The sequence below is a fragment of the Chrysoperla carnea genome, chromosome 4 (assembly GCF_905475395.1).
Source record: "Chrysoperla carnea chromosome 4, inChrCarn1.1, whole genome shotgun sequence".
Lineage (NCBI taxonomy): Eukaryota > Metazoa > Arthropoda > Insecta > Neuroptera > Chrysopidae > Chrysoperla > Chrysoperla carnea.
Window position 1 is genome coordinate 38,556,083 of NC_058340.1, and position 457,911 is coordinate 39,013,993.

The window sequence follows — 457,911 nt, forward strand, 5'->3', positions numbered from 1 at the left end:
ACGAGTGGAAATCTTTCTTTACTTACGTCAAGAAACAAACGATTGCGCCATCAACACTGTCTATACATGGTCTTTCAACAATTAACTCTAATTGTTTGTTTTCACTTGTTTTTTGTTTAATTTGAGTAGATTCAAATTATATTAGTTATAGTTGTTCTTTGACTTTATCATATGTCCGGCTCCGGGAGAAAGTGATTACAAAGTCTTCAATCATATTATAAAGTATACCTACAAAAATATCTTTTTTTTATTTATATGCATCAGTTGTTTAGCTTTATGTTTTTTTATTCTTGAGTCATTACGTTATATGATTGTAACAATCATTATATATTAATATATAATTTTGTATGACGTAGATTTGGTGTTATATTATAAGTATTAGTAACTTGGAATATCTGATAATTCATTATGTAGTAATAGTTTGTTGACACATGATCTGATGATTCACTTGTATTTTATCTTTTCTTGATACGGTGTACCAAAAAGTTTTGCCCTCAAAAATTTGAGGTTGAGTTTATTTCAAAATTGATTATCATTTTTTGGGCATTAGTCTATACGGACTTGTAGATACTGAGAGGGATAAAGTTGGACAGCTACTTTACTCTGAACCTGGACTATAAATTTAGCTGCTTAATTACGGTATGTGTATATACGTATAAATAGGGAATAATTCTGATGTCGAATTGGCCATATTACCCATAATAATGTAAGACTAGACTTGATACCATGACAAAATTTGAAAGTGAAATTAAAATTAATTAAAAAATAAAGAAATTATAAGCAATCAATCCCTACGTTGTACCAAAAGCTGGTTATGTCCTGCAGTCCATGTTTTGATGAAAGAGTATGTACTAACTTCTCTCAAACAATGTCGGGGCTGTCTGTGTATCAGTGGTAAAACTAATGATTTAAGAAAAGTGTAAGATGTGATGCAACAGTAGCTTTTAGCTCCCACGCTCGACCATGTTGCGATATGGAACTTATCTTACCTTTATGCATCATGATTACTACCAATACTTTTCTTCTAATTTATTCCAGTCTTTACAAATTTTGTATTTTGAGGCAAAAAAATTAAAAAATATCGATTTTTGCTCAATTTTCATAATTTTTCATTTTTTATCCCCTAATTTGTTTGTATATAAGATAAATCAAAAGTGGAAACTAAAACTCTCTCTCACTTTCTGTTACTCCCAACAATCTGATTTGCTAGGAAAAACGAAAGGAATCCTTTTACTAGTAATAATTTTCGTACACAAAAAAATTGACTTCCTTTCTACTTTGCGTGAATTAGGATAAAATTAACTGTTTTGTTATTGATAAAACGGAATTTAAAAACATTTGTTGATCTGAAAGATTAATTATCAATACCACAAAAAAACCTATTATTCATCAGTTTACAAATATGAAGTTTTAGGCCAATGACAAAATCTATAAATGGAACGACTTAAAAAAAATAAAACGTTAATTCCATTTTTTACATTTGAATAACATTTAGTGCGTGCAATAAAAATTAAATTACAGTTGAATTTTTATTTATTTTTTATACATTCTAAAAATGTTATTTGGGAATTCCCCAACATGTAATTAATAATTAAATCATTGTAAAGGTAATTTGATTATTACCTTATGGTCCAAGATCTGACCGTTAAATTTTGGTCCTAATAATATACCAACGTAATTTTTTTTGTAGTTCAAATTAGGTATGCATAGGATAAAGACAAAGGAGAAAATCATTAGTATCGAGGAGAAGTTTTTACACAACTTTTTTAAAGACGAAAAAGCTTTTATTATCAATAAATTTCTATGAAACAGTTTGAAATTAATTAAATTTCTGACATGATTTAGTGGAGGCTAAAATAGCCTGGCAGGTGATTTTAATTTGCAATTTTTCCTATGCAAAAAATGTTCTTGAGGCACTTTGAAACTTACACCATTTTAAAGTCTAATATCCACTCATACGATGGCATGATTTGGTGGGGGCTAAAATAGCCTGGCAGATGATTTAAATAGTGCAGATTATTTAAATAATATAAATAATATTTAAATAGTGCTTTTAAATCATCTGCCAGGCTATTTTAGCACCCACCAAATCATGCCAGGCGATGATAACTCGTCTAATTGAATATAAGACTTAAAAATGGTGTAAGTTTCAAAGTGCCTCAAACATGTACTCAAAAAAGCCACTCAGCTCTCCAGCTTTTAGGATAATTTTATGAAGCCAATACAAAATACTGCAAGTCAATCCCACCAGCAAACAATTTTTTCTTAAGAATCAATAAATTATTATTTATTCATCGTACTGTATAGGACCAAAATTTTATAGTCAGCTCTGGTCTATTATATCTTTTTAGTGTCTCATTATATTTTAACAGGTAAGTAAGCAACATATTGTAAAGCATCCATCAACTTCTACTATAACGAAAGTGAAGTTTCTTGTCTTGTTGTATTGTCACAGGTTATTTGTTCTTTTCTCTTCGGTGTGTACACTGAATGTGAGTCTTAAAGCACGATGCCAATGCCATTGCAGTGCACTCAGACTATCTCACTCTATTTACACTCTTAAACTATGCACTATTGTATAGAAAAAACATACGAAACGAAGAATATTGGATATGTTCTTGCTTGACCTCAATGTTATGTTGGAATGATTTGTTTATAAATATTAAGTACCTAAGTGCTTTGTTTATAAATATTACCGTATGGCTATGAATAAACAAACACAAATGCATGTCTATGCGAACGCCTAGGGATATTTGTATTTTTTTTACGTTTTATTCGATTTTCTTAATTTAACCTGAATCTCTTCCAGAGTTAATCCTTTAGTCTCTGGTACTGCAAAATAAACGAATATTAACAGTAAAATTAACAATATTATAAACATCACGAATACACCAGGGTAATCAAATTCTGAGAGCACAACTTGATATATTTTATTTCCTACAACACCAATTGCACCCCTATTAATTGTAATTATAGATATAGCATAAGATTTAACACTTGTTGGGAATAATTCTCCCGCCATTATATATGGGATTCCACTTAAACCCATTCCATACGAAAATTTATAAAACACCATTGCAATTAACGGTATTAATCGTAGTTTTTCGATATGCTCAAAATTTGTATAATCTTGTAAATAAAAATAACCACCTAACATAGCCAGCGGTAAAAAAGTAATTATTCCAGACGCCATTAATAACTTACGTCGCCCGTATCGATCAATTAATGGCCCAGAAAGAAACACAACACCAAAATTCATGAGAGCTACAAATATTCCACATGTTTCAGCAGAAATACTTGAATGACTATCTTCAAAAATCACTTGTGAATATCCAAAAAAAGCTGAAAATCCTGTCCATGTTTGGCCCATTAAAAGTACAGTTAATATAATTATTGATTTAAGATTTGTTTTGTCTCTGAACACGTCCCAAAATGATTGATGGCTTTCTGGAATTTCTTCTTTAAAGCCTTCAATTAAGCATTTTAATTCATCTTGAACCATAGATTTATTTCGAAGAAATTTCAATGCCTTTTCTGCTTTATTATAATCTTTTTTAATTACATGAAAATATGGTGTTTCTGGCAAGTAAAACGTGCAAATTAACTGAATAATTGGAAAAATTGCTAAAACAGAGCAGTAAGTAACAATTGGTAAATACGCGCCTAAAACAAAAACAATCAATATTCCAACACTTTTTGCCAATTGAATTAATGTAGATAAAATTCCACGGATTTCTGGAGATGAAATTTCACTTATGTACGTTGAGACAACTACAAAGCTTGCACCAAAACCCAAACCTCCTATAAATTGTGCTATATAATAATGCACCACTGTCTCGGCGAAAATATTAATTAAAGATGAAAGAATAAACGGTATTGTCGTTAAAAAAATTGTATTTTTCCTTCCAAAATAATTTGTTAGCTTTGATGCTAAAATCGATCCTGGAAGAGCACCAATGTGTAATACACCAATAACCCATACAGATTGTTCCAAAGTTATTTGTATTTTAAAATTTCCAGACAATAGTTGTGGTAATATTGGACCTAGCCAAGCAAATTGTATTCCACAAATAATTGTACCAAGTGTTGCTGGAAAAAATAAAAAAATAATTTGGAATTTATTTAAGAAATTTTTCTCAATTACGTACAAATTGTTGCGCTGATATATTCTTGAGTATAATTTCTTTTTGGCTCACAATTACCCGTTTCTTTATCTTCGGTTTGTACTTCAACATATTTGTGATCCCTATTAGGAAGTTTTTCTCCTTGTTCTAAAGTCATTTTGAACACTAAATTTAAATAAGATAATCATAATTTGTTTCCAAACTGGTTTAAATCTTATCTACTCAGAACAAATATGTTATAATTTTTGGTGGCGTTAATCTCTCAACTATATTAATGTCAAGATTTGAAAAAATTTATAACCTGCTATTATTTATTTGTGGCCTACATAATTCTATTAATCTACGGAAGCCCAATGTTAAATTTGACAAAATTGCTATCATAAAACAAAAAATACGTTGTTATAGAAGAAAGCACGCCAAGTTAATATAGTCTACATTATAGTGTTTTTGGTTTACGGCTAATCAATGGCTAAGCTAACCTTTAAAAATCGAAAAAGTCAAAAAAACGGTTTTGCGATAAGAAAAGTTGACGTCCAATGCAAAAAAATTAAATAGAAAAGTAATGGATCTCAAAAAAAACTTACCCATTGACGTCTGGTAAGATTGATTTGGATGCGTTCTGGCCCCGGAATGAAGCACATAAGTGATAGATAGCGAAAAATTGATATCACAACTGAAAAGAATGACCCAAAGCTAGTGGATTTCAAAAAAAATTCCAATAATATCGGAGTAAATTTGCCTGTGTCAACAAAAAAATCAAAATTTTTAACTTTATGACGTCATCAGAATCCAAAAAATTTAATTTTGCTCTATAACATTCAAATTTTATTCAATTTTGATCAACTAAGTATGTAATCTTACTTAATTTGGGTCATACTTTTCAAATTTGTGATCAAAATTTACCTAGCTCTATTAAATTTCTATAAATGTGGAGTCCTGGTCCCAAAATGAAGCACATAATAGATAGCTAGAGAAAAACTGACATCACAACTGAAAATAATAACCCAAAATTAGTGAATTTTAAAAAATATTTCAATAATATCGGATTAAATTTGCCTGTGTCAACAAAAAAATCAAAATTTTTAACTTTATGACGTCATCAGAATCCAAAAAATTTAATTTTGCTCTATAACATTCAAATTTTATTCAATTTTGATCAACTAAGTATGTAATCCTACTTAATTTGGGTCATACTTTTCAAATTTGTGATCAAAACTAACCTAGCTCTAATAGATATCAAGAATGTGGAGTCCTGGTTACGAAATGAAGCACATAAAAGATAGCTAGCGAAAAACTGACATCATAGCTGAAAATAATAACCATAAATTAGTGAATTTCAAAAAATAATTCAATAAGTTCGGATCAAATTTGCATGTGTTATTAAAAAAATCATTTTTTAACTTTATGACGATAACATACAAGATGCTAAATAGACATACATATACAACGTGTTCTGTTATTAACTGCAGAAACCTAACTTTTCAAAATAAGCTCATCAAGAGCAACAAAAAAACTCTTTTCCAAATTTCGATCAGAGCCTTAATTTGGGAGCTACAGGTATGACAAAAATTGATAAATTTGATTATTCATTGGCTGTCATTCAATAATCAGTAGCCAATGATAATCAGAAGATATTAGTAAATTTTTTTTAAATAATATTCAACTGAGGTAGGGATTTTTAGAAATTAAAACATGATTTGATTCGATTATATTATTTTGCACAAACATTAAATTATTGTACTTAAACAAACAAACTATGTGTCAATGGGTGTGGTTTGCTTGCTTAGGTCCAATGATAAATTGTTTACTTATAAGTATTATTATTTTCTCAGAATATTAAAAAACAAAAAATGTATAAAAATATTAAATTGTCCCACTTTTTATAACTTAAATATTTTTATTCTATTATTCTGAGAAAATAATAATAATTATAAGTAAACAATTTATCATTGGACCTAAGCAAGCAAACCACACCCATTGACACATAGTTTGTTTGTTTAAGTACAATAATTTAATGTTTGTGCAAAATAATATAATCGAATCAAATCATGTTTTAATTTCTAAAAATCCCTACCTCAGTTGAATATTATTTAACAAAAATTTACTAATATCTTCTGATTATCATTGGCTACTGATTGTTGAATGCCAGCCAATGAATAATCAAATTTATCAATTTTTGTCATACCTGTAGCTCCCAAATTAAGGCTCTGATCGAAATTTGGAAAAGAGTTTTTTTGTTGTTCTTGATGAGCTTATTTTGAAAAGTTAGGTTTCTGCAGTTAATAACAGAACACGTTGTATAACAACTTAAGTCATATATCACAGAGCTTTTACTTTTTGTTTTGCGCCTCAATTTCTTTTGCCTCCTTTGGCACGCTCTATTTACTGACCTACAGCTAGTATTTTAAGTTGAATAATCATTGCCGTATTTGGTACTTAAATTGTAATTGTAATGTTTTTTGGACCACTTTGTTCGTGTTTTTTATTATCTATACTCATTCTTCAATTAAAACCAATGGGCTTGCTTTAAAAATGCTGAAATAAATTCAAGTTTAATTTTTTGTTTAAAGGTCCATAAACCCCAAGCAGTAGTCTAAATGATCATGATTGCATCTTCAAACAACGCTATCTCATATTCGTAGAAATATATTTCAAAAGTGTGTTATAATAGTTACATATTGATAGCTTCTTGGTATCAATGCTATAAGAAATTGTATATAACCACAAAAAAGATGTTGTGTAACACCAAAGAGATCTGGAAATTTTATTGCTTCATCGTAATGTAATTTTTTTAAATTATTTATAAATATAATTAACTTATTACTCTAACTGAGTTTAACTAGAAGAGTACAATGGCTCTTATTTATAGATATTGCTACAAATATACAGGGTGGGCCATTTTGATATATACACCTAATTATATCGTTTTGTAGCTAACCAATCAAAATATAACTTCAACAAAAGTTGCAGATCTTCATAGCGGTTATCATGTTCCGAAATCAGATTAGACCTAGGTCTTCGGGTTTCTTTAATAGCCAATTTAGATACTAAACGATAAGAAACAAAATAACACTTTAAATTAGAAAGTTGATCCTCATAAAAAACTAGTATTTTTGATGTAAACCATTTTTTCGAAAATTGTCAGCTTTCGGAGAAAATGTGACTACACACGCTGTGTTAAAATTATTGAACTTTTGGATTCCCAAAAGATGTTGATGATGTTTGAAATTTATCATATCGTATTCGAAGAAAACGTTTGCAAATGTAGCATTTTTCGCATAATTTCAGGTAATAAAAATTCGATTATTATTATGATATTGAAATTACAATTGACGACATTTTCATACCTACTAAGCATCAATCAACAATTACTTCTTTTAAATAATTGCCTTAAACACTAACTACCTAAAAATTAAGTGCATCACACAGTGTCAGTACCTAAACAAATTAATGATTGTTATCCAATTGGTTTACCATCATTAATCATTAGAAAAGAAGCGTTTTGCAGCTGCTGAAAGCGTTATTCACTGCTATATTATACAGCTTTTAAATCGTGAAATTATATCGGTGTCTACTGTAGTACAACGGAAGTTTGTGTTATTGTTCCGTCTAAAGCTTCCCAATTACATCTTTTGTGAATTTTTTATGAAATTGCAATGAATTAACAATTTAAATAAATGTAAATTTTGACATATCACAAAGAAAGTGAGAAAGAAATTACAATCACAATTTTTTTAACAAGTTAATACATAATAGATAAACACAATTTATTAATTAAAAATATAGTGTGCAACACTCATGTTACCTCTTTAACAAAGTTTTATATTAAGACCTTCGAAATCTTATGTAAGTTCCTATTTAACATCAATTAAGAAAATTCAAAACACGGAATTTTCTTACTGACCATAATCCTTTTCGTTTTATAATATTTACTGCATAAGTTGTATAGATCGTAAATGAAAATAGAAATATGTCTCAGTTTTAAAAAAAAAGCATTAACTGTTGCTCAAACCTTTCAGCAAGAATAAACGACTAAAAGTGGTTTACTTATATGAAAAGTTTAACTTATATGAAAATTTGCTGCTCTCAGAATCTTGTAAAACATTTACCAAAAAGTCACCGTTTACAGTGAAACCTATACATGCCTTATAATTAATCATGCAAACTTAGCAAAAAATGTCACTGTAAACGGGTGAATTTTTTGTAAATTTATTAGCACATAAATAGCCCTAAATTTTTGGGGAAACGCCGATTCTTTTGTGATGGTGGATGGGGGGGGGGGCGTTACTAGGATAACATGAGAAATAATAACAATAATGACTATCCCTTAATTAAAGGATGTGAATAAAAAACTGTGTACAGAGGTAGAAACTGTTGATATTTTTATAAATTAATATCGTATATTATTAATAATTAGAGAAAGCATTATTATATTTTTTCTTAATATTATCATAAAGTAATATTATGTATCCTATGATTATTGTATGGAATAAAGAGATATCAAACAAATTGAATCTGCGAACAGAGAAAGAAATCCTACTGACATGAGGTTTCTTTTACTATTTGTTTGATATTAAATAAGTTTTATAAACCGTAAAATAATTTTCATTAGCATAAAATACAATTAAACAATGTTTTTTTTTATTGTATATTTAATACCTGCATAAATTAGATTAAAATATCTAAATCACATGAATTGTCTAAATGAAAGTCAAAGTCAATATTGTGATGTGATTTATACTTTAAAATACTTATTATAAGAGCTATTTCTACCTAATTTTTATAATACGCTGAACTTCTTGCATTAATATATACTCCGCCAATTTATTAGGGGATGAATTTTTTAACACACAAAACTTATTCTTTCTAGTTTCGACATCTATTGGTCAATTTTTATCATCTCTTGCCGGTTTTCACGGAGGTTTTAAAGGGTGAGCAATGGTTTCCTTAAATTTGATATAAAGTTTAGAAACGTACCAAAATTTAAAAAAAAATAAAACAAATTTGTTTAAACTAATGAAAACCTTGTTTATTTTTCTTGAAACTGAGCTATAAAAAAATTCCTGTGCGAGCTTTTAGGACCAAGATATTTGCTTCCCAATCAAAATTGACACTTCTGGATTTAAAATCCTCCATCTTTTGAAATAATTAACACGATGAAATTTTTTTCATATCGTTCGAAAACTTTCTACCAAAACTAAAAAGTATAAGTTTTCAAATGAGCTATTGAAATTCTGAGCCTGTTAACCAATCCAAAATGAGTTTTAGAAGAAAGATAATTTCATTATGAAAATATTGGTACTTATAGGCTAGCCTGAAAAAACCCGTTCATGGAAAAAATTGATTAAAATTATGTAAATTAATTAGAAATAGCCATGAACACTTTTGGATAGAAAAACTATGAGAAGAGTGTTACAAATCAATAAAATTTCATGAAAAAGAATCTGATAACCCATCTGGTTATCACATGAGTAAAGAACGACCTTATACCGTCTCTTAAATCATTGTTTTTAGAGAAATAAGAACAAAGTTCAATAAACTTATATGCGCTTCCACCATTACAAAAATCCTTTATTATTCGGGTAATGAAAACTTTACACCATTCAACAGATTTTCATAGATAAGAACTATGTCAATTTAGCTTGTCTTCTTGTACAAGCACAATGAAATCGAGATATTCATAACGGCAGAGGCTCAAACAAACCAAGATAATTTATCTTGAAATTAAAAAAAAAAAAATTATCTTACTTAATAAAACTAATAAAGTTCATAAATTAGGAATCGACATTTCGATATTTCATGTCTTAAGATTTATGCTTGTATTTAAAAAATTAAAAACATTTGAAATTAATCACCCAACATTTAATCCAAATTATCGCAAAAATATCAGATTGCATTAGAATAGTTTATCTGATATTGCATTTACATACTAAGCCAATACATGCGTAGCATAAATAAGAATAAAAAAATAAGAATAAAAAAACCAAAGTATGAATATTTAAAATAATTTAAATTAACATAATAGACAATAATCCATTGCATAATCATAAAATTCCCAATTGTTATCCCCAATAAAAATCATTTTATACCAAAACCGGAGGTAACACCATATATAAAAGACATTTTACATATAATCAACAATATCAGTTATGTCAAGATACATGAAACAAGTAACTACAAATAAATTTATTTGAAAAAACATAAGCGGGAGAAAGTGGCTTCCTCCGAAGAAGAGGTGCATTTAATACGTAGTTTTTTTTTTATGAAAACATTATAATAATAATAATAAACCCACAATAATAATACGACAATATTGTCTACCATTTCACTGTGGTGGGAATTGAATGTTATATATAGTGCAGCATCAAAGGATTTAGTTAATATTTTTATTTTAACGATTACTATTTTTATTATTAATCGTTAGTTTTATTTTTTCTTCATCGAGTGAAAAATTGTTTTTAATTGTGTATTTTCCACGGTAAGTTACTTTTTTTATATCAGCTATTAGTAGCACAACTCTCTTTTGGGATAAAAAATACTTAATTCATTTTATCTAAATTATTATATTGATCTATTTCTACGGAAGTGCGATAGAACTTTCGTTTCGAGTTATATTTAGAAAAAATCTGGAAAAAAATGTAATTGTTTAATTAACATTATAAACAATTAACAAATCATATAATTCACTGTGTACCCACTTCTTATCTTGTATTTAATAAAAAAATCGAATTAAAAAATGCACTGGAACACAAATTTATATTTTGGTGGAAGCGGTGGGAAAAAATTATATTGCATATAAAAACGTCATACCACTTAGGTGCTCTTTTAATGCATTTTCTAATATTAAGCTTAAAAATATTATCTAAAAAAGATTTATTACGTAATTTTAAAATACAATTTTTCTTTAAAGATCTCAAAATTACGTCGCCAAAAGTGCGAAATAGTCTTAGATTATTGTTTACGTGTAGTTTTTTTCTTTTGTTAATGAAAACTCTTAAAAGTTAAGTTAAACGTTTGAAATTGCAAAGCTCATAAATAGGTATAAAGTTAGCGTACATTTTTGAAATGATTAGCAAGTTAAAAATTCGCGAATGTCCAGTCTTTAGATAGTCCAACAACACTAAGCAAGGACGATTTGAAAGAGTAGCACATTGAATATCCGATGTTTATTATTCTAAGAATCTTTTTGTCCGGCAAAAGGAAAGTCCGTAGTTTGATATTCCAAAAGTTGCTGTTTGCAAAGTGGCAAAAATGATGTGTACAACTTGTACTTTAAAAGATTGTCTATAAGTAACACCTTGACCCAATATTGTTATGCTACGGCAGGACTACGTTTACCTAAATTATTCACTTGTTGCAAATAATTTCAAAAAATGTACGCTATATACTTAAAAATTGTTTATTCTAAGTCCAAATAATCGAAATTTATTTGTCAATTTATTTTGTCTGTCAAACCGATTATTACTTAACAATCATTAATTTTTTTAATTTTAATTGAATATAGTTTTGTAAATGACGACACAAAAATGTCAAATTAACTAGCTACTAACAAAAAAATAATAAATAATGAAATTGTGAAACGTCATTTAAAAAGGAAACAGCATAAAATTATTGGATATTGCAAATTACAAATTTATTAATATGATTATTGTCTTATAATACCTAATATTATTGAATTAGTTTTGATTTATGTGGGTGGGTAGATGTTATGAAACTTTCTAAAATGATCACATTTTTTGAATAAACATGGAAAATTGACAATTATGATTTTGAGAAATTATTTTTGTAAAAAATGAAAGTTTAATTTCAAAAATTTTGCGTGGTCTCCATAGACATAAAAATTATTTGAAGGGAAATTCATTTCTCTAAAAGTTCATGCAGTATTCAAATTTGAAATCCGACCCAAAACATAGATATTATTGTTGTGAATCAGCTAATCGTGTTAATTTTCCAGAGAGATAAATACGTTGCTAAAATTTGGTTACTTTTTTTAACTTGAACTTCAGTAAATAGTAAAGATTTTCAGAGAGCTTTAATAATCGAGTTAAAAATTAGCAGATATTGAGCACCTATTCTGTTTCGCGATACATCCTTTATTTATTACTTGCTTCTACCGGCACTTTGATTTTACGATTAGATATAATATCGCTTGCATATAACGAATTTAAGGGTGGAAGCACCGGATAGTAACAGGAAAGCAATATCAATAATTTTATTTGAGGGATGTAAATATACTCATGTAAATACGTTTTAGAAACATTATATAGTTTTCTAATTCCAAATTTGGTTTCTAAAAATTCAACTAAAAATATTGACTAAAACTTATATAATCTGGGTAATTCCAAAAAACAATTGCATAAAAATGGCACTTAAGAAACAATTCACGTTTTACTTTTAAATAATTTTCGTATTATCATACATAATAATTTAAAAAGTAAATTATAATTTCATAATCAAATTTATGTGATTTGCATATCGATATAAATATTAGAAATTAACACTATAAATATTATAAATAAATAAAAATCTTTTGTTTATATTTTAAAATCTTATCCACTTTCCCATGTTAATGACCTCACCTCAACAAACCATCTAATTGAACAGCATGGAAGCGGTGGCCCTGACAAATAAGTGAAAGCATATCATAACAAATTAAATATATATAAAAAGTTAAAACATATTTGTGTTCTGTACAACCTGACGCCCGCGCCGCTTGTTTCTTTCATTGTCATGTACGAAGTACGAAGACATCTTTTTAGATTTTCTGTCATATTTAGCTTTGACATGTTTTTTTATATTCTTCTATTCTTTTTTTCTTAAATTTTTATCATTTTAAACATAAAATTATTTGATTCTTCGTTGTTCTTTAATACCTTTACAAATTTTTATTGAATTACTAGAAATTATTTTTAATTTCTCCTTAATAAATTGGATATCTATCGTATTCAATTCAAAATAATTTTTGAATTATTTTAAGTTTTTTTTTTTTAAATAATTTTAATTTTAATAAATTTATTACTGAAAATATAATTTGAAACTAAATTTAATTTTTCAATATGCAATTAACATAATTACAGTCTAAAAAAACACATCAGAAAACCTAAATCTAATCTTTTAATTAAATTTAAAAAATTCTGACACAATATATCAATCCTTTTGTTTTTGATGTTAATAGGTATTATATTTTTTATGAAACCACAGGATTAAATATAATATAATATATTTTAAAATTACTTATAAAAAATAGTAGAAATTTTTTAATTTCTTATACTTCCCAACGCTTCCACCATTTATTTCTATTATATGTTACTCTAGGGAACCAGACTTATAAATGCAAAATACACATAAAAATGCTTTTCAAACTTTAAAACACCTCTATTTTTTCTCAGTTGTTAATAAAAGCATTCCTGTGTTTCAATGAAATTAGTATTTCTATGAATTTTAATATCCCAAGTTGGTAATAATTTGCGATAGAAAAGAGAGATTTTATTTTAAATTTGTAAACCCACTTTCTGCCTACGCTATCTGCCTTAGCAATAAATTTTATTAAAATAAAGCAAGTAAATTAAGAATACAATACATTTTGCTTAAAATTAATGTTAGATTTGAAAATTTTTTTTAGGAATTTTGTCAAAAAAATTTCTCTGTAAATCAAATGACCATATTCCTTGACCCAATAGTAAAAATTGTATAGATTTTAATTCGCAAATTAAAAAAAAAAAACCCAATATTATGTAATAATAATAAAAAATGATTTTTTAATTTATTTATAATAACAAAAATGATAATATTTTTGTATAATTAAACGTTTAAATATCCGGTAAATGTAGTTATCAAATGTCCTTATATATATAATTTAGATGATTTATCTATGCTAATTGATGGGTGTAGGTGTTATTTTATAATGTAGCAGTGAAAGTGGATAACATTTTATTAATGGCAAAAGTTTGTTTTGGGCATTGAACCATAATAACGACCTTCCTTTATTTATTTACTCTAAACAAAAATTTACATTTCGATTATGTTTCCAGTTTTTAATAATATATTTACTCTTCTTAATGATAAAAAAAAATATTTGCAGTAAAAACGAAATGTTTCACTTTACAGCATTTCATAAGAAAATCCAAATATGACATAATTTTATCTATAAATGCGTTCCATTTCTGCCTCTAAATAATTTAGCCATAAAAATTAGATACTTTAATAAGCAACAACTTTTTAATTAAAACTTTTACTTTTCGTGTTTTCGAAATAAAAAACTAGAAATTTTAAAAATTACACGTTAATTGTTTCCACGTTATATAAGTAACGAAAGCGCTGGGAAATAACAATTTTTAAATTATCATTATACGAAAATTTATATACTTTACTCTTCTTTGCGCGCTCACCTTAATATTAGGCCAAACAAAACTAGGAAGAAAGTCAATAATCCTGGTCAGATTTTAATGAACTCTTTGAAATTTCGAAATAATCATAACATGCTTTAAACATACCAGTGCAACCTAGAAACTAACCAACAACAATTAAAATCAAATAATTTAAATTTTTCGTTCGAATTTCGCTTCCATTATAATAATTCTTATATAAAAATACCATTCGTGATTTAAATTGTTTGTATAAATACCATTTTAAATACTTTCACTTGTAAAATATAAAATTAAATACCTACTTATATGCAAGGTTTTTTTCTAAATGTCACTTTTAAAGAAAAAAGTGTGAATTATTATAAATCCAATTATTGTGATGATTAGAAGATACTTTCCATTAGTAACATACGTATAAAGAAAACACTTGATTAAATAATCCACACAAGTGAAAGATTCTTTGGTTTATTAACTAAGTGGGTCACTACTTCGAAAATAAAATATAATTATTATCAAATCATTTTATTTAAAATTCTCAAAAAGGAAAGACAGTAAAAACTTATTTCCTTTTTACTATAATAAAACAATGATTATATCAAAAAACAAATTTCACTAATTTCTTTCTATATGCAAATATCTACGAACACTTTATAGATAATTGAAGATAATGGAATTAAATTATCTTCAGTTATCTATAAACTCTCCGTATATATTCATATAATAATAATGGAATTTAACTTCCATTTTTCAGACATCCATCTATAACAGAAGCTACCCACATCACTATTTTTAGCCTTTATTTATTTGAACTACATCCGAATATATAATGAAACTTGTATGGTGTGGGTGGGGCCGGTAACTTTGTTCTTATCCAAGTCAAGACAGTGTGATAAAATACCGCTCTACTAATTATAATTTTTCAGACTTCCGTTGCCTGGAAACTTCTTATAATGAACCAATGTGTTAAGAAGAGATTTTCATAACAGATTTTTACACACCAGCAAATATTCCGTTTGGAAGAATTCAATCGTTAACTTTCTGCTTAACGTATTTTAATAAGCAATACGTGGTTTTATTAAAAAAACAATACGCGCGTTTTTTAGGCAGCCGCATAAAAGTCGACGCACAATTGTTATTCGATAAGCTCAATGTATCTAATGTATACTTCCTGCTCTTCCGCTCCAACCATTGTTATTTAAAAAAATATCTCAACCACTATTTTATCGCTTTTCAAACTTTATGCGGATAATTTTAAATTTAAGTAATTAAAAATGATTCGAATATATATTTGTCGTAATGATGTGTACATTTAAGAAAGTTGCATGAAAAAATAAATAAATTTCACTTTCAATTCAACTAAATTTAAAAAAATCAAAACAATGACATCACTCAGATCATAACTTAACATGCGATTTCTGCTCTGTTACAGGCATACAATGCGTATATTATTACCATTAATATACCTCACATGCCTACTATGGCACACGGCTATTGCTGACGACGACAAACCATCATGGTCTTGGGGTACAAAGGAAGAGAAAAAAGTTGAAGCATCCACTGATCAATCTGAAGAAAAATCTGAAGCAAATCCAAGAAGTTTATCTTACTCAGATATTTTATCAGATGAAAGTGAACAATTAGTTTACGTTCAACCCGAACAACTTTTCAATGCTACCGAAGAAGCTGCTGCAAATATTGTTGTGGATGAAATCTTACAGAGTGGTCGTCAAGGTAGACATTTAAAAGAATACGATGAAGTTTATACTGACCCAACCATTCAAGAAGCATTACAAAAAGGTGACGATGTCCAAGCGAGACATTTAATTAAAGAACGTCTTTGTAGTTTAGGTTTAATGCAATGTGATAGTAGTGATTTGGATCCAAAACATGGATCTTATGTATCACCTGATGAACTAATTTATGCACAACCGGTTGCTATTAAACCAGTAGGTGAACCAATTGCTTCAATACCTTTACGAGGACCACCACGTGCAATTTATCATCCATCAAAACCACATGTACCATATGGTTCAGCAAAACCTATCCCAGGACCACCCCGACGTGGTTATGGACCTCCACCACCTCCATCCATCTACCCAAATAAACCAATATATTCATCAGGTTCAAGCTCTGCCTCATTTCATGGATCATCATCTAATCTTTATGAAGGATTTGTACCACCATACAAACCCCATACAGAATTTACTCCAGATCGTCCTTACAAGTTTGAACCTCCCACAAAAGTTTCTGTAAATTCACCAAGTGGATCAGCCTCGTCTGATGTTCAACAACATGTTCATCATCATTTCCATCATGGAGCTGGACCTGATGGAAAATTACCTACCGTTATTGTAAATAATCCTGTCCCTGTTCCCTCATCACCAGTCACCTCTGCTGTAGAAGCTTTACAAAGCATTAACAATGGATATAAACAACAAATTTCTTCGTCAACCTTTGACAATGGATTCACTGGCAGCAGCAGCTTTTCAACTCTTGGAAGTGGTTCTCAAAGCGGAGTGAATACCGGTTATCAAGGAATATACGGGAACAATAATGCTAAACCTATTTTTGAAAACTCTGGTCCACAATCATTTGGAAACTCAGGATCAAATTTATATGCAGGTCAAACACATAGCGGATTTTATGGTTCTGGAGCATCATCTAACTCATTTGGCGCAGCATCATCTAACTCATTTGGTGCATCTGTAGGTTCATTTGGAAACACAGCTCCATTTTATAAAAAAGAATTAAATGTAAATAAAGGGTATTTGAATGGAAACAGTCTACAACCATTCAATGGTGGCGGGTACGCTGATAAATACCAAGGTTTTGAATCAGCTCGCCAAGAAAATTTCGATTGTGTATGCGTACCCATAAATCAATGCCCATCTCAAGATGTTCTTGGACGTAAAGAAGATTTTTATTTAAATATCGATCCAAGAAACGTTAAAACTGATATTCAAGCTGAAGAATCAATTACTATTACTGATAATAATGGAACCATGACTGTTGTGAGAGTTCCAAAAGAATTATCTAAAGATGATCAAGTTGCAGAAGATCCAAAGACTGACGAAGTTAAGAAAATATCTAAACGAGAGGCTGAGAAGAAGACTGACAAACCAGACGAAAAATCTAATATCGAACCAGTAAGTACATTTTTTTTATTTGTTTAACATGCTTGTTTAACGTTTTAACATAAAAAATATTATTTGACGACCATGTAACCAATCCCTTGTGACTAAACCAGAGTGGTATCCTCGCCTGGATGGGGTAGACATAAAGATAACAACAATAATTGGACATACACTTAACCCTAACAAAATAGGTTTTATATTCAAAATTTGCTAATAATATTGTCTGGAAATATTCCACAGCGATTGATTGGGGGATATCTAGATGATAATTTCAATGACATGAAGAAAGTGGTACCCACTTTTGGTGTTTCTTTTGGCTTACCCCAACAAGGCGGAGGCGGTCATTATCCATTAAATCCTTTTGGTTCTAATCCTGTTGTGAATCCTTATGGATCCTCAATTGGGGGCAGCGGAATCAATTTAGGGCTAGTTTCAGTAAATCCTCTCGTGTCTGTGCAAGTTACGAAAGATGATTATGGTAAAAAAGTCGTGAAACCGTTAGTTAATATACATGTTACACCAAATGATTTCTTGGTGCATAAAATTGAGGATTTGTTCTTTTATAAGAAACAGGCTCTCTTTAGTAAACATGAACATTATCACCAACATCACGGACATTCAAAACCACAAATCCATCACTACCACCATAGACCTCCTCCAATTTATCACTCTAAACCAGTTTATCATCATAAACCTGTTTATGTTGATGGCCCTGAATTTTCTGGACCACCAATACATCATCATAAACCTATTTACGTTGATGGACCTGAATTTTCCGGGCCACCTATACATCATCATAAACCAATTTATGTGGATGGGCCTGGAAATTATGGCGGTTTAGAGTTTTCTGAGCCGCCACCTGGTGCAATTGGTAGTCCTGGTTTTTCTCATGATGAATTTCCGTCTTATGGAGGAGGCGGCCCTTTTCTGTCTAATGACCTTTTTAAACGAAATAATTACAATCATACTGTTCCCGGGAAATTTGTCCCTGAACAGTATGCTAATGAGCATGTCGAATATGGAAGAGATTATTCAAATTATCAAGAAAATGTTGCATCTTCCTCGAATTTCGAGAATTATAGACATGGTAAAAATTTACTAACAGATGACGGTAAATCATTCGATCGTGTTGATAATACGTATGGTTCTGCCTCCATAGTTTCTAATTCCCAAAATCCTAGTAATCGAATAAAATTCCCGACAAGTAAAAGACGCCGACGACGTGACACAAGTGAAATAGACGATGAAATTATTACAATTTCCAAGGTATTTGCAACTGTACAATAGTCTCATCATTGACGATGTAATCTAATGTTCAATTTCATCTTTGTAGCGTCAAGCTTTCTATCAACCAAATCAATGTGGACCCCGTCATGTGTGCTGTCGAACTCCTCAGAGACCTCAAGTTCCATTACCAGGAGGAAACGGTAATAACAAACAATGTGGTTCCCGCCACTCTAAAGGAATTAATGGTCGTATCAAGAATCCAGTATATATTGATGGTGATAGTGAATTCGGAGAATATCCATGGCAAGCAGCTATTTTGAAAAAGGATTCTCAAGAAAGTGTGTACGTTTGTGGTGGAACACTCATTGACGATTTACATATTTTAACTGCTGCCCATTGTGTTAAAACGTAAGTCAATTGTTTGAAACTGAATATGTTGAATAAATATTTTTAATTTGATTTCCTTTGCTTTAGGTATTCTGGTTTTGATTTACGAGTACGTTTAGGAGAATGGGATGTTAATCATGATGTCGAATTTTATCCGTATATTGAACGAGATGTAATTTCCGTTCATGTACATCCAGAATTTTATGCTGGAACATTGTATAATGATTTAGCAGTATTAAAATTGGATAAACCTGTGGATTGGACACGTTCTCCACATATTTCCCCTGCCTGTTTACCTGATCCATACACCGATTATACCGGTAAATATAATATCAAGTGATATATTATGTAATCGCTTGGTTTTCATTAGGCCTGGCTCTATATTATACATCATAAGTACACTGTAAAGTTTTCAAAGACTTTTTTGGGAGACTATAATTTGTAACTAATTATTATTAAATAATTCCCTTAGGGCACGCCATTCTTCGCTTATTTAAATAATTCTTTTTTTAAACATGAAATTTCAATATGTCGTATTTTTAGGTACTCGCTGTTGGACCACTGGTTGGGGAAAAGATGCATTCGGTGATTTTGGGAAATATCAAAATATTCTAAAAGAAGTTGATGTACCAATTATTAATCAACAACAATGCCAACAACAATTACAAAATACACGATTAGGTTTTGATTTTAAACTACATCCAGGATTTATTTGTGCTGGTGGTGAAGAAGGTAAAGATGCCTGCAAAGGTGATGGCGGTGGCCCAATGGTCTGTGAACGTAACGGTTTATTCCAAGTTGTTGGAATTGTAAGTTGGGGTATTGGATGTGGCCAACATGGTGTTCCTGGAGTGTATGTTCGTGTAGCTCATTATCTCAATTGGATAAAAGAAATTACGAGACAGTATTAAATACTTTCAAAAAAGACAGATATAATTTAATAAAATCAAGTATACCTATTTATTATTTTTTGTTTTTCACAGAATGTTAAGTAAATTTACTTCGGATGTCTTGCTCAACACATTCTTTCTTTTTTTTTGTTTATGAAAAAAAGAATGCTTTGACCAATGAAATCGGGAGATTTAAAGTAATGCATTTGCATATTTATTATATTTATAATTATCTAAGTTTAATTTAACTCAATGTAATGTATATAGATCACAATGTGAACTAATTTTTATTATTTTGCTATAAGTTAAATAAAAATATTAAAATAAAAAAAGGTTTAATCATTCGTTGATCCTAATCCTAATATCTATTAAAATTCATTGATATAATTTTGTAGATTCTGAAAGGCAAGTAAGGTAAAAAAATATTTGAATAAAATTGAAGTATTCGTCGAGTAAAAAATGGGTTTAAATGTGTCTATATTTGATGATGGAGAACAACGAATAATCAAATTTTCATAGTGAATAAGTGAAACATATATTTTTATACCATGCTATATGAAATGTACATAGTATATTAAGTTTAGTCCCAAGTTTGTAACGCTTAAAAATAATGATGCTAGGAAAAAAATTTTGTCATAGGTGTTCATAGATCTAATTAGTCCATTTCCGGTTGTCCGTCCGTCCGTCCGTCTGTGGACACGATAACTCAAAAACGAAAAAAGATATCGAGCTGAAATTTTTACAGCGTACTCAGGACGTAAAAAGTGAGGTCAAGTTCGTAAATGAGCATCATAGGTCAATTGGGTCTTGGGTCCGTAGGACCCATCTTATAAACCGTTAGAGATAGAACAAAAGTTTAAATGTAAAAAATGTTCCTTATCAAAAATTAAACAACTTTTGTTTGAAACATTTTTTCGTAAACATCACTGTTTACCCGTGAGGGCGCCAATAAAGCGGGAATTTCATAATATGTGTACAAACCATACACTAAATGTCGGTCGGTAATGCAGAAACCTATAAAGTCATTTACATATGTACTATACTTTATTAGTTATGTATGTGTCACATGTTTATATGTGTTATGTGATAAAGAAATCAACACTGACTATGCATGGTATTTCAACAATTAACTCAGTCAATTGTTCTTTTTCACTTGTTGTTAATAAAAACATTTATTACAATAACAATAAACTACAATATAAATATTATTCTATAAATTTAGTCCATTATATAGATCAGGACTTGCTGGTTTTCCTAAGCCCATGCTTATTTCCACATTGGGCTTCTCACCAGACTCAGCAATTCGAGCTCGATTATCTCTATTTGTATTTATTTTTAGCTTTAATTGAATATCATCAACTGTTTCTCCTCTTGAAGTTTTATCCCTCAAAACTAACCGTTTCAATAAAGGAGGAAAGTCTATATATTCAGGGAATACTCTTTCCTCTTGTTTAACTGTTTCTGATGTAGAAACAAATTTATATTCTTCATCCTTTGGTATCAATTGGAAATCAGCTTTGTAAGACACGGAACAAATTTCTTGTAATTTTGGATACTTATAGCCACGGTGTGTTCTTTCAACCCATACACGTACTTTTCTAGGTTCCTAAAAAGATAAAACATAATTATTATTTCTCTGTCCCATATTTAAAATAAAGGAAGATCAATTAAGAGTTAAATAGTTTTAAATTGGAATAAAAACTCTATACCACAAACTTCACCAATCTATTATTTTATGAGGGAGTAAATGTCTGCATTCATAAACATGTAGACCTACAGAGGCATGTGAGTGTTTTTAATTCCAAAAGCGACAATTTCTGTGTGAATACAGCTCAGTAATTCATGAAAAAGCTCACTTTTAGTTAAATGTCTTCATGAATCAGCACCTATCCGCTTCAGAGTTAAAATGCTCTCAATCATGCTTACATTCACAAAAATAGGTGTATAACCTAAGTTCGATCACCCTATTTTATTGGATTATTGGACTGAATAATAGCACTATAATGATATACTTTTTATTTTCCAACGTTTCGCCCTCATTTAGGGTTTTTTCAATCAATATATTGAAGTGCTGCGAAAGGCTAAATTGAGTTCGAAACATTGCAAATAAACCATAGGTATATTTACTCAGTACAGTAATCCCAAGAATCTAATAAGGTTACAAAACATTTTCATACAGATTAAATAACTGTTTTAATATAAATAGATATACCTCAAATGCTAATGGTTCAACTTTTACAATTTTCATAAAAGTAGGTTCTGGATACCGTTGAAAAACATTTCTGATTACAAGTCGGCCAACACCAAAATCTTTTAAATTTCCTAATATTTCCCACAATGTTTTTCCACTAAAATTATTTGTACGGCCTATTAATTTAATTGGCATTTTTAATTTTTGTGTAAAAAAATAAATTAAATTGTAGGTTATTTTAATATTTTTACTAATTCAATAACACATTTTAGTTATTTTTTGTGTTTTTAGATGGTGCAACTTGTTTCTGTGAGATAGTGCAGAAACAAACTTATTGGTTTTGATATATGTTAAAAGATGGCCTGTCTAACAATTACCATTGTTACGAGTTTAAATAAATTAAATAACAATTTATACATTAAATTAGTAACGCAAAGTCATTTTATATTTTAATTAAACTAGATAATAAGAAAATTTTGAAAAATAATAGATCCTCGCCCTATTTATGATATAATTAAGCGTGAAGAAATAATAAATATTTAAGCCACATTTTATTAAAAATCTTTAATTCAAAAAACATGACATACAAATTTTATTATATTAAATATTTATTTAAATAATATAGTTATAAGTATTGAAAATCACAAAAAATAAAAAGGGAAAAAATTGAATGTCCTTGAAAAGTATAATATAATATTATTGAAATTAATAATTATTATGGTTTAATATTAATTATTTTATAGATCTATGTCCTGTATTTTGATCACGTACTGAAATATATTTTTTATCTATTTTTTCTTCAGCCCATTAAAATGTTTTATTATTGTTTTCTGGTAATAATAATATATAAACCCGCAAGATATTTTAATTGTGTTAAATTTTTAAAAACTTAAAAGTTCCACATTTAGTATTTTCTGTAGATTTAGAAATTATCCAGCCCATCAATTTGCTTTTAAACTTTATTCATAATATATAAGAAAGAAAGAATCTTTGGAAAGATAAAAATAAAAAAGTTTTTTTCTAAGTACATTAAAAAGAAAAGTTAATTTTTGTACAATTCGTATAATATATATCTGGGATATATTACGCCATGATTTTTTTTTTGAATTGTCCTAATCTTTCTTTAAAATGTTTTCGAAGTTTTGACATTTTTTTTATTTTTATACTCTCGACATTTATACTTCTAGGTCGACCTTCACCTGATAACCACCTGAAATTTTCTTGATTATTAAATACTCCTAACATACGAAAAGCATGAATAATTTAATTTAATTAATTTTAGTCAAATTTTTCCATGGACGGTTTTTTTCAAGCAAGCCTTTTCCACTATTTTTTATAATAAAATTATCTTTCTTCTGATACCAATTTCGATTGTTTCACGCATTGCTGCAGTTGCCTGTATTGACTTATTTTTCATATGGTGTGAATAGATCTACACCGATCTGTTATCCAATTGAAATTGGTATTAGAAGAAAGATAATTGAGTTACGAAAATGGTATAGGCTTACCTGAAAAATAACCGTTCAAGGAAAACACTGGTTAGTAATTTAATTAAAAATAACCATGAAAACTTTTCGATAGGAGTGTTTACAAATCAATAGAATTTCATAAAAAACATGTCTCATCTGGTTATCAGATGTGTGAAGATTGACCTTATACCATCTCTTGTACTATTTATGTTACTACTCTATTCAAATAAAATGTAGTAGGTATAATATACGTTTAAGATAATTCCTTGCAATCGATATGTTTATTTCAAAAAAGATACCAATGAAAATGGGCAGTGGTGGATTTACACTAGGGGCAGTCGGGGCTAGTGCCCAGGGCGGCAAATTTTCTAGGGCGGCAAAATTTGGAAAGTGAGAAAATATTTTCAATACAATATATAATTAACTAATTCTTCTAAATAAAAATTTTATTTTTCAAGAAATATAATTTATGCATTATGTATTAAATCAAAATTTTGTATATTATAATATAGGAAATTTAAGTGAAAACTATTAAAATAGTTTAATCAATTTATTTCCATAAAGGTTTGCAAAAATAAAATTTGATATTTTTATTTTCTGGAATTGATAAATTCCAGAAATATAGTTTTTTTGAAAAATTAAAAATATTTTCAAATTATCTATGTCTTTTTGATAATAGAAACTTTAATTGATCAATGAATTTGCCTAAAATTGGAGAATTATCCAATAACACTAATTAATTTAAATTTAAAAGAACAGTAATAAATAATATGTAATACATAATAAATTTTCTGCAATTAATTAGTTATTCTAATTTTTTTTTAAATAAGATATCAAAACTATTAAAATAAAATTTCAGTCATAGGGCGGCATTTTCTTCAGCGCCCCAGGGCGGCAGAAATTTAAATCCGGCCCTGAAAATGGGAGCAATTTTCAAAAAAAAATCTTAGTAAACATTATCCAATAATTTCATTCAATCTGTTTTAAAATTGACAATGGTTATTGTGTGTCAGGCAGAAATCAATTTAAGATACAGACAATAAACGATTGAAAATGCGGTTAAAAGTTTATACATATATGAAAAATATGAATAATCGTTTTACTTAAACCTTGATTTTATAATTAACATTCAAAACGCCATTTTAAAATTTTAATATGTAAGAAAAATGAAAATCATTAAAATTTAATTTTTTGCTTTATTTAAATTAAAAATTAATTTAAAGATGGCAACTATTATAAGATTTTACGTTTTATCAATATTAAGTATGTTTATATTTTTACTTGTAGGAATACATTTACTAAGACATAGGTACACAGAGCATTTGAATTTCTTTTGCTGTATTGGCTCCGTGCATTCGAATTATATTTTAAGGATTAGATATTTTAAATTATTAGGGATTCAAATCCAGTGGCTGTCATCATTGTTTACCCGTGAAGGCGCAATTTGGATCAAAACTTTGGTATCCATATTCTCCAAAACTATAAAAGATAAGGAGTTGAAAATTTGTAAGTAGCTTCAACTAGTGGTCTTGTAAAACATTCTTGAAAAAAAAACTATAGAAAATACATTAAAAAATTTTCGAGATTTTCGAAAGTGGCGAAAAACTGTTTTAAACTCTTCTAATTTATTAAAAATAATGCAAGCACTGACATTCAACACTTTCTATACACGGTATTTCGACAGTTAACTCAGTCAATTGATTGTTTTCACTTGTTTTTTAATTATATTATTTTCTACTTTCTAGTTTGTTATATGCGCTTCCACCATCAAAGATTTTTTAGTTAATCGTTAATCTTGACGATCCTGATTAGGATAATCAGACAAACTTACTAATTTTATTGTCATCGATTCTTTATAAGTGTGTGAAATTTCTATTTGTAATGGGTAAGAATCACGTTCAAAGATTGCGTTACATCGATGCATAGATACATACCAAGCTAATAAAATGCATGTTAAAAAATAATATTATCCCAATTATATAATCCCATAATTCCCAATTTTTTAATAATAATATTTGTTTATTAAAAGTTTTTACAGCCCTGTTGAAATATTTTTCAAATCTAATAATATATTTTACATATCTTTCAAAAGGTATTTGCAACCAGAAGAATTTAATTTGATCGTATGTATCGTTAAAACAGTCGTCAAGACGCTTAGCGTCGCCCATTCCTATCTGTTCGCGTGTTATTATATATTCATATGAGTCAGCGACCGAACAAGTGCGGTCATTGGCGATAGTGTATACAATTGGCGCCTGTGACGTCACAATCTAATTCAGACACTGAATTTATAGATTTTTTTTTAATATCGTAAAAATTAAAAGGTTTCGTTTTAATAGTAACACATACATCTTATAGAGTTTGACTTTCCCCTAATTTTAAAGTTTTAGCGAGGACTATGAAGTTAATATTACTAACTTTGTAGAAGCTTTCTTTTAATTGCAGATCGATATCTTTTGATAAATGTAGATTCAAGTCATTCAAAATTTTGTTGCTGTGGGCAGAGGCGGAACGTAAATTTGTGAAGCTCTGGGCTAATACTACTTAGTCAGCCTTATGATGCCAATGAAGACTGGGGGCCTTTTGTATCCACGGGGCCTTGGGCTTCAGACCAAAAAGCCATTAAGTAGATTCACCACTAGTTATCGAAATATTTCTATTTCTTAATTAAAAACACTATTTATCTGATATCTATATATATTAATAATGCTTTTAATGCTATCTTAATTTAATGCTAGTCAGGATTTGTCAGGGATATAGCCAGACAAGGTTACGTTTATGGGATCGGGATTAGTAAAGGGATCAGTATCGACTGTTACGCGGAGGTTTGAGGAGGCCCATTATTTGTTCATTGTTTCGTTTTTTGCCAATTTCATGTTATAAACATTTTCTAAATTTTATTTATGTTCCAATAGTTATGTAATTTTTTGGAATTTTTGCTTATTTTACTTTGAAAAAATATATATCATCCCATACATTTGACTCACCTTTTTTGAAACACTTGTATAAACTTGTATTTTGCTAAAAATAATTTTTCCGTAACGTTTATTCTTTACAAAGAAAGTAAACAATTTAATTAAGAAAATATGAGTCAGTTAATTAAAAAAATCTAACAATATTTTCTATTAATTAAATTCATTTAAAACAAATATACATAATTTAAGTAACTATTAGGTATTACCTTTTAGCAAACTATCCATAATAGGGACAGTTGTCTAGTTGATCTCTTGGTTCTCATGGTGAACGTTTTGAATGTTAAGTGGAGATTATGTGAAAATATTGAAAGCCGATAATTCAATTCAATTGCATGTTTATTTCTGGATGGGAGCAATGAGATATTGCCGATTTTTGTGAAGGTTTCATCGATTTTATAACCATGGTTTGCCTATCAGTTTTCGAAGCTTCATAATGATTTAATTTTTTTTAAACGGCCTGTTTAAGAACAAACTAAAAAGCGGAGAAGTTTGAAGAAAATTTGGACAAAATATTTGAAATATGATGGTCAGTTATTTCATTATCTCGAAATATAATTCCGAATAATAAACAAATAAAAATAAACAAAATTTATCTTTCGTTTCACTCAATTCATTTTCAATAATTTCAGCATATATTTTGAAGATTTTTAGAAATGAGCCAACTGAGACGGCAAGGATTAACTTTGAATAAATTTTTGGAACTCAGTTTTTATGGTACGTTCAGCGGATGGAAGGCTAGACAGAAAAAGTGTCCGGCACATAAATTATAACAAAAAGTAACCTTTCAATAATTTTTAGAATGACTTTTGTTTTCCTTTTTCTATCTTTTTCACCTAACCTTTTCAGCAATGTGCTTGGATTTTATTTCCAAAATTCTTCCCTTCAAAGAATAGTATGGAATTCGTCAAAAGTATGATCGGTCATGACATCCTTCCTTCTCATAATAATTTGTATGAGAGAAGTGAATTAATCCAAGTAAATGACTCATATAATTATTAGCTTTAGGCTATTGATTTGTAAACATTGATATTAAGTAATATTAAATTCATCATAAGCGTTACTTTAATGATTTGTTTGGGTATAAATTTGCAATGATTACAGGTAACAAAGTACGTATTGTCTATCATTACTAGTAAAATTCCTTTCGGAGAATGTATAATGTACCTCTATATACAAATTATAGCGAAGTATATGTAAAATAAATGTATTGATTGTTCTTTGTATTGTAGATACAGGGATATATTTTAAAATTCGTTCTAAGCACGGGTGTAGTTGAAGGATCGCAAACCGACAATAGCATTCGCTCTTTTTTATTTCGATTATAGAGGGGAAGCAGCGCTTTTTACAAGTAGCTAGTTATGCATTGGGTCTTCTAAAGTATAATATTTTAACAGGTAGTAGGTACTATGGATCAAAAAATTTGCATCAAAAAGGACTTTTCTACTTAAAATTATTTTTTGAACTCAGTGTAGGTATTATTCGTATGCGGAGATTTTGCATTGGCTGTATAGTTTGTGTATTTAAGTAAAAATGAAAAAATTTATTAATTTTTGTTCAACCCTGTTTTATAGAATAAAATATCAAATAATCTGACAAATGGTGTTAGTTTACAGTATTAGTAAAAATAATTTGGTGTTACTAGCTTCAAAGCCTCCATATAGAGGCTATTTGACTTAAAAGCGACTTTCATTGATATTTACATATTTAACACCCCATTTTATTAAGCCCAGACATCCTATTTCATTACGTATCAATAGGACAAAATTATTTTTCTATTTTGCTGTTTAATGATTTTTCTATTGAAAATGACCTAAAACGTAAAATATCCGCCAATTCTAAGGTTAAACGTAAAATCAAAAATTTTCGGGGAGTATGATTGAGTTTTTAGGCTAAGTATAATAAAACCAAAAACTTTAGAAGTGTACTTAAATCATGCACCTGGGCTAAGATAAATTAGCCGTTTAAGGTTAAAAAAACACGCTTTAATTTTGAAATAAATAAGTTACATGACATTAATATTTTCAATGAATTATATTTCAGTAATTAATAAATAAAAATTAAGTGAATATTGGAAAAAATGAAGATTTATTTACCGTGAGCGTTGTAAATTACATTTCCAAAACGAATATAGTTAGTATATAGACGTAAAAAAAAGCGTTGACTTGAATATAATATTAAATCTTTTGTATCGAAATAGAAGAAAAAGTAATAAATTTAACGTAAAATTACCCAAATAACACACGTGTGCTAAACTAAACGTATTAAGTGTTTAATATATTTGAAACTGCTGAAAATAGGTCAGATTGTTTTTACTATATACACCATGTCTTGCTCGCTTATCTTTATTTAATAATATTACTTCATACTTCATATTTACTAACTATTGATTTTACTCCCATATTCCATACGATATGGAATTGTATTGTAAAATATTTTTTATTTATTTATTGTAAAAAAAAATTACTTTGAAATTTAAAGCAGTGGCGGATTTTAGAAAAAGGACCCAGATAAATCTCTGTTTGGAATTCTGGCTACGTCAATTTCAAATTGTAGATAGGGGAATTTTCCCCTGGTATGGATTTTACAATTAGATGGACCAAGGCTACTTACTGAGAGAAATTATTTACTTAAACCTGGTTTGAATTAATGATCCCACTCTAATTGTGTGCATTCAATGACAGGACTTGTTTTGCAAAATTTAAGTTCATTTATTTGAAAGGATGCAATAAAATTGAGCGTGTTTTCATTGTAAAGATTAAAATCATTATTCCATTAGAAAGAACTTATAATTGAAAACAGTTATAGCCTGGAATCATTCCTTTATATTCGTAAAATTTTTGCCTTCGACTTTAATCATTTCTAGTAGTAGTATTTCATAGTCTAGAGCCTTTTTATGAAATCAAGATTTAAATCTTCTGGTATATTACATGCTTGTTTCATATTTTGCGTGGTTGGGCTTTAATTTTTACCGCTGTTATTTGACTAAAAGAAATATATATATATAACCAATGTTTTTGTAAACTAGACATTATAATGTTACAGATATTCAAGATTAATTTTTATACATACTAAGATTTTATATAATAAAAATAGGGTTTTCTGCTGGAGAGGTCCATGGAAGCTAAGAGCTTCAATCCGCCACTGATTTTAAGGTGAAGCTGTTGGGATGAAAATATTGATATCAATTATTTGCAAGATTTATTATTTAAAAAAAGCATTAAACCAACCATTTGATTTTTAAGTTTAGAATCGTAAACATATTCAAATAATATTCAGTATTAAAATAAATTTTCCTGTTCGAATGAAAATGAGAATACAATCAAATTGCAGAGATTCTATTTTTATGTGTTAATACAAGGTTGCGCTTAGTAAGATGTTACCACTTATAAATATTTGACATACATATGATTTTCTTTTTAAGGATTTAAGAAAAAACTTGTTGTTCAGTTGTGTAAAATTCATGCATGCAACTCAATACCTACTTCATTTGCTCAACTAAATATTTGTAAAAATTTCTTAACCAAACCGAGGTTTCATAAAAACTAAATTAAATTACTCATCAGATTTGATCTAGAAAAAAATAGTTTAACAGATACTATCATTAAATTTCAGACGTGTCTTTGCAAAAATTTCCACATACCGAATTACCTTGCATTATGACAAATTTAATTAAACTAAAGGTACCAACTAACCCTTCCGGGAAATAATTTTTTCCCAATTACCCAAAACATACAAATACCACTATAATAATTTTCTGCTACATATTTATAATGATCAATTCTATCTAATCACGAAACCCTTCCGGTAAAATTTCGCTTCCATTCATTAATAAAAAAAATTCCATAATATTTCCACTATCAACCACTACTATACCTCATTGATTTTATCTTCTTTTGTTTGATTAAATAGTCATTCTATTTAACTCTTTTTATAGCATAACAAAATTTTGTTAGTATTTTTTATTAAATAGTAAAAAACGATTCTAATTATACGTTTAAAAAAAGATGAAATACATAATAAAAATACAATTAAAAAAGAGATAAATATACAGATTTTTGTTAGTCTAATGGAATTTTTTTTAAAAAATGAATCACTTTGTTTTAAGATAGGAAATTATTAAATTTTCATAGTATGAATGAAAAGAATTTATTGAATCAATGGTCATTATTCAGAACTATTAAATAGTAACTGATCTTTTCTTCCAATTACTTTTTAACAGACATTTTAAATGACAATCCAATTGGATTAATCATTGATGGTTTATTTTTTATCATTCTTGAATTCTAGTACTTCTACGTTATGGAAAATGAAGGGTTATTCAATGAATAGTATTCCGTTGCCGGCGCTGACAATAATTTTAAATGTCGAAAAGTGATCGAATTAAGAGCTTAAAATTCCAGAAATAAGATACTGGGTTATAACTTCATTAACGCGATATTAATATCTTGAAAACAATATATCCTTGCGCAATTTTCTCTACCGAATCAGTAACTCACACAAGGTTTAGCGATATTAATTATATATTAATATACAGCTCACCAAAAAATTTGTCATGGAAAGTGTTATTTCGAATTTTTTTATGAATAAAAAGGTAAATGGTTTCAAATTAATGGTTTTAAATGGAATAACATCGTATTGAGATATACATATTTGAAAATTGCATAAAAAAGAATAACTTTGGTGAAAACAGAGTATATTTATCTTTTTCGTTGCCGAGATATTTAGGGTCAAAGTTTAAAATGAAAGACTATGAACCAAAAACTACGACCTTAGACAATAAAATAAGGGCGCCATTCGTTAATAATGGACGCAAGCATAATTTAAATGAAAATTTTCTTTACGGCTCTGGCAAAGGAGTCACTTCCATTTATATACGTATTGATTAAATTTACTCATCGATCGTCAATCATTACTTTATGCTTGTGTTTTAGTACTTCTTCGTTATGGAAAATGAATAATTAAACTATATTGTGAAATATATGATTTACTCATTCATCATTTATTGATCAGTTGCCAAGAAAATTCGTAGAAAATTTACTAATGACCAAAATTATAACTTGATGAATAAAATATGAATCGTGGTATATACAATAAAGTATGAATAGGATGATAATTTGTAGGGTTCGGTAGGTACATAACATAATCCATAATTACGTTATTATTTCAACATCTTAGAAAATGAATGCCAAACATCATAAAAACTAAATTTTTTTAGCGAATTGTCGAAGGAAATGGACCTATTGCTTTTGTACTGATGATGGAATTTTGGTTTGCCCAAAGTATAAAATTTCAAATTTTAAATTAATATAAAAAATATTTTTGTATTTTTTGATCAGTTTTAAGCAAGAAATTACCTACTCTAGCCGCTTAGTTTTCGAAATATAAATTCTTGGAAAACTAAATTTGCAATATTTGATTTTAAGAAAACTAAGGTATTTTTCAATCTCTGAGGGAATTCACTTAGCTAACGCAGCTCCTTCTTATTCGAATGAACAGAATAAAATTTTAAATCTAGGTGCTTTTTTGAAATTTTTTGTTCACTATCTACTTTTCTGGCTCGTGGATATTGATGAAAAAATGACTAAAAACAGTTCAAAATTTTCTTAGTAAAAAAGTCTTAATATATCGGATTTTGGCTCTGATTTCTTTCATAGCTCTAAGAATACGTTAACGTTAGGCTAGTAAAATATACTTTTTTACGACAGTAATGTGAATGTATGGTATATGGATCAATAATTTATAACCTTTATATCTTGAAGTTGTTTGTTTCAAACTTCAAGCAGTCGAAAATGAACATAACAATTATTCGTCAAAATTGTCAATCGTGGCTTTTGAATTCTTGAATTCTTCAAAATTTGTAAAAACTATCAATCAATAAAAGGTCAAATGATGAGGGTTCCTATTTTAATACGGAATCCTAAGAAAAAACACTCAAGTAAAGCCCGGTCAATTACTTTGAATAATATATAGGTTTTTCATATAATAAAGTATTTGTAATATGTATTTATTTAGTAAATAAATATAAATTTAAATATTTTTTTATACATATAAAATTCATTTTTATAACAATCAGCAAACTATGTATGATACGCGCCGTCGCATTTGATACCGTCGTGACGTCTCCATGGTATGTATGTGTATATACAACAACGAGAATTAACGAACAACAATCGACGTCAAAATACATAACAACGGACAAACGACGCACGTACATACCGAAGAGTACCGATTTCAACCGTACTGCAGAAGAGTCCTCATCATTTCAATTTGTTACTGTTTTTGTTTAAAAAAAAAGTATAAATAAACAATTTCATATATAAAATGGATTGCAAAATTAAGTGCTTCTATTAAATTGATTTGAATATTTGATGTGTTAAGACACACAACACGAGGTTAAAGAGAACGGACGTACAGCTGAAGGTGTTTGTTTAAATGTTTTGTTTATTTATTATTATTTGTTGATATATTGTGGTTTGTTGTTAATATTTGGATTATTTGTTGTTGGATTTGGATAGTGAAATATTTAGGATAAATTTTTAGACAAATTTCATCAAAGACTTTTTTTACCAAGTGTTTGGATTTTTCTAATAGTGCAAATGTTGAAAAATCGGTATAAAGATTTTGTTGATTGTATACAACAAAGCCAAGCTGATATTATCTGAAGTATGTATTATTTTTTTTATAATTTTTTTTATTAAATCAATATTTTAATTAATTCTTAAGTGTAGGCAATTTTATTTACATTGATAATAAATATTTATAATTTAGAATTCATTTTTTCATAAATTTACATTATAAAAATAATTAATATTTTTATTGCTAAATTGAAGATAATTCGATAACTATCATTGAGATAAAAATCTTAATTTTTGATATAAGGTTGTTAGATGGTTTTGTATCTTAAGCCGGAAAAAAAACTTTTTTATCTAACTTGTTCGTTCACCCAGCAAATGTATTTTTTATGTTTTTGTATTTTGGCTCTATAAAATAAGTATCTGAAGAATTTTGAGGTGCACCAGACCGGAAGCATATGGTAGCGAAAAATGCACATTTTCTAACCCTATCGAAGTATCCTGTCAATTATTTTTCGCGCACGTATTGTGTTGTTTTTGAATATTTTAACATATAAGACTGACGAAAGAATATGTCCAAAACACGAAAATTGTGGAAAAGTCGATTTCCATATATTCTACTCATAATCCACAAACTAACCTTAATTAATCGCTTCATCATGGGCTTACGGTTTGTATGTATGTCAGTGCGTATTTGTTTCCGCTACGAGATTTAAAATCTGAAATTCTGGACTACTATTAGTAAGATAAAAATGACAACCGACCGGATAAGGAGCGGGCACCGTAACCACAAGACCATAACTCTATTGCGAAAATATTAATATTTTAAGATAATAAACTATAAAAAAAGTGATGGTCAATCGGTGTCGGACACATTGGTCTGGTTTTTAAGAGTCTGAGTTTACATTTGAAAGAAAGGATGTGGATATGATCGTGGTCGTATTTGATATGTATTTAATATTTATCAGTTTAGGATTTAAATCTATCACATTAAATGTAGTTTATACAACTCCAGTTTTGAAAATTTTTCCCACGAAGACGATAAAATTTTGACCATTTTGACCATATATTTAAAGTTTGAACTCTATTTTTAATAATTAAAATTATTTACATTATTTGTTATATATTTATATTAATTGTTTTCATAACAAAATTAATTTTGATTGCAAAATTATAAGAATATATCACATGAAATTCTATTATAAATAAGTTTTCTATTTATATTTTGATTATTTACAAAGAGGTCAGTCACTTTAAATTTTTGTAAAATGAATGTAAATATAAACAAAAATTTGGTTTGTATCAATATGCCTCGAAAATATATTTAGATCAACTATACTAATACAAAAATTACAAGCAAACTCTGGTAAAGGCCTAGTCTCTATCTCTTCACTATCTCTATCTCTATATATTATAAATGCGAAAGTAAGAATGTTTGTTTGTTTGTTTGTTTGTTACGCTTTCACGCTAAAATTAGCGAATGGTTTTTAATGAAATTGTACAGCAATGTAGCTCATACTTCAGAATAACACATGAGATATAATTTATAAAGATATATTAATAAAAAAAAATTACATTTAGGTTCCTATTAGTTTTAATTATTTTTTAGGATTTTGTTGTATTTTAAAAGTTTTTAGAGTATTTTCGCTTCGTTATGCAACTCTTGCGTCGCAAACTTTCTTTTTAGAAATATGTAAAAGCTTTATTAATTATTTGCTCGAAAATTCCCAATAAACCCAATATTCCTTTATTTAAACAATCAAACATTTATCTATTAGGCTCAATGTTTTTCTTTGTTTTCATTAATGAAAATCTATGTAAACTGTCACTGGAAAAACCAATGAATATACTATGAAAAATCAAACATATAACATGAAAAGTAATAAACCATATTACCTATAGCAATTGTATGAAAACAGCGTAGATATAGTATGGGTATAGGAATTAGGAGACAATATCCATTTCTTTCTCTATCTCGCGTAGAATTATGCATAAAAATATCACATTGTCTTTACTTATTCGAATTGTACAATACAGTTAAGCTCGTAACAAAAAAAAATTAATTTAAAAAAAACGAGAGGTGTCGTGAAACACTCAGTAGAAACTATGTTATTTTTTTTGTAATTTAAGTATCTTAAACTAAAAAAAAAATTAACTGGCTTTATTGGAAAGTTTTCTGCGCCATTTATGCGCACGCGTGAATGTTCAATTTTCACACACTTTTCGCAGCAATTGCGGTCATATTTCGCCAATAGCCCGCGCGAATGTTGTATTCCACGTGTTCAATTGTCTCTGGTCAGCGACGGATTAACCAATACGTAAGCAACTGTCCAGTTGCCCCGGCGAATGGTCAAAAGAGAAAAAGACAAAATTTTACGAATAGTAGAAAAAGAAAAGATAAAAAATAGGGAGGAAAGGCGAATTATTTACGGGAAGGGAACCACAGAATTCCATTGCCAATGGGCTCAAGCGTGGGTTAATCCAGCCCTGCCTCAAGTTTAGATATCCCCAAAGAAGATAATCGAATGGGTTTAGATAGCAAGATCTTGGTGGCCAATTAACAGATCCATTACGTGAAATTAGTAAATGATTTCATAGATTTTCATAAAAATATTTAATAAAAATAAAAACTTTCTATAATTTGCAAGCTTTGTTCTACCGTGAGTCTACTCATTATGAAATGCAAACGAAACGAAAGACAAAGCAACTATGTCTACTGTTCAATCGATTAAGAAACAAAAGAGTGTTGCCAACTCAAAGACGTGGAACTTCTAAAAACACCCTTTATTTGCATACATTTCCTTTTTTTGTATTTTTTGTAGAGTTATCACACAATGATGTCTCAATGCGGTTTTTCAGTTATCATAGTTTACACATGATTATAATTTATATACTATATGTTTGAATATATTATCAAATTTATGTAAATAACAAGTGTATATACATAACAACTAGCTGAGTTAATGGTTTAAATATTCATCATGTGCTTCATTATCTTATAATTATAAACAAATGAAATCCAAAGCACAATATATCTACCTACGCAGTTTTTTTAAAAGAAACTTTTTCTTATGGTCGAAAAAATAAATCCCATGACCTAATTGGCCGATCTTCATTCATAATTTTTGTGTCAAATCAAAGACACTTTCTAGGTTTAGACGCCATGTTCAGTCGCTATTTCGATTGTATTTTGAGTTATCGTACCCTCGGCAAAACAGAAAAAATGATTAAAAAACTGCTATATACCAATAATCTTATTAAAAAACACGAAAATTACCTGTAAATTGATTTTTTACTAAAATAAGTGTTATAATTTTCATTGTGATCACAAGCAATGATGACAATGACGATAATGAACCGAATCTAGGCTGCCGAGAAGTCCAAAAATTATCTAGCAAATAAAAAAAAGTTTATAATATTTCATACTCAGTTGTATAAGTGTAAAATTCTATGATTCTTAATGGAAAACCTATTATAATGCATAGTTGCTAATTTTATGTGAATTAATTATCCACTTGAAGGACTTTTCCCCCAATTTTAGATTATGTAAAACTATATTTATTTTTATTTTTACATAAAAACACCTAAATCAAATAAATAAAAAAAGATAAGAAAAATTTTAAATATAGGTCAATAACTGACAAATTTTTTAATGAATTTTTTTTTATGTTTTTTAAAAATGAATAATTTCATTATATTTATCGCACAGTTTAGGTATTAAATATTAGGTGCTATATAGAATGAAAATAATCACTTATTTTCTTCAAAAATTAATTAAAAGTATTAACTGGTTGAAAGCTCAAAAATTATTTCCAGTAGAAACGAAGTAGATAGATTGGGAATGAAATTCTAAAATCTTGTTTAGCCTGGAAGTTTTTCGATTTGCTTGTAAATCATCTGCCCATTTACACTTTAAGTTAATTTTTAAAATTGAAAAAGTTAAAAATAAATTTAATTTTCAAAAATATGTTTTATTATAATTATAGAAATCAAATTTACTCGAAAAGACGAATTTCAAAAATTGTAAAGATATTTAAAACTTTATATTTTATAGCATTGTGTAAATATATTGGTAAATATGAAAATTAAAGCAAAAATAAACACGATAAATTGTAGTAAAAATAATTTTATTCCAAGAACTTTGCTTCTTGCTTCTTTGTGATATAGATATCAATATTATTAATATCATGAAGCGTCGTATCGAATTTAATCTCTTATCTTTCCTTGTTTATTTATGTAATAAATCTCGCTTAGTAATAACAGTTTGCTATTATTATTTATGCATCCCGTATACGACAAATATCAGCGCTTCAGAGCTCAAATACTGAAATTGGTGCGAATAAAGAGGAAAATTTAAAATTCCGTTAAGTATGACACATAAAAATACTTTGACAGAGGCATGCTGTAAAGCATTGATGAGATCATCCTGTAGGTATTAAAAGTTCGTGTCTATAAAAATTATAAAACATACAATTTCCAAATAAAGTACAAATAAAAAATTTGACTAAAAAACCGTTATAATCCATTTTTGTCTATGTCTGCCAATTAAATTACGGAAAAATACGTGCAATCACCTAATATATAAACAAATATCAACCCAAATATATAAATGTATAAATAATAAAGTTATCAATAATAATATTATAAATTATATAATTATTATTATTAATAATAATAAAAAATTAAAATTCAGTTAATGAACTTTAATACAAGAAATTAATGATAATGTTTAACAAGTGTAAGTGAACTCTTGATTGCAATTATTAAATACTTTTGTACACCATTTTTGGTACACAAATACAAGTATTACATATTTATATTATTTTATTAACTGAATTATTGATTATATTGGTAATAATAACTGAAACCTGTTGAAAAATATACATTACCAGAATATAGGTTTCAAACTTTCAACCACAGACAAATATTATAAGTGCTCTCACAACATGATTTACCTTCATTTGTTTTACGGACTTCTAAATTAACTAAATAAGGTGGAATATCTGATGAATATCTATTGTGCCATAAATTCTCTGTAGAGTGTCTCAAAACTTAAAACTACCGCATATGGAAGAGAAGAGCAGAATGAAATAGAGTTAATACGCTCTCTGACCTTGACTTTTAAAATTAAAATTATTTTGTAATGTTTAGTCCACGCACACGTCTAGCTTAACGTTTTAGCCACCACTCAAGGGAACCAAATAATTTTGTTCCCGTAACCTCCATCACTCAAGTTTTATTTCTTATCGTATTTTTGAAATCCTTTTCTTTTTAAACTCTGCCACAATACATAATTTCAGGTAATTCAGACATTCGGAAGCGAGTGAAAACTCAGCTGTAAAATTCCATTGATTCCGTGTCTACATTGATATACTATTAAGTCAAGTCATAAATTACATTAAAACAAGTCAAGTTAATAAAAACTATGTTCAAATCAACTAAATTGATTTGTAACCGATTATTTTGTGGATATCAACGTCATCCTCATACTGGTTTGCGATGCCCACAATACTTGTGGTAGATAGTCCTATTCAATACTGTAATATTACCTATGCTAACATAGATATTATAGTATCTGTCTCTATACCATACCAGCATTGTAGTTAACGAAGTACATTTCTTACCATGTGACCGCTTAAACTTGAATTTTCTTCGTATCAAATTATAATTTTTAAATTATATTACGTTTTTGTTCAATATTAAAAAAAAATTGAGATTATTATAAAAATGTTTACATTTAACGCATTTCCGTAATTGCGTGGCATATGTGTAAAAATCACGTATCAATTTTATAGACAAACGGTCTGTTAAATATAGTTTATAAAACATAAATATCGATTTAACGTAAAATTTGTTTGAACAAGATTTTGGTACGGGATTCTTTACGAAACGTTATTTTAAGCAATAAAACATTCAAACTTATTGATTCTGTTCTACAGAAGGAGTATGGAAATGACGATTTTCATACTCCTAAATTAATAAGTATTATTCAATTGTTTTACAAAAAGGTATTCATAACATGACCAAATATTGATAAACATACGTTTATGACCAATATAAAATTAACAGCATGTCAAAACGTACGATTTTTTAATCAAATAAATTTAGAAGATTGATTCATCATAACTTATTATTTTTATGAACTCATACATAATAGATGAGTATATATTATTATATTTTGATTAGCATTTGATATTTGTTGTTTTCATAATAAAGGTAATATGAACCTTTTAAAATACAATCATTATTAGTAAGTACATTGATTTCATCAATCATATATAATTATGATTATAGATTTTTTTGATTTGTTATAAGGTATCAATTATTACTGTTTTAATTATAAATAGAATATTATGAATATTTAAAATATTTTTATTTAGTAGATTATATTATTATTCGTAATAATTTTGTTTTTAGTTTTGGATTTGTAATCAAAACATAGTCAAGGCTCTGTAGATTCAAAATATTTTCGTTCATCTAATAAAAATTTAGTTGAAAATCTCATCGAAGTGGCCTTTTGTTTAAAAAATATTATTTTAGTATAAATATTATTTATCCTGTCTAAATTTTCACGAGTCCATATTGCTTGTCTCATTATTTTTTGTAAATAAAAACTCGCAAATCTTAAAATTAACTATACCATTTTTAATTAATTTAACTGGTAAATTACTCTATGAGCTATTTCTTCAATAAAGTGAAATAAATAAAAGTGAAAATCATTTTGAATTTAATTGAGAACAATTTCTATCAACTAAAAGAAAGTTTTTTTCTAAATTTTGAATATTTATAAAATTGGGGAATTTTGAAAATGACCGCCTGAGATAGTACCTAACAGTTTTACAGATTTACAACAAAACTATGGCAAATCGAGGCCAAAATTATTGTCATCACCATCATTGATTTCGTTTTCTCAACTGCCTCCTTTTGAAATAAAAAGGAATTACACAATTAGCAAGGAATGACATTAAATTTGCGAAATTTTCTTAAAATGAAATATTTAATTATAACAAGTTTAAGACACTTTCAACTTTTATTTAGCTTTATTCTGGAGGTATCTTTCTGTTCGGAATACTTATAATTCAAAATCTTGTCTAATTTTATAAATTTTAGAAGTAATGGAATACGATTAAATATTATTGACAGAAAATTATAGATAAAGAACGGCCCTGAAAATATTTTAACTGCACTTTTTTTTCATAATATTTTAATATTGGTGTGTATTAGAGATTAAGTCATCCTAAATTATGCAAATAATAAAATGTATATATTTGAAAATGATTCATATTAGTATAGTTATCAAACACTTGAACGGTTTTATGAAATACATATACAAAAAAATGCGGTGTAAACCTTCCATACAACCTCTATATTCGACAAAACATGTAACTATTTTAGTTGGGCTGTGCACACACAATTGCGTAAAACGGTCGTGATAGTTTTCCAAAGTCTTATTTTGCCACTTTTCATTTCCAGACCAGACCAGATTTCCACAACCAAGAGTGGTCATAAAATATTTATAACCCCTCCTGCTTCCTTCACTTCTTGCGGCAAACTGGGAAGGATAAAATATTCATTACGGCTTGCAGTAAAACTTGAATTAATACTTACATAATTAACATCAGCAGTCGAATGCTTCATTTTACGTAACACTGCCTTCAATAAGTAAAATCCGCAGTGGTATTGACTGTGGTCGTACTTTTTTAAAGTTTAATATTTAGAGAATTTTCCGTGAAATGCCCAAATTTGCACCAAAATTTAGTACAAAATTCTATTCTTAATGAAATTTATTTTATTTTTTATTTTCAAGAAGTAAATTTATTTCTTTTTATTGCAAGCATTGAACGTAAATATTAAACTTAAGAAAAAATGGTCCACTAAATAAATTGTAGAAAAATTTATTAAAATTCTTAAAATTGAATAATATTATAATCATCGAAAAATGTCTTGTTAATAACTAATACATCGAATTGAAAAACTTCGAAGTTTTTTACTAATATAAAACTTTTCTTTTTAGTGATAGTAGGTAAACTATAGTTTGCATAGAGGTCATATTATACTATAATTAAAATTTATGAATACAAAAAACTTTATAATTACTGTACTTTTGTTTTCAAAATAAAATCTTGTAATACAGATCATTAACAGAAATTCTATAAATACAATTTTAAAATATTATAAAAATTGTTATTTTTAACTCGTTGTGTCATTGCAAAAATTATAATAAATTGCACAGGGATTTGAATCATTATCAAGATAATTGCACTTTTTTTTTCTAAATTGATGAGTCTTTAATAGAAAAACGTGTGTTTATTTTTGTATAATTGAAGTACAATTAACACTATTTCCGCGTTACTAAATATAAGAGACTTTTGAATAGTTTTTAATTTATTTACATGCATAAAATTCATTTAAAACGTAAGTTAATGTCTGTCTCTCTATCACAAAATCAGAATTTTTCAAAATGTCAGATTACCGACACGCCACTTTATTGAGTGTCGAACTAAAGTCTACAGTATCAAAGAGTCGATTATATTCTTATTAAAAGAAGAAAAATACCTTATATTATTCAATTTTATGCTGGTGAGTCAATACAAAATTTACCGCGCCCATAACTTAAGTAGTGCAGCTCTTTCAAAATTGCCTGGAAAATCTAATAAATTTGCCTGGTCAAATTCAAAGCTATAAAAAAATTATTTCAGAAAACGAGGTATGTCGGCTTTAGGACTATTGCATTTGTCAAAAATTCGTTAAATTACTCCATGTTATGACTGAATAACGAATCTACTAAATATCGTTTAATGTTAGAAATACAATCAATATAATTTGTTTATTATATCTGTATGGATTTATTGGCGCTTCCACCAAGTATTACAATAACATGGGTACATATTTGGAACTGATTTAAAATAAAGAAATCTATAGAAGTATATAGGTATTGGCAAAAACATTATATTAACGTTATTTTTTACTTTTTAGTGCATATTAATTTATTTTGGAAAAGTATTTCTTTTGAAGTCGGTTTTCTTTTTGTTAAAACTTTTTTTTTTATATTGTGATTTTCAGTAAATCTGAAGTACACTAACTAATTTGACACTAAAAAAAGAATTATCGAAATCGGTTGGCGTGATATTGAGTTATTCGTCCTCTTTTCGTGCATACTTAATGCAAATTTAAGACTTTTATGGTTTTCTCATAGATGCCGTTGTCAGAACTGGACCAAAATGAAATGAGAGCACACGGGATGCACCAGCCTTAAAACTGATAAAGAATTATCCTAATCGGTTCACCCAGTCAAAAGTCCTGAGGTAACACAAATTTAAAAAAAAAAAAACAGTCGAATTGATAACCTCCTCCGTTTTTGTTTGAAGTCGGATAAAAAAGGAAATACGATGCTGATATAATATTTCGTTTCGATTTTTTGGTCATTTGTATTTATCTATTATTTTTACAATTCATTTATCGAAAAAGTGTTCGGAAGTGGTTAGGTAAATGTTATCTAACCACTTACGTTTTTCCCATTCATCAAAAATAAGTTCAACAATTATTAGATGAAAATTTTTTTAGTAAAATAAAAAACTTTTAACCGGGAAAATAATATTCTTTTTTAATTATAAGGTTAAACTTCTCTTAAAATAAATTAAACCATTTGTAAAATAAATTAATAATAATATTTATTTTAATTAATTAATTAATACCATAATACTAAAAAAAAAAGATTAAATCTCCGTACATGCAAGGAATAGAATAAATTTATAACCTGCAATTGTGGGTATTGCTTCATATCCTTTTTTATAAGAACAAGTATATATGGTTTTAGTACAAGCAATTATTTTGCAGATATAACTCATGAATCCACCATATCCTTCACTTCCACATTTGTAGAACATCCAAATTAACACACGTGAATAATTAATTAAATTTTTAAAAATAATAATATTTATTTCATAATCATGACTTTTTAAGGTTTAAATAATTTATTGTTAATATTTTATTTAAACAATAAAATTTTTAAGGTTTTTAGGCATAAAATATATTATGGAAATTCGGTACAAAGAAACCTTGCAAAAATATTTATGTAAAATAGCATAAGCATGTGCACAACATACTTACAACAAGTGAAATTTACAAAAAAACTCCCGACAAATGCGATTTATTCCTTGTAAACCGATTTTTGGAAATTTAGGTATAAAATATTCTCAATCAAGTAATTTTGATCCAAAAAGTATAAAAATCAGGTTTATTTATTGATTGGATGCAGAGTTTCTGATATACCGCAATATTTGGATCAATTTCTGCCCGTATCTCAAAAACTTTTAGACCAGTCAGCAAATGCACCCAATTTTTGTACTTTCTTGGTCAAAATTACCTCATATAATGAGTTTTATCGAAATTCGAGATTAAGAAAAATTGCTCGATTTTTTTAAGAAGGTGCCCTTTGAAAAAATCGAGAAAAACGCACAAAAATTTTTGTTTTAGAATTTGATGAAACTCGGTAAATGGGGTAATTTTGAAATAAAAATTATAAAAATTAGGTTAATTTAATGATTGGACCTATAGAAAGTTACAATGTCAGCGAGTATCATGGGCAAAACTTCATATTCAAAAAAGTTAGAGTTTCCCACCAAAAAATTAAAAACCATAAAATTTTGAACAAAAGGGAGGATAAGTGAGGGCTATAACGTGATATTCTTTGTTTTTAAAGGAGAAATTTCCCAGCAAAACAGGCGGCTATCTGCTAGTATAATATAAATTAATACAATATTGATTTAAGATAAATATTTCGGTTTATTCTCGCGCAAAAAATTGTAGAACAAAAAATTTCCTGTAAAAAGTGTTAAACAGATCAAAAGAAGATAATACTTAATAAACTTAATTTTAATTTTTAACATTTGTAGAACGGATAAAAGCACTTCAATTAGGATATCCTGACAATATAAATCAATATTTAAAATTTTTGTAATTATTCTACGTTAACAAACAATTTCAAGTTTTTAACCGTATGAACAATAATCTTAGATATTAATTAAAGTAACCTTTAAAATTAATCATTTTCTATTAATAATAATAATATCATTTTTAATATAATGATATTAATCTACTTTTAATCATCATTTATAAAACAATATCAGTTAATTAGATATATCAGTTTTAATGTAGAGTTGTTAGTTATCCGGTAAATATTTTTAATTTAAGATTTAACCGCGATTTCACTTATATCTGCAAATTTATTTTTTTTTAATTAATGATTAATACCTATATTTCAATGCCATTTCAATTAAGCAATATTCTTATTCATAACTATTTATTAATTTCATTATCAATAGGTAATATTAGTAATGTTTAATTGTAAATGTTATAAATGTCTGTGATAAATTATAAAATTTGGTGTTAAATTTAAATTCGATTTTAGCAAAGTCCAATTATAAATAAAAATAATAATACATCTTTCTTCTCTAGTCTTGAGTATTAATCATTTTCATTTCTAGAGTTTTTTGCTGGTTAAATAAAAAAAAAGCAAATTTCAAAAAAAAATTGCATTCAAACACATGCATGTATGTGTAATGTAACAGAGTAATCAACACTGTCTATATACATGGTGTTTCAACAATTAACTCAGTCAATTGTTTGTTTTCACTTGTTTTAACAATGAATTTAAATAGTCATGATCATATTTTGAATTATTGTAAGAATAATATACTGAACATCCCAAATACCTCAACCAGAATATTGTTTTTATTTTGAGAAACTAGATAAACTAAAATACAATTTATTTGCTACAATTTTGCTCGAAGCCGAAAAATATCGTAAGTACGTTTTCTCCTTTGACCAAGCATTCTATTTGATTAGTTTTCTAAATCACTAAATTCTGTAGGATTAACTTTATATAACCTTTCAAATACGATAAAAGAATTTTAACTATATATGATTTCCGGTGTTAATACTCATACATTTTAAAATGTCCATTTGCCCAATGACAAATATTTAGAATACGTGTTGACATATAAAACTATATATTATAATAATATTTAAAATATGTAATTACTAGAGTGATACCCATCCACTTCGCTGGGTTTAAAATTAAAGATTGATAAAGATTGCTCTCGCTTATCCCCTTTCTATAACACTCGAAATAATGGTAAGGATTGTTTTACACAGGAAAAATATGTGTATGGTTTTTTATTTTATTAAATGTATAATAGTCGTAATTATTCATTGAGTATATCAGAAAATATGGCCGTGAAATATTTTATATTGACTATTTTTACAGAAATCTGTAATTTATAGTAATGTCAAATGACTACTTTTACAGATATGTGTAATTTATGGTAATGTCAAATTAAATTAATTTTTAAATTTTTTATTTATTTATTTATCTTTATAAATTATATCTCATGTATTCCGAAGTATAAGCTATATTGCTGTACATTTTCATTAAAAACCATTCACTAGTTTTAGCGTGAAAGCGTAACAAACAAACAAACAAACATGCTTACTTTCGCATTTATAATAAATAGAGATAAAAATAAATGAATTAAAACGTATTTTTTTTAAATGTACTTGCTGATACTATAACGTATATTAATTATTTAAATAAATAAATTAACCTTTTGACATCTTAACACTATAAATACGATCGAGTCTGTCATAACTTTCATTCACATATTTAAGAGGGCTTTAATTTTATATGAGTATGTTTATAAATGTTTACATAAAATTATGAGAAATATGAAATAAGTGTATTATATTTGTTTATATAATCATATTGTAAATAAATCAATGAAACAGGAATGGATTAAGGCTAATTGATTACTCTAAAACAGGCATGGGCAAACTTGGCTTAGAGAATTCTCTCAGACTTCTGTAACTAACATACGGGTAAGACAGTGATAATCTAGCCAGTGACAACCAAAAGTACGAGTAAGACAGAGAGACAACATTTTTTTTCTACTTATCTCATTACTATTAGAGAAACTGAGATAGGTAGAAGAGTCGTATACCCGTATCGCTTCCTCCTCTATGAGCAATGCGGACTTGGATAAAGAGACACACAATAAAGGTATAACAATGGTGACTTCGACTTAAAATAACTCGGCCATGCCTGCTCTAAAATGTATTAAAACAATATTTTTCAATATCATAAATTATTCGATAAAAGTAGATATGGAACTAGTTTGGTGTATAGTTGTTATCTTACAAAATTGATCTCAATGAGTCTTGCACTAAGAAAAACTTTTTTGGATTCAAGTAAACGCGTTTACTACTTGGCTGTTGATGATCTTATAACAAGTAAATATTTCTTAAGTCAACGATTTCAATACTTTATTCAAGAAAATAAGTATTTGATGCTTCAGCAAGTAATATTTTTGGTCAACTAGTGCTTTCTTCACAGTGCGCGCCTGTAGAAACTTTTTTATACTTTTTTTTCCTGTTTCTATGTTTCAATCGTTTCTAGTGCTACGTTTCTACCAAAGTGACGTTGCCTTTTTAAAAAATCGTATCTAAACTATGAGATTGTTTTTCAAGATTCCGATCCTGATAAACGATTCTTTGTTTATGATAAACAAATAATAAATAAGTTAAAATTTTTAAAATATTTATGTATTTAAGTCAAATTGTTTTATCAAGAAACTTTATCAATAGAAATAATAATAAAAAGAGTTTATTATCACATCAAAAAAATAATTATATAAATATATATATATTTTTTTTGACATTTGTTTTGTGTTTACAATGTCAAGGCAAACCCCAAAGCCAGTCATTTACACATATATGAGTAACTAATCGAACTTAAGCCCATAATGGAGCCATATTACTATTCTTCTTGGCCATCCTTTTGGGAATTGATAAATTTAATAATAAAGAAAAATGAAGTTTAACATATTTTCTACGATATCTTAGTATGCAGTACCTGCTCAAGAAAATTATTAATTGGAGTATTTACTTTAAAACAAGTAAAAACAAACAATTGACTAAGTTAACTGTTGAAATACCAAGTATAGACAGTGTTAATTACTCTGTCAAATTACACATACATACAAGTCAAACATATACAATTTGCGCATAATTTGCGCTCTCACGGGTAAACAGTGGTGTTTACGAAAAAATGTTTCAAACAATTTTAATTTGAACTTTTGTTCTAACTTTAGCGGTTTACAAGATGGTCAAGACCCAATTGATCCATGTTGCTCCTTTACTATAAAAATTTCAGCTTGATATCTCTATTCGTTTTTGAGTAATCGTGATGACAGATAGACAGATAGACGGGCAGACAGACGACAGACAGACAGACAACCGGAAATGGACTAATTAGGTGATTTTATGAACACCCATACCAAAATTTTATTCATAGTATCAATATTTTTAAGCGTTACAAACTTGGGATTAAGTATACCTTAGTATATTTCATATACATGGTATAATAATTTTTTATATTTTTGTTCATTTTAGGGAGTCGGATACCCACCCAAGCAAAACCTTATAGGTATTTTGGAGACGGTTAAAAAAACACGCAGTCGAACATAGAAGCTTCTCTTTTTCATGTCGGCTAAATAGAGTTATTGACTACAAGACATTTGAAAAAAAATTCAGGATATTTACAACCATTGAAGGATTGAAAATGAATTACTATATTTCTAAAAAAACCAAATCATTTTATGATACTGCCAACAGAGTTGTTCAATAATATGTCCCCACTTACAAAATGTATTTATAAAATTTCGCTTCAATATGATCTCACGGTCTAAAAAAAAAATTATGCTTGACTATTAAACACAATTGAATCACGATTAATATAAATAAATGATTTAATTTATTGTATAATATGACTTTTTGTTTTGTTTTAAATTTGGAATCACAAATCGGGTAACTACATAATATGAATAATATTTCTTTATTTTCAAGGTTTTTGATAGCAAATATTATAAAATATGCTACACTGATTAAAATTTCGTTGCTAAAGAAGGTTATCAAAAAAGTTTTTTTTTTTTTTTAAATTCCATACATAAAACAATAGAAATATTATTACATAATTTTTATTCAATACGATTTCGATTTTAAGAAGTAGGTAAAAAAAATTGTAGTTATATCTTTATTTTTTTTCGCAATACTTTTTCTTGAAAATTGTAGAAGAAACGGCGACTGAACATATATGCAAATTTATTTGAAACTAAGGCGCAATTTTTAATTTGAATGGATTTATAAAAATTTGTATCACATTTTGTAGTTTATTTTCAATTTTATATACGATGCGAAAATGGTGTGCACCAAAAATTTGAATCGAAATGAAGGGAGTTGTTTCATATTACATACTGAGAAAAGATTAAATTTCAAAGAATTCAAAATAAACTTTCGGCCGTAAACCGTCGCCCAATTAGAGTAAATTTTCAAAGTATGATTGTAGTACCATTTGGGGCTAGTTAGTCTTTCAAAAACGAACTTTAAGATCTCAAGAACTCAATATAAACAGCAAATTATACAAAATAATTCTTTTATTTTTTCAAATTTAAATTAAGGAAATGCATTGTAAAAAAGTTACAATTATTAATTAATCAATCAATTCTATAAATTTATTCTAGTACGAAAAATAAGAGGGTTGTTAAATTAAAATAGTGCTGAATATGCGGGTATTTTAAATAAATATTAATTAATTTTATTACACTTAAAAAATTTAAGTAGCAAATATAATATTATTTATTATAATAATTATATCAAATTCAAAATTTGCAAAAAAACACTTATGTTATATATAAACTATAATGATTATTTTTAAGTAATCAAAGTTAAGACGATTCATAATTCATATGACTCTTCCAACCGTTGTCTTTAATCCGTACCTCGTTAAATATGAATTTATGCTAAGTTTCGCCTATTTCTCCACCAAGAAAAGTTATATTATAGGAATTTCAAAACCAGGAAGTCAATGTCTCTATGGAAAATCTAATTCTTTAAAAGTTTCCACCTCAAAAGATTATTTTATTGATTTTATAACTAGTTTGCTAGGGAATGTAAAAACTGGACCAATCAATAATTAATTTAATCATGTAATAATTTTGAGTAAAGATCAAAATTATGAAAAAATCAAAAATACGAATTTTCTCATGAAAAACGGTATATGGGTATAAAAAAATATTTTAAGCAACTCTTTCTAATAGTTTTTTTTTTCGATGCCTCTCTGACGCTATTATCAATTTGTCAAAAATGTGATCCTTCACCCTGCATGACTGGGTGCAAAATTTGAAATCTAAATTACAATAAATAGTGTAAATATGAAGGTGTCTTCATTTTAAATGCGACACACTGTATAATAACACTCTTTTCACTCGCGATTTCCAAAATATTTGCAGGTTTTGTCCCGTGGGAGTGTGAGATAGCCAGCTCAAAAATATATAAGTGTACATAACTTAATCAGTAGTAGAATATAATATAATTTAATAAATACGTACGACCTTTATTTCATGATCATACGGGCACTGTTGTAGTTGTTGTTTTTTTATATATTTATTAAATAACCTTAACCCATTGACAATAACATACAATTTTTTTTAATACCATTTTATCGTTAAAAATAATATTTTATATGCAATTTTTTATTTACTTACTAAATCAAAAACTAGTTCATTTGGAAATAATTTATGTTAATTTTATACATAAATGGTTGTTAGTACGTTTATATAGGATATTTATAATTTCACTTTTTAATTTTATGAATGGTAAAGTGCTCGTAAATTTTATTATATTATTATTATTTCAAAGAATTTTTCACTTTTATCTTGAGTGTCTTATGACGAATTGTTTTTATAAGTCTATTTATGGCATTTTGCCGCTGATTTCAATAAACATTAAGGTCACTTCATATTTCCGAACGTCTAAAAAAAGCTCTTTTCAGCACAACTTTTTCAATTACTTTCTCTTCTTCTATTGGCCAAATCACTGTACCGCCAAGAAAGTGAATGAGTCACAAGGAAGCTCAAATCTCAAAAAAAAGCAGCAGTAGTCTAGGAATAACTCGACCATTAAAAGAGGAGTGGGCTATGGATGACAACTAAGTTCTTTCACATTTGGAACAGTATCGTTGAAAATTACTATGATTCCTTCATATCAGTTTATTTAGTCAACGCCTGCTGAAAGTCATATAGTAAAATAATATCGCTGATTCTATATCAATAAAATATTTATCGACTCTTCCACCATTTCAGTATTAACTATAATTTACTACAAAAATAGTAAGTAGCATATTTTGGTCCGTAATACTTAACCGAAATCAGAATTTTAACTAAAACTCAGCCTACTTAAAATTGACAAATAGGGCTGGTTCTTAATATATTGTCCAGCGTCAGAGATGGTTAGAGATATCGAGAAAAAAAAGCATCTAAAAAAACCAAAACCAAGACCCAAAGAAAACAATTGTTAAATATATTACAGAAATAAATAAAAAAACGTTTTCCCTACGGAACCATCATAATAATTAATTTATGTATACTAGTTAACTACTATTTACTTAAATTTTAATATAATATGATTTAACTACTACTCACATGTTATCTAAAAGTGACAAAAAAGCCTAGAATTACATACATCATCCTTCATTAAACATACAGTATATAATAAATGCCTAATGTGATATGTCAAATATATAGTGATAATAATGATGCCGCGAGAAATGAAACTATAGTGGAGTAAGTCGAGAAAAGGGGGAGAGTTAGAATAAGACAAACGATCAATTCAATCAATTACTATAATCTTTTAATTTTGTTAAAGTTATCACACACTGGCTGGTTAATTTTGGAAAGATATTAACAATTTTGTACTCCTAAATTTTTATTAAGCATGTCAAGCACCCAGAGTGTGATAGTTATTATTTTTACCTAATAGACCACAAGCCCATGTTGAAATTTTTCGGGTGAAATTTCCCACAAGTTTAAGCACCATAGTATCAGTTTTGCGCGATACAGGTGAGTACCCACAGAAAATATGGATATCACACCCATTGGTATGTCACCCCTGCACTAGTAAACATGTACGGCGTTTTTGGATACTAACTCTAAATAAGTATTTGAAGTGAATAAAATAAATGCCGTACAGAAATAAACACGTAAGGCTTCGGGAATTGACGGGAGATCATAAGTTTTTTAAACTTCCGGTACCAAAGTTACCGGACTTACTTCTGAGCGGTATTTATGTAATTAATACCTATGTAGAGTTTTTATCGTAAAACTAACGCCATGGTGGTGAAAATTTTTTTAACATACAGGAGCATCTTTTTCTATATGATTCCTGGTAAGCCATTTCACCCCAAAAATGTCAGCATGAGCTTGGGGCCTATAAGTACCAAAACTAATTTTTTAAGGTAGTTGCAATGCTGTGATCATAGTGTCATGAAATTCTAATTTTTGAATACTTAGATATTATAAGGATATTATATTAAAATTACCATCAAGTGTATGCATCAAATGTTTGCATGTTTTTTTAAGAAATCTTAAACTGTCACAATAAAACATAGTATTTGACAATCATTTTAAAACCACTGAAAATTTGAGCGGCTACAAAACAACTTTTTAAATATTCATTCAAAATAAAATTCAAATGAGTAAGAAACTTAAAAAAAAAATTTCATCCGAAAAAACGAGGCGAAAACGAAAACTGTAATTTTTAAAGTTTTCAGACAACGGTTTATTAAGTGCCAAATTATACGCAAATGATTATTACTTTATTAACTTAGAAATTTTTTAGGTTCCAGAAAACAACGGAGGGACCTAAAAATTTTTGAAAAGACAAGACCTTGACCATTCTGATACAATTGTATTACTTTCGACTCGCGGCAACATTAAACGCTAACTAAAATAATAATTAATCATTATATTATGCACATAATCTACTAACTAAAAAGGACACTGTTTTTTTTTTCTAATATAATATTATTTATAATAATTTTCTTTTCAATGTTAATAACGACAATTATTATTTTATACAAAAAAATTTAACTAATGTTTCATTTTATCACTCTAATTATAAATTGAAAATATGTGTACCTTTTAACGTTTAATTATTGTGAAGAATTATAAATACGTGGGGAAAATTTCCTCAAGGTTTTTTAATGATTATCAGCAACGAAAAAATTTTTTTGCATAATGTATACGAATATTTGTTAGTATGAAAATAAATTGCCCTACATATTTTGTTTTCTAAATTAGCGATAATTTTATATGCATGGACGGTACTCAAAAACTTCTGTGCTGAATTTTTTTTAAATTCATGAATTTTATGGCAACAATTTCAACAAGGTGGCTTTATTTGGTCAAATTCCAGCAAAGCGATCAGTTGGGCGGAAAAAAATTAGCTGGATGGATAATTTAAAAGCCTGGACTGGAATGTAATTGGAATAAATGTACAGAGTCCCGGAAAAGCGAAAAACATGGACAAAAGGAGTCTCTAACATTCCTTAAAGAAATATGGAACTGTCCACAAATACAATTTCATTGCAATCGATAAATTAAATTTTTCTTTTTAAATAGCAAGTTAATTTGTCTCGTGAAAAGATGTAATATTTGGGATCGAGAGTACTTGAGAAATAAATTTTTCATATAATGTATGAGAAGAAATTTGGCTCCACTTCTTTCCCCAATAAGTGATCTTATTTAAGAACATTTTCGACGAAAAAATCGATCTTTGTTTCCAGTCTCTCGCATCTGTCTTCTGTGCAATATACTTAATTCAGTTAGTTTGGTCTCGGTTGAATCTTTTCTTATTGAAAAATGCTTGTTGTTCTAGCTCTTTGGTTTTTGTCGATATGACGCTATAAGAGTCACCCGGTTATTGTCATAAAAGGCAATTTTCATTGCTTATGCGTTGGTTTTAGAATTTCTTGAAAAATGGAATACGGTTGAGAAGACCGCATATGGTGATACGCTTCTAAATACCACATATTATTCAACTAAATTTCTAAATATGGAGATTGATTACTTTTTTATAAATACAAATCTTTTTTTAAATATAAGAAAGATTTACCAATAGTTATTGTACCACAATTGATCTACGACACAAAGGCAAAATAATCAATTTATTAGAAATACAATTGGAATCTATACAAGATATTTATTTAACCAAAATTTAGAAAAATAAGCTAGTATTTCGTATAATTACACATCTGGTTTATCAAAATTGGAAAAAAATATGCGTGTAATAGATCGATTTTTTGGATTTTTCTGACGTCACAGAGTAGGAATAAAAACATTTCAAATGATTTCACGCCCAAAAATAATTAATAAAAAAAAATTAATAACTCGGCTGTGTTAAACAAGTTTTGTCTTTTTTTTTAACCTCTGTCTAAGGATACTTGGATTTGTAAGACGAATATAACGATACCGCAACTGTCTAAATCCATAGTAGCTGTTTTAATTAAAGATACGAGCCATGTAAAAACATTTGTAATTTCGTTCAAATTAAGTATTAAAATATAAACATCATACAGATGCTCACGTCTTTGGCTTTTTGCAATGACTTTTCTATAATCAAGTCCAAGTATAAACGTTTTCCCATGAAAATACTTACTTTTCATGGCATTAAGTAAAAAAAATATTCAGTATGACAATGTTTTCATTATTATTAATTACATCGTTTTTTTTTAGAGTAATTTTATAAAATTTTGCCATTGAAATACACATAAAAAAATGTTTACATTTTATTATAAAAAGCAAATAAATAAAAATTTATAAAATGTTTTGAACAATATCATCCATTATTGATTAGATTTTTTAAATAATTAACACATTGTTAATGTATCAAAAAGATGTTTGATTTTTTTGTGTTCAATATCATGTCCTTCAATCAGCAATGTCTTTTCTATAAAATAAATTCTTTTATATTTAAGTAAATTTTTCATAAATATTTACGTATATAATTTTTTTATTGCGTTATAAATAAAACCATTGAATACGATGTCAGGTTGTTCTATGGGTAATTCACCTGAAAATTGATTTTTATCATATTCAACTGATCAGTATTAGCCAGAAGGTTACATTTCCTACATTTTTAGGTAACTTTTCATCTGCTTATGTAATTTGTAGGTAAGAAAAAAATTTAAGATTCTTTTGTATAACTTTTTTTCTACATTGGTAGTCCCCCTCCCACATTTCATTAATGCAGGGTTGCTCAATAAGATATAACACGTAAATGGGAGATTTTTTCTCCAAAATGATGCTACCAATTATATGGTAGAGTCACTATTGTCCAAAAAAATGCTACCACTTAAATAGGTGAGACATATATTTTAAGAACATAATACAAATGTGATATATTCTTATATCATAAGTTTCATTATATTTTTAAAATACATGTCTCACCCATTTAATTGGTAACATCTTTTTGGATAACGCGTTTCTCTCTTTTAAGTGGTAACATCTTTTTAAATAATTCATTTGTAATATACTCCATATCTTTCAAAAAATAACTTTCAATTTTCCAAATCCTAGATATATATAAAGAAGTATATATTAATTATCAGAATACTGCTATACACAGAAAATTTTACAAAACTGAAGAAAGAACAACACAAACAGACTCGTAAGAAAAAATAAAATTAAAAAGACGACAATCTTAATTAAATTGGAGAGTCACGGAAGGAATTTAAATTGATGGCAAATCTAAACTTTGTCGTAGGTAAAGTTAATTAAATTAAAATTCCAAGAAGATCAACATAATACCTAGTCTTTTGATGTTTTTTTTTTTTGCATACAATTCTTAAACAATTGTTTTATCCGCGGTAATAAAATTTTGTATAACAAATGTTTTTTTGATGTAATTTACATACGTAATTCGTTTTAAATCAAGTGTAAATAGGCTCTGGAATATGATTTATAATGCATATAAAAATTTTATTAAACAAATATGATTAGCATATTAATTTAATTAAATAATGATAAAACACACAGTAGATACGTTTTCTAAAATTTATCATTATATTATACTGGCAGATACCCAATCGCTTCGCTAGTTAATTTCGTCCTTAAAAACAAAGACTACCGCCTTATAACATTCACGTACCTTGCTCGTATTTATCCTGCCTTTTGTTCACAAATTCATGGGTATTAAGTTTTTGGTACGTATACTCTAATCCTTTTTTTAAAATAAAAACGCATCTATATCAAAATAAACCATAATGTATTAAAAAATGATGGATTTAAATACTTTGATCCCCTTATTCACCACCTTAGATGGGTATGTTTTATGGCCGTTTTCTAGTTATAACAATCATAATCATAACATCTCTTTTGCTCTTCAAAAGTTTAATGTTTTACGTTGAGGGCTCTTCAAATTTCGTGAATTTCAGTGGTTAACATAAAAACATACAAATTATTATTATTATTTTCTACGAAAACCGCCATTTTTTATTTAGAAAGACTATTGCACTTCGTTTCGTTTCGTAATTTTCACAATGCGATTACTTTGATATAATCTGTATAAGCCTCTGGAGTTTATGATACCTAAAATTTAGATGAAATTATTTTTATTTTAAGGATTAAATAATGTAATAATGTAATTAATTCAAAGTGAAGAAAACTTATTATCTTCTTTAAAATTAATCCGATTCCTTGACCTTAATTCCTATTAATTATTTTTTCAAATTAATGCCAATATAATAAATCAAAGAACTAATTCATAAAAAAATGCACATATTGTCTTTCGAAACATATAAACTAACAATTATTAAAACTTTCGAAAATTATTAAAGCACACCAAAATTATTCAATTGTAAAATAGTTGCGACTGTCGTTATTATCAAGAAATATCACTGTATATTTTTAATTTTTTTTTTTTAGAATGTATTAGTTGAAAATATTTTAAGCTGTTTAAAAATTATCTTAACCTTTTTCAAAATAATTGAGTTCATCTCTTGGTAATAAAACCACATTTTATCTGTACCACCAGTAGAAAATTAAAACTGTAACTGTAAGGGAAATCGTTGGGAAATCTACAGGAAGTTGACTTAAATGAGTAACAAAAATGAGATAAGTAAAAAACAAAATAGTTTTCCTTCCATAGTAAAAACGGTATCAATTAAACAGGATACAAGTGAATACTATCAATTATATAGCTATCAATATTATTATGAATAACCACAAAAGTAAATCTATTTCTTTATCATTTTTTTACTATTATCAGGGTGTGATAAAATAAAAAAAATTATGTAAGATTTCATAATTTTTTTTATTTTTATGAAATAAGAATCTGACGTTTTACTATCTAATAAAAATGATAAAAGAAAAAGAGACAATTCAAATCACGTTATAAGTTTTTGTTTTTACATATATGTTCAATTAACTTAGGAACTTTTCAATGGCTGAGACTAATCCACAGCCATTATACCGACTTCGGCTTATATATACGGCTTTCCTCATTTTAAAATAAAGTGAAATATAATATTTCTGGTTTTTACTGAAATATGCGGTTGGGAGAGCTGGAAATTTGCTGTAACAATAAGTGAAAACTAAAAACAGTAAAAAAAGAGAAATATTTTTAAAATTAATAAAAATTGCGACTTATGCAATTTAGCATTGGCTTATCTGAAACTCATTGACCTTCTTTTATGTATCCAAAAACATTTATTAAATCAATAAAACGTTCATTGAGCATGTATCCGTTATATTTTTATAATATTCTGATATAAATATTAAACAGGAGTTAATTTTTGCATATTCAAGAATCATCGGAAATAATAACGTAATTTTTCTAGTATAATTTGACTATAATATTCGTTCTGTACTGTTTTTGGGTAAACACCAATCAGATTTCATTCAACACTTGACAGAATTTTTCATGAGCGATCTATACAAAGTTTAAATATTTACAACATAATAAATATATAAATCAATAAAATCAATACAGCAATAGTTTTTGCATATTTGGTACGGAATATTAAAAATATTTAGTAAATAAAAGAAACACGTATTTCAAAGTGCAGATGTTCACATTTTACGATTTGATTCCAATACAAGTTGAATTTGAAATTTGGTTATTTTCCATACATCAATAAATATATCAAAAATACCTTTGTTTAAATTTTTAAACTACATCTCTTTATAACTTCAAAGGATGCTTTTATTATAAATATTGTTTTCAAAATATAACTGAGTATGAATGTTAATTAGATTGAAAACAAAATTAGAATAGTTATCCTAAAATTTACATCTTAGACAACATAGCAAAAAATATTGTACAAGAGACGGTATAAGGTCGATCTTCACATATCTGATAATAAGAAGAGAGATAATTTTTATGAAATTTTATTGATTTTTAAACATGCCTATCATAGGTTTTCATAGGTTTTCTATCCAAAAGTGTTCATGGCTATGTTTAATTAAATTAATTTTAATCAATTTTTTCCATGAGCGGATTTTCAGGCAAACTTATACCATTATTTTCGTAGTTAAATTATCTTTCCTCTGATATCAATTTCGATTCGTTAACAGGTCAGTGTGGATCTGTTCATACCATATGAAAAATAAGCCAATATAGATAACTACATCGATCTGTTAATCAATCGAAATTGGTATCAAAAGAAAGATAATTTAATTACAAAAATAATGCTTGCCTGAAAAACACCGTTCATGGGAAAAATTTCTTAAAAAAAATTTATTTAAAAATAGCCATGAACAATTTTTGATAGAAAAACCATGGTAGGAGTATTTAAAAATCAATAAAATTTCACAAAAAATATATCTCATCTGATTAACAGATTTGTGAAGATCCGCCTTATACCAACTCTTAGACCATTACGGAGTAATTACTGGAGTAATCTAAATAAGTACACGAGAGAAATTTCAAGTAATTATTCCTATTTCGATCAGTTGAAACAACAATACTAGCAAATAAATGGCTACATTACAGCATATACATGTATTTACATATATCTGGTTAGGAATATTTACTTGACATTTCTCTCCGTGTACTAATTTTGGAAGACCTTCTGCTTTTAATACATCGAGGTTCATTTTTTTTTTTCAATTTGGTTTGTATACGATTTCGTCGGCTTCACAACGTGTACAGAATGTTCAGTATGCATCTCGTTTTCTTGGCTGTTTTGCTAACAATGATCCAATTTGATTTAAATGGACTCAGTGATAATCATAGACTGCAGAAATGTGCATAAAAATAACAAATATGGTAAGATGTTTATTATTGAGGCTAGTTTAATCTGGATCGTTCTCTAAGGATCAGCTCCTCTAAGGATTAGCTCTTTACCCATCAATTTAAGAACGCGATGGTGGAAGCGTTGGGAAGACTAAGAAATTTATGTTTCTTTGTATACTGGAAATGTTGTATTATTTTATGCGTATTCAAGAAACAAAAGATTCACAAAAATTATTTCTTTACTTTCTGTACATTTGTTTGAGGTTGATTCTAGTTTTTCAAAAATATTTTACTTGACTAAAAGAGAGAACAAGTCATTTTAGGAAAAAAATTATATATATAGCAGAATTTTTCTTTAAAACTTCATTTCGTAATATTTAAATATGACCTTACAGTAGTTAGTTAATAATAATTAAACGTTAAACGGATTATCCAAAACATTACAGAAGGTTATTATAATTTGTTTAGATTTTATTATCTTATCAATGTGAATCTTTTAAAAAAAAATTGTCTCTTATTACTCTTTTAAGTTTAATAATAATACGGTGTGACTTTGAATTCTGTGTAAATAAATAATTATTTAACATATGTGTTAAATTATGAATAAATATTATTTAATTATTTTTACTTAAAAAATGAACACTTGGTAGACTGTTTGATGCCTGATTTCAAAAATGATAAATATCTTACTATTATTATTTTTGAACAAATCGAAATAAACATTTTCATAAAAAGAATTGTGAGCATATCAAGCCATTTTTCAGATGAGGCAATCGGAGACAAAAGTGTAGCGAAGTTTAAATTTGACAAATATTCCATGGTATTAAAATTTTATGCTCGTTAATATTTAATGGTAATTAGTGTGCTAGACTTATAATTTATAAACGACCGAAACAACATGAATATTTATCAGCTTGTTCTTTTATAAGGTCCTTAATATTTTCTATCTTGAAATCTATTAAGAAATTAATAAAATTTTTGAAAAAGCAATTTTCTTGATTCTGAACTATAATTAATAATAAGTGCAAAATTGAAGAACATTTTAGGGAATTATTTGCAGCAATTTGTGCTTTGGTAGTCCAATACCGTAAAGGCATACGTTTTGTCGGATCTAAGAGAGGATAATTTTTGCATTTGTTTCTTGATTGTTTATTGATGGTACTATTTCGCGCCAACAATTCGCCATTTTTTTTTCATACAGCATCTTAAATCTTAGGACTCTTGGGTTATTAAGAAAAACATAACCGCTCCTTGACAGTCAGGTAAAAAGATAAATAATTTTGAAGTAAGGACGTAATTAAAAATTTGCCGGAAAATGCTTTGTACGCACAATTACATGGACATTTAAGACTTGAACAAAAATCTTTGAGCGTCCGTGGACCAAAAAGAAATGAAATTTGACGTTAGTATCAAATCGTTTAAATGTTATTCATATGATAATTCGAATTCTGAACGAAAATTTCCGAAATTTTTTGTATTTAATTCCGGTGAAAAACAAACGAGCTATAAGTTTGAACCATCTGATTTTTTGTTATCGGAATGGATTTTATGTAGGCTTATGATGGTGGAAGCGTCGGGAAGAGTAAGAAGTTTTTGTTTCTATGTTAACAATGTAAAATATATTATTTTCCTTCATGAAGTCGAAGTCTTGAAATTTAATGTTGAAGGCTAATATGAAATGGGATAACATTTCGAAAATTACTCGTATGCTCTGAAGTAATTTTTAACTGTTTTAATTTGAACGTAGGCTTTGAAATATATTAGTTAAGAATGTACGAGCGCTTGGACAATTTTGGATAAAAAGCTTGATTTTTTTTAATATGAAGTTGGAAGTCTTAATCTATTCTGAAAATTTTAAGGGGGGAGGGTGTCCGATTATTTAAATAAATTAATGACTTCAAATGTAGGCATATTTAACATTGCTCTTTGCCCGAATAATTAAGAATGTATAATTACGGTAGTAGAGACACAAATTCAAGAAAATATATATTTTCAATTTTGATGGTTCGATATTTGAAGTCATTTTCAAAATATCGAAATTTGAAAACTTTGTTTCATTATTTAGCTTTCGCTATTTGGAAAACTAAGGAGGATATCGAAAAATTTTATTATTTTTTTCGCTACATTCATGAAGTTATAACAAAATTCATCATCAAAGTTGAAAATAAGGTACAAATTATTTAGCACAATTTTATCCAGAATAATTTATCTTCCTGGCGCCATCAATACATCGCCACTTTAAAAAAATTAAAATATTTTGCAATTTTTATTCCTAGTATTTACACACCTAATAGCTTGTCTTTAGGATTTAAACCAATTAGTTCGATTATGAATAAATTTTAGTATAGACACAAATCTTAAATATAATTTTACACAAAAATATTATTTCTAATAAATTCAAATGATAACGCACATATGTCTACGTTATCGCAAATGCAATTTACCATACATATTTCACTTTAGTAAATGTTTGCATAACAAATTTTATCGAAATTGAAAATTTATTTAACGATAATAAATAGTAACATTACAAATAATGAGGTTATTTATAAAAAATGTAGCCGGAGTTTCTTGGTAACTTCTAAAGCGAATATTATTTTTAGCGCCTTCTTTGAACATTCCTATTGGTTGTAAATTATCTAGATAAAAACACTATTAAAATATTTAAATATACTGAATATTAATTTATAATAAACATTTTTTATTCGCTGTTCGGTATGAAAACATGATTAGTTTTAAAGTTTAATTTTTTAAGGTAATTCCAAATTTCAAACCTTTAGTCTTTTAAAAACTATCTGTGGGCAAAAAATACAACTTATTTTTTTAAAGAAATTTCATTCATTTAATTCGATTATTTAAAATGCTATTTTGGAATACTTATTTGAAAAAAAAGTTATTTTAAAAACGTCTTGAAATTTATAATTTCTTTATTAGCTAATACAAAGTGTATAATTTGTTAAATTATTTTTTGAATTAAAAAAATGAAACTATATAACATACAGCGTTCTTTCCTTTAAGGTGTTTCGATACCAAAACGAAAGTGCTACCAAAAACTGAAATTTAGTGTGTCAATTAATGAGTATTTTATATGCCTTCAGTATAAATTTCAAGTCGATTCTCTGTACGGTTTACGATAAGTTAATTTTTAAAATGTTTTACCAGTTACAAAAAACTTTTATTATATATTCCTCAAAACATTGACTTTGGTAGTTAATTTCTTCTAAACTGTAAAGAGAATCGATATAAATTTTTCACGAACGACATGTAAATGGTTGATTAATTGGTAAATAAAACTTATAATCTTTGGTATTATTTTCAATTTACGGTATCGAAATACCTTAAAAAGTTGAAATTAATATGATAACAAAAGTTTAAAATTTTAACCAATTAATCACCCTTGACTTTTGTGAAAAATTCATATCGATTCTCCGTACGGTTTATGAGAAATGTGCCCTTTTTTGGAAAAAAAAAACTGACTTTGATAGTTAATTTGTCCTAAACCGTTCCGAGAATCGATATAAATTTTTTACAAAAGACGTATAAAAGGGTTATTAATTGAAAAATAAAAAATCAAATTTTTTGGATCATTTTAATTTTTTTGCTACCGAAATACCTTAAATAATTTATTTCAAATTTTGAATAATTATAAATTTCGAAACGTTTTCATAATAGATGTTCTTTAAGTGTTCCAAAATAGCATTTAATTTCAATAATCAAACAATTTTTCACTGATAAGTTAGGAAATCATTGGTTTTTGGTATCTTTTAAACAATAATAAAATAATAGGCACTATTCTTCGTCAAGTGTCTACCTATTTTTTAAGAGCTCTATTATGGAAATTTATTATTTTTTGAATTCTAAAAGTGTTGGGATATATCTAATTCAATGTTTCTTTTGTTTACAGAGCTTGGTATTGACAACGTCTTGACGCCGTAGAACGCTTCGCCTTCAAGAAAATCAATTGTTGAACAATATACCAATCAAAATGGTGGTTGTCTGTAATAATGAAAATGAAAACAACAGAGAATGTGAACCCATACTTACCGATTATGCAGCTTTATTTGATAACGAACATGATAGCGATTGTACGTTTATTGTGGGTCCCGCAGATGGTGATACATGGAGATTTCCAGGGCATACACAAATACTTAGTAAAAATAATGTACGATTACGTGAAATGTTGCGTAATATGCCGCCATCTAGGACTATTCATATAAACGATGTTGATAAACGTGGGTTTGAATGCTTACTAAGGTATGTATTGTTGATATTATACATACAAGCTTGGATAACTTGAAAGCCTTTAAAAATACGATAAGACAAAATATAAATCTAAAATTTGGTGGAAGCGTCGGGGAAATTATATTAAAATAATGGGCCAGTAAATTAATTACTTTTTCAATCTAATTTACTATCCAAAACGATTGATATTTTCTTCTCGCGTCTCAACAGGTATCAGACAACTCCCATTGTAACATAAAATTGTATATTATATATTACAAAGTATTTAAATAAAGCCGAGTTATTTTTATGATTCCCTTTATTTTAAATTCGATTATCGATGAAACAAAAAGCTTTGTTTCCTATTTTAAAATTCTCTAGCCATTTACCAATTATTTTATTATATACCGTAAAAATTTTCTAAGTAACATTTTTATGTTTTGATTACAGATGTTTGTATCGACAAGAAATAAATTTCTTGAAAGTGGAAACAGCTTTAAATGCATTAAAAACTGGATTCAAATATCAATGTGTTTTACTAGTCGAGAAAAGTGTCAAATATATTGATTCATGTATGAATAACACAAATGTTTTGGATATATTAATTGATATTGGATTACCAATACAGAATATTCGAGAAGGTGATTCTGATTTAGCACAAATTGAACGATTTTATCATCAATTACGACATAATTGTTTAATAATAATTGATAAAGAAGCAAGTAAAGTATTAGAAAATGAACGCTTTGAAGATCTCACCCGTGAACAAGTTGAATTTATTTTACAACGTGATAGTTTACAACCCGCACGAGAATACGATTGTTGGCGTGCCTTAGAACGATGGTTAGATCGTGAATGTAAACGATTACAAGTGGAAAATACGAATTCAATGAAACGTAAAATATTAGGAAATACGGAACGTGTTGTACGATACTCATTAATGAAAAAACGTGAATTTTTGGCAGGACCATCACGTATATTAACTACAACCGAATCAGATGAAGTATTCCGACAAATAAAGAATAAAGAACGTAATTTACGGAACAGTCCTATAGGACAACCATTTCCATTAAGTGAAACTTCGAAAAAACATCGTAAAAGTTCGAATTCATCGAATAATTCTACCAAAGTTGCAGCAAATCGAATTTATGATTTTTGTTTGACGTGTTTAGTATGTATTTTCGATTGAAGAAAATACGTACCAAATATGATACAGCTAAATTTTATACCAAAGAGTATTTTTTTCGAATATATTTTTTTAATAATGAAAAACTTCTGATAATTTTTGTAAAAATCTTTTAAATACATAAATAACTTGTTTTACTGCACTGTAATGTTATGTGCCTAAGTTTGATTATTAATAGTTTTTTTCGTTATAATTTTTATAGATACCCTAAAAACGCCTTATTTTCTAAAAACTTTTTAGGGTTTATATTTACAAGTAAGAAGAAATATATATAATATAGAAAAAAATTTAATAAAAAGGCTGGTACCTAAAAAAATATATTTAAAAAATAGTTTTAATCAAAAATCAATGTTTCAAAGAATAAATGTTTTTAGTTCATTTTTTTTTTCAAATTTTTTTGGTTCTTTGAAATATGAGTGCCATTTTAGTTTAATAAAATAAAAATTTATTTGTTGTGATAAGAGATTTTGAATCCAAAAATTTTTTTGTTAGAGACTGAAATCAGATTTATTTTAATTTATAAAATAATAGATATATTATGATAAACAGTCTCAAATTCAATGAATTAAATGTTTTACTAGTCATTAGAAATATAATTTTTAATGCAATTTTGTAATTTTTAAAAGACGTTTTAATATTTTGTATTTATGGCTCTTAAAGAGCTTTATAAATTATTGTGCTACAATAAATATACAATCATTTTTTATACATTTTTATAATATAAAATAGCGGGGTAGTTGGTTAAAATCCTCGTAATTAAATTCGAGTTTTTAGATAAATATTTGTTTTTAAAGTTTAGGTAAAGATCAAAATAAGTATTTCATATTAATAAAGATGGAAGATTTAACAAAATTTTATTATTTGATCCCGAAAAAAATTGAAAATTGTGACGTAATGGTTTTATTTTTTAATATATTGGCGATGAAGATTACAAAATTAGTAAAAATTATAGCAAAATATAAATAGGTAAAATTGTCAAGAGGATAAGTCATTAGAAATTGTTTTTCGGTAGCTAAAATATTTTTCTAAATTTAAAAACTTTATAAATTATTTTACCAACTGCCCTATTTTAGTCAAAAATATTTGAATGTTAAAACGATTTTTAAAATCTCTGTTTAATTTTTTATTTAGAGCAAAAAATATTTAATTAAATTTATTAGAAAATGTAGTTAGTTCCTATAAAACTTTAAAACCAAAAAAAAAAAGATGCTTATGTGATTTTTTCACTTTCAAAAACATATCATCTATAGATAAAATTTCAATTTCTAGATCAATAATTTTATATTACTGTTACATATTTTAACTACAAAGTACTTTAACTACTGCATGATTAGTATGAACTGACAAAATAAGACAGTAAAGTTGCAAAATGGGGTGTAGGAAACACTAGGATAACGATTTTGGAAAATAATTACGTTTTATCAAAATACATATAAAATTATTGACTTAGAAAAGGTATACCTTATTTCAAATACCTAGACTTCATCTAGGATTTTTCTATTGAATGTGAAAATATCCTAAATATATGTTGCTTCAATGTTGGCTTAATATTACATAAAATATTATGATTATGATTTTATTATAAAAATCAATTTTTTTAAAAGAAATATTATAAATGTTTCATTGTCACTTTTTGTGTGAAAAAAATACTATTGAAAAATAAAAAAAATATTTAAATTTTTTTCTGTTTTTTATTTTTGACAGGATACGAGGTTAAAAAGTGTATGAACATCCTTTTTTATGTTTCTACTTAAGTTAATATCTCCCTCTTACAAGACAGTATCCTTATTACTTTAAGAAAAGAAATTGGATAAAACTCAATCCCAGAAAATTACACCGTTTTCGATCACCATAGTAGAAAGCAGAAGCACAGACAGAAATAATATTTTGTTTTTCTAAATACATTTGTTTTATAAGCTATAAGTGTTGGCTATTAGATTATCGAGAATTTTTGATAAGAAGACCATTTGAAAGAAACTCGTTCAGAAGTGAGATTTCTAGAGACTAATCAAAGCGCTCGTGTATGTCATCAAATAAGCTGGAAGTTTATGTGTTTGGATTCTACTTACCCTAAATAATCCAAAAACGAGAAAAATTAGTTTGCAATGGAGCGACTATTTTCTGACAAATCGATTGAAGAATTCTTCAGTAATTTAAATTACTCTGGGTTATCACTTCTCAAGTTTGATTTTAAAAAATACCTGAAAAAATACTATTCCAATGGTCAAAGGAAACCGAATGAATTTTTTGGGCCAGAATTACTCTAGAAAATGATTTTTAGACCAGATAGGTATAAAATACTTTTAGGAAATTATTCGCTATTCTTTGCAATTTTCTTACTCCTTTCTGCACCTCAATGAAAAAATCTTGAAAATACAAAATAGGTTTCTTTTAATGATATTAATGAGGATCAATTTTCATTTATTATTTAAAACCCTGTATGGAATGCTTTAATTTCGGACCAATACTGGAGTTTATTCTGAATAATCCATAGGCACGAAAATATGCTTGATTTTTCGGTTGTAGAAGTTGTGCAATTATGGATATCTCAGAAATTCGTCCAATAAACTTAAACCGAGAAAGTTACTGGCCATTTTTTTATAGATTTTCCACTATATTCTGCGAGCTATTTGCACTTTGTTTAAACGATTTTAGCTGTAAAGTAATTGCTAATTCGATATTTAATATTTAAATAAAGTCGACTTCTAAACTTTTGGAAGGATGTTTCGATGCCCCTCTTTAGACCCGCTGCAATAATATACATACAAAGATACTTATTTCTTACACATTTTAGGACGTAGCTGGGAAATATTCATTACATTAATTATTGCAAATTAAGTGAAAATAGATCAGGCCTCAGCATGAGTAATCTATATAAAACTTACTTTGTATTTTAAAAAATTAATCGCAAATCCTTGGTTAATCGCAAAAGTGGTTTTATTTAAATGGAAATTTTAATTATACTATTTATTTTTATCTCGACGTGTTTTTTTTTAATCTTTTCACTTCCCGTAATTAAAATTTTTATATTAACAGATTTATCTTATTCGTCGCAGTTTAATGATTTCTGTGGAATACATGAATAATAAAGATTTTTCTGGTAAGTTTATAACAAATAGAATTTTAAATAATATCAAGAAATAATTTGAAAAAATTAACGACTTAAATCCATCATAAATTAGAAAATAAACTTCGGTATTAAGTCTATTAAATTATCGTTAATGTTCAACGTCATGAGACAACTCAGATTTTCCGATTTTGAAATCTGATTTTCGTAATTTTTAAACCAATGTTACCTTAATAAAATATTTCCAAATAAATCATAAATTGTATGAAATTCTGTATAGAAAGTGTTCTTCCAGTTTTCAAGAAAACTTTATTACTTTACGAAATTTATTTCTTTAGTTAAATGTATCCACTCCAGTGTACAAGATAATAACTTAATACTGAGGAGTGATTGTTATTGACATTTTTTAAATTTTTTATGCAAACCACATTACAAGAACATACAAATTATTGCCACTACGTAAGAACTTTTATATAAGTTTTAGAAAAAAAAACTTGATTTCAGTTAATAAATAATGAAAACAACACTAATAAATAAGACCAGTTATGTAAATTTTTTTGAAAGGCATTGTCAAGTTCAAGAACTCACACACATACATGATGGGTCAGAGAAGTGTGCGATATTGAATACATTGTAAAAAGAAATCACATCAATTTTATCAAATTATCTTTTAATCACATAAAATAACGCTGTGAAAGCGTTTTATAAAAACAATACTGAAGCACTGAAGAAGCAGATTCGATCTACCCACAATTAGCTTAAAAGCCCAATTAATGTTCTTAAATGTTTTTATACAGTTTTAGGTGGTAAAGAGATAATCTGAAAAAAATTAATGGGATTTGTTTTTAACTTCGATTTCCAAATCACACATGCTTTCTGCCTCACCCAGTACGTACACATAAATTTAAAACTGAAAGAATAAAAAATTAATAATTCACACAAGACACATTATTTAATAATATTAACAACAAAAGTTTAAACAAAAAATATTTATAATATGTAATATTATAAAATGTTGGTTAATAATAATTATTATTACTAATCAATTAATAAAATAGAAACTATAATAAATTCATAAAACTTGAATGAAAATTATAAAATTTTCAGTATTCAATATTATTTAATTGAATGAAATTTATGCAATAAAATAAAATATATTGATATTTTATTTACCAAGTGATTTTAAATCATTTATTTTCATCAATCAAGAAAATAGTTACCTACACCTAACGACAAAATCATTAAATTTCATATGAAAATTAAACTTCATTAAATAAGCGAGGGTTGACGTTGAGGAGTGAAGGTAAGTTATGTATTTGGAAGTTAAGAACTGAGAGATCAACGAAAATTCCTAGAAGAAAGAAGTCAAAGTATTTTTTAATCCCCCGAATTATAAGATTAACTGTGTGTCTATCTGTGTCATCGCAGATCCTAAGCGAATGAATAAGAAACGAATGAATATTTGATTTGCCTGAATTAAATTTTAGTGTAGGATAGGTGGCTAACCTTTAAGTGCCAATGTGCCGTTTTTCTAAAGACATGCTTAATGAGACTTTAGAAATGCTGTCAAATAATTTTGATTTCGTTATTATAGGGAATAGCAATTAATACGTCCTTAATGACGTTTCCAACGCAATATTGAGTAAAAACAGTTAACCGTGCAGATTTAGTGAAGCCAGTGGTTTCGTCAAAACGCGTTTGAAAACTCGAATACTCTAGTAAACATGAGTGACTAAAGACTTCTGACCAGACGAAGAGCGCTCTAATAGACATTAGGTCTAAGTACAGAAGTTTGATTTTACACAGTTGGATATTTCTGCGACATAATAAACCTTTTAGAACATCTTCATTGATTGTATGTCGTGTGATGTCATAATTTATAATTTCTTTGTACAAATATAGATAGACGTTTTTCATATATAATACCCAAGTAATACATAATACATAATATATTACAAAATCTAGTTCACCTTGATCATATATTATTTATAAATCTAATAATATCACCATTAATTGTATGCAAATAAATTATAATATATATTTATTGTTTATTCAATCTTTTAATGATTACTATATAGTTATTTTATTACATAACGATATTCCATTTTATATAATAATCTATAAATAAGTAATTTTTTTAAAATTATTATATAAGAATTTATAGATTAAATACACATCAAAATCGGCTATAACAATGAAATTGAAAGGTTCTCGATTGAATCCCTATATTATTTGAAAAAATTCCATAATACTATTTTGAACCCAATAGTTTTTGTTTGATCCTTAATAAATATATTTTGGACCATATAAACTCATATATTGGTTATGAGAACCAATTGTGATTGTATTTAGTCAGCTAAATCATACATCAATATTCAATTTGCTCATTCTTTCACTTTAAAATAAAAATTATATATCGCTTATAACGACTATCAGTTATAACGACCACAATTATTGGCCCTTTCAATGAATAATATGTAATTCAACTAATTTTGGGTTAAACTTTTCAAATTTTCGATCAAAATTAACAAAGCTCTTATAGTTTTCAAAAATGGGGTGTCCTGCTCCCGGAATTATGCACATAACTGATAGCTAGCGAAAAACTGACACCGCAGCTGAAAAGATTGACCAAAAATTAGTGGGTTTCAAATAAAATTCCAATAAGAACGGATCAAATTTGCCTGTGTTATCAAAAATATCAAATTTTTTAACTTAATGACGTCATCAGAATCCAAAAAATTTAATTTTGCTCTATCAAATGCAAATTTTATCCATATTTGTTAAATCAAGTATGTAATGCAATTAATTTTGGGTCATACTTTTCAAATTTGTGATCAATATTTACCTAGCTTTTATAGTTTTCAAGAATGGGGTGTCCTGGTGCCGGAAATATGCACATAAGTGATAGCTAGCGAAAAACTGACACTGCAGCTGAAAAGATTGACCAAAAATTAGTGGGTTTCAAAAAAAATTCCAATAAGAACGGATCAAATTTGCCTGTGTTATCAAAAATATCAATTTTTTTAACTTAATGACGTCATCAGAATTCAAAAAATTTAATTTTGCTCTATCAAATGCAAATTTTATCCAATTTTGTTAAATCAAGTATGTAATGCAATTAATTTTGGGTCATACTTTTCAAATCAGTGATCAAAATTAACCTAGCATTAATAGATTTCAAGATTGAGGAATCCTGGTCCCGGAGTAAAGCACATAAGTGATAACTAGCCAAAAACTGGCATCAAAGCTGAAAAGAATGACCCAAAATTAGTGGGTTTCAAAAAAAATTCCAATAAGATGGGATCAAATTTGCCTGTTATTAGAATCCAAAAAATTAATTTTCCTCTATACCATCCAAATTTTATTCAATTTTGACAAACTAAGTATGTAATCCTACTAAATTTGGGTCATATTTTTCAAATTTGTGATCTACCTAAGTAATTATATCTACCTAAGTAATAATTATGGAGTTTCTTCTCCGATAATGAAATAGTTTAACAACTGCCGGCTGACATTCGTCTGAAGTTCGTGAAGGAAAACTGTAGAAATAGTCAATAACTTGTTTTTTATCCATACAAAAATAGTTTATTTGACTGAATTGATAGACTGTCGGAACTCGAACGGTCTACGGAACTCGAACTCGTAGCCTCTTTTGGGTTAGTTTCAGTTTCAGTGAATAAAAGACCACACCAATACATGATTTTTATAAGCATTCATAAATAAATAATTATTTTTTTTACATTCATATAAGTTATTATACAACATAAATTTTCACACATAAACATGTTTCATTTGTAAGTAAAGATATTAATAAATTTAGAATTATACTGGAAAATCAAGTTGATTTTGTGTTAATTAATGTACTGGACAGATGATTATAATTAATTATTTATAAATATTTTTATTTTATTTTATTAACAAGGTTCTTTTAATTAGATGAATGTCAAGGTATTGCACATTCTTTTTTTAAATTTCAATATCAATAAATAGTAAATTCCATTTTAGTTGTTATGTAACTTTTTTTAGAATTTTTTTTTAATTAATGTTGGAATAAAATGTTGGATTTGCCGACATTGTCGCCAACACAATATAACATTGGCCATAAAATCTCTATTATGAATTGTCTTTATTTAAGGATGTATAAGCATGATAACAATGTTTGATTTAAAGACTCAACAAATTTTATTGGCATATTTTTACGCATGTGTGATCTTAGCTTAGCTTTAATCCAATTTCCAAAATTTGTAATTTTTCGCGAGCCGCAATTAAATATGTATTTAAAAGGTATGCAAAAAAGTATTTAAAACAAATTTACTCGGGTACATTTATCGAGAGCCACAAATAATCCTTATGTCCGCGAGCCGTAGGTTGGCCACCTCTGATATACATGATTCAAGATGGTGTTTACAGATTAGCACAGTAATTAATATCAGAAAAGTAAAACAATAGGTATCATGCAGATATGAAGTTATAAGTTTAACATAAAGATTGGTTTCAAGTCTATTATATTTAAAATAAACATGAAAATGTAGACCCTTACATTTACATCTTTACATAAAATTTAGACCTACACTGCTGGAAACATGAATTCATATTTCTGTTAGTCCTTTAAAATTGACATTTAATTACTCCAAAATCAAGCTTCTTTTTTTTAATTAACTGCTTCCACTCTTTAAAGCAAAAATTAAGATAATAAGAGCACAATATGCGACGCTGATTAACTGATATTCAATCTGAATAAGCAATGCATTTTTCTATAAACTTTTAGAATTTAGAAAATTTCTTACATTAAATTAGAAAATAATCTGAAATTTAGTGATACCGATAGAGAACTGAATAATACAATGCATAAGTTCTTAGTAACACTACCATAAGCCTAAAGGGACTAAATATAGGTCATGAGATCTGTAAATTCATTAGACCCGAATGGAACCTGAAGAGGACCATCAGAAACTTTTACTATATCAATCTCTATATTTAAACTCTTGTAGTAGGTTTTTTTTTTATAAATTTGGCCGTATTTTTCTAAAATAACTAACAAATACAGTACAAAGTTTTTCATTTGTTAACTCCCTTTAAAAGGTACCTCTATAAGATGCGCCCAAGCATTTCTAGCGGCTTTACTTTACAATTTAGATAGTGAATGTATTACAAGAAAATTATTGAATAATAATTGTTGAAATAATGGCTGGTCTATCAAATTTAAACCTCTACTTAAAAGACAGTTCGATACACATTTTTCAATGGCGTGAAATCACTATTTGATTGGCGTGAAACTTTATAATTTTTTTAAGACTCCTCTTAAATATTTATCGGTGGAAAAAAATATTTATAAAGAAAAACAGTTTTCCAAATAAGAATGGCCAAAATTACAATTGAATTTCAAGCACTGCGACTATACCCTTTACTCTATCGATTTGAAATTTGGATATGTTAAAGGTACTCATGTTCCACCTGCCCTTTTCTTATCTGGAAAAACCGCTTTTCTTTATAAATATTTTTTTTTCACCAATGAATATTTAAGAGGAATCTTAAAAATTTTTATTAAGTTTCACGCCATTCAAATAATGATTTTACGCCATTGAAAAATGTGTAGAGATCCGTCTTAAACAGTAAGTAATAAGCCTGATATGGCTAGAAGGCTTTGTGTGTAAACATAAATTTTGGAAAATATGTGTATCAATCTCGGAAGCTCTCTTAAGTCTATGAATAAAAATAATTTGAATAACATATTAATATATATTATACAAAAAAAAATTTAGTATGATGTTTATTTAAAGTTAACCACAGCGTAACAGAAACAACAACACATGAAACAAAACAAAAAACTATAATGCACTTTGATTTTGTAAATAAATAATAAAAAAAATTTAAATAAACCACATCTTACACGTTTAATAAACATCGTATTTAAAAATATCAATTATAAAATAGGGTAAAATGAAAAAGTTCTGGAGTAATTTAGTCTGTTTGACTGCTACATTCATCCGTAGGACAGTACCATTTTATTACAATGTATATTATATTAATGATAAGATTCTATTGTTACCTTAGCTTACGACACACGACAAAGTCCGACTCTTGTCATAGGTAAAGATCGAAACTGTACATGCAACTGCAAGCATAAATTGTCGAAGGAAAACTTTTTTCCACCAAATTTTTTATGTTTTAATAAAATTGTGGCTGCTCAATTGAACTGATCCAAAAGAAGTTCACGATGCTAATATAGATGGAATTCTAGCTACTTATAACTGAAATATTGCCAGAGAAAAAATAAGGTAAAGTACCTACTTTAAAATCAAGCATGCGAATACACTGCAACTTTAAGCAAAAATTTAGAATTTTAATCTGTTAATTAATTTTAGATTTAGATAGCATTTGAAATCACTAGTAATAGAATTTATGTGATGATTTAATAATTAATCATATTTTGACTGAAAATAACGTAGGTCAATTGAATCTTGGATCCGCAGGAGCCATCTTGTAAACCGTTAGAGATAGAATAAAAGTTTAAATGTAAAAAATGTAAAAGATAAGCAACTTTTGTTTGAAGTATTTTTTCGTAAACATCACTGATTACCCGTGAGGGCGCAAATTGATTAGAACATTATAGTATTGTTATATGGGATTATCAGTATCTATGTGTGAACCCACAGTCGTGTTATATATACACGACTGTAGCCACCTAAGAGTGACTACCTTTCTTTACTTACATGACGTAAGAAAATAAATGATTGCGTAATCAGCACTGTCTATTCATGATATTTCAATAATAAACTCAGTCAATTGTTTGTTTTCAAAAAATTATGTTTTATTTATGAGTTACCAATAAATAAAATAAAAACCAGTTACCAATTAATAAAATAAACTAGATAGCTTCTTGATTTAGACGATTGGGGGAATGAATCCCTACATTCGAGTCTAGAATTAATCAGTTATAGAAATACAAAAGACTTTGGTACTTATTGCTAATCTTTTCTAACAAGCAAAAACTGTGAAGATAACTTTAAGAACCATACGATTAGTAAAATTAAACGAGACAAGTAGCCGAAAGAGATCTTTCAAAAAATAGCCAATTCAGTTAAGAGTTTTAATTTAGCTGAATTCGGTTTTCAATCATAACATATATACAATACAACACAAGGACATTTATATTATATCATCCATTTTAAGGATAACATTGTATATAATAGGTACACATTTCATTATATAGATTTATTTATTTGTTTCTGAAGTGTAAAATATTACCCTGGATTTATTGATGAAAATAAAATGTGACATTATACAAGTTTGGAAAAATAATGTTGATTTATGAAATACATTTCTATTTATCCAGTTCCGTTTTTCTCACTCTCATTCAGGCCAATAGATTTTGCAATAAAATTAAATGTGAAAACTTAGTGGAAAACAATTCTATCAGAACATATTAAAATGTAATAAGTGTTTCTTTTTACATCGATAAAACTCTCCATGCAATTATTTACCGTTGGGTGTTTTTTGAGGCATAGATATTTCAACAGAAATTAAACACAAAAAAATTATTTTAATATCAATGAAATTGGCTTAATTTGACTGTGTTTTCGGGTACATGGAAACACAAATGCGGTGGTCAGGTAACAATTTCATCTCGTAAAATTAATTATTTGTCAAATAAAGCCAATTTTATGCATATTAAAATATTTTTCTGTGTTTTATTTTAATTTAAAGTTCCTCGTTTCCAAAAAAATCAATGGGTGTCAAAAAAGGACATATTTCTGATTTAGTAGTCAACCCAATATGAAAATTATCTGTTTTTTTTTTTTTTTTTTTTTTAACGTCTGATATCTTTCTCAACTGAAGTTTTTTAAAATGATAAATTATAAAAATAATTTTTGCAGTTTCTCAAAATGCATGCCTGAATCGATTGAAAAAGTTTTAGTTTCCTAGGTAACCTAGATGTTGGTTTTTGGTGTCTGTTGCAATTTTTTTGGTTTTCACTCCCAACCAAGAAAAAAATATCGTGCGATAAGGAACATAGTTCCCGTTATTATAAACCAATGAACATTTTGCCATGAATGTACTTTCTTTATAATAATCAACGATCTTTAATTATATCAAAAATAGGATTGAAGTTTTAATTTGAGAAATTTGTTGACTCTTTCTTTGTCTTTTACATAAGAACGTCCATAAAAACTCTTTTTACTTCATATATTATAATGGCTAACGAGATGCTTTACAAATGGTATATTTAATATGCACAATAAAACTCGTGTCTATCGTAAGAAAGTAATTTGCCCATGCCCGAATTTTTTAGTGCTAAAAACCCAACAGAGATGAAAACACGTACGTACATACTCGATAGAGACTATCGCACTAAAGAATTTGATAGTTACAATCTTATAGATTTTTAACTATACTAATTAATTATAATACAATTGTTTTCGAATACATTTGTACATACATATAATGACTAATAGTAATAATATAATAATTATAATATTATTTGTACACAGATTAACCTCAAAATACCTAAATGAAGTTAAAATTACATTTATACATAAAATACATTCAACTCTACTCAACTAATTTATAATATAAATAAATAATTATAATTATTGTTTTTAAAACAATAACATAAAAATAAAGAACATATAAATAATTATTATATTTAAATAAAACTATAAAAATGCATCAACTGAATGTATTTTTAATCATCTTCAACTTAGTGGTATTATTTTAAACTAATAATCATAATAATAACTTAGTATGTTTTCAATTTAAAAGAAACTTTACCGGGGCTTCGTGTTCGACTACTTCTTTTGATCAACCAAGTCAAAAATTTGCCAATACTATATTGCAGAAATTACTGAAACATTCTATGAAACTCTCATTGAAATCTCAAAGTAAAAGTCCCTAATGAAAGAGAACCTTTTGTTATAAAATCAAACATTGGAATATATACTCATCATTCGATCGAGTACAATACTGATACTAAATGTACTACAGAATGTGTTTATATACAAAAATGTGTTTATTTACGACACCACATTATAAAATTCTAAAATTATCAGTGTTTTTCTACTATATTATGCATATATTATACATATAAACCTTTCTCTTGAATCACTCTGTCTATTAAAAAAATCAAAATCCGTTGCGTAGTTTTAAAGATCTAAGCATACATAGGGACAGACAACGGGATCACCTTTGTTTTATACTATGTAGTGATTTTGTGGCTTATCCTTACCCCTTCAAAAAAATTTGGACCTAAAAGCAGCCCAAAAAAATACTGAACCTTTCTAATGCTTTCTCATCTTGACAACATCGAAATTTTAGTTTCAAAAATATTGCAAAAAACAGTGCTTTTAGACAAAATCGTCCTACTTGTACCTGGTTGAAGAACAATGCGTAAAGTACTTAGAAAAGGTGTCTCTAGGTCTAGAAATCGAAAACTAAATAAAATTTATGCGACTAAAATGTGCATAAATTTCACAGGTATAAAATTCCAACAGGCCAGGAGGCGGAACAATTGATTTTCATCACGCGTGGCACATATCATGTCTAGTAAAATAAATATTTGTCTAAATTATTCTTTGCATATAACCACGAGGTACAGATATAAATTATTATAACATGATAATTAATTAAAACAATATTACTTTCATTGTTTCTCATTTTTTTTAAATATCATAATAATTAACAGCTTTTGTGGAAAATTTTTTATATTCATTTCACATGAATCAATTATTCAAGATGTGATGGCAGCTTAAATGATGATTATGATAATAACGGATTAAATTACATTTTTATCTTAAAACTTTATCATCGAGGACAGTTATAACTAATTATTAAGTGAAAACTGACTAATATTTCTTAATATTACTTTAAATGTAAATAAAAAATATTGTAATAATATAAATCCATGTCAATCAGTTCACTGCTATAGGAAACATGTCGATACTCTGCAAATGAGCTGAAAACGAGGCCGCATTTGTCGAGGAAATTAATTACTAGTTTAATTGAGGTTTTATTTCCAGAAAGACAGACTGCTTAGCCCAGCTTAGAACTAAACGAAAATGAAACTAAGGTACCACGTTTCCTTTATTCCGCTATGATTTTGGCAATGAATTTATGATATGTCAGTCGAAGTTAATTAACTCTTAACCTATTTGAGTAGGAATCTGATCATAATATTGTAACGCTGCTGGGAAGAGTATAAATAGACTTGAATTTTCATGTTTTAACTCATAACTTCTTTTCTGATTTCACTACAGAACTTCCAGGTATAGATTGTCAAGGTATTATACAAAGGTTGGTTACACGATCATCTAAAGCCTCCAAAAAACTAAGCTAAGGATTGCTTTTACTCCATGATGGTAGTAAGGTTCCATTGATAGCATGATGTAAGCATAAAGCAAACAGGATTAACAAACTCAGAAGTTTAACTGTATTATTTGTGAATTAATTTTAAAAAATAATGAATTATAATTTGTAATTAATATTAACTTTTTTTTTATAATTAAGGAGCTGCTTGAAGATTAACAGAACGACATTATTTGAATTACAAAATAGTAGCTATCGATTAAAATACTGGTAAACCTTAACATTCAAGATTTTTTTTAAAACGAGAATTAAATAATAAAAAAAACTAATGGTTTTCTCACAGATATATGTCTCTTTACTCGTCATTTATTTCCGCGAAACTTCTGCAGTTTAGGGCAGTTCACATCATCCATTTATTATTCAAGCGTTTTCTTAATATTTTAGCCAGTGACTTCCGAATTTTTAAGACGGAATTTCTATAAGTAGTAGTAGCATCATCATTTGTTTAGAACAAATTTACATAAAGAATTTTTTCATATTTCCGATTTTGCTAGTAAAATTTGGGATAAAAATATCAATAGACATTCTCCAATTTTTTCAATTATATCTTCTCTTTTTGAACAGCTAACGAGTTGTTTCACCATTGTTTAGAGCAAAATAAATGATTATACCGAAAACAAATTGAAAAATTGATTAAAGTTTTTAAAGTATACTCAATTCTGAATTATTTGCAACAAAATTATCTTTACATGGTGAAATTTCCCAAACTCGCCACAATTTTAATTTTTTTTTAGAAAACAATTAAAATATCAGGTGCTACACTCCTAAGTGTTATAAAATAAGATTAATTCTAAAATAAAGTGTACGACTGTATGCGTCAAGTTGAAAAGAAACACCACAATCAACAAAAAATACTCTGTATCCAAACTGTTTACTACCTACGATAAAATGAAGGTAACTTTTAGATTGAACTAGGTATGTAGGCCCTTGACAAGACAGCATGATGTCTGTGCAATCTTTAGCGCCACTTGAGACAGCATTTTTAGAAACAAAACATAACATAAAAATCTATAACACCACTCAAAAATTTTTACTAAAAAAAAAACGATAAGGATTTAGAGATCCTTTTGAATATACAGAACTTATTCAGCAAATTATATTCTTTTATATTGACAAAAAAAGTCTATTTTTATGAATAGAAAACTAAATTATCCAATACAATGAAATATTTTTTCCCAAAAAAAAAATCTATTGTTGTAGTAACGTTCTGTTTCGTTCACCTGTTTTCAGAACAAAATTCCTTTATCTTAAATTACATTAACTTTTAACACAACAAAAGCAAACAAAACATTTTTTTGGCTTTTTTTGCTGTGCAAATTTTAATTTTTAAATTAAACTAGAAACTATAAATGAATAATTTTGAGTTGAGGTATGCAAAATTCGTTTTCGCAGTTGAGCAAACTTTTAAAAATAGTTAGGTTTAAGTAGCTGAAGCTCACTATTTTCGTATAATCTATGGTTGAAATAGTATCATAAAGTGTCAAAAGATAAATAGAAGAGAGATTCGAGAATGATAAACCTACAAAAACTGAAGTTTAACATTATTGGATTTTTTTTCCATGTAGTTTTTTGAAGTCTGAGATTTCTGACAAGTCTTTTAGCACTCACGTCTTGAGGAAGCAAATTCAGATGTATATCACCACTGTTCAGCTTCATTTATTTCGATAAAAAATACTTCTATATTGCACCAAGATACATTTTAGCTAATATACTATAAATTTTACCGGATATTCTATTCTATACATAATCATATACTGCAAACTTTATGAATTACTTCTTGCGTTAGCTTTGAGAAAATAACGGGTGGGGGAGGCTGGAAAAGTGACACCAAGTGACAATCTAGTTTTATTTCAAGAGGCTGCACAGATGTTCGAAGTCATAAATACCCCGAACAAACATAATATTTCTATACAAAAAAAGGAAAAAGGAGGTTAGGAAGTTGACACCACCCAAAAGGCACGTCCTTGACACTTACCCAACCTGCATACTTATTTTTAGCCTCCAGCTCAATTTGGGGAAGCTGTACAAATACTGAAAGCCATAAATTAAGCTTTATTTTAACGTATAAATCGCAATAACGTCACAATATCGCAATAACCACAATAAGGTATAAATCGCAATCGATCAAATAATATAAAAACCACCGTAAGTCATAATGCCTGCGTATTTGAACGTCACTGTATTTATATAAATAAAATTAATTTTGTGTAAATTTGTGTTTTAATAAACAAAGCAATAATTATTATTAACACTTTAAAATATGTATAATGTTTAATAGTATAAACGGATGGATGGTTCTCGACTAACATGGCGTATATGGATGGGTTATACACAAAACAACAATAACATTAACAAGAATGATTCATTTAAAACTCCCACAATTTACAATCCAACCAACAAAACAAAAACGGTATAAAATTTAATTTTTGTAGAAAATAAAATACTAGGAATTTTAAAGTGTAATATACATACATGTTTGTTAAAAGCATCTAAATTCATAGAATTAATTAAAAGGTAACAACAAATGAAATGTATACGCTTTTATATTTTATAGGCCGAGAGCTGTGCCTTGGAGAACAGGGTTTCCACTATTTTTGAAAAAGTACTTCAAAATGTTGATTTTGCTAATAAAAAGCCACTAAAAATTTATTTCGGAAAAATACACACGCTTTCTTGCCAAAAACTTAAATTTAATTTTAAACCTTTTTTAAACTGTCAAAAACGCGGGCATACAATTTGATGACGTAATATCGGTATCATTATACGAAATAACACAAATAAGTTTGACAGATATATTCATAGACATCTGATTATAATAAATATAAACACTTATTATCTCTGTATATATTATACCCAGCTGTCTACACTGAACTAACTGATGGTCTATGACTCATACCGCTATGACATACCGCGCTTTAGGCCACGTGATATACAGTTTAAAAATTACGATTTTTAATTTTAATATTTTAGAAGAAAAATGTGCTTTTATGACTCAAAATCAGAATATGATTATGATCCACTTGTCGATTATTTCTCTAGAGAAAAAAGTTATTAGGCTAATCATAATAATTTCTAGATAGATCACACTAATTCTTAGACAAAACAAGAATACAAGAATTTCTAGAGGTGTAAATATTTTTATCAATGACTATTTTATTATGTAGATATAATTCTAGATGTATGAGCACCTTGCTAGACAAACTAACTTGCCGTACTATATAATTTTTGCAAATAGAAATTACTACGAAGCCGGTACTATTGCGTTTAAATTTATGAGTCATCTCATTATTTTGAAAAAAATGTATATGAAAAATACAGTAAACAGAATTCTTAATTCGATAATAATCTAAATTAATTTTTGCACTGAAATGCTGCAGCGTATGTGGCAAGTTGGCTGTTGTTTGTGCTATGTTTTTACCCTTTTATAAGAGAAAGAATGTCTATGGGTATATGTTTTCTTCAAAATCATTGTTCTTCATCGCAATAAAACCAAAGCTAGAACAGAAAACATTATATTTGGAATTTTTCATTATAGGTACAAGACACAAATACTGAGTAAAATCGGCTCAGTGGTCGAGCGGACTAAGGCGTTGTTAGTCTTTGGCTGTCTGGCTACTGACTGGGAGGTTGCGGATCCACATCATAAAATGTAATTGTATATATACGGATGTAGTTAAATAAAAAATAAAGATTAGCAAATAATGATGTGGGTGGTATATGTCATAAAAACGGAGGTTAAACCCCATTATTATTATTTACTGAGTAAAATCAATGTTTTGAAAGAAATGTCTAATAACTTACTTATGTTATTCTTTGGCAAAAATTCGCTACGTTTTAATATGCTTAAATATATCTATTTGTTAGGAAATTTTTAAGAAAAAAATTATGTATATAATTAAAAATAAATCATTGCAAGCGTTTAACTCGGACCAAACTCCAATCTAGCAAAAATCCATTTTTTTAAATATAAGGTGTGAAATGTGCATAGAGATCGCCCATGAAACAAACTGAGCGCTCAGCCAAACACAGCGTCCACAAACTATTGCTATAGTCTTTATATAATACAAGTTATAGAATGGAAAAATTGTAGGCAAAATTTCAAATATTTGACTCAAATTCAGGATTTATTTTAAATTTTGAACTGATCCCTATGAACTGAATTGAATGAATACTAACTGATTCTGTAACCCTTTTCTGTAATTAAAAAATAGTTTTCCCTGAAAATTGAACTGCGATTTTAAAATTAAATCCATCAACTTATGCTTGCATTTTGTTAAAATACATTCCCTTTAGGACCCACAGTGAAAGCTGAATCGTGAAGGGGATATATTTTAACAAAATACATAATACATTTCACAGAAATTCTCATCTTAATTTGAATAACTTATGATTGTCTAATATAAGTTAATTCTATTTTCTATTTTATAAATTTTTGGTTGAATGCCATACCAAACTGAATGACAACAATATACTAATTATACAATGCATATTGAATCAAGTATTTACAGATATACAAATAATTGTGTTTTCAATAATTATAGCTCAATTTAATAGTGAATTGTATAATTTGATTTTGTAACCAATTTAATAAGTTAATATCAGATGTTATTATTTTATGCATACATATACATTCATGACGAGCAACATTGAATGATAAGCTTGTAATATTGTAATCCAGGGAAATAAGGTATAAAATTATTTGTGGTACTACAAGACAGATATGGTCTGAGTACAATCGCAGGCGTTGTACTGCTGGAGCTGTCACAGTGGAGAGGAGGAGTAGACAATGTCTCGTCTTCTCTGTCATTGCCCAGCTTTTGTCATGAGATGGACAAGAGCTGGGCAGCTTCTCTTACTTGAGTCAGCCTCTCTTTGACGACCTTTCCGTCTCCGTCGCCGTCGCCGAAGTCCGTCGGCGTCCAAGCTCTTCTGCTGTTTTTAAACAGCTCCAAATGGTTCATGGAGTAGTGGCCAGCAATGGGCAGCATTTTTTCGGTATCACAACGGACCCTATGGTCTAAGTGTGTCCCACCCTAGGACAGATTGCTTAATTCCGGGACCAGGACGCCACATTCTTGAAACCTATTAGAGCTAGCTAGGTTAATATTGACCACAAATTTGAAAAGTATGATCCAAATTAAGTAGGATTGCATACTTGGTTTATCAAAATTGGATAAAATTTGGATGTGATAGAGCAAAATTAAATTTTTTTGGATTTTGATGACGTCATAAAGTTAAAAAATTCAATTTTTTTGATAACACAGGCAAATTTGATCCTATCTTATTGGAATTTTTTTGAAACGCACTAATTTTGGGTCATTATTTTCATCTGTGATGTCAATTTTTCGATAGCTATCATTTATGTGCTTAATTCCGGAACCAGGACTCAAGAATCTTGAAAGATATTAGAGCTATGTAAACTTTGATCTCAAATTTGAAAAGTATGACCCAAATTAAGTAGAATTACATCCTTGGGTTATCAAAATTGGATAAAATTTGGATGTGATAGAGCAATAAACATTTTTTGGATTTTGATGACGTCATAAAGGATCTAGTGCGAATAGCATTGCAAACCAATTTCGCTTCAAGGCAATAACGACGGTTGTTTCTCTAAGTATTGAAGTATTGTCAACTTGAAACATAATATACAAGCTTTTTCCATTTGACAGTGGATACATATTTTACAGAGATTTTATTACGTAGAGGAACAAGGATTCGAGGCCCCTATCATTTGAAAACAATTCTTACGTTGCTAGCCCGAGACTGTTTACTTTGACCAACTTTATGATTTTCTTTGATACCTTTCTCTGATTAAGGTTGCTCTGGCAAAACCAAGGAATCAATCCTTGCCCAATAATATTTAATTCGAATATGACTAATATCGTTCCTATTTAACCCTCACTAATAATAATAAATAGTTAATAGTAACTATATTAAATACGATCATCAACAACAACCTACTATTTTATAGTAAGTATTGTTGTAATATGTACTACCTACTAACCAAGTATGTAACTATTATTTGTTGGATGTAGTAAAATTTAAAATAAAAAGCGTTTATGTAAATCGACGAACCAAAACATTTTATTAACTTTATAAATCTCATTATTAATCATACCTACGTATAAAACTATTTACAACAAATAGAACTGGAGGCTATCGTTTTATACTCACGCATCAATCATAACCGCTAAACCCGGATGCACATACGGTAAGAAATACATGGCGTTTATAACCATGCTACTATGGTATATTGTCGTAAGATCCATAGCTATGGCGTTATTTACAATACAGTATCGTAAATAACGTCATAGCTATGGATCTTACGGCAAAATTATAACAGATATTAGTATAAGAAGTATATGATATTACCAGATAATTGTGAATATCAGTCTCTATACTATACCAGCATTGTAATAAATGCCATGTGTTTGTTACCCCGTCTAGTATACATGAATAAATGGTTCATAATCAAGGGGTAAAGGAGGTGAAAGGGAACGCTGGAACAAACAGTTAGGTATAACAAACCGTGGAATGGGTTTGGTGCGATTCTTGAGATTCACATAAATAACTCCCCAGTATAATAAAGATAAAACTAAATAGTAATATAAATAATTATAATCACAAGCCGTGGATAGAGTCTGGTGCGACCCTAAACACGTCAATATCACTTTTTTTCGCACGAAATCGACGACGAAAAAAAGTCTATGGACGTACGTATGTTCGTACACGCACTATATATTATCATTATGTAACTTCAGCCAAAGCATTTTGAACATGCAGTACTGTTATAATCCAAACGATGTTTTAACTTGTTCGAATACTTTAGTAAATAGCAATAGAGACCATTCATCTCGTTTCGTTTGGAAAGCCAATAATTTGAGATCGACCTTCAATTTGATATTAAGAACGTAAGCACTGAAGATTAAATTTACGGTGATCTCCTGTTCTGCAACTACTCTACTGTTCAATAAACAATGGTGACACATCATCAAAATAAGTATAACTTTTGTTAGTTGTACTACTCCTATTAGTTGTAACATGACTGCATTATAGTTTAAAAAAATATAGTTCGAAACCTTCCCAAAACCTCCGAATATAAGTTTTATTCCAGAAAAATAAATATTAGTGCTATTCTTCAAAAGATACGAACTAGAAAACTAAATTTCATCTAGTTAAAATCGTACAGTCAATTTTATAATAACCCAGAGCTTTAATATCTTAATTGCAATAAAGATATGTTAATTATGTCATAAAAAGCGACTTTACTCTCCATGTCGTTCAGTATTTCCCTAAAAATAAAACTTTTCGACATTGATTGTTGTAATTACTTTGATATTTGAACCCTCAATATCAAAATCCCTACTTAATAATGTAGTATGCTCTCCTGTCGAGTTTTTCATCCAAAAAATAAACAAAATTTGCTTAAAAATTGATACTATTTTCCTTATTTAATTTTGACAATTTTGAGTAAAGATACGCTGTAAACTCGATTGGACGAACCTCATTATAACGACTTCATCGAAGTAACGATTAATTTTATTACTGAAAAATTTTTTTTAATCAAAATAGTTTTAAAGAATAATAAAAGCTTTAAAAAATTGTTTTCTACTCCAATGAGTGTTATCTCTATATAGAGGTTAAAATTGTATATACAATTAAATTTATCTAATGTGACATTAAAATAATTGAATATGTAATCATGTACTATAAAACAGTGGCGGCTCTATGGCAAAGTACAAACATACGTCGCGTCAAAGTCAATGCCTAATTAAATATGTTGTTTCTTTTTTAATTAAAAATTGAACTGCATAGGAATAATCAAAAAGAACAATTAGGAAATGCTTTAAGCAGTATAGCTTGAAAAAAAGAAATTTAACTCATATGGACGTTACTTACAGAAAATGTTAGAATACCTACCCCTTCCCTCTCAAAATTATAGCCAACTGATATAATTTTCATTCATGCTTATGACGAAATATATCGAATTAAATTAACTTCAATCTGAGCGCCATTTATTTCAATACAAAACTGAAATTGCTTGAATAAAATGAATTAGTTATCAATAATCTGGAACCAAGTTGCTTATAAAATAAAATTGTTAAATCGCTATTTTTCGAAATAAATGTGAATGAAAATTAACGCAATATGCTGAAAACAATTTTTTTGGGAGATTGAAAAAATTGATGTGAGTGGCATCCAGATCAGAATCCAGACCGAATTTTCGGGGTTGGTTTTAATTTTTAACATGTAGCCTATAGGGAATTTCGAAATGCATAATTTCCATCAAATTTAAGCACTCAGTTTCTATGATCAATTTGATCCAAATTCTACTCTGTCTTGATTCGTATTTTTTTTTTTACAATTGTAAGCCAATAATTTGTTACGTACTATTTTGTTATAGTAAAAAATTTCAATATAAATAAAAACTCTCCGTAAATCTTTTTTATAAATAATAGTAAAATATGTAAAGATAATAAATAAAATTGATAATTATCTATTTGAATAAATTTCTATTAAATATAATTATATTTTAAAAACTTCCTATAAAAACATATATTTATTTTTTTACAATTTTGTAGTTTATTCAAATAATTGTTAAAAATTATAATTAATTAAAATGACAATAAAAAAAATTACTATACAAATACTGTTATTGTTTCTATTATTTTATAGAAAATTTGAATAAATTTAAATAGTAAATTACATTTGTTATCGCAAATGATACAAAAAATGCTTACAATTTATACGTAATCGTTTTATAGCGTACTAATTGTTCGCTAGAATTATATATTTATATGAAATCCGTGACTTTTAATCGCTAGTAATTTAGAAATGTCTTCGCTTTAAAACTAATTGTAAATGAGTACAGATTGACAATTGTTGACCTCGCTTAAACGTCTGGTCCACAGATTCGAAAATGAGTGCAAACAGCTATGTATGTTTGCTTTGAAAATTTTGGGAAGAGAATTTTCAAACACAAAAGAAAATTTAACCATTTTCGTTCGATCGTCAATTTTTGACTCTAAAGCGTATTATAGAGCCATAACTGAGATAGCAATGTTCATAATCTGGAGCATGCAATTTCCCCTTTTGTTTATCTTAACCAACATTTTAAATAGGAGGTAACTGGAAGTGAATACCCAAAAAATTTCAGGGTGAAAATGTACCTTTAATCAAGAAAAAAGGCAGGAAGTTTTTATGTATTTAGGTATAGGCTAGATATTAGGATGTACTTTACTCACTCTATCGCATTTAAAAGATAAAGATAAAGATAAAGATAAAGATAAAGATAAAGATAAAGATAAAGATAAAGATAAAGATAAAGATAAAGATAAAGATAAAGATAAAGATAAAGATAAAGATAAAGATAAAGATAAAGATAAAGATAAAGATAAAGATAAAGATAAAGATAAAGATAAAGATAAAGATAAAGATAAAGATAAAGATAAAGATAAAGATAAAGATAAAGATAAAGATAAAGATAAAGATAAAGATAAAGATAAAGATAAAGATAAAGATAAAGATAAAGATAAAGATAAAGATAAAGATAAAGATAAAGATAAAGATAAAGATAAAGATAAAGATTTTGCATACGCAATCCCGTTTAGTATATCTACTCGTATACTATAAGAGCATAATTTTTTTATTCAAATAATACAAATAGTATTTTAAATACCTACACAAATATCTTAAGTACCATACATATGTATACAATATACATAGTACATGCATAAATAATACGTTTACGCATACAATAATCATTATTTAAGTATGTAAGTAAATCTTCATTTTTATATAAGTACACGAAGAATTCTGAGCAACCAAGGCCCAAGACCCTATATCCATAGAAACCTAACGTAACAAACGATCAAAAACCAATCCTTCTTTTTCAATACACTTTAATAAGTTAGTTGACTACCATACTACACACAACTTTAAGCTACAATCGTCCATATTCAATCTTGTTTATACCTTGCTTAGTTAGCTTCTTTTGATAGTAGAATGTATAGTCAAAGTTTTGTAAAGTGTCTTAGGATTAAATAAGGATGTTCAAAATTATCTTTTTACCAGACCATTTGGTTTTAAAAGCGATAGATGGCACATAATGATTTCAAATAGCTGAAGTGTGAATCTAATTTTAGCAAACAAAATCTTTGAAGTCTTGTCAAATAAAAAAATCTTGAAAACTGTTCAAAAATTTAATTACTGTAGATATCTGCTTTTTGAGATTTTATTAAGAATTTAATTTTTTATCACGTCTGTTTATGTATCTAAATAGACTCAAAAACATAAACACTGAGCTCACTTGAAGAGAAGGTCAGAAGTTCGTAAGCTACCGTCGTAAAAACTAAATGAACAATCATTAAATGAGTTCAATTTTTATGGCGTTTCGTCCAAATTCCAAAACCTACAGCTATTTCTGAGACGAAAATTAAGAAAAATGAAATAAATTTATTGTGTCTATTTTCCATAAAAATTATTGTTATATACTTAAGAAAATTCTGACCAAAACAATACAAAAGTAGAATTCAGTTAATATTTGAATGCATTATTTTTGAAATATTGTCCAAAATCCCATCTGAAGAGCGATTTTTTCAGTCGATTTCAGAAATTTCTTAAAAAATATTTAGCTACGATGCAAATGGCCTGTATTTTCATGACTTTCGGACTTTCTTTTATCAATTATACTAGAAAACCTATCTATCAAAAAGTCATAGATTCAAAAGTCTGTAATAAAATTACTAACCCAAAATATACTTCCTTCGGTGCAATTTAGAATTAGTAACTTCAGAAATTTTACTAAATTCAGAAACTACCGAATTTTACCGGATGTATAACATTTATTATGCTGATTGATTCTAACTCAGCAAGTGAGTGGTGAATACCGTTGGTTCAATGGGATAGAGTGAAATAATTATAAATGAGTGTTATTTTTGTGAGGCATACAATAAATTGTATATTAACTGACATAATATTGTGTTACCGAATTATACATTAAAATGTGAAACCAGGTTCAATAGTCATAGTCAATGAATTTGACTGTATAAAATATAGTTAAAAAAAAAAAATCTTTCTAATATACAAAACACACACTTAAGTACATTAATTAATATGGCCGATTGTATTTATAGTAAGGAGTAAAATACAAATATAAAATTCAAAAACACATACAAACGATACAACGAACTAACCACCCGCCTTCTTTACGTACGATAAATACTCTAAGAATAATATCAACCATGTTAAATATTTATGATGAAATAAAAATTTATTATATTATTAATATTTGTTTGGAATACTGTAAAATTGTTTATAAATGTATTAAGTTTGTTCTTTTAATTATCTGGTGTTCCCTGTCCCCTAAAGTCCAGTTCAACTAATACATCGATTGATATAATGTTGGATCGGACTAAATTATTTTTATCACTTCAGATGAAGAATTCTCACTTTACGAATAGAAAAGTGAAGTTGTTTTTTAAATATGTTTACTAGTATGCAAGATATGAACGTTTAAAATTCCTAATTAAACAAAGAGGATGATACCCACTCGTGACGTCATATGTGGGGATTTTTCTTCCGTAACTTTAATGACTGGACATGTCAACTAAACCATTATTTTAATAATTAATATCTTTTTAATTACTTAAAATTAATTAATAAACGTACAAATTCAGTGAGAGCATTTAAAAATTTCTAAAACGGAAATTCAAATTTTTATACGGACGTGACATCATAGTACGGGCTTGTCAAATTTGTTGACATACTGTATGATATTAATTTTTTACATTTTATATGGTATTTAATTAAATTATACTATTCTACTGCTTTTTATTAAAAAACTTAATAATAACGAGTGTAAATTCTGTGTTGTAAATTCTTTCTTTTAAAGTGTAAATTATATATTGAACTGACAAAATTTTCAGATTACGTACTTTTGCATCATCAACAGAGAGTGCCGTTTAAACTGCGTTTAAATATCTCAAAATTATAATGTATTTTAAATATTTTTTACACTTAAATACAGCATTTTTAAGCAGTGTTTATATTTTTTACTTTGTTATAATATTCCCTATTTTACTTAATCTAGTTGAATAGTTCAGTTATGGCTTAGCACAATCTTGTTGGGCTAAGCCATAAGTTTGTTGGGCTTTTGATACCCACTCTATCACAACAGGTTTTGCGGCCGGCGTGGCCTTAAATAATCGTTTTCAAGTAGAACAAACTTAACATTTGTTGTGATAATACTCTTGTGTGTATACTATATACACTAATAAATGTTTTATATTATTATTGTAGTAAAATACCCCCACTCCTACAACACAACTTTTAATTCTTTATAGTAAAGTAATGTTTCTGAACCTTATAATACACAACACACATACTTACAGTCAAAGTTACTGAGTAAGGATTTTTTTTTACACACATACACATATAACACACACACATTGCCAAGAAGTTACTTAATTCAATAAATTTTTGTTTTTTTGTTTATTAAATGCTTGACTGACTAGTTGGTTGTTAGTTGATCGTTTTTAAAAGAATACATTATTTAGTTTGACTGATTATTTTTGCATATTTCTTGTGTTTTTTTCTGTGTGTGTGCGATGATGATTGGATTCTCAAGTTTGGGATAAAATTCAGTGCAACAATTATTTCTGTTTATTTTTTTTTTTGTAAAAAAACTGTATTTTGTTTTATTGTGAATATATACGTTAAGTGGGCATAGTTTAAAAAAAAGGCTTCTTGTTTATGGAGTATGAAATATTATACTTACGGTGTTTCGTTTTTTTGTAAGTGATTTAAGAATCAAAGTGAATTGTCTATTGTCAAAATACAAATTGGATTTTTTCGTTTAATTTAAAGGTAAGAATTTATGGCTTTATTTTAAAGATAGTAAAATCATAGAGAAAATGAAGCAAAGGAGGTAGACGCTTTCTAGATTGATTCCCATATCAGATTCGAAGTTAAATGAATTGTTAAGTTTCAAAAGAAAAAAACGTTAATATGTAGTTTTAATTTATTAAACGTAGTAATAAAACTCTATGAATTGTTGTTGATCTCGTGCTATTGCATCAATTTACTGAATAAGACGAAAGCTGAAGCAACTAAGAACAATTTTAAAGATTGGTTTTAGTTAAGAATATTTCTGAATAAAATAACTAACAATAAAGTAGCACCAGCCAACAAAATGAGAAAACCATTGCGATCTGGGACTATTTTGCATCCGTATACGGAATAAGACACAAGACTGGAGTATCTAAGTAGCACCAGCCGAATGCTCGAATGGATCTAAGGCGAAACTGTAGAAAACTTACTTCTCAAAAAGTGGTTGATTTATAAAAACCTGTATTCATCTGGCAAAATATAAAAAGAGTATTTTTCTGCATAATTTCTATATTTTTATTTTATTTATATTTTAGTTCAATATTTAAATCAAAATTTCTTTGGTGTATGATTCTAAAAATTTAAAATGAAGAATTTTTCATAATTTTCATAACGACACTACCGCGTTTAAATAACAAAATGCCTTTAGGTTAGGGCCCTTAGGTCATAATATTTATTGTATACTTGAAAATAATAATAGCCAGCGACCCTATCGGTTTGAAAACCATTCTGAAATAATTATATGTTTCAAAGGGCTTATATATCTGAACTGCAATAAAATCATACACCTACAGATAATAACCACCTAGACTTATATTATGGATTAAGAGCCAAGCCAAAAAAAATTCGTTAAATATCAAGGAAATCATAAATGAATCTGATGTATATATTGTTCATAAATAAGGGCTGACTGACCAGCCCTGTTCTAACACCTAACTGGCTGACAATCATAACTGTTATTTATGTCCAATATACAATCAATATAACCATTTTTAGATTTGGTAAATTCATTTTAGTCCCACGTAAAACTGAATGATTTCGATAGAATATATCTGAACTCTGTTATATCGTTCGCTTGACTGACCTCAGTATCGCAGTATGTGTGTGTACACAACTGCTATAACCAAATCTCAAATGATCAGCTTTAGTAAATTCAACGAATATTTTTGGGCTGGCTCTTCCATTATTATAGGCATCAAAACTAAGCCCATGATAACTGATAACGTGTAATTAATTTTTGAAAATATTTACATTTTAACGTGAAAATAGACACACTTTAAGTAAAATTTATTAAAGCACACAAATCATTTATAAGTCAAAACTACATTAAAATTGTATATAAACAAAATTCCATGAATACACACAAATTTATAAAAACATAATTCATGAAACACATTTTTGAAAATCTTGCGTAATGACTTTTGCATTTAAATACTATTTTCTTTGGGCTTGCACACAATAGACAGTATTATTATAAATATGAATTAATTAAAACAATTATTTCAATTGTATGTTTATTTTAAAATCGATGAATAATCGATGAAAGAATAAATAGATATTTTTATAGTATGAAGATGAATCGGATAAAGAAATCGGACGTTTGAGAGAGGCATTACAGTCAGACTTTGATCAATATTTATGGTGGGCTGGTGTAGTGCATGGAATACGCATAAAGAAGGTTTACTCAGCCCCTCCAAATATTTGAGGATCCGAAATTTTAATTAGTCGAAAAGGTGAAACTTTCGTGGACAACCATTATTGTGGTGTTCGTGTACGTGCATTCTTAAAGCCAAAATTTCAATATCTTAAGGCTAACAGTTTTACAAGTGTGCAATATACCTACGAACGTACAGACGTTTCACCGAAACTAGTCACAATGAATCATCACCGAAACTAGTCACAATGAATCAAAGGATGCCTAAAATGAATATATCAGTTTCTTAAAAAACAATTAAAAACATAATAATACTGATTAGTGTAAAAAAAATGATTGTCAAACTATCATATTAATGATAATAATCCAGTAACCTTATCGCCTGAAAGTCCGAAAAAATGATAAACTTTAAAAGGCTTTATTTCGGAAACTATTGGATTTACAGAGACACTAATCTCATATTGTAAAAAATTTAGTTGACTTTAAATTCAACCAAAGATTATCAAAAACTAGTCCTTTATAATCGCCAAAATCTGAAAAGCCGAAATTGTCACGGTTTTGTTCGATGTTTTGACAAAATTGCGTCGGTGCTCGAGGTCACAAACTGTTATTATTTATTGGACCATTATCGTAAACAAGCCTGGAAAAATAGGAACTACCGGATTTGACGCAAGTTCTGATGTATAAGTTGCGTTGATAATTGAATGATTTAATAGGAAAAAGAAGACACTAAAAGCCTTAGAAAAAATATAGAACATAAACATCGTTTCTTCCAGATTTTCACTAACGTAAAAAATCGTTCTCTATTTTATGCACCATCAATCGTAAATTTTAGACAATAGATCTAAAAAGAAATCTTTTAGAGAGATGCTTCACACATCTAGCAGAGGTAGTATAATTCAGAATCCAGAATTTTATTTCATAAACATAGTGGATACATTGAAAATAATCACTGTACCACAAACTTTTCAATTTGAATCTAAGCTCCTCTATTTTCAACTTCTGAAAACAAAACTTATAGTTATTTCTTCTTCTATTACTTATTTTTGTGATTAAAAAGTATATGGGATGTCGTAGGACACCCGTTAGGAATGAAGTATCCTTCGATATACTGAATGTATTAAATAATAGGCACAATGAAATAAATTGAAGGTAAGTATAAGGATAACCCAGATGACTCAGTGCCTAGCTAGCTGGTTTCATCATTAAGATTTGTAATCTTCGTGACAGTAAAATATTTCCTCATCTACTAAATGTGAAAATGTGCAATAAAGTTTTTCGTTCTAAAAATAAATGTTCATAAATATTCTTCGAAGCACAATGAGAATAATTCCCTAAAAAGCTCCTACTTCATACGTGTAACTGAAGTGAAAAATCTTCCGAAAGTTAAAATTGAAATTAATTTTGCAGCATCGTAATCAGTTGTATCGCCGATAATATTTGCCCGTTTTGGAACCATCTTGATTATGCTGTATGTTAAAATAATTTGTCTGAGATATTATGAAAGTTTGCCCTAAAATCGGGTTTGTTTATTAATTATTACAATAAAATCATTAAATGAATGCACACACACATAATATACGTATATGTTTGTCTATAAAACTCTTATTAGATAGAGATGCAGATATTTTAATGGTAAAGTGTATATTTATTGTATAAAATATTTAAGTATTAATAACGTTTTATTATGACTCGACAGTTAGTTATAGTTACACTAACTAATAATGTTTGAAGTTATTCATAGTAATTTGTTTTAAAAATACTATGATTCATACGAAGAATTCAATATTATTTATATAACGATATATAGAAAACATGTTGAAAAAGTAATGATGATACATTTTTTACAAGCTTTTATTTAGTTCCACCACCGGTACGTTTATTTAAATCAAATTTTGCAAGTTAAATTTGACCCAAATTTTTGGATGCATTAGTAAATCGGATGACAATGAATTTTTATGGTGAGTATGACCTGATTTCTCAATGCTTCCACCATATTTGAAATACATACATTTTTTAGTTAAAGAAAAAAACTTTTTAAGGCATAAGCTTTTAGTATATTAAAAAATAGAAAATAATTTTTCTTGTGAGACATTTATACATGACTAATTGTAAAAGCTTGAGGCACTCCCAATCATTTAAAATATCTTTATTTTTAGAAGTAAACGTTTATATAAGAATTATCATAGTAAGTAAGAATGAAAAATTCAAATTAGTAATTAATGTAATTTCCCATCTTTTGTTTAGGAGATGCTTTTGAAAGTTTTGAGATATGTGAGGATATTGCGTTGCGGATATTCAAAAAAACTTTACATTCGATGAAAATACACTTTATATATAAGTATTAGAAATACAAATGCATATTATAAGTAATAATACAAAAAAACCTGATAAAGCGCGATTTCGAGTATACTGCATCGAAGGTTCTATACGACATATTGATGTTTGATTCTTAAGCAGATATATTTAAAGATATTTTTCTAGCCTCTATCGGTGTGTAAATCATGAACAATTCTTTTAGTATAGCTGATAAGTGTTTATAGGACCCCGAGGAACATTCAGCCAATTTAACCTTGTCGAAGGGGGGGGCGATAAACATTTTGAAATGCTTATTTTGGCTTAAAATAATCATCTAATCTATTTTTGGACGCTGATTACAAATCCGATGTCAGATTACACGGTCAAAAATTTTGTGCGTTATACATGACAGAGTGCGTATAATCTGACATCAAAAATACTTACTAGATGACAATTTTAAGCCAAAATAATCGTTTCAAAAAAATTTTGGTCTACATATGCCCCCTATATGACCAGGGTAAGTTGGCTGAATGTCCCTTGGGATCTTATAAACACGTTACGAAAAGTTTCATTTGAATCGATTCTTTCTCCCAACTTTTCTACTATCGACACTTTTTTCCGACTTATTAACTGATTTATTAATGATAATTTGCAAACAAAGAGCTCCGTGAAGGAGTTTGCAGCAGTTACTTGTTCCTTTTTAATCTATAATAATTTTATATAATTTCATTAAACTATGAAGATCAGTGTCTAGTATCATGATTTGAATACCAACATTATTTTATATCACTTAAAGCGTGATTCATGCTGGGCACGCTATGTGATTTATGGCTACGGATCCATAATTTTATCTTAATTTAAATTAACTCTTTTTCATGCGACAATGATTACAGCTACTTAATATTAGCAATAAGACATTAAACTCAAGGGCGTCTCCAGAACTTTTTTCAAATGAGACTTCTGTTAACTTTAAAAGATTTATCTTTCAATATCGAACGAAATGATCTTTTATCATCCTTTGTGATAGTTTCAAGGAAAAACATTATAAACGAAAATATGACTCATTTTTCAACATATAAAATTTAATGGATATTAGAAGAGCACTGCTCAGGGACTTTTTGTACGACAAAGAAAATGCGCGAGGAACCGAAATGAAATAAATGTTCCTGCTATTTTTGAAAATATCAATTATCAATAGCAAATTTTATTTTCCATTATAACTAAAACAATGAATATTCAAAAATAATTGTTATGGTTACAATGCATCTTTGATTTCTCCTTAAAATCGTTTCATAAAAAAATCTTTGAAATTGTAATCTGGGTGAGAGGATAATAAAGTGTTTTTAAAATGTTCGTCTACAAAACCCAGAGTTTAATTTGACTGTACCTACTTGAATCCTTGAACCCTTTTGAGTATCACAACGGACCCTATGGTCTAAGTGTGTCCCACCCCAGTACTGCCACTCGTACCTAACCTAACCTAACCAATTTGAATAAGCTTATACGATTAGTCGTTTTGAATTTGAGACATTCGAGTTCATCATCTTAAAATGTTCACCATACTCCCTCGAATTCATAGTTAAGCAATATTTTTGGTTAGTTTATTCGATAAAAATAAGAAATACTGTATTTTCACTGATCCCCTTCGGGCTGGCGCCTTTGATTATATTGTTATTAATAATATAATAACTAATTTAAGACAAACCAGAAATTACACAGAAGTTATTACATAAGTCATTATTAGTATGCGGTTACTAAAAATTAACGCAAAACCACTTAATTATTTTAAGTAGTATCTTAAATTTTTTACTTACCATTTTGTGATAATGAAATTACATAATTGTATCTGTAGTAATTCTACGTCGGCATACACTTTTATGCTTTTTATTAAACTTTTTAAATAGTATTATAATAATTAATTATCAATTACTAGCTGTGAACTACCCGCTTTGCTGGGCAACATCACCACTTGCACCCCTCCCTCCACATTTCCTTGCGTGGGATAACAGTTTTGTAATGTACACGTCATGCTCTTTTATTTGATACCCCACTTAGGTATATTTGTAAATATTCGATAATTCCTTCCCACTTTCTCGCTACACCTTTCTACCCTCCGAAGGTTAAAAGTAGATAAAAACAATAGATCTTTGAAGCTGGTTGTATATCGTGTCAATATTTGAGCTTAATCGATGCACAACTTTTTTAGTTTTTGAAGCATATCCCTTTCAACCCCTATTTCAACCCCTTACTCTACTATAATATGGATATATTATACATAAAAACCTTCCTCTTGAATAACTATATCTATTTAAAAAAACCGCATCAAAATCCGTTGCGTAGTTTCAAAGATTTAAGCATACAAAGGGATATAGGGACATAGGGACAGAGAAAGCGACTTTGTTTTATACTATGTATTGATTATAAAAAGTTACGCAAAATTTAAAAACAAATATGTCATTTTAATTTTATAAAATATATTAACTGGCTACTAAAAATATTTTTTAATTTTTCGACTTCATATAATTAAAAATTATTGTATTCAATCACACGATAGTTCATGATGTACGTTTTTTTAACATAAAAAGCCAATTTTACTTGAAATTTCAAAACTCCAAATTCCAAACTTTTTAAATTATAATTTGTCTTTTGATAACATTACATTCTCGTGAACTTACAAAACTAGCTTGTAAAGTAAACTATATGAGTACGTATGTAGTAATTAAAATAACTGTCATAAATAACTTGATTATGACGTCTGGTTATAAATGGCGCTTATACGCAAAGAATCTTGATTATTATTATTTTGTAAGTAAAATTTTTTTTGGAAATTAATGTGACATTTTGTAGTAATTTAAAACTACTCCCTATTTTTTGTGCATTTTTATTTTTTGCATTACATAATATAATACAATCTATATATATTATATAAGAATGGAAGCTGATCATCCCCTAAGTGGCTCAAAAAGGGATGCGATTTTGTATATGGGAACTGCATGTTAATAATTTTATAGACAAATATAGATCAACGTATGTTATAAATGTTACCAAGATTTTTTCATTATACTATATTTACAATATTCAAAAAGTAACCATTCTTCTCCTAAGCGGTATGAAATGAATACATCTCTATAAATCGAGAATCTGAAACTATATTTACGTTGTATGCTCAAAAACTATTCTACCAGTCGACAAATGCACCCGATTTTTGTACTTTTTGGGTCAAAATTACTTTATATTCTGAGTTTCATCGAAATTGGAGGTAAAAAAAATTCCCGATTTTTTGCAAATTTTTTAAGAGATACATACCCCTTTGAAAAAATCGAGAAAAAAGAAAAGAAATTTTGTTTTGGAATTTAATGAAACTTGGTGGATGGAGTAATTTTGATCCAAAAAGTATAAAAATCAGGTTTATTTAATGATTGGATGCAGAGTTTCTGAGATATCGCAATATTTGGATCGATTTTAGTCCGTATCTGAAAAACTATTCGACCAGTCAACAAATCCACCCGATTTGTACTCTTTGAGTCAAAATTACCTTATATATTGAGTTTTATCGAAATTGGCAAAAATTTTAGGTATATGCTTAAAGATTTATGCAAACCGAACCTTTAACCTCTTAAGGCTTTCAGAACCTTTGACAGATACATACAAAAATATGATTTTGATGTACCTGCCAAGTTATAAGTGGTTATTTACCATTAACATGTAAATAAAACAAGTTGATTATATAATCGACTTTAATTTGATACGTACTGTAAAAGTAAAAAAAAAAAACAATTGTTTAAGTTTTTGTGTTTTTTTCATCAGAAAAAAAAAAAGTTTTTCATCCATTCAACAGTAATGCTTGGAATGTTTGGGGCTGATATTATTATGTCGGCAAATAAGTTAAACATTGATTTTATTTGTAAGATATGAACTTTTTTTGTTTCATATATATTACATAGAGATATACAAATATCATATCAGATTTATGTAGTAGGATTCATAATAATATAATGAGCTGGAACTGCTTAATAAATTATTAACGAAATTGATTTAAAGATCAGCTTTCAGAAAAGAGAGTATGCCGTTTCTACCATCAATAGATATTAAATGTCTCCTATGGAGGGAACGAAAAATACGGACTGTATTTTTGTCTGTAATCGTGTCTGTATGTAGTATGTTAAAGATAACAAATTGTGGCTAGTAATAATTTTGCAAAAAAATGGTTTTAATGTACCATGTGTTTATAACGGACTAAAAAGTATAAAATAATAAATAGCTGTTAAAGTACTTGGGGTGAATGCCGCAGACACTACACTTTTTTAGTTATGTATTCCATGCGCACCTTGTTTATCGTTTCCAATCTTAAAGGTATTTTATTAGCTATTTATTATTTTATACTTTTTAGCCCGTTATAAAAACATGGTTCATTAAAAGTTTTTTTAAATATTTTTTCTGATTTTTAAGGCTACGTGAATGCATTACATCCACTTCTGAGCTATGGTCCAAATTACAAGTCTCTAGCTCATCAGGAAGTTAGATCCGAAACCTAAATAGCGTTTTCCTCTTCTTTCTCTCCTCTTTTTCGTTTTTCACATTTTTATGCAATGTCATCCACTTCTGAGCTATAGTCCACATTTAAAGTCTCCAGCTCATCGGGAAGTTAGTTTAATTAAAATATATTACAAAACTACCCACGGACATATAAAAAGTGAGTCATTAAAATATGTTAAAATAATAATTTGTAACTGCGTAAAAATTTTCATTGTGAAAAATAAATTATGTTTTTATCTACTTTGATAGTGTGGATAAAACTGCTTCATAATATTTAAAACATTTTTCAGTTGTATTCGAGCAGGGCACGAGTAAAATTGTTTAAAAATAACATCTGTGACATGAACAAAAGAATACTTTTCAATATTCACAATAGTTTTCTTTTGTTTAAATTTATTTTTGTTCACCTTTGATAAACATTTATAAACAAATGTATATAATAGTAGCCACCATTTAACGCGAAAATTGTTTTGCATAAAACTTAATATTTGTTTGGGTTTCACAAGCTTCATGTTTTTATAAATAACGCTTTAATACTTAGGGAAAAAATAGAAATAAAATAGAAATTTTTTTAACAAAAAACAAACCGACTTCAAAAAAAGAAATATTTCAAAACAAATTAATATGTACTAAAAAGTAAAATAATAAAGAAAATAAGTTAATGTAGCAAACTGTCTTGTCACAGTTGTAAACTTAATTTAAGTCAATTTGGTCGAGATGTCGGCTCTTTGATCTTCGAATACTTTAAAAGTGTATTTTCGATTCAATTTTAAATTAAAACTCAAACGAAGGTTGGAATTTTCGCATTATAATTCATCGAGTCTATAATATATAATTAAATCCTCCAACTGCTGATCTGTTTTGTTTCTCATCCGACTCGAAAATTTTAGTAGCTGTTCGTCACATTTCCGATGTGATATTTTTGTTGCATCATGTCAATTTTGAAGGAATAATACACACTCTTTCACTACCGCGTTATGTGAGGTTTTTTTGTATATAATAAATTCAAAATCATTGACAAAGAAAAGTTTTTATATAAATATAAAACGGAGACCGATGTAAGCATTAAATTTTAATAACGTTTATAAACAATTTGTAGACTATTTTGATTATAAATAAATTATATCAAATATGACTGTTAAGACAATTAATATATTATGTTCCTTTAGACAGAGAGAATTATGTTTCTTTATATATTTTGATCTTTGTGATAATTTAATGTTTTTCTTAAGGTTGTTAATCTACATACAGGAGATTCACAGAATTCTAACACATTCAAAATAAATCAAGATTTAAGATTTCTGTAAAAATTTAATGTAGTAAATGTAAAACAATTCATGGCCATCTTTTATGATATACTCAATGAATTGTGACTATTTTACACTAAAAAAAAATTGAAAACTGTGCATATATTTTGGTGTAAAACAATGCTTTCAAGCGTTATGGAAGAGGGATAAATGAAATCAAGAGAGATGGAGGCTATAAAGCAGTGGTTTTTACTTTTTAAGCCCAGTGAAGCGAGCGGGTATCAAGCTAGTCTTTACATTTATATCTTTTCAATATTTAATTCGTACATATACTCAAACAAATCCTTTTCATGAACTTTTAAATATTAAAATTTGTAATTATTTTCTTACACATTAATTACACATATAGAAAAAAAAAAGAATAAATAATATATTAATTTTTAATCTTATCAGCATATTTTATTACCATAGCACCACAATATATTATTGCAGATGTATCAGCAATATTAATTTTAAAGTGATTTAAAAAAAAAAAAATTATATAACTTGCAAATATTTAAAATGATTGGCGAATTTATGTTTATTGTTGAAACACAGTTTATTATATTATTATTTCGTGACAATGTTTACACGTGTATTTTGTTTTTTTAGTACTTATGCATAGTGTTTTGTTGAGGTTAAATTATTTAAATAATATAATCACGGTTATACTAAGAAAATTGCATTTGTACGAACCGATTTATGCGCTGGAGGAATAGAAATTACAAGCAAAAAAAAATTATCAAGATAAAAGTTCATAAAAGCATTAATTATGATATTCACAAGTGATAAATTTTTCTGGTACGGAACCCTTAGCTTGAACTTGAAACATATCTACGAACACTCTCCATTAAATTAGCTTCATCCTTTAAGCCTTTTCCAAATGAACCGATTTTGAAAAACATCGCCAATTTTTTAGTTTTTTCGATGACCATATTTGAACCATAATGACCATAATTTTGAACCATCAATTTAATATTTTTGTAAAAATTAAGACTAACAAATGAATTTAAATAAATTCATGAACATCTTTTCTGATATACTCAATAAATTATGACTATTTTACACTTACTGTGCGTATATTTTGGCTGTGTAAAACAATCCCTTCGAGTGTTATGGGAGGGGGATAAGTGGAATCTAGAGAGCTGGAAGTAAAGAGCCTATAGAGGTGGTTGTTACTTTTAAGCCCAATGAAGCGGGTGGGTATCAAGCTAGTTTTGTTTTATAAAGGCTAAAATATAATTTTGTTAACAATCCAACCACATATATTTAATAATCAAGTTTACTACAAGAAACAGAAACCAGGTAGTTAATTCTTAGGAAATTTTAAACTTTTTTTTTTTGGTATTTTAAAAAATAGTATACATACATGTTGTGTATATAAATGTATATTATAGTAAATTTGAGACGTTTTGTATTTCAGTTCTCAAAGTCATCAAAACATTCCATTAAAATATGTCTATACACGTTTAAATGTGTGTATTTCATATACGTACCTAAAGGGCATTAACGTATAATAATACAAAAAAACACTATATATTAACTTTTTGATCTCACCTATTCACTCCAAAAATATATACAGGGTATACGGCATGTTAAAATTAATAATCATCTTAATGAGGTTTTACCTCCGTTTTTCATACGTATTTGTCTTTAATCATATTCACATAATGGTTCAAGAGATTAAGAAAACAAAAATTAAGAAAAACAAGGTGTATATTCAGCAGGCATGTGCAAACGTGACTTACAGAAGTCCTTCGGACTCGTAACATAACATACGAGTAAGACACCGACAACTTAACCAAGTATAACCAAAAATACGAGTAAGACAGAAAGACAACATTTTTTTTCTACCTATTTCATTACTATTAGAGAAATTGAGATGGGAAAAGAGTCGTATATCCGTCTCGCTTCCTCCTCTATGAGCAATGCGGAATTGGATAAAGAGACACACAATAAAGTTATAACAATGGTGACTTCGACTTAAAATAACTCGCCCATGCCTACCGTAGACGAAGATCGTATAGTATAGTGGGAGTTAGTGCGATTGTAACGATGAAAATACTGAAATTATGTAGGTAAAGCTCCAAAAAGCCCAGTGTTTCAATGGCAAGCGGTTTCGATGGGAGGTGAATCCATTTAAGGGAGTTTCTTTCCTAAAAGGGAAAGAAACCAAAGGACAGACCGCTTCGGTAGATAAAAAGTTTAGGCAAATTTATCTAAAATTACAAAACAATAAAATTTCAAACATTACCTGTAGTAGCAGATCTTATAACAATCGATCTGTTCTGTCAAATATAACAAAAGTAATAACGTTGGGGTGAAGGATCAAAATCAACCTTTTTTGAAGGGACAACCTGTATACATACATCAATCTTTTTCCATTTTTTTGTTAAATTTATTTATACATTTTAAGAAAAAGTTATTGTAATTTAATTACACGTTTTCAAACATTTTGTTGCAAAAAATATTGGCAATTTTTGTTTGATCTTAATTAGAGGTTATATTTATAAAAATGCATGTGAACGAGAATCGTAGAGCATATAGTCTTATTTTATGATTTTATGTTTAACTTTTTTTTTAAAGTCTGGACACATGAGATAGATTGGGGTATGACATTTCAAGAAGAGACTCTGTTACTAACTGCAAATGTTTTGTTCTAAATAAATACAATTTTGAATTTAAAAAAAATTTATAGATAATTAATTTACTAAATAATCGTATGATCAAAAAAAACATATTTATTTACATTCATGCTCGCTTTTTGACACCGATTTAATTGTTTTTAAACTCTGTGCACTTTACCGTCTATATATATTTAAAAAATAACACCAAATTAATAAAAATTGCATCATGTATAAAATGGATGTGTACAAGCCGATTAAAAACCCGTTGAAATTTGAATAATAATATGGTGGAGATTCTTTAGAATTCATATATAATTTTTTAAAGAGCAGTTCTAATTCTGATTTGTGCAGTTCTATAAATTTTGTTCCGTATTTTTTTATTTTATAATTCATACAAAAATTTTTGATCTTATTTAATGCAAAAACAGTATGCACTAATGAGGGAAATGTACATTCTGCTATTTTAGGTAATATGTAGTATATTAAGTGCAACTTTTCGCACTAGTTTGAACACCCGGATACGTTACGACAAGTTTCAATTACATATGCTTCTATGCTTATGTGCTTCGTAAATCCAGACTTGAAAAGAATGATGATCATAGACATTTTATATCTACAGTTAAATGCTGTAATATGCAGTTCTAAACGCCTTAATGTCCAGTACTAAAAATTGCTTAAAACAAGTCAAAACAAACAAGTGGCTGAGTTAATTGTTGAAATACCATGTATAGACAATGCTTACACAATCGTTTGGTTTTTAACGTCATATAAGTAAAAAAAAAATAGCCACAGATGCATACTCACAGTCACACACACATAACTGATATTCGAATATAATACATACTATATAATATGCGCCCTCGCGTGTAACCAGTGATGTTTACGAAATAGTGTTTCAGCAAAAGTTGTTTATTTTTTATTTGCAACATTTTTTATATTTAAACTTCTGTTCTATCTCTAACGGTTTACAAGATGGATTCTACAGACCCATGACCCTAGTGACCTATGTTGCTCATTTACCAACGCAACCTCACTTAGTACGTCTTGAGCACAGGTTTTTGAGTTATCGGGTTAACGAACGGACAGACAGACATACAACCGGAAATGAAACCTGTACCAAAATTTTGTTCGTAGCATCAATATTTTTAAGCGTTACAAACTTGGTACTAAACTTATTATACCTTGATATATTTCATACATACATGATGTTATAAAAAAAACACTGATATTCGTAATTCTGAATTTTAAATGTCCATAATTCGTCACCAAATTTATAAAATTTTCTACTACTTTACTACATATTCAACTTTTTTTTTATAAAATGAATATTGATTCATCGAGAAAAATGATTCTAATTTTATTTATAAACTTTGTGGGGCATTGGACATTCATTGTAATTAATATTTAGTAAATAGAGATAGTGAGTAATTGACCCAAAATTACACTATAAATAATAAATATTTACATTTTTTATCCAATGGTAAATCAGACCATCTACAAATTACAATGAATAATATAGTATTCACAAATAAATTACAAAAAATTTATTATTGAAATATTCCTCACCTCTATACATTAAGAGGGATAAAACATAAATATTTAAAAACCGATTCCAACCTTTTATTAATTTATTTTTTTCCCTTGATAAATATTTTTGAAGTGTGTATATTTTTTTTAATCCGTGCTAAAAATTTAAAAGCCAATTATATAAGCTTCTTTATTGTCTATTCAGGGTCGGCATCAGCTGTCTAGGTGCCCCGGACGAGTCATAAATTTGGCCTCCTTTTTGGTATACTTATTTGATTATACGTCGAATTTGTATCATATTTTTATTGCAGGATCATATTTTTGTTGCAGGAAAACTAGATTTGCAAAATCTAGGTTTATTAGTAGCCTACTTCGGAGAATCTAGATCATTTTCTTCAAAAAAATTTAACATCAACGATCCGTCCGTTTGTTTACTTAGACTTAGGTTGGGGGTTTGAATCCACGCAGCGACAGTGTGAACAATTATAATTAATGGGGGGGGGGCGGTAGAATTGATCACATTGTTATCGCTTGCATAGAAACGAAGTAACCGTCTCCACACACATCAAAAATGTAATTGTAAATATGAATGTTGTTAAATAAATGAAGATTAACAAATAATGATGTGGGTGGACTCTATTATAGGCGTATATGTCAGATAAACGGAGGTTAAACCTCATTATTATTATTATTATTATTCAACATCAACATTTCTACTCTGTACATGGAAGTAATAAATTAAAATAATATTTTAAATGATAATTTTATATGAGTTTATTTACGATAATTTAATTAATAAAATAAATAAATGTTACTATAGAAACATTTTAATAAAAAAATTTTTTTATTACTACTGTTTATGATAATAATTGTTCATAGAGAATGTAATTAAAAAATTTTTCTATACAATTTTCATAACTCCATAGATAAGGTAAATATTATTATTATTATCATTAAACTACTATGTGCTAAACAATTATGTAATAAAATCGAAAATTTTTTTAAATGGAAGGTCGAATTGTTTTATTTCAAGAACATTTTACTATACGATTTACATATTTTAACGGAATTTATTTTTATTATATCAAAGAGATAATATTAAATACCATAGAGCTGCGGTCAAGAATTCGCTTATTGTGTTTCCTATGTTTATAAAGGTCTATGGTATTAACTTTATGGATTTAACTTTCACGGTACTCATGTGGTTTTGTCTTTAAACGCTTAGTTTTCAAATTCATGAAAAATTAAAAATGCAATACAGTCAAACCTGGATAAGCGAGAGTTCAAGAGAGCATAATCTCATTCTCACTTATAGAGGTTTCTCAATAACCCGAGTTTCTCGCGAATGCAGGTACATGGGTAGCGTTTCTCTCTTGTAGAAGTACGCGGCAATAACAAGTTACAGCAAGTATGAATGTAGTAAATGTATTTTTATTACTACATTATAAATAATATAAATAAATAAAGCTCGACTGTCGCTTATAGAGGTATAGATAAGTAGCAATCTCACTTACGGAGGTTCATGAGTGAAAAACGGCACTCTCTTACAGAGGTTTCTGTTTCTCACTTATAGAGTTTTCTCACTTATCCAGTTCTCCCTTATCCGGGTTTGATTATATTTGAAAAATGTGTTATTTTTTTCAATTTCTGAAGGAATTTTCTTAGCTAAAGCAGTTCCTGCGCTATAAATTTATTTTTCTAAAAATATTTCAACTCCCCTACTTTTTTTTTTTCAATTTTGTCGAGAGAATTTTTTAATATCGTAAAAAATAGCTGGGATGGCAGTGAGTTTTATATACTTTGAATAGGAAAATCGCGAACTTTGCAGTTGATTGTCTCGCGATCTAGACGACCAAATATTCTGCAACGTCGGGATCTTACAGCTAATATTATTTTGTGTCTGAAAAAAATAGGCCAAATCTGTCGACAAGTGATTTCATACTGGATATACCTTAAATGTGAATAACCTGCCTGGAACCTTTAACACATCAATTAATATATACAAGAGTTGAGTTAATATGAATTGATGACCAATGGTTGGCGTTTTTGGTAGCTTGCAGTAAAAGAGCATATTCATGAAATACACAACTTTACCAAATAAGCCCAAACATAGCCATGTTTTAAAATAAAAAACAATTCATTGATTTTTAACAATGAAATTTTATGTAAATCAAATTGCTTGAAATAAAGGCAAAATATTAATGAAATTCAAAGAATTTTTGAATTAAATTCATAATATTTTTCAAAATTACCTTATTACAAAATGAAAAAAAAAAAAAAAAATTTTATATACCTCTTCACAGTATCTATACAAATAATATTAATAAAAACCAAAAAAAGCACTTGAAACGTCTACAGGGGGTTTAAAATGTTCAATTCAAATTTATATTTAGGGCGACAATATAAAAATAGAAATATATATTTAATAAAAGGTTCTTTGGGTATATTTCTTTTATATTTTACATTTTGGTACAATGGATAAATGGTGAGTGAGAAATTTGGATCTTTTTACACCGACACGATCTATTGTTATTTCAAGTGTTGGGCGTGCCCACAAAGGTATATTATTTTTACAAGTGTATCTTTTTTTCTTTTTTTTTTTAATTTTGTGTTGTTTTCTAATGGTATTGAATAGAGAAGTGTAGTATATTATTCTCAAATGGATTTTTAAATATATAGCGTTTGATTTATAAGTTAATATATTATGTCATCAAAACTTACAACTTTTGTATTATCGATACACAGGTATTTAAGATTCTATTTTTATTTTTTGCGATGGTTATTTTGATTTACTTGTTTATGTTCATTTGAATTATTTTGTTCGCAAATTTCATTGCCTTTTCGCAAAGGTCGAGTGAGTTAAATAGAATACGAATTTGCATATGTTTACGTAGACTTGTCTCAAGGGTTTGCGATCGTGGCTCCTTGATAATTGATCCATGGTTGTTGCCTAACAATTCAATATAAATCCATTGTTAGTCATTCGCTCCGTGCATGAGTTTGATTTCAGTGATTTACTATAGTAACGTCACGATTGTGCTTTTTTGTTAATATGATTGTATGGATGGACATAATACTGTGTCCAAAAAATAAGGTGACATTTGAATTTAAACTGCGCATGTTTGTTGTGCATTATGTATTCCTTCTGCCCAGCCAAACAGTCAACAAGTAATATTATTTGAACATTAAGCGTCATTTGCGCTATCCACCTAAAAAGGTCGGAATTGTGGAAAGACAATTTATGGTTTTTACACCACGATTATGCACCATCCCATACTCTGCAACCACCGTATTGCTGTTCAGCAAGCACAAAAGACGAAGACGGAACTGAAAACAATCCCGGAAAGTGACTACAACCAGTATTTCGAAGAATGGAAAATCCGTTGGCATAAGTGCATCGCGAGGGGATTACTTTGAAGCGGATGAAATTGATTTGGAAGAATAAATACTGAATTTTCAAAATAAACACAATGTCACCTTATTTTTTGGGCTCAGTAGTATAAAAGTCTATGGATTGTATAATAGCCTAAGAAGAACATGCAAAATATAGATTCAATATACTAAAGCTATATTATATTCGTAGCTTTCTTTGATCGCCCGTAGCTCGCAAACTACTCGTTTCAAATTTTTGTGGCCGCGAGAGCTTTTTGATCAGAATGATACAAAGAACATTTTAAGGTGGGTTACAAAAAGTTTCACAGAAAGCCATTCTCCTTATATTGCGGAGTCCTTTGATGCTTAATTAACTTTATCCTAAGTCAGGCATGGGCAAACGTGACTTAGAAATGTCCCTCGGACTTTTGTAACTAAAATACGAGTAAGACAGTGATAACCTAACTAGTGACAACTAAAAGTACGAGTAAGACAGCGAGACAACATTTTTTTTCTACCTATCCCATTACTATAAGAGAAACTGAGATAAGTAGAATAATCGTATTCCCGTCTCGCTTCCTCCTCTATAAGCAATGCGGACTTGGATAAAGAGACACACAATAAAGTTTATGGCACACAATAAAGTTATAACAATAGGGTATTATCGTTAGTAAAAAATAAATCGTGAAATTTGAAAAAAGTTAAAATTTATGTAAAAAAATATACTTAAATATTCTGATTTCGAGTCACAAAAGCCCATTTTTCTTTTAAAATATTAAAATTAAAAAATAGTAATTTTTAAACTGTATATCACGTGACCTAAAACGCGGATAAGCCCTGCTGTGATGTCATAGCGATATGAGTCATAGACCATCAATTAGTTCAGTGTAGACAGTTGGGTATAATATATACATAGATAGTAAGTATTTTTATTTTTTATAATCAGATGTCTATGAATATATCTGTCAAACTTATTTGTGTTATTTCGTATAGTGATACCGATATTACGTCATCAAATTGGATGCCCTTTTTTTTGACAGTTTAAAATTTAATTTATGTTTTTGGCAAGAAAGCGTGTGTATTTTTCCGAAATAAATTTTTGGTGGCTTTTTATTAGCAAAATCAACATTTTGAAGTACTTTTTCAAAAATAGTGGAATACCCTATGGTGACTTCGACTTAAAATAGCTTGCCCATGCCTGTCCTAAGCGGTAATTTACTTAAAAATCATATTATAGCATATAAAAACTCTTTAATGGTCATAAAAATGTATTTTTACAAAAATAGTAAAATGTTACAACTCAATGTTATTTACAACCATTAAAAATCTGTATATGTGTGCTTCATATTATTTACTCACTCTCACCTTTTTTTCTGAAATAAACAAAGATAGAGAAAAAAAAACCCTAAACCAAAAAAAGTTTCGTTTATTTATTATTATTATTATTATTGTCGCGTTATTTTTACCTTCACCCACCAAACAACCAGGTTGTTGTCAAATGTTTATTCTCTCTTTCTGATCTATGTGTGAAGTACATAAATGAGAATAAAGATAGAGAATTGATAAAAATATGATTCTGGGTATTTCTTTGAAACAGCAAACAATTTATAAGGTAAATATTAATAATATATATTAGATATTATAAAAATATTTTATCTCGAATAAATGGAGCGTTTTCTATGATCATATAGATATTTATCGCTTGTAATCGGGATACACGGAGCTCTAATCCTATACGAGAGACTTGAGAATTTGAAACAGATTCAGACTCTTAAGGATTTTATTAAAATACACAATATTATACAAATCATCAAACTCATCCAGGTCGCATCTGACATGTTTTATACACAGTAAGAAATGCTTTTGTGGATGTCATTATGTCAGTATCAGTGTGAACGCTATACTGTGTACTGTATGAAGGGAATAGTAACATTAGTGTGGGTGTCAGGCCCCTACTGATTGGCAATACCCACAATACTTCTGGTGGATAGCCCTATTCAATACTGTAATATTACTTAAGCTAACATAGATACAATCAGTATCTATACAGATATATACTACAGTATCTGTCTCAATACCAATTCATGTATTTCTTACCGTGTAGCGAATTTAATCTTCCGGTTTTGTACCGATGATGGAATTATCCAAAAATTTCTTCTAATGTCCGTTGATTCTACCTGCCAGATGTTGGCAATGACCTTTATTTAGAGTCGAATTTACTAAATGTTTTTAAAATGTAAAAGCAGGTTTTCTTTCACCTTTTTTTGTTAAATTTTAATTATATCGCGAGTAATGTTAGTAATGTCTACCTTGGCTGCATACTCTTTTCGGTATCGTCCATAAATTACGTCACACGTTAAGGTTGGAGGGTCAAGGAAATGTAACATTGTATGACAAGGGGCAGGTGATTATTTTATATTTCTAACCTAGCAGATACCCCCCCGCTTTGTTGGGCACTTTTTCCTTTTCAAAACAAAGACTGTTACGTTATAGCCCTCGCTTATCCCTCCTTTTGTTCACAATTTTATGGATTTTAATTTTCCAGGGAAGAACTTTTTTGAAAATGAAGTTTAGCCCATGATACTCGCTGATATTATAACTTTCTATTCTTTCCAAAAATTAAATAAGCGTGATTTTTATACTTTTTGGATGCAAATTACCGTATCCACTGAGTTTCATCAAATTCCCCATAAAATACGTACCCCATAAAAATTTGCAAAAAATCGAAAAACCTTTGTTATATCCAATTTCGATAAAACTCAGTATATAAGGTAATTTGGACACAAAAAGTACAAAAATCGGGTACATTTATTGACTGTTCGAATAGTTTTTGAGATACGGACTAAAATCGATCCAAATATTGTGATATCTCAGAAACCCTGCATCCAGTCATTAAATTAACCTGATGTTTATACTTTTTTGATCAAAATTACCCCACCCACCAAGTTTCATCAAATTCCAAAACAAAATATTTTCTGCGTTTTTCCCCCTTAGGGTACCCCTTAAAAAAATGTCAAAAAATCGAAAAAATTTTTTATCTCCAATTTTGATAAATTTTTTTTAGAATTTTCAATTTTATTTTAATTATTCTTAAAAGCGAATTCACATAGTTGACGCAGTCGATACTCATCGGTTCATTATATTAAACTGAACTCAATAAATTTATATAAATGTAACATAGAAAACATGGAAAAATTTCATGCTTTAAATTTTAGTTAATATCACGAGGTTCACGATTTTTCGCTGACCAAGCAAGTAATTTTTGCAATAGAGTTCAAAAAATAGTTGTATGTATATTTTGTATTGATTTTATTCATATGTAGATACCTATGAATGTATCAATTGAAATTTAAATATGTAAAATATTATGTTTGCATTTACAAAAAAGTTCACTAGCAGATTCTTTTTTTTAAATCTGAGGTCATAAACAAATGAAGGAGTAAACCTAAAGATAGTTACTTGAATACCTTTTTTTTATGTTTACATATTTATGGATACAAAATATTATAATAACTTACATTATCATATGTGTAGAGTTCGTACAAAACGAAGTGGCACCGAGCAAGAGAGAGTGTATGATGTATATGTATGTGCACTCGTATCTACACTCTCTCTTGCTCGGTGCCACTTCGTTTTGTACGAACTCTAGCAGCAGAGGGGTGCGTAGAATATTACAATGTGGTTTTAAAATTGTCTTATGAGTTATGATTTAGTAAAGAAGCTTTTGGAATTGGAGTAATAATTTTCTTATTCATTGATAAATTTTAAGTACCTGGATGACCGAGCTTTACTTGTTTTTTTTTTTTTGCATGAAGATCGTTCTCGGAGAAGTTCCCCAGATTTAGGTTTCCGAGATAAAAAGACATTTTCTGAAAATGAAACCTAGCTAGATCGATTCCAAAACCCTCTGAATACAAAATTTCAAGAAAATCGTTGGAGCCGTTTCCAAATGGAGAGATTCCAAATATACATATATATTGTTCGTTATATTAGATAAAATTCATTTTGTGTTTTTTTTTTTATTATAATGGTAATTATTTTCATTTTACTATAGTCAACGTATTCCAAGTTTTATGTGAAATTCATAAAATATCTTTGTAAATATTAGACAGAAAACATAATCTTTGGTTTTCACCAAAATTATGGAATTTGAGGTCATTGGAGTAGTTTCTTCTCTGAAAAGTAACGTACATCAAATAGTTCACAAGCATTCAAGATCAAGATCTAAAAGTTAACATTCTACGTAAAAGTGATAATTATCAATGCAGATCGGTAAAAAACCTTTTGTCAATACATAGTATAAAACAAAGTCGCTTCAATCCGTCTGTCTGTCCCAAATCACTATGTATTCTTTGCTCTTTAAAACTACGCAACAGATTTTGATGCGGTTTTGATGCGGGATAGACAGAGTGTAGAGGAATGTTTGTTTTCAAGAGGAATGTTTTTGCGTACAATACATGCACAATATAGTACTAGTAAGTGGTTGAAATACGGGTTGAAAAGGATGTGCTTCAAAAAGTTGTGCAGCGATTTAGCCCAAATATTGACAAGATATACAACCAGCTTCAAGGATTGTTTTTATCTATTTATAACTATAACCAAATAATCAAATAAAAAAGGATATGGGTGGACGGATGAAACTGGGGATGTTGTCCCGCAAAGCGGGTAGTTCATAGCTAGGTTTTAATAAAAGTTATATTTATAGTGTTTTGTTTCCTCTATATTTTCGTTTCATTCAGCTTTTAATGCATTCCTCAATATGGTCCCCAGAAGTGATTTCAACGTCAACATGCCCTCCAAAAAATATTGTCCACATTATAATGTAGTTTTGACTACAATACCTACAATATTATGTTGATTAAGTATTCAAATACAATATATGAGATCATCGTAATAAATTTAAAATTTTAATCTTATAACCTGATCGTATTGGATGAAACCTCGTACCGACGAATCGATTCGGGTCGATTAATATTTATAATAATACACATTTATATTTTTATAAAAAAATATTGCGTTGAGCTTAAGTTTTTTTTATCCACTGCCCGATCCTCGGACATTAATGGCCGATTTTAAGTAACAGAAAGAACCTGTAAAAGAACCAGTGCATGGCAGATGCTAAATCTCGAAAAATAGTCTTAATCTTACCATTTATTTTACAGAGTCGACTTTTACCTCATGCCCCGATCTAATAGACCGTGGGTCACCTCGAATCTTTTGACGAGTCTGTCAAGCTTTCCTTTACGATTTTTTGTCATAGTGACCGACAAATTCCCTGCTGCGTCTTTTCAGAACGATAACTCAAATAGGACGTCATCATGCTCATTTGAAAACGCAGCCTTTTGGAAAAAGTTGTAGAGGAATGTTTGGTAGACTCGTCAAAAGAAAGCAACTAACGAAGTTTAAAGTATGTATTCATCATTTACAGTCTATAACGCGGCTTGCGGTGGTAGAATTCGTCACGTAATAGTGTGCGGTATGGTTTGTGTGTTTCATATTCATGGCAATCACTAATGTAAACCTACACCAAGGGTTTATTTCTCGTTAGAAATAAACCCTCGTTTGTTACGAAACCTGTACAAAACAAATGCAAACGTTAAATAAATACTTGTATACAATCTTATTAACTTACTTTTCTAGTAATTAGTTATAATAATTTGTTAAATAATTAGCGTTTATAAATTGTTGTTCGTTTGACAGCTAACAAAGTAGTGAATTTGATTTGTTTCAAGTAGGTTAATATGTAGTGGTTGCCATGAATATGAGACACACACAGAAGACCTCACACTGTTACTTGACGATTTCTACCAATTAACTCACAACGGCAACCCGCGTTTAAGAACCTCATTCCAAAAATAGATATGGTTTTTTAAGGGCGAATTACGTGGACTAAAAAAAGACGACCGCATATTTAACAACGAGATTTCACTTCGTTTTATTATTATAATATTATCAAAGTTGAGATTTGTTTTTGTTTAGCATATTTTATTTTTAACGGAAAAGGTCATTAAAATTGCTTTAATTCTATTTTTGTTGTTATTGTCAAGTGTAAGTGAAAAAAATTTAAATAATAACAATTTTTTATTATTCTTAAAACTGCAAATAATTTGTGTCCCATGAAGCTTATAAACGACTGTCAAAGTTGAAGCTCAGGCTTTAGTATATTCCTTGACATTTTAAATTGAGCACGTTGAAATAAGGTATTCCACTATTTTTGAAAAAGTACTTCAAAATGTTGATTTTGCTAATAAAAAGGCACCAAAAATTTATTTCGGAAAAATACACACGCTTTCCTGCCAAAAACATAAATTAAATTTTAAACCTTTTTTAAACTGTCAAGAACGCGGGCATCCAACTTGATGACGTAATATGGGTATCACTATACGAAATAACACAAATAATTTTGACAGATATATTCATAGACATCTAATTATAATATAAATATAAATACTTATCTATGTATATATTATACCCAACTGTCTACACTGAACAAACTGATGGTCTATGACTCATACCGCTACGACATCACAGCAAGGATTACCCGCGTTTTAGGTCACGTAATATACAGTTTAAAAATTACGATTTTTAATTTTAATATTTTAAAAGAAAAATGTGCTTTTATGACTCGAAATCAGAATATTTAAGTAAATTTTAACTTTTTTCAAATTTTATGATTTATTTTGGACTAACGATAATACCCTATTGATTCGCCAATCCATCTGCGCCAGATACATTTAATTAGAATATGTTTATAGATAGACGTTTTTACTCTTAGTAAAGAAATTGTGTAAAAAAATATTAATTTGGCACTGTAACCAATTTATACAAATTTCAAATGAATAATAACATAATCTATACATGTAAAATAAAATAAATAAATGAATTTTTTTTAAAAAATATGTTTATGTTTTACAAAATATTTATAATGTGAGAAGTGTAAAAGGAATTCAAAAAGATGTAAATTTTTGGTGTGTGCTTTTATACCATGTATATGAAATGTACATAGTATATTAAGTTTAGTCCCAAGTTTGCAACGCTTAAAAATATTGATACCATGAACAAAATTTTGGTATAGGTGTTCATAAAATCACCCATTTCCGGTTATCTTTCTGTCGGCTGTCCGTCTGTCTGTCTGTCATCACGGTTACTCAAAAACGAAAAGAGATATCAATCTCAAATTTTTATAGCGTGCTGAAGACGTTAAAAGTGAGGCTAAGTTTGTAAATGAGCAACATAGGTCAATTGGGTCTTGGGTCCGTAGGACCCATTTGTAAACCGTTAGAGATCTAACTAAAGTTTAAATGTAAAAAATATTCCTTTTAAAAAAATAAACACTTTTGTTGAAACATTTTTTCGTAAACATCACTGTTTACCCGTGAGAGCGCATATTATGCGCAAATTGTAATATTATATGGGCATATCAGTTATGTATGTTTGACATGTATGTATGTGTAATGTGACAGAGTAATCAACACTGTCTATACATGGTATTTCAATAATTAACTGAGTCAATGGTTTGTTTCACTTGTTTTGTTTAAAAACGATCAAATCTTATTATTATTATATTATATGCATACGTAATTTTACAATTATTTTACTATCTTAATGTAAATATTAATGTATGTTTAAATATAAATCCATATGTATTCCAAATTTATAGTATGAACTATATATTTTTAATGCTTTTTTTTTCTTTGTAGATTATAAACTTTTTACTAACTCTTAATAGCTTCGTTTTATTACCTTCTTTAAATGAAAATAACAACGGACTGACTGTCTTTTAATCAATAATTCAATTCAAAAGCAATAATAATAATAATGCCGATATTGAACGATATACTGGAGACGCATCAAATACCTGATACATGGAAAAAATGGGTAATATGTAACATTTATAAGAACAAAGGCGAAAAGAGTATCCCGGCTAATTATAGAGGAATAACTTTGCTTCCTGTACTGAAAGTAATAATATTTTAAATGAGTGACAAGCTAAATTTAGATATGGATTGGTATATTGGATAATGTATATTATGGTTTTAAAAGACCTTGTCACAATATCAAAGAAAAAGCGGAAGCTGTGTTCTTGTTTTGTTGATTTAGAAAAAGCATTTGACTCAGCACTTGATAAGGAATTATTATGGACAAAGTTAGAGAAAATGACATTGCCAAGGATTGAGAAAATTTTTTCTGGTGATTGAAATGTACATTTTTTAGCAAATTAACTCACTATATCTTAATCTGACGCGCTCGAGTTAATTCACCTTTCGCAATTCCGTTTTTACTAATCAGATCGCCTACCCTACGTGCGAACCCCCATTTTTAGTCTAATTTGGTGCAGGTATTAAGGAAAGTTCAAGGAACCCCTCGTATGTTAATCTGACGCGCTCGATTTACCACACAAATCCCTTCTTGGGATTCCCTATTTTAAGAAATATACTGCAAATAGCCTGTCACTCGGGCAAATAGTATCTAGAGAAGCTAGAGAATTCTGTCGAGGGCAACCGCTGAATAGAAAGCTCACATTATGTCGGGATTGCTGCCAGGACTGATAATCCAAGCAAGTTTCTTCAGCTGCAAATTTTATGTAATGAAGGTAATTAACGTAATCCTTCTCCCCTATATTCTCTTGAGTTTCAATTTTCTCAATTTTTTTAGCAACAAGAATAATTTTAGATAAGGTTACGCTGAAAGCCTTGACCAGAAATGTTGACCTTCACTATAATTAACACGTTTAACTTCGCTTCCCTTTGAAGCATATCGAGTTTTTAGTGAAGATCATTATCCGAAAATCTATTTGGTCTTACTCCAAAAATTATTGCACTTGCCCGCTACTTTTAGGCCTTCTTCCAAAACTTCAGTTTTATTAGAACTTGTTCCTAAATTTCGATTTCCTGCGACCAGGCACTCATTTAGCAGTTAGATTCGATTTATTTTCTGTCACCATATTCCCCGCAGGTGTTTTCTTTCCCACTCTTTTATTCACCCTGACTGTAATGATATTACGCGTGGCTTGAAAGTTTATTTTTATCTAATTTCAAAGGAAAAATAACAAAAATTGATTTTTGACAAAGTCATTCTGTAAAATATCAAATTTTTTTGTATCTTTTTTTTTAATATTCATGAATATAGTGTATACTTTGATACTGTCATTCAGATTGCGATAGGTATAATATATGTTTGTTAAAGAGTATAATATAAACATCAAAAATATAATAAAAATCACCTGGGCAAAGCCATATAGCAATATAATATGTACCTAATATAGAGTACATTATACATATATAATATATATTATATATATACCTATTTATTTGACAAAGAAATAATATAATGTATGTTCTATATATTTTATGTTTATTGTATGTTTGCGATACCAGAAATAGAGTTTAGCAAAATTACCATGGCAACATACCAGGGCCCACATAGGAAATACACATATAATTCTATATACTCACCAATACTGTCTATAATAAATACTATATAGTATAAACTTATGTACAGAATATTTGAAAAATATTCATGGAAGAATTTAATTTTTAAATTTAATAGAATTTAGTTTGGCAAAGAATTCATTATAATCTTCTTTATTGACATATTTCAATCTTTATTCTTGGTAACAGTTAAGTAGATACATAAATATCAAATGCGAATTCTATCACCTGTACGCATCTAGCCCATTTGAAGTTTTATTGCAAGTACATGAACAACTGGCCTATATGATTACAGCTTTTATATACAGGCAGTCCTGTTATTGACTGCAGTTGGTCTATCCAGCTTATTTTTATCTATCATTATATTTCCATTTGTTTTCTCACAATTTTTCTTTTCGTCCATAATGATACAAACAACTTAAGGTTGAACGTGCTCCACAGCTAGAAAATGATTTTTATCTCCTCTAGTTAATTCTCATTTTTGAAAGCATGTGAATTTTTTTTGCCATATTTCAGGCGATTAGTTCCTAAAAAGATAATGATGCGGTTGTTTTGTAAGTAGTTACTGATAAGCTTCCGTGATAGTATATCCTGTGTGGTCAATATTAAATTCAACCACTGAACTAACTCTTCACAAGAGCATTGCTCAAAAATTATTCCAACATAAAAATTGTTTAGTTTTAACGCAAATTAGAACTTTCGAGTCACAAAGCCTCATCGAATTGATATCGTAACGATGATGTAACAGCGAAATAAGGTATCATAATGAGTACTATAGCTTACATGTGTCACAAGGGGTAACCTACGACAAGGGTTGAAACTTAACATAATCTCAATGAAAGTAGGAATTTTGAAGAAAATAACTTAATTCCACCTTCAAAAACCTTTAAATTTTCATTTCTTTTCATGATTATGTACAGTGTTTGTAACTGGTCTTGTTGCAAAGGTATCTCATATTATATAGTAAAGAGACGGTGAATAAAGCGATCGCGTAGGTATTTGTTTTAACATCAAGAACCGTATCACACAATAACAATATATAGTCAGATCGCTGCGACGCATTTCATTTAAGATAAGTGAATTGAAAGTACCTATTCCATATATTTCGATTTTGATAGGTGAATAATTGTTTGTCGGTAAACCGAACTTTTTACTATCAGGACTTTGGAATACAAATTTATTTATGATATGTAATTTGTATGCCATTACAGGCTATATCCATGACTATCTAGATCGAAAAATGGGTCGGGACGCCAATTCTAACGCAACACAATTGTTTAAATTCCTTCATAAAAACATTTATAGTCTACTATAATAATTTGCATTCAAGTTTACTTCAACAAATTCTCAAAATAATAAATTCTTTTTTTTATCGATAACTAGAAAGTCTTATCTACAAAACATTTTCCCTACTCTATTCCCACAGTTTTAGCATTAAAAATTTGACATTAAGCTCAGAAACATGGGATTTAAAAAAGACGTTCCCGTATAAAGAACTGCATACTATATATATGCATTCACCTTAAAAATTACCCGACACGTATTTTCTCTTTATGACTTTCGAAATATCGAAAGGTGAACTGAATTTTAAAAAATCACCTGTATAAGTTGCTCTATTTTCATTTGGACAATGGTTTACATGATTCAAATAATTAATAAAAAGTGTAAGAAATCGAAAAAAGTACCTAATCCTTTTGTTGAAACAATAACAAAAAGTCTGCAAACGATTCCACACAAAATAAAATTTGAAAATATTTTGACTTTTTATAAAATTAGTTTCAGGCATGTAGAATAGCTTGCATGTTTTATAATTTTTTTTTTTTTTCGAAAGTTTACTAGAAATCACTATGAAAAATAAAAAACAAAATTTTTTTTAAATTGATTTTTCATGTAATCTTACAATTGAAAATGGTTTTTTAAACTATAAATTCAAACGCCGTTAACGTCAACACATCGTTTTAGCAACGCCATCGTTCGGAGAAATGATAAAATAATATGTATAATGATAAATGGTTTCTTTCTAAACTTGCTTTCACATATTATAACGGAATTTTTCGCAGAAACAACCTGAAAAATATGAATTTAACGTGATTCTCATTGACTTATTGCCTCAACGTGTGTAAATACGTCACAACCAATAACAAATCGTTTTTTCTTATTCAAAAATATAACAATTTTTTTAAATAATTACTAAAGAAAAGTATATTCGATATGATAGAAGATAAATAAGAATATAGATATATAATAGATTTTATAGGAATTAGGTGTAACAAATGAATCCCTTATTCATATTCTGTCTAAAATTTACGAATACAATAATTTTTTTACGTTCCCACATCCCTACTATATTCCTGATTTGTTAAAACAATCATGGAAGTAGAAAATATTAATATTAAACATACAACATCTCTTAGGTAAGTTACATGAGGGGAATACCAAAAATAATAATTTTCCAGATCATTCCTGTCTGTCTGCGGTTTGATTAAATATGTAATTATTTTATATAGGGAGATTTGAGACATCATGTTTACTTTAAACCTTCAGATATTATTCTATTTAATTCATTCTGGAAAAGTTTCTTTCGAATTTTTTTCTACAACAAACTGTATGTGATATATTTTCTTCTTAGTTAGCAACTAGTGCGAAGTAAATATTTTCACCATACTCTCCGGTCCACCCAAAAATATTACTTATGTAAAGCATTACTTTCTCCACAAAGTACAGATTTAATAAAAAAAATATATACTGATTTTATTTCCTGATTTACTCCAGTTGGCTCTACATGATTAAATGATTGGGCCTATTAGTTTGGAGAATAATTTAGCTATTTCAATGGTTGGCGGGGAAATAATATTATATATATATTAAAATAAAAAACAATACGTCTTTCAAATTTTTCATGTCGTTAAAATTTGTTAAGTTTCTTTGTGTGTATTCTCCAATTGATTGCGTTTATTTACTTTTTTTGGTCCATTTGTGTAGTGAATTTATTTAAGTGTTAAGGCCCTTTTCATTGTGTTCATTAACTAATTAGTGTTTTAGGTGTGTTTTAAAATATGTTTTCTGATTTTTTTGTAGTATGTACTGAGTATATTTTAGTGTTTAGGCTTGTAAATCGTGTTGATTAACTTTAGGTCGTGTTTATTGTGATTATTATTGACTATTAACGAACTTAAATGATTAGAAATTGTTTTTTTTTTTTTAAATATAATTTCTTAATATACAATTTTATTTCGAGTATCGTGGTATTTATTTCAATAACTTGTATATAACATTTTACAATATTGTAAAACAGCCTTAATGGGATAGTCATTTCATCGATCACTGCTGTTTTATTTAAAGATTAAAATTTGATTATGTCATGCATATTGACCACTTGAATCATTTTCCCAATATCTAACGATATAAAATAAAATACACTGAGTAATGCGTATGTATTAATTTCGATTATCACTCTGTATTCTGTTATTATTCCAAACTATTTCATTGTCAAAACATTGTCAACTTTGTAGATGTGTGGGTAGGAAAACAAACCATAATAATAATGGTACTGTTAGAATAACAATAATCACAAGAGTAACATTATAGCTGTTTTCATATTACATGATAAGAAGACTTATTACCATTACTGATATACCATAACATTTATATTAGCAATCACATATTTATACCATGTATATATGAAATATACATAGAAAATAATGATGCTAGGAAAAAAATTTTGTCATAGCTGTTCATAAAATCACCCAATTAGTCCATTTCCGGTTGTCCGTCCGTCCGTCCGTCCGTCTGTGGACACGATAACTCAAAAACGAAAAAAGATATCGAGCTGAAATTTTTACAGCGTACTCAGGACGTAAAAAGAGAGGTCAAGTTCGTAAATGAGCATCATAGGTCAATTGGGTCTTGGGTCCGTAGGACCCATTTTGTAAACCGTTAGAGATAGAACAAAAGTTTAAATGTAAAAAATGTTCCTTATAAAAAAATAAAAAACTTTTGTTTGAAACTTTTTTTTGTAAACATCACTGTTTACCCACGAGGGCTTTAATTAGGTGCAAATTTTATAATATGTATTATAATATAGGAATATCAGTTGTGGGCGTGTCTAATTAAAAGTGAATATCTTTTGTTATTTACGTGACGTCAAAAAACAAACAATTGCGCATCAACACTGTCTATACATTTTTGTATGTGTTATGTGATAAAGAAATCAACACTGACTATGCATGGTATTTCAACAATTAACTCAGTCAATTGTTTCTTTTCACTTGTTTTATTTAATAACAATGACATATTGTCTAATTGCTATAAAAACAAAGTTTTCTGCATTTCTATTTATTATGGCATTTCAAAAGATAAAATTCGAAAATGCATATAAAATATTTCGACATGTCAATCAAAGAATTTTTCAAAAACTAAAAACTTGAAGTTTAAGGCTAGTATTTTACCTGGATATGGGAACCATGTTGGAACTGTGTTCCTTATCGCACGATATTTGTTTGCTGGTTGTGAGTTCAAACTAAAAAAGACACCAAAAACCAACATTTAGGTAACCTAGGAAACTAAAACTTGTTCAGTCGATTCAGATTGCCATGAAATTTGAGAAAATGCTAAAATTTTTTTATAACTGTCTGTTTGTATTTTTTGTTAAAATTTTTATGTTTTATCATTTAAAGAAATTTAGTTGTGAAAGTTATCAGAAGAAAACAGAAACAATTTGATGCAATTTTTATGTTATGCCATAATAAATATCCTAATCAAGCCAGACGTGATGTACTCACACAATATAGTTCCTACCGGGTGTCCCACGACACTTCTCGACCTTTTTTTTTGTTTCTTATTGATATTAAAGAGATAATGTCTAAGTTTATGCATTTCTTTGTAAATTGTATCTTTAGAGAGGATAATTGTTGAGTACCTTAAAAAAATGTAAAAGAAGACACGCTTTGTTCACAAGTGAACTAAAAAGTACAAAATAATTTTAATTTTAAGTCTTTACTCAGTGGATAAAATCGTAGTGTATTACATGCTTTATAGTTTGTATTGTTTACAGCATTTTTTCATGACCAATTTTTTTAATCACGTTTTACTTGTGCACGAAAATTATGTTACACATAATTTTAATGCTTAACATTGTTTTGTATGAGGAAAATGACCTTCAAAAATAATCTTCCAGCAGTGGAATCATGATATCTAAACGTGGATTTGTCAAATTTATGCAGAGTGGAATTCTACTGAAATCATAAAATCGATATATCTACTTTCGTGTAAATTTTTCTTAATTTTTACCGATCCATTTTCAGTAAATGCGACCCATTTTCAGTAAAAATAAATTATTTAAAATAAATTATTGTAGAATCATTGTAAGTTACTTATAATAATGTATTGATACTGAATTTCAAATCAGTTACTGTGTAGAGAAAAGTAATTAAATATAGATTACCATTTGGTTTTTATTCAAAAGAAAATGCTGAGAAAACCATAAACTCTACATCTACAAAATCAAGAGTGTTTTCGCCTATTAAGGCACCGGGTCTAACACTCCAAATACCCGACTCAGGGATATTTGTAATCATTTTATATTTCATAAACTATAACTTTCATTCGATAATTACATGGGTGAAAGTCGTCCCTAATTCGGATTTTGGACCATTAAGACCACCGACAAATCAAAATATTCCTGCTATATCAACAGTACTCGCCGAAACGGACGCGAAAGCAACACAAGCATGAAACAAAATTACTTTAAACTATTTCATTTTAGAAAAATGCTGATATTCCATATTAGGGATACTATTCTATTTTTGGTTACGTACCTCTTATGTATTGAATAGAGAGAGGTAAATGATTTTATTCATGAAGTTTATTACCCAGGGAATGCATTCATTGATTCAGACAACAAAAAACAAACGTTTTTATAAAAATAAAACAAAATACCTGCATTGTATTTCAAAAATGCAGATTATTATTAAAACATAAAAAAAAATTAATTAATACAAAATATTCAAGTCAAACAATACAAATAAAAAAAAAATTTATTTTTATATTTATTATTTATTTAATTGTATTTATTTATATCGATAGTCACGAATTATGAAAACAATATACATACTAACTACTTTAGTTAGCTTAGAGTTAGTTGTACAATACTAGAGCGAGTATTATTATTATTATTAATGATGACCTTGACAATTGTTTTTTTTTACCGGTTGGTCGGCATATCTATCGGTTTACTATTTTATACGCTCATATAAATTGTATGCTTGTGTATGTGAAACATATGCAATGTGGTACTCACTACTCTGGTCGTGGAGTATAGTTCTGTAGTTGTCAGTATTGGATGTGTTGTAATGTTTGTTTCTTGGTCTCTATAATGCTGTTTGTCGTGTTATATCACCATTTGTAGCAATCATTTTTATTACATTTTGTACCATATTTATAAATTGACATGACATGCTTATACTATGACTAGACTTAATAGCGAATTTCTGAAGAAAATGGAGTAAAATAAAAAACTTTTCAAAATAACAAATATTTTTGTATTTTTTTATCAGTTTTAGGCAAAAAATTGCTCTTCTGATTTGTTCTCTAGACGCTTAGTTTTCGAAATAAAAATTCTTGAAAAATTCAAAATGCAATAGTCGATTTTAAGAAAAATGTGTTCTTTTTCCCAACTTGGAGGAAATTCGCTTAGCTAACGCAGCTCCTGCGCTAAATTTTTAAATATGGACTAGTATTACATTTGCTCCTGTCTATCTAATGATAATTACGTATCTCATATGCAAGTGCATATGGAAGTATTTCTTTATCTTATATATTTATCTTATTTCTATAATCTATTTCTCTAACCTTTTTCTTGTCCGCGATATCTTCCTTATTCCTTTATCAAATTCCATTATTTACCTCTCATTTTCAAGTTTATCGTGCTGGCTACTGGCATAAAATAGACTTATGATCAAAAAATGTTCCGCGTAGGAAAAAACAGGCAAAAGAAATAATATTTAATTTTGTTCATTATGTAATTTCAAATTTGTATATTATACTAGCCGATACCCGCCCGCTTTGCTGGGCAATTTCTCCTTTAAAAACAAAGACTGTCAAAAGTACAAAAATCGTGTTATAAAAATCGAACCAAACATTGCCATATCTCAAGTCTGCAATCGTAGGCAAGTTACAATTATTTACTTTATTGAATACAGCCTCCATTGTGACAAAAATTGTAAAATATTATTATTATTTATGAGAAAAATAGTAAAAATTATGTTGTAACAAATTATCGACAGAAATTATGTTATGACAGGTTATATTATTCTATGTAATTCTATGTTATAACAGATATCTCAGCTTGTTAATCGGGCAATGACGTAATCATAGTCAAGTGACACGGTTAGTAGCGTTTTAGTTGGAATTTGGAAAATGATTTGTATGTATTTACGCATTTGTTTTTATTGAAATACGACATAATTTCTCATAAAATTATTATTTTTGTGTTTATATAGGATCACTATAAAATAAAAGCAATTAAAAAAATTAGTCAAAATGAATATTTTTAGATCGATATGACTTTATAAATAAATATAAATATGCTTTCAACTATATTTTATATATGTGTATATGTTTTAAAGTGTGATATGTATGTTAGTGTAAGTGTAATATGAGATCTTCATATTATAAAATATGTAAGTTTATTTATAGTTTATACTACAAAATTGATAAGATTATTTTTGTAATTTTTAAAACAAATGAATGATTATGAATTATTATTATTAATCATAAAATGTATATATTATTTGTTATTAGTTTTATTAATATGAATTATTGTGTCTATTAAAATGTTAAAAATTGTTCATAAAATTATATTTAATAATTTAATCAACTTGTTACCTCATGGAAATCTACTAGTCAATTTTTCAATCAACGCTAGTTAAGATTATTGAAAAGTGTCAGTGTTTAAGAATAGGTCGGGAAACCTTTTGAATTAAGTTTCTGTAATTATTTTCAATTGTGGTACTTTAGAAGTTTAGGGCGTGCATGGGCAAACGTGGCTTAGAGAAGATACTCATACTTCTGTATCTAAAATACGAGTAAGACAGTGACAACCGAAAATACGAGTAAGACAAAGAGACAACATTTTTTCTACCTATCTCATTACTATAAGCGAAACTGAGGTAGGTAGACAAGTCGTATACCCGTCTCGCTCCCTTCTCTATGAGCAATGCGGTCTTGGATAAAGGGACATAATATGGCACCCAATAAAGCTATAACAATGGTGGCTTTGAATTAAAATAACTCGCCCATGCCTGCGGACGCTGTTATATCGTACACCATAGCCTGATCTTTTTGATTTTAGATTTAGATAAAAGGTAGTATATTTCATATTTAAGAAATTTTCTAGTATATTTTTCGATATTTCAAACTCGTTTTAAGTTAAAGTTCGATCATTGGAAATAAAATAGTTCAAAATGCATCTTTTTCTCGCCAGAAAGAATACATTCTATAATAACTAAAGGAAACGATAAAATGGCAAATAGTGTTATTGAAGTGGTTTTCGAGGTCACTAATTCAAATCTTAAATCGGAAAATGTAAACACATCAATTTACTATGATGAATATACCAAAGAATTCGTCTCTATGTGTTTTATTTGGAACGTCTTCAGTTTATAATAAAGAATTACTTTTTGTTCATTGCATTTTTTCGAAAATTGACTTGAATTTGGACAAGCCGTAAACATTCGAATATTCTTCATCACCAAAATAATTGACCTCTTGATTCCAAAAACCAAAAATATGAACACAAAAAAATAGTCAATTTCGTAAGCTTTGGAACTACGTATAACTTTTTCTAATATTTATATAGTTTTGTTTTAGTTTTTTTTATAATATTTTAGATAAAATTTAGTTTATAGCCATCCCAGAAACGTGACTACCAACTTTTTGAAATAAATAGTTTGACGCTTTTGTTGCCACGACTGTGTATTAAAACTGAATTTTTTTTTATTGGATTATTGTTAAAAGTTTTTTTAGCTGATTAAAATTTATGTAGTTTACTTTTTTGTTTAAAAAAAAAGGAGATAAAAAATACTAAATTTTTTTACAATGAAATAACCTTTGGTGCATTAATCAAATTATAGTCGTTTTTAATCATTTTCATTTCAACTTCATTTTTACAAAACGGAAAGATAAACTGGTGTACTCGACTTTGATGATAACTTATCAGCCGAAATTATTTTATTTTATATTGAAAAATTTTTGAATTTTAAATTTGCGAAAATTTATTTTAACTAGGTCAAGCGCTGGCTTAGAGGATATGTAAAGGTTAAGTTAAATATTTACTTATTAAAGAATTTTTTTTATTTATGATTTTTTTCGGTGAAAAATAAACAAAGTGGGTACACATATGTGCACCTAGGGTTTCAAAGAACAAAATACATTTTATTATCCGATTACGTTAAAAGATGTCGTTATTGTGTACCTGTGATCTTAAGAGGACAATTATAGGGTTATGTGAATGTATTGTCATCTACTTCTGAGCTATGGTCCAAATTTCAAGACTCAAGCTCATCGAGAAGCTAGTTGAAAATCAATTACAAAATTCCACCCGGAAATACAAAAAACTCATGGACAGTAAGGAGTGAAGTGGTTAAAAATAAGTCCGCGATTCACACACTGTGATTGTCTATGTAGATTTCTAATCAAATGGAATGATTGAATCTTTCTACCCAAAATTTACATTTTGAAGGCTTTGCTTCGTACAATTATCAACGAAAACAATGCTTACATATTTGACTATTGTAACTTGAACAATAAATTATTATTTAAAAACAATTCAATGACTTTAAGTACCACAGATAAGATTCCAATTAAGGTTTCAAAACCATTTTAATGAATAATTTTGAGTAAATATATTCCCGTCAATGATAATTTGATAATATTTATTTTTAATAATACTTTAATGGATCGATAAACAAATGATAAATAGTATTAATTCATAAAAATTTTCAAATAATATAGATTAAAGTATTAACATAGTTAATTAATAAAAATATTCTGTTAGTGAAATTTTTAATAGATACGAATAGTTTTGATATAAATAACATAATTATTCAGAATATTTGCTTGGTTTTCCGTACTTTTTCGATTTTCGGATAGATAAGCACAAAACATTTTGTTGTTTATTAGGAAGAGTTTTGAATTACAAAGTTGCTACTTTATATTCGAGAAATCGTCTTTCGAATATGACTTGGGGCGATATTTCAAAAATTGTGCTTTCAATCTCTACATATTATAAATGCGAAAATAAGCATGTTTGTTTGTTTGTTACACTTTCACGCTAAAACTAGCAAACGGTTTTTAATGAAACTGTACGGCAATGTAGCTCATACTTGAGAATAGCACATGAGATGTAATTTATAAAGATATATTAACAAAAAAAAAAAAAAAAAAATTATAATAATAATAAACAAATTTAAAAATTAATTTAATTTGACATTACCATAAATTACAGATTTCTGTAAAAGTAGTCATTTGATACTACCATAAATTACAGATTTCTGTAAAAATAGTTAATATAAAATATTTCACGGCCATCTTTTCTGATATATTCAATGTAGTAGATATATTCAATGAATAATTACGACTATTATACTATTAAAGAAATAGAAAACCATACATATATTTTACCTGTGTAAAACAATCTTTACCATTATTTCGAGCGTTATAGAAAGGAGATAAGCGAGAGCAATCTTTATCAATCTTTGCTTTTAAACCCAGCGAAACGGGTGGGTATCACTCTAGTCTTTAATAAATTCGATTTATATATTTTTTGGGTCTAAACTATTTTCTATACTGACTTTTATGGAAATTCGAAAAAAAATTTTGATCAATTTTTTGTGATCCCTTAAAAAAAATCACAAAATTTATTGTTGCAGAATTTTGTTAAACTCAGTCAATTAAGTTTTTTTTCACCCAAAAAATACAAAAATCGGGTACATTTTAAGATTAGACGTATACTTTATGAGATATCACTTAAAATCTTCAGATTTCGAGCAAAAATCAAAAAGTTACTCGGCCAATCGTGAAATAAATCCAATTGTTGTATTTTTTTGGGTCATAATATTTTGAAAACACTATACCAGTTATCTCTATTGGAGAATTTTAAATAGTGCGAGAGTCAGTGATAAAAATATAATTATCAAGTAACATGATTTCTTCTCATATATGACGTAGTAATCAACATTTTATAAGAAAACTATAAAACTCATATAGTAACACATGCATTGCTAGTTGCATATATGATAGAGACTGGCTGGCTGACTGGTAAAATACCATGATGAAAACACATATACAGAGATTTAGGTGTACAGTGAGTGACCAATTGAATAAAGACAACGATACATACAAGTATTATAAGCTAGAATGACTGAAAACTTTTTACGATAAAAGGATGTCTATATGTCTAAGTAAACGAATACCCGAATGATTGGAATCATGTTGTATATGAGACTAACTTCCAAGTTGTATTTCTAGTTTAATATCTTCCATCTCAAAATGGTACCATTTCTATCTTACTTTAATACAACTAAATACATAATATAGTAAAGCAGATAGTCACTACCACATCTATACATGTTTGGTGACTGATGGCGCTGTACTATACAGTATACTATACACTAATACTACCGTGATAAAGAGCGATACATACACGCGCCCAGCTGAATTAAAATGAGAACGCGTATAGTGATTGAACAAAGATAGAACTAATTCACAATGATTTTATTATTATACTCTGAGTTGTATAGTAGGAAACACATACTCACAGTTCCACTATTTCACAGACTTGTTTGAGTTACCAGTTTATTGCTCATAGTGTTCGACTTAAGAACGTTTTATTTTTATATGAAATTACAACAATTAACAAAATCAAGTTACAAAACTTCTTATTCTGTTTGTTTTTTTTGAGAATTATTTTTTTACATAAAAAAAATAATACTCTCAGGGGTGGTTTAGTGGACTCTGATAAGGAAAAAAAAAATTCTGATAACATTTTTATGATTAAATGTGTTTGTTTTTGTTGTTTATGTGAATGTCTAGCGTAAAGTCTGTCTAAAATTTTCGAATTTGTGTGTGGGCGCAGATTCATCATACCGACAGATATAAAAGAAAGATACATTTAAAATAAAAAAACTAAATTATAACTTGTTGGTTTAGTCTCTTCTTCTGCTGATACCACGCTGTGGTGTAGTATCAATTTCATTTTTGGGTGCGTGACCCGTGTGACGTCATTGTGTACGTAATAATGTGTTATATTGACGGAGAGTAAACCTATTGTGTTTTGTTTATTATTAACTTTTGTTTTTTATTTAAAACAGTTCAGTGATTATTTTGTTAAATAAAAATTTATTAATAATTACTTTGTTAATAAATAAAAACTATTTTATTTACATATTGTACTATTTGTTTTAAATGGAATGTTTTTTCTATGGCGATATTTGGACTTAAGGTAAAGTGGATATTTTGTTATGTTATCTTTTTTTTGATAGCGGTTTTCAATTTTGTTGTTAATATAGTTTTAGTGGTGCTCAAAAATTTTATGTGAGTCATACAAGTTACATGGACATTTCATCATTACAAGAGTTGTCTCATTTTTACTCAAGGTTAAAATCAATTTATATATTTACACTTGGAAAAATGCATTCTAGATGAATGTTGTAGATAAATGAACCGGTTCTAATAAACTTTTGTTTTGTTTATTTTGGTAATGAACTTTTTTTGAGTTTATTCCAATTTTCTTTTTAGCATGACAATAAATTATGGTATACCATAAATTTATTAAATCAATAATATTATATATTGGAAAAAATTGATTATTGTTGCTTGAATAGAATACTAGTTATTGATACCATAATTATTGTTATTATTTTAAAGTGTACGTACTGGGTTTATTTTAAAAGTTAGTAATGCTTGCAATCTCACTTATGTTATTCAATTTTGTATAATGTTTGGCTATTCGTTATTTTCTCCTTTTCCTATAAACCAAAAAGAGAAACCTTGCTGGAACTTCTAATTAAGTATCTTGTTCACTCTAAACACCAAAGCAGTACCAGGACTATGCCTAGTTTATATTGGTCAAGTAAGGTAGTTAAGTAACAAAGGTTAGTAACAAGGAGAGTTAGAAAAAGCATATCTACTCCACTCACTTAAATTTTATAATAGATTCCGCTCATCAACATAATAAATTTCAGCAGTAATCACCCAACTCTTAATGCAAGGCAGAAGCTCGTTAACCAGAAAAGCTGTTAACTATGGACAGAAAGACATGCTAAGTATGCTTTTTATATAAGGTCCCTCACTACGTCATTTATCTGTTTCGGATTTGAGCGAATTTGAAATGCCATCTGTCTGTTCACACATGTACTACAAGCAGTGTTTTATTTTTTCTGTTTTTCGCTATGAACATGATAAGTACTAAACCTGACATAAAAATAACTGAAATAAAAATATAGTTTTTAATTATAATTTGTGAAATGCTTTAGAAATGCGTTTATGCTCATATTAAAGGAAAGTTTTTTAATAGGATAGTTGCATAGTAAATGACGTTGATTTGTCAGGTAGTCAGATGAAGTATGGACGAAGTGAATGAATCACTTTTACACTATCTTCCAAATAATTCACACATGACAGTTACATAAAAAGAAATAATAGCGAAATTGTAGTGATTGGGCTACAATGCCAGTTCTTGATCGACTACGTCTTACTACGTCCATATGGCCATACTAGATATGGCACTACTGCGGTGATGAAAAGTAAATAAATAGTGCAAATTAAGGAAAAGACTAAGCTACAACGTGTGCCTTCGAAGTATGAGCGAATTAAAAGAAAATACAATTTTTAAACTATCTTCGAAATATTACAGGCATTTATACCAAAACGTATGAACTTGAAGCTGTACTACTACTATGCTATTTAAAATATAGGCGAGATGGACAGAAAATAACACTTTAACTATACTCGAAACATTGTAGGCATAACAGCTATACCGAAAGGTATAACAGCGAATGTGTAGTGACCGAGCAAGTTGACAGACGTTGATAGTCTTCGTCTATCAATTACTATTTATGATACTATATAATGATGACAAGTAAATAACATGAGCAATATTGATTATTTGAATTAAGAGTTGAAAAATCATCCTCATTTGTGGGATATTCGAATTGAAAATACAAATACAATGATCAGGTATTTAGAAGAGATTTGAAAAGTTTTGAATGGAACGACTGATTTACTCCTTGGCATCGGTTAAGATATTCCCGAAAGTAAATTTTAAAAGTGTATGATCGATATGCTCTCAGGAAATTAGCAAAAGCCATTTCAGATTCTCCTAATTACTTAAAATTGAGACCTTGTGAAAATACATCCTAAAATGGTGAAACAATTCATGAATGAATTGGTACGGAACTATAATAAACTCAATTGAAAATTAAATAAAATGTGACTTTTTTATTGCATATGTATTTGTTTATTCCGGATAATTTATATTTTTAGAAAACGATAATAAAGTTTTAATAAATTTGCATCATGAGATTTTAATTATGAACAAAAAATAAAAGCTGTTAATCAATTTCCGATTAAATGAAATAATCATGATAATTTACTATAAATGTAATTCTAAGAGAAAAGAAAAATAACTCAATTAAAATAATTTATGTTTGATACAATAATCCACCAAATATTATCAACGAGAATTCGTAGAATCTTGCCCACATATCAAAAACAAGTTCAATAAAAGCATAATTAAGACTGGACATTGATTCTACCAAAAGTAATATTCTCTCTCTTGTGATTTGTCTTTATTTCCTGAATTGAGCAATCTTAAATAATATATTTTTCTTAAACACTCCATCTCTTCCTCTCCCTGCCTGGCCTGGTTCGTGTCTATATCTTTAGGGAGGTAGTTGCCTTCAGGGTTGTAATCGTAAAATCAGTAGAAGGTATACTGCACTGACTGGTAAGCAGTACTTCAACGAAAGTTTAGGTATCCAATTTTTGATGCTGAGGTTTGTTTGAGTGAACCTTGCGACATTCTATTCAGCTATCATTCGTTGAATTTGTCTGTAGCCTGCGGTGTTTTTTTCCTGAATTGTTCGATCCTCTTTTATCCTTTTCAAGTCTACAGGTGATTCCGGGCATTCAAAAACTTGAGTAGAAATTATTTTGGTGGAGCAGATAGTTTCAGTTGCTCGACTGATTAATACTGGTAATGGCCACATTCTAGTGGAAGGCATGGTAGTCATCAGGGACCAGAAACCACAGAATGCAGTTGGAGGCCGAGAAAGACGTCAATATATTTGCCTAAGAGGAGAGAGTAATAACGTTTAAGTAAAAGTGTAAATTAAATCGATGTGTTTGTTATTGTTAAAGTACTGCTATTTTGACAATCTTCGAGGTCTTAACCAACGAAAATTATTGTTATTTTATAAAGTTACTATTTTTGGTTGTTGCGAAAGTTAACATGAAACATTTAACATAAAACTTATTCCCAGTAACAAATTATAAATTACTTAGTAACTATTAATGAATAAGCTATCAAAGTAATGAGTGCTACTAAGTTGAGGATTTGCATTTATATTTGAAATAATTTTCAAGGACTCTATAATAAAAATGTTTTAACGTGTTTAGTTTGATTATATTTGAAACTAACGTCATTATATTTGATTAGATTTTGTACAGTTCATATATTTTATATACAGTATGATCTGTATAATCCTCGCATGCAATTAATTCATTTACAATTTCTTGCATATTAGGGATATTTTTAAAATACTATTACAGTTTTCCTATGAATTATTGAGCTTACGAGTAAGCTGAATCTCGATGTCAAATTAATTGGAAATGAGAATTAGGCTTATATTGGTTCAAGCATGGAAAGAGACCGTTGTGAATATGAGCAAACTTGTAAACTTAGACTAGCGCACAGTTTTGAAATATAAGACAGGAGGTGACAATCCAAGACTTGATTTATTTGCAAGGGTTGGCAAACCAAGATTTAATTTATAATTCGATTCCAGGCTAGCGCTAAAACTGGTAAGTCTTCAATCTTTAGAATTACATGAGGAAGTACAAGAACTGGAATACCAAGGCTAGATTGCTCAATGATGTATTACCAAAATGATATCGTCCAGCTTGACATTTCCTATTGGAGGATTCTTTTAAAAAGAATCCATAGATAAAGTCCGGAAAGAATATTCGTTCGTATAGAGTTCTACTTGCAGGATTGCATATCTAATTTCGATTCTCCCACTTATTGACACTTTTCCCATCCTCTCTTATATTGTTAATTTTGAATCTGTTACTTGCGAAAATTTTTGTTTCCCAAAATAAACAAATAAGATGCAAATTTCTGGTAAAATACGTTTTTATGATTCTTATGGAATATGAAAACGCAAAAAGTACAAAGTTTAAAATTCAACAATTGATTAATTAGAGTTAGCTTATAGTATTTTATTAATCTAATCATTTAATTAATATCGATTAATTCATGTTATAGGCAAAAAATATTTTTAATTAATATTTATTTATATCAAATCAGGAATTCTACATACAGGTAAATTGATAACACTTAAAATATATTTATGTTAATTTAGTTGTCCTGTATTTATTTAATTTCCGGTTTTAAAATTAATTGTTATTTTTAATAAAGTCTTAACATTTGTTAATATTTTGCTTTTACATTAAGACTATTATTATACATAGAAGTTATAATATCACGTGTCTGAAATATTTGTTTTCATAGAATGTGGTCTTTCAAAAAATTTAATTAATTTCCCATCAGAGAATTTATTGCATAGAGATAGATTTATTCCTGAAATAACAATGAAATTATAAATAATAGAGTGGTCTTTTTGTAATTAACCAAAAATTAAACAAATATTATTTATAAAAACATCGAAAACATGATAAAAATGTTGGTAATTAGTAATTAGTTACAAAAATTTTCAAAATTATTCAAACGTATTATCAACTGTGCAAAACATTCAACCTTCGAATATATTGCGAACATAAGACGCGTATATTCAATCTGTATAAGTATGCACAAAGGGTCTCAAAGTTTCTACTTTAAACGGTAGATTCAACAAAATTCTGCATCCTCCTTCGAAAGATTTTACTGCGCTGCTTTTTATTTATTCCGTTTATATCATTACTGAAGCAGCTTTGAGCTAAGATAGTGTCAATTTTTTTAAATATAAAAACTTACCTTTATCAATCCTACAGAAGGGTAGTGATGAGCAAAATTAGTTTCGCAGTCTTGATCTTGTAGTCTTGGTCTTGACTAAGACCAATATAGTACCAATTCGACGATACCAACACCAAGACCCTATCTATATGAATTAAGATCAAGACGAAGACCCAACTCTGCAAGACCAAGACTTAACTTCCAAGGCCAAGACTCAAGTCTGCAAGACCAAGACCAAGTACAAAACTAATAATGCAAGACCAATACCAACAAGATTCAGTCAACAAGATCAAGATTAAGATAACTATGGTCATGTTAAGGATCTTGGTCTCGCTCATCACTACAGAAGGGAGATAAGAAAATTAATTGAAAAATTTGACTCGAATCTAAAAAAAGGTAACAAGGAGACTTGAAGAAGAAATTCTGGATGACGTATGTTGTTGTTTAAAATAAAATAATTGAATAAATTTAAAACACAATTAGCTTAAAAGCTGATTACTAAAGTATCTTTTGCTATTAGTTATCATGAAGAAGGTGCGTGGGTGCCAAAAGTGCATTAATTAACTGTTAAGACAATATTATATACATCTGTAGTATAGTATTACAATGTCTTGAAAATATGCAACAGGTATGAACATGTGTATCCATGTTAGAAGATAATGATCATCACTTGGAGTAATAAAATTATTTGTGGGCGATATTTAATAATATTTTTTTCAGATCATGAAATATGAGGTAATTTTCAAAAATTCTTTGAAATATCCAAAGCTTATACAGGGTGTGAAAACTTGGAACAACGAAAATTATCAGAGAATATGACTTGTTTGGGAACTGTCATTGAAAAACATTATCAAAGATTATTTCATGGCATTTCATAAGCTTGATTTTGGTATAAAACTTGTTCGATTGCTTAAATTAGCTGTGGTAAATACTATATTGCAACCTTTGTAGGCTCTTGAAACTCTTCTTGACTTCTCCTTTTCATCTTTGATTTCGAAATTTCCCTTTCGACTTCCCCGTTTCGTCTTTCATGTATCGAAACCACGTATCGGAAGAAGCGAACTTTGATGCCGCAAATTGAAGCCATATTCGAAGCTTTGGTGAAAAAAGTGTATTATGGTGGTCAAGAGAAGAATAAGACTGGAGGGCAAACTATTTGGTGATATTTGTTTATACAGTTGAAGTAAGCCAGTTAAGCGGACAACTCCTTGTAAGCAGTCAAAGTCAAGTCAATTGTAAAGATAAAAAGTACATGAAGTGTAATATGACACCCGGTAGGAACGAAGTAAACGATTCTATGTATTAAATTGTTCCGAAATAAGTGAAGGAATAATAATAACATTCTAATTAATCATTTTTTATTGAAACTATAGTAAAAGTCATTAAGAAACTGAGAGCAATGCCATTAAATTAATGGCATATTATAACAACATCCCCCAAAGTGACACTTGACTCCGGATATAGAATATCCAAATCCGTATCCAGCTGGAGTTATTATGAAATTTTAAATTTATCAGCTTTTAATTTAACCAAATGTGTCAAATATGGAACGTACGATAAATAATTTCGTTTGAATTAACGAAAAAATATAAATAACTCTCCGTGATAAGGCCATTTATGCATATTTCAGAAGAAAAATTTATACATACTTATTGGAATATTCCAACAAATTACATACTCTAACAATAATTGTATTATTATTAAATACTGTAATGATAAAAATATTATAATGTCTTTGAATATCTTTATTTATACCCAATTATTTACGTTGTAAACAATTAAAATTTTACTATAATCAACTTAACTAACAGAGAACTGTACGTTTGCTATTTTTATAATAGCTTTTAAAATGGATACATTATTATTGTTATTTATAAAAGAATTCTTAACATAATTAAAATGCGTTATTTTACTTAATAATCATAATTATAAATAAGAAAAAATTATAATAATAATAAAATAGAGTGTCGCAGAGTATTTATATCAAAATTTAAATGACTATTTAGATGCATAAGGACATTTTATTTGGCAATAACAAAAAACCATTTTTTTAGTCATATTCGTCTCCATCATATTCGTGTTCAAATCAAATTACTTCATTTTCTATTTAAATTTTTTTAACTTGTTGTGCTTCTGAGCCACTTTTTGTCTATGCCTGCTTTTGTTTCCACGTAACGTTATTTTGGAATTGTAAGCTACAAAATTTCATTGGAAAACTGCTTGCTCCTTTTATTGACTTTTGCCTTAAACTATCTTAATCTCTATCCTTACCCTTGTCTTAAAAGAAAAGGCGCAAGTTCGCACAATTTTTTTTTCCAACACATTAAAAAAATACTTAAATTTTGCCTTATTAGAAAAAATTTTGCCTGACAAAAAATGACACATACACAAAAAGCTTTGAGTATTATAAATTTACTGAAAAAAATTACGTTTTTTAACAGCAAATATGAACCACAAATATTTAATTAAGTATATTAATAGAAACATCAACCTTTAGTACTAATAAATAGAGCAAAAACCTTCTTCAATATAAAACAAAATTCTTACTTAATTGCACTAACAAACACAGTAAATGTAAATTGAATGACACGGTAATTCGAGAGCGACAAAAGTAATAACATGCATCCGTAAGAACAGGAAGATTGCGGCTTACAAATCAGGTGGGGGCGAGGTTGAAGTAACTAAAGTGACCTGATTGAGATGGAATGGTTATATAACTACAACAAAAAACAACTTTCAATGCAAAACAAAAGATTTGAGATTTCTGACTTTTGTCCAGAAACTTGATATAAATACTCCACTATGTGTGGTCTCATCGAGTTTAAAATTAAAACACAGTAAATTTATACACAAAAATACATTTTATTAAAAACATTTACAAATTAACAAAATTGGAGCCTAGAAAAAGAAGGACTTCTACTTCTTTATATGTAGGCTACATAGAGGAAGGCGATTTTTCAACGGATTTTTAAATTTTACGTTCAAAATCCAGTCTTCATAAATGTATAGACGTAATTATAAAGCTTCTTAAAGAAAAAATCTAGATCCATCGATTATTAAATTTAAGTTAACTATACATGCTTGTAGAAATTAGCATATGCGCTTCTAAGTGTATTCCGAAGCGATGTTTAATCTCCCTGCAATACAATACCATGTTTTGTATTGAAAATAGTCACCGGGACACCCGTTGCAATAATTATTATAATATTTGCAACAATTAACATTTTAAAATTGTAACAAAGAAGGCCATTCATGAAAAATTTCTTTATGCATTTTAAGTTACTACGTTTAAATACGAGAATGTGCATTTAATTACGTAAGTACAGAGTGCGTCAAATGAAGTGTAAGACTGACAAACATTTGATAAGTTTCTCAATAAATAAATAATGTGCAAAAAAATTTTAATAAGCAATTTTTTGAGGGCTATCCTCGATTATAAATTATTACCTAAACATTTTAGGATAATTGTTAACACCGTTCAATTTTGAATAAATATAGAAAAGTTGAATGCAAATGTTGAACCTGTTAAAGCCGTGTTTAATTTAATGATCAAACTTCAAAGGATCCAATTTAAGGAAGTATAATGCAGTAAATTATTTATAGACTAGTTGAATGTATTATTACTTATGTAAATACTAAAAAATAATTAATTAAGGAAAAAAAACATAGAAATTATCATAATTTAAAAAGAAAAAAAAACCATATACCCACACAAAATTTTCAATGTTTTTTAATACTAAAAAAAAATGACAACATAGAAACCGAGCAGGTGATAATTATGAATAATAATTTAATAAATTATAAATTGTTTTAAATATGAAATTAGCGTGACCCAAAACAGAAAATATTTACACAAAAATAAAATGTAATTCAATAAAGCTTAATTTTTACGTGTGTCAAGAAAAGGTTCGGTAAACATTTCATCAGTTGCTAAACTAAATCATCGTTGATAATAATTGAAATAGTGTTAGAAAATCAAAAGCATATTTATTTTCTTATAGGCAACTTGTATTATATACAAGCATTTAATTATATCCAAATATAATAAACGCATACCCCGTAAACATTTTTAGGAGGCATTCTAAACTTTTCATTAGCATTTTTGAGTATTTATTTAATAATTTTTTTACTTTTCATGCTCTTTGGTAATCTTAACCAAAAAAATTAAAATATCCCATTCATATAATGATTATGTTAGTAATTTTTGGGATATCATTTTAAATCTTGTACCAATCCAATACTATTTTTAAGTTGCACTTTTGAAACGGAATGCTTAAAATAATGATATAATTTTTAATTCAAATGAATTATAATTTTTTTGCAAAAAATACTAAGTAATTAGTTTTATTTTTTATAAATTTCATACTTCGAGTTTCTGGAAAAGATACATATATAAACGAATTTGTTAAAAATTTGATAAAAAATTTCATATCACATTAAAATGTCGCCACATTTTTGTATCTAGTTAAATAAATTTTATTAATTAGTTCCTCTTTAAAAAACATTGGTTAGATAACGGTTTAGTAAAAATTAGTTTATATTAAATCAATTTTCAGGGAAATTTTATGTTAAGTAAATTCAATTTTCGATGTTGATTCATTCAATTCTAATTGGTAATTTTCGTTTAGAGCGGGCATGGGCGAACGTGGTTGGAGAAGTCCCTCATACTTCTGTATCTAAAATACGAGTAAGACAGTGACAACCTAACCAGTGAAACCAAAAATACGAGTAAGACAGAGACAACCTAACCAGTGAAACCAAAAATACGAGTAAGACAGAGACACAACATTTTTTTCTACCTATCTCATTACTATAAGAAAACTGAGATAGGTAGAAGAGTCGTATACCCGTCTCGCTTCCACCTCTATGAGAAATGCGAACTTGGATAAAGAGACACACAATAAAGCTTATGGCACACAATAATGTTATATCAATGGTGACTTCGGCTTAAAATAACTCGCCCATGCCTGCTTTAGACGTAAGAAAGTAGTTCATTAACCATGCTTATATTTTCCAAAAATAAAAGTTTGGTATGGTTTGTGGTATGGAAATGTCAATTTCCCATTTGCAAATTTTAATGTTTATTCATTCGTCTCTACTCACTACTTATCAACCTTTTTCTACGATGAATTCCAAATGTAGTATTTAATTGCAAAGGCTGGTAAAAAATATATAAACAACAATACTTTATGGAAATGAGCTTGAACTAAATTTTAGTATATTCCGTTTTTGTGTTTTAATGTTTAAAGTTTTTACAGGAAAATACAGGGAAATGAATTAAAATGTCCTTATAAATCAACACTGTAACATTTTATTCAGATAAAAAAAAAACAATATTTTTTTTAAATACACGAATTTTTTTTTGTTAGGTACGTTGTTTTAATAATTTCTCTCCTTTATGTTCGTAAAAAAAATATTATAAAATGTTGAAAGAAATGATTATAAATAAAAAATGATAATTACTTATTCAGTTATGTTTTATTTTCAGTTTTCTTTCATAAGAATAAAATATTAATCATTTAAAATGTATAAAACAAGAAAAAAAATTCAAGCTTTTAACTTTATGAAATAACAAGACCAAAAATAGCTACACAGTACAAAAAATAATGCCTGAAATTAAGCAAACGCGTTTACTTGGCTGTGTTATTTTTACATTTTTTTGAGTTAACGATTCTTTTTTCTTTATTCAAGAAAATAAGTCTTTGGTTGCTGAAACATTTTTCTTGAATTTAATTTCTTTGAAACAAGATCTTATTTATCGTAATCAAGTATAATAGTAATTCTTTCTTCTAGTAATTTCCATTGCTTTTGCTTCATATGTCCTCGGCTTTATATAAATCTAAACTCTCGACTCTTAACGTCGTAAAGAAAAACGTAAAGAAAATTTTTTGCAATATCATTTCGTACCATCCAAGAAATTATTTACTTCCACGTAGAAATTTTTATTTTGGTTCAATAAAATGTACTTAATCTACGGAGGCTATCAGAAAACAATAAATTCGATGTTATAGATGAAAACAAGCCAAGAAACATAGCGGTTTGGTTGTGACTCCCCCCTGATAATTCAATAATCCATTTAAAATTTTTGTACAGATGCATATATATTCGCCATAACCTTAAGTATGATTCTAGAAACACTATAGCACCACAATAACACGTGTTTGTGTGTACATCCTGAAATATATATACATTTATTTTTAATGGGTTTTTCAATTCAGTATCAGTAACCACCATCCTGATTTTTAGGAGTTCCTATCATCGAGACTAGTTTATTTGAAAATATTTTCAATTCATTTGTTTGAGCAGTGACATTCATGCCATTTGACTTTTCTTTTCGATATTTTCACAATGGAAGTGAACAAATGCCATGATATATTAACTTTATAAAACTTTTCTAGCGATAAAAGTTGTAAATTGAAACTTATTATGAAACACCTTAATTCTCTTGACTATAAAATTTTATTTTATACATAACAAACAATTCATCTATATCTAGCGTAGGTTTTGCTTAGCAACCAAACATAAGATATCACAGTCATATTGGTTGACTATCATATTATGTATGTTTACATTATTTTTAACCATATGTAAAATATTTATAGTCAATGAATAAATTACTCTTAAATACATACAATACGTATACCGGACTTTCAAAAAGTATAAGAACCCCTCTCTGATGTTATCTCTGAAGATAAAAACGACCCTGGTAAAAGTTATTTGGTTCGAAGAGGGACGTATTCACCTACATAAGGAGTATATTTAAAAAACTGTTCAAAACTTCTCTGATAATAAAAATGACCATAGTAATAGTTATTTGTTTCGAAAAGGGATCTAATCACCTACATAGGGCATATATAAAAAACTGTTCAAAACTACTAGGAGATACAGGAAGACCCAAGGGTTTTAGATTCCTATTACTAAGCGACTGATCCAGGGCTAAATGACAAGACAGTTATAGACAAAACTTAGTATTCAATTTTTGCCGAAGCAATATGATTTTCAAGACATATTTCTAAAAAAAGGTGATTTTTGATCGGTGCGATACTTTTTAAAAACCCTGTACCTATATTTAAAGCGATTAAGATTTAATTCATCCACATTTAATCTAATAAATTGTCATCGTCTTCGATACTTCGATATGCATACGAATTATTTTACGTATCTACTATTTATTGCGATATTTATATATAAGGTTCAAGGTCATTCGTTGTAATTTTTATTCAGTTCAATAAATTTTTTAGTTCAGTTGCACTATTATGTTGTATTCCAACATAATAGTGCAACTGAATTTCATTACCGCACTTGTATCGTAATGAATTCATTATAATACTAAAAATTACTGTAAAATGTAAACTACTCACAAGTTACTCTAGTAACTTTTTTGAAAAATTGAATAAAGTGAAATGAAAAAGTAAGCGTAAATATAGTTTTGTACGATAGACGTTGATATCGCTTTATAAACATACTTCTATGATTGTCCAACTCGTGCTACGCTCTTGTTGTTCAAATTTCGCAGGCGTAAGTTAATAATGCTGTTATCCCACTAGTATCGTAAATAACTAATTTTTAACGAAAACATCTTGTAAAACATCAATAAAAACTTATAAAATTATAAATTATACGACGCTTGATTGAATTGCCTAAAAGAACAACATTATTATTTGAATGAAGCATATTAAAAACTCCAATTACATAAATTAGAAAAAATTTTCCGTACAAATAATGCATCACACATTCCTAAATGTTACAACAAAGGAATTTTACAAAACACAAAAAAATAAATAATTTGGCTCAGAAAAATACAAAAAAGAACACACTAAGTGAGTAAACTAATTATTGTTTACATTCTTTTGAAACACAAAACAATTTTCAACAAAAGATTTTTCATAAAAAAATAAATAAATATACACACTATTAATGCCAACAAATATATGTATTATATATATATGAGAAAAAATTACTTAATTCTTTTTGTTATATCTTTTTTCTAAGTTGGCAATCTGACAAATATGATTATAATATAATTATTATGAAAAAAAAATTATTTTGAGGCGATAGGTTCCATTTTTTTTCCAAAATTTACAGATTTTACAAAGATGCTTTTGAGAAACCAAATTTTTTTGTAAAACATTCGTTTCAAAACCTGGACATTTTAGAATCATATCCACGAAAAATTTTCTTTTTCTATCTTGAAGGTATTTCCAGAATGAAAGCACTTGTCGACAGATTTGGCTTTTCTTTTCACAAAATCCGAATAACGTTAGCTGTGAGATCCCGAAGTTAAATAATTTTTGGTCATTTAGATCGAGAGATAATCAGCTGAAAAGTTCTCACTCTCGTAAAATTTACTTTCCTAGAATGTAAAATTCACTGCCCAGCTATTTTTTTACGATATCTATTCAGAAATTCTCTTGATAAATTGAAAAAAAAGTAGGAGAATTGAAAAGAATGTTTTAAGAAAAAAATATAGTCAGTTATGGGGACTGTCGACGTAAGTGAAAACCTAAAACTTTGGAATAACTGGTCTTCGACCTGGATAGAGCCTTCAACGGTGAAGCTCGCTCTAATAAATTTATATTCACAATACCTGAATAATAATAAATAATACCTCAATACTGTTTAAATAGCAGTTTACAATTCTTGATAAATATGGTGGGAGCGCAAATAAATACATTTGAATAGATAGATGTTATGTAAATATTAATTATATGCGTTTCCACCATTTATTTCATGGATTTCAATTATTTGGTGTGGAACTCTCATATTTTATAGTGGACCGAATTGTGAATCTAAACCATCCTCGCATTCACTTGCACATACAAAAAATTTTATCTAAATCGGTCCATCCGTTTTGGAGGAAATCAATTACAAACATGCGATGACACGAGTTCCATGATTTGTGTTCACCCAAAAAGTGTCACAAAGTCCTTTTGTTTTTCGAGATACATATTTTGTGATAAATTATCAAAATTGGGAACTTACACACCATACTATAGTTTTAGCGAAGGAACTTCAAATACCATGCTAGAAATACCTTAACAATAATTCCCCTTTTTTAAACTGGATTAAAATTGGACAGTTAATATAAGTTTTGTAAAAGCTATAGAAATTGGTTTTTTGGGTAGGCTGTCTTTAGTTAAGCATACTATTGATTTTTTCAGTTTTTGGATCTTAATAATTACTGCTAACCGCGTGGTAAAAAGCTCAAAATACGAATTGAATATGTTGCAACATATCCATAATTCATTTTAATCATATTTTTTAAGATAGCAAAAATTAGAAATCACATACCATGTTCTTAAATTTTTTTAAAATATTATTGACTAATATTGAATTTAATACAAACAATTTTGAACTAAATGTTCAATTTATTTGAAATGTTCTATGCTTAATACTATTTTTTTTAAGAATATATTTTTACTATAAATGTTTTGTAAGCAGAATTTGTAGTAGTAATACGTATCAATCAACACTTCAGTGTAGAAAATAACATTTCATTATAAAAATTTGTACGGAAATACCAACTTACAAATAAATATTTAACAAAAAAAAGTCTGATACTTACGGAGAAAACATTGATTGTACTGTTGAGTGATATTTTTAGTATTGCATTATGATTTGTACATCTTATAGTCCAGGGACTTAATCGAATCCAACTATATACTCACAAATAGGCCTTTACACAGTTGTCAATTTCAATGTATCTTTCGTTAAATTGTGAAAATATGCGAGAATAGATGACATGATCAGAAATCAAAATTCAAATCGATTGATAAACATAGAAGATATAAGCACTTAAATAATTTTTTCTATCGAATTCTTGCAAAAAAACTTTTGAAATGTACCCTCTTTTGAAGTCACAAAGTGTTATTTTCCTTTTTTTCTATTGGTACATTTAAATCCTTCATATTTTTGTAGTTATTGAAATTATCCAAAAATTGTCATTTATCTTTATTAATTCTATGATTTTTATTTTTCAGGTAAATATCAAGCAAGAAAATTTTATCATCTAGAAATAAACCGTAATCGTAAGTAAAACTACGAATGATGCTTTGAAAAATCTTTTTAAGTATAGTAAGCTGACTCCTGTTGCTCAAGTGCTTTTGATAAAATTTACTTTAGTTTACAAGTCATGATCAATATAAACGGCAAACAAGTAGCTAGAGGAAATCATGGAATTTAATGAAACTCTATTTATCGCCCGCTTCTTTTGTTAAATAAATATATCAATTTACCTATCAGTACACGACTGGAATAATTTATAAGCAAGCTGAGTAACTTCTTTGAAATGTAACTACTTTAAAATTATAATTGATTTTGGGTTGCTCTCGTTTCCACACGGTGCAATTGATTTTGAATCAATATCATACAAGCTACATAAGGTATTTGTCAACTGGTCATTGATCTTCTCAGAATCGCAAAATATTTAATCGTAAACACATCTGTACTTTATGATATTTTACTGTACAACTGCGATTTTTAAAGGAGCTTGTTTGATTTAAAACTGAATTCAAATCTCGATGTATTGGTTTAATTCTCCCTTAAACAACTTAAACATTAAATAATGTTTTATTGCGTTATAACGAAAACCAATCCGAACCGTTTTCAATCATGTGATCATATTTTTTTTGAAATTTATTTTATCAAACATTTCTACATTGTTAATTAACTTCTGATTCTGATCTTTGGTAAGTTCTGATTACTGTTCATGGATCACTTTTGACATAAAAATTTATTAACATGATTAAATTTATGATTTATTTATATTTTATTATATTAATTAACTAGTAGATAGCCGCCCGCGTTGCTGGGAAAGTTCTCCTTTTTAAGACAAAGATTATCACGTTATAGCCCTGACTTATCCTTCCTTTTGTTCACAATTTTATGGATTTTAGTTTTTCTTTGGTGATCTCTAACTTTTTTGAAAATAAAGCTTTGCTCATGATACTCGCTGACATTTAACTTCCTTTAGGTCCAATCATGAAATAAACTCAGTTTATAAGATAATTTTGACCCAAAAAGTACAAAAATTGGGTGCATTTGTTGACTGGTCGATTAGTTTTCGAGATACGGACTAAAATCGATCCAAATAATGCGATATCTCAGAAACTGTGCTTCCAATCATTAAATTAACCTGATTTATACTTTTTGGAACAAAATTACCCCACCCACCGAGTTTCATCAAATTCCAAAACAAAAATTGTTTCCCGATTTTCTAGATTTTTCTAAGGGGTATGCTTAGAAAAATTGTAAAAAAATCGAACATTTTTTTATCTTCAATTTCGATAAAACTCAGTATATAAGGTAATTTTGACCCAAAAATTACAAAAATCGGGTGCATTTGTTGACTGGATGAATAGTTTTTGAGCGTACAACGATTAAATATAGTTTCAGATTTTCGATTTATAAAGATGCATTCATATCATACCGCTTGGGAGAACAGATATTAAAACCTATACTCTATCCTATCATTAATTAGGACAATATTTTTCTTCCTGTCAAATAGCCTATTAAAGGCAATACAATTATTAAATAAATTCTATTCTTTTGGCACCTTTCCGAAAAAAGTTCCTTCACTACACTAACAAAATAAAAACATTCATTTACAACCATAAAATTTGCACTATGCATAAAATGCCATACTTTAATGCGTATTTTATTGCGAATATTACAATAATAATAACAATAACAACAAAAATATTTTTAAGTGAATGACCTAAGATTATTATTTTATCTTTACACAAAATAATATCGTCACCATCATTTTCTTAAGAAAATATAGTAATCTAATAATACAAGTGTTTTGATGATGAAGAAATAATGACTACTGGGAATTTTATGTACTTATGTTATTTCTACGATAAGCAAAATTTTTTCTTATTATTCACAAAAATGTAAAACCACAAATATTCGAATAAATTATAAAATATTAATAAAAATTTAAGACATATAATTATTTTGAAATAGCATTATTTTATATTTTTAAAAGAAATAAAAATGATGTAATTATTTTTGTTAAGTGAAAAATAAGTATTAGTTGCAAGAAAATATATCCTTTAACATGGTAGCAGTTAACATTTTCTTGTTTAATTTTTAAAAAGTTAAATATTTGAAATTGTTGATTAATGAAATATTTACTTGTTATAAGTCATAAACAGACAAGTAAACAAACGTATGAACTTCAATTCAGTAATTACACACGAGGGTCTATTTGGTTAGGTGCTCTGAACCATTGCTTCGAGGCGCAATGCTCGAGCATGACCCGCTAACCTCTATACCATACCATACCAATTACACACGAAAAACCTTGTAAATCTGGAAATGTCAGAATTTGAGATGTGTAAGTTGTAACATAGTGAATGAATTTCAGCGCCATTTTCGGAAAGCAATAAATTTTATCTATTTTTATCATTTTCCATGTAGACTAATCAATGATGGGTCTTATTAGCTAGGTCGTGCGGAATTCTGCAATGCAGTACTCGTGGCTTAAAGCAGACTAGAGATATACTGTATATAATATAAGATGATTAAAGGAATTGAACTTTTCTTCAGTTTTTACAAACTTAGCTCCGATCACATTTTAGTAACAGTATATATGTCCATACTATAATATACTTAATATAGACCAAGAGCAGCCGGCGAGCTTTTCAATACTAAAATTGAATTAGCTCACCAGAAAATGGTACCTCACATAAAATGGATGAAATATTTTTGTCTCCCCAGAAAATAAAGGAAATTAGACCTTCGCATTAGACCGTAAAGCGTACTTACAGATAGGTTTAACAAATTGTGAAAATGGAGATTTATCGCGCAGTTGCAGGATTTTTAACTTTTTTTTATTGAAAAGTTCACATGGTCTTGGTCCAAAAGCATTACTTATAGTGGTAGTAAAGAATAATAAAGTGCGCGTGTGATGCAAGCTGATGGTTTAAAAACAAAAGCACGGACATTATGAGAGAGATAATATGAATGGTATCGTTTATCTTCACTATACTATTTATGTATAGTTTTGTATTACTATAGGCGATCTTTAGGCTTTTTTATACCGCAAAATAACTTTACACAAAACAGAAAATAAAGAAGTTTAGTATTTATGAATATCGTTTTAACAAGAAATGGTATGAAATTTAAAATGCACGTAAAGAATAGTATTATACAGTGTGTTAATTTCAAAAATATTCATCCTTAATGGTACCTAGAGATAGTTATTAAGGGTGGATACCATCCATCTTCTGTGTAATCTTTCTCAAGAACGAATCGATCGAGTTTTTTTATAATGGTTGAATAGTGAATTTTATGCCCTTTCAAATGAGATATAACAAGGTAGGGATTACCATTTGAAATTTCATAGTTCGGATGATGGGATGAATATACTCATCAGGTCAAGAGTTATTAAGGGTAGACACTTTTTAAATGAACATACTGTATACACTAACAGCGGTTTGTGTGTAAAGGCTAGTTCATGTTCGATTTTTGATTTTGTGATCAATTTTTAACACCCAGTAGTTCAAAGATATATTTTCGCGGTAATTAGAGATTTTGTATAAAAATTGATAATATCGCTTCGTACAAAAACGTACAAAACAGTAGTCACATTATGTACGAGGTACGTATATGCATAATTATGTTGGCACGTCAAAACTGGACAAAATGGGTATTTCTTTTTGAAAACTCAACCAGGATTTTAACGCAATTACTTTTAAATGGTGACAAGGAATACTACCTTTAATTTGTACAAAATGATGTTATGATAAATTTCCTGAATTTCTTGTTATTGGAATTCAGCGTTTTCAAAATCACACAGGCTTCTGACCCGCCCTATATATTTACACAAAAGTTATACGGTACATAAAAGAAAAAAAAACTGCTACCAAGAATATTGTATTATGGTTTACGATACGTTTACTCCACTCGTACGAGCGTATGTGTATTATATACAAAGTTGTTTATACCACGAGAGAGAAGAAATTCATCTTCGTCGATTGCGTCCAGCTAGAAGGAGGCTGTATGCGTGTGTTTATTCTATGTTTTGTTAACGTTGTATGTGTGCAGCGCACGTATTCTTCGCGTTTATCTTTTAGTTTTCATTTATTTGTGCTTTTTGTGAATGTTTGAATGTTTTTTTTTTTGCTTCTTTCTATAGAATTATTTTGATTTTATGTTTTCACAACTCTCCTCTGTTTAATACCTAAACATATGTTACCATGGCACCCCACATACATGTTTACTTCACTCATTTTAGTTAAAGATCGTTGAAATATATCCAAGATGGAATCATGCCATGTTTTGCACTCGAATTCTTGTAAATTGAACCATTCATTACATTTTTAAATTATACATAAATGGGCATATTTTAACAGAACCAATGAATATAATTTGCCCTTTTTTGTGTTTAAATCGCCCGATCTATTAGAGATTTTTTACGAAAGCAGAATCACAATTGATTACAAAATGAGGTTCAAATAAAATTTTCAAATTATTCATTCATGTTGTGGAATTTTTGTATTTTCCGTGGCCCAAGTATCCACTTTGGTTAGGTTAGATTGGCTTACATTGGCTGTCCACACTTAGGTTATAGAGTCCATTGTGAATAACATAAATGTGTTTTACCACCTTTTCCGCTGATAATTTCAATTATCAGCTCTTCAATTTTTTTTAGAGCATATACCTTGCACTACACCAGCTCATCACAACTATTTATTAAATTAATTTTTGTTGTAACAGCGGGAATCGAACCCAATGCCCTAGGCGAACGGAATTGGTCATGTTTTAACCAACTGAGCTACTAGTGTTGACCCCTTAATCGAAATTGAATTTTTCGTTCTAGTTTAAATGGGTGAGATGACGGGAATATTTATATTTTTGTGAAAACTTATATAAAACAAAAGAAAAAACAGGCAGAATTTTTAGTTTTAGAATCCAAAAAGAACACGTTTTGAAATGTTAGTTTAAAAAAAATTATTTCTTTTATATGGCCTGAACGACAATAAGAGGAAATTTTTCTTGATTCTGGTTTAGGATTTGTAAGATTCTTGGAATTATACTCGCTAAATAGTTAGGTTATATTGGCTGTCCTCGAAGGACACACTTAGGCTTAAGAGCCCATTGAGATACCATATATGTGTTTTACCACGTTTCCGCTGATAATTTCATTTATAAGCTTCTCAATTTCAGAGGCTTAGTGCACCTCCTTCATGCATATACCATGCACTACACCAGCCCATCATAACTATTAATTAATCTAATTTTGTTGCGACGGCGGGAATCGAACTCGCTACGCTAAGCATACCGCGGACGGAATTGGTTACGCCTTAACCAACTGAGCTAATATGCTAAATTGTTGTACCTTATTAATTATTACACCCACAAAAAACATAAAAATAACACAATAAATAAAAAAAAGTTTACGACAATAAGGAAATATTTTTAAATTAAACAAAAATAACAATGTAATTTTTCTTTCATTTATAAATGTGTTTTCTTATATATTATAATTTATTTTTATATGAGAATAAAGTTCTATTTATATAAACATATATACAAATAATTTTGTTTTTGTATTATTTTTTTTGCACAGCCATTAATTTTAATTTTATAAATGATAAATGTGATGAAGGTAATTCTGTACAGTGTGGTGTATAAAATATAATTATGCAATTTTGGGTAACATATAAAAGACATCATGGGAACCCACCAATCTGTGAGGTGTTCCAGATTTCTTAAACTTCTGAACACTGAAGTTAAGCAACATTGGGCACAGTTACTTGGATGGGAGATTGCTTGAGAACGTTGTATACTGTTGCCTTTTTATTGTTTATAATAGTTTTTTATAACCATTTTATAAATAAAAATTTAGCTTCCGTATGTTTATGGTCGCAAAACTAAAAAATTATTCCTTGGGTGGACTTGAAATTTTGACAGGTCATTGCATTAATACCCAAGAGTGTCTTTATACACTTTGCATCCGGAAGTTCTAGCGGGAACGAATATTTAAATAAGATTAAAAAAAGGATGAAAGTTATATAAAGTCAAATTGTGTTTCTAGATTATTTTTCTTACTCTCCAAATAACCAATACATGACAATACCACAGTGAAACGTTGCCGGGCTTAGCTAGTATATTAATAATTTCAATTTTTAAATTATGAAATTTTAATTATTCATGCTACCATTAATTTAACTATCATGTTTTTTTATTTGATCAAAGACTCAATTTTATTTGTTTTAACTTATATGAGGCCATTCTGTACATTATATTTATATACATTTAAATATAAAACTATAGCAGAACACGGAATGTAGTAATACAAAACACACACTAATTAAATAAAATTTGGCCCCGCCGACGCGACGCGTTACGAGACTTAAGTTCCTGTTTATATTTATTTAATGTTTATAAAATTTAAAAATATTATTCATTTACTATTATAAAAGTGGGCTGACTCTAACTTTGCGACAAGTATTCTCAAAAGTTTGATTTCAAAAATTTTTGAAAAAGATTTTCGCTTAGTGTGTCGACTTCAAACATCGTTGAATACATGAATGCTAAGCAAAACTGTATAGAAAAAGATGAGGAATATTTTCCATTATATTTTCGTTATTTAATGGAATTTCGATTTGAAATTTTATACAGTCATACAAGTTGATAGGTCACATTTTTTTAAGCTGAATAATAATTTTTTAGATAATTAATATTTTGTCTAACTATTAGAAAAACTTGCTTAGATTATTTTTTTCATTATTTTTGTCTTTAATCAAAATTATTAATTATTAAGTTTATTAAAATATTTGAACATATAGCAATATTAAATAATCAATTTTTCCAATTTTTACATTCCATAGCATGCATTCAAATATTTCAATAAACTTGGAATAATTTTGAGTAAAGACCGAAATAATGAACATGCCCCTCATAAGAATAGAGATTTCCCTATAAGAAGTATTTTAGAAACAAATTTTGAGCATAGTTTTAAATCAAACATAGTTGCCATGCTTATACATCCTTAATATAAGTTATGCCAACTTTTGTTTGCAAAGATATTTTTTAATGGAAAAGTATTTATTTGGTATAAAAAGATTCCTTTTTTCAATATTTAACGATACTAGAATGATTGATTCCTAATTCAACTTATACTTCGTAGAGCATAAATATTTGGGATAAATACCTACGAGAATATCTTTTTTGAACTATGCATTTTCTTCATTAGTTAATTCGTTCAAAAATTTCTTTGTTTTTTTTTTTTTTTTTTTATTATATTTTGGCAAATTAAATGGCTTTCGGTGAATTAATAGTGTTTGAATTAAATGAAGAAAAATGTCACATTAAACATTAGTGAATTGCATTTTATAGAACAAAAATAATGATTCACGCACGAATAAAAACAAACAACTTCTTGATATTCGTTTGTGGTATTCAACAGAGATGAATGTGTATCAGATGTGGACAGTAATACAACAAATATGTACCAAGCTTTTAAAAAGATATTTCACATTATATGAAATATCGAAGCTGTTTGTTGTGTGCGTAGTCATGGTAGGGACAATAAAATCGATGCCAGCGCTTTCAGTGAACAATTTTGGCGATAAAGAAGGCAGTTATGACTAATTTACAATTCTTTACATGTAAATGTTATAGAAATGTCAAATTAAAATTATTGAATCACTAATTAATTAAAATTAATGCATAAAAATTGTGAAAATAAGAATTCAAATTACATAAATATTATTTTTCACATGTAAATTATCATAATTATTTATTTAAATTTGTGATACAATAATATTAAATTTCCAATGTAAGTCATAAATGCAATCCATAAAATTATATATGCATCCATACAATTCTATAATGAAAGTAGTGTATCGTTACCATGGAAACGCCTCCACTAAAACTCGCACACGTTGCGAATAGGCCATTTACTCTCTCAACGGTTTCCATACAATGATTCATATTGAAAACATGGAAGACAAAGTTCAACGTCTCAATATTTCCAAAACTTTCTATCGAGCTCAATGTTAGAGTTAAAAGTATCCATCATGACTTCGTTAATAGCAGGTAGACTTGATACTGGTAGCTTCTACAGGGCCCGCTGTATACTTCTCAGGATAACAGACTTTAAATCCTGTTTTTTGAAGGAGTTCAATTTGGACAATACTAAGTTACAAAAACTTAACGTTAGTTGATTCATTCCAAGTTGGTATTACTAAAATTAGCCGAGCATACTGGAATAGTCTAATCGGGAACTTTTATTAGATGAGTACGCCAGGCTTTCGAGTTTACTAGATCAATCTCATGGATTTCTAATCTTTGATTTTATAGGACTCGCCGTGCCCGAGGAGTATTAGAACTGATTCATTTGTTCCCCTTTAGACTTAGTAACATGGATCTGAATAACACTACCTTGTTACTTTTGAAATCGATGAAGTTATATATTAATTTAGAGAAAAGCTTAATGCTTAATTTTTAGTTCTGCCAATGATGGTTAATTTGCAAAATTATATTCAAGAATCCAAAGCTGCTGATTTTTCAAGCGCACGATAATAAATTTTTTGTGGATATCTACTATGATACTATGTTAGTATCGGTGTGAACTCTATACTATTCCCTTGTATTGAGGGAATTGTAACATTAGGACTAATTAAGGCGGACGAGTCAATGCAGTATATGTCAATGGCGATATCCACAATGCTTCTACTGGATAGCCCTCTTCAATACTGTAATATTACTTATGGTAACATAGATTCTGTCTCTATATAATACCAGCACTGTAGTAAATGCCATGCATTTCTTATAGTGCAGTTCAGCAGGAACTTTCTTTGAGAAAGAACACTTTTTTTAAAGGTTCGCAATGAAGTCTTATCCTTGTCTTGATCCTTGCTAAATAATTCTATGACAAAACTTTTGAACACCCATTAGAAATTTGATATTTTTATTTTCCATCATTCTTCACTGAATAAATTGTTTGATTAAAACTTTTTAAGAACTTGGTTAATAGTTTAGATGTATCCAAAAGTATATGCCGCGAGTAGTAAGTAGGTAGTATTTCTGTGTACACTAGTTGTATATAGTGTATACATGTACCTATGTATATACCGAATATATGTATTTGTGAATATGTCGAATGCAATGGAGTGTTTCCATTTATACAAATACATCACAGAGAAACAGAAGCCAAGTAACATTTACTATAATATGCTTTGATATAAATGATTTTACTTTGTTGATAGTAGTCCTATTTATATTATTATATACACAGTGACTCGCAGTAGTAGTCAATTAAAATTAGATCTTCACTCGTTATTGAAACTATGTTCCTTATCGCGCGTTCAGCGAATTTTTGCTAGACAAGAAAAAATAATCCGACACCGACAAAAATTTTTTTTATATAACTTATTTTGAAATATTAATAGTATTCTCAAGGAGATTCGCATCAGGTGCCCGCTTTTAATGTGGAAAGTCCCCAGGTCTAAAAACATTAACGCTTATGGAAAATTTTTATTTAAAAGAGATTGAAAACTCGGGGAAATTTTAAGTATCGTTAAAATTTTTCCAATTTTTCAAAATTGAATGTCATGGTAATATTTAGATGCTCAGAGTAATTATTCATCATTTTTAATTTGTTCTTGATTCATCAACAAATTTTAATTAAGTTTAATAATCATAAATCTTCTCTTTTTTTTAATAAAATCTGAAGGTCGAGGAAAGAATTGCATTTATTATAATGAAAAATAAAAACTTCAGAGGAAAAATTAAAATCTTTGTTAAAAAAAGGATCTTCAAAGAACAGAGTTCTTCAACGAACAGTACTGAGTACAAATACAAGTCCTTATCCTAGTTGCCTAAGTTAAGGACTAAGGGACATTTTTGTGGTTCATTTTATTAAAAAAATTTCAGAGAATGTTAAGGTCGTGCATAAGGTAATGCCTTTTCTTTTACAAAAGTTTCATAGCGTTTCATAAAAATTGTACGAGAAGCTTAAAATTGACATAACTCTAATTTTTTTCTAACAAGGCAAAGTTTAAGTATTCTTTTTTCTTTAATAAGTTTATAAAATAATCTTGCGCGAACTTGCACCTTTTGTTTTAAGACTAGGATGAGAATAGATAAAGATAGGTTAAGCCAAAAGTGGCGCAGAAGCAACAAAATTTAAAAAAATTTAAGAAGAAAATGAAGTACTGGGGTTTCAAGGCGAATATGACTAAAACATTTTTTTTTTGCTATTGCCAAATAAAAGGTACTTTGTATCTAAATAATCTTTTGGAATCAATTTTGAGCATGAAATTTCCTTCATAATATTGTCCGTAAATTTGTGATAAATACTCCACTGTATATCGTTTGGTCCGTGTTATTAGGCTTTTACTATAAGTTAACATGAATTAAGAAAACGATATTTTTGTAGTAGAGATATATCGCCACACATTATAAATTTTCAAATACAATAAACACAACACAGCCACCAGACTGTTTTATTATTAGCTACTACTATATCTCTGTCGTATCGTAAGTTTAGCGTACATAGTATAGTAAACGTAAAATACTACGCTAATAATATTCAGTCGTTTTCTAAAAATCATGTTGTTATAACGTAACAAAAAACGATGCAATATCTTTCTCTCGCTCTTTATAAATGGTATATCTAATTTGAAGGATCCTTAAGTTTACATTTTAAGAAATACACAAGTTTGTTTTATACAGGGTGGATCATCGATGGATTTGTTTTTAATGGATTAGTTCTCTTAAAGTATTTTAAAATGATTATTGTTACCATATTAAATGAACCTTCCGAATAAAGAAGTAAAGAAATGCTCGTGGACGTAAAGCAGATCGGTGAATCAAGGCAGCGGAACAAACGATCTTCCACTTTGCATTTTCCGCTCAAGAGCGCTTAAGCTAATTTAAATATGATCTTCAATGTTCAACCCCCCCAAAGTTAAAAATGAATAAAAACATTCCTTGAAGCTGGTTGTATATCTTGTCAATATTTGAGCTTAATCGATGCACAACTTTTTAAGTTTTTGAAGCACATCCATTTCAACCCTTATGTCAACCCCCTAGCCCATATTATGCATGTACGCATGTATGTAAAAACCTTCCTCTTAAATCAATCTATTTATTAGAAAAAACCGCGCAAATCACTCTATCAAAATCTGTCGCGCAGTTTTATAGATCTAAGCATACATAGGGATTAGGGACAGGTGGACGGAATCGATTTTGTTTTATACTATGTATCGATTATTTCAAATGGTAATAAAGAAATTTTGAAACTGCTTTTAATTTAATTATTTCAAAATATAAAATTGAAAAATATGTGTTGTCATCTCACGGTGAGGGGGAGATGAGTTTCATATATGGGAACACCTGTGACAAAGCAGAGGAGGTCAAAAAAGCTTAAAATTTACTAAATATGCCCTTACTTACTCACTTGTGCAAAGTTTAGGATGTTTTATAACTTCTAAAGCATTCGTACACACGGGCGTTCTTTTTAACACGGCATAGTTAGAAACACTGCGTACTGTGGACTAACCTTTTTTGTAGCATTTTCAAAAAGATGGCCCACCCTTTACGTTTGAATGTGTCTGTGTGTTAATGTTGTTGATGGAATGTTTCAAAGAATGTTGTTCTTAATGTCTGATGATCATCGGTTGTTAGTATATAAAAAAACCTTTGCCAGCTACTTACTACAGACAGATAAACTTTGAAATGATTTTATTTTTGAATACACGCGACACTATCTGTCTCTAATAATCTGTTTTCATTTATAAAAAACTGTTTTTTTTTTTTTTTTTTTTGTTATATTAATTTTATGCCAAATAATTCATATATATATGATACATTTTAATTCAAATTGATTTTATTTTTGGCGGTGCAGTCGAGTATTGATGGATTTATGGAGCAGTATATACCGCAATAGAATTTGCATGTTATCCCACGTGTGGTCGTGTATTTTAATGTGTAACGTGATAACAAAAATGTAATAATTAATAATTACGTTAATATGTAATAACGTAACATAATTACGTCTAAAAATCTAGCCTAGATTAGCCTCTTATTTCCTCATCTTTTCGTTTTTATAATATTTTATTAATACTTGGTTTCCGAATGGAGGGAGCTGTTAAAGAAGAGGGGGTAAATTGGTGGATTCTGCTGATTTGAAGTAGAAATTTTTACCGGCTTAAAATTGGGCGTCTTAATGAACTATTTAATTTTTATTTTGCAGGTAAATCAGAAAAATTCATCATCTAATATAGATCGCTTTGTAAAACCATGAAAAATTATTTGAAAAATCTTTTTAGATAAGGTAAGCTTTCTTTATCTTTTGTTGAGCGTGTTATTATAAAAAAATTTCAAATATTTACTTTAACTTATGAAAAAAAAAAAAATTAATATTTCAAAGTACGGACTTAATCTGGCTATAAAAAAGGGTACAATATTCAAGGCATATTTTTATTTAAAAAAAATACATTTCCGTAAAGTAGCTAATCAATAAACTTTGTATTAATTCATCAATTATACAAAATGTCGCGAAAAAATTTAGTAAAACTTTATTTATTATAAAAGATATCTAAACTTGTTGGCCTACTTTTTTAATACGAAAATAAGTGCTTATTTTACTTCTTAGAAAAAATTTTGATATAAAAAATATGCGAATGATTTGTTGCATGCAAATTGTGTGTTCTCAGTTATGATTGGATCTACGATAAAAGTGTGAAAATTGAAATGATCTCAAGAAACAAGAAGAAATATGAAAACAATTTTTTATCAATTCACGTGTACCACATTGTACGGAAAAAATATCCTTGAATTCATGATTGAACTTAATATTAATATTTCCTACTTTTATGCAAATTACAATACAACTTCCATAAATTGAAGTTCAAGGCAAATTTCTATTGATTAATGAATGAATGTGATTAGGTAATTCATAGTATGTCAGTACAGAACTTTAACCTTTCTGATCTTTGAGAAATTTGTAAGAATGTTTTCCAATTATTTATTAATTGATTTTTTTCTCTAAATATATTCGGTTAAAATTATTGGAATGGTTCGAAATGTTTCTATACACTCCCATCACTTTATATGCGAGAACTCTTTTACAAAGCGGTCGGAAACAATTCATTCAGAACCCTTGAATCCAATTTCATCAGTTTTAGGTACCATGACTCTAAAATCACTAGTCGTTGAAAAAATGAAATTTTCATAGAGGATATGTAAATCACAGTGTAAATATCAACAATACATAAATAATTTGTTTAAAAATAAAAATTAGACCCATCATAAAACAACATGCAAAAGTAATTGGTTAATGATTACTTCAAAATAAATAGTAGAAGTAATTATTTTATTTTTGTTATACTTTTATCTAAATATTTATTTAAATGATATTTTGTTAAGCACTTCATCAAGAAAACATTTCAATTTACAATTATTTTATTAGTGTTTGTTTTAATTTATAAACAAACTCTGGTAAGAATATGACAAACATTTCATTTTTTTACTATAAAATATTTATTTTCTGCTTTTATTATGCCTAGAAAAGTTTATTCTACAACTCTTAAGAAAGGGGTTTTACTGTGCCATGAGTTATGGATTTTTCTTTCTTAATACATTTAAACAATAAAAATTGTTACGTTATCTTATTTGAAAACAAAAATTTTAGAAAATCGCCCTTCTAAAGATTGACTGTGTTTTAAATTACTGCATTGGTGAGTAATTTTTATTTCATATTTCAATTTTCCACGTTACTAAAAATATGACAAGGTAAATCTTAAAAAGTCGAAGAGTTCTGTTCCATAGATCACAAGCGTTATGTACGAATGATCAATGATCATAGGTACTGAATGAGTTATTCTGGCCTTTGTTATATGTAAGCACACCACGTATGAAGAGGAAACAATATCTAGTTCCTCTTGCGTCTATGAAAAAGCCATTTTATAGCAATTGGATGTTCAGAGAAACAAAAATTTTTAGGGTTGCAATGTTTCTTTCACATACCTTTTACCATGGTATCTTTAGTGTGAACTGTAAAGATGACATGTTAAATAGAGCGTTTTAAATTCATTTGTGCGGCACCCAAGGTAAACTGAGATGTGTAAGTATACCTTGGCTATTGGAAAAAGCTATCAAATCACACGAATATATTATTTCTGATTCAAGTGTAAGATACAACTATATACAATAATTGTATTACTGAAGCTTTAGTATTTTACTATTTTAAAGGCCACATAGCAAATCTCTGTACCACGAACTTTTTTTCGATTTTCAAACATTTTCAAAATAAAGCATGTAATTTTACAACCTTAATTAACCTTAATATAAGACTCTTTACTGTATTATATTATCGGTACCCCATATCATTATCATGCTCCTTGATAATTATTTGAAAATGAAACTTAAACAAAATAAAATAATCGATAATTAATTTGTTTACGTAGAAATCATTAATATTATTTGAATAACAACTAAATATAGTTATAGATACTCAATAATATAATTATTTCTAAGCATTTATATCAAATTTGTTTACAATATTATTATACATTAAATATACATAGTGGGGAATAAGTTGATATACAGTTATAAAAAGTTTTAGCTGCCTCAAAAACAGTCGCACCTTTCAGAATATGACACTTGAGTTTTTATTATGATTTTCAAAATAATCAATCAATTTTTGTGACCATTTTTCTTTGGTAGTTGTACCAGTAATAGGGTATCAAAATATAAGAATACCAAACAAATAATAATATAAATTTCTGTAAACCTCTGAATTTTGTTTACAAATTGTCAAATCTTGATCGATAAGTTAGATTGTCGAAAGTACTGGGGTTGTATATAGATGGTTAAAAAATGGTCATAAGCATGATTCAAAATTGTGTCAAAAATAAAGAAATTTATACTTTTTATTTCTGTATATCTACATGTACCCCACTCTGTATATCATTTTATGGTTACCCAGTAAGTATATATGAAATTATTTGTTTTGATTAAGTTATACAACGAGTTAAATGTTTGTTTTACACAGTATTCGAAGTCTTCTGGAATATAATATTATATACCTGTGTATTTCGTCTAATAATATTATAATAAAATAGCATTGCTATAAATTTATGTAAATACGCACCTGTGTACATATTTTAACTGTTGTTAACTTTAAAGAAAGCTTTTGTTATTACCTAACTGATTACTTATCTTCTATTAAGGTGAGAAAATTCGCGTTTTCCGTAAATAACAAATAAAATATTGAAGGGACGAATTTCCTCTTGATTTTGAGAATAAAACTTGTTAACAATAGAATCTAAAAATTAAATTTGGGAATTCATGTTCTGTAGATATAAATTTTCTTTAAACCCAAAAAAGTAGCTTTTCCTACAGGGCCGTAACAAGGGTACATAGCGCCGGCAAGTATTTATGTTGCGCCTTATATATGTCGGGATCGGCTCTATCGATTTTGATGAAAATGCGTATACTGACAATATTTATTTATAAAATGACATTATCGTGTCATTTTACCTTAAACAGTCTGTACAATTAATTGATAAACTTTTTAAATTTATTCAAATGATGAGTATCAAATTTAAGTATTGATTTTTCTTTAATTTCCAAGCAAAACAAGGAACTCATTACTCTCCTAAATGATACTGGGTTATTTTGCATAAGAAACTGATTCACCTCTAAAATCAAAATTTTGTTGATAATAAATAAAGTAAATAATACAGAATAATACAAACAAAATTGAATTAAAATAGTAATTATTCTTAATATATTCGCTGTCCATTAAAAGGTATCAAAAAGTACCATATTGGCAATTTTGATTGATCAAGTATATAATCCTGCTAAATTTCTGTCATACTTTTCAAATTTGTGATCAAAATTAACCTAGCTCTAATAGGTTTCCAGAATGTGGAATCCTAGCTCCGGATTTCAGTACATAAGTGATAAATAGCGAAAAACTGGCATCACAGCTGAAAAGAATGAGCCAAAACTAGTGGTTTTCAAAAAAAATTCCAATAATATCGGATCAAATTTGCTTATTATTGCTTCGTAGTAAAATAACATTAATTGTTAATATTAACAAAATGAAAACAATAAACATTAATTTAAAATGAACGACAAATAAATTAAATGATTATATTTAAATTTGATAACAATAAATAAAATATTCAATCATTAAATATGTATTAGCAAATATATACAATATGTTAAAAAAAAAAAAAAGATTAAAATATATATATGCGATATATTAATAAATAAGTATTATAATTAATTGCTGATTATTTACAAATGATTATTTCTAATTAATTATTATTACTTTATAATTATTATTATAAAAGTATTATACAGTAAAATATTTATTTGATAACTAGCTGCACCCCGCTACATTTCGCTGTGGGACATTTTGTTTGCATGGGAATATATGAGAAGAATCTAGTAAACTTACAAATATTCGGGTATGAGTGACTCATAGATAAAATTATTTTTTACTTTTTAGTACAATAAAAATTTGTCTTATTAAAAAATTTTAAATTTAAGAATAAAAAAATGTATGTATATCAAATAAGGTGAAAGCGATGGGAAAATCAAGACGCCACAACCTTACCATGGATTCTTATCCAAACTAAATGTGTATACAAAATTTCAGCTCAATCGGAAACCGGAAAGTGGATCAAATTTAACTTATACGATTTGATTACAGATTATCCTGATTATCCTGACAATGAAATGTACTGATATGTTAAAAATTTCGATTGCGATTTTTGTTCCCATTAAAATTACTTTCCTATACTGGAAATTTGAAAACGTCAAAGGTAATCCTGCGGCATTTCAAAAACATTTCATATTATTGTCATATAGGACTTGTCATATAAGAACTAATAAGTAACTAATTTAACCTTAAAATGTACTTAATTTTTACTTTTTTTTAAAATAAAAATTCAAGAAAAATTATAACCTAATATTTGAAAATTCATAATAATAATTATATAAATTAATTGATATTGTAATATTAAATATCAAAATAATATTTTGATAAATATTGTAATATCAATAGAATTTAATAATAATTAATAATAATTTATAATCATCAACTATATAAAAGTTAATGAAACTAATTAATAATACATAATAATAATAATATACAAAGCAAGAGATACAGAACAATTTGAATATGTTAGTATATATATGTATAAATTTTAATTGATATTATTTGCTTATTCGTGCAAAATTTATTTAACACTTAGTACACAAAATTATTCCAAATTATAGCTACCTGTTAAGCTTGCTGTATAAATATATGTTCTTAGTTTATAGGGAAGAGTGTAAAACCACCGATCAAAATTTATATTTAATCTGTAATAATATATTTATATATAAATTTATAAACAAGTGTATTTCAATTCACAGTAATCGTTATTACGTTGAATAATTCAATTTATTATTAAATTAACATTTTAAATTGTAATTAATTAATTTATAAATATTGTTAATTTGTGTTTAAAATTATTTTCAAAATATTTTACATAATATTAATTATTTAATGGGTATTTATTTAAAAATTTTATTTTATTTTTCATAAGTATAGAGTTTTAAATAGTGATTTATTGTGGAATTATTATTTTTATTTTTTATTAAATTGTTCGAAATGTAAGTAATTTATTCATTTTAAAAATTTTACGATTTTCGAATTAGTTACTACATTTTTTATTTCTTATATTTATTTACTATATTACTAAAAAATTTTGCCATTAAAATATCCTTTAATCTAAAAAGTCATTAAATTATCCTGAAGTTAGTCCGTATTACTTGCTATTGTATGGCCTGTAGTGGATAATAAGAAACGAAAATTATGATCGAATCACCTAATTAGTCTATTTCCGGATGTTCATCTGTATGTCTGTGGACACGATAGCTCAAAAACGAAAAGAGATATGAAGGTGAAATTTATGACGTGTTCAGGACGTCAAAAGCGAGGTCGAATTCGAAATGAGCAACATAGGTGAATTGGGTCTTGGATGCGTATGACAAATCTTTTAAACCGTTATAGAACAAAATTTTACATGTAAACAATTTTCCTTTTGTAAACTTCAGTTTAAAACATGTTTTCGTAAACGTCACTATTTATCCATTAGGGCGTTAATAAGGACAAAAATTTGCTTTCCATTTTCAATAAAACTATAAAAGACAGTTTATACAGGTAGCTTCAACTAGTGGTCTTGTGGAACATCCTATAAAAACGAAAAAAATCTAGAAAACACTTTTAAAAACCAAAAGGTCGCCATAACTTTGTTGGTTTTTTAGTCTTCTAATTTCTAAAAAAAAATGGAAGCATTTGTATTCAACACTTTCTGTACAGGGTATTTCAACAATTAACTCAGTTATTTGTTTTCACTTTTTTTTAAACATTTTAACGCCATACCGTTTAAAATTTGTTTATTTTGATTTAACGATATGATTGGCACTTTGAAGAGCATTTTAAATGCATGTTTTCATAATAATGTTCAAAAATATTAAAATTTAAATCTGGGCATTCTAAGAATCCAAAAAAATGTTGTATGATGCGTAACAAGATGTGTACAGGTTCAACCTATACACATAGCCAGGTTTTAAAATTTATAAAACTTGACTGTAAAATAGAAACATAATTTCAATTTGTTACATTTTTTTTCACAGAACAAAAGTTGTTTCAATTGTTTTGAAAAAAAAATTCTGTATAAATAAAATATAAATTTAAAATATTTAAAATAAATTATATTAACAATATATAACAAAAAAAAAATAAAAAAATTAAAATAAAAACAAGTGAAAACAAACAATTGACTGAGTTAATTGTTGAAATACCATGTATAGACAGTTTTGATGACGCAATCGTTTGTTTTTTGATGTCACGTAAATAAAGAAATATTTCCACTCTTAAATAGCCACACACACATAACTGATATTCCCATATTAATACATGCTACAAAATTTTCACCTAATTAGCGTTCTCGTGGGTAAACAGTGATGTTTACAAGAAAATGTTTCAAACAAAAGTTGTTTATTTTTTTTTTTAAAACATTTTTTACATTTAAACATTTACAAGAACTAACGGTTTACGGTTAACGGTTCTAACGGTTTACAAGACGGGTCCTACGGACCCAAGACCCAATTGACCTATGTTGCTCATTTACGAACTCGACCTCACTTTTTACGTCTTAAGCACACTATAAAAATTTCAGCTTGATATCTCTTTTCATTTTTGAGTAATTGTAATGACAGACGGACAGACGACAGACAGACAGGCATACGGAAATGGACTAATTAGGTGATTCTATGAACACCTAAACCAAAATTTTTTTCGTAGTACCAATATTTTTAAGCGTTACAAACTTGGGACTAAACTTAATATACTATGTATATTTCATATACATGGTATAATAAAAATAAAATGTGAAAAAAAGACACACAAAACGTACACAATAGAAAATTTCATTCAATCCACAAAGTTAGCTGCTTATGGCAAATAATATTATAAAATTAAATGAATGCATTTCATTATTAAAAGCAAAAAAATACTGATATGGACACACATAACTCCCTTGTACGCTAACAAGTGAATCAATATGAAATTAGTGAGTAAAAATACATTTTTTGGATTGGATTCGTGTTTCAAACTATTACAAATATTTATCCAAGAATTTCAATATCAAAAGAAATGACATTTCAAAATAACGAACATGCGGGAGCAAAATCAGCCGCGAACTCATTATGAAGTAAAATTTCAAGAATTCTTTTTGCCTGCCTTTTAAGGATTAATAAAGGTATATTTTATAATCAGAAATTTTCGATTTTTACATTTTCGATTAATATTAGCTGTATAAGTGAAGGGAAAGTTATCCAAACAACATACGTCATACGCTTGCAACTGTCGAATGGATTGAAAAATAGGAGTACAATTGATTCAAAAAAATCCATTTCTAAAAGCTTTCAGCAATTTTCAACTTTATGGTATTTTTTCTTACAGATCCGATAGACAAAAAAATCGTCGAAAAATAGAAACTTAATTTTCATAAATTCGTGACAACTCAGTGAGTCACGATTTAATTTTTTTTTCTCTTTATTATGAGCTCACGATCAACAGTTATTTGATATAAGCTTATAATCTGAGTGTTTATCTGCAATGGATTTAAAGAAAAATTAAATAATATTACTTTATTTCCATTTTCTGTATATTCATGGATGCTCAAAACGAGTATTTCTGTTGTAAACTCAACAGTTTACAACACTTCTTTTGTACAAGGAAGTAGAAAATATAAAAAACTTTAACAACATAGAACAAACACAATACCCTAACTATAGCAGAAGGTATTGTAGCTATCTCTTTTCAAAATCCATCTCATAAAAACAATTGAATAATATAAATATAATTCTGGATTACGATGGTGGAAGAATATATACCTCGTAAGAGGCGAACGAATGCCACCGTCACTTTGTGAGCTCGGTTACTATGGTTAGAAAATGTGTTATTTTTATGTATAAAGGTACCGGGAATTTATACAAGGATTAAAAATCAAAAAGTTGTAAGCTTTTCAAATTTCGTTATATAATATTTGTTAAAATAATTCAAAATATTTTGGTACCAAAAATTCCAGGAATTATTAATAGATTTAGAAGAATTCGTTAATATTCGAAATTTTGTTGGTAAAATAACTGAATTATTTATGAAAATTAATATGAAAAAACACCTATGGATAATATTTAAACCTTGTGTTGCGTAATATATCAGGGATAAAATGTAAATTACTGTCGTCCATGGATACGAGTCGCGCTCAGAAACAAATTTTATCAAAATTTCCACTTTAAATTTGAATTAAATTGTGGATAGGTCTAAAATGCCTCTCAGCCTCTCTAAATAGTTGAGGAGCTGATAAATAAAATTATCAGCGGAAAAGATGGTAAAAACACATATATGGTATCATAATGGGAACTATGGCCTAAGTGTGTCGCTCGTGGACAAACAATATAACATAACATAATCTAACCCAGCGGCAATAGAGAGAGGATATCTAGCGAGTGTCTCTTTTTAGATGATATCAATGATTGTGGACTTCCTATAACAGATAATGCAAATTTTTAAAATTGATTTTATTCTTTGCGCTTTTCTCAAGATAGTAAACATAAAACCAAATTTCTCTTGTTTTTCACATACTAAACCACAACAGAAAAAGTGTTTTTTTTTTTTTTTGCTATTTTGAAAGCGATTGCCACTTTAAAAGTAAAATATGAACGCTCGGTTGTTTGTTTCGAAAAAATAGATAGGAAATATGAAAATAAGTATTTATCAATTGTTCACTTCCGACCAAAATGTTGATGCAGCTTGAACCGATGACTGCCTGCCTCTCTGTGGCGTCGGAAAGAATTGATAGTTAATGGAAGGTTTGGGAAGAAACACTATTACAATATAACTTTATTCATTATTTTCGGGCAAACATAGGGCAACCAAAAATTTAAAAAAAATTGCTCGCTTTATATTTCGAAAATTGTATTCTTTTTTAAAATTAAGTTAATGATTTTTTAATTTAATGAGATAACGACATGCCTTAAATTTTACCTCGTCATCTTATTTTGGCGTATTACAGAATTAAAATACCAAAGTTCAAATATTTATAACAAGCTATTTCTAACAAAAGACCGATAATGTTTGTCACTATAATTCATTTCAAATATCTCACATATCTGAAATTATACCCAGTTGGGTAATAAGCTATCCTTTGGTATAGAGAATAGAATCGCTGTTATGTTTCAGAAAAATATAGTGGCATGCTTGTGTTGTTTTGTATTCGAGTACAAAAGTATGAATTCAAGAGTAGTAAAAAGGAAACTATAGTAGTGTTGGTTTGGAGGGCACTGATTCTGGAGTTGGTTAATTACATTTGAAATCATCAAAATTTATTTCTTTTTAATAAGGATAATTTTATACTTTTGAATAATTTAACTGGGCACCTGTGATCAATCAGAGAATATTTTTAATTTTTTTCCTGAAGTTTGATATCAGAGTATTTACGATTTTACTGAGCTGCAAAAATTCGCCCTGTTGAATAAACTTGTTAATCCCTGACGTTTGTTACCTGTCTAAGTCAACTAAAAGTATTCTGTAGCTACTCAATCTTTAACAACTTGGTTGCCTGTGAAAAAACACGTGCACATTTTTGGTTGCATAAATAATATTTCAGTAAATCTAATGGACAATATATCAGCAAAGACTCGGGAAGTATTTTCTGAGAGCCTGTCCAATAAATATAGAGTAGGTGCCGGCTACCGGTTTCAAATTATATGGTATTTTGCAAGGCTTCGGTTGGCGGATATTTGATATTTTTATCGGTTTGCGTTTTAAGAGTTTAAATAAAAATAACATCAATTATGATTTCATGTTTCATATTGAAATATTTGTTATTATTTTTGGAATGTACCGGAACGATTGTAAATCAAAACTTCTTTTGTAATATGTAGCTATAAAAATGATATTTTGGCAAAAATCATTTCGTGACGATTAAAGACTAAAACATTTGATATTAAAGTATCAGACGCCCTAAAACTTAAATGAATCAAAATCGTAAATCCGAGCTATACAGTCCAACACTATAGTACATACGTACCATCAATAAAACATAGCCTCTACTACAAACTACCTACCTTTAGGGAAAAAATATTATTAAAAAAAAAACAAAAAGAATACAAACTCTTCAAGTTATTCAAAGAAGAAATAAAACCAGATTACATATTTGGTGATATGTATTTATTTTATATCAACAACTTACCATAAGAGTTTATTAATACTTTTGTGTATGCTTAGCAATGCTCTTATGCTTCTTGCTTCTTGCTTACTTTCTGACAACAACTTTGACATCTATACACATTCACTCACTTCTACGCAATAGTATTTCGTTTATTCCACACAAAAAATATGTTTTATTATTTGAAATTCTAAAGTTTATTTTATAGCGAGTCTATTACTTATTTTATAGGTAATCGCTTTTTGGTGAATATTTTGTTAACATAATATAACAGTGAAACGCCGAGTCACTCGAGGAATAAAAATATAATTTGTGTTGCCTTCCATTGTTAATATTGCATTGCAACGCTTTCTAAGTTCCAAAAATAATTTTTGCGAAGCAATGGAAGTTATCTAATATGTTTTGAATTTTCTTTCGTACCAGTTAAAACGAAAGTTCATATAATTGTCTTTTTTAACCTTTTTAAGATAATGACTGAATTACGATTCGCTTTTTAACGTGTTTCCGATATTCCCTCGAATATTGACAAATATCAAAAAACGTCTTGGTCTAGGATTTATTAAATTTTACCCATCTCCTTATTTACAATGATATTAACCCGTCTCCTTGTATAAATACGCCACTCAAACATGGGGAATTAACTAAAGCAACATTCGCAGTTTATTGCTAATTTTATTTGAATTTTTGCGACGTCATTTATGTTTCTTGGAAGCGAAAAATTGTTGCTAAATGATGAAAATTTGCGTGGAAATGAAGTTCATACAACATCGATACTTTATGTTAGATTAGGTTATATTGACTGCCCACAAGTGGCACACTGATAGGCCATAAAGCCCATTATGATATTATTATGTGTTTTATCACTTTTCCTCTGATAATTTTATTTATCAGCCCCTCAATTATTTTCAGAGGCTGATTACACCTCCTTCATGCATATACCATGCACTACACCAACCCGTCACAAATTTTAACTTAATTATTGTAACGGCGGGAATCGAACCCACTACCCTAGGCATACTTTTGGAATGTATCAAATATTGGCCATTGCTTGAAGTCTAGACTGATATGGTTAAATCTGGATCGTATAAACTATGATTTACATCCACATCAACACAGATTTAAACGTAGTCATTTATCGAATGAACAATAATGATAATTGTGAACTTTTATAAATATAAACTTCAGAATAAAATAAATATATTTTTTTTAAAAACATCCATCTTTCCTTCTCTCACATTTATGTATTATGTACATATTTGAAGTTGTTGTGTGTATAGTATTTAGTATTTTGGATGCATGTAATTGTCTATGTCTGTATGTATGTATTGTGTGTAGTAACCAAGTGGAAGAGATGTGAGTGACTGCCACAATGCAGTGGTAAATTGATTGTTTATTGAGAAAATAATAATGAAGAGATGTGGATTTTTGTACGTGATTTTGATATATAAAATCAATGTTTCAATATTATGTGTGTAATGCTAATGTATTAAATAGTTTTATAGTCCCCAGTACATCTAATAATTTTGGAAATTTGTTCCTTATTGCACGTTATCGTTCTGATTTGCTTGCTGGTTGTGATAAAACCACAAAAAAGTGTAACAAAAAGAAACAACACCAAAAACCGACATGTAGCTAACCTATGATACTAAAATATCGATTCAGCTTGTCATGAAATTTGAGCATATGCAAAAATGTTTTACAATCTGTCCATTTGTATTCTATTTTTTATTCAAATTTTATGTTTTTTCATTTAAAAAAATGAGCTGTGAGTTATCAGAAGTGGTAGATAATTGAGATAATTTAAAGTAAATACAAGGAAATTTTATGTTATGTCATAATAAATATCCTGATCACCATTGTAGATAATGTACACACATATTGGGTTGACTACTAAACCAGAAGTATGTCCTCTTTAAACTAATATTTCAATCAATTCATACAGTAAAGTAGCTATAATATTCGAAGTAAAGTAGCTATAATATTCGAGATTTGTCGGACAAAATGATTGACGAACTATGCATATATTTATTAAATATTTCCGCAAGAACCCAGTCACCCTGTTTAATTGTGGTGTTGCGAACGGTAGACTCAACTAATACTGCGTTACATTCATATGTCGGACAAACATTATCTTAATAATTAGACCACATAATCTTTCAATTACAACAAGCAAGACTAAGGAGTAAAGGACATGTTTAGAGACGTTAAGCTCGAAAACGCAGCATTTTTGAGAATGGTTGCAATATAAAGTATGGTAAACTCATCAAAACGAAGGAATGGGTGTTAATAACTGAAGCATTACTTGGTGTACTGGGGACTATAGTTTTTATTATTTATACAATAGATTATCATTATGTGCATTGTTTGTATTTGTATGTGTATTAAATAGTGTATTTATAACAACTTGTTACTCAGCTTTAGATTTATTGTAAGCGTTATAAAAAATTAAGGCAAATTATCATTTTACTAGGCACGAATTAGTTAAATCGCCACATGGTAAACATAATTATATTGATCTTCAATCTTTTATTGCCTGATTTTGAAAATAATAAAATTTTAAAAAATTGTTGCTACTGGATTAACTCTTAGTTACTGAACTGGATACGGAACAAATATAAGTTTTGAAGTAAACAATTTCACTCAGGTAACGCTAAGCATTGTGCGATTAAAACTATCACCATCCCATTGAACAAGCGATTATTTACCTAAATTTACCTTATGCCTACCTAGAATGCAGATTAATATTTGTGTTATTTTTGATAAATTTAATCAGAGTAGAATTTATTTTCTTTACATATTTCCAGTATTACAATTTTTTTTTTAATGACGAGACTATAAATTTTATAGATAGGTATTTCTTCTGCAGGCAGCAATATTTTCCACAAGTGTTAGAAACTTTAAGCAACAGAAAAATTTTAGTAAATTTATAGACTAAAGATCAATCAATTTGAAAATCTATCTCGATACCTTAAGCTTCCAACCTTGCAACGTGTACAAGCTTTGTTTTAAAATTAAAAATTAATCTAAATACATACCTGTAAATGAACTTGATAATAGATAAATAGTGTTATATGACACTTTTAAACGTATTCTATTCCTGAAATACCGAACAAGGTAATATCTCACTCTTGTTATTATATGTTTAGATTCTATTCTCTATGTGATAATATTTAATTTTTTACATATATGTATATGCATTTAGTACGGAATATAGTGGCGCATGATAAAAATTTCAAGCTACAAGTTTCGAAGTTTTTGATAAATATGGTGGAAACGCAAATAAATAAATGTATTACAGTCACAATTGATATACAACATGACTTCATTGCTCTTCCACCTTTTATTGAAATACGAATTATCTATCAAAAGAGGCAATGTCAACAGAGGAATTTTAGTGCTTTGTAATTTTTATTTTCGACTTTTATCTTGTTGATTTTTTAAGTGGTTGCTGATGTAATTTGCGTTATTGAGTAAATAAACAAAACTAGTACGTTAAGTTACGCTCAAAGTAATGTTTTTAAGGTTCAAAATAGTATTTTGATGTTTTTTTGTTTCATTGAAAGGGTATTTTAGTATAACCAAAGTATGTATGCACATACGTTGGTTGTTACAGTTAGCTAAATTCAGGGCCGGATTTAAATTTCTGCCGCCCTGGGGCACTGAAGAAAATGCCGCCCTATGACTGAAATTTTATTTTAATAGTTTTGATATCTTATTTTTTAAGAATTAGAATAACTAATTAATTGCAGAAAAAAGAACCGCTTCATAACGAGCTGACTATTTGGTTGCAGATAAAGATTTTAACGCAATTCTTTTTTCAGTATGAAACTGTAAGACTTCCCAGCGATGTGTCGATGCAGTAAAAAAGTTGTATAAAGTTTGTACTGTATGAAAGAATGAAGCAGCTTCTACTGCGTGAACTCCAACTAAATTCATAGAATGAGCAGCACAAGGAGCATGTTCTGCAAGATATAATTTCATGAATTCTTGCCTGTAAGCCCGAATAAATCCCTGATACCTTATTCGCGTTATCATATGACTGACTTTGACAATCTGAGAGATCAAGATCAAAAAACTCAAGAACAGATAATACAGCAACTAGCAAATCTTCAGCTTTATGTCCAGAGTTCTCAATAAACATGAGAAAAAAAATTTTTTTTAATTCTTCAAAAAAAAAACTATATTTATCAATTCCAGAAAAAAAAAATCAAATTTTATTTTTTCAAACCTTTATGGAAATAAATTAATTTTATTTTAATAGTTTTCACTTAAATTTAATATATTATAATATACAAAATTTTAATTTGATACATAATGCAATTATATTTCTTGAAAGATCAAATGTTTATTTAAAAGAATTAGTTATTTATATATTGTATAGAAAATGTTTTCTCACTTTCCAAATTTTGCCGCCCTGGGCGCTAGCCCCGACTGCCCCTAGTGTAAATCCAGCACTGGCTAAATTGGTCCCCCGTAGCCGATAGATCCGTGTATGTGATTATATAGGCGCATTCGATCGAAACCTTAGCATTTATAATCAGTTTTTATTTTTCTTCACACTATAACACTTAGACACCTAGAACGAGTTCTCTATTGAAAATGCTCAATATACTGGATGTATATATCTATCTAGAGCTAGAGGTCCCTAAACTTTTTTATCTCATGGACCACTTGCCATGTTTTTCGGCTTGTGTAGACTCTAGACCCTCTGATTAGTAAATTTTGAATGATTTTTCAACTCACAGGACAGCAATTATTTTTTTCGCCTACGCCTTGTAGGTCACCGTGAACCCCTGGCGGTCCGTATGGACTACTTCGGGAATCACTCATCTAGACTTTCTTTCTTCTGAGTACTTTGAAACTTTTTTTACCTTTCTTTCTCTGGCTATAACAAATCTACCTAGTATATCTGGTATAAAAATCTACCTAGAGACTTTTATATCTTATATATTAAAATTGGAAATGGCTCCACCGATTTTCATAATAATGAGTATGCAGGGGTTTTCTGTGGCGAAAAGTCGATCTAGCTGGGTTTTTTTTTAAAAAACGTCGTTTTATCCGTCTTTTCATGAAAAACTAAAACATACACTGCAAAATATGACTCTTCCTGGCATCTATTGGTGTATATTGTAGCTTACGAAATAAAGTAACTTACCGGGACATTCAAATTGTTATTTGTGTGGAGTTTTAAACGGTTCTTATATAAGTTATAAAATTTGTGTCTTTTTAACTAAGAAAACACCGAGTAAAGCTCGGTCATCCAGGTACTGCTAGATTTATCTTAGCTAGAGAAACTCGCTAGAAAAACTTTAGCTGAAACCAATCTATATTTTGTTGATGACATGAAAATTCGCTGAAATAAATTTTCTTTCACTTGCTAATACACACTATTCTAAAAACATTAGTATTTCATAGTATACATACCTACTATAATCTACTATTCCCTACGTATATCCCCACACCATCACAATATAGTATCTCTTATTAAACAACTTAAATAGAGTGTATTCTATACGGGCGGACGATCCCACTATATACCACATAACAACACACATAAGTATTGTTCTCATCTCTGTTTCTCATTCTTCATTTACTTCATTACTATACTTTTATACTTACTATTATTAAAAGGAATGCTTGTTGTTTATAATTTGATATTTATTTGAAAATATTAATTTTAAGCTAAATTACCTCATGTAAATATTTATTTTAAATAATAATCCTATTGAATTTGGTAGAAAAAGGTTGTCTTCAAATATTATTATTAAATCATGGAAAATTTTATTTTAATTATGTTTTCATATGATCTTTAGGGAAATGAAATTTTCGTTGCCAGGGGATTTAAACTGTCACTTATTTGGATTACCGGTACAAATGTCCTTAGTACTAGATGGTGGTATTGTTTTTGTTCGAATTGGGTTCAAGTAAACCTAAAATTGGAAGAAAATATTTTTTTGATTTTCTTTTTTTCTTCGTAAAGAGGAAATTTGTTGGTTTTTAATTGAAAATCAGTTACCAAGGTAATTTTGAACAAAAAATTACGGAATTTCATTTGATCGAATTGTCACTTTATTTCAAGATATTCCCCAAGTTCAAATTAGCTTTAAAAAAATTTAAAAACAAGTTTTCGTGAGAGTTTGCTGGTAACAATTGTTTTTTCGATTTTCATAAGATACCCATTACAAAAATGTAAAGTAGTGAAATTTACAAAATTTAAAAAACCCCGACAATTTTTCGGCTACGGAACTCTAAACTCGCATTTTAAACATATCTAAGAACACTCTCCTTTTAATTGCCTTTTTCCTTAAAGCCTTTTCCAAACTGATCCCATTTGAAAGATCATCGCCAGTTTTTAGTTTTTTATGGTACAAAACCCTAAATATTGCACTTGAAACATACCTTAGAACACTCTCCATTAAATTATCTTCACAGATAAACACTTTAAACTTATAACACTCTTTCTTAAATCAATATCAAAGTGATGGTCAAGGACATCCGATGAGATGAAAACGATATTTAGACAGCTATGATTTTTTGGGACAAATTTTTGGAAATATTTTAATTGAAATTGAAATATTTGAGTTGACCTTATTCTTTTGAAATATTGTTTTGATTTACCTAATTATTTTACCATTTCACTTTTCGAAATGAATTGAGCCAGCTTTATTTGACCATTCATTTCCATAGTAATTATTTATATGTTTAATTATATGTCATGCCTTTTCCAAACTAAATCGATTTTGAAGATTATCGCCAATGTTTTAGTTTTTCGGGTACGGAATCCTAATTTCGCACTTGAAACATAGCTAAGAACACTCTCCGTTAAATTACCCTTAAAAAAAAAAAATTAAAATCGGTTCATTCTTTTAGGCACTACGATGCCATTGACAGACACACACACATAGCGGTCAAACTTATAACACTCTTTTTTTTTTAGTTCGAGGGTTAAAAAAAGGATTTATTTTCAGTATATTTCAAGATATAAAATAAGACTGAAACATTTCTTGAAATAATTTAATTTTGTTTTTTATAAAAATAACATTAATATACATATAACTTTTTTATTTATTAAACGTATTTTTGTTACAAATTCATATCTCTTGAGATTTCTAGTTTTATTTGTATAAATTTTTATTCTAACAAAAAATTTTATAAATAATTATTATTCTGATAAACATTATTCTAAGGAAAAGTTTTTTTTTCAACATAAAATGATTGTAGATACAAATTGCATAAATCGCATAAAAAACTTATATGTATACCTTTATAGTTTTTCACATTATATTTATTTCTCATTAAAGTTGAATAAATATAGAACAAGAGAATATGACATAGACATTCGTTTAACATGTAACTCGAATAAATAATGTATATATTAAAATAACTTATATTGCAAATAATATAAATGTTCCAGTTAAAGTGTAAAATTCTGTTAAAGTATCTGCACAGTTGTTTTAGAATAGGGATCTGTAAATCGAGTATCCACATATTTTCGATTCGGTTTTTAAAAATTTATCTTTATTCGCTCAAGGGGTCTTTTCAATATTAATTATGCATAAAGAGTTGAACAAAATTTATGAATTAATTTTTTTTTTTAACTAAAAACAGTAAAAACACATGCTTACAACACCTTGACGGTAAAAGCTCTAAAACATAGAGTGCGAATTAGTTAGCATCGCTTTCATTGGTCAGAAACAAAAATCGTCTAGTAGTCGCAACATGTCAAAATTAGTCATAATTAAAAAAAGGAAAACAATTACACATGTTTTTGTAAGACGGTGTTTTTGGTGAAAAATCGTTATAAAAATGACAAAAAAAATATATTTGGAAGGTTTTGGACATTTGAGGACTGGTTTTAGCTATTTTAAACTAGTTGAATAAATATTTAAGTAATTATTTTTCCAAATTTTATTTATATTATGAATATACTTATCTCATTAGTCAGCGATTCTTAGATCATATAATAAACCAAATAATTCCTGAGAAGCTTGTTACTTTAAGTTTTTAGATGCGTATTACGCGCGTTAAATAACACGCAAAAGATTGGTATGTTTTGTGCTTATAAACTTTATTACTTTAAAAATAATACGAATTTTGCTTACAGAACATTAAGTAATACAAAAATGTTAAAAAAATTAAAAAAAAAAATTTTTTTAATTTGGAAAGACCCCTTTAGTTTATGATAAAAGTGTTGTAGAGAAGAACTTATGTCAAAACAAGTGAAATTTCCATTTTTTGAAGTGTGGGGTAACCTACAGCCCCGTATAGACTTCGTGGCACTATCTGAACTTATTATATCCCAAATAGAACGGACTATAGAAATCGAGTTCCTTAAAATGTCGAAAAAAGTAGGTTTTCTACTATTAACCTTTTCAAGTTGATCAGATTGAAAATAGTTAAGAACACGCTGCCTCAGACAGAAGCACATTATAGGTACACATTAAAAAACTAGGAAACTCCTCTTTTATTATATCGGGGGTTAATCAGCTAGGAAAAATTATATGAATTGTAAAATAAATTTGTCACCGGTAAAGAATGGCTGAATTGTAAAAATAATAGTCTGATTACAGAATAAATAGTGGATGTAAAACGAGTTTTAAGTTAAAACGACACACTTAGATAATCGAATTATAGCAGTACTTAGAAATTACCCCGAAAGTAAATTTTTCTATAACGAATAATCCAAATAAAAAGAAAACAAAAGGTTACGATCATCATAAAAAAACCCGAATAAAATTAAATCGAGCATAGAAACACGATATATCGATTATACGGTATCTGAAATGTTCATAAATAAAGCTATACACTACCATCATGTACAATCTATAGCAAACAAATATTTTATACATACATGGAGCTAGAATTACCATTGTATACCTCCAACCACTATCTCAAGAGAGAGTGTAGTTCAAGAGATAGCCCACACACACGAGCTCTCTAGCCGCTACTGTTTGTCGTTGAGCTCGAAGCGAGTGACTATACCACTGTTAGAGTTTCTAAGTATAGTAATTCTTATATTATTTATAGTAATAGTTACTATGTTGAATAAAAGCGAGGGTAAGCAGAAAAAGAAGGGAGGAATATCCAATCAGAAGTGAGTGTGTTATATAGTAGAAGAGGTTGTAGTACCTAGAATCAAAATTTTTATTAATGTATAGCTTTGTAAAGTTTTCTCGGTTTAAGGAACTTCTAGACATACTAGAAAGATGAGGTTGCGGCATTTGAGATGGAATTGCTTGAAATCGCGAAAATTCAATTTGTTCATTAAAACCGCCCGGAAAATCGGAAACACCCCCAAAGGTTATGTTGTTCTATTTTATTTATGCTAGAAAGATGGAATTTTCACCAATCGAAATAAAGTCAAATTTTCAGAATACTTTTAAAAATCTTATTATCCGCAACCTCTCGGAAAGTTATCGGAAAACATCCCAAAATTGAGTTTTTCAATTCAATACTTGCTAGAACGTATTAACCGTGGTATGTTTATGTAACTATGGCGAAATTGGCATGGCATATTATGACTATATCGTTGTTTACTTAGGGTGGATAACACCCTAAAGCACCTAGAATCACACCCACTAATTGTACTTGACGATGCTCTCTTCGAAATGTAATCGTTAACCTAGGAATGATGAGAATGTATGTGATTGAAACATTGAAACCCCTGCACTTATCTCAAGCATACATTACATTTTAGCATTCAGCAAGAGCCTCAAATGATGTTTTAATTAGTGGGGGTTTATGAGACTTGATTTTCCCCAACTAATTTTTCGCTTTCCTTCTTGCTACATAATTAAATGATTATAACCACATTGTCAATCAGTCTTCACCCTACAAACATGGTTAATAAAATACCTTCATTACAATACAAATACTTTCCAGGAAATAACAATTTCTTCCGTGAAACTACGGAATATTTATAGTTGTATATTTAACTGGCGGTAGGTACTATATCTTACCCTACTACGATCTACCTAGGTTAGTGTAAAACTGTTGTGAATAGTCGGTCACATGACTATATTCCACTAGTAATACTCACTCTCTTATTCAATGTCAAGGTCATTGTTCAATATAACGAACGTCGTCCTTCCTCCATGAAAAGCTTCGTATGGTTTGATCGTCGATGATCGACTGTTTTAAATGAGAAAGAAATTTATTTATGATTTTCGTTCCTGGTAAAGTGAGACCAGCTTTCAACTAGCTAGCTGGGTTACCAGTAGAACGATTAATTTTGGCCTAACTTGAATCATATAGGGTTTCCTCTTCGAAGGTGTCTGAAAAGAAAACCAGTGTTGATTTAAATGAGAGAAAAATCGCGAGGAATCTGCATGGATAATATAATCAAATCATCCATTTTAATCTTACTTGGTCCACTATCATACTTTGAATGGTAAAATTTCTGGAAAATTCGTGGAAAATTTGCCTGTTTATCAATCTAGGTTTTACCATTGAATTCATACAGTGAAGATGGTAAAGCCGAGAAAATCGTAACTAAATGAAAAATGAATTTCCCCCTCACTTCTAAAAGCAGAAACGAAGCATCTTAGTGGCATCCTAGCCACGTGACGGGCTATTAATAATATTATTATTTTTAGAAAGACAAGGAATGAAAATTGGAGATAAATGTTCTCGAGTATTATTACAAACGGTTTAATTTTTTTTTTAAATTGGTTAGAAATTTTATATAACTCCTTCTTTGATACTTTTGAGTATAAAAACGAAACGAAAGTTTATTTTAATTTTAAAACTTTCAAAATTCAAACGTTTTATTTTATCGGGAAATTCCTTAGAAAGTAAGCTGTTTTTATTAAGGCATAATCTTGAGGAATATATACTTTCAAATAAGTTAAAACAAACCTAAATATTTTATGTTATTATCATACATTATGTGTAACCATATTATAGACGCCTCGACGCCATCACATTCACTCAGAGTAAACTGAAAAATACTCGTTGTTGAGCTTTAAATATTTATTGTTTTCTTTATTTAATGATATCTGTTGTCCTTATTTAGCTTGATTTTGTTCGATGTATGTACAATTACACTGACCTACACCCAGAAATTGTTGTACGATGTAATATTATTATGGATCGATAATTTCTTGTTCAGAGCGTTCGTATTACACCTTACATACATATTATATATTAATTGGCGTTTTATTACGGAAGTAGGTACTCTAAATGCATATTTTGTTATCATTAATATTACTCATTATTTTCACTTATAAGAAAAATTTTACAGAATTGGTAGATTCCTTAACATACTGCCAAGAAAGAGTTTGACAAAAATATCTTCAGAACTTGCGTGTTTTATAATGATATTCTATACCTCGCTTAATAGACTTTTTCATCGATTTGGTTTTGTTTCGGACAGTTGTCAAAAAACTATTAAACCTAAGAAAGTTAATAATTCGAAATTCATGGCAACCTGAATGGATTGAAAAAGTTTTAGTTTCCTAGGTAATCTAGATGTCGGTTTTTGATGTCTGCTGCATATTTATTTGGTTTTAGCTCTCAACCAGCAAACAAATAGTATGCGATAAAAAGAACATAGTTCCAAAAACTATTTCTGAAGAATATTTAGTCGAATTCAGGAGTGAATTGTACAATCGACAACGTTGCTAGAATTACTACACTGATACAACTACTATATATTTATTAATTGATTATTAGCAAATCACCTTTGTTGGGATTAGAATTCCAAATCTCTTTCTTTCAGGCATCGTGCAATAGCTCTTACACTTTGCCGTCTAAAATATGTTTGTCAATGAATAAAATTCTTTCTACTGACCAGATACTTCTGTTGACTATAACAGGAAATTTGCAAATAAACTGCATGAAATATATATTGAAAACTTTGTCGTAATTTTGAACGTATTTCAAATTGAACAACCTAATTTTAACCATATTTTGTTCAATATATTCACTGAAAAAAATTGACCTAGATCGCAAACATTGCTGCAACACTAATAATATTAACACTTTCTGGTTCAAGAAGTTGTTTATTTTTTTTTGAAATATATTTACAGATTTTAATTTCGGAATTTTAATTATATCCATGATTTTTTTTTTCACTTTATTTTTAGTTTTAATTTGTGTTAAGTAATCATCGTTTTGTTTAAATAAAGTGTTAAAACATAGAAATAAAACAAATAATGCCTTTTTTAAATTTAAATTTTAATTATACATTATACAAATACACCCGTTACTTTTATTTACTAAATATTGTGTGCGATGGTTGGTGTTTTGTTGATATTATAGGAAGTTTAATTTAATTATATGCTGACTAACTTTAATTATAATAATAATATTTTCAAAAACATTGTGTGTCTTTTAATTAATTATAATAATTATATTAATAATTAATTATAATAAGCTTTAAGTTTTATTTAACAACTTACATGATATTATTAATGAATGAAAAATATATTTATTTATTATAAAATAAATCAATGTAGAATGGAAAAAATTCTATATAATTGATGCAGGAATCGAATCACAGACCTTCAATCAATTTTATTGTTCTGATTTATAAAATATTCTGATAACTTTAATGAAATAACATCGTTAACAAGATAAAAAACTATCGAAGTTGGATGATAGATTATCATCACATAATTGAGCTTTGAGCATTACCTACTTGCTTTACCTTGTTTATTAGAGCCCTTAAAAATATGTCTAATGAAAATTAATAAAAATTAAATCTAGTTTTTTGGGTTGAAGGATAATTGGCAGGTTAAGTTTCGCTTCGGTTGGTATTAATTCATATTACTTATATATCACGTTCTATTTTTTTTTTATCTTTCACTATACGCCATTTATATAAATTATATTCCAATATTTAATAGCTTTTAATATTAAACATACGCGATATTACCGGTAAAATATCGATAGAAACTTTGACTATTAAAAACTTTTAAAACATAAAATGAAAAAAAATATATATACTTCTTTTTACAAAACAACAATTAATTTTAACTAATTCTTTCTTTTCTTCTTCCAGGAATTCAAATATTCAACGGAAAATTATTATGTAAGTATAAAATTAACTATGTGTTTTTCAAACAAACTTTATATAAATACAACTTTTAATAAAAAGTTTTACTTTAACGTAAAGTTTTACATAAAAAAATACATTAAAACAAGTGAAGATTTATGAAAAAAGTGGCATACTTTTTATTCAAGTTATTGTCTTTTGTGTGAAAAGTTTTCTTATGTGTTAATTTATCAAGAAATTGCGTTCATTTGAAAAATAATTAAACGGAGCTGTACTAAATTTCTCCACAACTTCTTGTAAAATTTATGGAAAACTTCAAGATCAATTTTGCGATCAAATTCGAAATCAGAGCGTCAAGAAGTACAGAAAAAACTTCTTATGTATTAAATTTACTTTCGGTCTCTGTTATTATTAAAATTTTTTTTGGAAATTACACTGTTAATTGAGTATTTTCCTTCTTAACTACAACATTGAATTATCGAGCAAGCTATTAGTGAGATGCTTTTTATTCCTGGAAGCCTTGACCTAAAAAATTTGAGGGTAATTTGCGTTATTTTAAAAGGCGTAATATTTTAATGGAACGTCTGAAACTATTAACATAATTAATAACATCTTAGCTTTTTTAACATCTCGTAGTAAAATGTTTATAAAGTAAACTCGAATTTATAGTGCTTTTTTTCATGGATAAAAGCAAACGATGGGTGGTGGAAACAGGAAGGTAATAAACGCTCATTTTCCAATATATTAACTCAATAGTAATAGAACTTTATACATGTATATTTTATTCGTCGAATTCCATAAATAAATATGTTTTAATCTATAAATAAACAGTCCGTGAGTATTATTCAAGCAATATGTAATTATCAGCTAGAAGACTTTTATTCCTGGAAAATTATTGTTTACTCGAACTAATTTTATTAACTGTTCAGTTTATTTATAAATTTTATTCAGGAAGCATTGGTAATTTTATTCATGTTAATACAAATCTTTTTTAAACCCTTAACTAAAAAAAAGGGGTGTTATAAATTTGACCGCTATATCTGTGTGTATCTGTCAGTCTGTGGCATCGTAGTGCTTAAACGGTTGAACTGATTTTAATTTTTTTGGGTTCGTTTGAAAGGTAAGAGTATTCTTAGCTATGTTTTAAGTGCAAGGTTAGGGTTCCGTACCAGATAAAACTAAAAATTGGCGACGATTTTCAAAATGCTTTAAGGAAAAAGGTAACTTAATACAGAGTGTTTATATGTTTCAAGTGCAGTTTCGTACCTGAAAAATTTGTCGGGGGTTTTTATAATTTTTTAAATTTCACTTGTTGTCTAATTTAATTGAATCATCAAGACTGAGGCTACACGACCATCGATTTTAACGCCTTTTTCCAACGCTTGTTGATTTCAACATTAAATAACATTATTGTTTAATAGAACTCTAACGTGTGTTGAAATTAACTTGCCTGTGTTGTGTCATATTTATGTAGAAGCCTAAAACTTAAAAACGTAAGTCAAATTTTGTTCTAACAACACGTCGTTCGATGTGTGTGATTTATGACATATTTCACGCCATGAAAACAAAAAACAAACCATGATCTGTCGTTGTTCTGAAATTTTTTCGTGTTTTATATTTTTTTACAGCTCGTGCTTAGTAAAAATATAATAATATTAGTATCCGCAACGTGAAAACTCTTAAAACACAAGGCTTGTAAGATTGTTTTTTAGTAGTGTTTTAAACCATAAAGTATTGCTTTCATATACATTTGAAGTATAATCAAAAGAATAATTTTCTACTTATTTTGTTAAATATTCCCAAATAACTTCTGAAGTTGTTTGCTAAAATATAGAAATATATTCGTATTATTATCGTTTTATCGTTTCCTAGAATTACATACGGTTCGTATACTCCACTCGATTTAATATCAAGAACCAAATACTAAGAAAAGGTACGTTTGTTTTCATCTAAAATAGTTTGTTATTTACGACAAACATTATTATATCTTCATTGTACAGGGTACTAAGAGGCCACTGACAGAAGAGTAATAGCAATTGTAAATCGGTTTCCACCAAAAATTTCCTTGTATATTTTGGATTCGATGAAAAATTAGTTCAATGTTCTTAAATACAAATTTGAATTTTGATTTTTTTCGGGAAATCTCTTTCAAAGACTGGAAGGAACTTTTTAGTGGAAACTCGCTGTAGAATTGCTGGTTTTCTTCTATTTGTAGTTATCTGAAACATCTTGTATATGTGTTATTTTTCATTTTTGCTTGAAATTCTATTTCCTGTGTACAAATTTCTTACTTTTCTTCCTTACATATAAATCTTATCCAAGGATAAAACGATGCTTACACAGTAACAATAAAAATAGGTTTACCAAATATGATCATGTTTTTTAAGAATTTATGGGAATGATTTAAAGAAATTGCCTATAAAGCTACTATTGCATACAAAAAGATTATAATCGGAAATAACGAATATTAATCATTTTTTGGTGGTTTTAGTGTCTGTTTTCAAGGTTGCTCATCAAGCATCCAAAAAATAACAACTGGGAGAGTATTGGTTCAAATCTGAGATGATATTTTTGTGGTTTAGTCCATGTTTGCAAGCTGAAATTATCCCAATTTCGAATTAAATTAAGGATGATTATGTTAAGCATATACTTTACCTATTAGGATACACTTTACCTTTTAATAAATGAGCGCCAGGCAATTTAGGTTTAAACCTTTACATTCTAATAATTACATATTTGCTTGCATTATACTGTATATCAGACGCCTTTTTCATAAACGCAAAAAAATTTAATTAGAATTAACCACAAACTTTATTAGACTTATACACGCTCTAACTCTTTCAGAGCGAATAAAGGCGCTTCGCCTACAACCGTTATACATACTGGGAGAGGCTGTGATCATTCGAATCCAGGTAGCGACAGTCGTCGCTTGAATAAGAACTTAATTGTATTTTTGAATGTCGTTTAAAATAAATAAAGATTAAAAATAATGATGTGGGTGGCTTCTGTTATAAATGGTAGTCTGAAAAACGGAGGTTATATCCCATTATTATTGTTAGAAACAGAGAGGGGTTTTAGCAATAACTAACAATCTAAAGTTAGTTTTATATTTTTAAGATGAAACTTAATCGAGGCTTGAGCAAAAACTGCCAAACCAAAACATTAGATTTTGGTTGAGGCTTGAACAAGACTTTTAGGGGGGTGAACACCAACCTTGGATTTCACTAATGACTACTCCATTTCGAATATATCGTCAAGCTTGGCAATATGAATAGGGAGAATTATTAAAGAACATCAGAATTAGTATCAATTTAGGATACATTATACGAATAATTGGTTACTTATCCTCTCTGAATGGTAAGAATTCTTTAACAAGCTTTCATAAAACTGAATCATGTATAACATTTTAAGTATTCTAATGAACTCATCTATAATGTCTGTTTGTCTGTTGTTAAAGTAGTCGTATTCGCACCATGCATGAGTTTTATTGAAGGCGTTTATCATGGTTACGATACGCTACCATATTAATATAATTGTATTGAGGCATATATAATTGTATGGGTTGCATTTATGGCTTACATTGAAAATTTAATATTATTGTCTAACAAATTCAGATAAATAATTATGATATTTTACATATAAAAAATAATATTATCATTTTCATTAAATCATTCCCATATTTGGTCTCTTATTTTCACAATTTTTAATGCATTCAGTTTAATTAATTGTTATTTTTCAATAATTTTAATTTTACATTAACTATAACATTGACATGTAAAGAATTGCAAATCATAAAGTCATAACAGCCTCGTTTAACGTCAAAACTATTCACTGGAAGCGCTGGCATCGATTTTATTGTCCCTACCATGACTACGCACACAACGAATACACACATCAATATTATTTACATAATACGTTCAGTTCTCTTACGTCTGTGATCATGCGAGTAATTGACAGTCAATTTTTGACTTGGAAATTTCTTTAGCTACGTTAAGCGCTTTTATTATAATCGTTTTTTTAGTGTTATACATACAACGTTGAAAACACCGATCATTGAAGTTAAACAACATTGGACAGAGTCAGTTCTTGGGTGAAAGACCGCTTAGGAACATCGTGTCCTATTTTCTTTTTGTTATTTATAACAGTTTTTTATACTCACTTGATCTTATAATGGGACCCACAAACAGGGTATAATATATGAATAGTCCGTAAAAATTTTCCAACTAGCCGTTCTGAAATGCCTGTTAAATACTTCACTTGCCCCTAAACCTGTGTTATGTAAGTTTTATATGAAAACAATGCTCTGTTTCTAAGGGATACCAGAAATACAATTTTTTAATAAAAAAAAAAAAAAACGAAATATTTTGTATAGTACCTTACATCTATGTACAGATTATTTAGTGCTCAAACATAATTTTGCCTGAGGGATACAGAGCTCGAATGAAACGAGTTTGCATTGTACGAAAACGATCAATGGAAACACTGGTTCTAGTGATAGTCAGTTGTGCAACTCTGTCATGATATAGTTGCTCAGTATATTTTATCATTTGCACCATTAATAGAGTATCAATGCTCATTTAAACTTGTATTAGTCTAAGTGCAAGGGCTTAGTTCGAGTTTAAGTAAAAATATTAAAATCTACTATGCCAAATCCTTGATAAATTACTATACATATATTCCAATAGGGCTTAGGACTGTTTCTAAACTAAACATTTTTTGTGCCATCTATGAACATCATTGTACAGCGTTAATTAAAAATTTCTGTAAAAAGAGTGAATGAGATACAATTTATGACTGTCACACACGGGTTTTCTGACATACTCAATGCATGTGTAAAGACGGGTGGGTGCTAGTTAAGGTAATTTTTTTTATTTTTAAACTGTATATAGAGGGTATTTGATGTTAACATAAACATTTTTTCAAATATTACTTATATTAATAAATAATATCATCTCATTTCTCATCACGTTTTATATTTATGAGTGTTAAACAAACCGTAAGAAAATCAAAAACTGTATCATTTTTCGTCGTAACCTTGAAAATATTTTATTTAAAAAAGTAAATAGACTTAAAATCGAAAGAAATTGGAGCTAATCAAGGGTATACCACTTTGATAGCTCTAAACTTTCGTCATCCTAATAGAAGCCCATATAATATAAAAAATTTATTTCTTTGCTCTAGATCAATATTTTTTAATCAAATTATTTTTCCCAAAACTATTCAGTCCTCAAAATTATTCTCGACAATACTGGAATCAATCTTCAGGCAACTCAATTACGAAAATCTCGGAATCAATATAGACGACACATCACCAACGCATTTAATATTCCCTGATATGAAAGTGCTATTCGCCAACACACCTGAAGCTATTCATAGACTTAAATGATAGACGTAGCGATAGAAAAAAAGAGAGTAAAATGTAAATTTAACTCAGAAAAGACTAGCGTAGTGACAAATGAAAAGAAAACCACGATTTAGATAAGAACAATGAAAATCAACTAAACTGATTAATAGATCTGTCTGGGACAATTCATAATTCAAAAAGAATCTTTGAGGGGAAAAGAAAGATAATATCTACGGACTGCTGGCGAAGATACTGAAGCTTGAGAAAGACTATGAAAGACAATCATCTTCATATAAAAATCAGAAGTACTATTTCACTATTTAACACCTGCATACTACTCGTATTTATGAATGACTGCCAATCATAGACTTTAACTAAGAATAGGCTATGGAAAGGAGCATGCTGAATGATAAGTTTTGAGTTTTGGGTTTGTTTTAGAATATTGTTAATAAGTTAAGTGGATCTGAAAAAAGTCCATTATTATTATTATTACTAACCAATTTTTTTTCACGAGAAACAAATAATAAATTTTCAAAATCAATTATAATTTACTGGGTAAAAAGTGTACCTACTCTAAATTCACTGCATCATAATTGGTAATGAGATTGAAACAAAATTACGAAATTCGTTGAAATACGAAGAGGTTTTTAGAAAACAAAACTTGACATGGTAACAATATAATACGAGTATTGTGTTGTTGAACACCATGCAGTAAATGCTATTAAGTATGTCAGGTAGCAGCAGGAGAGGAGTATGATGAATTCTAGTGAATGAAAGGGAGGTTGTGCTCATATGAAATCGTGTGGGTGTAAAATTCTATTTTCTATCCTTGTCCAACAATACCCAGTGATAAAATGGCTTCAGTGTAGTAGGTATATAGAATGAAATTATATCGATCGATAATGTTGTATAATTTATACAGGGTGATCCAAGTGAAAACTGACAGACTTCATGATCTCATCAAGTAATGTTAACAGAAAGATAATTTCTCAATACATTTATAGCCATTATAGCCTGAACACAACGCCCCAAACAAAGATCATTGCATAACGTTATTAAATTTGCAATTAAGTTGGTGGTTGTTGGTTTTCGTAATCTATCACCATAAGCCCCATGGTGAAGGAAAAAAAATTATTTCAAATTTTTGATTTTTCGAAGAAGATGTTTAATCCTTCTAACAACTGTATCTAGAAAAAGACGTTACCTCGTATATTAAGACATTTTCTAATTGTTGAACGTTGGATACTATTTCCTGCAGTCCTACTTTTATGTCTTAGACCATCCTGTGCATTATACTATACGTAAGTTTAGGACTGGACGTAATATTTGACGGCCACTTTAGAAGGACTGAAAATCTGTGCCTCATGTCCAGATGGTACCGCACTCCATAAAGCCAGGGTTCTTTTTCAAGGAAGTTGGGCAAAATATTAAATTGTATGAAATTGCAATTTTGAAATGAAAATTTCGTTAGCCACATTTAATAAAATTTCTAGTTTAGGGATCACCATGGCTTGGAGCTTAAGTTTTCATTTCTGTCATGACATATCAGTTTTTTATTAAAAGATTGCCCTTAGTGCATATTTATCAATTTTAAGCTCGATGTGCAATTAAAAATTCTTTAGGAAAGAAAAGATATTTGGCATGGTTTTGAAAACAGTCTCTTAAACTTCCAGCCGTTCTGCCATCACTATCAAATATTATGCCTAGCTCTAGACCCAACAACTGTACTTTATGACTTTGTTCGAGCAATCATTTAGAAATTCTATGAGAATCACTCGAGAATTCATTTATAATTAGTTAGTTATCACAAAATAGATAATATTATATAATATACCTATGTACTTCAATTACATCATCATCACTTTTCAAGGAGACCATAATAGCTTAGTTTATATTCTAATTGAGTTTCCGAGAGTTTTGTGAGTGATAGTTTTCAAGTGGATCCGGTTAAATTATTATTTCCGTGCTTCAAGATATAGTGAAACTTATGTGAAGAAAGAACTTATTATGAATTACATTTTGTGATGACGAATAAAAATGTCTTTCAATTTCAAGTTTACTGAAGTGTATTTATTGAACTATTTGTAGTAGATTTAGACAAATTGATTAAGACTCTTGGGAATTAAGATCAATAAGTACTTATTTTTAAATAAAATAATGGACACAAATGATTTTATTGAATTTAAACCCGTAGATTTTTCAAAACTTTATTCTTACTGTCGCAAAAATTTATTAAAAGGCAGTTTTGTCTGCCATTTTTCAGATAACAGACGTCTATTACTGGAATGTTGCATACCAATCTTGACGATATAATCGAGTTTGTACCAGGAATGGGCAATCCAGCTTTAGTACTCTAGTCAGAACCATATAAATATTCACCAAAAACGGGTTAATCCTTGATAGAACGATAGATGGTACCATAAAAATTGCGGCAAATGGAAAAAACATTTATTTTACTTACCCTACGGCTTTAGCGAAAATTAGTGCCAATCGACCACTAGTTTTGGCAATTTTATTGATCTATCGAGTTTATTGTCACCGAAAATTTCCAAAAAGTTCACAAAGTTTTCACTAAATACACATTCGAACATTCCGGTTCATTTTTCTGTTTCAATGTCTGTATGGCAAGGGACACAAAGATAAAGCGAGTGTTTTTAGCTAAATGAAAAAATTTTCCATGAATTTTTTACATTTAAAAATAAATAATATATAAGTATGAATTTTTGTTGACATCCAGTTGAGATATATAGTTTCATGAACATAGTTAGTCGCTTTTTTTGTGCTCAATCAATAAAGCTATGAAAAATTTAAGCTACCTTGTTAAAAAGGGTTTATTTTTCTAAATTTAAACATTTAAACTTTGCTCTAGATTTATTCTTGTAAACTTTATTTTTACATTAATGACAATAATAAAAATAATAAATGCTACTAAAAAGTAACATAGTATCATGTAGTATTAAAATAAAATTGTCACGCGGTATACACACGTAATATACTATTATTGTATTGTTTGTATTATAATTTAATTTTAATAGAGGTAATTTTTAGTTGTGATTTATTTATAGACTTTTATTGACTGGGAACTTTTCCCAGAATTCGATGTGGTGGGTATATTTATTCTATTTCAATAATATGTCAGTCAGACTTTTTTATACAAATATTTTTGTTTCATGCACATAATAAAATTATGAGCCTTTGCAGTACGGAGTGGCGCACAAGTTCGAATGAACATTTGATATTCGACAAATCCATCCTAAATTCAATAGTCAAAGGTAGTAAAGTTAAAGTGTTTTGTTAAAATTGAGCCGAGAATTTCCAACCATAAGCGCACTTCAAAACCTGAAAAAGTAAATTTTCACTAGGTACCTCATCATGAGCAGTAATTACCTACTCCTTGAAATTGGAGCGCGTTGCCTAGACTTACCAAACAAAAGTTAATTGCATGTATACATGATATAAAAATTACGACTCGAGAATTTTGTATACTCACTTCCATACGGCGCCTTCACTTTACTATAATAATTTAGAGTCTGTGCAGTTGTTTAGCTGGTGCTATTTGTTTATTTTCTGTATGTGTGTAAGTATCGCGCGCATTTCACACCCACACAGTTTGAAAACAGTGTGTAGGTGTTATTCAATGAAAATTTTCATCATCGCAACTCGGTACTACATTTTCATCCTATTAATAGGATTTAAGGTATATTGTTGTTATATTTATATTGAAAAGTTTTATTTTTGACATGATTGACAGCTAAATGAAGTTATGTAAAAATTTAATTATTTGTTTCATGCTTCGGCAGATCGATGATATAACCCACATTTCTTTTTATAAATACGAAGTAAACAGAAAATATCTTACGAATAAATATCCATAGATTTTAGGCAGAGCGAAATTGTAATAAAATTGATGTCTTGAGCACACGTTTTTCGTTAGTTTCATCAATCAATTACCGAATATTTGAACTTATTTCAAAGGACACGCTTGATGATAAATTTAAAATTTAAACAGATATCTTAGAATTTTCATTTGGTTTAAATTGTTTTTATGTTGATTTTGAGTTGCTACATTCTTCTTTAATCCACAAGAGTCACGTTGATTTCCGTCTAATTTTGAACCAATCTCTCTTAAGTTTTTTGAAGTGGGTACTTCTATAGGCGCCTTAGACGATGCTTCAACAAGCTATAAATACAGCTACAGATATAACACTGTAACCCAGGAATCGAAAATTCAATCGAAAAAACCACAGCTATTTTATAATAATGAAAGCTGTACAATTTACTATTCACTTAATGATTCTGATTGCCGTTCATAGATGGCGTTTTTCTTTTTGAATTTTCATTATAGTTTTTTATACATGAGTTAATAATTTCAATTTAGAAATTATGAAATTTTAATCATTTATACTATAATTATAATTGGGAAAAAAATAAAAATAAAAAAACATAATTATTAGTTTTAAGCTTTCACTTCTGTGAAAGCTTAAATGTTTGACCTATTTGAAAAGATGAAACCTGATTCCGTAGTGTGAGAATTCAAATAAAATAGCTCTGAATTTTGTGATTACATTGTCAATAGGCAAGCTCAAGTGCAGTAGTTTTTTAGGAGTTTTCTAATAAATTTTTTAATCGGAATTTTTTTGATATTCGTATATGGGAGTTAAATTATTGTTATCATCTATATAGACGTTAAAATGGTACTTAATGAATTGCATTTTTTTTTTGCTATAAATTTTTATGATAGGTATGCATGAAAATTTAATAATCGTTTGTAGGAAAAATAATTTTTTCTGTTCCATTCAAGGCTGTATATAAAATACTCATAACCACAATGTTTGCATGCAAATATGCTTCATTTAAATTGTTTAAAGTGTATTTACAAAGAGCATTCATAAATTTGTAATTTTCAAGGGTAAGAAGATAAGTTTGTTATGGTTCCGTTTATTCGTATTAAGCTCGATTAATGCTACATGCTTTCCCACCGAAGCTGAAATCAAACGAAATTTTCTATCCGATTACATTCGTATCAGATAAAGTTCTTGAAATAGCTTTTGTTCTGAAATCATTAAGCTCCTATTATGGAAAATAAATTTATCTATGAGTCACTCATACCCGACTATTTGTGAAAGCTTGAGGGCTCAATTTCAAATATCAAAAATGATTCGGAACGCCTCATCTACTCCACATACCTAATTATTTTTCGACTCATTCTTTATAGTAAGCGCCCCAAGCTTTTACAAATAGTCGGGTATGAGTTTAGTACAATAAAAGCTTGTCCTTAAAAAATATTTTTATTAAAATTTTTTTTTATTCGATGCGCAACTTGCAAGTTCTACATTCGTTAAACTTGTGTTTTTGGACTTAATTTAGCTTAGTAAATTATAAGATCAAAATATCGATTATATAACGAATTATAGACAAAAGCTAAATTTTCCAAACAACTCTGAAATTTTCCAAACGACATTTCTTTCATCATTTTGTCATGGAATAGTATTAAGTATTTTGTGTATCGTTGATTTTTCAACGGGTGATTTTTTAACGTTCATATAATAATTAAAGAATATACACAACTAAAAATAATTACCATGACCATAACAATTAATTTATATTCCACTATTAAATTCAAATAATGCACATACTAATGATAATTCAAAGAATGCAAATTTTTTTAGAAATATTATCGTAAAATTTGCATCAATGATTTACATTCATAACAGAAGATCCATTGTGTTTTGTAAATTTTTTATCTGACCTTATAAAACACATTACAGAAGAGAAGAGCAGGGTGAACTTTTACCTGGCGGATATTAAGTATTATCGTAATTTTAATCGATTGTATAAAAAATGATTGTTTTTCATGCATTATTATAATAAAAATTCTGATTTATCAGTGTGAAGAAAATAATTGTAATTTTCGTTGCCTGATTATATTTGCTCCAAAAGTAAGCATATTTAACATTGGTTTTATGGGAAAACGGTAGATTAAAAACAAGTCGATGAAAATTTCAAAAAAAACTTCATTAAATTAAATTTAAAATCTGAATAAATTATTGAAGAAAAAAACCGTTGTGTCGGACTAATTAAGGACGTATGAGCAAATCATTTATTTATTTAAACAATCAAGCAACCCCTCCTAAAAGAAATCAGAACTGATTTAGACGTAGGTCAACTTCATTTTTTTTTAAATGTCAAGTCTCCAGAGCAATCTAAAATTGCCCTGGTGCTCTTACATCCTAAATACTTTATTGAAATAGTTTTCTTATTCCTGGTAATTACAAGTTATATTACAAATATTTCCATTTTTTATAAAAAATTTATGTAAAAATAATTTATATGCTGTTAAATTATTAATGATATTAATAAATTATTGTATATCTATATATGTTGTAAGGGAAAGTTGTAAAGGTTGGCCATATTTTCATATTTTTTACTAATGTTCCTAACTTTCGTTCAAAAATGAATTTACGAAATCCATGCTCATGACGAAAAGGAGTATTTTTCTTCGTATCACGAATTTATGAAACGGAGAACGGCAAAAAAAAACATTTAAAAATATTCTAAAATTTAATGAACGTTAGCTATTTGCTGTCAGGATTGGCCACGCGTTAAAAATTTGCCAAATATATGCTCATATTTGGAATTAAAATTCGAGAGATTGAAAGAATATCTCACCGTCATATATCTAATATTTCCATGGTAGGTTTACCAACATGCCTAAAGTGGTTATGCCCTTGTGGCTCTTACAAAATCATGTCTACCGAATTTACCATGATCTGGTTCTATTTTCTTCGAAAATGTAACATTAAAATAAATAATTGGCATTGGATTATAATAATGCTCTTAATATAATCCAATGCCGATTTTCCAATTTTTAACCTCAAGTATAAATTTTATTATTTTTTGAAAAAGTACACAAATAAATTTTAGTGGGTCTACCTAGACAATTCTCCCCTACTAATTATTATTCAAAACAACATCTAAACAATTATAGTGTTTATTATTGTTATTATAATATATATTTGCGATTGTTGTCATTTATTATTGTTGTTACGCGCACATACAAAAAACAATAGAATTTATTTTCAAATTTTAATATATTTTCACCTTGAAATTTGCAACAGTACTTAATTATTTTATAAAAATCTGCAGTCAGTTGTAACTAGATAATAAAATATATATTGTTTGAATAGTTTTAAATATTATATGTTTTGGCTTGGCCATCGTTTCATTCAAACAAAATATTAAAATATTTTGTCTGAAAATTTTGTTTATATTAATTAAAAATTTTTAGTTCTGTTTGCATGAAAACAATTAATTTTAATAATTACGCATATCATTAACACAAAAATTTTAACTTACAATGAGTTATAGTACACAAATTTGCTAAAAATTTTCCATAGCTAGCATAAAGTGATGATTTAAGTTAATGAATAGCGATTCAGGGAGTTTTCTCATTTAGAATTGCCAAAACACACTTCATAAAATATTTTCAAAAAAATTACTCTTAAATTTATTAATATGAACCTTTTGGATGAAACATTTTTATGATACGTTTGGTTCCAACCTCAAGGAAGGGATGTTTTCTAACTTTTTATAAATTTGTTGTATAGTTATTATTATAACAAATCAAAAATCTATTAAAGTTTATTTATAAAGCGCCGCTTTGTATAGAATTGAATTTCAAATTTTACAGATACAAAGATGATCCAATAAAAATAATAAAACTCGACCTTTTATTTCTTCATTTTATTTATTCCTTCCTTCTTAATTCAGATCAAAATAAAAATATTTATAATTTTAAATTTTCTTCATTTCCATTCAATCATTTTTCATAATACGTGATAAAAAATACATTTGAATGAATAACTTTTTAAGTCGTTCATTCAAGTGTAAAAAAACAAAAATATGTGCGCTTATACTTGAAAACTTATCTTGAAAAAAATTTAAAAAAATTACACTTTGCACGTATCAAATAAATATATATATTATAAATGCGAAAGTAAGGATGTTTGTTTGTTACGCCTTCACGCTAAAACTAGCGAATGATTTTTAATGAAACTGTATAGAAATATAGCTGATATGAATAACACATAAGATAAATATAATTTATAAAGATATATTAATAAAAAAAAATTTAAAAATTAATTTAATTTGACATTACCATAAATAACAGATCTCTGTAAAAATAGTCAGTATAAAATATTTCACGGCCATCTTTTCTGATATACTCAATGAATAATTACGACCCTTATACATTTTAAAAAAATAGAGAAGCATACATATATTTTACCTGTGTAAAACAATCCTTACCATTCTTTGGAGTATTATAGAAATGGGATAAGCGAGAGCAATCTTTATCAATCTTTACTTTTAAACCCAGCGAAGCGGGTGGGTATCACTCTAGTATAATATATTACATTTATATTCATAAAAGTTTAACATTGAAATTTGTACAATGAAACGATTATAATATATTTTTATTGACATTATCAATGAAGTATTTAGTCATACCTAACACTGCTTTATTAAACATGTTTTTTTGTACCAAAAATAAATAGTATAAATAAAATTGCATATTAAAAATATATACACATAAAAATTTTTATAAAATAAGTCACGTGGATCCATTCAAAATTCATTATCATATTTGCAATAAAAATTAACATAATATATAAATAAGTGTATATATATAAAATTATATTTGATTATATATTATATAAATAATGTTGATAATATTATAAAGTGTACCGAATAAAATTACCAATTAATTGAATTTTTTTTGTTTGTGACGTTTCTATAAAATAGATGGGAAGGAACAGATTTCGATACAGGTGAATCAGATAGTAATAGTTTGGAAAAACCTTATGAAGTTGATTAATTCAAGGTAAAGACATGAAATGTGATGGAAATTGCTGAGCAGTTTCTCCTTTAAAAACAAAGACTATCACGTTATAGCCCTCACTTATCCTCCATTTTGTTCACAATTTTATTGATCTTACTTATTTACTTTTTTATACCTTTTGGATCAAAATTATCCCATGCACTGAGTTTCATCAAATTCCAAAACAACAATTTTTTTGCTATTTTCTCAATTTTTCAAAGGGGGGCACCTTAAAAAAATTGCAAAAAATCGAAACATTTTTTGTAGGTCCAATTTTTAAAAAAAACACACTATATACTATAATTTTGACCCAAAAAGTACAAAAATTGGGTGCATTTGATGGCTGGTCGATTAGTTTTTGAGATATGGACTAAAAGCGATCAAAACATTAGGATATATCAGAAAATAATTTTTAAAATCGTTTAAGTACTTAATTAAAAAATGACGAGTTTTCATACAAACTATCATCCCCTTTTCCCCACGAAAATTATATACATTGAGTTTCATATAAACTTTCATCCCCAATTTGACCCTCTTAAAGAATGAATTTTTATGAAAAGAGTAAAATAAACTTTTGTCTCAAACGATAAGCCCATTGTATCAAGTTTTACATTTCGAAAACTTCAAAAATTACATAGTTTCATATAAACTTTCACCCCCTTGAAGAATGAATTTTTTGAAAATAGTAATACAGGAAAAATTTGTAGTGAACCATGCTCATATATAATTTTTTACATTTGTAACTTAAAAATTGACCACGTTTCATACAAACTTCCAACACTCGTTTTTACTCCTTGAGGGATTAATTCCCGAAAATCCTTTCTTAGTTCGTACTTATGTAACTTAAGGAACATTTGTACACATTTTCATTCTTCTATACCCAGCGATTTCTGTATTGATATCTAGCTTAATTATTTTGTATTGTTTATGTGGTACTCACAATAATATTTTTTATAATATAAATTACAACCTTAAATACAAATTACAAGATCGCTAGTAAATAATTATTTATTTATTAAATTAAAATATAATATTTTATTTATATTATATCGTGTAAGTATATTTATAAGATTTATGTAAATTTTTTGTAAAAAATTTTATGATTATTTAATAAAATAATTGCTAGGTATAAGAGTGAGTATGTGTTAAAACATCGTAAAATTAAAATTTATGATATGTTTTATACGCCTTTATGGTATTTCAGAATTATAATAGTACACACATTTATTTATTTTTATGCAATTATCTCAATTGTCTTATTGTTTCGTGCACTTTTTTATAAGAATATTAATGATGGTTTGCATCTTTATAGTAATACGTAAACTATACAGAGGGTTCTATAATTCACTGCAGAACTTTCGCTTCCTGAATTAGCTGAGAAAAAAACAGAACAAGAAAATGTTGTTTTACCAAATTTGGATCTAAGGCCAAATTTACGAGATAATTAACCTACTGTTAAAATAATCACTTAATAAGAAATACATTCATCCAAATAAAATTCATCCAACAAAACACTACTTAAACAGAGTGTGAAGGAGTGACCAAAATGCGAAATTACTACAAAAAAAAACCTCCAAAACGAAATGTTATACATCGTATGAAATTACAACTTCAACACAATATACACAGTGTGGTTTGTCTGTAATTACATTGTCTGTTTCGATAAAATACATATTGAGGTATATGTACGTACAAAACTTTATTATCGATGAAATAATTTTTAATTTAATAATAATTTTGCATTTAGGTAACTCCTACACACTATGATAAAACTTCATCCTCTGTTTAAGTAGTGTTTTATTGGATGAATTTTATTTTGAAAAATATATTTTTAATTAATTTACTAACATAAGATGGTTAATTATTTCATAAATAAGGGATCAGATCTAAATTCCATATAGAATATTTTCTGCTTTCTTTTCCCAGCTTATTTAGGTAGCGAAAGTTCTGTATTCAATTATAAAACACCCTGTATATTTAAGCTTTTTGTTTAAGGTGATGGAAAAGAAAAATGTTTAGTCGAAAAATCAACTTTTCAGTTTTGACAATCGATGTTATTTATTAATTCGCTGTAATCGCATAGATTAATCATTAAAAATCTATTAAATTTAAAACGATTCTAAATAATCATTTTTAATAATAATTCAAAAATTGTACGTTAAAATCATCGCTCCTATAGCCTCATTCTTAGACATCTATTTCTATTAGGAGTGTAGAAGATCTCAGCATAAATTTTTGTTTTTTGTTTTGAAAACTTACAACTTTGCATTGAAAACTGATCATTTCAGAATTTAAATAAAATACACTTGACTTCAAATGATAATTTACTTGGAATACTTCCTTAATCCTCTTTAATGATAGCACGATTTGGCACGAAGTTCTATGCCACGATCTTGCAATTAAAAACTTTTTATCAAAATATGAAAATGAAGCGTGCATCTACGCTATAAATTGTGTAAATGTCGAGAAAAAAATATTATATATTTATAGCCAATAAAATATTGAATAAAAATGAAATTAACAATTACATATTATGCATATATTACACACATATGAATAAATTTTCAAATGTAAAAACAGACCGATTCACAACGTACAAGGCCATCAGATGTAGGTATGTAGCTGTATGTAGCTTGCCATTAGCTAGGCTAGCTTACTTGATGGATTGAATAACAAAATCAGTATAAAAAAATAATTGTATTCATTGTGTTCATGAATATATTTTTATAGTGATGTGTGTTTAGCTAGAAATAATTAAAAAGTTTCCAACATAAATATGTAAAAAGTTTTTATATGAATTCAAATTGGAAATATTTAACATAGATCGGTATGTTATTTTTATCTCTGTGTAACTTTATTCAAAAAGTTTTGTGTTTTTCCCCCGGATATATGATTGCGTGCGTAAAAAACTGCTAAATTAATTTTTAACTTAGTGAAAAAGGGTTTTGAAGTGGAATAAATTCCTTTCCAATTCGGAACATTAACATGAAGAGCATAGGAGAGGTCCTGTTTTTAAAAAGTTTTTAAACTCGAGAAAGAAAATTAACTCTCAGAAATTTTAAAGAAACTAATTGAACATTGGTATGTTTGGCCCGAGTTTAAAAAAAGCGAAAATAATTGATAATTTCATTGTTGAAATATAATAACGATATAAGTTAATTAATTTTATTGTTGAATAGAAACGCATATAGTACGAGTATTGTGGGTGAAGAGAGGTAACTACATTAACAGAATTTTAAAGAAATTGTAATTCAGTATATATAATAATGAGGTATAACCTCCGTTTTCTTGGCATACACGTCTGTAACAGAGGCCACCCACATTATTATTTTTAATATTTATTTATTTTAACTGCATTCGAATATATACAATTAATTTTTTTGATGTAGTTGGTGTCGGTTACTTCATTCTTTTCCAAGCGACGACAGTGTGATCAATTTACCGCCCCATCTATTATAATTGTTCGGACTGTCGCTGCCTGGATTCAAACCTACAACCTCCCGCTCGGCCACTAAGCTGGTTATTTCACTACAAGCTTGTAAACTCTAACCGTTCATATAATCCAAAACATTTTTACAATATTGTAGAAAAGGACACAAACACTTTTAGTGTATATTACAAATGTATACTGATTGTTTAATTTACATCTTGGCATAGTGCATTTCCCACGAGTACGAGAAAGTACGTATGTATACATTAAGCAATGCGCTTAAGAAAGAGATGACATAGGCATGTTTTCTTAATAAAAGTTGCATGCAGCTTCAGTACGCGTTAATTTGTACACAGCAGCAGTGGAAATATCGTACAGCTTAAAGGGAACCAAAGCTATAACAATTGCAAGAAACATATAACACCTATAGCCCCTCTTTCTTACACGCATTGCTTAACGCATGTACTCTGTCATACTCGTCGGAGATATCTTAGCCAAAATGTAAATTAAATGCATGGAATAAAAGGTAAATGTAAATGTAAGTACACGGTGTTTTTATGATTATTAGCTACAAACATATTTTTTTGTTCACTCCATCTAATTCAAACTACCTTACTGGCATCTCATCTTTATGTATCATGCATGAATAATGAATAAGTATGTACATTCTAATAGTACGGAGTAAATTAAATATATTTTCTATGTACAGTTAAACAAAGAACACCCGATAAATTTATATAATGTGTATAAAGCAATAATTAAAATAATATTCATTATGCACAGTCAACCATAGAGAAAAGAGTCACCACCATAATAATTATCATGAAGGTATTATAAATTATTGAGAATTTCCTTTTAAATAGAATCGTATATCACATCATAAAAATAAATTCAATTAATTAAAGTTTCAATTTTATTCAATGAAAATTTAATCACTTTAATAAAAATATTTTATAAAAACTACATCATTATTATATACAGTGAAAACTGTTTATGAACTCTGTTAAAAGAAATGCATCTGTATTCAGTTAGTTTTTTTTAATAAATGCCGGACGAAAAAAATTAAGACTAGATTTATTCAATTGATTGAGTTAAATTGATTAACAATTTTATTGAAACATCTAAAGTATCTTTTAGTGTTATTTATAGTTCTGGCACTTTAATCTTTTGAATAGTGAGTGCATTTTAAATTATATACATTTTGAATACAACGCCAGTCTCTTCGTTTATTAATTACTTTTTGTTACGATACTCGATAAAAGTTAAAACATTCAATATTATTTATTCTTTTCTAAAAAAACATAGTTTAATAGTTATGGTGGAAGCGCAAATAAACATATCGGACATATGACCAATGTATGTGGTCCATAATTTAACTGCACTTCCACCATTTGTTGATTAATATATTATGATGATTAATATTTATTTCTTGTTATAACTTGTTGTGATTAGTATTCTTTTTGTCCATTTCCGACAAGGTAAATAATAATAATTGTGATATATGGAATAATTGTGATATGAATATAAAACTAATTATGGTTGTTCCACAAAGTGTAAAACGCTTTGGGAAACTCTTTGGAATCTTAATTAAAATAGGGTAAAAAAGAATTCAGGCCAAGCTGTTTTACTCATTTGAATGAAAACATGTTTTTGGTTCATAAATTGCCTGCTTTCCACTCCCGTATGTCCTAACTGGACTGTAAATTTGATGGAATATCTAAGTCAATTCAATTTTAAAAGGTTTACACATTTATATCAACTCTGAATATAAAATTTGAAGAACAGTTTTCACTGTATACACGTACAACAAAATGGCTTATTTTAAAACAAATAATATTATAAATTTTATGATATTTACATTTAACCTTGATGTTGATAGAGTAGTGATGTGTTTGGATGTGTGTGTGCATGTGTGAAAAATATATTAAATAGTCTTTAATTATAATAACATTAATAAAACTTTGCACATATAAATGAAAAGAAATTTAATATTTGTTTTATAGTGGAGTGTCTTTATTTTTACGACTGTATACAGATGAAAATATAATACAGAATTAAAAGAACTTGAAAAGAAAATATGGTTCAGAATTGATCCTGATTATCCATGTAAACTTTTTAGACGTTTTAGCAGTAAATTTATAGGAATACTGAATTTTAACAAGCCCCATGTTTTAGTCAAATAACACATTAGGCTATGCCATCATATTTATGTGTTACCATCTTTCCCGCTGATAATTTCATCTACTAATTGTTTTGAGAGGCTGAGTACACCTCCTTCATACATATACCAGTACACCCGTCCATCACAACTACTAATTAAATTAGTATTTTGTTGCCATGGCGGAAATTGAACCCGCTACCCGTACGAAATTGGTTGCGCTTTAACCAACTGAGCCACTGGGATCGACAACAAAAATTCGAAATTTTCGGCGATTCGAATAACATTACTTTTAAAAGTTTCAAGATAATAATTTAGCATTTCATGGTATTTTAATAAGGTTACTGATGTTTTCATATCTTTGTATTATTCACTTTTCATTTTTCTTGAGCCTCCAGATGAAAGTACGGCTTCCCCGCTGCATTAAACTCCGAAAATAGCGAATTTGTAGCTGGAGCCCAGGGCAGAAACTTGAAGAATTTTCTGACGTAAGCCTCTCTAAACTTGCTCTTCCTGAAACTAAATATGATTCAGGAGACTGTACTCTCGGCTAGAGGATACCGAAAATAGTATACAACAAACAGCCATAACTTTGGTTGCCTGACGTGTGTCATATATAGTCTTGGTCGGTTTCGTTTCGATCTTTATATTTCCTACGCCTGAAAATCGAACTTAATGGCCAAGAAAATGTATAGGTACTATCATAATAATATATAGTTACTATCTTAATAATATACTATATATACCGAAGTTTTCATGACCTATTGTGCTATATTTGTTGCTAAGCAAAACCTTTTGAAATCAGAAATTGGAATAATTCAAAACACAACAAGAATTTTTACCAATTTCTGAAAATATTTGGCATTTTTCTAATTTTAGGAATGTGTTTTACCTAAATCGATCTTTAAATTAAGACTGATTCTGTTCTCGGTTAGAAATAACATTTGTCATTTTATGCGAATATTTAGATCTTAACGGAAAAAAGGGACTGAATGTAATTGATGTTTTGTGCATAGAGGTTTTTAAGTTTTTTATTTTATTCTTTTTTCGTTGAGATCAAGTTTCAATTTAACTTAAAAATGTTACAAATATTTTACAAACACAACTTTTATGTACAATTTAATATTGTTATAGTTTGCGTAAGCAAATTATTACTTCATATTTTATGTCATCACATTTTCATTGTTATCAGGAAATAATGAGCCATTTGTTTATATTATAATTCAACAATATATATATTTTTATTTTTGAAAATTGGTATAAATTAATGTTTTTCGTTGCCATATACAAATGACATTCAAATTAGTCCCGGTAACAGGATTATAAAGGAAGTATGCGATTAATAATGGAAAACTAAGTTTCTCTGCTTTTTTAATTAACTCGGGTTGAAAAGGACTCCTTTATGTTATTGTACCACGTAGCCTGCTAACTTTTAAAACTTAGTATATGCCAACGATAATTGATCAATGATACAGAACATTGTTATGATCCAACGTACATGATGGTTTATCTTTTAGAACTTTTCCTCCTCACCATTTTACGATATGTTTGTAAATGAAATAATTGCTTATCAAAATACCTATCAATAAGTTATGATTTTATATACTTAGAACTTATTCGGAAGAAAAAGCACATGGATAACACTCGCCCGTTTGCTTGCAGTCTTATTAGTAAGCTTTGTATTATATTGTTGTTTCACGAATCTTCGAATCTTTCTGGGTTTCCATGCTATTTCACATTATTAAATTAAACAAATCGATTCATCTTTGTAATGTTCGATTGAATCACCTACGATGTATGTTATTACCTTCACCTTGACAATCATATCAATTCGAAGGCAATGAGCGGATCAGACAAGCATATACAAGTTTCTCTATATCCTTTCTATATTTTTTTATTTTTATTAATGTTACATCATTATATCTTTCATATATTATTTATTACATATCATTGACAGTAAAATATATACTATTTACTTTCTGTTACAAAGTCAAAGCTTCATCCCGAAAAACAAAATAAAAAAAATTTTAAACTAAGCTCATGCCTTGCTTGTACACCCGACTAAAGGGGTGTTATTTTAACGTGCCTTTGTATCTGTGAACTTGTCTGAGGTATTAAAGCTCTATAATGATCAATAAGCTTATTTATTGATCACTGTAAGTTAGTAACAACAATCTTCGTGCAGTTGTTACAATCACATATGGACTAGAAATAACAGCTATGCGTTCATAACAAACAAATAATATATTTAAAACAAACGCAAAGAAATTTTTTTTAATTCATCGATTCGGTTTATTAACATAAATATACAATTTTATTTTTCATCAATAAAATGCATGACTTTAAACTAAAATCAATCTCTTTCATAGAAGTAATGATTTTGTTTATTTAACTTCAGTGATTTAGTATCAATGAATTCATATTTAAAATGCATTCCCATTCTTTGTAAATACAAATATTTAGCTGTATTTGTTCCAATCATTAGGAAATTGTTTGAAAGAATTTTTACTTTATTTCAATATGAAACGGCCAACTTCGGGATGAGATTGTTATTATTTTAACTTTTGTTACAGTGTACAGTCTCGTTTAAATATATAAATACCAATGCTGTATGTCAATCGTAGCTAGTAAGTTCTTGATCTAACCTCTATAAGTCAGATGCAGCACAGCTTTGTATTATTATTATTATTTTGTAGTTTTATTAAAATTTATCGATATTTATTTATCATTATATTTTATTATTATGTAGTTGTATCACGCCACATATGGTAGAGGATACCAAATAAATATCATTTTGTTCGGTTTTATTATTCTTTTTTTTTCTTGCTGATTATGTCAAGTTTCATTTCACAAATAAATAAAATCTTCATTTGGAAATGAATATCTATTTATTGATAATTAATGTTTCAAAACAAAAACGAAAATAATTCAGAATATGTTATTTATTTTTGAAAAGGATTATCTTTCAACCTTAAGGATATTTTATATATTGTCTTCTTATACAGGAGAGGGTATTAGTAGATATACAGTAATAATATTAATATCTATGTTATTAGTTATGAATTCATAACGAGTCTTGATTCAATCGATTTCTAAACTACATGAATGTAGAACTGTATCGGACTTAGAAAGTTTAATATTCATAAACAATTTTCAAGCAAAATTAACTTGGATTATTGTTTTTAAATGCATTAAACGATATGACAGCTATTTTGACTTTTTTTGAATTTTGAATTTTATTTAAATAATTTAAAAGGTTTTAAGGGAAACTGATTAAAAAAATACGAATTTCAAGGAAATATTGAAACTATTGTATAATAATTTATTATAAACATGTGAAAATAAAAAATTGATTGAGTTAGTTGTTGAAATACCATGTATAGAATTATTACGCATTCGTTTGTGCTTTTACGTCAGGTAAGTAAAAAAAGGTAGCCATTCTTAGAGAGCCACACATACATACATGTCATACACACAATATTTCAAACAAAAGTTGTTTATTTTCTTAAAAGGAACATTTTTTAATTTTAATCTTTTGTTTTATCTTTAACGACTTACAAGGACTCAAGATCTAATTGATCTATATTGCTCGACCACTAATTGATTAACGAATTTCGTTTTTGAGTTATCGTGTTGACAAACGGACAGACAGGCGGATATAAGGCGTTACAAACTTAAGGCTAAACTTAGTATACTTTGATATACTTCATATACATGGTATAAAAATATATGTATATTAAAAATAGTTTTTCATTAACATTATAAACTCATTCAATTTTTAATTAGGCAACCTGACGTAATTCAAAGGAAAATTTACATATAATATGTCACGTCATAATCAAATTCATTAGGCACGTTCTGCAAATAAGAATTAATATTGTCGCCATGAAATTGGGGATCAATACTTCCGTTAATTTAATCTACCTATAAATTCGGAAACATATTTGTTTTCTGTCGTGTTCATTTTTTAATATCGTAAAGTATAGCTGAGAGGATAGTGATTTTTACATGCGAATAGGGAAATCGCGATGATTATCTCACTATCTTAGCGGCCAAAACTTCTGCAACTTCGGGATCTTACACCCGAAATTATTCTGAATATGTGAAAATAAATAGGCCAAATCTGTCGACAAGTGCATTCCTTGATTTAATCAAGTAGTAAAATAATAGTAGTTTCATATAAACTACTATCATTTGCGGTACTATCAATAGGCTACTCTCCCCTATATTATATTATTGTATTATCTTGTCCTACCGCAAAACAGTTAAGTGCTATGTTAAAAATAATAGATAATTATTTGTTATAATCTTAATAATACAGATGGCAGACATTCCAAACCAAATATATAAGATTATATAAATAATTTTAATATTAGTATTAGAAAAAAAAATACACAAACACACAGCCACAAACCCAATGAAGTAAGTGTGTGTATTCATTTCATTTTCAATGAAAAACTATTAACAAAACAGTTCAGACTTTAGACATTATACGAGACAGACCTTGTCATTTAAACATATACATACGTTGTTTTTTAATTTTGTACGTCAAAATATAAAAAAAAAATAATGTAATTTTATTTTAGCTTGAAGCAACGTGATTAGTTTATTATAATAATATAATTTTTGTTTTATTCAAATCAGTAAAATAGACGATTCTCCGTCTCTACCACCGCTATCCCCCTACCCATGAATTTTTAATAGTATTCACGATACGACTCACTCATATGTTATTATGGTTACCTCAATTTAAAATATGATTTTGTTTGAACATGTTGAAACTAGTGTTTATTGTTTGATCGAAGTGTGTGAGTTCGACTCAATTTTAGATTAGTTTTTGTTTGATTATTGTGATTTGTTGTTTGTTGTTTTATTCTGTGTTTCAGTGAGACCAAATAGTTGTTACTATTGTTGTAAATGTTAACAAGGTTACGAAGTTTTCTTTACTCATGTAGAATAAGTATTCTCTTTCCGTTTTCCCTCTCATTAAAATTGACTATCTAAATAGCTCAACTGAAAAGATCAAAATTTGTACTTTTTCGGGAAAAAATTGTATTTTTTATTTATTTGAAAAGGAAGTACCACATTGACAATCAGTCTTCAGCCTACCTGCATTGTTATAAAACATCTTTATGCCAATACAAATGCTATCCAGTAAATAGCAATTACCTGCAAAGAAATTACAGCATGATCTAAGATACATTTAACTATAGGTACTGCATCTAACCCTACTATAAATGAAAGTCAAATATTTCAACGCACGCGTCGCTTTATTCACGAAATAGTAGAAGCGATGAAAAGTCAGAGATTTTTATGGTATGTTTGTTTATTAAAATACATTGTGGGCAAAAGTAAAGGTTTATGTTTGACCTTTTCATATCTCGAAATATTTTAGAATAGATTCGGTATCTAAGAAGTCAAATATATCGGTAGCTAGTAAGAACGAATAAATAGCTATAAAATGTTTTGACACTTACGAGAAAAAATTTTAATTCAAAGAAAACAAAATATGAAAATTCCAAGTGATATTCATACGATAATAGACATTTTTTTTTAATTGTAAGTTTATTGAACATTTAAAGGTGATTATTTTTTGAAGTGTATATTTATGGATCTTAAAAACAGCCAAAAGCCTATTTTGGCCTAAACTGCAACTAGTGTGAAATGTAAATTTTTAGAATGGTATTATTATATTTCAATACGTTCATGCACCTTAATTTGAAATCAATATTTAGACTGATAGGTATCCTTTTATCGGCGCTACTAATAACTACTTTATAGTCAATACTGGCTGGATGCTTAATACCGTGAGAACATGGTACAAACTCCCTATATTATAAATTCAAAAAAACGTGAATTTAAAAAAAACTGCCTGCCCTCAGCTTCGTATTACAAAAAAAATTGCCTACGGTTATAAGATACTACTGTTTGATTTTGTGTATAACAAATTCACAAGGTGTATTAATAATTATGATAATGTATAAAAAATATTTACTATTTGAAATAACAAATTCAAGTTCATGTAATTTTTCATTCATTTTTATATGGGTACTATACGAAACAATTAAAATGAACCATCTATTTCTATAAAAAAATTATGCTTGTTTTCACTGACAATAGGGTATTATCGTTAGTCAAAAATAAATTATAAAATTTGAAAAAAATTAAAATTTATGTAAAAATATACTTAAATATAATATATCCATAGATAATAAGTATTTATATTTATTATAATCATATGTTTATGAATATGCCTGTCAAACTTATCTGTGTTATTTCGTGTAATGATACCGATATTACATCATCAAATTGGATGCCCGCGTTTTTGACAGTTTCAAAAGGTTTAAAATTTAATTTAAGTTTTGGGCAAGAAAGCGTGTGTACTTTTCAAAAATAGTATAATACCCTATTATGTCAGATAGATTATTATGAATCAACTCAGGGATCGAAATTCTTGAATAGTTTTAAGTCTTGATCTCTAAAATATTTGAAGTTTTTTATTGTTATTTGACGGCAGAAGCAAAAACTAAATCATGATTGTGATATAAAGCGTTTTTAAAATTATACCACAAATTTCTCAAACGCGTGTGTCTCTTATTTCAAAACACTTTTTTAAAGATATTTATTTCTTGTTTGCCATAGTTTGTTGTCGAATTATATGCATCTCAATTTAGCTATTGTTATTGTGAGTGGGTCATAATTATATAAAATATTAATACAGATTCAATTTAACAGTTCAATATTGTACCGCAATTAAATATATGTTTTAAAATCACGTGTATAAATCATTTAAAATGATTTTTTTAAATACGAAATTTTCCGTTATGGAAATATGTTTTTTTTAACTTGTTTACATAAATAATGTTTTTTTTCTTTTTTTTTCCTTAATTACATTATGGCTCAAAATAATTTTCCATTTTACTCTCATGTATATTTTACTTTATACAAATGAAAACAATCATTTGACTAAATTAATAATAATTGTTGAAAAATCATCCGTAGACAGTGATGATTACGCAGTGATTTGTTTTTTTACGTCATGTAAGTATAGAAAGATAGCCACTCTTACACACAAAGTTACAAGAGTATCTTTTCTCTCTTTTCCTCAGTATACAGGTATACTCAATGTCACAAAAAATGCTCGTTTTAAAACATTCTAAGTGTTACTATTATAACATAACATATGATGAGTACGCTTAGAATGTTTTAACTGTGGCACTTTTTTTGACAGTGAGTGTACCTACATACAATAGGTACATACATACTATATATTATGTTTCTTAATTTGCGCCCTCACGAGTAAGCAATGATGTTTAGGAAAAAATGTTTCCAACATAAGTTGTTTATTTTTTTTTTATGAGGAACATTTTTTTTATTTTAACTTGTTCTATCACTGACAGTTTACAAGATGGGTCCTACAAATTTAAGACCTAATTGACATTTGTTGCTCATTTACGAACTCAACCTTACTTTTTACCTCCTGAACATACCATAAAAATTCCAGCTTGATATCTTTTTGCGATTTTGAGTTATAGTGTTGTCACACAGACAGATGGAAAGGCTATCGAAAATGGACTAGGTAATTTTATGAACACCTATACCAACATTTTGTTCCTAAATTCAATTTTTTTAAGCGTTACAAACTTGTGATTAAACTTAGCATACCTTGATGTATTTCATATTATACATGGTATAAAATTTATACAAGTCTATTACAGAATTCCCTATTGATTGATTTAAAATGAGAGCCGTTTTGTAAACATTTTTTTAACTTATATAAGTATGTAAAATAGATATCTTTATATATAAACACAATATTGACTAATTAATTCACTTTTAATTGATTTAAACGTGAATAATGTATTGATGTCATTGTAAAACCATCTATATACTTGGATTGGATGTTTTTAACATGCTTTTATTAGCTTGGTTTGTATCTTCGTAATGGAATCTTTGAACGAGATTTTCGCCCACTTCAAAACGTCGGATTAAATTAAAACTTTGCTCATTTATCAAGGACCGATGATAATACAATAATTTCAGTTTATCCAATAACTCGATTATCAGGATCGGTAATAATGATCATCGGAAAAAATAGACAGGGATAAAACAGATCGAAAATTTTATAGGCCTGGAGTATTGTTGTCATGACAAGTTGGTTGATTTGAATTTGTAGACCATTAAGAGTTTGTAGACTATGTATAATGTAAGAGTTCGTTGGGTTCTGATTTTTTCCGGTTAATTTTTCCTTAAATCATCAAGATTTTCAAGATTAACGATAAACTAGAAAATATTTGTTGGTGGAAGCGCAGATAACATTCCGTAATATTAAGAAATAATAGTTTAAAAACTCAGAAACACGCTTTTGTAGCTAGCTGAACTACAAAGTAGTAAATAAATTATAGTTAAAAAAGCTAAAAAAAACACGCTTTTGTAAGTAACTAGCTGAACTAAAATTAAAAATAAAAATAATAAAAATAAAAAAGTTCAAAAAGAGTGAATAAGTAAAAATTTCATTTTATCGTAAAAAAGCGTGAGGTGCTTTGTAAGATATTTTATAATGACTTTACTTTAACAAATATCTGTCAATAAAATATTTACAATTATTGAAATCGAGCCTCCCCTTTTTTTTCGTTTTTAAATGGAGTCTAAGTCTGGAAATTATTTTGTTAATTCAGGATTAATTAAGGATCTTTACAGCGGTTAAAAAAAATTGCGATATAGTAATAAAGTTTGTTATTCAAAATACTGGTAACGGCTTAATAATGCGTTAAAACGATTGACTATTTTTTTAGAATTTCCTTGATCTTTGAACTAAAAAAATTCTACTATTTACTACTAATAGTAATTAAACATTTACATGATAAAATGATATTAATTAATGTGTTAATTAATTAGCCGATCATAAATTCAAGGCTTTTCATTTAAACGTACCAAAAAATAGTTTATAAATTAAGTTTTTTTTAAGGAAATCATTAAAGAAATTCGTTAATTAAAACTTATTGTTAATTTACGCAAATATGAATATTCAACTCAAAGAACGGATATTTAATATTTGTAATACAGTTTCCTGTTAAAAAAACACCAAAAAATTTATTGAAAACAAAAGTTGTTTCCCCAACAAATTAAGTCCGGGTGAATCAAATTAATGCTGAACACCTTTTTCCTTCACTCGACCCCTTGAAAATTATAATTTTTAAGGTGTCGGGCAATGGGTATTTGTTTTTTCGGGCTTCCACATTAGGCTTCCACATATACTGTTTCTGTCTAGTTCCATTCGCTTGATACGCGAAAAGGAATGAAGAAACAAAGTTTTTTTTGACACCTTTAAATTTCAAATTTCTAGTCGTTTTTGAATAATTTTTGTACACTCTACGTCTACATGTTAGACAAAATATTTCTACTGTAAATTAATATTTGAGATCGTACAAATTTTTTTAAATAAAATAAATTATTTAAATATGGAAAAAATAAAATGCATCGTAATTTTAAATTAAATAGTCTTTTGCTGAATAAGTTTAAAACATAATAAAAAATTACGTATTTGGGTGCAATAATATGATGTCATGTGTGTTAATGGCTAATGGGTAATATAAATGTTTTTTCTTTTTAGTTGATTGGCTAAACTGAAATTTATATTGCAAAATATTGATGTGTGTGTGAATACTGTAGACAGTCAAAAAAAATTTTAATGATAGCAATTACTTACTATACGGAAAAAAATTCACACTTAGCCTGTTATTGTACTTTTTTTCGCCTCCACATACCATTTTTTATGATTCCGTTGCTATGTTATACCTTCTTAAAATAAATTGGCAGTACATAGTCGGTGTGGTACTGAAGTCGTGTGAGTGCGACCATCGTAGTCCACACGACTTACTTCCTAGAGGGGGGAAATACATTTAAAAAAAAGGTCTTGTTAGCTTTCATAGATTATTCTTCGAACATGTACTGCAGCTTATGCTGGAACGTTCATTATCTCCATAGATAAATGATGTGTTTATTCACTTTTCAGATTCTGTTTATTCAGTTTTTTCCAGTTTTTTTATTACCATTAAAAAGCGGCTCAACTAATTCTGCTGAAACAGTTCTTAAATACGCGATTACGCGTCGAATATGCCCAGTCACGTGTTAATGGCATAACTGGTTCGCGAGATGATCGAGGTAAAAAAATCCAAACGAACATACGCACATACGTACACGCACACACACAGACATCACATTGAAAAGGTTTGATTTGGATATTGCGGCCTTGAAACCGCGGAAATATTTAAACTGTTGATTTTCAAAATCGTCCCAATTGCATGATCCTTCCTCTGGGAAATTAAAAATCATAAATAATTATTCAAAAAAATTTCAATACATAACCAATCAATATATCTTAAATACATACATCGCCGAAAAATAAGTTTCGTGTAAGAATCATTTCAATCTCGTTTTTCCGAGAATAAAACGTTACAAAACTATATGTGGTATTTGAGCAACGCAAGTCGCTTTGTAGCAATTGGCGACATTATTATATGGTAATACAATACATATAAATTAATTATATTCATGTCAAATTTTCAAATACAAGTTGTTAATTTTTTTTTACTCAGAAATTAATTTGTCACATATTATTTTATTTATACTACTGACTTATACCTAACGCAGATAGAGATATAACTTTATCTTCATTGCTTACACTACTATTGTAATTTAAAATTTAATAAAATAAATTTAATAGGCTACGCTGTGCATTGTTCATATTTAGTTCAATAAGTGTACATGTGTTAAATGTAACAAGTGTACGCCATATGATAATAGCTCAATTCTTTTTTTATTGAATTAAATTATATAATTATTTGTTTCATGCAAATGGAACGAAATAAAAATATATTGAACGTCCTTGGAACTGACTGCAATTTGAAGGTATAAAAGTTGATTTTATTAGAATTACATACATCAAATAAACAATTGTGCAGATATTGGAAAAATCACTAATGACGTGAACCAGTCAATCTGGTAGTCTTAAGCTGTAAAGTAAAAACTGGAGGTGATCTCTGAAATGACTAGCAAAAAAAGATTGAGTTATTTTAACACGCCTTTATTAGCTTGGTTTGTTTCTGTGTAACGAAATCTTTGAACGTGATTTTCACCCAATTTAAAACGTCGGATTGAATTGAAATTTCGCACACTTATCAAGGACCGATTATAATACTATAATTTATTAAGTTTCTCTTATTTGAACTAGAAAGTGGAAAATAAATAATAGTTAAAAAAAAAACAAAGAAAACACGCTTTTGTAACTAAAAAGTAGAAAATAATTTCTATAAAATAAAATAAAAATAGAGTAATCAAGAAAAAGAAAATTTTATCGTAAAAAAATGTGCTTTTTAAGATATTTTATAATGACATTCCTTCTACCAATATCTGTCAATAAAATATTTATAATAATTGAAATATAACACCCCACGCTTTATAAATGGACATTGGTAAATAGTCCTTAGTTAGTCAAATACCAAGTAATTGAGAACTACTACGCTCTTTAAGTTGTTATCAAGAGGAAGTAACATCAAAAAGAACAATTGAAAAGAACACCAAATGATCTTTCCTGACCAACACCCCCCCCCCCCGCAATTGCATGACGCTGTAGTGATGAAAGTGATATTAAATTAAATGGCTTTAAAGTTAAATTAAGGGATAATTAATTTCGAAATTTGGTTATAAAATTACAAGCTTTCATTGCGTTAAAGAGTAAAAATTGTTTACTACACAATATCTTTAAAAAATTCCATTCGCTAAAAAATTTCATACATTTTGATCTTCACTGTAGCCAATGCAGTAATGATACAAAAGATCCAAAAATTATTGTCAGTTAATTTATAGCTTCAATTATTCCTCTCCAAATTCAATACGAGATAGCTGCCGTTTTCACATACAATAATAAATACGAAGATTTTGTTTTCATATAAGATAACAAAATTCTATTTATAAAGTGTCCGTTCATTTTCTTTGAAATAATTTATTAGATTTAATGCAAAAAAAAAATTGAAACATGATTACCATATGACTTCTATTAAAATTTTTATGAAGGATGTTACTGAATAATAAAAATTTAAAGGCTATAAAATAATTCAAAACAAAAAATTTTATATGAAATATTGAATAACAAGTGCGGAATTCAAAAATATTTCAGTATTAAATTTTGATTCAATAAAAATTATAATCAAATTAATTTTAGTATTTTTATTGAAATTATAATAGCAATACTGTTAATCGTTATTAATAAATTAATCAAAATTTATAAAGTTGTAAAACTGTCAGAAATAATCGTAAATTGTAATTTTTTTGATGAATATTAAGTTATCACGTCGATTTATGTGTAGATTATATTTTTAAATAATCAGAGTAATAAAATTTAAGTGGAAAATTTGTTTTAGTATCAAATTAAAATAAAATTAGTTTTTACCTTCAACGCTTAAATAATTTACAAATCTTGTTGAATACACCGTTTTTCAATGGACGAAAATACAGATACCAGTGTAATATTAGACGTAATTAAAAAACAAATAAGATAAAAAGTGCTTGTTTTCAATGTATTAAGAAGGTGAGCTTTTTTGAAAATTTGATTAAATGATTTAAATAAGAACCGTCTTATTTAAATCATTTAATCAAATTTTCGAACCAGGTAATCGAACTGGAGACCCATAGCAATTGAATTCTATGAATATTTGTATATATATGTATTTATCAAAATTTAAGCCTCAAAAAGGTTTATCGAATGAAATACACTGAGAAAATAGAAATTCAAAATATTTCTAAATAAATTTGCCTGAAGAAAAAACAGGACAGAAAATTTACCATTTTAAACCCAATAACTTAGTTTTATTCTTACTCAAAATTATTTGATATTTTCATTTTCGAGCTTTTTATAAACTCCTTTCTTGTCTATTTGCAGTGCAAATTTTGTTTTCGGGACTACTTAGATATTAACACGCTTTTTTCCCATCGCTTCCACATACTGGCTTTTTTTTATTGCTTTTTAAAGTTAAACACAATGTCTCGTGCATATAAATTTATTAGGTAAAAGCTTCAGGTACTCAAATTATCGTCGCTTTTACAGCTTTTAATATCGAATTATAGGGTGGAAAGGTTGTTTTTTTATTACTTTAAATTCAGAAGTAATAAATTCCGGAACTAAGAGTCTCATTTTAATAAAATAAATTTATATAAAAACAATGACAATACTTTCAATTAATTTGTATAAAGATGACCGTAATAATATCCAATTGTTTTTGAAACATGAAACATTTGACTAAGTTAAAGCACGTCGGTCGTGGTCATATTAATCCATCATTATTAAATATAAATTACTTAATTATTAATAAATTACCATATAATTTAAAAATTCTTAATAAAAAATAATAATAAAATAATCTTGTAATATTTAATGACTATATTTAAGGATGTATGTAATTATGTAACCAAAACTAAATTACCTTCTTAATATGATACTAATCAGTTTATGATTATTCTAATTTTATTTAAGAATATCACATCAGGAGACATTTTATTTATATATAATATAATAGACTATAGTTAAATTTCAATGAAACTAATTTCAAACATATACATTTCTCTCTCATTTGAATGAATAGGTATGTGAAGCTTTTGTCATTATATGAGCAGTCAATGGAGATAATTATCGAGCTGAATTGGTTTATGATGTGCTAATAATAGTTTGTTTTATTATATTATACATTAGCAAATGATTGTTAAGGGCCTAAGATAATTCTAAAATTTACACAAGGCGAGTAATTTTAACAACACATTACGTGTGTCAGCAAGGCAGTAAAACTGACTTCATAAATAAAACTGTCTTTTAAGCCTGAAAAGGTGTGTGCATGTAAAAAAAAAACTGTGTTTTAAACGTGTTGGTCTTTATAGCCGATATATTTGCTTATAATTCCAATGAATTTTGGTCTCTATAGCCGATATATTCGCGTATGTGCAATATATAGGGATTCAGGCTCCCTGCCCAAATACATTTTGGACACCAATTCTGACGCATTCTTTTGAGTCATTGTTCAGTTGCTCATTTTACCACAATTGTGTATTCACATCTATATTACTACAATAAAACTGGATTAAATTTTCTGGCACCATGTAAACTCTGGTGTAATGCCAAGTAAGGAAAGTAAACCAAGCCAGTACGGTGGAATACTTATCGTCTTGGCTTCAAAACTCCTTATTAACGAGTTCGTAAAAATATGCAAATAACAAATTTATGAATGTTTACATACATAAACTAGCCTTATTTTCAGCTCAGTTAAAATTTTTTATAGGAGTATTTTATTTCGTCTAATAGGTTTTCAAAAAGAAGAGAGGCGGTTAGGCATGAAAAATATATTGCTTTGTGACGACTTGTTGTTATATAACAGAGTTCTACAACTATAATCCTACAACTCAAATCAATTAAAATAATTTACTAATAATAATTTTTTTTCATTTAATATTTATTATGTAAATTTATGTCATTACAATTCAAGAAAATATACAATTTATCATAGGATATAATTTTTGTTGGCATGTTAAGAACATAAATCATAAATTTTCTCAAAAAAAATTCATACATTCATTGAAAAAAGTTGAAGTACTGCCAATGATCCTTTGAGACCAGGCCAACGCTTCCTGATGAAGGACATTCATTGACAAACTATAGTAAAATTTCTAATTTTCTACAATTTTGTTTTTGAAAAATTTTTTATTTCAACCCATAAATATCTTTGTAAATTTTAAAAAGAAAAAAGGCTGATATAATAAATTGAATTAAAATTTAGTTTCTATAATAATTTGCACAAATGTTTTTGTATTTCTTATGTTAATCGAGTGAATTTTAAAGGCTTCCTTGTGATTAAAAATCTAATGAAATTAAAATACATACACACTTACAACAACATTTTTTTGAAGAAAGAAAAATCCTTGTAGTCCAAAATAGAGAATTTCTTTTTGATTTTCAAAACGAAATACAATAATTTCCTATCAGGAAATCAAATAAATTTAGTATCCAAGAATTACATCATTCCCTCTCGTATGTCAATTAATAAAATTTTCATACACAAAAATCAAATTATGGCTATTTTTCAAACAATGTTATATGACTATTACTATAATACAATATTGGCATATATTCAAATATTTTTTTTTTTTAAATATATAGTATAATAGTAAATTTTCCTCAAGGTTGTTATGTACTGTCTAAGAACGTTATAGTAAACTTTTCTAAATATTTACAAATACACAAATAAGTAATTCAATTCATTTATGTGAAGACAAAAAACCGTGAAACATACAGACTGTTCCCGGTTTAAATAGCCAACTTAAAATATATATTTAGCTCCATCAATCAAGCAACAATTTCCTTTATAACTTTGTTTGCAAACACTTTCGAATTTTCGAGAAATCGAATTTTTAATTTATAGAACAGTATTTATTTATCTTATTGTTTTACAAATAGAATTTAGAAATATTTAATTATAGAATTTTAAATCCACTTATAAAATAATAACAAATTTCACATTATTTTAATTTTAATGTGTGTACAGGAAAATGTAGGTGTAATTTTCCATTTCACTTAATTATTATTAACCATCACATGAGATAAATATTTAATTATTTTAAAATAAACGTAACTTTAAAATAAATATCCTTTAACATGAATTCACGACTTTTAATAACAATCTGTTTACACAATAAAATATTTTTGTAGAAAAACCGCGCTTTGACTTCGATAGCTATCCCGCAGAATCCATAAGAGAATGGTCAATTTGTTTACCCGGGCTTTTGTTTGTATTGTGATATCGCGACTGTGTTGGCGGAAGTGTTGGTAGAGTACGTCAATATCTTATAGAATCGTAAGTCAAGAATAGATAAAAGAACAAATTTCTTACACTCAACTGAGTCAACAACTTACGAATATAAACATTATGAGCTAGTTTTCTACGTTAAGTGGTTCTTGCTTCTGATTTTCGATTTTGAATCCTCCTCCTTAGTATATGTATTTATATATATATTAGCGTGATACCCGCCCGCTTCACTGAGCTTAAAAGTAAAAACCACCACTTAATAGCCTCCAGGTCTCATGATCTCACTTATTCTCCTTATATATCACACGCAGAGATTGTTTTACACAGATAAAATATGTGCGCAGTATATCAGAAAAGATGGCCATGACTTGTTTGACATTTTCTATCTTAAATTTTTACAAAAAACTTTAATTTATGGTTCAAAATGATGATCATAGATGGAGCAGTAAAATGTCGGATTAAATTTAAATTTTTTTAAATATATCTTTATAAATTATAGTTCATGTGTTATTCTGACATATGAGCTATATTGTTCTGCAGTTTCATTCAAATCCATTCGGTAGTTTTTGCGTGAAAGCGTAACAACACAAACAAACAAACATTTATAGGGAAACAAATTAAATATAATATACAGGTAGCAATTGGTTTGTATTGGTTAGAATGATTTAAACAACCCGTTAAATTATGTATAAAGGCCAGCATAGCCAGAATATAACTGGGAATTTAAAAAAATAGTTCAGAATTTAAAGAAAAAAATTGCCGAATTATTGAACTCTCAAATGAGACATTTCCTGTATGTTTAAAATATATACCTATGGGTTAGCAATTATAATTATATCTAAGGAAAAATAGTATCATTGACATTGAATTTATAATCGATTTCACTTTTGTGTTAATGGCTTTAATCAAATATTTAATTATAAATTTATAAATGATCCTTCAATTTATTTATAAAAATAGAATTCTATTTCAACGAATTTAAAACTATTTTCAATAGAAATTAATAATAAATAGAAAACCTACACCTATTTTAGAAACATTTATAACTAAAATTAATCCACAACACCTTCGTGAACATTTAAAAATAACAAATTTTTATCTATTTTCATTATTAAAATGCCAATAATAAAATGATGGAATTGATTTTTAAATATTTTTTGTTAGAAAACCTACGCTTATACAGATAAAATTCTAATTTTAATATAGCGTATGTGTTTAAAAGTTAACGTAGAAAATTACGTTGTGTATGGAAATAGTAAAAAGACTAAAAATATCATTTCATTCATTAAAAATAATCTTTTTTTACTACAATTAACTTAATATGAACCTACGTATTAAAATGCCGGTTCATCATATCCTATATTATGTAACACGTTTATAGCTCTCTCGTCGACGTGTTTATTTAAAGATTATATCGAATAATGTAAGCGTGAATGATTCGTTTTATGAAATCTGTGACGTCATTTCCCCTATTTTCGCAGATGTGAGTAATATATTACCCTGGAATATTTAATAATACTGGAAATGATGATTTGTTTTAGTTGATAAGAACTATAACGAATTCGCTCCGGTAATTTTTCGAAAACTGTTAGGTTAGATTGACTGTCCTAAGGTGGGACACACTTAGACCATAGGGTCTATTGTGATATCGAAAATTTGGAGCTGTTTAAGATCAGCAGGAGTGTTGACGTCGATGGGTTTTAGGTCGGAGAGGTCGTCAAAGAGAGGCTGCCTCAAGTCGCTCCTCCTCCTCATCACTGTGATAGCTCCTGCAGTGATACACTGCCAGGCATAGGCGTTCAGCCGCCCAACCTGACAACTCCCTAGTAAAAATACAATCCTTGTTTGTGAACTTACTAAAAATCTAATATTTTTAAACATTACTTTCATTATTGTTTATGAAGTACTCTCTCGTCTTGATATCTAAAGAAAACATATACTATAGCGTGGCTAATATTTTATTATACAAGAGCATAGAAATTAATTATTTTGAATTCAATGAGAAATCTTTACGATGAATAGTGACTTTTGGCGCATTCTATATTTGTTAAAAATAATATAAAACATGCAGTAATTCCATTTACTAACTATACCCCGTCCTTCCACATTATCATTAGATACCTATATTAGAAGGAAAAGGAATGCTGATCTTCAAACGGGTGATCATAGAATATAAATTAGATGATTTTAAGAATAATATAAATCTGTTGAGAATCGAAAGAGAAATAGAATAGTCAAAATCAGTATAATAAATAATAACAAATAAATTTTTTCTAATTCCGCGAAACTATATCTATCACCTAGTATTTCGAAAATACACCTACCTTTACTCGCAACGGAAAAATTGTTAAGTGTATGATAATCCCGTTTATAAACGGTTCAGATTTACTTTTAATCATTACGATCGTATAAGGAAAAAACAATATTTACTTAGTTTATTATGTAAAATAAACTATAATGTACACAGAACACCTTTGTAACGAATAGAAAATGTATCATCTATCGTTATTTATTAAAATTATGAATGTGAAAATATTATCGTTTATTTATCTTTCACGTGAAACGGGCTTTGCAAAAATCTTAGTTTAATACATTTAATATTCTAAGCGAGATAACTAAATTCTATGAGAATTATACTATACTATTATCCCTTTGTTCTATTGATCCAAGAACCATATTTAATTCAACAACTTCTTTATGTACTGGATTTTAATTGTTTTTAAAAAATTTAAATAAAAACAATTTTTAAAGGACAACCTTTTATTGTACTAAGAAGTAGAAAATAATTTTTTAGGAGTCACTCATACACGACTGTTTGTAAAAGCTTAAGGCGCTCAATATAAAAGTTGGTGCTCCGAATCATTGTTGATATTTTATATTGAACGCCTCAAGCTTTTACAAATAGTCATGTATGAGTGACTCCTACAAAATTATTTTCTACTTTTTAGTACAATAAAAGGTTTCCTTTAAAAATTATTTAAATTTTTAATTTTATACTAAGAACGGTATATTAATATCAAATATAGTGGAAGCGATGGGAAAATCTGGACGCCACTTACCTTACCATTGTCATCCAACCTAAGCATGCATGCCAAATTTCAGCTCCCGTTCCACCCGGACAAACATACATACATACATTCAGGTTAAATAAAAGCTTGTAATTGAAAAAACTCATGTTTTTACAAAGTAACAAATTAAACATTTCCTCTGAGTAACTTATCAGCGACTGTTATAAAGCGTTGAGTCGCTCACTCTTTCGTAAAATCTTTACGAAATTTTAAGTTTCTTTATATGTTATAGACTAACACTACGAGCTCTTTTATAGTCTCGTGGTAAAAGTTTATTTTATTATGTTTTTAGTGCAATAAAAGCTTGTATTTTAAAAAGTTGAATTTCTGATAATATTGATGCTTGTTTTTAAGCTAAGGTAAAATAAAAGTATGATAAAATCAAAAATAGAACGTATATTCCCATGCTTTATCCCTTCTACATTTTCATTTAACATGAATGAATGATTTTTCCTATATAAATTATCACGTATCAATGAAATGCTATTCAGTTTTCAACGTTTACTTGTCAGGATAACAACTATTGTAAAATCCAACAGGTTCGAACGTAGTAAAAAGCAGTGTGTTTACATTAAGGACTTTTACAAAACGGTGTCGTTCTTTGTGTCTGTTTTTAATTTTTAAAAGTGATCAGAATGTTTTATATTAATTTGACTCAATTTTTGTGCCCAAATTCAAGGTGAACCTAGTTTTTTATTGAAACATTTCTTTTTTTTTAAGTTGTAATTGATGAAATCTATGCAATTTATGAGACCAGTGAAATAAAAAGTGGAAAATAAGTCAGTTTGTATTGACTCAATTATATTTAAAATTACCACGGCAAAACAGTAGTTTCATAAAAGTTTGAATTAAAACGTTTTTCTAAAGTTACATAGTGGATTCAATACACAAATCAGATGTAGACCCTCGGATGCACCACTTTTGATCGAAATAGAATACTATTCACTTTTTTTTCTTAAATCGAATTATTTTGTGATTTTGCGCTTAAATCACGAAAGGTTTTCTTTCTTCATATACACATTAAATCGTTAAAATGAGTCAATGATAATAATGATAATGAATCCATTAATAATTATCTGGTTATTCATATTTTTATTTAAAATTTGCAAATTTAACATAAATATTTATTTTGTAAATGTGAATTCCAAGTATTGTCAAGTTTGTTTATATACATTCACATTGGAGTAATGGCTTTTGATTTTACATGTGATGCTTTTGCTTGTATTAATTCCAGGAATTTATTTATCCCTTTATTTAAAAAAGAGGCAAATATTTCAGGTTAATTGTATAATTATATTTTCCTCCGCCAAGGTTGGAAAAATTTTAATTAATCATCCTCTTTTCATTATTAATGACTCCTACGGGAGTATTATTTTTATGGAGTATAGATAACATTTTGAAAAATATCACCTACTTAAACTACACTGGGAAAAATAATTTTTTACTTAAAATACACTCAGAAAACAGCCAATATATAGAGGCATACTCTGTTGTACTTGATCTTTTTAGGCTCTACAATGGCTTATTTTAAAGGTAACGATGTAAACTTTAGAAGATATCGGCTAAGGTCTTTGGAAAAAATAATAAAAACTCAATGCTTTTGATATCAACACCTGGTAATGAAAACAAAAATATTCATAACTATATTTTTCCTTTACGATATGTTAAGGTATTTTAAAACTGTGTAGGAGTTTTCAGATCTCTCTTAGATGTAAAATAAAGGAGATTGCCATGCATTTTTCTAACCCGAAAACTAAATAGAATTTATTTCGAACCTCCTTGTAGTCTTCTTAAATATTTGGAAAATTATAATAATATTCCGTTTCTTTTAATTTCCTTTTTAACAACTTTAAAACAGTAACTTCAAGCTTTATAATAAAATTGGAAAATTTTTATTGACAGCAATAATTATTCATAATATTAATATAATTGGTGAAGTCTCTACTACGAAATGGTTATTTTTATCTTATTGAAGAAAAAGATATAATTTCCTATTTATAGAATTTTACTACATAGATTTTTAATTATCTAAATGCATATGCTGTACTTAGTTTTTCCTTGAATTTTGTTGTATATTTCATTTATTAAAAAAAAAAACTTGTATTTATGTAATGTAGTAATTAGCATTTACTAAATTGTTTATATCCATTTTTAAATTAAAGCTATTTTTTTTAATTATTATTAATTTTCACTGTAGGTACCTCAATTTTGTCAATGAATAGTTGAGATTAACTTAATTAATAATTGTGATAAGTGTAGGGGTAATAAGCAATGCAAATGGAAGTAACCCAAATATAATGTATCACAATAGACTTCTGGCCTCTGAGTGAGTGTCGGCAATGTCTAATCTGCCCTTCAATCTACTTACCTTTAAAAGCCTAAAATTCATCTTTTGTTTTGACAAGTTAAAGGTTGGATGGAAAAAAAATTTTGATGGTTACAAGTTGTTTAATCAATTCACAATTCAACTACAAATATTTTAATAACCCATTTATAATAAATTTTCGTGAACCAAGTTGATAAATGTCATGAAAAAGGCTAATAAGAATATGAAAAATTTATTTTTGGTTTTTTCTATTTTCATTGAGTGATGATATTATTATTATTTTTGTCTATCAACCTAGAATCAAAACCACACCATTCAAACATACCTTTTAAAATCAAACTAATCTTGTTCAAATTAATTTGAATATAAACAATAGTTTAATGCACACTTAATAGAGCACTGAATAGTTCACTTATTAGAGCATTAATCTGGAAAATTTATAGCGGGGATCGTGGTAATTTTATTATCTTTTTTTAAAGTCAATTTTTTACAAAAACTATCTTTATTCGTTTTCGAATTATCGTACTCAAATACAGTAGAAATACGTTTCTACGAATGGATACGTGGAAATACGTTTATAATAAAAATACCATATACTGTAAAAAAAATTCAAGTTGCAAGAAAATATGTATCTAACATCGCAGCAACTAAAAATTTTCTTATTTCAAAAAAAAATTTTCAGCGATCAAATACACTTTTTCCTAAATTGAGTTAAGTAAAGTTTAATTCAATCCAGTAGTTTTTTTAACAGCGTAAAAAATTCGTTTTGCAAAACTGTACAAATAAGCGTTAAAAAAATCGATTTTTGTTTTTGCTTTAATAAAAGGCCATTATTGTTAACTAGAGTGATACCCACCCGCTTCGCTGGGTTTAAAAGTAAAGATTGATAAAGATTGCTCTCGCTTATACCCTTTCTATAACACTCAATGGCAAGGATTGTTTTACAAAGGTAAAATATATGTATGATTTTCAATTTTTTTATATGTATAATAGTCGTAATAATTCATTGAGTGTGTAAGAAAAGATGGCCGTGAAAAATTTTATATTGACTATTTTTACAGAAATCTGTACATTTATGAACATAACTATAAAAACTAACCAAGATAAAAGCTATCAAAGATTTGTTTGTCTCTCTTTCTAACAAAACAGAATTTATCATATCGTTCTTATGGCAAACATATTATGTGACGTCGAGTATTATGTCCTATCTCTCTGTTTAATTAGTCTTTAAAAATGCTTTAATCGTACGTATTTTTTGGCCAATTTTAATTTCACTTTTGGTCATCTCTGTTACGGTATTTTCAGATTTTGTTAGGAATGTTAGGAAATGAGAAATATTCGCTGTTTTCTTTTTAGGAAGTGTTTGTTTTTTATCTACAGGTTATTTTGGTTATACAATTTCCATTCGCATATAAATCATATATATCTAACCACAAAAGAAAACTCCAATACACGAATAGTACGTACAAGTACATAGTAGATTTTCACTCGCATCATGTACTCAATATACATTTAAATATTGCTATCCGTTTCCGTTTTTCTTGTAAGCCTTTTTTCGCTTTGTGTACGTTGTTACGTCATACAGCTATTTATTTACACGTGTGGTTTTACTATAGCGGTTTAAAACTCTAATTACGTCAATTAAATTTCTTAGTAAAATGCTGTATAATGAATTACTCGTCTACTATAAATAAATCATAAAAATTTGAACTCCATGTTGACATTCAAATAAAATAGCTAATTTTACAAAAAAACAAGGTGTGTTTTTGTTATTGAAAAAAAAAATATAATGTTTGTTCTTTTCAAACATTACACTAGTAGGTGTCGTCATTATTTTTTAAATTAACGTTCCTACTCACACAATAGTATTCCTATGAATATTTAATAGAATAGACCAGTATTTAGCCTCGAAAAAACGCTTTCAGTCACGATCTAGATAATCACTCATAGCAATTGAATTTCTTTAAGAAACAAATCTAGTCTATATATTTTTCTTAAAATGTTACTTGAATTTTTTTCGAAATTAATCGCCATTTATGCTTGTGCTTGATAAATGACGTATGTTAAGGTTACTTTGAATTAAAAGAGAGCTTTAAAAAAGGAAGAAGTTTCAAGTTTCTCTCCCTTAAGTTTATATAAAGCGAAATTTATCGATTCGAGTTCCAATTTTGTAGAAAGATTTCATTTTCTGACTACTTTATGTAGTCTTAACATATGACGTTTAAACGACCCCATGTTTAAAAATTCTTAATTAAAAGCTGCTTCAGAAGTTTTTGTTTCTTTTTTCTTATTTTGTAAGAAAATTCAAAATATTATGAATTCTTCGAACTTTTAGAAAAAAATTAAAATTTAGCCCTTTAAGAGACATTTTTCTAATTCCTTAATATGTACATGTATATATTTCGAGTGTGTAGATGTTAGTCACTGTACTCCTCCTAAACGGGCGGACCGATTTTGATGAAATTTTGTGTGTGTTCGGTCCACTACTGCTGTTTTGGAGGGTTCCGCACCAAAAAAATTAACTTTCATTAGATGGTGGGAGCGCATATAAATAATATATTACTTTATAAAACAACTTACTATGTACTATATATTTTTAATATTATTGAGATATTATCATTATTCCGGTATTGTGAATAGGTATTTATTAGAGCTATATGTGACTCCAGCGAGCTCCACTGCCGAAGGCCAGGCCAAAAGACGAATGTCAGGCCGTGGCGTGTCTAATAGATGGGAGTAAGTAGTTTGGGTTTAGCGGGATGGATTTAGTAGGATGGGTTTAGTGGGATAGGTTCAGCGATATGAGTTTAGTGGGCAGACGTAGCATAGTATAGCTATTAACCAATTGGACTTACGTCCCCTAGTATATACTTGAGTATAATTACAATACTCAATAAAAATAGTTCTAACTTTTTTTTTATTTATAAATATAACACCGTTAGTAAAATAAATGGAAATATTTTCCGAGGAAATGCTAAAAAGACCTACCTGGAATTGAAGATACTATCTCCGTGATATTATTAGACCTTGTAGTACATATTACATTCTTGTATTATTTTTAATGCTCCAAATCTTTTTTTTTTTTCATTTTGTCAATAATCAAATGTTAAACAATTTATTTCAAGATTTTATTCTTTTGTTTATTTCAAGTAAATAAATTTCTTTGCGATTATTTTTGTCCTTCATAATCATTTATTTTACTATAGTAAAGCTATGTCACGTACAAAAGCAATTGATAAAACAGTACGAACATTATTCGCCTACCTGAAGTATATAAAGTTGAAGATTTATTTGAATTCCGTGTTTTTGTCAAAGTATTTGATACCGAAACTATCAAAATAAATAGTTTCACTATTAGACCGTGAGCCCGTAATATAAAAAATTTTTATTCCAATTTTTTTTTTGTCAACCTTGTCTATGTTGACCGTAATGGTTGAAAAATAATTTTTTGTTCTTTATAATTAGAGTTTATTTTTCAACCATTTCGACAGTTGCCAATTTCTTACCATTGTTTTGCACATATTTGCATATATGGCTTTCTTTCAGGCAAAAAGAAAAAAGAAAAGATTTATACAAATTTTTCTTTGATAACAAACTTACTTTTTTCAATCATCAAAAAGATCAGCAACAAGAAATTTCGCTTCATTGTAGGCTCACGGCCCTTGTTTTTATTTTTAAGTTAATTTATGTGATTCGTGTGATCTTGAATTTTTAATAATAATATCGATTTATAACTATGTCCAAGTGTATAAAAGTAAACTTCAAATTCAGCTCGAACTCACATTCTCCGAAATTCTCATAGCAGATGTTTTCACAACTTCCAATTTATGCCGCGAGGAATGATAGTAACGAGATAATACGAGTAGTAAACTTTTAAAAAATGATAGTAAACAAAGTCGATAGTAAAATTTTACTTTTATATGCCGAGAAAATACCAAAGAGAACACTTATTATGACTCTTAATTTAAAATTTTGTTTCTATCATCAAATTGATTCATTTTTAAGGTTTTTTCTAATTTTTTTCTTTTTTCTATTACAGAAAGCAGTTTATCAATCAAGCCAAAATATTGGAAGAAATCAACGAAATCGCAATCGAAAAAGTTTACGCCAACACAATTTTTCCGTAAATTCAAACAAAGTGTTATTTAAAAGTGAAATTATAAGTGTGCGATCTGATTGCCGATGATTTCGGGCAGCCTCGCGGTGGAGGGCCCCCCGCGTGGGCTGGGCCTATCAGTGCCCGGCCACCATTTAACACATCATCCACCAGCATCATTTGTCACATATCATCATCAACCAACACCCTCTTCAAGTGGGGGTGGTGTGTCACATCCATATCATCATACTGGTTTAACTCATCATCCAAGTGTTGTGGATAGTGCAACAGCTGCTGCCGCTTGGAATAGTATGCGTGCTGCCATGGTTACCTCACAGCATCAATCTTCTGCTTCCGCTGCGGTTTCATCACAATCTAGTAATGTCTCATCATCGATGGCATCGCATCCAAGTAGCTCACAACAGAAACAGCAAAGTGAATTTTTAATGCCATTACCAAAGCCACTTAGTACTAGGTAAGCATATTGGTTGAAGTTAGCTAAGAAAAATATTTAACAGCTAATTTTGTATTTCAGATATAATGGAGGGCCATCATCTTCGAATCTAAGCGGATCAAACTTAAATGGATTACGTAACAGCAGTAGCGGAAATTCAAGTTCAAGATCATCGAAATATTCACCACCTGCATCTTCAACTGTCACAAGTTCGCCAAATAATGGACCCGTGAATTTAGTACAGCATAATAAAGACGATAATAGTGGAGCACCTTCATCTCTACCACCTGTACCGACACAAGAAGAACTTTATCAAAGTGCGGCAGCCGCATATGCTGCTCGAATTTATGTTCCACAAAGTTTTGCATATGGGGGCCTTGCAGGCGCTGCTGGACCATATGGACCAGCTTTATATCCACCACCATATACTCCAATAATAAGTCGAAGTGCATTGGAACAACAATCTTATTTCCAGCCACAACATGTGTACAGTAATCCAACAAATCAAAGGACTAGTTTGGAACGTTTATCGTCTTCTTCAATGCAATCCTCAGAAATAACGGTGAAATCTCCAAAAGATGTAAATAAACTTATTAAATTCCAACAACCAAGTGCAACGGTGACAAGTGGTGAAACATTCAAAGTGCCAAGTGGTAAGGAAGGTTCATTAAAACATCGGATTTTAACACGACCTTCTCCGGGTAGTGGTGGAAGTAACATAAGTGTAAATAGTGGAAGTGATAATAGTGGTGTTCTCAGTAGCAAAAAACATTTAACCGTATCATCTTCATCCGTATCATCTCCTGGATCGATCGCTGCCAATACATCTACTGCGATTACTACCGCACCTCACCCACAAATCACAACAAATATTAATAACAATACAATTATACCGGTGGGATTCGGTAAAGATTCACTCATTTGTTTAGGAAATGGTGAATTGAAACGAGTGGAAGATATGCGTACTGAAGATTTTGTTTTATCCGCACAACAATGTCCTGAATTACGGTTGGCTGATAGTACTGTGGTCCGAATTCAAGAAATTCCAAAATCAAGACATGCACGAATTACTTTAAGTTATAATCAGCATAGAACTCAGGTAAGATTTTGTTTATGTTGTTTATTAATATTATAAACTTAGAATTAAATTTTTTCAACAAAAGGCTTATATTTCGAATCAATTTTGGAGATTTTTGGAAAAATACTCATCTAATTGTCAAATAAGTTGAATTTTAATATTTTTTGGATCCTTATTACCCTGAAAAATCTGAAGACATAAATAGTTGGTTGATTTTGAGATTAAACGGCAATTTTCTGAGGTGTCTCAAATATTAATTGTCTAACCATAAAAAAAATTTATATTTTTCCCAAAACTATCGGTTTTTCTATTTTATGGATCAACATTACTCTAGCAAATGATTATTTTTATCCAATACAAAAAATTAAACATTTTGATCAAACGAAGTAGACTTTGACCCGAAAAATTTAATAATTAAGTTCATATAACAATTGAGTGAGACATTTTTGAGATATTGCCTAGATTCCTGTACGAAACATTGTTCATTATACGAATCGGTTCTAGAAATATACCGAAAACTATTCCTCCAATCGTCAGATGAAATGTTTTTTGAGTCTTAATACCCTAAATAATAAATAGAAACGACAAACTCGTTCATTTTGAAATGTGGCGGCAAGTTTCAGAGGTCGATGACCCCTCGTATATGATTTTAGCCGATATCTCAAAAGCTACTGGATCAATCCTAAAGGAAACGATTATTGTATTTTTGGACCAAAATTACTCTAGAAAATCAGTTTTATATAAATACGAGACAAAAAAGTTTTTTTAAGAGGTTCTTAAAAATTTGGAATATCACAAAAAAAACTATCTTTTTTCGGAATATAGTGAAATTTCTTATAAAAGGTAATTTTGACACAGAAATTACAAAATCGGATAATTTTTACAAAGAGACCAGTAGTCAACATATCGACTAAAATTTTGTACGAAAACTGAAATACAATTTTTATTTCTGGTAGGTTTTGATTTCTGCATCTAAGCTTTGTCCAAAACTCAGAGTTTAATAAGAATATAATCTAAATTAAACAAGCAAGTTCATATATCATATTTGATTAGTTTTTGGTATAAATCATCCAGACTCTTTGTTTTAAAGTTGTTAACCATAAAAGATTTTAACTAATATCAGCTTTCAAGAATTAAAATAAACGAACTTGAAAGACTAAAAATAAACGCATAAGAATATCCGGTTAAACATGAAGTATTTTAATACAAATATAACCTCTTCATTCTACATTCTACATTCAACACAATTCATTATTTTGAACAAACTTAAAGAGTTGAAAAAAATTAAATAAATAAAAATTTATTAATATACAAATGTAATAGCTTTCACTGTTAAATTGACGGCTATAAAATATTATGAAGCGATTAAATTATTCTGGAATTCCATAATGAACTCCATATATATACACTATTCTGATACATTGGTTCGTTTTCAATCAGAAATTTTGCATAACAACTTTTTTTGCATGTGCATGTCTAATTCGAATTAGTGCAACTTAACGGTTATTGTGCAGGGAATTTTATGTTACACTTAGTGTAAGTAATAGACAAAGATAATCGTGCAAAACTGTAGTAGCATCATTCTTTTCTAGTTTGCTACTTGTGAAAACGTGATGGAAAACAAAACAATTTTCCGTGTAGACCTACAAAAGCATTCTGGCAATTTGTGCAGTTTTAAAAATTGTTAAATAGCACTGATAACTTGTAATAGAGAAGACAACAAAGATTGGCAAAACACTACAATGTCCAGAAATTTCATTCTCGGTTCCCTTCGTCAGTACGTATGGTCTTAGGTCTTCCCAACTTTAATTTTCCTTAAAATCTGCAGGCCTAAAAAGAGCTCCAATCTGAAATCGGATGACAAATTCCTATTCAGATTTACGAATGGCTACGGTTAATCTTTTCAAATCTGCTTATTTGTTAAATTTGTATGAAAGATCCTGGCTGGTTTTTCCAATTGATGTTAGAAATATTATCTTTCACTATAACTGAAATAGATGAAAACAATATTACCTAGGAGACTAGTTTCAACCTTAATAGAGTTAACATCTATTTGTGAAATAAATAAATCAAAGTGACATAACAATCAAAATTATTAATTATTAAAAACATATTTTTATACAACTAAAATAAATACTTAAAATACTAGTTTGAGTTCAACTAACACATTCTGCTCACCAATGGTGAGTAGAAAGACATATGTGAAAGATCTAATATTAATATCGTGTAAAAAATATATATATTGCATTCATCTCCATAATGTCTAATCATATCCAAACAAACACCCAATCTACATCAACAACATCCACCATGAATAATCAACAAACAACATCACAAAATAAAATATCATACGCCAGGACCGTATCAAAAAATTTTATCCCCACTTATCCAAAAAAAGATCAAGCTATTGTAATTAATGCAATTGAGAATACACCTTTAGAAGAGTATATAAACATACTAAGCCAACATATAAACCCCAACAAAATATTATACATTTCCAGAATATCAGGAAACCGAATATGTATATATCTGAAATCCAAACAAGACGCGAACCATCTAACGGAAAATATAAAATCAATTAAAATAAACAATACAATTATAACAATAAAAAGCTACGTCACACCATCTCATCGTTTAGTTCTATGGGTACTACCTACGATGCCGAATAACATTATCTTAAATAAACTGGAATCACTAGGCATAAAACCGCTATCAAGCATATACAATATCTCTGCTGGATTTAACAATCCGAACCTAAACCATATTCAAACATTCAGGCGTTTTCTATTCATAAGTGCAGACCATCCTGAAATCCCTCAAACATTAGAAATATCTTATGAAAATGAAACATACAATATTTACACATCAATTGATGAGATTAGATGCGCGAACTGCAACAAATTCGGACATACAACCGAATCATGCAAAAAACCTAAACCCCACGTAGAAGACAGCACTGTAAACTTAAATAATCAAAATTCAAACGTTAATACACCACAAACAAATGACACAACTAATATACAACAAATAGAAATTAATACACAACAACCTACAACACCCAACAACACTGATTTACAAATACAAACTAACACTACTTCACCAAAAAGTATTTCAAATGAAATGAACAAAAAAAGACTACATTCTAGTAGTCATGATTCAGAAACCGATACTAAATCTTTCCCTGAAATAATATCTATTCCCCAAAAAAAACAATCAATCGAACAACACAATAAATTATTAACAAAATCTCAACAATCTACAACACATGAGACAGAATTACAACTAACAACACCATCACCTCTGAAATCAGTTCAACCCTCAAAATCCGATACATGCCCAGAAACACAATCAACAGAATCCAACATCGCTACAAATTATACAAAAACAAACAAAAAACATACACTATTGGAAAACATAGAAATGTTTAAGCAACCAATGCTGAACGAACCCAGCAAATACATTTTGGACTATGAAACTTTTAAAAATTTTATCACAGACACCCACACCAAACAAAAAATAGCCTCAATTGTAAAAAAGTACAATACAAACCCAGAGCATATAATAAACTTAATCGACACACTGTACACATTTACACCGAAAAATCGATCTGTAAAAATGGCGATGACAAAATTAAAAAACAGACTACTAAAAATTAACGACAATTCGACTGACTCGGACAGCTCCACCTAACTGCGAAAAATGTCATACACAGCTAACGGTGAAACATATTCTTCTAGATTGCACTAAATATCAACAAATAAGAAATGAAGTAAATCTTCCAAATCATCTTCAACAGCTTCTTGGAGACAGCCAACACAACATCAAACTGCTACACAAATTCTTAAAAAAATCAAATCTTATTAACAAAATATAAAAGTAAAAAGTAATATCTGGACTTACCTATAATTATAGCCAATAATAGACAATTTCAAATACATACCAAATCATGTAAATAAATAGATTCTAAGTTTATATTTTACACTGTGTAATGACCATGATGTTAACACAGTAAAAAAAAAAAAAAAAAAAAAAAAAAAAAAAAAATATTACCTAGTAAAATAAGAAACTACCGGCGCTTGCAAAGGAAAGATTTTAACCGTCATTGTTATTAATGTTACGAACCAATCTCAAATCGTATTATGATTGGAAACAAACCTTGGTAAGTGTGGGTCTTACTATTCACAAAAACTGTTAAAGTAATATAAAAACAGTCAAACGGCATTATGAATATTACAAATATATTCAATAAATTGTTTACCAAATTAAACACCACACATACGGCAGAAACAAGTTTTTTTTTCTCTCTTAAAAAAATTATTGGAATTCCATTAAAGTGACACAACGCTTACCATTCGTGATTATCACCGGTTGGCGTCATGATGCTGTAAAAATACTATATGGAAAAGTTTTTTTTGCTTCTTGTCTTTAAAATGGACAGGAATGGTTTTTTTTCAAGTTAGGTTGTTCAACATTTATAAAAAAAACTGGTTACTTTGAAAATATATACTATTTTTAGTTTTATTTTTAGAAGAAATTCCCAACTTTGCCACTGAATTTTCCGTAATTTTGTATCCTTGAAGAATTTTTTGAGAAAATATATTACTATTTCAACTTTACAAATACGTTTACTTTTTATTACTAATATTGCTTACAAAGATATTAAGAAAATCTCATCTCGATATTTTCAGTGGTTCATCTGTTTTCAAATCATTTCGTTAAGGGACCCGTTTTTTTTTGTTTTTACGGTAGAACGAGCGCCAAGGCAAAAGGAGGTTGAAATTATTTGTTACTTATTTACAACTTTGATGATGAATTTTATCTATATCTACCTTGGTTTTCGAAATATCGAAATTTAAAGAATTAAACAATATTTTCAATTTTCGATTAATTGTAATCGAAAAATTGTATTCTTACTTTTCATCTTATATTGTCAAGTTAAAACATAATTCACCATCAAAATTAAAAATATATATTTTTTTTTTAATTTGTGCCCCACTACTGTGCTCATACATCCTTAATTAGTCGGGCACAACAACGAGTTCTTTTTGTTTTCAATAATTTATTAAGGTTTTAATTTTAATACTTTTTTCATATCATCCATTTACCGTTTTCCCATAAGACCAATCTTAACTTTTGAAGTAATTTATTTATTTAAATAATCAGGCACTTCCCTCTTTCCTAAAATTTTCAGATATGATTGAAGACATAGTCCAACTTCATATTTTTTTTTAAATCAAGCCCTTTTAGTAAGTGTTAGTAAAACAGAATATCTAGCAATTAAATGTGGAAGACAGTGGCGGATTTACCAGCAGGCTGAGTAGGCTGGAGCCTAGGGCGGCAAATTTTAAGGGGCGGCAAATTTAGTTCATAAATTTTTTATTTCGATTGACAAAATTTAGAAAAAATTATAATACACACACAAAATACGAATTTCAAAAATTATAGAGGAATTAAAATATTCAACAAAAACCGAAATATAGTCCTATATACAGTGCTAAATAATAAATATCTCAAAATCTCTGCATAAACAATTGCTAAACGCTTTTGATTATAATGTAATGATCATGAATTTTTAGAATATCGCAATAGCGATTCCATATTATAGTCGAAATTTAGTTATTTTTACATATTTTCTTCACTGATAATTACTATAATTTTTTCTCCGTGTACCTAATAATTATGAGATCTCCTTACACAATTCAATCTTGATACAGTGTTTGAGATATTTTTTGCATAAAATATTGTTTTTTGATAATTCTTTGCTGTAAAAATAATCAAGGATCTAACACGGTACCATAGTTCTTGATGATACTAACCATACGGGAAAAGTTGATGTAATGAGGATAATGGAGCACAAATCATAAAGTTGCAATTTTATTGATAGATAATTGATATGATTGTGAACTAAGATATCAAAATTTAGAGGCGACAAAAATTGAATAGCCTACGGGCGGCAAATCTCTAAATCCGCCACTGGTGGAAGACGAAATAAAAATTGGCTAGTTCTTCATAACAACCGTTATTCACCTTATGCAAAGAAACAAGTTCATATTTCCCGATCGAACGAAAGACAAGTCTACATTTTGAGATTTTATTTACAAATTTTCTTAAATAGAGGTGCAAGATAAATTTTATAATATTAGCGGCAAAGTCTAAAGTCAATTTAATTTTCAAAACAAATTTGTGTATGAATATGAGTCAACTTAGAGAATTTACTCCGTGACAATCTAAAATATTTTTCGTGAATATATTGATTTATATTCAGGCTAATTTCTCCAGAAAGTACAAATGTTTAGATAGATCACATGATTGCTTCTTGAACTTAAAAATGAAAACAAAATTCAAATGACAAAAACAAATTTTTCTTACAAAATAATAAAATTTATTGATAGAAAAAAAGCATTAAGTGGTAAAAATACCGTTAAAACATATTTTTTTAGTTGTTTTTTTTTTTTTTCATTTCTTTATCTTAAGGCTGCTCAGTGTTCATCATTGCACACATATAAATACAGCTTACGTTACAATTATATTATATATTTTATATAATACACAAAATACTATAAAATAATGGCGCTTAAGGCAAGTGATGATCATCTTACAGAAAACATATACATTAAATCCAATAAACGTAAAATATTCCATTACAAATATCTATGTTGATGGCTTAATTTAAATAAGTCAATTCGTTAAATTTCTAGACAAAGAGTTGGCCCCTATATATACTAGTTGTAATTCATATTTTAGAAACTCAGACATTCCAAATCATTCGTAGCTAACATTTTGAAAAATTTGAAACTTTTCAGGCCGTGCTCGAACAGTCTGAAACATTTAAACATTCTGGAACATTCCTATATTATTCGATATACTTGTCACTGCTACAATCTGACACTCTAAACGCCACTTAAAACATTTTCAATTCTATTTAAAGGAAACTACAATGTGTTAGACAAATATTCGGTTATTCTATTATGTATTTTCGTTAGATACACGAATAAACTTTCCTTTTTCCGACTAATCGTCGTAAAAAATGGATAAAATGTTAAATTCAAAACATTAACTGTAATTTTGCCATATGTGTTACTAGCTTGATAGCCGTCCGCTTCGCTGAGATTAACAATAAAGTCTGGTAAAGACCACCGTGATAAAATAGAATTAATTGCATGAACTTCTCAAAAACTATAGCTGGTTATTTCGTTCTATCCTGTGACAAGAGTTACTTACACAACCTTCCATTTTGAAGCATGAAAGTTTTGCGCTTTTGTTTTTACGCAAATTTATTAACTGTTTTTGATTTTTGATTACAATTCATAGATTTTATAGACTTTTGGACTGTTTAACGGATTTACTGTTTGATGGCAACGTATTTTAATGTCTTCAAATAAATAAATACAAAAAAAATTACCCATTACAAGTTTGATATTAACAAGAAGAATGAAACAGTTGAATAACTGCTTCTGTGTTACTCACAGATCACGATTTAATAGCGCGCTGCTCACTCGCTGTGTAAGCTGTGTGTATATATGAGTATTGAGTATTCTTCTTCTCCACTTCTCTTCTTCTACTTTTACGAAGATTCTGTTGTAGTAAATAAGAACAACAACAACTACAACACTAAAACTACGTTATTATGAAGATGATGTTCACGTTGATAGTGATGCTTATTTCATGCTGTTGATGATGGTGCCAAAGAGTACATTATATGTTCCTTTTATATGCAATTTATATTTCATTTCGTCGTATTTAATTTCTTTTTTGTTGTTGTTGTTGTTGTTAGTTTAAATGGGTTTTTAGTTACTTATGTGGGTGGTTTCGAGCAATATACGATTTTAAATTCAATAATATTCTATTTTGAAATATGATCAGATTAATTAAAACTGTTAAGGTTGTTCGATTAGTACGTGAAATCAAAATAAAACAAGTGAAAGCAAACAATTGACTGAGTTAATTGTTTAAATATCCTGTATCCCTTTTTAGAATGATTGAAATTTTCTCTAAATATTGATATTAAAACTCTAACAACTAGACGCTGTCATAGTTCATTCGATTATTACACTGTTTAGATCATTATTATGAGAAAGTTTCGATTATTTCTCAAGTATGTTGAAGTGCATACAATCCGTTTATAGCACATCATAAGACAAGTACCTTATTAATATTAACACCAACACAAAATTGAATAATTTAAATAAAGCATGTACCTATTTATAATGTACGCAGGTAATCATTTTATAAATATCAGAAAACACTGTATTTGTAATGTTTAAAAAAACATTACATTTATCTTATTTTATGTTTCACAGAAAAACTTTGATATTATTATTATTTCCATATTTTATTTATGTTATAAATAAAAGGCATATTAATTTTCTGTTGGGAGATAGATTATTTTCATACTAAAAATCGAAATTCGTGTTTACTTATGCACATTCCCGAAAAAAAAAAGTTGCGGAAATTGCTGGCTTAAAATCTATTTAAGACAATTTTTTTAAATCATCTATATATATAAGAATGGAAGCTGTCTGATCGATCTGGCTGACTGGGTCTAAAAGTATGAAAATATGTACAAATGTTCCTTAAGTTACGTTAGTGTGCAATCAGAAAGAATTTTCGGAAATTAATCCCTCAAGAAGTTGGAAATTTGTATGAATCTTCGTCAATTTTGAAGTTACAAAAAAAAAATGTAAAAATGATATATGAGCATGGTTTACTATACAAAAGTTTATTTTAATTTTTTCATAAAAATTCATTCTTTAGGAGGACCAAATTGGGGCTGAAAGACTATATAAACTCTGTAATTTAGCTAATTAACTACTTAACCGATTATTTCACCTATAATAAGTTTTAATGCAAAGATTCTGAGATATCGCAATGTTTGGTTCGATTTTATTCCGTATCTCAAAAACTATTCGACCAGTAATCAAATGCACCTGATTTTTGTACTTTTTGGGCCAAAATTTCCTTATTTACTGAGTTTTATCAAAATTGGAGATAAAACAATTTCTCGATTTTTGAAAAAATCGGAAAAAATGCAAAAAAAATTTGTTTTGGAATTTGATGAAACTCGGTGGTTGGGGTAATTTTGATCCAAAAAGTATCAAATCAGGTTAATTTAATGATTGGACCCATAGAAAGTTGCAATGTCAGCGAGTATCATGGGCAAAAAATTAAAATCACAAAAGGGAGGGTAAGCAAGGGTTATAACGTGATAAGTCTTTGTTTTTAAAGGAGAAATTGCCCAGCAAAGCGGGCGGGTATCTGCTAGTTTTCTGCCAGACAGTTTTGCCATTGCAAACAACCATGTCAGAATTTAATAAGAAAAGAAATTCGGTCGTCTCAAAATTCACTCAAGAAAATGTTTCAATCAGTACCTACCTTATCTTCCGTTCGCTTGAATTAATACAATACTTTATTACAATCAGAAAGTAATGGTCTTACCTTTAAAGGTCATAGCTCATACAATTTAAAATGTGTATATATTGCAAGCATTATCTAAAACATGCACCAACGAGTAGAATGTAGAGGATATAAATAAATACATTAAATGTTGATATGGCGTTATCTGATATAAAATTATGAGTACAATTGATTTCTATCAGTTTAAATATTAATTTAATTAATTATATAGGAGAACTGTTCAGTCAGTCAGTCAGTAACAACAAGTATATTATACTAGCTGACCCGGCAAACGTTGTTTTGCCATATAAATAATTTCCTAGTAATTTCTAGTGTAGACAAAAAATAGCTTACTTATTGTAAGTATGTATGTATGTTAGAATGTGTATATTGTATGTATGTAAGAATGTGGTATATGCGTGAAATAAGCATGAAGCGCTGTGAACGATGAGGGAATATAAAAATAACAAAAGGCAAACATTATTTTTAAGGTATTATAATTTATTCCTTAAAATTATATATCATTAATAATTAAACAATTACGACAGTAACACTATTAAACAATATCAATCTCTTAATGCTATAGCGTGAACAATATTTTTTGTTAGTCCATCCTTAGCTAACACAAACAAACTGGATGGTTTACCCACTCGAGAGCATGCCACGTATAATTGTCCGTGTGAAAAACAGGGTGTTCTCAAATCTAATCCACAAACAGACAAAATTGATAATTTAATTATTATTATTGATAAAATAGGAATGATTAAAAGTTAATATGAGAGTTACACTGAGAATAATAATTGTCAACGTTACTACTACACTTGATGCATAAACAATAATGATGGCCGACAACTGTGTAGGGAGTAAGAAAGAAAGGGGACCGGCTTCGTTTTCATCCCTACTCCTTGCTGTTTACTGGGTCAGAAGTGACACCTGTAGACATCTGGCGGGGATAACTAATTAAATGACGATTGATCAGTTTTCGACCGGAGAGGAAAAATGATTAAATTACTAAAATGGCTATTAAAAAATAAGGGTTGATCGTAGAAGGGTGAAAATTGAGGATTGTATGTATTTTTGTATGTTGTATCATAAAAAAAGAGAAATTAAAAATTTTGTCTAAAAAATAAAAAAAAAAATTTAGGGGTGGACTACCCCTAACATTTAGGGGGATGAAAAATAGATGTTGGCCGATTCTCAGGCCTACCCAATATGCACACAAAATTTCATCAAAATCGGTCAAGCCGTTTCGGAGGAGTATGGCAACGAAAACTGTGACACGTGAATTTTATATATTAGAAGATAAAAAGATTTATTTAGTCATTTATACTGTTAGATAAAATTATATTTTTTGATTAAAAGTATATTTATTCACATAGTTACAATAGATTTATTAATTTTACAAAGAAACTTGTTGAAAAATCAATGCTATACTTTTCTTAACCCTAACTTTCTTCACTTTCGTTGTATAGATACCAAACTCTTTAACTGAACTGAAAAATAATTCAATAACAAACGAACCGATCCAAATTATGTTACAAGCTTTGTATTAATTCGATTGCTCACCTATCTAATTTTTCGGAAGAACTGTTTAGAGTCAGATAAAATCACAGAAAGTGTTAATCCGTTGTCAACACAATATATAAAGAATATAGAAAATAATATAAAAATATTGCAGGAGAAAAAATCTTAATTCATTTTTTTTACTTCCTATCGCTTCCACCATAGTTTCATGTGCATATTTTTTTATTATTGATAACTGGGAGCAGCAACCTGCTAATTGGCGATACAAATTCGTACTAATTAAAACAGGAAATGGGTCCGTTTTCAGCAGCTCTAATTTAGACTACCAGGTTACTTACCATTTATCAATAGCTACAAAATAGCAGTGATTTTTGCTTAGACATCAAATATAGCCAGCCTATAACTACTTCTGACCACCTTAACGTTGCGCATGATACATTCAATACAATTTCGTATATGTTTTTTTAATTATAACGTTTTGATTTTCAACAGTGTCAAACATTTTATATTCTGATGAAGAAATAAACTTGTAGTATTTAGCGTAGGTATTAATTTGTATGATATGTTTTTTTGATTCAATAAATTGTGTAAATATATCAGTATTACATGATTGAAAATATCATTAAAAAATTTTTATTAATAAAAAAGCTTTTCACTAAAAAATGAAAAAGTAATTTCAGGAATCATTGATCAACTTCATAAGCACTAAAAAATGAAAAAGTAATTTCAGGAATCATTGATCAGCTTCATTCACCTCAACCAGTTTCAAGTCTTGATTAATTGAATATCTGCATGTTTTAAAACGAATTTTAAGATATGAAATTTCAAAAAATATTATTCAATCGGGTTGAAAAATTAGAATCGGTAGCCATTACTATCGAAAATTTCCCTTGAATTAATTCCAAGAACTATTCTATTTTGCAAAAATGAGAATAGAAAATAGTTCAAATAGCCAAGCATTCCGCATTTAATGATTTGATATTGATTTAAGAAGGAGTGTTATAAGTTTAAAGTGTTTATCTGTGCGTCTGTGTATTTCTCAGTGGCATCGTAGCCCTTAAACGGTCGCCCGCCTTTTTATTGAGAACATTTTATAGCTAAATTTCCAAAAATGGGTTTACAAGGAATAAATCGCATTTGTCGGGGGTTTTTTAAATTTCGTAAATTTCATTTGTAATATCTCGACTATCATAAGCCAAACTGAATCGATAAATTTAAGAATCAGTCAATCATCAATATCAATTTGGTAAATGGTGAAGAAGAAGTATTTTAATTTTTCTTGATTACCTGCATATTTACTAAACTTGGATATTAACCAATCGTAATCTCAAATCATTAATTATTACCACAGTTATATTAATATCAATAGCATTCAATGAAACGTTTATAGAGATAATATATCATTTAAAAACAAAATGTTAATTAATTCAATTGTACTAATTACTAGGTATATTTTATTGACAGTATTTTATACGGTTCTTTTTATATTTATATGTTTATTTAAAAAGAACATTTTAGAAAATAAATATACTTATAAAACAAATTATACATTAAAAAAATATTTATATACAACACAAATATAAAATAATTTCATATAAATATAAATATAAATATAATATTGTAGGTATAGGTAACAGTTGCAATCATACATAAATTACGTATCGTAGGCGTTAGAAAGAAAGTTCTTTTAGAGTTTTTATAGTCAATAGCAAACAAAAACTTGTTTATATTCAGTTCAATTAATGATTATTGCAGCCGCAACTGAGTTAAACAGTTTTTATTTTTATTATTGTTAATTTTTTTTATATTTTATTTAATTAATTATTTTGTGTTAATAGCAATTTAAATTGTGTTCAATAGGTCTGATTTATTAACGTTGATTTAATAGATTAGCCGCACTAAATAAAATGATCGAATCTAATTTGGGAAAAACATAAAATAATTCATATAAAAAAAAAGTTTTGAAAAGTTTAATGAACAACAATCGGCCAGAAATTGTTTTCCTTGCAACCTTGCAAACTTGTAAAATTGCAAAATATTACTCAAATATCGTATAGGTATGATAAGTTAAAAAATCAGCTCAGATGAGATTCGTATGTTCCACATCATCAACTTTCGAGCTATTACAAAAGAGAAACCCAACTTCTCAATTTCTATGCGCTGCTTTAAAACGATTGTAGCCAAACTACAATCGATATTCTTTCGGAAGATATCGTATACAAAAAAATCCCTATTCAGGTTCCGAATTGACAATAAAACGTAAAAGTTTGAGTTTTCGATTTGGATTTTCAAATTTTTTACAGTAGCTTTCGTATCTTCATTAGAAAATTAAGTAAAGAAAATAAGGATTTACTAATTGTAAGATATTGCAAGTATCACATCGAGAATAAAAATATAGTTATCCAGTCAATATGACAGTAATAGCAAAAATAAAATTAATAATATCTTTATCAAGTTTATCTAAACAAACTATTTGGAAAACATAAAATCACCTTTTCCAAATAATGAAAAACAAAAATATTTAATACTTACTTGATACCCGCCCGCTTCTCTGAATTTAAAAGTAAAGATTGGTAAAGACCGCCGCTCTATAGACTTCACTTCCCTTGCTCTCATTTATCCTCCTTCTATAACACTGAAAATAATGGTTGGGCTTGTTTTACACAGGCAAAAATATATTTATAGTTTCCAATTTTTTAAATGTAAAATAGTACATTGAACTATTTTTACAAAAATCTTTAATTTATGATTCAAAATTATGTTCATAGATGGGGCAGTAAAATTTCTGATTAAATTTAATTTTTTTTTTCTAAATATTTCTTTATAAATTATGGCTCATGTGTTATTCTGATGTATGAGCTATATTGTTATAGAAGGTCATTCAAATCCATTCGGTAGTTTTTGCGTGAAAGCGTAACAAACAAACAAGCAAACATCCTTACTTTCACATTTATAATATATAAGGATTTATTTTTTCTTCTAAGTATAACTAAACTTTTTCCCGTACACAAACAAAGAAACAATAAAAAAACTCTATTAAAAGTTTTCAACATAAAAAATAAAAGTAATATCAATTTTGTGTTGGTAGTAAGTACCTAAAGGTACCTAAATGTTGTCTTCACTGGATTATAACTACCTCCTATATGTTTGTTTATTTTTAATAGATTTTGATAATATACTTTTATATATAACTTTATTATCCTATTTGATTCGAGAATAAAATACTTGTTTCTTATAATATACCAAGTGTCTCATTATAGACAATCTATAGCTAAAAATCAACTAATTCATCTGTACTGATGAGAGTTACAGAAAATTTTTTAATATTATTCTATAACAAATGACTTTTGTTGGGAGAAATTTTCGTGAGCCTACGACAAAAATTGGAAGACAAAGTCAGTCTATACTCCATATAAAAGTATGTGAGGTAGAGAAAAATTTCAAAAATCAAAGTTTGTCTTTATAAAAAACAAAAATTTTTCGTTTTTACGTTGATTATATTCTGTATAAATCGAAGTGTAAAACTAGTGTTGATGTTTGCATTCGATTCCGCTGAAATTGAAGGTTGGTGGAAAATGTTTCAAACTATAGTTATTTGTTATTTTATAAAAACAACTTTCCATTTTAAACTCATCTTCTATCTCTTATCGTTTGTGAACTTGAGTTTCATAAGAACTTGCAAATCAAAGTTTATTTTAAGAATTAAATGTCCTTCGTATAGAAGAACTTTTACTTGGATCATTTTTATCAAAAATCCTTCTTTAAAAATTGCTAGACTGTTTAAAATGAGATACCAGGTATATTATATTGAACAACATCATCGACACAGTTCATTCGTTATGAACGTGGAAAATTTTATAAAAACATTTGATAAATTGTTTTTAGGATTCCGCATCTAAACGATAAACAAAACTTAAAATATACAGAGAAATTCCTTTGCTACCCAAGTAACTATTATGAGAAAATTCTTGGAAAAAATATCCCGATAAACGGTTCGTAAAAATATGTCCCTGGGCAGAAAAGCACTAAAAAATGATACAAAAACTGTACCAGTTTCAATTAATTATATCGTTTCTAAACTCGCAACGCACTCTTCCGTACGTGTTCTTTTAAAGAATCAGTAGCTCTGATATCAGATTCAAATTTATTTTCTTAGTCATATTCTTGAAAACTTCCCGGTCTTTCAAGGGCTGATTTACTTATATTGTCTCAATGTGTCCCATTATTTAACCTTAAGAGTAAGACAATGGAGTACTCTTTTTTGGTATAGTTTTCCATGCCACATATAAGCATTATTTCGCACTCAATTGACAATCAACGAGCTATTTTCCTTGCACAAAAAAATCATAAATTCCCCACAAATATGAGTTATTAATACGTGATGTATATTATCCACACGAGTGATAAAAACTTTTGTTTCCGGTCTCGTGTGCAGTTGATAATTTGTACTATAACCACATATTTATGTAAATAAAGATGGTTCCGGACACATGGAAAACTAATGCGGTTTTGATTTTTTTAAAGTATAAATTCATAATCAAAATAAAAGATATAAATAAAGATATAATTAGATATATTAATTACTACCCCAACACTTCTTATAGAGATCACGAGGGAACAATAGAAGAAGTTACTTACGAAATTTTATTGTAATAGAACCCTTCACTTGAGTATAACTCGAACTTAATCGAATTTTTTTTCATAATATAGATTTCTATCTATAAACCAAATATTATTATCAATATTTTATCAAGGTAAGGTATGTCAGGTAATTATGAAAATAAATTATTTGACTTCCAAAAGTTTCTGTATTACCTTCAATAAAAAAACAAAACGAAATTGCCTCATTATGAATTTAATCTGATTTTTTTATTATATAATGTAAAATATGAACTATTTCCAATATCAATTGACATGAGAACAATTGTTCGGAGTTTCATTTTTTGTCGAGGTACATTTTCCACCTCAAAGGTTTGAGAAGTCAGGAGATAGTGAAATTGATCCAATTATATCACCAAATCCTAATATTGTACGATATTTTTGATGTCTTGTATTAGCAGTTTTTCCATAATTAAAAATTTAAATAAATACCCTTGCAAAAAATTATAAAAAAATCTCTATATTTACTTAACTCTTTGGGTTTTATCTTACTTCGGAAGTTTGGAGAAACTACGCGATTTTTGGAGTCTCACCTTCAAATGCCCATCCTATTTCGAGGTCTAATGCGGTAGTGGCCTGATGAAGAACTTGCCATATTATGCATAAAAATGTAAACCTAGATTTGATACCATAGCAAGATTTGAAAGTGAAATAACAAATTTTTTTTAAAACGAAGAAGTTATAAGCATTCCAAGATTGATGCCCATCTCCTTTTAACAAAATAAAGTTTGATATGTATCTCTATGGTGATATCGGACAATGACGTCACTAACCTATATCTTCCTTTTTGTTTAATTAGGAATTTTAAACGTTCATATTTTGCGTACTTCTAAAGAATTTCAAAAACCAACTCTACTTTTTTGTCCGTGCAGGGAAAATTCTTCACCAGAAGTGTTAAAAAAAAATTTAATTAATAAGTTTGAATCGCCCAGGCTCTATTTCGCTGTAAGGGCTAAATCATCCGGTTCCACTTCACTTCTTTTAAAGATACAACTTTGAACACACATTCAAAGATTATAATAACCAATGTTAAAGATAATTTCATCTGACCAACAAAAATACGTGAAAATTTAAAATCAAAAAATGTAATCAAAATCACCTTTTGTGTGTGTATATGATGTTCGTTTATAATATGTACATATATTTATTTTGTGATGATGTTATTTCCTTAATAAAAATTCCTGAAGCTTACCTAGTATAATAAATTATTAACCCAAATAACCAAAAATAAAAATTTTAACCAATAAACAAGACAACTTGCCAACAACCAACCAGTACTTATACTAAAAACACAGTTAATGTAATGCCTATTTCACAGTACCTTTAGATTTTTTTATGTAACTACAAGTCATACAGAGGATATGCTTCCAATATCTGCTAAAAATATTTTCATAAAATTATTACTAATATTTGATATAAATTCATTTGAGAATAAATAGAGGAATCTCTTAATTTTTTTATACCGAGGTATACTAAGTTTAGTCCCAAGTTTGTAACGCTTAAAAGTATTGATGCTATGAACAAAATTTTAGTATAAGTGTTCATAAAATCACCTAATTAGTCCATTTCCGGTTGTCTGTCTGTCGTCTGTCATCACGATAACTCAAATACGAAAAGAGATACCAAGCTGAAATTTTTATAGCGTGCTTAGGGCGTAAAAAGTGAGGTGGAGTTCGTAAGTGAGCAACAGTGGTCAATTGGCTTACAACATTGTTCATCTTGTAAACCGTTAGAGATAGAACAAAAGATAATTATAAAAAAAAAAAAAAAACTTTTAATTGAAACATTTTTTCGTAAACATCACTGTTAACCCGTTAGAGTGCAAATTATGCGCAAATTGTATAATATGTATTATTTGGGAAGATCAGTTATATATGTGTGACATGTATGTATGTGTAATGTGACAGAGTTCACATTTCACTTGTTTTAATTTAATTTTGGTTGTATAAAGAACTTTACTTCGGCGAAGAACTTTATTGCTCCTGCCACAAAAAAAGACGTTACACGTTTTCCAAAGACTATATTCACAAGTAAATAAGACGTCTTTTCTTTACTTTGTGATCATAATAACACTATTTCTTACGCGGTTAAATAGTTGTTTTTTTCTATTATAAAATAACTACGTTTTTTTACACTTACTTGTGAAAAACATGAGACCAATCAACCTGTTGAAAGAGTAAAAATTCATTGCTACAATAAAAATATCCAAAGTTTTTTTGTCGTTTCTCATAATTAGACCGGTTACATATAAATATTCTAAAAATACCAATCGAGTATTACGCTAGCAACATGTGTTACTGGCATTACATTATATAAGAAAAAAAACAACCTTAATCTGTTCTTTTTGATTAGGTGTTGTACACCAAGTGTAAATAGTAAATGCTATAAAACTGTTGTGTTTTTTGAACCATACCTTTAAAGTAAAGTAAATTGCTCTTATTATTAAGGAGACATTAAAAAAGAGATTTTTCGAAACTCTACCCTTGCGGTTGCAAAATAGGTGGCAATTGTATATTTATCCCTATGTAAATAATTTTCTAGGCAAATAAAGATCGATATTGGCTATGATGTCAATGTTACTACTTCATTCAGTGTGTAATGTTATAAATGTTAAAGACAATTTTAATGATTCCTCTCAGAAGCACCATGTAGAGAATGTTTCTTTAGAAATGGAAAATTGTTGTTTGATCCATTTGGATCAATTTTTATTACTCAAGTACCATGTACCATATATGACTGCTATGTGCCCCCTTGTCCCAGCTTAAAAAAAGCTTGTGAGAAAACATTGTTATAAATTTATATTAAATTTTTAAGTAACCTAAATTTTCTTTACGCAATTTGAATAAAAACAATTTGATTAATTTACTGAAAGTGAAGGTTTTTATCATATCAAGTCTGTTTAAAATTTTTTTAGTAATTTGGTAGATGCATTTGAATTGCCGAAATAATCTCAGACGGTTACGTGCGAAGTCGCCTGGGTACGGCAGCTGGTAGTGTATACACTAAAGTACAAAAAAGAACATAACTTCATATACACTGAAAATGTTTCAACATCATCGCGTATATGAGATATAAGTGTAGTAAAATGAAATAAATAAATAATTGTGTGTATATATAAGCGAGTTTTTTTTTTGTTTGTTTGTAAGATGGATCCCCAGAGGCAAGGTAACCGAGGACGCGAGGTTGGTGACCACGATTATTATATTATGACTATATGTATGTATTATAAGAAGTAAGCGTTGCTGCCGTTGTTAACCGCGTTGCGATACCAATAATATCTCCATGCATTCAGCATTACTCCTATACTCAGATATTATATTCTTACTATAAAACCAGTAACAACAACAACAAAAACTTGTATATGTATTTACAATATTTTATATTATACACATACTTTACTAAGCGTTCCAAATTAAATTACTTATTTCATTTACTTTCTTTTTAACCCCCAACATAAAAAGAGGGGTATTATAAGTTTAACATGTACATCTATGTATCTGCGTATCTATGTTTCTGCCTGTGGCATCATAGCTCCTAAAAGAATGAACCGATTTTGAATTGCAAGTCTTCAAATTCTTTCTCATCTTTAAGCTTAAGAAACACACTTTTTAAATGATGCTTTCTTAAAGTCAATCAGATTTTTAGATATAGTACGCAAAAGTTCCAAGTCATGGACATAGGTGAATGTCCTCTATTACCCTTGACAACTTTTGGTTAAAAAATTTCCCTTAGTTAGCGTGTCTTCTTTAGATTAAATGCAATAATGACACATTTTTAGGTACAATTTCCTCCAAAGCTAAGGTTTTACGAAAAAATGTTTTACACAAAAATTGCTAGTTTTTTTTTTTATGAGGATCAACTTTCTAATTTAGAATGTTATTCTAGCTCTTACCGTTTAGGACCTCAATGGGTTATTAAATAAACCCGAAGAACTAGATCCAATCTGATGTCAGGACATGATACCCCCCATCAAATTCCAAATTTTGTTATTTTTTTATTGGTATTCACAAAACCAAATATTTAGGTGTATAGATTAAAATGGCACATCCTGTATATTTTTGTACACACGTAAAGTGCACCAAACACTTAATTCCATCTCATTTTAAAATATATTCTAAAGAAAAGTAAAATTTTTAGTTTTAGATATAAAGCTAACGTATCTATTTTTGGATGAATTTATGAACAAATAACACCACTTTGTTGTGTGTCGGGTAACCGATTGATTATCTTCATATAGAAAAAACATCGACGCAATTTAAAATTTCCATGCCCTAAACTTAAAAAGTGCAGCTCTCTTAGTAACACTCTTTCTTAGTGTTACTAGACTTCCCAAGTATTATGTTTACATAAATTTTTTACTTGTTTTCAATGGCTCAAAAAATGTACGCTAGCTTTATATCTATTCTTATATTGATGTGTAAATAAATATATGTAACACAGTGCACATTTACACAATTTACACGTACGTTAGTTATTGTACACGATGATTGAAGCATCAAGAACGTGTTACAAACAAACGACCTACACACTTACACCGCAATCATAATAATATTATTTTTATTATTATCAATTTTTATAGAAATTATTATCAATATATTCTTATGTATGTAAAAAATATTGTTTGTTAAGTGTAGATAAATATATTATGGAGTTCCGTATTAGTTTTACATACTCCTACATTCATTTGCAACTATTTCGTCACTGCTAATTCAAAACATTACAACTTCGGTTTTTGCATACCTACCTCTATGGGATTCCGTATAAGTCGCAGTAGAGAAAATTAATATGGATTGTTAGATGAACGAATTTTGAACCAGTCTCTTAGCCAGTTAAATATCGATATTTTCACGATTCTTTTTTAGATTGTAATAAATAATAATAATTTAGATTGTTAATCAAATTATCTTAAAGTAAATTGGAAAAATTTGGTTTTGATCATACGTCTGTACAGATTTTTGGAATCGGTGTCTGCCAAGTTAATGTAGCAAACTGTTCTGTCACAGTTGTTTCCTTTTCTGACACCAAATCCAAAAATTATAACTACATTATCTTGTCGTTATTTTTTTACTTTTTAGTGCATTTTTATTTTTTACTTTTTTACTATTTTCTGAAGTCGGTTTTCTTTTTGTTAAAAATTTTTTTTATTTTACTAAGCCATCAATACGTAAGATACATACTATAATTCAAAAAGAGAGCCTAAATGACCGAGCGGTCTAAGGCGATAGTCTTTGACCGTTGGACCAGTTAGACTTAGGTTGCGGGTTTGAATCCAGGCAGCGGCAGTGTGAACAATTTATAATTAATGGAGGTTCAGAATTGATCACATTGACGTCGCTTGTATAAGAACGAAGTAACCGATTCCAATCACATCATAAATGTAATTGAAAATATGTAATTTAATAAAATAAAAATTGACAAATAATGATTTGGGTGGCCTTTGTGATAAGGCGTATGTCATAAAAACGGAGTTTAAACCCCATATTATTATTATAATTAAAAAAATACTGCATCCTGAAATTGTATTACTTGTAATAAAGATTTTTTTATTTTTATCACAAAATATGATGCATCAAACTACATGTATTTTTTTTTCTTTGAAACTATATATTTTTGTGGTGGTCCCTTTCAAGTTTTTTTAGGAAGATTTTGTTTAACATACACATAATCAGTGGTTTTAATCAAAATGTTTCATTTGTTTTTTGGAGTTAAAAAATATACAACAATATCCGTGTGTTTTGAAATATACTTTGAATTTATATTGATTTTTTTTCGTGTTATTTTTGACTGGGCAGAATAAATTTCAATACAAGAATACTTAAAATAGAATAAATCTCTGAGAGTTGTGATAGTTATCTTGCAAACAGTACTTAATTATTGATAATAGAATTAATGAAAGTTATTTTTTAAGTCATTTTAAGCAATTTATTAAACTAAGCACTTCAAAATCCAATTAAGGTGTTAGCGGATGTATTTATTATTCCAAGGTCGAGTGTCTCAGATATTTTATATAAATCTTTATCCTTCATCGGAATTATCATTTGTATGGAATGATTAAGAAATTTATCGCCTACAAAATAATTAATTACAACTTTTAATCTGAATATGAAATTGTCAGTTCATTGCATTTAAAATTTCGATAACCATAATTTAAAACGGACTTTAGCCAGCGGTGCATTTTCAAATTCAAACAAAAATTTTTTTCCGATTTTCTCGATTTTATCAAAGGGGTACCCCTTAAAAAAATTTCAAAAAATCGAAAAATCCTTTTAATCATCAATTTCGATAAAACTCAGTATTATATTAGGTAATTTTGACCCAAAAAGTTCAAAAATCTGGTGCACTTGTTCAGTAGTCAAGTAGTTTTTGAGATACGGATTAAAATCAAGCCAAATATTGCGATATCTCAGAAACACTGCACCCAATCATTAAATTAACCTGGTTTTTATGCTTTTTGGATCAAAATCACTCTATCGAACGAGTTTCATCAAATACCAAAACAAAATTTTTTTTTTGTATTTTTCTCGTTTTTTTCAAAGGGGTACCCCTTAAAAAATTGCGAAAAATCGAAAAAAATTTTTAATCTCCAATTTCGATAAAACTCAGTATATAAGGTAATTTTGACCCAAAAAGTTCAAAAATCGGGTGCACTTGTTGACTGGTCAAATAGTTTTTGAGCGTACAACGATTAAATATAGTTTCAAATCGTCGATTTATAAAGATGCATTCATATCATACCGCTTGGGAGAATAATGATTATTTTTTGAATATTGTAAATATCATATATTAAAAAAACCTTGGTAACATTATAACATACGTTGATCTATATTTGTCTATAAAATTATTAACATGCAGTTCCCATATACAAAATTCGCATCCTCTTTTGAGCACCTTAGAAGATGAATTTCCAAAAGTCCCTTCTTAATGCTCACTTACGTTACTTAAGTTTCAGGCTTCTAGACCCAGTGGTTTCAGCTGTGCGTTGATCGATCAGTCAGTCATCTTCCATTCTTATATATATATATAGATGTATGAATTTTATCAACAATATATTATCAGTGATTGGTAACAAATTTATTTGGTGGATCATATAATCTCTGTATTTGTGACCCGAATAATTTCTTAGTGGCTTGTATTTATCATATTTTTGTTAAATTCAAATACTATTTAATTATTGGGTATTTATATTCACGGGTCATTAAATGTTAACTACCAGTTTTAAGTATCAAATTTCACTGAAATATAAAAACAGTGTTTTTTTTTCTTAAATCCAAATATTTGATAAAATGTGTTAAAATAATATTAATCATTCGTTCTTCGCGTTCTTTGATATGTTGATAATGAATATGTCAAATTGCCACCACATTATCGTGTGCAATAGATACTGAAAATTGTGCTAAAATGTCAAGTACACATTTCCTCAAAAATTTGTGTATTTTTCATAATTTAATCGAATATATTAATTATATAACTCGACTTCGCAAGAGTGATTAGCGACAAAAAGATATTACAGAAGTTTTCTTGTGTTCAAAAATTTCTGCAAATTTTGCCAATTTCACTTGTTAAATAATACAGTAGAGTACGAGTAGCCGAACGAGAGTTCAGATTAGTGAGACTCTGTTTATATTGTATTTCTTAATTTTACAATTATTGTTCCCTGCGCTTCCACCAATTTTCACTTTGTTTACCCACGTTTATGAACTATAAAGTCATATCCCCAAAGTAAGAATCACATATGCTAAACTACCAGCCGAAGAGTCCAGACGTTTTTTAAACGTCGAATTCATCTGTTCAATCACTTGAGTCTCTTCTGTCCACTTCGAGCAATAAGTACATACCAAGAAAACCAGAAGAAAAAAATTCCCAATAACCTGAAAGGCAGAAAAATGGAATTTCATCGGTTTATTCAAGGTCAAGAGACTCCAGACCTTTCTTTAAGACCGAGTCCGTGTATCCAATCACTTGGGTCGCTTCTGTACACTTCGAGGAACAAATACATACCAAGAAAACCAGAAGAAAATCATTCCTATTCCTTTACTACTTTAGCTGGTAGAATATCAACCGATAGTAGTTTCAAGGGTATCATACGCTATCATTTCTTTTTATGATTATTAAGAATGTCTACACTTAAAAATACTTGCAAAAAAAATCTTTATGATTCCAAATATGACCACTTTCATACAGAAACAGCAATAATTAAAAATCCATTCAACTAATTATATTTTTTTATAAACATATAAAGTAGTAATTAATATAATTCTTCTAAACTTGGATTTTACAATAAAAAGATTCATATACTTATAAATTACTCAGAACTAATTAGAACAAAAGAAGTAATTAATTCTAAGTATTCGCTGTCGAAGACATCGCTTTATTTCATTTTTCTCCTAATTGAAATAATTAATATACGTAAAGTATTAATAAACTAGCAGATAAATTTATTTATTTTTTTGTTCATACATATTTTGAATACTAATTAAACACATCTATTCTAAAATGGCATTATGCGTAATATTTATTATATTATTTAGGTGTATTATTATATGTATAATTACAAATTTGAATTGAACATATGTAGGATATGTATATGAACGCTTATTGAATTTTAAAAATATATTAAATAGTTGAATGTAATATTTATGCTGAAATACGTCATGTTACTTCCATATTTGTATAATATGAATCATTTATATAATATAGTGTAGGGATTATTGCACTATTGGATTAAGAGCCAGACCAAAAATAATTTAATTGAATTTATTAAAGCTGAAAATTGTTCTACAGCTTGTATATTGCATACAGATAACAGCTATGACAGTCAGTCGAATTTAAATACCAGGAAAATCATAAATGAATCTAATTTATTTATTGTTCACAAATAAGGGGCGACTGACCAGCCCTGTTCTAACGTTTAACTGACTGACTGTCATAACTGTTATCTATATGCAATATACAAGCATTATAACAATTTTCAGCTTTAACTCATTCATTTTAATATCACGGAAATCATAAATGAATCTGATGTTTTTATTGTTCATAAATAATGCCTGACTGACCAACCCTGTTCTAACACCTAACTGACTGACAATCATAGCTGTTATTTATATGCAATATGCAATCTGTGTAACAATTTTCAGCTTTAGTAAATTCATTTTAGGGCCACGTAAAACTGCACCGTTTAGATAGCAAATATCTGATCCCTGTTCTATCGTTCGTTTGACTGGCCGCAGTATGTGTGTATACAAAACTACTATAACCAATCCTCAAATCAGCTTTAGTAAATATTTTTTTTGGCCTGGATCTTCCATTATATAGTCTAAAAGCTAAAGAAAAAACTTATATAAAAATATTCCTTGTAATTTTATTGCAAATAAATGTAAAGTTTAATGAAAGAAAATTATCTCCTCATTCATAATTTGATTAAATTAAAAATTTTCCACATTTTATGTAGAAAACCGTTAAATTGAGTTAGATAGTTGAAATTTAGAAAGAGTTGAATTAATGTTAAGGAAATTACGTTTGGTAGATTGAAGCCCTCAGCCTTCTTCTCATCTTTTTATGTAGACATTTTATGATTTAAAAAACATGAAAAGAAAAAATCCCAAAACAACAAAAAACATGTAATAATAATCTACTAATCACGAAATTTTGTATTTATTTACGTGTTTGGAAAACTAACCAAATCTAACATAATTTTAAAGGAAGAAATATTCCTCACTTCAAAATAGTGCATTTTTTCCAATATCATTATAGAAAAAAATAAAATAAAACTAAACTATTCACTAAATTCTCAGGTTTTTTTAGAACTTAATTTTGATTATTATTAAATTAAGTAATTAAAAATGGAAGTTAATATAAAATGATTTTTAAATGTTTGTATTTAGACACAGACCTTATATTAAGCAAATATTATTTCTTTTTGGTTTTTTTTCAATTAGTCATTATTCTTAAATTTCAATCTTAACTTCAAGGTGGTCTTCAAACTTTAATATAAAGTTGAATTGTGTGTGTATTATAGACAACATAAGCCAAGTTTGAGCTGAATATGGAAACGAATATTTGTATGTACTGTATTATTTCTTAATTTTTATAGAGAATATTTTGCTTTGTTTTTTTTGTTAACGCATCTAAGTGAATTTATTTTATTGCATACTTCCATTTTTGTAACCAAAAAAGATTCGCAATATGAAATAAACAGCTTTACTTCAATTATTACTAAGTTCAAGCGAACTAAAAAACGCGAGCCATCAGTTTAAAAATAAAACTATGTTATAAAATGGCTCTTAATCGAGTATGAATTGATCTTTTCTTGTTGAAAACTAACATCAATTAAATTATTTTTGTTTATATTGTGAGCTTTACAGATTTCATTATATAAACAAGTTTTTTTTCCTAACTTGCCAGAGGAAGTGAATGTAATGGGGCAGATTTTGTAAATCTCCAGTTTTACATATTTCCGCGGTTTCAAGACCGCAATATCCGAATCAAACCTTTTCAATGTGATGCCTGTGTATGTGTGTGTACCTATGTGCGTAAATTCGTTCGGAGTCTTTCGCCTCGATTATCTCACGAACCAGTAATGACATTAACACGTGACTGGGCTTATTCGACGCGTAATCGCGTATTTAAGAACTAAAAGAGTTTTCAGCAGAATTAATTGAGCCATTTTTTAATAATGGTAATAAAAAAACTGGAAAAACTATAATAAACAGAATTTGAAAAGTGGATAAAACACATCATTTATCTATGGAGGTAATGATCGTTCTAGCATAAGCGGTTAGAAGAATAATCCATGTTCGAAGAATAATCCATGAGGGCTAAAAAGACCTTTTTTTTAATGTTTTTTTACTCTCTGGGAAGTTAGTCATGTGAACTACAGGGGTTGCACTCACACGACTTCAGTGCCACACCAACTGTATACTGCCAATTTTTTTTTTTTTTTTACTGTACTTTCAACACCCAGGGTCATTTGTGCAGCTTGTATTATATAATATGGGTTATCAAGAAGTTCATTCTAACATTTTCGGAATATCATAACAATACCGTTTTATTCTAGATTAAAGAACGTCTAAATCATAGCGTATCATGTAAAGTATGATAATAATAATAATATAATCATACTAATAATTCATATAAACTGTCAGTCAAGTCAACCACTAATAACAATGACTATAACAAACGTAATGTAACGAAGGACATACATACATACATACGTATATACCTTTATACATACATATATACATAATACGTATATAAGTACTATATTATAACAAGTAGGTAATAAATAACTCTAGACGAAATACATATTAGCACGTATTGTTATTATCAACCAGGTCTGAGTACATTAATTTATTGGTGCACAATGGTACACGTATACACGTATACAACGAATACAGGATGATTTTCTAATTGATATAAGAAAATTTTTTGTTACAAAAATTTCTTATTTCGAGAAAAATAATTAAAACGAAAGTGGTTGTTTTCAAAGAGGAACATTTTGTGGTGACTTTGAATTTAGCCAAGATTTTAATTTACACATGTGAAAACAAACAATTGACTGAGTTAGTTGTTGAGTTACCCTGTATGCAAAGTATTGAATATCAGTGTTTGAATTATTTTTTTTTATAAATTAGAAGAGTTTAAAAATCCAACCCAATTATTTGGTTTTCGAAAATTTAGAAAATTTTCAATAGTATTTCTATAAGTTTTTTCCGTTTTTCAAGAATATTTCACAAGACCACTAGTTGAAGCTACCTACCTTCAATTTTCAACTCTTTATTTTTTTATAGTTTTGAAGAAAATGGACACTAAAGTTTTGTCCTAATTTGCCCCCTCACGGATAAGCAGTGATATTTACGGAAAAATGTTTCCAATGCAGCTTGATATCTCTTTTCATATAAAAGTTGGGTATAAAAACTTTAAAATAGAGAAACCTAACATTTTTCAAATTTCAAAGGTTCAAATTAATGTGTGCATCTTTTTCTACATTTTCTGCATTTTTTTCTGCATTTTCTTGTCTAAAGTTAAGACAATCACCTTCTATGCAACTTTGGTAATTCTCTATTCAAATATGTGCACATATAATAAGTATTTTAAACAATATAATATCTGTAGAAAGATGATTGATGATGGTATATGATGAATTTATAAATAGGCTTTTTGTACATCATGTATGCGACCAAATAAATGGTGTTAAACATACGAATTACAGAGAGACTATTTATTAACTTATTATTTTACAAAATATGTAAAATTTATGAGAAAATTACACTGATAAAAAATTATTTAATAATTTTACAAAAAAAGTTTAAAGTTTTCAGGAAATTCGTTTTATAATTAGTCCAAATTCGTTACTCGGGGGTTTGTGTGTACTCCGGGGGTTTTTGGGTACCTGGTACACCCGTGCACCAGATTGATGTGTTATACATATAATTGTTCGACCACCTCGTGCTAACGCTTCTGACTCAATATTCGTGTTCAGCGACTCCAAAAGCCCCCGAGTAACAAGTTTGGAATCTTCTTCATCATTATTAATCAAATTGTGAATTCACTATATTTACGGTTAATTTAAAATGCAATTATAAAATGCAAATTGCATATTTTTAATTAGTTATAAATCCATTTAAGTCACAAAATTTCCTGACACTCTAACGAATCGAATACAGAAAACTGCATTAAATCCGTCTTATTGTTCAAATTTTGCGAACTTTGACTGTTTTTAGTGTTTCGTTTCCACGACAAGCATCAAAAATTGAATTTGTTTTGCTTATCAGTTTTTCCGAAAACTAAGTGGAATATTTTCCACACAACAATAGCAAGTATTTAATATTTTATTTATATCGTGTTAATAGTAAATAAAAACAAAACAATAAACCTAAAACAAAAAGTGTCATATTTCAATGAAAAATTTATTTTTGTTATTCACAAAAAAAAATAAATAAAAGTAATATTATATTTCTATTATTATACTTAACTTACTACTAAAGTGGTTCCTGGTACAGTTTGTATTAAATTCATTTGTATTATGTACGAAATTTGTGTTATTTTTATTTCAATACATCAATGAAATATCAGAGACACGGCTGGCGATGGTCTGGAAAACCTTGAAATTGTCAATTAAGCTGAATTGCAATATTAACATTTTATTCATCGAAAATGGTTAAATATTTTCTGAATCGATTTGTTTTTATCTAGCAGTCATGGCGTCTCCCGTAATTCGCATTAGAGGAACATATGAGTAATATAAGGAATACAATTCTTTGCAAAAACTTTCATTCCGATATTTAACGAGATAACGGCTGCATTTGTACATACTGCAATTTATCGTATACAAAAATATTTTTACTCACGTTATAAAAATTTAATTTTATGTCGAAAATATTCAAATTTTCTCTTTGAAAACATTGGACCATTGGACTCAAATAGCTCTATAAATACTAAACTTGAATAAAAACAAGTGAAAGTTAACAATTGACTGAGTTAATTGTTGAAATACCATGTATAGACAGTGTTGATTACGCAATCGTTTGTTTTTTAACGTCATGTAAGCAAAGTAGAAAGATAGCCACTCTTACACACAAAGTAATTAAAGTATCTTTCTTCTTACTTCCTTTCCAAAATTTGCAAATCTCCTTAGAATTTCTTTGTATGACCCTGCTTACGTAATTCAATAGTTTGAGTCTGTATCTAAATCGTGGTATGACTGGCTTTGGAAAACTATGCTTGTTCATTTAGATAAATTTAAAAAATGGTAGAGAGAAGAAAGCACTGCATAAGGTAAGTTTTCCTCGGAAACTAAAAATCGTGTTGAAATTACTGTCAAATAGTTTGGTAAAATTTAATGATTTTTATTTTCTTATTCAGTGAAGTCATCCTTAAGAGCATAATTGGAAAACTTTGGTCAATGAATAGGATATTATCTGATTTAATCGATAATTTAATGTTCTCTTAACGAAATATTTGTATGCAATATGAAATTTCAAGTAATTTAAATACTCCATGATTAACAAAATTGGCATATGTTTACCACTCTCAGTCTATACGTTTTGCTAAATTGATATGCAAATTTTTTAATCTAAATATGGTATTACCATTGTTCCAAATATTTAATTAATCAAAAATTCATATTTAAATTCAAAAGGAAATACGATAAGCAGTTTTTTTTGTTGATAATAGGTTGAATTAATTATTAAAATGATTCGTACGTGCCAAAAATTAAAAAAAAAAACAGAAACATATAAACATATTTTAAATTTAAATTCCTCGTCAGATTAGGATGTTTAATTTAAATTTTTAACATTGTGTATAATTTGAGGATATAAATATTTAAATAGCCTAATATACTTGCTCCAAATATATTTCCACTTTTTACTACTAATAGGTCATTGTATTTTAGCTAACGAACGAAAATAAAAACTAAGGGACAGAAACTCTGATTTTAGAAAAAGTTTCTTTATACATTTCCAATGGAGACAGGGCGGTGGAGAGGAAACAGCTTCTCTCAAGACTCTAATAAATTTAACTAAACACCTTTTATTTACTGTCCAATTTATAATTTCCATCTGAAAGATCGAATTTTGTAAGTTTATGACATTTCGCATTATTTTCCGCTTTAATTAATTTTATAATCCTCCTTGTTCAATTAGCACACGATGATCTCGCTACATATTAGAACTAAATCTGTACAGTTCATCTAAAGGGTTGATCAACAAAATACATTTGAATTTGAAACATACGCTGAATACGACTTGATCGAGTTTAATTAAAAATTATCAACAAAGCCTTAAAAACAAACAGCCTGTAAAAATATAAATTAACGACCTTGTTGCTTCTTATCAGATAGGTATGCTTAAAACCCGAGACTAATTTATATATCAAAACACATTTAAATAATTAGAAATATTTTAGTAGAAAATTTATTATGATTTGTAGTTGACATGGAAATGGTGGTTCATGTGTTGAATTATTCTAGGTGGAGTCTTTTTTTATCTATTAATGAAATTTCGATCAATCATATCGTATACCTTACTACATGAGAATCGAGAGTAGAAAATCTAGGAATATAGATTCATAGTATAGATAAAAATTAGCATCATGCTTTTCAAAACAGAGAAATTTTCCTTAATAATTTTAATTTTTTTCCTTGAAATTTTTGTAACTCATTCAATTGAACGTGACGTCATGATATAGTTATAGACGACAGGGTGCTTTTTGAAGTTGACATATGATTGAAACTCGATAAATAAATTTTATCGAATTCGATCTAAGTTTTTGGTTCAATTAAAACCTCACTATGATTCATAACTGACAAACATCAGTGTTCTTTATGAATACGCAAACATTTTTTGATTGAAACATTTTTTTGTAAACCGAATAGTTTAGACAGTAATTGATAGCAAAAAAAACTACCTTTTTGTATGTTTATTCATTTGTCCATTTGTATAAAAACACTTTTATTTGATTTATTGAAAAAATTTGAGTGTCTAGGTTTCGCAGAAACAATTATACGAATTTTGATACGAAAAATAAATTTTCGGTAAAACTTGTCAGTCAGTACAATGAATTCCTTATTGTGGTTATAATTTTAAATTTGTAAAAGTAAAATGTGTTCAATTTTAGCCTACAAACCTTAAAAATGACCATCAACAATAATGAATACTGAATTCGAACATGCAAACATTTATCTATTCAACATGATAATATATTTACTATAATTCTAGTATTGTTATTTATTAAATGCGATTTATCCACTGTGGAAAACTTAAGTATTTACTTCATAAATCTAAAAAGTTAACACATTGAGCCTACCGTCCTTAGCTTGATTGCCAATGATTTATTTTTGTTAGCAAAACACTTTTTGACAATGAGATAAAAATTCCGATCATCAAATAGAAATTTTTTTTATTCGCGTAGATTAACCAAAAATATTGTACGAATATTTTTTTTTTTATATTTTGATGCTTGAGAAAAAATTTTATGTTTCCACCCATACTATAATATACAGAGTGGACCATTTAAATATATTATGGCTAATAGCTCATTTTTTAGTTAACCAATAAAAAATAGCTGCGGAACATCATGTTCTGACATCAGATTGGACCTAGATCTCCGGGTTGCTTTTATAGCCAATTTAAATCCTAAAAAGTAATAGATAGAATAAAACTTTAAATTAGACATTTTTTTTATTGAAATTTATTCGAAAATAGTTAGTTTTCAGAGGAAATGCGACTTACAAATATGTCGTTATTTAATCCAAAGAAAACATCCTGCCTCGAGAAAAAAATTATTTAGCCAAAAGTTGTCAAGGGTAATAGAGGACATTCCCCAGTACCCATAACTTAGGCCTTAAATTTTAGTTTCAAGGTCATCTGACCTTGATCTTCAAATGAGCTTGAAAATTTGCCTAGGCTTAAAAGTAACACAGACGAATGACCTTTATTGCCTAAAACAATTTTCTAAAGCTAGCGTATTTTCTTTTCTAATTTAAAGTGTTATTCTATCTCTTATCTTATAGGATCTTAATGAACTATAGGCACAATCTAATGTCAAAACACGCTGTCCCACACCCAACTCTGCAACTATAGTTTAAGTGATTTTTTTATTAGTTAACTACAAAACAAGCTATAAGCTGTAATAGATTAAAATGATCCACCCTATATATTCTGTACTAAATGTTATCAACAGTGTATTGTATATTTTATCCTTGAAAGAAAAAAAGGAGAATGGGTTGAAGAAAAAAAAACACTGATAGGGAAACATTTCTTTTGAAGTTTTAAACACCAAATGAAGAACTTCCTTTCTATGATATTAATTTTAAAATATGTTTTCTCGAAAAATCATAAAATTACGTTAAAATATGATTTTAATAAATTGAATAAAATTAACATTAAATTCATTTAAATACAAATAAATTTACATTCAATCATTTATTATTTATTTAATACAAGTAAGCGAACATTTAAGGTATAAAAATAAATTAATTTTTACGCCAGAAATCATTTTAAAATTCATTGAACGTTCTTAATACATCATATACTCTGATGACTAAATTAATATATGTTTTCATTTTTAATAAGTATTTGTTATTTCTTTTACTGATTAATTTCTTCCTTTTAATACAATTAAATTTCAACAAATATAATGTACAATTGTATTTAATTTTAATGAAGAATAATAATAATGATTACTAATTTACATGTTGTTTTATGAATGTTAATTTTGATTAAAATATAATAGGCGCTAATAATTATATGTAAAAAAATTTTAACACAAAAATAGTGTAATGTACACAGAACGAACATACATGGAACATAAAAACACATTGTTTTACAAAAATAATAAACAACTAAAATTATTTATATTTAATAATAATTTTTAATATTGATTTTATGATTGGAATATTAATTAATTTTTTTTGGAATGAAACAAATATAACGTCTGGATGTTGGCCAAAAAATTCTAATTGTTTAAATTTCAATATGTTACAGTAATTGTATTTTTATAAAAGGCTAGACACTGCATATTTTTGGAAGTTTATTGAATTCCGTGGTATGATTCAGGATACGTTAACTAGGGCATCGTGTATTACTCAATTTTTAAGGAATAATTTAAATTGTTCTTTTATATCTTTCTCCGGTGCAAGAAGATCAAAACTTTCGAGCACCTGGAACATTCAAGAAGCAAGTTATTTGTTTTTTTTTTTTTTTTTTTTTTGTTTCTATACTATGATTGATCCTAGAGCGGTGGTTATTAGGATTCAGTGGGAGCCTTAACAGGATTTAGCTGAATTATCATGTTAGTTAGTCGCTACACTGGAGCATTGAAATAAATCTTTCTGCACTTTCCTAAACGCCAAACGCAATATGCAACAATCATATTTCAAACTTTCTACCCTTTTCTTATTGAACTAACTCTCTCTCCTACTCATAAAAAAAAGAGGGTTATAAATTTGAAATGTCTGCTTGTAGCATCGTTACTCGCAAACGAATTGACCGATTTCTGCAGATGATTTTTCTTTTTTATTTGAAGGCTGAGTTACCTACTCATTTCAAATTTCGCTATAATATAAATAAATAATGTCCCATCTCTATCAACCATTAACCGGAATAATTTATTTAACAATTACTGACAATATTGTGTTGTGTTGCCAATAAATAATAAAAATTTTCCAAAAAAAATTTAATAAAAATTAAAAATTAGATAAATCATTTAAAAATTAGAGCAAAACATTAAAAGAATATTTCTTGTTGGCCGCCCTTAGTGATAACATTTAAAAATTTACTATAGAATTTTAAAAATACATAAAAAATTAATCTGTATACAATCATAGTATATAATAAGAGTTCCAAATAAAACTTATCGTTAAATTATTTTCTAAATTCATTTTATTGATTGAAAATACTTTTTAACTCAGATTATTAGCTTGATTATGAAGACAAGATACAGTTTTCTTTTTAAATTATATTGTTTATCAACGAACTACTTTTAATCACAAACTCAAAACCAGAATTTAAAATAATTTTATAATTGTTTCTTACTGTTGTTGTAACACGAAACGAGGTAAAAATATCATTTTTCTAACCTCGTCCCGCATATTCCCACCTGAGACTCAGAAATTGTAATTCTGAGAATTTCTCGATTAGTAGTATTATCAAAATTGAAGTTTTTATACTTAGTAAAGTTGCAAAATTAAGGACACTTCTCATGAAATTTGCTGCCTATTTCTTTCTACATTGTGTGCGAAACTAAATTCAGTGCCGCTAGCGCAAATATTTGTAACTTCTGATATCGTTTCATTATATTATTAATTTGACTTTTCACACAATGTTTGTATTATTAATGTAATAGTATTGCCTATTTTTAAAATTTATTTATAAATATAGGCAATATTATTACATAAATGATAAAATCATTGTATGATATTTTGCGGTAGTAATGCGGTAATGTCTCATTGACATAACCACTGCGTCGACACCGTTTATCCTCGTTCCCGAATCGCCGTGTACCATTCAATGGGACGACGTCGAGTCGGGCTGAGTGGATAAAACAGCAGGCCCCCCATTCAACAGGAAGTGGTTGCTCGCTTCCCTATGGTTTTTACAAGAGTACGCCTTTCCCTGATCTAGTTTTCCTCGAAGTGCTAAGCGTAGCGTACGGACTACCATGTATCGTGCCGTCTCTGGGTCTATCATGCGCTCAGGTGTTTTTCCAGTTCGCTTGATAGTAACAGACAGATCATGCTTCTCGACACACCAGTAGAAACCCACATATGACTTTTTTTTTGTCATATGAATATGACAAAAGAGAAATTAAATTGGGTAAATTTAATCCAACTGCATGTCAACATTTTATTAGATATGCTGCACCAAATAATATAGTATTCATGAAAACATAAGCATACATAACACACACACATGTGGGCGCAACTGACTTAGTATAATATAGTATGCATGAAGTGGGGTCAGGTGCGGTCGTCGCACTTGGTCGTGGGTCACTAGTCGCGTGTCAGATCATTCATTGTACACATATACACTAACATAATATACATGTTTATGTGTATTTAGGAGAAGTAGGGTCGTAGTAATTTATATACAACTGAAAAGTTTATGTACATAAATTATATTAATACATTTTGCATGTATATAAACCATCATAATAATACAATAAATCCCCCCCCCACTGCTCCCCCCTCTCTTCTTACGATTTTAGGTGTCATTGTATTTATTATTTGACGAAAGTGCAACAGATCTGATTATTTAATATGATGGAGTTTTTTTTATACACATATTTTTTATAAATAATAAATATCATAATAAACAATGAATTATTACAATTTAAAATGACGTAATTAATAATATTTTATTATAATTATTTGAAGTATTTTTATATACTGGATAAACATATACCTAGTATATTTTTCTACCCTAGCGTATACACAATTTACACTGAGTGCAAATTGCACAGGGTAGTCTTCTAACACTGAATTAGCACAATACTTTTCTTCTTACACTGAAGCTCAGTTTCATGTCGATGGATTACCTAAAAGGATAGATATGGATTAAAGACCGAATTTCCAGAATCGCTCCGAACTAAAATCTTTTCGTACAAAATTTTAGGCGATATCTAGAAAAATACAATCCCAATTGTTAAATAAACAAATTTTTTTTAATTTATGGGTCAAATTACAAAATACAAAAAACACCAAATTTCACGAAATTCCGAAACAAAATTTTTTTATAATTTTCTCGATTTTCGCAAAGAGTGCGTAAGTATATACCCCTTAAGAAAATTTGCCAAAAAAGTTTGTCGTCGATTTGGATAAAAATCATGTTCTAGAGTAATTTTGATCTATATATCAAAAAAATCGGATTCTTTTGACAATTGGATGAGTATTTTCTGAGATATTGACTAAAATTGTATTCGAGGGGTGTATTTCCGTACAATTTTTAAGTAGATACTTAAAAAACATATCATTTGATTGCAAAATCAATCAGATTTTCGAGTACATGGATTTACGATAATTTGTACCAGTAAAAAAAATTAAACTGGAAAAAATCTAGCTTATTTGATAACCAGATGAATATTTTTCAATATATCTCCAGAATTGTTCCGAAATAAAAAATTGCATATAATATTTTTGGTGAAATCTCAAAGCTTACTCACAAACAAGTTAAATGAACACGCTTTTTGAAATTTTTGGCTCAAAATTACCTTGTATTTAGAAGTTTTACCAAATTCTGAAAGAAAATATTTTTCTATTTTCTGGGCTCCTTAAAAAATTGCTTTAAATCGGGAATTATTTTCGATTTGGATTAAAACCTGTAGAGTACCTAATGTTGACCCAAAAAGTACAGAAACCAGATTTCTTTAACGATAATTTGATTAGTTTCTGAGATCTTGACTAAAATAATATAAGAGGGGTGATTTCCCGGTGAAATTCTTCATGTGATATCTCAGAAATTGTCGTTCAATAAAAAAATCAACTAGAGTTTTATGTCTATAGATAATTTACGGTAATTGAAAATAAAAGTACCTAAACGAAAGTTCCAGTATCAGTAAGCAAACTGAAAACTGTATAAAGAGAACGGTTCAAAGATATGCTCCCAAAGAAATATTCAAACGGATAATTAAGCTATTTTGAAAACAAAAATTCAATAATTCCGAAAGGTTCTTCACGTTTACATAATTTTCAATGTTCATCTTCACCCTGTAAAATGTACGGTGTAATTTTAGTTTTTATCTGCTATGTTATTTTGATTTATTACTAAAATGAGTTATGTCTTTATAAAAAAAAACATACAAAACTTTTTCCATAAACTCATTCCATGTTTAAGTTTCTGTCACCTCTTTAAAAACCGTATTTACTATTCTAGTGTAAGGTGTGGTTTATTTAAAAGATTAAGGGTATAATAATATGACTAAATTAGTGAAATTAGCAGATACAGTGTGTTCCGAAAAATTACAGTCTTAATAATAACTCAAATCCATCTGAACAATGTAGACACCGTTCATTTAACGAAATTATTCAGATTGTTGTCTATTGTGGTACAGGCACAGCTGATAAAACTAATCGATGAAATTCAAAACTTTCCTAGTTCAAAATCATTGATATTTGGGGACATTTGATTACAATCCCTGATACCAACTGAACTCTCACTTCTATTCCTCTTATGAGGCCGGAGTATGTTCATGTTCTTCTTCAAACTTTACTCGCAACTGAGTACTTGTGTTGTAGTTCGTCTCGTTGAAACTTCATCAATTTATAATTTTTTTGAGACACCTTGTATATAATAATACTGTACTCTACATGTATTGTATTTAAAAAAAGGAGTGGTTTATGTATTCAATTAAAACAGAGCATGAAACTAAAAAAAAAATCCCTGAATAAATTTCTTTTATTATAGTAGAAATTATATTTATTTTCTACATTGCTTAATGCATCTCGATATCTTCAATGATCTTTGCAGGAAAGGAGTTCAAATATGATAAAAGCTACGATTTTATCTACATGTCGTTTATACAATTATCAAATTAATTATATGACATGTTTCGGTCATAACAATCATTTTACATATTAAACTATATGTTTTAGTCCCCTCGATGCCATTTAAAATTGTTTTTTACAACACATCGTTTATTTAATAATTTCGAACGTTTCCACGACGTTTCAATACTTATTGTATTTTTTCTCCAAGTGCAACAAACAAAATTTATTTATATTAGTAATACAAAATGACAATTTATTTATATACTCTTTTTTTGCAATTGCAGGTTGAAATTGAAACATTATTAGAACATCCGTTATTCATTTATGGTCAAGGTTGGGCATCATGTGTTCCCGAACGTACATTACAGTGTTTTGGATTAAAGTGTCATAAATTACAAGTCGGTGATATTTGTATAACATTAATGCCACGTGAAAGTAATACATCGTCCAATTCAGTGTCAAGTAGTATACAAAAATCCATGGCAGAAACGCAACATTTTGTGACGGGTGGTGGCAGTAGTAGAAGTATAACATCAAAATCACCAACAATCACGACAACAGCTACAACAACCGCAATGACAACCCGACAAATATCACCAAAGACAACCGTAACAACATCAGGTGGTACGACATCAACTTCCACACAATTTATGTTAAATCAACCACAACGGACACATTCAGCCGAAGAAGTTGCTGCAATTGAAGCATCAAATGCTCGAAAACGTCGTTGGTCTGCACCGGATCAAATATGTGACGATGATTCACCGCATACTCCACGCAGACACAAAGAATGATCGTACTTTAAAACTATTTTACCAAAATTTAAATTTTTAAAAACACAGATCTGATGTTACGGTGAAATTGTATTATTTAAAAATAATGTGATCTATACGTAAGCGATTCCCATCGGATTGGAGGAATCAAAAGAATGATTTCAATAGCGATTTCGTGTGTTACAAAACGTGCAATAACTAGAAAAAATACAAACTGTGACAAAAACAAAAAGTGTGCCAAAAAAATTTTTTTAAAGGAGTGCACCAACGATATATATTAGAAATCGCTGTTTTTATTAAAACTTGAGTATTATTTAATGCAATGAAGTGATAGATTCAAAAAATAATTCATAAAGACGTTTAATTATTAAATACGTATGTCGAAAAATAAACTGTCATTTTATCAAAATAAGACATGCAGCCACCCATTTATTGTATACACAAAATAGTCAATTAATTGTATTCAATAATATTTTAACTGATTTTAAAAAATTTGACTCTCAATTGGCGAAATTTCTTGGTAATTCTCAACCAATAATTTTATCTTCTTCGTAAAACAACACTACGTTATTTTCTCACATGTCGTAAATAATACTAATAGGTCTTGAAAATGTGTGGCCGGAGGAGGGTAAGGGCAGACAGTTCAGTATTTTTTATTTTTATTCGCAGCTAAATAAAAATATTTTCTTGCAACGAGTACTTCTCGTTTTTTCAGTGAAATAACGAGATCGCTATTCTAATGTAGATTTAAAATGTTGCAGGAGTAATAACTTCAAACCCTAGAAGATCATACTTATTAAAATTTAGAGTCGAAATATATGCGTGTAGATTAACCTAAAGAAACACAAATATAAGGAGAAGTTTAGGAGCATCTAATTTACAATTATAAGTTTCTCTACGAAAACAGTTTAATTCATTGAAATTTTCGTGCCCACCTTCGTGTCTATGTGTCGCTATCAATGCATATACATTACATGCACGATACATTTCAGAAATTCACAGGTTCCTTGTCTAGAAAAGACAATCTTAAAAGTTAAGTTCCAAGAAGAGTATTCTTTCTAAACCGGCATTATTTTAATTTTTGTAAAAACATATTTAATTTTATAAAAGAATGAGAATTCAATAGAAATTAAGCCATTTATTTAGATATGTAAAATAAAACATAATTGATGATAATACGCTCGCCTACCTCGAGGTGGCTGTCTGTTTATGATCTCAAAAACAAAAAACGATTGACGCCAAATACATGATTGAGAAATAATATTTAACTATTAAAAATTTTATATCACGTTGTATTTTTAACAAAAAAAAAATCATTTTGCATGAATGAAGAACTGATAATTAAAAATGTGATAAAAGGAATAAAAAAAATATATATTGAATTTGTGTGCTTGTCAACAACACACACAAAAAAAATTCCCTTCAAAAAAATACAACCGAAGATATGAAAATATTCGTTTTTATTAGAATTTAGACCAACCATTAGAGAATTGTACGATCGAGTATTGGAAATTTTTACTGAATTAGTTCAAAGTTTGTTAAAGCTATAAGTAAGCATAGTAATCTGCCAAAAAAGTTCCGGAAATTTTTTAATAAAATATACGACTTTGTTCTGGCATTAATATTTATTTTGTCAACACGCCTTTGCCTTTGTATACGGCTTCACTTCTTCCAACGAATTTTGTTTTATGGATTCGCTCAATTCAAAGCAATCACCAGAAATTTTTAATTTCAGTTTTGGGAACAAAATAAGGTGATACACGTAAGCAAAATTGTATCGCAATGCTGGCGCGAAATAATTTAAGGAAGTGCATTGTAAGCAGTTTAGGCGTAGTAATTTATTGCAGAACTATCAAGTAAAATTTTTACTCTTGAAGTAGGTAATATAACCACATATCTTTAATTTTTTTAATCCGAAAATATACGGAATAAAAACATGAAAACGAGCCTTTTTCAAGTTTTTTAATTCTGGGTATACTTTTCGGAGAGAATCCAACAACAGAGGAATGATTTTTTTGACACAGTTTTTCTTCTAAAATAGTTTTTACAGAATTACACCAGATTTTATGTTAAAATACGCCAGAAAAGAATATTTCAGTACCTAATCGTACATTTTACTCTAACGGCTGGTCTATATTATGTAATTTCAGGGTGTGTGATAGAATTTGTTTTCGTTTATCAATTTAATATTCATTTTTATTTTATTCAATTCATTTAACAATCATTTCACAAATAATCGTGATAATTTAGTTACTTATAAAAAATTTTTTTAAATACTAAAAAAAATTTATATAAAATAAATAATTCATATCATAGTAAGAAAAATGAAAATTGTATTTATGTTGTATATGAAAAACTTTGCACATATAATTTTTTAAGAAAAAATTGTATATAATTATTTTTAAAACACAATAATAATATTCTCTTTAAAAAAAATTACGAAAATCAAAAAACAACCACACGCTTAAATTTCAATGTAAAATTTTTCCAGTCCACTTTTTTATACACAAGAGAATCTATTATATTCTTGGTTCCATGTTGATTCTTGGCTGTGATGCAGTAAAAAAAATTTGGAAAAATTGTATTTGTATGTTATCTGTTGAATGTCTTTTTTTCAAATTTTTCTCATCGGGCATTAATTGTTTAGTATCTAAATGTGTTAAAAATTTGTTGAATCTATTTTTCATCATGTAGAAAAATATGAAAAATAGAAACTTTATATAAATGTTTGTTGCACCCTACTGCCTGTTTGGAAATTAAAAAATTCTAAGCTTTTATTGTTATTAATAAAATATTTAATAAAAGGCTTTTCATACTAATTTCCAAAAAAAAAAAATTGTCGATCCATTATTTATAAAATCTATTAAATTGTCAATAACAAAATCTGTTTCAATTTTAATAATTATTCACATTTGAAACGCTACTGACTTTGCCTTAAATAAAAATTATTGCCTTAAATGTTAAAAAACGAATATAAAAATTTAAAAACAGTTAAATAGAAATAAGAATAATTATTTTGCTTATTGGTCTTTATTTTTAAAAATGCAGTATTTTTCATTTTAAAATTTGTTCAATTTCACTGATTTTTTGAAAAGTAAACAAAGTTTAGCTTTTCAATTGTATTAAAAAAAATCTTGTATAAAAATTAATGTCAATTTTTGTGATAAATAATTAAATATAGATTGTTGAATTTTGAAAAAAAAAAGTATAATTATTAATAAAAATTTTATTAATTAGATAAAACAAAAAATATTATATATTAAATAAATAATTTTTACATATTTTCTCACCGTATTTTTATCACTCATTATATTTTTTCGACTGTTATTATATTATTATAATTGAATATTGTAAAATGTTACATATTTATAAAAAAAAAAAACAAAAAAAAACAAATAATGTCTTAATAAAATTTTCAAATTACTTTCATTTCTCTGCTTTATTCTCTATTTCATTTTGTCATTATTTATTATAGGCGAATTGGAACTTTAATCTGATTTATCTACACTTCCTTCATTTAAAAACTAAAATAGTATTTCGGATGACCCCTTTTGACAATTTTAACGATCCATTTTTATTTGAGAACTTTTTATGAACAAAAATGTTTTTGCACTAGATGTGATGTTTTATCAACATATTTTAATCATCAGCTAGTGATTCAACACATCATGTGCAAAAAACACGATGTTTTGCATCGTTTTTATATATATACATGATTTTTTGCAATTAAGTTACGAAATTTCATAATTTTGATACTCATTATAGTTACAAAATGTTGTTCATTTTGCCACATTGTGTAACTAAAATGAGTGTCAAAAATATTTACACTGAATTACAAAAAATTGTGTCCCTTACTTCTGATACCATGATAATCACGATAGTTTAATCTGATTAACGCGAAAATTCGTCTTACGTTTATATTCAAAGAAATTATTAATATTTTTCAGTCAAATTTTAATTTGTTTTTAACAATGGCGGTTGCTCTTTTTAACAAAGCAAAAATGAAAATTTGAACAGCTCTAAAAACGATTGAGTTGTTACATTTACAAATTTTATTTGTGAACTAGATGTAGTAACTAGTAACTACACATTTTGTGTGCGTGTTAATTGAAACACATTTCATACACTAAAGAATGTATTCACATTTTAAAAATGTGTTAATTAAAACACATTCCTAGTGAGTTTCAATGAAAAAGATGTTAAAACTAATATTCTTCTGGTACTTTAAATTTGAAATTTTCGTTTATCAAAACTACACACACACACACACTCAATTGCATACAAAATTGCTGCAACGAATATAAAATGTGTAAAATGAACACTTTTGTATTTAGAGTGATGTTTTTAAATTAGTTTAAACTGCCGAATCCATTTCCTAAGTATTTCGTAATTTAATTATGATTTCTTTTTTATTATATTTGGAAAATTAAAATTTACCTCTGACTTGAATGATAGATATTTCTTCATTGTGAAAAGCTTATTCTATAATTAAAATGTTTAACTTTTAAAGACAAACAGAATATATTAATTAACAATTATCTCTTTAAAAATTAATACCATCAAAGAAAATGAACAATGAAAAATAAATAATCTTCTACAGGCATACAAAAACTTTTTTAGAATAAAATTAAATTGCCATTTTATATTTTTTCAAAAAAATTTTGTCTATAAATATTGAATTTAAAAATATTCTAAAAATAATTTTAAAAAGTTAATTCGATTTTTCAAAAACTTAACTTTTCTATACAAATTTTAATACAACTTACCTTCAATCTGGGTGCAAACCTAATAAGTAACAAAACAAGAAATTGCTAACAGAGCTAATTGTTTATATACTATTTACTTATCTATTGAATTGAGTGTCAATATCTAAGTACGAAAATTAGTATAATTAAAGACTTTTTTTTTAATAGGCCAATTTATTAAGTATGTTATAACAAAATAGTGTATTTATATTTTAAAGAGATAATTCAATAAATAAATCATTTAAAAATGTGTTGACAATTAAATAAGGACTATAAAAAAAATACAGTAAAATTATAAAATATATATTTTTAACGAGTGTATAGATTTTATTCAAAATGTATGAATATATTTTAAAGTGAATAAAAAAAATTATTTTATAATTAATTTTCAAAGATAAATAATAACAATATTTTACTATGTATACAAAATAATAAATGAACTGATAGTGCCTTTTATGTAATTATTAATTTTAATAAAAGTATAAATGGGATAAGTAAATTTGTTTTGATAAATTTAATATTTATCGATTTTATATATTTTATTTTATGGATATGGAATATTTCATTTAAAATTTCTAAATTAAAGAAGATGTTTTTTAGTTTAAGTAGAAATTCTACCATAAGAGTCTACACCAACTAACTTTGGACATAAAAACACGCTTATATATTTATTCAAAATGTTATGCTAGACAAATCTCGAAATTCATAATTGCGCTGCAAGTAATAATGAAATAATAATGATAGGGATTGGGGGAAATTAATTCAGGGAGTAAAGTATTCTTTTTAGGTATGATTTCCATGAATGGGTGTTTTTTTTATAATGACAAATGACAATAGCTGATATATATGTATAGTAACGAATTTCACGAAACAGTCCTTAAATAAAATTTGGTTTCAAGTATATTGTTGCAGATTTATTAGTTCCCTCGAAGTCAATAAAAATTCATTTAATTAGGTATTGTGAATAGACTCGAAACGAATTCATGTTATGTATACCTACTGATATTACTCAGAACTACACTTATGAGTTATTTTCAACTCTTAATTTTGTGCGTGATAAAAAATTTATTGAATAAAATTTCAGACATACCCTTAACTGATTTATTTCAATAAATAATTTAAAAATAAGTCTGCATGAAAACGTAAAATATTTAATGAAAAGTACTTGTTAATATCGCCATCTATTTAATGCATATTAAACTAAATACAAATCAAAATGGCAGTCCATATTTTTGATAAAAACGTTAACTAATAGTATCTTGAGTAATAACTTTTGACAAATTGGTTGACTGAATTTGGAAATGGTCCAATTTTGGCCCTAAGAGTTTGGTTTATTACTAAAAAGCATCCATTGGGCTGTTAGATTCGCCTGATGTATATGTTTGATATTACTATAAAAACGCGATTTATATCTATTTATTTATTTTATTTATCTGCTAGATAAATTTAGCATTTTCTACCCACAAATAAAAATTGACTTAGTCTTCACTTTTTAAATTCAGATTGGGCTTGCCAAATTTCTTTTTATTTAGATAATTATTTTTCGCGTTATTTGACGCAGAAATTGTTAAAGTTGTTATACATAAGTAATTTTAACTGTTTGATGCCAATTTCTTTACAAATATCAACAGAACTCTTTCTTTTCCCACTTACCTAGTTATTTGCGAATATATTATGTTTTTATTTGCATTAATTTTCCAACGCAAGTCATGTTTTTAGGAGGCATCAAATTGATAATTTCGCCAATTTGACGCCACGCATAATGACTACAGTCCAATATTTAATTACGAAAATTTTTATTATCTTAACCCGTTTATACTTTAATTAAATTGATACACAACTACTGTTATATTTAATCGATCATATTCTATTTAATTTAATGAAAAACTAAACGAAATATCAAAGAAAATACTAAAATAGAGAATATTATATAAAATAAATAAGAAAAAAGTTATGTAGTTTATATTTAAATAAATAAAACAAAACAATTATTATGTATTTCTCACAAATATATTCTATATAATTATTTTACTAAAAATGAATGTATATTTGTGCCATTTTGAATGATACGATGATGTCTAAATGCTCTTTACAGTGGTAGTAGAAATAAAAATAAATAAATATATATATGTAATATGATTGCTTTTTTTTAAACCTCGTTTTTTCCTAATCTTCCAACAATTACAGATCATTCCGATTTTCTAAATTAAATAATTATTTTTGAGATTTGGAATCCATATCAAAATTGGTGAAAAATATTTTAGCATTTGATTAAAATAGATACTTCAAGGAAATTCGAAATCCCGCCGATTTTTCATGTTAAATTAAGTTTCCACATATCAAAAAGAGAATATTTAATCATTCGATTATCTCGATTTTTTGATAATCTCAAATTAGTTGAACTTATTCCCAAAAGCTTCTTAAGAAAGTCGTAAAAACATAACGAACAAAATTTTTGTGCATTTTTTCAAGAGCCTCTAAAGAAAATGCAAAAATATAACAAAAATATCTACCATGGAAATAACTTTTCTTTTAAGAAATTCGTACAAATTCTGTTATTATTTCAGTAGGTATTTTTTACATAAACTTCTAGTACTTTAATTATATACGTACCAGCAAAGGCATTTAATGAAAATTATAATGTTATTGTGCGTTTATGAAGCCACTAGTATTATTGTGCGGGCGACGACCATTTATTCTTTTAGCTTTCGCATTCCAATCCTGTATAAATTTTCACTTCTTTTAAACAAATATTTGAGGTTCGTTAAAATAAATACAAAAAATTTATGGAAGATATGTTTTATTAAAATATAATACACTGAAAATATATTTTCCTTTAAAGCAAATTGAACACAATCATATAACAAACAATATTTATAGAATAGTAAGATGAAAGGGAGGTAAGTTTACAATGAAAATATAATTGTCCAAAGGTAAAGTCATATCATAATCCTAGCTTTCAATCGAATCATTATTATGGATTCCTTTCATCGATTCTAAATTGTTCATGGATATAACAGAATGCATTTTTTATCTTTGTAAGTAATTTCAATTGCATTAAATTTTTGAAAATAGTATAGAGCAAAGATTTATTTTCTCCACAGGTTAGTAAATTAGGATAATGGTATGATATTAACCAATATTTTTATGGACAACTATATTTAAAAATACATATTGTTGGTACCTAATTTGGTAAAAATGATTTTTTTTACTAATCTGGGATAAGTACTTCCTTTCTGCACTGTTTTCCGTACAACAAATAGCTAGTTGACCATTGGGTGCGCTATATTTACTTGTCATACTTAAATTACCATATGCTAAGTAGAATTTGTTGCTCTCAACGGGAAATTAGTTATTTGTCAATGCACGAATAATCCTGCAGAATTAGAAAATAATCCTAAATTGGTAAAAAAAAAATTTGTTAACTTATGCTGATTATGTTTTACACACTCGAGCGGTAAAATCATTCACTTTTTTTATCTTTTTAAATCCCCTCTCGTGTGTAAGTGACAATTTCGGCACTTGTTTATATAATATACAATTCATGAACAATGTTTTCTTAACAATTTTATTTGCCCCTCGGATTAGGTTAATATTATTTGAATAACAACAAATTTAGTCGCTGTGACATTTTGAAAATATGCATAGAACAAAATGGCAGAGATTTTTAAAACCAAAAATTGAAGAATTTATTTAAAATATATGTATTAAAATGTTATAAATATATTTTTATAATTTTCTCAAATGTAAAATTAAAACATTCTTTATTTTATGATTAGAACTAGTGACAATTCACTTGAAGACGATAAAATTCTGGTTTGATAGTTATTAATCATAATGAATCGTTCTATAGCTAAACAGGGTACAGTCAGTTACTATTTATTAATTAAAACAATAAGAATATTTGTTCACAATCGTATTTCCAGCTTCCTGAGTTTGAGTTAAATACGACTCATACTACGAACAACAGTGACCACTATATCCTCATAATCTTAAATAATAATATATGTAACGTATTTCGCCATCTGCTGCCCTAAGTTTCGAACCAGACTTATTAAATTAAGTTTTGGTCTTAAATGATTATTAATAATGCCATCAAACAATTCCAGGTTACGATTTGCGATCAAAATCATAGGATATATCCACACTTGGATAATTCAAAACCTCATAAAAAGCTGAAATAATTTCCAATTATTATTTAAAAAAAATTGAATTTAATCATCTTTCTCATAAAATAAAGATAATGTTATCATTTAATAAAATTATTTTCGCATGATATTAATTCTTAGAATAACTACATAATCTAAGGTTACCAAAACTTTTACGTATTATTCATTATTAATTATTGCTGAATAAAATTAAATTAAGGTTAAATTTCATTAAAATTCCGGATAATAATTGATGCATGTAATTATTCGAAGCATATTTTAAAACAATATAATAACTTGAGAAAATAATTTATTAACTAGTCCAGTCAAAAACAAAACAAATTTTAAAATTTACAATTTAAAAAAATAAAATGGGTAAAAATCAATTTTATTTCAGATTGCTAACACATTTAACCCAAATTGAAAAGAGGTAGAATTTTTTCTAAGCTTAATACAAAACCGTTTATACAAAAAACTATATACAAATATTTTTCACAGTAGGAAAATTGCAAGAATTTTCACAAAATATTTACAACGAAATGGAAGCAATAAATAAATTTTTTTAATATAAATTTAATTACATGATAAACTACGTCTAGAACTTTTTTTCGATGATTTACTTCGCCCTTTTGACGATTTATCTTTTTTCCTAGACGATCCATGTGAAGAATTTGCCGGTGACGATGCATTCGAATTTAAATCAATCGATGAATCTCCTCGAATCATTTCTGAGCTAACATCGTCATTACCTTCAATATCAACATTCATTGAATCTCCTTCACATTTCATAGACTTTCTTTGCTCAATATGGTGGGTGCAATTCACGTTCTTACATTTCTTCTTCGAATGTTTCGTAATTACCCCACAAATTTGCTTCGAATTTGTTAAACTTGACGATGTTGTTGCTCCATACGATGTGGCGCCCATAGAACGTGATACCGCAATATCAGGTTCAGAAGCTTTATGCTTCCGCTTATTGCTACCACGATTATCACGTTTTCGTCGTTTTTTCTCACCACGCCAATCAGCATCATTTTCATCATCGCTTGCCGCATTCGAATAAATACTACTACTATCCATATCCTTCCCATTAATTTTCATATTTGCAATACGTGTACTATTACGCCCAAATCCCATGCAATTATTTAAATGCCAAGCAAATTTAAAAGCGACTAAGCGCTTTTTACATTTGGGACAGACGCATTTTATGGAATCTTGGTTATTAAGCGTAAGATTATCAACTTGTTCTAACTGGGATGGCATCTCTTCGAGATTTAGATGACCACGTTTGTAGCTTCTATGTGCATCGAAACATATTCCTAGAATTATTTCGTCTAATAGCTCCTCGTACAAACTCTCACTAACCACTTCCAAAAGGTTCGGATGTTTTACAATTACATTAAATTGTTCACATGCTTGATTTATATATTTATCGACACTATCTTGTTGACTCATCTTTCGATTAATTTCGAAAAAATGAACCATCAGTTATTTAATTTGTCAATAAATAAAAAACATAACCCTCTTTGATTTTATAAACATATTTTTTATTTTAAACAATATATTGATTTATATCGTTCGAGATTAATCTCGATAATTGGAAAAATAGTTATTATTACAATATTTTTAAATATACATGGCTATCAAAATGTTTCTAGTTTTACAATAGTATACAAAAATTAGTACTTAATATATTAATATTACAATTTATAAACAATATTTTATAATATAATTTCAACAATTACTATACAGAAGAATAATGAAATTATAATTAACCAATAACCTGAAAAAAAAAAACCAAATTTGTTAATATTAAAATATTCAATGTTTATTTCATATTTAGCATTTACCCCAAGTTGAATCTTTACGATCAATTATTCGAATGTTTTGAGTTTCAGTACGAATTCTATTATGTGTTCGGTCCATATTATCAGCTAAATCATCAATAATTTCTAAAATAAAAAAAGATATTTTACATGCAATATAATTTCCTCAATTTTCGTATTATATAAATAAGTATTTCGAATACTATGTAGTCATCATCATTATGAATTAGCTAATCGTAATTACTCGTATATTGTATTTTATATATTATACATATGATTGATGTTTATCGCATCTGGTGTTTAACACAACCAAAAATATTTTAAAATTTGTTAATGATTGACTCCAAAGTAAATTTTGAACTTGAAAAAATGACACAAGCGAATATTCGCATAATTTGCGAAACGCTTACGACCCTTTCCAAGAAGAAATCCTGAGTTCGATTCCTGAGCTGTGTGATTTACCAAAAGTTACTATTATAATATTTTATAAAAAACTGACAGCCCTGTGCTTAGCAGTCTTGATATTTTATGATAAAGACAAAGTATTACAAAATTAGCTCATCATAGTACAAGATCCGAATTAAGGTCGACCTTCACCCATCTGTTTACCGAATGAAAGTTATTTTTTATGAAATGTAAAATATTTACAAATATCCCTGTTGTGGGTTGCCCTAAAAAATATGGTCCAGACAACTTTTAATAAAAATATCAAAACTTGGAAAGCTTGTAAACTTTATTTTTTATACCATGTATATATGAAATATACATAGTATTATAAGTTTAGTCCCAAGTTTGTAACGCCTAAAAATATTGATGCTACAAAAAAAAAATTGGTATAGGTGTTCATAAAATCACCTAATTAATACATTTCCGGTTGTCCGTCCGTCCGTCCGTCTGTGGTCACGATTACTCAAAAACGAAAAGAGATATCAAGCTGAAATTTTTACAGCGTGTTTAGGACGTAAAAAGTGAGGTCAAGTTCGTAAATGAGCAGCATGGGTCAATTGGGTCATGGGTCCGTAGTACCCATCTTGTAAACCGTTAGAGATAGAATAAAAGTTTAAATGTAAAAAATGTTCCTTACAAAAAAATAAACAACTTTTGTTTGAAACATTTTTTTGTAAACATCACTGTTTACCCACGAGGGCGTTAATTAGGTACAAATTTTATAGTATGTATTAATATCAAAGTGAGTATCTTTTGTTATTTACGTGACGTCAAAAAAACAAACGAGTGCGCATCAACACTTGCGCATTATATGAGAATATCAGTTAAATATGTCAGATATGTATGTATGTGAAATGTGACAGAGTTATCAACACTGCCTATACATGGTATTTCAACAATTAACTCAGTCAATTGTTTGTTTTCACTTGTTGACTGATATTTTTTGGACAATCATATAGCACCGTATTTGCAATAAAATTATCTTTATTTATATATGTGAGGCAATAAATTAACAGATGAACGTAATTACTATTCACAACTTGTATAAATGCGAAAATAGTGAACGAAAAGAGGCAGACAGCATAGCTGCTGCATATTCTTTATGGCTTTTACTTTCGAGTAGATCAATATTCGTTAGATATGTAAGTCTGTGAAAAATTTCAAAAAATTTTACTCTTGATATTTTCACTAAAAGTAGTCTTGACCACATTTTTTTAGGCAACCCATTGCAGGGATATTTGTTAACATTTTATATTTAATAAAAAATGACTTTCATTCGGTAAACAGATGGGTGAAGGTCGATCCTAATTGGGATCTTAGACTATCAATACTGATTAAAGACAAGATTTGAACAAAAATTCAATTTATCTGTTAATATTATCTCAACAGATAGTTTGTCATTTGACATATCAATATTTGTATACTGATATTACATATTAGCTTTTCAACATAGACATTTGTTCCTTTATTCAACAAATTTTATCTAATTGTTCTTAAGTGGACAATTAAACAGAATTTATACATACCATTTTGTAGGCCAACCTCAGTGTGAATGGTTTCAGCAATATTTTTTTGTCTTGAAATTATTTCAGACAAATGATCCAATCCCTTATTTTGTTCTGTAAAAGAATTGAAATATTTTAATTACAAACTTGACAATTTAATCTCAAATATAAACCTTCAAGTAATTGTTGTTGTGTTCGTTTTATGTCAGCAACTGAATAAATTTGAGCATTGGATGCAGTCGCAATCGATGTATCTTCTTCTCCAGTTCCCCAGTCTACAGTTCCCAAATCTCGAACATTTTTACTTGCTGTAGTATCACCAAACAAATTACTTCTTTCTTCTGATAATTTGCTTTGATCTTTATGTTGTTCATTAAACAATGAATTCATGTAAACAAACTTCGATTGTAATAATTCAATCTGACGTGTTCTTCGTTCATATTCTTCAGAAGTTCTTTATAATTTAATATTAAGGGCAAATTCATAGCGACAAATATTTCAGCAGACACATTTTCAATTCTTTTGACATTGTAAATAAGATTCTAATTTTGTTTCCATAGCAATTAATTAATATACTTTTGAAATTAATTGTAAGTAGATCGATAATTTCAAACAAGAAACTCAAATTTATCGAAAAAATTGAATTACATACAAAAACGATTCTTATTAATTAAAAAATATCAGTGTCTATGAGACAGTTAGCCTCACGTTTAGATTGCTGAACTAATTCAGCTCAAAATTCACATCAAATCATTCTGAAAAGGTAGGATTTAATTTTTTTAATGGATACTTTTGTAAATTGTTTCAATTCAATTAGAATGAAGTGTTTTGTTCTTAAACATTCTTCCATAATCGTACATTCAATTTTGGTCAACAGTATTGACAAAACTGGACGCGTGGAAGTAAATAGTAACCTAACTAAATCGGGTGTAAGATTGTGGAAGCATATCAAATCGCTGCATCGCGAAAATCCTAATCTTTTCGTGAATAAATAACGTTATCTATTCCATACTACTAATTACGTGCGCGTAAATTATAATAAAAGTGACAGATCATAATTTTCAAACCTTAAAACATAAAATACATAAAACGTGTTAGAAAGCAAAAATTAATAAAGTCAAGATCTAAATTTTATAATTGAACCACTTGGGAGATTTAACTTTAAACCTTTGCGGTATTACGCGTTTAATTCTGCCTAAAAGGATACATTGTTCTATACATAGAAGCTTTATCATTTTTTTGTTTCAACTGCTCAATTTGACCACTGTATTGCTTCAATCCTAACCGAACAGAGGCTGAAAGGCGTGCAAATTGATCCGATGTTCGACGTTCTTTACTCCGGCTATTAAGTTGTTCCATAATATCCCTTTGTAATCTTTCACATGTATCATGTTCCAAGATCCTACAAAAAATATCTCAAATATCTTAAACATTCTAATAATATATCATAAAATTCAAATACCAAGGATCCAAATCATTATCAAAATTGATTAGGGCCATAATGTACAAAACAACATAAACTTAACCCTTACAAATGTCAATTTGACATAAAGGAATTAGTACGAATTTACGTCAGAATTAGTCAAACACAGGTCTGTATTAAACAATTAAATTAAGTTACATGTTAAATTAAAATATTGTCATTAAAATTTATGAAAATATCTAGTTTAATTTAAATTAATTAAAATTTTGATTATTTTATTTATATAAAATTATTCGTAAAAAAAAGTTAGTATTCATTATGATTGAAAAAACATGCGCATTTCAACGAGGTCAAAAACTAGAAAAATAGTATGGTGACATTTATACATTCCATTCATAATATAGTTTGCAAGTGAATAAGTATTTTTCTAGTGTAAAAAAAATTAACAAAATAAAAATTTATGTGAAAATGTTGTTGAATTGTGTGTAGTTATTCTCTATAAAATATTAATTTTTAATAGTTTTGTTTTGACCAGTTATTTTCGTTTTTTTGTTTTTGTTGTGTGAGTGTTTTTCATCTGAAAACTGTTGTATTACGGATTTGTCAATTATTCAGGTAATATATTATTTCTTTTTGCATACCACTGTTTCCATATGTGTTTGATATTTTTATGTTTTCAACTATAACTTTTTCCTTGTTTTTGATTTGAGAGTAGGTGGTTTACATGTAAGCGTAGAATTATTTTGAAGGTGTAAAATAGGATCTTATCAGATAAAGGTAGAATTTTGAGTGTCTGTGAAGGTGTTTTCCTACATATGTTATTGCATTTTCTCTTTATGTTCATTTGTTGTTGTTGTAAACATATTGTTAGTAATTTGATATGTTTATATAATTGAATTATGTTTAAAAATTTGAAGTTTAATTTCCTTGTTGTTCAAGTGTACAATGTGTCCATATTTTGGAGGTACAAAATATTTTTGAAAACGCAAATAAAAATGTTTAGATCAATGAAAATTCGAAGTTGATTTTGAAATTTATTGATCTGGAAACTGGGGCTCATTGTTAAATACTTAATTTAAATAACTACCTTAATAAGGAAAGAAATTCTTTGTTTGGGATACAGTTCATGTATACAGTAGTATGATCTCCTCTTCTTGTGGCTAAAATTTTTACCAAGAATATCCAAATGCTTTGGCTATTTAAAATATATATACCGCTAGATGATGTCACGTCACGGTGCTCCATTTTTTGCACTGGTTGAAATGTATATCGAATTTGGCCAGAATGAGGATAAATTAGGAAGGCTATGTGGCTAACATATTGAACAGTTTTCCATTTCTCGAAACAATCTCGATTGGATCGGTTGTGCACGTGTTTGAATGAGCGTAAATTCTATGCTAGACCGTAACATCAAAAGAGTTTACTACAATTCGTTATCTAAATTGGCTTAGATTAGAAGACGTTGAATGTGATTCAATCCTTTTCTTTCCCGGGAAAAAGCACGCTTTCTTTCAGGATTTCAGGTCATGAATTTTATCACAAACATACACTCAGTTTTTGGCGCGACATTTTATCACGCTTTTCCATTTTCGTAAGTGATTTAAAATACGAAAACTTCTTTGCACATTAATAAATTTTTGTTATCATAAACTGTATTTTTTTTTAAATTTTAGACATAGCCATTATTTTATGATGTTAAAATATTTCAAATTTTTTCATATTTTTCAATGCTATAAAACTGTAATAAAAGTTTGCTAATGATAGAGTAAAAAAAACATACATTTGTTCTGAAAGTATATATTATACGAATAATATTCATAACTTTTTGCAAGTTTTATTTGCATAATAGTCCAAACTACGTCGAAATGACGTAAATTGCATGAGAATTTGATTGTATGATTAAATGTTCTAAAGAAAATACGCATGTTTATGCAGTCTTAACTTGTATTTAAATGGAATTTATGTTAAGATAATTTTACCGGTGTTAAATCCTAAAGAATTAATTTACTTCTGTTTCAAAAAATGATTCTCATTGACATTTTGTTTTTATCAGTGGGAATTTTGCCCTGTATCAGTGGGACATGGATTGAGAAAGCTTTGTTACTGAGAACGTCAGTTTATTTTTGTGGCCAAAAATTTAACTAATGTCTTTTTAATGGACAATCATTTTTGTTAAAATATTCGTTGCGACTGAATTTCTTTCGTGGTTAGTTGAAATTTATAAGTTAATATTCATCCCATAGCATTATATGTACAAAGAAAAAATTAGGGTATAATTTAAGGAAGACAGGAAGATATACGGCGGAGTGAAAGAAAACAGCAAATGGAGAATCCGATACAATATGGACATAACTAATATTTCACAAAATCAAGACATTGCCCGTTTCATCAAAGCTCGCAAAATTGAACGGTTTGGTCACATACAATGCATGGGTGACTCCCGAATGTTTAAACAATTACTAAATGCCAAAGTTTACACCTCGAGAAGAAGAGATAGGCCCAAAATGGGATGAATGGGCAATGTCACGAATGATATCCGAGCTATGAAGATCACAGGATAGTGTTCTAAGACGTAAAACAGAATGTTATGTAGGTCAGTTGTCGAGGAAGCCATGGCTCACCCAGGGCTGTAGTGAAGTCGAAGAGATTGGGGCATAATTTTCCAGGGTCGTATTTACTTCGGCTAGATGAAATGCCAAATGATAAAGGCATTCTAATTGTCAACAGCGAATTCGGATTAGAAAATATTACCTGCAGCTGAATTATTTTCCATTAATAATATAAATATTCAAATTAATTTGTCGACATTCTGACCTTTAAAAAAAACCTTGCATTTTAAATCTAAATGGTATTTTTTATTTGCAAACCATCCGGTATTCATCATACTTATGATCTCATGTGTATAGTCTAGAGAGGTTTTATTAATTAGTTTCTGTTTATTTTGTTCAATATTCGCCACTTACTTTCACAATGAGAATGTTAGGTTATATAAATTTAAATAATCATTACATATATGAAGAATCATAGAAAGAAATAATTGTTTTTAAAAATGCAATAAAGAAATAAACCTTGTAGCGGTATTTAAAATTTTTTTTGGTTAATTCTCTAAATCTAAATTAAGTCTTCTCTATAAATATAATGATGTCACGATTTTTGTGTGTATTAAATTTGATTAGCTATTCGTGTCGTATTCATTTCCAGTTAGTACAGGGTGAAACGTAGTAGTGTGTGATTTTGCTTAAGAATCTTTATGCCTAAGAATTTAAAACTTATGATCATAAATTACTTAAACAAACAAAGCAGTCTTGTTGTTATAATTTGGATCACTCTGTATAGATCTTCGTATCACATTTGGGCTTCACCAAAGAAAATCTCTACTCGATCAATCGTTTAAAGAACCCGAATTTTGTATTTTTCGTGTCAAATTTGGTGCCCTCACGGGTAAAAAGTGATGTTTACGACAAAATGTTTTAAACAAAAGTTGTTTACTACTTTTTACATTTAAACTTTTATTTTACTTTCACAAGCAGGCGGACAGAGAACCGGAAATGGACTAATTAAATGATTATACCAAAATTTTGTTCGTAGCATCAATTTGTTTTCAAGCGTAACAAACTTTTGATATGCATTACATATATACAGGGTTTAAAAATAGTTATTCATTTTCTCGATTTTTTAACTTTTCAAGAAATTGGAGAAGAATTTTTGAAATCGATTTCAGACATTTTCTTAGAAACATGTATCTTATGCTTATCAATGATCATGCGTTTAAAATGACAATATATCCCAAGGCGCGTGGTGTCGTCTTACAGCATGATTATAATAAGTATCAGAATTCACTTTAAATACGGTTTTATGAATTTTCATTATGAAAAATATCATTTTCCCTTGTGGAAATATTATTTTCATTATTAAAATATTTTCCATAAAACTTATTTTAGTAATGTGCTTAAAATTATACGTGGGTTGACCGATTGTTTTCATACCTGAGTCGAAAAACCCAAAAGAAAAAATTGAATTTAATGAGTAGAAAATTAATAAATAATTTCCTAATTCACACACGCGTATAATTTATCATAATTTTTCTAGTCAAAAATTTTCGTACAAAGAGCATATAAGTAAACGGCATGCATTTCTCTTAAATCTAATTGCCCGCTATAGTTATATAATTACGAATAAGCCGAATATAAGGCCTCGCAGCTTATTTTAGAAATGGTGCCCATCGAATAGCTCGTGCAAAAGGGTGGGGCGTTGGTTTTCTAGACAACCATCGTTATTATCTCTCAGAATAGGCTAACCGGTGAACATCACATCCTAAACTTGCCTGTAAGGTCTTATAAACAGTGCCATCATCAACGTGAGGTCTATGCCATTAACTGCCGAACTAAAACTTGAAAGTATTTTATAAATGCCATATGGACTAGTTTTCTATATGGACTTTACCTTGATAGACCGTAGGACACCACGGGTTGTATTAAATGATAAATACATACTTGAAACTTCGTGAGTGGCTTTCTTTTGATGAGGATATCAAACTTTACGGTTTTTTTTTTTCGAAAGTACTGCGTTTGAAACTGAGGATGATGACGTCATATTTGAGTTTTCGGTCTTAAAAATAGCTTCCCCTAGAAGTTTTCTCTAGAATGTACGGTCTACGTAATCAAATACGGAATTCTACGGTTCGCATGGCGCCATAAACTGAAAGTTTTTTTGTTTTGTATAATTCGTTCAGATATGATTAAAAGTAAGATTAAAACATTTTAAAATGTAAAATTAATATATAGCCCTTTTAGGACTAAGTATGGTTAAGGTTATTTGGTATAGACTGTACGAACAAATATCGAGATGCGACTCTGGTTGCGTTAATTAAATTTGACCGGTTTAAAGTTTGCCTACCTTAAAAATCAAAACATTCACTGATATTTTATTTGGGATTAATTACAGTACATTATTAAAATTTTGTATCTAAGTATGTTTCTTCTCATGAGGTCAATTTTTAAGGTCATAACATTTCATAAATTCGGCTATGAAAAAGGTAAATAAACTCATGTTTGTTAAACAGGATCTTAATGAAAAATTAATTAAGCTTAAAGGTAAATACGATCATCCTACACAGGATAACATATCCGGAAATATATGTGTGTGTGATAACTGTTTAATCTCGGAGGAAATTTGTTGCAAATTAATTAGAAATTCTATACAAAATGAATGAAATATCCGATTTATATACGTACTAGCATCACATTGTTTAAATGGACTGGTAGCTAACAACACTTCATTGTCTTATAAAATAATGTCTGCGATTGATACGCATTTATGGAAATATTAGTCATGGATGGCAGAAATTTTCAATTCAAAATTTTCACTACGACCAATTAAAAACTAGATGCAGCGCCAGTAGAGGATTCAAGTAGAATTAATAAATATTGTTTAAGGCTGTTATGTACAAATTTTTGATTAACGTGAAACTTAATTTAATGATTTTTTTAAGAATCCTCTTAAAGATTCATTGGTGGAATAAAAGTACTTTCAAACGAAAGAAAATTTTGCAATTTTTTAATGGGAGGGCACCATTTTAATAGGAGGGTATTTTTACCTTCCCTGGGACTAAGAATTTTTTCTTATTCCACTAAACCTGAGTGTCCAAAATGAAAATTGGGAAAATTAAGAAAATAACCCCTGTAATTTAATACAGAAAAAAATTCTCTGTAGTCTGAAGTATAAACAACTCCTGTTGGAAACATTTTTCCGTAATCTTAATGAATTCAGCAATAATCTAACTTGTAATGGGAATTGGAAATTCATTTTTTCAGTTAATAACTAAATGACAGTATCGTTTATAAGACAATCAAACAAAAGTGTTGTTAGCTTCCAGTCAGTTTAATACAGGAAAAAAATACATATTTGTTGAAATTAATTGGTTTATCATTAATTAGTCATCATAATATTTAAGTAGTACTGTTTTTTTTTATTATCTATATCTTTTTGTATAGTGAAACCTTGCTATAACCAATGAAAGTTAGACTCTATCCACAAGCCGTGGATAGAGTCTGATGCGACCCTTGAGGTCCACAAGAATAACTTCCCAAAAAGTTAAAACGCTGTAAAAAATTTAAAAAATAAAAACTCGCCCGACTCGAAACGATTCAACCGAATGTTATGGAATTCGTCTCGGATCATAAAGCCGTTATAATTCCAAACAGTTTCGGTAGTGTCTACTTAAAGGGTAATCATCACCGACTGACATCTTCAAAAGCGTTCGTTTCTATAATACCACAAGTCACAAGTACACTTGTTGAAAGTGAACTAGTGGCTTTTTAAAAGTTAGTTTTATACTTGTGGGTACTACACATTTAAAGAAATAAGCTAGTGTAGCGCCACTTTCTCATAAATTGACAGTGAACCATTCAGGCTTCCGTATTTGACTTTTTTAAAAATTTTTATATACGTATGAGAGTTAGCAATTAATAACATATAAAAAATTACAAAAATCAATTTTTTTCGCGCCTTTGAAGTATTTCGAGTAATCACAACTAGACTCGAATTTTAAACGATGATATCATTTGGCCAGTCCAATTTATTCCGTAATGAAGTTTCTGTAGCAAATAGATTATGCCACAGTTATTGATTTCATTAATATTACAAATGTTTCATTCTTTTTCTTTTAAAATCATACGAAGTATAAAAAACATGAACATATTATGTTGTTGATAGTTGTCATGTGAAGATTTTATGTATGATATATTTTTTCATGATAAATAATTAAAATTGAATTCATAATGTATGTAATTTTTTGACGTAAGTAATTATATACAAATTTGGAGAGGTTAGAGATAAATTTTTATAAAACACTGTTATTTTTACCTCCATATATTAATACACTAGCTGGGAACTACCCGCTTTGCTGGGCAACATCCCCACTTGCATCCCTACCTCCACATTTCCTTGCGTTGGATAACAGTTTTGTAATGTACACGTCATGCTCTTTTATTTGATACCCCACTTAGGTATATTTGTAAATATTCGATATTTCTTTCCCACTTTCTCGCTACATCTTTCTACCCTCCGTAGGTTAAAAAAATTTCTAAATGTAATTTAAAACATTCTGACCAAGTTTTGAACTATTAAAGCCATAATTGAAAAATATGAATTTTTTATTCATGAACACCCCCTCAACCCCCCTTGTGTGTGGAATTTCGTAAAATCCGTTCTTAGCTGACCTCTACTTGGCAAAAGGAATATTCCTGCCAAATTTCAAGTCTCTAGGTCTTATAGTTCCAGAGATATCGTGATGAGTGACTATCTATATCTATAGAAAGTCTCCTATATATTTATAGATGATCAAGTCTTAACTAATATTATAAAGATGAAAAGTTTGTTTGATTGAACTTCAGAAACTACTGGTTCGAATTTAAAAATACATTTAGTGTTAGATAACTTATTTATCGAGGACTATAGACTTATATACAACATAACACGTTAGCAGTTAACCGGTCGCTTAGCTGTATGATTTAAAAATGGGGTAATTTTGATCCAAAAAGTATAAAAATCAGGTTAATTTAATGATTGGATGCAGAGTTTCTGAGGTATCGAAATATTTGGATCGATTTTAGTCCGTATAACTATTCGACCAGTCATCAAAAGCACCCGATTTTTGTACTTTTTGGGGCAATTACCTTATATACTGAGTTTTATCGAAATCGGAGATAAAAAAATTTCTCGATTTTGTGCAGATTTTTTAATAAGCCCTATGAAAAAATCGAGAAAATCGCAAAAAAATGTTTTGGAATTTGATGAAACTCAATGGATACTGTAATTTTGATCCAAAAAGTATAAAAATCAGGTTAATTTAATGATTGGATGCAGAGCATATTTCAAGAAAATATTCCATGCAAAAAAAAATCCCATTTTTCCACTTGTCCACACAAACTTTAAACACAATTTTGTATACGGATGTTACATATTTGTCTACATCAGGTTTTTTTGTTTTGTTTTAATAACATTATTCTTTTCTGTTTTAATAATAAAAAATAAATTTTTTATTCTGTTTCAAGTATTAAAGGAATAATGAAAATTTATAATTATAAAAAAAAATTTCCTACATTTTATTTCAATTGAAAGTATAATTCAATTATACGATTTCAATTTTTATATATTTTGTTTTATTATCAAGTATATCGCCAGTAAGTGAGTCAGGATAGGACGCCAGGATGATGTACGCCCACGGAATTCCGAAATTCGTTCTCTCTGACCAAACTTGAAATTCAGTCTGGTTTTTTCGGTAAATCACAAACAAATTCAGCGGTTAAAAACTTAAAAATAAAAATCAATTTTGTTGAATACCCAGATTCAAAATCAAATTTTTTTGATAACACAGGCAAATTTGATCCAATCTAATTGGAATTTTTTTTGAAACCCACTAATTTTGGGTCATTCTTTTCAGCTGTAATGCCAGTTTTTCGCTAGTTATAACTTATGTGCTGAATTCCGAAACCGGAGTTCTCCATTCTGGAAACCTATTAGAGCTAGGTTAATTTTGTTAACAAATTTGAAAAGTTTGACATAAATTTAGTAGGATTACATACTTAATTTATCAAAATTGGATAAAATTTGGATGTCATAGAGCAAAAATAAATTTTTTGGATTCTGATTACGTCAAGTTAAAAAATTCGATTTTTTGATAACACAGGCAAAGTTGATCCGATCTTATTGGGATTTTTGTTGAAACCCACTAATTTTAGGTCATTCTTTTCAGCTGTGATGTCAATTTTTCGCTAGCTATCATTTATGTGCCTTATTGCGGTACCAGGACTCCAAATTCTTGAAACTTTAGACCTATTTTAATTTTGGTCACAAATTTGAAAAGTATGACCCAAACTTAGTAGGATTACATACCTGGTTTATCAAAATTGCCAATATGGTACGTTTTGATACCTTTTAATGTACAGCGAATATATTAATAATAATTACAATTTTAATCCAATTTTGTTTGTATTACTTTGTATTATTTACTTTATTTATTATCAACAAAATTTCGATTTTTAAGGTTAATTAGTTCCTTATGCAAAATACCTCAGTATCATTTAGGAGAGTAATGAGTTCCTTTTTTTGGTCGGAAACGTAGAGAGAAATCAATACTTTAATTTGATACTCCATCATTTGAATAAATTTAAAAAGTTTATCAATTAATTGTACAGACTCCCCCATTTTGCCTTTACTCTTATGTTAAATACTATCATTATACGAATTTTCATCAAAATCATTGAGCCGATTCCGATATATATATGGCGCAATCTAAACACTTGCCACCGGCGCTATGCACCCTCGTTTCGTGCCTGATCTTAACGACAAGATCTGGGTGTTTGGCTACGTTAAATATTCTTCTTGTAAAATAATATTAATATTAAAAATTTGCAAATACTTATATAAAAATTTCGATCAAAATTTTTGGTAGCTTTCTAACATAAAATTTATAATTTTAATTCATATCAAATGTCATTGTTGAATGATACCATAAAAATTATATTATAGATAAGGAAATAAAAATATGAAAACTTTCTTTTATACAGAATATTTATTATAAATAATATAAATTGTTATTTATGTCTGGTAAGACTTATTTGTATAGTGTGATACAATTTATTGGTTATGCACCATAGATAGGTATCAAGCAAGTATAATTATATTTTGAATAAATATACCATTTATAATTAAATGAATTAATATTTACATTCATTTATATTACTATAAAACTCATCAAATTATGCATTCAATTGTAAATTATTATAAAAATTACGTTTTTCATTTAAATAATATCGACAGTGTGTTTCTATAACAAACGGTTGTTGTATAGCGTGCTTTAAAAATATTGTGGGAGACTATTGTACCTTGAATCACTATTTGCATCTAGTGTGTTTAAATTCTTTTTAAAAATAAGACAATAAAAAAAAATTTAACAAAAAAACTAGATAAAAATCGATGCATTCCTTTAAGAGCTAGAAAGACACATAGATACACATGATAATCTTATAATCTCTTTTTGCGTTGGAGGTTAAAAATAACTTATGTGCATACATTTAACAAAGCAATTTTGGAAAATAATATTTTTGGAAATTCTTTTGAAAATTTTGCTCTAAGACATCCAAATTTTATCCAATTTTGATAAACCAAGTATGCAATGCTACTTAATTTGAGCCATACTTTTCAAATTTGTGATGAATATTAACCTACCTCTAATACTTTTTAAGAATGAGGAGTCCAAGTCCCGCAATTAGGCACATAAATGATAGCTAGCGAAAAATTGACATCACAGCTGAAAAGAATGACCTAAAATTAGTGGGTTTCAACAAAAATCCCAATAAGATCGGATCAACTTTGCCTGTGTTATCAAAAAATAGAATTTTTTTCGAATTTTTTAACTTTATGATGTCATCAGAATCAAAAAAATTTTATTTTGCTCTATGACATCCAAATTTTAGCCAATTTTGATAAACCAAGTATGCAATGCTACTTAATTTGAGCCATACTTTTCAAATTTGTGATGAATATTAACCTACCTCTAATACTTTTTAAGAATGAGGAGTCCAAGTCCCGCAATTAGGCACATAAATGATAGCTAGCGAAAAATAGACATCACAGCTGAAAAGAATGACCTAAAATTAGTGGGTTTCAACAAAAATCCCAATAAGATCGGATCAACTTTGCCTGTGTTATCAAAAAATAGAATTTTTTTCGAATTTTTTAACTTTATGATGTCATCAGAATCAAAAAAATTTTATTTTGCTCTATGACATCCAAATTTTAGCCAATTTTGATAAACCGAGTATGCAATCCTACTTAATTTGAGCCATACTTTTCAAATTCGCGATGAAAATTTACCTAGCTCTAATATTTTTCAAGAATGTGGTGTCCTGGTCCCGGAATTAAGCACTTAAGTGACAGCTAGCAAAAAATTGACACCACAGTTGAAAAGAATGATCCAATATTAGTGCATTTCAAAAAAAATTCCAATAAGATCGGATCAAATTTGCCTGGGTTATCAAAAAAATCGAATTTTTTAACTTTATGACGTCATCAGAATCCAAAAAATTTTATTTTGCTCTATCACATTCAAATTTTATCCAATTTTGATAAACCATGTATGCAATCCTACTAAATTTGAGCCATACTTTTCAAATTTGTGATGAAAATTAACCTAGCTCTAATATTTATCAAAAATGTGGTGTCCTGGTACCGGTATTAAGCACGTAAGTGACAGCTCATACAGTTTTAAAAGTTGAAAATATAAATATATAAATAAAACGTAACTTATATTGTTTTTTATATGGATATCATAAAATTTGTTAACTGAAATGAAAATATGAATGGATGTATTACTTCTCTGTTTTCACATTATACACTTTTGACATATTTCCCAAGGTAAAATAATTATATCGATTTGTAATGAAGCATAATAAATATTTCCATATGATAAGAAATATATTTTTAGCTCCACGTGAATGTTATTAACAATTTTTAATTATACGTTTTATAAATTTCATTACTGCACGAAAAATTCTTGGTATTTGATAAATTTTCCACGCTAACTCTCAAATATTAACAAACCTTAAGCGACAAAAAATGAAGTGACAAAATATTATTGAATTCTTATTATTAACCTCGAAACCTTCGATGTCACTGTTTAATCAAGTTTAATATTATTAAATAATCTAAAATCATGATAAAATTTTCATTTAAAGTATAAAATTTACGAAATTATTCTTAGGATATGAAAACTTGATAATTAAATACACGAACTCAATACTCCTCCCATTCCACAAGCCTTTCTTCCGCTCCGAGCAGACGCTATCTGTATAAATTTAACGTAAAATAAATTTAAATTTATTATAACTAATCATAAATGTAAATTATTTTGATCATTTATTGAGTTTTATTGTTGAGATATGATGAGTATGTATGCGTATATCACCAGGAGAATTATATTGGCGTTGAAGTTGTAAGAGATAGCTTGAATAAATAGAAAATATGATCGTTAAAACAATTAATATAATATACATCTTTATATTTTCAACATTTCTTAATTTAGCTCAAATTAATTTTAATGAAACTAATTATCTTTTTATTAATTTGTGATTTAAAATTAAATATCGTTCATTTAGTATTTAAATAAAATTATACTATTTTGTATAAAAAAAATATACTCATTTCCATTCATTATTTTATGAATCGATTTATTACTTTTCCATCCCCCCTCCCTCAAAAGAAACAGTTAAATGACAGTGTTTGGATCAAGTAAAAGTTACTCTTGATTCTATGGGTTATTTAATGTCAAAAAGGCTCTTTGTGATTCTTTCGTAAACTTCTTCGTTTTCGGGATATTAACAGAAGGTTTTAAAAACTCCAAAAAGACCATTTTAGAAGCTAAAAAAACAGGGCATATAATTATATTTTTGAGTTTATCAAAATTCTAAAATAATGTTGGAACATCCTTTAATAAAGATCTGAAGACTAATACAGGCTCATTTTTCAATTCTTAAGAAGATGTTTAATTCCCATTATTAACAATGAGTAAGACAGAGACACTAAATATTTCAGTCTTACACATTGTTATTTATAAGAATTATTATAACATCTTTTGCAGAATTAAAAGTTGAGGCTTTAGAATTAAAGAATCTGTATTTTCTTTTCAGAACTTCATAAAGGATGTTCAAACATTATTTTAGAATTTTGATAAGCTCTAAAATATAATTTTAAGACCCGTTTTTCAGCTTTTAAAATGGTCTTTTTGGAGTTTTGCCAAACATTAAACTGTTAATACCTCGAAAACGAAGAAGTTTACGAAAAAATCACAAAGAGCCTTTTTGACGTTAAATAACACATTGAATCAAGAGTAACTTTTACTTGATTCAAAAAAATGTCATTTAACTGTTTCTTTGGATGGGGGGGGGCATACAAAAATTGGACCAATAGGGTTTCTGGCAAGATTCACAATATTAATCTATAAGCTTTTCTGATTAAGAATTAATTGACTGTTCTATTACGATAAATGAATTTTATGATTTTGTATATTACAAATATTTTTGTAAGTGGGTATTAATCTCCGGAACTTGCATAGAAAACGCGTGTTTAATCTCGAAGCTACACATCTTTGTTAGAAATGTCTGGGAAATTGATTATGTGAATCATAGAACTTGTTCCCATTCACATGAACAGCTTGTATGAATTTCGTAAGTTTAAACTCTAAAATTGTTTATTAGCACATTTTTTAATATGCGATTAATTAAAGAAAGACAAAGAATACGGCTAGGGTATTATATTACTTTTTCTATTATCATTTTATTCAACTCTAACTGTACAATTGAACATTTTTTTAAAATAAAATAATATGTGTTTTGAATATTAAAACGAGTAGTGAACAATGATTTTGAAGTTTTTCTGTCAATAAACTTGTAGTTTTTAAACTAAAAACTATAAAATTGCATTCATAGGCCTACTGATACACCACTAAAAACATAGGCGTGTCAGCAGCAGAAGAAATGGGCAGCATTGTAAGGAAATGTTACAATTTTCAAACGAAGTTCCTTAACGCGGCTTGCCATGATGAGCAAACTGACAAAAAACGACACGGAACAAAATGAGGTATACTTTGTGTGTGTATATCCATGGCAACTACGATTTGCTATCCAACTTTGTATTATTTTTATATATTACAACACACGAATTTTGCATTTTTGAACTATTTATATCCAAAACTAGTTATTATGGATACATATGCACAACTAGTTTCGGATGTAAATAGTACAAAAATGTCAAAATTCGTGTACTATAATTATTTACATTAGTTTCTGTACAGCTTCATAAGGAACTTCGTTCCTAACGGGGGTCCCACGATCTCATTCTTTTTTTTAATGAAATAACTATTTTAAGACATTATTATATAGCTGAGTAACATAGATACTACACTTACATTAATGGCATTAAAACATTTTTAAAAATATATAGATTTTCTTCGGTATTTCATAGTATCGGAAAGGGGCAGATTTTGAGTGGCATCGGGAAGAACGTTTCTTAATCCGCCTCTGATTGTATGTATTTAAAACAATCAATTCATACATACGTTATTCAATTTATGTTTAAAAATAAACATTTTCAAAATTTTGTTCAGTCATTATTTTCAAATTTTAATTGATTTTAATTACTTGTCAATTAATTTTTTTTTTATTAAATTTATGATTTTTTGGTATGTGATTGTAGTTATTTTCGTACTAACAATTAATTTATTTTTGTTACAGGATGAGTAATACGAGTAGCAGTACATTTAGTAATACTGTTGCAAGTATAGCTGTAACAGCAGCTTCCTTAGCTTTAAATATTACAAGTACAATTGGTGCTGAAACAGATAATTCATCGGCATCAATTTTATCATCCACAACGCCATCAACGCCGGCCGCATCTATATCATCCTCCACAGTACCACCCGTACATGCTCAAGTCCCTGCCACTAATATATTTTTACAAACAAAAGTTTGTCAGGGTATTGCTGGATTCTTTGTATGGGCTGCATTATTCCTAACATGTCAACAGGTTAGTCATATATTTTAGAACTAAAATAACAATATTTCAATTTAACTAATTAAAACAATATTGGTTGGGTTCAATCTTTTTTTGGATTTCAAATCATAAAGATAATATATACAGGATTCCCGTAACTCGATGGACATAGCTTAAGCGCGTATTCTTTAAACAATTTTAATTCGAAAATTCTTTTTATACTTATACTACTTTTGTCCAAAACCAAAATAGTTAATGAGTTATGGGCACTGATATTGTTTTGTACACTAGTCTAGAGGGTCTATTTTCGACCATATTAAGAACAGCTTCTAATGCCCTAAAGCTAAATCGACTCATATACCACTCTATATAAAAACATTATGGCATTATTTTATAAAATTCGTTACAATATTACAAGTAAATCTTTTTTTCTTTTTTTGAGCTTTCATCAAGAACAAAATATGAATTTTTATGAGTTTTGATTAGTTCTCTGCCATTTTTCAAACCTTCACTTTGGTATTTATATGATATGATGTATAGTTTTTCAGACATTACTATTCATCTCTGACAAGATAGGTATCATCATCGTTGTAAATCAGAATGAAAATATAGACGAAGTTTTTCAATTTTGTGTCTTTTTTCTTTTTTGTAAACTAACATTTTTCTACGTAACAACTTGAGCGTCATACATACAAAATATTATTTCTCGTGAGAGCAATTCTTTATATATTTTATAAACATATATACTTCAGGTTCAGGAGCCGTCCGTAGCAAATTGTCTCCTAATATAATCAGTTCCTAAGTCCGCATCAAAGTATCATTACCGCTCTCTGGAATTTCTTTCTTCAGCTCAAAATTTGTTTTATGATTTTATTGTGTTTAAAGTGGCATAGTAATTAATAAGTGTTAAAGGAATCGAAAACTTTGAGAAATGGAACCTTTTATGAAATTTTTCTTTTCTGAGATAAAGTTTTGAAAATTCCTCTTTTATCGATACGACTACAGAAACTGCATAATATTTCAGAAATTTCGCTAAGACCTTTATTTTGTCCTAAAGTAAGTGTAACTTTTCAAATTCACAATGAAAATTTCAATAAATGTTAAATAGATTTCGAATACAGAAAAAATTCATTTCTGGAAAAATTCTTTAACCCGACTTGTGAGGATCACTGAACTGGTAGAAATCGTCACGGAAGATAATAAGGCAGGGGGTGTGTGTGCGCTTACGCAAAAATTCTTTTTGATAACTATTAAATTATAGACCAATCGAATTGAAGAGTCATATAAAAAAGTCCCTTTGTGAATCAATGTACCATGTAGAAAACACTAATAAATTAAATAGTATTTCTAATTTAATGTCCTGGCAAACATTAGTTTGTTTTTTTGAATTGACGAAAAACCGAAAGGAACTTTTTTCTTGACGGGGTGCTTCTACCCTTTTTTATTTTTATTACATTCGACCAACGTAAACTCTTTTTTATCGGATTTAAAAACTGTAAAAATGAAAATTAATCTTAACTATGATTTATGAGAGTTAACTACGATTGGCTCTCTTACTAAACTGTAAGTACTTCCTTAACCAATGTAAGTACTAACGTATATGCTATTTATATTTTTCAGTTCTAGAAAATTTACTGTATATTTTACAAAATAGTTTTTTTTGCAGACTATTTGTTACATAAACATAAGTTACTGGAAAATAAATTTACGAAATCGATGAATGAAAAACTTTAGGGAGAAATATGTTAGTATTTGTATATATAATTTGTTTGCATTTTCGAAACTCGTATGTTTTGCAATATCATTAGTGTCTTGGATTATTCGATGACGATAATTTTTCGAAGTGGAATTACCATGAGTAAATATTTTAGATATGTAATTTGTTTTACGTGTTAAAGCAAAATTGTTATTTTTTCTTATTGCAGCTTAGTTTTTTTTAAGATACTGTGCTAAAAAACACTGTAATTTACACTGGAAAAAAATGAATATAATGACAACTTCATCCAGAAGTTAGCCGTTTCATATTGAAATAAAATAAAAATACTTTCAAACAATGTCCTAATGATTGGAACAAGTAGAGCTAAATATTCTTATGTATAATGGGATTGAATTTAAAATATGAATTCATTGATACAAAATCACTGAAGTTAAATAAACAAAATCATTACTTTTATGAAAGAAATTGATTTTAGTTTTAAGTCATGCATTTTATTGATGGAAAATAAAATTGTACGTAATTGGAATATATATTCGTGTAGAAACACCTCCCTCTTCCCTAAAATTTTCATAATTGGTGCAACTTAGTCCAACTTCATATATATAAAAAGCAAGTCTTCTATCCAAAATTGCCCTTGACGATCGTACATTCTTAAAGTTTTATTTTTTTTTGCAATTCTAACAAACAGCCAATGAAAATACGTTCGTGTTTTTTAAGTAAAAACTAAACAGCTTTAGATGAAATTTTTTTTCTGAGAGTAATTTTTTATGTAATTGTCTATAATTCCTATACACCTTGTATTTAGTAACATATACGTAATGGACTGGACGTGAGTAGCAAAAATCATTTTTTATGTTTCCATCTTGTTCGTCAGAAAATCTCCTTACAAACATTCTTCGTGCTAGAAAAACTAAGTAGGAAAGTATAAGAACTCTTGACTTCGTGTTGCATTTTAGTGTTGTAGCTGAGTTTTTTTTTTTTTTTTTTGTGTACTATGATGCAATACATTTTTCACTGGTGAGTAGACACGTGATGTGTTAGTTTTTCTTTTCTAGAGTAGCAAGTCTATTCAAAAAAACTTGTTTTCACATAAAGATAAATAGTTATTTTAACACAAGAAAATGAACTTTGTTAATTTAAAAGTTGTTGCTTTTTTTTTTGCTATATAGCTATGGGCTAAAAAGAGGTAGAAGGTATAATTACTTTTGATTCGTCAAAGTTAATTATATTAGATGAAATGTTTTGTAATTGAAAGGTTACGTTGAAAACTTGTTAATTGTACTAGAATTTTCATCCAGAAATTTTTGTGATAAATGTTCAATCGTTCGTACATACCCGAAGGGAGAAAAGTTTTTCTTCATTGATCACCATAAATGATATATTTAAAAAATAAAACATGGTAAATTGATTAAATCAAGAATGAAAAGAAAATTTAGAAAAAATTTTTTTTATTACATACATTTGTTACTCCCTTGTCACAAAAAATAAATTCAAAAACAATCTTTTATAAGCGGATAAAATTGATTTTAATTAACCAAAAATATATTTTTGAATTTTTATCATATCAAGTTTAAATGATCATGTTATTATCAATCAAGGACAAACTTTTAAAGTATTTAAATGACTTTTTTGTTGCAACTACTGTAGAATTTTAAGCAAACTGTAAAAGTTTCGTAGCTTTAGTTTATAGCTTGTAGAGAATTCATATTTTAAGTTTAATATATTTCAGGTATTTTGGTTTGAAGTCTTAAGTTAACAGAATTCCGTTGTATCCTTAGTAATATTTAATTTTCTGCATTAAAATATAATCAGTTGATAAAATCTATGATTTTTGTTTTTCAAACTGTATCAAATAACCAAAAATTTCCCAAAAAAAAAAAAATGAATTATTCGAAAATCGAAATTGGCCATTTACGAATAAAATTTCAAACAAAAGTTGTTTATTTGTTTATAAGGAAAATTTTTTACATTTAAACTTTTGTTCTATCTTTAATGGTTTACAAAATGGGTCCTACGGACCCAAGACCTACTTCACTTATGTTACTCTTTTACGAACTCGATCTCACTTTTTATATCCTGAGCAAGCCATAAAAATTTCAGCTTGATATATTTTTTCGATTTTGATCTATCGTGCTGACAGACAGACAGACGGACAAACAGATGGACAGAGAGTCGAAAATGGACTAATTAGGTGATTTTATGAACACCTATACCAAAATTTTGTTCGTAGCATCAATATTTTTAAGCGTTACAAACTTGAGACCAAACTTAGTATATCTTGATATATTTCATACATACATGGTATAAAAACAGAAAATAATTAATTCTTTGGGGACAGACTGTCTCTTTGTTACGACCTACTTTAAGAAGTGTACCGAAAATAGGTCTTTTAGTACTGGGAAACTTAACAAATTGAAGAAAAGATGAACAAATTTACATAACTAGAATCAGTGTTGCAAACTTTCAATTCTTAAGCCTACTAAACAGACGATAAATTTTTATCACAAAACTCTCAATAATTAGCGTAAAATGATATTAAAATATTCTATTAGTTTTAGTAGTAAAATTACTGCGTTGGCAACACTGACTAGAACGTCGTACAGTTTTAATAAAATACTTTTTAATCTATTTGTGTCATAACAATGTCATAAACATAAAGCTCTACTTTCAATAGATTGAGTTTTACAGAAAACAGCAAAAATTTTTTTTTTTTTTGCAACAAGCTATTTAATTAAAATTGTAATAGAAAATTAATTAATTTATTTATATAATGCACAATACTAATTGTACTGTGTAACTGCGTGTATGTACATACTTTATATTTAAAATAGAAAAACAAAATGATAGTTTTTATAAAATCATGTCATGTTTTTATTTTCGTGGAATGTAATCATATATATTTTATCCATGAATTAATTCATTAATTAAGAAAAATTTATTTATTTAGCAGGAAACATTGAATTGTTCATTTTTCAGTGGGATATCGCCTAAAATTTTTGTTTTAAAAAACTGTTTTTGAGAATATGTTAAACAATTAAGCATAACACAATTCAAAGAATTTTCAAGAGTTGCAGCAGTTTGAAGCGAATTTAACTTTTAATTGCTCAGTAGCATTTTTGTACCTGATTCCTACTTTTGTTTTCAAAAGAGCCTTTCGGGCTCATATTATATTCGTTATGACAAAACCATTGATCTCGACTGGTTTTTCTCGAAGGTAGTTAGTAGTACACAAGTATTAACAGAAGTAAAAAATTTTCCTTTTTATACTATGTATATATGTAATATATATCAAGGTATACTTAGTTTAGTCAAGGTATACCAAGTTTGTAACGCTTAAAAATAATGATAAAAAACAAAATTTTGGTATAAGTATTCATAAAATCACCTAATTAGTCCATTTCGGGTTGTCTGTCTGTCATCACGATAATTCAAAAACGAAAAGCTCTTGATCAAGTTGAAATTTTTATAGCGTGGCTTAGGACGTAAAAAGTGGGACCGAGTTCGTAAATAAGCAACATAGATCAATTGGATCTTACATGAGTATCTCTTAAATTTAGTACTCTTAAATTTATTTATTGTAACACTTCTCTCACTTCGTGTGAAAACTTTATGATTATACTCGTAGCAAATGCTAGGAAAAATGTGCATCAATGTAAACGATCGAAGTAGGCAAGAATTGTTTTTGTTAGGAATCTCTAAAATTTTTAGCCGATTATCATATTACTCGACGAAAATTCATCCGCAAACCATTAAATCCATATTCCATAAAAAAATCAAAAACTTTTCGCATATTCTCAAAAGATACATTTTTCTGACGTAAAAAACTCCTGCTCCATTAAAAATGCTATTTTGATTGTAGGCGCGATACTTTTGCACTGATTGACAAACATTTGTCATGTCAATAACATCAATTTAATTTAAAAATAAAGCTCTCCAAATATATTCTACCTAATAAAACGTTTTTAAATGACTCACTCAATATTATAAATATGATTTAAAATATAATACCACAAAATTGTCTTGCACTTTTTATATTTTATTGCATACAAAGCTCTAAGGTGGGTCGAGTCGTTTATAAATAAAATGTACTAATTTCTTAAGAGCTTTTAAATTTTTTTTTTTTTTAAATAATAGTTCACTTGAAATAATAATCAATATGATACAAGGATCTGTATAGTTTTATATTCTATGAGGTCATATTTTGTACTGGTTGTTGATTGTAAGTCGTTAGTTTATTATGGTAATGGAGCCACATTACTATTAAATTGTTTACGAAACACTTGAGTGAAATATTATGAATGAAAATTTTATGTTTTAATTTATTCTTTTCACATTTTATTATACCATACATATATGTAATATATATCAAGGTATACTAAGTTTAGACCCAAGTTTGTAACGCTTAAAAATATTGATGCTACACACAAAATTTTGGTGTAGGTGTTCATAAAATCCCCTAATTAGTCCATTTCCGGCTGTCCGTCTGTCTGTCTGCCAACTCTATAACTCAAAAACGAAAAAAGATATCAAGCTGAAGTTATTATTATACCATTTATATGAAATATAACAAGGTATACTTAGTTTAGTTTCAACGCTTAAAAATATTGATACTATGAACACAATTTTGGTATAGGTGTTCATAAAATCATGTCTGTCTGTCTGTCTGTCGTATGTCGTCTGTCCGTCTGTAATCACGACCACTCAAAAACGAAAAAAGATATCAAGTTGAAATTTATGCAGCGTACTCAGGACGGAAAAAGTGCGTAGGACGAGTTCGTAAATGAGCAACATAGGCCAATTGGGTCTTTGGTCCGTAAGACCCATCTTGACCCATAAGAGTTAGAGATAAAATAAAAGTTTAATTAATGTATAAAATATTCCTTATAAAAAGTAACCAAAAGGGCGCAAATTAGGCGTAAATTAGGCGTAAATTGTATAGTATGTATTATATGGGAATATCAGTTATGTATGTGTAACATGTATGTATGTATAATGTGATCGAGTAATCAACACTGTCTATGCATGGTATTTCAACAATTAACTCAGTCAATTGTTTGTTTTCACTTGTATTAATATCGGTCGAGTCATTTTTTCATTTCCATCACTATAATTTAGTGTGCTATAGGTCTAGGGTCTGGTGTAGAATTTGGCAGTCATTTTAGAACGGCTGGAAATTTGAGAGGCTGATTTATATCTACATTTTTTCTGCGAATATTTTCATAGCCGATTTTTTTCGTTACTATAAAAGTATTTTAATTTTTTTGAAACTTTTTAGCATTTTGTAAAATTATAAAATAAAAAAAACTTACAGTGAAACATGAGTTTTGACCTGTCGATCTTCCGAATGAGAAGCAGGAAACCGTAACCACTGGACCACGGCTTAGTTAATAAAACTAGTAATATTTCATGATAATAAACTATGAAAATAGTGTCGGTCGGTGTCGAACACTTTTGTGTAGGTCTCATAAGGCCGATAAGTCACATAGTTCCAAAAAGATTTTTGAATAAAAGGTGCAAAATATCATCTCGTTCTTTCCAATGCCGGAGAAAATGTTTTTAAAATTATTTATTCGATAATTTTTTTATTTAAATATCGTCCCGAATGAATAGTAATCCATTTTAAGCTTTGTTGCGTAATTAAATATTTTCTTGGTCCCCTAAAAAAGAAGTCTCCGGCTATGAAAATATTCATAGAGAAAAAATTATTAAGTACGACTCTACTAGATTTTCAGCCGCTTCTGACCATCGTCAAATACTACGCCCGACCCTATATTTACAATAGATGTGTGTCTGTGTACAGACTTCGTGTAAGGGGGTGTGGCTATACAACTTTTGGCAATGACATCAAAATAATTATTGCTTGGGGAAGACTTCCATATAAACACGCGAACTATCGGATTAAAGACCAACATAAGGATGTCAAAATTATGATAGCTGAAAAACTCGTTATAAAAAAAATGGAACAATTAAATTTTATTTTCGATTTTTTTATCCGAATCCAAACTTTGCATCTGGGGGTGGATTTGTGAAGTTACTTTTGTTGAAACATCATTTATTCGGGCTCTAAGTTTGTTTAATACAGTTTATTTAAAACGATATAACTTTTCGAAATTTTCCGTTTGTGGGAAAATTCAATATGGTGGCCAGAAAATGTGTTTTTCGGCAAACTATATCAGATTTTCTTTTTTTTATTAACCCCCAGTATCAATCAATTGCAATTTTATTAAATAAATAACAAAATTATCTGTTTACCAGACAGTATTCATTGTACTGGTTAACTCTTTGCGTGGGATTGTTAATAGCCGAATTGACGAAACTAATTAAGCCAAAAACACGAAATAAATTGAACATTTATACAGGTTTAACTGTAATAACAAAAACTTATTAAACGCATTTCAAATATTAATAATTAAAATTAAAACGGTCTAAACACTAACCTTCAAAAGAATGCATTAAGAATTCATAAATTGTATTAATATCAATATGGTTTGATCAAGGTCAATTAAAATACCTCAACTAAATTGAACATTTCAACCAGTAAATTTTATTATCATGTCCAGTTTATACAATAAATTTAGACTACAAAAACTTTGTTATAAACAAAGTATATAAACAAAGACATAGAATATAATGTGGAAGCTAAAATTGACCTTCACGTTGTCATTGACACAAGATATTCTAGTTTGCTAAAAGTTCGTTGCAAAATTTTGATGTTTAAAAACAATTCATTACCGGATATGATTAATCTGTAAATAATAATTAAAATATTTTTTGAATTTTTATACCTGGTTATATACAGATTCAAGGGACGGGTAATGGCTTTTGGGCGATTTAACAAACACATATTCAGTAATATTTTCCAACATACGAGATTACGTACATTTCGAATTTAGAAATTTACATTTTTGTCTTTGGCAAAGAGATTCATAAAAGTCATATCCAACAACTTTTTCTTATACGAAAATTCTGGTAAAGTTCTCTTTCAGCACGCTTGAAAATTTTGTTTTTGCACCTCAAGCTTAAACTTGATAAAAAACCCGTTTCGTTGAGGCTAATAATGAAACTAGCTGTACCCCGCCACGCTTCGCTGTAGAAAATTATGGTTGTTTGGAAATATATGAGAAGTATCTAGTAAATTTTACGAAATTTTATGATCTCCCGATAAAAGAGTTCACAGCTTTTAAGCGGCTGTACTGATTTTCATGTAATTTACAGTTTTTTAATTTACATGTACATATATCATGCCCTTTTATTTGGTATCATGGTATATTTGAGAATATTCTATTGTTCATGAATACCCAAAAAAAAAACTCAGTAGATATTTGTGTAAGAAAATCTTTTATAAAGTTCAAGTCACTATCTTCAATGGTTTGCCAATTTCTGCCGGTTCGAGCTTTACATATATAGCTTTATAATCGTTGTTTCAAATTTTTCGTACAACGATAAAATATAGTTTCATATTTTCGATTAATGAAGAGATATTCCAAACATAATGCTTGTGAGAATTATAATTAATAGAATTATATATATATATATATATATATATATATATATATATATATATATATATATATATATATATATATATATATATATATATATATATATATATATATATAGATAATTAGATTAATTGCATTACTACATTACTACTAATGCAAAAATTACCGCTCCTCAAAAGAAGTAAAGGTAGATTGCAAATAATATTATTCAACTAGATTTGTGCAAATTGATGAACCGAAATTTATAGACTGATTTTTATTTATCAAGCTATTTGGCGATTTTAAATACATCTTTAATCTAGATATATTACCCTGTAATTTCGATAATATTTATTATTTTCGGACTTCAAAAACATATTTAGTTAAGCCACACAAAAATAACAATAAATCACAATTTGTAAACCAATAAATTTAATTAAAAAAATACAACGAAATCATTCTCATCAATCAGCTTCAAGTTTGTATAAAAAAAAGAAATATTGTCTTCTTTCTCACTCCACAGACGATAGGTTTCTCTCACTCCTAAGTTTTTTGTAAGCATAAAATTTCTTCAAATCTCAAGTATTTGTTATAAAAGTTAAAACATCGAAAAAAATAATAATTTCGTATTAGTGTACTATTTCTAGCAGCCTATTATTAAACTCAACATATCGCACGTTCGAAGAAATCAACGAAGGCTAGACTTCTTAAAGATGTACGAGCGCCAGGACAATCTTGGATAAAAGGTTTAATTTTTTTTTAATATGAAGTTTGACTAAGTCTAAATCAATCCTGAAAATTCTAGGGATGGTTGCCCGATTATTTAAATATATAAATGACCTCAAAAGGAGGCATATTTAAACGACGGTATATGGATGATATGTTTTCATAGATTTCTCCAAAACTAGTCGATGGAAATTAAAAAAATTATTTAAATCAAAGTTAAAAAAACCGTTGTGCCTGACTAATTAAGGAAGTATGAGCACGGTAGTGGGGACACAAATTTAAAAAACTATAAGACGAAAGGTAAGAATAAAATTTTTGGATATCTGAAGTAATTTTCCAAATATCGAAAATTGAAAATTTTGTTTAATTATTTAGCTTTCGATATTTCGAAAACAAGGCTGATATAGAAAAATTCTCTTCTTATTTTTCGTCTACATTCATTGAAGTTGAAAATAAGGTACAAATAATTTCAACCACAAGTCGGAACTTGCCTTGGCGCTCGTACTTGTGTTAGTTTTCGTGAGACACTCAAAATTTATGTTTCGAAGAAACATAACAATTGTGTATGAAAGATAAGAATTTGTCAAAAATTTATATACAACTTGATTTGTGATTCGGAATTAGTATTTTAATATAACAACCGTTTCCCGTCAACGAAATCCCCACAAGCGATGCAGCAAGCACCAGTTATATACGTCACAGCATACAATAAAGAAATTATTGTTTCAAGACGCACAATAAAATATTTTCAGAAAAAATAGGTGACAGCTTTTCTGCCAAAAGATGAATTCGAGATAAAACCATTTATATTGTGTGGTTTCTAGTAACCATTTTATAAGAAGTACACAAAGACAAGCTTTACAAAGCTTTCTATTATTATTGTGATATTGCTTTTGTAATAAATATCCTCATAAACAACAAGCATATGATGATTGAACATGAGCTTTTAAAGCGAGAAGCTTGATTGACGTCATCAACTACAATGTTTGTGACATTGGTTTGCATGTATTGTTATTTCAATAATATTAAAATATTAATTGTGTGGGTATCGTGTTCTGGTTCGTTTATTAGGATTCCGTTGCCGTTTTCAATCAAATAAGGTATTAGAAACATCCGAAAAACATTTTTCTATAAAATGATTGGGGTTTGTGGACGTTTTGGGTAAATGTTACGAATAACCGCCCTTTTGAGAAATGCAAAAATTTAGCAAAAACTTGATTCTCCTATAAGGATATTTTCTATCGAAAGTTTTTTTTACTTTACATGGAAGAAAGACTTTTTCTTCTACACAGAAATCATTCATATATTTATGACGTTTTGAAACCAAGAATACAATTCTTGCTTGATTAATGGAAAATATTCAATCTCTCAGTATTATGTACAGTATCACTTCTCATGTTACGTACAGTGAACGTATACATGAGCATTTTACTGTAACGGACTAAATGAAATTACTATGTTATCAATCGGAGTTATATAACAGCCAATGACATAATACTTTGTGCGTATCCCTTCAACAGAAATTTCGTACCAAATAGTTTTGATAAACACAAAGTTTTGATCCGAATTTTTCTAATACATTTTCGTCTACACGGTAATCTTAGAAGTCTTCTCGTCACTAATTACTAATCCATATATGCTAAGAAAGAGATTGGCTTTTAAGATTTAGAATTTGAATTTTGTGGAGATGATATTTCGAGAACTATAAATCGTATTACATTTTCATCAACAGCATCCTTTTTAACTGGATCCGAAATAATAAATAATCGAATTTTTATTTAACAATATATTATGTTAAAGAAAAGAACGAAACATTAGGAAAATTAAATTCATATCAACGATTATTTTACGAATTCAGTCTGTCCCCAGATTCTAAGTTTTTGAGATCTGTGGAGCTAATATAACGAAAAATATATATGATACCGCAGCAGCATCGTTTTTGCTGGACCCGAAACTTAATTTTTGTTTAAAATTATTCCTTAAGAACTTGGAAAAAACTAAACATATACAGACTCTTCAGTTTTATTAATATAAATTTCGTTATATTAAGAATGTGGGTTGAAAAAAAAAGAATACATATTTTTTATCGGAAACAAGTGAAAACAAACAATTGATTGAGTTAATTGTTGAAATACCATGCATAGTCAGTGTTGATTTCTTTATCACATTACACATACAAACATGTGACACATACTTAACTGATAATCAAGTATAGTACATATTATAAAATTTCCGCCTAATTGGCGCCCTCACGGGTAAACAGTGATGTTTACGAAAAAATGTTTCAAACAAAAGTTGTTTAATTTTTGATAAGGAACATTTTTTACTTTTAAACTTTTGTTCTATCTCTAACGGTTTACAAGATGGGTCCTACGGACCCAAGACCCAATTGACCTATGATGCTCATTTACGAAATTGACCTCACTTTTTACGTCCTGAGTACGCTGTAAAAATTTCAGCTCGATATCTTTTTTCGTTTTTGAGTTATCGTGTCCACAGACAGACGGACGGACGGACAACCGGAAATGGACTAATTAGGTGATTTTATGAACACCTATGACAAAATTTGTTTCCTAGCATCATTATTTTTAAGCGTTACAAACTTGGGACTAAACTTAATATACTATGTATATTTCATATATACATGGTATAAAATAATGTATCATTCATATTTAAAATATTTTGTTATCAAAAAAATTTTTCTCATAAGAAATGCTTTTGTTTGCGTGTAGATTTTAATTTTAATATATATTCAATTACCATTTCTTCAAATCTTTTCTTTTGCCCTCCGGATACAAAATAAATTACACAATATCTAAGCCAACTTTGTAAATATTTAAATCATATGTGATTACAATATAAATATGCTACCGAATATTATACATTCGTCGCCAAAACAACTGAGTGTAATTTATTTAAATTATTTTTATTATTTCAATGCAGTGTCGTGCTTAAAAGAGGTAGCATAGGGTTATAGCCCCTCTTAAAATTTGTATTAGGGAATATCCATAAATCACGCAGCCGGACCAAGAGGAGGAAAGGAATAGTTCAAAAGTTACGCTGAGCTACGTCAGGGAAAAGAGGCAATAAAGTCAAGCCACGTAATTTTCTAGATAATTTTTTTTGGCACACTGAAAATAATTTGTGGTGTTTGGATATTCAATTCAACTTTGAGTACTTTTATATTTTATGAACGCCATATTTTTACAATTCCGTATTGCCAGTGTTTCAGAAAATTCAAAATGTTTTCTTGGCTTGATAATACCATTGGGGAGGGATTATAGTAAGGGTCGCGGTAGGCTACATGGAAGAAGAGGGGGATTCCAAAGAGGCTGGAATTGAGTCACTGTATTTATGGACGCTCCCATTTTTATACCATGTATATATGAGATATATAATAGTTTATTATTGATGCTGAAAAACGTTCGCGTTCAATAATCCATCGACAAATTACAAAAAAAAAAAAAAAAAAAAAATTGAGAATTATTGCTCTTTTGTAAAATTTTTCTTCCTACGCTACTGCTAGAATTTATGTATTTCAAAAGGTCAATTTTATAAAAATTTTGACATGAATTTATTGGATTTTTTATTCATCGATGTAATTTCTTCAATGTCAACTTGATTTGATCATATTTGTACAAAAATATGTTTTTAGAATTATTATTTGCAAATTATCAAACTAATTTTAGCTAATATTGTTTAAACTTATGAAAAATGTAAAATTATACGAATAATAAGAGCCATAATCAGCCCACTGCACTGGTTGAGCAAAGGCCTCCCCTAATAGTTCCCAATTTTTTTCTGTCTTTGGTTTCGCGCATCCATTGATCACCTGCAAATTCTACTATCTCGTCCCTCCATCGTTTAACCTGGCACCCTATTCTCCTTTTACATTTATACGGCGTCCATACAGTGGTCTTGAAAGTCCAACGATCTCCTCCCATTCTCGATACATGTCCAGCCCATTGCCACTTCAACTTTTTAATTTGTAAAGTCACGTCTTTAATTTTTGTTTTGATGTTAAGCATGCTTTGTTCTAGTGCACATGAGCGGAGTTTTAAGTAATCTTTTTTTGTTAGTGCCGAAACCTGAGAGGTATAGCTTAGGACTGGTAGGATACATTCATCCATCACCTTTCTCTTTAAGCTCATTGGGATGCAACCTTTGAATATATGTTTTAAATACCAAAACTTTTTCCACGCATTGGCAATTCTGACTTTGATTTCGTCTGAGCTGTCTTGGATCGCTATTATTTTCCCAAGGTATCTATATTGATGCACATATTCAAGGGCGAACGAAAATTATACGAGAAACTTTAATAACTCGTAAAGGGGAATCGAAAAATGATTTTGTTTCATATTTCAATAATTCATCAATAGTTAGTCTGCACCATATTAGCCTGTGTTGATAGGAGCTAAGGTATAAGTTTTGTCACTCCTTCATTCAAATTCTACTTGTTAAATGAAGATTTATTTTATTTCTCTCAATAATATATCATGCTTTTAATTTAAAAACAATTCTATTACGTGAGTTACATCAGGTTTATTTTATAAAACAAAAATAATAATAATCTGTATACGAAACAAAAACAACCTTTACAAATATAGCAGCAGAGGTGAAAGTAATTGGTATTTAAATGGAAAAAAATTACAAAAACAACATCGTGATATTTAAAGTCAATGTAAAAAAATATTTTATTCTTCAATTGAAAAAATAATATACATAACTGAAAAGTAATATTTTTAATCTCTTAAAATATAATAATATAGACCGTAAGATGATGTTAGGTCAAAGTGCCCCATTCATCTCCAAGATTCCCAAGATAATTTAAAGATACCTGTTTTTTAATTGAAACTTTTATACGCGCGATCACTCCAGAAAGAAATACAGAGAGTGAATCGATAAAATAACGTGAAATCATCACCTAAGAATGTTACGGAACTTGAAACTCCGCTCCTTTCATTCATTGATAGCGCTCATGTACTAAAATTTAGCAATAGTTCTATTTCCTAATCACAGATGGCATTCGTGTACTAAAATTTAACAGTTGCTCTATTTTCCAATCACAGGTGGCGTTCGTGCTGTAAATGATAAAAATATTTGAAAAAGAATTACATACAGAATGAATTTATATACAACACTAATCACAATTGATTGCCATCCTACGTAATCAATTATAAATATTTATAATTTATATAAATTTTCTTCCAATAAAAAGCGAGTGAAGTTTCAGTTCTGTCCTGGGTCCCCCGACCCAGCTCGTTTTTGTTGTGTTGATCTATCTATCAGAAAGATAGTCGAATAACTATTGAAAAATGTTTTGTCCGATCTACAGTGTAACAGGGTGCTCGTTAACCTACACTCAGAAAATTGCAATTTTCAAATGTCGAACAACGGACAACCCGTTTTACACGAGATCTCACAAAATGATTTCTTTTATTCGATTATTAGATATCTTTCAATTTGAAACTTGGGAGCGCAATCCAAAATTTTCCGAGCCGCGTGAAAATAAATTGTCCCACTTCTAAGAATTTTTTGCAATATAAATTTGCTTAATAGAAAGTCTCACCCGTGATGTAATCCGTCAGTTTTTATTCATGGACCTACGGACGTATAGGCATAGTGGTTGAAATAAGGAAATATGGACCATTTTGAAGCATTTGATATTTTCTGACTCTCGAAAATATGAAATTGGATACTGGCATGAAAACTAGAAAACAAATATTTCGATTTGTTATCCACGAGGAAACTTTTCGACTAAAAATAAAAACTGTTCTATTCGGAGGGCAGAAACAAAAAAATGAATCACCACAATTTGCCACTATCTCACAGTTTATGTATATTGATTGTACGAACATAAAAGAAGAATTGTAAAACATATACTACAGTACACTTCAATAATTTAAAGAAGGTTCTTCACCTGTTTGAACAACTACAATAAGTGTCAAATACCTCAGTATAAAAATCTGTTTGAAATTATTTGTTACAAAGAAGGAACATATGGTATGTTATTGAGGTATATGGTATGCCAACTTTGTTCAGCAGTGTCTTTGAGTTGTGTGAACTATAGTATATAATTAAAATTGAAGACAAATTGGGTAGTCATGTAAAAATTAGTAAGTTAGGTACTAAATAAATTTGTAAGTGAACTGTGTTCAGGTCCGTAAAGGAGGCACCCGCCGCCGGCTCATATGAAAAAGAGGCGCAAAACAAAACGTATGTTTTATACGTAAAACAAAAAGTTAGTAAAGAATCATGTAAAAGGCGCTCATTAATTTACATAAAGCTGTAAAGTTAAAAATTCGATTTTTTTGATAACACAGGCAAATTTGAACCAATCTGATGGAAATTTTTTTTGAAACCCACTAATTTTGGGTCGTTCTTTTCAACTGTGGTGTCAATTTTTTGCTAGCTATCACTTACCTGCTTAATTCCAGAACCAGTTTCCACATTCTGGAAACCTGTTAGTGCTAGGTTAATTTTGATCACAAATTTGAAAAGTATGACCCAAATTTAGTAGGATTACATACTTGGTCTATCAAAATTGGATAAAATGGATGTGATAGAGCAAAATTTAATTTTTTTTTTATTCTGATGACGTCATAAAGTTTAAAAATTTAATTTTTTTTGATAACATAGGCAAATTTGATCCGATTTGATTGAAATTTTTTGTGAAACCCACTAATTTTGGGTCATACTTTTCAGCTGTGATGTTAGTTATTCGCTAGCTATCATTTATATGCTTGATTCCGGGACCAGGACTCCAAATTCTTGAAAATTAGTAGAGCTAGATTAATTTTGATCACAAATTTGAAAAGTATGACCAAATTTAGTAGGATTACATTCTTGGTTTATCAAAATTGCCAATATGGTACTTTTTGATATCTTGAACAGCGAATATATTAATAATAATTAAAATTTTAATTTTTCCCTTGTTTTGCTCGGAAACGTAAAGCAATACTTTAATTTGATACACTATCATTTGAATAAGTTTAAAAAATTTATCAATTAATTGTACAGACTCTTTAAGGTAAAATGACACAGGGCGACTCCCCCCATTTTGCCCTTACTCTTATGTTAAATACTATCAGTTAAGAACCGCCGTTTTATTGGTGTAGAAAACGTATTATCTTTACTCGGGCCCATTTAAAAATGGGAATGGTATTTCAAAAAATCATGGTAATTTTCTTGAAACATACAATACTAGCTGGCTGGGTTACACCTATAAATAATACCATTTATTTGATTTGTATCTTAACATTGCAAGTTGGATCATTATATATTTGCACTTAAAAACAAAAAACACTATAAATAATATTATGTTTAAATGTATTTTGATATCACGATAAATATAAATGGTACATTCCCAATAAAATGGACTAAACTTTTTCAATATAGATTCAGAATCTATTGAGTAGTTGAATCAATTTGTTTCAAGTATGTCTAATTTTTAAAAGCTACAACTTAGTAATGCCATAATATTTTATTACCAGCTATAATTAAGTTTTATCGAACTTCTAAAAGTTAGAAATTAGTTATAGTAGATACTCTATTTGATATTTTAATTCAACTACTAATTTACCAATTCTTCAATTTTTAAGAAAGACAATAGAAATACCTTAATTATTTATTATAATGCTTAATTTTCACTTCCTGCCTTTTTAGAAACTAGCTAATATCCGCGGCTTCTCAAATGGGCCTTTATAAATATGCAAGTACTCTGCTCCTTAGCTTAATCTTTGTATAAATAATTTGAATTGAGTTGACTAGTTGGATCAATTTGTAAGTATTGATAAACTAACCTTAACGTCACTATTTCAAATTTAAAATCCAACAAACTGACATCATATCTTCCAATAGTAAAAATAATATGATCGAATAAGTCCGATTTCGTAATTATTGGGTGATTTAAGTAAAATGAAAACAAAAGATTAAGAATTAATTTAATGATCGCGATGCGCTTAAAAATTACGAAAGCCCCTACGCACAAATCCGCGACGGGGGATGATAGCCTAAATTTTTTTATTTTCATTGATACATGATTATATTGAATATAATTTATATAATGCGTATTTTCCCATGATTCAATAATTTCAATCGATTGGCTTCAGATTTAGATTACTTGAAAAATACTATTAAAATTTTATTTCCCATAAAATAAAGTACTCTGTTGTATAAATCGAAGTGATGAGGCAAAACTAAAATACCTATATCTTACAGTTACTTTCAATAGCACGAAATTGTTTGAAAATTATATATGATGATTCGCATTACTTTATTTTGTTATTCTTACAAAACCAAGGTCAATTTGTTAGCTACTTTTGTTCATTTTATAAAATTCTAATTATTCGTGAAATACAATTGTTTTTGGAATTTAATTGTTTAGATTAAGATTCAAAGGTGCTTATATACTTTTATTATCTATTGCCGAATCGATTGTATAATTTTATGTAAAAATGAAAGTTTAAAACTGATAAAAATCAAGTAAATATAACCTTTGGAATTATTTACAACTGAGTGAGTTAATCCGAAAGAATCAGAAATATTATTATTATTTGTTTTGTTTACTTTTTGATCATTTATACGATATTTATTTACATCAAAGTCTCTCGATTATAATTGACGATTTTAATATGATACGTACAGCGAAAACTAAATATCCTGGTTCGAGTGTATTTTTTTCAATTCTCTTTAATTAGGAATCATAAATAGCCTTGGAACCTTCAACAATGGCTTCTGGTTCAAACCTTCATTAGACACTAAGAAACATTAGAAACTATGTGAAGTATGCTGTGTTAAAACAGGGCACGGCAAATCGGAACTCCTCTTTTTACGAGTAATTGTCCTATTTCTAATTATTTAAAAATAATTTATTGTCAATTACGTGAGCCAAATTACTTCTGGTATAAAAACAGTCATGTGCTCTCAATGATCAACTATCAATTTGTCGTTGCACGAAAAACATGCAAGAGACTAATTTCATATTCGTGAAAAAAAGTGTATGCAACTCAGACTGCAACTCGGTTTTCAACGCATTTGGCAATTTAATTAATCGCTACACTTGTTGCATACTATGTTGGTTACATTTGGAAATTGCATGCCTTGAGAAATCCTAGCTTGTTGCCGATTTTGTTAAAACATAACTTATTTTAACTTTTGTCATTTGAGATATGAAGAAGAAATATTTTCTTTTAAGTATATTATGCGAATAATGTTATAGATATTCGAAGTTTCGACGTTTGTTTAACTTATTTTCAAATAAAAATAGCAAATTTTTATAGTAATTAAATTCATCCCATAAACGAAAAATTTTCAATTTAAAATATAGATGAAGTTGACACTTCACTGATTATGTCGAAAATAAGACCATCTTTGTTACATTATGGTCGAAAGTCTGGTCTAGCTTTATCACAAACACAAAATATTACATAAAATATTGTATTTAATTTAGATAACTAGTAATTAAGCAATTTATAATTGATTTATAAAACTAGTTAATTTGCTTTCAATTTTTAACTGATTGGCTTTTTAATATGCATGTGACCAGATACGTAGTGTGTAATATTTTAAAAATCGAGGTCTAAGTAACATGAAACCATAGACTCTCGGACTACAATCGGAAAAATCTTGAATAAAATAAGCTTTATTTTTATTTTGCTGAATGTTATATTTATAAAAACTACTGGGAAATCTTATTGTGTGTAAGTTTTAACAATATGTTACACGCTTATACGCTTCAAGTATGTCTAATTTTTAAAAGCTACAACTTAGTAATACCATAATATAAATTTATTATCAGCTATAATTAAGTTTTATTGAATTTCTAAAAGTTAGAAATTAGTTATAGTAGATACTCTATTTGATATTTTAATTCAATTACAAATTTACCAATTCTTCAACTCTTAACAAAAGAAATACCTTAATTATTCTTAATTATTTATTCTAATGCCAAATTTTCACTTCCTGCCTTTTTAGAAACTAGCTAGTACCCGTGGCTTCTCAAACGGGCCTTTATATGTATGTAAGTACGCAACTCCTTATCTTAGTCTTTCTATAAATAATTTGAATTGAGTTTCTCATTACGCAAATAAAAACGTTTTCAAAAAATTGAGACAGTTTGTAGCTTTTAATTGATTTCAACAAGAATAATTAAATTTTATTAGGCACCATATAATTTCCCCTTACGATTTTAAACCAGTCAGAATGAATTCAAGGCTAGTAAAAAATACTTTGTCTATTGAAATCTGAAAATCGAAAATTAGATTTAAAAAAAAAGAGTTTCCCAGTCCTAGATCCAAAATTGCGACTTTTACACATCTAATGATTTTTGAGTTATCAAAGGTCCGACATAATTACAATCAAGAAAGCACAAAAGGGAGGTGTACAACTGCTATGCATGGGGTTCTAAAATTTCAACATTCAACGGTTAATGGTTTACAAAGAAGTACTTAAGGAGGGGCTCATAAGATACGGGCGTCATGACGAAACTGGTAGAAAGAGATTCAGGAATGCTGATCATGGACATTACCTCTAAAAACTCATTGAATTGTTATGCGTTTACGATACTTTCTTTCCTTAGTACATGGTTGTAGAAATGATTATTTTTGATTTCGCTACAGTTTTATGTACAGCACATGAATAATTTTCACCAAGTTTTTCTGTTAACTTTCAAACATTTCACGTATATTTTATTGCAAAAAATTAAAACATGTTTAATCAGTAAAATTTTCTAAAATCTGTCTGAGATAAATGTTTAAAAACAATTATCACTATCACGTAAAAGATTTATGCCAATTTTCATTAGTTTTACAACTCTTTCATTATCTAAACCTTATCTAATTTATATCACAATTGTTTCGTCTGTTGATAGATCAAACCACATATAATTTATATCAAGGTTAGTTTTACACGTACAAAATAACTTTATTAAAGAAAAGTGTATCGGTATGAAGTTAAAAAGTGTTGAGCTGAAAGATGTGAAAATTTAATTATGTTGATTGAAAAAAAATCAAATTCATTTTTCTTTTTATTGTCTTTTATTCACATTATATTTTCGAGGGATGAAAAATAAACATTTTCCTCTGTATAAGGTACATTTACAAAATATTGGCGCTAATAGATTGCAGTGAGAGATATCCTGTATTTCATTGTTGTTAAAAAGTGAAAAATTGAACTTAAAGAAGATACATTGAGGATAAATTATTTAGAAATTAAAGGGAAATCGGTCTAGATTGAGTACTGTAGTATGTGGTTACTATTATCATCGATAATTAGGCGATGATAGAGTCCCCTAAGTTCGGTATTCCTGATCTCAAAGATAGAACAACACAAGATTTTTTCTCAGACGTTTTTTGTCCATTTGAAATTCGGTTAAATTATAACACATTTTCTGTTTAAAAAAGCTTCAAAATGTTCATGTTGCAGTGGCTAATGAGGAAGGAGATATCACAACATACCTTAATGTAGTCTAAGTGAGTTCCATACAAAGACAGTCACTAAGCTAACTTCAAAATAGTTTGAAAAAAACTCGTTATTGAATAGTCTTGGACGGCATACAAGTTCACTTTTTGAATAAGGTCAATTTATTTTTCGTTCGTTCCTTTGCAAGTTGAGTTAAAATCATAAAATTTTACCTACAAAAAACAAAATGTTTATATAGGTTCCACATTTACGAAAAATATTAAAAAATAGATATAATAGGATTAAATTTGATTTAAGGATGTTCCAGCATGGTATTTGCAGTTTCTATGTTAAAGCAATGGTACAATTTTTTTTTCGACAGAATTTAACGAAAAATTAAATTTAAGAATTTAATAATGCTTACTATTAATTCCCAAAGTTCCAGAAATTTTGACCGTTTAAAATGGGAAATAATTATGCCAACGTCCCAATTTCGATCAATTTACGTCAAAATTAATATCTCGAAAGTGAAAATTAATTTCTAATTTTTTTTTTTAGAATTGTATTGTATAAACATTTTTTTCTACTTTTTCTTCAATATATAATAATATCATAAAAAATAGTTGGAGAGACCGGACATTTTACATGATTTAAATGGGACATGACCCTCAAAATCGCGAACTTTGTCTTTAAATATCTCGCGATCTAAACGGTCAAAAATTATGAAATTTTAGGAATTCATAAATAAAGCTATTATAAACCCGAGAAAAAAAATTCGGCCAAATCTGTCGAAAAGTGATTTCATGCTGGTACTACCTTAAATAAATTAACTTAAAATTTTTTATAAGAATGTCTTATTTTAAAGTTACTGAGGGACTAAGAGCGGATTTATCGAATGAACTCATAGTTCACATGAAAGAGAGCTCTTTTGAATTAGTTCGTTCGCGAACTGTACAAGCCTATTATTGAGATACAAATGTGTAATTGGTTGAGTAAACTAAAGAAATGAAAGCAATGTACATGTTTCTGTTGGGTATAATTAAATGAATTAAATGTTGAATCAAATTTTTCCAGCCCACCACTAAAGTTAACAAAATTATCGAGGTTACACTACTACTTTTTTTGTAACATCATTTACATACACGTATTAATATATAAACAAAATAAGAAACTTAGAAACTATGTTAATGTTTGTTGTATGTACTACGTGAGACTTATTTTTTCTTACAATTTCTACCCACAGTACCTACATTGTTGTTCTTGTTGGTTGATATAAAAACAAACAAAAAATATATTACAGGAAAAACAATGATTGTTATTATTAAAACAATAAAATTTAGACCACAATAATATTGTACGTCTGTTTTATATCCACAGTATTTTCTGTGTTGTGTTTAAGATTCCGTACATGTAGAAATGTTCTGAGAATACTCACCATAATCAATATTTGGAAACGTAAATGTTCTACATTCATCTACGGATTCCAACCCAGGCCAATCTCAGTTGACCGCACGTAAGGTGAATTGTATGTACATATACAGTAATATCTGATTCCTGATAGTGAATGATCTGAATGATTTGTCTATCTACAAATCACCATAATATACAGAGGGTCATTTTTAACATATTCGTAATGCTTCAAACGAAAAAATTTAATTTCAAAGGCACACATCTTATACGGATATTGAATTCAGTTTTCCGGTTTAATTAAAATCTCTCTCTAATTCATAACTCAAAAACGTAAACATTTTTTTGTAAATCGAATAGTTCAGACAGTAATTGATAGCAAAAGATATTGATCAAAATGGCCTTTTTAGAAAAACAAACCACTTTTATTGGAAATTTTTTTCGAAGAGTGCCTAGATTCCACAGTAGATATACGAAAAAACAATTTTTAGAGAAAACTTTTCAAGCCGTTTTTGCCTAAACTGTACAGTTTGCGGAAAAATGTTTCGAAAAAAAATGTTACTTTTTTAATCTACCTATCTCAGTTTCTCTTATAGTAATGTGAGGTAGGTATAAAAAAAATGTTGTCTCTTTGTCTTACTCGTATTTTAGATACATAAGTCTGCAGGACTTCTCTAATCCACGTTTACCCATGCCTGCTGTATATGATCACCTTATAATAAAATTTCTAAAGATCAAGAGGTAGTGAACTTTTATCTAATTTTTAATTTTTATCCTTTTATTTTTTGGAGAAAATTCTAGAAGATAGTGAGCCAATGGGAAACTCATTTTCGACTATAATAATTATAGTAGCTAGTTATGAAAATTAACAAAAGGATTGTTTTTTTTTTTCTAAAATGTACTGAATCTTCGATCCATAAACTTGATACACGCTCGATTTTAATGTTTATATAACAATATGTTATTATTCTTCAAGAAAATCGACCAAGTATATGATTAATTTTGTTTAAAAGTGGGTAAAGGGTTTCGTTGTAATAGGATTTTGTATCTTTTCTTAAAATAAACATTAGAATTTTTTCAACAAATCCTTTTCAACTCCCTTTGCAAGGCATCTTGCACGCGTTAGACCTTTGACAAAAATTGATCAACTGCTGGTAAGGGGGCTTTTAAAATAGAGAGATTCTAAGGGCGTAAATATTAGTGGCAGTTTCATCCACGAATCGTAGCATGAGGATGACGAAACTATCCAACAAAAGTGTGTGCTGAATAAAAATTGATCAACTGCTGGTAAGGTGGCTTTTAAAATAAAGAGATTTTAGTGGCAGTTTCATCTACGAATAGTGTCATGAGGGTGATGAAACTATCCAACGAAAGTGTGCGCTGAACAAAAATTGATCAATTGTTGGTAAGGTGGCTTTTAAAATAAAGATATTTGAAGGACATAAATGTTAGTGGCAGTTTCATCTACAAATCGTAGCATGAGGGTGACAAAACTATCCAACGAACGTGCGCTAGGATATAACTTAAAAGTTACTCAAAATTAAAATATGAAGATCATAAATTTTAGGCAAAATTTTATCTACGTTACCCTAATGTAATTAAAATAATGCTTTTCATAGATTATACACCTAAAAAATAAACGAAAATCTTAATTCGAAATACACATTAAATTAAATTTACATCAATGTTAATTACTTTCATTTTTTATTTTAATTAGATTTTACGGTACTTTTACTAAGTTATTATTTACAAGGTATTTTTCAGCATCGTAAAGTTCGTACAAAATAATATAAATAGTTTTTTAAATATGTTGCACATCTTCTGTGCACGACTTTGTGTAAAATCCTTGATTAAAATCTAATTGTTAAAGAGGTTTGAGAAAAGTTTCTCCAAAATCTATATAAAGTAGAGTTCAAGCTGATTGATCGATCAACGTACACTCGACTTTTGTACTTTTTGAGTCGAAACTACCTTATATACTGAGTTTTATCGAAATTGGAGATTAAAAAAATTTCGCGATTTTTTGCAATTTTTTTAAAGGTACGTACCTCTTTGAAAAAATCAAGAAAAACGCAAAAAATGTTTTGGAATTTGATGAAACTCTGTAGATGGGGTAATTTTGATCCAAAAAGTATAAACATCAGGTTAATTTAATGATTGGACCTATAGAAAGTAACAATGTCAGCGAGTATCATGGACAAAACTTCATTTTCAAAAAAGTTAGTTCCCCACCAACAAATTAAAATCAATAAAATTGTTAACAAAAGGGAGGATAAGTGAGGGCTATAACGTGATAGTCTTTGTTTTTACAATGATAAATTGCCCAGCAAAGCGGGCGGGTATTTGCTAGTCTTATATATGTTGTCCTAGGAAAATATATTTTGATTTAAACTTGACTCTCTTTAAATTCGAAATGCCCTACCTGACTTGATTATCCAAGTCGATACGTCAATGTTTCCTTTGATTCGGAGATAAACTTGGAAATAGTAGATGCAGCTGGTTCAGGGTGTGTAATCTGTTTATTCTTACATTTTGCCTTGATAATTCCAAGCATTCAAAGTTGAGCTTGAGATAATAATTTTGAGGAATACAATGTTTTCGAGATTAAAGCTAATTTTAAATTAAACAAATATTTATTTGGAGGGTTTTTTTACTAATATTTTTAGTAAGAGCAAATTAGAAAAATTAGATTGTTTGTATACTCTTGTAGTAATCATGAGTATATGTTCAAAATTTGAAGTTTATCGGATAATACTTGATAATTCCACCTCAAGAAAATGGGGTGATAATGCCAAAATACTCCCAACCGTGGGGAATACATGTCATATTGAAGTGTGAAGCATGTGATGTTTTCGTAATTTTTATTCTAGTAAATCACTCTTTTTAATAAAAATCATCCCATTTTGATATTGCATTATGAAATTTCTCAAGAGATTTAAAGTTATCGACGTAAGTATTGACAATTCTCGAAACTTATTTTTCGATTTATTTAGTATGAATTATAAATAGGTCCCATTGGGGATTCGGATCAGTATTTTTGCAACTTGTGATTACCATTAGCAGACATTACCTATAATATTTTTAGAAAATTCAACAGAACAATGGATTCGACTTTAATTTTAAAACAAAATAAATTCTAAGTAATAAATTAACTGAAATCAGGAAGTTACGATCTATTAAAAGTTTAAAACCCATTTAGATAATTAATCTTTATAAAAATAGACGTGGTCATCGGACAATGAACTAAATGTGTTAGTTTTTAAATAAGATGATTTGTATAATTTTTATTAATTTTTCTAAACATATTCATAAAATGGTTAGAAGGTTTATTTCCACATCGAAGGTTTTTCCGTTATCTATGGTTTACTTTTAATTATGATTAGTGTAAAAAATAAAAGTTTATTGAAAAATAAAGGTGTAATTTGGTGCTTGAGAGAATTAAAAATGAAAACGTAGCAATAATAAAAAACAATTCCGAATTCTAAGATCATTTCTATTTATGTAAATACCGAAATTTGGTTTAATCGTGGTTTCTTTGTCGAAAGGTGGTTTAATCTTCATGGCTGATGAAAGCTTGGTAAGTTGTTCTTAAGAGAACAACGTACCAAATATTATTATTTATTAATATTTTAAAAGTATTCTTTTTTATTAAGAGCCGCTACTTTTTCGTAAAAAATATTGAAAATTCAGCCAGTGATAGATGTGAGAAACAGGTCACCACAAAAAAAAAAATTTCCATGCGGTAGTCAGAATAACTCAGGTGATTGCTTCATCTTGGATTTGAACGAAGGAATTAACAAAATATTCATTTTTAAACTTTTGGTGAAGTTGCAATCAAAAAACTCTTTGTTTTAAATTTTGATTTTTGCCAAAAATTGCTCTTTTTGTTAATTAAAAAATTAGTTATAATTGAAAAAAAAAATCCTTCGTTCAGAAACTATTTAGTACGATAATGAAGTATGCAAAGTTTAGGCGAAATCGGTCCGAAGATTTTCAAGAAATTTTGACTACCCACTTTCAAAAAAAGTTTTCAGAAAAACGCGACTGTTTCATACATTAATAAAATAGAAAAAAAAAATATATGAATAAAATAGAGATAAACAAGTGAAAACAAACAATTGACTGAGTTAATTGTTGAAATACCATGCATAGTCAGTGTTGATTTCTTTATCACATAACACATACAAACATGTGACACATACATAACTGATAAAGTCTAGTACATGTTATAAAATTTCCGCCTAATTGACGCCCTCACGGGTAAACAGTGATGTTTACGAAAAAATGTTTCAAACAAAAGTTGTTTAATTTTTGATAAGGAACATTTTTTATATTTAAACTTTTGTTCTATCTCTAACGGTTTACAAGATGGGGCCTACGGACCCAAGACCCAATTGACCTATGATGCTCATTTACGAACTTGACCTCACTTTTTACGTCCTGAGTACGCTGTAAAAATTTCAGCTCGATATATTTTTTCGATTTTGAGTTATCGTGTCCACAGACGGACGAACAACCGGAAATGGACTAATTAGGTGATTCTATGAACACCTATGACAAAATTTTTTTCCTAGCATCATTATGTTTAAGCGTAACAAACTTGGGACTAAACTTAATATACTATGTATATTTCATATATACATGGTATAAAAAGAGAGAAAAGATTGAGCTTGAAGACTCAATTGTCTAATGACTTCAAATTTTCCGAGAATATTTCTTATAAGTTGTAGTTTCAGAAAAATAAAAAAATCTATTTTTAGTCCCATGCCCCCTTTTAATAATGCTCTGATTATAATGTGGAAGCGCCGGGAAGGCTATAAGATGTATTTTTTTTATGAGAATTTTAAAATGTTCTTCCACAATAAAAAATATCCCTGATAATAAGTTTTGTAATCGACACTAACAAGATTTGCTTATTTTCACTAGCCATAAAAATCTAGACAGATTATTTTGTTACTCGATTTTACTAATTATAATTTATTAATTGTAAAATGATGGGATTACCTATAATTAAATATCAGGAATTTACAATAAACACAATTTATAGGTAAATTTGAAAATACACCTTAAACAGCAAATTTATCACATAATTGTTTAATTAAATGAAATACAAAACATTTTTAGAACATTAAATATGTACTTTCATTAAAATTAAAATGTATAAAGCCTAACCGCCCCCCCCCCCCTCTCCTCTTTATAACAGATGCATTAAACTAATTTAATATTCTCAAATGATTTTCAATAAAATTTATTTAATGTTTTCCTATTTTCATACCATGTGTATAAAATATAATAAGGTATACTAAGTTTAGTCCCAAGTGTGTAACGCTTAAAAATATTGATATACAATATTTTGGTATCACCAATCACCTAATTAGTCAATTTCCTGTTGTCTGTCTGTCTGTCTGTCATCACGGCTCAAAAACGAAAAGAGATATCAAGCTGAAATTTTTATAGCATCCTTAGGACGTAAAACGTTTTATAGCATCCTTAAGACGCATCCTCAGCTCGAATTCGTAAATGAGCAACATAGGTCAAATGGGTCTTGGATCCGTAGAACCCATCATGTAAACCGTTCGAAATAGAACAAAAGTTTAAATGTAAAAAATGTTCCTTATAAAAAAATAAACAACCTTTGTTTAAAACATTTTTATTTATAGCATGTATTATATGGGAATATCAGTTAAATATGTGTGGCATGTATGAATGTGTAATGTGCCAGATTAATCAATACTGTCTATACATGGTATTTCAACAATTAACTCAGTCAATTGTTTGTTTTCACTTGTTTTTATTATTTTATGTCGGTAAACATTTTCCAAACATGTTTATAAATTACGGTAATTAAAAAGTGAATATGTTATTAATGTGTAATAAAAACGGATATATTGCATGTAAACAGAATTTAATTCCTGAGGGATTATTGAAAACATGAACCCATGTTTTGATCATACATTCATTCATATACATAAATTCAAATTACCTTCTAGTTTCCTACCTTGCATGTTTTAAATGCTGTTGTGTTTTCAATGATCGATTTGGCTATAACATTATAAGGTATCTCAAAGTGAATTTGTTTCTCATCCAATGAAATATTCGTGTAGAAGGTTTTACTTTCTTAGAAATTAATAATTCGACGGAAAATATTATAATTTATTTTGAATGAATATATATTTTTTCTGATGTTTGTCATGAGAGATGTAGTATCACTGAAAAGAAAAATCAAAATAATGTCAACCTCATCCCGAAGTTGACCGTTTCATATTGAAATAAAGTAAAAATACTTTCAAGCAATTGCCTAACGATTGGAAAAAGTACAGCTAAATATTGTATTTACAATAGAATTGCATTTAAAATATTAATTCATTGATACAAAATCACTGAAGTTTAATAAACAAAATCATTACCTCTATGAAAGAGATTTATTTTAGTTTAAAGTCATGCATTTTATTGATTGAAAATAAAATTGTACTTAGTTGGAATATATAATCGTGTAAATAAAGCGAATCGATGAATTAAAAGAAATTTTCTTTGCGTTTGCTTGAAATAGAGTATTTGGTTATTATGATCGCATATCTATCATGTCTAGTCCATATGTGAATAAGACAACTTCATGAAGATTGTTGTTACCAGTTAACAGAGAGTTTGAAATAAACATATTTTATAATATTTACCATATTTTTTCTCTATGGAACAAGCATGGATAGCGCAGTTGTTTAAGCTGTAGACTTAGGACACTAAAATCAATAGTAACCCATATGTCGCTGGTTCAAATCCGACATTGAAGAAATCTAAATTTTTTTATTTAAATAAACCAATTATTAGGAGGTATAAACCTTTTTTTTTTACCTGCTCGTATAGTTATAGCCTAAGTGTATCCCTCCTGGACAGCCTGTATATCCAATTCTAACCTTTGACTAAACTTACTTACTCGCACTTTTCAGGCTCAATATTTTAACCTTTTCAATCACACGCCAATGAAAAATAAGTGGCAATATTTATTTTAGTTTAATTCATCGACAAATTCTTTTGTGGTACCCTGTACTGCAAAAATCATATGCTTTACTATGTAAATAATACTATTATTTAATTCTATTATTGATTTAAAAGTAAACACCTGTATTTTTATGATAAAACCATCACCTACATCAAAGAGCATAGGGTAGAGGAGAAGCAGCCCATATGAGCTAATGTAAAATCGTAGTATACGAGTTTCAGCGCCTCTACCGAGTAAGGCTTTTAAACTTAATAGATAATAGTCGCCCCCGCAAAGTAGTTAAACTTAGTAGTCATACCCGCAAAGGCCTACAAACTTAATAGTTGATCGCCACAGACTCCAGATGTCACTTAAAATTATATTCCTGCTTCTTCTCTATCCTATACTCTTTGACCTACATAACATTGATAAAATAGGTACAGTACTGAGTACTTAATACTGTTGCTATTGTTACTAACATTGCATAGCATATGGTTTTCATGACATAGTATGGTATATGGTATATAAATATTGATTGGACGTATATTTATAGGCCATCAGTAATATGTATGAAAATTTACGACCTAGTATTATATTTTACTCGAACATGCATTATACACATATAAAATATAGGTATTATTTCAAATAAAACATTTTAATTGGCTAATATTATTATTTATTACCTAATATTATGTTTTGTTTATGTTTTATCAAATGAAAAGCCATTGTCCTTTCTTTAATAATAATAACCGTATAGGTACGTAAATTATATAACTGACAATTTCATCCTTTTATTTTTGATGATATAATACTTTCATCATATATAATATAATACATAATAGCATCGTATTTTGTTTAATAAATTGTCCTTCCATGTATCCAAAACTATAAAACATGGGATGTCGTAAATTTGTATTCTTCATAACGATTGTATCAAATTAACTGATTTGGCTGGATACAGTATTAGAATTTTATAATGATATTATGATCAAGACGCATTATTTTGTTTTTATACCATGTATATATGAAATATATCAAGGTATATTAATTTTAGTCCCAAATTTGTATCGCTTAAAAATATTGATACTACCAACAAAATTTTAGTATAGGTGTTCAAATTATCTAATTAGTCCATTTTTTGTTGTCTGTTCATTTGTCTGTCAACACGATAATTCAAAAACGAAAAAAGACATCTTGCTGAAATTTTTGTAACGTGCTCAGGGCAGAAAAAATGAGGTCGAGTTCGTAAATGAGCAACATATATCAAATGCATCTTGTAAACCGTTAGAGATAGAACAAAAGTTTTTGGTGTTTATAAAATCACCTAATTAGTCCATTTCCGGTTGTCTGTCTATCTGTCGTCTATCTGTTTGTCCATCTGTCGTCACGATTACTCAAAAAAGAAAAGAGATATCAAGCTGAAATTTTTATAGAGTACTGAGGACGTAAAAGGTGAGGTCGAGTTCGTAAATGAGCAACATAGGTCAATTGAGTCTTGTATAACCCATCTTGTAAACCGTTAAACTTCGTTTTTTTTTAGCAATTAACTTCGAAGTAGTCGCTAGTAATTTCTAGCTAATAATACGATTGCCATCCCTTCGAAGAAAATAATTAATAACAGGATCTATTTAAAAAAAATTATTTTCTATTTTTATTTAGCCTTTCAATAAGTTTTAGAAATGAAATTAAATTCTTTAAACAGTTACTTTTCAATATCGAATATAAATAATTTCAAATATTATCAAAATATGCCAATCAAAGATTTTAATATGCATTTATCAATCCTAATTAAGCATGTTTGATAACAACTAATAGTGATTAATTAGCTCTAATGCGAAAATGTATATTTCATATATTATGGATACATTCATTATATAATTGATGAGAAATCAATTATAATTATACATAAAATATTATATAATTAACTATCCATTTAAATCAATAAATTGTTATTAGCTGATATTATAATAATTTCAATATTAATATTAAATATTCAAATGTATAATATTCGATCCTATACATATTTAACTTTAATTAAAAATTAAAACTATATAATACACAAAAATTTAATGAATAATAAATGTATCAATATACAGAGAGATTCCATCTATCGAAAGGGGTATGCCCCTTGAGTATTTCATTTTTGAGTGTAGTAATAGGTACCTTTTTAAAAACTGGAACGAAAATCTTTAAGAAATTATAATAATTTAATTAAATCTCGAATTCTGTTTCAAATTACAATCAATGTAACTAAAAAAATTGAAAATAATTAGATCAAATTTCAGAAAGTTAGTTCATCACCCGTCTGATCAGAATTTATTCGATATTTTAAATAAATAGTTTAAAAGCTGATGTAAGGTTTAGAAAATAGTCGAGAATTATGTTTCAATATTTGTAATAATAACGTTTTAATATCTTTCGAGATCTGTCTTTATATACTTATACATTTTGATACCAACTATCAGAAAAACCAAAATGATGTCAATTATTTTATAACTAGTCATTCGATGTGTCTTTTTAAAACCCTAAGTATAAGGGAGAGTATTGCACCTATGATAAAATTTGTATGTTTTGTGCAGAACTAAAAAAAATATAACAATGGAAATAGTCTCCCTATTTCTATCTGAATTTGATATCCATGCTACAAGGCTATAATCTTCAATGAATCACAACCGCATATACTTTTGATCACCTCCACTTATTCGAAGCCGCTATCTTTAACATATAATCTTTGTAGTTTACTTTAGGGGACATCATAGAGGATTTGTGATTAAAAATTCGACAATTTCTATTATAGCCTTTCTCTGAGTGTCCAGCAATAGCTTCAACCACTTTTTTGTTGACTCGGAATGAATAAAGCGTTGTTTTTACACTTATACCACACGTTTGTTCGAAAATTCCGAAACTATAAAAAATAAAGTTGAAACATTCACATTTTACAATATTCAGTGGTAAATCTAATAGTATAAAATTTATTTATATTAACGCTATTTTAAAACAAATAACAATAATAATTTGTTTTACAATTGAAAACAATTTAATTTACATTTAGATTTATTATAAATATTTTAAACAATTAAAATATCTATTTTAAAAGCATAAATAATAATTGAATGTAGTAGCAGTAATGGTTCGTTTGATGGCCATTCATACTATTATCACATAAATAAATACAAAATTCATGGTCAAGATATTTTATGTGTGTTTACAACTGAAACGAATGATAAATAATATCAGAAAAAAATTATGATAAGCAATGATTCATCCAACTCTCTTTCCTCTACTTTGTTTTATTTGTTGCTTTAATTATTATTTTATCTAATTATATTTTCATAAACAAAATTACGTAACAAATTGTTGTTAATGAATTTGAAAAATCTAGTGTGAAACATTCACACGAAAACTTAATTGTATAAAAATACAGCAAAACATTTTTAGATTCCGTAATTTAGTGATTTTTCCATAAGAAAGGAGTTTAACCCGCGCAATTTCACGGATCACCATAGGGATTAATTGTGACAGTATAAAAGAAGCTGATATTGCAAAAGACGACATTATTGAAGATATAGATGTCATGTTTGATAACATTATTGAGGAAATTTGGTAGCACCATTCTTCCAAACTTGTAATTGTCATACATTCCTAAAAAATAAACGTGAAATATCTTTTTTCTTTCAATAAAACAATAATTTTTACAATAAAAAGATTGGCAGTCATAGGGACTGCCGATAGAAGCGAAAACTTAGAACTTTTAGTATAAAAATTTGAAATTTCATAATATTGGAATTAAAATTATCAACATCAATCTGGTTTTCACATCTCTTGACACCCCGAGCAACAATTATATGCATGTTTATATGGTTTTTTATTATTTAAATATAGTATGTACAAAATCATGACAAAATATAAATACAATTCAATTAGAGTAAGAGCCAGCGCCTGCCAGACATACGTTAAAGTATAAAAGCTGAAATTCACACAGAGTGTTCAAATGACCATTTTAAGTCAATATTGAAAAAGACATATCAATCCATCCAACTAACATTAGAAGACATATCGGTCAAATATTCAATAAGTAAATCGTCATAGTTGTATAAGTCATAAACGGTTAGTGATACAAAAAAAATTAGTTTACAAAAAAGTAGGTAACTTAATTATCTACAATAAAAGTTATTACCATTTTTGGTCTAAAGCGCACGGTTATGGAGATATAGCCTAAAACGGTTTTCCTTAAAATGGAGGCACTTCCCCCGCTTATTTTTGTAAGGATTTTGTGCTTTTACATTCAGTACGTGATACTGAACATATTTAAATAATAAAATAACTCTTGCAGTGAAATAAGTTCATAATCATGGAAGAAAATGTAGATAATTGTGATTTTGCATTTGACCTTCTACCACGTCTGGGGGAGTGTTAGCCCCTTCGGATTGATCTGTCTTTTTCAATATTGACTTAAAATGGTCATTTGAACACTCTGTGTGAATTTCAGCTTTTATACTTTAACGTGAGAGAGCTCGGGTACTGCGCCCCTGATTACCTGCTACCTACCGAAGGAACAGTTAGTCAAGGTTTGTAGCCCCCAAAGATTGGTCCCTACACCAGTGATTTTTTTCTACAAACAGATTTTTCAGCATACACTTTAAAGGGAAATTTAATCTTAACTTTCTTTTGTCTGAAGCAATCTACTTTATTTTGTCTAATATTCTTCCGATATCTACAAGCTTTTGAACTTGATGCAGAACGTCAATTATTTACGATGATATTCAATAATTGTGATTACAAATCGAAGCATGACAAAAGAAGATCAATTAGATAATAATAGGCTGTTTTATTTACAAATGAAAGCATTTCAATTGATGTGATTTACTGATTTATTTATAAATAAATCTAACATGGTTGATGAAGTCTCTCTAAACAATGATTGTAACATGATTCATTATCATAATATTATTATTAATAATATTACTTCATTCTTAAAATAAATTATGTTGTTTTTTAATTTATTAAAAAAAAATGAATATAAACAACTTTCAAATTAACATAAATTACTATAATTCTTTATTAACTAGTATGGACTATATATCTGTCTCTCCCTTTTTTATTGCGATCAAGTATTAAGTTTCAATATTTGTTTCAATTTCATATATAATTATTTATTTGTCAACAAAATCGTAGATCTGGGCAATAGCATGCTGAAAAATACTAATACCGTATCAAAACATTATGCAGTATATTCGAATACCTTTGAACGCCGATTTTAGATTTAAAAAAATGGTAAGAGAAAATTGTTGAAATCAGTTTCCAACCCCCTTCAAAATTGAGTACACCATACTAAAAATTGAAACGTCGTATTCCGTCCGCCGACACTTTTATTTTTCCAAGTACTTATGTATGAAATATAGTTCCATATTCCGGTTTAGTTAAAATTTTGCAAGTAGTCTTTATAGTCCGCGAGAAAGCTTCCTTTTTAACCGACTTCAAACAAAGAAGGAGGAGGTTGTCAATTCGACTGTATTTTTTTGTATGTTTGTTACCTCAGAACTTTCGACTGGGTGAACCGATTTTGATTCTTTATCTATTTGAAAGCTGGTGCTTCCCGTGTAGTTCCATTTCATTTTGGTCCAGTTCTAACAACGGCATCCATAAGAAAACCATAAAAGTCTAAATTTGCATTAAGTATGCACGACAAGAGGACGAATATCAATATCACGCCAAGCGATGTCGATAATTCTTTTTTTAGTGACACATTAGTTAGTGTACTTCAGATTCACTATAAATCACAAAATAAAAAAAAAAACCGACTTCAAAAGAAAAACTTTTCCAAAAAAATGTTTTTGTTCACTTCACCGACTCCAAAAATAACAATAATTTTAACTACATTATATTATCGTTATTATTTGACTTTTTAGTACATATTAATTTTGTTTTGGAAAAGTTTTTCTTTTGAAGTCAGTTTTCTTTTTGTCAAAAGTTTTTTTATTGTTAAATGATCTGTACATACTCGAAACTTCGTGAATGGCTTCCTTTAACCGAGTCTACCAAACTTTCTTTCTACGACTTTTTTCGAGAGTACTGTGTTTTCTAAAGATGATGCTAGCACCTCAAGCACACTCTGTGTCCCAAAAAATGCACGTGTTATACTATTCTAAGTGTTATAACTATAACATATGTGAATCACATGGATTGTTATAGTAATAACACTGAACATGGTTTAAGTTCTGCGTTTATTTTGACTTAGATGATATATTAAAGAAAAAGTGGATTATCTTTTAGTGGATTGCTCTCAATAAATTGAACTAAACGAAACCAATGAGTTAATTTTCTTGATTCATTATGAAAATACGTTGAAAGTTGATTTTTGCCCAGCTCTTTATTGTATTCATGAATTAAATTGAATAACTGGTTCGTTCGTCTTTAAAAATCAACTACATATCTAACATAAAATTTACTTGTATTACATAAAAAATAGTTACTTAGCATGTGACGTATAAAATGAAGAGATTTAATTTAGTAATTAACTTCCTATTGGCAATGTTATAACTTTTACTTATTTGATTTTGTAACATAATATACCAAACAGCATTTGATGATTTCCAATCAAATTTAGGTTTATTACTAACTGGTATTTGCTTTTATTCTGAATACTGATTGTGTACACATTTATTTTTACAATTCCTCTATTCAGATGGCGTGCATTTGAATTTATTACAACACATACATTGTTTTTGTACGGTATTATTTTGTGGAATTAAAAAATTAATTGCTTTTTGAATGCAATTTATATACTTAATCGTTCAATTTATGCACTTAATGCAATGTATGCCAATCGTTATAAAAAACAATTAAGTACAGAATGTTAAATTTGTATTTTTTTTTTAGTTTTTCAATATTTCGTACCTTAAGTGATATCTAAACTTTCGATTGATTTGAATTTGAATTAGCTTTCGAAAGAAATTATTTAGGCCAAATGTGAAGAAGGTATTCGTCTCAGAAACTTTTTTAAATTTCTGAAGGCAATGTTGCCAGATGAAAATTGCATTGACCTACCACTTTTTAGGGACCGGTTCATAATCTTTCATCTGATCCACCTAAAATATTTTATAGGTAATTAAGTCGAAAGTTTTCAGGGATATTTTTACCAGATATTGCATCTTAAAGTTGGGGACAAAAAATTGGTAAATGTTTATTTAACTCACTTTTGGTAAAATTACATATATTACATGGGGTGTATTCGACCCCATTAACGGTATGGCCAACTTGTAGATCGCAGGGTGGATGCCATCACAGGGTGAATGCCAAAAAAGCCATTTTTAGCAAAAGTGATTTAAGTAAACATTTACCAAAAAATTTGTATTTGGATAATTCTAAACAATACAAGATTTATAACGGGAAGAAGCTGCTTACGCAACATTTACTTGATAAAATTGCAGATGATAAACTTTGAGTTACCGAAAATTTGATAAACAAAGAATGATTGATATTTTATAACTCAGGAAATATAGCAATCTTCAAAATTCCCATTGTTGTATTTCTTCATATTCTTCAGTAATTTTATCCTTTGCCATTCAGTAGTTTTATCCAAGTATGTATTGCTTAGAATTATAAAACAAAAAAATTGGTTTTTATAAACTTTGGAGTGGAAAATTTAATTTATCAAAAATCTCTGTAGAAACTTTTATATCGATTCGACGAAAGACTGTTTTAACCATTATTTGCATGAAATAATCTTCCTAGAACGTGTGATATGGTGGTTTTGTAACTTTTTTTTCGAAAGAACTCTATAAAACATTCATATTAGAATAGTAATGATTGATTCTCATGTTCTTTATGTCTTTTCGATCAAAAGTTCGCAGGGGCAAAAGTAAAACTGATTTTCAAATATTGTATGATTTTCTTAAAATATTGAAAAGATTTTCAAAAATTAAATAAAAGTTATTCAGTAATTACCTACTCCATATGAATAATTCGCGATTCTGTTTATAACTTCGGGGGATTACTTCCCGCGTGAGCGCAAAATAATCACCTGATGATAAAAGTCATAGAAAGTATTTTTTCTATTTTTAAAGTAAAACAAACTGTTACGTTATTTTGCAATCAAATTGTAAAACTTTACCACACTAGTCATAATTTGTATAGAGATGTTTCTTACATCGAAAGACATTATTCACACTGGTGTCAATGTATTTAAAAAACCATAACAAAAAAAATAGAAAACCTTTTCACAATACACAAAAAACCCATCCACAATAAACTCAACCATTATTGTATCATATGTTTTGACTTTACAAAAATAATGACTGTAATTTATTGAGACAATTCCAACAACCAGAACCAATAACACTAACACAATATTGTATTATTTTGTTACAGATTTATCAACATTTACGATGGTATACAAATCCGCAAGAACAACGGTGGATAGTTAGAATTTTATTTATTGTACCAATATATGCATGTTATTCATGGGTCAGTTTATTGTTCTTCAATTCTGAGAGTTATTATGTTTACTTTTTCACTGTACGTGATTGCTATGAAGGTAAGTGAACAAAAACAAATTTTTTGGTAATATTTCAAGAATGTTTGTTTTACGAAAAATAATAATATTTGACATGTTCGAGTAATAAAACTCGCAATGTACTAAATATTTAAGGTGCATTATGTTATTCACTGAAATGCGTTATAACAGCTATTTTTACTCCAGACTATTTCTATTCGAATTTATCCCTGGAAATAGGATTATCCACGACATCTAGTGCTTATTGAGATCCCAAAGATCGAATTCACTATAATGATGACCTCTTCATTTTCAGAATTCATTCTATTTAAAGAAAAATATACAATATCTTTTTTTTAAAACTGATCAAGAAAGAGGAAATTGAAAAAATTCTGGCTCGACATAATATTTTTTCCCGCTAGAGTCAAAATGTGGCCATGTGTCACCTGTGACATTTTTCGTACGGAGAGCATTATCAAACTTTCAGCTTTATATGCGATCGTAGGTTTGTTCAAAGAGATGCATTTATAAATGACCTAATTAGATAAGTCGTCAGTACGAAAAATGGGTCAAGAGTCTGATCTGGATATCACTCGCATCAATACTAAACTGAAAGTACTTGATAAATCGCATTGGTTATATACATAGATTTTAGCTCAATATACGGCGTCAATATCCAATTTGCATAACAAGCAAAAGAGATCGTTAAATCATTATTTTTCAAAGTAAACTCGACTGAGAATTATGAGTGTAGACTAGATATATTATTTTTTTTGGAAGGATTTCAACAATTGATGTGAGTGAGTGGTGTCCAGTCCATCGACTAATTTTTCGACCTTTTGGCTGGTGTAAATTTAGTCGGCCAAACTTTACAAAACACCTTAAAATATGTCAAAATATGGCAAGTGTGCATTTATACAATAGCATTATTCTAGCAATAATTATGAATATGATTAGAGCTAAAGAAAAACATTCTGTTTGCTCGAAAAAATTGTTAACTATACGGAAATTGATTGTGTACTATTTTTTTGTTTGTTTACCATTCATATATACTGTAAAAAAAGTACTGCGGTAAAATTACTGTCAGCATAACATTTTGTTACAGTCAAGTCAATATTATTAGTCAATATTTTAGTTTTATACGTGTTATAGGTCAAGGTTTATTATTTTATACAATGGTCTATATTTTGAATAAAATTTAATTAACCCTATCCCACCAGTCATTATTGTGGTCACAACAACTATAACTCGTTACTGAATAGAAATGGCTATAAGCTTTCAACTTGTTTTTGAAACAAAATTTACATTATATCATGATAATTTGTGGTAATAGCGCTGAAGTAAATAATTTGGTTAAGTAATAATAAAATTGGTATAACATTCAATACCACAAATTATGTGACATATTTTTATTGGACAGATCATGTGACTCTACATTTGGGCTCTTTTAAATGTGGTGATCTTATTAACCAACAAGTGAAAACCAACAATTGACTGAGTTAATTATTGAAGTACCATGTATAGACAGTCTTGATTACGCAATCGTTTGAATTTTTAGGACATGTTAGTAAAGAAAGATAGCCCCTCTTACATGCATACATAACTGATATTATCAAATAACACATACTATATAATTTGCGCCCTCACGGGTAAACAGTGATGTTTACGAAAAAATGTTTTAAAAAAATGTTAATTTTTTTCTAAGGAACATTTTTTATATTTAAACTTTTTGTTCTATCTCTAACGGTTTACAAGATGATTCCTATGGGCCCAAGACCCAATTGACTCAATTGCTAAGAATTTTAGCATTCTATAGGCAAAATTTTTTTAAATATTTTAAAGTAGCATATTCAAAAATGTCATATTTTCATATAAAATGTCACCCTCCCCCTGTCACACCCTCTTGGACGGGGAGGTGGCTTTTTTTAATAGTTATTCTGCTTCTATTCAGGGCGGAGACAAATAAATAAATAAATATAACCATGAAAATCGGTCAAGCCATTCTCGAGTTATAAATGGTCGAACAAACCCGACTTTCTTTTATATATTAACATATTTTTTAAGATAATGTTTACACCCTCTTCACCCGTAATTCCGATACAGTCTATGGGTATCTTAGAGTCGCGAATTGTACCAAGCCAGTTAAAATGAATTTGATGTTGAATTTTTGAAACCTATGTTAATATAAAGAATATTAAATTGAGCAGTAAATTCCAAAAATATATCACGTAAATCTCCATTCTATCGAATGAAATATATTACGTGCTGTCAATCTTAAGATATAGTTTTTTATACCAGAACAAGAAAACAGTTGAATTACTCATTACATAAATAACGTATACGGAAACCTTTTTCTGTTTTCCACTCATTCCAAACATTTTTTTATGGTTTGATGCGTATGTGTTTACCTACCCCTTGGTTTTTTTTTATTATTATTTAAAGAAGTAGTGGAAAAAAACGCAATATCCACTCTGAAGTGTACTTACCATATTTTTCAAATCATCAATAATGCACATACTTCAAGTTTTATGTGTTGAAAGTAATGTTGTTGTACATGTAGGGAAAATTATTATGTTTTTGAATGTAAGTTTTTAATATTGTATGGGAGGAAATTCAAACTACTAGAAGATTTTCTATGTGTATTCAAGTGGATACAAGAATATGGTGGTTACTAATGACGATGAAACATTAAATACTTCTTGTCTAGGGGTATTATGGCACAGACACTGTATAGTAATTTAACCCTTACAAATTTTCTCTTTTGTTGTATGGAAAGTACACTTAGAGTACTAGAAAACAAATCTACTGATTTTTCCATATAGAAAACACTAGTAAAACTATTTCATACTTATTAACATAGTCGATTAATTTACTTTTGTCTGCAGGCATCCAAAAAATGTACTTCCGAGGTTTGTTGTTTACATTTTACCCTTTTTCAACTTAAAACTTTCCAGGCATAATTATGATGATTAATTGTAGCAATGGATGTGATCTTTATTCTGGTAGATCTAAGTTGAAGGATCAAGCATGGGGTTTACTAAAATACCCTACAGACTTTGGATAGAATTAAGCACTTTTTACGTATAAAGACATTGCTGTCTATTGTCGCTAACAGTCAGTCGTTTAAAAATACAGTTTTGATTTACAAACTTTTCAGCACAAGGCTGTCAAATTTTTGAAATGATACAAAACTATGAAACACAAACATGCAACTGTATTTTTTGTGAACTGTAAATTTTTAAACTACTCCAAAAAGAAACTATCTTAAAAAAGGAAGAATAAAAAATTCCTATATTCGGAATGTCTTCATAGGGAACATGGTAGAAGACATTACCGGGTATTAGTCAAGTGAGGGGGTAACGATGGCTAACTTTCTCTATAACTTTCTCACTTTACTAAGACGGTGAATCTTCTTGACTTCGTTAATTAAAAATGTTTGATATCAAAACGCTTTTGTTGCTCTTGGGTGAATTTAACAAGATGAAAAGATTGGAGAATACAAAAGCCGTTGTGGAATTTTTATAATGTTTAAAATTTAGTCAATTTTTAAAAATTGGTTAATTAATTTTTCTTTCTTTTTGTTTTCAGCATTCGTAATTTATAATTTCTTGAGTTTGTGCTATGAGTATTTGGGTGGTGAAGGAAATATCATGAGCGAAATACGTGGGAAACCTATCAAGTAAGAAAAAACAAATTAATTTCTATTTTCAAATATAATCTTTCTGTATTTATTTGTAGGTCGAGTTGTTTATATGGGACATGTTGTTTAACTGGAAAAACTTACACGATTGGTTTCTTACGATTTTGTAAACAAGCGACGTTACAGTTTTGTCTTGTTAAACCTTTAATGGCATTTATTATAATATTTTTACAAATTTTCGGACATTACAGAGATGGTGATTGGAGGTAAATTCCTAGTTATACATTTTTACACCGATTAATAAAAATTAATCGCTAAAACAGCTTTTTTAATTTAACAAATTTTTACTTATTAAACTACTAAATAGTGAGTAGTTATCGAAATACAGTCGGAAATAGGTTTATAAAATATAAGGCTTTATATGGGATTTTGAGCTAGATCATAGAAAATACTCGATCAATCGTTAAATGGATCCGATTTTTGTATTTTTTGGGTCAAAATTATTTTATATTCCAAGTTTTATGTTTATTGAGATTTTCTCGATTTTTTTAAAGTGATAACCTTAAGAAACTCGCAAAAAATCGAGATAAATAGTTTGTCCCCAACTTCGATAAAACTCATTAAATAAGGTAGCTTTTTTGACTACTTAAACTACAAAAATCGCGTTTATTTTATGATAAAATGCATAGTTTTTGAGATATCATTCAAAGTCTTACCCGAATAGCTGATTCAATTTCAGGCAACTTATGAGAAAATATTTGTTTAGTAGTCAAACGAACTGAATTTTCGTGACTCTTGAGCTATAATTACACTAGAAAACAAGATATATTTTTGACCGGCACTCAATTATTCGTTTTAGTGGGAGACATATAATAGCCCTCTTTAAAGCATTCTACAGATTATGTAATAATTATTGTTTATTATTTTACAGTCTCAACGGTGGATACATTTACACAACAATTATATACAATATCTCTGTTTCATTGGCGTTATACGGTCTATTCTTGTTTTATTATGCGACACGTGATTTGTTAACACCATTTGAACCTGTATTGAAGTTCTGTACAGTAAAATCGGTTATTTTCTTATCATTCTGGCAAGGTGAGTATTGCAAGACTAAGTATATTGCAAAAGTAGTACTGAAATTCACTTCATCAAAACGCTAATGTTTTAGGTGTTGGACTAGCCGTATTAGAAAAAGGTGGAGTTATTTCACCAATAATTGATGTAAATGGAACAGCAACGTCAGCTGGTACTGTTTCAGCTGGTTATCAAAACTTTTTAATATGCATAGAAATGTTTTGTGCTGCTGTTGCCTTACGTTATGCGTTTCCATTCCAAGTGTATGCACAAGGATGTATTACAGACTCACATGGACGATCTGTTACAATGCAGTCGATTAGTAGTAGCTTAAAAGTAAGTATACCACAATAATAACATATTATGAATCTCAGGTCAAATATATCCATAATTTTCGTTATCTGATAATCTTGAAATTAAGTGAAGTTCATACAAAACTCCATTTTCTTCATATTTTAATCCCTTACAGTTGATTTGCTTAAAAGAATTGGACAATTGAATAGTTTTCAATTTTAACATATCGAATTTACAAGGTTACGGAAATTACAAGCTCACGTGTTTTGTGCGAGAGTTTTCGATTTTTACAATAAGTTTCATGGAATTTCACGTCGAAAGCAAAACAAAGCAACTTTCTAGCATATATAGAAGAAAAAAGATAGTTTTGGGTGTGTTTTTACCATTTTCGGGGAGTTGCGACACATATTAAAAATTTTTTTTTTTAAGTTTTCTGTTAATTTGACTATATTACGCGTCGAATGGAAAAAACCTCATCATTCTAGCATGAATAGAAGTGAAAAGGGTTGTTTTAGGCGTGTTTTTTCTGTTTTTGGGGAGTTGTGATATAGTTAATATAGTTAATAATATAAAATAAAAATATATATAGACATAGTTCATAATATAAAATAAAAATGAAAGATTATAGTCTATGTTCTATTCTGATATATAAGCTATAATGCGATTTATAGCCTAACCCTAACTTGAGAAATGATTGGTTCGCTATACAAACTTTCATTTCCTATTTCACCCTCTTCTAATTTTATTTTCACGACAAAAATATACCTTTCCTAAAATCGGCGAAGTTACTTTCGCCTAAAAATTTAGGCGTTAAAACGTGACAGGCAGAGTTATTTCCATTTATAATATTAGTTGGAATTTACTATTTTTCTGAGATTTTTATACGAATTTTTAAATTTTAGGAAACAATGAATCCAAAAGATATAATGACAGATGCTATACACAATTTCCATCCACAATATCAGCAATATACACAATATAGTTCTGGTACGTTGATAAATTATTACAAAATTTTAAATCGTTTACAAATTACAATGTATTCTAAAATTACTTGAACTATAAAAATATTACTTTTTGAATACATTGTATGTGTAAAATAATTATATAAATATATATATATATTTATAAATATTTTTACGCACATATACATATACTCACATAACTCACATTTTACACATCTTACACCATTTCTAACTGAATGAATTTTCTAAAAAAATTTACATCTTATTATATTCGAGGTAAGTTTATGAAATGACCTAAACTTTGCATGGATTTAACATTGGTATTGTTTAATTGTTGTTTGATAAGTTGAATATTTTTTAATAAAAAATTTCCAAAAATATGGTTGAAATTTTTGAAAGTTATTAAATCTTTTAAAATATTTAAATTTTGCAATTTTATTAATATGTTTTGGTGTAAAATTAGTATTTGAGTCATAGAAAGTCAACAGCTCAATAGTAGAGTATTGAATTAATAATAAATTTAATAATATTATAACATGATTAAATACTGAATGTTTCAAAAGTATGTTGTTTCATAACTTGAAGCGATGGTTGAACTCATTGAAAACACTAGAAAAATTTTTATATGAACATTAATTACATCAGGAAATGTTTTGAAAAAATGACACAAAAACTTTTTCTATACTATTTGTAGTCCCGGTCAGTCTTGTAAGTGGGTCTGAAAGTTTAATAAAATTTATTTTCTAAAAAGTGAATGCGGTATTTCCTTGTAGCTCTTTTCAAATTAAATTATCTTGAAACATAGCTAAGAACACTCTTCATTAAATCACCTTTCAAACAATCAAAAATCAAGCCTCATCAAATCAAATCTCAGCCGATTCTTACAAGAACTATTTCAATTCAAAAGATATTTTTTTCGGATTGATTTTTTAATCGAAATGTAAGAAAACCCAGGTTATTTTTCTTATTATGCTAATGAGAAAGTTAGTATTTTCTTCAGTCGTAATTCAAACCGAATCGGCTTGAGATTTACAACACTATAAGTAGGGGACAATGTCAACAAATACAACTATTTTCTTAAAATCGAATTTATTCGTAAGAATTGCAATTCGAGCAACAAAATTTCTGACGGTCAAAAAGTGAATTTAAATTCAGTTACGAACGTTTCAAAGCCATGATTTCTATTAAGTCCAAAAATTATGAAGCATAATTTTGCTACACACAGTATTATTAAATTTTAATTAATGTATTTAGTAAAGATCTACTGATCAGAATATTAGAGATAGCTGTGCATGACTTGTTTGTAATATTTTAATTTATTTTAATTACAATTTTTTTTCATTTATAATCACAAAATACGCACTCTTTAAGTAATGATGTATAACATAACTTTTAAATACATATTTAACGCTACATGAGCTAAATGTGCATATCGCTTTCTTTTGCAGACGTCACCTCAAGTCAGCCGTATGAGAAGTTGTAATCCTAGTGTTGTGTTGTACCCTTAAAAAAGTATAAAAAACAAAAAAAAATGCAAGAGCTTGTGTTTCGCTGTGCTCATCGTCTATATCGTTCTATTTAAACAAAAAAAAAAAAAACAAAGCATGCAGCTGTAATATGTGCATGTGAGGAAACACGTTACAAACGTGTATTAAATCACCATCACATCACCATCCCCTTCATTTTTTATCTTATTTTGCATGAAAAATCTTATTTTAGATTTCCAGAATGAATGAATGTTTTTTTCTTAATTTAAACTGTAAAATATGATAGTATAATGACGTAACTGGATATCAAATTGTTGAAGGTATGTCCAAAAAATTATATTCGACTTGTTCTGGTTTAAATGAAAATCAAGTATCAAATAAAGAAAAATTTGATTAGTTTTTGAACATAGCCTTCATATTGACAGTGAATATATATTTTTTTAAATTTAATTTTTTTATTTATGTATCTGCAACTTATGGTAATGATAATTTTCTTGCCAAGACTTCTGTATTAATTTGACAAATTATGACTTAAATGAGTAAATATCTAAACAATGCTATTGAAATGACGTCTTGTGATGTGCATACAACGTAAATACTTGCCTTATCATGGCAAACCGCAGTCTGTTTCTCTAAAAAGACAAACTTGAGATATTAGCGTTTGAAAATTTGATCGTGAATAAAATGTTATTGACGCTATCAACATGACACTCGTCCAAGCCAACTGAAATGTTACGAAAAGGCAACATCAAGACAAGATACACCTTTTTTGTCGTAGCATTTAAGTTGGCTTAGCCACTGTCACGTTGATAGCGTATTATTAAGTGTAATTTAAAGAAGTAAGGAGTAAAAATATTTTTCACTTAACTCAAAACTCATTAAAGTAGCTTTGAGATCGTTAGTACTTCTACTACGTTTAATTAATAATTGTATCTCCTATAACGATTTATCATGACAAGGCTCAACTCGACTCCTTAATTTATTAGTCGCTTAATATTTATTATCTTAAAATTGCTTGTACTATGTATTTGACTTAATATTTCTTTTTCAAATTTCCTCCGAAATAAATCCATTAAAAAAAATTAATCCATTTTATTATCTGATATATTATGAAAAATTCTTTTTGACTGTTTTTTACACTAACAATCTGAACCACAATTTGTAGATACATTATTGAATAATTACTTGTAATAACTTATAAATGTACTTAAGATATAAGTCATGTGGTACGGATAAATTATTAAGCATTTAGATTTATGAACAAAAAAATTAGAAATATTAATTTTTTTTTTTAATTATTTGTATTATCATTTATCCGTCTAACGGATGTTGTATTATTTTTTCTATTGTTTGTTGAAAATGTAATTTAAATTATTTTTGCTTTTTTTGTACAGTTTTTAGTTAATATGATTTTTCCTTCATAAGATTGTCTACAATTTGCTGTCATGTATCGAAATTAGCCCACTTAAAGAAGACGAATAAATTAATAATGAAGCTTATGTATTATATACAAGAATGAAACTTTCGATATAGATAAGTACTCATTGTGCCTATTACAGCTTATTATGGTTGCTTTACCAAAAACTGATCCAATTGTAAGGGGCACTCACTTCCGTTACTCAATTCATTGCAATTAAAGTGAAATATTAGCTGTAACTTATTACTAAGAAAAAGTCTTAACTTGATGTTGCCTTATGATTCATTTTTATGAATTTCAGTAATCCAATACCGAAAGTGACGACTTCTTTACCTCAGATCAAGTTTTGAAAAAATCATTATGATAAGTTTTTGGAAACTTCAAATACTTTTAGAAAAGAAAATTAAGCTGAAATCAATGCAATTTGCGACACCCCCAATTTGCTATTGAAATAAAAGATAATAGAAGAATTACTCAATAACTGAAAAAAAATTGTTTCAATGAATTCAAAAACTGTTTTCTTTTTAAGTGGGCTTATATCTTGAAAAGGATACATAGACTTTAGATTGTAGGAATCGATTAATTTGAAATAATTCGGAATTACGTGTGTGATATTTTGTCTATTGATTATTAGAATACTTTAAAAAAAATAAAATAATTAATTTTTTTTTAAATCGTACAAACTAAGGTAAACGTTTGAACGTGTTAGCTACCATCCACTTTAGCACGTAAACAAGGTGTTTCAAAATTTTGTTACCACCTTTTTATAATATACTATGTAAATTGTACTTAATTTTTGAGCATGTAAAAATTTGGTTTGTACAAATACGGGAATCGATACTATTAACATAATATACAAAATTCGTTGCTAAGTATTGCTTTAAATAACTCTTGATTTTATTTAATGTATCTGTTTCTTTTTTTTTTTAATTTTGAAAATAAAGATATCATTATCATTCATGTAACTTTTTATTTCATTAATTTTTATTTTAAAAATTAGTAATTTGTTAAGCCATTGCAGTCTTCTTCGAATTCGGTAAGTGTTTGATCTTGCTTAGGTGAATAATAATATTAGTTAAAATGATTTAATCGGTGGTTTAAATATAAAAATAGGTATATTTTACTTTATTTCCACTATATACTGAAATCGTTCATTTAAGACCAGTCTCTGTCGGGAAATAAGTATGTAAAGTATGAGTGCCGAAACTGTTGACTGATTTGTATAACTTACACACGCAGGAGCGAAAAAACTCATGTTGCTATATTGAAAATTGCCAATTTTTAGAGTGGGAAAGAATCTGATATCAGCTGTATTATTTAAATCAAAAGTTTCAAAATAAATTGTTGTCTTTATGAAGCCGTTTTCGCGATATTGTAAGTTTAGAAAAATTTTGGAAAGGGAAGGAACATAAATTGATTTAAGAATTTATTACATCTTTAATAATAGCTCCAAATTTGGTTGATATCAAAAAATTCATATTACAGTGGAAATTTGCTTAAATAATCGCAGTTTTCAGCCATCAAATGATTTTTATAAAAATATTTTGTGTATTTAATATTTACAATTTGGATTTCAGGAGGAAGTAAAAGTTCCCGAGGTATGCGAGTATCAAGTTATGATCCAGATGATCCAATGCAAGGTGGAAATACACCAGGCCAACAAAAGAAAACTATATTAACTGCTGGGCAAAGAGTTGCAACCATATCACAAAATTATAATGAAAAAACAATGCTTTTAAGTTCGGATGATGAATTACAATAAATTTTCATCAATATTTTAAATTCATAAAAAATCACCAAGATATACCAGATAAAGATATCAAAGTGTTGGTCTTGATTTAAGAATTGAGTTGGATACATGAAAATAATTTTAATGTTTTTCTATGTTTCCATCTTTATTCCCACTTGCTCGATGATTGTTAATTTGTTGAAAAGTGGTAAAAGAAAGGCAACAGTTTACGAAGTTAACGTAATTTGTTTTTGTTACTTTTAATTTCATTTAAAAAAAATGTATTCATTTCGTTCTGTAATGTAAAATTTATGATGGTAGCTTAAAATTTATGATGGTAGTTTACTACAAGTATTACCACAAAATATTCGCAGTGTTTTGATTTTAAAATGGCTCTTTCCATGCTACTGTAATTTTTTTTTTTGGAATGTCACGTATCCCTATTATAATGTATATTCTTAAACTTTGATACTTCTATCTGTATTATTTCCATGTACAAAAGTGGATCATTAAGTGATTTGTTTCAGTTTTTAAAGAAAATTAGAATAATTGAAATATATTACAAATATTGTCTCTCTTGTCACTCTTTAAAAACTGATATAAATAACAATTCATTTTAATGTTTAATTATTACAGGACTGTGTCTGAATTGGGGCAGTTATATTTCTGCCATGATCTCAGGAAATATTTGTTACCGATAGTCCTGGATGATAAAAAAAAGAAGAAATTCCTTTATTTTGAACATTATATTTTTTTATTGAAATCTTATGTCCTTGAAGGTCGTCCCTAACAGAATACGTACCTATAATATAACAAATACAGAAAGATTTTTGCCATTTTCAATTCAAAAATCAAGATGAATTACATTTTTTTATGTATAATGGTAAGTTTATAATTTCAAAGCATATAGGGTATCCCATTTTGATCGCATTTGATCCATCAGTGATAAATAAATTAAAATTTTAAGGACAAAAGCCCTTAAAATGAAATTTTGCCAATCGACGTACCATTAAGGAGATAAGCCCTCGTTAATATTAACTAATTAAAATTTAAGATGGTTTATTTAGTTAATAGCCTAACAAAATCAAAACTTCAAAGATTTTTCTGCTTATTGTTACATTTTTATTACTTGCGTCACTGTATTATCAGAATGTGGTCATTACGGAATTCTCAATTTTTTTAATACAGTTTTGTTTGAGAAAAAACTGCTGATTTTTATTGCAATTGTTACTGATGAGTATATTATTAAGAAATATACACAAAATTTACTGTTTTTATATATCAGAAATCTTAGATAAATATAATTCTAAAGAAAAAGCTAATTTTCCGTTCCAAAAAATGTGTACTTAATACAGATTATAATTCCATAAAAACCTTATCACATCGTTCCTAACTTTGTATAAGGCCAGAGAAAATATAAATTCCAAAAACCTCACAAAATAAAATATGAAAACAAAAAAATGTGTACCTTTATTTTATTCAAAATGAAAGAAATTATGTTATATAAAAAAAGTTTTTAGCATAGTTAGAAGATACAAAATGGCTTCAATGATTTGTATATATAAAACTATAAAACCAAAGATAATATGTATAAAAAATAAAGATATATTATAAAAAAAAATGAGTGGAAAATATAAAGAAAATATTAATATATTTGAAATTAATGACAATTAAGAAAAATATTTTAGGTTTAGTTCAATTTTATTTCATTTTTTTTGGAGTGAAACTTTTATAGCGCATCGAAAGAATTATTGATAGGCACATTTCGAAGTGGCGAGTCTTTATTTCATTATAAATAAGTAAACGTCAACATTTGAAGAATGTTTTGTCCTATTAACGAAAATTATCTTGAATATTTAGAGACAAAATGAAAAAAAATTATGACGTTCTTTCTTATTTTTCTGTCTAAAATTTTAGTGTAACTTGTTTATTTTTTCATTTGTTTTGAATTATGCTATTCCTAAAAAGACGTAAGCAAGTGTGCAGTTTATATTTACTGAAGTATAAATCTTTGGTCGAAATTTTTTCTTTCAATGTAAATCGTTTTAAAAGAAAATATTTGCACGAATAAACATTATTTTGTAGTTCAGGTTCGATTAAGACTCTTGTACTTTTTGACTAAAATTTTTTGAAATGTATAATTGGACTATAGAAGTTTCACATCTATCTTGTGTGATTCCTAGAAAATAATAACCCATTTTTACAGAAGTTTGATCTAAGAATAAGTAGAATTTTTAACGTAATTTTTTTTTCTTTATTTAAAAGTGGTTGTTGAGACCACAAATTATTTTTTTTATTAATAATATTTATTAAATTTCTTATAAAATACAGCCTCATTTTATAAGATCTCAACCCTAATTTTCAATCTACTGATTCCTAGATAAAAAGAAGATCATCTTAAGCATGTTTACAAATGTTGAGTTTGATGTAGGTAATCAATCGGAAATAAGAAAGCTCTCTCTTAGCTTTTAAGAAAAAGGAATGAAGCTCAGTTGTCAATTATAGCAACGTAAACATGTACATATTTTTTTAGTTAAAATATTTAGCTAAAACCGGTTGCCAACAATATAAATTGCAAAATATAAAGGTATTTTGTACAAATTTATGAAAAATGTTGGAATTCAGTTTTAGAATTATTTTTAGCTTAAACAAAATTATTTTTAAGCAAAATATCTATGAAGATTGTGCAGAAAATAACTATTGATGAAACTTATTGAAATTACAGGAAATCTTCGCTGTTATAATTAGAGTATATGAATAATTGCGACAATACAATTCTATCTGGGGGATAATAGTACATTGAGCAACAGAATTATCAATTAACTAAAAAAATGGCTTTTAGTGCGGTATGAGCAAGGTACCTAAGTATTAAAAAAATGGAAATTTTCAAACTATATTATTATAGAGCACGACCGAAGTGAGTGCCTTTACCGCTCGAATACATAAATGTCACGTTTCTTGTTGCATGGAATTATCAAGAAACATTTGTAATTTTTCGTATTGGGATACCTTATGTAGATAAACCAGTTTTTATCAGAGTGGGATGGTAGTACAAATATTTTTAAAGAAATTTTGTATTTCATGCAGTTATATATTTCTTGCAAGTATTTTTACTGGGGAATTCAATTGGGTTTTCACGGATATTTTTAAGAAAAACTTAGGCAATTTTTCGAGTATTGAAACATTCCATGAGCAGAGCGTTTTAAAATAAATTTTTTTTTTTATTTGCACATTCTTTATAGCTCGAAATTTTAAGTTTTGATAGTAAATTCTTAAATTAAATGTTTGATTTTTTTATGTAAAATTTTATTAAAAGATTCATAAAACTTCTCAAATGAAAATCAAACATTTATGTAGTTTTTGTAAAAGTGTTGTTGCTACTTGCCAAATGTTTTTATTATTATTAAAAAGTTATGTTTCATCAGCATTATTTTTGAAGACATAAAATACAATTCCCATGATTTTGCGTGTTCAATGACAAATGAAATAATAATTATGTTTAAGAAATTTTTATGATTAACTTGTTATAAATTATATGTATATGAGGAAATTTGTGTTAGATAATTTTAGATCTAGTGCTAGGCGTAGTATTTGGCATTTTAGAACGGCTGGAAATTAGCCTGTTGTCAAGATCGTTTCTAGCAACTTTTTCTTTTGTCGGAGAATTCTCTTTCGGGCGGCCCAGAATATTTTTTAAGAGCGCAGCAACATTAAAATTAATGCATCATTACGGACGATATCTGAATCAAAATTTATCTGACTGACATTAAATGACTGTCGCTCGATATTTGAGAAAATTTTTAAGGGGTCGGACATCGAAGAACTCGTTCTTTCGATTGTCATACAAAATCACTTTTGAATTTTGTATCCAGTCATCTTCTTCACTTTTAAGCTTGCAGCGCTATTAAAATTTGTTTAAACACTGAACAAGAATTTCTCAGCTATAATGATTTTAAAAGAGAAAAATTTTCTTAGACACGACCTTGACGACGCCTTTCAAAATTTCCAGCCGTTCTGAAATGACTTTTTAAAACTAGGCTTGGTCCTAGAGCTATTTCTAATTATTGTTTCAAGTATTATTTGTTATTGAACAACAATATGATTTTAGTTTTTTATTTATAGAATTTTAAAAGAAAATATTGTACTGATGAATAGTTTACAATGTTATTTTTTCATTATAAAATAAACAATACTTATAAAAATATACCTTTTTTTTCAAAAATTTTGTTTAATTTTTCTACATTTATTCACCTTACATATAAAGAATTTCCAAAATTCTAAATTGAAAGTAACTTCGATATCTTTTAGTATTTACCTTTTTGTTATCAGAATAATATGGCCAAAAGTTGTTGAAATCTAGAAATGGAAGACATTCATTCAAAAATTTTTTTGGAGAAACAGTAAGAACTTTTTATGAACATTTTTTGTTTTGCTGCCTATTGACATTTGTTTTACTTAACAAAAACGCTATCGATATTTGGTTCGTTTAGCGATTCATTGAACGATGTTGAAGTTTCTGATATATCGACTGAAATTAATCCGGGATATCGATCCTTCGTATACGATTTTGAGAGATTTTTCCAATTTGTAGACTTAAATTACTCTAAAAACCGGCTTAACTAAATCGGAGACAAACAAATTTTCCAATTTTTTTAACGATCTCCTGAACCCTTTTCATAAAAAATTGAAAATCTTAAACAAAACTTTGTTTTGAAATTTTGTTAAAGTTGGTATATTGTTGATAATAAAGTGATTATTTCCACAAAAAATATAAGCGATTGGGTTTTTGATGTATCTCCCAAATCCCTGTTCGAAAAGCTTTTTTTCCAGATCAGTTTATGAGCTATCGATTGGAGAAATTGCTTCGGGGCATCAACCCTCGTATCCAACTCAGTAACTACCCGTGTAAGCGTCATATGAAACAGATTTTAGTTTTTTCTGCATATGCTGGATATTAACTGCTGTATCAAATATGTACAGTAAACAGCAACAGTAGTATTGTTCGCTATATGAAAAAAAGTTTACATAAAATCTACTGATTTAGAATTGGTTAATATCTAAACCCGTAGCGTATAGAGGCAAGTATTGAGGTATGCAGATATTCAATGGTTTCTCTTCAAAATTACAAGACAAGCACTGGCACACACTGTTCTACTCTTAGTTGATCTTCTTTTCCGATATAACTGAAACATTAATATGTGAAATCGACCCAATTTTTCAGTGAGGATGGTTAAAGCAATAAATACAACATTAATATTTTTTAAAGAAAATTTTATTAACATTATTTTGTTAAATTAACAAACTGATAGTTCAAATATATTGTTGGGAAATTAATCGATATTTTAAATTATTTTGAGGAATTTTCATGGGATTTTATTTAATATTGTTTTGTCATGAAGATTTTATAACGAGGCACATTCTAGGTAAATTTATTAAATGCATTATTCAATTTTTAACTTTAGTTACATGGCAAGAGTAATGTAACAAGTACTTATTAATATAATATGTTTGCATGTAGCATTTTATTTGTAACATAATGTTACGAATGCTTCTTGTTTTTAACATTATAATTATAGTAACAGAAGATATTTTGAAAAACTTATTGCTTTAATAAAAACCACTTTCATCTTTATTAAAATGACAAACACAATTGTTGTTTTTTTTTTAGTTATTTATTATTAATTTTTCCTCAGTTTTAGGATAATAACAATTTTTTGTTTCTTACCAAACAAGCTTTTGAAAAATAAATGGCATATTTATTTTTATCTTAATATGTACTAGGATTGACTATTTTTTTCTTACGTTGTAAGTTATCATATTTGTTTTTGATTTTTTTTTCTTAATTTTCTATATCTAAATAATTTTTATTTATTCATTTTATTTAAAACCACTATTATTTTCTACAGTCTTATTATCATTGAATTTTATTTAATAAATTCAAAAGATATGCTTGCAATTTGAACTTTACAAGTTTTAAGTTCCCCAAACTTCTAATGATATAATACTGATTCCTTTAAAATTGAGTATAATTTAAATGTGTTTCTTATAGATTTTTACCTCAAATACTAAAAGAAAATTCTAGAAAAGAGCCTGATTAAATGTCTTCTTACGAATTTTTGTTCCAACAAAATAAAATATAATGAAAAATTTGTTTGATTCTAAGGGGACCGCATGTAAGTTCAATCAAAATTGTGTTAAATCTTACGTCATATAATGGTCTTTATTAAATATAATAATTAGTTATTTGAAATTGGAGAATCTCTGGAGACGAGAATTAGGAAGTATTATTCTATATTATATATTTTTTCAATTATAACTTCACTGCTATCTTTTTTCCAACAGAAGCCTGTCGTTATTATAATTTTATTCGCAAAATATTATTCAGCATAATCCATGACCCTACCGGTAATCTAGCACTGGATTATTAAATTTTTTTAAATCATTTTAGTCGCGAATATACTTATTCGATTTTTTGGCAAAGCACCCTGTATATAATTTTATTTACATTTTTATACTACATTTCTATTAATTGAGAGCGTTCAGAACAACTTAGCTTGCTAGATTATGTTAAAATTTCAGTTTATCTTAGGAACTTAGGAATTACATTTGTAAAATGAAAGTAAAATCTTCTGGACAGTTCTGGGCAGGCTTGCTGGTCAAACAGTCATATCATGTAAGGGAGATTTGACGGTTAAGAAAAATTACAGTCAAATCAGATAGGAAACTTAGATCCTTCTCAACTTAGGTCTAGGAAATCTAGGTTGTTCTGAACGCCCTGAATTCCATCTAAAATAATTTCATAAATATATTATTTCATAGATTTTACAGACACATATAAGTTTTTATTCAATTCTAGTCGAAAAGATTTTTAGCTGAAGGAAACCAGGTAGAATTAAAAAAATACGGATGTAAGACATAATTGCAAGCAAATCTGATGAAAATATCAAATATATTTCGTGGTTATAAACTTAACCAAATGTGATTATACACACGTGATAAATTTATCTGACAATCTTCTCTTTATATGATCACAAAAATATACCCTCATCACAGATTTTTTGTACAATCTTTTTTTTAAACTTTGAACGTGTGTACAAAAAGCACAATTATAAGGTTAAGTTAAAAAGACTTAAATTCAAAGGAAATAATAAAAATAAATAATATTTCAGTCCTAAAAAATATTCCAGTCTATTTTTGTATAATAAATAAACTGAGACGACATTTTTTTTTTTTATATTCCAAGAGCCCATAGCACATTTTATGAGCTCTTGAACCATTAATTTTATTGTAAAAATTATTTTTTAACTAATTTGTGAGTTTATTTGTTTTGTAATAGTGTTGCGAGCAGTTTATAATAATTATTTACAAAATATTAACAATAAATTTTATTTACAAATTATTATTCATAAGTATATACACACTATAACAAATTAATTAGTTAGCTAAATTCTTTAGCTTAACTTGTATTAAATATTTTGAGCAGGAGATACTAGTTTAATAATTTTTGAATAGAGTTGATTACACTTGGCTTTTGAACTAATGTTATAACCATTATTAAATGCTTATTTTTAGCTTATTTTAGTTAAGTAAATGTGCTAATAAGTTCGTCGAATAGTCGTGAGCTACATACTTTAAGTGCTCATATTCACATATTTAAAAAGGGGCAATTTAATGGGAATTTAGAAGTATAATGAATTTCCACAAATTAGAGCTCACAGAAATTAAATCAATTAAAAATAAATATTTCAACTTCGATATTAATACACTGTTACTTTTTGTTTGCAAGATTGTAGAAGATAAACTTATTTAGTCAAAACTGCTCTGTCTATAGTTATAGATGCAAATTCCCGTTACGTTAGTTTCTCTTTCTGAAATAGCGAACTTGTGTTACATGACAACATAATCAATTGCCTAAAATGCTGCTAATTTTCTATTTTTTAGGGCAACCATTAATTACTCTTTAACTATTTTTTAAAAAATGCGTTGTGGAATAGATATTCGACGGTATAAGGTCGATTTTCACCCATCTGATAATTTAAACACTCCTATCATAGTTTTTCTTTCGATAATTGTGCATGGCTTTTTTTAATTAATTTAATTTTAATCAAATTTTCCATGACGATTTTTAGGCAAGCCTATACTATTATTTCTGTTATAAAATCATCTTTCTTCTGATACCAATTTCGATTGCTTTTACAGATCGGTGTAGATCTGTTCATACCATATGAACAAGTAAGACAATATAGGTAACTACACCGATCTGTTAACCAATCGAAATTGGTATCAGAAGAAAGAAAATTTAATTACGAAAATAATGGTATAGGCTTGCGTGAAAAAACTCTTTCATTTACATAATTGATTTAATTAATTTAATTAAAAATAGCCATGAATACTTTTCGATATAAAAACTATGATAGGAGTGCTTAAAAATCAAAATTTCAGAGACCATATGTTTAGTCTAAAAATATTAAAAGACTTACGTATCTTCTGAGCAATTTAATCATTTAGGTAAAAATTTTCAGTATAATGTTTTCCAAAACAAGCCGGCATTTGTTATTTTTAATTCTGTTTTATTTGGTTAAGACTGGAATTACACTTTTTAAATGGAAATTTATTCAAAATTCTAAAGATTTTTAACGAATATCGATAAAATTTGATATTACTTATAACATTAGTTCAAACACTTTTAAAGTAAATTTCTTTCTGATAGATTTTGTAATTTACAAAATCTGAATTTTTCCTATCAGTTGAATACAATTCCTAATTTTTTTTAATATCTAGACTCCTGTAATATGATTATGATTTATAGTATTAAATTTGTATACATTAAGCACTCACTGATTCATTTCTGAAAATTTCAAATAAAAAATGTTAATTTAAGTAGAAATAGACAAGAAATTATCTTCAGTTAAAAACTAAACATTTATTTTTTTAAACAGGCAAAGACTTAGGGAAATTAGTGTTAATATTGGCAAACGATTTCACTGAAATATGAAATCTGAAATGAAACTGGTATACTGATATATCACGGTATATTAAAGCATATATTAATAATTTTTCAAACAATATCTTTCAAAATATAAATAAACCCGCTGTTATCCGCTAATAACTAAAATATACGTCTTCCGAATTAATTACTTATTATTGAATTAATTGTCAGGTTGCCATAACTGACCCGGTTATCAGCAAATAAATCCAAAATTATAATTATTCCAACATTTTCTAGTTATTTCAAAGAAATATCTGTATATTTTTTAAATCGTCTGCTAACTGCCATATTTAATAATTTAAATATTGGCTATCAAAAATCGACATTGATATTTTTTAGCATTCAATTTAGAAAGAATTTTTACGAAAAAAATTGCTACAGTTATAAAATTAAGTTCCTGAATAATTTCTGTACTTAAGTGCTCTTCCTTTATCACTCGGCTTTCGATGAAAGCAAATTCTTTAAAACCACTTCGAGCGAATCCTATGGTAAAAATTGCACGGCTTACTAGTGTTTAGTAACTTCGGAAGAGCTTTAATAAACAGAAAAGCGGAAGGTTAACCTAATATTAAGAATTATTATTCAAATGAAACTTTCACATACTTTTTATCAAGTAAGTTATTGGCAACAGTTAGATTCACATGACCGCCCTGATGAGCGACAGTGAAACTAATTTCCTAAAAATTGAACTAAAATCGAATAACAAAAAAGAATTTATAAATTATACTAATTTCGTAAATTCTTTTCCAAACTATTGATTTACTTCTAATCACGTTCGTAGAAAAATCATAATATTAAGTTAAATTGTAGGTATAGTAAATCTTATACATTTAAATTTTCTTTTTTGTATTTTTATATCTAAGAAAAGCATTTCCTTTTCTTTAATTGTTATTGATATTATAATTGTATCAATATTGTAAAACGCCAGCAGTTTATAAAAGGTAAAAAGCTGATATGATCATTTTGGGAGTATAGAATTAAGAAAATTTTGGTTTTCTAACAGAAAATTTTGTCGAAAAAATCAGCTTGTAATTAAAATATTAATTTCCATAATTTTGAATTTTTTTTTTCAAAAATATATAATTGGAAAACATTTTTTAAGATTGTCAAAAAATACTTTCTCATTCATGCTTATAAATGATTTTTTTTTATTATAAAAATATAACATTATATACAAAGATTTAAGAATTATCGGTTTTTCATTTAAAGAAGCATAAAATTAAAAGATTTTTTGGAAATTTTTCATTTCGAACTTTATACAAAAATTTAATGTTTATGTTTTATGATTGTTCCAATAATATGAACATTTAAAATTAAATTAAATCGCTAGTGTTTGAAAATGGTCGTCGGTATGATCAAAATATGTTACAAGATCTAGCGGATTTTCAACTTAAAAGAGTCTTAATTTTATTTCATTTATTGTCAATTATTATGACGTAAGAGAGTGAAATGCTCCCCTATTATATTTTGCGCAAGGTTGCACGTTATTGTCTGCAATTTTGCAACGGATGGATTGTAAGATATCGAGAAGTCTATAGGACGTAAATCCAAAATTAATTTTTACTTCAAATCATAAAACAAAAAATGTTTTTTGATAATTATTAATTAGTTAGTTTAAGTTCATATTATTGAGACTAAGGAAAATTATAAAACATTTCCATGTGTTTGACAACTAAATTTTGATTTACAATTCCAATTATACTTGAATTTTTTAATTCAAAAAGAAACTACTTTTCAAATAAATAATTTTTTAGGCAAATTTTTAATTATTACGGACTAAAATCTACGTTACTTACCAAAAAAATTGTATTATTAATTGTAATATTACATAGCAATTATGCGCCTAATAATTATTGTCCATATTAGCTTAAAAATTAAGTCTTATTTAAAAATAAAAAATAAAAACGGTATCAGAGTCTAACAATATTTCCAGTCTATAAAAAAACAAAAAAATACAATAATAATATGGCCTTAAAAAATTATTATTTTTTTAGTTTTAAATATTCACTAAAATACTATCTTCGGCATTTTCTTCATCGATTGATGTGTCTGATGAGGACGATGATAATAATGCGACACCCATGGTTTGTTGACGACGTATCGGCGGTTTTGGAGTATAACGTCCACCGCGAAAAAATTCTGGAGGTGGTAATTTTGGTGGTAACTCTTCGGGTATTGAGTCGCATGTCAATGATCTATAACGAGTTAGTGATTTTGAAACATTTTGTTCCGAACTACAAACGAGAATTATTAATTAACTTTTTTACAAATGTTGTTCTAGGTGCTCTTCTGTTCACTGTAAGAATATCTAAATATCTATTCGTTTTTTACTTTATTCTAAATTCTACTTTAAAATTTCTACCATAACAAATAGTTAAAAAGTTATTTAAAATTCTACCTATTCTAATAAATGTACCTATCATCTATTTATGAAAAATATAAACAATAAAAAATGATCAATTTAATAATTAATGGTGTATTAAAATAAATTTTTTTATTGCGGAAACTTATGTGAACTTATAAGAAATTGGCATCCCGCACGTCCATTTTCAACATGTGCATTTAAAACTCATGTATTTGCTTTTTAATAGTCTATTTAACAAGTTCGAATTGGTGAAATATAGAAACAATGGCCGTAAATATTGGTGTGATAGCTATCACATTGGATTTGGGATGATGTCCAGAAAAATGTGCAAGAAGCATTTTTCAGCATATACAAAATTTCAAAAGTTATAATCAATTAAAAGATAAAAAAAAGGTATTTCGTTTTTCGCCAGTATTTCATAAAATAACCAGCCAAAAAATATCCGGGGAAAATTTCTGTTCAACTTTTTTGAATTTTTGTTTTTGATGAGAACCCACCCCCATGGTCGTAAAGTGTGAACCTCAAAAAAGCTAATCTCGTTTTTTGACTGTTAGGGGTATTAGCCTAATTGTACCCAAATTTTAACTGTCCATGTTGAAAATGGAAATGTGGGGCGTCTTTTCTTCTACAAAATTTTCTTCTAAGTTGACAATGGTAAAATAAGTGACATTAATTTTTAATTTTTTTAAAATTTATTTGTTTTAAATGTTTGTTTTCAATATATTTAATATGCCCATTTATTTAATCCACCATTTAAAAATTTCAGTTAGCAACATTCAAGAATATACGAAAAGTTTTTAATTTTAGAAATCGCGTACAGTTAAATCAAATATTAATTTTTTTGTGTTAAAAATATTTTTAAAATTTAGCTGGAGTGAATTTCTTAAATAAATTATTAGTGATTAACACAGGATGAAACAAGTTACAAATAAATATGATGTGTTTTATTTATAGCATTCCAAAACTTATTATTCTGATTTTTTTAAATGAAATTTAATCCATTTTCACATAAAAAATCTGAGGTTTATATTCAATAATTAATCCCTCTAAGATCAATCGTTCGAAAAGAATGATTTGATAAAAGATTCTAGATGTTTTTCACAAGCTTTATAGAGTCTTCGATAGCTTACACGGTTGCGATACTTGAGATGAATGTTAAGCCAATTTATTCAATAAAAATAGAGACAAATCTGGGAATTATGACATTGTCACTTTGTATAATAGCGAGTAGGGAAAAACTTAAGATATCCATAAATAGCCCCCCACTGTGATTTCAGTGCCATTAGTGGGCATATGCATATCTGAAAGGTTGTGTTAGCAGTTAGACTCTGCCGACCAATTCTAGTAGATATTAATAATGTAATACGCATGCGTATCATCAGAGGCAAGATCTGCGGATATGGTTACGAATTTTTGATTTGTGGGTTCAAATATTCAATTAAAAAATTAAGATGTTGTTTTCTATAAGCAGACTTGGATGCTGTGATCCGCCGAGTATTTCTTATAGATTAATGTACTAGCACAATTTAAAATGGTAGTCAGCTATTAAGATCCGAAATAATAAAAACAATATTTTGGCGGGGTTGGGTTTCGAACGTAGGAAAAACGAATTTTTGTCGATTAGTTTTGGTCACACGAGTCTAGAGCTACCCTTCCAAAATGGATACGGAACTCTTGTTTATGACAGATATCCGCGGATACGGATACCAATAGGCGATAGTCAAATCATCGAACATCAATCTCGAGTGATATTTTTTAAAAACATTAGATTTTTTATAATAACATGTAAAAATTAGTAAAATTGAACCATCCAAACATCAGATTGGAATAATATAAATTATAAAACAAAACTACATTGAGAAATGAAGAAATAAGTGACGATTACAATAAATGTATCATTAATGAAGCAAAAAGAATCAAACTATATAAATTTTGCGAAAATCATAAATTAATTTCTAATTATGATAATAAATAAAAGTAACCAAGATTAAAATTAAGAATAAAAAAATACATAAAAAAATACATAAAAAAATTCATTTAAAATAATAAAAGTTAGTATCAAACAAATCTCAACTCATAAAAGACGCGTGCCTGCTATATAACTTACCGATAAATTTTTTTCTATCTATTCTAAAATATAAAAACAAGCCGTTTTATAATAACTATAACACACAGTTCTATAAATAAGCTCGTTGATTCAATATTTTTTTTCACATTCATCGGCATTTTCAACAACTGGCTCACTAAATAGAAATAATGTCAAAATAGAGACAGACACAAAAAAAATAAATAAATAAATAAAAAATATTAAATAAATAAAAAGAAAATTATAAATGGCAGAAAAGTTTGTTGATAAATTAAAATACGTTTTTTAAATTGAAAAAAAAAAATTTTAATCAAAATTTAAAAGAAAATTATATGACCAATTTTAGACAAGTAATTCTTTTTGAATCGTTTGTTTTGCCGTATTTTTAGTGTTGTCGAATCACTGTTTAATAGTCTAAGAACCGAATTAAGGTCGACCTTCACCCATCTGTTTACCAAATGAAATTTAAAATATAAATAACCCTGTAATGGATTGCCTAAAAAATGTGGTCAAGATTACATTAACTCCTAGCAAGAAAGAATGTAGCTTCGATACGCGTTGAGTTGTACACAGCACATACAGCAGCAGTAGCATCTGTACCATCGGACAGATAGTAGCTAGTAGCTGTATCATCGTACAGCTTAAAGAGAACCGAAGCTACAACACATGCAAGCAACATATAATACTTATAACATCTCTTTCTTACACGCATTGCTTAACGCATGTACTCTGTCATACTCGTGAGGGATGCCTATGTCAAGATGTAAATTAAGCACATGGTATACAAATTGTATAAGTAATTACGCTCATCCGTTAACTCGCATATCTAAATAACGATAATTTTTTTGCAAAAACGGTGGTATAGATTTTTCTCGGTATATCGCTCCAAAACGACGTTTACAAGCTTTACAAGCTTTCGAAGTTTTGATATTTTTATTAAAAGTAGTCTTGACCATATTTTTTAGGCAACCCATTACAGGGATATTTGTTAATAATGTACATTTCATAAAAAATAACTTTCATTCAGTAAACAGATGGATGAAGGTCGACCCTAATTCGGGTCTAGTTCTATAAATACAAATGAAAATCAAAAAAATGTATTTGCGTAAGGTAGCAAACGGGAAATTCCTAATATATCAGGTTTTTTTTACAACATCAAAATGCAAGAATGAAATACCACAAATCATTTCTGGTGGTATAAACATGTTTAGACAATCTGGTGCAATTTAAAAATGTTTGAATGAAATCAAATTTTGTACACATACCCTCCTAATTCCAACATTGAACCACGTCGAACTTGTCGACGTGGATTTGGTGTGGTTGGCATTGGTCCGCCTGGACCACCCATTATGGGCCTTGGTATTACACCTAATGGATCACTATTACCATCTTCAATTAATATAACCGCTTGACCTCCTTGGGTTCGTTCTGTTCTTGGCGATGAATCACAACTACTTCCATGTACAGACCCAGTACTTTCACGACGGAATAAACCAATTATTGATGGTTGTTTTGTATTTTCAATGCCACCTATAATGACATAATATTTAAAAATGACGAAAATTTAAATTTAAGAACATTGAACAATTACATTTAATGCGGCTTACTGAGTAACATCTTGAATTTTTTACTCAATATAAATTTAAACTGTTCGCATAGTTATTAATACAGCAATAAATAAATCGCTTTATAATAATCTATAATAATTTTTTCAAACAAAGGACCGTAAATTGGATTTTTCTTTTGTATTAAATATTTACAAACAAAATTTTAATAATTGCTTGACAGTTTAAAAAAATTTGGAATTTGTTTACTGATTTAAATATATTTTTAATAATAAATTCAAGATATTGTAAATCAAGTAAGAAAATTCAGCCGAATGGGTTTAAATACACGTAGTAGCAAATCGTTTTTTGACGTGGATTATTTTGAGGATGCAATGTTTCTGCAAAATTATGGACCCATAACGCAACATTTAAACCTTAAACGTATATGAGGGATATGATAATGGTTACATGCAGGGAAAAAGAAGGGACGTTAAAAAATGAATTTCTATTGTTTACTTTGCTAAATAGTTTTTGTGTAAAGAGACCACTGGAAAGACTAAAAATCTCTAAAAACATTAGCAATGTCCTTGAGATATGCAACGAATTTCTCAGTGTTTTTGCTTTTCTTAGTGACAATGAAAAAAAAGCATTTTCGGATTAAAATCCGTAATTGTTTTTTCTCATTTATATAATCTCAAAGCTATATTTTCGTACTGTTGATATGATTTTCTCATAGATGCCATTGTAATAATAATAAAACACTAGCAAAGCACTGTAATCGGATGCCTAGCACTTCCATCTATAAGACCCATAAGCCAAAGACGTTTCTGAGTGAAAGGTGCTGTTATAAGCAAATAAAAATACAATTTTCCGCCGAAAGCATAGGCTATGCAGAGCATTCATAATTTCTATGTCGAGATTGCTGCTAAGCGATTCAACAAACAGTCAAACTATTTGCCCAACCGACAGGACTCAAATTGTATATATTTGGGTCAAAAATACTCTAGGAAATGACTTTTTCCAAATCGTAGAGTTACTTCTATGAAAAAATGAAGAAAATCTTAAAAATTAAAAAAAAAATCTATTCCACTATATGTACTACGGCTTGGGTTAACTGCCCGGATTGACCCCCTCTGGATCCGTGCTTGTTACAATAAAAGGGTTTTGTTGGTTTGATGTAATAAAGAGTTAGAGGCAAAGCAATAAATCTTGATATATTTAGTGACCTAAACAATAGAAATTCATAATTAGAAATAGAAGAGATAGAAAACATGAACATGAAAAAGACTGACAAAGACGAAGTGTAAAAAAAGTTAATATAAGGGTTAAATAGTTACATCAAAATAGGAGATTACCAGAAACAAAAGTTGTTTGTTAAAAAAAATTAGTTTAAAAAATTAATTCACATACATTATTATGTGTTCTATTGTTTGATTGTTTGTTTGTTAATAAACGACAACACAGCCATGTTTGTATGTTTTTTTTAGTGAGCACTTAAGAAGCAATTTTCAACAATTTCACATTATTGCGCGCATTTATCGTGTGTGTTTGTTCTATCATCTGCCTATGTCTAGAAATTACCCAAAAAGGTAGCGGACGGTGAACTATATGCTAAATATTCTTTATTAGATGCCCACGCTGGAAATTCATTCTGTTGTAATCCACCCGTTGTATTTTCACCCTCATCGTCACGTTTCCACGGTAACATTGTCTCCGTTGCTGTGGGTGTTGTAACACGAATTATATCACCACCTGTGAATGGGAGAAAAATAGTTCATTTATTATATAGGCAATAAAATTTAAAAAACAAAAATAAAATCGGGCATTGATAACATTCTATTGAGAAATGTGACGGGCGAGATACTTCGTCTGCGATATTTAGATTGGTAAGTAAAATATATCAGATGTCAAAAGCTCGACTTCTTAAAACTTAGTGAGTATCTATATAATCTAAGAATTCGAGTATTTGAGTCGGAGATTTTTTATTTTTTCGTCTTTCCAATTCTACTTGAGATAACTTCTATAACAAAAACCGGCCCCGTATTTTTCGTATGTCATGTGAACAGTAAATTGATCAGCGTGTTCGGAACAACTTAGGTTTTCTTTATTATGTAAGTTAGAAACTCAGCATATCTGAGGAATAGCATGAAATAAAATTAAGGCCTGAGTTTATAATAAAGGTACCGTTTATTAAACTGAGGTGGCAAAATGTAACTTTTATTACTCAGATATTCGGAGTTGTTCACTTTGTTTCAACATATCTAAGTTATTCTGAACGCTGAATAATTGTCCTGCTTGTTCACATGGGTATATTGTTTTGTGTTCTAAGTATTTGTGTCGATACTAGAAAGATCAGAAAAGAATGTTTTGACAAAAATTGATATGAATAATTCAAAAGTATTAAAAAATTCAAATATGTTAAAAATAGAAATTCTTTGAATTTAAAATATTTTCTAGAAAGTGACATGTTAAAAATATTAAATATATCTTTTATCAGTTTAGTTTAACATGTAAAGAAAATGAAAAAAAATTATATATTATAAAAAAGCAAATGCCGAAACCAGGGATCGAACCAGGGACCTTTAGATCTTCAGTCTAACGCTCTCCCAACTGAGCTATTTCGGCTGATGTGTGATCCGCAATTTTTACTAGTCGGATGATTTTTTAAAAGTATTTTGTTAGTTAATCATAATACTAAATAAGTAGATATAAGTTTGTAGTAAAATCGATAATATTTACCGTCAGATTCTTTAGACATTCGTTTTATTCCATCACCGTAAATATCTTCCTCCGTTACTGCAGAAAAATGGTTAATTTTAACAAAACACATCTATAATTATATTACAAGGATTTAATATAAATGTTTGTGTAAACAATAGGGACAATGGATATTTTCAGGATTTTTAATTTTAAATTTTAAAAAATATGTCTTATTATGTTATTGTTCTTTATTCGAAAGTATTAATTCCATAAGTGTTTGTTATATACCCACGTTAAAGTTAACATGCAACCACCAAGTTTTTCATGTAATTGTCGATAATTTTCATCGAGCGTACCGATTGTTGGTGTCCCATAATGTTGATGCATTACACAAGTAGGTACAAACTTTTTGGTATAATTGCAAAAAAAAAAATTGATTTTTATAATTTTGATAAAGAAAGCAAATTAAATTAGAAAACCTGAAAATAGTTACCATCGTTTTTCTGAATTGTGTGATTTTTAATTTTAATTATTTCAAACATGCATTAATCATTATTAATTTTGGAAAATACGTGCAATTAAAATTCGTTGCTTATCAAATACCAATGAGAAGGAATGATTATGACTAAAATTAAATATCTGTGAAAAATATGTATGAAATTTTGAAAATATTCACGTGCAATTATTATCTACACAGGATTGCCAAAAAAACATCAAATGCAAATCAAAATTAGAGACATATGAAATTTTTGTGTAATTATGTGTAACATAAAATGGGATAATTATTAATTCTTTTTGTACATCAAAATATATGTATGCTGCATGTTTTTGATTGATAAAAACAAAAATTTAATAAATTCTTGAAGTATTTGTTATTAAAACGATATTGTACGATATTTAGAAATAATCTGGATGGACAAATGACGTCATTCGTGACAAGAATATTATAAGGTCAAGTTTAATAACAAATGCTCAAAATAATATTGGCCAATTAAATAATAAATTGAGGAAGCAACGATTATTCTATGACTCATAAGCAATAGCAGCTAAATCTAGCCTGTTTTTCTTAAAAAATAAATAGTGGTGTTTTTTCTTAAATAACCTTGCTCTAATTGATAATAATAATAATAATAATAATAAAATTAATTTTCTATTAAATATATTTTCGTCTTGATAATTTTTTGTTATATTATTTACCGTTGTAATTAGATTTATCTCGACGCCATGGTAAACAAATTTCAGCAGCTGTTGGGAATCTTGTAGGACGTATTTCATTTCCGGAAATAAGCGCACCCTGACTTAGCAAACTGCCACTACACTCAGTGCCAGTACTTAAAGGGGGCTCGTCACTTGCTATATTTTAGACAAGGGGTAATAAAATGTTTTAATATCTAGCAAGCAAAGCCATAATTATAATTAGCTTCACATTAAATATAAAATAAATTTTGAAAGGAATTATCAGTTTTCAATTCTGATAATTTATTTCAAATATGTTTAAAATAAAAAAAAATATCCTTTTTTTGTTTGGAGGAATAAATAAGAAGTTATTGTTAATAAATGAAAAAAATACAGAAAATACTTTTCTCATGCGTTCTTAATTACTCTATTAAAAGCATGAAAAATATCAGAGAAAAATTGCTCCAGTCCACGGTCGATTTTAGTGGATTTATGGAATTTTTATTTGTGAATTATTAGTTTATAGAATGTGTGAACAGATTAATTGATTTTTTTGTTTGATTGTTATGATGAGCACATCGATCATATTTAGTATATTATAAAAGCTTCACACGATATTTACACACATAATAAGTATGAGCTTCATTCCATTTATCAAAATATGAAACGTTTAAAAATACATTTATGAAAATTTGGTATTGTGAAGGCTTAAGATGATGAGAAAAACGTGACAACCTATACAGTATATCTAAATGCGATGTAGAATATACTCAACCGTACACTTAAGTGTGTGTGCGGCGACGAAAAAAGGCAGCATTGAAAGAAATCATTTTTAACTCCCGAACTAAAAAAAGGGTGTTATAAATTTGACCGCTATGTGTATGTATCTGTCTGTGGCACCGTAGCGCCTAAACCGATAAACCGCTTTTAATTTTTTTGGTTTCGTTTGATAGGTAATTTAACGGAGAGTGCTCTTAGCTATGGGTGCCAGTTAAGGGTTCCGTGCCATCAAGTGTCAGTTAAGGGTTCCATAACCGAAAAAAAACTAAAAAATTGGCGACGATCTACAAAATACTTTAAGGAAAAAAGTAATTTAATGGAGAGTGTTCTTATAAATGTTTCTATTTCACTTTTTAATTTAAGAGCTTAAGAAATTATTAAATAAGGTGAATTTGATCATCCTAAAGAAAATATTCCAAATGATTTTCTATTCAAATGAATCGGATATCAATTTTAAATTGAAGTCAAAATCCATTCGAAATTATCAATTGGAACGAATGAGATTGAATCGGAAAAAATTAATTTTTATATCCAATAAACTCAAATCTTGAAATTATCAGAACTTCTTTCAAGTAAATTCTATTTTCCTAGTTTTTGAAGTAAACTAACGATTATTATTTCAGTTGAAAACAAAATTTTTTTCATATTTTTGAGGTTCCCGTTAAGAAAGTCGTAAAAGAACAACTTTTCTTTTCCTAAATTTACGTGGAAACAACAATACTAGGATCCGTTCCGAATTACTGTTCTTGAGGTATCAACACCCCAGGGCTTAAATTTTAAATGAGCTGACAGCATCATCAGTTGAAATATAGGGACAATACATTTTTTCAGAGGATTTTCTTGAGGAAGATCGTAAAAATATGGATGTAAATTATGTCGCCAATATTTATAAAAACTTTATTTAAAAATATTTTGGCGATAATTATGGATCAGGACAAAATAATTTAATTTAATATATAGTATAGTTCTTGTAAGCCGTAGCAATTAAATTTTTAAACGTTTCATTTTCGTTATATGGAATAGCACTATAAAAAAATTATTTAAAAATATCATATATAGGAAAATTGAAAATTATTTATTCAGTTGGATAATTTGAAATAAAACAAAACCAATACAGTAGAATTACAGAACAACCGCTCTAAAACAGATTTATAGAGTGCAAAAGATATATGAACATAGTGATCTTTCAAATTATTCACATACTGAATAAAAAATTTACTCAAAACAAATTTTTTTTATTAAGTATTTTTTTCTTGAGTGAATTTTGAAAAATCTGAAACATATAATACTCTGAAAATAATAATAAAAAATATAGAATTTAATATTCACATTTTCGAAATGCAATTTTGTGCAAGAAAACATTAAGTAAAAAAAAATAAAATTTACAAAAATCAAAATTATTACAGATAGATATCGAATTAAAGGTAAGTTTTAATAATATTAATTTAAAAAATAATAAAATTATTTAACTTACGTGATGATTTTGCGGTAAATGTGATTGGACTATCCCAATCTTCTTTCATTGCATGTGTTTCCCCGTCCTCATTTTCATGCAATACCTCATTTATGTAATCTAGTGAAAGAAAATATGGGTACATCAGATGAATTTATGGTAAAATTATTTAAATCAAAACGAGAATAAAAATAGTATTATGTAATGAAATATGTGTTTTAACTTTTATATTTTCGTTAGGATTCCGTTGCCTACTAAGAAGTTCCTTTTTTTTACACAACCGCTTATTTAATATTTAGCGGAGGAGCAAAAAATGAGCAAAAAAAGTAAAAACGAATTTAATTTTTTGTTTTAAAAAAAATTTAAGCTTCGTTGAGCAATTTCAACTTTTTTTTCAAAAATAATAATCGAAATGATCATAAAGAATGAATAAATAGATATACAAAGCTGTACAATAATCAAATTTTGCATTTTGTTCCCTGCTTCTATATGACACTATCTTGATTAATCTGACCTATTAGCTGTTTCAGTCTTTTAATCACCCCACAATTTTGTAAGTTACATGCTTCCATTAGGGCAAGTTATTTATGAAGATTGATTTGAAAAAAAAACATGAAGAAGGGCTCTAATTCTTAGAGGGAACAAACATACTAATTCAAGTTTTATATGTTTCAAAATTGGGTACCTACAAACATCAATAAATCAAGGGTCTTAATTTCAGGCATTTTTCCATGCATGTAGGTTTAAGTTTGTGAATCAAGTTTCACCTACTTTTCGCTAGTGTAAGGGTCATTATAAAAATTTTAATGGTAAATAGAACTGAATAAAACTAATTAAATTATTTATCAAATTACTATACTTACCATGCGAAAATTGTTTAGCTGAGCCATTTTGTTGAAATTCCGGAAAACTAACATGATTTTGTTTGCCATCCTGAAAGCATTTAAATTCAATAAAATATATATAAATAACAAGTTTTTTTGTATTTTTTAACAAAAAGTTTCATCGACTTTTATATTAGGTGTGTGAGCTTTTAAGCGCACTGATTGAATAAAAAATGTATTATAAAAAGGTTTCCTTAAACCTTCTATGTTTGTCAATTTTAAGCAGCTTACTACATGTAAAAAAAATCGATCGAATATGTTATATATTTTATTATATTATCGTGAATACCATACATTTTTTGAAAATTTATTTAATGTGTTATGTGTGCACTATTAAAATACAACGCGCTAGAAAATGACAGCATACTGAGTGTCTTAGAACACGCGTACACCTCATATGATATCCTAAATATTTATTTTATTGCAAATCAAAGCATTTCATTCCCAACCGAAGTGGCTCTTTTAATTATCGCTCGAAACTGATATAAGTGGCAGAAGAACACATTAAATTAGAAAGATGTTCCTTGTCCAAAAGACTACCAAATTCGAAACAGATTCGGAAGGAAATTCATCAAAAAATCTACCTGAAACTTTCTGAAAGATTGATTGAACCCTCTTTCTTTTATCAAGTGCAAGCTTGAGTTAGAAAGAGCAAAATTTGGTCGGAGCCTACCAGGTCGTTACATATTACTTTTCCTAATTCTTACTAATTACCCTGATTTACTTACTAATTACAGAAGAAAGCTGAAAAATAATCGAAACGTTTTGAAATTTTGACTAGTTATTATTAAAGAATATCTTTTTTTATTCACCGAGAATATTTTTGTAGTGGCTGGCCGGGTGCCTATCCTAGGAAAAATTTCTAGGTTTGCCTATGCCTGTAGGTGAATCCGTTGTCTAATGGCAGTCGAATAAAATAAAAAAAACAATATCCTTGAAATTTTGTATCTACATACTACATATTATAAATAATAAAATATAGACCCGGTAAAATCGTTTCGAATTTTTATCATATAATTGGGGTCAAAGTTAACAATAAATTACTTACTCAACAATATTCTGCAAAAATTTAGGCTAAAATCCTTCAAAGCGATTCGGTTAATATTGTTAATTTCTTAAAAAAAATTAGTTTAAACAATATCCTATCGGGTTACCCACCGACAAAATGCACTTTTACGTTCAGGAGCATTTTTTAAAAGAGAAAAATTTTCCATGCGAGAATTAATCATGATCAAGGACGGATTTTTCCGGGTCTATTAGAGCTTTTAAAAAATTTTGTATTACATACCTTATTTAATTTTTTACTTCGTTTGTGATGATGCTTACGTTCACCAACCATACGACGAATATTCATATGCATACGATAATTTAATTGTGTAGATAAATCTTTATCATTCACCGCGTGTCGACTATAACTTAATCTACGATGCTACAATCAAAAGAGACAACAGTTCACATAACAAGAAAGAGTTGATTAGATACAAAAGATAAGTGTCGGGACTACAGATCGCTTGATAAAAAAAGTTCCTCAGAAAATATCTTTGGTAAAAAAATCCACTATAAAAAGAAGATTTGTTGGGTAGAATGGTTTAAGTTACGTTGGATTGAACTACGTATCGTATCGCTGAAATATTGTTTGTATGATAGCTTTTTTTATACAATGGGCCGTTTTTGAAATAAAGGGCGCAAAAGATGGAGCGCTCAGCTATACGTACCTTAGCGCTGGATCAATATTTATCAATATAAGGTATTAAAGATTATTTAAGTAGTATTTAATCGATAATTAAGTGAAAAACCCGTATAATAGACGGGGTCAAGCGTGAACCCCAGTCTATTATGCGGTTTTTTCCATAATTATTCATTAAATGCTTCTTAATTAATTATTTAATACCTTATATTTATAAATAGTGACTCAGCACTGAAGTACGTTAACCTGAGCACACACCATCTTCTACGCCTTGTATTTCAAAAACGGTTCAACATACAAAAAAAAGTTTTGGCCATTTGTAGAAAATTTTATCTTCTACAACTTTTATTATAAATGTTAATACGATTGAAGACAAAAGAAACGAGATATTCACAAAAAGTTGATTTTCGAGACCTTTGACCTTAAATATCCAAGGACGCGCACGCGTGACTATATATGACTCTTGAGACAACATTTGTGCTATCAAAAAAATTAATTAATTTTTTTATATAAAACACTACTCTGGCCCATACAAAAGTAATAATCAAGAGACACCGGGAAGTAAACAAAACAATTGCGACATGTGTGCGATAAACTCCATACAAAGTGTCACGGAGATTACCGTATACCCCCGAAACAGTGATCTGCTTGGCCGACTAATCGGTCGAATAATTACCTTTCTACAACCGACTAATCGGCTAGTTGGCCAAATTCATAGTCGGCACTTTTTTAAGATTTAAGCCTACTAATGACTGCCACGTATTGTCTGTTTGACGTCATTAGTGTTTGTTGCAAATTATTTTACAATTATCAAACAGATAAATATTGTTTGATCCATATTTAGTAACGGATTTTGTTGCTTTTCCCTAAGATTTTTTCGATATGTTTTTTATTTTCGGGATCTGTAGTCTCGTAACCAAAATATATATAGAAAATTAATCGACATGTATACTGGGTGTTCCAAACCACCCGTCCAGGCTGATTATTCTGAATAGTTTTTAAAAAAAATTGAAACGAAAAAACAAGTATCAAATATTTTTTGAAACTCTATCTAACCATACCAAAAACACCCTCCACCCTCAACCCCTGTTAGGGGTAGGGGGTGTAACTTGAAAAAATCAAATGGAAACCCCTATTTTTTTCTGCAGATTTGGATTCTTCAGAAGAAAAGACAAACATTTTGTCTAAAAAATTTTTCCCGATTTTCGGTAGATCGCGCTACAATCGACAAAAATCGTTCTTTTAGATTTGGCATAAGAATTGCGCCGTTCAATGACAAAAATCAAAACGAAAAAGTAAAAAAAAATAAAAACACAAACACACAGAACCAAAACAAAAACAAAACAAAAGCAACACAAAAGTTAGAAATTCAACGAAAATAAAAGAGAAGCGAAAATGTCGAATTGCGGTAATTGAGGTAAACCACTAGACAATTGGGAGGATACTAAATAAAGCTCTTAGAAAGAATTAGATATGAATCATTTTAGATTTAATTTTTTTTCAGACTTTCCAAAATAAAAAAAAACATTTTTACAAAAATAATTTTTCTAAATCATAATAAAATATGAAATACAAAACAGAATAGTCTTTTCTTCAAAAAAACAAAAACAAAATTGAAAATAACTATTCTCGACTCAAAAAACTTTTCTCGCCTTCACTTGAACTGCAATTCTAATGCCAAATCTAAAAGAACGATTTTTGTCGATTGTAGCGTGATCTACCGAAAATCGGGAAAAATTTCTTCGACAAAATGTTTGTCTTTTCTTCTGAAGAATTCAAATCTGCAGAAAAAAATAGGGGTTACCATTTGATTTTTTCAAGTTACACCCCCTACCCCTAACAGGGGTTGAGGGTGGAGGGTGTTTTTGGTATGGTTAGATAGAGTTTCAAAAAATATTTGATACGTGTTTTTTCGTTTCAATTTTTTTTGAAAACTATTCAGAATAATCAGCCTGGACGGGTGGTTTGGAACACCCAGTATATAAAAAGCCGAATTTTCTCAAGAAGAATAATAATTTCAATACAAAAAAAAAAAAAAAATAAAAAAATAAAATACATTTAGATAATACGATTATTGATCTACGATAGAGATATATACATTGTGTTTCATTAAAATGTGGTTGTAATGGGAGTAATATCATTGGTTATTAATTATAAAACAGTTAAGTTTTGAATTTATAGACATATAAACTAGTGTCGGATTTATTTTGAGGAGGTACATAAAAATAGGAACTTTGTGGTGGAAACTCTGAAAATTTTGCATTCACACTCAAAACACAAAAATTGTGCAATAGAAGTAATATTTCAACATCTGTTGAAAAATGTTTGCAAAAAACACTCCATCCAACTAACAAATAACTGTCGACACCAAAAAACGTATACTAAACAGATTCACATACACAGTATTACACCAGCAACTCTCTGTCCGTTGGGGCAGAGACCTACCAAACGAGAAATATTTTTAATATGTTGTTTTTTATTTCATCCATATTTAACACCGAAAAGAAATGCATTATAGTTTATATCAATTTTGTATTGTTGTAAGCATAAAGTTTGCTATTTTAATTTCGTGGAATATAGTAACGTAAAGCGGAATTTAATATAGTTGGCCAATTTCCTGATCTAATATATTGTTTTAATACATTCTAAATGAAACACTCAGTATATTTTTGAAAAATACATCAGCAATATGTTGTTAGAATACATATTTACAATTTCAAACAATATCCAAATTGTTACAAGCATTTTGAAACAGTTTTGTTGGAATTATAATATCGTTGTGTAAAATTATGTCTACAGTAAAAAAAAAAATAGTTCGACAAAAGCACCACATTTGATTATTATTTAGTGCACAAAATATATCTAAAGTAAAAAAGTAAATAAAATTAAAAATCTCTATTTTTCTTTTCAATTTAATTTAAACTCAAAGTGAAACTAGAAATTAATCCAGATTATTCAAGTTAAAGTTTTATCAACATTTAATTCAACATAATACTTTTGGTCCTTCGTGCCGGATACGAGTGACATGTTCAATTAATAGTTTTTATAATCTTTTATTTCTTAAGGATGTACGAGCGCAAGGGCAATCTTGGACAAAAGACTTGATTTTTTGTATATGAAGTTGGACTATTTTAAGGGGGGGGGGGGGGTGCCCGACATTGGTCTTATGGGAAAATGGTAGATAGATGATATGTTTTCATAGATTTATTCCAAATTAGTCGGTGGAAATTAAAATAAACTATTAAAATTAAAGTTAAAACCTTAATAAATTATTGAAAACAAAAAAAAACCCGTTGTGTCCGACTTATTAAGAATGCATAAGCACGATAGTGGGGACATAAATAAAAAAAAATATTTTTTAATTTTGATTTAATTATTAGGTTAGTTATAACTTGACAATATAAACGAAAAGTAAGAATAAAATTTTTCGATATCTGGAGTAATTTAAAAAATATCGAAACTATTTAACTTTCGATATTTCGGCAGATATACAAAAATTTTATTCTTATTTTTCGTCTACTTTCATGAAGTTATAACAAAATTCATCATGAAAGTTAGTAATAAGGTACAAATAATTTTAACTACAAGCCTAAACTTGCCTTGGCGTTCATACTACCTAAAAATAAAGTTGATTGACACCAACAGCTTAGAAGAACGAGAAAGAACTTTTTACGTTTAAGAACTCAAACGTTTTTAAAAACTTAATGTTATACTTTGGAAAATTTTATTCGTTTTCAAAAACCCTTCATAGTACATTATTAACCCAAAAGGGTAAGTGCAAATATATTCATGCTGCTTTAAATTTGAATGAAAGTAAACCAAGACATACAAAAATAAACTTGAGTAATTTGAGATTAATATCTATTTAACTGAATTAAAGTTTAAATTAGAATTGCTATAAATTAACCCATTATTAAGGAATTTTTTAAAACACAATAAAATACACTTAATATTGAGATGTGTTTTGTGCTCACCATATTTGAAGAGGAAATCTGTAGTAAAAATAATTTGGAAAAATTAAATGAATTGGTATAGAAAAATATGGAAATTATTGCAAACGGCAATTCATGGTATTTAAAATAAAACTGAATTTGAATTTGCTTTCTCGATTTTTGTATACAGAAAATAAGGCCAATATAAAGTGTGTATTACAAAGTTTAGGTTTTATAAGGGAAAAAAATGTTGTAAATTTTAAAGATAAAGGCTTGGATAAGCTTGGAAATTTACATACATTTTTCTCCATGTATAACACAGACACACAAAAATTTTCCACTTACTCTTCGGTATGGTTTGCATAATTCTTCGGCTAATAAGTGATGTATTTTGGCATCGGTTAAATCCCTCTTTGATGGATTGTATTCCAATTCTTGCATGTCAATATTCCATGTGCTCGAATCTAATTGGCTGAAACTGGGACTAAAACATTAGAATTCAACAAAAAAGAAATATTAAATCACCAAGAATCTACATAGGAGAAAATGAATGAGTAGAGAAAAAGAATAGGTAAAAATTTTTGCTAACAGGCATATCAAAAGTATATAATAAATCATCTATTTGCTGTTAATCTTAACGAACTAAATTAACGCTTTTCAAATATTATTGTCTTTTAAATGAATTAATGAATGAATAAGTAAAACTTAATGAGTGAATTTTAAGATGTTGTTGTGCGAAAATTATCAAGTATTCGATTGGGGATCGAAGTTTCCATTTTATAGGTTGTATTGCCATAACTTGGAAGATTCTTTTAAAATGTGCCTTTTTTATTAGCTCATTCTTCTTAAGTTTTTCTTGATAGAACTGATTTAATATGTCTGGTTCTCACTTTCTTGCCAAATTTTTTACTCAAAATATAATTGTTATTATTTTGATTCATATTTTAGGATTAATCTTCGAGAAATGATGTAAAATTCTTCAATTAATGAATGATCTTGAGAATATTTTGGACACGACTGGTACTTATGGATAATGAATGAATTATGATTTTTTTGGATGGAAATGAAAAGCGTTAATTTATCATTACTAATGCTAATTGAAAAATAAAATTTAAAAGACTAAATATGTTTGAAATAAAGAATTTTATAAATAACTGTGCGATATTTCTACATAGTGATAATTTGCTAAAAAATAGAAAAAAAGTAAGAAAAAAAAGATTCATTATATTTTTATGCATACGAAGCTTTTATTGTTTTAAATTCGTATCATCATGCCTTGTTAGAAAAATTTACCATGTTAAAAACGAGTTGGCGCACCTTCCATTTAAATTACCCGCTGTATAATTACGAAATATTGCTGACATTGATTCCGTACCACTAATATTACCAATAGTTGATGCATTGCGTCTCATATATTCCATTGCATCACGCATTGCTAATTTTGAATATGTTTCTAAGATTTTTGGCTCTGCCCCTTGATAATTTCGTAATATAAATGGTCTTAAATATTGATTATCGAAACGTTTAAATCTAGAAAGTTTATAATATTCGTCAAAAAATTGTTTTACATCAGAAGTGAATAAAGTACCTATATTTGAACGCTTACCTATCGCGTACATGATAATTTCCATGTTTCCCTAAAATTTCTTCTACGCCTGCCATTAAATGATCCATAAACTGCAATTATATGAAAATTGCAAATCATTTTAATTTACTTTAAGAGAGGTAGGTAAATTAGCAAAAAAGTTTTTTCTCTTTATGATAAATTTATACAATATTTTTCTGACTTATAACTGCAAATGAGCCGATAAAATTACATATTTTCCAATTATTTATTAAAATATTTGATATATTTATTAAAGTATATAAAAAATTTATTGATTTATAAATTTTTATAAAAGTTGTTGATTATTATTGTAATATTGTAGTAAATATACCTAACTTTGACTACAGTGTTGCAATATCTAAACGGTTTTAATAATAAAATTATTAATAAATACATTTTTATTTGCATTTTGTAAGCGTATAATATGGCTGATGTGATCGCTTCGTTAATTTAATGATCGCTCGTTAACAAAAGTGCGAGCATCGGCACCCCATAATTTTAAAACACTTGAAGTGGCGATCATATCGACTGGACGCAGGCATTGAAAATAGCATATAAAAGTAAAAAATAAACCACATTTGTTTTAGTTTCTGCAAGTTCCCAGGGTGTGAAAAAACCTTTCTTGCGGTCACATTAATCAGAAGCAATAAAAACTTACCCGTTCATGAATTCGTTCATTCATTGTTGGTTTACGTTTTTCAGCACGTTTAACATTTAGGATTTTTACCAACGGTTTTATTGTAATACCTTGAAAGAATACTGTAAAATAAATGACTGCAATGGTTGTGGTCATGAACATTGGTTGTAGTGGAACATGTTTTGGATCGATAAGTAAAACTAAGGCAAATGCTACAGCACCGCGAAGCCCACCATAGGACATAACAAATTTTTCCACTTTATCCAATTTATGTAAACGAAATCGATTTGCCACGTATGTTAAAATTATTACACCTAAAAAAAATTAAAAAATTGTTCCCATAAAATCTTTAAGAATCAAAGGTTTGGTTTTCAGTTTAAATAGAAAAATTTATAAATCGTGTATTTAGTATTAACTTTAACCGCGTAATCATTTATCTTATCAAAGATTTTATGAAAATTCCAGTGAATTTTAGTCTCATTCAGGAAATTCTTAAATATTGTATCTGAGATTGGATTTTAAGAATTCAATTATTTAGTCATTTAGCATTAATTTTTACATTTAGAATCAATTTTTTTTGCATTTAGCATCAATTTCAATAAAAAATCTTGATTTTTGGATGGTCTTAGAAATGATTTTCATCATAATTTGAGGTAAATAGAATATATTTGTATCTTCGTATGAGTATTTAACAGTCTAAGAAAAATCAGAGATTTAATGAGATCCATTTCATCGCCGCGTATAATATCAATACATGTGGGTTAAATTGAAGACAGCTTTTATCATGTTTTATAGGTAAGCGAGAACATCAGGAAGAGGATATTATGGAAACAGCAGAGTAAAAGAATTGTTATATTGAAGTTTAAAATAAATTATTTCCTTGCGCTCCAAAATAGAAATAATAACTATTACCATTCGGCGCAATATGTTCTACGTAGTGGATTTCTTAGTTGTTTGCAAAATTTCCTATTTATACGAAATCTGCTCTTTCATCGTAATTCTACGGCTCCGACGTAATGATGTGATTCGGAACTTTAACTTATTTGTTTTGATTTAATTTAATTTCAATTTAATATTCAGTAGAAGCACTCGAACATATTAAAACAATGGTAACCGCTATTAATTGCTTTTTTGAGGTTAATAAACACACGTAGGTATAGGTAATTATATTCATGATAGTACCTTAGTACCTGCTACTAGCAAGAACTACACAGCCCCTTCGTATTCTATTTCATGTGTTTAAAATAGATAGGATAATTTTTTCTACACAGTGGGCTGAAAAATGTGTACCCATTGCGAAATTGCTAAAAATATTTTTTCTTATGACCTGGATTGAAAATGCGAGTTTTAAATTCTGTTGATCCAATCGAGACTAGACAATTTGAAACTACATATTTTATGCAATTTTATTCAGCGTTTAGAAAACGGTCGGTTTTTGCACGCTAAATGAAGTCAGAAATTGTCTGTTTTAATTGGCTCAGCAGGAGTTGAGCCAATTATACTACAATACTCGGAGTATCAATGTAGATTATATGAAAAATATAGTGTGTGGAATGGGAGGGTAGACGATTTCATACTTGGGGGGATGCTTGAGTTTCACTCTTGCCTGAAATCGTCTATTCGGTATATAAAAATAAATTAATATAGTTAGGTTTATTCGAAAATTCTTAAAGTATAATTTAGTATGAAATAGGTATACGGGGTATTTCAGAATGACCACATATAGTCAATTTATTAATATAGAGAAAAAATACGTAATAATTTGATGACATCAATAATTTAATAAGTGAATGTGGCTTATGAAAAATTATGTCCTCATGACTTTGACAGAACGATTCTACGAGGCAGTATTATGTTCATTCTGGGTTACATTGTTTCGAAAGCATTGTAACTATAAAAGAAAAATATTTACTTATTTAAAGTGTATATGTGTAAATGACTGGTTTTATTTCCGGGCAAGAGATTTAATTGAAACCTTAGCTATTTTCTGAAAAGATAAATTTCATATTGATTTTTAAAATCTAATTAAAAGTGAATACTTTTTTGTAACCGTTTTGTGTATGAAAAGTGTATTGTTTACATGGGATATTTAAATGACTATAGTTGGTTTTCATTTAATTGGTGAGGTAATAATGAACATTAAACACAATTCCCTGAGAAATATTTCCAATATAAATTTAATTGCTATACTTGCATATGTAGAAAAGAGGTCAAATTTCCAATTGAAATAGTTTGGCGATAGAACTTGATTAATGTTATTTGTTATTTCTTTAATGTTATGGGAGATAAATTTTAGAAAATCAAATGTGTATGCGCCAAATGAATAAAACCCCTTGAAACAGCGTTTTCTGATCAATGAATTTATCAGCTTACACAAAACATATTATCAAATCAATTGACTAAAAACTAAAAAATATTTCAATATAATGATGAGGTTCATATTAGGAAAAGAGATTAGGAAAAGGGATTAGGGAATAATATTTTTTGCAACAAAGGACCTCGCACAAATTATAATTGTTATGTAATATGCATTTCAAACTTTTACAAAATTTGGGGAATGATAGTTTAAGTCTTTCTGAATAAAAGTTTCCATGGTCACAAGTTATGAAAGTGACAGAATTTCAAGTTATCGCTAAATTAAAATTGGAAAATGTACTCATTTATATTAAAAAAATTATTGTAATTTAATTGTCAAAAATCATGTACGTATATATGTAGCTGAAAATATTGATCTTAACAGTTCATATTATTAATCCACTGAACATTTAACACTGCTTCTTCTTTGAATTTCGTAACATATTCTTCAAAAATACAATAAAAAACAACACCCTTACATTAAAAAAACACGTATGCATGTAGCTATACACATCTGTATATGTATTTGCCTATACACACAGAGGCATATATTATACAAATTAGTACATTTTCCAATTTTAATTTAGCTATAACATAAAATCCTGTCATTTTCATGACTTGTGACCATGGAAACTTTTCTTTAGAATGACAAACTATCATTTACCAAAATTTGAAAAAGTTTGACCGAAATGCAGATTACATATAATTTGTGCGAGGTCTTTTATTGTGTTTAAAATATAAATTTTTCCTAAAAATGGTCATTTTGAGCTACGCCTGTTCAGGTGCGTTCAGTTTAAGTAGGGCAGTATTGGAGAAGTTGAAAATTTGGTAATTTGCATTAAATCATTGGTAAAGTATATGGTTGAAAATAGATAGTGTAAGATTAGCATTATAAGCAATTTTATGCGTAAGATTTCCTTGAAAAACATAATAAAATTGTCTCATAATATCCTTTTTATCGATATAAGCGTTTTTCTTAAAATTTAATTTGCCAGCTGATGTCATTATTCCACCTAGCTCTTCAATTTAGATTGGAAATATTGAAAAATACACCCATCTTTTAGTTGATAACGTGAAGCAAAGTTATACGTACAATTAAACTAATAGTATAGAATATATTATTAAATGAATAACCCTTACCTATTGTACGATAAACGGAGCAGAAAATAATGGTTAGAAAGACAAACCATGTATTCCAAACATGTTTACTATTGATTGTTGCTACACCCAAAAACATAAATATAATTGTTTCTGATGAACTACTTAACATTTTCATTGCATATTTTACGGTTGTATGTGATTTATGTGATATATTTCCTTCAACATAATTTTTCATTGTTATACCACAAAAGGTTATTCTGTAATAAAAAAATATATATTAAGGAAAATGAAGAATAACCATCATTATATGGTTTTTTATTGTTTTAATTACTTGTAGTGTTTTAAGTCATTAAAGTTACATAAAAAAGATTTTCTCATTTTCAAGTTAGTTTTATTTAAGGCTGTTTTACACTATTATTCTTTCTGCCTATCTTTACGACTTTTATAACAGACAAATATGTATGAGTGGTACCCTTTTAATGATTTTTTAAAGAAAGCTTCTCAATAAGTCGTGTATGATAATATTTGTGGCTTCTTTTTCGAATTTTGATGTTGTATTTTTGATAGACGAATATTAATACTAAAATTTTTCGATTTAAAATATAGTTTAAAAAAAAATATTCATTTCATTATTTTATAAGAATTTACTGTAGCGCCTTTAAAGACCCCCCTCAAATTTTCGCAGAAGAAAAATTTATAATGCACGGTCTTAGAATCTGAAATTTCTGTCCTTAGTAAAATGAATTGCATGTCTAAGTAATACTTACGCTAAAATTCCACTCATATGAAATATTTCCGCATTTAAATATGCTAAATATGCCATAACAAATATAAATATTGGTTCAATAACACGCACTCCATCTGTAAAACGTGTCACAAATCCCGTTGCAAAACCCCATACAATACCAATCACTGTACCACCAACGGCCACAACAATAAATGATGCAATCCCAGCTAATACATCTGTATACAAAATATTCGATGGACCCATTTCACTATACCCTTCAAACATATGATATAATACAACGGTAACAGCATCATTTAATAATGATTCACCAAAAACAACTATATACAAGATTTCATTCACATGAATTTCTTCAAAAACAGCTAAAACAGCTACCGGATCGACAGCTGATATGAGTGCAGCAAATAAACACATATCTAGGATGGGTGTATCACAATTAAAGAGTCCTGTTTGTCCGCATGCCCATAATGATGCACCTGAAAATAAAATAAAAAAGGAGTTAGTTTTCTAAAAATTATACTTTCAGTATCTTGGGAGTTACAAGCTTCTAGGATGCATGGATTTGTGAGAGGCAACAATAATTGCAATAAAAAACTTGATTCTTTTAGTAAAAAAAAATCCAGTTTACGCTTATTTGAGCCATGCCAAAACGATACCACTGGCTAAATTATCGTCCAGCAAATTTTTCGAGATATTAAATTCCCAGAACTAAAATTTAAAATTCAATTCTTTCATAAGTTAAACTTTCATAACTATAACTTAAGAATGTAAGACAAATTTTTGAAAGAAATGAAATTTTAAATTTTAGTTGTGGGAAGTTGATATCTCCAGGTCGGGAATTTAATCAATGGTATCGTTTTTACCAGGCTATAAAAAAATAAGCGTAAACTGAATTTTCGTATGAAATAAACAGAAATTTGTTCAATTAAATTCGATTTTCGTAATTTTTGTGTTTTCCCTTAAAAAAATCGTAAAAATTCAAAGAAATTAGTTTTCTCCATCTTAATATAACATTGTTTTTAGGCTAATTTGAAGTACAATCAAAACGATTTCGACGCTAAAATCATTTTCGAACTATGTTTCTCAAGATCAACAATTTTCATTAAAGTTGAAAACAAAAAAGATTTTGATTAAAATTAAAAACAGAATTTCTAGTGAAAACTTTATCCTTCGTTCAAGCTTAAGGTAAAAAAAGTGGTAGAAAAATACCTCTATTTTTGTGTTTCCATCATTAAGCGATTGTGAACTTTTGTAATAAGTTTTTCCTATACAGGGTGTTCCAAGTTATAATAGGAAGATTTCCTTAAATGGTTGATAACGTTAAAATAATGACAACCCTTCAATACCTACACTTTTTCTTTCAAAATGTCAACACCCCTTATCTAGAAAATCTGCCATTTGACGAATAACTGCCATTTCCTTTTATAACTTGAATCACCAAGTAAAAGTAGGTATACGAGAAAAGTAAACATGCAGATAAAAAAATATAAAATATGAACATTTCTCTGTAATTTAAAAAAAAACATACTTGACTTGTTTTGTAAAAAAAGTTTTTTTTTTTTCGTTAAAACTAAATTTGTTGTAATTTATTGTAGACAAAAAAAAAATCAAAATGATGATTTTGTTTAACGAAAAAGTTGTAAATAAAATTGTATGAAGTGTAAAAAAGTGAGTATATATACTAAAATAGCTGGAGGCTTTACGGAAAATGTATTTCACTATAGAAGTCAATACAAAACATAATAAAGGAAGCTATTTTACTCTGAAAACTACATTCACCAACGAAAAGAAGTACAGAAAATTACATGACACGAAAATCATCTAGAAACAAATGAGAATCAGTTTACAAAATGTATTATATACAATAACTATGTCAAATCAGCACTTAGTACTAGATTTAGAAACTGTACCTACTAAAGCAAGTGAGAATAGCCATTTCATTACTTTATAAATTATTTCAATGTATTTTGTTTAACTAGTTTTATTCCCAGTCAAGGCATTTGCTTTTTCAAGCTGTATTACAAAAAAGTTATTTTAGAATTAATTATTTAGATATTTATCTCCAAAAATTGGACTAAACTCTGACCTATATAGAACTTTGTTTAACAGTTTGTAATTTATTAATTCTGTATCAATTTTATATTCTTTTTCGTTACTATCAACGCTTAAATAGGTATTTCTTGAAGTAAGAGTAAATGGAAAATTGGAGTGTGGTAGCGTTGAGCAAAATATTGCTTGAAGAGGTCATAGTAGGTTGAGTCATATGTTGTTTGAAGATGTCAGAAATATTGTAAGTGGTATTCATGTTAGAATACCATTGTTGTGCATTTGTAAGTAGATGATAAGCTAATATTATATTTCCAATTTAGTCACTTAAGCGCGCTTGAATATTATGTAGTTGGATACAGCTACTTGTCTTATTTTAGTTAAGATTGTCAAGTATTTCGGAAGTACGTACGTTAATTAAAAAAAATTAACCAAAACTATCGAGTAGGATATCAAAATAAAGGTAATTAAATGGGTATTACAAAAATTTATATAAATTATGTTTAAATTTAATTAGGAATGATAAATTTTATAAATAAATTTTCGTATAATTTATTTTAAATTTGTATATAGAAGGGTTTTTTGTAAAAAAAATCAAAACCCGACTGTGTTAAATAAAATCTGAAAAGAAAGAAACAAGTCCAGTAGATTACATAGCAACTTTTACAATTGGTGCCCGTTATTGAGAAGCTTTGAGCCGGTGTTGATTTTAATGGACTCCGACTGTTAAAGTCACTTTGTAGCGGATTTACATATTCGCTTTGCAAAGTCGCTTTGTAAACTACTGGATCCGTTTCTTTCTTTTCAGATTTTATAACACAGTTGAGTTTTTGATTTTTCTAAATTACTTATTTATTTTATTTTGAAGTATTGACTTTTGATTGAAATCAATTAGCTATATCCTATATTTATAAAATGGTGTTTGATGTTTAAGCTGCCTTTCTTTCTTATGCCAATTAATTATTTTGATTATGTTACCCTTTCTTCTATAATAATTTTATTATATGTTTTAAACAAATTTTGTTTTCATTTTATTTTTCTAAACTCTTATCGATAATCTAGATATTTCTAGTCAGAAACAAGAATTATGTATATGAATATATATATATATATATAATACAAATATTTTGAATAAAACTGTATTGATTTTCACTTAAATATAAATTAAAATGCAAGTCAGTTTGTTTGTTATTTCTTTATACAACGAATGTTTTTGCTACATTGTCTGACAGTAAGTACTCGACAATTCTAATATTTTTATTTTATTTTTTATATTCTTAATAACGTGTCATATTTTATAATATGGAATTATGGTTGTGAATAAAATATTGGATTCTATAATTAATTACCTTACATCAGTATTTCAATAGAATTTTTTTTTATATATTCCCTTAATTTGAAAATCTTATATTTTTCTTTCTCCACAAAAAAATTAAAAAAACAAATTAATAATTTGTAAATGTTTTTCACGCCTTTGTGCCCCCTGGATGATAAAAACGGCGATAAGGGCTTTAGATCTATATATGTAAATAGGTTTGTAAAGTGTTGTTTTGAGTACCTATATTTGCTATAAATATGCTGTTTCAAAAATGCTTATCAACTCGCATCTGTTTGATAAATCAATTTGGTTATTTTTCTAATAAATCTTTTTTTTTTTTGGGCTTAATTCTTCGTTTTTACTAATTTAGACTACCACAAAGATAATTCCAAAACAACTTTTGGAAATCCTCGTGGAAGTTGATGTTTGTATTTATTTTTGGTCATTAATAAAATTTTTACTCTCGGTTTCAAGTAGCTTATTTCATGTTTTTTGATAACAAGTATAAGGCGTATACGTTGCAATAGTATTACAATCTTTATTTTCCCCGACGGGACGATGATCTTTTAACTATAATCGTGGGGACTATTTCTAATGAAGGTTAGTCGCACATCTTGAAAGGTTCAGGAGAAAGTGAAAATAATATTCAGTCACTAACGATTATCAGTTGTGTATGTCAAATTTTAGTAGAGAGGCGAAAAATTTTGGATAAATATTTATTGGCATTCAAGTTGATGAATCATCTATTTTTGATTTGATTTTAAATTGTGATTTATTTTTGATTTGATTTGATTTTAAAGTATGTAGTGGTTATTTTCGTCATGTTCTATTCAATTTTCTGCCGTATTCTAACTTCCGGTCTTCGAAATATTCCGTCGTCGTTTCTTGATAAAAAACAATTTAACAGTAATCTTTTACGTCTACTCAACTTTCAATTTGTTCTATAATATGCAAATTGTTTTAACTTTATGTAAATAAAGCTTAATTTTCGAAGTTTATTTATAGTTTTGGTCATTACATAACGAAGTTAAACGAACGTCACTGTAGTTGAAGTTGAATTGTAAACGAAGGATATTTGTCGTCAATCTGTTAAAGAAAATATCTTTTCAAGAGTCTGTGACCCAGTTTATTATTCTTCCATTTCATCAAATTTGTATATTAGGTTGTTATGTAGTAAGTTATGTTACGAGGATACCATTTCTACACGGAGTCAATTTTCTTGTAATATACACAACATAAAAAGCAAATCGGGAATTTATTTTATTATACAAGACTATTTACATTAAGATTGTTCTATGCATATTTTATATTGAAGTGAAATCCGTCTTTTGATTGGTGTGAAACTTTATAATTTTATATTCATTGGCGGAAATAAAATTTTATGAAGAGAAGTGAGTTTTCCAGATAAGAATGGTTAAAGTTATAATTGAATTACAAGCACTGCGATTATAACTTTTACTCTATCGATTTGAAACTTGGATATGTTATAGATATTCATATTCTACCTACCCTGGGTACTTTTATTATTCGAAAATTTTGTTGTTTTTCGCAAATTTTTATTGTTCACACACAGGTTTTTTTCTTTTTCTACTATATCTGTATGTGAACAATGAAAATTAACAGGATTTTCGTAACCAAGGCAGGTAGAATATGAGTACCTATAACATATCCAAATTCAATCAAATCGATAGAGTAAAGGTTATAATTGCAGTGCTTGTAATTCAATTGTAACTTTAACTATTCTTATCTGGAAAACCGCTTTTCTTTACAAATTTTTTTCCCACCAGTGAATATTTAAGATAATTCTCAAAAACATTATAAAGTTTCACGCCAGTCAAAAATGTGTATAGAACAGTCTTAATATCAGTAGAATATTTCTGAGCAAGTGGTACATTCCTTCTTTATTAACTCGTTTATGATGGATGAACTTGTATATATTTAAGACACTTCTCGTTATTTGAGTAATACTCATTTTTCTCTATTTAGATTGCTTCGATACTTAAAAAAAATTATAATTTATAGATAAAGTTCATTTTAACTAGAAATTACATTCAGGGTAGAAAAATAGCAGTAATATATATTTAATACTAGCGGCCCCGACGGACGTTGTCCCGTAAAAACGTAACTCCAATTCATGAATACCTATACTACGTTTAGCCTGTCCGCTAAACCCATCCCGCTAAACCCCAATTTAACTCCTATTTATTGGAGTGGCCTGACCTTTGATAGTAGAGCTCGCTGCGCTCGCATATGGCTCTAATAAATGCCTATTGACAATACCTGAATACTATTAAAAATACATAGTACACATAGTATACATAATGTGATATGATTTATATGCGCTCCCACCATTTAATGAAATTTCATTTTTTTGGTACGGATCCCTCAAAAACAGTTGTACTGGACCAAATTGTAAATCTAAACCATTCTCGAATCTCCACGAACACACACAAAAAATTTCATCAAAATCGGTCCAGCCGTCTAGGAGGAGTTCAATTACATACACACGCACACAAGAAATATATATATTAAGATTAGACTATAAGATGACACGCTCAGTTGAATTTTTCGATGTATTATTATCCACGCCGTTGAAGTACAATTTGGCCCCCTACGAGGTTTTGCAAATTTATGACTCTTTTATTGTCGTTTACACGAAAACTGTATAGAGATCGTAGTTAATATGAATTTTAGCCTGATGTATTTAGTACATATAGTAATTGGCTACGACAGCAAATTTTCTTAGTCAAACATGAACCAATTTAGCTTGGTTACTTCGAATTGAAAAAAAAAACTATTCAAGGCTATCTCACGAATCAACTTTTTAAGGTCTAGGGATAGAAGTAATATTTGTATTTTTCAGAATGCCTGGAAAATATTTAATAGCGTGATAGGCTTTAAATTGATATTGATCATTGAGAACGATATTTGAATAATAAGGTAAATTATTAAAAATTAAAGAATTATTTGGTCAAATACTACGCCTTTTCCTAGAATTATTCTGCGGGAATAATTTAAAAAACCAACAATTTCCCAAATGTTATTTTTAGCGTTTCTGAATGTGTCTGCAAAAATCACCACAGATATTAGAAATATGTAAATCCGCTGTATTGAAATGTAAGATTTAACAAATTTATCTTTCTTATTTATTGTAAAATAATTATTGTTTTTTTGGAGATAGAGCTTTTGACAAGCTTTTATTTAACTTGCAATATATGTATGTACCTATGTGTTTATGTATGTATGTATTTATATTTGTATGTATGTCGGTCCGGGTGGAATCTTGCAACTCAATTTTGAAGCACTTGTCGTCAACCGATTGAGCTGAAATTTTGCATCCACGCTTAGTTTGGATGACAATGCTTGGTAAGGTAAGTGGCGTCCCATCGCTCCCACTATATTATATATATATATTTTAGTTTTAAATAGTCATGTGTGCGTTACTCATAGAAAAAATTATTTTCTACTTTTCTCCCTTAAAAAGTAAAAGTATACCTTGCATATATGTAATATGCAAGGTATACTAAATTTAGTCCCAATTTTGTAACGCTTAAAAATATTGATGCTACGCACAAAATTTTGCTATAGGTGTTCATAGAATCACCTAATTTGTCCATTTCCGGTTGTCCGTCCGTCCGTCCGTCTGTGGACACGATAACTCAAAAACGAAAAAAGATATCGAACTGAAATTTTTTCAGCGTACTCAGGACGTAAAAAGTGAGGTAGAGTTCGTAAACGAGCATCATAGGTCAATTGGGTCTTGGTTCCGTAGGACCTATCTTGTAAGCCGTTAGAGATAGAACACAAGTTTAAATGCAAAAAATGTTTCTTTTAATAAAATAAACAACTTTTTTTTGAAACATTTTTTCGTAAACATCATTGTTTACCCGGGAGGGCCCCAATTAGGCGGAAATTTTATAGTATGTACTATACTTGAATATCAGTTATGTATGTGTCACATACATATGTATGTGTTATGTGATAAAAGAATAAAAACTGACTATGCATGGTATTTCAACAATTAACTCAGTCAATTGTTTGTTTCCACTTGTTATTAAAATTGTTTTAAAAATTATGACGACATTGTTACACTATTAGCCTGCTGTCACTAGCATTCGTATTGTTGTGAAAATCATTCTCCGCGTAGATAAGTTTATAATAACCCATGTCTTGTTCCCATCCTTCACGTACACACATAATGTATTATATGATTTGTTATTATCAATTATTACGTAACGATTTAAATTCAATTTACTGTTTATATAATTAGTTTTCTCTTTGTATACCTATGTTTATGAGTGTGTGTGTCTTTGTGTGTCCTCGTATTGTATACGAGGAACCAACCAGAAGTCCATTGAAAAGTTTCTTGGATACATTTATATAGTATCGTACGAACGAACACGTGTAATAGAACAGTTTGTTGCTTGGTTGGATACATACAAATAGAGTAGTATTAAATATTCCTTTTTGTATTGTATTGACGTCATAACTGAAACAGATTTGAATAGAAAGGGGTTTTGATTCAAAACAAAGACGATATAAGAACGATGGTAGATAATTTAGATTTGCTTTTACAAAATTTGTCTAGCATAATCTAAAAGGTGTCAAATCTACTAGCTCAGTTGGTTAAATCGTAACCAATTTCGTTTGTGGTATGCCTAGGATAGCGGGTTTGTTTTACAAGTTTTGAGGATATAATTCGTTTTTTTTTCATAAATAGAAAAATGAAAATTATTAAAATGAAATCCATGCATGCATGAAAACAAGAAAATATAAGATATTTCCCGCTGAAAAGAAAAATATAAAATCAAGAGAAGCACAACCATCTTTATTAAAAGAAAATATGATCTTCTACTAGTTATTATTAGATCATAAAGAATTTGAAAGATACGTAATAAACTAATATTTCACTTAGTCAGTTAGAATTCTAGGGTTCCGTATAACAACAACTGAAAATTAATTGGTCCAGGCAGACCGCATAGTTAACTTTACACTTTAACATTAAAGTGTCTTTTTTTTTTGAATTTTTAGTAAGAGCCACTTTTGTTACAAAATGTTAATCCACGAGTTAGATAATTTACCTGGAGATTAAAGGCTTCTTTCTTATTGATCGATCACTAAAGGATTCAAAATTGATGAAAAAGTGTTGTATGGAAAAATTTTTAAAGTTGCATTTAAAAACTTAAGAATGCAACTTGAAATAAATAAAATTGAACCATCTAACTACCGGCAAAGATTTTTTAATTTTTTAAAAGGGCGGTGGTCTAAATCGTAATACAAGCGCAAAGAAAGTGTAGATCCAAAGGGGTGGATTAAGGACAATACTACCGAAATCGGAGACCTGGGGCAAGGTTTGCTTAATGTATAGGTTTGAATATCTAATCATTTTTCAAAATTATTTTTGAAGAAAAATTATAATCGTCCAGCGAAGAAGGCGAATAACAACTAGTGTTTTGATAAAAGTCGTTTTCACTAAATCCAAAATACTAAAACTAATTTTTTTTCGCTCTTACCTATCAAAGTGAAAAAGAAAACTTCATATATTATTTAAAATTTGAAACAAAATAGAACAATGAATTAGTATGAATAGACAACTTGCCCAGTTTCGATGTTATATTTTCATGTGTTTTAATTTTTTGTAATTTTACATGGAAAGCTTCTATACATACTTTTTAATTAAATATTAATTTTAATCAAATTTGTACGAGAATATTAACTTTTGTATTTTTTATTATTACATTTATTAAAAATTTTGTGAAATTTGTAAAAATTAAATTAGGGAAAAATACAAAAAATCATTATTTATACTTACTTTTTCTTTATTTTTTTAACTTGCTTTTAAATCTAATTTATCTAACTTTTACAATTAAGCATTCTTTTTTAAACACATTTAAGAAATTCGTGAAAAATTATTTTGGATAAAGAGTAGAGAAGTTGCATGTTTTTTAATTTAATTTTTTTTCGAAAGTTTAGTAAAAATTACTTAGAAAATTTAGAACCCAATTTTTGTTAAATTGATTTTTCATGTAATTTTACAATTGAAATTGAGTTTTCTAAACCATAAATTCAAACGTCAGTGACGTCAACATATCGTTTTAGCAAAGCCATCGTACGGAGAAATGATAAAATAACATGCAGAATGATAAATGGTTGTTTAGTTAACCGTATTTTTCCATAGAAACTAATTGAAAAAAGTAAATTTAGCGGGGTTCCCATCGGCTCACGGTCTTCACGGGTGTAAATACGTCACTACCGTTTTCTTTATTCCAAAATATAACTCTTTTTTTTATATATGAACTAGCAGATACCCGCCCGCTTTGCTGGGCAATCTCTTTTTTTTAAAACAAAGACTATCACGTTACAGGCCTTAATTATCCTTCCTTTTGTTCACAATTTTATGGATTTTAATTTTTTCGGTGGGGAACTCTATCTTTTTTTGAAAATGAAGCTTTGTTCATGATACTCGCTGACATTATAACTTTCTATAAGTCCAATCATTAAATTAATCTGATTTTTATAATTTTTGGATCAAAATTACCCCAACCACTAAGTTTCATCAAATTACAAAATATTTTTGTCAAAGGGGTACCCCTTAAAAAATTGCAAAAAAATCGAGATTTTTTTATTTCCAATTTCGATAAAACTAAGTATATAAGGTAAATTTGATCCAAAAAGTACAAAAATCGGGTTAAAGATTAGTGGTAAAAAAAATTAAGTTCTCTATTACTGTTTGTGAAAACTAAAGCGAAACCAATGTACATCTTTTATTGATTGTAATAACAGGGAATAAAATAATTCACTTGTGTTTTTTTGTCAAAATTAATTAATTTTGGATTATTCTTTAGTTTTTTACTTCAAACTTATAATAATTATATCGTAATTGTTGAATATTCTATATCTAGGAGGGATTAAAATATGACTTCTTGTACTAATTCTATTCTTTTCTGTTCGTTATAGTATGAAGGTTCAATAAATTTTATTTATCCAGAATTATTTATAATAATAATTTGACTTACCTATTGTCAATGTATTAAATACAGTACCAATCACAGCAAATACTAATATCGTTCCCAAATGATCAAAAAATAATCGATTTGGCATAAAATATCCAGCGTCTAATATTATCGGTGGTAACATATATAGAAAAAACGTGTCTGGTGTTAATGGTGATACATGAACACTATCCGTTGTATGAAATAATAATACACCAATTACAACACCAACAAAAATTAATAAACATGATTCCGGAAATATTTTATTTAATTGTGGTGCCATATGAAAACCTGGAACAAAAGAAAATTTATTATTATTTATTATTTAAAAATGTTTTCACGTAAAAAAACATTTTTTGTTTTTGAGTTGCTGAACAAAAACATTTTTTGTTTTAAATAGATAAATATACACTTTCAAAAACTTTTGTGTGTTCCTTTACGAAAACTATGCTATTAAAATTGGTTCAGTATTACTATTCAACAGATATAATAGATGGTGTCTCAAACATAAATAAAAATTTTAGAAGAATATCCATCTCTTAATGTTAGTGCCCTCATTAATGTTAGTGCTTATGATCTATAAAAATAATAATTTTTTGTTTTAATCAATACAAAATCATGAGTAGGTTGCCAGACATAAGGTACATTAGAATTTAATCTATATATATAAAAAGAGAGTGTTTGTTTGTATGCCCCCGATTTTCCCTAAAACTAACCATTGACCTTCGGTAGGGGATTATGTCATTGGGTAGCCCTTAGGCTCCCATTGTGAATAAGGGAGTTTGGTGGGGGCGGAATTAAAAATGATCTAGGAATTCATAGAAAATAAAAAGTTGATCTCAGCTAATACGGGTTGATTATTAGCATGACTTAAGTACTGCTTAAAGATGAAAATTGAATTGTAAACATAATAGAAGCTAATTAAAGAAGCTAAAAAAAGTTAATCTAATTTTGGATATGTTTATTGCCCTGATTGTGTCAATAATCCCGTATGAATGCGAAATTTTGGGCTCTAAACTGCAACAAAGAGCAAATAAAGAGAATATGAAGAGTTCTTGGTGTGCCGCGTTCTACCCCGAATTCCGCAATAAATATAGAGTTAGGTGTGATGTCTCTCGAAACTTTACAATAAAAACTTTACATGGATGGATCATTTTAGCGATCAATATGTAGTTGGTCTGGATAGATTTGGTATTTGTGACCCAATTGAAGTAAATTAAAAATAATTATAAAGAAAATTATAGAATTATCTATTGAAGAATTTCTGAAGGACATGGGTACCAAGATTAGTCTAAGACTTTACTGCAGGTTGCATCATTATGAAAGTGCTGCTAGATATCTGAAGGTTGCATATAGAAACCAACGACATTTAATTGCTTACTTCCATGTGTATGGCTTTAGATGGAATACCGTTAAGATAAATGGTCAGCGCACGTGTGTTTTATGTGGAGGATCCGGGAGCGTCGAGCATTTGTTAGAGGACTGCAAGGCAACAGCTGGAGAACTTAGAAAGCAAATAAGCAATTGTTTTTTTCTTACTATATGTAACAAGTGTAATTTTTTTGATTTACTTATCAAATATATATACTGAATTGAATTAAAGCACGGGATTTTACACACCCAACACCCTGACTATTAGAAAATATTCTAAGTATGCTGAAGATATCAACAAGTTCAATTGAAAATAAAAATATCACATTGAACTTAAAACCTAGGTTAAATAGAAAACCATTTCCAACTTGCATGTTGGTATGCTAAGATTAGAAATGTAGATTAATATAGAAAAACAGTTGACTGTTTAAACTAAAGCATTGTTGAATCATATTTTAACAAGAAACGCTTATAAAATATTTAAATATGTATAAAAAAAATGGAGTTTATGTTCATCAAGCACGAAAACTGGAACTCGTTTTTCAATTTGTACACGCTGTAGTCTGTAGTACTTTTTTTATACAGAAACGTAACAGATGAATTTTTTATTATAAAAAAAATTTAAAATGATTTTGAAAGATAGCATAATAAAAATTTCATATATTGAAGACTCTCGAGAACAATTTAAAATAAAATAATAGTATTTTGTGTAAATATATTCGAAACAAAAATGTATACCCCATTTACATATAAATATATATAATCGAAATATTCTATATGTTTCAAGTGTTATAATATATTATATAATGTTTCGAAAAAGAAAATATCAAAAAGTATATACAGAATTTGAAAACGCTGTAAAAACGCTGTGTTTCTGTGCGTCTGCGTACGTGTGTTTCTCAGTGGCATCGTAGTCCCTAAACGGTCGAACTGACTTGATTGAGAATATTTTATAGGCAAGTTTCCAAAAATCGGTTAAATTTCACAAGTTAAAATTCTAAACTAAAATATGTTGTACTTTTTGCATCTACAAGATATTTTACCTACCTCTTATTAGGACTTATAGCATGATTAATATTTTCAGTATTTCAAATTGAATAATATAATTATATAAAAAGCCAGGGTCAATATTTGCTAAAAAAACTACAAGTCAAAGTCTGAAAATTCATTAAAAAGTTAAAGCTTCTTACTTATTTATTGAGAAAATATGAACGCACATTTCCGTATATAAATATAGCTGTCAAATTAATCTAGCCTGAAAAAAATATTGAGTAATTCTGATAATAAAAAGCGATTTCATTGGATAGACTAAAAATTTCACATCTCCTCGAATTGAGTAAAAAACGTATACGAAAAAAAAAAAATGAATTGAAGAGACGTAAACAAAGTGTGAAAAAAATGTAAATATGTTACAAAAACACAGTTTCATTTCTACGTATTTCCTCTTTTAAGTGTAAAATTCTCTTCTAGTTGAGAGTCAAATGTATAAGTTAGTAATCCGTTAAAGTTTTATATAATTCCTTTTACGAAGAAAAACTTGCTGACATAGAAACGACATTTCTACGAAACTATATACATTAAGCGAATGAATTATCCCTGAATAATTTAGAAATGCTTTTTTTTGAATCTATGTTACATACATGTTATATTCGTTGTGTGCGTAGTCATGGTGGGGATAATAAAATCGATGCCAGCGCTTTAAGTGAAAAATTTTGGAGATAAAGTGGGCTGTTATGACTAATTTGCAATTATTTACATGTTAATGATATAGAAACTGTCAAATTAAAATGATTGAAAAACACTAATTAATTAAACTTAATGCATTAAAAATTGTGAAAATAAGAAATCAAATTGTACAAATATTATTTTTCAAATGTTAATTATCGTAATTATTTATTTAAATTTGTGAAACAAGAATATTAAATTTTAAATGTAAGTTTTCAATGCAATCCACACAATTATATATGCATCCATTAATTCTATAATTAAAGTAGTGTATCGTTGTCATGGAAACGAAATTCACGCTCGGAGCGAATAGATAGTTCTTCCTCGAATATGTAAAACACATATTTATTACAAAGAGAATATTGTTTGATAACTTTTTGAGTTACAATACATCACGTACCATGAAAATATTCAAAAAGTCTGTACGCGTATATAGAGTATAATAATGAGATGTTTGATTAAAAATATGAATACATATTGCAAACTAATATACAGAATGTTCGATTTAGATCTAGGCATATGAATATCACGAGTATGACAGAATACATGCTTTAAGCAATTAATCTAAGTGAGATATTATATACATGTGTTGAAGCTTCGATATGCGTTGAGATAGTTGTAAGACGCTTGGAGTTTCTTTGTTGAATAGATGAACTACAACAGATAAGCCATGATACTAGTCACTTTTGCAATTTCATATAACACCTATAATAACACCTCTTACTTAGATGCATTGCTTAACGCATGTACTCTGTCATATTCGTGATATTTATATGCCTAGATGTATATCGAGCATTCTGTATAGTTACATAAGAATAAAAAAATCTCCCTGTTTCTGATATAAATACAATATTTATTAAAGACAAGTTCCTAGTCCGAAAAATCCATTCCATTAATTGTTAGAATCCGTTCAAAAAATACTTATTTCCTACTCCGATAATTTCCATTCACGTTTACTTTTAAATATTAAGATTAAAATGTTTTCCTTAAATCGGAGCTTTATTTAAGTCAGTAGATAAGCTATGTCGATTCTGGACCACTTTTGCTCAATTTAACATGTAATTTCCCATAAAAAAAGAGAGCCGATTAGTCTATATTCGTGAAGTGTGGTAGTAATAATGTTTCGCGACACCAAAGAGTACTTTAGACATTATATTTGTAATTAATGACCTCGAATCGTTATTCGAGGTCAAAATCGTTATTTTGGATGCATTTGATAACAAGTAAGAGATGATCCAGGGGATGAGGTCTATAATTAAGTCGTCCCTAGGTGCATGAATCCGGCGTAAAAAAAGGATTGTTAAATCGTTAAAATAAAAGTGTATAAGGATTTTTTTTGTATATGGACTAACGTGCTTTATACGGATACATTTAGTGCTGTAAAACTGAAGCATCTAATAGCGAAATATGAAACGAACCTTTTTCAAGCCTAATCCTTTAAAGAAAATATTTTTCTGAACTTTATCTTTGTTAGCAAATTTCAATGAACTGAAACGGAGCACCTTTTACCTAATATAATAGAAAAATTAGATTTCATCAGGTATACTTATTTTTTGAACTAAATTTAATATAAGAACAGAGAATAATATAAAATTAGTTTCATCGAGTCTGGACTGAATTGTCTTCTTGTAGATATAATGTGCAGACAGTTGTTATTTCTTGATGGTCGAAGAAAGAACAAAGCTTGATTAGTTTGATTTGAAATCCTGTAGGTGTAAGGTTTCGTGCAATGAACTGATCGTTATAATATATCTACACAGGCATATTATGTTATTTAGTATGACTTCAGTGTTCTATTTAAACATTATATTAAAATTGTTTAGACGTAGGTAATATGTGTAGGTGAGATATAACTTGGAGATAAGTGGGGAAAAAGAACTGAATTCTCGTGACTGTCACGCTTTGATGTCGAGTTTAAACGCTAAAAATTCATTATGAATTCAACCTGCCTGATGTATCAAAAGTATCGCTGCCAGGCTGCCATTCAAAAACTTGCGTCCGAATTCTAAACCTCGGAGGAATAAAATTTTAATTATCCATACTTTCATCAATTTAAAAATTAAAAAAACAAAAGACAGTTATTCTGTGTTAAGTTTTAAGATTTCACTTTTGTCGACTGGTCCCAGTCCCCTTGACTGGCTTATGTCTCACTTTTGTAAACAAATCTTACAACTTACAAAAATCTTTTCATCCTCTTTTATCATGTTTGTTTGATGAATATGAATATACAATTTTGATAATATTTACTATTCGATATCAAATTTATAATTTGGTGGAAGTGGTGGGAAATATATAATATTAATACACGGTCTTGCGTCTGAAAATAATACTTTGATTTAAGCACATCATTCAAATTTGCGAATAATGCCCGAAAAATTATAGTTTTCTTACTTTCTAATTTCTACTGTCCTATTGTCATATTTGAAAATAATTTGAAGTTTATAGTCTAGTTTTACCATTAATTTTCATTGCTCACTTACCAATCTCTCAACCCATTGTTTCGAAGTCATTGAATTCAGGTCGTTATTTAACTTCTATAATTTCAAAACAAAGCGGCCTAAAATTGAGTTTAAGTGCTTTTTTACAACGATAAAATTGCCAGTATTGTTCATCAAAGTTTTCTAATGATAATATTGCCAAAGTTTTCTGTAGTTTCTCTTAACAATTCCAAACGAATGCAGGTGTCGAATGCTCGAGGTGCGGGTCGAATGCTCGATCAATACAAAAAAAAAATGTAATGAATCAAGCATTAAATAAAGGTTAAAAATAATGACGCTGGTGGCCTCTGCCATAGATTGTAGTTTCTAAGAAAGATAAATAAAATCCCATTATTGTAAATATCATACTTTTTTGAGAGAAACTCGCATACCTTCGATATAAGTAGATTGTTCTAAAATCGGTGTTGTTTAACAAACACAATATACAATCTAAATAAAGAAACCTTGTTCGTATCTCAAGTATCAAGGACTCATTTTCCTGTGTAGGTATGTTAGAGATACGAAACATGAATTATATAATATTTCAAAGCAAGTATTCTTACATAAAAGACAGCTTACAATATTAGTAATATCTAGGCAATGTGTGTGGGTATGAGAGAGGTACAGTAAAACATATGATGACGAAACAGTTTTCTCTTCATGAATTCATGTGTTGTCTTTGTCATGTAACAGTCTTTTTGTCTATTTGTCTGCTTCGCCATTTCACGACTTAATAGTATTCTGTATATAGGATGAATCAAGAGGAATTCTTGAGATTAAAGCCATGGTGGAATGTTGCTTGATTACGCTGAACTAATGAACGTGCTCATATCTTACAAAACGATAGAAATAGTTGTCAATACAAATGTGTAGAATTATCTGCATCAATTATTTTAGTAAAAAGTTCGGGACAATTCTCTTAACAATATCTTATAGATGAATCGGAAGAAATTATTGATCTGAAAAATATGCTGGAATGTTATTTGCATACTTTGAGTACTTGACATCTTTACCAACTAACTGATCAGATTGGCGCCAATTTCTAATGATATCTTCAATGTACATTGCAACTATCTTAATAATTACACTATTTTTACCCATAGCCAAAAAAGATTATCGACGCCTGTGTTGTATATTGATATTATTTTGTTTGAGGGATGTTGAATCAAAAACGTGTTTTCGCTTTCCATCACACTAATAGAATTCCTTAAATAACAAGTGAAAACAAACAATTGACTGAGTTAATTGTTGAAATACCATGCATAGACAGTGTTGATGACTTTATCACATTACACATACATACATGTCACACATACATACATAACTGATATTCCCATAATTACATACTATTCAATTTACGCCTAATTTGTGCCCTCACGGGTAAACAGTGATATTTACGAAAAAATGTTTCAAATAAAGGTTGGTTATTTTTTTATAATGTATAGTTGTTTACATTTAAACTTTTATTCTATCTCTAACGGTTTACAAGATGGGTCCTACCCAAGACCCAAGACCCAATTGACCTATGTTGTCATTTATGAACTTGACTTCACTTTTAACGTGCTCAGTACGCTATAAAAATTTCAGCTTGATATCTCTTTTCGTTTTTGAGTAATCGTGATGACAGACGGACAGACAGACGACAGACGACAGACGACAGACGGCAGACGACAGACAACAGACAGACAACCGGAAATAGACTAATTAGGTGATTTTATGAACACCTATACCCAAATTTTTTATATACTACTATAGCATCAATATTTTTAAGCGTTACAAACTTGGGGCTAAACTTAGTATACCTTGCATATTATATACATATATGCATTGTATAAAAACTAAGAGCAAAATTTGCCAAATTTTTTGTTGTTGTTTCACTTTCTTCCACGTCTTCTACCATGAATCAATTATTTAATGAATTTGTATCTAAATTCCGGACATACTCAGTATAAATATTATACTTTCGTTATACATATATAATATATTCTTGTCAACAAAGTATCATTGTTTTCAAGAAAAAGAAAAAAGTTCATTTATTATTGTTTGATAATGATAGGAGACTCCTATTCTTTTCGAAGACAATATAAGGTGTTTGCTACAGTATTGATGCCAAACTTATCTGACTTGGGGAAAATTTTATAATTCAACGATTTTTTATATTGAATCTTTACATTTTTAGGTACTCTGAAGAAACGAAAGAAAATAGTAGAGAGTTATTATACTGAATTTTCATAAATGATGACTTTAGTTATTGTTTGGAAGGTCAACGAGTTTGGGTGTAGTATGTCATAAATCTGTTTTGTAGCTTCTAGAACACTCTTTATGGGGGGGGGGGGATTTGGGGATTTCTTTAATCTCCAGACGATTTAGTTCAAATGATCTAAAATTTGATATGTGCGGCTTTTTACTTGGCGGATTGACGTTATTTAATCAAAGGTAGATTTTAGTGATTTGACTTTTAAGGTTTTACGCAGTTGTACAGCCCCAACGCATTCGCTAAAAGACGATTGAGACGACTGAAAATCTGTACATAAGTTAAATAAGTGTCCGGGAAGTGTCTTTTCTGGATGTCAACTTCCTAATATCCCTACCATCAAATTTTTCTTGGGCCCCTACTCAATGTATACAGGCTCATGTAGATTTTCTGCGCTCTGTTTACTAGAAAAATAACTTCTGTTATACATAAATAGCTTGTATAATAGTTGGAAAACTAATGCTGGATTTATTAGCCTTGATTGAGACTTAAGCATGGAATAATATAGCTGGATTTCGCAATTCTGATACAATCACGTTCTTTATTCCGTCTTCAAGCTTGGAATTTCATACTTGGATAAACACTTACATAAACCACACTGTATAAATTATAATCTTACCTAACAAATTTAGTAAATATGATTTCATAACTTCTTTTGTTACTTTGTTATAGAAGAACAGAAAATTTTTAATAGATTAATAAATATATTCCTATTTTTATATAATATAATTTGATGCTTTAACTTAATTAATTTCTCAATTTGCCATTTATTATAAAACACACATTAAATGCCTTAATTAATCCCTTATTATAGAGAAAATATTTTTCTCGAAATATAATAACCTTTAATAAATTTATTATTGAAAATAAAATTAATTAATTTTGTTGTTGTCAATTCCGTACCTTTATTTTTATAATAAGTACATGGGTGGAAAGAAATTTGATACAATTATATTTTTACGTCTAAAACCTATTAGGCCGCTGGACAGAAAGGGTGCTTTGTTAAATAATTAATAAATACGTGAAACTTTGTGAGTGGTTTCTTTTTGGCGAGTGTACCAAACGTTTCTAACCGACTTTTTTCGGAAGTGCTGCGTTTTCAAATGAGCATGATAACGTCATATTTAAGCGATTTGAAAAAACGCTGCAGGAAATTTGTCCAACACCACGACCGCTTGATAACATTAATAATTATTCAACAATAAAATATAGATATAAATAAATTCGAGATCCAAAGTTTGTGACTTCGGCAAAAAAGCATACGGCTCCGAAAATAAAATAAAATCGACGAAATTTTGAAGAAAAGGACGCACAATTATCTTTGTATTTAAAATTGAAATTGCTCAACGAAGCGGATAGTTCACAGCTAGTAATCTATAATTTCAATATTTCATGTTATTCGGCAATAATTTCCTATTTCATTTTATAATGTATATATTGAAATAATTGATGGAAAAATGCATTTAAAAGGAAAAACTAACGCGATCGATTATGTGAAAAGAAGCTTATGTACATAGCAACGAATTTATAAACATTGCGAGAATTATGTATTATTAGAAAGCTAATCACATAGTGTGATCGGTTATTTTATAACTGACTTGTAGGAGGCTATACTTCAGCTTATTTGAATTTGACTATACAAACTGGGAATGGAATATGAACGGTTCACGAGATACTGAAGTTTTGAACTTGTTTCATATTTTTATTACTAAAAACCGTTTAAAATCATCGCCTCTGTTCCAAACGAAACGAAACGTAGTTAAGAACACCCTCGATCAACTTACCTTTCTAACAAAAAGAAAAAAAAAACATCCAAATCGGATCATCCTTTTATAATCTACGATGCCGCAAACAAACACGCAGATACACAGACACGTGAAACTTATAATACTTCTAACAAGTTTTTAGCTGGGTGTTAAAAAGCTCAATTCATTAGATTCGTATAATTAAAAAGTGAGTTTCTCGAAATAATTCTTTGAATTTCTGGTGTTTTCATATTTTGATTATTTAATTTACGTAGGCCCTTCTTTCCGTAGAACCTACGTAGGTAACTGTACACAGGGGTAAGCGCTCATTTTTCAGAGCTTTGCAAAATTTTACTCGGATTTCCAAAATTATTTCTTAAATGAAAGTTATGAACAAAGGCTAAGAGTATGATGATTTTCAAGATATTTCTGACGTTAATAATGCATATCCATATTTTTGAAATAAGAAAGGCAAATAAAAACGTACTCTTATAAAAAAAGAGACAACCTTGTTAGGCATGATTTTTATGACAAAAATAAGATATAACATGAAATTGCTTATTAATTATGTAAATTAAGGAAAATTATTTTTTTGAGACGAAGGTAAGTATACAGAGAGAACATCATTAATAATTTTTTGTTTGATTAATGATAACGATGTCTGTTACAATTGATAAGAAAAAAAACTTATCTAATTACGGGAAACTTTGAAGGAAAATAAAAAAACATATTTAAATATTAATAGTAGTTGAAGAAATACTATCAATATCCGACATTGATAAAGTTTTACTAATATCTGAAATGTAATTATTGTAGAAAACATTATTGCCTACCTATTGAAGTTTAAATGTCTAGCCGTTACTAATCAAGCGTGAATTAAGAAAAACATTTTTTGAGTAATAATTTTCATGAGTATTTTTGAAGTAATAGTGAAGTTTATACTCTTCATGTTGTCACTTTTTGGTTTGTTTCGTTGCATTTAGTTTATTTGAAAAAACTCGAAATTCTGGTTCATTTTGCGATTGAATGACAAGTTTCTTAGATATCGGTAGAAATTGTTCCGAGATATTACCCTTCGTTTACGATTTGGGGCAATATTATAGAAACTACACGTCTGATTGTCAAATGGATACAATATTTTAAAAACTTGTAGCCCAAACGTTTGTTTTGTAAAAAAAAAATTTGTTTTGCCGTTTGGTAAAAGGTGGAATATTGGATAAGTTTAAAATCACATTTATATTCTATTTTGGAGCAATTCTGGAGGTATCTATTTTTTCAGTAAAATAACTTTAAAAAATCGTAACAGATTTGGTAACCCAGTCTGTCTGAATAGTCTTTATATTTTTTATATAACGATAGAGTAAAAGTAGCTTTTATGCAGAGAGAGTTGGTACAAAAATATATTATTAAAAGTATTTTTTCCTTTTGTAAAAGTAGATAAGCATTTTCATAAATTTTCTATAATTAAAGGAAATTAAACTGTAACAATATTATAAAAAGTAATTTTATATAATTTAAATTCCATACACACACTTATATGTTTGGTGAACTATATAACTCTCAAGAGAGTCATATTCTAAAAAATAAATTTACTCAGAGTTTTAGTAGAATATTATATCTTTTGTTTTTAACACGCTTAATTATATTAACTTGTAACTTACTAACAATATTATAAAATCCTAGAAGTCAATTTTAACCCACTTCTAATTTGCACACGTATCAAAATCTAGTTTCCTGACTAGGATCACCCGGATCGATGGTCGATGTTTATTACTTTAATAATACTATCTTGATAATTAATTGTGAGCTCGACGATTATATTATGGTTTTGCAGTTAGGATGCTTGCTTCTCATGTAAGAAATTGTCAGGTGCAAACCAAGCCACGTTAATAGATTGTTTTTATTCTACTTTGTTGTCAAAAAATCTTTATCTGATCGAGAATCATCTCTCAATCATATTTAGCTTAGCCAGATTAAAGGCTAAGAAAATAAATTATAATTTAAAAAACTAAAAAACACGTTTTATTATACTAACAAATGGATACAAATTTTGATTGTAATGTAAATTTGAAATCGTGGGGTGTTCCCTACATTCATTCTTTAAATAAGCTAACTTGAGAGATATCGGTCACATCACGCTTTGAATTTTACATTACCACCAAACTTATTATCCACTTTTAAAATGACTCTCTTTCAAATCCAAACGAAGCAAAAGTCGGTTTTTCACCGTGATTTAAATGATGAGCTATACTTTTTATAACATGGCTAGATCAAGCCTACTTTTTACCCGGAAAATTTAATTTTTTAAACTGTATATCAGGCCGAATTTTTTAAGAATTCGAAGCATTTACTCCCATCACTTTTAAGGAAGTTGGTTCAACATTCATTATGTGATATTAAAAATTTGTAAACGTTATCTTGCATACTCAAAACTCCTCATGGATGTACCCTTAATTTTTCAACGGGAATTTTTGATCACGATAAATTAGAGATAATATCTTTACACTTGTTTCGTCTATGTTTAGACTAATAAATTTTTTTTAAATTTATTACATTGACACTTCAAATGGACAAATGTACTGGAAATTATTTACACTGAATAAGTAAACAGGTCGATGAGTACCTAGCTACATGTATATAAATATTTTAAATGTATATAAATATATAAAATTATTCGATGGGAAATTATGGTTTTCAATCAGTGACCCTCAATATGCATTAATAATAAGGAATGTTCTACTCTCTGTAAATCATAAAACATCACCAAATGTATTTACAATTATGACTTTTAAAAGATATTCAAAAGCGATATATTTAACAATAATTCAACTATTGTTTTTAGTACGACATTTTAAAAGCATTCGTTTATAATGACTGTCCGTAGGGAACTCTTCAAATAAGCTGTTGATTCTAAACTCTCCATCTCGACCAGCATATGCCATATGCCAGCGCTTCGAGTGAAAAATTTTTACGAAAAAGGAGGCTGTTATGACTAATTTGCAGTTCTTTACATATTAATGTTATACAAATTGTCAAATTAAAATTATTGAAAAACACTAATAATTAAACTTAATGCATTAAAAATTGTGAAAATAAGAAATCAAATTGCACAAATATTATTTTTCAAATGGAAGTTATCATAATTATTTATTTAAATCTGTGAGACGATAATATTTAATTTTCAATGTAAGTCATAAATGAAATTCATACAATTATATATGCATCCATACAATTGTATAATTAAAGTAGTGTATCGTTATCATGGGTCAGCTAGTTTGTCCATAAATAAAATAAGGTCACACCATAAAAGACAATACAAATAAATTTTATATAGAAAATTATTTTAACGTTAACTTTTTATAACAGTCACTTTAATTACAGTCAGCGTTTATCAAACTTTATGTATCCATAACGGTTCGAGAACCACTGCTTTCTTATTTATTGATTTAAATAAAATTATTAATGTGTTTAAGTGTTTATAAAATGTTGTAGGTACTATTCATATTATCGTTATATAGTTTATCATGAATGTACTTACGTTAAATTTCTAAATAGGTAAATAATGATATTTTGCTTTCATTATGTAAATATTTTAATTTCATTAGAAAATTTTAGATAAATAATTAAAAGAAAATTGAAATTTTGTTTTGTTTTTAATAAATAACATTTTGTGTAAACATTAAAGGTCATTAAACTTTATTTGAATTTAATGTGTCTATAAGTACCTTAAATAAATTAAGCTTTCATGTATACTAAATAAATGCTTTGACGAAGCTTTCAAATAAGTTTTCTTTTTAACCGAAATATTTTTTGTTATTAAAATATAATTAGATCAATTAGCTTTGATGGATGGAAAAAATCAACAGATTTTATGTATTGGATGTTTCAGAAAATTGGTGACATGCGCTTGAAAACAGGCAAGCAGACAAAAAAGCGATGTAATAAAAATGTTTAAAATTTGCAATAAATTTGTATGTGAAGTAAAATTTTTTGCATATATAGCTAAAAAATTTTATAATAATTTTATGTATTGGAAAAGTATTCCTAATTTCGAAGTTTAGCCAAGTGGTTTAGCGTTTGGGCTTACGGACAGGGAATGGATAATAAGAAAGATAACCAATTTTATATTTTGCACGGTATAGGGACCATGTGTGGATTTAGATGAGACGACAAAAAAAAATCATAGTTTGATTATCACATAAACAGTTTATGTGATAACTAGGTACCTTCATAATTTTTTGTCGTAAACTAAAAGCCTTCCATACCCATTATAAAACCATGTTTTTAAATCGCCCACGAAAAACTTACTGATAATATTCAGCCCACACTAATATATTCCATAACATCAACTCTATGAACTGAAAATCCCTATAACGCTAACTTTACAAAAAAGTTAATAAATTAAATCCAAAATAATGCCTACTAACAAGTACATAAGTATATAATATTTTAATGACGTAATTGAAAAATTTTAAACACTATAGTAAATTGAAAAAATAAATAAGTGAGATGGATATTACCTTTAGAAAGCACACTAATAACTTTCTGATTAACTTCAGTATTGATAAGATGAATTGATATTGATTGAAAGTTTGAAAATATGATAATTACTAGCTAAATTCAATTTTGCAGGAAATAAATATGAGTCGATTTAGTCGCAAGACCACAGTAGCTACTCTTTCGTATCGTATCGACCTGTAAACAATTTTCATCAACCCTAATATGTAGAGATCGAATAACATCCTGTCTGTTTCTCGAATTTGTATGGAAAATAACTATTATAATTTTCGTGTTATATTTCGTAAACTTATTCTTATACCGTTTTAATTTTCTCATTAAAATTCGAAATTAGTTGCATTATTTGATTATGTCGTATCGCACACAAAAAAAGCATACAATTGGTTAAAATGATGCCTATAGGCATATATATTCTCCAAGTACAAACATATTGTTGTTTGAAAATTGATTTTCAAAGTGGATACATCAACTTTTCATTAGAATAAAAAGCAAATAAATATTAAAATAAAAATAAAAATACTCGTAACACGCTAGCTTATGACATTACGTAACATGAAGAAACAGAATTAAATAAATTTTTTTGATGACGTATTTGTTTCGTCACCTTTTGATGACATACAAAATGATTATATTATTTCGATTTCATGGTTGATAGACGTATCGTGTTTAATTCAACGTAAATACAAAATGTAATATTGTCAGTATCTGAGCCATATCGTTATAAAATACCTTCGAGATATATTCTATAGAACAAGAAGTTGAACATATCACATACATATCACATATCACAAATTTTTGTTCAGAAGTATAAAATTCCATGTACCATTAATTATTTGAAATGTTTAGATTTATTTTTTATTGGGCTAAGATCTCAGCATTACAGTAGCAGAAGTATAAACCAATATTGTTAATCAAACAAGAGTTAACTTTTTGTAAAGGATTTATCAAATTTATTTCGTTTATATTTAAACAGCTTGTTCATTGTAAAAATAATTTTATGACTCAAATCAAAAACGCATAAAGAAAACAATTTTCCCGACACTCAACAAAATAGGTATCTCTTATCCGTCACCTGAAAATTATATTTTGAGCTTAAGAACGACGGTATGCTGTTTCATCGGGGGACGATTTCGGTACATTCGATGCTTTTTCATTGTTTAGCGATCTTACTTAAAAGTTTAAAATGCCTCTTAAAAGGTGATAAACCAAGTATGTAATCCTACTAAATTTGGGTCATACTTTTCAAATTTTGGATCAATATTAACTTAGCTCTAATAGGTTTCCGGAATGTGGAGTCCTGGCCCCGGAATTAAGCACATAAGTGACAGCTAGCGAAAAATGGACATCGAAGCTGAAAAGTCTAGAGTATTAGGAGAAAATCTGTAAAAACTAACATATTTGAATAATAATGTTTTGAGTATTAAGAGAGCATCTGAAAAGCTAACATGTTTGCCTACTAAAGGTATCATTTAAATTTACGCTATTTTTTCGTTCAAATTATTTGTCTAGCGTTTTTTTTCCTAAGCGGTATATTTTTCGTTAAACCAAGACATGATAAGCTTGAAAATGAGGGGCGAATCATGGAATTTGACAAAGGAATAAGTTAAGAAGTTTTTACGAAAGTGAATGTTGTTTCAGTTTAAATACTTATACTAAAATTCCATTTTGATCAAAACAGCTTCTTATCTCGAAATATTAGAAAACATTAGTCATTAAAATATTTGAATGCCTATTTTACGGATCATATTGCTCTGAATTACACTTAAATAAATAAGGATGTAAATAATAATGTTTGTTTATTATGTTTGGGTACTTTGCAATATAAAACTTAGCCGCCTTGGTCATTTGAAAATAAATAAAAATAAGATAAGCATTATGAAAAAAACATTTCACTTGCATACGATACATTAAATAAAAAACATAAACCCCCGGACGCCAATAACAAATGAAAAGATGTCAATTTCTTATTTCTCGAATAAAATTGCGTAATATTTTACGCATAATAAAAACGAAAATAAAATTCTTAGAAAGAAGATAAAATTTTATTATTATAAATCCAAAAATATTTTTCAATCGATGGAATAAAATGGTTACCCGTTGATTCTTAAATATTTAATTTATACATGACACGATTCTACTCAAGTAGAAAGCATTATGAAATCTGAAGTTAGATGCTAACGGTGGCTGAAAGTTTTACGAGAAGATATAAGGACTTCGGTACAGTTTGTTGGCATGCTTCAAGGCCTTGACAGATATGGGTATAAGATTATTTTTCCATAAAATTTTACTGTAGCTACAATTAGAGCTACATTTAGAGTTATATGTTTACAGATCTTTTAAAAATGGTCGACAGATTTCTGACAATTAAAAAAAAAAATCCGATTTTTTTGTTATATAAGATATATATATAGTTTCTGATTCACAACTATGATTTTAAAATATCACAGTGACAATTACCCGATTCATGTATTATTAATACGGATTTGCATCTGTATTTTTTTTGTTGAAGCCATTCCTGTTAAATGAGAAATTCGTTGCGTAGGAGTTACGATAGCTAAGCGAATTTCCTCGGAATTTGAAAAAACACAATTTTATTAAAATCGAATATTGAATTTTTAATTTTTTAAGAATTTTTATTTCAAAAACTAAGCGTCAAGAGACAAAATCACAAAAGTACTTTTCTGCTTATAATTAATAAAAACTACAAATTAAAAAAAAATTTTTTTTTATTAAAAAAGTCAAAATTTGGTACTTTGCGCTATGATAAAACTTAGCCTCTGTTTAAGTAGTGTTGTAGTTTTTATCAGATCAAAATTTGGTAAAGCACATTTTCCTTCGTTTTTTCTCAGCTTATTCAGGAAGCGAAAGTTTTGAAGTCAATTATAGAACACTCTGTATATATAAATTTTAACGATGGTGATTTATTACTTTTATGAGGTAGGATCGAGGAACATTTGAAGAAATTTTTTCAAAATCCATCATTCTTACAAAAGCCATAGCTCTATTTCCTTCGGAAATTCGCTAATATAAAATACGGCAAAAATGTAGTGTGTACGTGGTATTTGTTCATCGAAGTTTTGTCGATTGCAAAGAATATTAAAATATTGTGGGATGATCCTTCAAATGTCTTTAGAAAAACGATACACCTACGATCTCTACAGAAAAACACTACATCGAAATTAATAACATTTTATGATTAAAACGTCAAATAAATTTCTGCACGTAGAAGCATGAAAGAATTCTCCGATAAAGAAAATAAGTGAAGAAAAATAATATAAAATAAAATTGATTTTAAATAGATTATTACAATTATTATTGGGTTCACGAACAAATCGTTAAAGGTCATGAACTTTTATATACATATTTGTATGGGTTCCAGACATATTGATTGTTAACTGTATAATATTGTTTAAATAGAATAAAATATAATAATGAATGCAACGCGGAATTTGTGTAGAGATTTTGAGTTTGTATATATGGACGCATGTGTTATGGAAGGGTGGAACGATGGATATTGTCATGGCTATGACCGGAGTGTATTTTTAATAATACAACATTATTTTATAAAGGGTTTTCCACTAAAAGTAAAAACTGTCAACTTAAGTGATAAAACTTATATAATTAATTTTTCAATTAATTATCCATGTGCATTGATTCCAGGGCCGTAACGAGGGTACCAAAAAGTACCATATTGGCAATTTTGATAAACCAAGTATGTAATCCTACTAAATTAGGGTCCTTTTGTGATCAAAATTAACCTAGCTCTAATAAGTTTCAAGAATTTGGAGTCTTGGTCCCGAAATAAGCACATATAAATGATAAATAGCGAAAAACTGGCATCACAGCTGAAAAGACGAACCCAAAATTAGTGGGTTACAAAAAAAATTCAAATAACATTGGATCAAATTTGCCTGCGTTATCAAAAAAATCGAATTTTTTAACTTTACGACTTTATGTAAATTAATGAACGCCTTTTACATGATTCTTTACTAACTTTTTGTTTTACGTACAAAACATACGTTTTGTTTTGCGCATGTATTTCTTACGCGACGGTGGTGGTTACCGACCTGATTGATTCGGTTGGATATCATCAATAGGATCAAACCTTCGATCGCGTTTGGATGACGTTCGCGTGTTGTTTGATTCTTTATGCAGCCAGTTAATTTAATATTTCTCAGTTTAATGATAAAAGTCAACGAAAATCATAAAGAAAGTAGCTCGATCTGAACACGAACTGTCATCCAGAGAAGCTGCGATTAGTATTTGATATCATACATCACTTAAATTACCATAAAAGACTCTTTCAAATACAAAAATTTGTTTATATATCTCATCACGAATTGTTTGATTTATGTTGAAAATTATATCACTCTTGATAGAAATATGCAAATGTACATGAAAGGGTTTCGGTTAAAATTAGGGTGTGGACAGTTCTGTACTTCCGCATTTATATTAATAAATTATTCTTGTTGAAAATACTAAGGTTAAAAATTTTTGACTAGAGTAATAACGTCTTCGTTTTGTGGATCAAATGCTCTTTTCCACGAAAAAAAATCAATGTTTCTATTCTACTCGTTGAGCCAAAAGCCTTGAATTGAAGGTAAGGGGTTCAAACTATAAAATTTTAAGACGTAAAATTTTTTGAACTTATGCAACCTTAAGGATATAGAATTTCATTATTTGTCATTTTGAATTCAGAATCATTTCGGAATGAATGAGAAATAGGGACTTTTACATTACCATTGTTATTTTTCAGTAGTTTTAAGTTTTCTTTCAGAATTTTTTAAAATATTCATGTGTTCGAAAGTATATTCTTATTTTAAGGATATATATTTTTAGTTTTAACAAATGAAGTGAAAGAAAATGAGAAATGAGAAATTATTGCTTATTGCAGTTGAAAAGTTTGTAAATAAAAGTTGATACACAATTCTTGTTGACCTTAATCTTGAAAATGTTTATTTAACTGAAAATGTATGATATAATTTCATTTTTATAATGTTTTTTTTCTAGCTTTAGTCTATTATCACCTGTTTCAAGTTCAGTATATGTAGTACTTAGGTACGTTGTTGATAAAAACATTATAACCCACATAGTTAAAAATTAAAATCTAGGTATGTAAGTGCTCCATTTTTGTTGTGTTTGGGATAACACGTGTCGTAGTTACATATCAGGCTCGGATTTTCTGGAAGTTTTCATTTTAACATTGTTTGGTAGAAATTTATTCAGTTCACTTTGTATGAATGCCAAGTGTAACAGGTGAGGACGTTGACGGCAACTAGAAAGGTACCGTTTAAGAAAATTAGTAATGGTTGTGCCTTGTAGAAACCGATTTGCATAAAGTCTTCACAAACACTATCTCCTAAATATACGCAATTTTTTTGGATATAAAGGACAATTTATCAAATATAGGCGAAATTTTAAGCCCCTAATTGCATCTGGTGTAATATCCACCTGAAGTGAACAGAAAATTTTGGTTCTATTTTCCAAGGTCTATCCAAAAACAGTGCACACAACTGGTTAATAAAATTTGCATCGGTATTATAAACAATAATATTTCATCATCCTACAGCTAGTTGTGCAAAATTCGTTGGATAGGCTTGGAGAATTCAATAAAAGAAGCTTAGAGGCATTCTCCTCGAATGAATATTTGGCCAGAAAGTTACGGCATTCTCCCGAAAATGCCTTTTTTGACTGAGCTCAACCTTCTTCCCTTGTCTAATTTTGATATGTAGACTGCATATTGGATCTTTCGTTTCTTATTGAAATTAAATTAGCAATTAGGTAAAGAAAGGTACGTCTAGCACGTAAAATCAGTTGCGTTTCATCAATGCGTTGAAAGTCATTTTAAGACGCTGATATATATTACAAGTGCCCAACACTCTACATAAAATTGTGGTTTTTAATAAGATTTAATTGCCCCTAGCGTTAGTTAAAACAACCACTCTTAGGAGGAAGGCGTTTTTCATCTCTACGAAAGTTCAATAAGGAATTAAATATTCGAACTTCAGCCGCCTTTAAATAAATTCTTGAAAACGTTGTTCTTCAATAAATATAATTTCAAAAACTATAAAATATCGCACACAGCGAGATGGAAAAATGCACTCCGTTATAGAAGTTCTCGTTGGAAAGGCTTGAAACATTTAATAAAATTGGTTCAGAGACAGGATAATTAGATTATATAAGCTGGGCATTGTCCCAAAAGTGTGTATTATTGTTTGAAATCAACCCATCCCCTCTCCTTTTATTCGATTATAGAACTTTCTGATAGTAATAATTTCAAAAACTAGAAATACATCGAACTGTAACTTTTCTTATGCAATATAATGACTTATTCGTGGACATTCATTCTTCTTGCTTTATAAATTGCCCTCTATTAGATCCAGATCAATTTATAAGAATAAAGTGTAAATTTTAACAACATTGGTTGTTTTATGAAACTACTTGTTAATGCATATAATAAAAATACGACACTACTGTGCATACGAGATGCAGGAGCTAGGCGGATATAAATGCAGTAGGAAAAGGAAAACTTCATCTCAAGAGTATTATGCGAACGATGTAAAAAAAAACAAAACTAAAGCGTTATTATTACATAATACATATAAATTATTACATAATTTTTTTCTCACAAATATAATTTACATAATAAATATTACACGTTACTAGGCTGGACAGACCATGAGCTTATTATGAAGTTGAAAGATTGATAATTTAGAAAATTGAGATTTCAATCATGACCGGGCAGCAACGGAAATTTGTTTTTTGATTTCGTGAAATACGATGATATGATGAATAACGTCATTGAGACAACCCAAAACATAAATAAAATGACAAAAAATTTTCAAATGTGGAAAGGTTAAAAAAAATTTAAAAACATCACTTTTACATGAAAAAAAAAATAACTTTGCAATTATTTCGACACTTGCAGACAATTTTTTAAATGTATTCGGCCAATTTTTGTATTGTAATATTGTGTCTATGACTTTGTCTCATTATAAATGGTAGAAAAAGAAGCCTTTTAACACACTTTCCGATCCCTGTTAAAACCTCAAATTACATTTATGAACTCTAAAATAGGTATATAAATTATAAAATGTTCACTTCATTATAGGCTCACGGTCGATGAGTATCGCTTGTTTGCTTCTGTCTCTATATACTAAAAAGCATTTTTTTTTAATAAGTAAAAAGTTTATTATTAAAAATGGAAGCTAAAATAAAAAGCAGACAGAAAAAAATATACTTATTTAAATTTTAATGTAAACGTTAAGATTTTTTTATGCTTTATTATAAAAATATGTATATCTAAAAAATGACTTTCCAAAGTCTTAAAAAAGTTTTTATTCTAAATTATGTTAATTGAAACTGAAAAATTGTGCGGATCAGTTATGACGGAACCACCAACTTTGTTACGTGTATTTTTGCAAAAATTGCTACTATTAATCAAAGTTTTTCCATCCAGGTGAGGAAGGTGTTTTATGAGGAAGGAAAAATGAAAGAAGTGTCTCGTTGAACTTAACGCTTAAGTTTAAAATACAATGGACTTTCCAGCGCATCAAATCAGTAAAATACTTGTCGCCTACGCAATGAAACTTTTTGTTATAGCGCTGTCGTTAGACAACTAAAAGTACCTGTATGCTGCACTTTTGAATATAGCTCTTTGCTCTTGGAACTATAAAATGTATTTCAACTAAAGTGAAAAAATTTTGTTTCATTGAAATTTTTTTCCAAAATAGTACCGTATTTTTTTATCATTTTTGAGTTCGTGCCTCGTATGGCGGATGTTGGATTATTTTCATTTTCGAACATTCTCGCATACTTAACTAAAGGTTGGGTTGGATCGGAGGAGTTGTTTTACTCGACTTGCTATGACATAATTATACGAAAATTAACACTTTTCAAAATTTTGCTGGTTTAAAAAAATGGACCTGCATACTCATAAAAAATTGGATCATGTCGAGTGAAATTTCATTTTATAGTTTCTAAAAACTATGTGTAAAATCAAAAATTGTAACGATCGCACTAGTAGGAAAATAAATAAACCTACTTCCGGCAAAATATTCTAAGCCATTATTTTTTTACTGTGATTTATTGAGATAACAATAATTGAATTGAAAACTAAATTGTTTATTCTACTTTAAAAATGAAGAAAGAAAGAAAAGTGTTAATAAAAATATAAATTCAATTATTACACTTTTATTTTTCACCATTAGGAAAATTGTTGGTGTTGAAATAGTTGATAATGGCTGCGTCGGAAATAAAAAATGTTAACTGTTAAGTGTGAGTGAAGTACGAAATAAGATAATGCATGCAGTTTACATCCCTTGAGGATACATTTTATTTACTCTTTAACTTTTTATTAAATTTTTTTTTTTTGTTTTTGGTTGTCTACCTGTTTAATTGTCGGATCGGTATAAATTATGCAATCGATTTTTAACTAACTCCCAGATGAACTAGAATTTTTAAACATTGTGACAAAAAAAAAATTATGGAATAGTCAGTACGATGTAAAATTTATTTTGTCTGTTAGATTTGAGCATTGATTCACGATGCGTATTTTTTAGATTTGAATTAATGAAATTTGCATTTCAACATACAAATTCTTGATTGAACTGTTTCTAAAGGGATGTTTTACTACTAAACAATGATAATTACCTTAGAAAACAAATATTCGTTGGTTCAAAACATGACAAATATTTTCCAGTAAAGAAAATTATTGAAAATGGAATTTGTTTCTCTATGCAATCAATTTAGAATGATGGTTTTCGTAGTTTCTATGTTTAACTTATTTATCCAAGTTATTGGAGTTTTTGGGGCTTCTGTTTATAGATTCTTGATTAGGATGACGTTTATGATTAAATGAATGCCATTTTTGTCTAGTAAATTGTGTATTTAGTTTAAAAAGTAATTTAATTTCCTTTAAATATTTAGGTTTCGATGTTTCGAAAAACTATGATATATCGACAAATTTTTGTCTGGATTTTCGTCTAATTTCGTCTAAATATTTCAAAATTCGAAACTTCTATTCAAATATTATCGTATCCTCAATTATTGAGGAATTACCTCAATTATTGCCCCAAGAAGATCCAAAGGATATAATATGGTACAGTACCCTGCTTAAAGCAAGCTAAGTGTTTTGTTTATTTTTTATTTTCAATTTTCTTAACTTCTTATTTTTTTATTTATTCTGTTTTCCTTTCACACAAATATTCTCCTTAATTAAGAACAACGTTTTTCTTTATCTACAATGTGCACATTCAATTTTTTTTTTTTTGAAAATTAATTGATTAATTTTTCTTGTAAAATAGAAAGACCATGCGATTTCTGTCATCAGAGAGTGTGGTTTTAAAAGAAAAAGAAAAACGAATTGGGAGAAGTGTATTAAATTCAATTCAGAATAAAAAGCAATAATACGCGTGGGAATTTGAATTAATTCGATAGATTATATTGAGAATGATTCAAAAGTGCAGAATTACATAAATTGTATTTTCAAGCAAATTATAAATTGTATTTTTACTATTTAAATTGTTGTAGGTACTACATTCAAGCATTCAAGAAAACTATGTGGATGGCAGTTACATCCATTTAGTTTTCTTGAATCAAGTCTAAAAACTCCAGTAATATGACATGCATTCAAGCGTACAGATTCTTCGAGGGGCATTCTTCTTAGTCTTCCAAATTATTCATTACATTACACGCTTTGAAGTATAAACCTTAACAGTAAATTATGCATTATATAAATATTAAATAAACTTATTTGCGCTTTCACCATTTAAATATTGTTTGAGAGACAAATATTAAATATTTTTATATTTAACGTAAATATTTGAAAACGTACAGAATCTCAAGAATGTGATCTAGATTACATATTCCTGTACTTAATAATGAGTGTAGGATGCTTCATAATCTACATTGCATCTTTGGATCATCACAATGTACCCTATGACCTAAGTGTATCCTCCGCGGACTGCCAGTATAACCTTACCTAACTTTGGACGATTTATTAGCTTATAAGCAAAATTGTAAAGAAAAAATTTTATACCATTTATTCTCTACTCGTTATTTGGCTTTGTTTAATATTTACACAGATATGTTAAAATTTTGGTATAGTGTTCATAGAATCATCTAATTAGTACATTTTTGTTTGTCCGTCCGTCCGCCTGTCAACACGATAACTCATAAACGAAAAAAGATATCAAGCTGAAATTTTTACAGTACACCCAAGACGTAGAAAGTGAGGTCGAGTTCGTAAATGAACAACGTAGGTCAATTGGATCTTGGTTCCATAGGACCCATCTTGTGAACCGTTAGAGATAGAACAAAAGTTTAAATGTAAAAAATGTTTTTTTATCAAAAAATAAACAACTTTTGTGTGAAACATTTTTTTGTAAACATTACTGTTTACTCACGAGAGCACACATTAGATGCAAATTTTATAGTATGTATTAATATGGGATTATCAATTATGTATGTGTGACATGCATAATGTGATAGATATAGGTATATGTGTAATGTGATAAAGTAATCAACACTGTCTATATATGGTATTTTAACAAGTTATTCAGTCAATTGTTTGTTTTCACTTGTTGAACTTAATTTTCTTATTCAATAGAGTTGTCACGTGTCTTTTGATGCACTCTATATAGGTAAAAGGACGTATAAATATATAATATAACATTATATAAAACATGTAATTATATCATAACAATATGTATTATCATATTTACAGATTATAATATTTATATAAATAAGTATGTGTATAATATGTATGTATTCATTACTGTTTAATTTAATTAAGTATTTGAGAAGCAATTAATTCAAGTAGCTTAAACATTAATATTTGTTATTATAGAATTATTACATTTAATAATAAATATAGTAGATATAATGTTAAGTTTTTTTTCTTGGGATTTATAATAATAATAATAATGTTCTTCTAATGATTTGTTTTATTACTAGCCGTTATCCGACGTTGTTTCGTTAGATAATTCATAATTTCCATAAAAGTTATTTGATTGAATATAGAAAGCAATAGATAAACAATCTTATCATATATCCTCTCAATCATTTTTCCATGTAACAACCAGTGCTTAAAAAAAAACGATAATGACAAACTTAAAGTGGGTTTTAGTAGGCGTTATAAATGTAATATACGTGGGCGTCATAAATGAAATAAATAAATGTATAATACGAAACAATAGTAAGTGACATTAAAACAGTATAAGCTAGTCAACTATCAGTCAAAATCGAGCCCGTATAATTAAGTCATACGCACAATTTTTCGCTAAAGGTTATTTAAAGGTCTCGATATGCCCATTTTTACCGTCTTTTTCCATGATTTTTTCAAGTAAGAGGTCGAATCTAAAAATATAATATATGCCGGGAAAGGTAGTGGTTTTTGTACTGTTTCACTTCGTTTTTGGTTTTCAAAATAGTAAAATTGAGTTTTTAGGCCAAAAAATGCAGTTATTTAAAAAATTCAAAATAGGTCTTGTAGATTGCGGTCAGTATAACCTTAAACTTGCATACATTGTAAATTTGGTCAATACCCCGACTTTTGAGCTAACTTCGGTCCTCGAAAAAGTGGTCAGTTTTCGAGGTTGTAATTATTTAAGACTTGTCAAATTTAACACGTTGTTAGAGTAGATTATGACCCAACTTTTGCCGCCAGCCGATTTATGTTATCTTCTCTAGAACCTGACACATTGATGAAGATCGTTTGAGCTCTATTTTGGGTCTAAGAAAAAAATTCAAAATATAGGCGGTAAATTTGGACACTTTAGTTTAAAACAAAATTTGCGACCACCTAGTTATCAATAAAAAAATTCTACAATTATATCTTTTTGTATCTGGGCTAGTTAAAACTCATGAATGCAGCTGTCTAATCACCGAACATTGCTGTTTGAGATTCGAACCTGCATTTACTGCCATATTGGCTGCTTGACGTCATTGGTGATTTTCCTAATAGTCGTAAGTCAAGCAAACAGACAGATAGAGTCACTTTCGCAATTATGAAATTAGTAAGAATTATACTTTGTTAGACAAAACAATGATATTAATTCTGCCCTTAATAATTAGTTATAAAAATAATATTATAACTTAACCATGCTTAATTGGAATGGTTTCGGCCAGGTATGTGTTTTGAGTGTAGTTTTTAACTACCTACACTTTTAATAGAACAAAGTTTCATGTGTTTATTTGAAACACTCTTAATAACATTAAATTTGAGAAATTGTAAGTAATCGATAAAATTTCTGCCGAATATGCGAGAGTACTTTGACGCCCGTTCTAGCGATTGCCTGAGATTTAGGTTTCTGGTTCGAATATCAATACTAGCAGCTTGTTTCTTTTGAATAAGAGGATAGTTTATTTATTAAACTTGCGAAATAATAAGTAAGAATTAATAAACTTAACGAAGTAATTATTTTCTCTTAATTTTTCTTCGCAAATTCTAAGTTATTTAAAAACCGAGGCAAAACCTGATTAGAAAAATTGTAATTTTGAAGAGATTCACTCGTTATATCTCATATAATGACATAAACATACAAAAGACTTTTTTAACACTTCTATTCTTCATTTTTAAACTTTTTAATAATTTTAACGTTTGAGTGAATTTATACCGTAAATTTATTAGAGTGTTATGATGAAATTGCCGACTTCGCAAAATTTTACTCTTTGGTAGGCAACTGCCACTTTAAGCTTATAGCTTCCTCAAAACTTAAATCAACACTAAAAATACTGTAAAGATAATGGGATTAAAAAAATCACTATGAAATAATAATCTCCAGTACAGTTACTAATAATTAAGTATAAATTTTAATTAACTACAAAAACAAAATGATAATAATATAGACTTTGTGGATAATATTTTGAAAAATTAAAATACATTAATGGATTAAATTTGCATTTGTAAATATTTTCTTTATAGGGTAATTATTAGTAACAAATATTTAACGCATTTATTACATTTGATTACAATTTGTTATCAAATAACTAACTAATTATTAATTTTGATTAATAAACAAATTCTATTTTGGAACTGTATAATTAAAAACATTTAAACATTTTTATACAACTGCAACCTGTCATAATTATATGATATAGAATATGATTCAGTTTCATGGTCAACAAGGATAAAATATAATAAAATCAGCTATACCAACCAATCACTAATTATTTTATGAATTATCTAAAAGAATTTTAATAATATTATTATTATATTTATTATATATTATATTTATTATATATTATAGTTAATATGATATTGAATTTAATAACAACTGAAATTGTCATATTTTATCAACAGATATGATATACAAATTATGTATGTCCTCTGTCTTACAAAAATATATCAAATACAGTATAATTTTCATAACTAAAACGAATCATTCGAATCAGTTACGCATTGGACCTCAGTAACTTCATTGTTTAGACGACTTCAATAACTTAAAGCATCTATATTTGTATTCATAATTTAACCTAGCCCTTATGTGTATAATAAATAATAAGACATTATACAAAACACAATATGTATCATCAATAAAACAAATTTAAATAAAAAATACTTTTTAAGGGATAAGCTTTTATTGTACTAAAAAGTAGAAAATAATTTTATCTATTAGTCACTCATACCCGACTATTTGTAAAAGCTTGAGGCGCTCATTTTAAAATATCAAAAATGAATCGGAACGCCTCATCTACTTCGCATGCCTAATTATTTTTCGATTCATTCTTGATATAAAGCGCCTCAAGCTTTTGCAAATAGTCGGTCCTTAAAATGTATTATTTATTTAAATTATTCATTGAAGACTAAAAAAAATGTATATATATATATTAAATATGGTGGAAGCGATTGGAAAATCAGGATCTTACCATGCATTGTCATCCAAACTAAACGTGCATGCAAAAGTTCAGCCCAATCGGAAACCGGGAAGTGGATCAAATTTGGCTTGCAAGATTTGATTTCAGGCATTCAACGGGACAGGTGAAACTAAATAAAAGCTTGTAATAGCAAAGTCCCTAAATAAACCTCAGTAAGTAAAAATGTGTACCATTAAAACTTCTTAACTTCAACCCTTAGAAAGTTTAAAACAAGACAATTCAAATTATTTAACATTTCTTTATTTTTTAACCTAAAAAAATTTATGCAAATGATTCCATGCGAGACTTTAAGCTCATTGTACAAAAATTTTTTCCCTCAGTATCATTTCGTTTTCAACGACCTATTGTCAAATGATATCTCTTAGTAATTTTTATTAAATATCGTAATAGTTATTAACGTACGCCTGCCAAATTTGCACAATGAGTGCGTAGCACGATTTGGGCAATTGTCAAAGTACGTTAATAATGCGTTATCACACGTAGATACTAAAAAACTTTATCCACACCTCTAAAATGAGAAAATAAACTATTATTATTATTTAAAATTTGTTATGGCTTATAGAGAATAATAGACAATTAAAAAAGTTACTAAAGTAACTGAATTTATTACCGCCCTAGTGCAGGAATGAATTCATTTATCACTCTAGGGCGGTAATGAACTGTTTTTCCCACACACACTGAGTGAGAAAAGTACTTCTTCACGGGCGTAGATAAATGATTTAATATGAATTCTTCATTGGGTAAAACTAATTGTTCGTCAAGATAAAATATGCTTTTTAACAGGTTTTAACAAATAATATTTATAAAGGTATATTTAGAATTAATTATGTTTATTGAAAATTGATAATTATATAAAATAAAGGATATTTATATAATTTCTATATTTATACTAGAAATATCTGGTATTGTTTGTATTGTTTGATGTTATATAATATTTATAATTTTATTTATGATAAGAATAATTTTATTTTCTGAGTAAATAAAATAATGTTAAAATACAATTTGAAAGAAGGTTTGTAATAATTAGTTATACAGGATGCTGAAAAATTAAATTAAAAATATAATAAACATAAGATAACTTTGACGTCATGGACATATTAAAATCAGTTCATGTTTTGCAAAACTTCTTTACGTGCTAAAATTAACTTTCGCAAGTTTCAATACAACAATGCTAAAGCATTTAATTAATTTTTTTGTGCATTTATAATTTCAATATAATACGTGATAAAATGATGTCACTTCGAAAGATACAGTGCTCAACTGTACTTATTGTTCTGGATGCCTTTCACGAGATATATCGAAATAATCTATGTACATTAATAATCATCTTTATAAAAAATGTCACCCAAGAGATATCTCGTAGTCAGCAGCTATATCGAAACTTTCAATCACAAGATATCTTCCACTTCGCGCTACAAGCTTAAAACTGGATATCAATTTAATTATGTCGCCGGGGATAAAGCTTTACATCTTTGATCATGATGTGTTCCACGAATAAGCGCATAACTTCCAGTAACCATATATTTCGTAATAATAAACTGATAACAAACTACAAATCACAAATATTTCGAATTTTCGCTGCAAGTTGAAAACTGAATTTGGTAAACCTGTCAGTACTGTATTAGGAAAGTGGAGCCTGTAGCAAATTCTAGGAAGGGGCTTTGTTTGCTTTAAGTTAGAGCTGATACAAGAAGTTTTTCGTTAATCAACCTGAGACAGCCCAAATTTGACCAAAAATTTGTCTATTCGAAAATTTTTAAGAAGTATCAGACAGTGAAGAGTGCGCGGGGCCGGTTGCATTTGCTACTCTTGATTCGCTGCTAATCTACCACTGAATTATAAATGCTTATCTATCTCTCAATTCCATTCATTTTTACGATAGTAAATCATTAATGAATGCTGACTATTGTCACTATTTTAAAAATGTATTATTGGCAGTATTTCAAATATTTAATTTTTGAATTTATTGTTTTTATCACTTGCCAATAATTATTAAAAAATTGATAAATATAATTAACTAGAACTAATTTCTTTAAAACAATAACATAAATTACCGAAACAATTTTAGAATAAATTTGTTTGTTATAACAATTTTTGTATCTAAGGTAATGGAACCAATGATGGCTCGGTTCCCGCTAGCCAGGTTCCCGGTTCATTTTATAGACCCTGTTTAAAAAAAATAAGTCTTCAATGACTAATTCATTTTATATTTCTTGGGTGTGTGTAAATACTAGCACAGGCAGAAAGGCAATCCCAACTATACACAAATTCATTTTAACGTTAGATTTTACTTTTCAGGGACATAAAAAAGTGAGTTATATATATTTTATAACTTGTGAATGTGAAATAATTAAAGAGTCATAGTTAAAATATTCAAAATTATTTCATTATAAGCAATACATTTTCATAACAAACCGTTTGGGCATTGAATGAAAGGAAAGTCTCTATTTTTAAATGAAAATTACATTTTTACCAGGAATTTCTTACAATTGAGTAAGGTTTCTTATGATGGTCAGATACGCGGTTTGCTAAGAATATTCGGGCTCGACGATTCGGGCTTTCTAAGATTAATAAAATTTGTATTTGATTGCCCTCCAAGCAATGAAAAACGTAACTAAATGCCATTTTTACCTACTTTCTTCTATATGTAACGGGCCTCCTTGGGCAACTATATTTGTAAGATAACTCATCGCCTCTTTTTGTTAAATTTAGTTTTTGTTTTCAATTTTTAACCTCTTAAATATGATAAGTTTATAATACTTGTATTACCAGTGAATATGTAATTATTTTACTCATGGAAATTTTTTGAAAAAATTTATTTTAGAGAATCTATAGCGTTTTGAAGTTAAATGGGCCTTACATGGTTCCGGTACCCTATACGAACAAATTTGTATATGTGATGTGGATAATGTTGTAATTAAAAAAGTTATTTTCCAAGTAATTAATTTTTATACACATAGGACTCATCAGTTTTATTTGTATGAACTTGATTATTCTTAATTCAAACTAAAATTCGATTATTATCAAGGTGTTGCATGATAACTTAACCCAGTATATTATTTTGTAAAAACTTTAATAATTCCCCCAGTTTTTAAAACATGCAAAAAAAACAGAATTTTCCCATATTTTAGGCGTTTTTTCACCTGGTCGCACTTTTATAAAAAAGGCCTTATCTACATAATTCAATAATTTTTCTAAATAAACTTACTAAATAATCGTCACAATAGTGAGTATCTTTCAGAAAAGAAGACATTTACCTGGAAAATAAGAAAAATTGTATTAATTTAATTTTCTGAATAGGTTTGACAATTAATGAATAATTAAGTTTAAACTTTAAAGTTTATGTTTTTGCAAACAGACAAAATTTTTCTTACGTTTCAACATTTTTAATTGGTGTCAAAAATATCCTTCCAAAGTCACGGTGTCGGTTTATTACGAAGGACTGATATATATTGGAGTTGAATATTAAAGATCTTGATAACTCCAAGTTCGATAAGTTGAAAAACTTACCGAATTTAATTTCATTTCGCCATTAAATTGGAAATTTGAGGTTCTATTGTATATCATTACAAATTTTTGGTAATAGATGTGGCAATGATTTTTGTTTTCGTACGAGAGTGCTGGAGAGAGTCAATGGCTTTACTGATCATCGTGTACAACATAAACATAGTTTAAGCAAGTTATAGGTTCCAATTAACATAATATTTTAGCCAGCTTATTTACGTTTTTCGGGAAACAGAATGACATATTTAGTTTTTATTAAACAAAAAATTGTAAATTAAATATTATAAGCACATAAAATATTTTATGGGTTTTATTTTTGTAAAAAATATTAAATTTAATATTTAAAAAAAAAAAAACACAAATGAATATTCTTGAGTTGAGAAAAATTTCATATCTTATATCGATTTGCCCCATTTGTCAGCTAAACACGTTGGAAAATATCTTATATATCGTCCATACATTCATACTGTATGCATTAAAAAGTCTGTCCCTTTTTGTCATTTTACTAAACACCACAAAACGAAGTCATGAATTCGTTCGGACTTGGAGCTATATCTATAAATATGTATGCTTATCCAATTTCATGTTATTATGATATGAAAAAATGTAGTATATCTCAACTAGATGAGAAATATTTTCACTATTATAGAATATAAGTGTGTATTTTGGTCAGGGACAATTTCGTTAACTTGATTTTGTTATCAAATAATATTTGAAAATACTCAAAAAAAATTTACTCTTTATTTTACTACTCCACAATATTCCTACGTAAATGAAACTACTTTCAAAAAGATTTACTTTAAAATATTTCAATTTAAATATATTTTCTACTCTTACCATACTCGAATACCTACTACTCAACAAAAAACCTAAAATTTTCTACTTCAGAATAATTTTACCCTCAAAGATCAAACGAATCATTTGTTTCCTTGGATATATATATGTAAGGGTTTGATAAAAAATCGAAAGTTTTAAATTAATCTGCCCAGGAACGAGTATTATCGTTTTTACCCGACTGTCAAGGAGTATGTATATTTGTTTATAAATTTTCCTTATTACTTTGTACCTTCGAAACGGCTCAACGGACTTCAACATTTAAGGTATCATTATATTTGTCTCAAAAATCCAAGTGTTCTAAGATAGGTTTTGGAAAAAACAAAACAAAATGGCTGATTTTTCGATCGATTGGCGTAAGAATCATTAAAATCGACTGTACCGTTTGGTCCTCAGAGCACCACAAAGGACCAAACAGACAAAGGTCTTTTGAAAATGAAAGTCAACTAAAATATGTAAAATAAAATATTAATTTAAAAAATAAAAGACCCGACTGCGGTAAACAAAAACTGAAAAGAAAAAAACATGTCTCGACTGTTAAAGTCGCTCTGTAAACTACTGGAGTTGTTTTTTCTTTTCAGTTTTTATTTAACGCAGCCTGGTTTTGTGTTTTTCAAATTTTTTTTATTGACCTCAAAACTTTGCGCGAATATATCTCTTTTATCATATTTGAATCAGAACAAATCTATATTTATACTTCCTTGCAAGAAAAACCTGTTCTAATCCCGGAAAACCGATTGGATCCCGGAATCCAATGTGACTAATTTTTAACCATAAAAGAAACGTCCACATTAAACTCTTTTTACTTTAACTGAACTTAAAAGACATTTAAAAAGCCAGTTTTGAAATATTTTAAATATAAAAGGTAAACTATTTTAAATGGCTACTATTATAATATTATATTCTGCATAATAGCATATATCGATTTAAACTTCAAGTACATTAGAGCAACTAACCTTTTGTGTGTATCAAGTAACAGCAGCTATTATAGCCACGTGGGCACTATTTAAAATCATTATAGCATATACATTATACACGGTTTTTTGTATAATATTTTCCGCTTTTCCAAGTTATTTGTTTATAGCCGTTGTGGTCGTTAATGCTGTGGTATATATATCCTTGTTCACGGATATCACATCTTATTAAGATGTTATAATGCTCTTATTTTTTTGTTTCAATGTAAAATTGTGTGAAAATTTTTGCTATATTCTAACCATTTCCATTTTTATTATATCACTTAAGAAATTGTTTAATATATTGAAAATTTTTATTATTATATCTAATTTAAGGAAGTATGAGCGCTGAAGCAAGTTGGGGACTTGTATTTGAAATTATTTGTACCTCCTTTTCAACTTTCATGATGAATTTTGTTATAACTTCATGAAGGTAGACGAAAAATAAGAACAAATTTTTTCGATATCTGCTTTGATTTTCGAAATATCGAAAACGAAGTAACTAAACAAAATTTACAATTTGAAAAGTATCCCAGATATCGAAAAATTTTATTCATTACTTTTCGTCTTATGTTGTCAAGCTATAACATCTCTCAGCGATAAATTCTTTACAAAAAGATGATAGAACTTTCCATATCGACAGCATGTACTTTATTCGAGGATTGTATTCGATTTGCATAAATTATTAGTTTATAAATATATTTGGACAACTCTGTATTATGCAGGGACTATAATATTTTCATATAAATAAACCCCCAATTTAAATAATGTTCGAATGAGATGCAATGAAAAGTAAAATTCTATAAAGGAAAATCAAATTTATTTTTTGAATGACGGTTTTAACATTTCATTCACTAAAATAAAAGACCTATTGGTTTTATTGTGAAATAAAACAATCATTTTTGGTGAATAAAGTAAATGTCATTAAAAAAAGTTCACTGCCACTTTTTTTTGAAGGTTTACACTTTAGTTTTACTTATTTATGGTAAAAAATTGGTTTTGGTATGATTAAAATTTGATTTTTTTAACAGGATAGTTTACTTTATTTTCGAATGCTTTTATTCGAAAAACTTCAAATTCAGTTTCAAATGTTTTCAAAAATTGTACTTGAGCTATAAATTTTCACGTAAGTGTACAAACTTTTGCTGTTTTGTCGTCGGTTGCTATAAACATTGATATTAATATTTAGAGAAAATTATGATTGCTGTTTTAATTTTCTAATTTTTATGGAAATAATAAAATGTTCACACACAAAACCAATAATCGAATAAGTCGATTAAGCATATAGGTATATACAAATTATTCCAATGAGAGATAAAAATTTCGTAAGAAAGAGAGAGAGAGAGGGAAAACTACTCGTGTTTATTACGATAATTTCTATAAAATATCCAAATAAAATAAAAGTCAGACAAATAAAATGGTGTAAGCGCGTGGTACTCAAATAATACTAAATGTTTAATTGAGTTCAATTCAGAACAAATAGATTTCACGACACCTCCACCATTCTTGTCGCCATAAAAGTCTATAATTGTATTTTGTTAAAGTTATTCGCACCATGAAGCTAATACATACACTTGTTATCTTGTGTTAACTAACAACTAATTCATAATAGCAGTGATGAATAGCATCTGAATATGGCAGACCAATAACTTTATTAATTAATCGACAATATTATTCTATTAATTGGTCGATTGGTATTCTACAATTTTGATTTTTTGAATTTTTCAAATTAAAATCCTGTGCCTTAAATGGGGCTATATATCATCCCCTAAGCAGCTGTTTTATGCTGAGAAATTTTTCTTCTAACCAAATATAACGTTTTTATCGAATTTAGTTGATTTAAAATCAAACAAGTAGACCGTGGGACACCACGGATCTAAAAAAAAATGATAAATACAAACTTTCTTTTGACAAGCCTACCAAGCTTTCCTTTTAGATTTTTTTTCGAAAAGGCTGCATTTTTAAATGAGCATTTTATTTGAGGTATCGTTCTGAAAAAACCCAGCAAGAAATTTGGTGGAGTCGATGGCCACTTGATTTCATTAATAGTTATTAAACAATAAAATATTTTGTCCGACAAAAATACTGCACCGTTGAGCTTGTATACCACCACTTAAGTATTTTTGTATTCAAATACGTAAATACATTCACTTTTGCTGAATTTTTTAATAAATTAATGCTATATATCAAGTTCCTTTCTGCGTTTTTTTTTTAAACGATAGCTTGAATGTCACGTCCAATATGCTCATTTGAAAACATAGCCTTTTCGAAAAAAATCGTAGAGGAAAGTATGGCAGACTCGTCGAAAGGAAGCCATTTACAAAGTTTCAAGTATGCATCCATCAATTAAAAAAAATTGTGATGTTCCACGGTCTGAAGCTGTATTTTGTCAAAATAAATTTTTTCACCATAGAAAAAAAGAAACAAACATTTAAAAATCTAATTTTTCAACTGCAAATATCAATTTAAAAGAAATATATATGTAAACGAGTATTTAGAAAATTTAAAAAACAATATAATTTCTTGGGAACGTAAAATTACAAATTGAGTCTTGGTATACCTAAAGTATATTAAAAGATCGTAGAAACGTTTTAATATAAAGATAAAAATTTTCGTCTGATTTTCAAGATGAAAGCCATAGTTTTCTTTCAGGCAGTTAATAAAGAATGTCTCGGCCAAAGTGTACGTCTATATTATTTTAGGGGAAAGTTTATTCAACTCAGGGTAATATAAAAATCAATATTTTATATTTTTAGATATACATTACACACATACAGCAAAGTAACAATTATCAAAAATTTAAGGACGAATGTCTCAGTAATAAAAAATTTTACCTAAAAAAATATTCTGAGAAAACCTTGACATAATATTTTTACAAGTTCATATTCAAATTTTATAGGAAAAATAATAGACTTACAAAACATAAGAAATTAAGTCATTGAGAGCTACCGGAGAACATAATGATTTCGAATCGCCCTGCAGGCTAAAAACATATCTGCTATGATAATAACATTAATCGGTGAGGTAAAAGTCTGCCTTCATATTTTCATAGAATTTTTGAAATTTGATCTGTACAAAATGTTGTCTTTCTTTTCATTTATTGGTAATATTTAATCAATTAGATTGTTATAAACACGAATTTTAAAAAATAGGACTGTGAAGAAGACGAAAAAATCAATTGTAAGCCTTATTTTTGGGTTTCCACAACTAGTTGAGTTTCGCCCAATTTTAATTCGCAGAAGTTTTTTTGTTTTTTAGGATTAATACCCGCCACTAGCAAAATATTTTTTCAATATTATACAAATTCGTAAAATAAATTATTGTAAATATTGCTTAGTTTAAATTAGAAAAATGATCAGAACTAAATAATTGTTTAAGGGAGTACGAGCGTCAAGACAATTTTAGAATAAGAGTTCAAATTATTAATTTTATTACCTTATTTTCAACTTTGATGATGAATAATTTTGTTATAACATCATCTGCCTTAGTGAAAATTACTCCAGATATCGAAATATTTTATTCTTACTGTTCGTTTTATGTTGTCAAGTTATAACATAATTATCCATCAAAATTGAAAAAAAATTTTTAAAATTTGTTGTACGAACAAACGATCACACATCAAAATTGAAATTCTTTGTTCTTCTTTCTCTCTTATTTATTATATCTACCTCTCCACTTGATCACTCATTTTCGTAACATTCTGATCATACATTCTACAGTTTAATCCACAATTCAAGCATGCCTAAAGAAGTTTTACTTCAATAAAAAATAAATTTAAATATTAAATTATATATTTTCCCAGTAATTTGTAATTCTATGAACATATCCTAACATTAATGATTTATTACAATAACAACATCGTAACTCATGATTTGATGATAATGCTTCCATAAACCCGTCCGTCTAATAGCATGAACTACATTTATTATTATTGGTATGATGAAGGTATTTTCTATATACATTCGAATACCATTTCTAAAACTATATAGATATAGCTACTTATACAATGATTGTCAATGATGCGGTTGACATTCTATAAAGTATTGATTTCTATATATATAACATATGTTTTTGTTAAGAGAGCGACATATTAAATAAAATAAATATTTATTTTGATTTTATATTCTTAATATTGTAATCATAAAAATGTTATTAAATTCGTAGGGGTGTATCATTCTAATTCATTATTCTTGTATTTTATTAAAATCATTTATTTGATTTTCAACGTTTAGTCCAAATCGGTAATAATGATATTGAAGGTACCAACAAAAGTGGATCAGACTAAATTTTTTTATCACTTCAGATGAAGACTTCTCCCTCAAAGAATAGAAAAGTGAAAGATATGAACGTTTATAATTAATAATTAATCGCAAGGTTCAGGATATCCACTAGTTAAGTCATACGTGGATATTGCCATAAAGATAACATAAAATTTTGTTTTGCTAAAAGGATATGGGCAACCTATGAATACAATCTTTGATTGCTTAAAACTTCTTCGTCTTTAAATGAATTTTAATTTCACTTCCAAATTTAATCATGGTATCAAGTCTAGTTTTACATTTTTATGTGTAATAGGGCCAATTCGACACCAGGATTATAACCGATCTTTTTATGTATTTGCAAGTAAAATTTACAAAATTAAAAAAACTTTTGAGGATTAAGGCCTATTTTTTAGTTGTTTCGGGTACGGAATCCTAAATTCACACTTGAAACATATCTTAAACACTCTCCATTAAATTGTCCTTCAAACGAAACAAAATAAATCAAAATCAGTTCATCCGTTTAGGCGCTACGATGTCACAAACAAACAAACAGACACACACACATAGCGGTCAAACTTATAAAAACCTTTTTTTTTTTATTCGGAGGTTAAAACCAAAGTTGCAATTGTGTTTAAACATAATTTTTTTAACATTAAATTACTTTTTATTTAAATTAATTAAAAATTACAATTATATCATTATATAATAAAATGATTTTTTGACAATACTGTGAGATATCTTAAACGTATGGGCAACATTGCCAAGCGCAACATAATTATTTTATGATAATTCTCTAAAACAGGTTTTGTTTTATAAATTTTTATTTTCATTTTCATGTTACCTACTCAATAACTTTGTTTTTGGCAGTGAAAACTGGCCGTTACAACCCAACTGTTTATGTTGCATTTGCCCTTCAAAAGCATACGGTATGATAACAGCAATTTCATACAGCAATAATAATAAGCCAAAACTATTTCCCAACAAGTAAGTATATGAATTATTTACAAAGCTTATTACACCATGTTTACAAATTACAATATAGAGAATGTTCGATTTACATCTAGGTAAATAAATATCACGAGTATGACAAAGTACATACGTTAAACAATGCATCTAAGTTAGAGGTATTATAGGTGTTATATGAAATTACAAAAGTCACTTGTATCGTGGCTTATCTGTTGTAGTTCATCTATTCAACTAAGAAACTCCCACTTCCCAAGAGTTTTACCACCATCTCAACGCATATCGAAGCCTCAACTCATGTATGTAATATCTCTTACCTAGATGCATTGCTTAACGCATGTATTCTGTCATACTGGTGATATTTATATGCCTAGATGTGAATCGAACATTCTGTATATGAAATGTGTAGCACTGGATGTAACAATTGTATATGAAACAACTGTATAAAAGTATACACATTATTAATATGGTATGCTATAAAATAGAAGTCAAGGTTGATCTTTTGATAAAAATTTCATAATATTAAACTTTCAATGAGTTCGAGTAAACTCTTAGTAAAGTTTATTAGGTTGTTAGGTTACAGACGAAAACTAACAGTGTGGAGCGAACTGTTTGTTGTGTAGGTAAGTATTATAGTCTTTACTACATAAAATGTGTATGACGATTGACATCGTAAACAAATTTTATGTAGTTACGTATAATTTTCCGAGAATGAATTTCTATTAATTTTTTTAACGTAACGATTTCAAGCAAAGCTAAAAAATTATTCTTAAAATTAAGACAGTTGTCTCCTTGCGGATATACATTTTTAATAGTCCGGCACATCACTATAAACTATACACTCTATTTACATTGCTGGTGCAAAAGTAATTTTGCGATTTATGAGGCTGCTTGGTGGAATCGTCCGATTATATTGCCAACATGTAAAAGTTTCGAGATTATGTTTTCAATTTTAATTTTGAAATATCGCTTATATGTTTAACTAAAGTAACACCTTTTTTGAACTTAAATGCTAAATAAATTCTTTGTTTAATCGGTAGAAGGAATGAATATGATATTTTATAATAGTAATATTGAAAAGTTTTTCTACGAAATTTATCTTCATTATTCAATTGAGGTATTAAACTCTCACGGATCATTTTTTAGAAATACCTACATCTGAAGAATTTTGTATTCTTCATCTGATTTTTTTTAAATTTTAAAATATGTTTTTTATCGCACGTTATGATTTGTTAGCTGTTTGGGAAGAAAAACCAAAAAATAGTGCAACACATAAAAATGACCCCAAAATCCGACATGTAGGTTTTCTAGGAAACTAAAACTTTTTTATTTGATATAAAATTTATAATTTAAAAACAAATAAAATAAACTAATTTCACTAAACCTGCAAGGTAGCGTACCACAAAACTAATATTTATAATTATTTACTAATACAGTTACTTGTATCTTCAAATAATTTTTATCCTATTGTATATTTTCATTATTTTGGAATTGTGTTTATAGCAAATTGACTAAAAGTTGCGCTGAATATTTAAAAAAATATAGACACAGACAAATGAAAAAACATAAAATGATCTTACAAATTGGAAATGTTAATAATCAATCATTCAAACCATCAAAAGAAATCAAAGTAAATCTGAGTAAAAAAGTAAGCGCTACATTTATAATGTACGAAGATATGACAGGAACATAGTTCTTACCGGGTGCCCGCAAGGCCTCTTGTTCTTTTTATTTAGTGTTTGTTGAATTGTAAATATGATATTCAATAGAAGATGTTCTTGTTTTCGAAAGTATATTTTCTTGCTAATCTTCTCTTCTTCGAATGATGTGATGTTTGAAGGCAATATAACTTATAATAATATTTAGGATTACCTATACTACGATCTGTATTATATTCGTATCATGATATTATCACTTTACATCGAAATAACTTATTATTATAATGAAGTTTATGATTGTTATTCGATTATTCGACCTCTGAGTGAGTTTTCAACCGAATCTTTATTGTTCGACCTACTTTTAAAAACATTTTGTTATAAGAAGTAGCAACGTTTATAAACTACGGCTGGATTTTTGATATTTCTTTTCATATTGAAATACGCCTGTCACCTGAGAGCGATTTCGTTTACTATCGTGCTTTGAAAAACGCGCAGAGGAAATTTTGCAATTTGTACTCTTAAAACAAACAACTTTCTGTATTTAATTGCAGCAAAAGATTATTTAAGCCAAAATTTGAGTGAGTAAATTAACGTTCTTTAATTTCTGATACAGGAATTTTCAAGGGTAACTAGAAAAGTGAACGATCCGGTTTACCAGCGAGTTTATATACTTGAAAATATCTCGAATTTCGACATTGTAAACAATAATGGGTCGATAATTTTATTTGTCTATCATCGAAAATATTAGAATGAATTAACCGGACATTTTTAAGAAGGTTCTCTGATTTACTTTTCCGAACTCATACTATAAAGGCTGTTTTTAACGGGAATAAACTTTAAATTGAAGTTAAAAATTGATTAAATTGTGGGATACCATATCTATTGATTTTTTTCTGAATGATATGAGAAGTTGCTTGTTTGTACCGGTAAACCACACACAAAATAACAGTTATGACATTAACACGTGACTGAGCGTAATCGCGTATTTAAGAACTGATAGAGTTTTCAGCAGAATTAGGTGAGCCGTTTTTTAATGGTATTAAAAAAACTGGAAAAACTGAATAAACAGAATCTGAAAAGTGGATAAAACACATCATTTATCTATGGAGATAATGTTCGTTCCAGCATAAGCTGTAGTACATGTTCGAAGAATAATTATATGAAGGCTAACAAAGAACTTTTTTTAAATGTTTTTTCCCCCTCTGGAAAGTTAGTCGTGCGGACTGAAGGGGTTGCACTCACACGACTTCAGTACCACACCGACTATGTACTGCCATTTTATTTTTATTTGTATGGGTTTTATGCATATTTCGATTTGAATTTTATTTTTTTTAAAACATATGCTTTTATAAACAAACGTATTTTGTTACATTTATTAATTATAACAATGTAACTCAACATAATGTAGAACGCTTATTATATACACAATTAATTAATTGTTTTAATATAGTGATGGTAAATAAGTAGGGAATATAGTATTATATTACTGTCTAAATAAGCTACGAACTTACAAGTTAACTCTAAAAGAGTTTTAAGTTTATGATAAATTAACTATATAATTAATATATACTCATATTTAGAACAAAACTCATGTGAGAGTGTCTAATCGTACTACTGGGATCATTTGTTTTTAAAGCTCTCATTTATTAAAGTTCAAGAATTTAAAATAATAACATGACCACTATCAACGTTTATGAAAATTTTTTTAAGTAAACTGAAAATTAGAATATTTTGTTAATAATTGTTAAATTCTGCCTTATCGTGGATTTTTAAACAAGTAGACATAATCTTATTTTCTAATTTACCACTCACCCTCTTCCTTCGGTATATGCATTATACCGAATATGCTTTAGAAATTGGTATATGCTTTATTCGCTCTACGTCCGTGATTTGGCCATCTGTGCATGAGCTTCCAGAAAACAAGCTGTAATAGACGGAAAAACAAACACGAGAGTGATTCTATAAGAATTTTATTTTTTTTAAGATGACAAAATCCTAGAAATGTATTTACTAAATCAAGGGCGGTTGTCCGATTATTTAAATAAACAAATGACTTTAAAAGTAGACATATTTAACATTAGTTTTATGGTAAGGGCACAAATTTAAAAAAAAAAAATATATAATTTCAATGTTGATGGTGAATTATGTTATAACTTGACAATATAAGACAAAAAGTGAGAGTAAAATTTGTCAAAATCTTTAGTAATTTTCAAAATATCGAATATAGAAAATTTTGTTTAATTATTTAGCTTTGATATTTCGAAAATCAAGGCAGATATTGAAAAATTTTATCCTCATTTTTCGTCTACATTTATGAAGTTGAAAGTAAGGAACAAATAATTTCAACCCTAAATCTAAAATTGTCTTGGTGCTCTTACTACCTTAACAGCACAATTGGTTCAGTGAAAGATTGCTCGCCTGCCACGTTGTTCGATTCTCGGACGATGCAAAGTGTATTTTTGTCCATTGTACTAAACTTCATGATTTCTTTTCTATGTGAACGTTTTCAAAGGAACTTTTCAAATTTCAATTTCAACACACAAATTTCAATTTCAACACAGGTTTTCAGTTCCTAGGGCTGTATGTTAACACAACTAAACGAATGTTATAATAAATATTTTGACATCAAAAATTACTTCAAAAATAAAATGTTACATATTTTGTGTTTGATATATTTTTAAAAATAGAAAGTTGTCATTTGTTTATTATTTTATAGCTTAGTAACTTTTTGTACACAAAAATAAATATGAAACTGGATAAAATCAGTTCTGTAAACTTTTTTTTTGTGTAATTGGAAAAATATTCTATAACGAAAAGAGATGCAGTTGTATTATTACTGTTTTTTTCATCGAAGAGTATTCGTTAGTAGGCAGTAGACATGTTGGGAAAAAATCTAAAAAAAGCTTTATTAAAATCGATACATCCATTTGGTATTTTCATTCTTGTATGTAACGTAAAATATGTACAGTGAAAGACATCTCTAACATGACTATTTATTTATACATAAACAAATGTGTTTTAGCGACAAAAAACTTCTTTTTGAACAGATTTTAGGATTAAAAAAGAATATACCTCTTATACCCTGATGTAAATGGTCCGCATTCGGAGGAAATGCGGCTTAAAAATACCATTATTGCATTTAATCGAAAGAAAACACGCTAACTACGGAAAAAGGCTTCAGCCAGAAGTTTTCAATAATAACAGAGAACATTTGCCTGTGTACATGATTTTTGCGTACAATTCTCGATAAATTTTAAGTGTTTTTTCTTTCGATTAAAAGCAATAATGACACATTTTTGAATCGTTTTTCCAAAAAATGTTTTAAACCAAAATTTTTAGTTTTTTTTAGGAGGATCAACTTTCTTATTTAAAGTGTTATTATTACCGTTTAGAATCTAAATTGGCCATTAAAGCAACCAGAAAATCTAAGTAAGTTTAATAATTGATAAATCATTTTTCGTTGTGTGCATAGTAAGTGGAGGATGCAACTAAATCGATCCTCTTATAAAATTTATAATCAATCATACGGCTTATTTCAAATATAACTATTTTTCAATTATTAATTGGTATAGTAAATGTCAAATCAAAATTATTAAAAAATAACAGTTATTTAAACTTTATCCGTAAGAAATTGTGAAAAAGAGACAAAATTACGTAAATAATTAAAAAAAAATGTAAATTAACAAAATGACATTAATAAATTTTCTATGTAAACCATACATACAAACCACAGACTTATACGCCCATGCATCAAATTCGATTAGTACCACAAACATATATAAGACATAAATTAATGTACTCAAGTAGCTTTACTCTAACATTAATGGCGTAATTGTATAAAAACAATTTACTGTTACCAGATTAAGATTTTCTTGTCAAAACAAATAAATTCCCATCGGAACAAATCTGAAAGCGTCTCGCACATAGAGTGATATCTAGATACATATCTAAAACTAGAACCAACTGTGCTCGTATGTGTAATGTATGTCAATAAAATTTTATATCGAAATAGAAATTCGATTAACTATGTGTACAGCATAGAATTGTATTTCATACATGCACTAGTTGACTAGTGTGTGGATACCATTTTTAATAGAAATTGAATATCAGTTACAATAAATAATATCATGTTTTTCCAAGAATTATTATTGATATAAATTATATAGATTAATTATTAAAATAATGTTATATAAATTTATACTGGATGGTAGGGAATTTGAATCGATACTCAAAGAATAGGTGAACTATTGAATATACTGTGTAATCTTATAAATTTTCATTTTAATCATTATTTTCGCTTACAATTTTAAGTAGATCTTAGTTTCCGAAACTTAGCATCCGAACATCCAAATGGAAGTGGAGGTACGTACTCCTTTGAAAAAATCGAGAAAACAGCAAAAACCAATTTTTGGAATATGATGAAACTCGATGGATGGGGTAATTCTGATATAAAAAGGATAAAAATCAGGTTAATTTAATGATTGGATGCAGAGTTTCTGAGTTATCGCAATATTTGGATCGATTTTAGTCCATATCTCAAAAACTATTCGACCAGTCAACAAATACAACCAATTTGAAAAAATCAAGAAAAAATTTTGTTTTTTTTGACTCCGATTTGATTTATTCAATCAGTCGAATGTGAAAAATACTCACGCAATAAACAAAGAACATAAAAACATAAATCAAAAATACAATTATTAACCGCAACTGGTATGAATTATAAATAATGTCAATCTATTTAACTGATTGATTGACAAAAATAATTGACATTCAATTTGCATTCTATTTTCTTGACTAAATCAAAAATTATATGGATATCGATCTTTTGCTATTTGCACAGTGCGTGAGTTTTATTAGAGGCGTTTCCATGGTAACGATACACTACTTTAATTATATAATTGTATGGATTCAAATATAAGTGTGTGGATTGCATTTATGATTTACATTGAAAATTTAATATTATTGTCTCAAAAATTTAAATAAATATTTATGATAATTTACATTTGAAAATATATAATATGAGTGCAGTTTGATTTCTTATTTTCACAATTATTAATTCATTAAGTTTAATTAATTAGTCTTTTTCAATAATTTTAATTTGACATTTTCTATAACATTAACATGCAAGGAACTGCAAATTAGTCATAACAGTCTCCTTTATCTCCAAAATTTTTTACTGGAAGCGCTGGCATCGATTTTATTATCCCTACCATGACTACGCACACAACAAATAAGCGTATGTTGTAATTTTAATAATAGCCAATAAATCGAAGCAAAAATCTCGCTTCTTTATTTTCTGTTTTAATTTTAATTCCCGTTAGAACGATAAATAGAAAATAGAAGATATAGTAATCGAGTCAGGGAAAAAAAAGTATCACTCCGAAACTGTGAAAGGTAGAAAGTTGTAAATTGGTACGTAGCTTTGTAGATTTCAGTTGTTACTTTGAGTTTTTTTTTGCCTTTAGTTATTGCCTTTTTTTATATATCAACCGCATTTGGTAATATACAGTTTGAAAGAGCTTTCCCAATTTTAGTTTTTGCAAAACTATACAAGATAGAAGGTTAAAAAATAGTGAGTTTCGAATAACATATTTATTAATCCTAGTTTTATAGCAACCGCATTCGATTTTTAAGGGGTTAAAAACCGAAAAGGAGGATTTTTTATTTTAATATAAAATTTTATGTATTAATATTTGATTTAAAATCCGTAGATAAAAAATTGTTATGAGAAACAAGAAAAAGGGCTCATTTGTCGATATGTTTGATTGGAATACACATGAGTTTTGGTATATGCCTGTTTTCTCCGAACCAAAATCGGACTAAAGTCCTAAATTTTACAGCGAAATCAAAAAAATGTTTTAAAATTAATTTTAAATACATAAATTCTTGATCAAAATTTGATACTAAAACATTTAGATTGGACCCCAAGGAAAAGAAGGTAAAAACGACAATTAAAGATGGAAATTGCTGTGTTTTTTTTAAATTTTGAAGATTTCACTTATTTTGCTGTTACAAAATAACAAATTATAAACATAATTTGACACCTGAGATAAAATGAAATAATGAATAATGTTTATCTAATAATAAACATAAAACCCACTCATTACAAACATTAATCATTACCAGATATTTGACGATATGATTTGAATATAGTGTTATTAAATATTCATATTTCCAGTAAAATTATTGAGTTTAAACTGGTTTTTCTTATAAATAAATAAAGATATCAAAATATTAAAATTCTATAAGCTATTTCTCTTCTAACATCACACACGGAGTTATTATATGAGAAATGTATTTCAAGTTCAAGAGGTTGACATTTTTAGAACTTGGCACGAGACTCTATTATCTTTTTTTTCCCTACTGTATTTAATAGATATGATTTTTTTCTTATTCATAAATTTTGATATACTATGTTTCAGAATCGAAAAAATCTTTATTGGTTATTAAGAAATTCATAAAAAAAATTAACAGTAAGAAATGAATAATAGGGAATGTTACATAGAAGCGAATAAAAATTGTACCAGATAAAAATTTCCATAGAAACTAATAACATAAAATGCCCGTCGGTAGATGAAATGATCTTCTACAATTTTTAGAGTGTCGTGCAATGTCATTCCGTTTTTTCTAGTCTCGAATAAAATAATTTTTGGATTTCTATTTCGAAAGTATTCTTACTAAAATAACAAAAAACAAATATTCGCCTTGCCACTGTTTTTCACTTAAGCTATAAAGCCCATTGTGATAACCCTGTAATTTTCGGAGACTATTTTACAAATTATTTGCTTATTTGAGACGCTGGGTTCAGTCTATCACGATTATTTAAATTAATTTTTGTTGTGACGACGGAAATCAAGGTAGCAGGTATAGCGTATAAGGCAAGTTGGTTTGCTTTTTTATATTTCCAATGGATTATTTCCATAATAGGCATCTAATAGAGGTTTGACCACAACAAATTCTGAAAAAATAAATTCTATTAAATATTTTCGTTACTACTGAACTCTCAATCAGCTTAACATTTTTTTATGAATATTTTTCTTTTTATTCCGGGAGACCATAAGTTTATCTAAAAATGACATAAAAGATATCTTTCGATCAAACTATCTCGTGTTTTTTAATGATAATTTATTGTACGTTAAATTGTGAGCAAACAGATAAAAAAAATAATGTAAAAAATTTTTTATGTTAAATTATATTGTTTACGGCGACACATTTTCAGGATATATGAAATAAGTTTTTGAAAATTTATGGATGTAAAAAGTTTTTATAATAAATACCCTAGAGAAGACATGGTAGAGACAATAAAATCGATGCCAGCGCTTCCAGTGAAAAAATTTGGTGATAAAGGAGGCTGTTTTGACTAATTTGCAATTCTTTACATGCTAATGTTATAGAAAATGTCAAATTAAAATTATTGAAAAACACTAATTAATTAAACTTAATGCATTAAAAATTGTGAAAATAAAAATCAAATTGCACAAATATTATTTTTCAAATGTAAATTATCATAATTATTTATTTAAATTTGTGAGACAATAATATTAAATTTTCAATGTAAGTCATAAATACAATCCATACAATTATACATGCATCCATAAAATTCTATAATTAAAGTAGTGTATCGTTACCATGGAAACGCCTCCAATAAAACTCACTCACGGTGCGAATATAAAGATTATGTCAATGTTTCTGGTTGTACGTATTTTGCATTAAAAGAACATCTGGTTTGTACGTAATATCTACTATAATACTATATTGCATAATTAAACTTATATGATTATTTATTTTAATAAATATATTTTAATAATCTTAAATATGTTTATTTATATAAATTAAAATATCATATAAACAGACGATCATCTTCATATTAATCGATGGAGCGGGCTGTGTCCCAGAAATATTAAATTTTACGAATTGCATAGTGAAAATGGAATGAATAATGAGATAAAAAATATAATAATAACTAGCGGACCCGACAGACGTTGTCCTGTACACAAGTCTTTTTGTAATGAGCTGAAACAATCTGGACCGCTTTGATGAAAATTATTATTGAAAAGTTTACTATATTATATATTACTATATTATATATACTCCCATTTATTGGACCGGCCTGAGCTTCGACCTTTGGCCTGGCCTTCGGCAGTGGAGCTCGCTGCGCTCGCATATGGCTCTAATAAATGCCTATTGACAATAAAAAATACATAGTACACATAGTAAGTTGTAATATAATGTGATATGATTTATATGCGCTCCCACCATTTAATGAGATTTAACTTTTTTGGTGTGGAACCCTTAAAAACAGTTGTAGTGGACCGAATGGTAAATCTAAACCATTCTCCAATCCCCTTGAACTCACACAAAAAATTTCATCGAAATCGGTCCAGCCGTCTAGGAGGAGTTCAGTCACATACACACGCACACAAGAAGTATATATATTAAGATATCTACTAAATAGAATGTTTTTAATTATACATGTTAATTCAAAACTATTTACATTCAAATCAGATTTTGAATAAATTACAGGAACATGATTATAAGCTGATTTTCAATTTTCCAGCTAAATGAAAAAATTATATAAATATTTTGTGTTCGAGTTTCGAACTATTGAGAAAGTTACAAAATCGCTTTATTTCCTTAGAATTTAATTCTAATTTTATTTACCCACTCTATTTTTAACTATTTCCTCATTCACTTTGACTAACGAAGACCATGTTAAAAAGAAAAATTGTTATTAATTTTAGCTCCGTGTTTCACATATTGATGCATTATTCTACATGTTTCATATATTGAAATATTATTGATAGAAAAAACCATTAATAAAACACATATACATGGTGGTGAAGATTATAACATCAGAACCCTATTAAATGGTAGATAACGTTAAAATAATGATGACTTCATCTTTTTAAAACTATGTTCCTTATCACACGTTATCGTTCTGACTTTGCTGGCTCAAAGGTAAAATCAAAAAAAAGTTCAACAAACAAAAACGACACAAAAAACCGACATCTAGATTATCTAGGAAACTAAAACTTTTTCAATCGATTCAGCTTGCCTTGAATTTGGAGAAAATGCAAATATATTTTTATGACACTTTGTATTTTTCGTCAAAATTTTATGTTTTATCATTTTAAAAAATTGACATAATAAATATCCTGATTAAACCAAACGTAATGTACGCACACACTGGGTTGACTACTAAATCTTTTTAAAACTAAAACTAGAATTAATTCATTCGGTAAAAAGTAAAAGTAGCTATGAGATTAAAATCTTTAAAGAATCGAACAAGTATTAGACTTACTAAAATTATTACCTTAAATTTTCTGAAAAATATCTTGTAAATAAGAAAATAAGCGCTACATTTACAATGTACCAAGGTACGAAAGGAATATATTTCTTTCCGGGTGTCCCGCGACATCTCTCGTTTTTTTTTTTGGTTGTTGAAATTTTGGAAAAAAAGGTTATTTTTGGGAATATATTACACAGTTGTTGAGATTGTAAATTTTTACGATCAACATGCATGGGCACATGACAATCCATATGAAATTTTCAGCATGAATTTGCAATTTTGCTAAAATTTCAACAACCTGCGTCAGACTCAAGATTCCTTCTCAGCTGCAGATGTATTGAGAAACTGAATATTTTACGATACCTACCTTTCGATGAAAAGACCTGAACCACCCTGTCTAAGTAAAGTGTTTTCAAAACAAAAACGATAGTAATAACCAATCAATACAATTTACTAAATAACATGAGTGCTGTTTAGTAGATTGGAATATTCATTCATACAGAATAAATACCTTTTTTTTTTATTTGTGTTATTTATAAATCGAGAATCAGAAATGGAGTGTACAAATATCAAAGATATACTCTTTGCAATTGTGACAAAATAATGAAAAATATGGTATTAACCGGTTAAGTTGGAAAATATGATAGTTGACTGACATCCAATTTGCCACAAAAATGTAAAAGTAGACTTATATCATAACAAAATTTTAAATTACTATAACAAAACTTCAAAATGAAAATTAAAATTGATTTAAAACGAAGAACTTATAAGCATTCAAAGATTGTCGCCCGTCTCTTTCAGGTAAAACACAGTTTTATATGTAACTCTATGGTGATACCGTGCCATGACGCCACTAATCTAAATCTTTATCTTTGTATTATTAGGACTTTTAAACGTTCATATTTTGTATACTTCTAAAGATTTTAAAAAACACTCTTCACTTTTTTGTCCGTGAAGAGAGAATTCTTAAAGTGATAAAAATTGATTACTATATAGTGGTAGGTAATTTTTATCTCAAAAATCGAAGATTTGTCACAAGAAATAATAGTTAGTCAAATTATACAAAGCATTTTTTATGAAAATAAACATTTTGGCTGAAAGTGCATTCATTTTTAAATTAACCATTTAGAAATGCAAATCTTGTATTCTCCTACATCATCAAATTTTCACCAAGTGTAGATATCCCGATAAAAGTAACCGCCATATACCAGTCAGACATATAGATAAATATATTTTAACTTTTCCCCCAATTTTCTTGCCAGGAGCTAAAAGCGATTATACTAATTACACCAACCAAATAACGCATTTAAAAAAATATTAAATGTTTCTATCGCGAAGGGAAAATAAACTGGAATAAAAATTTTTGTGCTTAGAACCCGGTCTCTAAAACATCAAATTATTTATCTCGGAACTGCCATCAAATTGATTAGTATCAGGACATTCACAAGGGTACCATTTAAAAATTGAAATGTTTAATAAAAAAAGTTGAATCGTTTGTAATAAATTTTAATATTACACCTGATATTTGCCTATAACTACCACACACTTGGATTTGAAGTGTATAAATATAATACAAACTATAATTTATTTTTGACTGACTGCGTATGAATAGAATATGTATTTTTAAAATTGGACCAAATATTTTTGTATTTACATGCCTAGCACATATGTTGAGTTGAGTATGGGTAAACGTACGAATGAAAAGTTTGCATGCATAGGTATTAGAAGACACAAACTACTATTTACTTTTCTTATAAAATTTAACGACGCCAAGCCACGTGTTTGTATTTTTAAGATTATATTATTTCTGTTTTTAGGATTCCGTATGCCTTTTCGAGGAGTCTACTTAACTCAAAAATTTAAATTTTATGTATCCTGCTTAAAACAGTTAAGGTCATGTAAATACATGTTACGTAGATTGCTTAAATATAATATAACCTGAATAACACGAATTCAATGATGGTTCGAATTATCGATTTTTTTTAAATTCCTTTTCTTTTCCGTTATTATTTGCATTCATTATCTCCTCAAATCGGATATTTAAAAAGAAAAGTCATTTCGACCTACAAGACATAGAGTGACATACAAGAGATTTTTTTTTATACCTCTACAATTCAAGCATTAATAAATATGCTTGATATTGTATAGCAGTGTTTCTTAAAGTGGGCGATAACGACCTCTTGTGGGTGTCAGAGGCCTACAGACGGTTAGGCTAATCAGGGTAATTTTGAATAAGGGTTGCTTTTTTTTATATGAAGTTGGACTAAGTCTAAATCAATTCTGAAAATATGTTGCCCGGTCATTTAAATAAATAAATGACTTCAAAAGTAGGCACATTTAAAACTGGTCTTATAGGAAAACGGTAGATGGATTATATGTTTTCATAGATTTCTCCAAATGTAATTTGCCTTTTTTTTTTAATTGCCAACTTATTCACAGAAAACGATATTCAATTGCTACCTCTTAGAATGTATATCTTTCCAAAATCTATCTCTAGTTTTCTCTAGGCATGGAGTTATTTGAACAAAAGGCAAGATTCCTCAAAAATATTTGTACCAAATAGTCGATTTTTTTTTGTTCAATTGATTACTACCCGATGCTACTAAATATGTGTCCAAGATATTATGTCCCATTATAATGTGACAATAATTATTTGTTAAAAAGTGGTTTTGTGATAAAGTTTGATCGAATTCACAAATTAACAACAGTTTTCCGGTAATAATTATTATTGATAATACCTAGTTGGTATGAATTTAACGTGGTTAGTATTAGTTAGACATTTGTTAATATTTAAAGTAGTCGTATAAAATGATGATTGAAAGGATTTATAAAATAAACAATTAAAAACCATTAATTATCGATTATGTATATTACAACCATGTGTGTTTAAATATAATCAGTTATTGCTTTATTAATAAATAAAATGCCATAGTAATAAAAATATTTTTTTCAATGACAAGGCCAATAAATTATAATTTAAAATTTTTAGCGAAGGAAATGGCCAGCTATCGCTTCTGTACTGATGATGGAATTTTGAAAAAATTTCTTCATATCTTCATATCTTCATACCTAATAGATGTCAAAAATGAGTGATACATATGCATCCATACTACGATGTTTCTGTACCCTCTCTAGCGGTCCCAATTTAAGTCCCATTTGAATAAAATAAAATCGGCAGATAGAAAAGGGATGGGGAGGAGGTGGGTGCAAAAAGTACCAAATTTTGAATTTGTTCAAAATAAAAAATGTTTTTGTACTTTTAATCAGTTCTAAGCAAAAAAGTACTCTTGTGATTTTTTTCTCTGTGCGCTTAGCTTTCGAAATAAAAATTCTGAAAAAATTACAAATTCAATATTGGATTTTAAGAAAAATGTGTCATTTTTTTAAATTTCTGAGGAAATTGGCTTAGCTAACGCAGCTCCTGCGCTACGGAATTTTTTGTTTGTTTTGTTTACCTATTGAAAAGCAATTATTTTTTGGAAATAATATTTCATGAAGACGTAACACAAAATAATAATTTTTAAAATAGTAATTGAGTGCCTAATTTCCTCGCTCCTAAGCGGATGAATCGATTTTGAAGTTTTTTGTTTGTTTGTTTGAAAGGTGATTGGATTGAGAGAGTTTTTAGCTTTGTTTTTATGAAAATTTGCACAAGAGATCATCATCTCTTTTCTAGTTGTTATCGGGTATGGAACCTTTAACTCGAAATTGAAGCATAGCTTAGAATGAGATCTGATCGATTCGTCTGTTGCAGCGTATACTTAAGGCATGAAACGATTTGGATTTTTTCTTTTGTTTGAAAGGTAATTTGATCATGACTGTTCTTAGTTATGTTTTAGGAAAATCTGTTGAGCCATTTGAAAATTCTTTTCTAGTACATAAAATTCAGAATTCGTTATCGGGGACATAATTTATTTTATGACTTTTTAAAGTTATTTTATTAACATCCGATAGTATAACCTAGAATTTTTTTATGTTCTTAATGTTTTATAAAAAAAAGGTTGATTTCTTTTAGAAAGGACGACTTTTCGTCGTTAAATTAAAAATAAAATTCTTCTAGCATTGTGCGGTCATCGATTTTCATTTTCATACCTATAATATTTTATTAATATTGTTTATTATTGAAAGTATTAATATTTTTATTGCTTTTATTAATCAATTTTAACATGAATTACATATTGGCAATTTGTTTTGACTAGACAAATAAATAAAAATGTTACCTTAAAATGTTTCTTAAGACCCCAGATTCTATTTGGAAGCTTTCGGGTTGTATTGTCTAAATCGATTTAAATTTTTTACGGGGCATGTGATATTCAGGAATAATTTTATCAGTCGTCTGTAGTCATGTCTCAGAAACTAGTTATTCATTCGCAAAATCAAAGTTTTCGAAATCAAGAAATCTATGAAAACATATCATCCATCTACCGTTTTCCCATATGACCAATGTTAAATATGCCTACTTTTGAAGTCATTTATTTATTTAAATAAGCGGGCAACTTCCCCTAAAATTTTCAGAATTGGTTAAGACTTAATCCAATTTCATATAAAAAAAATTCAAGTCGTTTATCCAAAATTTCCCTGGCGCTCGTACATCCGTAATAATGTATATTGGTGATTTTATATATATGTGTGTAGATTGATGATAATATGGAAGCACTGGGAAGAGTACTTATACCGAAACCTATGCGTTGTTGTTTATCAAATGTATTACATACATCGCTACGTTTATACAAATATGGGAAATTCTTTTGATAATCGACCCGAAAAGTTTTTTAGTAATGTGTGCTATTTTATGAAGTTTTTTTTTAAATTTTGCAAATGCAACATTGACAATCATAAGAACATATGTACTGAAATAATTAAAAATAAACTGAAATTCAAATGTAATAATAAATCATTTTGCGAAACAAAAAGTATAATAATTTCACTTATCAGTAGTAGGTACGTATTACTTATTTCATAAAAAAAATTTTGGCGTTATTTCAAATATTACTTAAATATTACTAAATTTTGCCAGATTCGTATAATAATTTTTAGCATAATGTTAATCAATACGAATATTATTTATTTAAATCTTTATTTCTGGTTGAAACTAGAAAAATTTCAATTCGATAAGTCCTCTTCTAATTGATGACAGGCGACAGTTTTAATTTTCTCCACGAGTTGGATGTTTGTTAACTTTTTTTAAGTCATTAATTTCGTTATATTTTTTTATCCATGGGAAGTTTGCTTTGAGAGAAAAAATCCTTCGAATTTTTTTTATTCGAAATGTTTATTATATATATATTATACACGGTAAGAAATGCGTGGCGTTTACTACATTTTAGTATGGTATAGAGACAGATACATATAGTAATCAGTATAAGTAATATTACAGTATTGAATAGGGCTGTCCACCAGAAGTATTATGGGTAGCAACAACCAATATGGACATGACGCCCATACTGTCTTGATTCGTCTCCCACAACTATTGCTAATGTTACCATTCCCTCAATACATTATACAGTATGGTGTTCACACCGATACTGACATAGTGTTATTCGCAAAAAATAGTGTTATTTTCTTACCGTGCAACCCCAAGTGAATAAAATAGTACGGGGTTCAAGTAAACGGGTTTACTTACCTTTTGATGTTCTTATAAGAAATAAATATTTCAACGATCCCAATACTTAAATCAAGAAAATAAATATTTGAAAGATTAAGAATTTTCTTGAAGCAGGAACATATTTACCTGCAACCATGGCAAATCATATATTCTTGTAACCATTCCTTTTTACGCATAAAAACATAAAACTAGACTTGATACCATGAGAAAATTCGAAAATGAAATTAAAAGTGATTAGAAAACGAAGAAGTTATAAGCATTCAAAGATTGTTGCCCATCTCTTTTTAACAAAACCAATTTTTATATGTATTTTATATGTATCTCTATGGCAATATCGGGCAATGGCGTCACCAACCTATATCTTGCTCTTTGTTAGGAATTTTAAACGTTCAAATTTTGCGTACTTCTAAAATTTTTCAAAAACTAACTTCCCTTTTCTACTCGTGCGGTGAGAATTCTTCACTTGAAGTGATTTAGTCAACATCCCTATTATACCGATAAAAGTGGATAAGTGACTTTTGAACATAATAACAACACCCCAATGTTCTCTTCGATGTTTACTAAATTTTGTAACGAGCAATCAAAATAATTTCATTTTATAGTTAAGCTATACTTGAATTCATATTACACTGTCTCAAAATCAATACTTAACGATCACACATACTAATTTCCAAGAAAAATAAATGTGCAGCTACGAACTATATATGAAATCGGACCCTAAAATACTAGAGTGTGCACAATGACAAATTCCAAACGCGTGACATGTACAGTATTAAAAAAAATATATAATATCACTCTGGTATATGAAAATCATGTCTAGAAGATCAATTTAATCAACTAAGCCAAATTAATACGATATGAAAATTTTATTTCAAATGAATTTTTATTTTTGTTTGCATATGTATAATATTTACCCAAGAAACCGTTCACAAACAATGGCGCAGAAAAAAATTATTTTATTATATTACATAATAAATAAATACACAAAAATTCGTATACACGAAAAGAATTTTATCATAAAATTGATTGTTAGAATTAAACCAATTACCGCTAATTAATCATTAAGTAAGTTGAAAATTATATTTATTTAATTATAAAAGTGAGAAGTTTTTTTTTTTTAATAATTTTTTTTTAATTAATAAAGTTTCGAGTTTTATATTTCCATTTATAAATAATGAAAATAAAAACTTCCCAATAAACATCCATTATATTCAGTTTGATTCATATTTCTACTGGCTGTCTCAAAAAAAAGTCCATACAACTCTCTACTATGTGTAGTATGGCTTAAAATTAATCAATTACCATGCAGTTTCTCGTCAAAAAAATTTAAAAAAAGTTTTTCAATTTAGCGAAAGTTGGATGGAAATCCAACCCATGACTCCATGCGTAGTGGTATAGTATTTTGCTGGCAAGTAAGCAGTCTTGAATTCGATTCCCATCTAAATATGTATAATTTGTCAAAAAAATATATATAAACTTACCTATTTTAGCTAAACTTGCACAAAAAATCCATAAACCAATAATAAACGGTGTTTCAACACGATGAAATTCCACTACAAAAATCGGATACCGTTTAATTTCTTTTTTCGTAATAGTTTCAACACCAGATTCCGTGGATCCATCTTGTCCATTTAATGGTGTAGTGTCACTATAACCATTTGAACCGCCCGTACGTAATTCCGGTGATGGATTACGTTTCTTATCAGTACTATCACGATCTTTTGGTCCCATTGGTCCAAACTGAAGACCGGGATATGTTTCTTCAAAGCTATTACTCATCATATCTGGATCAGGAGTAAAATGCCCACCTGTGCTGGGTGCAATTGGTAATGATATTGGTAAAGCTTCATCAGTGGTTTCAGCAGCCACATAATTATTGATTGCTGTTACCATCATTAACAAAAGTATGTAAATTATAATTGGCCGCCTACATGCTCGACGCGATAAATTTACACCATGCTTCAATGAATAGGGCATTTTGTAAATATGTTTTAATTTTAATTATATTATTATTATTTAATAAAAGTCTTTTATGTATGAAACGAAAATTTAATTAATTGACATTTAAAAAGCTTGTTTTAAAATATATGTTTGTATATTTTTAGCTATAATATATTTTTTACTTCTTTTTTTAAATATTTTAAAGAATTTTTTTTACTATAATTTTGTTGTTTTAAATACATTACGTATAATTTATTTTTATAAAACCAACATTTATATATTGAAATCATTAGTAATTGATTTTCTGTAATACACGGAGTCTTCTAAAACATAATATTATTTATATTCTCGAATTTCTTATTAATTATTTTGAATTTCGTTGCTAAATATCTGAAACAAAAAGAGAAATATCTTATTACGATCATGTATATAATTTTCTTGGATAGATATCTATTCAGATCTCAAAAACTAATTATAATAACTGAACATCAAATTCGAAACCTCAATTTATATAGGATGTTTCATTTTAAATGAACTAGTTATTTTACCCGTCATGGTTCAATTTTAGAGAAAAATATTTTGGACATAAGTTGCTGATTCATTTGAGTGGTTTAATTTACGATGGTCAACTTAATTTTGTTAAATGGAAAAGGTCAACCTCATGCTACCTATTTTTTTAGCATATTCGTTTTCTGTATTAAAAAGTATGATACTTTTACTTAACGTCTTTTTCTTTCAACATTCACCTTTTTTTAATATTTGTTTTTTATTTTAAGGGCTTTTAAAACTCCAATGTGAAATTTTAACAGGTTTAGTAAAAGAATTGCTATATTTTTTATTCTTGTAAATGTAAATTTTCTGTTTGAAAATACTACTTGGAAACATAGTTGTTTAGAATTCGGAATTTTTTTTTTCTTGTGTCAAAATCTTTGAAAATCAAAATCATTGAAGTATAAGAACAAAAAGATTTTAACAAAACTTTCCTATTTTTATATAACGTTTATTTTATCTTAATGGCAAAAACTGATACCGTCAAATCAATCAACTTTTGTACAAAACATTTTTTCGCTTTAGATTGAAAATAAAAATTCCTAATTCATTTAAATTGACACACTCTATATATCAGTAGGAATGAAGGCATAAGATATATTTTAACAGGATATTGGATTGGTATTAAATTAATTAAGATAAATTTAATATGTATATTTGGCAGAGGGCTGATCTGTGTTATTCCTCATTACTAAAGTTTCATTTTTAATATATTTTGCAGTTTTCAGAGATTTATTTTCAATATTTTAGAGATTAAAAATAAAAAATTAACATTACACCATTTGAAAACCTGGAAAACACATGGAACCATGCCAGTGGTAACTCTTATGCTCTCATTTCTCTTCAACTAGCTTCTTCATATCTACATAACCAGTGAGTTTAGCGAAAAAATTGAAGGCACAATTTTTTTTAAATCAAATGTACTTTAATTTTGTGAATGACTAAAAACATTACCAGTTCTTCCATCAAATACATATTGTTAACTACATAAAATATATTCCCGCTACCTTCAACGTGCTTCAAGATTATATGGCTCATATTTATATTTTATTACGCAATAAATTCACTAATATTCCCGAAAAATATTCAAATGATAGTTTGAACCATTATGATGACTGCTTATTGAAGTGGTCAAAACATTCCCATCGTTAACAATTTATTCCTAAACAGTTATTTTCAGTTCGTTTTTGCCTAAACGTATCCACCTTCTTATTCCATACATGTAATTGTTCTTTTACTAAATTGTTTACATATATCCTACATATCTCGAGAGTGTGTTCTTGAACCGTTTCTCGTATTATCTGTTCTAAATGGTCTACATTTCCAAACGACCTTTAACATTCCTGTGCATTTGATATCAAGAGTGAACAGCTGAATGTTAATATTTTCGAAAGCGAAGATTTTTATAAAGAATAACTTTTTTCGTAAACCTTATAATAAAAAAGTTTTCCATATGTAGCCAACTTAAGTAGCATCCTGTGATATGAGTTAATAAAGCCCAAAATAAAGTTAACTTAAAAGTATGCACATGTAACAAAAGTATGCATCTATATGTGTTGATTGTTAGAGTAGCTATAGCCGATAGGTCGTTATAGCCGATTTATGTATGTGTTTATAAAAGAACTCAGTCGGGAATTTCATTATAACAGATTCTCAAATAGATATCTTAAAATCCGTTTCTGAAAGTAATTTAAATATCAGATAAACTTAACAATCTAGAATACAAATTATTTGTTTCGGTTTAAAGCAATTTTCAATGGTCGAAAACATAAACTTAATTTAATAAAGTCAAGAGCAATCAATTTGTTTCAATATCTCAACTGCCAAAGTGAATTTTCCGTAGAAATTCGATCAAATACTTTATTTCGAACTCTTTGAAGTTCATTTTTAATATATTTTGACAAAAATCGATTTCGTAACAAGTGTTATATCTGGTTTGTTTTATTCTATTCTATTCTAAGAATGTATATGAATACATTTTGGCTCATGAAAATGTACCTTCCTATTACTTTTAGTTTAAGTTTCATGAATTTTACTAATTTCCCAGAATAAAGATGATGTGTAAAACATACGTAATTACACCTGTCTAGTAGTAACTTTTGTTTTTCGGGCCCTCATTGTGTGCAGTTGGCTTTTTATTATTTATAATAGTTTTAAACTCGTTGTATATCTTATTCTTCTATAGCTGCGTTGAGCAATTTAATTATGATAGTTTTTTAGTAGGGTGTAAAAATTTTAGTTTGATGTTCACCATGGCTTGAATCGTTCTCTTGAAAGCGATATCATATTTTTATAAGGCATTAGATACCCACGTATATTCTTACTTTGATTGCCAGAAACTTCAAAGAAGCGTAAAATCAAATTCCTTTATAAAAGCATATCCTTTATTTCATACCTGTTGCCAGTTACTCTTGTGTCTACTGTTTTTCGATACTGGAGTTTACCACAAAATTATTTCATTGAACACACCAGAGCTAATAGCCGTAGCTGTTTTGTAAGAGCTGAAGAGTTTTCCAACTTTCTTTGAGACAGAAGGAAGAAAATGAGTGACAATGGTTTGTAACCACCTTACTGTGGGTCTATTTCAATCTAAATTAATGTTCTTACTGATATGCTGGTATCTATTTTCTGATAATGTTTGGTCAAGTGTGCTTTCACTCCACGTTACTGTTATTATCACATCCAATACACCATGAAATTCATTCAAAGTGCATATACTGTCTCTATAATACGTTTAATTCTAAACCTCCGGAGCAAAGATTTGACTTTTAAACATACTAGAAGAAATTGAATCTTGATGATTTTACTGAATGAAAAATGCATACTTAGCAAATAAACGACAATTTATGTGCAGTAATATCAACCAACCCATTTAATTCTCAGAACTGCATTATCTCCTGCTGGAGGCTTGATTTCTAGCTTCTTTTTCTGTTTAACTGCAAAGTTATATACACAGAGTGATATTTAATTAAACATAGGTATTTTCAATCTGCCAGAAAAGTCAATATAACTTATCTAGCAGTTTGGTTTGGTTTAAAAAATATAATATAATTTTTCTGTTGTTATTGGATCATCGGCTAGCATTTCTTGAAGTTAATTTGGAAATTTATATGCTAGTCGTTCTTGATTATATTTTGTGCAGCAGATAAGGAGGTGTTTAACTGTTATTACAGTTTGGCATGTTTCACATATTTACTGGTGGTGTTTGATTCATTAGATGCAAATGTGTACTTTAGTTTTGTGTGACCGTCTCTTAGTCTAGTCAAAGCTATTTCAGTTTTTCTTTGATTTTGGTAAGAGGTTGTCCAATGTTCAGTTGTTGCCTTTATTTCTCTCAGTTTATTGTTTTCTTCACTGATCCATATTTGATGTAGGCATCGTATATATGATAATCGGATATATGAGTATATATCGTTCTAATAGGCATCCTTGGCAGCTGTATCAGTCATTGCCTGTAATACCCGCATAGCCAGGTGTCCAAAGTATCTTACGATTTACTATGTGATCAGGATAACGGCCTTTCAAACATTCGGCGTTAGTTACTCTACCGTAGGTTATTTGTGGCAAAGCCTTGTTAGGAAATTGGACGATATTCTATTTTACTTAATAGAAAATGAGATTAACTGGAACATTTTTATAAGAAGACTGGTATGTTAGAGAACAATATGTATAGTATAATAATTTACACATGACCTGACCTTGTTACAAAACCGATAAGCATTAAATTCACGAATATAAAAATTCCTTTCTACCTCCATGTAAAGCTGTTTTTTGGAGGTTCACATCTTTGAGTTGACAACACTCTTTTGTTTGATAACCACGATTTAACAGCTGCGGTTGCTTTGTTTTTAGTTCGGTTTGTCATTTCATAATGAATCGAAACTAACGCTAGAGCAACGATTGCAAACTGTTGAATTTTTTTATTTTTATGAACAATAATTAATTTTACTTAAGGGACCTTTAATTGGCCTCTAAGATCGTATAATCTTTCAAATGGTGCCATCTACGTACCATCCGTGGCAGCCACATGAAATCATGTTCAAACGTTAATAGTATAAATTTATCCAATAAAGCTAATTTGATTGACTTAAAAATATGTTTGTTTGTTTTTTTTTTCTTTCTTTTTTTTTAATATTAATTTAAAATTGCGAACCTCTAAAAAACATCCATTACAAGCTACACGGTAAGAAATTTTTCGTATATATAACTACGTCAGTATCGGTGTGAACGTCATACTTTGTACTGTATTTAGGAAATAGCAAACATTAGCAATAGATATGCAGCCGAGTCAATACAGTATAAACATCAGGCCCATATCGATTGGCGCTACCCACAATACTTCTGGTGAAGGGCCCTATTCTGTAATATTACTTATGCTTACATAGATACTATTATAATATCTATCTCTATACCAAACCAGCGCTGTAGTAGACGCCATGCATTTATTACCGTGTATATTGTAGTGTTTAGTACAGAAGCGTTATGATAGTTTTTTATTTCATGAACTTCTACATAGAGGTTTTAAGACACCAGATTTTTCTTTTTTTTTATGTAGTGCCTCTAAAAATTTCGCTATCTCCTTTATTCATTCAATTATAACTTAGCATCTTAATGTTATTTAATAATTAATCAATTAAATTTGTAAAATTTGGAAATAATTCAACTTTAGAGACCTAAAAACAAAGGTGTATTAGCCGGATGAAAATAATGGTCGCGATTAGCACTTTTTTGAACAATTTGATTTGAAAAGTATTGAATGATCCAATTTCAGTCTCCTATATGTTTGCAACTGTATAAATTAGAATGTTGTGAATACTTTCGCTTGTTTTAAGCGTCAAATGTTAGTTTAAAACATCCAAAACTCAAATTGTTCATTTGCTCTACAGAAATAACATTTATGTAAGAACTTTGTATAGATTTTTACGGAAAGAATATGGTCAATTTAATTTTCCTAGTGAGCATACGCCATTTAATTTTTTTTGTGGCGTTACACCTAAAACATTCGCTAAATTGTAACCGAAATAACCCCCGAATAAACTGCAGCAGGGCATTCAAAGGCAGTTGGCTGACATCATTTTGCATATTATACTTATAGAGTACCCTATACTTAAATATTCGATTTTAAAAAATATAACTAAGATAATATTAAATTTTTTATGTCTGTTTTTTTTTTTTTACTAAACTTAATTTGGATCATCCCTTAATTTATATTAGGTAGGTACTTGGCACCCAAAAGCAAACAATTGCACTATTGCTCAGTGTAATTTAAATGGAAATATGACGCATTAAAAGTCATTATTATTATTATTTGATAGCGCAATAAAAAATGTCAAATATACTAAAATAAAAATTATTGTCCAAACAATAGGTAATTAATATAAATAACAATTTCCTACAGTTATCAAACATTTAATTAGTTAGTAGGTATTTGTTTATTGTTTTTATATTTATTTAAGAAATTAATATCATTATTAGCGTATTGTAATTAAATCTTGCTGCTATTTGAATATAAATCAATCACTTTTTCAGACATATTTTTTTATATCGAAACATTTTCCTTTATATTCAAATTCTTTTACTCCAAGTATAAATAAATAAATTTAGGGTAGAATAATTTCACAAATACTAATTTGCTGTAGAGTTGGATCAATTTGTGTTACATCTTACCGAGAGAATGAATGATATATATATGTTATGTGGAATGAACTAAATCTATATGATTTGTCTCATATTTTGAACAGTAGTGCGAGCCTTGATATTCGACATTGCAATGCTGCCAGATGATTTTATCCAAAAAAGTAACGCAAGAAACCAACTAATATAAAACAAATGTAAATCAATTATTATCATTCAATATTTATTAACTTTTTTCATAATATTAAACAGTTTTTATGCTTGTGGGAAAATTATTTTTTTTTAAAGATGGTTGTGGCAAAGAAGCTTTATACATTTAGCATTGGATGGTTCTCCTCGGCCCACCATCTTCAAGTGCATAACTTTAATCCCATAAGCAGACTTTTAAGTAGCGCATAATTAACTGACTGATATTGATTATCAGTAGTGGTTTCACATTTTATGTATTCCCTTTTGACTATCAACATATTAAAAATTCAATTTTTGTTGAATTTTTTTGTGAGCAATCATTAACTTATAACCAATGATTCTAAAATTTTACGTTTACAATTCAAAGCTATGATATTCAAAGCTCATTTCTATTTTAAAAAGTGAAAAAGACTATGGGACATGGGAGATTCTCATATACAAATACACTATAATTATAATGTTTATTCTCTTTAATACATTATGCTTAATATATAAATTATATTTTATTCTCTTTGATTTAGAAATAAATCAATCTGACAAGCAACTAGCAATGAAGTCACAGAAATATTTAAGTATCTACCTACTACCAGCAAAAATAGTATAGAGAAATAAATTGAATAGCTGAACATAATAAATTTTATATTCAATGATAAATAGCAATTTTATTGTTGACACAAACCATAGTCCTTAATTCATAAGTAAAATAAAATGATTGATTATTTTATGACCCTCTGGTTTGAATTATTTTCGAGGAACAATAGACTAAACATAAAGCTTATAAGCATTTATTATACAAAGTGGTCAAATTTATAACAGCAGATCAAATGGTAGTTAAGAAAATTTAAGAAGAAAAATTCTATGAAGAAAAATGATATAACAAAATTCTTGCTCCACGGACTTTATTGCAAACACAATAACGTAATGCAATGTCCTATGCCTACAGTATTGTATACCAAAAGACCCCGCAATATTAGAAAGGAAAAAGGGTTTAAAACTTTTCTAAGCCACCCTAAAATGTTTTTTGGATCATTCTGATCAAAAGCTGATACGGCCAAAAACATTTTTAACGAGTAGTTTCCGAGCTACGGGCGATCAATCTATTATTTCTCTAGTCATATTATTATTACTTAGTCATATATTTTCCAGATAGTCTAAATATAATATATGTGTAGCTTTGATCGCCTATAGCTCGAAAACTACTCGTTAAAAAGTTTTGTGACCGGAAGAGTTTTAGATCAGAACATTTTGGGGGTGGTTTGAATATGTTTCACAAAAAGCTATTATCCTATCTAATATTGCGGGGTCCTTTCTAATTTTTTATAGACAGTCCCGTTTTATGCAATATTCTTGATATCATTTTTTATACCATGCATATATGAAATATACATAGTATATTAAGTTTAGTCCCAAGTTTGTAACGCTTAAAAATAATGATGCTAGGAAAAAAATTTTGTCATAGGTGTTCATAAAATCACCTAATTAGTCCATTTCCGGTTGTCCGTCCGTCCATCCGTCCGTATGTGGACACGATAACTCAAAAACGAAAAAAGATATCGAGCTGAAATTTTAGGACCCCGTAGGACCCATCTTGTAAACCGTTAGAGATAGAACAAAAGTTTAAATGTAAAAAATGTTCCTTATCAAAAATTAAACAACTTTTGTTTGAAATATTTTTTCGTAAACATCACTGTTTACCCGTGAGGGCGCCAATTAGGCGGAAATTTTATAATATGTTCTATACTTGATTATCAGTTATGTATGTGTCACATGTTTGTATGTGTAATGTGATAAAGAAATCAACACTGACTATGCATGGTATTTCAACAATTAACTCAGTCAATTGTTTGTTTTCACTTGTTTTTTCTAAAATTTCAACATTGCGAATATAGAAAAGAACAGTTTCCTAGCTGTAACTGTATTAAGAAATTGCCATTACTTTTTTCGATTTGATACCATTGGACTAAGTCCTGCTGTTATGACTTGAACCACATTGTATATGTATGGTTTATACAAGGATATAAATAAATATTTATTCTAACCAATGAAATATTTTATGTATTTTTCTTGTAGAGTATGTTTAAAAAGCACTGGTTTTCGTAATATTAATGTCAAATTTAACTTTTATTCATTTCTTGAAATAAATCTGATTCAAAACTCACCGAATTGCCACTAAGATAAAAAATCAAAAATGCGAAATAATCAAATAGTCAAGTACACAGATCAATAAGAAAGGTTGTATTCCATGTTCAAATTTTTTTTAAACGGCTCATTTTAAACATCAATGGCTATTAAAATAAATTCAATCAAATATCAAAGAATTTGTGCTTTGAAAAATTTAACAGGATTTGTATAAAATTTTATTTCTAAATAAGTATTTTGAATATCGTATGTCAGAAAAAACGAGCTGGAAGCAATAGCACTGCTGGGAAAAGTGGAAGGACGCAGGGGGAGAGGGAGAAGAAGAAGAAGCTTCCTAGAAAACCTACCACTTAACTTAACAACAGCCGATATCGTACATTCGGCATACGACCGAAAATTATGGAAGAGCATATCCGTCAACGTCTGTAAACAGACATGACACATCATCATCATCATCATCATCATCATGTCACAACAAGGCTCGCACTTTACTGTTTTTGCGTGTAATAATTTATGACTATTTTCAATTAACATTCCAAAATATTGTGAATTATGTTCTTAAAAAATTGTTTTCCCATTGTATCGGGGGCAGAGATTCCAAGTACCTACTATGTTTTTTCAAAATAACAGATAATGAATAATAAAGAATGAATATCCTAGGAGGGATAATTTTTGTTATGTGTATAGAAGAAATTTATGTGTTCTTTGTTAATCACTCGATATTTATGTACCGCAAATACGTCGAATATTCGAATTGAAATTAATGGATACAACTTTAATGTAATTAAAAACATACAACAAACTTGTTTCGTACATTTATTATCTATTTGATATATTCCTGAAATTATTACTTTCATCGAAACAGATATGCCTTGCTTTTGAAAGCTCATTAGTTAACTTAGATGGTGTGAATCTAATAGATTCACATTATTTTCACCATTTGTTCATAATACAAGGTGGGTCAAAATTAACGCCAGATTTGAATTTTATAAGATTATTGAGCGGCCAAGTGTTGACGCAAAAATAAAGATAGCATTACAGTTGACAGTTTAGAGTTTTAAAAATGAAGGACTGTTGAGGATAGTTTTATTAATAATGGTGTGGAATCTACAAAACGCAATTGCATGCAAAATTTGGTTGGTATAGTAGAATATCTTCATCGAATGCGAAAATCTACATTTAAAAAAAATCAGAGTATCAAGACCATAATTGACCGCCGCATTTTAATGTTTTAAAATCTAAACCATATATCAACAAACCCAAAACCATCCACGCTTTGAGGGAGGAAATTTAAAAGTGTGTCAAGGAAATTAAGCCCCACACGGTAAAAAATACATGGCGTTTAGAACAATGCTAGTATGGTAAAGAGACAGATACATATAGTGTCTATGTTAGCATAAGTAATATTACACAAGTATTGTGGGACTATGTGTATCGCCAACCAGTATGGTCATGACTATACTTTATGAATCAATAAACAAATTTCGACTGTTTAATGAAAAACTTGTGTTTTCTATCAAAATTACTTCTTGCGTTAATTTTGTGACACCCTTTATAAGCAGAATCGTTATTTATTTACAGAAATACATTAATTGTTAACACCATCTTGCAGACTGAGACAACATCTGGATTATAATTAAAATACAATTCTGGAAAAAGTTTAATTCGTTTAATATTCTTATATATTCTTATCACACATATCGTGTATGTTTTCAGGATGCAACCATAGGAAACGTTGAACGAATACCACCTAAACCAATAATCGTTTTTCAATTACTATGCCAAGTATCTTGTATCTTGTACTTATCCAGGGTTGTTCAATAAGATGTTACCACGTAAATGGGATACATTTTTTTTTCAAAATGATGCTACCAATTAAATTAGGTAAAACACATTATCCGAAAAGATGTTACCATTAAAATGGGTAAGGCGTGTATTTTGAGTACATAATATAAGAAAAAGTATATTATATAATAATAATAAAAGTATATTATTCATATATTATGGTGTTAAAATTCAACTATTACCCATTGCAATCTTTTTGGACAATGTGTTTTTCCAATCTAGATGGTAACATCTTTTTGGACAAAATGATATGGTAACATCTTATGAAACTAGTCTACCAATACCCAAGCATAACGATTTTATATCTAAGCTTAACGATCGGAACATTTTTTCATTACTTGAATAATTTTTTTTTATAAATATTTTAATAGGATCACGATGAAAGCTGCTCTTTTATAAAATTCACTTTTATTTTTATATACTTAAATGAAGCCACAATATGTTTGTATTTATCCATCGCTAATCTAATAAATCACATTTAAGTTAACGGGCAAGTAAAAAAAAATAGCATACAAGGTTCCATAGAGAAATAAAAAAAGATTTGACTTCGAGTCACTTGAGTGTTACATAAACTACAAACAGATGATGGATAAACTTAGGCCATATAATTTGCAGCTGAGACGAAAGTCGAAGCTTTCCATTAGACGTTGAAGAACGGTCCTAAATGAGTTTCTAGCGCCCTAGAAGTAACCTTCTGGCGACGATTTGAGTAAATGTTGTCTGAACTTTCAAAAATTGATGAAAACGAAATAGCTTCTGAATTTTCCACAATGAGTGCAAACTCTGCTAAATGTACAATAAAATATAAAATAAAATAATGATAGACTGCGCAAAACATGTTCAACTAAGTTTCTTGAGTAAACACTCATTATTCAGAAAAAGCTTCCCTTGGGCAAAGACCTTCGGATCGTGTTATATAAAAAACAAATTAACTATATTTAATTTTTTTGTATAAGATATAAAAAATAATATGTTTATTTTGTATAATATTATATTTTCATAACAATAATAGAAAATTTACCGATTTATATAAGCTCATCCTTGATTTTTTATTCAACGAGTTATTTATCTCGTTCTTTTAATAACGGTTCATTTTTATTAAATGGCATTGAATGGAATAGATTAAAACATTGTATAAACTAATACTATATAAAGCGTTCATGGGCGAGTTATTTTAAGTCGAAGTCATCATTGTTATAACTTTACTGTGTGCCATAAACTTTATTTTGTGTCTCTTTATCTAAGTCCGCATTGCTCATAGAGGAGGAAGCGAGACGGGTATACGACTCTTCTACCTTCCTCAGTTTGTCTAATAGTAATGAGAAAAAATGTTGTCTCTCTGTCTTACTCGTATTTTAGGTTGTCACTGGTTAGGTTGTCATTATCTTACTCGTATGTTAAGTTAGGAGTCTGAGGGACTTCTGTCAGCCACGTTTGCCCATGCCTGATATAAATTACTACATAAAATAAATAAATATAAGAATGTCATACATTATAATTATATTAATGACACATAATTTATATATAAATACATTATATTCAGGGGCGTAGCAACCGCCGTATCAATGATACGGCCGTATCATACGCCGTATCAATGATACGGAACCCCCTAGCTACAGAGGCCCCTAACGTGTGTAAGCATAACAAAAGTAAAATGTTATGAACAATAAATTGCTCTGAAAATATGTTTAAAATCTAAAAAATGCATTCCATTAAGGAAGTCAATAATAGGATTGTTTCTATTCTTGACCGTTCCAGATACAACCGCAACAGCTGAAAGAAGTTTTTCAAATTTAAAACTGATAAAAAATAGCCTAAGGACTTCGATGGAACAGGAAATTCTATCAGGCTTGTCATTATTGTCTATAGAGGCAGAAATTTTAGAAAAACAGAAATCTTCAGCTATGATATAATAAATAAATTTGCCGAAAAAAAGATAAAAAGTATATATTTAATTTGAATTGCTTGGCTAGCTCAATTTCTAGGAGAAAGTAATAATTTATAATCAATAAATATTTAATTTAATGCAAGCATTTTTGTTTCATTTGTGAGAAATCTTTATCCTTAATTTGGCCCCCCCCCCCACTAATTTTGATACAGGGCTCCTCCAAGGCGAACCACGCCACTGATTATATTACAATCAAAATCGTTGATGCATTTATGGAAATATATTATCCTGAAAACATTTGTTAAATATTTATTAAATAATTTTTATTTATATTAAGTTGTAAAATATAACTGATAATATACAGGATGGAGCACCAACCATAAAAAATTACCACAAATGCCCAGTTAGTCAGTGTAACAAAACAAAATATGTGTTAATATGAGTCATTTTGTCCATGGCTTCGTTCGTGATAATGATTCATTTTAATGCATTCCATACATGATTCATTAAGTGAATCATTGATTCATTTAGAGAACCAACTTTGAAGATCCGCATGCTATGTTTCAATCCCCTTTTCCTCACTTATCCCGTCCTCTAAACATCAATTTTACTTATATTATCTTGGAAAATATCATGGCATTCGGTCATGGAGTTCGCTGGGCTCCTTTAATTAAATGAAATAAAAAAGTGATACAGTATACTATTCTCTCATTCGCTTGTGATAACTATTCACTTCAATGAATTCCATACATGATACATTTAGTGAACCTGACTTATCCCGTATATGTACTATAACATACACCATGTCAACTTTCAAGACCCATAAGCTACCCTTCAACCCGCTTGTCTTCGCTTAGACTGACCCATAAAGATCAACTTTACTTACATCCTCTTTTAAAATAATTCGCTGTGCTCTTTTATAGAATGATATAAAAAGTGATACAGTATACTTCTGTCCCAAACTATGGCATATATCAATTTATACATTTCTAACTTAAAAAATGACAAAGTTTCATATAAAATTTCACGCCCTATTTTAACCCCTTGCAGAATGAATTTTTTGATAATAGCAAGTAATACTTTTATTTTGAACCATGAGCTCTCATATATCATTTTTTACATTTCTAACTTCAAAGTTGATAAAGTTTCATACTAACTTTCAACCCTATTTTGAACCCTTTAGGGGATGTATTTTTTAAAATACCTTCTAAATGCACACTTACGTCTTTTTGTGTAAAATTTCTATATCTATTTAAAGAGACCAATGTAAACTTACAATAACGATTTTTTTAGAATATTAATTAATTTTATAATGGGAATATATGTGAAGGACTATCCTATCTATCATTTAATAGTACAATGCGTAATTGTAATCCCGGAAGTATTTCTTTTAATACTACTTCTACATTTGCATGTGGTCATCACGTCGTCCTCCAAGTAAAATACTTAAGCTGCGAGAAGGAAAACAGAATGATTTTTATATAATATGCATATTTTATATATTGCATATGGAGCTTATTTCAAAATGATCTGATAGGTTTTTTCACTTGGCTTAGATATTTTATATTCTAGTAGAAATTTTTTGAATAATAATATATGCAGTCAGGCAATTTGAATGATCAGAAGACTATGTATAAGTCTTGATTTGGAAACGTCGCTATTTCCTAGAATTTGTGAATCAAGAAGTCAAAAATTAAAAAGTATAGAACTATCTATCGGACTTTCTTACAGTTTTCATGTGTTTTATTTTTATTGTCCATATAATAAGCACAGTATTAGCCCAAAAAATAGGTGACACTTGAATTTAAACTGCGCGCGTTTGTTGTGCATTATGAATTCCTTCCACCCGGCCAAACAGTCAAGAAGGAATATTATTTGAACGTTATGCGTCATTTACGTAACGCTATCCGCCTAAAAAGGCCGGAAT

The 457,911-nt window shown here is 28.2% G+C and overlaps 9 protein-coding genes and 1 non-coding gene across 16 annotated transcripts; 4 read left to right on the top strand and 6 right to left on the bottom strand.

Moving 5' to 3' along the window:
* Positions 1 to 2,755: 2,755 nt before the first annotated feature.
* On the bottom strand, positions 2,756 to 4,281 carry LOC123298712 (facilitated trehalose transporter Tret1-like). The gene is made up of 2 exons (XM_044880804.1): positions 4,149 to 4,281; positions 2,756 to 4,089 (listed from the first exon to the last, which is right to left on the bottom strand). The coding sequence occupies exons 1-2, from the start codon at positions 4,279 to 4,281 to the stop codon at positions 2,765 to 2,767; spliced, it is 1,458 nt and encodes a 485-aa protein (XP_044736739.1). The 3' UTR covers positions 2,756 to 2,764.
* A 6,296-nt stretch (positions 4,282 to 10,577) lies between these two features.
* LOC123297666 lies at positions 10,578 to 20,296 on the top strand. 2 transcript variants are annotated; one of them, XM_044879414.1, is made up of 6 exons: positions 10,578 to 10,602; positions 15,918 to 17,634; positions 17,863 to 18,888; positions 18,956 to 19,257; positions 19,324 to 19,556; positions 19,780 to 20,296. In XM_044879414.1, the coding sequence occupies exons 2-6, from the start codon at positions 15,925 to 15,927 to the stop codon at positions 20,145 to 20,147; spliced, it is 3,639 nt and encodes a 1,212-aa protein (XP_044735349.1). In that variant the 5' UTR covers positions 10,578 to 10,602; positions 15,918 to 15,924; the 3' UTR covers positions 20,148 to 20,296. The 2 variants fall into 2 exon arrangements, with proteins under 2 accessions (XP_044735349.1, XP_044735350.1); XM_044879415.1 differs by lacking the exon at positions 17,863 to 18,888.
* A 1,016-nt stretch (positions 20,297 to 21,312) lies between these two features.
* LOC123298382 lies at positions 21,313 to 22,560 on the bottom strand. The gene is made up of 2 exons (XM_044880370.1): positions 22,339 to 22,560; positions 21,313 to 21,732 (listed from the first exon to the last, which is right to left on the bottom strand). The coding sequence occupies exons 1-2, from the start codon at positions 22,510 to 22,512 to the stop codon at positions 21,337 to 21,339; spliced, it is 570 nt and encodes a 189-aa protein (XP_044736305.1). The 5' UTR covers positions 22,513 to 22,560; the 3' UTR covers positions 21,313 to 21,336.
* Positions 22,561 to 32,960: 10,400 nt separating this feature from the next.
* Positions 32,961 to 63,953, top strand: LOC123298053 (BTB/POZ domain-containing protein 6-like). 2 transcript variants are annotated; one of them, XM_044879943.1, is made up of 3 exons: positions 32,961 to 33,424; positions 62,363 to 62,712; positions 63,130 to 63,953. In XM_044879943.1, exons 2-3 carry the CDS (start codon positions 62,444 to 62,446, stop codon positions 63,866 to 63,868), a joined length of 1,008 nt encoding a protein of 335 aa, XP_044735878.1. In that variant the 5' UTR covers positions 32,961 to 33,424; positions 62,363 to 62,443; the 3' UTR covers positions 63,869 to 63,953. The 2 variants fall into 2 exon arrangements, with proteins under 2 accessions (XP_044735878.1, XP_044735879.1); XM_044879944.1 differs by lacking the exon at positions 32,961 to 33,424 and adding an exon at positions 61,156 to 61,213.
* A 26,150-nt stretch (positions 63,954 to 90,103) lies between these two features.
* LOC123297717 (ataxin-1) lies at positions 90,104 to 266,186 on the top strand. Of its 3 annotated transcripts, none has more exons than XM_044879472.1 (5): positions 90,104 to 90,161; positions 179,906 to 179,935; positions 224,991 to 225,522; positions 225,583 to 226,600; positions 264,422 to 266,186. In XM_044879472.1, the coding sequence occupies exons 3-5, from the start codon at positions 225,134 to 225,136 to the stop codon at positions 264,929 to 264,931; spliced, it is 1,917 nt and encodes a 638-aa protein (XP_044735407.1). In that variant the 5' UTR covers positions 90,104 to 90,161; positions 179,906 to 179,935; positions 224,991 to 225,133; the 3' UTR covers positions 264,932 to 266,186. The 3 variants fall into 3 exon arrangements, with proteins under 3 accessions (XP_044735407.1, XP_044735408.1, XP_044735409.1); XM_044879473.1 differs by lacking the exon at positions 90,104 to 90,161 and adding an exon at positions 129,365 to 129,412; XM_044879474.1 differs by lacking the exons at positions 90,104 to 90,161; positions 179,906 to 179,935 and adding an exon at positions 204,595 to 204,637.
* Positions 266,187 to 274,319: 8,133 nt separating this feature from the next.
* LOC123298306 (SAGA-associated factor 11 homolog) lies at positions 274,320 to 275,336 on the bottom strand. Its single transcript, XM_044880273.1, has one exon. The coding sequence runs from the start codon at positions 275,286 to 275,288 to the stop codon at positions 274,377 to 274,379; it is 912 nt and encodes a 303-aa protein (XP_044736208.1). The 5' UTR covers positions 275,289 to 275,336; the 3' UTR covers positions 274,320 to 274,376.
* Positions 275,337 to 275,444: 108 nt separating this feature from the next.
* Positions 275,445 to 279,142, bottom strand: LOC123298377 (syntaxin-8). Its single transcript, XM_044880366.1, has 6 exons — positions 279,044 to 279,142; positions 278,789 to 278,983; positions 277,755 to 278,035; positions 277,603 to 277,695; positions 275,654 to 275,755; positions 275,445 to 275,586 (listed from the first exon to the last, which is right to left on the bottom strand). Exons 1-6 carry the CDS (start codon positions 279,079 to 279,081, stop codon positions 275,525 to 275,527), a joined length of 771 nt encoding a protein of 256 aa, XP_044736301.1. The 5' UTR covers positions 279,082 to 279,142; the 3' UTR covers positions 275,445 to 275,524.
* Positions 279,143 to 279,405: 263 nt separating this feature from the next.
* On the top strand, positions 279,406 to 342,452 carry LOC123297527 (transmembrane protein 184B). 3 transcript variants are annotated; one of them, XM_044879222.1, is made up of 9 exons: positions 279,406 to 279,619; positions 293,296 to 293,587; positions 331,632 to 331,797; positions 335,344 to 335,434; positions 335,494 to 335,661; positions 336,327 to 336,496; positions 336,570 to 336,811; positions 337,672 to 337,756; positions 342,216 to 342,452. In XM_044879222.1, exons 2-9 carry the CDS (start codon positions 293,297 to 293,299, stop codon positions 342,395 to 342,397), a joined length of 1,395 nt encoding a protein of 464 aa, XP_044735157.1. In that variant the 5' UTR covers positions 279,406 to 279,619; position 293,296; the 3' UTR covers positions 342,398 to 342,452. The 3 variants fall into 3 exon arrangements, with proteins under 3 accessions (XP_044735157.1, XP_044735156.1, XP_044735158.1); XM_044879221.1 differs by having other exon boundaries at positions 342,213 to 342,451; XM_044879223.1 differs by lacking the exon at positions 342,216 to 342,452 and adding an exon at positions 339,180 to 339,310 and having other exon boundaries at positions 279,410 to 279,619.
* Positions 342,453 to 353,139: 10,687 nt separating this feature from the next.
* On the bottom strand, positions 353,140 to 443,789 carry LOC123299195 (probable Na(+)/H(+) antiporter nhx-9). Its single transcript, XM_044881490.1, has 16 exons — positions 443,281 to 443,789; positions 386,788 to 387,054; positions 376,430 to 376,883; positions 375,702 to 375,919; positions 372,228 to 372,520; positions 371,570 to 371,640; positions 371,281 to 371,493; positions 370,309 to 370,447; positions 365,633 to 365,773; positions 364,324 to 364,393; positions 363,482 to 363,580; positions 361,249 to 361,404; positions 360,091 to 360,147; positions 358,933 to 359,103; positions 357,070 to 357,334; positions 353,140 to 353,587 (listed from the first exon to the last, which is right to left on the bottom strand). Exons 1-16 carry the CDS (start codon positions 443,774 to 443,776, stop codon positions 353,350 to 353,352), a joined length of 3,348 nt encoding a protein of 1,115 aa, XP_044737425.1. The 5' UTR covers positions 443,777 to 443,789; the 3' UTR covers positions 353,140 to 353,349.
* On the bottom strand, positions 359,904 to 359,976 carry Trnaf-gaa. Its single transcript has one exon. It is a non-coding gene; the product is annotated as a tRNA-Phe (tRNA).
* Positions 443,790 to 457,911: the final 14,122 nt, after the last annotated feature.

Coding starts and splice junctions, on each gene's coding strand:
- LOC123298712 (XM_044880804.1), bottom strand. CDS start 4,281: ATGACTTTAGAACAAGGAGAAAAACTTCCTAATAGGGATCACAAATAT. Junction 4,090..4,148: donor ATATATCAGCGCAACAATTT/GTACGTAATTGA, acceptor TATTTTTTCCAG/CAACACTTGGTACAATTATT.
- LOC123297666 (XM_044879414.1), top strand. CDS start 15,925: ATGCGTATATTATTACCATTAATATACCTCACATGCCTACTATGGCAC. Junction 17,635..17,862: donor AAAAATCTAATATCGAACCA/GTAAGTACATTT, acceptor AATATTCCACAG/CGATTGATTGGGGGATATCT. Junction 18,889..18,955: donor AAATTATTACAATTTCCAAG/GTATTTGCAACT, acceptor TCATCTTTGTAG/CGTCAAGCTTTCTATCAACC.
- LOC123298382 (XM_044880370.1), bottom strand. CDS start 22,512: ATGCCAATTAAATTAATAGGCCGTACAAATAATTTTAGTGGAAAAACA. Junction 21,733..22,338: donor TTGAACCATTAGCATTTGAG/GTATATCTATTT, acceptor TTATCTTTTTAG/GAACCTAGAAAAGTACGTGT.
- LOC123298053 (XM_044879943.1), top strand. CDS start 62,444: ATGGTGGTTGTCTGTAATAATGAAAATGAAAACAACAGAGAATGTGAA. Junction 62,713..63,129: donor GGGTTTGAATGCTTACTAAG/GTATGTATTGTT, acceptor TTTTGATTACAG/ATGTTTGTATCGACAAGAAA.
- LOC123297717 (XM_044879472.1), top strand. CDS start 225,134: ATGATTTCGGGCAGCCTCGCGGTGGAGGGCCCCCCGCGTGGGCTGGGC. Junction 225,523..225,582: donor CCAAAGCCACTTAGTACTAG/GTAAGCATATTG, acceptor TTTGTATTTCAG/ATATAATGGAGGGCCATCAT. Junction 226,601..264,421: donor ATAATCAGCATAGAACTCAG/GTAAGATTTTGT, acceptor TTGCAATTGCAG/GTTGAAATTGAAACATTATT.
- LOC123298306 (XM_044880273.1), bottom strand. CDS start 275,288: ATGGTTCATTTTTTCGAAATTAATCGAAAGATGAGTCAACAAGATAGT.
- LOC123298377 (XM_044880366.1), bottom strand. CDS start 279,081: ATGGCCCTAATCAATTTTGATAATGATTTGGATCCTTG. Junction 277,696..277,754: donor ACAACAACAATTACTTGAAG/GTTTATATTTGA, acceptor ATTCTTTTACAG/AACAAAATAAGGGATTGGAT. Junction 275,587..275,653: donor TCGTAAAGATTCAACTTGGG/GTAAATGCTAAA, acceptor TTTTTTTTTCAG/GTTATTGGTTAATTATAATT.
- LOC123297527 (XM_044879221.1), top strand. CDS start 293,297: ATGAGTAATACGAGTAGCAGTACATTTAGTAATACTGTTGCAAGTATA. Junction 336,497..336,569: donor TTTCTTATCATTCTGGCAAG/GTGAGTATTGCA, acceptor CTAATGTTTTAG/GTGTTGGACTAGCCGTATTA. Junction 336,812..337,671: donor CGATTAGTAGTAGCTTAAAA/GTAAGTATACCA, acceptor TTTAAATTTTAG/GAAACAATGAATCCAAAAGA.
- LOC123299195 (XM_044881490.1), bottom strand. CDS start 443,776: ATGCCCTATTCATTGAAGCATGGTGTAAATTTATCGCGTCGAGCATGT. Junction 375,920..376,429: donor CATATGAGTGGAATTTTAGC/GTAAGTATTACT, acceptor TTTTTATTACAG/AATAACCTTTTGTGGTATAA. Junction 363,581..364,323: donor AGCTAAACAATTTTCGCATG/GTAAGTATAGTA, acceptor TTCTTTCACTAG/ATTACATAAATGAGGTATTG.